Source organism: Myodes glareolus, chromosome 24 (genome assembly GCF_982192425.1).
Source record: "Myodes glareolus chromosome 24, mMyoGla1.1, whole genome shotgun sequence".
Taxonomy (NCBI): domain Eukaryota; kingdom Metazoa; phylum Chordata; class Mammalia; order Rodentia; family Cricetidae; genus Myodes; species Myodes glareolus.
The window spans coordinates 46,760,591-47,316,314 of record NC_142049.1 but is presented as its reverse complement, the minus strand read 5'-3'; the positions used below and the strand labels follow the sequence as shown (position 1 = coordinate 47,316,314).

The window sequence follows — 555,724 nt, the reverse complement described above, 5'->3', positions numbered from 1 at the left end:
AAATTCTCACTATGTAACCCTGGTTGGCTTAGGACTGACTGTATCGATTAAGTTGTCTCCAAACTCACAAATATTTTCCTAAATGCTGAGATTAAAGTGTGGGTCACTTTGCCTTGCGTTGTAGGGCATTCTCTTGATTAATGGTTGGTGTCAGAGGTCATAGGCCCCTGGGACAGTGTTGTCCTTTGGCAGGCAATACTGGGTTAAATAAGAAAGTGGGGCTGAGCAGGGCAGTGGTGCTGCATGCATTTAATTCCAGCCCCCAGGAGTCAGCAGCAGGTGGATCTCTGTGTTCAAGGCCAGAATGGTCTACAGAGTGAGTTCTAGGATAGCCAGGTCTCCACGGAGAAACCCTATCTTGAAAACAAAAGCAAAAAACAAAGACAGACAGAGAGAAAGTGGGCTGAACAAGCCATGGAGAATAATCTGGTAAGCAGCATTCCTCCGTGCCTCTGATGCCAAGTTACCACTTCGAGTTCTTGCCTTAGTTTCCCCCGGAGGAAAAACTGTATGTAACCTACAAGCCATGTAAACTCTCTCCACCACAAGCTTCTTTTGGTCATTGTCTTAGTTACTTTTCTATTGCTGTGATGAAACACCATGACCAAGACAAATTATAGAAGAAAGCATTTAATTGAGAGCTCACTTACAGTTCAGAGTGTGAGTCTGTCACAGTGTGGAACATGGCACAGGCTGACCATCCCGGTGCTGGAGAAGTAGCCTAGAGCTTACATATTGAGAGAGAGAGAGAGAGAGAGAGAGAGAGCGAGAGAGAGAGAGCACAGAATGCACTCACTGGGAATGGTGTGTGGGCTTTTGAATCTCAAAACCCATCCAACAGTGACACACCTCCTAACACGTTTCAACAATTCTACCAACTGTGGAGCAAGCATGCAAATGTGTGACCTTATGGAACCAATTTTGTTCAGGCCACGCCAGTCATGGTGTTTATTACAGGGACAGCAAACACAATAATTCTCTTCCCCCAACTCCTCCCAGGTCCACCCTGCCTTCTCTATCAACCCACCTTTGTGTTCTCTTGGATTATTTTAATCCACCAAGCCTAATTTGTTCTGCTCATATACACTTGGGTGTGTGGCCTTTCACCACAGCATGGCTGACTTAGTAGGGCCTGAACCCTTAAAGAAAAGCCACTCTTCCTCTCCCAGCGGCTATCAATTGCCATTAGCTCCTCCACTATGGGTGACTTTGTGTCTGTCTCCCCTCTCCACGTAGAGATTTTGTCTGGTCTGAGCGCGTGCCAATACTGTGCCAATAATGCTGTCATTATTGCTACTCTGTGAGGCCATACATGCAAGCAGGGGCTGTGTCTGGAAAAGAGCTTCCTTTCAGTCAGGCACCATGTCTGGATCTTGCAGTCTTTAAGTCTCCTCTTTTGCAATGGTCTCTGAGCCTTGGGAGAAGAGGGTGTGATACAGATGTACTAAGTGCAGAGGAATGTAGTCTGAAAAGCGTCATGTGCTACCGAAACAGAGCCAGTTTAGAGTGCTGGCTCAGGAGGCTTCACCACCACATGCCTTTGTTTTCCCAAAACTAGTTTGACTGTGAAGGTAAAATTCTCTTCTCTGTTCCTAACACTGGGTCACAGTGGCTATGGAAAGTCCCTGCAGTCCTGTTTAAGCTCCAGTGTCAGGTCTGCTGTAAGGTGCCCCTCCCACCATAGGAGCTAGTTGGCTGTTGGGACACTTGGGGAAGTGAGGGCTCTGGGCTTCCCATGCAAGGGACTTGGAGGTGTCTTGCCACCAGGCCTCCCAGTCTTAACTAAGGGACAGGAGTGTCATAGGAAGGGAGTTTTGCCAGGGCCTCAGTGGAGTCTGGGGCACTCCTATTCAGGCTGACCTGGGAGTCTCTGCAGAAATGGTGTGCACGGCTGCTCTTGGCAGGAATTTCACCTTCCCACCGGTGCCCTCAGCGATGGAGGTTATTCCTGGAAAGAGGAGCAGCTGCATCTGCTCCCGGGGTAAGGTGTTGATCATCACCTCGCCAATATCTTCACTCGAAACTTAGTGGTCTTTCCAACCAGGGTGAACAAGTGGCAGAGGTGAACAGAATATCACCCTATCTGCCTGGCACACTGCCGATACCCTTCAAATTCTGATGATATGGACGGTTCCATCCTTCCTAAATACCAAGATGAGGAGCAAGCACCAGGGTGTCAGGGACTGTCCACAGAACCCCTTCACCACACTCCTGTGTGTCAGGCAGGGCATGGAGTCTGCTAGCAGGCTGCTATGCGACCTCTGTGCAACCTCCTGAGGGCTGAGGAGGTCTGTTTGTCCTTCTTTTCTGGGCACTTGAATGCACACGAAGAGATCTAGCTCCACAACTACCTTTTTCCTCACAGAAGGACAACTCTGCTCCTGTCAGCTACTGAAAGTCCCTGCAGTTCCTGTTCACTCAAATGGCAGGTCGGCTCTCAGGCGCCCCTCAAGCATTGTGTTCTAGCCGTCCCCTCCACTCCCTCGGTCCTTTCCATGTGCACGAAGCAGGAGTGAGAGGTAAGGAGAGGTCGGGACTGAGAGCCTGTGCTCCTGCCTCCTCACAGACCTTGGGGCTCTGGGGCTGGCTCAACTTCTTGCATTAATTCTCCAGGATTCAAAGCAAGCAGAGCCTCTTTGTCCTCTCAGCTGTAGGAAACAAGGAAAAAGGGCTCATCAGCAGAAATACAAACTTGACTGCTAAAGAAAACATTGCATAATTCTTAAATTTCCCAGGTTCACATTTTGAAATTTCTAGCTAGGAAGAATTCAGGCTCACACTCAGAGGACATTTTGTCCTACATCTAGACACAAGTTCATTATCTGTGGAGTCCTTCCAAACTTGCAGGCAATAACTCAATGCTGTGGAGTACTCTACGGGAAATTCAGGTTGGGCCCATTTACAGTAAGTTGGTGCTGGGTCTGATGTGGGCTGTTCCTGCATGTGCTGGAGTGATGCAATGCACTGTGCCTCAGTCTGTGTTTATTCCAAAATGGCATGCTTCTCTCAAACATTTGCAGTCCTTTAAAATTCCCTTCAGTTTCACCTTTAAGTAAATAAGCTTGCAGAATGCAGTCATCTCTCTATTTATTTATTCACCACCTGCTAAAGGAACTGAGAGAGGTGTCTGGATGATAGCAATACAAGCCTTCTCCTGAGATTCCATCCCATGGAGACACATCATAAACGAACAAAGGGCAACATTGTGTGATAATAAAATGAACAATAAAGAAAAACATCCCTGGACATACCTATCACACTCCATCCCACAACACTCAGGCATCTCTTGGAATAGAAACCGAAAGAAAGGGGGAAGTGAAGGTGGTGGGTGACTTGTAGGACGGAGTGATTTCCACACATGACAGGGCAGATGCACAGGAGAACCCACGGCCATCGTGACAGTGTGAACAAGACCTGTGCAAGCTCAAAGCAGACAAAATTCCAGCACGGAGGGGGCTAGGTGGGCACGAAATCCATCCCTAGCTCAGAACCCATTGGCATTTGATTGCTGCTAGGAGAGGAAGGGTCAGTTTTTTAATGTTATGACCCCTGTTGACCAAGCTCTAGGGAGACCCCATCCCCAAGAGTAGTTGTCTCATAAGAACTGGACTTGATGAAGAGGAAAAGGAAGAGATCTTTAAGTCAGGTGGGTAGGGAGGTGAGAGTGGAGTTGTGGATGGAGAGTGAATGCAATAAGAACACACTGGATAAAATCCTCAGAGAGTTAGTTAAACTGTTAATAAAGAACAAGTTCTCGTGAAGAGCTCTTCTTACTGTCTGGGAAAGAACTCACTTGTCTTCTAATCTATCAAGAAGAGGCTGGGAACTAGAGAGATGGTTCAGCAGTTAAGAGCAATGGCTGCTTTTCCAAAGGACCTGGGTTCAGTTCCCAGCTCTCACATGTTGGCTCTCAACCATCCATAACTGCAGTTCCAGGGAACTGATACCCTCTTCTGACCTCCATGGGCACAAGACATGCACGTGGTGCATGAACATACATCCAGCCAAAAAAAAATTAACAGATACAATAAGACCAAATTAAAAGAGGAGGAGGAGGAGGAGGAGGAGGAGGGTGGATTAGAAGGGTGGACATGTGGGAAGTTTGAGTCTAGAATGGCTGAGGAGATCAGCACATAATCACTGGGAACAAATGTCTACCCAAAAGGCAGCAGAACAGAAAAGGGGTTGGTTTCTTATGAAGTCCTCTGTGATGCACTTTCCCAAGCAGGGCCACCACCAGGGATTGTGGGAGATTGTAAGTGCTGGTTACTGCCTACTGCTAAAGCAATGTGAGTCAAGCCAGCCTCACCCAGGCCACCAAAGAATCCCTTTCCCAAGGAACATAAGCCATGTAAGGAGTAGCCAAATGTGACTTGGCAGTGCCTTGGCTAAAGACCAAGAGGTGAAATCATTTGCCAGCTTTCCCCCTTATAGCTCTCATGTCATGGTGTCCAAAAGAACTAACACAAAAAAACAAACCTTTGAGAGGCATCACTTCCAGATCCTCTAATCTAGGATAAAGATTCTCAAACATGGTGCCCAGCGTTGACTGATCCTGCACCACTTTACCAAAGTCCTCCTCACCCACCATGCTGCCCTGTGGTTTGCAGTCCAACAAAAAGCTCTTCACTTCCATTCTCCTCGCCTGTTATTCCTCTTCCTGGCCAGGAGTCACCATGGTTTGCCTACATCATCTTGAAATATTCACATCTCTCTTCTTGTAACAAACAATACCAGGCCAAAAAAAAAACCAAAACAAACAAAAAAAAACACCCAACCCTGAACTATTTCTTTCTGGGCGAACACTGTCCCCGGGCTTCTAGTCCAGAGTCCCTGAGAACAGAGAAACAAATGTGATGCCCTCATCATACCGACTGTGTTGTAGCTGTACCCTTCCTTCTCCAAGGAAGCGAACACATTTAACTTGTTTTCTTTTGAATAAAGGGTAGTGGATACGAAATGAACTGTGGCCCCCAATGGACTTTTTTCATAAGATAAATTCACAAAGAAAAACCTGTAGCAGCCCTCTGCTATAAAGTCAGCTAGGGTCCTGGATTGGGGGGACGCTAAGGCTAAGGAAATATTGATGAAAGGAACTGAGACAGAAACACAGGATAGAATTGGGAGGTCTGTTAAGTCATGCCAAAACAGCCAAACAGCCCAGAGTTTATTTCAGAACTAACTTATAAGCAAAGGCAGAAACTTATTGCACAGCACAGACAGTCAGTCAGTATCTAAGCACAAGACCATTCTTTTTTTCTTTTTTTTTATTTTATTTTTTTTTCTTTTAGTAATTTTATTAAATTATAAAAAGTTTCCATTTACGCCCCTCCTCCCAACGCCCTCCCACTCCCCCCCTCCCTCTCCTCCTCCCTCTTTGTCCCCAAGGGAAGTCAGGGAAGGAACTTGGACTGCACAAGACCATTCTTGTCCTTGAGTGAGCAGCCTCCTCTCTAGCATGCACTTGCTGTTCAGAAGCAGCCTTACTTTCTATACTGATGGTCCTGAGGTTTGGCATCAGCCATATTCTTTCCAGTAGATAGAATGTTCTTTTCTCATGGACAAAATGCTCTTTCCCATGGGCTAAATCAGAAGTCTCTCATAACCTTCAAGATTATTGGAAAAAGCAGAGCAGGCAAGCTTGAACTCAAATGCCTCATAAGTCAGAATCGACTGCAGATGGAAACTGAGTCGTATGTGAACTACCACAAACACCTAGTGCTGCTTCTCTGTCTCCAACAGCTGTTTCCTGATGTTATCTCCCAGCATTCCTCTTCTGTGCTTGGCCACTTTCTGCCTGAACCCACTGTAGCATAATTAACAACTGTGGGCCTTGCTCATGCCTGCTGATGGTGTCTTACTTCTTCATGACTTTGAAGCAAATTCCTGAACTATTGTTCTGTGTTCCTAGCTTATCACAGTATTGTAGAAGGAGCCCGGCTAGCTTTACCTGAAATAATTACATGGAAACTGTATTCATTTAAACACTGCCTGGCCCATTAGTTATAACCTCTTATTGGCTAGCTCTTACATATTGATTCAATACATTTCTATTAATGCATATTGCCACTTGACTGTGGCTTACCGGGACGAATCTAAACGGAGTCCATCTCGGAGAGGAGAGCTATGGCGTCTGCCTCATAGCCTTCTTCCCAGCATTCTGTTCTGTCTACTCCACCCACCTATGTTCTGACTTATCAGGCCAAGCAGTTTCGTTATTAATTAACCAATGAAAGCAACACATAGAAGCAAGACCAACCTACATCACAGTATCTGAATTTTATCTGCTTTATTTTCTATCTTAGCAATTGCTCATGAGTAAACACGAGTCTGGAGAAGTCCTTTCCCAGTGTTGAGTTCACCCATGTGGATGCCAAAAGTCAATTTCTGCTGTCCTCTCTCCTATATCCTCAGCCCAGTTTAATTCTGGAAAACGCTTTGAAAGGACATAATCTCAGACTTTGGATTTGCCATGTACCCCCATGATTATTACATATTCAGATTTCTTTTTCTAGTATTATTGTTCCTTCCTTAGACACTGGCCCTGTATGATTTAATGGACAGTCCTTACCTTGATTATTTCCAGTAAGGATGGGGAAGACTCTGGAAGCTCCACATGCCACATTCCTAAGCATAGGTAGATTGAACAATCTGGGGAAATCACAACTGAGTCAAAAGAAATCATTATATTCTGAAGGATAAGTTATGGCCAAGTGGGATTATGCAAGACCAAACAGGATGTCCTCACTAGTCAGGGGACAATATATATAGATAGCCCCAGCCACATCCCCAGCCGTTCACCTGAGGTCTGAGCAGGAACTGACAGCCTCAGGTGAGTTGTCCGAACTTTCCAGCATTTGCTCTTTGCAGACTCTGTTCCTCTGTTCCCCGCCAGCATTCACTGGCTGTTTTCTTGCTCTGTCTCTCTCCTGAATGTACTAGATGCATTAGCATTCACAGGAGGCAGGACTGTTGGCATGGGGATTTGTTGTCTGTTTCTGTGTGAATTCAGATGAGGGCAGAGTCAGCCTTCTCTAGATAGAATGCAGAGACTGTGATGGCAATAAAGCCACCACACGCCTTTCCAGAAGCTTCCTATACAGTTGGGTTTTGGTTGGCAAGATCAGAATGCCAAATGCTTTATACTAGTGGTCCATTTGAAAACTGTCAGACATGGGAAGTCGAATAAAACACATGGAAATTGGAAGCTAGAAAATCCCTGGAATCCACCTCCATCATCTCTCTACATGTGTGTGGATTTCTGTATAAAATCCAGTGGGATTTGGTGCTGGCATACAAGGACAGCTCATAGAAGCATCCTCCACCCCATGAAAGGAGTGTTCATCCTGTGTTTCCCTGACCCTACAGCAGGATGAAGCCTTCCATTGCCATCATTTTGTGTCTCTTGGTCCTGGGAGTTGACAGCCAAAGGTGGATCGAGTTCATCAAAGAAGCTGGTCTAGGTAAGAACAAAGGATGGGGGCAGGAGGTTGTATTTCTGGATTCCAAGTATTTACCAGAGCAGGGACCACACACTTCAGGGCAAACGTTTTTGTGAAATATCCTGGATAGGGGAACATTGTCGCTCTTGCTATGTAGTTCTGAACTTTTATGGTCAGTGTTGACCTCTTCTGTGAGGATCCCAAGCCTGAGAGCACGCAATGTGAGTAGAGCAGCTTTTTCACAGGAATAGAGGAGCAATCTGTAATTGAAAGATGCAGATTCGCCAACAGGAGAGGGGATCTGCTGCCCCTTTGTGGAAGGTGATGAACGGCTCACTTCTGTGTCTGGTGTCCTTGAAATGTAGAGTTCCAGGTGCACAGTGTTCCAGGGGAGGAAGAGGAGAACCAGTGCAGTCCTCAAACACAGTGACAGCAGCGAAGGCTAACTGAGCTCTTCACACCATGAAAAGGCGTTGTCCAAGAAGCATTATTTGTATAAATAGAGTAATTTTTTAAATTAACCTGGTGGTGTAAGAGCCCCATCTATCTGAGACCAAAAGCAGACATAAACTATCTAACAAAAACCCAAAAAAGAACAGATGTTATCCCAGGTTGGCCAGCTTTTCAGAGTCCACTACACAGCTGCCAGAACAGAGCGAGGACTTCATGAGCACACACTCACTCTACCTGAGAGCGGCAGGTCATGGGTTGGGGAAGGCAGCTGTCTTTAAGGAAGCTTCAGATCCTCTGCCACCGGCAGAAGACCATGACTTACTTACCTGGAATACAGGTCTGTTGGGGACGAGACACGGGCAGGGAACTATCACCAAGGGAAAGACATCCCACCAGCCGCAACAGAATAAAAGTTAAATCAACCTAGATATTCTCCCTGCCCTCTTTCCTTTACTCGTTACTTCCGAAGATATTTCCCATTTGATGTCAGCTGGGTCTGATTCCTTCACTGCACAGCTCACCACTGCTGTCCTTTCTTTAGACCTTTTGCTCTTTGTGACACCTCCCTGGGGGACAGAAAAGTGAGATGAAGATAACAGATGGAGAATCTTCCACGAACATCCCACGTGCATTTTCTCGGTTTCCTGCATAGCCACCAAGATGGCGAACACTCTTCCCTGTTCTTGTAGAGGATACAGAAGTTTTAAACCTAGATTCCTTTGCCACCTAGAGTTTCTGGTCATCCAGCTTGTTTCAGTCTGTCAGAGAACGCCCTGCTGTCTCCTGCTGATGGGGTGCTGGGAACTGCCCAGGCTGCAGTAGACCCTGGACATCCGTGGACTCACGGCAGAGCTGCACTCACTCTGCCTGGAGAGCAGGTTCTCCCGTTGCCTGTGCTGGGAGAGAGCTGTGGCTGCAGTGGTGACTGTAGCATTTGGGAGGCTGAGGCAGAAGAATTGTGGGTTTCAGGTCATCCAGGGTTATATAGAGATGCATGCTGTCTCTAAAGGAAGAGAGCATAAAGAAAGGAAAGGAATGGAGAAAGGAGAGAGGGGAGATAAGGAAGGAAAGAGGCCTCAGGAGCTCACAAAATATATAGAAGTTTCCGGGGATCATTTTGGAGAGGGCTTCACTATTGTCTCATGAAACACCTCCTACAGATCATCTCTCCCCTTGAGCAGCCAAAGACCAATAACAGCAGAGCTAAGACAGTAATCCCTCAAACTAAAACTCGCTCCAAATATGCTTCTTCACAGACATGGGGAAGTAAGAACTATTCATGCCAAGCCATAGTTCTCTGGGCTTGTGAAAGGCTGAAGTCATTGGGATGAGTTAGACAGAAGTTTTCACCCTGCTTTGCCTAAAGGTAATCTTCCTTGCCATTCTCTCCCCTCTCCAGGAACTAGAGACATGTGGTGAGCTTACTCTGACATGAGAGAGGCCAGTTGGAAAGACAAGGACAAATACTTCCATGCTAGAGGGAACTATGATGCTGCCCAAAGGGGACCAGGAGGAACCTGGGCTGCTAAAGTGGCCAGGTAACAGAGGTCTCCGTGAGCGGAGCTTGACTGCTTTGGACATTCAAGAGGGGCTCTCCTCTGCATCCTGTGCACACTGCCTGCTAGCCTTCCTCTTTTCTGTGTATAGTACTGGGAACGGTTGGCAGTGATACATGAACCCCACCCTCTGTTCCTTGGTGCTGCTCATCCAGCATGAGGGTGGAATCCTGGGCTGAGTAGGTGCTTACTCAGGCAGGATCAGTACCAGCCTCTCCTTCTCTGGTGTTCCTGGGCTCCTAGCACAGCCATCTCTTGAAGGGAGTCCAGAGTGTGGAGCTATTGTCATCAGCTTGGTTATGGATCTTCTTCTTGTCTGTCTTGATTGCAGTGATGCCAGAGAGGGTGTTCAGAGGTTCATAGGACAGGGTTGCAGACTCAAGAGCTGACCAGTTTGCCAAGAGATGGCGCCGGAGTGGTAGAGACCCCCCCCCCCCCCCCAACTACTTCCGACCTGCTGGCCTGCCTCTTAAATACTGAGTTTTCTCTTGATGTTCCCAGCCGTGCAGCCCCGCAAGGAAAGAGGCACTTACTGAATTGAATTAGTTCCTAAAGTCTGGATCTCTAAGCACCCTCAAATTGTTGAATAACTACTTGTGAAATGCAACTTGTCACTGTCATTTTGAAATCGCACAAGATTGTGGGACATGGGAATGACCAAGAAACACCACACCAGCCCTGCTCTCCAGTCGTCGGGAGCATCCACCCTCTGAAGTTGTAGCAGTTGCCGGCCAGGCTGCTCCATGGGCGGTCGTTGGGCGCGCGGGGGAGAGCTAGTGCAACTCTGAAAGGATGGGGCGCCAGTGGCCGCTCCGGCCGTGAGGGGTCAGCATTGGCATGAGAGGCAAGCTCTTGACCGCGGCTCCCGAGGCCCCGCGATGGGAGCGCTCTAGGAGGAGGATCCCAACTCTGAAGACAGCAGGGCAGCGACCAAGGTGGCAACTCCGGGGCTCTGAGCTCAGGGGACGCGAGGCGCGCTCAGGGGACCGCAGCCGCACTCGCTCGCCCCAGCTGTCCAAACTTCGGGCTCCTCTCCGACCAACTGAGCACCCTAGGGGCCCCAACCTCCCCTCCGCCAGCCCCGGGAGGCGGGGGACGCGGCCGTGAGATGCTGTGGGGGCGAGCAGCTCGCGGAGCGCGGGGTCGGCGCGACCGGTGCACGAAGCGCGGGGGTCCAGGCTCGTCGCACCGGTCCCTCGCTGACCTCCCTGGCCAGCCGCGGCGGGAGGCGCCGGGCGGCGCCCGGGTCGCAGAGACGTTGGAACCTTGGACTCGGAGAAACAGAACGACTTCTCCTGGGAAACTGGTGCGCGAGAGCGCAAGGCACAGAGGCAGAAGCACTTGCAGGGCTCGTCGCAGTTCCCAGTTAGGGTAGCCAGGCAGAGCCGGGCCCCTGCCCCATCTCAAAGATGCCACCTCAAAAGAACAAGAGATTTTCTGTCAGAAGCTACAGCGGTGCAGTGCCGTGTACTGTTTGTTTTCAGTGACTGTTTCAGACTTGAAGAGCAAAGAAATTAAAAGAGCAACACTGAATCGACTGGCTAAGTGTGTTTCAACTAATAGTGGTGTGATTGTTGAATCAGCGTATTCTGCTATAGTAAAGATGATCAATGCTAACATCTTCCCTACGCTTCCTTCAAGTGATAATCCAGATGTTGATTCAGAAGACAACGAGTCCATACTTGAGGCCTCTGGGCCTCACATACAGTTGGTGCATGAGTTCTTCTTGAGATTCTCGGAGAGTCCTAATTTCCAGCCCAGCATTGCAAATCGATACATTCACCAGAAGTTTGTACAACAGCTCCTGGAGCTTTTTGATAGTGAAGACCCGAGAGAACACGACTTCCTGAAGACGGTTCTATATCAGATTTATGGGAAGTTTCATGGGCTGAGAGCATTCATCAGAAAGCAGATTAGCAACATTTTTATCAGGTTAATATATGGAACCGAACGTTTCAACGGTGTGGCTGAACTCCTTGAGATCTTAGGAAGTATCATCAGTGTCTGGGCGTCACCACTGAAAGCAGAACGTAAGCAATTTCTAATGAAGGTCCTTATTCCTATGCACACTGCTTTGTTTCGTGCTCAGCTGGCACAATATGTCCTACAGTTCCTGGAGAAAGACACAGCGTGACAGAACCTGTTCCCAAAGGACTGCTGAGATTTTGGCCAAAACATGCAGTCAGAGAGAGGTGATGTTTTTAGAAGAAATTGAAGAAATCTTAGACGTCATTGAGCCAACACAATTCAAAAAACTTGAAGAGCCCTTTTAAAGTAGATGTCCAAGTGTGTCTCCGGTTCTCATTTTCAGGTTGCAGAAAGAGCACTGTACTTCTGGGATAATGAATGTATTCTTACTTTGATTGAAGAGAATACTGATAAAATTCTGCAGATGATGTTTGCCAGTTTGTATAAAATTTCCAAAGAACACTGGAATCAGATCGTTGTAGTCCTGTGTACAACGTGCTGAAACCCTGATGGGGACGAACGACAAGCTTTTTGATGATCTTACTAGTTCCTACAAAGCTGAGAGACAGAGAGAAAAAAATGAAAGAATTGGAACGTGAAGAATTATGGGAAAAATCAGAAGAGCTGAAGCTAAAGACGGCTCTCGAGAAACAGGACAGCGCATACCACCTTCACGGCATTCTCGGCTGCAATACAGGTGCCAAGTAAGATCAGCTCCACCTCTGTTGAGTGGGCAGTTTTGTACACTCTTTCAGGATATATAAAAACTTCAAAGCAAACCTCATCAGTATAATATAGTTAGGAGGCCAGTTTTTCCTGGGAAGCGTAAGTGAAAGAAGTATGGGCTAAACATAGCCCTGGCTGACCACGGCCACAGTGTGTGGTCACCTTTGTCTGACCATCGACTGCATCACTTTATCATGCGTGTTACATGTGAGGTGACTGTGGCAGGGGCAAGGATCACGACTTGAACTCTTGATCATGCTGCACACAGACCAAGTCGTCTTCTGTGCTTTCACATGGCTGCAGACCTTGGTTACATCTGAGGAAAGAACTTTTTAAAGATAAACTGAGGTGCTGTCCTCCCTTCCTTCTCCTAGAGAGATGGTGGGATAAAAGCCCAAACTCCTTAAAGATACTGCCAAGTTCTGGGCTTTGCAACACCTACGCTTCCAGGATTTTGAAGCACAAAGTATTAAAGCTGGGGGAAAGTAAACAAAAATTCTGCTCCCAAATAACCTTGTCAGCAGCAGCACCCCGGAGTGTAGCATCGTGGGTGGGCCCTAGGCTCACCTCTCCTTCATTCCTCTCCTCTCCAAGGCTGGGGGCAGTGCTGTGGATCATGGTCTTGTACCCTGTAAAGATTCGTCAGTTGTATTGGTTTAATAAGATGTTGATTGGCCAACAGCCAGGCAGAAAGTAAAGGAGGGGTGACCAGAACAGGAGAATTCTGGGAAAAGGAAAGACTCAGTCTGCAGTCATCACCTAGACACAGAGGAAGCGAGATGAAAATGCGTCGCTGATAAAAGGTACCAAGCCACGTGGCTAACACAGACAAGAATAATGGGCTAATATATGGTGTAAGAGTAAGTTAATAAGAAAGCCTGAGCCAATAGGCCAACCACTTTATAAATAATGTAGGCTTCTGTGTGTTTCTTTGCAACTGAACAGCTGAGGGACTGGGCGGGACAGAAACCTCTGTCAACAAGGCAGGGCCTTCCCAGTCCTCGACTGCCTGACCCCAGGCCTGCCTGTAGGTGGAGGCTCTGAGTCCCACGATGTGATGCAGACAGCCAGCTGTCACTGCCCGACTTGATTCAGAGGAAATGCATTGACTATGTAGAGGCCCTGTTTGTTCTTACCTGGTCAGGTATTTCTCACTTGTCATCAGTTCCATTCCAACCTCTTGCCTTGCTGCTGTACAGAAAACTGTTTTATAATGAAAGACCTTCACTGGGGACTGAGCAGCACATAATAAAGTCTGTATTTGTAAGAAAAAATAAAAAAAAGAAGCACCACACCATTGTTTTTTAAAGAAGAGACATGAAAAGATAGGGATTGGAATATTACTGTCTATGCCTATACATGAACCAGAACATGTATATGTGTCCCATCAAACACCCATTTTCTCTGGGATAGGAAAGCTTTGACACCTTCCTCCCTACAACTGAAAGAAATGTCCGAAAAGCAGAAGTACAGGGATCTGTGATGAACTGACTCCAGCAGTGACCAGTTCCAGGCTCGAAGCATAGTCTGGGCTTCTCCCTTTACACAATCCCTGAAGATTCTTGGATCTTGGAAATTGGGGTTCAGGTATCATAGGTCATTTCTTTACCAAACCATGCCCTTCCTGGGTCATGCTGGCTCAGGCAGTCCCTTTGTGACTGGGCAGCTATGTCCTCTGTCATTAGCTGCCTCTTCAACTTTGAGTCTCTTGTTGGTCCCTTCCTTGCTTCAGCAGCCTTGCCCCAGGAGTGCTTACAAAACTCACCTTCTCCTTCCTTGAGGTATAAACTATTTTTATTATACATGCATACATATATAATACATAAATACATACACACGTACCTAGACAAACATACAGACACACACACATACAAACAGACACACACACACACACGCTGAAGCTGTTCTTTTGTTCCCACCTGTTCCAACCCAAAATAATCACACAGAAACTATATTATTATAAACAGTATTCTGTTTAGCCAGTAGCTTAAGCGTATTTCTGGCTTACACTTATACCTTAAATTAACCTATTTCTATTAATCTGTGTATTGCCAAGTGGTTGTGGCTTACCTGGTAAAGTTCTGTCCAGCATCTGTCTCTGGCAGGGCTACCTGACTTCTCACTGACTCTGCCTTCTTTCTCCCGCTTAGCTCTATTCTGCTAAGTCACTGGCCAAATAGACAGAAGAACTTCTCCCGCACCCCCTCCCAAACACTTGCTTTCTGAGGCCAGGTCACAGGGATTAACATAGCCAGAAAAAGACAGAGAGGCCCCAGCACAAGGATCCAGTTTCACCCTGTCCAGCAATCATTTGAAGGCGGCAGAAGAGACAGTTTCCTGATCTGCCATGGTCTGCAGTGCCCGTGTGCAGATAGATGCAGGAGGCCTCCACAGCCTTGATGAGCACCACATGCAAAGCATGGATGGTGGCCCCACCAGGAGAGCATCATTATCCTTGAGCTGCCAATGATGCTGAGTCTAGTAGCATCTTTGCTGCAGCCAGGAGGGCCTGGGCCCCCACCAGATTGCCAGGCACCTTGAAAGCTCCACAGATTCGCTACCACTGAGCCCTGTGAGAACTGAGCCCTGTGACAACATGGATCCCATCTTCTTCCACTTCTGGAGGAAATGAGCCACTCTGTGAGCCTGACACCACCCACCTGACCATGAGTGCATGTAGCATATACAGTAACCCTGTCTCGCACCATGGCTGGGGGGCTGGTCATACAGTGGATGACTTTGGAAGCTGTCAGCTTCTTTTCAATGGAGTTGATGATGGCCCTGCCACAGAGGACACCACAGTGTGCCTGACCTCAGTGTTAGGACCAGGATGAAGGGATGGTGTGTGGCTTCACTGCCAAGAACAGCACATTACTGTGCAGCACTGCCTCTTTGTTGTGGGTGTCAAGTTAACCCCCATCCTCCAAAGGGCAGAGACTGTGACTTGGTCCACACCTGGGGAGCTGGCTATTATCTTGTGAGCAGCCAGAACTCCTGCTGCTGTGAAGCCCTCTGCGTTGTTCTTTTTCTATTTCTATTTTCTAGTTTTATTAGGTAGTCCAGGTTAGGTCTGAACTCATTATTATTATTATTATTATTATTATTATTATTATTATTATTATTATTATTGTTGTTGTTGTTGTTGTTATTATTATTACTATTACTGAGCTCTACATTTTTCTCTGCTCCCCTCCCTACTTCTTCCCTCCCCTTCAACCTTCTCCCAAAGCCCCCATGCTGTCAATTTACTCAGGAGATCTTGTCTTCTTCTTCTTCCCATGTAGATTACATCCATGTATGTCTCTCTTGGGGTCCTCATTGCTGTCTATGTTCTCTGGGACTGTGATTTGTGGGCTTGTTTTCTTTGAACTCTTTACTTTCCACTCAAGCTTCTCAAGTGCTGGGATTACAGGTGAATCCCAACATGCCAGATTCCATTTTTTAAGATAGTGACAATATGTTGCCCGGACAGACTTTAACTTTCAGGCTCCCCTCTGTCCCTTGTCACCCCCCTCATGAAAACGTCACCAGGCTTCGTGCTTGAGGTTTCTACCCTGGAACTTTCTATCTCAAAACACACCGAATATCCCCGTAGAAGGCCCTTGCCCACAGCCAGGTCAGCCTAAGGGTTAGCCAGGAAGGGGAGCATCACTTACAGCTGGGGACCTTTATGCATCCTCAGGCGCCCGGCCCAAAACAGGTGGATTCTCAGACTTCCACCCTCCGACTTCCTCTGGAGCTGAGGCTTGTGTTGCCTTCACTCTCCCTGGTTCCAAGGTCAGCTGGCTTAGCAATGGCCCCTTTCCTGTGTCCTTTCTGTGGGGATCAGTTAGTCCCAGACATCCTGTGCCTCCTTCCAGTCACTTAGTCCTCTCCCAATGATCCCACTGGGCAGTTGGGGAAAGGACTTCTCGGGTAGCTGACTGGACTCCAGCCTGTTCCTGACCTGGCTCACCAAACACTGGTGCTACTTGTCCTTGCCTTTCAGTTGAGTAAAATAACTTCCCCGCCCCCAAAATATTCCAAAGCTATTTCTCCTCGCTCTTCCCTCTCCCCCTGCTCTAGGTCAGGAGAGAATCTCACCTGCAGCAAATCTTCTGTCCCCATAGCACTCTGTCCAGGCTGTCTTCAAATCTGTTTTCCTCTGTCAGAGTTTGTGCTGAGTGTGTCTGACCTCCTGCTCTAACACTAGGTGGCAGCTGAATGACGTGACTGGCTGCTCCCGTTCCCGTCTAGGTGAGCACTGCTCTCAGTTCTTTATTTTCCTGTTCCATTGGATTCTTACACTTTAATTACCCCCCATTGGCAACTTTGGGCGTAAACAGCTTAAATCACAATTCCAAGTCACACAGCTAGTTTGAAGCTGGACACAGCATTCTTAATGATTTCCTAGAACTAGCAATTGTATTGGAGTTGACATTTTATAAAACACTTTAATAGGCTGGGAGTGTATCTCAGCAGTTGGGGCATTGCCTACCATGCCCTAGGTTCAATTTCTAGCTCCTTGGAGAAAAATAACAGGGAATGCACACAGGCAAACACAGATGCACACACACTTGCATATAATCAGCTCAGTTAATCATTCCTCTAATAGGTGTACTCCATCTGTCATCCCAGCTAGTCTTCTGAGGGAACTTGATAAAGTCCATGACAAAACTCTGTGGTGATTGTGGATGAGAACAACACAGGGCCGAAGAAGAGGCCAGAGCCAAGCTGGAGCAGATCACATCACTGTGTCAGGGGAGTGTTGAAATAGCTGCAGGGACGGGGGAGGGGTTTGGCATATGAAAAATCCATGCACATGTACACTCATTTTACATGCGCACATGGGAAGTAGGGGAGGATGTCAGCTAAAATAACTGTTAGGCCCAGAGAACACAGAACCATCTTCTGAAATTTTCATGGGTACGGCTTTTTCTCCCTTTCCCCCATCTCACTTCTGCCCCTTCTCCTTCCAGGAGGGGTCAGAAAGTGCAGCTGGTTGTCTGTGTGAGGAAGAACAAGGAATGGAAACAAATCACTGTCCCCACCTACAGAGACAATCCAAAATGAGCTAAATTAGAAAGGGGAGAGAAAGTGCAGTGTAAGTGAACAGGAAATCCCAATCACATTATGGCACAGCCATCTTGAACCTTAAACTAAGTCTTCAAGGTTATGGTTTAAACTCATGCGAGATAGTTGACTTCCTATGAGTAACTGGAGAAGCAAGAATTGACCTACATTTTCATCCAAGGTCAACAGAAAAAGGTATTGGGGAAAAGAAAAAAGATAAAATAGCTACTTTCTGGTATAGAAAGTAATTCTGAGGGAGAAGGACCAGGAAAGCTTGGTTGGATAATGACAAATCAGAAGATACCATAAATAAGAGTCACAATTAATCCCATTTCATGACCCCGAGATTCTAAGAGAAAAGAAAATTCACAAAGGATGTATGCAGACATCAGTATAGTACTATGATCCACAGAGAAAAGAAATAAAAATAAAAACGAAACCTACCTTGAATTTTCTGGCATGGTGGCATTGCCTATAGTTCTGGCTGCTGGAGGTGGTGGCGAGGATGGTGAGCACCAGGCTAGTCTAGACTATAGTACTTGGCCCTATGCAAAGCAAGAAGGAAACAAAAGCAAAAACCCACAAGTGGATGATGAAATTTAAGATGATGTAAAGTATAAACTACTAATGAATGGTTGATATACCTCGGCATGGCAGTTGCTAAATAGATCCCTCCTCCTATCTGGTGTGTGTGTGTGTGTGTGTGTGTGTGTGTGTGTGTGTGTAATGTATATGTGGTGTGTGTGTTGTATGTGTGTATAGTATATGTGTGTTTGTGGTGTATTGTGGTGTATGTGTGTGTGTAGTTATGTGTATGGCATATGTGTGTTTGTGATGTATATGTGTGTGTGATGTGTGTGCGTGTGATGTATGTGTGTTGTGTGTTGTGTGTGTAATGTATGTGTAGTGTGATGTGTGTGTGATGTGTGTATGTGTGTGTGTTGTATGTGTAGTGTGATGTGTGTGTGGTATGATGTGTGTGTAGTATATTGTGTGCGGTGTATGTGTAGTGTGATGTGTGTGTGGTATATGTGTAGTGTGCTGTGTGTGTGGTGTATATTTTGTGTGTGTGATATATGTGTGATGTGCATGTGATGTATGTGTGTGTGATGTGTGTGTGATGTGTGTGTGGTGTATGTGTGTGATATGTATGTGTGTAGTGTGTGTAGTGTAACATGTGTGTGATGTGTGTATGCGTGTGTGGTGTATGTGTAGTGTGATGTGTGTGTGGTGTATGTGTATGTGGTGTATGATATGTGTGTGTGATGTATGTGTGGTGTGCATGTATGTGTGTAGTGTGTGATGTGTGTGTGTGTGATGTATGTGTGTGGTATGTATGTAGCAAGACAGAAGCTCTAAGAAACACCGGCATTCTGTGTGCCACAGAAATGGAAGTTTCATGAAGCGATGCTAAGATTTGGTCTGTAGAATGGCCTCTGGTATATTTCATTTTGGCCTAGTCTTGGCTGCATCTTTAACAATGTGCAAGCAGGACGCACTTCACACCTTCCAAACAGGTTGCCAGTCTTGAAATGAAGAAGCTTTGGTCATCCTGTCCTGCAAGGTAATTGTGCTCAGGTGAAGTCTCTCTTCAGTGTGGAATTTTCCCTTCTCCACTGTCCTCTTCTCACCCAGAGTGGTCAGACTTCAACCGTGTGGATGTAAAGCAGTAACTTATACTAATAAACTTACATTTCCATGGGATTTTCTTATCTTTGTAAATGGTGACTGGACCTAGGGCCTCGGGCATTGTTGGCAGACATGTGTTCCTCCACTGAGCTCCATCCTCAGACCTCCATCCATGTTAAATAAATCAGACTTGGAGATCCTATTAATAGTCCCTTCAGCTTTGTTTCCTGTGTTGTGAACTACTATTTCTATGTTCTGTTTTTCTTAATGAGTTGTCTCTTTCTTACTGGTTTGTTATTTATAAAATTTATTATTTTTGATACAGAGCCTACTTTTTTATAGATTAATTTTTTCACAATTTGAAGACATAGAGATCATCATTAGACAGGGTCTTGTTGTGAAGCATAGACTGCCTTAAATTTATGACAATCCCCTTCCTTAGCCTTGCAGGTGCTAAGGTCACAGGTGTGAGCTACCCTGTCCAGCTGAGGCTTTTACATCTCATCTGTCTTATGTAGAACAATACTGAGACATGTAGCAATGAATTTTTATGTATTTTACCGGTATGTGTGTCTGTGCATGTCTGGTGCCCAAAGAGGGCAGAAGAAGATGTTGGATCCCCTGGAACTAGAGTTACAGAGGGTTGTGAGCTGACATGTGTGTGCTGGGAAATAGAAACAGATCCTCTGTGAGACCAGGGAGTGCTGTTAACCACTGAGTCATCTCTGCAGTCTGAGAAATGCAGCTGTTTCTCACACTAGGCGTTGTGCATTTTAAGAAAACCCTCCCTTCTCTGAGGTCATAAAATGTCCTTTACACTCTCTTCCATGTCTAAAACCTTTAAATGTTTATATATATACATATATATGTAGATAGATAGATAGATAGCATGTTTTAAGTCCCACATCTAAGCATCTCCATCCTCCTCCTCCTCTTCCTCTCCAACTGAGAATATTCTCTCTCTTTATCTCTCTCTCTCTCTCTCTCTCTCTCTCTCTCTCTCTCTCTGCCCAAATACAAATTTCAAGCCTACAGTGTAAACGGGTTTCTGAAGGTTGTAGAACGCCAAGCTTGGCATCTCCAGGCACTAATGGCATCAGAAAGGATTACCTCAAGCTTAGTGTGTTCTAAAAATGCTTTTATTTCTTAAATGAAGTGTCTTTGTGAGAAGATGAGCTTCCCATATCTCCATCCTCCATTTGACCAAAGCAGAAAAAAGAACCCTGTCTCAGTGACTCTCATGCACAGCAAGGTGAGTGGATCAAGGCTGTGACTTCTCAGACCTGGTGATGTCACAGGAGCAGCGGAGTCTAATGCTCACCAGGGAGTTGCTGAGAGCCTTTTATTTATTTTTATTTCTTTTTAAAAAAGAAAACAAGCTATCTTTTTTCATTATACATACCAATCCAAGTTCAAACTCCCTCCCCTTCTCCCATTCCCTCCACATACCCTCCCAATGTACTCCTATCCAATACTTAGAGAGGGGAAGGCACATTGCTTTGGGAAAGGTTCAAGGCCCTTCCTACTATATCTAGGCTGAACAAGATATCATCAAAGAGAATAGGTTTCCAAAAAGCCAATACATGCAGTAGAGATAAATTCTGGTGCCACTGCCAGTGGCTTCTCCAAGTCTGCCCCAGCCATGCAACTGTCAACCACATTCAGAGGGACCAGTTTGGTCCTATGCCTGTTTCATCCCAGTCTGTCTGGAGTTGGTGAGCTCCCATTAGCTCAGGTAGACTGTTTCAGTGGGTGTCCCCATCATGGTCTTGAGCTCTTAGCTCATATTCTCACTCCTCCCACTCTTCAATTGGGCTTTGAGAACTTAGTCCAGTGTTCCAATGTCAGTCTCTGCCTCTGTTTCCATCAGTTGCTGGATGAAGGTTCTATGGTGATATTTAAGATATTCATCAGTCTGACTACAGGACAAATCAAGATCGGGCCCTTTCTCTTCTAATGCTTAGCTGGGTCATCCTTGTGGATTCCTGGGAATTTTTCTAGAGCCATGTTTTTTGCTAACCCCATAATGGTTCTCTCAATCAAGGAATTTCTTTTCTTGCTCTCATATCTGTCCTAGCTCTATCTCAACTATCCCATTCCCTCAAGTTCTCCCCAACCCTCCACTTCTCCCCTCCTCTTCCCCTTCTCCCCTTCCTTCTATCCCCCCACCCCAAGCTCCCAAATTTTGTCAGGCGATCTTGTCTGTTTCCAATTTCCAGGTGGGTCTATACATGTTTTTCTTTGGGTTCACGTTATTACTTAGCTTCTCTAGGATCATGAACTATAGGCTCAATGTCTTTTGTTTATGGCTAGTATCCACTTCTGAATGAGTACATACCATATTCATTTTTTGTGTCTGGGTTACCTCACTCAGGATAGTGTTTTCTAATTCCATCCATTTGCATGCAAAATTCAAGATGTCATTTTTTTCTTACCTCTGATTAGTACTCTAATATGTAAATGTGCCACACTTTCTTTATCCATTCTTCTGTAGAGGGGCATCTAGGTTGTTTCCAGGTTCTGGCTATTACAAATAATGCTGCTATAAACACAGTTGAACAAACGCCTTTGTAGTATGATTGAGCATCTTTTGGGTATAAGCCCAAGAGTGGTATTGCTAGATCCTGAGGTAGTTTGATTCCCAATTTTCTGAGAAACTGCCATACTGATTTCCAAAGTGGTTGTACAAGTTTGCATTCCCACCACATCCTCTCCAGCATAGGCTATCATTGGTGCTTTTGATCTTAGCCATTCTGACAGGTGTAAGATGGTATCTCAGAGTTTTTTGATTTGCATTTTCCTGATGGCTAAGAATGTTGAACATTTCCTTAAGTATCTTTTGGCCATTTGAGATTGTTCTGCTGAAAATTCTGTTTAGTTCTGTACCCCATTTTTCAATTGGATTATTTAAAATTTTAATGTCTAATTTCTTGAGTTCTTTATATATTTTGGAGATCAGTGTTTTATCTGATGCGGAGTTGAAGATCTTTTTCCATTCAATAGGCTGCATTTTTGTCTTATTGGCTGTGTCCTTTGCTTTACAGAAACTTCTGAGTTTCAGAAGGTCCCATTTATTTATTGTTGCTCTCAGTGTCTGTGCTACTGGGGTTATATTTAGGAAGGGGTCTCCTGTGCCCACGCATTGAAGACCACTTCCCACTTTCTCTTCTATCAGGTTCAGTGTGGTCAGATTTATATTGAGGTCTTTAATCCATCTGGACTTGAGTTTTGTGCTTGGGGATAGATATGGATCTATTTTCATTCTTCTATATGTTGACATCCAGTTATGCCAGCACCATTTGTAGAAGATACTTCCTTTTTTCCATTGTATAATTTTAGTTTCTTTGTCAAAAATCAGGTGTTCATAGGTGTGTGGATTAAATTCCAGGTCTTTGACTTGATTCCATTGGTCAACTTCTCTGTTTTTATGCCAATACCAAGCTGTTATCATTGCTGTAGCTCTGTAATAGAGCTTGATGTCAGGGATTGTGATGCTTCCAGAAGTTCCTTTATTGTACAGGATTACTTTGGCTCTCCTGGGTTTTTTGTTTTTCCTTATGAAGTTGAGTATTGCTCTTTCGAGGTCTGTGAAGAATTTTGCTGCAATTTTGATGGGGATTGCATTGAATCTATAGATTGCTTTTGGTACAATTGCAATTTCACTATGTTGATCCTACCTATCCAAGAGCATTTACTGGTGTCCTCTCCAATTTTTTTCTTTAAAGACTTAAAGTTTTTGTGGAATAGAACTTTCACTTCTTTGGTTGGTGTTACCCCAAGATATTTTATGTTATTTGTGGCTATTGTGAAAGGTGATGTTTCTCTGATTTTCCTCTCAGCTTCTTTATCATTTGTATATAGGAGGGCTACTGATTCTTTTGACTTGATCTTGTATTTTGCCACATCACTGAAGGTATTTATCAGCTGTAGGAATTCTCTGGTAGAGTTTTTGGGGTCACTTACATGTACTATATAATCGTCTGCAAATAACAAAAATTTGACTTCTTCCTTTCCAATTTTAATCCCCTTTATCTCCTTTTGTTGTCTTATTTCTATAGCCAAAACTTCAAGCACTACGTTGAAGAGATATGGACAAAGTGGACAGAATTGTCTTGTTCCTGATTTTAGTGGAATCATTTTGAGTTTCTCTCCATTTAATTTGATGTTAGCTGTCGGCTTGCTGTATATTGTTTTTATTATATTTAGGTATGTTCCTTGTATCCCTGATTTTTCTTTATCATGAAGGAGTGTTGGATTTTGTCGAATGCTTTTTCCACATCTAATGAAATGATCATATGGTTAATTTATTTCAGTTTATTATATGATGAATTACATTGATAGATGTTCATATGTTGAAGTAGCCCTGTATCTCTGGGATGAAGCTGACTTGATCATAGTGGATGATTTTTTTTATGTGTTTTTGGATTTGGTTTGCTAGTATATTGTTGAATATTTTTGCATCCATGTTCATGAGTGAGATTGGTGTGTAATTCTCTTTCTTGTTTTATTCTTTGTGTGGTTTTTGTATCAGGGTAACTGTAGCTTCATAAAAAGAGTTTGGCAATGTTCCTTCTGTTTCTATTATGTGGAACACTTTGAGGATTATAGGTATTAGCTCTTCTTGGAAGTTCTGGTATTATTCTGCACGAAAATCATATGGCCCTGGGGTTTTTTTTTGTTGTTGTTCAGAGGTTTTTATGACAGTTTCTATTTCCTTGAAGTTTATAGGTTTATTTAAATTTCTCATCTGGTCTTGATTTGATCTTGGTATATGATATCTATCTAGAAAATTATCCTTTTCCTTTACATTTTCCAATATTATAGAGTACAGGTTTTTGTAGTATGACATAATGATTCTCTGAATTTCCTCATTGCCTGTTGTTATGTCTCCCTTGTTGATTTGGAAGTTCTCTTTCTCTGCCTTTTAATTAGTTTGGATAAGGGTTTGTCTCTCTCGTTGATTTTCTCAAAGAACCAGCTCTTGGTTTCATTGATTTTTTGTATTGTTTTCTTTGTTTCTATTTTGTTGATTTCAGTCCTCAGTTTGACTATTTCCTCTCTTCTACTCCTCCTGGGTGAGTCTGTTTCTTTCTTTCTTTTTTTTTTTTTTAGAGTTTTCAGGTGTGCTTTTATGTAACTAGTATGTGTGAGATTTTCCATTTTCTTTATGTGGTCACTTGGTGCTATGAACTTTCCTCTTAGCACTGCTTTCATGGAGTCCCAGAGGTTTGGGTACGTTGTACCTTCATTTTTGTTGAATTTTAGGAAGTCTTTAATTTCTTTATTTCTTCCTTGACCCAGGGGTGATTCAGTAGTTCACTGTTCAACTTCTATGAATTTGTAGGCTTTCTGAGAGTAGTATTGTTGTTAAATTCTAACTTTACTCTATGATGGTGATCCAATAAGAAACAGGGGGTTACCCCAATTTTTTTGTGTATCTGTGGAGGTTTGCTTTGTTACTGAGTATGTGATCAATTTTAGAGAAGGTTCCATGAGGTGCTGAAGAGAAAGTATATTCTTTTGTGTTTGGGTGGAATGTTCTATAGATGTCTGTTAAGTCCATTTGATTCATGACATCTGTTAGTTCTCTTATCTGTTAAGTTTCTGTCTGGTTGACCTGCCCATTGGTGAGAGTGGAGTGTTGAACTCTCCTACTATTAGTGTGTAGTGCTTGATGTGCAATTTAAGTTTTAGTAATGTTTCTTTTACATATGTGGGTGCTCTTGTATTAGGGGCATAGATGTTCAGGATTGAGAATACATCTTGATGGATTTTTTCTGTGATGAGTATGAAGTGTCCTTCTCCATCTCTTCTGACTGATTTTAGTTTGAAATCTATTTTGTTAGATATTAGGATAGCTACACCTACTTGTTTCTTAGGTCCATTTGATTGGAAAACCTTTTTCCAACCCTTTACTCTGAGGTCGTGTCTGTCTTTGAAGTTGAGGGCTTTTTTGTAAACAACAGAATTCTGGATCCTGTTTTCTGATCCATTCTCTTTGCCTGTGTCTTTTTATAGGTGAATTGAGTCCATTGATAGTAAGAAATATTAGTGAGCAGTGGTTGTTAATTCCTGTTATATTTTGGTAGTAGTTTTTGTGTGCTAGTGGGGGTTATCAGATGTCTGTGTTTTCATGAGTATAGTTACCTTCCTTGGGTTGAAGTTTTCCTTCTAGCACTTTCTAAAAGGCTGGGTTTGTGGGTACATATTGTTTAAATCTGGTTTTGTCATAGAATACCTTGTTTTCTCCATCTATGTTGATTGAAGCTTTGCTGGGTATATTAGTCTGGGCTTGCATCTGTGGTCTCTTAGTGTCTGCAGCACATCTGCCCAGGACCTTCTGGCTTTCATGTTTTGGAAAACAGGAGTCAGGTGTAATTCTGATAGTTCTACCTTTATATGTTATTTGACTTTTTTCCTTTGCAGCTCTTAATATTCTTTCTTTATTCTGTATGTTTTGCGTTTTGATTACTATATGGTGGGGGGACAGGTTTGTTGTTTTGTTTTGTTTTTTTTGATCCAGTCTATTTGGTGTTCTGTAAGCTTCTTGTACCTTCATAGGGATATCCTTTAAGTTGGGAAAGCCTTCTTCTATGATTTTGTTGCATATATTTTCTTGCCTGTGAGATGGAGTTCTTCTCCTTCTTCTACCCCTATTATTCTTGGGTTTGGTCTTTCATGGTGTCCCAGATTTCCTGAATGTTTTATGTTAAAAATTTGTTGGATTTAATGTTTTCTTTAACCAATGAGTCTATATCCTCAATAGTATCTTCAGCGACTGAGATTCTTTATTCTATCTCTTGTATCCCATTGTATACTTGTCTCTATAGTTCCTGTTTGTTTACCCAGATTTTCTATATCCAGAACTCCTTCAGTTTGTGTTTTTTTATTGCCTTATTTCAGTCTTCAAGTCTTAAACTGTTTGCTTCACCTGTTTGATTGTTTTTTCTTGGGTTTCTTGGGTTTCTTTGAGGGATTTATTAATTTCTTCCAATTTTTGTTTGTCTTTTCCTCCATTTCTTTAAGGGAGTTTTTCACTTCTTTAAAGGTCTCCATCATTTTCACCAAGTTAGGTTTAAAGTTGTTTTCTTCTGCGTCTTCTGGGTATGGATGATCAAGTCTTCTTGTTGTGTGACCACTGGATTCTGGTGTCACCATGCTGCTTTTTAGGTGGTTGGATGAATTCTTTGCATTGGTGCATCTTTTCCTTCAAATGAGGCTAGCAGTGTCTTTCCGCCTTGGTCCAATCTTTGCAGTGGTTGTCTGAGTGTTTGGGAGATTTTTGTTGTTGTTGTTCTGCTCTGCACTGTTAATGTCTGAGTCTCAAGAAGCCTTTGGGGTCTCTCTAAGCTGCTCTTTTGTTCTTCTCTCCTGACTGGCTCCCTTGGTCCTCTCTCAGGCCCCTCAGTACTATAGCAAGCTGTTGGTCCCCTCAGTACTGTAGCAAGCTCTTAAGTTCCCTCAGTAGTAGAGCAAGCTACGTTTCAGAGTTCCACTAGTTCCACCAGAAGAACAGTCAAGTTTGTGGGCAGGATGGGGCTAGTAGCTCGAAGGGTCAGGAGGATGGGTTTGGGTTTTGGGGAAGCCTGCCTGAAGGAAGGTCTCCTGCGGGCTGGCTAGAAAAGCTAAGGGAGTTGGGGGAGGGAACCAGGGTTTTGTACCCCTGTGGAGGACCTATAGAGTCGAGTGTCCTGCAACGTGGCTGTTCACTTACCTCTTTAGTCTTATCAGTATTGTAGCAAGCTGTGTTTCAGAGTTCCACTAAGGTTGTAGGAGGATAAGGGAGTTTGATGGTGGGGTGGGGCTAGTAGCTTAAAGGGTCAGATGGATGGGGTTGGGTTTTAGGGGAGCTTACCTGCAGGAAACTCTCCTGCTGGCTGGCTAGAAAAGCCAAGGGAGTTGGGAGAGGGGCCCAGGGTTTTGTTCCACTGTGGAGGTCCTAGAGAGTGGGGTGTCCTGCCATGTGGCTGTTCACTCACCTCTTAAGTCCCCTCAGTATTGGAGCAAGCTGTGTTTCAGAGTTCCACTGAGGTTGTAGGACGATCGGTGAGAGCCTTTTAAACTACTGATCTCACTGCTTGCTTAGTGTGCTGAGACCAGTCTACCTCAGACTACAGATGTCAGCCACACATTCCTCCAGCCTTTCCCCTCTCTCCCTCCCTTCCTTCTCCATATGCTTCCTTGCTTTTTTCCTCTTTCTTCCTTCCTTCCTTCCTTCCTTCCTTCCTTCCTTCCTTTCTTTCTTTCTTTCTTTCTGAGTTAAAGTCTTAAGTGGGTGTGACCTCAAATACCTGATCCTTCTACCTCTGAACCTCACAATTTTAGAGATTACAGATGTGCACAAACACTGCACACTTTTCTGTATTCTTCCTTTAGGGAGGGAATTCACAAGAGACTTATTTGGCTTATTTTTCTTAACAGAATGAAAGAAAGTTAAGTTAGCATTAAGCACGTGCTTTTCCAAATGTTTGCTAGTGCAAGGCCTGGTGCATTTCTTGCTATTCACATCATCATGTTTACAAGTACTAGTGAGGGCCCATGGCTGTATACGATAGAAGGAGAAAACTGGCAGGTTTTTCTGGCTTATGAGAGCTAGTTACTTAGCTGAATTAGTCCTGAAGACACTCTTGGGAGAAGGGAGGACTATCAAAAGTTTCAGTTAATACCATTCACAGTACAGGGAACCTCAAATGTGTTGCTCAATGTGTTGGTACAAATTTTTCATAGCAGACAGTTTTGTTTGGCAGCAAGCCCAGCCTGCTACTTGGATGTTTTATTCACATTTATACAGGAATGCCATTAGTCTGATTTTGCTGGTCCCTTCACCTGATGCTGCACTTCAGCTTGTCCCAGAGTGATCACAGCTGCTGCCAACTCCAAGCCTCCAGAATATAATCCAACATTTTCAGGTATCACTATTTTTCTGTTCACTGGAGACATAGCTCAGTAGTAGAATGCCTGACAAAGTTTAAATTCTAGGACAGCAAAAAAATTGTTGTGGTGGTTCATATCGTCAGGAGGTAAAATCGGGAGGATCAGAAGCTCAAGATCACTCTCAGCTACATAATGAATCTAAGGCCAGGCCAAGATAGGTGAGACTCCACCCCAGTACAAACCAAAATCCCACACAAATGCAAGATTGAAAGAGATCATTGTTGTATAGATCCAAGACTATGAGTGCTATTTGTGGGTGTAGAATATTAATCACAAAATGGCTAGGAAGCCTGGCTCATTCCAGTACTGCTGCAGATGGCAGTGAGTAGAGACTGCTCTCCTGCTGTCCTGCCTTTGCTCTGGAACTGCCAGTGCAGGGTTCAGTTTTTCAATTTGTAAATAAAGTCAGAAAGATCAGATACGTGTCATGCAGCAAACCAAGAGGAATGGACTCTAGACACTGGTATCTCCAACCCATGAATTCTCCCTCCTCTTTCCCACTAGGCAATAAGTCGAAGCCTACGTTTGTGTTTTTTTGGGAAGTGTCATCAGAGTAAGCATTAGGGAGAAATAAAGAGCTTTGGTAATCAGAGGACAGAAGCATCCTCTTGGGCGTTGTATTTCAGCCTGAAGGCTATGTTCCTTACTTCACAGCAGCTCTTGGACTTCACCTGATGGTATCATGGACATCTTCAGCCTGGGCTCTGGTTTGCATTTGCTTCCACTTTAAGCCAATTAAACATCCAATCTTCAGACTTTCTATTCTTTGCAGTAATTATCAAGTTTTATAATGTCTGTGTTGTTCAAACTACTCCCTGAAGTGATCCAGTACAGATATGGAAAACTGAAATCGCCTGAATCAACTGCCAAATGAAACTAAAGAAAATTGTGTAATCATCAAAAAACATATTAAATTATTGATTGTAACTATTCAAGCTGTGCAAATAAACTAAGTGCTAAATAAACCTATTGCTAATGGGAGCCAAATTATGGCCCTGCCAAAGGTTGGAAGATGGAGATTTTCAGCTGTTGTCCAAAGGAGCACAGCGGTGAGAATTTATGGTGCGTGTGACATGAGATTTGAGACAGTCATCCTAAGCTGTTGGAACTGTCAGAACCTGGGACTTTGCCCCCAAACTCAATTCCAGCACCAGTGAGTGTTTATAGCTGAATATGAGACAACAATAACAAGATTCTCATGATGGCTTGTGCCTTTTTGACAACATCTGTGATGTTTTTGAAGTTGTGGGCAGCAATGAGACTTTCGATGTTTAGTGATTATAATGAATCTAGGTGGCAGTCACCTCCCAGAGCTGCAGTGAAAAACTGTCTGCTTGACATTCTAAATTAGGTCGCCTCCTGAAATAAGTTAAAACAGGGTGCTAGTATCCTGCTGTTGAAAAAGACTATCACATATTTATTTTATCCCTTAATTATATGTATGTATCTGTTCGTGTGTATGGGCATTAGCATGCGAGTGCAGGTGTCCAGAGAAGCCAGAGGAGGCAGAAGATCTCCTGCAGCTACAATCACAAGCAGCTGTGAGCCTACCGAGGTGGGTGCTGGCAACCAAACTTGGGTCATCTGAAGAGCAGCATTTGCTCTTAAACACTGAACCATCTTTCCAGAATCTTTTAACCTTCTTGGATAAATTTTCCAGTGTGTGAAACGGTTCTCTACTGATTCCACTGTGGTAGTTTGAATGAGAATGGCCACATAGGCTCATAGAAACTGACAATATTTTGCGGGGACTGACCTCATTGGAGTAACTCCAGCTTTTGTGGCCAGGTTGAGAGGTCTCAGAAGCTCAAGCCAGACCTAACGTACTGCTGCCTGTGGATCCAGAGGTAGAGCTCTCAGCCACCTCTCCAGCACCATGGCCACGTGCCTGCCGCCGTGCTTCCTACCACGAAGATCATGGACTAAACCTCTAAACTGTAAGGCAACCCCAATTAAATGTTTTCCTTTGTAGGAGTTTCCAGGGTCATGGTATCTCTCACAGCAATAAAACCCTAACCAAAAATCACATACAGAAACTCGGTGTCAGGAAAAGCAAAATTTTCCTTGTGCCCCCTTTCTCTTGCATATCCCCCCCCACAAAGAGGACGTGTTGGGCTCGAAGTGGGAGATGTTGTTTACTGGATATAAACTGAGTTTTGACATTCTCTGAGTTCATCAACAAGACTGGTTCGCCCATCGTGTTTGCCGTATAGCTAACACCAGGGAAGCCTCCAGAGAAAAGTACTTTTCCCAGGACTCTTCCCTGGTTTGTCAGGGCCTGGTACCCTAGACAGGTAAGTCGCTTCCTTTTAACCATAAAATCTATGTGCCTTATTGCAGCAGTCTCATTGATTGACACTGGATATGACATCACAACTGCCAGGGATGATGTGTGATATTTATATACACAAAAGTTATGTTTCCTTTCTGAAAATTGAAATTCTTTATATTTGTTTGTTTGTTCAATGTTTAATGCAACAGAGATTTCCAGATTTAACTATTAATGGCCTAGTGTTTTGGTGCCAAGGACGAGAAAGTGAATATAATTCTATTCTTTCCTTGTGTCTCTGAATCCAAAAGGCTATATATGAGGGTGTATGTCTAGTCTTATTGCATCCGATTATACCCTGTTTAGTTGATATCACTGGTAGGCCTGTGCTTTTCTGAAGGGAAAAGGAAGGACAATGGAAGTGTGGGATGGGGCGGGGTGGCTGGGGAGAGGAAGGTAGAGGAGCCTGTGGTCAGTATGTATTGAATGAGAGAAGAATAAAGAAAAAGAAAAAAGAGGCACCCTAAAGCCAATTGTCTGTAAGGAATGACCATCCTTTTCCTTCACTGTACCCCCCTACCTTTTGTAAGCAACAACATTGCCCATCTGTTCTCTCCCTGTTATCACATGAACTGCCCTGACTCCTGCAAGCACGCCTCTGCCCTCTCCACAATCACTGTGCTATATACGTCCTTAAACTCAAACACATCAGTGTGTGTGTGTAGGAAAATTAATGTAATTTATGTATTTAGTTTTCAGTTAGTATAATAAAAGTAATTTCAACTCACTAGCCACTCATGTTGGGTTATGTACAACTAAAACCCAAATAACATCAGCAGCAATGAAAGAGCTGACCAATATCCAACTCAGATGGACAAGTTCCCAGAGCTCAGCTTCGCCGCTAAACTCAGTTTGCCCGGAACTGTCTCAGGTTTGCAGTAGCATTTGAAGTTCTAAAACGGTTTTACATCTGAGCACCCCCACTCCTGGGACCAGCTGGGACAGCTCGTTGCCCTTTATGAGTAATTTGAAAATCTGTAATGAGTGAATTAGCCTTTGACCCCAAGAACTCAGGGGAATATGGACAAGGAGATGTAGAAAGCTTCCAGCAGAAATATTCATTAAAAATTAAGTAAGTATTTGAGAAAATAAAATAAATTTTAAAAATTAAGCAAAGAGGAACTGGAGAGATGGCTCATCTTTTAAGAGAACTCACTGCTTCATCAGAGGTCCAGAGTTCAGATCTTTGCCCCTACTTTGGTCAGTTCACCAACACCTGTAATTCCAGCTTCAAGGGAGCTGAGACCCCTTTTATAAAATAAATTTTTAAAAATTAAGAAATAACTTCAGGAAGAAATGAAGCTGGAGTTTACAGGGACACATGATTATAATAGAAGATGTCAAGGAGAAGAGAATGAAAATTGATATAGTTTGAAAGGTAGACTACATTTACATATACATATACATCAATAACAGATATATTTGCCACCTCTGGTGTTGCATGTTTATAATCCCTGCACTCAAGAGGCTGAGACATGAAGATCAGAAGTCCAAGATCACCTTGGACAACATGAGATCCTGTCTCCAAAATAGTAATAATAATAATTATAATAATAATAGTAATAATAATAATAATAACAAAAAGACAGGTTCATTCTGCATTAACTGGGAAATATAGGGATTATTTAATATATCTGACTTTATAAAACAGCTTGCTTTATGGTTTGACACATTATAAATAACTCATCACAGTTCTCTGGGTGGCGAGCACCTCAGTGGAGACAACACACGCACAGCTGGATGTGCCATGCACCTCAGTGGAGACAACACATGCACAGCTGGATGTGCCGTGCACCTCAGTGGAGACAACACATGCACAGCTGGCTGTGCCGTGCACCGCAGTGGAGACAACACATGCACAGCTGGCTGTGCCGTGCACCGCAGTGGAGACAACACATGCACAGCTGGCTGTGCCGTGCACCTCAGTGGAGACAACACATGCACAGCTGGATGTGCCATGCACCTCAGTGGAGACAACACATGCACAGCTGGATGTGCCATGCACCTCAGTGGAGACAACACAAGCACAGCTGGATGTGCCATGCACCTCAGTGGAGACAACACAACACATGCACAGCTGGATGTGCCATGCACCTCAGTGGAGACAACACAAGCACAGCTGGATGTGCCATGCACCTCAGTGGAGACAACACATGCACAGCTGGATGTGCCATGCACCTCAGTGGAGACAACACAACACATGCACAGCTGGATGTGTCATGCACCTCAGTGGAGACAACACAACACATGCACAGCTGGATGTGCCGTTCACCTCAGTGGAGACAACACAAGCACAGCTGGCTGTGCCATGCACCTCAGTGGAGACAACACAACACATGCACAGCTGGATGTGCCATGCACCTCAGTGGAGACAACACAACACATGCACAGCTGGATGTGCCATGCACCTCAGTGGAGACAACACAACACAAGCACAGCTGGCTGTGCCATGCACCTCAGTGGAGACAACACAACAAATGCATAGCTGGATGTTCCATGCACCTCAGTGGAGACAACACAACACATGCACAGCTGGATGTGCCGTTCACCTCAGTGGAGACAACACAAGCACAGCTGGCTGTGCCATGCACCTCAGTGGAGACAACACAACACATGCACAGCTGGATGTGCCATGCACCTCAGTGGAGACAACACAACACAAGCACAGCTGGCTGTGCCATTCACCTCAGTGGAGACAACACAACACATGCACAGCTGGCTGTGCCATGCACCTCAGTGGAGACAACACAACACATGCACAGCTGGATGTGCCGTGCACCTCAGTGGAGACAACACATGCACAGCTGGATGTGCCGTGCACCTCAAGGGTTGAAGGCCCTGATCTTTCTGACTCAGCCCTTTCCTTATTTGTAGAGGGTGTGGGGCCTTGTGCTCTCGGATTAGCACCAGGGAAAACAGGAAAGTTAAAAACACAGGGTTGTCTCCTCAATGGAGGACATATATACCTGTTTTCCACCCAGAAAGCTGGGGATGTATTACTTAATAGCCTGGTGCCCTTGCTATCTGTAGGGCAGGCCACCGCCAAGTCCCCCAAACTATTACATTTAGCCTAGATTCTCTCTTCCTAGGCCTTTATCTTGAGCATTGCATCTTAGTCAATAAAATCTATCCTTATGGGAGCACTGTGCTTTACAACAACCTAGGTAACCCCTGTGCAGTCTGTAGGGCCAGGCCACTCCTGATTCCCACAGGCCATTGTGTTTCTCTCCGTCATTCTCCTTAGACCCTGACCTTGAACTCTGGTTCCATGTCAACAGGACCCAAGTTTACAGAAGAGGCCGTATGTGCTGTGAAAAGAGTTTCAGTGGAAACATGCCTTAAGCTGCTGTATACACCAGGTTGAGTTGATTGTCATAAGAAAGTTTTTCCCCAAAATTGTGCTGTGTTTAAATATGCCTAAAATAAACTGCCAGCGTCAGACTCTGGAAGTTTGAACCCAAACCAGCTACTGAGTCATGCTGAACTGGATTTCTTTCTTTCCTGATGCAGATCTTTACTCTCCCAGCCCTGATATTCATGGAGATGCCCATAATTCTTAAGCTCTGTTCTTGAATTCAAAGATAATTCCAGGGGCTGGAGTGATGGCTCAGCAGTTAAGAGCACTGACTGCTCTTCCAGAGGACCCGGGTTCAATTTCCAGCATCCACATGGCAGTTCACAACTGTCTGAAAATGCAGTTCCATGAGATCTGACACCTTCACACCAATGCACATAAAATAAAAGTTAAATAAATAAGTAAATAAAAAGCAAAGATAATTCCAGATCCCGTCTCAGTGCTTGAAGAACATACACTGCATGCATGCATTTGTTAATTTGGCATGGATATTGCAGCACATTTTTTTAATGTGTGTGTATGTGGTATGTTTGTGTAGTGTGTATATTCATAGATGTATATATGATATGTGTGTGTGAAGTGTGTATGTGTAGTGTGATGCTGTGTATGTGTGGTATGATGTGTGTATATACTCACGGATGAGCGCTCATGTGTGTGAGCTCAGGTACACATATTTCCAAGTGTGAATATGGAATCAGAGGACAACCTTGGATTTTTTTTCTCACCTTCTACCTTTATTAAGACAGGGTCTTTTGTTCACCACTGTGTAAGCCAGGCTAACAGGTCTGATGGCCTCTGAGAATTCTCTCTCCACATCTCCCACCTCACCATAGAAACTCTGGGACTACGTAGGTGTGCCGAGGCCCAGAGCTCAGGTCCTCACACTAGCACGGTAAATGCCTTACTGACTGAGCTCGATATTTAATCAGTATGCCTGTGTGTGAGTACGTGCAGTGACTACAGTGCCTTCAGAGGAGTTGGGTTCCCTGCAGCTGGAGTCACAGGCTGCTGTGAGTCCCCTGATTTGAATCCTGGAATCCAAGTCTGGTCCCCTGGAAGAGCAGTTTGCTCTTAACTCCAGAGCCATCTGTCCAACCCCAGTGCACTAAAACTGTGTTTATCAATGCTTTGTCATAAAACTTTTACAAACTGGGTGGTGGCGGCACACATCTTTAACCCTAGCACTTGGGAGGCAGAGGCTTTCTGTGAATTCTAGGCCAACATGGTCCTCAGAGAGAGTTCCAGAATAGTAAGGGCTGTTACAGAGAAACTCTGTCTTGAAAAACTAAAAAAATAAACAATCAACAACAACAAAAACTTTTTATGCATTTGATATTCTTTCTTTCAGATAGAATATAATAAATGCAAAGTTTATGAACATTTTTTGAAAGCCTGAATTTTCTTCCTGGTTAGAGATGTAAATTTGCAATAAAGAAATGCAATGCAGTGGCTGTGTTTGGAGGGAGGTCACTACCTTTGGTGAAAAACAAGGATCAGGATGCTATTCAGCCAGAGTTAACAATGTTCCATTCTGGATGAGAGACAAAGCCTCTCACATGAACGCAGCCTGAAAAATATATCTAGGATAACAAGGTGGAGACATGTGACAGTCAGGCTCATACGTGTGCTTATCTGCAATGCTCTGTCTTCTAACTCAGCTCAAGGAAAAAGTCTGTGCTCTGGGTCGCAGCCTCATCTCTGTCTCAACAATGCACCATCACCTTACACAGTGTTGCAATACAGCAATCAGATGACATTGCCTGTAGCTGGAGACTGCATGTTTTTCTCCTGGCAGCCCAGACACAAATAATCACACAAAACTATGTTTATTACAACACTACTTTGGCCAATGGCTCAGGAATATTTTTACCTACATCTTGTATCTTAAATTAACCCATTTCTATTAACCTGTGTATCATGTGGCTGTGGCCTACAGGTAAGATTCCGGAATCCTTCTCCTTTGACAGGTACATGGTGTCTCTCTGACTCCATTTATTCTCTCTCATTCTCTCCCTTCTGGTTTCCCACCTGGCTTGACTCTGCTAAGCCATTGGCCCAAACAACTTTATTCATCAGCCAATAAAAGCAACACATATGCAGGAGGACATCCCACATCAATTTTTTTGTGTTTTGTTTTGCTTTGGTTTGAGGTAGTGTCTCACTGCATAACCCTGGCTGGTTTGGAATTTTCTGTGTGGACCACGCTGTTCTCAAACTCAGAGATTTGCCTACTTTTGCCTCCCAAGCTCTGGGTTTTAAAACATGTGCCACTCACATCCTGCTTGGTGATTTTGTTTTGTTCTGAGACAGTCAGTCTTATGTAGCACAGGATGGCCTCAAACTCCATATCTATCTGAGAACGACTTTGAACTCTTGATTCCCCTGCTTCTTACTATGAAGTGCTATAACTGTTTTCACCATGCCTGCCTCATATTCTAAGAGCTATAGAACCTCAGGGAATGATAAAGTGTTCCTGATTGAAATTTTAATTTCAGAAGTTTCATATATCTAGTTTTCAAAATTTTTTGTATGTATGTATCATGTTAGACTCTTAACATTTCTCATGCAGTTCTCATGATAACCCATGTAGTAGATACTAGTACGGCTCATGTACAGGTGAGTCTACTGAAGTGTAAGAGGTCAAGATGCAAGGCGAAACTACAGTGAGGAGGATCACAGACAAGGCAGAACTACAGTGAGGAGGAGCACAGGCAAGGCGGAACTACAGTGGGAAGCACAGGCAAGGCGGAACTACATTGAGAAGCACAGACAAGGCGGAACTACAGTGAGGAGCACAGACAAGGTGGAACTACAGTGAGGAGCACAGACAAGGTGGAACTACAGTGAGGAGCACAGGGTGTGAGGAAGTAGAAGTCTGCCCCATCATCCATTGAGCAGGGAGACACAGAGAAGATGCATCATGGATGAAAATTAAGGGGATGATGCCACCATGTTGTCTCCTAAGAAACCTTTTGTAGTGACTAAGGCCTTTTTACACTGTAGAGAGCTTCTTTTCTAAAGTCATAAGCTGTCAGAATATTAACTTGCGATTGAATCAAAGGAAATGTGTGTATTGTGGTGGTGCCCACAGTCACTCACGGTCATTCTTGTTTAGATTCGGAGCCTGAGACAAACCTGGGCTTTATGAGATACTGTCTCAAATCAGACAGACAGACAGATGGACAGACAGACAGACAAGTTAGTCAGCCAACCAGCCAACCACAACCACCAGCCAAACAAACAGAGGAAGCAGCCTGCTTCCCAGGAAGCCCTACACCAACTTGCCATATAAGAGCTGCCTGGGTTTCAGTTCCAGAGTTCCAGATCATTTCTGGACATGGTGCCCTATGTTCACCTCATGTTTGCAGTATTTGAGGAACCTATTCTCTCAGTCTGCTGCTCACCCTAGCCTCCTTTAGGGTATGTACGTTGTAGACAGAAGTCTCTGTCCAGCCCCGGTCCATGGCCATTTAGTACCAAATAAAAACACAGAGGCTTATGTTAATTATAAACTGTTTGGCCTGTTAGCTCAGGCTTCTTATTAGCTAGCTTTTACAACTAAAATTTACCTGTGGCTCGGTACTTTTTCTCAGTAAGGCATTCTCATGTTTCCTCTGCATCTGGCTGGCAACTGATATTCTGCCTTTCCTCTTCCCAGAATTCTACTTGTCTGGTTGTCCCAACTATTTTTCCTGCCTGACTACTGGACAATCAGTGTTTTATTGTGACAATATGAGTGACAAGCTTTACAGTGTACAACTGTGTACAAGAGCGTTGCCCCGCAGCACTAAGTAGCCCTCTTTTATTTGAATCCTTCAGAAAGATGCTTCCCTCAGTGACACCGAATTCTACCACTCCCCCAAATGCTTCACTCCAGGACTCCTGATTTGCCAAGTTTCCCTCACTGTGAGATGCTAGTTATCCTAACTTTGTCACCTCTAAACTTGTCCCTGGTGCCCTGAGGTGGGCTGGGTAGGAGAGATTTGGATGCAGTTTTGGCACAGCAGAAGCTGGTGTTTAAATTCCAGGGTGAGCCGCCCATGGCTTCATATGTGGCACGTATTGTCAACGCTCCTCAGCCAGAGGCCACTGACTGTATCCCCAGCAAGAGAACATACACGACAGGGTAGCTCAGAAACAATTCTTTGTGGTGGTGGTTGTTGTTGTTTTCGTCTGTCTGTCTGTCTGTCTGTCTGTCTATTTTTGACACAAAGTGTCTTGTTGCCCAGCCTGGCTTGAGCTCAGCCTTGAGCTGAGGATGACTTGGTCAGGCCCAAAGGGCCAGGCCCATTTCTACAAATCCCAACAGGCAAAAAGAACAAATGGCTACCTCTGGTACCTATTATGTTACCAAAATGCATGCTGGCCTCCAGGCTTCCTCAGTATGGCAAGTACCTGTCACACATCTCAAAGTCCGTGCTGTTGGAGAGCAGAAGCATAGTCAACTACCAACAGTTAGGATTTATGCTGATTTAGTAAATGTGTGGCTGTAGATTCTTGTCTAGGTTCAATGAATTTACTAACAGGTTCTAAAATAAATGTCTATCTTAAAATGCACAGTGAGATGTAATTTTCATCCCTCATCAGGGAAAATTTTCTTTGCAACAGATGAAGACCACTACAGAAAACTATAGCTTATCAAAATACAGATAATGAGAGATCATGGGTTCCCACTTGCAACTGATTCATCCACAACAGAACTCTTGTACCTAAAGCTCTTAGATCCCTGTGGAAGATGGGGTGGGAAGAATGTTAGAACCAGAGTAATAGGAAGTGTGCTGTGAGATTGTGCTGCTGTGGCATGCCCATCAGAAAAACTGCTTAAACGTGGGTTTAAGCCAGTTGAAAGTCTTTATTAGACCTCTGGGGATCTCAGTAGGAGCCCCAGAAAATATTGTGGGATGTCTACCAGAAAGCACAGCTTGGACATGGAGTTAAGCCAGCGAAAGATCTTTATTAGCTGCTCAGTGAGTGCACTGGATGCTTGGGATCTCACTGTAGCCCTGAGCTTTTTCAGGGTGAGGTTTCTTTGGAGTTGAGACTTCTGCTTGCTTGGTTTAGAAAAACAAGTTATGGGACCAGCTGGGCAGGCAGTGTACACCTGTAATTCCAGAACTTGGGGGCCAGAGCGTGCATGGTTTGTGCAACCTGGAGAGCAATCCCAGGGCTTTGTGTACACTAGGAAATAGTCCATCAATTGTACCACTCTTCAGTCCCCGGATTTTATCATAGTGAGAGTGATAGGTGTTCTCTGAGGAGACAGCTCACTGCATATACCATTTATTCCTAACTATAGTTTTTAACTTTATGGATGCAGATTCAGGGGTTATGATCAAGGCATGTGTAGCTGATCATTGTAATTTCTCCCTTCGGTATCTTCTTGGCATAAAACAAAAATTATGACTGCAACACACAAAATCTATTAAATAACATATCCTTTTTGGATGAAATATATTTTAATAACTACAATCAAATGGACCTAAAAAATAAGCTGGTGTAGCTATCCTAATATCTAACAAAAATAGACTTCAAACTAAAATCAAAAGAGACAAAGTAACATTTTATATTAGTCACAGGAAAAATCCATCAAGAAGAAATCTCAGTACTGAACATCTATGCCCCAAACAGAAAGGCATCCCCATATGTTAAAAAAAAACATTGTTAAAGCTTAAATCACACATTAAACCCCACACACTAATAGTGGGAGACTTCAACATCCACTGTCACCACTGGGCAGGTCCATCAGACAGAAAATTAACAGAGAAATAAAAGAACCTACAAATGTTATGAATCAAATGGATTTAACAGACATCTATAGAACATTTCATCCAAACATACAAGAATAGCATTTGTTATTGCATGACTGGAATTTATTCTAAACTGCTGTAGTCCGTGTAATCTGTAGAATATGTATGTGGTTTGAATGTGAAATGCTCTGCCGCAGACATGCTCATATGTTTGGACACTTGATCCCCAGCTGGTGGCGCTGGTTCAGTCGATTGAGGAAATGTTAGAGGGCAGAGCCTGATTGGAGAAGGTGGGTCACTGGGGATGGGCCTTGAGGTTTTACAGCCTCGCCACTCTCCCTGGCGGTGGATGCCATGTGACCATCCACCACCTGCTCCTGTCAGCCACCTTAAGCTCCGGCTGCCATGCCTCCTTCACCATGATGGGTTGGATCCCTTCTAAAACTGAGAATCTTCCCCCAATCCACTCCTCCTCCCTTCCTGTTTAGGAAATGGCAGGTCTTCCATGGGTATCAACAAAACATGGCAGATCTAGTTGCAGTAAGACTTAGCACCTCTCCATGTATTAAGGCTGGACAAGGTGACCCAGCTGAGGAGTAGGGTCTCAAAAGCCAGGGAAAGAGTGGATACAGCCCCTGCTCCTGCTGAGGAGTCCCACAAGATGACAAAGCTACACAACTGCAATGTGTTTATGCAGGTTTCTAAGGTCAGTGTCTTGCAGGCTCCCTGGTTGTCTGTCCAGTCTCTGTGAGCCCCCTTGCCCCCTCTGGTTCCTACAGTCCGTTCTCCTCCTCTTCTTCAGGATTCTCAGAATTCTGCCTAATGTTTGGCTGTAGGCCTCTATTTGTTTCCATCAATTACTGATGATGCTGCTCTGATGACAATTGTGCTAGGCACCAATCTGATCAGAGGAGATGGCCAGTTCAGGCTATGTGTCTGCTATTGCTAGGAGTCTAAGATGGGGTCTTCCTTGTTGATTCCTGGGAGGTTCCCTTGGGCCAGGTTGTTGCCTAACCCCAAAATGCCCTCCTTTCCAGGAGTCTTTTTCAGTACTTCCCTTTATTCCCCCACCCCAACATGATTGCTCATGTTCCCATCCCACCCTCAGTCCGCTCATGAAATCTCTTCTATTTCCCTTACCCAGGGAGAACTGGGGGTGTCTCTGGGCCTGCGGATTGTAGCATAGTTCTCCTTTATTTCACAGCTACTATCCACTCATGAGTAAGTACATACCATGTTCATCTTTCTCTATCTGGGTTATGTCCTCCAGGATTTTCTTTAGTTCTGTCCATTTGCCTTTAAATGGTGTCCCCTTTTAAACTACTGAATAATATTCCATTGTGTAAATATACCACATTTTCTTTATCCATTCCTCAGTTGAGGGACATCTAGGTTGTTTCCAGGTTCTGGTTATTATGAATGAAGCTTCTGTGAACAAAGTTGAGCAAGTGTCCTTGTGGTATGATTGAGCATCCTTTGGGTATATGCCTAAGAGTGATAGAACTGGGTCTTGTGTATATTGATTTCCATTTTCTCGAGAAACTGCCATACTGACTACCAAAGTGACTGTGCATGCATACATTCCCACCAGCAATGGAGGAGTGTTTGGTCCCCTTGCTCCACATCCTCTCCAGTATGAGCTGTCACTTGTGTTTTTGACCTGAGTCTATTTGACAGATGTAAGATGGAATCTCAGAGTCATTTTGATTTGCATTTCTCTGATGGCTAAGGATATTGATCATCCCCTTAAGTGCTTCTCAGCTATTTAATAGTCTTCTATTGAGGATTCTCTGTTTAGATCTGAACCCCATTTTTAATCAGATTATTTGGTTTGTTGACATCTGGTTTCTCATGTTCTTTATATATATATAATTTTGGAAATCAGCCCTTTGTCGGGTGTGGAGTTGGTGAAGATCTTTTCCCATTCTGTAGGCTGCTCTTTTGTCCTAGTGATGGCGTCCTTTGCCTTACAGGAACTTTTCAGTTTAATGTGGTTCCATTGATTGCCAGCTTTACTGCCTGTGATGTTGGTGTTCTGTTTAGGGAGTTTTCTCCTGTGCCAAGGCACTTGAGATTCTCTCCCTCTGTCTCTCTCATCAGCCCCAGTGTATCTGGATTCATGGTGAGGTCTTTGATCCACCTGGACTTGAGTTTTGCGCAAGGTGATAGATATGGATCGACTTGAATTTTTCTACGTGTGGACATCCAGTTGGAGCAGTGCCATTTGTTGAAGATGCTTTCTTTTTTTTCCAATGTATATTTTGTCCTTCTTTGTAAAAATCAAGTGTCCAGAGGTGTGTGGATTTACATCTGAGTCTTTAATTTAATTCCACTGATCCACATCTCTTATTTCATGCCAATACCGTGTGGTTTTTATCACTACGGCTCTGTAGCAGACCTTGAAATCTGGAGTGGCGATTCCTCTGGGAGTTCTTTTATGGTACAGGATTGTTGTAGCCATCCTGAGATATTAAACACCAGCTTTAAGTGCAGTTTCTGCTGCACTGCTTCCAACCAATGCTGTCAAACCTCAGAGGCAACACTGCTTATCTTCACATGAGTCTTATCACTGCAGCTGAGATGCTGCTCTCCAGCTGCTGCTGCCAGGGAGTCCATCAGTCCGACCTCGGGACAGATGACAAGGCTTCCCAGCACATATTGTTATTGTTGGTTTTTGCCTTTTGGGGGGGAGCAGGTTTGGTAAGATTGCTAATAGGGAGCAGGACCACTGTTCTTAGTTAAGAACCTTTTCCAGTGGGTAGAAAGATTTTTAAAGTGAGGGCCTCTTGAAATTATGTCCACTGTAAATAGAGCTAGACATTATTTATTGCTGTGACTATTTATCTCATACATATTAACCTATATAAGAGCAAAGGTGGGAGAGTTAAAATTCCATTTTCTTTCTAAAAGAGGAAAAAACAGATCTGAAATTCATTTTTTCAAAACACTATGAAAAGAAAAAAAAACAGCACCTGATAAGTTTTTTGATTCATCCATATATTCAACAAATATCTATTGATTTGGATCTGTGTGATAAAGCAAATATGGTCTATACCCTCATGAACCTTATGTGCTACTGAGAGAGAAAATAAATTAAGAGTCAGGCATGGTAGCAAATACCTTGAATCCCAGCACCCAGGAGTTAGAGGCATGTGGATTTCTGTAAATCTGATGCCAGACTGGCCTACACAGCCAGGTCCAGGACAGCGAGGTAGTCATGAGTGAATATGTGGTCAAGGAGGCAGGGAAATTGGGTTGGGTGGCTGGCAGGAGCTTTCTGAGGTAAGCACATTTGAACTATCTGGTCACTCTTCTGAAATGGGTCCAGCTGGGCAAAGGTGGAAAGTTTTCTAAGAACAGGTAAACCAACACAACTAAAGTGTAGTGACTCAGAGAGGGTAGAAAGAAGTTGGACACAACAAAAGTTACATGCAGGGCTTTGACAGACACCGTGATCTAGATGAGAAGTTCCTATTTTCAAGGGGTGAGTACTGTCTCTTTTTTATTTTATCTTTGTACTCATTCATTTAATAAACATGGGGTCAGGAGCAGGAGGACACCTGAAGCGAACATCCTTGGTAACATGTCTAGAGGTTCAACTTTGATTCAACCAAACCCCAAGAGAGTTCAGGGGGAACGCCAACCCTCACTCACACCTGGGCTCCATTTCAGCACCATCTCAGACTGTGTGACCAAGTGGGAAGAGCACAGGTCTTGGAGACAAGGCTCCCTCCTCATCTCTACAGCTGTGATACCTTGGCTTGTCTCTCCCCCACATGAAGAATCTTCCAATTTTGCCAGTGGCTGGGTGGCTTGGCCTCAGGTCTCAAGCTGTTTGGAGTGGGATTCCAGGTGAGTGACTGACCCGTGAGGTGATTCCTAAACTCCACCAGAGGTGGGAAGAGCAACACAGGAACTAGGGGATGGCCCAGAGGAGGAGCCTGTCCACGGTGTTCACAGTTGGTAAGTGGGATTGAGTTAAGTCTGTAGTAACAGTGCTGAATTCTGATGCTATTTTTTGTTTTATTTTGTCTGTTTTTGAGACAGAGTCTCACTATGTAGCTCTGACTGTCCTGGAACTTGCTCTGTAGACCGGGCTGGCCTTGAACTCACAGAGATCTGCCTGCCTCTGCTTTGAATGCTGTGATTAAAGGTGTGCACCACCAGGGCCTGGTGACTATTAAAAATGTATAGTTTTAAAAAGAAAAACTATACATTTACCAGGAAGCCTTTTCATTTGATTAGTGAGTTAAATAACACAGTTTTAAATCATATACCTAACAACCATCTGAACACTAAGTGTGCACAGACATATACCACGAGGTAGTTTAAATCACCACTGAAAGCTAGTACTTCCTCTGCCTCACCGAGTGGTTGTCACTGGTGCGTGATGACAGTTTAAAGTTGGTATCTGAATAAAAACAACTCAGGAAATTTCTCAGCAGAACTGAACCATTATGGGCAATGGTATGAAAACTAGGCTATGGCTGCTTTAAATGAGCCGCTCCAGTTCTGTGTCCTGAAATGCTAGAGGGCTTGTCTAGACAACTCCCTAAGTCATCTCAATAGGTGCTTCTTTATTTTTATTTTCTTGGATTTTCACAATTCACTCTGTAGACCAGGCCGGCCTCGAACTCAAGAGATCTGTCTTCCAAGTGCTGAGTTTAGAGGCGTGCACCACCATGCCCAGCAGCTCTGCTGTCTGATTTACTTTACACTGGACTTCTGTGGTAGAACAATTAGAATCTATGTACACATTTGAAACATCATTCCTTACTAAGGTCTCCATCGTTCATCTGTGGGAAGTGCCTGACCTCATAGGACCTGCACTTCACATCCCACAGAGCAAGAAAGCGCAGCCAGTTCACACGACACGGGAAAAGCAACATCTATTGTTCTTAGAGTCTGACTCTTCTCGCGGCAAAGAAAGTCTCTTCATAGTGCTGCTCTGCTGACGGGAATGGCTGTTAGGCCAGGGCCGGGAAGTCCTCAGGGTCATCCGGGTTGGGAGCGACATCTTGGGTCACCACTTCTGCTCTGGGACCATAGTTCTCTGTTCTTCTGATCCTTCCTCGGTCTCCTCGGGCACTGCCTCTGGCTCCCCGTCCAGGGCGAGGGAGGTTACCAAAGTTAATCTCCAGCTGGGATGTGATATCATTGGCAGCTTTCCGAAAGACATGGGACTCATCCTCATAGTTGTCCTTCACCATCTCGTCTCTGTATCTGGACTTGTGAATCACCACTGCCTTGGAAGGAACTGTGGACTCTGGCTTCCGGATATTGAACTCAGGCTTCGGTCTGGTTTGCTCTTGAAGGTTTTTCCACTCATCTAAGGTCATCTCTTGGACTTGATTTTCCTCTTCTATCTCCAACTCAGGAACTTTGGCTGGAGACTCCTCATCCAGGGTGCCTTGGGACTCCTCCATCATTAAGATCTCTTCCATGGGTGCAGGTGGCTCAGTGTCACTAGTGTCTTTACCTGATCCCCAGGAGCGCACACCGCAGACACCCATGCTGTCCTCCATTCTGTTTGCTGCTTTATCATTGCTGCTGTATCTCTCAAAGTCTCATTTCCCTCTTTGGTCAAAGGAGTCAAAAGCTCTGTTCCCGGGTCCACCTCGGCCTCTGCTCCTCAGGCCTCCTCTGGGGCCTCCACGTCCTCTCAGTGGCCTGTCTCGATCAAACCTGTCAACTGGTTTTTCATCTGTAAACTTCTCCGATGCCAAGTCTGCCTTTCTCTCAGTGTCATAGAGTCGATATTCCCTGTAGGACCTTCGCTCTGCTCTATCAAGCGCGTCTGTCCCCCGGTTGTCATTCCATCCTTGCTGCTCCCCTCTTCTGGGAGTCCGCTTCTGGCCTGGCGGCTGTGGTCCCCCAGGGTTGTCCGGCTGCTGTGCGCTCGATGCCACGAGGCTCTTGCGCTCCTTCTGCGACTCCCTGCGGCCGGCCGCGCCGGGTCTGTGTCCTGAGGCCACAGCCGGGCTCCGGCCGCCGCGGTGCCCGACCCCGCTGGCCGCCTCCGCCGCCTCGTCGCGCCGCTTGCGCTGCAGCTGCTGCTGGCGCCGGTGCTCGGCCTCGCGTAGGATGTCGAACGGGTCCGACTCGTCGTCCAGCAGAAGCCGTTGGCCACGACGCAGCCGAACGTCTCCTGCATCGTGGCGCCCGCGGCGGCCACCGGGCTCCCCAGGGCCCCCTTCATGCCGCCACCGCTGCGGGCGCCGCGGGCAGCCTAGGCCAGCGAGGCTCAGGGAAGCCGCGGACGAGGACCCATGCTGCCGCCGCGCTCCCGGCCCGCGGTCGGCTCCCAGTACTGTCTCTTAAAAGACTGGAGAAGGGATTTAGTGGAACCGTGCAGGGGACAGGAGACAGAGACAAATGCTCAGAGGGACAGAGACAAATGCACAGAGAGACAGAGACAAATACATAGAGAGACAGAGACAAATGCTCAGAGAGACAGAGAAAAATACATAGAGAGACAGAGACAGAAAGACAGAGAGACAGAGGGAGCTGGAGACAGAGGGATTGACTCTGGAGGTAGAAGTTTCAGAAGCTGCTGATAGATTAGATTTGTGGGATGACAGAGGAGCAGCGCTGGCTGGCAGGGTTTCCATTGAGCAATTGAGTGCATACTATCTACTGAGATAAGAACAGAGGGATGCAGAGAAAACTGCTGGAAAGTAGATGCTGAATCAGAGTTAGGGGTATAGAGATCTGCCAGATTGCAATTTTTGGAATAAGGAAATAGAAGAAGTCGAATTCTGAGTCAGAAGTTGGCAGGCAGGGAAATAAAACCTGTCCCGTCTCCGCCAGCTGTCAGAGAGTCCTGGCAGATGGGATGCTCCAGCTCCCGGCTTGTCACTACTCACTGTCTTGATAATATAACCACAGCTCCTAAAGACTGCGATTCTGACCCTCAGGCTGAGGTGCATTGTGAAGCCAATAATGGCAGAAGGCTGTGAACTAAGCACATGTCTCCCAGCTGGGCTCCTGAAGCACACTTCCCCAGCCCCTAAAAGAAACTTTTCTGTGGCTTGTATATTAGACTCGTGCCATTGGGACCCAAGTGTCAGGGAGGCTGATTTTGGCTCCTGGCTCAGTTTCAGGGACCTCAGTTCCCCATGGTTGCAGGACACGACAGAGCTGAACAGCCCATATCATGGTGTCCCGGAAACAGGAAAAGGAAATCAAAGGAGACAGAAAGAACATCCAATCAAAAGTGACTTTATGAAGAAGAGTCTCAGAGACTTGGAGTTGAAAGAAAAACTGACATAAAATGAGAGTCAAGGTCAGGCAGTGGTGGCCCACGCCTTTAATCCCAACAGTCAGCAGGCAGAGGCAAGCAGATCTCTGTGAGTTCAAGGTCAGCCTGGTCTACAAGAGCTAGTTCCAGGATATATGGGGCTGTTATACAGAGAAAGCCTGTATCAAAAAAAAAGTGAGAGTAAAAGAGGGGTGTGTGCACAGAGAAAGGAAACTGACCTAGAGCAACATGTCATTTTCAATGACAGGTTCCTGAGGAGGAGAATCAGGACGAGGTAGATAATAAAGAAGTCAGGAAAATTTGGAACCATAAGGTCTTACACAAGCTCATGGTTCAGGGAAGTTTGGGCAGTCGGGAAGAGAGGCCTTGCTTGCCCTGCTGTGGCTGTGGGCATGTGAGCTGTGGATGGGCAGGGCTGGGTAGGGCCTCAGAGCTGCAGCCCCAGGCATTGAATGTTTTCCACCACCCCTCCACAGTAGCTCAAAGCCTCTGATCCTTTCCACCGCTGGTCCTGCTGCAGCCCAATGCACTGGGTCATTTCCACCACCCCTCCCACATCGGGGCACCTGTATTTTCTTTGGGATCAATAGCACCAGCAGGTGCAGGACCAAGATCCATATGAGATCCATGGGTGAGGGGGATGCCTACTGGCAAGGACCCATCTGGACCCATCAATTCCAGGCTGATGCTCAGCATCTCCGGTGCCTCAGAGAAAAACGTAGGCCCGGACCACAGCTCTTCCCCAGCATATGTAAAACCAGCATCGCCTGCCCCTGAGGAGAAGAAGTTCATGCCAGCCATAGTACCGTTTGCCCCAAAGTGACAAGTTAGGCACAAGAGGAGTACTTTAGGGGTTAGGGAAAGAAAATGATGTTCCTTTCTGGTTGCTTGATGTGTAGAACAGGCTGGACTTGAACACACAGAGACCCACAAGCCTCTGGCTCCCATGTGCTGTGATTAATGTTGTGTGCCACCACCTCCTGGCTTTGTATAGTCTTTCATATACTTTTTTGTTTGCTTGTTTGCTTGCTTGCTTGTTTGTTTAAGAAAGGACAGACTCAGACCTCATGTGTATTCCAGGCTGGCCTGGATCTTACCTCAGTCCTTCTGTCTCAGCCTTCTGCGTGCTGGGATTACAGATGTGTACCATTTAGCCTGGCTATTTGCCAAGTTGGCTGTGTTCGGACTAAATACAAAGTGAAATGAAATCACTAGAAGGCAATTAGGAGACTTTTCAAATTAGTGGTTATTAATATTGGGCATTGATCCCAGTGCCTTTGTTTTAGGTAGGTTTTGTGTATCTTTGCAGGCAGGTGAGAGAACAGTATACATTAAAATTATTGTCTACCTTCTAAGGACCCTGTAGTGGATGGTGTCTCCAGAATATTCCTTTTGAGTATTTGGAAGCTGGAAGGATCAAATATCAGTTTTTAAAAAGGTATTGAAGGGCCAAGTTTTAAAGGTACTTGCTGCCAATCCCGATGACCTGAGTTCAGTCCAGGACCCACGTCAAGGTGAAAGAGGACTAACTGCCCTGAGCTGTTCTCTGTCTTCTGCTCAAATGGTGTAGAGCTCATGCTCATTCACATGACGTAAGTAAGTAAAACTAAGAAACAAAGTCTTAATGATAACAATATGTGGGCAGCTCAGCGGCTCAGCAGTTGGAAACGCTTGCTGCTTTCCTGAGCACTGTGTCCCCAGCTCACAGTTGTTACTCAGTTCCACGAGATCTGGCACCCTCGTCAGATCTCTCCACACAAGTGCCATACACACAAACTCTCATAGACGTATAAACAAAAATACAAATTTATTAAATGTGTTAAAAATAATGTACTTACTTAAGTTTTTTGAGAGTTTTACATAGCCCAGGCTGTCCTGGAACTCACTATGTAGTGTAGGTTGGGCGTAAAGTTCAGGCAATCCCGTTGATTCACCCTTCTGAATTCTGGGATTACAGGTAGGAGTCACCATGTCCATCTTAAGTCAGTTTTATAGTTAGGAAAATCAAGACTCAAAAAATCAGGTCGTGAACTAAGGATGTGATGTAGTAGTTGACTCTCGCTTAGCATACATTCAGTTCCCAGCACAAAAAAAAAGAATGAAGAAAAGGAACAGAACTTGTTACTCTTGCAGAGGACTTGGGTTCAGTTCCCAGAATCCATATCAGGCTGTTCTCAACTTTCTGTAACTTCCATTCCAGAGGCTCTGACACCCTGATCTGGCTCCCACAGTCACCTTCATGCGTACTGCACACATGCAGAGAAGTAGGCACATAAACATACAAGAATAACACATCTGTGAGAAACTGGGGTCAAGTTAATTACAAATATTCTTAGGTGTGTGGAGGTCCAAGAACAGCTTCCAGAGTTACTTCTCTCCTTCTACCCTGATTGGCATCACCTTTGTCCACTAAACCATCTCACCATCTCTAAGTTATTTGTGTTAAGGTAATGGTAAGTATGAAGAAAAATTTAAGTTAAGAATTATGTATGTATGTATGAATGTATGTATTATGTATTATATATATATTTTGAGGAGACAGTCTCATTTTGGCCAGGATGACTTCAGACATGCTATATAGCCAAAGATGGCCTTGACCCTTCTGCTCCCTCCTCTCAGGCTGGATCACAGGTCTGCACTGCCACACCTGGCTCCCAGCTAAGAATTTAACAGAACAATTACTGTTGGGGCTGGAGAGTTGGCTCAGAGGTTGAGTACTCTTTGTTCTCATAGGGAACCTGGTTTGGTTTGCAATACCTTCATGGTGGCTCACACATACCTATAACTCCAGTTATGACCTCCAGAGGCACCAGACATGCAGGTGGCGGTGCACATGCATAATTACACAAGACACTTTCGAATACACGTAAAAGTAAGTAAAGGGGAAGAGAGGGGAGAAGAGGAGGGGTGGGGAGAGCTTGGGGGAGTGGGATGGTTGAAATGGAGGAAGAATAGCTATGGGACCAGGGAAGGAGATATCTTAATTGAAGGAGCCATTTTGGGGTTGGCAAGAAGTTTGGCTCTGGAGGGGTTCCCGGGAGTCCACGGGGATGACCCCAGCTAGGACCCTGGGCAGTGGAGGAGAGGGTGCCTGAACTGGCCTTGTCCAGTAGCCAGACTGATGACTATCTTGAATATCATCATAGAACCTTCGTCCAGCGATGGATGGAGATAGAGACAGAGACTCACATCGGAGTACTGGACTGAGCTCCCAAGGTTCAGTTGAAGAGCAGAAGGAGGGAGAATATGAGCAAGGAAGTCAGGACTGCGAGGGGTTGGTCCACCCACTAAGACAGTGTGCCTGATCTAATAGGAGCTCACCAACTCCAGCTGGACTGGGATTGAACGAGCATGGAATCAAACTGGTCCCTCTGAATGTGGCTGACAGTTGGGGCAGACTGAGGGGCCAATGATAATGTCACTGGGATTTGTCTCTACTGCATGTACTGGCTTTTTGAGATCCTATTCTCTTTGGATGCATGTCTTCCTAAGCCTGGATGTCTTGGACTTTCCACAGGGCAAGGTACCTTGCTCACTCTTAGGACTGGAGGAGGGTTGGGGGAGGGGGTGAGGAGAGCGGGTGGGAAGTGAGAGGAGGGAATGAAGTGAAAATTTTGATTGATATTATTTATAAAGTAATAAAAAATTAAAAAAATGTTGCCCGCTCTAGTGGTGCACACCTTTAATCCCAGCACTCGGGAGGCAGAGGCAGGTGGATCTCTGTGAGTTCAAGGCAAGCCTGGTCTACAAAGCAAGGACTGCCCCAGCTGTTACACAGAGAAACTGTCTCAAATAACAAACAAACAAAGGGGGCAGCAGGGTTGCAGGGGAGAAGAAGTTACCTTGTGTCTTAAAGTATCTTTGCCCAGAGAAACAAATGCTTTCCCTGAGTCCTGCCCAGCACAGTGTATCTTGGGCATTGTGAGCAGAAGCTGTTTGCTTTGGCTTTGACTGTTTGTTTATTTCACAGTATCCTGGCAAATTATGAATCTGATACTTTTTGTTCACACTGACTTTATATTATGTATATAAACACACACCTTTTTGTGCATTGTTCCCACTAAATAGTTATAAATTATAATTTATAATTCATTGTTATACTTAATCTTTCTCTCTCTCTCTCTCTCTCTCTCTCTCTCTCTCTCTCTCTCTCCCCATTTATAGCCCAAGAATGAGTTTTTCAAGGAAAAAATTGGGCCAGGAGCCAAGACCTGTTCTTCACAAATTTAATATTGTGTAGGTCATTCTGTCTCTTGGGATCTCAGTGGCCTTGTCTGTAGAAAAAAAGAGAGAGAGATAAAACCCTCAGCTGTCTGTAGTGCTCAGTGAAGAATCGTCTGTTGTGACAAACAAAAGCTGTCACCACCCACAGTAACAAAGCACAGGGGCGAAAGTAGACCATAAAGCAGACACTAGAGCGACGTAAATGCTCAAAATTTGTTTTCTCATTTCAAATAATACTCTTTCCAGCAGGGGTGTGCAAAGACAGTTTCCTTCTGCATCCCAGGCTGGTCTAATACCTCACTTCTGGGTCCAGGCTGGCCTCGAGTATTGTTGCATTTTTTTTTCCGTTGCTCTTTACTCTTTGGGGGCCCCCACCAGCTCCCACATAAATACACAGAGATTTAGTCTTTCTTATGAATGTCTGGCCTTAGCTTGGCTTGTTTCTAGTCAGCTTTTTTTTAAAAAACTTAAATCATCCTGTCTACATTTTGCCTCTGGGCTTTTACCTTTCTTTCTTTCTATATATCTTTTTTTTTCCTTCTTATTCCATGACTGGCTGGGTGGCTGGGAGGCTGGGTGGCTGGTCACTGGCATCTCCTCTCCTCCTTTTCTTGCTGTTTCTCTCTCTCTCTCTCTCTCTCTCTCTCTCTCTCTCTCTCTCTCTTTCTTCTCCTGTTTATTCTCTCTGCCTATCAACCCTGCCTATCCCTCTCTTGCCTAGCTATTGGCCATTCAAACTCCTTATTAGACCAACCAGGTGTTTTAGACAGGAAAAGTAACACAGCCTCACAGAATTAAATAAATGCAACATAAAGGAATGCAACACATCTTCACATCATTAAATAAATGTTCCACAGCATAAATGACTATAGCCTATCTTCAACTGATATTCCACAACACTTGACCTGACAGCAATTTTCCTGCCAACACCTCATGTGTGATGAGATTATAACCATGCATCATCATACCTAGCTTAAAGTCATTCTTTTAAAGAAAAAATATTTATTTTATTTTTAGTTGGTGTGTGTGTATGTGTGAACTTGGATGTTAACAGAGGCCAGAGGAATCTGATCCCCATGTGAACCACCCAACATCGATGTTGGGAATGGAACTTGGGTCAAGAACAGTTGTGTGCTCTTAAGCACCAAGCCATCTTTCCAGGCCTTAAATAATTCTGTTCCTTAGATTTAAATTTTGTTTTATCTTACGTGTGTGGGTGTTTTGCCTGCATTCATGTCTGTGTACCATGTGTGTGTGAGGCCAGAAGAGAGCATCTGTTCCTCTGGAACTGAGCAGTTATGAGTTCCATGTGGGACTGAACTTGGGCTCCCTGAAAGAGCAGTGTTCTTAGGGGAACAACTCTCTGGCACCTAAATAATTCTTAAAGTCACAGTTTAGAATGGACAGGTTGTTTCCCAATATTCTGAGAAATCGCCTACTGACATCCAAAGGGATTGTACCAGCTTGCATTCCCACCAGCAATGTAGAAGTGTTCCATTGTCCCCACAACCTCTCCGGCATAAGTTGTCATCAGTGTTTTTGACCTTGGCCATTCTTATAGGTGTAAGATAGAATCTCAGAGTTGTTTTGATTTGCATTTCTCTGATGACTAAGGACATTGAACATTTCCTTAAGTATCTTTCAGCCATTTTAGATTCCTCTGTTGAGAGTTCTCTGTTTAGGATTGTACTCCATATTTTTATTAGATTATGTGTTCTTTTGGTGTCCAATTTCTTGAGTTCTTTGTATATTTTGGAGATCAGACCTCTGTCTGATGTGGGGTTAGTAAAGATCTTTTGCCATTCCATAGGCAACAAGGCTCACATTATGTCTGCTGTCAAAGACGTAAAGAAGGAGATCATGAACATTGAACCTGATAGACAGAGAAAGTGGGAAGTAGCCTTCAATGCATGGGCACAGGAGACCTCGTCATAAGTATAGACACATAGGTTGACATTCAGCACACAGAGGTTTAATAAGAATGCACGATTTCCCCATGTACCTAGGAAGAACTTCAGTGAAAATATACTTAGAGTAGATGCTATTAGTCAAATATGAAGGATTTCTGCCTGAGAGTGAGAGTGGCCCACATGAATGGCCAGACCCATATTCCAGTGAAATCCCAAGTACCTGCCAGATGGTCAATTTTGGGACCTTGGACACAAAAGACACAAAGAAAGACATAGTATGGGAAACCTTTATAGTCCAGTGAGGACAGTCAATATTGTCAAACCTGAGGTTAAAAAAAAACCAAAAAGTTAAACCTGAAAGAGTCTCAGCACTGATCTGCGTATAAATTGCACAACTTTCCTAGCAGGGCCTGGATCCCAGCTTGCAGGGAACAGAACAGCAATGGGAATGAGTGGAAAGGGGGGATAGAAGAAGTTGTTCTGCTCACTGCAGCCTCAGCAGGACTAACAGTAGTCCAGCCACCATCTGTAAAGCAAAGGACACAATCAAAAAGCAAAGGACACAATCAAGACAAAAAGGCAACCTACTGAATGGGGGATGATCTTCACAATTCCACATCAGACAAAGGCCTGATCTCCAAAATATATAAAGACCTGAAGAAATTAGACATTACAATTCTAAATAACCCAATTAAAAATGTGGTACTGAACTGAACAGAGAATTCTCAACAGAAGAAGTTCAAATGGCCAAAAGATACTTAAGGTCATGTTCAACTTTTTTAGCGATCAGGGAAATGCAAATCAAAACAATTTTGAGATACCATCTTACACCTGTCAGAATGGCTAAACTCAAAAACACCAATGATAGCCTATGCTGGAGAGGATGCAGAGTAAGGGAAACACTCATCCATTGCTAGTGGGAATGCAAACTTATACAACCACTTTGGAAATCAGTGTGGTGGTGTCTCAGAAAACTGGGAATCAACCTACCTCAGGATCCACTCTTGGGAATATACCCAAGAGATGCCCAATCATACTACAAAAGCATTTGTTCAACTATGTTCATAGCAGCATTATTTGTAATAGCCATAACCTAAAAACAACCTAGCTGCCCCTCCATGGAAGAATAGATAAAGAATGTATAGCACATCTACTCATTAGAGTACTACTCAGCGGTAAAAAGCAATGACATCTTGAATTTTGCATGCAAATGGATGGAAGCAGAAAACACTATCCTGAGTGAGATAACTCAGACCCACAAATATGAATATGGTATGTACTCACTCATTAGTGGATTGATTCTAGCCATAAATAAAGGGCATTGAGGCTATAGCTTGTGATCCTAGAGAAGCTAAATAATAAGGTGAACCCAAAGGAAAACATATATAAATCCTCCTGGAAATTGGAAGCAGACAAGATTGCCAGGCAAAAGTTGGGAGCATGGGAGTAGAGGTGGGTTGTGGGGGAAGGGGAGAGTGGGAGAGAGAAGGGAGAAGGGAAGGATTGGGTAGAGCTTGGGGATGGTTGAGATGGAGGAAGGTCAGATATGGGAGCAGGGAAGAAGACATCTACATTAAGTGAGCCATTTTAGGGTTGGAAAGAGACTTGGCTCTAGAGGGGATCCCAGGTGTTCACAGGGATGTCCCCAGATAGGTACTTGGGTAGTAGAGGAAAGGGTGCCTGAACTGGCCTTGTCCCATAGGCACACTGATGACGATCATGAATATCACCATAGAACCTTCGTCCGATGACAGATGGAGATAGAGACAGAGACCCTCATCAGAGCACTGGACTGAGCTCCCAAGGTCCAGTAGAAAAGCAGAAGGAAGAAGAAGATAAGCAAGGAAGTCAGGACCATTAGGGGGTGGTCCATCCACTGAGACAGTGTGCCTGATCTAATGGGAGCTTACCAAATCCAGCTGAACTGGGACTGAATGAGCATGGGATCAAACTGGACTCCCTGAATGTGGCTGACAGTTGGGGCAGACTGAGAAGCCAATGATAATGGCACTGGGATTTGTCTCTACTGCATGTACTTGCTTTTTGGGACCCTATTCTATTTGGAAGCATACCTTCCTTAGCCTGGATGGAGGGGCGAGGGCCTTGGATTTCCCAAAGGGCAGAGTACCCTGTCCTCTCTTAGGACTGGACATGGAGGAGCGAGGATGAGTGGGGGAGTGGGAGGGAAATGGGAGAAGGCCAGCAAGTAGAAATTTTGAATGGTATTATTTAGACAGCAATAAACATTTTTTATAAAAATCATTCTCTGATCTCAGGAGAGGTTTGTGATGTTTTTTGACTTCTAGGAGAGGCAGGAATGATAATAAAATGTCTGATTTGTAAATTTTCTGTGAAAATAAAGATCATAGAAATAGGGTTCTATGATAACCCTATTTATTTTATTGTATTGAGGCATACAATAACTCAAAATACACATCTTATAAAAGGACAAAACAATAAATTACTTTAGAAAAGGTTGTCTCCAAAAAAAAGAAAGAAATTCAGGAAGATATACAAATCATGTAATGATGTGAATTAATCCTTTAAAAATCCTGGAAAACACAAAGGGTGCAAGGAAATGAATAAAACTGTTCAAGACCTGATAACGAAAGTAGAATAGAGGCAGAAAATCCAAACTGAGGAAACTGTGGTAATGAAAAATGTGAGAATTTGAGCAGGAACTATAAAGGCAACCCTCAGCTAAAGATACAAGAGATAAAAGAAAGAAATCTGGAATTGAAGATAGGCTAGGGAAAAATGGGTGCATCAGTCAAAGAGAATGTTAAATCTAACAATTTCCTGACACAAAACTTGCAGGAAATCTGGATATTATGAAAAGACCAAATCTTGGAATAATGGGAATAGAGGAAGTCAAAGAAACCAACCTTAAAGGACCAGAACCATCTTCAACAAATCATAGAAGAAAATAATTAGAACCTATAGAAGGAGATGACTATGAAGAACAAGGAGTAATCAGGATGCTACTATATCGGATCTGATAAGGAAGTCCCCTCAACACATCATAATCAAAACACTACACAGATCAAATAAACCAAGAATATTAAAAGCTGCAAGGAAAACGACCAGATAAGAAGTAAAAGAAGAACTATTAGAACTGCTCCCAGAAAGCCAGAGAGTCCAAGTGCGGTGTACTGAAGACCCTAAGATACCACGGATTCCAACCTATACTATTCTACCCACCAAAACTTCCAAACCATAGTTGGCAAAATAAGATACTCCACAGCAATACTAACTTTATGCAACGTCTGAATAGAAATCTAGCACTAAATAGGTGCTAGTAGGAAAACTCTAACCTAGTTAAGTTAAAGACAACCTTGAAACCACAAAGAATAAATAATTCCAAAGTCACCAAACATCAAAGGTAGAAAAACACATAAATACACACATACACACATATGTACAATCACTATAAATATTAAAAATGAATCAATATTCATTGCTCATTGATATTTCCCAATATCAATTACCTCATTTCCTAAGTAAAAAGATATACACTAACAAAATTAATGGGAAAACTAGATCCATCTTTTGCTGCATCCAAGAAACACACGTCAACATCAAAGAGGGACATTACATCAGAGTGAAGGGTTAGGAAAAGATGGTCCAACTACATGGACCTAAGAACTAACAAAAGAATATTCGATTTTTTTGTCTGCACTTTATGGGAAATTTTCCACATTAGAGACATATGAAACACAAAGCAAATCTCAACAAATACAAGAAAAATTAAATGACACCCTGAATCGTATGAGACCACCTCAAAATAAAGCTGAAAATCAACAACAAAAACAATAGAAAGCTGGCAAATTCATGAAAACTGAAAAACTTTCTACATAATAAAAAATAGTTCAATGCACAAATTTTAAAAATGAACACATTCTGGGATTGAATAAAAATTAAGGCACAACATGCTTAAATTAATGAAACACAATGAATAAAGTTCAAAGAGGAGCTTCATAGCAATAAGGGTCTTGATTTTAAAAAAGGAATTGGAATGATATACTATAACTCAAATTACACCTGACAAGTCTAGAACAACAAGAAGAAATCACAGCAAGAAGGAATAGACAGAAGTGATCAACTCAAGGTTGTATTCAATGAAATGGAAAACCATTAAAAATAGAACAATGAGTCAGTTCTTTGAGAAAATCAGTTAGATTAATAAACCCTTAGCCAATTTCACTATAAGACACAGAGTGAAGATCATAATTAGAGATGAAAGGGGCCACAAAAAGCAGACACTGAGAAAATCCAGAGAATACTAAGAACCTATTTTAAAATGTATCTCCTGTACTGCATCAAGTTGGAAAAACTAAAAAAAAAAAAAGAATAGTTTTCTCAATAGATATGACTTGCCAAAGTTAAATCAAGATCAGAGAAGCAGTTTTAAAAGATATATATCCCCAAGGGAAATTGAAGCAACCATTAAACGTCTCCCAACCCCAAAGAGTCCTCGACCAGATGGTTTTAGCAAAGAAGTCTACTAGACTTTCAAACAAGAGTTAATAACAAAACTTCTCAAATTACTCCACAGAATAGAAACAGGAAGAGCATTGCCTAATTCATGCTATGAGGCTACAGTTACCCTGATACCTGAACCAAACAGAGAGACCCAACAAGGAATATTATATATTCTAAGCAGAGATTGCCCTTTCATTCCAGCCATCCAGACCCAAATAATCACACCGAAACTATACTAATTACAACATGGTTTGGCCAATAGTTTAGGCATATTTCTATCTAGCTCTTGCATGTTAAATTAACCATTTCTATTAATCTGTACATCACCATGAAGTTGTATCCTACCGGTAAGTTTCCGGCATCTTCCTCCTTCAGCAGCTACATCGTGTCTTCTTGACTCTGCCTACTCTCTCTATATATAGCTCTGTTCGGATTTCCTGCCTGGCTTTATTCTGCTCTGCCATAGGTAAAAATAGCTTCTTTACTAACCAACAGTAATAAAACATATTCACAGCATACAGAAGAGAATCCCACATCAACATATCAATTTCCCATTTTAACATAAATATAAAAATACATGACAAAATCCTTGCACACTAAAATGAACACATAAAAAAGATAATCCCACATAATCTAGTAGGGTTCATCCCACAGATGCAGTCACAGCTCAGTATATGAAAACTTAGAAATGTAATCTGCTACATAAGCAAACTAAAATCAAAAGGTCTCATGGTCATCTTTAATAATCTAATGATGCAGAATAGGCCTTTGGCAAAACCCAACAACCCTTCATGAGAAAAGTCGTGGAGAAATTAAAAATAAAATACTATACACCTTCACATGATAAAGGCCTATAAACGTGCACATATACCACACATGTTCACAAACACAAACATTTTTAAATTAAAAAAACATATCTTTTAAATAAACACAATTTGGAGACTTAGTTCAGTTGTGGATTCATACCTGGCATGCATGAGGCCTCAATCTGATCCTCAACAACGCTAAAAGTACGCATACATAGGAATGTGTGAAATGGAAATGGAATGTACACTCCTTTCTTTCAAAGGGCTGAGACCAAAGGAGTTCCATCTTTAAAAAACCTTATGAAGATGGCATCTCAACCCGGAGCTTCTTCCAACATTAGCCACACTCAGAAATCACCAGCCTTCCTCACACAAGAGACCCTCACACTAAGGGTGCCTTCGGTGCCCCACGCCCGTCGTGGCTCGGGGATCACTCTCTACTACCTACCCCTACCCCTGCGATTTTGATGCGGAAGAGCGAAGAGACTCACTGCTTTCTTGGCGATGACGGTTTTGTCTTTGCAGTGCCAGCACAGTACATCTTCCAGAGCCCAAATGCTGGGCTTCCAGAGTGGAGGGGCGGGCCGCGGGTAGGGGCGGGGCCTAGCGGAGAGGCGTGGCTTAAGCGCACCCGAATGGAGCAATCCACACAGATGGGCGGGGAGGGGCAGGACGGACGCGGGCGGGCGTGGGGCGGGGTTGCGCGGACTCCACCTCGCGCACCGCCTTTCGCCGCGCCCCTCCTGGGCCGCTCCCACTCCCGCCTCAACTTGGCTATTCCGCGCGTGTCCCTCGAGTGTCCCCGGTGTTAACCGAAACCGCTTGTCCAAGCCGGGCGCCGAACGAGAGCGCGTGGGGAGGCGGCCTGCGCTGCCCCGTCCGCCGTGGCACCGCGTGGGTGAACTTTGCGTGGGGCGCAGTCGCGGACTCAGGCTCCTCTTCTGCCCAGCGGGGCTGAGGTCGTAGACTCCAGGGCCACGGCCGGCCTGTCGCATTAGCCACCCGCTTGTCGCCTCCATCCACGGCGGTGTCCAGCTGTCTATGCGGAACCGGGGCCGGCGCGTCTTCAGTCCTCCGCGGGATGCAGGCGGCCTGCGTTGCGCTGGAGCCGGCGCCCGGGACCGGGGGCTACCGGCCGAGCAGTCAACGATGGAAACACAGCCCGGTGCTGCGTGTCGTCCAGCCCTAAACTCCGGAGGAATGTGAACTCGAGGATGAAGTCCTACCGGCCCGAAAGGGACCTCAGCCGCGAGGACGTGGGCTGCAACCTGTGCAATCAGCGACCTGGAAAACTTCAATGGTGAGCTGCACCTCCTCTCCCTCCCCTCCCCAGCACGACTTGGATGGAGCCTTGCAGGTCCCATGCCCAGGGTGGTTGCAGAGCTGAAGTAAAAGGTTCACCTCACAATGCTGTTTTTTTGTTTTTGTTTTTGTTTTCCCAAAAAAACAAAACCAAAAAAAAAAACTATTACCAGGTATTGGATGACCTGATTTGTGTATTTGAAAAAAGTTAAAGGAGTCATTACTACACCTAGCCATGTTTTATCTTACTGATTTTTTCAATAACCTTCTCAGTACTGTTTTATCATCAAACTTTATAAGTAGTTTGTGTGTTGGGCATAAAATATACTTCATGTGTTTCCTAACTCAAATATTAGGAGGCGGAAATATATCCTAATGCCTTGATTTTTTGTTGTTGTTGTTGTCTTCTTTGGTTTGGTTTTTGTTGTTTTCTACTCAGATCATCACACAGTTTAGTTAAACTCACTTAAAGTGTATTTATGAGAACAAGTAGACTGTCTTTGGAATGGAGCGTGACTTGTAATGTGAAAAGTTACCTTTAAATGCTAAGGAAAGGATTTTGTCAGCATTTCATTTTAGGACGGCAGCTTTATTCAATAAGGATACTCACAGTTTATAGTAAATTCTGGTACTACATGATTTTTCTAGTGCTATTTAGGATTTATTTTTATTTATGTGTTTGTGTATCTGTGAATGTGTTACTTGTGGCATCAGTTGAGATCAGAGGGAGGTGTTGTATCTCCTTGATCTGGAATTCCAGGTGGTTGTGAAGCACCGTGGATGCTGGCAACCTCTCTCAGGTTTTCTGGAAGAACAGGAAACATTCATTCTGAATCAGGGAGTCATCTGTCCAGCCGCTTGGTGTTAACTTTCTGTGTCCATTAGCTTGATCCTCTCTTTAGATGACTTTGAACTGTAGCCATGCATTTATACATTTTGAAACGCGCAGAAGAATATTTAAGTCAGAAGTCCTCCTGAACACCGTAATAAAGCTGTATTTTAAAAGGAGTGAAGAGATGAATGGGTTCATTATAGAAGACTGGTACCAGTCCTGTCCACGACTGACAAGCAAAAGCACATGGGATACTTTAAAAGTTCATTTTATTATTATAAAAGTTTACGTCTGGCAGGTATGCGGTGGACGTTGAGTTTATCCCTCCATCCCTCCCTACTCTCACCTTTCTCATGCCTCCCCTTTTTCCATCACTGTCCTTTCTTCCCAAACAGTTTTGCTTTTACATGCATACCATTCCACATAGAGCATTTGATGTACCTATTAAGTCTGGGGCCCAAGAGTGAGAGAAAACATGGGGATTTGCCCTTCTGAGATTGATTTAATTTACTTAATATAACTATCTCCAGTTGTCCCCATTTTACTTAGGATGATGTAATTTCACCTTCATGGCAGAAATGAATCCATTGTATATAAATCACATCTTCTCTTTCCACTCCTGAGTTGGTGGGCAGTGGTGCAATAAACATTGAAGTGCAAGTTTTTCTGTGGTTTGTTTTAATTTTTGGACAAATACCCAGGAGTGCTATGGCTGAGCCATAACCTAGATTTATTTCTAGCTTTTTCAGGGACCTCCATATTAACACATTCTGGACTTGTTTACGTGGTCACCAGCAGTGTACAAGGGTGTCCCTTTTATCTGCATTCTCACCGGCGTTTGTCATTATTTGTTTTCTTAATAAAGGCCATTCTGAATGAAGTGAGATAAAAATCTCATTGTTGTTTTTAATTCATGTTTATAATGGCTAGTGATGTTAAATGTTCTTTTATATATTTTGAAATTTTCTTTGCCTTGAGACAAGGTGTCACTATGTGGAACTTGATATATATACCAGGCTGGCCTTGCTCTCAGAGATCCACCTGCTTCTGCTCCAAAGGTTGAGATTAATTGTGCTCTAACATTCTTGGGTATCATGTGTTGCCAGTTTGTACTTCATCTTTTTTTTTTTCAACTTGGAGAGCATAAAATCCATCCACTTTAATAGTGTGCAGTTCTTTGGTTTTAGTGCATAGTTACAAAGTTAGTCCCAGGCAAGACCAGCACTTTCTTTTCTTTTCTTTTCTTTTCTTTTCTTTTCTTTTCTTTTCTTTAACTTTCCTCGAGTTCTTTTTTTTTAAGTTTATTAAAATATAAAAGTTTCCATTTTCGCCCCTCCTCCCAACACCCTCCCACTCCCCCCACTCCCTCTCCATCCCTAAGAGCAGTCAGGGTTTCCTGCCCTGTGGGTAGTTCAAGTTCCTTCCCACAGCACATAGAAAGTGCAGAGTCCTAGTACAGCTTCTTATACTGTGTCCATTTCACAAATTGAAGTTATTCAAATATAATTCAATATAAGCTTTATATCACATTGTACCGTGTGTATATGTTTATATATATTACTAAATATATAATTATGTATAAGAATATGTAGATTATTACTAAAGAATCATGCAAAGAATCTGAACTTGAAGATGGCTGTACAAGTTTGCATTCCTACCAACAATGGATGAGTGTTTCCCTTACTCCACATCCTCTCCAGCATAAGTTGTCATTGGTGTTTTTTATCTTAGTCATTCTGACAGATATAAGATGGTATCTCAGAGTTGTTTTCATTTTGTTTCCCTGATGGCTAAGGATGTTGAACATTTCTTTAAGTATCTTTTGACAATTTGAGATTCTTCTATTGACAATTCTCCATTCAGTTCTGTACCCCATTTCTTATTGGGTTATTTAGAATTTTGATGTCTAATTTCTTGAGTTCTTTATATATTTTGGAAGTCACTCCTTTGTCTGGTGCAGGGTTGTGGTGTGGGAGTACCTCTGGGTGCTGTGATTACCATTAATGAATAAAGAACCTGCTTTGGACCTATAGCAAGGCAGAACTTATGTAGGCAGGAAAAGCTAGGCTGAATGCTGGGAGAAAGAAGGGCTGATTCAGGGAGAAGCCATGGAGCCACTGCCAGAGTCAGACATGCAGAAACTTGCCATTAAGGCCCTGCTACATGGTGATATATAGAATAATAGAGATGAGTTAGTTTAGGATATAAGTTTAGCCAGACATATGCTTATTGGCCAAACAGTATTGCAAATAATATGGTTTTCTGAGTGGTTATATCATGGCTGGGCAGCTGAGACAAACACGTGACTTTTTCTTCAACAAATTGACACCCATGTGACCAACTAAAATCCACGTACAACCTGAGAAAGCTTGAAAAGGAATTCTAAACACAAAAATACAGACTTTGACACAGCTTCTTGCTGTTTCCTGGCAGTGTGCTGCAGCTCCCTTAAGAGAGATTTTCCTGATTCAGCCACAACCATTTTAAAATGCCGACTTTCTGGACTATGCTTCCAGTGCAACCACTGCCTCTTTTGGGAAACGGAGCATTTGGATGGGGTGTGTGAGCAGTTGCTGTGGCTTGCTTGGTGGCAGCGTGGACTGGCTGTGTGCCTGGAAGTGGTGAACACAGCTAGAAGTACTAGCTCCTCCACCATGCTGGACAGGACGGGGCAAGCAGGAGGTAATTGTGTTGCTTGGTTTTAGACTTGGCAGGCAAGTAGGAAGTACCGTGTATAGCCTAGTAATAATGCAGCTTAAGTTTTAAGAAGTGCTTAGCATTTAAAAAGCGCTTTGGACAGTAAATAATTACAGATATACAATAAAGACAAATCCAGATGGAAAAGTACTCTAAATGAATCACAGTGTTGGATAAATCCACGTAGTCCTGGGAGAGAGAATAAAAAGAGTATAGAGAGTCTTAAAAGGACATTAATGGTTTTTAAAAAAAGGTAAAGTCTTTAAAGAGACAACATACATTGATTAAAAGGAGCAAAAAATTTAAACCACATAAAGCTGTATTTTACACAGAAAGTCTGAATTATGTATATTATTGTGCTTTCTTTGAATTCTTTGACTGTGAATGAGCTACGTACAGAAAGACATTTCGTTGTTTGGACTGCAAAGCTAAACCAACATGTATTTTGTGAAGGTATCATGACTTCCAAATTTGGGTCTAAGGATATGTTGCTTTGGAAAAGAGGTTCTTCTCTTGTTTCCACAGAGGATGAGAACCTATGGATTGCTTCCAGACTGGTGTGGTTTGGTGGGACAAAACCCTCTGAGTGTTGTCGTGAACACCCCCAAAAATTACTATGTTCAACAATCAGCAGGAAGCAATATGGAGAAAACTATGCCCATATTCCCAAATATTGTCTATAAATGTTTCTTTATATTTAAAAGGGGATATGCTATGGGTATAAATAATTTGCCTTGGTATGGATCGTGGTTTATTTAAGGTCTATTTTGTTATATGTATATGTATTTCTGATCTTGATTAAGGTATTGTGTTTGTATAGCTCATTTAAAAATGTAATGTATGATTAAGAAATATAATTTAATGGATACTGATCTATCGTAGTGAAGCTTCTAGTCATGTTAGTTAGATTTTCTGGATGTACAGAGATGTATTTCAGATAGATAGGTATTCTTTAAACCTTTCAAAGAATACAGGATATGTCATTTAAAATGTCTTAAATGTTAGAGAGACCACTGATGGTCTGGACGTGAATCTGGGCCCTTCTAGGGAGTAGACCTAAGCCAGGACCCTGGTGGGTTTTGGCATGAGTTCAGGACCTCTCAGGAACTAGGCCTGAGTCATGACCTCTGCCAGTCTGGGCATGAGTAAACCTGGGAACTCCGAGGGAATAGGCAGGAACACACATCTCTGTGGGATCTGACATGAGTCTGGTTCCTCAGAGGCAATAGGCCTGTGCCAGGACCTCTGTGGGTCCCAGAATTGGTCCGGGACATCAAAGTGAATAGGCAGGAACCTGGAAGCTCTGTGTGTCTGAGCATGAGTCTGGGACCTCTGAGGGAGTAAGCAGGCTCTCTGTGGGTCCAGGTACACCTGAGCCTGGGACCTGTGAGGCAGTAGACTGGAGCCATAAACCTTTCCAGGTCCAACTCCAACCCAGGGAATTCTGCAGGAGGTAATCCAGACCAGGATTTATAGATATAGGTCTAAGCTGGTAAAAATAGGCCACATTTGCCCTGAGGCAAGGAACTCCACCTTGGGCAAGAAATTCCTCAGAAGTGGCTCTGAATGAGCTACCTGGGACAGAAAGGGCCTGAGGAAGCAGAAGCCAGGAACAAATCTAGTTCTGAAAGCCAACCCAATCCCAGGACACAGGCAGACCAAGATGAGCTAGCAACCTGACCCAGAGTCAGTGATCTGCACCAGAACCAGAGTAGGACAGAACCAGCTACCTAGGACACTGAGCAAACAAGGTCCACCTGGAGCAGAAGCCAGGAGCAAATCCACTGGCAGATCAGGATTGAGCAAGTGACCATATCCAGAGTTAGCGATCTCAGTCCAACTCTAAGCCAGGGACTTCTGCTTTAGGGGATCCAGACCAGGATTTACAGAAACAGATCAAAGCCAGAAACCTAGATCAAAGTAGGCCTGATACAGCAAACTCCAAGGGAGCAGAGCAAAGCAGAGGAGCACTGAGCTATCTCCCAACCACACCTATTAGAGGAAAAGATGAGTAGAAAATGTAAGATCACATGCTACACCATGAAGAGCAACACAACACCAGTAAAATCTAAAGACCCAACAACATCAAGACTTGAAGAACCAAATGTGATGAACTAGAAGAAAATGACTTAAAAAATTACTTCAAGAGAATGTTTGAAATTCTTAAAGGTGAAATGAGAAATTCCCTTAAAGAAATAGAGGAAAAGACAAACAAAAAAATGGGAAGATATCAGAAAATTACGTAAAGAAAAACAAGAAAAAGAAATCAAGCATATAAAAGAAACTATTCGGGACTTGAAAACTGAAATAGAAATGATAAAGAAAACACAAGCCGAAGGAATTATAGAAACAGAAATCATGAGCAAAAGAGGAACCACAAATGCAAGCATGAACAGCAGAATACAAGAGATGGAAGAGAGAATCTCAAGCGCTGAAGGTACAATAGCAGAAATAGACTCATCAGTTAAAGAAAACATTAAATCTAACAAAGCTTAACCACAAATATCCAGGAACTATGGGACATCATGAAAAGGCCAAATCTTAGAACAATAGGTATAGAAGAAGGAGAAGAAGTTCAACTCAAAGGCACAGAAAATTTATTTAACAAAATCATAGAAGAAAACTTACCCTACCTAAAGAAAGATATGCCTATGAAGATACAAGAAGCTTACAGAACACCAAATAGACTGGATCCAAAAAAAAAAGTCCTCTCGCCACATAATAATCAAAACACTAAACATACAGAGTAAAGAAAGAATATTAAGAACTGCAACGGAAAAAGACCAAGTAACATAGGAAGGTAGTCCTATCAGAATTCACCTGACTTCCCCTTGGAGACAATGAAAACCAGAAGGTCATGGTCAAACATTATGTAGACATTAAGAGACCATGGATGCCAGCCCTGACTAGAATACCCAGTAAAACTATCAATTACCATAGAAAGACAAAACAAGATATTCCATGGCAAAACTAGATTTCACCAATACCTAGCCACAAACCCAGCCTGACACAAATACTAGAAGGAAAACTCCAAGAAAAACACACACAACTGATGATTTCATAACAGCAAACCCGAATGAAGGAGAAAACACACGAATTAACATCACTAACAATGAAAACTAAATTAACAGGAGATAGCAATCACTGGTCATTAATATCCCTTAATGTAAATGAACTCAACTCACCTATAAAAAGGCACAGGCTAACAGACTTGAAACAAAAATAGAATCCATTTTTCTTCTTCTCACAACAAGCACATATCAACCTCAAGGACAGACATCGTCTCAGAGTAAAGGGTTGGGAAATAATAACCGTCAAATGGACCTAAGAAAGAAGTGGGTGCAGCTATCCTAATATCTAGCAAGATAGACTTCAAGCTAAAATTAGTCAAAAGAGACAAAGAAGCTCATTTCATATTAGTCACAGGAAAAATCCATCAAGAGGAAATTTTAATGATGAACATCTCTGCCCCAAATACAAGGGCACCCTTCTATGTTAAAGAAACACTTCTAAAGTTTAAATTATACATTAAACCCCACATACTAATAGTGGGAGACTCCAACACTCCCCTCTCACTACTGGACAGGTCAATCAGGCAAAAAAAAAAAGATGAACAGAGAAATAAGAGAACTAACAGATGTTATGACTCAAATGGACTTAACGGACATCTATAGAATATTCCATCCAAACAGAAAAGAATATACCGTCTTCTCAGCACCTCATGGAACCCTCTTAAAAAGTGACCATGTACTCGATGACAAAACAAATCTCAACAAAGACAAAAAAAATTGAATAAACCAATGTACCTTATCTGATCACCATGGTATAAAACTAAAAGTCAACAGCAATACTATTTCCAGAAAACCCACAAACACATGGAAATTAAACAATGCTCACCGGAATCATCAATGGGTCAAGGAAGAAATGAAGGAGGAAATTAAAGACTTCCTAAAATTCAATGATAATGACCATACAACATACCCAAATTTATGGGACACAATGACAGCAGTGTTAAGAGGCAAGTTCATAGCACTAAACGCCTATATAAAGAAGCTGGAAAAATCCCACTCCAGTGAATTAACAGAACATTTGAAAACTTTAGAACAAAAAGAAGCAAGCTCACATAAGAGAACTAACTAGACGGCAGGAAATAAAGTGAGAGCTGAAATCAACAAAATAAAAACAAAATCGACAATACAAAGAATCAATGAGACAAAGAGTTGGTTCTTTGAGAAAATCAATAACATAGATAAACCTAACCAAAAGGCAGAGAGAGAATATCCAAATTAACAAAATCAGAAATGAAAAGGGGGCACATAACCACAGACAAGGAGGAAATACAGAGAATCATCAGGTATATTTTGAAAACCTATACTCCACAAAATTGGAAAACTTAAAGGAAATGGTCAACTTTTTTGAGAAATAATATTTACCAAAATTAAAAACAAGAGCAGATAAACAAATTAAACAGACCTATGACTGCTGAAGGAATAGAAACAGTCATCAAAAGTCATCAAAAAAAGACCCAGGACAAGATGGTTTTAGCTCAGCATTCTACAAGACATTCTAAGAAGAACAAATACCAATATTCCTCCAATTATTCCACACAATAGAAACAGAAGGAACATTGCCAAATTCTTTTTATTAAGCTACAATTACCCTGATACTAAAACCACAGAAAGACATTACTAAGAAAGAGAATTACAGACCAATCTCACTCATGAACATTGATGCAAAAATGCTAAATAAAATACTGGCAAATCGAATCCAAGAACACATCAGAACCGTCATCCACCATGATCAAGTTGGCTTCATCCCACAGATGCAGGGATGGTTCAACATATGAAAATCTGTCAACATAATCCACCATATAAACAAGCTGAAAAATAAAAATCGCGTGATCATCTCACTAGATGCAGAAAAAGCTTTTGACAAAATACAACGTCCCTTCATGGTAAAGGTCTTGGAGAGAGCAGGGATACAAGGAATCTACCTAAACATAATTAAAGCAGTATGCATCAAGCCAACAGCCAACGTCAAACTAAATGGAGAGAAACTCCCAGCGATTCCATTGAAATCAGGAACAAGATAAGGTTGTCCACTCTCTCCATATCTATTCAATATAGTTCTTGAGATCCTAGCTAGATTAATGAGATACCAAAGGGAGATCAGGAGATACAAATTGGAAAAGAAGTCAAACTCTCACTGTTTGATGATGATATGATAGTTTACATAAGTGATTCCAAAACTTCTACCAAGGAACTTCTACAACTCATAAACACTTTCAGCAACATATCAGGGTACAAGATTAATTCAAAAAAAATCAGTATCCCTCCTAACTCAGATGATAAAAGGACTGGGGAAATCCGAGAATCAACATTTTTCACAATAGCCACAAATAGCATAAAATATCTTGGAGTAACTGTAACCGAACAAGTGCAAGACTTGTATGACAAGAACTTAAAATCTTTGAAGAAAGTAATGAAAGAACATACCAAAAAGAGAAAAGATCTCCCATGTTCTTCAGGTAGGCAGAATTAACATAGTAAAAATGGCAATCTTACCACTAGCAATCTACAGATTCACCTCAATGCTAATCAAAATCCCATCAAAATTCTTCAAGACCTCAAAAGAACGGTATTCATATAGAAAAGCAAAAAACCCAGGATAGCCAAAACAACCCTGTACAATAAAAGAACTTCTGGAGGCATCATAATCCCTGACTTTAAACTGTGCTGCAGAGCTACAGTACTGAAAATAGCCTGGTATTGGCATAAGAACAGGCAGGAGGATCCATGGAACCAAATAGAAGACCCGGATGTCAATGCACACATCTTCAAACACCTGATCATTGATAAAGAAGCAAAAAATATGAAATGGAAAAAAGAAAGCGTATTCAACGAGTAGTGCTGGCATAAGAAGTGGATATCAACATGTAGAGGAATGAAAACAGACTCATATCTATCACCATGCACAAAACTCAAGTCCAAATGGATCAAAGGCTTCAACATAAAGCCAGCTACACTGAACCTCAAGAAGAGAAAGTGGGGAGTACACTTGAACGCATTGGCACAAGGAAGCACTTCCTAAATATAACCCCAGAAGCACAGACACTGAGAGAAACAATTAATAAATGGTTCCTTCTGAAACTGAAAAGCTTCTGTAAAGGAAAAGAAACAGTCAACAAGACAAAACAACAGCCTATAGAAGGAAAAAAGATTTTTACTTACCCCACATCAGACAGAGGTCTGATCTCCAAAATATACAATGAACCCAAGAAATTGAACACCAAAAGATCACATAATCCAATTAAAAAAAAAATGGAGTACAGAACTAAACCGAGAACTCTCAACAGGGGAATCTAAAATGGCTGAAAGACATTTAAGGAAATGTTTAATGTCCTCAGTCATCAGAGAAATTAAAATCAAAACAACTCGGATTCTGTCTTATGCCTGTAACAACGGCCTAGATCAAAAACCCTGATGACAACTTATGCTGGAGAGGTTGTGGGGAAAAGGGAACACTTCTGCATTGCTAGTGGGAATGCAAGCTGGTACAACCCCTTTGGATGTCAGTGTGGCGATTTCTCAGAATATTGGGAAACAACCTTCCTCAAGACCCAGTAATACAACGTTTGGGTATATATCCAAAGGATGCTCAATCATGCTACAAGGAAATGTGCGCACCTATGTTCATAGCAGCTTTGTTTGTCATAGCCAGAACCTGGAAACAACCTAAATGCCCCTCGACCAAAGAACAGATAAGGGAAATACGGTAGATTTACAAGATGGAGTACTACACAGCAGAAAAAAACTAATGATATTTTGAATTTTGCGGGAAAATGGATGGAACTAAAAAACATTATTTTGAATGAGGTAATCCAGACCCAGAAAGACAATTTTCACATGTACTCACTCATATGTGGTTTTTAAACATAAAGCAAAGAAAGCCAGCCTACAAACCACAATCCCAGAGAACTTAGACAACATGTGGACACTAAGAGAGACATGCATTGTTCTAATGTACATGGGAAATAGAAAGGAGAAAAGGACAAGATCTCCTGAGTAAATTGGGAGCATAGGGACTTGGGGGATGGCTGAAGGGGGGATGGAAGAGGCATGGAGGGGAACAGAGAAAGATGTAGAGCTTAATAAATATCAATTCAAAAAAGAATTTAGTACTTAACATGACAGTGAGACACATATGCTCCTGGCAACCTCAGTCTACTTCAAGAGGAAGATGGACATCGAAGAGGCTCCTTATGGAGTCTGTTAGCCATTTGGGAAAGAAACTGCTCTTGCCTGGACTGATTAATGAACTGAACATGCTGGACCTGCAGAGAAATGACTGCTGAACTTGCCTATAGGTGAGATCATCCTTCGGGGTTCCTGCTTTATGATAGAGTCTTCTAGACGTTCTGCAGGACACAGAAAAAGTGACTGATAAACTGCCAGTATAGGTGGCACTGTCTTTGAAATTTCCTGCTTCATAGAAAGTCTGTCAGATACTATGGGACAGTAAGTTGAAGACTGATGCCTCAATCGTACAGAACAACTTTGGGAGACTATCCAGGCAGCGAGATGTCTCTATTAATTCTAGAGTTTTGGAAGTTGCTTACAATGTACTTCCTGTTTACTTAGGTAATATATCTTTCTGGAGCCTTTGATGAAATTGAAGAATTTAGTTGTAGTCATAGTTTTTTTATTTATGATAAAAGGTAAAGTAGATATAAACATTATAAATGTAATTGTTGCTTGATGCCTGTTTTGTTATATGTAATTTTACTATGTTAAAGTTAAAACCTTCCTATTTACTTAAACAGAAAAGGGAAGGTGATGTGGGAGTCCCTTCTGTGTGCTGTGATTACCATTAATAAACAATAAAACTGTTTTGGGCATGTAGCAAGGCAGAACTTAGGTAGGCAGGGAAAACTAAGCTGAATAATGAGAGAAAGAAGGGCAGAGTCAGGGAGAAAACATGGAAATGCCACCAGCATCAGACTTGCTGAACTTTTGCCGGTAAACCACTGCCATATGGTGATAGACAGAATAATAGAGATGGGTTAGTTTAGGATATGAATTTAGCCAGAAATATGCTTAAGCTATTGGACAAACAATATTGCAAATAATATTGTGCTCTGGGTGGTTATATTGTGGCTGGACAGCCTGGACAAACAAGCAGCCTTCTTTCAATAGGGTTGGTGAAGATCTTTTCCCAATCAGTAGGCTGCCTTTTTGTCTTACTGACTGTGTCTTTTGTTTTACAGAAGCTTCTCAGTTTCAAAGGTCCCATTTATTTATTGTTGCTCTCAGTCTCTATGCTACTGGGGTTATACTTAGGAAGGGGTCTCCTTTGACCATGCATTGAAGACTACTTCCCACTTTCTCTTCTATCAAGTTCAGTGTGGTCAGATTTATATTGTTGTTTTTAATCCATTTGGACTTGAGTTTTGTGCATGGGGGTCGATATGGATCTATTTTCACTCTTCTATACGTTGACATCCAGTTATGCCAGTACCATTTGTTGAAGATACTTTCTTTTTTTCCATTGTATAATTTTTGCTTTTTTGTGTCCTACTATTAGTGTGTGGGGTTTGATGTGTGATTTAAGTTTTAGTAATTTTTTTTACATCTGTTGGTGCTCTTGTATTAGAGGCATAGATATTCAGAATTGAGACTACATCTTGATGGATTGGTTCTGTTATGAGTATAAAGTGTCCTTCTCCATCTTTTCTGATTGATTTTAGTTTGAAATCTATTTTGTTAGATATTAGGATGGCTACAACAGATTTTTTCTTAAGTATATTTGAGTGGAAAACCTTTTCCCAACTCTTTACTCTGGGGTAATGTCTGTCTTTGAGGTTGAGGTGTGTTTCTTGTGTAGAACAGAAGTCTGGGTCCTGTTTTCATATCCATTCTCTTAGCCTGTGTCTTTTTATAGGTAAATTAAGGCCATTGATATTAAGTGATATTTATAACCAGTGGATGTTAATTCTGGTTAGTTTTCATCAATAGTGTTTGTGTTTCCCTTCTTTGGGTTTTTCTGGTAGGGGTTATCAGATGTCTGTGGTTTTGTGGTTATCATTACCTTCCTTTGATTGATATTTTCCTTCTAGTACTTTCTGTAGGGCTGGGTTTGCGGATATGTAGTGTTTATATTTGGTTTTCTCATGGAATATCGTGTTTTCTCCATCGAAGGTGATTGAAAGCTTTGCTGGGCTTGCATCCGTGGTCTCTTAGTGTCTGCAGCACATCAATCCATGACCTTCTGGCTTTCATGATTTCTATTGAGAAGTCAGGTGTAATTCTGATAGGGCTATCTTTATGTAATACTTGAGCATTTTCCTTTGCAGCTCTTAATATTCTTTACTTATTCTGCATGTTTTTTGTTTTAATTATTATATGATGAGGCCATTTTTATGCAGTCTGTTTGGTGTTCTGTAAGCTTCTTGTACCTTCATAGGGATATTCTTTAGGTTGGAAAAGTCTTCCAGTCCACTTCCCTTCCCCTCCTATTGCTCTTCTTCTTCTTTTTCTCCTCCTCTTCTTTCTCCTCCTCCTTCTCCTTCTTCTTCTTCTTCATCTACTTCTTCTTCTGGATGATCAAGTCTTCCTGTTGTGTGACCACTCAGTTCTGATGTTACCATGTTGGGTTTTAGGTTGTTGGATGAATGTTTGCATTGGCACCTTTCCATATCTTCTTTCAAATGGGGCCGACATCGTCTTTATGTCTTGGTCCAATCCTTGCACTGGCTGTCTGAATGTTTGGGTTTTTTTTTTTTGGTTGTTCTGCTCTGTATGTTCATGTCTGTGTCTCAGGAAGCTTCTGAAGTCTCTCTAAGCCCACTTTCTTGGTCTTCTCTCCTGTTTCACTCTCTTGGTTCTCTCTCTTGGTCTCCTCAATGTTGTAGCAAGCTCTTGATACCCTCAGTATTGTAGCAAGCTTCAGTATTGTAGCAGGGTCCAGTGGTTGGGGTTGGATGTTCAAGGAGCCTATCTGCAGGAAACTCTCCTGCTGGCTGGCTAGAAGAGCCAAGGGAGTTTGGAGAGGGGCCTAGGGTTTTGTCCCAATATGGAGGTCCTAGAGAGTGGGGTGTTCTGAGATGTGGCTGTTCATTTACCTCTTAGTCCCCTCAGAATTATAGCTTTTATGATTTTTTAAAAAATGCTGCAAGATCCCTAGCGGCAGTAGGCAGCAGAAGTGCTGTAGGTCCCAAATGGTGGTAGCGGGCCATGTGGCGGTAGACAGCGAACCCTGGGAACATCCAGTCCCAGGCAGAGTGGGCTGCTGGTCCCCGAGCAATGGCTGGTCCCAGGCAGGGAAACACATGGCGGGCTGACAGGAAACAGAGACATGGATAGACAGGACATGCAGAGTGAGGTTGAATATTTATTCAGGGGATTATGGAGGAGGAAGCGAGAAGCGGGGAGAGAGAGTGTGTGTGAGAGAAGAGGAGAAAGAGACAGAGAATGGGGTAAGTGGAGAAGTGGGGAGAGAAGCAGAAGTAAAGCTGCCTCTCTGAGAGGAAGAAGGAAAAAAGAGTGAGCTCGGGCCTGAAGCTGAAGATCAGCCTGCCTCAGCATATGGGGGAGGGAGTGGGCATGGCTTGTCTCTTAAAGAGACAGAACAACCATAACAGTAGCAAGCTGTATTTCAGAGCTCTACTGAGGATGCCAAGAGTTTGGTGAGTTTGGGGGCAGAGTGGGGCTAGTAGCTAGAAGGTCCGGTGGATGGGGTTGGATGCTGGGTGAGCCTACCTGCAGGAAACTCTCCTGCTCACTGGCCAACAAAAATTGAGAAAGTTGGGGAAGGGTCAATTTGTTCCAATGTCGAGCTTCTCAAGATTGGGGTGTCCTGCCGCGTGGCTGTTCACTTTGAAATTACCTGGCACAAGTGAGAAGGAAACACAGAACATGAAGCCAACCCACATAGGAGTTTATTAGAGGGGTTGTGCACAGGCCTGGGGGACGTCAGTGTGCACAGAGAGAGAGGAAGATGGCAACGGACTGAGCTCCCAAGGTCCAGTTGAAGGCAGGAGGAGGAAGAAGATGGGCAAGGAAGTCAGGACCACGAGGGGTTGGTCCATCAATTGAGGCAGTGTGCCTGTTTTAATGGGAGCTCACGAAATCCAGCTGGACCGGGTCTGAATGAGCATGGGATCAAACCAGACTCTCTGATTGTGGCTGACAATGCGGGCTGACTGAGAAGCCATTGATAAAGGCACTGGGACTTGTTTTTACGGCATGTTCTGGCTTTTTGGGACCCTAGTCTATATGTGTGTACAGCTCCCTGGCCTGGATGTAGTGGGAAGGGCCTTGGACTTCCCACAGGGCAGGGTTCGCTGCCTCTCTCAAGCAGGGAGAGAGAGGGAAGAGGGGTTGTGGGGGACTGGGAGGGGATTGGGAGGAGGGAAGGAAGTGTAAATATTTGAATGGAAAAATAAAAAAGAAGAAAAAGAGAAGATTCCTTATTACTTTTCTCTCCCCCATGTCCCTTATGTTGCAGAGTGTTGCATTTCAGCACTAATGTGTGGCTGTTGACACCTGTGTTGATTCAGGTGAGACATCCTAGACACAGCAAGAGCAGAAAGTCAATGCCACAGTGTTCTAAGAAGTATTCCCTGGTGATGAGATTTGCCAAATTACAAATAGAGGCCACCCTTCCTTGCAGAATCAGCCTGCTTACAGAAAATGTAGGTAAAAAGAGTATTTACAAAGTGATTTTAAAGCTGTTTCCTATGTAAGGTAGAAATGTACAAGGTTAATCTTCATTGATATTATGTGAAATTTAGTTAATATTCTTGCTATTTGACACTTCGCTTCTGTATACAACATAAGTAATGCTCATCAATGTAACCTTTAGGTAAATAGGCAGAGGAGCTTGGTTCAAGATGTATTGGTGTATTCCACTTGTTCTTGACCCTCCTTGTCATTGCAGAACCATTTAAAAGGCTCCACATTGGGGTCAGGTGTGAAGATTGCAAACCTTGTATGTTAATGTGGTGAGCTGTGGGTCTCATAACTTGAGAGACAGAGAGAGGAGGAGAGATGTGAGCTCAAGGCCAGGACTGCCCATGTGGCAACACCTGACCTGCTGTCAAATATCAGACCAGATATTAGATCCCGGCAAAATAGTTATTGAATGCAAAGGCTGCTGTTCTGGATACAGAAAACCACTTTTTAAGAATTCTTCTATGCTTTGGGCTCGCAGGGAATTGATGGCACTTTGCTTGTAACAATATAAACAAGTTCTTTATGTACCCAGAGCTTCTCATTTCATTGTTTTTCCCTGAGTGAATGACTTATATCTCAGGAGTTTAATTCCTGACGTGGACCAGCTATTCAATTCATTTGCATAAAAAGTGAAAATGGCTTGGTTTTTATGTAGATGATACAAAAGCATAGTAAGTGTATTTGAGGTGTGGGAAAATAGTTGTGTGTATATCTAAATATAAATAGGAAATTGAATGCTATGTTTATAAGAAAACTCCTGGTGTTCTGGAGTCTGACTCACTCAGGTACCTTGTATGAATCTGAAACAAAAGGCCGTCCATGTTCTGCTGCTCCAGTGAGAATCTGAGTGTGCTTGTAGTCCTCCCTTCTGTGCTGCCTTCCTCCAGATGCAGGAGCATAGTAGGGACTGATTTAATGAGAGATGGGCTTGGGGAAATGTGCGGGTAGAGGAGGCTGTAGGATAGAATAGGATAGAGCATTATGCCCTGGATGTCAGCTGTTTCCAAGGCTCAAGATGGCTCTCCCTGTCTCCATAGAACCCACGTGTGCAACATGGTGCTGCAATGTCTGTGTTTGTGTCTCCTTGGAAGAAGAGAGATCTAGGTGTGGAGACAAGAATGTTGACATCCAGTACCTACACAGGAAATCTATTTCACTGCATAAATGCTACAGTGTTCAGTATCTAATCCAGCCAAAGTTTCCCATTAAATAGTTCCTGAACTTTACATTTATAATTTGTAAAATGAAATAAAACCTCACCGTTTCACTATCCTTCTTGTACTAACTCTCATTTTTTTTGTTCTCTCTCCCTCAAATGTTTTTTTCTTACTGATACATATTTTTGGGGAAATGCATGAATGTATGACTCCAATAGGCTGTGCCTGTTCAGTGAAGCTTGCATGTATAGTTGTCAGGTCTGAATACTAGGTACTGGATGACCAGGTAGAGGACTCATGTCTAGGGACAGCTAATTCTTCCTTATCAGCAACCCTCAGTTGCCTACAGCTGTTTGTGTTGGGTTGAGTCCCCATGAGGTTTCTCCCACCCACAAAAGCCTGTCCAGTGGGATGGTCCTTCTTTCTGTCTCATTTTGGCTCCCACATTTTGTGGTTTCATGGGTGTGGATTCTATGTCATTTCTAGGAGTCAGCCTCACTGTGTCTATCACAAGCAATATGGAACACACCAGCAAATCTGCAACCTGTGCTTACAAAGGTCATGAGGGGCAAGTCCAGAGATGCAACAGGTCAGCCTCTGGCATCTTTAATTGACGGAGCAGAGCACATTTTACTGTTCCTCTGACTTGAACTGTACCTGACTGTGTTGGGGCACCATGCGGAGGATGTCAGTGGGAGTCCATTCATCCTCACGTGGAGTCTCACTGCAAGACAGTTTCCAGATGCTGGTGTCCTGTGATCCACACTGAACCTTCAGTTACTCCTCTGCCTCCCAGACCTTCCTCAGCAACTAATCAGATTTTGCCACCAGATGTGGTTGGGAGCTGCTCCTCCAAATTAGGAATTTTATCCCAGTGGTTTTACAGCTAGGTGAGGAATCTTGCCTACTTGGCCCCTTTCACACAATTTTTGTTTTTTTAAGTGACTCCTGCAAATGGAAAATTTAAAAACCATGGATGAAAGTTCATCTATCTTGAGGAAAAGGAAAGGGCCAAATAGACATTTCAAGATCAACCATGATAGCATTGATAACATATTTATTCAGAACTATGTACAAAACAGTAGGAAAGACACTTGCAGTAAGACTGATGACTGCAAGGCTTTAGACGTATGAGAGATCCATAGTCATCAGGTTATAATTCTGTCTTCTTCTAGGTAGGCTCCTGTGAACAAACACAGGAATGCATGTCTAGTCTTTGAGCATGCCACCAAGCATGCCTCCAGAGGAGGAACTTCGGCATTTTCCATTTACATTTTTACTGAAGCTAAGTCCTGGGTCATGATCCAGTCCATCGTGAAAATCCAATGGCTTTCTTAATGTTTCTAATCAGGGCAGGCTGAGGGCCAAAGTCAGCAATGAGAAGGTAGGGAACCTGATATATGAGGAAATGAAGATTTGAACCACAGTCTGGAAGTCTGTGAGACTGATGTCATCTACCACAAAACCAACTCTGGTCATTGTGGTGGTTCCATTTTTCTCTGAGGCTGTGGTGTTGGCCAACACAAACACAATCACTTGTCCTGGAGCTGTTGGAGACAGGGGGGCATATAATGGCTCATGGGTGCGGCCCGCACACTCATCTTGCCAAATCTGCCCGGATTGTTTCTCTGGTGTCTGCCATACATGATGAAGGTGATGTTTCGTAGTCCTAGGTCCACCATGTTGAGCATACTCCTGGATTTGATGGCGAGACTTCAAATTTGACACAGGTTTCTTGGTGAAAGTGAGCCACAGCCCACATTGCTATCAATTTGTGATCTGTCATCCACTCAGGAAGCCTTCTTTCTGCATTTAATGTGTTTGGTGAACAGAGTCTAGCCTTGGGTAAAAACCAGTTAAAGGCAGTATAGGGCCATGTGCCATGTAATAACTCGATATTAAGTTATGACCATGTTTTTGATCATTAAGGAGAGTGGGTCCTTCTCACATTCAAGGTCATGGTTTGTAGTCCTGGCTCCCTTACTGTCAGCAAAGTATTTGGTCTTGTAAAGAGAGGGTGTGACCCACACACCCTAAAATTTAATCTTGACCTGATTTACAAGTAATCAGGAAGCTTGCAGGACCCCTTGATGTCAGTTTATGGCTTTTGTCCTTTTCTCATTATTTAGACAACCAACTCATGGTGTTTAGACATTACTGTAGTATTACATGTCCTAGGTCAGACCCAAGGTCAAGCTGTTGTTCTTGACCTGGACACAGAGGATTTCCTGGGTGTGGCCCGCCCACCCTTCACTCCAAGCTGTGTTCCTGTCATTTGACCTTCTTGTGTGGTCCAGATGATTTCAAAGCCATGAGGTTGCCTTGACACATGTATGAGAATTTTGCCTGTGTTGGTACAATCATGAATAGAACCCACAAGCCAGAATAGAACCAAAAGAAGCTTCAAGATGAACTTCTTCTGGATCAGTGTTCATGGCTTATGATCTGATGTCAGTCACTGGTGAAGATTCCAGTTGTCTTGGTGAACATGGCATGGCCTGGGTCACAAATGAGGCTATGGTGTGTCCAACAAACTAAATTGACATGAAGATAATGCTTGGCTTCTGTCCTGGTCATGGTTATTGGGTTTCATTTCCTTTGATCATTGAGATGAGGTTTGGTCCCCTTAAGGCCTGGCTCCTCTGTGGTGGGATTTTGTCCTGGAATGCACAGAGCAAGGGTGCGGCCCATACAGCCTTGAAGATGATCGCGTGGAATACTTGCGGTTCAGGAGTGGACAGATTTCCTTTGAGGTCTGTTCATGGCCTTGCTCCTAGATTAGTAATTATGTCACCAAGTTCTGAATCTTGAAAGATATAACGTGACCAGGAGTCAGTTACTCAGAACAAGACCAAATTTGCATTAGTAGACAATTCTTAGAAAACAGGCTGTTGCGTGAATTACATTTGAGAACTGTTCATTCCTAAAGAAATCAGTTTAAGAACTCTTTAATTCAAGGTGAGATTACATCTCCGACAGCTAGAGGGCACAGTACGACACTCTTTTTTATGCTGTCTATATTGATATATGATTTCAATATAGGCCTTGGCACATCACAGCAGCAGTTCATACTTGCTGACATGTGTTGAGGATGTGGTCAGCATTGAATAAAGCATGTATGTGTGTGATCCACACACCTAATTTTGAGCAGGTCAGTTTCCACGAGTGCTCTGAAAGAGAGTAGTGTAGTCAAGGCCATGATTCTGGATGGACAAGCTGGGATGTCTCTGCATTGGTGTCTCAGCTGGTTATAAAAGAGCTGAAAATGAGGCCTAGGACCAGTGAGGCTCGTGGTACATGGTCTAAACACAGTGTTGATTCTCTTTAGTTTTGGCCTTGTCACTCCTCTTTATGTCCAGGGCTTATTGGGAGAGAATGAATCTGGGCCAGTTGTCCCAGGGCTCTGTTTGATCTAGGCCCGAGATACTTCTGGTTGTGATACACCATGGACACAGTCCTGTGTGTTTGATTCTTTTGGCCTTTGCACGTTTTGTATTTTCCCAAATGTCTTGATGCTCTGGGCCCATTATTGTTGAGGGTCAGTTATAACCCCAAGCACACATCTCTTCTTCTTCTGGCTTAGGACTCTTCACATTCATGGAGAGGCCCTAAGCCTCATCTCATCTTGCTTTGGGCCCTGGAATCTGCAGCATAAGATAAAGATCTATGGCTTTTGAGATGGGCCCAGGCCGAAACCATTTCTTTACTGTGCACGGGCCTCTTCAGGGTAATGGTAAGGCCAAGGCCTACAACTTTTGTCATTGGGCTAATTGTATTTCAGGGTAGGGGTTCGGCCCAGGCCCACAACATTTCTTCACTGGGCTTTGGTCCCTTAAGGGTACGGGTTAGGCCCAGGCCAACAACTTTTCTTCACTGGGCCCCGGCCACTTCAGGGTATGGGTTAGTCCCAGGCCCAAAAATTTTCTTCACTTGGCCCAGGCCTCTTCACGATATGGGTTAGGACCAGGCCCACAACATTTCTTCACTAGGCTCGGGTCTCTTCAGAGTACAGGTTAGGCCCATGCCCAAAACGTTTCTTTACTGCTCCTTAGCCTCTTCAGGGTAAGGTTTAGGCCCAGACCAACAACTTTTCTTCACTGGGCCCGGGCCTCATAAAGGTACAGGTTAGGCCCAGGCTCACAACTTTTAAATACTGGAACTGGGCCTCTTCAGGGTATGGTTTAGGCCCAGGCCACAACTTTTCTTCACTGGGCCTGCGCCACTTCAGGGTACGGGTTAGGCCCAGGCCCACAACTTATTTTCACTGGCCCAGGCCTCTTCTGGATACTAGTTAGGCCCAGGCTACAACTTTCCTTCACTGGGCCCAGACTTCTTCAGGATATAGGTTTGGCCCAGGCCACAACTTTTCTTCACTTAGCCCAGGCCTCTTCAGCATAGGGGTGAGGCCCAAGCCCACAACTTGTCTTACCTGGCCCAAGCCTCTTCGGGATACTAGTGAGGCCCAGGCCCACGACTTTTCGTCACTGAACCTGGACTTCTTCAGGGTAAGGGTTAAGCCCAGACCAACAGCTTTTCTTCACTTGGCCCGGGCCTCTTCACCATATGGGCTAGGCCCAGGCCCACAACTTTTCTTCACTGGGCTCGGGCCTCTTCAGGGTACAGGTTAGACCCAGGCCCACAACTTTTCTTCTCTGGGCCTGGGCCTCTTCAGAGTATGGGTTAGGCCCAGGATACAACTTTTCTTCTCTGGGAACAGGTCTCTTCAGGATATGGGGTAGGCTTAGGCCCACAACTTTTCTTCTCTGGGACCGGGTCTCTTCAGGGTATGGGTTAGGCAAAGGCCACAACTTTTCTTCTCTGGGCCCGGGCCTCTTCAGGGTATGGGTTAGGCCCAGGCCACAAGTTTTCTTCACTGGGCGAGGGCCTCTTCAGGGTACGGGTTAGGCCCAGGCCCACAACTTTTCTTCACTGAGCCCGGGCCTCTGCAGGGTCCGAGTTAGGCCCACGCCCAAAACGTTGCTTTACTGCTCCTGAGCCTCTTCAGGGTAAGGTTTAGGCCCAGACCAACAACTTTTCTTTCTGGGCCCGGGACTCATAAAGGCAAAGGTTAGGCCCAGGCCCACAACTTTTCAATACTGGAACTGGGCCTCTTCAGGATATGGGTTAGACCCAGGCCACAACTTTTCTTCACTGGGCCCGGGCCTCTTCATGGTACGGGTTAGGATCAGTCCTACAAATTTTCTTCACTAAACCCAGGCCTCTTCAGAATATGGGTTAGGCCCACGCCCAAAACGTTTCTTTACTGCTCCTGAGCCTCTTCAGAGTAAGGTTTAGGCCCAGACCAACAACTTTTCTTCTCTGGGCCCGGGCTTCTTCAGGATATGTGTTAGGCCCAGGCCACAAATTTTCTTCACTGGTCCTGGACCTCTTCAACAAAGGGGTAGGCCCAATCCTACAAATTTTCTTCACTGGGCCCGGGCCTCTTCAGGGTATGGGTTAGGCCCAGGCCAAAACAATTCTTCACTGGGCCCGCGCCACTTCAGGGTACGGGTTAGGCCCAGGCCACAACTTTTCATCACTGGGACCGGGCCTCTTCAGGGTACGGGTTAGGCCCAGGCCCACAACTTTTATTCTCTGGGCCCAGGCCTTTTCAGGATATGGGTTAGGCCAATGCCACAACTTTTCTTCACTGGGCCCAGGCCTCTTCGGGATATGGGTTAGGCCCAGGCCCATAACTGTTATTTTCTGTGCCCAGGCCTCTTCAGGATACTAGTTAGGCCCAGGCCACTACTTTCCTTCACGGGGCCCAGGCTTCTTCAGGATATGTGTTAGGCCCAGGCCAAAATTTTCTTCACTGGGCCCAGGCCTCTTCAGGATATGGCTAGGCCCAGGCCACAACTTTTCTGCTCTGGGCCCTGGCCTCTTCAGGGTATAGGTTAGGCCCAGGCCACAACTTTTCTTCTCTGGGTCCAGGCCTCTTCTGGGTACGGGTTAGGGCCTGGCCCAAAACTTTTCTTCCCTGGGCCCGGGCCTCTTCAGGGTACGGGTTAGGCCCAGGCCCACAACTGTTCTTTTCTGTGCCTGGGCCTCTTCAGGATACTAGTTAGGCCCAGGCCCACAACTTTTATCCTCCTGGCCCAGGCCTTTTCAGGGTATGGGTTAGGCCAATGACACAACTTTTCTTCACTGGGCCCAGGCCTCTTCAGGATATGGGTTAGGCACAGGCCCACAACTTTTCTTCACTGGCCCAGGCCTCGTCAGGATATGGGTTAGGACCAGGCCCACCACTTTTCTTCACTGGCCCAGGCCTCTTCAGGATACTAGTTAGGCCCAGGCCACTAGTTTCCTTCACTGGGCCCAGGCTTCTTCAGGATATTGGTTAGGCCCAGGCCCACAACTTTTCTTCACTGGCCCAGGCCTCTTCAAGATACTAGTAAGGCCCAGGCCCACAACTTTTCTTCACTGGCCCAGGCCTCTTCAGGTTATGGGTTAGGCCCAGGCCACAACTTTTCTTCTCTGGGACCGGGCCTCTTCAGGGTATGGGTTAGGCCCAGGCCACAACTTTTCTTCTCTGGGCCCGGGCCTCTTCAGGATATGGGTTAGGCCCAGGCCACAACTTTTCTTCTCTGGCCCCGGGCATCTTCAGGGTACGGGTTAGGCCCAGGCCCAAAACTTTTCTTCTCTGGGCCGGGCCTCTTTAGAGTATGGGTTAGGCCCAGGCCACAACTTTTCTTCTCTGGTCCCGGGCCTCTTCAGGGTATGGGTTGGGCCCAGGCCACAACTTTTCTTCTCTGGGCCCGGGCCTCTTCAGGGTACGGGTTAGGCCCAGGCCCAGAACTTTTCTTTCCTGGTCCCGGGCCTCTTCAGGGTACGGGTTAGGCCCAGGCACACAACTGTTCTTTTCTGTGCCTGGGCCTCTTCAGGATACTAGTTAGGCCCAGGCCTACCACTTTTATCCTCTGGGCCCAGGCCTTTTCAGGGTATGGGTTAGGCCAATGCCACAACTTTTCTTCACTGGGCCCGGCCTCTTCAGGATATGGGTTAGGCCCAGGCCCACAACTTTTCTTCACTGGCCCAGGCCTCTTCATGATACTAGTTAGGCCCAGGCCACTAGTTTCCTTCACTGGGCCCAGGCTTCTTCAGGATATGGGTTAGGCCCAGGCCCACCACTGTTCTTTTCTGTGCCTGGGCCTCTTCAGGATACCAGTTAGGCCCAGGCCCACCACTTTTATCCTCTGGGTCCAGGCCTTTTCAGGGTATTGGTTAGGCCCATGCCACAACTTTTCTTCACTGGGCCCTGGCCTCTTCAGGATATGGGTTAGGCCCAGGCCCACAACTTTTCTTCACTGGGCCTGGCCTCTTCACCATATATGCTAGGTCAGGCCCACAACTTTTCTTCACTGGGCCCGGGCATCTTCATTGTACGGATTAGGCCCACGCCCAAAACGTTTCTTTATTTCTCCTGAGCCTCTTCAGGGTTCTTCACTGAGCCTCATAAAGTTACAGGTTAGGCCATGGCCCATACTTTTCAATATTGGAACTGGGCCTCTAATGGTACGGGTTTGGCCCAGGCCTCAACTTTTTTTCGTGGGTCCACGACACTTCAGGGTATGGGTTAGGCCCAGGGCACAACTTTTCTTCACTTGGCCCGGGCCACTTCAGGGTACGGGTTAGGCCCAGGCCTACTCCTTTTCTCTTTTGGTCCAGTCCATTTCAGGGGAAGGTTTATGCCTAGGCCCATATCTTTTCTTCCTTGGGCCTAAGCCTCTTCAGGAGAAGTGTTAATCCCAGTTCTATTTCTTTTCTTCATTGGGCCCAGGCCCACCACTTTTATCATTTTGCCCAGGCCACTTCACGGTAAGGGTTAGGCCCAGTCCCACATCTTTTCTTCATGGGCCCAGGCTTCTTCAGGGGATGTGTTAGGCCCAGGCCTATTTCTTTTCTTCATGAGGCCCAGACCTCTTCAGGCGAAATTTAGACCCAGGCCACCATGTCTTCTCCATTGTTCCCAGGCCTCTTTATGGTGTTAAGCCCAGGCCCACATCTTACCTTCTTTGGGCCTTGGACGCCTGAGGCTAAGCAATTGATCCCGAAAAGACATGTGTTGTAAAAGAGGAATATTTTACATTAGTCTTTATATCAGGTTACCTTTTCTGAAATAGAGAAAGAGAAACATCAAAACAATAGGCATATGAATAGTTATTGAGGAGAATAACTGTTCATTCCTGGTATGTCCTTGACCCATGCTCATGGAAACATGCACAAACACAGACATCTATTCCCCACCATCCAGATGATAAAATTATACATGATATGAATAGAAAGATGAAATATGTAGTGAGGAGAGACAGGTAATACATTACTGCTGTACATGTGTGTTTTTTGGCCTTGTACTTACGTAAGCACAAAGGCTCCATTTCTGACCATGTCTTGGGGACAAGCTGACATCCAGTCCTCCTCCTCGAGCTGACTTCACACCTGGCAGGAGCAAGTTTAATGGCCATGAGTCAAACTCATCCAGAATGTGTAATGTATAATATTTAGTCAATCATTTTTCATTCTAAGGTTGTCAGCAAATTTGTATAGTCCTCTGAATTGGACTGTGCCATCTGATAGATCCTGGACAACAAGCTGACTGTTAAATTTGCCCTGTAACCTGTTCCCTCACCACCGCTTAACAAAGCTTGAGGTAGGATTGCCTAGGAAATGGGATATCATGAAGTTTCCAGACATGACCCTGTCATTGTAGTCGATGACTTCTGAGAACGTCAGTCCCTGAAGAACAGAATAACAGCAGAGCTTCCTCCTGTTGGAGTTTAGAACCAGAAGTTCTGAGAAAGGTAGTGGCTGCCTCTATTGATTTCACCATTTCTCAAAAAGTACAGGTGTAGATTTGTAGAAATAAAGAACTAACATAGCAGCCACACACATGAACATGTATGTAGAGATTCATGCACAGGTAAGAGATATAGTAACACAAGTTTCTTTAATAAAAGTACAAGTGTAAAAAGTCGATATTGAGAGTGTGATATAACTACATATGGCCCAGTAGTGAAGGCCTAGGACCTGAATAAAGATGGTTGTTTTCAGGCAAGTTCACATGTGGAGAAGCCTAAGAGAATCCCAGTGAAGCTCTTCCTGTCCTCCTTGTGCTGTGCTGCACGTGCCCCCCCCCACCCCCGAGGGATTGTCACAGTTGTTGCTGTACGCTGTTGATCATTAACCTTCTGTAGGCTCTACCCTTGAGTCTTAGACCAGATCATCTCTAGACCTTTTCTTTCTGCTGTGTATAGGTTTCTGTCCTGGATATTTTGTGTGCCATGTTACTCTGCCAACAGGCTTCTATTCACTGCTCTTTTGGCTTCTTACCAGAATTCCTATGTGTTAGATCAGGATACCTAGAACTGCATTGATCCCTGTCTCCATCATTCAGGTCTTTGATCCTACACCTACTTGCATGCTTGTAATACCTGAAGCCACATGCCCTCATATATACACACATATGAACACACACATATCCAGATCATTCATGGTATAACAGCATTTAAATATAAATGTCCATAGTGTGCAGGGTTTGCGGTTAGGAAGATGGCTTTAGTTCTGCTTCTTATTCTGTCCCTATCTTCAATCATAGTGGACACAATCCCTAGTTAGAAAAGAGGAGATTAATGCTGGGAAGACGCAAAGTCCCTTGAGTACAGTAGGGGTCTGTGAAGCATTTCCCACCTGCCCTGGACCCTATGGGCTGCCGTAGCTGACAGTTGCCAGGACTTAGAGCACAACCATAGGCTTCATCCTGCATCAGTCAGTTATTCAGTTTGGGTGATGTCATCTCTTGACCTCATTCTCTGGTGAGTTGTGGGTGTCATCTCCATGAATCCTTGTTTGGCAAGTGCCTCAGCTTCTCTCACAATAGATAAATCATTTCTACTGCTATGGCACAGGTCCTGTTAAAAGCACCTTGACCGAGCGGTGGTGGCACATACCTTTAATCCCAGCACCCAGACAGGTGGATCTCTGTGCATTTGAGGCCAGCCTGGTCTGCAAGAGCTATTTCCAGGACAGTTTTCAAAGCTACTCAGAGAAACCCTGAATTGAAAAAACGAACCCTCAAAACCACATTGTGCCTCATATCCTTTTTCATCCTCCACTTCCCGGTATAACACAGTGGCATCTAATTAAGCCATATTCGCAGATGTCCTGCATGTATGTCTCCCTCCACATGCCTCAAATCTCACAGAATACCTGCAATTTCTTCTGGATTCCAGTCCACCCTTGTCGACACAGGGTTCCCTCCCATCAACACCACAGCCTTTTCCTTGTAGTTTTTATGAGGTAACAGAGGCCTGACCACACCTCTGTCCAGTTTCTTCCTCCCTGCCTAAGCGTAGCATGAGAAACAACCATTCTTTCCCACATTGTGCTTAGCACACTGTCCCAGCAGAGTAGAAGGCTGTCCATGTGGTAAGGTCATCGTTATTAACAAAGTATGACTATAAAATCACCCTGACTCTTACAACAATGTGTATATTGGTAGGAAAGATATGGGACAGCATTCAATGTCCTCTCTAAGTTATTTCGTACCTAGGATATAAACCTGCAGACATGAGCGCATATGAAGGTGAAAACCATGTCTAGAAGGAGAGAATCCGAGGGTTGAGTCTGCCATGATGTTTCTTATGACAGTGACAATAATGTTTGTTCAAAGATTGTATCAGCTGTGAGTACAAATGAAGACATTGGTACGACAGACGTCCTTAGTGAAGCTGACATCAGTATCCTAGATGCTTTTTCCCCCTGTCTGGACAAGCTCTGAGTGAAGGTCTAATGTGGGCATGTGAACAGCAATGTTCATCCTTCCTTACCTAGGCTGCAAGCTGGAGTCCTGATCCAGAGATGCCTGCACAGCTCCCTGTCTCTGGTGAGAGGAGGGTTTCTCTCCCTGTGGTTTTTGGGGGCTAGGCTCACTGCTATGAGACTTCTCATCCCTACTCTTTCTTGTCCGGCTTAGAATGAACTATCCTCGGGCAGGATCATTTCCAGTCCCTCACTCTGTTTAGTCTCCATATTTAAGGTTCCAATGAAGTGCCTCACACTGAGTGAGTCACTCATGTGCTGAATTTCAGGTAGTGTCCCTCCCAGAAAACAGCCCAAACTTACCCAGACATTTGGACTGACTTCGAATCCCAAGCCTCCTTGGTGGACTCTGTGTTGTCTTCAGGCAAAGAAGACTGCTGTTCCTAGGGCAGAGCTTTACCTGTGACATCACAGAAGGCTCACCTCACTGCATTCTGGGAATCTCAAAGGGCATCATGGCCTCAGTTACTTCCCAGCTTGGTCCCTCCTTACTCCTTTCCAAACTGTGCCAAGCATCCTTGGCAACACTTAAATTAGGGGTACTAGATGGAAGTGTTTCCCAGAGACACCTCCATGGGAATCACCTACATACATGGTCTGTCAGCCCTCCGTCTTTTTGAGGTTTCTGCTTGAGAGGAGAAGCACGGTTGACAGTGCTGCTTCCTCTTCTCAGATATCTGAGCCCACACTCTTCCTCCTCATCTCAGATTCTCCATAGACAGCCTGGTTTATTGCTGGCACTCACCTGCAAGGCACATTCCTCTGTCACTTGTATCTGGCTTTAAAAATAACCATACCTTGTTTTCTACCTTACCTGTCTGCACTAATAATCTTTTAGCATGTAGTGCCCTGTGACTTATTAGCTGAGTCTTTGCCTCAGCGGCCCTTAGTTTTATAAGGAACTTACAAAATAAATAACTCCATGGTGGATAAATACAGAGCATGACTGAATCACAATAGAGGACCCTGCAGGCAGAGTGCAGTGTGAGGTACAGAGAATCCTGGAGGCACATGCTTTAACTTGTCCCATGCTAAGTGCACCTTGCACATGATAATGTGTTTGTAAATGATCATACTGTCCAGATAAATTTCAAGCCACTTTCCCCATTCACGTGTGTGGTGTGCAGTGTTGGGAACTGTTTCTGTCAGCCCTTTTCTGACTAGGGACTCTTCGTCATGTCCATTCTTCTCCTGTGCTGGAGCTGCGGTCCCTCAACCACCATGTTCCCGGTGTTCTCATGAAGAGATGGGGCATGGGAATCATGACTGATACCCAGTGTTGGAGATTGCTGGGCACTCCTGACAATGGAGCCACTGTACATTTTCTACAGGGATTCAGAATGTTGTAAAGTTCAGCAGATGATCATGAAAAGCTTTAAATGTTTGGCTGAATTTGCTTGGCTCTGTCCCTGCCAACATTGTCCAGCTTCTTCCATGAGGATGTTTTATGTTAGGCTGGGTTTTTTTTTTTTTTTTGGATTCATTTAGCTCCTCGAGTTACGTGACTCATGATCATGAGGAGTTCTGTGTGTCATTTGGAGATCGTGGGAAGCCAGAGCGCCTGATGGAAGGATAGGCCTTTACAGCAGTGAATGATTGGCCATTGCTGGATCCTAAGTCTTGTCATATTGCTCCCTCCTGCACAGACTGTTGTGGCTGAAGCTGGACATCAGAGATAGAACATAGATTCTATGTGGAAATATTTGGGCACAGAGTGTTATTTGGATTAAATGACCCCATAGTGACTTTTGTGTATTCTCCCTTTAGCCTATTCTCTCTCATGATCTGTCTCTCTATGTCTTTGACAGTAGAAATAGTGTGAGCCCTGTTACACTATGGTTTCTGGTGGGGATTCAGACCTCCCACTACCATTTCCAGTCTATAAAGAACCCAGATTTTACCCTGCACATCTGCATTAGAACTGACACGTGATGCAGCAGTTATCACTGTGATGATCAAGATTAAGAGGGATGTTACTAGAAAGCACAATTTTAGCTATAAATTACTGCTATTCATGAAGAGAGCATGTTCCGTATTTGCTGAAATCCAGCACTGTGTCTCATTTTGAAATGAGAGGTTGAGATGGCTGAGGAGTTTCCCAGTGTGCTGCTGTTCCATGTCTTTCCTATTCACCAGCGGACAGACGTGTGGTGATTCCCATTCCTTGGTTATTATGAATGGCACAGCGTTGGGAACGTGAAACAGTTTTGAGCTTCTGGTTCTGTGTCTCTTGAATCTTTACCCAAGAGTGTGATTGTTGGATCTCATGCTGGCTATCTCTTTGTTCCGTAAAGGACTTTCATGTTTTTTCCAAACTATCTGTATATTCATGTGTGTGAGTTTCTTACTATTTAATATTAAAAATTAATTTAACTAAAAAAGTACTGTAAATCTGATCATCAGCCAGTAATTGTAGAGTTTGCTGGCACTATGGGTGAACCTACTCCTGTTATGATAAATGGACAGAGTCCCAAGCTGCCACCAAGTTGTTATGTTTACTCTCATGTAATAGTTCAGATCTCCAGTCTCATCAGGCTTTTGTGGAGTGTAGCATGGTTAACAGAGAAACTCACAATTGTTCAAAATACAGAAAGTAAATGACAGTAGAATGCTCAGCCACAAATGAAAGATCTCTACTATACTCCCTCCCCATGATCAGGGACACCACGGAAGAACAGAGTATTCTAAAAAGCTTACTAGAAGTTTCATAACTGACAAAGCGGCAAGCTTATCTTGCTTTTCCAGTTCAAACTCAAATCAAGGTGGTCCACAGTGTTCTAAATCTCTCTTGTGAAACTGCTACTAGATAGTGACATTAAGCATAGCAAATATCTGATTTCTATATATTCTATGAATTTAGCTATTGTCAAAACTAAGGCACACTTACTTATTTGAACACAAGTTTCCTTTTTCTTAAAGTTTATAAAAAGCAAAATAAAGATTCTCAAGCCCACAGCTCTTATCTTTCATACATTTAGAATTAGCATTTATTAAAATCCATCTTGAAAGCCTAGGAATGCCAGGCATGTATGTCACATCTCAGTGCAATGTGCCATGGTCTGCATGACGATGTTCTACCTTGTGTACGAAAACAGCTTTTAAGTGTTGGCAGTCATTGTTGTACATTATGAATTGTCAGTGACAGTCCAATCTGAGGTGAGCTAAAATGTGAGAAAAAGAGAATCTTAAATTGAGCACCATGCCATATGAAGTCCATTAATAAAGGTAATTTTCTTAACAGAGCAGATCCTGTCTCAATTTAAATAAAAACAAACAAACAGCGTTTAGTCTCTCTGAAGTTTATAAATAACCTTGGAAATCTTTGCAAAGTAGATAATTGATTGTCATTTACTTGAAATGTTTATGACACTATAATATTAATCATTTAAATGTCTACCATGTTAAACTGGTGTGCAAAAATCCATCCAGTGGTTGCAGATTCTCACTGATATATCATAATACACTAGGAGGGGAGTTGTCGTTTTGTTCCCCATTTAAAGGATGAGGAAATCACTGATCTCATGGACTAAGGGATAGCTGGTGATATTGCAGCTTAGAGCAGGATGCGGGGTCAGTAAGAGTTCAACCCAAATTTCATGTTCTCTCTGTTGATAAAGGCTGCTCTGGGCCAGAGACTTGGCTCTAGTTAGAAGTAGGTGAGCGACCTAACCTGTGACACCCATGGGTTTTCTTCCCATGGCCACAAAAGTTTTAGAAAGAGTGTTTTCTAATACAGTGAATAATAAGAGCAAATGAACATAATGTTTGGAAGACAGTTAAATATCGATTGTTGTGGGGAGTCAGAGGAATTGCATGTTGTGTAATTAATGCTAACATAGTAGCCTATACTTTCAAGAAAAATGCCTCTTGTTCCCACAGATCAGCCCTGCACTCCGCATGCTTCTACGGACACCTTGAGCTCGTTTGGTTCTTTGTGATGTCTGGCTGTGATATTAATGCCACTAACAAGAACATGACTCCTTTAATAAAGGTAGTTCATGTATATAAAATAAATCACATGTATCGTAGTGAAAGCTGTGAAATGCCTATATTGAATTCTTTGAAATGACACTGTTTTTCTTTTTACAATATGCACAGGCTGTACAGGAAATGGAAAGAGACGTCATCATCTTCTTGCTGCAGGAGTGTGCTGATCCAAACTGGAAAGACAACAATGGGAAAACAGCTCTCCACCATGCTGGTCTTAGTGATGTCCCTGAGATAGCAGCTGCCCTCCTGGAACCTGGGATGACATTGAAGAGACTTCAAAGGTAAAGTTTATATAAATTAAATTCCAAAGTACTTGGCAACTATGTTCTTTCACAAGTTCATGTATAGGGCCACGATTTCCTGTGCTCAGGAGCTCACGTATTCCCAGACTGACATTTAGAAGTCATTTGATTGATACTTATTTAAATATCGATATATTGTTGTAGTTTTTTAATCTTAGTTTTCTGATGTGAGCCTAGGTTTTAAGGACTGAGACATCCATCTCTCCAGCCCTCTTGTAGTTTTAATACAAGAAGTAAGTGAAATTTGCACAGCCCATATACTCTTGGGTATTTGACCATCCACTGGAGTTTAGTCAGCCTACTAGGGGCCACACCCTTAAATAAAACTGAATCCCCCTCTCCCACAGCTATCAGTTACCAGTAGCTTTACAGCCAGAGGTAGGACTTCATCTTAACTTCATGTCTCCACACTGAGAGTTTGGCTGGATTGAGTTTGCATGGCTCAGTCTTGTGAGTGCTATCACAATGGCTGTGAGTTCACATGTACATCTAACCTGTTGTGTCCCGAAGACACTGTTTCCTTATGGTCAGTCCACTTTTTCCAGCACTTAGTCTTTGTCCCTGATACTTGGTGAGAATTAGGTGGAGTTCTATCAGTGAGAATAGAAAGTTGGGCCAGTAGAGAAGGTTGGTGGGTCAGGAAAGGAGTAGAGACAGAATGGTGGATGTCGTCAACATAATTATATGGTTCTTTCAAAAACTGGTTTTAAGATACAATAGAAAATGATGTTGGTTCTTTGAAAGAAATAAGCATTTAGAGAATACAGCTTTTTGTTTTTAGTCATAGCAAATATTAATGAAAACACTTAAGGTGTTAAAAGTATGTCTTCTTCTTTTCTCCTTTTTTAATTGATTTTAATTGAGCTCTACATTTTTCTCTGCTCCCCTCTCTCCTTCCCATTCAACCCTCTCCCAAAGTCTTTTTATACATTTTATACTTCCCATGTAGACTAAATCTATGTATGTTTCTCTTAGGGGCCTCATTGTTTTCTAGGTTCTCTGGGATTGAGATTTGTGGGCTGGTTTTCTTTTCTTTATGTTTAAGAACAACCTATGAGTAAGTACATGTGATAATTGTCCTTCTGAGTTTGGGTTACCTCACTCAAAATGATGTTTTCTAGCTCCATCCATTTGCCTGCAAAATTGAAGATGTCATTATTTTTTTCTGCTGTGTAGTTCTCCATTGTGTAAATGTACTACCTTTTCCATGTCCATTCTTTGGTCGAGGGGCATTTAGGTTGTTTCTGGCTATGACAAACAATGCTGCTATGAAGATAGTTGAGCACATGTCCTTGTGGCATGATTGAGCATCCTTTGGATATATACCCAAAAGTGGTATTACTTGGTCTTGAGAAAGGTCATTTCCTAATTTCTGAGAATTCACTGCACTGACATCCAAAGGGGCTGTACCAGCTTGCATTGCCACCAGCAATGCAGGAGTGTTCCCTTTACCCCACAACCTCTCCAGCATAAGTTGTCATCAGTGTTTTTGATCTTGGCCATTCTTTCAGGTGTAAGATGGAATCTCAGAGTTGTTTTGATTTGCATTTCTCTGATGGTTAAGGATGTTGAGCATTTCCTTATGTGTCTTTCACCATTTTAGATTCCTGTACTGAGAGTTCTCTGTTTAGGTCTGTACTGTATTTTTTTTATTGGATTGTTTGTTCTTTTGAATACCAGTTTCTTGAGTTCTTTGTATATTTTGGAGATCAGCCATCTGTTTGATGTGGGGTTTTTGAAAATCTTTTCTTCATGGTGAAGATCATGTCTTGTTGACTATGTCCTTTGCTTTACAGAAACTTCTCAGTTTCAGGATGTCCCATTTATTAATTGTTTCTCTCAGTGTTTGTGCTACTGGGGTTATATCTGGGAAGTGGTCTCCTGTGACCATGCCATAGCTTCTAAGTGGTTTGGAACTCTCCAGACTTCCAGATCTTTTTGGCATTCTTTCTTGACAGTGAATCCTGTGAATGGTAGTTTTTCTCCTGCCTGGTCATGTAGCCATTCAGAATCAATGAAACATGGGTGGCATATATTAATTATAAACACTTTGGCCTATTAGCTCAGGCATATTACTATCTAGCTCTTACAGCCTAAATTAACCCATAACTCTTTTCTATGTTTAGCCACACAACCTGGTACCTTTTCTCAGTGGGGCATTCTTATTTGCTTCCTCTGCATCTGGCTGGTGTGACTGCGTCTCTGCCTTTTTTCTTCCCAGAATTCTGTTAGTCTCATTGCCCAATCTATATGTCCTGCCTTGGTATTGGTCAAGGAGCATTTTCTTAAACCAATATGAAGTGACAGATATTTACAGTGTTCAAATCATTATCCCACAGCAGTTCCCTTTTTTTCTTTTCAAAGCAGGACACTGAATCTAATCCCTTTTGTTTAGCTTTTTTTCTTGACCATTATCCATCACAACTTTTAACCAACACACTAAACAAAGACAAATATTCATAATTCATTTTTTGGGAATATGAGTGTTTTATTCTTAAATTTTCCTTCCTGGGTCTCTGAGGGAGTTGAAGACAAAATGATTATAGTTATAGTTTTCCTTGTTTACCTGATACAGAAAGCAAGTTATGATAGAAAGTAAATTAGGTTCAGGACGTTGGACTCACCAAGATACGATAGGTATGGAGTATCTTCTCTGAGTTTGTCAAATGCAAATGGACTGGACATTTTTGATTTATTTATTTCCTGTGTATCTTATATACAGACATTGTACTTATTGTATATAATTTTTCTTAATTAGTTATAGCCTTCCATTTTATTTTTGACAAAAGGGGAAAATGTAGTGATATGTCATTTGTATAAGTAAAGCTTGCCTGAGAATCAGAAAGTAAAACAAGTCCTCTGGTGAGCCTTACAGATGAGGCAGTGGTGACACACACCTTTAATCCCAGTAGCCACACTAGTTTGCCATAGAACCTGAGTGGTAGAGGTACATGCCTTTATTCACAGCCCTAGAGAGGAGTATAAGATGGGAGGAGACAGCTCTCAGACACAGTAACATCTGAGGATTGCTGGAGGCAGAATCATCATTTTCAGAATGAGGTAGAGGTAATAGCTAGTGACTGGCTGTCTTGCTTTCTGACCTTCAGGTTGAACCCCAATATCTGTCTCTGGGTTTTTATTAATCATGCTACGGAGCTCCTTGGATCAGTCTGTCTCTTCCTTCTCAGTTCTGGGTTTCCTGTCTTTCACCTACATATATGATTTTTTTCACCTGGGTCCTGGGGATTGAACTCAGTTTCTAATGCTTGCATTCCAAGCCCCTTACCAGCTGTGCTACCTCCCTGGTCATTGTGTCCTTTTTATTTTATTTCAGGGTCTTTGGTGTTCAAACCAAGATCTTGCTTGAACACTCTCAAACATATTTAATAATACTTTTCTCAGGAAGAAACAGTCTGCCTTTATGTCTTCTCTGTTAGCAAAGGTCAGAACTGTCTGCCTGCTGGGATAATCTCTTTAATATTATTCCTTTCTTGATGAGAATAGCATTTTAATTCCTGAACTCAGTAGATTGTCCTCTTCTGTGACTGGGCATCAACTAAGCCAACGAGAGCCTGAGTCCATCAGCTATCTATCTAGGTCTCCAGCAGAGAGGGAGAGAGAAGGGGGGAGGGAGGAAGGGAGGGAGGGAGGGAGGGAGGGAGAGAGAGAGAGAGAGAGAGAGAGAGAGAGAGAGAGATCTACTGTTAACTCTGAAAAGTAATTTCATGGCTTGAACTGATTCTTGTACTTTATGATATAGACAAATGGTGATATTTGCCTGTTTTGTTTTATTTTCTTTTGAGATATAGTTTCTATGTGTAGCTCTCGCAATTCTGGAACTTCTTCTAGAGACAAGGATGGCCTGGAACTCAGATATCTACTTGGCACTGTCTCCTGAGTGCTGGCATTGAAGGTGTGAGTCACCACATCTGATTGCTTTTTGCTTTCTAATATTTGTTTTGAGACAGGTCCTCACTATGTAGCCCAAACTGGCCTTGAACTCATGAAACTCCTTCCTAGATGTTGGCTTATTCTCTTAAATGTGGGCTTGGATTAATGTACCACCTGAGTTGACTACTACTTGTCATTTTATTTTTTATTGCTTTATAAATAATGCCATTCAAAATTTCGACCTCCTCCTCCCACTCCAACTCACGCTCTGCCCTCCCCCTTCATTTCTAAGTCCAAGGCCCACACCCTCCATCCAGGCCTAGGAAGGTGTGCATCCATACAGACTAGGATCCCAAAAAGCCAGTACATGCAGTAGAGACAAATCCCAGTGACATTATCATTGGCTTCTCAGTCAGCCTCCTTGTCGGCCACATTCAGATAGTCCTGTTTGATCACATGCTCGTTCAGCCCCAGTCCAGCTGGCTTTGGTGAGCTCCCATTAGATTAGGCACATTGTCTCAGTGTGTGGACCAACCTGCCATGGTCCTGACATTCTTGCTCATCTTCTCCTTCCTTCTGCTCTTCAACTGGACCTTGTGCACTCAGTGGACCTTGAGCACTCAGTCCAGTGCTCCGATGTGGTTCTCTGTCTCTTTCTCCATCTATCGCCGAACGAAGGTTCACTCCAGATGGATTTCCTCAGTACAGGAGCAGGGCCTTTTTCTGGGCCAAGGACCTCACAGCTACTTGTCATTTTAATCATACATTGTAGGAGGAAATATTTAAACATTGAAGTATGTCGTTCCTTGTGTTCAACTGGCAAATATTTATACAGATTTAATGTGAACTGAGTGGGTTGGTTAGTTTACATGTCAGTTTGTCATAATCCACTCTGAATGTGAGTGGTTTCCTTTCCTGTGCTGAACCCTAACTGTGTAAGAAAAACTCTAACCAAGAGCAGCCACAAGCAGGCTTGGGTTTCTATTGGTGGGACAAAACACCATAGCCAAAAATAAGTGGGGGAAGAAAGGGTTCATTTCAGCTTAGAGTTTGCAGTGTGTCATCCTGGGAAATTAGAGCAGGGAGGTAGAAAAACTTGCCAAAACACAAGCATTTTGGATAATTTAGAAAAAGAACTACTATGGCAAAGGAAGCACTTTACTCAATATGCTGGCTCTCTCTTGCCTTTCTCCCCTCTCCCTTCCTTCTTTCTTTTTCTTCCTTCTTTCTTTTCTTCCCTTCTTCTTTCCTTCCTTTCTCCCTCCCTCCTTCCCTTCCTCCCTTCCTTTCTCCCTCCCTCCCTCCCTCCCTTCCTTCCTTCCTTCCTTCCTTCCTTCCTTCCTTCCTTCCTTCCTTCCTTCCTTCCTGATGGTGGATATTGTACTCAGGGTCTCACACATGCTAGACAAGCACTCAAGTATGGAACTACAGTTCCAGCCTGTGACTGTTTATTTACAGAAATGTTTGAGCAAGAAGGATTCTACTAAGGCTTGTTGGAGCTCAAAGACACTCTTCCCAATAATGTAAAAGAGAGACCAACTGCTCCATGGCAGAAAGGTCCTGTCGCCCTACAGTTAGTATTCAGGCATCTGTTCTAGGCATCTGTTCTGGGCTGTCCTTGGGGTCCTGACAGGATCTGTCCTCAGCTGCAGCCACTAAAGCACCTGCTGTGCACATTCACTGTGTTCCCTCTTAAAGGGCCCTGCCCACCACCCATCCTCTTTCTCTCTCTTTGCCTTTCTGCTTGTCTCTCTGTTTCTCCCTACCTCTATTTCTGCCTCTTTATTCACCTCTGCCACCTCTGTCCCCAGAGGTCAATTGCCCCTCCCCTTCCCTTCCCTCCCCTCTCCTCCCTTATAAGCTCCCTTTCCCTTAATCAAAACCCCCTCTAAGTGAATTCTATCACATGATGTCTCTCACTTGCATTCTGATTTTTTCAAAAAAAAATCATGAAATTTGTTCTCAACCTGGGAAAGGCTCACTTGGCACTTCCTCTTCCCTAATTGCTTGCCATGGAATGTGTCACCACAATGAAAATTTATAAAATCACACTCCTGTTTGTGTTTTCTTGGGGCTGTGGTGAAAGTACTTTCTCTGTCTCCACTCATTGCACAAACTGTCCTTGGATCAGACACAGGGATGCCACTGTCCCCTGTTAGCTCTCTTACTTGAGCATCCCAGCTCTGCTTTGTGCAGAGCACACACAGATGCATATAAGACACAGCCCAGGACTCAGGACCTGACAATAAGCCCAGTCCAGTCTATTCCATGGGACAGTGCCCTCCCCAGGGACATACATGCACCTCCATGGACATTTCAAAGGATTATGCTGACAAGGGGTGAAATGTGGAAATCTGCAGGAAGTTTGCATTCCTCCATTTCTCCAATGACCCCAGGATCACTTTATAGCTTCCCTGCCTTTGTAGGGACTTGTGGCTTGTGAAGAGCCTGTTGAGACCATCGAGAAGCCAATTATCAAAATTCATAGATACTTCTCTGCACAGGGGAACTTTGAGGACCCATGAAGGGGAGCTGGGGGCATCTGAGATGCTACAATAATCAGGTAATGGTCCTGCTCCTTCATGCCTGTCACTATTCCTACCTTTGGCCTCTCCTATTGGGTCTGGGTGGTCTGGAGAGCAAGAAAGGGAGGGAAAGGATGGAAAGTAAGGATGCATTCCCAACAAAGAAAATGTGAAAACCAATATTGTGTCTCAAATCCATCTTCACACAGCGACCCTGTTGGAGTAAGAGGGCCTTCTGTCTATAACTTTCATTGGTCAAATAAAGAAACTGCCTTGGCCTTTTGATAGGATAGCAGCTTAGATAAGCAGAGTAGACTGAGCAGAATGCTGGGAGAAAGAAAGCAGAGTCAGACAGATGCCATGGCTCTCCTGTCCCAGATGGACATAGGTTAGACTCACCCTGGTAAGCCACAGTCACGTGGTGATACAGATTATTATATATGGGTTAATTAAGATGTGAGTGTTAGCCAAGAAGAGGCTAGAGCTAATGAGCCAGGCAGTGTTTAAATGAATACAATTTCCGTATAATTATTTCAGGTAAAGCTAGCCGGCCGGGAGCCGGGCGGGACTAAAAGCAGCCTGTTGCTCCTTTTACAACACCCTGTATCTCCATAAAACACACACACACACACACACACACACACACACACACACACACACAGCCCTGTTATATAGATACATATGATAGGAGAAGCAAGCTGAGGCCATGGCCCAGGGGATTGATATTTTCTCTTTCCTCCAGTGTTGTCTGGGTCATTGCTTATTAGGAGAGGAGGGGAGAGCTTGAGGAGAGACCTTGTAGGCCTGGCTGTCTCACTCAAGGATTCCTGCCATGTCAGAGTTCCTTGGATGTCAACACCAGCAGGAAATGCTTTCAGGGCCTAAACTGTTATTACTTTGGAATGAGGAACCATGGATTGGAAAGCCTGGAGGCTAGCCACAAAGCCAATCAATGGGGCCAAAGTGGCAAAAACCCTAATCACTCCGGACTCCAGGCTCTGCTTGAGAAGCTCTGAGCCTGCTACACTAGCTGCATTAGGGAACTAGGCTATGAGCTACATTCCCCTCCCTGTGATAGGATGTCCTTGGGCACGGTGTCCACAAACCACAGAGAAGCTAGAGATGGCCAACAAGTACTCTGCTGATTGAACTTGTGGAAGGAAATGGAGAATTCTCAGAAATACTTTCTGGGAGGAATTGCTGTGTATCACATAGAGGATGAGTAGAGGAGGATCTGTGACCACGGGGCTCTAGCTAAAACCATGAAGGACCCTTACACAACCTCACCAAATCTGCTCTAGCTTTTCCCACACCAGCTTCCTCTGTCAAGAAGGCCTGTGATAGCCAAGCATTGCCAAACTTGCCAGGCTCCTCAGAAGTAGAGTTTTCTATGAGGCGAACTTTGTTCTGCTGACCATCAGTTTCCTCCTTGATATAGATCCGATGTGTGTCCCAACCCCCAACATCTTCTGGTCATTCCCGGGCTTCTCTGTTTTTGTCATCGTTGTTCCCAGGCTTTTCTGTGTAGTGATGCCAGTCTGCCTCATCAGTCATGTCCTATGCACGGTCTGACTCCAGACCTTGTCATCTGTGGCCTCTTCTCATATAGAGAACACTGCTTCGAGAAAGCCTCATCCTATCCATAAGAATCCTATCCTAGACACTGCACTGGGGACCAAGGATAGAATCCAGTTGACAGAATGTTTGCTTAGCATTCGTGAATACACAGAGGATTCCTATTACTATGTAAACCTGGTGATGGCACATGCTTGTCTTCCTGCTCTCAGACATTAGAGGCTAACAGACAGGAAGTTCAAGACCAGCACTAGGTATATAGTGAGCTGAGGCTAGCCTGGGATAAATGAGACCCTGTGTCTCCATAAAATACACACACCATGGACACAGGCACACATACACAGGCACACACACAGGTACACACAGAGAGGCCCAGATTTGGATACATATGAATACATACCCTTCACATATAAATAATGATAAAAGTGTAATTTCTAAGGTACTGGGGTTACAGACCTGTTAGTAGAGTGTGTGCCAACAGAGTGTGTGAGACCATGATTTCTATTCCCAGAACTGCATAAATTTGTCTAGTGGCATATTTATGAGGTGGACACAGGAGGTTCTGGACTTGAGTATATAGCTAGTTGTAGACCAGACTTTGATACTTGATATGATGCCTCAAAAGAAAAGTCTGCAGGTGAATGCACAGGACTGTGAACAGTCATGCCGAGAAAGGCAAGCTGGACCCAGATACACAAACATCACCTTCTTTACCTCTTTTGTGGATGTTACTTTTGAATTTGTAGACATTTATGTCTCAGTTCGAATTCCCACAGAGGATAGAGATCAGTAAGGTACAACAACTGGGGGTAGCTTTCAAGCTAGAGGGAACAGACAGTTTCCTCTGAGGGTATGAACCCCGGTAGGTGGATCACACTCCTGTGGAAGAACACACATCCAAGACTCTGATGGCAGAAAGGGGACTTGGTGACTCTCAGAAGAGCAAGAGCATGAAGATGGGTGAGCATGGAGGGGAGGGAGATCTGGGAGAACCTGGGGTCTGACTATGTGCAAAATACATTCTATGAATTTCTCAAATATTTAATAAAATGTTATTTAAAAAGGAAGAGAAAAGGAGAAGAATGAGTGGGAAGGACGAGCAGATGAAGATTTCTAGTCCACAAGTCTCACAGCCTGAATTTGATCCCCAGAGCCCATGTACAGATGGAAGGGGAGCACTGGCTCCACCAGATACATACCCTTGGACGCCACACATACACTGATCATCAATAAAAAATTTGTGGTCTGTAGAGAGCTCAGTAGTTAAGAATGCAGTGTTCTGCTCTTCCAGAGGACCTGAGTTTGGTTCTCCGCACCCACATGGAGAGGCTCAGATCACCTGTAATCCCAGCTCCAGAGGATCTAACTTGCCCTCTGACCTCAGTGGGATCCTGCTCTCATGTGTACTCTCACATCCAATAATTGAATATAAATAAGATAAAACCAAAGAAGAAAAAGAACATGTTTCGGGCATTACTGAGGCACAATTTAAGTGTGCATCTAAGCAAGTTTCCAGAGAAGAGAGAAAGGTCCTCTATACCTGTGGGTGACATCATGCCATGATGTCAGATGGGCACACATAGAAACATACAATGAAATAAATCTATTTTTAAGTAAATAAAATTTAAGTGTGTTTTATGTTACTATTTAATATGAACACCTGGAAACTTTATAAAATGTAGACGTGCATTTTGTTCATGATGCCATAGGCTGGCTGTGATGTCCAAGGGTGGAATCTGGTCCCTGGTGATGGTCTTGTATCACATCCTCTCTGAGAACACTACACTGTGAGACAGATCAAGCAAGGTAGCTCAGGTCTCTCCCTCTTCCCACAAAGACATTAAAGCCATCATTGGCATCCATACTTTATGGCCTTTTTAAAAAAATTCCTACTTAACTCCAAACCACCACAGCCCACTGCCACCAAAAACTGGGGATTAAATTTCTAACATGTAAACTTGTAAGGGGGACACCCACATCATGAAGTCTCTGCCTCTGTTGGGATTCTCTCAGGAAAGAGACCAGTCAGACAAGGTGACAACTGTAGTGTTCCCCAAAGGGTGACAAGGTGCAGATACACTGTGGGACACATGGACACATAAAACAGTAAATCCTATCACAGGCTACCATATGTTCAGCATATTATTAGCAATAGAGCAAAGATAGAGAAGGACAGAGAATTACGTCACTGGGTGGGCTTTGAGTGTTTAAGGTCTCATTCCACTTCATGGTTGCTCACTGCTTCCTGCTTGGATTTGAGCCTCCTCTTCCCACTGCCATGGCTTTCACTTTCTACCATGTGTCCTCAGAATGAGGGAATCTTTTTTAACTTTTATTATTTATTGTTTATGTTTTTCACATATGCCTACAAATCACACCCATTGGCTCCCACCATCAAAATAAAACAAAATTTAAGGAAAAAAGGGGGAAAGGAAGAAAGGAAAATCTAGTCTTGGAAACCGCTGTGTGACAGTGAGTCAGGCAGTAAATTCCTTTATCCACACAATTTTACAAACAAGTGTCCATTGCAAAATAGTGTTAGTCTATTTCAAGGTCTCTGGTCTCTGTTACACCGTTGATACTGGGTCAACATTTTTACTTTTCCTGGCCATCCTTTGTTTCATCCTGGAGTACCTGAAGCCCTGGGTCTGCAGGATCACCCCGTTACTCCCCTGTGCTCCAGCAGGTCACAGATGGGGTGAATGTTGGGGTGAGCCAACACAACCCTGGTCCTAGGACTATGTAATTGCAGGGTTGGTCAGCCTGCCAGCTCTTCCCCGTCTTCACCACCAGAGGGAGCTCTCCAGCGTTGTCCTTACTATTTCACCCCTTGCATCAATGAGCAATGCCTGGAGGCAGTTCTCCTGGTTTGAAGTCCTCAGGGTCAGTTCATCTACACCTGCATCTTCAGGTCCAGTTCTGCTGTGTTGCCCAGGTGAGGTGTGGAGGCTACTCTCCTAAGTACTGCAGCTGATGAGGGACATGGTATTTCTCACTATTCTGACTTCAGGGCAAGCTCTTCTACCTGAATCAGGAGTTGATGGGTGTTTGGTGGGGCATTTTCCTGCCACCCATGCCTCCATATGAAGATGATTAATGGGGGGGGCATTCCCTCATACACGCAACATTGGGGCTGGATCACCCACACCTCAGCCAGTAGGAATGATGGATTCTTATTCCTCTGGACTCGTAAGTAAAATTAATTTTCTTCAATGATTTTCTTTGTTTAAGATATTTTTATAGCAACAGAAACTATGAATCTGTGCCTCTCAAAACACATTCCTGTCTGACACTAGGCTCACAGACCTTGGCACAAATGCATCCATGATGGAAGCTCCATTCAGGCCATAATAAGTCACCACACTGATGGCATCACCTACCAAATCAAAAACAAGTAACTAATTCATCAGAGTCCATAGTTCTGGGAAAGTCTCTACATGTATTGACCTTGCCTTTTGGTTTCTCTATTTCTGCCTCTAGCTAACAGTTCTTGTTAAATAGCAGAAGAATGTTGACCCAGAACCTGGTATTTGTACTGACTCTGAGAAAGGCTTGGAGCTTCAATTGTATCCCCAAAACCAAGTGTAGTCACAGGCTAGCTAATAAAGCCTTATTTTCTTCATTTTTGGATTTTGGTTTTTATGATACAGTTTCTTCCTATCATGAAAGGGTTTCACTATCCAGCTCTGAAACTCACTGTGAAGAGCAGGTTGGTCACAAGCTTACTGAGATCTACCTGGTCTGCCTTTCAAGTGCTGATATACATAGATCTAATCTACATGGGTAGTAGAAAAAGACAAGATCTCCTGAGTAAATTGGGAGCATGGGGACCTTGGGAGAGGGTTGAAGGTGAGGGGAGAAGAGAAAAATGTAGAGCTCAATAACAATTTTAAAAAATTGAATGCACCAACCCACCCTTCTTTTATAAACACTTTCTCTCAGCTTAAACCTGCATCTGGTGATCTTCTCTGGTAGGCACCCCACCGCATTCCTTAAGCAATGCATGAGTGCAGGAGTGCATCCTAGTGGATGGGGATTGTGACATGCAAGGAGAACAGAAGCATGGATCCACTGATGCACAATTTTCTAGGTTGTGAATCCCAATGGGGTTGTGAGTGAAAATAAATGGGCCCCTTGCATCCTGCCTTTTCTTTAGTCATGATCTCTTCTTTTACATGACATTGAATGTCTCCCACAGTATCAATTTAGGGCATAACTGAAGTCACTGTAGTTTAAAAACTCAAGAAACAAAGTGTCCCATTACCTCAGGACCATGCTGTTTCCAAATCTATGTTGCTGGATTTTATGATGAATGTTGGGAACTCAGGGTCAGGGCCTCTCCTGGACAGGTTCTCTGGAGTTTTCTAACAGGAATTTACCTTGGGGATAAGCATGACAGGACACCATAAGGATAATGTCCAGGTTTTTGCTGCCTGAAGCTGGAGTGTTGTGACCCATGACCTTCTTTAAAATTAAGCCACCCATTCTAGAATTTCTGTGAGCCACCTTTCATCTTTCAAGGGGTGGATCATTTTTCCAGGAAGTAGTACACTCACAGGGTTCTGAAGTAGAGAGCTGGAGTAGTCATAGAAGTGGCTGAGGGCTGTTATGTCCTGGGTGCTGGTCCTTGAATCAATCCTGCAGACGCTTGTAGGCCTGCTGTAGACCCTCTACAGGCTCTTTCAGAGAAATGGACTTGGACATAGATTGTTTCTTCTTCCTGTGCAACAGCGTCTGTACCTCCTTCCTCTTCTAGCCCTGACAGCATCACTGACAATCCTTGGTATGCTACAACCTTGTTCCCCAGTGCTATGTGCAGAGCACAATTCAGGACTCCTTCCAAAGCTCTCTGTGTTGGTCCAACAACACTGGCTACTGCTGTGGACTGGTTCCATGAAAAGATTTCACCATAGTTCTGAATCCAGCACCCTTACCCATACAAACATACTCTTAGGCATCTTGACATCTTCCAAAATAATTCCTCATATATAAACATAGCTGTCCTGTGTATCATTAATTTTTTCAGCTAATCTGTCTAAGGGGGTGTCTGCTTCCAAGACAAATGCAGGAAAAGTTTCCTAGAATGAGCTTAGCTTCTACACTAGAAATTGAAAGCAAAAATCCCAGCAATTAGCATAACCTGTCTTGTCTATATGCATCTTCTGATCATTCCTAACGCACCATCTCCTTAACTTTCCAAGTTGGTCTTTATTCCACCAATTTCAGAGCATTTTCCACAGTATGTACAAGTCATTGAGTCCTCACCCATCCTTCAAAACACTTCTTTTTGTTTATCATTTCCAAGGGACAAGAAAGAATGTGAATTGTGATCCTAATTAGTCTATCAATAAAAACTTCAAGTCAGATATTAGTGTGTGGTGTAGGAGGTTCTACTGTCTATGGGTTGTTTTCATTGGTTGAACAAAGAAACTGCCTTGGCCTTTTGATGGGGCAGCACTTAGGTAGGTGGAGTAGACAGAACTGAATGCTGGGAAGAAGGGCAGATAGAGAGCCACCATGGAGCTGCCAGATCAGACATGCTGAATCTTTCCCAGTAAGCCACAACCTCATGGTGACATACAGATTATTAGAAATGGGTTGAATCAAGATGTGAGAGTTAGCCAATAAGAGGCTAGAACTAATGGGCTAGGCAGTGTTTAAATGAATACAGTTTCTGTGTGATTATTTCGGGTATAAGCTATCAGGGCAGTGGGGATGACAAGCAGCCCCCTCATTCCTGTTACAGATTGGCACCCAAAGTGGTAAACTGACTCCACATAAAATCTGAGAGTGCTTCAAAAAGAATACAGAGTTTAATACAGCTCCTTGCTGTTTGTTTGCGGTTGTCGCAGCTGCTTTAAGAGAGATTTTCCTGATTCAGCTGTAGTAGAAAAAAGGCCACACAGTTTTAAAACACCAGCTTTCTGGGCTATGCTCCTAGCACGACCTCTGTCTCTTGCGGGAGACAGAGCATTTAGATGGGGTTTGTGAGTAAAGTGCTGCAGTGTGCCTGGAAGGAGGCATTGCACTCTGCGGCTCAGAAGCACAAGTGACTCATAGGCACAAACAGCTCTGCCATGCTAGCAGTGAAGTGCACATGGCTCAGAAGCACAAGCGGCTCTGCCATATAGGAATGGACAGGGCAAGCAGGCAGTACCTGTATTTGACCTGGGATTGTCACAGATTAGATTCTTAAGAGCTTAGCATTTTAAAAGCTCTTCTGGAGAGTAAAGAATTACAGATTCACAATAGGACATATTCAGACGTAAATGACCTCTAAATGGGTCACAATGTTCAATAAATGTACGTAGGCTTGGGAGAGAAAAGATGAAGAGTATAGAGAGTCATAAAATAAAGTTAATGCTTTCTTGAAAAAGGATACAGTCTTTAAAGAGACAGAGTACAAATAGTCATAGATTAAAAAAAATAAGCCACATAAAAATGGACAATTCACAGAGACTCTGGATTCTTTGTATTATTGTGTTTTCTTTAAAATTTTTGACTGTGAAAGAGCTAAGTACAGAGAGACGTTTTCTTGTGTGGGCTGCTAAGCTAAACCAGCATGGATATTATAAAGGTATTATGACTTCAGAATTTGGGTCTAAGGATATGATGCTTTGGAAAAGAGGTTCTTCTTTTGTTTTCACAGAAGATGAGAACCTGTGGATTGCCTCCAGGCATATGTGGTATGATAGACCACGCCCTCCTGAAAGGTTGCTATGAACACCCTCAGAAACTTACTTCATTCAACTGCCAACTGAGATGAACCTAGTATACGGGATACACCATGAAAGACCTGATTGACAGTGCCCCAATTCAGCACGAAGCAGTTTGAAGAAAAAAAACTGTTATATTCCCAAATATTGTTTATAAATGTTCTTTTAAATTTAAAGGGGGATATAATATAGATATGAATAATTTGCATTGGTATAAATCTTGATTTATTGATAGAAATTTAACGTCAATTTTGTTATATGTATATGTATTTCTGATCTTGATTAAGGTATTGTGATTGTGTCATTCATTTAAAAATGTAATGAATAATTGAGAAATATAGATAGATAATCATCTATAATAGTCAAGTTTGTAGTCATGTTAGTTAGATTTTCTAGATGTGCATAGATATATTTCAGATAGGCATTCTTCATATCTTTCAAAGACTACAGAATATGGCATTTAAAATGTTTTAATAACTTAGGGCTCTTCATGACAGTGAGACACGTCTGCTCTTGGCAATACCAATCTACATGGGAATCAAAGAGGCTCCTTATGGAGTTGGTTAGCCATTTTGGCAAGAAACTTCTCTTGCCTGAACTGATGCATAAACTGGACATGAAGAACCAGTGGAGAGAGGACTGCTGGACTTGCCTAAAGGTGAGATGATCCTTCAGAGTTCCTGTTTCATGAAAGAGTCTGCGAGACATTCTGCAGGACACAGTAGATAGTGACTGAACTGCCTTTAAAACTTCCTGCTTCATGGAAATGCCTGCTGGATACTATGGGCCTGTAGGCTAAAGATGGATGACCCAACGATATAGAAGAACTTTGGGTAACTGTACAGGCAACAAAATGTCTCTGTCATTTCTAGAGTTTTGGAAGTTGCCAACTTCTTGTTTACTTAGGTAGTATTATATTCTTCTGGAGTCTTTGATGGAGTTGAAGAATTTATAGATATAGTTTTCCTCAGTTATGATAAAAGATAAAGTCGACATAAATATTGTAACTGTAATTCTTGCTTGATAACTGTTTTGTTATATGTAATTTTACTATGTTAAAGTTAAAGCCATCCTATTTGTTTAAACAGAAAAAGGGGAAACAAGCAGCCCGCTCATTCCTGTTACAAGTGTGAAAAGTGAAAGATCAAAAAAGCAGAGCAACAGCCAATAGAAACCTCTTTCCTCTACTAAATCTCAGACCAAATGGGGTTCCTATCTCTATGAATTCTCAGACTGAAAGGGTGGGGGTCCTGTCTTTATGAATAGTCAGACTGAATGGGCTTCAGATCCCATCTCCACCTTCCTTATGCTGGAATTAAAGATGTGTGCATCCCAAGTACTGGGATCATAGGCAAGAGATTCCAAGTGCTGGGATCAATGGTGTGAGCACCACCACCCAACTGTTTCTCTGTAAGACCACTACAAATTTATATGCCCCATAGTGGCATTGAATGCCTGATATTCATGTTTCCTCCTCCTAAGTGCTGAGATTAAAGGTGTGTGACCTCAATGGTTAACTAGTGGGAAACTCTGCCCTGTGATCTCCAGGTATGCTTTATGTGTCAGAACCAAACAAAATACCATACAACAAGAAAGAAAGAAAAAAGGAAGAAAGAAAGAAAGAAAGAAAGAAAGAAAGAAAGAAAGAAAAGAAGGAGGGAAAAGGAAGGGAGGAAGGAAACATAAGGAAGGAAAGAAGGCAGGAAGGTCTACAGAAATGACTGCAGCAGCCTTATCCATGAAAGCTAATTTCATGGTTTCAATTCATGAGCTTCATGATAGAAAAAAGGAGAAACTTGCCTATTTTGTGTTGAGAAAGAGTTTCTCTGTAGCCCTGGCTATCCTGATACTCACTCACTGTACAGACCAGACTGACCTTGAAATCTGTGATGCACCTGTCTCAGCCTCCTGAGTGCTATAATTAAAAGCATATACCACCATGCCTGCATACTTTTGCCTTTTTAGCATTTGTTTTGAGAAATTTCTCATTATGTAGCCAAGGCTGTCCCATGTACCTTCTATTTCCATCTCCTGAATGTTGGGTTATCACCCTTACATGGTTCCTACTTGTCATTTTAATCATACATTGCATGAGGAAATATTTAGAACATTCATGTAGGTCATTCCACGTGTATAGTTGGCAAATATGTATTCAGACTTACTAGAGCTGTGTGGGCTGGGTTTTATTTTTAATTTTTTTAACAGTAAAAAAGGTAGAAAGAAAGAAAGAAATTAAGACTTCCTAGAATCCAATGAAAATGAAGACACAATGTACCCAATCCTGTGGGACAGTATGAAAGCAGTGTTAAGAGGAAAGTTCATCACACTAAGTGCCTACATAAAGAAAGTGGAGGAAGTCCCCATTACCAACTTAACAGAACACCTTAAAACTCTAGAACAAAAAGAAGCAGATGCACCCAGGAGTAGATGACAAGAAATAATCAAACTGAGGGCTAAAACCAATGAAATAGAAACAAAGAAAACAATACAAAGAATAATAAAGAGATTTGAGAAAATAAACATGATAGATAAACATTTATTCAAACTATGCAAAAGGCAGGGAGAGAAACCTCAAATTGAAAAAATAAAAAATAAAAATGGGGACATAAAAACAGACACTGAGAATTCAGTGAATTCAGAGAATTCTTAGATCATACTACAAAACCTGTACTCCACAAAATTTGAAATTATAAAAGAAATGGACAGTTTTCTAGATAGATACCATATACCAAAATTAAATCAAGACCAGGTGAATAATTTAAATAGACCTATAAATTTCAAGGAAATAGAAGCTGTCATTAAAAGTCTCCACACCAAAAACTGACCAGGGTCAGATGATTTAAGTGTAGAATTCTACCCAAACGTCCCAGAGGAGATAATACCTATGCTTCTCAAAGTATTCCACATAATAGAAACAGAAGGAACCTTGCCAAACTCTAATTATGAGACTGAAGTTACCCTAATACCAAAACCACACAAAGATTCAACAAAGAAAGAGAATTATAGACCAATCTCACTTGTGAACATAGATGTAAAAGAACTAAAAAAATACTGGCAAGCCAAATCCAAGAACACATAAAAAGATCATCCAAAATTATTAAGTCAGCTTCATCCCAGAGATGCAGGGATGGTTAAACATATAAAAATCTAAAAGTATAATCCATCATATAAATAAACTGAAAGAAAAAAGATCATATGATCATCTCATTTGATGCTGAAAAGTATTCAACAAAAGTCGATACCCCTTCATAATAAAGGTCTTGGTGAGATCAGAGATACAAGGAACATATATAACATAATAAAAGCAATGCACAGCAAGCCAACGGCCACCATCAAATTAAATGGAGAAAAACTAAAAGCAATTCCACTAAAGTCAGGAACAAGACAAGGCTGTCCATTCTCTCTGTATCTTTTCAACATAGTTCTTGAAGTTCTGGCTATAGCAATAAGACAAGAAAAGGAGATCAAAGGGATTAAAATTAGAAAAGAAGAAGTCAAACATTCATAATTTGTAGATGGTGTGATAGTATATGTAACTGACCCCCAAAACTCTACCAGGGAACTCCTAAAGCTGACAAATAACTTCAGTAATGCAGCAGGATATAAGATCAACTCAAAAAAAATCAGTAGCCCTCCTATATACAAATAATAAAGAAGATGAGAGGGAAATCAGAGAACCATCACCTTTCCCAGTAACCACAAATCACATAAAATATCTTGGAGGTAACACTAAACAAAGAGTGAAAGACCTATTTGACAATAAATTTAAGTCTTTGAAGAAAGAAATTGAAAAAGATACCAGAAAATGGAAAGATGTCCCATGCTCTTCCATAGGTAGGAACAAAATAATAAAAATGGCAATCCTACTAAAAATAATCTACAGATTCAATGCAAGCCCCATTAAAATCCCCACATAATTTATCATAGACTTTGAAAGGACAATAATCAATTTTATATGGAAAAACAACAACAATAAAATCCCAGGAGAGCCAAAACAATCCTGTGCAATAAAGGAACTTCCAGAGATGTCACCATCCCTGACATCAAGCTCAACTACAAAGCTACAGTAATGAAACAGCATGGTATTGGCATGAAAACACAGAGGTTGACCAATGGAATCGAATTGAAGACCTGAATATTGATCCATACACCTAATTTTTTTACAAAAAAGCTAAAATGATACAATGGAAAAAGAAAGTATCTTCAACAAATGGTGCTGCCATAACTGGATGTCAATATGTAGAAGAATAAAAACAGATCCATATCTGTCACCATGCACAAAACTCAAGTGCAAGTGGATCAAAACGCTCAACATAAATCCAACCACACTGAACTTGATAGAAGAGAAAGTAAGAAGTAGCCTTCAATGCTTTGGCCTAGGAGACCACTTCCTAAATATAACCCCAGTAGCAGTCACTGAGGACAACAATCAATAAATGGGACCCCTGAAACTGAGAGGTTTGTGTAAAGGAGAGGACACAGTCAGTAAGACAAAAAGGCAGCATAATGAATGGGGGAAGATCTTCACCAACCCCTCATCAGATGAAGGTCTGGTCTCAGAAACAGATAAAGAACTCAAGAAATTAGACATCAGCATTCTAATAACCCAGTGAAATAATGGGGTACAGAAGTAAACAGAAATTCTCAACAGAAGAATCTCAGATGCCCGAAAGACACTTAAGGAAGTGGTCAACATTCTTAGCCATTAGGGAAATGCAAATCAAAACAACTCTGAGATAGCATCTTATACCTGACAGAATGGCTAAGAACAAAAGCACCAATGATAGCGTATACTGGAGAGGATGTGGAATAAGGGGAACACTCATCCACTGCTTGTGGGAATGCAAACTTGTACAACCATTCTGAAAATAAGTAAGAAGCTTTCTCGGAAAATTGAGAATCAAACTACCTCAGGATCCAGCAATATCGCTCTTGGGTATATACCCCCAAATGCTCAATCATGCTTCAAGGACATTTGTTTAGCTTATGTTCACAGCAGCACTATTTGTAATAGCCAGATCCTGGGGACAACCTTGATGTCCCTCAACCCAAGAATGGATAAAGAAATGTGGCACATTTATTAAACATTAGAATACTAGTCAGCAGTAAAAAAAAATGACATCTTGAAATTTGCATGCAAATGAATGGAAGTAGAAAACACTATCTTGAGTGAAGTAACCCAGATCCAAAAAGATGAATATGGTATGTACTCAATCGTAAGTGGACAATAGGTATAAACAAAGGATATTGAACTTTTAGCTCATGATTTTAGAGAAGCTAAGTAATAAGGTGAACCCTAAGGAAAACATACACAGATTCTTCTAGAAAGTCTAAATGGACAAGATCATCTGACAAGATTGGGAGCATGAGGGTGGAGAGAGGAGGGAGGTTGGAAGGGGAAGAGGAGGGGAGAAGAGGAGGGAAGAAGAGGAGGGGAGGAGAACTTATGGGCATGGGATAGGTGAGATAAAGGCAGAGATGAGAGCAGGAAAGCAATGTCTTCTATGAGGGAGCCACTATGGGCTTCGTTCTAGAGAAATTCCCAGGAATCCACAAAGATGGCCACAGCTATTCCCCTAGGAAGTAGATGAGATGGGACCTGAACTGGCCTTGCCCTGTAGTCAGACTGATGAATATCTTAAATATCACCATAGAACTTTTGTTCAGTAACTGATGGAAACAGAGGCAGAGACCTGTATCAGAATACTGGACTGAGCTCCCAAACCCAGTTGAAGAGTGGGAGGAATGAGAATATGGGCAGAGGTCAAGGCCATGATGGGTCCACCCACTGAAACAGTCTACCTGAGTTAATAGAAGCTCACCTACTCCAGCCAGAATGGGAAGGAACAAGCATCAGACCAAACTAGTCCCTCTGAATGTGGTTGACAGTTGCATGGCTGGGGCAGACTGAGGGACCACTGGCAGTTTCACCAGGATTTATCCCTACTGCATGTACTGGCTTTTGGGGAACCTATTATCTTTACATGTAAAGATAATAGATTTGCTCAGCCTGTATAGAAAAGGTAGGGCCTTGGACCTTCCCCAAAGCAATGTGCCTTACCCTCTCTGAAGAGTGTTTGGAGGTGGGGTGGGATGGTTTGTGGAGAGAATGGGAGGAAGGGAGGGAGTGGGAACTTGGATTGGTATGTATAATGAAAAAGATAGTTTGTTTTCTTTTTTAAAAATAAATTACAAAATTTTAAAACAGTAAAAGCATATTTTACATGATTAATCATTTCATGTATCACAAGTAAAAAACAAAATGTCACAAGAATCAATTCATGCTCAAACAACTTGTTATAGATTAACCATGTAGGCAAACAAGACATTCTTCCCAGTCAGGTCTTTACTGGCAGGCTGCATTGCAGTTACCAAGAAAGTAACTTATTTATTTATTGCTATCTTGAAAGGCAATCTTTTAAAAACTCTTAAAGGGATCACAAATCTAAATTATTTTATTTTCAAAAAAATTATCTTTTATCATTTTACATGCCAAAACCATTCCCCACTCTCTCCCTTAACCTGCTCCCTCCATCTCCCCCTCCTCCTTTATCTCACCCACCATCCACTCCTCAGAGAGAGTAAGACTTCCCATTCTAGCACATTGCTTTGAGACAGGACCAAGGCCCTACCCCTGTGTCTAGGCAGAGCAAGGTATCCTGCCAGAGAGAATGGTTTCCAAAAAGTTAGAACTGGAGGGATAAATGCTGGTCTCACTGCCAGTGACCCTACATTCTGCCCTGGACTGGTAAGTTTTAAATTTCAAATTTTCATAACCTAGAATTACCACAGTTTACTTATGTATTCTACACTGGTCACCGCACCGTGCGTTCTCCTCAAACTGTGAGACAAAATACAGCCCAGTTTCATAAGTTCCTTGTCAGGGATTTCATCACCACCATGAGAAAAGTAGTTAATACACACTATTGGTTGTGTTTTTCTTAGTGGCCATGGTTAAAATGCATTCCCCATCACTTCTCATGCACAATCTTGTTCCTGGATCTTATGCCTGGGATGTCTATGCCACCTCTCGGTTCTCTTACGTGGCAGCTCCACCCCTACATTGTGTAGTGTGCACACAGATCTGTATGACACCCAGCCAGGACTCATCATCTCTCAATCAGTCCAACCCAAAATCATCCTTGGAGAAGTGCCCTGCTTATGAACCATGGAAGACATCCCAAGAGACATACACTCGCCTCCATGGACATTTCGAAGGATTAAACTGTCAAGGGATGAAATATGGAAATCCATGAAAGTTTGCATTCCTCCACTTTTCCAATGACCCCAGGCTGACCTTTGTAACTTTCCTTCCTTCATAGGGACTTGGGACTTGTGGAGAGCCTACTGGGACAATCTAGAAGCCAATTACCCAAACTCAGACAGATACTTTTCTGCTCGGGGAAATCTTGAGGCTCAACAGAGGGGAGCTGGAGGCATCTGGGCTGCTAAAATAGTCAGGTAATGGTCCTGCTGCTTCAGGCCTCTCACTGCTCCTACCTGTGGCCTCTCCCACTGTCTGTGCTTGCAGGGTCTGGGTGGTCTGGAGAGCAAGAAAAGGAGGGAAAGGCTGGGGAGTGAGGGTGGATAACACCCACAACGAAACAGTGAACACCAAGATGCGGTCTCAAATCCATCTTGTCACGGGGTGTGAAAAGGACAAGCAGGCTGAGGCCTTTCCCCAAGGGACTGATATTTCCTCTTCCCTGTGGCTAAGTTTTTGCTCCTCCAGTGTTTTCTGGGTCATTTCTTGATAGGTGAGGAGGAGGGGCCTTTGAGGTGGGTCTGTCTCACTCTGGCATTCATATCCTGTCTCCCTTCCTTGGATTTCAGCACCAGCAAGAAATACTTTCAAGGGCTCTTAAACTTTTATTATTTTGGAATGAGAAATCACGGACTGGAAAGTCCGGTGTCTACCCAGAACACTGGATAATGAGACCAAAGTGGCCAGAACCCTAATTACTTCAGAGCAGAACAGAACAGAACAGAGAAACAAATGTGATGCCCTCATCATACCAACTGTGTTGTAGCTGTATCCTTCCTTCTCCAAGGAAGCCAACACATTTAACTTTTTCTTTTGAATAAAGGGCAGCGGATACAAAATGAACTGTAGCCCCTGATGACCTGAATGAACTTTTCTCATAAGATAAATTCACATAGAAAATCTGTAGGAGCCCGCTGCTATAAAGTCAGCTAGGGTCTTGGATTAAGGGGAAGCTAAGGCTAAGGAAATATCCGGTGAAAGGAACTGAGACAGAAACACAGGATAGAATCAGGAGGTCTGTAAGGTCATGTGAGAACCGCCAAACAGCCCAGAGTTTATTCCAGGACAACCTTATAAGCAAAGGCAGAGAATTGCACAGCACAGCACAGTCAGTATCTAAGCACAAGACCATTCTTGTCCTTGAGTGAGCAGCCTCTTCTCTAGCAGGTTCTTGCTGCTCAGAAGCAGCCTTACCTTATATCCTGATGTTCCTGAGGTTTGGCATCAGTCGTATTCTTTGTAGTAGATAGGATATTCTTTTCTCATGGGCAAAATGTTCTTTACCATGGCTAAATCAGAAGGCTCTCACAGCCCTCAAGAATATTGGGAAAAGCAGAGCAGGCAAGCTTGAACTCAAATGCCTCATAAGTCAGAATCGACTGCAGATGGAAACTGAGTCATATGTGAACTACCACAAACACCTAGTGCTGCTTCTCTGTCTCCAACAGCTGTTTCCTGATGTTATCTCCCAGCATTCCTGTTCTGTGCTTTGCCACATTCTGCCTGAACCCACTGTAGCATAATTGACAACCTGGGGCCTTCCTCATTCCTGCTGATGGTGTTTTATTTTTTCGTGACTTTGAAACAAATTCCTGTACTATTGTTTTGTTTTCCTGTCTTATCACAGTATCTGAATTAATCTGCTTTATTATCTTTCTTAGTGACTGCTCATGAACAAACACTTGAGTCTGCAGAAGTCATTTCCCAGTGTTGAGTTCAACCGTGTGGATGCCAAAAGTCAATTTCTTCTGTTCTTTCTCCTATTTTACAGGTCCAGCTTAATTTTGAACTATAGTTTGAAAGGACATAATCTTAGGCTTTGGATTTGCCATGCACCCCCATGATAATTATATATTCAGATCTCCTTTTCCAGTATTAATGTTCCTTACTTAGACACTGGCCCTGCATGATTTGATGGAAAGTGCTTACCTTGATTATTTCCTGTCAGGATGGGGAAGACTCTGGAAGCTCCACATGCCGCATTCCGGAGCTTAGGTAGATTGCACAATAGGGGAAAGCCAAACTGTGTCAAGAGAAATCTTTGTGTCCTGAAACTTAAGTTATGGCCAAGTAGGATTATGCAAGATCAAAAAGGGGATTTCTCCACTAGCTAAGTGACAATATATATAGATAGCCCCAGTGACATCTCCTCAACAAGTAACACAAGCCGCTCACCCAAGGTCTCAGCAGGAACTGAGCCCCAGGTGAGTTGTCAGAACTTTCCAGCATTTGCTCTTTGCAGACTCTGTTCTTCTGTTTCCTGCCAGTATTCACTGGCTGTGTTTTCTTGCTCTGTCTCTCTCCTGAATGTACTAGATGCATTAGCATTCACAGGAGGCAGGACTGTTGGCATGGGGATTTGTTGTCTGCTTCTGTGTGAATTCAGGCGAGGGCAGAGTCAGCCTTCTCTAGATAGAGTGCAGAGACTGTGATGGCAATAAAGCCACCACACGCCTCTCCAGAAGCTTCCTGTACAGTTGGGTTTTGGTTGGCAAGATCAGACTGCCAAGTGCTTTATACTAGTGGTCCATTTGCAAGCTCTCAGGCATGGGGAGTTGAATGAAACACGTGGAAATGGGAAGCTAGAAGGTCCCTGGAATCCACTTCCATCATCTCTCTACATGTGTGTGAATTTCTGTATAAAATCTAGTGGGATTTGGTGCTGGCATACAAGGACAGCTCATAGAAGCATCCTCCACCCCATAAAATGGAGTGTTCATCCTGTGTTTCCTGACCCTACAGCAGGATGAAGCCTTCCATTGCCATCATTTTGTGTCTCTTGGTCCTGGGAGTTGACAGCCAAAGGTGGATCGAGTTCATCAAAGAAGCTGGTCTAGGTAAGAACAAAGGATGAGGGCAGGAGGTTGTATTTGTGGATTCCAAGTATTTACCAGAGCAGGGACACACTCTGGGCAAACTTTTTTTTTTTTTTTTTTTTTTTTTTTTGAAGGGCACACTTCAGGGCAAACGTTTTTGTTTTTGTTTTTTTTTTTTTTGAAGTATGCTGGATAGGGGAACATTGTCGCTCTTGCTATGTAGTTCTGAACTTTTATGGTCAGTGTTGACCTCTTCTGTGAGGATCCCAAGCCTGAGAGCACACAATGTGAGTAGAGCAGCTTTTTCACAGGAATAGAGGAGCAATCTGTACTTGAAAGATGCAGATTCGCCAACAGGAGAGGGCATCTGCTGCCCCCTTGTGGAAGGTGATGAACAGCTCACTTCTGTGTCTGGGGACTGTGAAATCAAGGACATTCCAGAGAGTGTGTTCCACAGTGAAATTCACAGACAGTAAATTTAACCAGTCTTCGAGAGTAAGGGAGCACTCAGTATGTCTCTAGAGACACATGAGCTTAGTCCATGTGCACATGGTTGCAGATAGTACCTTCCACACAATTCTCATCCTATCCTAGACATAGAGCCAAGAGCAAGGGTGTAGGACTCCTGGAAATTCAACATTGCATGTCCTCATGTATTTCGACATCATGGCTTACTTATTTATTCTAGATCTTCCTACCACCATGTATGTAGTCCTCTCAACATACAGGTGAAAGTACAGCCGAATTTGCTAAGTTCCGTGTGAGAAGTTTTGACACCGCCATGAGAAATATAGTTAGTATACACGCTTTGATGTGTTTTCTTCAGTGGCCATGGTAAAAATGCATTCTCTGTCTCCTCTTACTGTCCTGGGAGCTTCCACCTGGAATTTTGGCTTCATGAGTTAGCTCTCTCAAGTGACAGTGCCACCTCTCTTTGTGCAGAGTATACACAGTTCATAGAAGACAACGCCTAGGATTCCACAACTTTCATTAATCCAACTTGGTCTAATCCAAGGAAAAGGTCTCCCCCTTAGGGTCTCTAGGGAAGCCCTCTTTTGGGACATGAACTCACCCCCATGGACCATTCCAAAGTATTCTGCTTTCAGGGTGAAAATGTGAAAATCCACAGGAAGTTTGCATTCCTCCAACACTGCAGTGAAACCCCAGGTTTGCGTTTAAAGTTTCCTGCCTCTGTAGGACTTCGGTCTTGTTGAGAGCATATTGGGACAATCTAAAAGCCAACTTACAAAACCAGACAAATACTTCTCTGCTCAGAGTAACTTCAAGGCCCAATGAAAAGGAGCTGCAGACACCCAGGTTTATAAAAATATCAGAAAATGCCCATTCTGCTTCATGCCACTACCATTCCTGCCTGTGGCCGCTCCTTCCTGCTGTCTGTACTGCTGGGTCTGGTTGCTCTAGAAATCCAGAAGTGGAGGGAAAGGATGGAGAGTCGTGATAAATAAAACCCACAACAAAAAAGTAAAGAGCAAGATGAGGTCTCAATCCATCTTGTCGCAGGTTGTGGAAAGGAGAAGCAGGCTGAGGACCTTGCACAGGAGAGTGATATTAGTTTCCCTGTGCCTACATTTTAACTCTTCCGGTATTTACTGGGTCATTCCTTGGTAGGAGTGGAGGATGGCCCTTGTTGGTGGGCCTCCAATTTACCTCCTGTCTCTGTTCCTTGGATTTCAGCATAGCCAAGAAATACTTTCAGGGCCTCGTAAACTGGTATTATTTTGGAGTGGAGAACTATGGATTGGAAAGCCTGGAGTCCACCCAGAAAGCCAAGGAATGGGGCCAAAGTTGCAAAACCCATAATCACTTCAGACCTCAGGCCTTGCTTGAGAAGTTCTCTACTGGTTACTCAGGCTGTACTGAGGGGACTAGGCTGTGAGCCACATCCCTCTCCACTTACTTGGATGTCATGGACTCAGTGTCCACAGGACAGCTTCTAGGGTGGGCCAGCCCAAAGCCCAGCATGTGGGTCTGGATGGAAGCCGAGCTGGTCAGTCTGGGCCACTGGGAACACCCTCTCAGGAGAGGGGCAGAGCCACCTCTTCTAAACCCATACCATCTGGACCAGTTCTCCTGTACCTGTAGTAAGAGGTGAGACCGTCTCTCCAGAGTGCCAGGACCAGCTCTCCCAAGTAGGGGAAGAGTTGCAGCACCAGCTCTCACAGAAACATCTTCTAACAGCTCTCAGGAGTAACCTGGAGAGACCAGCTACGTTTGGACAGTGTTCTTCTCTGCCATGGTCTCAGGCTGCTCTGACCACAGGCACAAGCCATGAGTTCTTTTCATCCCTTTCATCCTCTCTAAGACATAGGCAGAGTCTTTAGTTCATGTTCCTGTTGTCTTTCCCACCCAGGCGCTAAGGACATGTACCGAGCCTACACTGACATGAAGGAGGCCAACTGGATAGGTGCAGACAAATACTTCCATGCTAGAGGGAACTATGATGCTGCCCGAAGGGGTCCCGGGGGAGTCTGGGCTGCTGAAGTCCTCAGGTAAACACAGACTGTTGGGATGCTGGGTCTGGGTAGGAGGGATTGAGTATGCTGGGAGACCAGGGGCAGATGAGTCCCGGAGTGGGTCATGCCAATCTGTGTCCTCGCCCACTTGTTCATGCAGTTACTTCCTCCATTCATGCTCAGTGTAGATCCTGGGCTGTGGACAAAGCCAGTGCTCTTCTCGAGATGGGTAGGTCTGCTTCCAAATGCAGACAGGGAGTGATTCTCAGTCCTGTCTATCTGGTGATGGTCATTCAGTACAGACTGGACCTGGCAGGGTTTATGTTTCAGGCCATCCTTCCCTGCCCCTCCTGGATCCCCTAAGGCCATTCCATGCTAATGGGAGAACTGGGAAGGTGTACTGTGGCTCTGGTGATTGACTATGGATTTCTTCCATGTCTGTTTCTCCTAGTGATCTAAGAGAGAACATTCAGAGTCTCATAGGCCGTGGACATGAGGATTCCATGGCTGACCAGGAAGCCAACAGATGGGGCCGCAATGGCAATGATCCCAATCACTACAGACCCAAAGGTCTGCCAGAAAAATACTGAGCATCCTCCCTTCAGCCTCAGGGGGCTGTGCTATGGGCTCTGGGGACAGGACGTGGAATTCTTTACTTTTGTGCATACTGTGGGCATGGAGAACATACAGTGCATGTGCAATAAATTCATAAGATGAAATTTCCTGTCGTTATGTTTTCAGTGGTAGATCTGTTTGGTATAGAGGGTCAATGCTAAACACAGTCTGGAATAAAGTATGGCTTAGGTCTTGTCTTCTCACAGGTCACATAGATAGATAGTTCTGATGACTTCCCCACTCCCCATTCAGAATCACGTGACGATTCAAGTCCTGAAGGTACAGAGATAGTGTTTTCAGACCTTTTCATATCCTGACCCCACCCTCTGTATCTACTGTGTTCCAGCACTTTCTCTTCCCTCACTGCATTTCTCTGATATTTCTCTGCCCCTATAGACAGGGATACAACCCTGTTAAGGTTGCAGGGGTAAATTCTGCCTCAGCCACTGCTACTTTGATCCTTTGTCCTCACAAGAAAACTTTAGAATTCAATTATTGACCAACTTCTATCCACTATATTAGAATAATAGCTCACTGTCTCTAATATGCAGATTCTCTGTCTCTGTGTGTGTGTGTGTGTGAGTGTGAGTGTGTGTGTTTCTGCCTGTGCAGAAGCATGCGTTTGTGTGTTTTGTGTTTGTTTTTTTAGAGGTCAGAGAATAACCTCATCATTTGCTCTTTCAGGGGCTGTCTGCCTTGTTTATTATTCATGGTTTCATTTTTATTGAGCTACACATTTTTCTCTCTTCCCCTTTCTTCCTCTCCCCTCCCCTTCAATCTTCTCCCATGGTCCTCATGCTCCAAATTTACATAGAAGTTATTTTTTCCCATGTAGATTAGATCCATGTATGTCTCTCTTAGTGCTTTCATTATTGTCAGGTTCTCTGAGATTGTGAATTGTAGGCTGGTTTTCTTTGCTTTATGTCTAAAAGCCACTTATGAGTGAGTACATATTATATTTGTCTTTCTTGGTCTGGGTTACCTCACTCAATAAAATCTTTTCTAGATCCATCCAACTGCCTGCAGATTTCAAGATGTCATTATTTTTTCTGCTGCGTAGTACTCTGTTGTTTAAATGTACCACATTTTCTTTATTCATTTTTCAGTTGAGGGGCATTTAGGTTGTTTCCAGGTTCTGTCTATAACAAACAGTGTTGACATGAACATAGTTGTGCACATGTCCTTGTCGTATGATAGAGCATCCTTTGAGTATATACCCAAAAGTTGTATTATTGGAAGCAAACACTATACCCCTGACCATGTCTGTGGCAGAACACCCACATTTGCATGCTGGATGTCATCTTTGAAAAAAATTCTTACTTGTAAACACTTATTATAAGGGATAATTCAAATAATATGTGAAATCCAAATCTATCTCTGCTAGCCAACATTTCCCTTTTTTTCATACCTTGACACCTCCACACTTCCTCCAAATGGCTTTGAAGAGCAGACTGAGCCCTGTTTGTGAAAGCCAACAAGGCATCCCCATGGTTTCAACTTACAGTCTATTGCATCTTTGGGAGAGGATGTCATTCTGACATCTGGGTATTAGCCATCCCATGGAGCCCCCAAATGATGACGAAGGGAGTTTGTGGCCTCAGTCCAGAGTTCTAAATATTTATTTCTTTAGCCCCTCACTTGGATTGGCTTTCAGTGCACAGCCTTCTAATGGTGACCAGAATCAGCCTCTCGGGATCCTCTCCTTGGTAACATCATCTTACTAGTCCCTCCTTCCCCTTCTATCCCTGTCAGCATCACTGACAATCCTTGGTGTGCTGCTTCCCCAGTGCTATGTGCAGAGCACAATTCAGGACTCCTTCCAAAGCTCTCTGTGTTGGCCCAACAACACTGGCTACTGCTGTGGACTGGTTCCATGAAAAGATTTCACCATAGTTCTGAATCCAGCACGTTTACCCATGCCTAAGTACTCTTAGGCATCTTGCCATTTTCCAAAATAATTCCTTTTATATCAAATACAACTGTCCTGTGTGTCATTCATTTTGTCCACTTATCTGTCTTAGTGGGTGTCTGCTTCCAAGACAAATGCAGGAAAAGTTTCCTAGAATGAGCTTAGCTTCTGCACTGGAAATTGAAAGAAAAAAATCCAGCAATTAGCACATCCTGTCTTGTCTATATGCACCTTCTGATCATTCCTAACGCACCATCTCCGTAACGCACCAACTTTCCAAGTTGGCCTTTATTCTACCAATTTCAGAGCATTTTCCACAGTATGTACAAATCATTGAGTCCTCACCCATCCTTCAAAACACTTCTTTTTGTTTATCATTTCCACCAATAATGATAGACTTTACTTTAAACAAATACTTTAAACAAATTGATGAAGGAGGAGGAGGAGGAAGGGAAAGAAAGAAAGTGAAGTGTGATCCTAATTAGTCTTAACCAATAAAAACCTCAAGTCAGATAATAGTGTGGAAGCTGAAAGACCAGAGAAGCAGAGCAGCAGCCACCAGAAACCTCTTTCCTCTACTAAATCCCAGACCAAATGGGGGTCCTGCCTCTGTGAATCCTCAGACTGAATGAATGGGGGTCCTGTCTCTATGAATCCTCAGACTGAATGGGTGGGGGTCCTGTCTCTATGAATCCTCAGACTGAATGGGCTTTATATCATGTTTCCACATTCCTCGTTCTAGGATTAGAGATGTGTGCCTCCCAAGTACTAGGATCAAAGGCATGAGATCCCACGTGCTGGGATCAATGGTGTACAGCACCACCACCCAGCTGTTTCTCTTTAAGACCGGTTCAAATTAATATGCCCCAGAGTGGCCTTGAACTCTTGATTTTTGTACTTCCTCCTCCCAAGTGCTGGGATTAAAAGTATATAGCACCACTGCTTAGCCTCTATGGTTAACTAGTGGCTAGCTCTGCCCTCTGATCTCCAGGCAAGCTTTAATCGTCAGAGCCAAAAAAAATATAAGGAAGAGAGAAGGAAGGGAGGAAGGAAGGAAGGAAGGAAGGAAGGAAGGAAGGAAGGAAGGAAGGAAGGAAGGAAGGAAGGAAGGAAGGAAAGAAGGAAGGAAGGAAGGAAAGATGGAAGAAGGGGAGAGGGAGATAGAGAGGGAAGAAGGAAAGAAGGCAGGAAGGACTACAGAAATGACTGCACCAGCATTCTGCACAAATGTACACCCACAAATCATAAATCCAGTCATCAAACATCCAAAACTTCAAGGCCTCCTCAAGTCTCCAGAATGTACTTTGATTGAACTAAGTTTCAGGGTGTTTCAATGTGAGGGAACCGGTGTCCAAAAATGGATCATATTCTGAAGGTGTGTGTGTAGATTGAGCGCTAGTTTGTATGTGGGATGTTTGTGAGTGGGATTAGCCTTTCAATTCATGGACTCAGCAAATTAGAGTGACCTCTTCTGTGACTCGGCATCAACTAAGCCAATGAGAACCTGAGCCCATCAGCTACCAACATCTCCATCAGGGAGAGAGAGAGAGAGAGAGAGAGAGAGAGAGAGAGAGAGAGAGAATTTGCAGCTAATTTCTTGGCTTCAACTTATGTGCCTCATGATTTAGACAAATATAGAAACTTGCCTGTTTTGTGTTGATAAAGAGTTCTCTGTAGCCCTGGATATCCTGGTACTCACTCACTGTACAGACCAGACCGGCCTTGCAATCTGTGATGCACCTGCCTCAGCCTCGGGAATGTTGGAATTAAAAGCATATACCATCATGCCTGCCTGCTTGTTGCCTTTTTACTATTGTTTTGAGACTGGTTCTCATTATATTGCCAAGGCTGGCTCAGAACTCATGGACCTCCTATCTCAGCCTCCTAAATGTTGGGTTAACACCCTGACTTGGTTGCTACTTGTCATTTTAATCATACATTGCATGAAGAAATATGTAGAGCCTTCAGTTAGGTCCTTCCATGTGTGCAGTTGGCAAATGTGTACAGCTGTGCTAAAGCCGTGTGGGCTGGGACTTTTTATTTTTTACAGTAAAAATAGCGTGGTTTTACATAATTAATCATTTCTTGTATTAGAAGTGAAAAACCAAGCATCCCCAAAACTAATATCCATTCATACTCAAACAGCTTGTCAGAGATTAACCACGTAGGCAAGCAAGGTATTCTTCTCAGTCAGGTCTTTACTGACAGACTGTATTTTGCCGTTACAAAAAAAGGACCAATCACTTTGTTGCTTATTTTGAAAGGGAATGTTTTAAAGACTCTTAAAGAAATCACAAATCTAAAATTTTTTGTAAAAAAAAATTTTAAAGCTATCTTTTTCATTTTACGTGTGAGATCCAACCCCCACTCCCTCCCCTTCTCCTGCTCCTTCCACCCCCTACCTTCCATCCCAGCCACCATCCACTCCTCAGTGAGAGTCAGACTTCCCATTGGGAGTCAACAAAGTCTAGCACATTGCATTGAGACAGAAACAAGGCTCTCCCCCTATGTCTAGGCTGAGCAAGGTATCTCTCCAGAATGATTTCCAAAAAGATAGAACAAATGGTAGAAATAAATCCTGGTCTCACTGCCAGTGTCCCCACAGTCTTCCCTGGGCTGGTGAGTTTTTTTTTTTAAATATTTATTTATTATGCATACAATAGTCTGTCCGTGTGTATACCCGCAGGCCAGAAGAGGGCACCAGACCCCATTATGAGATGGTTGTGAGCCACCATGTGGTTGCTGGGAATTGAACTCAGGACCTTTGGAAGAACAGGCAATGCTCTTAACCTCTGAGCCATCTCTCCAGCCCCCTGGGCTGGTGAGTTTTATATTTCAAATTTACATGATCTAGAATTGAAGATTGCTAAATGGGATTGGTTTGTGGGCTTGTCTGTTTATGGGGGTTCTCTTGACTGTTAAGTGAGGTGGGAACACTGGCCCTGACAATGATTGGTTCCCTTTCATGTGCTGCGTCCTAACTGTGTAAGAATGAAGAAAGCTAACCGAGAGCCACAGCAAGCAGACAGCACGGGTGCATTCATTTCTCTCTGCCCTTGACCAGACATGCTGTGGTGAGCTGTCTACCTGCTATTGCTGCGACTCCCTGCAGTCATGGACTGCAACCCAGGTTGTGAGCCAGATAAACCCGCTCCTCCTCTGCATCTCTCTGCATCAGGGTGTTTGTCACAGCCACAGAAATGAAACCAGAGGCTGGGTGAACATTGTATCAAGTAACAGGGATTCCTTGTAAGCAACTACAGTGACCAAGACCTTGACCTTTAGGAGTCTGGCCTTTCAGAACTGTGCCCGTGTCTTAGTAGGGTTTCTATTGGTGTGAGAAAACATGACCCAAAACAAATTGGGGAAGAAAGGGTTCGTTTCAGTGTGTCATCCAGGGTAGTTGGAGCAAGGAGGTAGGAATTACGAAAACGAAGTCAAAAGAAAAACATTTTGGGGTAATTCAGAATAACGCTATTTTGAACACAGCAGCGCTTGACTCAATACGCTAGCTTTTCTTCCTTTGTGCTGCTGGATACTGAGTTCAGGGCCTCATACAAGCTAGACTAGCACTCTACCACTGAACTGTTGTCCCAGCCTGGGGCTGTTTATTTACAGGAGTGATTGAGCTAGAAGAATTCTGCCAAGCTTGATGTAACAGGGCTCTTCTCATCAATATTAGAGCCAGGAGAAAGAGCAGCTGCTCCATCGCCGCTTAGTCCTAGCAGCCCTACGTCCTCTGGATCTTCAGCTAAAGAAGGGACATAACTGGCACTCTTTCCAGGGAGTGTTGCTCTTGTTGTGCTCCTGAGAACAACTTCATATAAAGCTGGTAAGTTCTAATTGGGAACAATTATGTTTCTAGCAGTTTTCCCCTGGAAATAGGGTCCAACAAAGCCCATGCTGACTTGGAACCAGTTTCATAGCTGTGGATGGACTTAGGCATCTGAGCCTTCTGCCTCCACCTCCCAAGTGCTGGGAATAAAGGCCTTTGCTGCTGGAATTGCTTTGTGTGGTGAGGCTGGGGATGAAAGCCTGGGCCTCAGACATCCTAGGAACACAGGCTATGGACTGACATCTGTGTGGACTGCATTTCTGTATCACTGAGGTCTAAGTGGAAGAGGAACTCTGGAAAGGCTTGTTGATCAGCTTCAGTCAGTGTCACTAAGTTCAAGAGGACTGCTAGCCAACAATTCCCTGAAAATCTTGTTTATTCAATCAATGATCTGGAAGAGAGTTCTAAAGCCCATTATTCTCATCCTTGCAGCAAACGATTCAGAGACGAAAGATAAAAATGCAGGTTAAATTGTCTTACTGCTAAAAGTGCCGATCTGTCTTTCTTTGTTTGAGACAAGGTCTCACTGTGTAGCTCCAGCTGGCCTAGAACTTGCCTTGAGGACCAGGCTGGCCTTAGAGTCAGAGATTAACCTGCCTCTGCCTTGAGAGTTCTAGGACTACAGGTGTGTGCCACCATCAGCCTGTGCGACTGTTCTCATAGCTCTGCAGCACCATGAGGCTTGCCCCAATCCTTGTCTTCTGCTCTTTGTTCATGGGAGTCAGTGGTGATGGCTGGTATTCGTTCTTCAAGGAGGCCGTACAAGGTGAGAAGGGAGAGGTGATGGGCACAGCTAACTGTTCCAGGACGCACGCTGAGCAGAGGCCACATTGCTGTCCAGAGCAGGTACGCATTTAAAACCTAGAGCGGAGTCAGGAAGGACTGTGGCTTTATGTGGCTTCTTGACTCTACACTGGTCACTTGGCACCTCCTGAGGGATCCTCAGACAGGGCCACAAGGTCCATTCTGTATTGCTGATACTGATCCAGAGGAGTCGGAACTTCCAGAGAGTGTCTTCCACAGAGCAAATTTACAGTCCACAAATTTGCCAGTCTTGGAGTGTAAGTGAGCACTCAGTATTTCCTAGAGACACATGAACTAAGTGAATGTGCACATACCTGCAGATAGTTATTTCTACACAATTCCCCTCCTATTCTAGACAACAACCAAGAACAAGGATGTCGGAGTCCTGGAAACTCAGCATTGCAAGTCTATGTGTATTTCAATACCACTGTTTACTTATGTATTTACACTGGTCACCGCACCGTGTGTTCTCCTCAAACTGTGAGACAAAATACAGCCCACTTCCCTAAGTTGTTTGTCAGGGATTTCATCACCACCATGAGAAAAGTAGTTAATACACACTATTGGTTGTGTTTTTCTTAGTGGCCATGGTTAAAATGCGTTCCCCATCACTTCTCATGCACAATTTTGTTCCTGGATCGTATGCCTGGGATGTCAATGCCACCTCTCAGTTCTCTTACGTGACAGCTCCACCCCTACATTGTGTAGTGTGCACACAGATCTATATGACACCCAGCCAGGACTCATCATCTCTCAATCAGTCCAACCCAAAATCATCCTTGGAGAAGTGCCCTGCTTATGAACACCACGGAAGACATCCCAAGAGACATACACTCACCTCCATGGATATTTCAAAGGATTAAACTGTCAAGGGCTAAAATGTGGAAATCCACAGAAAGTTTGCATTCCTTCACTTCTCCAATGACCCCAGGCTGACCTTTGTAACTTTTCTTCCTTCATAGGTACTTGGGACTTGTGGAGAGCCTATCGGGACAATCTAGAAGCCAATTACCCAAACTCAGATAGATACTTTTCTGCTCGGGGAAATTTTGAGGCTCAACAGAGGGGAGCTGGAGGCATCTGGGCTGCTAAAATAGTCAGGTAATGGTCCTGCTGCTTCAGGCCTCTCACTGCTCCTACCTGTGGCCTCTCCCACTGTCTGTGCTTGCAGGGTCTGGGTGGTCTGGAGAGCAAGAAAAGGAGGGAAAGGCTGGGGAGTGAGGGTGGATAACACCCACAACGAAACAGTGAACACCAAGATGCGGTCTCAAATCCATCTTGTCACGGGGTGTGAAAAGGACAAGCAAGCTGAGGCCCTTCCCGAAGGGACTGATATTTCCTCTTTCCTGTGGCTAAGTTTTTGCTCCTCCAGTGTTTTCTGGGTCATTCCTTGATAGGTGAGGAGGAGGGGCCTTTGAGGTGGGGCTGTCTCACTCTGGCATTCATATCCTGTCTCCCTTCCTTGGATTTCAGCACCAGCAAGAAATACTTTCAAGGCCTCCTAAACCGTTATTATTTTGGAATGAGAAACTTTGGACTGGAAAGCCTGGAGTCTACCAAAAAAGCTGAGGAATGGGGCCGAAGTGGCAAGAACCCTAATTACTTCAGACCCAATGGTCTCCCTGAGAAGTTCTGAGCCTCCTACACAGGCTGCTCTGAGGGGAGTAGGCCATAAGACGTATTCCCCTCCCCATGACAGTATGTCCTTGTTCTCAGTGCCCACAGGAACCGCAGAGAATCTAGAAATAGCCAACAAATACTTTGTGGATGGAATTTGTTGGTGGAAATTGGGAACTCTCAGAAATATTTTCTGCGAAGAATTGCTGTGTATCCTCACATAGAGGATGAGTAGAGGAAGAGCTGTGACCACTGGGCACCAACCTAAAGCCAGGCAGGCCCCTCACACAACCCCACCCAATCTGCTCCAGCCAGTAACACCATTAGCTTCCCCTGTCAAGCAGATTTTTGCTAGCAAAGCATTGACAACCTTGTCAGGCTCCTCGGCAAGCAGAGTTTGCTCTTGGTGTGCTCAAGTCTGCTGACCATCAGTTTCCTCCTTGATATAGATCTGATGTGTGTCCCAACCCCCAACATCTTCTGGTCATACCCGGGCCTCTCTGTTTTTGTCATCGTTGTTCCCAGGTTCTTCTGTGTAGTGATGCCACTCTGCCTCACCAGTCACGTCCTATGCACGGTCTGACTCCAGACCTTGTCATCTGTGGCCTCTTCTCATATAGAGAACACTGCTTCGAGAAAGCCTCATCCTACCCTAGGAATCCTATCCTAGACACTGCACTGGGGACCACAGGTAGATCCCAGTTCAGGAGTGCCTGCATAGCACTCATGAATCCCTAGAGGTTTCTCTAGAGCTGTATAAACCTGGTGATGGTGCACACTTAGATTCCTGGCACTGGGGTGGGTAGAGGCTGACAGACCAGACGCTCAAGGCCAGCCCTGGTTGTGTTGTAAATTGAGGCTAGCCTGTGTCACAGGGAAGGTTATCAGAAACATGTAGAGGTGGCACACTGTATTTCTTTAAAGTGTAAAAAATCAAAGCCTGAAAGATGCACACTTATGTGCACTGCCAAGAAAACATGGTTCCAGTTAAACTAAGATAATGGGCTCTTATCATTCAGATCCTTTATATTATACTCAATAAATATATCTTATTAATATAATGGCTCTGTCTTAGTTGTTTTTTAGTATGTTCAAGAAGAAAGTGTGTGTGCGTGCGTGTGTGCGTCTATGTGTGTGTGTGTGTGTGTGTGAGTGTGTAAAAGCATGTCTGACAAAGCTAGAGGAGCAGACCAAAATGTATTCTCTTTTTCCTCACTGTTTATTATTTCCTTGAAAATTTCCAATAATTTACTTTATCCAATCATTCCATCCTAACTGACCTTTTCTCAATTGACACAAGCTAGAATTACCTGGGAAGTGGGGCCTCAATTGAGAATTGAGTTTCTCTCTCTCTTTTACTTTTTCTTTCTTTCAAAGCAAATTCTCACTATGTAACCCTGGTTGGCTTAGGACTGACTGTATCGATTAGGTTGTCTCCAAACTCACAAATATTTTCCTAAATGCTGAGATTAAAGTGTAGGTCACTTTGCCTTGCGTTGTAGGGCATTCTCTTGATTAATGGTTGGTGTCAGAGGTCATAGGCCCCTGGGACAGTGTTGTCCTTTGGCAGGCAATACTGGGTTAAATAAGAAAGTGGGGCTGAGCAGGGCAGTGGTGCTGCATGCATTTAATTCCAGCCCCCAGGAGGCAGCAGCAGGTGGATCTCTGTGTTCAAGGCCAGAATGGTCTACAGAGTGAGTTCTAGGACAGCCAGGTATCCACGGAGAAACCCTATCTTGAAAACAAAAGCAAAAAACAAAGACAGACAGAGAGAAAGTGGGCTGAACAAACCATGGAGAATAATCTGGTAAGCAGCATTCCTCCGTGCCTCTGATGCCAAGTTACCACTTCGAGTTCTTGCCTTAGTTTCCCCCGGAGGAAAAACTGTATGTAACCTACAAGCCATGTAAACTCTCTCCACCACAAGCTTCTTTTGGTCATTGTCTTAGTTACTTTTCTATTGCTGTGATGAAACACCATGACCAAGACAAATTATAGAAGAAAGCATTTAATTGAGAGCTCACTTACAGTTCAGAGTGTGAGTCTGTCACAGTGTGGAACATGGCACAGGCTGACCATCCCGGTGCTGGAGAAGTAGCCTAGAGCTTACATATTGAGAGAGAGAGAGAGAGAGAGAGAGAGAGAGAGAGAGAGAGAGCGAGAGCACAGAATGCACTCGCTGGGAATGGTGTGTGGGCTTTTGAATCTCAAAACCCATCCAACAGTGACACACCTCCTAACACGTTCCAAACAATTCTACCAACTGTGGAGCAAGCATGCAAATGTGTGACCTTATGGAACCAATTTTGTTCAGGCCACGCCAGTCATGGTGTTTATTACAGGGACAGCAAACACAGTAATTCTCTTCCCCCAACTCCTCCCAGGTCCACCCTGCCTTCTCTATCAACCCACCTTTGTGTTCTCTTGGATTATTTTAATCCACCAAGCCTAATTTGTTCTGCTCATATACCCTTGGTTGTGTGGCCTTTCACCACAGCATGGCTGACTTAGTAGGGCCTGAACCCTTAAAGAAAAGCCACTCTTCCTCTCCCAGCGGCTATCAATTGCCATTAACTCCTCCACTATGGGTGACTTTGTGTCTGTCTCCCCTCTCCACGTAGAGATTTTGTCTGGTCTGAGCGCGTGCCAATACTGTGCCAATAATGCTGTCATTATTGCTACTCTGTGAGGCCATACATGCAAGCAGGGGCTGTGTCTGGAAAAGAGCTTCCTTTCAGTCAGGCACCATGTCTGGATCTTGCAGTCTTTATGTCTCCTCTTTTGCAATGGTCTCTGAGCCTTGGGAGAAGAGGGTGTGATACAGATGTACTAAGTGCAGAGGAACGTAGTCTGAAAAGCGTCATGTGCTACCGAAACAGAGCCAGTTTAGAATGCTGGCTCAGGAGGCTTCACCACCACGTGCCTTTGTTTTACCAAAACTAGTTTGACTGTGAAGGTAAAATTCTCTTCTCTGTTCCTAACACTGGGTCACAGTGGCTATGGAAAGTCCCTGCAGTCCTGTTTAAGCTCCAGTGTCAGGTCTGCTGTAAGGTGCCCCTCCCACCATAGGAGCTAGTTGGCTGTTGGGACACTTGGGGAAGTGAGGGCTCTGGGCTTCCCATGCAAAGGACTTGGAGGTATCTTGCCACCAGGCCTCCCAGTCTTAACTAAGGGACAGGAGTGTCATAGGAAGGGAGTTTTGCCAGGGCCTCAGTGGAGTCTGGGGCACTCCTATTCAGGCTGACCTGGGAGTCTCTGCAGAAATGGTGTGCATGGCTGCTCTTGGCAGGAATTTCACCTTCCCACCGGTGCCCTCAGCGATGGAGGTTATTCCTGGAAAGAGGAGCAGCTGCATCTGCTCCCGGGGTAAGGTGTTGATCATCACCTCACCAATATCTTCACTCGAAACTTAGTGGTCTTTCCAACCAGGGTGAACAAGTGGCAGAGGTGAACAGAATATCACCCTATCTGCCTGGCACACTGCCGATACTCTTCAAATTCTGATGATATGGACGGTTCCATCCTTCCTAAATACCAAGATGAGGAGCAAGCACCAGGGTGTCAGGGACTGTCCACAGAACCCCTTCACCACACTCCTGTGTGTCAGGCAGGGCATGGAGTCTGCTAGCAGGCTGCTATGCGACCTCTATGCAACCTCCTGAGGGCTGAGGAGGTCTGTTTGTCCTTCTTTTCTGGGCACTTGAATGCACACGAAGAGATCTAGCTCCACAACTACCTTTTTCCTCACAGAAGGACAACTCTGCTCCTGTCAGCTACTGAAAGTCCCTGCAGTCCCTGTTAACTCAAATGGCAGGTCGGCTCTAAGGCGCCCCTCAAGCATTGTGTTCTAGCCGTCCCCTCCACTCCCTCGGTCCTTTCCATATGCACGAAGCAGGAGTGAGAGGTAAGGAGAGGTCGGGACTGAGAGCCTGTGCTCCTGCCTCCTCACAGACCTTGGGGCTCTGGGGCTGGCTCAACTTCTTTTTTTAATTCTCCAGGATTCAAAGCAAGCAGAGCCTCTTTGTCCTCTCAGCTGTAGGAAACAAGGAAAAAGGGCTCGTCAGCAGAAATACAAACTTGGCTGCTAAAGAAAACATTGCATAATTCTTAAATTTCCCAGGTTCACATTTTGAAATTTCTAGCTAGGAAGAATTCAGGCTCACACTCAGAGGACATTTTGTGCACATCTAGACACAAGTTCATTATCTGTGGAGTCCTTCCAAACTTGCAGGCAATAACTCAATGCTGTGGAGTACTCTACGGGAAATTCAGGTTGGGCCCATTTACAGTAAGTTGGTGCTGGGTCTGATGTGGGCTGTTCCTGCATGTGCTGGAGTGATGCAATGCACTGTGCCTCAGTCTGTGTTTATTCCAAAACGGCATGCTTCTCTCAAACATTTGCAGTCCTTTAAAATTCCCTCCAGTTTCACCTTTAAGTAAATAAGCTTGCAGAATGCACTCATCTCTCTCTTTATTTATTCACCACCTGCTAAAGGAACTGAGAGAGGTGTCTGGATGATAGCAATACAAGGCAGACAGCGGCCTTCTCCTGAGATTCCATCCCATGGAGACACATCATAAACGAACAAAGGGCAACATTGTGTGATAATAAAATGAACAATAAAGAAAAACATCCCTGGACATACCTATCACACCCCATCCCACAACACTCAGGCATCTCTTGGAATAGAAACCGAAAGAAAGGGGGAAGTGAAGGTGGTGGGTGACTTGTAGGACGGAGTGATTTCCACACATGACAGGGCAGATGCACAGGAGAACCTACGGCCATCGTGACAGCGTGAACAAGACCTGTGCAAGCTCAAAGCAGACAAAATCCCAGCACGGAGGGGGCTAGGTGGGCACGAAATCCATCCCTAGCTCAGAACCCATTGGCATTTGATTGCTGCTAGGAGAGGAAGGGTCAGTTTTTTAATGTTATGACCCCTGTTGACCAAGCTCTAGGGAGACCCCATCCCCAAGAGTAGTTGTCTCATAAGAACTGGACTTGATGAAGAGGAAAAGGAAGAGATCTTTAAGTCAGGTGGGTAGGGAGGTGAGAGTGGAGTTGTGGATGGAGAGTGAATGCGATAAGAACACACTGGATAAAATTCTCAGAGAGTTAGTTAAACTGTTAATAAAGAACAAGTTCATGTGAAGAGCTCTTCTTACTGTCTGGGAAAGAACTCACTTGTCTTCTAATCTATCAGGAAGAGGCTGGGAACTAGAGAGATGGTTCAGCAGTTAAGAGCAATGGCTGCTTTTCCAAAGGACCTGGGTTCAGTTCCCAGCTCTCACATGTTGGCTCTCAACCATCCATAACTGCAGTTCCAGGGAACTGATACCCTCTTCTGACCTCCATGGGCACAAGACATGCACGTGGTGCATGAACATACATCCAGCCAAAAAAAAAAAAAATTAACAGATACAATAAGACCAAATTAAAAGAGGAGGAGGAGGAGGAGGAAGAGGAGGGTGGATTAGAAGGGTGGACATGTGGGAAGTTTGAGTCTAGAATGGCTGAGGAGGTCAGCATATAATCACTGGGAACAAATGTCTACCCAAAAGGCAGGAGAACAGAAAAGGGATTGGTTTTCCTTGAAGTCCTCTGTGATGCACTTTCCCAAGCAGGGCCACCACCAGGGATTGTGGGAGATTGCAAGTGCTGGTTACTGCCTACTGCTAGAGCAATGTGAGTCAAGCCAGCCTCACCCAGGCCACCAAAGAATCCCTTTCCCAAGGTCATAAGCCATGTAAGGAGTAGCCAAATGTGACTTGGCAGTGCCTTGGCTAAAGACCAAGAGGTGAAATCATTTGCCAGCTTTCCCCCTTATAGCTCTCATGTCATGGTGTCCAAAATAACTAACACAAAAAAAACAAACCTTTGAGAGGCATCCTAATTAGATCCTCTAATCTAGGATAAAGATTCTCAAACATGGTGCCCAGCGTTGACTGATCCTGTACCACTTTACCAAAGTCCTCCTCACCCGCCATGCTGCCCTGTGGTTTGCAGTCCAACAAAAAGCTCTCACTTCCATTCTCCACGCCTGTTATTCCTCTTCCTGGCCAGGATTCACCATGGTTTGCCTACATCATCTTGAAATATTCACATCTCTCTTCTTGTAACAAACAATACCAGGCCAAAAAAAAAACAAACAAACAAACAAAAACAAACACCCAACCCTGAACTATTTCTTTCTGGGTGAACACTGTCCCCAGGCTTCTAGTCCAGAGTCCCTGAGAACAGAGAAACAAATGTGATGCCCTCATCATATCGACTGTGTTGTAGCTGTATCCTTCATTCTCCAAGGAAGCGAACACATTTAACTTTTTTTCTTTTGAATAAAGGGTAGTGGATACAAAATGAACTGTGGCCCCCAATGGACTTTTTTCATAAGATAAATTCACAAAGAAAAACCTGTAGGAGCCCTCTGCTATAAAGTCAGCTAGGGTCCTGGATTGGGGGGACGCTAAGGCTAAGGAAATATTGATGAAAGGAACTGAGACAGAAACACAGGATAGAATTGGGAGGTCTGTTAAGTCATGCCAAAACAGCCAAACAGCCCAGAGTTTATTTCAGAACTAACTTACATGCAAAGGCAGAAACTTATTGCGCAGCACAGACAGTCAGTCAGTATCTAAGCATGAGACCATTCTTGTCCTTGAGTGAGCAGCCTCCTCTCTAGCATGCACTTGCTGTTCAGAAGCAGCCTTACTTTCTATACTGATGGTCCTGAGGTTTGGCATCAGCCATATTCTTTCCAGTAGATAGAATGTTCTTTTCTCATGGACAAAATGCTCTTTCCCATGGGCTAAATCAGAAGTCTCTCATAACCTTCAAGATTATTGGAAAAAGCAGAGCAGGCAAGCTTGAACTCAAATGCCTCATAAGTCAGAATCGACTGCAGATGGAAACTGAGTCATATGTGAACTACCACAAACACCTAGTGCTGCTTCTCTGTCTCCAACAGCTGTTTCCTGATGTTATCTCCCAGCATTCCTCTTCTGTGCTTGGCCACTTTCTGCCTGAACCCACTGTAGCATAATTAACAACTGTGGGCCTTGCTCATGCCTGCTGATGGTGTCTTACTTCTTCATGACTTTGAAGCAAATTCCTGAACTATTGTTCTGTGTTCCTGGCTTATCACAGTATTGTAGAAGGAGCAACGGTGGGCTGTGCTCCCGCCGCCCGGCTAGCTTTACCTGAAATAATTACATGGAAACTGTATTCATTTAAACACTGCCTGGCCCATTAGTTATAACCTCTTATTGGCTAGCTCTTACATATTGATTCAGTCCATTTCTATTAATGCATATTGCCACTTGACTGTGGCTTACCGGGACGAGTCTAAACGGAGTCCATCTCTATGAGGAGAGCTATGGCGTCTGCCTCATAGCCTTCTTCCGAGCATTCTGTTCTGTCTACTCCACCCACCTATGTTCTGACTTATCAGGCCAAGCAGTTTCGTTATTAATTAACCAATGAAAGCAACACATAGAAGCAAGACCCACCTACATCACAGTATCTGAATTTTATCTGCTTTATTTTCTATCTTAGCAATTGCTCATGAATAAACACGAGTCTGGAGAAGTCCTTTCCCAGTGTTGAGTTCACCCATGTGGATGCCAAAAGTCAATTTCTGCTGTCCTCTCTCCTATATCCTCAGCCCAGTTTAATTCTGGAAAACGCTTTGAAAGGACATAATCTCAGACTTTGGATTTGCCATGTACCCCCATGATTATTACATATTCAGATTTCTTTTTCTAGTATTATTGTTCCTTCCTTAGACATTGGCCCTGCATGATTTAATGGAAAGTCCTTACCTTGATTATTTCCAGTAAGGATGGGGAAGACTCTGGAAGCTCCACATGCCACATTCCTAAGCATAGGTAGATTGAACAATCTGGGGAAATCACAACTGAGTCAAAAGAAATCATTTTATTCTGAAGGATAAGTTATGGCCAAGTGGGATTATGCAAGACCAAACAGGATGTCCTCACTAGTCAGGGGACAATATATATAGATAGCCCCAGCCACATCCCCAGCCGTTCACCTGAGGTCTGAGCAGGAACTGACAGCCTCAGGTGAGTTGTCCGAACTTTCCAGCATTTGCTCTTTGCGGACTCTGTTCCTCTGTTCCCCGCCAGCATTCACTGGCTGTGTTTTCTTGCTCTGTCTCTCTCCTGAATGTACTAGATGCATTAGCATTCACAGGAGGCAGGACTGTTGGCATGGGGATTTGTTGTCTGTTTCTGTGTGAATTCAGATGAGGGCAGAGTCAGCCTTCTCTAGATAGAATGCAGAGACTGTGATGGCAATAAAGCCACCACACGCCTTTCCAGAAACTTCCTATACAGTTGGGTTTTGGTTGGCAAGATCAGAATGCCAAATGCTTTATACTAGTGGTCCATTTGAAAACTGTCAGACATGGGGAGTCGAATAAAACACATGGAAATTGGAAGCTAGAAAATCCCTGGAATCCACCTCCATCGTCTCTCTACATGTGTGTGGATTTCTGTATAAAATCCAGTGGGATTTGGTGCTGGCATACAAGGACAGCTCATAGAAGCATCCTCCACCCCATGAAAGGAGTGTTCATCCTGTGTTTCCCTGACCCTACAGCAGGATGAAGCCTTCCATTGCCATCATTTTGTGTCTCTTGGTCCTGGGAGTTGACAGCCAAAGGTGGATCGAGTTCATCAAAGAAGCTGGTCTAGGTAAGAACAAAGGATGGGGGCAGGAGGTTGTATTTGTGGATTCCAAGTATTTACCAGAGTAGGGACCACACACTTCAGGGCAAACGCTTTTGTGAAATATCCTGGATAGGGGAACATTGTCGCTCTTGCTATGTAGTTCTGAACTTTTATGGTCAGTGTTGACCTCTTCTGTGAGGATCCCAAGCCTGAGAGCACACAATGTGAGTAGAGCAGCTTTTTCACAGGAATAGAGGAGCAATCTGTAATTGAAAGATGCAGATTCGCCAACAGGAGAGGGGATCTGCTGCCCCCTTGTGGAAGGTGATGAACGGCTCACTTCTGTGTCTGGTGTCCTTGAAATGTAGAGAGTCCCAGGTGCACAGTGTTCCAGGGGAGGAAGAGGAGAACCAGTGCAGTCCTCAAACACAGTGACAGCAGCGAAGGCTAACTGAGCTCTTCACACCATGAAAAGGCGTTGTCCAAGAAGCATTATTTGTATAAATAGAGTAATTTTTAAAATTAACCTGGTGGTGTAAGAGCCCCATCTATCTGAGACCAAAAGCAGACATAAACTATCTAACAAAAACCCAAAGAAGAACAGATGTTATCCCAGGTTGGCCAGCTTCTCAGAGTCCACTACACAGCTGCCAGAACAGAGCGAGGACTTCATGAGCACACACTCACTCTACCTGAGAGCGGCAGGTCATGGCTTGGGGAAGGCAGCTGTCTTTAAGTAAGCTTCAGATCCTCTGCCACCGGCAGAAGACCATGACTTACTTACCTGGAATACAGGTCTGTTGGGGATGAGACACGGGCAGGGAACTATCACCAAGGGAAAGACATCCCACCAGCCGCAACAGAATAAAAGTTAAATCAGCCTAGATATTGGCCTTGCCCTCTTTCCTTAACTCGTTACTTCTGAAGGTATTTCCCATTTGATGTCAGCTGGGTCTGATTTCTTCACTGCACAGCTCACCACTGCTGTCCTTTCTTTAGACCTTTTGCTCTTTGTGGCACCTCCCTGGGGGACAGAGAAGTGAGATGAAGATAACAAATGGAGAATCTTCCACGAACATCCCACGTGCATTTTCTCGGTTTCCTGCATAGCCATCAAGGTGGCGAACACTCTTCCCTGTTCTTGTAGAGGATACAGAAGATTTAAACCTGGGTTCCTTTGCCACCTAGAGTTTCTGGTCATCCAGCTTGTTTCAGTCTGTCAGAGAACACCCTGCTGCCTCCTGCTGATGGGGTGCTGGGAACTGCCCAGGCTGCAGTAGACCCTGGACATCCGTGGACTCACGGCAGAGCTGCACTCACTCTGCCTGGAGAGCAGGTTCTCCCGTTGCCTGTGCTGGGAGAGAGCTGCGGCTGCAGTGGTGACTGTAGCATTTGGGAGGCTGAGGCAGAAGAATTGTGGGTTTCAGGTCATCCAGGGTTATATAGAGATGCATGCTGTCTCTAAAGGAAGAGAGCATAAAGAAAGGAAAGGAATGGAGAAAGGAGAGAGGGGAGATAAGGAAGGAAAGAGGCCTCAGGAGCTCACAAAATATATAGAAGTTTCCGGGGATCATTTCGGAGAGGGCTTCACTATTGTCTGATGAAACACCTTCTAGAGATCATCTCTCCCCTATACGCTTTCTTGAGCTGCCAAAGACCAATAACAGCAGAGCTAAGACAGGAATCCCTCAAACTAAAACTCGCTCCAAATATGCTTCTTCACAGACATGGGGAAGTAAGAACTATTCATGCCAAGCCATAGTTCTCTGGGCTTGTGAAAGGCTGAAGTCATTGGGATGAGTTGGACAGAAGTTTTCACCCTGCTTTGCCTAAAGGTAATCTTCCTTGCCATTCTCTTCCCTCTCCAGGAACTAGAGACATGTGGTGTGCTTACTCTGACATGAGAGAGGCCAACTGGAAAGACACGGACAAATACTTCCATGCTAGAAGGAACTATGATGCTGTCCATAGGGGACTAGGAGGAGCCTGGGCTGCTAAAGTGGCCAGGTAGCAGAGGTCTCCATGAGTGTAGCTTGACGGCTTTGGACATTCAGGAGGGGCTCTCCTCTGCATCCTGTGCATACTGCCTGCTAGCCTTCCTCTTTTCTCTGTATAGTACTGGGAACGGTTGGCAGTGATACATGAACCCCACCCTCTCTCCCTTGGTGCTGCTCATCCAGCATGAGGGTGGAATCCTGGGCTGAGTAGGTGCTTACTCAGGCAGGATCAGTACCAGCCTTTTCTTCCCTGGTGTTCCTGGGCTCCGAGCACAGCCATCTCTTGAAGGGAGTCCAGAGTGTGGAGCTGTTGTCCTCAGCTTGGTTATGGATCTTCTTCTTGTCTGTCTTGACTGCAGTGATGCCAGAGAGGGTGTTCAGAGGTTCATGGGACAGGGCAGCAGAGTCAAGAACTGACCAGTTTGCCAAGAGATGGGGCTGGAGTGGTAGAGACCCCCCCCCACTACTTCCGACCTGCTAGTCTGCCTAGTAAATACTGAGTTTTCTCTTGATGTTCCCAGCCGTGCAGCCCCCAAGGAAAGAGGCACTTACTGAATTGAATTAGTTCCTAAAGTCTGGATCTCTAAGCACCCTCAAATTGTTAAATAAATACTTGTGAAATGCAACTTGTCACTGTCATTTTGAAATCGTACAAGATTGTGGGACATGGGAATGACCAAGAAACACCACAGCAGCCCCGCTCTCCCGTCCTCGGGAGCATCCACCCTCTGAAGTTGTAGCAGTCGCCGGCCAGGCTGCTCCATGGGCGGTCGGTGGGCGTGCGGGGGAGATCGAGTGCTACAATGCAAGGATCAGGGCGCGAGTGGCCGCTCTGGCCATGATGGGTCGGCGTTGGCAGGAGAGGCGAGGCCAGCTCTCGACCTAGGCTCGCGAGGCCCCGCGATGGGAGCGCCCTAGGAGGAGGATCCCAACTCTGAGGATAGCAGGGCAGCGACCAAGGTGGCGACTCCGGGGCTCTGTGCTCAGGGGACGCGAGGCGTGCTCAGGGGACCACAGCCGCACTCGCTCGCCCCAGCCTTCCAAACATCGGGCTCGTCTCCGACTGACCGACCACCCTAGCGGCCCCAGCCTCCCCTCTGCCAGCCCCGGGAGGCGGGGGACGCAGCTGTGAGATGCCGTGGGGGCGAGCAGCTCGCGAAGCGCGGGGTCGGCGCGACCGGGGCACGAAGCGCGGGGGTGCAAGCTCGCCGCGCCGGTCCCTCGCCGACATCCCTGGCCAACCGTGGCGGGTGACGCCGGGGTTGTAGAGATGTCGCTGCGGTCGCCACCTCGGCCTCGGAGAAACTGAATGACTTCTCCTGGGGACTTGGTGCGCTCAAGCGCAAGGCGCAGAGGCAGAAGCGCTAGCAGGGCTCCTCGCAGTTCCCAGTTAGGGTAGCCAGGCGGAGCCGCGCCCCTGCCCCATCTCAAAGATGCCACCTCAAAAGAACAAGAGATTTTCTGTCAGAAGCTACAGCTGTGCGGTGCCGTGTACTGTTTGTTTTCAGTGACTGTTTCAGACTTGAAGAGCAAAGAAATTAAAAGAGCAACACTGAATCGACTGGCTAAGTGTGTTTCAACTAATAGTGGTGTGATTGTTGAATCAGCGTATTCTGCTATAGTAAAGATGATCAATGCTAACATCTTCCCTACGCTTCCATCAAGTGATAATCCAGATGTGGATTCAGAAGACAACGAGTCCATACTTGAGGCCTCTGGGCCTCACATACAGTTGGTGCATGACTTCTTCTTGAGATTCTCGGAGAGTCCTGATTTCCAGCCCAGCATTGCAAATCGATACATTCACCAGAAGTTTGTACAACAGCTCCTGAAGCTTTTTGATAGTGAAGACCCGAGAGAACACGACTTCCTGAAGACGGTTCTATATCAGATTTATGGGAAGTTTCTTGGGCTGAGAGCGTTCTTCAGAAAGCAGATTAACAACATTTTTCTCAGGTTAATATATGGAACAGAACGTTTCAACGGTGTGGCTGAACTCCTTGAGATCTTAGGAAGTATCATCAGTGTCTGGGCATCGCCACTGAAAGCAGAACGTAAGCAATTTCTAATGAAGGTCCTTATTCCTATGCACACTGCTTTGTTTCGTGCTCAGCTGGCACACTATGTCCTACAGTTCCTGGAGAAAGACACAGCGTGACAGAGCCTGTTCCCAAAGGACTGCTGAGATTTTGGCCAAAACATGCAGTCAGAAAGAGGTGATGTTTTTAGAAGAAATTGAAGAAATCTTAGACGTCATTGAGCCAACACAATTCAAAAAACTTGAAGAGCCCTTTTAAAGTAGATGTCCAAGTGTGTCTCCGGTTCTCATTTTCAGGTTGCAGAAAGAGCACTGTACTTCTGGGATAATGAATGTATTCTTCTGATTGAAGAGAATACTGATAAAATTCTGCAGATGATGTTTGCCAGTTTGTATAAAATTTCCAAAGAACACTGGAATCAGACCGTTGTAGCCCTGTGTACAACGTGCTGAAACCCTGATGGGGACGAACGACAAGCTTTTTGATGATCTTACTGTTCCTACAAAGCTGCGAGACAGAGAGAAAAAATGAAAGAATTGGAACGTGAAGAATTATGGGAAAAATCAGAAGAGCTGAAGCTAAAGATAACTCTCGAGAAACAGGACAGCGCATACCACCTTCACGGCATTCTTGGCTGCAATATGGGTGCCAAGTAAGATCAGCTCCACCTCTGCTGAGTGGGCAGTTTTGTACACTCTTTCGGGATGTATAAAAACTTCAAAGCAAACCTCATCAGTATAATATAATTAGGAGGCCAGTTTTTCCTGGGAAGCATAAGCGAAAGAAGTATGGGCTAAACATAGCCCTGGCTGACCACGGCCACAGTGTGTGGTCACCTTTGTCTGACCATCGACTGCATCACTTTATCATCCATGTTACATGTGAGGTGACCGTGGGAGTGGCAAGGATCACGACTGCGTCACTCTATCATCCGTGTTACATGTGAGGTGACTGTGGGAGTGGCAAGGATCACGACTGTGTCACTTTATCATGCGTGTTACATGTGAGGTGACCGTGGGAGTGGCAAGGATCATGACTGCGTCACTCTATCATCCGTGTTACATGTGAGGTGACCGTGGCAGGGGCAAGGATCACGACTTGAACTCTTGATCATGCTGCACACAGACCAAGTCGTCTTCTGTGCTTTCACATGGCTGCAGACCTTGGTTACATCTGAGGAAAGAACTTTTGTAAGATAAACTGAGGTGCTGTCCTCCCTTCCTTCTCCTAGAGAGATGGTGGGATAAAAGCCCAAGCTCCTTAAAGATACTGCCAAGTTCTGGGGTTTGCAACACCTACGCTTCCAGGATTTTGAAGAACAAAGTATTAAAGCTGGGGGAAAGTAAACAAAAATTCTGCCCCCAAATAACCCTGTCAGTAGCAGCACTCCAGAGTGTAGCATCGTGGGTGGGCCCTAGGCTCACCTCTCCTTCATTCCTCTCCTCTCCAAGGCTGGGGGCAGTGCTGTGGACAATGGTCTTGTACCCTGTAAAGATTCATCAGTTGTATTGGTTTAATAAGATGTTGATTGGCCAACAGCCAGGCAGAAAGTAAAGGAGGGGTGACCAGAACAGGAGAATTCTGGGAAAAGGAAAGACTCAGTCTGCAGTCATCACCTAGACACAGAGGAAGCGAGATGAAAATGCGTCGCTGATAAAAGGTACCAAGCCATGTGGCTAACACAGACAAGAATAATGGGCTAATATATGGTGTAAGAGTAAGTTAATAAGAAAGCCTGAGCCAATAGGCCAACCACTTTATAAATAATGTAGGCTTGTGTGTTTCTTTGCAACTGAACAGCTGAGGGACTGGGCGGGACAGAAACCTCTGTCAACAAGGCAGGGCCTTCCCAGTCCTAGACTGCCTGACCCCAGGCCTGCCTGTAGGTGGAGGCTCTGAGTCCCACGATGTGATGCAGACAGCCAGCTGTCACTGCCCGACTTTATTCAGAGGAAATGCATTGACTATGTAGAGGCCCTGTACGTTCTTACCTGGTCAGGTATTTCTCACTTGTCATCAGTTCCATTCCAACATCTTGCCTCGCTGTTGTATGGAAAACTGTTTTATAATGAAAGACCTTCACTGGGGACTGAGCAGCACGTAATAAAGTCCATGTTTGTAAGAAAAAATAAAAAAGGAAGCACCACACCATTATTTTTTAAAGAAGAGACATGAAAAGATAGGGATTGGAATATTACTGTCTATGCCTATACATGAACCAGAACATGTATATGTGTCCCATCAAACACCCATTTTCTCTGGGATAGGAAAGCTTTGACACCTTCCTCCCTACAACTGAAAGAAATGTCTGAAAAGCAGAAGTACAGGGATCTGTGATGAACTGACTCCAGCAGTGACCAGTTCCAGGCTCGAAGCATAGTCTGGGCTTCTCCCTTTACACAATCCCTGAAGATTCTTGGATCTTGGAAATTGGGGTTCAGATATCATAGGTCATTTCTTTACCAAACCATGCCCTTTCTGGGTCATGCTGGCTCAGGCAGTCCTTTTGTGACTGGGCAGCTATGTCCTCTGTCATTAGCTGCCTCTTCAACTTCGAGTCTCTTGTTGGTCCCTTCCTTGCTTCAGCAGCCTTGCCCCAGGAGTTCTTACAAAATTTACCTTCTCCTTCCTTGAGGTATAAACTATTTTTATTATACATGCATACATATATAATACATAAATACATACATACGTACCTAGACAAACATACAGACACACACACACACATACAAACAGACACACCCACGCACACACGCACACACACACACATACACACAGGCTGAAGCTGTTCTTTTGTTCCCACCTGTTCCAACCCAAAATAATCACACAGAAACTATATTATAAACAGTATTCTATTTAACCAGTAGCTTAAGCATATTTCTGGCTTACACTTATACCTTAAAATAAGGTATTTCTATTAATCTGTGTATTGCCAAGTGGCTGTACTTTACTTACCTGGTGAAGTTCTGTCCAGCATCTGTCTCTGGTGGGGCTACATGGCTTCTCACTGACTCTGCCTTCTTTCTCCCAGCATTCAGTTTAGTTTTCCTGCTTAGCTCTATTCTGCTAAGCCACTGGCCAAATAGACAGAAGAACTTCCCCCGCAACCCCTCCCCGCAAACACTTGCTTTCTGAGGCCAGGCCGCAGGAATTAACATAGCCAGAAAAAGACAGAGAGGCCCCAGCACAAGGATCCAGTTTCACCCTGTCCAGCAGTCATTTGAAGGCGGCAGAAGAGACAGTTTCCTGATCTGCCTTGGTCTGCAGTGCCCGTGTGCAGATAGATGCAGGAGGCATCCACAGCCTTGATGAGCACCACATACAAAGCACGGATGGTGGCCCCACCAGGAGAGCAGTCATTATCCTTGAGCTGCCAATGATGCTGAGTCTAGTAGCATCTTTGCTGCAGCCAGGAGGGCCTGGGCCCCCACCAGATTGCCAGGCACTTTGAAAGCTCCACAGATTCGCTACCACTGAGTCCTGTGAGAACTGAGCCCTGTGACAACATGGATCCCATCTTCTTCCACTTCTGGAGGAAATGAGCCACTCTGTGAGCCTGACACTCCCCACCTGAGCATGAGTGCATGTACCATATACATGCTCCATGTCTCGCACCATGGCTGGGGGGCTGGTCATACAGTGGATGACTTTGGAATCTGTCAGCTTCTTTTCAATGGAGTTGATGATGGGCCTGCCACAGAGGACACCGCAGTGTGCCTGACCTCAGTGTTAGGACCAGGATGAAAGGATGGTGTGTGGCTTCACTGCCAAGAACAGCACATTACTGTGGAGCACTGCCTCTTTGTTGTGGGTGTCAAGTTAACCCCCATCCTCCAAAGGGCAGAGACTGTGACTTGGTCCACACCTGGGGAGCTGGCCATTATCTTGTGAGCAGCCAGAACTCCTGCTGCTGTGAAGCCCTCTGAGTTGTTCTTTTTCTATTTCTATTTTCTAGCTTTGTTAGGTAGTCCAGGTTAGGTCTGAACTCATTATTATTATTATTATTATTATTATTACTATTACTATTACTGAGCTCTACATTTTCCTCTGCTCCCCTCCCTACTTCTTCCCTCCCCTTCAACCTTCTCCCAAAGACCCCATGCTGTCAATTTACTCAGGAGATCTTGTCTTCTTCTTCTTCCCATGTAGATTACATCCATGTCTGTCTCTCTTGGGGTCCTCGTTGCTGTCTATGTTCTCTGGGACTGTGATTTGTGGGCTGGTTTTCTTTGAACTCTTTATCTTCCACTCCAGCTTCTCAAGTGCTGGGGTTACAGGTGAATCCCAACATGCCAGATTCCATTTTTTAAGATAGTGACTTGATATGTGGCCCAGATAGACAAACTTTCAGGCTCCCCTCCGTCCCTTGTCACCCCCGTCATGAACACGCCACCAGTTTGGTGCAGTTCTTCATTTTCTTCTCTTCATGCTTGAAGTTTCTACCCTGGAACTTTCTATCTCAAAACACACCGAATATCCCCATAGAAGGCCCTTGCCCACAGCCAGGTCAGCATAAGGGTTAGCCAGGAAGGGGAGCATCACTTACAGCTGGGGACCTTTATGCATCCTCAGGCACCCGGCCCAAAACAGGTGGATTCTCAGACCTCCACCCTTCGGCTTCCTCTGGAGCTGAGGCTCGTGTTGCCTTCACTCTCCCTGGTTCCAAGGTCAGCTGGCTTAGCAATGGCCCCTTTCCTGTGTCCTTTCTGTGGGGATCAGTTAGTCTCAGACATCCTGTGCCTCCTTCCAGTCACTTAGTCCTCTCCCAATGATCCCACTGGGCAGTTGGGGAAAGGACTTCTCAGGTAGCTGACTGGACTCCAGCCTGTTCCTGACCTGGCTCACCAAACACTGGTGCTACTTGTCCTTGCCTTTCAGTTGAGTAAAAAAAAAATTCCCCACCCCCCAAATATTCCAAAGCTATTTCTCCTCGCTCTTTCCTCTCCCCCTGCTCTAGGTCAGGAGAGAATCTCACCTGCAGCAAATCTTCTGTCCCCATAGCACTCTGTCCAGGCCGTCTTCAAATCTGTTTTCCTCTGTCAGAGTTTGTGCTCAGTGTATCTGACCTCCTGCTCTAACACGAGGTGGCAGCTGAATGACGTGACTGGCTGCTCCCGTTCCCGTCTAGGTGAGCACTGTTCTCAGTTCTTTATTTTCCTATTCCATTGGATTCTTACACTTTAATTACCCCCCCCATTGGCAACTTTGGGCGTAAACAGCTTAAATCACAAATCCAAGTCCACAGCTAGTTTGAAGCAGGACACAGCATTCTTAATGATTTCCTAGAACTAGCAATTGTATTGGAGTTGACATTTTATAAAACACTTTAATAGGCTGGGAGTGTATCTCAGCAGTTGGGGCATTGCCTACCATGCCCTAGGTTCAATTTCTAGCACCTTGGACAAAAATAACAAGGAATGCACACAGGCAAACACAGATGCACACACACACACACACACACAAAAAAAGTAGGGGAGGGTGTCAGCTAAAATAACTGTTAGGCCCAGAGAACACAGAACCATCTTATGAAATTTTCATGGGTACGGCTTCTTCTCCCTTTCCCCCATCTCACTTCTGCCCCTTCTCCTTCCAGGATGGGTCAGAAAGTGCAGCTGGCTGTCTGTGTGAGGAAGAACAAGGAATGGAAACAAATCACTGTCCCCACCTACAGAGCCAATCCAAAATGAGCTAAATTAGGAAGGGGAGAGAAAATGCAGTGTAAATGAACAGGAAATCCCAATCACATGATGGCACAGCCATCTTGAACCTTAAACTAAGTCTTCAGGGTTATGGTTTAAACTCATGCAAGATGGTTGACTTCCTGCGAGTAACTGGAGAAGCAAGAATTGACCTATGTTTCCATCCAAGGTCAACAGAAAAGGGTATTGGGGAAAGAAAAGAGATAAAATAGCTACTTTCTGGTATAGAAAGTAATTCTGTGAGAGAAAGACAGGAAAGTTTGGTTGGATGATGACAAATCAGAAGACACCATAAACAAGAGTCACATTAATCCCATTTCCTGCCCCTGAGATTCTAAGAGAAAAGAAAATTCACAAAGCATGTATGCAGACATCAGTGTAGTAGTATGATCCACAGAAAAAAAGAATTACAAAAAAACCAAAAACTAAAGCTAAAACAAAGTGCATGGTGGCATTGCCTGTAATTCTGGCTGCGTGAGGATGGTGAGCACCTCCTCAAACAAAAATAAAAACCCGCAAGTGGATGCTGAAATTTAAGATGATGTAATGTATAAACTACTAATGAATGGTTGATATACCTCAGCATGGTGGTTGTTAAATAGATCCCTCCTCCTATATGGTGTGTGTGTGTGTGTGCGTGTGTGTGTGTGTGCGTGCTGGTTTGAATGATATGTGTGTTTGGTCTGTGTGTATGTGCAGTGTTTGTGGTTTGATGTGTGTACAGTGTATGTGTGTGTGTGTGTAATGTATATGTGGTATGTGTGTTGTATGTGTGGTGTATGTGTGTGTGTAGTGCATGTGCATTTGTGTTGTATTGTGGTGCATGTGTGTGTGGCATATGTGTGTTTGTGGTGTATATATGTGTGTGATGTATGTGTGTGTGATGTATGTATGGTGTGTGTGATGTATGTGTAGTGTGATGTGTGTGGTGTATGTGTGTGTGATGTTTGTGTAGTGTGATGTGTGTGTGGTATATGTGTAGTGTGATGTGTATGTGGTGTGTGTATGTGTGTGTGATGTATGTGTAGTGTGATGTGTGTGGGGGGAATTGTGTGTGATGTTTGTGTAGTGTGATGTGTGTGTGGTGGATGTGTGTGTGATGTGTGTGTGGTGTGTGTGTGTGTGATGTATGTGTGGTGTGCATGTGGTGTATGTGTGGTGTGCATGTGGTGTATGTGTGTGTGATGTATGTGTGGTGTGCATGTGATGTATGTGTGATGTGTGTGATGTGTGTGTGTGATGTATGTGTGTGGTATGTATGTAGCAAGACAGAAGCTCTAAGAAACACCGGCATTCTGAGTGCCACGGAAATGGAAGTTTCATGAAGCGATGCTAAGATTTGGTCTGCAGAATGGCCTCTGGTATATTTCATTTTGGCCTAGTCTTGTCTGCATCTTTAACAATGTGCAAACAGGACACACTTCACACCTTCCAAACAGGTTGCCAGTCTTGAAATGAAGAAGCTTTGGTCATCCTGTCCTGCAAGGTAATTGTGCTCAGGAGAAGTCTCTCTTCAGTGTGGAATTCTCCCTTCTCCACTGTCCTCTTCTCACCCAGAGTGGTCAGACTTCATCCGTGTGGATGCAAAGCAGTAACTTATACTAAAAAATTTACATTTCCATGGGATTTTCTTATCTTTGTAAATGGTGACTGAACCTAGGGCCTCGGACATTGTTGGCAGACATGTGTTCCTCCACTGAGCTCCATCCTCAGACCTCCATGCATGTTAAATAAATCAGACTTGGAGATCCTATTAATAGTCCCTTCAGCTTTGTTTCCTGTTTTGTGAACTGCTATTTCTATGTTCTGTTTTCTTAATGAGTTGTCTCTTTCTTACTTGTTTGTTATTTATAAGATTTATTATTTTTGATATAGAGTCTACATTTTTTATAGATTAATTTTTTTCACGATTTGAAGAAATACAGATCATCATTAGACAGGGTCTTGTGAAGCATAGACTGTCTTAAATTTCCTTAGCCTCGCAGGTGCTGAGGTCACAGGTGTGAGCTACCATGTCCAGCTGAGGCTTTTACATCTCATCTGTCTTATGTAGAACAATAGTGAGAAGTGTAGCAATTAATTTTTATGTATTTTCCCTGTATGCGTGTCTGTGCATGTCTGGTGCCCAAATAGGGCAGAAGAAGGTGTCGGTCCCCTGGAACTGGAGTTACAGAGGGTTGTGAGTTGCCGTGTGTGCTGGGAACTAGAACCAGATCCTCTGTGAGACCAGTGAGTGTTCCTAACCACTGAGTCGTCTCTGCAGTCTGAGAAATGTGGCTGTTTCTCACACTAGGCTTTGTGCATTTTAAGGAAACCCTCCCTTCTCTGAGGTCATAAAAGGTCCTTTACAGTTTCTTCTACATCTAAAACCTTTAAAAGTTTTGTTTTATATATTCAGTTCCTTATTCAGATTCAGCTTGTATTAGAGTCTCACATCCAAGCCTACTCCTCCTCCCTGGCTGAGAATCTTTTCTCTCTCTCTCTCTTCCCTGACCCCTCTTCGTTCCAGACAAAGATAATACTGACCTGTGTGTTTCATGCTCACTGCTGGCCCTAGGCGGGCACTTTGTGGGAGTTCCCACCTGTCCCACAGGTTCCTGGACCATTCCGGAGCCTGACGGCAGGGGGCGCTGTGGGGAACAGCGCCGAGTCAGCCGGGCTCTCTGGCACATCCTCTCGCCTCCTCCGGGACTTCCGGCGCCTCTCGTGGGCGCCAGCATGGACCGTAACCCGTCCCCTCCTCCGCCTAGCTGCGATCAGGAGGATGGGGAGGATTTGGCCGGGGGAGACTGCATTGGAAGTACAGTCTACAGCAAGCACTGGCTCTTCGGAGTACTCAGCGGACTCATCCAGGTGGGGAGACTCGCGCAGGCGTCCTCCGAACCAAGGGAGTGGATGGGATGCTGGAGGGTCGGGGTGCCAGTTTCCTAACTCTTCCCGGAACACCGCCACACACATACTTCCCCAGATTTTGCTCTGCAACTCCATTGTCACTTCTGAAATCAATTCCTGTTTCGTGGGCTCTTGTAATGGTGGAGCGCATAGTTTGGAGTCAGACAGCCCTGATCTCCATCCCATGCTGGAAGTGTGATTCGTTAACCCAGGACCTCGATTTCTTTCACAGTTTCTATAAAATAGGATAACCAGTATTATCATACACACGGTTTTTGTGTAGATTGGGATGATAATGATAGTAGATTGTTTGAAATGGTGTTTATTTTATAGGAGGCTATCAGGTTTTTCTGCGTACTACTTTCCATGCCGCCAATTCCTGGTTTTGTTTTTGTTTTTTTCCGGAGCCAATTTCTACACAGTGACCAAAACAGTATTCCTTTTTATTATTTTTTGAGGGTGTTTCTGTGGCTATAAATGAACGCTTTCTACTACTTAACTGGGGATCCAAGGCTGGTTACCTCAACCTCACTTAACGATACTTAACCTATACTTAAGGATAGTTATGTTGTGTTCCGTCACCAGTAGCCTGGTGGCCATCTCCAGTCATGCACCATGCTTTGTAAACTCTTGTACTCACCTCTGAATGCCCGAGTCCTACTCTTCCCATGAGTAGGACTTTTTTCACTTTCCTCTTTTAAGAAAAATGTCTTTCTCCTCCCAGGGATAGGTCAAAGTCCTTCATCTTTCTACCATAGCTCTTTTCACCAGCTCAGCAAAGTCAGCCTTTGCTATTGTGACTGTCTGTTTACATAGCTTTCCTACGCTATATCATTTGAAAACAAAAGTTTATATTATTGTCATTCCTGTTTTTTTTCTTGCAGTGCCTGCAGACAGTATTTCCTCCCAGAATACTGCGTGTGTAGATCATCCAAGGCACTGCAAGGCAGTTTTTAGAAACTGTTTTGCCAGAGGAAGTACTTTAGGGATACTCTTGGAGACATCTAAGTGATATATTGCTTGAAGAACTCTGAGTATTTTAACTGATAATTTTTTCTCTATGTGTCTGAAGATTGTCACACCTGAAAGTGCCAAGTCCGGCTCGGATGATGATGAGCAACAGATGGAGCTCGCTGAGGAAACGGAGAACGAAATCTGCAGAGTCTGGGATATGTCCATGGATGAGGTATGGGGAATCTGCAGAGTCTGGGATATGTCCATGGATGAGGTATGGGGAATCTGCAGAGTCCGGGATATGTCCATGGATGAGGTATGGGGAATCTGCAGAGTCTGGGATATGTCCATGGATGAGGTATGGGGAATCTGCAGAGTCCGGGATATGTCCATGGATGAGGTATGGGGAATCTGCAGAGTCTGGGATATGTCCATGGATGAGGTATGGGGAATCTGCAGAGTCCGGGATATGTCCATGGATGAGGTATGGGGAATCTGCAGAGTCTGGGATATGTCCATGGATGAGGTATGGGGAATCTGCAGAGTCCGGGATATGTCCATGGATGAGGTATGGGGAATCTGCAGAGTCCGGGATATGTCCATGGATGAGGTATGGGGAATCTGCAGAGTCTGGGATATGTCCATGGATGAGGTATGGGGAATCTGCAGAGTCCGGGATATGTCCATGGTTGAGGTATGGGGATGGAAATGAAATTCTGAAAAGACTCTAGAGTGAGGAAGCATTTGAAAAGATTCATTCCAGATTTCTTGCTAGTCCCATAATGGCTCCCTCAATCAAGATATCTCTTTCCGTGCTCTCTGTCTCTGTCCTTGCCCCATCTTGACTATCCCATTCCCTTAAGTTCCTCTCCTCCTCCCCTTCTGCCCTCCCTTTTCCCCAACCCCATGCTCCCAATTTTCTCAAGAGATCTTGTCTACTTCCCCTTCCCAGGGGGATCCGTATACATTTCTCTTAGTGTTCTCCTTGTTACTTCTCTGGGGTCATGGACTATAGGCTCATTATCCTTTGCTTTACAGCTGGTATCCATCTATGAGTGAGTACACACCATACACATCTTTCTGGGTTTGAGTTACCTCACTCAGGGTGTTTTTTTTATCTAGTTCCATCCATTTGCAATTTCAAGGTGTCACTGTTTTTTACCCATGAGTAGGACTCTAATGTGTAGCTGTGCCACATTTTCTTTATCCATTCTTCAGGTGAGGGGCATCTAGGTTGTTTCCAGGTTCTGGCTATTACAGATAATACTGCTATGAACATAGTTAGAAAAAAAAAATCCTAGAAATCCACGAGGATGATCCGAGCTAAGACCCTAAGCAATAATGGAGAGGGTGCCTGAACTGACCTTGCCCTGTAGTCAGATTGATGACTATCTTAAATGTCACCATAGAACTTTCATTCAGCAACTGAGGGAAACAGAGGCAGAGAGTCATAGCACAGCACTGGGCTGAACTCCCAAAGTCCAGTTGAAGAATGGGCAGAATGAGAATATGAACAAAGAGGTCAAGGCCGTGATAGGGATACCCACTGAAACAGATTACCTGAGCTAATGAGAGCTCACCAACTCCAGCCAGACAGGGAAGAAACCAGCATGGGACCAAACTAGGCCCTCAGAATGTTTGTGACAGTTGTATGCCTGAGGCAGACTGCGGGGCCACTGGCAGTGGCACCAGGATTTATCCCTACTGCTTGTTCTGACTTTTTGGAACCCATTCTCTTTGGAAGCATACCTTATTCAACCTAGATATAGTAGGGAGGGCTTTGGTCCTTCCTCAAAGCAACATGCCTTACCCTCTCTGGGGAGGGGAGAAAAGTGAAGAAAACAGGAGGAGGGGAGGGGCTTGGAACTGGGATTGGTATGTAAAATATAAAAAGATAGGTTTCTTTTTGTTGTTTTTTTAAATAAAAGAAAAAAAGGCTCATTCCTTCTGGAAAGGCCTTATTGAGTGACTGTAGTCCCTCTAGTTTGTGGTTCAGGGTATGAAGATTCAGGTGCTATTAATGTTAAAATCTTACCTTGAACACAAATACAGTTTCATCCTATGAGCCTCATAGTGTTTTTTAACATAAATGTAAGCTAAGATAGCTATGACATCACTAGGCAACATAATTTCATAGGACCATTGACATACATACATACATACACACATACATACACACATACACACACACATTTAGTCATCATTGACTAAAACTTTAGTATTTATTTGGTTTGTTTAGTTTTAGATGTGTGTTTTTTAATAGGCATATCCCACAGCTAACAGATTTAGCTTTTGTACCTTACATTCCTATATGAGAGCCCTCTCTTTGCGGCCGTATGTCCACTCTAGATTCACCTGTGTGGTGTGCCCCCTTAGGTAATGTGGGTGGAAGAAAATCTCTAGGGAGAAAGTTCTAGACTGTTGTAGTTACAGTGTGATCAGAATTCTTTTTGTGCTAACTGAAGCTCAAGTCCCGATATCGAATGTAACCCAGTAGCATTTATCTCAGTTTTAAGTTCTTACAGGGTAGGATTTAGGAGCTGACTCTTTCCCCATACCCCTTTCTCACCCCCAGCTTCTAACTTAGTATCTGGCAGTCAGCAAACATGTTTGGGTAAGTTATGAGAATTCGTGCAGAATAAAAGGAGGGCTGTCCTCTGGTGTGTCACTGTCAGGGTTAGATTGGTTTATGGGGTTGCACTGCTGTCTTAGTACCGGGTACCACAAAGACTCTTATGTTACTTTTGTCTCTTTGTTTGGTTGGTGTTTGTTTTGTTTTGCTTTTTCAAGACAGGGTTTCTCTGTACAGCTCTGGCTGGCCTGGAACTCACTCTGTAGACCAGGCAGGCCTCAAATTTACGGATATCACCTGCCTCTGTCTCCCAAATGCTGGGATTATAGACTTGCGCCACCATTGCTTGACTTACTCTTGTCTTTTTGATACAGTTGCTGATCTTTGATTTTTCCGTTATGGATGAAAGGAAGTAAACATGAAATTAAACTTTTAGGGTTATCTGAGCTATAGAGCTTGAGCAGTATGCAGCATCTAACTTGCTAATCATTTTTGTTTATAGGATGTGGCTTTATTTCTACAAGAATTTAAGGCTCCTGATATATTCATGGGAGTGCTGGCCAAATCCAGGTGTCCCCGATTAAGAGTAAGTGTATACAGTTCTGCTCTTCTCTTGTTTTGCTTACTGGCTATCAGCAAATACATCGGTGTACAAATGTTATTGGACATTCTTAGGTAACGCACTCCTTGAAATAATTAGATATGTAGAATTTTAGGTTTGGATTAGATTTGGGAGATCAATAATTTGATTTAGCGGCTGTGGAAACCAGATAGACATAGCCATGCTAGGCTGCTGCTCTGTGGCAGGACAAGAAGCAGTGCCTAGTTTACCTCTTAGTTCACTGTGCCCATAGTCCAACTGTGAGAACTCTCCGCTCTAAAATCGCCCCATCTGCTCCTCCTGGTCGAGAGCTGGCTGCGTCGTGTCTCCCTTGCTAGCCTTCCCTTCTCTTTCTCTTACTCAATGTGGCACTTTTCTGCCTTGTGGTCATTGCTGAGAGCAAGTTCCCAAGAACAGCAGGTGGAACCACAGGAGCGGTACAGTGTCCTGAGTTTTACTGCCACTTAGGTCTCTGTGCAGTGCACATGATGTATGACTGTTAATATGTGCTGAATGATTGTAGTTGTAGTTTATGAATATTCACTCTCTACCGTTTACCTTCCTCCTCCTTTGAGACACACGTAATAGATAAAAGAACTGAGTCTCAGACTAAGATAATATATCCAAAGTCACACAGCTTGTAAAGATGGAGCTGGAGTTTGAGCTTATGCCCATCTCTAGTATAACCCTGTCATTGCTTCTTTTTCTTTGAGATAAAATGGAAAATTCCATAGAGTGTATTACAAATTGAATGTTGAATTAAGGTTTTTATAAATATGTTTATATATTTCTGTCTATGGATGCTTTGTCTGCATGTCTGTCACACACCAGAAGAGGGCACTAGATCTCATTATCAATGGTTGAGAGCTACCATGTGAGTGCCAGGAAGAGCAGTCGGTGCTCTTGACTGCTGAGCCATCTCTCCAGCCCCTTGAATTAAGATTTTTATTTAGGGGAATGCTCCACCCATATTGGGTCCTTATATTTACACAAAGTGTTGGTGATTTTGTGGCATTCCCTCCTTGATTTTACTATTTTTTTTATATTAGACATGATGAGTTCAGGAATTAGCCACACTGCTGTAAATGTGTCATGATCACAGCCTGCTACAGCAGTGGTTCTCAACCTTGGCCTTGTGATGGACACACTGGTCTAAATGTCAGCATGGCCCAGATCACTGGTGCTGAGCCCACCCCAAGAGCTTCTGGTCCAGCAGGTTGGGGCAGGACCTAGGTGTCTGCTGTTTTCCCAGGTGATGTCAATACTTTAGATCAGGGCCATACTCTTTTCAAAAACTTTGTCCTGGAGGACTTTCCAAAGTCATGTGACATCTCCATATGTGGCATTCTAAGAGTTTTTCACATCTACCAGGGATTCTTCTATGCAGCCTACACAGGAGGTTGGTCTTCAGCGAAAGTTCACTCCTTCCCTCACTAGCTTATAAGAGAACGTGTGTTTTCTGCCCCAAATCTCTTGCTCTTTTGCCAATGTTTGAACCTTCTGCACTTTACTAAAGCTCTCTTTAGTTTCTCTCTAACTTTCCTCAGCGTTTGTCCCTTCCTATTTCTTCCTGTGCCTGAGTCTGGACTCTGTCCAGAGTGAACACCCCTGTTCTCTTTACAGCCATTTTCTTAGTGAGTCTCAGCATACTTCCAGTGGGGATTTGAGCTTGCGGTTTCTGTCTCAACCTTCAAAACGCTGGGGTTACCGGCATATGCCACCACAGCCGGCTTAGTGCCACCACAGCCGGCTTAGTGCCACCACAGCCGGCTTAGTGCCACCACAGCCAGCTTAGCTCCCTTTCTTACTCGCTTAGGCCACAGCTCTGTTCCTGCAATGACGCAAGCCCAACTCCCCTATTGGTATCTGGTGTCACTTCCAACTTTCTTCATGAGTTTTCAGCCTGTGTATTTTCTAATCCTATATCCATCCTCTGTTCTAATTCAATAATTATCACCCTGATGGTAAAAACCCCTGGTGTACTTGGTAAATACTAGCTACTGAGACTGTATGTAGCCTGGAGATTCTGATTCCGTGGAATTGATGGGGCTTGGAAACTGTCGACAAACTCCCTGAATGTTGAATCCCAGCAAGTTTGGAAACCATGTTCTGTGTAAATGCACCATGCCCTTCCATCCTATTTGTTCCTGTTGATATGACTGACACGTCTGACTGGGAAACCCTGGCAACTTCAGGCCTATAAACTGTGCCTTACACTCCCTCTTCACATTCTAACGGACTGTTTGCCATCTCCTTTAGTGTCTCGGTCCTTTTCCATGTCTGCCATTACCCCTCATTGATAATAGCAGCCATGTCTTCTTTTGCGGAGTACCCTGGTACATGACAGCTCTGGATTGCTGCTGTCTTCCAGTTGAAGATCCCAGGCAGGCTGCTGAACTTCCCTGCACTTCAATTTCCTCAGTTGAGAAGTGGGGACATTACAGTCCCATCTTGTAAATACTGTGTAAGATGACGCATGGACAAATGTTTCAGTGTATTGTGTTCCCTCTTTGAGAACCTCCGTGGCTCAGACACCATCCCATATTAAGTCTAAACCTGTGACACGACAGCCAAATCCTTTTCCTCTGCTCCATTTCTCTTGTGCTTCCTCATGGCTCCTGCGTTCTCTCCCTTAGTCGTCTGTGTAAGGATCCTTCCCCATATAACGCTTCTTCGTCTATGACTTTTGCTTTGGACCTCCTTTGTGTCTTCCATCCCTTCTCAACTGTGTGAGCTGTATAAACCGAGTATATAAATCTGGATGCCAGCAGTAAACGTCCGTATCTTGCCTCCCTTTTTCCTTTCCTCAAACTTGGTTCAGTAGAAGTTTTTGTTCAAGTTGTTATTCCTCATGGCTTTTACTTCACAGCCATTGTGACCTGTGTTACTTGGTTTGACAGGAAATCTGCGTGGGAATTTTAGGGAATATGGCTTGTTTCCGGGAGATATGTGTGTCCATCAGCAGCTGTGAAGATCATGGGTAAGTCCTACTACCTAATAGCCGTGTTTCTCTGGATGGGTTCTAAGTTTCTATTCCAAAGGAACCCTTGAACTTAGGCGAGGTGGAAGTGTGGGGTGTGCTGTTTTGTTGTCTCAGGACACCGTGGGTGTCGATGTGCCTGAGACTTCTGCACTAGCTGTGGACTTAGCCTTTGCATCCACGGTAAAGCATGAGTTACCACAGCGACTAAGTGGGTGAGGCAAAGAGTATGTCGAGCCTAAATGGGAGCTAGGGGCTGCCGGTCAGAATCCAGAACAATTTAAGCATGGAGAAGCTAAGGACTCAGACCTAGTCTGGGAAACTCAATTGCTGAACAGTTTTGCTCTGAGAACTTTGACCTAAGTAGAGGAGGGGGACTTGCCTACGGACCAGAAGATGAAGAGTTGCCTCTGGGATTAAAAGGCTGTCAGACAAGCCTAGCGGCTAGTTCTTTTCTAAAGCCAGAAAACTTTGGACAGAGGGATTTTTAATAGTGGAGTCTCAGGTGGTTGGTTACCATAGCAGATCTGAGAACGTGGTAACTTTGATGGGCACATTCATTTTCTTGGAGATGGTTCATGGCTGTTAACTTAATGATCTAAAGAGGTCTGTGTCCAGCATGCATTAAAGTGATTGTTCTTATTGGAGGATCATAAGGGTTTATCCCTGTCTTCAAGGGCCTGGGCCTCTTGAATTGTTTCTGTTACTTTCACACACAAGGTGTTCCATGACGAATTGAAGAACATGTGAACAGTGATATGTGTCATATAAAGCAGATAAAAAGATGCACAGATAACTAAAGGACATTTTAAGGAAAAACCATAGCTGCTTTTATATAAAATTAAATGCAAAATCAGAAATCTATTAACAAAACTATAGAGCAGAGCAAGGAAATGATCCCTGAGGAAGTCAGGGCCACCTTTTCTAGGTGGGAGAGGAACGCGGTGGGCAAAGGCAGCTGCAGGTGGTCAACTCTGCTCTGTACCTTAGAAACATGAGTTCTTCTCAACCTTTAGGTCATGACCCCTTCAGTGGGGGGTCATAAATCAGATATTTACATTACAATTCATAACATTAGTAAAATTGCAGTTACAAAGTAGCAATGAAACAATTTTATGGCTGGGGGGTCACCACATGAGAAACTGTATGAAAGGGTTGCAGCGTTAGGAAGGCTGAGAACCACTGCTCTAGAAATTATGAAATGCATTTATTTATGCTTTGTCTTACAATAGAAAATTTCTCAAGTGAAATGAAAACTGGTTATTTGCAATGATACTCATGGCTCACGGTGTCTCGGCAGGCAGGTGCTTCTGCAGTGTTTGTGCGACTCAGACCCACCCACTCTGCTGGAAACCAGCAGGTAAGCCTTTCTCTCATGGCCCAGAAATCACCCATCAGAAGCCCTGGGAAAGCAGAGTGGACTCTTGACTGTGGGTGGCCTCTGCTGTTGCCCACGTAGATACTGAGCTCACATTTGTCATGTAGGTTGTTGCTTACTTGCCTTTCCCAGGCAGAAGTGGCCAGTGTCTGGGTTGAAAGGATCCGGGAACATCCGTCCATTTATGCTAGCGTTTGCTTCATCATGTCAAGTTCAACAAATGGTAAGTCAGGATGCACTCTAGGGAGAAAGACGGGAGCATATCCTGGGAAGCTACTTTAGATTTTCATTTTTAAAATTTTATACTTTTATTTTTTAAATTTATGGTGTTTTCCTGCATGTAAATCTGTGTGTCTCTTGCATGTTGGTATGTGCCTGCTGCCCACAGAGGCCAGCAGAGAGATCCCCTAGGGCTGGAGTTCCGGACAGTTGTGAGCTATTTCCTGTGTGGGTGCTGGGAATCAAACCTGGGTGCTCTTAACGACTGGGCCATCTCTTCAGCCCCAGAAAGCCACTTTGCACTGAAGAAGATCAGCCAGTTTAAATGGGCTCCTGGAGACACCTGGGAGGAAGTGGCATCTTGGCAGGTTTGGCTCTTGGAGGAGCTTGAGGAGTTTGGCTCCCCCTTGTGGCTTCAGGCGCCCGGGTTCTCAGCTGAACACCTATCTTGACTGCAGTTGACTTGTTGGTGAAGGTGGGGGAGGTCGTGGACAAGCTCTTTGACTTGGATGAAAAACTCATGTTGGAGTGGATTAGAAATGGGACTGCCCGACTTCCGGACCAACCCCAGGAGGACTCCGAGGAGCAGCCAGTATTTTCTATTGTACCCAGTATACTGGAAGCTGCCAGACAAATACGGTAGGTGAACTCTTGGACAGAAGGGTCTGGAAAAATTCAGTTGTTCGAAACATCCTTAGATGGGAGAGCCTTAGTTTCAGTAAGCAGCCAGTCTCTCTTGGGTTTGTGGTGGCGGAGTATTTCCTCTGCCAGAATAGTACAGGCTCAGACATTTGCTCCAGTATGGCCTGTCATAGCTTGCTATGATGACTGACAGCAATTTTATGTATTTTAAATAACCAAGGAGAAAAGATTTTCATGTTTTATTTTACATTGAACAGGAAACAACTCATTGAGCATATTTGTTTTCTCCCTGCTTCCTTGTGTGTGCACACCAGTCTGTGTCGATGATCAGCTTGGGGGCTTTGATGTCTTGTCGTGAGAGGTAGTTGTTTATAAGTTGTTAAAACAATGTAGCACTGATGACTGCAAGATTAACGTTTGAATTATCTGCTTAGTTGTTAGCAGCTTATTCTCAGAACTTATTAGGCTATGTTAAAAGTTATTAATTTTATACCTTTTATCAAATGAAGATTAAGCCACACACTTGTCTGCCTCTTCAGTGTTTCCAGCAGTGAATGATGTTGCCAGTGTGCCATCTAGAGAAGGTGGCAGAACTGGAAAATCCCTCCTGACTACCCTGTCCAGCTCCTTCCTCATAGCCAGTTGACTCTTACTGTGACCCCCATCCTGGCATCCAGACCTCTTCTCCCTTGCTTGGACAAGTGCCACACTGTCCGCCTTCTGAGCTGCCTGTCCTCTGGCTTGCTTCTCCCGAGCCTTGCAGCTGCTTCCATGGCGTACACCCCGTCTTGCTTTCGTGCTCCCGGCTTTTCAGTTGCCTTCCACAGGAAATAGTTTTAAATAGATTTTTAAAACAAACAAAACTGGCACACAGTCCTCCTCCCAAGGCCTGTCCATCCTTGTTCTTGCTTCTTCTATGTGAAATTCCATTCTGCGGATGAACCAGGCCCTCTTGTCTCCCAGCCTTTGCTCAGGGTGTCTCTCCAACACCACAACACCTGCCTCTTCAGGTTCCTGTGGAAACTCCATTTCTCTCAAGATCTCTTCCCTGACCAAATTTCTGTATGGTCTTTTAGTGCCTGGGCCTTCTAGTGTTGAATTCATTTTGTTTTATGGTAATGGCCCTTTGATTACTTCTTTCCTCTCAGACTGTTATAATCTGTGTAGGTGGGTGTAGTATCTTAATACTCTCTGTCTTTCCAGCCCCCAGCAGTAAGTGCCCCAAAATGATAGATACTTAAGTAGATATAGCTGAGCCATTTAATTGTTCATGTTTTTCACTTAACTGTCTGGTTGAAGAAACCAGAGTTCTAAGAATTCAAACTATTGAGCAAAAGAATTAGGTTTTTATGTTTCTGCTGTTCTCAGCTAGGAAGCTAGGATGATCTGTGAACTCTAAAGAGCATCAGGACCATGGTGTCTGTGCTGTAGGCCTCACATCTTCCCATAGGAGTATCAGTAACGTACATATGTAGACCCACACACACTTGCACATACACTCACATACTCCTTCACGTACATGCACTCACACTCTCATGTACACTTACATTCACACACTTCATATATATGCTCACGCACTAATTCACACACAGACATACGTACACCTATACACACTCACCTATACATTCACATACATATATACTCACACTCATTCACACACTCATAATACATATACACCTTATCTTCAGTTTTCCCCATTTTAATGTCAGTGCTAGTGAGCAGAGTCTCCTCGGTTGGCCATTTCACGCTCTGCACGTTAGTATGAGGTAATAAACACCAGCAGAGAGAATGAGCATTGCTGTTCTGTAGACAGTGAAGTTAAGAGTGCTTTTGCCGTTTCTGTCTGCTTAGTTCTGAAAACCTGGAAGGGCTGGATGTTTACATGCACATCTTACAGCTGCTCACCACAGCGGACGATGGGATTCAAGCAATTGGTAAGGCGGTTTCTTGGGGCACACTGTCATTGCTCTTTAAGTGTTCACTATTTTTAGATTACTATTTGTAAAAAATATTTCTTAAGTGCAGTGTCCTGATACCGGAAAAGACACATGGAATTTACTTTTTGACCTGGTGTGCCATGAATTCTGCCAAGTTGGTGACCCGCCCATCATCCTGCAGGAGCAGAAGACAGTGCTGGCCTCGGTCTTCTCCGTGATGTCTGCCATCAGTGCTTCATGGGCTGGACAGGAGCACCCCAAGAGGGAAGAAGGCAAGTGTAGTTCTTTTATTCCCATAGTAACGTAAAATGTTAAATGCTTAATACAAAAATATTACAAAGTTTCTAAAAGGCACCAAGGAAGGACTTGGGGGGCAGATCAGTAATGGGGTGCCCCCTGGTTCAGTCCCTAGGACCAAAAAGAAAGCAGCACCGAACAGTGTGGCTCTGCCCAGAAGAACCACCCCGACTTTAATCAGAAATACTCCCTAAAGTCCTCTGTGTTCTACTGACTCCATTGTACTCACAGCTCAGTGCCCAGAGTGCTTTGGTGATAAGGTTTTTGTCTCAGTACCCAGTGAGGATGGTCTCTATTCAGTCTGACACTCAGTCGCTCTGACTGTTCAACTTGTTCAATGCTGAATTAGGGCGAAAAGGTCAAAGCCCCATGTGCTTCCCGATGCTTTCATTGCGATTGTGTTGAATGTGTGATGTGTCTAGGAATACATTGTGTGTGTCTGTTTCAAAAGTGCCTTGAGGTTTTTTAGTGGCAGATCTTGCACTCTTATTAGGTTTATTCCTGCACATTTTAATTTTGAAGTCCTAGTCTCTGTTGCATGCTTTCTTCTACTGATGATTGTTAGACTTTATAGAGGCAGTGGATTGTTAACTTTGACTGTGAGACCTTTACTGACTTGCCTGTAGTTTGTTTTTGCTGTGCTTGAGGTGGGACTCAGGGCCTTGCACCTATAGGTAGGAATCCTGTTGCTATATCCACATTCCTGTCTTACTGTTTTTAAATCCTGTCTATCTATCTATCTATCTATCTATCTATCTATCTATCTATCTATCTATCTATCTATCTATCTAATGTGTATGGGTGTTTTGCCTGCACGCACACATGTACAACAGATGTCTGGTGCCTGTGGAGATGAGGAGAAGGTGTTGGATGCCCTGGGGTAGGGATTATAATGGACTGTGAGCCAACATAGTGGATGGGATTTGAACCAAGGTCCTTTGGAAGAGCAGCTGGTTGTTTTAACTGCTGAGCCATCTCTCCAGCTTTTGTCTTACCGTGTTTAGTAATAGTTCCCATGATAATCTTTCACTTTGTCTACCATTAAGTCACATCTACTTTGTCATTTTCTATCTCTGACTTCTTTCTCTTATCTAAGTGGGTCGCTTAGTGCCTGCTGGAGACATCTTTATCTTCTTCCCGACTGTTGAAAATGGCACTAGAGTTTTGCCATTTAGTGTAACTCAGCATACAGTGCTTGTTTTTGCCTCTCGAGGATATTTTGTTTGTTTGTTTGTTTGTTTTTTCCTGAGACAGGGTTTCTCTGCAGCTTTGGAGCCTGTCCTGGAACTAGCTCTTGTAGACCAGGCTGTCACAGAGATCCGCCTTCCTCTGCCTCCCGAGTGCTAGGATTAAAGGCGTGGACCACCACCACCTGGCTCAAGAATATTTTGATCTCTCTGTGTTTTAAGTTTTTTGTTTTGTTTTATAAATAAGCACTGTTTCTGAGTGTCAATTCTATATTTCTGGAGAGGTTACGTCACTGACCAAAGGAACCCCAAGTACCAGCTGAGGGAGGTCATCGTGCGAATACCTCCAGAGGACGCATGACAGACGGAGACAGGCACACGGGAAAACACTGTGCACTGTGCTGGAGGAGCAGGGCTGAGGATCTGTGTGGCTAGGGTGGCTTAAGAGTGAAAGGAAGAAAAACAGTGCAGCTGCCAGGCAGTGGAGTGCGGAGAACAGGACCTGCTGGGAGGGAGATAGACTGGGTAGGTGTGGCTGGCCATAGACAGCCATGGGCTGATAAAGGTAGGGAGCCATGCGTAAATAGGGGTAGAGTAGGCAGGCTGTATGGCATTGAGGACAAGCAGTGCTCTGGCTTTGCTCAAGGCAGAAACAGTAGAAATGCGGGAGGATAATACCAGGCTGTTCCCTGTAGAGACTGCGAGAGTGAATGGGTAAAGGGAATGATCGCCGCCTTTGTGTTCAAAGCAGCTGCCACTTGCCGAGACGAGGATGACTGGCCTGAGCGTGCTGCCCCAAGGGGTCTGAGTGCGGGTGCTGAGGGACAGCTTAAGTCAGCAGTTGTGGGAGGTCTAAGCTAAAAATGCAGCTGTCATGGTGTCTGCCAAACCTCAGAGATTTCTTGGACTTGCTCTGACGTGAAAAATGAGGAGTCCTCCTCTTACTGCAGACGTGTTTATCTCGTTCTCGATCATCATGCAGTTTCTCCAGTGAGTACCATCATGCTGTCGTGGGTGTCATCTTTCTAGAAACCCGTGGGGAGATTCTTCGTGAGAGCAGGAGCATCCCACTTGTTGCTGTCGCAGGACTAGGCGTTCGTACTGCTGCCTGCTGTGCCACCCGTACTTCGTGCAGTTTGTGTGTTTAGGTAGAACATGGACATCCACGTTAACTCCTGTCACAGTTAGCTGTCTCCTTTCCTCATTGTTGATCCTCTGCTTGCCTGCTTCAGGCCTTTCAGAGAAGCTCTGTGGAGTTGGGGGTTATTCCAGTTTTGTGTGATGCTATGATACAACACTGACCATAATCAACTTGGATGTAGGAAGGCTGTCTATTTGAGCTTCTAAGTTACAGACCATCATTGGTGGAATAAAGCAGGAACCACTCTCCCTGTCTATAGTCACGAAAACATATGTGGCACTAGTTCAGGAGGAGTGGATGGATGAATGAATGAACAAATGGAGGAATACTTACCTGGCTGATTTCATTCTCTTGATTCGGTGCAGTGAATCTTCCTCTAATTGACAGCCTAATTCGGGTGTTACAAAATATGGAACATTGTCAGAAGAAACCAGAGAACTCCACAGAGTCCGACCCAGAGGAGCCTACAAACTGTGGTTCAACCCAAGATGAGTTCCATATGAAGATCCTGAAGGATATTTCGTGTGAATTCCTTTCTAATATTTTTCAGGAATTAACAAAGGTAGGAGAGAAGTGTTGGTGGGTTACTAGACGTGCTGAACTTGAAACTGCTAAGGCACAGGCAGCTGTGCTGTGAGGGAACTGAGACCCCAGCCGTGATGGAGAGATGGCCTGGGCGTAGTGGCCGGACAGACAAACTCTGGACCACTTGTAGTGTTCTCAGCTCCATTATTATTTTTTATGATATTGTTTTCTCCTCCTTTCTCCTCTGCCCGCCGGTGTGGTGCTGGGACCTGGGCCTCATACATGGTAGGCAAGTGCTGTGCCTCTGAGCTGCAGCCTCAGCCCGCTCTTGTTGGTTTTCACGGGGGAAGCGCACATGGTAGATGTCAGAGCACAACCTGCAAGGGTTGATTTTTCCCGTCCACCAGATAGTTATTTATATATAAAAGTAGTATGACTATTGTACTCAAAAGTAAAGTTTTGGGGAAATTTTGTTATTTTTAGTCTTAAAATAACTGGTTTTGTGTGTGTGTGTGCACACACTTATGACACTAGGCATATCAACAGACTGTATTACTAAAATTTATATTGATAATTTCTGATGTGTAAAAATGTTAGTTTTGTTTGATTCTTATTAGTGGATATTGTAATTTTATATTAATTCTACGGGTGAAAATTTGTGTTCTATTATGATTTACATGTTTTATTATTAGTGAGCTGGATTATCTTTCCATATATTTGTACATTATTTGTGTTTACTCTTTATAAAGATCTAATTTTTAAAGTTTCATACTTTTGTGATGCTTAGAGTCCACCCCAGGGCTTCTCACATGCTAGGCAGGTGTTTCCCCTCTGAGCTCCATCCCTAGACAGATGTATTCATTTTGTGGTTTATATGAATTTCTCCAGTGATACTTAATGTCTCAGTTGCTATTCTGTCACTGTGAAGAGATGTCATGACCAAGGCCACTCTTAAAAAGAACGCATTCAATCGGGGACTTGCTAATGGTTTCAGACGTTGGTCCATTGTCATCATGGAAGGGAGCAGGCAGGAGAGGTGCTGGAGAAGGAGCTGAGAGCTACGTGCTCGTCTGCAGAGAGGAGGAGACATTGGCTCTTTCTTGCTTGGGTTTTTGAAACCTCAAAAACCTAACAGTGACACACTTCCAACAAAGCCACTACTTCAGCAAGGCCATGCCTTCTAATCCTAATCCTTTCAAATAGAGCCACTTCCTGGTGACTAATCATTCAAATATATGCACCTGTAAGCACCAGCCCCATTCAAACCACCACAGCATCTTTTTTATTTTGCTTTCAGATATGTTTTTGATTGTTTGTCATTGCTTTAGGTTTGGGAGGAAAAGACAAGCCTGTTCGTCTTTAAGATACAGGCAAATAGCAGGAAGGTGTGTTGATTAAAGACTCAAAGACATGTCATGAGACTCTTAGGTACCACTTCAGAGAATTTGGGTTTAATCTTGAGGAAACTGGGGTGCAGCTGAAGTTTTCTTTCCTTTTATAAGCAAGTGATAAGATCAGTTTGGAAAGATTCTTCCAAACACAGCAGGCATAAAGGAATTGAGTTGAGGACTGGACGCCAGTAGGTGTATAGGCGGTAACCTTCAGGAATAGTCTGGAAATGAGAGCCTGGGATGAGGGGAGGTGCACGGGAGGGGCCAGCAGGCAGGCTTCCGTGAGTGGCACCCTTCACTGAGGTTAGCGGTGTTCAAGGTACACAAGGCTCTTCATGGCAGCTCAGCTGAGGGTTTGAAATGCCAGTGGGACCAGTTGTGATTGTGTATACTGATGTTTATCTGCTTGGCAGATGCTGCATTGGACATTTTCCTTTTCTGATACTAAGTTTTCTTTTGTTTGTTGTAGGAAACTGTGGCTCAGGGACTGAAGGAGGGCCAGTTAAGCAAAGAGAAATGTTCCTGTGCGTTTCAGAGCCTCCTGCCCCTCTACAGCCCTGTGGTGAGTAGGGTGGATGCACAGGGGCTGAGATTCTGTCAGAAACGGTGGTATACCTTACAAGATTCAATGCCTTGTGGGAAGGATGGCCGGTGGCTATATAATTATAATCTCAAGAGGAAGGAATCAACCTGGGTTTATAGTGCCCCTTCCTATTATGAAGTAGACAGCCTGTATAGTAAGTGAAAGTCTAAATTGTTTTAATTAATTTTTTTTGAGATTTTATTTGTGTGTGTGTGTGTGTGTATGAAAAAGAGAGAGTGTGTATGTGTTTTCCCCAGAATATATATCTGTGCGGCATATGTGTACAGTTGGCTAGAAAGGCCAAAAGAGGGTATTGGATCCCCTGCAACTGGAGTTACAGATGGTTGGGAACTGCCATGTGGGTGCTGGGAATTACATCCAGGTCCTCTAGAAGAATAGCCAGTTCTCTTAGCTCATGAGCTTAAATTTTTCTTCTCACTCTCTCTCTTCCCTGTTGGCTCCCCTCCCTTGTGAGATTGGGCCTCACTGTTTAGCCTTGACTAGACTGTAACTCTGTAGTCCAGGTTAGCCTTGAACTCATAGAGATCTGTCTACCTCTGCCTCCTGAGTTCTGGGATTAAAAACATGTGCCACCATGCTTGTCCCCAAACCTATTTTTTATGAATACATTTTTATGATTTTTCACACAACACTATTTATTGCCGTTGAAGGGAATTTCAAAATAACAGTTTTTAGGGAAAATGAACTGTGGAAAATGAAAGCATAAGGGAACTTGTCAGCAGAGAGGGTTATACTAGAGTGTGGGTGCATCGCCCTAAAGGGAAAGCAGCCGGGGTCTGTGATAGCTCAGGAGGGAAGGAGCTGGTCAGGGCTGTCACTTCTAGAGTCACTACTGGAGTATTTCCGGTGACTGCAGGAAGTGCCATGGTTGGCACCTGTGAATCTGCTGCATGCTTCTGTTGGCTTCGAAAGCCTCTGGAGGAGCATTTTCATAGTTAACCATGAATGTCTTTAAAACTGCCTGTTCCTCCACTACAGTTACTTGGTTCTTTGTGTGGTTCACAGGTGGAAGACTTCATTAAAGTCCTACGTGAGGTTGATAAGGCTCTTGCTGAGGACCTGGAAGAAAGCTTCCCCAGTGTGAAGGCTCAGACTTGAGACCCAAGTTGGAGTTCCTGCTCTCTAAGCAATAAACTGTTTCCTATGCTTTGAAGTTGGCATTTGGAAGATTTGGATGAAATGTTGTATCAGACCGGGTACTTCCTGATGTCCCTTCTCCCCGTTGACCCCACTTTGGTTTGCGCCGGTCACTAGAGCTTCTCCACTGTCACCTCCCTCCCCTTTGCACTGATTGTTACTGCTGTGTAGTTGACGAAGAGGAGATTCAAGCTTGTCGAAGCAGAGGTTCTTTTTCACATAGTAGAGTAGGTACGGATTGTCTTCATAAGTGTTGAGAACTTCGTGTCCTTTAGAAGTAAAGCTAAATAAGCTGCAGCAACAGAAGCCCTAGTGTGTCAGCTTCTCCGGTGTCTGTGTGTCTCATGCATGAGTCCAGAGACCGTCAGCGCAGGCCGTCCCCTTTCCCAGGCCCAGTGGCCGCCGTGCAGATCTTCGTACTTACTTACTCATAACCATGAGGGCTGTGCTGTTCCATCCAGGGATGAAAAGGAAGAGGCATTCTAGAAAGTTCTGCCAGCTTCCCCTGGCCTCTGTTCTGTGTTATATTTAACACCCCATCCTCCCCGCACTCTGTAAGAGGTAAGGTGTGACTGGCTAAGAGAGCTAACCTGCTAATACACTGTAGTGGTTCTGTGAGCATTTAAAAAGCTGTGCAGACTTCTCCTGATTGTTAGTGACAACTTTGGAAGCGTTAGTTACTGTCTTAGTTTGGGTTTCTGTTGCTGTCCAGAGACACCATGACCCTGGCAACTCTTGTGAAGGAAAGCATAGTCCATTGTCATGGTGGGACACAGTAGTATGCAGGCAGGCGTGATGCTGGAGAAGGAGCTGAGAGTTCTACATCTTACAGGCAACAGGAAGTTGACTGAAACACTGGAGTGTCTTGAGCATAGGTGAGACCTCAAAGCCCACCCCCACAGTGACACACGTCCTTTGGGGGCATTTTCTTTTTCCTTCCTTTCTTTCCTCCCTTTTTTCCTTCCTTCCTTCCTTCCTTCCTTCCTTCCTTCCTTCCTTCCTTCCTTCCTTCCTTCTTTCCTTCCTTTCTTTCTCTTTTGGTTTTTTTGAGACAGGGTTTCTTTGTGTAACAGTCCTGGCTGTCTTGAAACTTGCTTTGTAGACCAGGCTATCCTCAAACTCACTGAGATCTATCTGCCTCCCAAGTGCCAGGATTAAAGGTGTGTGCCACCACCACCTGGCTGACACCACAGTTACTTTGCCTTTGTTCCCCTGAGACACTCTGGTTCGCAGCTGGGGGTGGAAATGCATGGTTTTGCTTCAGAGCGTGATTTACTGGAGCAGATTGTAGATGAGATTGAGGGAGCGAGACAGCCTCTGCAGTCTGTCTCCCTGGTGCTTCGTCCCTCCAACCAGGGCTTCCTGATGAGGATACGGGCACAGCCAACAGGTGCTTAGGATTCAGTCCGCCTCACTTCAGATACTAACTGGAGTTCTTCATTGGCTTTTTAAAAGTCTCAGTCATGCACAATAAGGGCAGCTTTATAAATCCATCCCAGTTTTCCTCAGAACCTTTGAATCTAAGGGGCTGTAACTTTGCACTACTTGAAGGATTTGTGTTTATACAATGTGTCAAAGTTATCTTCATTATCCCAGCTAAACTGCGTGGAGGCTCTTGCCCTGAGGAGTGTCCGTGTCTTCTCACTATGGACATTAAGTGTGTGGTTTGGCACTAACACAGTCTAACACAGTCTTGTTGGAGGTCTTTGGTGGTTTTGTGGTATAGTAGGTAGGGAAAGAAACCATCAGAATCTCAAACATGAAAAGTTTTTAAGATATTGCTATTCTCAGTGCTCATTCATTGGGTTAGTCAAACCTACAAGCTGGTCAGACATCGTCCTCGTGGCCAGGTGTAATGCGAATTCTACTTGGTCTTAAATAAAAGCCTGGAGTCTGATATGGGGTTAATGTTGAAAGATCAGAGAAGCAGAGCGGCCAGGCACTCTACTGAATCCTCAGCCCAAAGGGGCGATCCTGTTCCTACAGATCATCAGACTGAATGCCCTGTGCTCTCATTTCCTCCCACCTTATATTCCTCTCTCCACCCAGCCACGTCACTCCTGTCTCCACCTCCTTAGTGCTGGGATCAAAGATGTGAGTTCTGTTTCTCTTTTAGACTAATTCAATCTCATGTAGCCCAAGGTGACCTTGAACTCACAGAGATCCATCTGCCTCTGTCTCCCAAGTGCCGGGGTTAAAGGTGTCTACCACTATTGTCTGGCCTCCATGGCTAGCTAGTGTGACTAGCTCCACACTCTGATCTTCAGGCAAGCTTTGTTACAGCACTGTTGACCAAGGTTGCTGTCCCGCCCGGTCCCCCAGCCATTTAGTCCCAAGAAATCACACAGAGGTCTAATTTAGTTATAAACTGATTGGCCTAGTAGCTTGGGCTTCTTATTAACTTTTATAACTTATATTATTATTAATATAATTAATTATATTATTAATATATTATAATATTAATTATTATTAATTATTATTAATTAATAATTATTATAATAATAAAATAATTATATTATTATATTAATTATTATTAATTAATTAATATTATAATTAATTAAGCCCATTATTCTTGCCTGTGTTAGCCACATGGCTCAGTACCTTATTTGGTGAAGCAGTCACATCTTGCTTCTTCTGTGGCTGGGTCACAACTGCAGAGAGAACTTTCCTCTTCCCAGAATTCTCATTGCCCTGCCTTTACTTCCTGCCTATTCACTGCACCTATACTTCCTTCCTGGCTACTGGCCAATCAGCATTTATTTAAAATATAATTGACAGGGTACAGACCATTGTCCCACACCACTTCTTCCCCCCCCCTTTTTTTTAAAAAAAATAAAAGAGCTTTTAATCTTATATCTTTTGTTTAGCTTTTCTCCTGTCCATTATCCATAACAACTTGTAACCAACATTCTAAACAAAGGAAAATATCCATAGTCCATTTTTTTGGGAATGTGGGCATAGTTTTCCAGGCTACTTCCTGCTGGTTGGGGACATTGATAATCTTATGGGGACCTAAAGAAAAATTAGAATTATGATCAAGTAATGACTGGAGTATTCTGTGAGGCTTCATCATCTCAAGTGGCAGTCTTGGATCTGTTCTGGATGTAGAACTCAGACATCTGGGCCATCTATCTGTTTCTACCAGAGATTTCTCAGGTAGTCTTCCTTGATCAAACCTGATTTTTCTTAACTCAGAATGAATCCACAGCCTCTCATTTTCTGTGAAATCAAAAGCAAAACCTCTTCTCCAAAGTAACATATCCTTTGACTTCAAATTTGAAGTCAAGATATTTTCAGAATACCTATCTTGGATTAATTCAGCAGCATTTATAAGCAAATATCTATTAGCAGCTGTTGCTCCTTCCTCATCATTCAAACAATTCAAAGAGAACATAGTAACACAGTATCCAGATTCTCTCTGTGTTTTCCATCTTTACGTGGCTTTATTTTAACCTCTATTTCTTTTATTTTTAATTTTTTGGATTTTTGAGACAGAGTTTCTCTGTATATTTGGCTGTCCTGGAACTCAGTATAAACCAGGCTGTTCTTGAACTCACAGAGATCTGCCTGCCTCTGCCTCCCAAGTGCTGGGATTAAAGGTGTGTGCCACCACACCTTGAACTCACAGATGTTGCAAGGAGGGGCTACTTGTTCTTCCTGGCCGCCTGGTTAACTTAGCCCTGAAATAACCACACAGAAACTGTATTAATTAAATCACTTCTTTGCCCATTAGCTCTAGCTTCTTATTGCTAACTCTTATATTAATTTAACCCATTTCGATTAATTTGTATAGCGTCACGTGGCAATGGCTTACCAGGTAAAGTTCTCAGCGTCTGTCTCTGGTGGATCCATGACATATCTCTCCTGACTCTGCTTTCTTCCTCCCAGAATTCAGTTCTGTCTTCCCCACCTACCTAAGTTCTGCCTTATCAACTAGGCCAAGGCAGTTTCTTTATTAACCAATGAAAGCAACACAAAGACAGAAGGACCTCCTATACCACACAGAGGTCTGTCTGCCTCTGCCTCCCAAGTGCTGGGATTAAAGGTATGTGCAACCACACCTTGAATTCACAGAGGTCTGCTACCTCTGTCTCCCAAATGCTGGGATTAAGGGTGTTTGCCACCACACCCAACTACTCTCTATTTTATTTTAAGGACTTTAACCGTTTTCTCTCCCAAGTCTGCATATATTTTTAACACTTTGTAAACCATGTAGAGGTTTTCTTCATCTTTGAATTTCTCTTTACTATATATCTCTCTCTCTTTTTGTGACCATGAGTCTTTAATTTGCTAAGCGATATGACTAGGATTAAAGCCATGACTTTGATGGCTGGATCTAGCCCATTACTTAGCTTCCTGAGATTCCAGCCTCATGGCGGAGGTACTACCAGAGCCTTGTTTATTGCCACCACTCTATGGCGTTTCAAGATCCCCGCCACCACCAAAAAAGCATGCAGTCATCTTTTCATCAACACTATTTAAGTGTTTTGTTAAAAGCTGCAAGGTTTTGCAGCTAAAGATGAGTCAGGAAGCCTCTCTTAAATGAGAGTGCTTGCCTCTAACAAGCAGAGTCCATCCGAGAATGTGCAGCTATCAATAAGCCATGTTTCTCTCTCTCTCTCTCTCTCTCTCTCTCTGTCTCTCTCTCTTTCTCTCTCTCTCTGTCTCTCTCTCTTTCTCTCTCTCTCTCTCTCTCTCTCTCTCTCTCTCTCTCTCTCTCTCTCTGTCTAGAATTATTTCCCAAGCGCTCTCAGGTTTTATGTGGATGCAGTTGTCCACATGGGCGCCATTGTGCTGACCTAGGTTTCTGTCCCACCTGGTCCCTGTAGACCAGGCTGACCTCAAACTCCCAGAGATCCGCCTGCCTCTGCCTCCCAAGTGCTGGAATTAAAGGTGTGCGCCACCACACCTTGAATTCACAGAGGTCTGCCTGCCCCTCGGTCAACACAGCACAAACAAAATCTCACCACAGCTATGCCTGACTTAGAGTAGTGGGAACCATGGGAAACCAGTAGACCCTTTGTGGAGATGCTGCTAGCTTTTGTTCTGTGGTTCATTTTTTAACCTGTCTGTGCTGCATATCTGCATAGAATGCAAAGCCTGCATTGATAAAATTGTGTAGTAAAATTAGTTTAATTTGTATGAAGTCAAATTTGCTTAGATCTCGTCTTGAACAGCCCAGGGAGCATCTGTGAAATATAAGGAATCTAGATTTCTAGTACATTTCACAGCCAGAGGTGTGGGTAGACCTCCGTGACTGAGCAGCACCGCAGAGCAACCAGGTTCACCCTGAGTGTTTAACCTCGGGGTTCTGGCAAGGAGCACAGTTCTGGGAAAGGCTGTGTGACTCTGGACCCAGACCTGGAGGAGTCTGTACTCAGTAACAGCGGCTACTTTGGACTAAGTATGTACTTCAAGTACAGTCCACTAAACAGAACTTAATTGAGCCTGATACAGAATATGTGTAAGGGAGGAGAAAAGTGTGGCAGACACAGGGCCTAAGATTCGTGATAGAAGAGGTCCCCATTGGTCAGGCTTTTCTGTGTGGCATGCACTGTACAAACATATTTATGTTATTCTATAATGATTCTCAAAGGCAACACGCCATTTTATAGATGGGAAAAGGCTAATTCAGAGTGTCTGAACACTTGCCTAGTGTCACACAGTTAGCAAATAGCTGCCTTGGAATTTTCTCTAGGCTTGCCTGGCCCTAAAGCCAGCCGCCTTCTTCTTCATCATATGATACTAGCAGCCTATGCGTAAGCATGGATTAGATCGTAAAGGGTTTCTAAAGGAATCTGCCTATCCACGTCCCCTTCTCTGTCTCTGAGCTGCCTGCATTCTTCCTTGTTACCATGTCTGACAGAAGGGGAATGATGTCTGAATAAAACTTGGCAAATGAGGTCAGCCCGGGGGTACCAGACTCAACATCATGAAACTTCTAAGGCTGGGGATACGGTCTGGGCCAGACAGTCAGCCATCGATTGTCCATTGTGTGCATGTTTTGACACTAGGAAGACAGATGAACAAAACCCAGAGGCAGCATTCTGAAAAGACCACAGGGGACAGAGCAAACAGAAGTCTTGTCCCAGTGAGGGCTCCTACTCTAGATGTATAAAGATGCAGGAAGATGCTGCAGACTGCACAGGGGACAGGTGAGGTAGACAGCTGTGGGCAGATCCTTTCACTCAGCTTACCTCAGTATCTGTGTCCTCGCTATGCCTCCCTGGTGAATGAAGCTTGCTTTCCTGTCCCTTGACTTTGAGCTGGCCCAGGTCACTAGGCAATAGATTGTTAGAATAGGATGCTTCTGTGCATTCAGCCTCCTGCATTCCTGTCATTCGCTGGGAGGAGAGCATGTCCTGGGTAACTGTTAGTCCCTGCAAGACAAGAAATTAATGGAGTAAGTACATGCTCGGTCTGTGACGAGAAGTCTGTAGACCAGTGGTTCTCAGCCTTAATGTTGCAACCCTTTAATATAGCTCCTCAAGTTGTGGTGACCCCAACCATAAAATTATTTCACTGCTACTTCATAACTGTAATTTTGCTACTGATATGAATTACTATGTGAAAATCTAATATGCAGGATATCTGATATTCAACCCCCATCCAAACGGATCATGCCCCACAGGTTGAGAACCATGACTGTAGGTCCACCCTGGCCCACATGCAAATCAATAGGAACTAAAATGCTTGTTTTGAGCCAGTGAGTTTTGGAGTGGCTTCTTACTCAGTGCTAATGAAGTAGCTTTCTGAAACAGCACAAGAGAGACGCTGCCTTGGTGTTCAGCTGCCCTCTGGCTTCATATCCCATTCTAGGTCTTCAGAGTAGTTCCTGACTCAAGTCTGTGAGTGTGCCAGCTCCCTGCTTTAGAGTGTACTGGGCAAGAGTCCTCTTCTAGACAGTCATTTGCATGCCTAGTCTTTTTTTTTTTTTCATTAGTCTGTACCGTAGCACAAAGCTATAGTTCCAGCCCTCTGGAGGCCGAGGCAGGGGGGTCGTGAGTTCAAGTCGAGCCTGGGTTTTTATAAATCTTTGTGCAAGATTCTCTCTCAAAACAGAGTTTTAACACACACCTATATGTATTTATAAGGTGCAACATGGTTGTAACACATTTACATAAGCCACATAACAATCAGAGTAATGGTTCTGTCTCCTGTTTATCATTGCTTTTTTTTGAGAATTTAAGAAAAAAATCCTTTTGGTTAGCTAATTTGAAATATGCAGCTAAGTAGTTCCCTGGCTGTGTCACAGAACACTAGACGTGTGTTCGCCCGCCTGTGCTCATCCCTGAGCCCTCTCTCTGCATCCAGCTTCCACCACCTCTGGGCACCGCTATCCCCTTTTTTATGAAATCATTTTTTCTTCCATGTCACCTTTGAGAGCTTGTGGTGTTTGCTCTTCTGTGTCTCACTTATCATAACAGCCTATATTCCATTCTTGATAGATGTAGGGAATGGCAGACACAAGAGACCGCCTTGGCAGTGGGAAGGCAGGCGAGGAAAAGACGCTACCAGACCCTGATTCGGGTTCTGAAGAGCCACTGCAGGCCTCAGGACTCCCCTGTCCTCAGTGATTCATCACTTCAGTGGGTTTGACAAAGGCAGTAAGAAGCCTGGCATCTCATTACACGCCAAAGCTTTGGAGACAGACAAGGGACTAATGTGAGCCATTGTACATCAAGAATTAACAGGACTTGGTCCCTGACTTGAGGCGAGGCAGACTGGAGAGTATGTTATGGTCTCTTTCTCCGTGAGCCATGTTTGTAGCAGAACTTTCAGTACTCCTTGGCTGCGGTCTTGGCTATTCCTCTGGCCCCTAAACACCTTGCCTTGCGAGATGCCTTGAATGTATCTTAAACACCAGCTTCCTCTTCCACTGCTCAGGCTGCAGTATATGTTCATGAAAACTCCCTTGCTTGCTAGGCACCTGTTAATTACTTACTAGCCTTGTATCAATATTGGGCCTGTTGACCTGCAGGCTCTTTGCAAGTGGAAGACCATCTGCCCAATGCTGTCATTGGGAAGGCTTTCCCTCCAACCATAATGAAATCACTAAGATCATTTCCTGCTCCCAACCCTTGTTCAGGGCTTCTATCTACTGTCAATACGAGGTTATTAAAATGCTTCAGTAAAGTCCACATGTCCTTTTCATCTTGTCCCACAAAGATTTGTGTTCTAGTGATGGAAACAATAAGTAACAGGTGACGTCAAGCCTATTGTAATAAAAGAAGGCTGTTTATTAAAGTGGCTGCCCCAACTGTTTTTCCTTTTACATCATGGGGTCTGTTTATAATGGCTTTTGTGGTTTTCCCCACAGCATGATTGCAGGAGACACCGAGGTTTGGAAACCTCTCTTCAATACAAATGGTACTTTCCTGCTCAGGCCCAGCAGCTCACAGCTTCAAGGATAGAATATGGAAAGAAAGTTCAGAAAGGATGGAGAGGTTGTATGTTTTGAAGGAGTTTGACTTCCTCAAGTGTAGGTTTTCTGCCTGGAGGGAGGGTGCATTGAAAGCTCAGAGCATGGGTGGGTGGGGTGGGTCCTGCATGTGCAGCCACAGTGGGCGAGTCCAGCACCATGACTATTATGCCAGTCACCGTCTCCATTAGAACCAATCAGCATTAGATCATGAAGCTGCCTATGGACACCTCAGCATTTGAAGAATTAGCGTCTCTGGGGAGTCACTCTTCCCTGAGCCTGTATTTAGGAAAGGTGTGTGAGGGTGTCCCTTTTCCTTTGGATCTCTATTTGGAAATCCAGGTGCATGCTTTCTTCAGACTGTGGCTGCTGTCCGACTTCTGCTTGTAACCAGGGACAGTTCACAATTAGCAAGCACTTCTCTGGAGGAAAAAAATTCTCTAACTTCCCCCCACAGAGAAGGGAAGAGAAACCCACTGACATGAATCCCCAGAACCAACTCCCTAGATGAAACTCATTTCTTTTCATATCTGTTTTAGGTTTGAATAAAATAGATGACTTGTTTTAAATGACCTCATTTACTTTTATTTTTTTAATTGTAGTATTCAGTTTACAAAGAAATATAGACGGCTTGCCCCAAATGCGTTCTATAACAATGAACAGACTTGAACAGTGGAAGATTCACATTTTCATTTGAGTTCCCAGTGGTATGAAAACATGGATAGTCAGATTTCCTGTTTGAACTGTTTTCACAGGACCTGGCTGTCCCTTTCGAACAGCGGAGGGGAAGCACACAGAGCAAATGCCAAGTCCTGGAGACGCTTTTTGCTTTTAGGATGTTGCTGGCCTCTTGGGAGGGTGATCTCTGAGTATTGTGACCCCCCCCCCGAAGCCCTTTGGAGGAACGTGCCAGCTGCTCTGTAACCATAAGCCGCCTCTCCTTTGATGGGGAGATTAATACATCCCATAATCATATGATCCTGCTTACTCTGGGCCTAGAGTTTACTCAGCCTTGAAAGAAATGGAAATTAATTAAAGACAGAAAAAAATTCTTTCTTATTTCCTCTCTGAATTCATCTAGAAAAGTGCTTGAGAAAGAAACTCAAGGGTTTGTTGGCTGACAGGAGCTAAGAGATTTGCTTCCCTTTGCAGTTCTGGATATTTTTTAAAAACTAGAAGGAAGCCATTAGATGGTGGCTAAAAGGTAGGCATGGGAAGAGCTGAGCTCATGTGGTCCTCCCAGAGCAGAAACTCCCAAGGGGTACACAGGGAGTGCCATCCTAGGGAGGACAGACTACGGCCCTGTGGATACATGTGGCGGGAGCAGAAAGCCAGTGATCGCTGATGCCCATCACCAGAGGAACTGCGCTGTCTAGAGCTGTCCTTAGTCTGTCTCTCTCCCACAAAACATCTAAGTTTATTTACCATGTGCTGGAGTTTGGGGAAACCTAACTTTGGTGTTTGTTTTTTGTCTTTCTCATTCTAAAACTTAAAATCAAGGTTTTGGTTTTGGTTTTTGTTTTGTTGATTTTTTTTTTTTTTTCTGAGACAGGGTTTCTCTGTAGCTTCAGATCCTGTCCTGGAACTAGCTCTTGTAGACCAGGCTGGCCTCAAACTCACAGAGATCCACTTGCCTCCCGAGTGCTGGGATTAAAGTCATGCGCCACCACCACCAGGCATGGTTTTTTTTTTTCTTCCAAACTCCTATCACCAGCTTTTGGGGGAGGTGAGACAAAGCCTTGCTACATAGCCCAGGTTAAATGGAACCCCAAATCCCGTCTCCCCGCACTGCGTGTGTACTGCCAGCCCTGTTTCATTGTTCTTGTCTCGTTCTCTCCAGCTACACACTAGCACCGTTTCCATGTGGCTTCACGAGCTTCTGTGGGTAGAGGGCTGGTCCACTGTGGGAGAACTTGTATGTTAGCATGGATTCTGTTAGGATGCCATCTCTTCAGAGACCTTTGGGGTGTTGTCCCTAAGTGCTCTGTTGATGTTTCTAAAAGAGGTAAGATAGGAACTGAACTGTAAGGGATGCCTACTCATTCATTCATTCCGTTGTCTGTCGTGACCCGAAATTGACCTTGTGTGAAGCATTGTGTTTGTGGGACTAAAGAGGTGGGAATTCAAGATAGGAGAGAAACAAGGGTGCTAGTTAGCACCTCCTCCATCATTGAAAACCAAGGTCCATGCCGCTGCCTCTGCTCAGTCCTCCAGGTTGAATATCCAGGGCTCCAAGAGGTCCACATGTCCTTCTGTAAGTGTTTTCTTCCTGCAGCTTCTGTGCAGCCCTTCCATCTTCATGACAAGATCAGCGGCTAAATGTCTGTCCCTACTCACCCAGCACAGAGACGACTCTGGCTGCTCGGGGCTCAGCTCTGTCGTCTGCAAAGGGGAGCTCCCAGTTAGCCTTCCAGAAGTTCCCAAATTGCGATGTGGGTGATGCCAACAAGCCTGCCTCAGCAGGGTATGGTGGTGTTACAGCAGATGTGAGAGGGGAAAAGCCAATCCAGGTTGTGTGCAGGGGACTCAAGGGGCCTAAGCGGGGGGGGGGGGGGGGGGATCAGAATCTGGAATTTATCTTAACTGCAGAGCATAGCCTTAAGTGACCAGAACCCTCAAAGCCATGAGGGGGTTAAGGAGAGCACAGTGGGTCTCATGAGGTGGGCCTCGTAGCTCCCCTTCTGCACCTGACACTCTTATAGGGAGAAGCCATTGAAATGTGAAATTCTTTTTAAATTAAACACAAGACTGTTCTTAAAGGGTATGTTTAAATTCTTGGATTGGGGCAAATTAAAACCGATAGGGATCTCTGTTTTATTACTTCGGGGATGGGGGGTGGGCGGTTCAAAAGAAATATGTGTTATGGACAAAATACAGCTGTTCCCTTCCACCCCCACATTTGAGACTAGTGCATGGAGTGCTGAGACCCTGCGACATGGGTGCAGCAGAAGATGGAGTTGCCAACGTTGGAGCAGAGAGGTGAGAATACTCCATGCATCTTCTGGATTCTCCGTAGGAAGGTACACTTACCATCCCTCCACACACACAGATTCACTCCCCAGGAAAAGAGAGATCAAAGACATACCAATATGTCAAGAGACTTGTTGGCCTCTCCCTTCTCCTTCCCCGCTCTCCTCACTCCTTTCTAGTCCCCAGAACCCGTGATAGACTGGCTTCCTGTATCCCTCTAGCAAACTTTTATTGATTGCTGGCTGTTTGTACTTAATTCTGGGAGTACGGTGTTTGGTGTATGGCATTCCCTGGCGTTAGCTATATAAATGAATGAGCACTGTGCCTTCCTTTTGAAACTAATGAAACTAAGCTTATAGCAGATTCCCAGACTCCTAATAGGCCTGGAACCAAGCCTACTGTGGGGATTTCTAAGACCTGATGTCAGTTCTACCCTAGACCTACCAATTTAGTTGGCAATGGGACACAAACTGGACCTTGATACTTTTTGTAGGACAGTCTTTAAACTTGCTGAGTAGCTAAGGTTGGCCTTGAACTACCAAACATACTGCCTCCACCCCTGGGTGTTGTTATTGTGAGTGTGGGTCACCCTCTCTGGCCATGCATTAGGTTTTGGGTGTTTGTTTGTTTATTTGTTTGTTTTTAACAAAGCTCCCTGAGTGTTTAGCAAAGTTTGGGGATCACTGATTTAAGAGCCTCTTACTTGCTGGAGCCCTTAAGACTCTGGGAAGTACCTTGTCATTTTGAATTTGTAAGCTTACATTATTTTTCTTAAACAGGGCACCTACACAGAATAAGCTTCAGGTGGCACAAATGGCTCTGACCTTCCCTGTCTTTGAGTGCTTAGTCCAGAAACTGGTGACTGAGCCAGAATGAGCTTTTCAGAAGTGTGGCTTGGCTGTAAGACACAGATTTACATCCTCTTATGGTGCTACCATGCTAAGCTAAGCCTTTACAAACTACAGCTGATCCCTCTCGCATCCTTGACTCTGTCTTTGGTTGATGACTTTGACCATGGTTTTTGCAGTACTTTCAGGAGGAACTGAACTGCACTAGAAGACTCGGTTGACTGCAGGTAACGGGGTTTTACAGTTTTACTACATGTTATGTTATATGAATTGGATTGTGTGGTCAAACAAAGATTTGTTTCTCAAAGCATTGCCCATAGAAAATCTTTGGGAGTGACACTATGGTCCCTTCCTGTGTTCCTGCAGTTCTTCTTCTCCTTACTCAACCCCCCACCTTTTCTGGAGGAGTTGCATAAAGACAACTTATAAGGCTGATTTACAACACTGCAAAATGCATTTCAGTGACTTTATTCCACAGGCAAGCAGCCATTTCCGCTACCCTTGTGGGTGGGTCACAGACAGGCTGACCAGGTGTGGAGCTTCCTCTTCTGTGCCTTTGGCCAAGTGCATGGCACTTGGATGTGTGTCTGGGTGCATTGCACTTGGGTGTGTGTCTCTGGGTGCATTGCCTGGCATTCAGTGGAGTGAGCATGACATCGGCTGAAGTGGGAGAAGTTGGAGCTCGTGGTCTAGGAGATCACAGGGGCTCTCAAGGCCTCTGAACTCCCTGAGTGGCTGTGTGTTTACTCATGTCACCTATAAAACACAAAGGCCAGTCTGGGATAGCCTCAGGCTTCCTTTCCTGACCACACCTGGCTGAGAGTCCCCTTGGCCCATTCTGCGTAAGAAACGCTAACTTGGCAAGTCAGATCCACTTATGTGCGTGTGTGTGATTTCTAGAGACTGTTGTCTAGTATGTCTTAGAGAGCCATGCACTAGAAATGCTGCAAAGGAAACCAAAACAAACCCCAACTGTGTGGATCATGAAGTCCAGTTAGTATGCAAAACCCTATGAACTAGAATTCTGCCACGTATACCAGGCAATTCTAGGCACACTGACTTCCCTCCTGAAAGCATTACAAATGTTTCATCATATATAGCTAGTTTCCTTCTCTAGAGAAAAATAGAGGCCAATTAAGGGCTTGGCTACTGCCCTCTGTAGGGAATGGCTGGGGCTATATTGATTTATTTTGCCCACACTGAAGTCTGTAGAGCATCCCTACATCTGGCACATCTGGGCAAGTGCCTCATGAGCCTCTTCCAGGTGGGGTCTGGGACATAAGCACTGTAGACTGCATTTCCTGGAGATGAGAAGAGAACCCTTTTCTGTGTCTGGCTCTCTGAGACTAGCCGTCCTTGTCCCCACAGGCACATTTTCTTCTCTTGGTCCTTCCATACAGTCACATTTTCTTCTCTTGGAGTCTTCCTGACTGCTGTGGAAGGCAGGCTGCTCCACCAAGCTCAATTACAGAAACAATGAAGGGAGGCTAATCACTTCCCCTGATGTAGACTCAGTGAAACCCTTTTATAAAAGGTTCTCTTCAGAGATCATTAAATTAGACAAATGGTCCAGGCTTTGTGCTCAATGGTCCCAACAAACCCTGTTTGACTTGCTGCTTGGAAAAAGGATTGGCAGCCATGAATGAGACGGTGATAATGCCTCTGTACACAGCACAAAGCAAACAAGACAGCAGACATGGTGGGCAGTGGTGTCCAAGCTCAGGGCCCGTTTCCTCCATCACGTTTGATCCTTATAGGATAACCTCTCCATCTTAAAAGCCTGAACAACCACTTTCCTGGTGATTCGCAGTGATTCCGAGCACTGTGCTTCCACAGGCAGAGGCCCTTTCTCCACTTGCTTGGTCGTCTGAGCAGAAAGGTGCATCTTGAGCACCCTTCTTATCCCCTTCCATCTAAAGGGGACACTGTAAGCTACAATCTTGGCTCTTCCAAGTGCAACTGAGTACTTAAAATTTGTTAAAAGACTTATTTTTATTTTCTGTTTATCAGTGTTTTACTTGTATGTATATCTGCGCACTATATGCCCGGTACCTAAAGAGATTAGAAGTGGATGTTGACTCCCCTGAAACTGGAATTACAGATGTTGCAAGCTGCCATGTGGATGCCGGGAATTTAATTTAGTCCTCTAGAAGAGCAGCCAGTGCTTTCAACTGTGAAGCCTTTCTTCTTTTAGCCCCTTGAGTACCTGTAAAACTATCTCGGGAATGTTAGGAGGGGTCTGTAAGATTCAAAACACAAAGTTAACAAAGCCTACACACCCCACAAAACTAGAAATGAAGCAATCACTGTATTCTTTAGTCTGAATTTTGAAAACTCTGCAGGACACTGAGACAAATGTTTCCTGGGCTAGAGAGAAGCCTTGGAAACTTCCCCTTCCATGTGTTTTTAGTCAACCACAATACACAGCAAATGGGAGGCTTTGTCATGACTAATTTAGGCTAATTTCTCAATGAGTTTGGAATGACCATCATTTGGGGGAGGGGTGATGTGATGGAGCAAAAATGCTCACATGAAAAACATGGTTTTCAGTTACATTTTTTTTAAACTACCAAGAAATGAAGAGGATTTGAAATGAAGCGTGCATTATATTTAAGCAAGTTTGTCCCTAGCTCTTCTCAGTAAAGCCATGAGATGTTATCTGCCATGGGAACTTGCTGAAGACATCATGTGAAGGTTATTGTATTCACTTATGTGTGACGGGGGGAGTAGATTTGGATCTGAACTCTGGTGTATAGATTTGTGCCTAGATCTTCCCACAAAACCCCTGGGTGTTATCAGACGCAAGCACTTGCCCGGAGCATCATGTGAGAATGATAGTCCTTCTAGGGTGGGGATTTTATAGATCTGGATCTTGTGGACTCCAGAAAGTTTGTCTCAGCCCGACCTCTCCCATCACCCACTTTTCCCTCTTCCAATTAAATCTGACATGACTTCTAGTATCTTGTGGAGTTTTCTATAAACATGTGTTTTGTGCCCAAACCTCCCTGGTGAAGAACAAAAAAGAATGTCTTGCCTCATCGTCCCCTCATTTCTCCCAAGTTCACATGTGCTTTTTTTGTATTCCTTCTGAACAAACACATGTGGTATTATTGTTGGTTTGAGAGCCGTCTCTCACAAGACTGTGCTGGAACCCAGGCTCTCAATAAAACACACAGTTCTTTCCCTGAAGGAGTTTGTAGCACTGAGAAAAGCAAGGAAGCGAATACTATGTCAGAGCCAGAAGCTGAAGGAGCACAGCATACAGCTATGGTTTCCGGGGGTGGGGGACTGGCATGGCTTGTTTCCAGTCTCCCTCAGTTAAATGGAGAAATTTAAACTAAACACTTGTAACTCAGATTTCCTTTTGTCTTAGAAGTAATACAAAGGGTAAGTACCATGGAGCTAAGGGACAGCAGCTGCTTCCAGCTTCTGTCCTGACGCAGAGCCTTGGAAGGTCACTCAACCATTCTCAGCCTCTCTTAGTTTAAGAACCGATGTAAACAATACAAAGATACTTTGCTAAATGAAAAACACTAAATAGATTTTAGAGATTACCAAGCCCATTTACTCACTAGGCTGTGTGTGCCCAGGAGTCTACTGTATCGATGAAGAGTACACTGTTTTACTTTAGATCTTTTGTTTGTTTTGATTTCAAAACACATTTTTATCTAAACAAATGGATTTTTTCCTTAATTGCCAACAAAAGTCACATTGCAATATTAAAAATAATTTTCTTTGACCCAAGACTCAAGACAATATGGACATTGGACTCTCAGTCTCTAGTTAACATGGAATTAAATTCTCATGGGGAGCTGCAGGGTGCCTCAGATTAAGAGCGCTGCACTGGCGGCTCTTGCAGAGGACCCAGGTTTGATTCCCAGCACCCACATAGTTGCTCACAATCACTTTTAACTCCATGCCATCCTTTGCCATCCTTTGATCTCCATGGGCACCAGGCACACACATGGCATGCAGACATAAATGTAGACTTTTCTTTTAAGGAAATTCTGAATAGACCAGCCTGAGAGTGACCTCACTGTAGTGATTTGTCTGGGTCTGAGTGCTGCGTGATGAAGGGACACCCTGTGCTATCTGTACACCTGCATTTTATTATTTAATGATTCAACACTTAAAATTCAGCAGGAATTTTGCTGTCTTTCTGATTAAAAATTCCAGCATAAATGGGAGAGGAGCTTCTAGACCCTACCCTGGATGAGGAGCTTTTGCCAGTTGCTGGCTCTAGGGGAGGGAAAGTCAGTCTTCTTTAGGGGTGTGGCCCCTGGTGGGTTGCCTATGTCCCAGTGAATGGTTCCACAACCACATGTGTATGGACAGCACTAACAGGACTCAGGTGATGTTTAAAAAGAAGGGGGTCACAAGTTGGAAGATGTGTTGGGGTGGAGGGAATTTGAGGGAATAGGTGGTGACTATGATCAAGATAAACCACATACATGTAAGAAACTAAAAATAAACAAGCAAATAAAAAATCCAAACAGTAATGGGGATTTTCCTTATTAGTTGGAACTTTCCCGAAAAGTGTGAGGCCCTGGGTTTGATCCCTAATTCACAATAAAACAAAAAGATACATAATAACAAAGTCAAATATAATGTCTTGTTGATTACTTAAAACTTACTGTACAAAATAATGGACCTTTTTATAATATGTTCATGTGAGTATATAATGAACTTTGGTCATTTGTATGCCCTCCTCCCATTACCCTCTTTCGAGCCTCCTTTCTCTTCCCTGTACCTTTTCTTTTTCCTAATTAATTAAAAAAACCAATTAATCATTAATATTGGTCTACTTGATTGGATTGAAAAATGCCCAGGAGATTAGGAAGAGCTCAGAGTGTGGCTGAAATGTGTCCAGAGGCGATTAGATCAGGGGCTCTGTCCTGGTCCGTGGTTTACTGCGTCAATGGATTAAAAGTCTGAATTTACTTTGGGGAGGTAATAGAACTGTGCAGGGTGGGGCCTACTTGGAGACAGCCGGTCACTAGGGTCACTTTGATGAGTATGTGTTGACCTCAGTTCCTTCCTGTTGTTTTTTGCTTCCCAGCCCGCCATATTGAGCACCTTGGCTCTCTTACACCTTCCATTGTGATATTCTGTCTCCCTGCAATCCAGAAACAAGTGCCAGTGCTAGACTTGACGCCTCCAAATCCGTGAGCAGAGGGAAACACTTGCACCTTGAAGTTCTTTCCCTCTGATGTTTGTCTTCCAGAGTTAAACTGTGCAGCCCTTGATATGGGTGAACTAATTTCCATTACTAAAAGGTTAATATTTTCCTTCATAGTTTTATGATGATCACAAAAGAAAGCGTTAATGCACTCTGTGAGAAGGCACCTGACAGGGAAAGAAATAAAGGCATGGAAAGCTAAGCTGCCTACTGTCTCACAGCTAATGAAGTGGCTGTGTTGGGCCCCAGGGTCTTCTTGGAGTCCTTATGCTGTCAGTGCACATGGGGAAAGACCTTTACTTCCTATGAAGATGATTCTGAACTTTCCATATTTTCTTCTCATCTTCTTCTTCATGGCTTATGGGAAGACACTTTACACTTGAGTAAGAGAGGGCAATGTGACTAAGTGGAGCCAGGGAATGTCGAAGCATCTAAAATCTGGCATTACATCTCAAAATTACTGTTTTAGTGATGCCTATATTCAGATGACACAACCCTAAGGTGGAAGTTTACAAAATCCCTGAGCAACCACACAAACCACACAGAAAAGAACAGCTCTGGGAGTCACTCAAAGACTGTTGAACAAGAGTGAGAGAGAAATAAGCGTTTATAGTGTTGACGGAACAAAGAGACAATTGAATGCTGCCTTCACTGTCCTTCCCACACATTAGTCAAATGGAAAAATTTACCTTGTTTTATATTTAAATGGGACACCCATAAAACAGGTGATTCAGAGCCCCACCCCATAAATCATATGTGCACATTCTCTACCTCCTTTGCAATAAAGCAGAGAAAGAAACACACACACACACACACACACACACTCATGCATGCATACACATACTTTCTTTTCCTCTTTCTCTCTCTTCCTCTTTATCCCCTCCCCTATTTGGGTTGTTCAGACTGGCCTTGAGTGACCAGGCAAAGACACCTTGCATCAATTTCCCAAATAACTGAGACTACAGATATGTCCTACCACACCTGGTATGTCACACGCACAGTTTAGAAGTGTGACCAGAGGGAGAGAGGAAGGAAGGAATGAGGGAAGGAGAGGGAAGAAGAGAACCTCATGAAAATTTTCAATCATTCTCTGGAAAAATAGTAGAGGTACAAATATTGAAAATGCTGTAGAAAGACCACCTTCATCTTCATCTGTGGGCAGAGGCTGCTTGTTCATTCCCGGCTGCCCAGACTCAAAATAACCACTCAGAAACTATATTATTTAAATCACCACTTGGCCAATCACTTAAGCATATTTCTGGATTACTCTTATATCTTAAATTAACCTATTTCTATTAGTTTGTATTTTACTATGAGGCTCATGGCCTACCAGCAAGATTCCAGCTAACAGCTCGTGTCTTTCCCCTCTGGTGGCTCCATGGCATCTCTTGACTCTGCCTTCTTTCTCCCAGCATTCAGTTTAATATTCCCCGCCTAACTCTGCTTTGCTCTATCACAGGCCAAGACAGTTTCTTTATTCATTAACCAATGAAAGCAACACATATACAGAAGGACTTCCCACACCATTTCCTCTTTTCCGTTTAAAATAAAAGGAAGGTTTTAACTTTAGCATAGTAAAATTGCATATAAAAAAGCAGATATCATGCAAGAATTACAGTTACGATATTTGTATCTACTTTATCTTTTGTCATAACTAAGGAATACTATAACTATTTTTTCAACTCCATCAAAGACTCCAGAAGGATATAATATTACCTAAGTAAATAGGAAGTGCTTTGTAAGCAACTTCCAAAACTCTAGAATTGACAGAGACATCTCCCTGCCTGGACAGTCACCCAAGTTCTCCTGTACCACTGGGGCGTCCATCTTCGGCCCACAGGCCCATAGTATCCAGCAGACTTTTCCATGAAGCAGGAAGTTTCAAAGACAGTTTCATAGTTTGTCAGTCACTTTTTTCTGTGTCCTGCAGAATGTCTAGCAGACTCTTTCATGAAGCAGCAACCCTGAAGGACTGTCTCACCTTTATGCAACTTCAGCAGTCATTTCTCTGTGGGTCCTGCATGTCCAGTTCATACAGCATAGCATCAAGCAGTCCAGGCAAGAGCAGTTTCTTGCCCAAATGGAGTCATAAGGAGCCTCTTCAGTGCCCATCATCCTCTTGAAGTAGATTGATGCTACCAGGACCAGATGTGTCTCATTGTCATGAAAAATCCTAAGTTTTTAAAACATTTTAAATGCCATATTCTGAAAGTCTCTGAAAGATTTAAAAAATATCTATCTAACTGAAATATATCTCTATATATCTAGAAAACCTAACTAACATGATTACACACTTGACTATTATAGATGATTATCTATTAACCTATATTTCTTAATGATATATTTTCAAATGAACTGCACAATCACAATACCCTAATCAAGAGCAGAAACATACATATAACGATATTGACCCAAAATCTGAATCAATAGAACAAGATCCATACTAATGCAAATTATTCATATCTATATATTATTCATATCCCCATTTAAATGTAAACTAACATTTATAAACAATCATTTAGGGAATTTGGACATAGTTCTTTCCAAACTGCTTCCTGCTTTTTGTTGGGCAAAGTAATTTGGGGGGGGTTCACAATAACCTTTTGGGGGAGGTCTTGGTCCTTCAAACCACATTAGCCCGAATTAATCCACAGGTTCTCATCTTCTGTGGAAACAAAAGCAGAACCTCTTTTCTAAAGCAACAAATCCTTAGACCCAAATTTTGGAATGAATATACATTTAAAATATATAGGTTGGTTTAGCTTAGCAGCCCATAGAATAAAATGCCTCTCTGTACTCTCCTTCACAGTGAAAAAATTCAAAGAAAACACAATAATCTACATAATTCAGACTCTCTGTGTGTTTTCCATTTTTATATGGCTTATTTTTCTTACTCTATTACTTTTTCTACAAGTTTAATATTTATTTTATTATCTTTACTCCTTTAATCTAGGACTGTAATCTTTTATATCACATTTAATGTCTCTTTACTCTTTTTCTTCTCTCTCCCAAGCCTACATACATTTTTTAAACACACTGTGTCTTGTTTAGAGTTTTTTTAATGTCTGAATCTGTCCTATTGTGTATCTGTAGTCCTTTTCTGTCCAGGAGCACTTCTTAAAATGCTAAGTCCAATGTGTCAGAGGGGACATCTGTTCATTACCTCTGAGAGCCATTCTCTCTGCCTCAGATCCGGGGTCAGGTCGCACAGGTCTGCGTTGCCAGTTGTAGTACTCTGTTCACATTTAGATGCTCCATAGCTGGACCTCCCAAAAGAGTCAGAGTTCATTCTAGCAGCCTGGCCCAGGAAGCCACTGTTCCAAAACTGCCCTTTTTTTTTCTACCACTGAATCAGGAAGACCTCTCTTAAGGGAGCTGCAGCACACTGCCAGCAAATAGAGCAAGAAGCTGTGTTAAACTCTGTACATGTGTGTGTGTCTAGAATTCCTTTATAAGCTTTCTTGAGTTTTATGTGGATATAGTCTACCACGTTGGTGCACCAGTCTGTTGAGGGAAGGCCACTTGTTTGTTTCCAGCAGCTCGGCCCCGAAATAACCACACAGAAACTGTATTAATTAAATCACTGCTTGGCCAATCACTGAAGTATATTTCTGGCTTACTCTTATATCTTAAATTAACTCATTTCTATTAGTTTATATTTTACCACGAGGCTCATGACCTACCAGCAAGGTTCCAGCTAACAGTTCACATCTTTCCCCTCTGGCGGCTCCATGGTGTCTCTTGACTTCACCTTCTTTCTCCCAGCATTCAGTCTAGTCCCACAAGCTCTACTCTGCCCTATCACAGGCCAAGGCATTTTCTTTATTCATTGGCCAACAAAAGAAACATGTACAGAAGGACCTCCCACACCATCTCAAGGCAAGAAAAAAGGTGGGAGAACTTTTAAAACTAATTTTTGTCCTCTAACAAATTACACACACACACACACACACACACACTCACACACACACACACACGTCTTGACCATATCCACCCCCACACCCCCTTCTCACTGGTCTTAACTTCTTCACATGCCCCTCTGGAGTGGGACATTGTGAACTCATTCCGCACCAAGATGAATCTTATCCCAGAAAGGCAAAGTGATTTACAAATGAAAACAGAACCATGCAACCGTTCCAGAGAATGGCAGTAGTTCATTCAATAAAAATTAGTGTGTATTTCTGCAAAGAAAGAGAGAACCTCCTTTTTAGACTGGTGAAAAGGAAAATCTAGTTAATATGATACTTATAGCAGACAGGATTCTTTTAAATTAAAAAATGATTTAATTTTAAGTGTGTGTGTGTGTGTGTGTCGTCAGAGGATAAAAAATAGTTTTAAGTTTTAAAAGTGATCAGGAGTTACAGGCAGAGCTGCCTGATGTAGGTGCTGGAAACTAAACTCGGGTGTAAGAACAGCAAGAACAGCAAGTGCGCTGACCTGATGAGCCGTTCGTGCAGCCCCCAGGGGACAGGGGGGCTGTTAACAGAAACATTAGAAATACTCCCACAAAGAGCTGGAATAGATGGTCTGCGAATCCATGGAACATGTTCCTGACAGACCTAACATACACTCTGGCTTGAGTTCTCCTCTGTGTCTCTCTGTCACAGCCCCTGCCCTAGGAGCCACTGTCTTGATGGTTCTCAACGTCACTTCCTGAGAAACTGTGATGTCCTCCAGGCATGTTTCAGGTTTTCGGGCACCTGCTCATCATCCCAATCTGTTGCTGTGTTTTTCTGCTTCCCATCTGTAACTCTGGAAGCAGCAGCTATCAATCAGTGGCCTAATCAGAAGATCGCTTTGACTACAGAAACAATAAAAAATAAGTTGTGAGGAACAAAAACGCTTTAAGTGAATTTAAAGACAGAGGGAAGATTTTGGTGGCGGCAACCGAGATCCATAATCTCTGGAGCCCGTGTGCATGTCACCTAGGGGGCACAGCCCCTAACTCCACGGCTCATGAGTCTGACGCTCCAGGGGTCCCGAAGTATGAAAGACCTGCTCAGGTGACATAATGAGACCCCTCTAGACAACTTCTTAAAGGGGGAACAATTTGAGCTGTACATGCAAGTGTGAGACCTCAGCCCAGCTAGCGATAGCAAAGGGTTGCTGAATAGCGAGTCCCCTCTGCTGGCCACACGGCAGGCATGAAGGAGAGCATCCATGCTGGTAAGGATGGAAGGGCCATAGGAATCCAGTGGGGATCCAGTGGGAATATCAGCTGGTGTAATACTTTGGAAGGCAAGTGGCCTTCCACATCTGGAATCCATTCTTCAAAAGCGCTGTGATAAAAGTATTTGTTTTTGAGGCAGACTTTCACTGTGGAGACCAGGTTGGCCTGGAACTTGGGATCTTCTGCCTCTTCCTTCGGTGCTAAGATGACAGTGCCATCATGCCCAGCATATCTGCTTTTATCAAAACTTAAGTTCTATCATTTATTTGTAATTCATGTTATATATTTACTTATATGCATGTACAAGTATATATGTGTGTGTGTAAGGTATGTATGGTATGTGCATGTGGCATGGGTGTGTACAGGTATGTATGATCTGTGTGTATAGGTTTGTATAGTGTGTATGCATGTGTGCATACAGGTTTGTATGGTGTGTATATGTGTGTGTAGGAATGCATACACCACAGCACATATGGAGGTCAGAGGACAAACTGAGGTGTTAGTGTATCTCTCCCCTTTGTTTGTTGTGAGGGGGGTCTCTGTGTTGTTTATTGTTGGGTCCATACACCAGGGTAGGGGCCTATGAGCTTTCAGGACTCTTTGGTCTCTGCCTCCCATCTGCCGCAAAAGCACTGTGATTACAGTACAGCTTTCCCACTCAGCCATCTCGTAGCATGCCACAGTGGTTTTTTCTGAAACAGAACATTTTATTTATTTATTTATTTTTGTGATTTGGAACCCCAGGGATCTTCCTGACTCTCCCTCCCCAGAGCTGGGATGATGAGCAGGTGCCCAAACACTTGGGTTTTTCCTCGAGTTCTGGAACCTGAACCTAGGTTTCCATACTTGCAGGGTAAGTGCTTTTCTGAGTGACCCATCTTCCTGGCCTGTCATTGAGATGGAGGCCTTGATATCTTGAACTACTGGAGTCAGATGCCTCCGTGTCCCAGGTTGCTGTGACTACAGATGTGTACCCCTGTGCCCAACCTCCCACAGACAAGTACTGAGAAAACTGCATGCCTCTGTGCTGGGCACTGGGCTAGTCAGTGAGGATTCAGCATAATAAACATTCTTTCCTCTGTGGGAGATTTGAGTAATAATCATATAAAGAAATCTGTAGTGACGTAATTACATGTCTTCTGTGGGGAAGGGTGGCCTCTGCCAAGTAAAGAACAAGGGGCCCTGAATCTAACAGGCCAGTTTGTGCAAAACTGTCCCCAGCTGGTAGGTTTCTCCCCATGTGTCTTGAAGTTCAAAGCCAGCCTGGGTTACAGAGCAAGAAAGACCTTGCCTGACCCCTCACACAGCACTCTGCAACACACACACATTCAGCAATGCAGCTGAAAACATATGCAACATGAAGTTCAAAAGCATTGTGATATGTGCCTGGAACAAAAGCCCGATTAGACTGTATAATCCATTTTTCTCACTCCAGAGAAGACAAAATAATAGGGACAGAATCAGATCAGTGATTGCCTCTGGGAAATGGGTGCAGGTGGTGAGAAGTTTGAGGCAAGCAAATACTTTTTGGAGATGAAAATATTCTATATTTGATTGTTTGTGTGGTGCTTACATACTGTTCGTCAAGACTCAGAATTGTACACCTCAAAAAAAGTGGATATTCAACCATACATGGTGGCTTATGCTTGTAGTGTCAGCACTTGAGAGGAAGAGGCAGGAGCATGGCCAGAGCTCTAGGACAATTTGAGCTATGTCGTGAGTTCCAGGCCAGCCTCAGATGCAGCATGAGACCTTGTCTCAAAAAGTCCTCCCCTCCAAAGGGTGGATATGTCTTTGCTTAGTTTATGCATTGACCATTTAACCCAGATTTCCAAAATCTGGAGAGGAGAATACCCTATGATTCTAAGTGTTGGGTGTACAGCTGGCCCTCCTCATCCAGGAGAATACCCTATGGTTCTACGTGTTGGGTGTACAGCTGGCCCTTCACATCCAGGAGTCACACATCAACCTCTTACCCTGCATTGAAAGAGGTGGTTGGGTGGAGGCCAGGGATTGCTTCTGCAGACTTTGTTTCCTTGTCCTTAGCCAATGCAACACTATTATATTTACATAGCAGTAAAATTGTGTTGGGTACTGTAAATAACCTAAAGATGATTAAAGCCTACAGAATACACGCATGCTATAGCACATTCCTTATAAGACTGGAACATCCCCCAGACCCTGGAGTCTGTAAGCATCCCGAGAACAGTCCCCCAGAATACAAAGTTTGGAGCTGTAGTATAGCGCCTAATAATGGATTATCAACAGATAAATGCTATTTGGATTCTGTGCCATGTTCGTATAGCAGGAAGAGTGATATATTTCGGTAAACACAGTGTCTTTATCTGTGTGCATCCTAAACTTTTTTAATCACAGGAGTACTGAGCACTTATAAAAAGTTCAGTGGCTGTTGTGTCTAAAGGAATAAGGCTCTACACTAGGACAAAGATGAGGCAGGCACAGTTTGTTAACCCAGAAGCCCAGGCATAAGCCAGACACGGGGCGGGGGCGGGAGGAAGTCCTGCACTGGTTTCTAATCTTGGAGCCTGGGTCCAAGCCCGCAGGAGGTCACTGTGTCAATAACAGGTGTGATGCTGGTTTGAAGGGAAGTTCTAAACGGATTGTTTGATCTTACTCAGACTTTTGTGGCTGAGGATGAGTCAACATTAGCTTAATTAAAACTCCTGGAGAATAGCTGCAAATGAGAGGTCTGCCTGGGCTGCGGCCAGAGACTAGAGGTCAGCGCTGGCCGCTCCCGCCCACATTCGCACTGCTCCATCCTCATTAGCCGCTGGCCCGTGCGCCCGGCGCCCATTGGCCGCTCAGACAATGTGCTTCTCCCTTAAGAAGCGGCCCCTCTGGTCTACGGCGACCCTCTGAACTCTGGTGCCTCTGAGGTGAGTGGAGTGAGTGGGGTGGTTCCTTCTCGGGAACCCGTTTCTGGGGTCTCCCGGTAGGGACAGGTCTAACCTCCAATGGGAGCCGGGTGGAAGTCCTACCCCTGTTGGGTTCCCTCTTCTTTCCTTGTAGCTTCTTTGGGGACAGCGGATCCTATTCTTTAGGACCTTCTATGTGCCTTTCCCATGTCGGATTTGGGCTTTACAGGGAACCCTGTGAGGTAAATACATATTGTATTTTATAAAGAAGGATGGATCTAGAGGGTTCCGAGTGGGAACCCAAGTCTGAGTGACTTCTTGCCAGCAGAAACAAACACATTAACCTTTCTTTTCCATTTAAGGGTAGCTCTCTTTTCTTTCTCTCTCTTTAAAGGGAACCCTCCCTTAAACTCCACCAAAGGGGAGTCTCGGATGCTAGGCCTCTCAGCGCCACACCTGCACTCTGTCCTAGGTACAGCTGACAGAGGCATAGGTCCTTCCTTGAGACTCGGAGCTTGTTTATAGCGCAGGCAAACTTAACTATGATGAAATGTAGCTGTCTGATTTTCAGAGGTGTGAGGTGAACCCCATTGATGTATGTCCTGGCCATCTTGGAGTGGAGGTGGAGGGGACGATGTGCCTGCAGGATGAGTGTTCCAGGGTCTCACACTTGGTCACTGGAGTTCTCCTGCGCATGTGTTGGAGCTACTGCCCTAGATTACTGCAATCATCCGGAGGGAGGCAGCTCCACCTTGCCTTTCTGGAGGGTTCTTTTATCTTCGGTGTGCTTGCTCGAGCCTCTTTGTATTCCATCTCTACTTCTTTCCCAGTTCCCATCTGGAGAAGAAAATCAACATCACTGGGGATTCTTTCCAAACCATTTCTCCATGTAGCTTTCCATCTTAACTTCAAATCGCCCACCCTTTCAAAATCCTCAGCTGTGCTTCCCAGATAAGTGCATGTACTGCTGATGAAGGTAAGGAAGCAGAGTCAGTGTGTGCACACCCACATCTATGCCCTGCGGAGGCCACCGATCAGCTGGCCTCCTTCTTGGCAGGTCTCATTTCCAGTGCTGGGTCCTGCACACTGGGGCATCTTCATTCAGATGAGCGGGGTCCCTGTCATTAAAACTGACTCCTTCCCTTCCAGGGTGATCTTCTGCCCTTGAGGGTAAACCTCTCCCTTTGCGGGTGGCCCTTCCTTTTATTACCTGACTGCAAAGGGGCTTGAAGGGGAGTAGAAGGCTAACCCTGGAAAGAAATACCAGAGAAAATGATAAGTTTCTGGCAAGGGCTTTGGGATTGCTGAATGAATGCCCCTAGGCTAGGCAGATCAGCAGTGCTGTGGGAATGTGGCTGTCAGGACAGCAGAGGGACATGTGCTGTCAACATGTGTCCTCGCCTCCTACAGCTGTGTGACCATAGCTGTGAGTCTTTCAAAGTTCTAGTTGAGTTTACAAATAAAACAGAAGGCCTGGTCCCCACTTTGAAGGAGCTTCACTTTATTTTCGGGTACAAGATATATATGTATAAGGCAGGTGGGGAAGCCACCCAAATTCTGATAGGAGATGAGGTAGACCTTCACAGAGAACTTAGTTTGCAGCTTTAAATAACCAGGGAGACTACCAGAGGCTGGAGGGTTTGATCAGTGCCCTCGGAGGTCAGAAAGAAGAAAATGGAAGGTTCTGACAACCATCAGGTGCCCTTGCCTTTCTGGGCACTCTGCTAGGGGATGTCTCATTTTCTGGCCCCACTGCTCCCTCAAAAAGCCTGTCAGTCCCATGGGTTTTGCAGGTGAAAAGATGGGAGCAGGGAGGTGGATGAGGTCACTGCTGCTGCCCCGGCTGCTCAACTCTGTGCTCCACCCTCATCTGAGCTTTCACTCTCCAGACGCACCATGATTGAAGACAAAGAGAACAAAGACCGTTCCTCAGAAAGGAGCAGAGTGACTCTCGTTTTGTCCTTAAAGAATGAAGTTGGAGGACTCATAAAAGCACTGAAAATCTTTCAGGTATGGCTTTCCCATAAAGCTCATCTGAAAACCACTCTCTGAAACACTCTCAGTCAGTTCCTCAGAGATGACCTTCAGAAGTCTCTTTCTTTTTTAAAGTTGATTTTTATTGAGCTCTACATTTTTTCTGCTCCCCTCCCTGCCTCTCCCCTCCCCTCTTCAACCCTCTCCAAAGGTCCCCATGCTCCCAATTTACTCAGGGGATCTTGTGTTTTTCTACTTTCTACTTCCCATGTATATGAGATCTATGTAAGTCTCTCTTAGTATCCTCATTGTTATCTAAGTTCTCTGGGATTGTGGTTTGTAGGCTGTTTTTCTTTGCTTTATGTTTAAAAACCACTTATGAGTGAGTACATGTGATAATTGTCATTCTGTGTCTGTGTTACTTCACTCAGAATGATGTTTTCTAGCTCCACCCATTTTCCTGTAAAATTCAAAATGTTGATATTTTTTCTGCTGTGTAGTACTCCATTGTGTAAATGTACCACATTTTCCTTATCCATTCTTTGGTTGAGGGGCATTTAGGTTGTTTCCAGGTTCTGGCTATGACAAACAAAGCTGCTATGGACATAGTTGAGCATGTGTCCTTGTGGCACAACTGAGCATCCTTTGGATATATACACAAAAGTGGTATTGCTGGGTCTTGAGGAAGGTTGTTTCCTAATTTTCTGAGAAATCACCACATTGACATCCAAAGGGGTCGTACCAGCTTGCACTCCCACCAGCAATGCAGGAGTGTTATCTTTACCCCACAACCTCTCCAGCTTAAGCTGTCATCAGTGTTTTTGATCTTGGCCATTCTTAGAGTTGCTTTGATTTGCATTTCTCTGATGACTAAGGATGTTGAACATTTCCTTAAGTGTCTTTCAGCCATTTTAGATTCCGCTGTTGAGAGTTCTCTGTTTAGGTCCGTACTACACTTTTTTATTAACCACTTACTTTACCAAAGTGTTGTTCAGGGAGTGGAGACACACAGCTCAACAGGTAAAATCGCTTTCTGTTCCTGCAGAAGACACAGATTCAGTTCCTAGCACCCACACCAGACAGCTCACGGCTATCTCTAACTCTAGTTCCAGGGGATCTGATGTCCTCTTCTGGACACTGCACACCTCTGATGCACAGCACTCAGAGCACATATATAAAACAGGTAAAGTATTGTGCAGTGCTAAGAAATGGGTAAGAAATACAACAGCCTAGGAAAGAATAGACACAGCTAAGAAGGAGCTCGGGGGAGGAATCAGTGCATGAATCTGAGAGATTCCAACTAAATAAAATGTTTTACACCTAACGAAATACCTAACCGTATAATATTGATATTATTTAATGATATGCTAAATATTTTCAGGTGACAAGGTAGCAAGAATTCTGCAGTTATGTCATTTCCTACTTTCAGAGCCTTAGTACACATGGTCCTCAAATATGTTTTCAATGCAGCATAGGGAGACTGAGGGCTAATGTGCATTTATGAGCCTTAAAATGTTCCTATTTAAAGTTTTCTTTTTTTGCTGTGCATGTGTGTGTGTGTGGTCTAGGTGTGTGTGGTGTATATGCACGTGTGCAGAGGCCAGTGGAGCATGCCAGGTGTCATTCTTTGTCATTTTCTGCCTTATTCCTTTGAGGCAGGGTCTCTCATTGGGTCTGGATCCAGGCTGGCTGCCAACAAGCCCCAGAGATTCCCATCTGAAACCCCACAGTGTGGGGGTTGCTGGCAAGTGGCTGCGCCAAGCTTTTTATGTGGGTATTGGGGATTCAAACTCAGATCCTCATGCTTGTGCAGCAGACACTTTCGCGCACCGAGCCATCACCCAGCCCCTCTCCTACAATTCTCCTGATGAAATATGGGTGAACCAGGCAGAGCACACGTGTTGATGGAACACTTACTATGCGCAGGGTACTGGACTCTACACTAAGCATGTAGATCTGAAAAAAAAAACAGACATTCTGCCTTTCTTCACAGAGGATATGATCTGGAAAAAGAGGCAGACATTAAACACTTTAGTAAGTGCAACACACACACACACACACACAGAGAGAGAGAGAGAGAGAGAGAGAGAGAGAGAGATACCAGGTACAGTAACCTCACTGACACTGGAGACTCTAACACAATTTAAGGACACAGGAACACAAAAATTGATTTCTCTCTTTTTTTTTTCAAAAACTAATTTCTAACAAACTGTGTGAACAGGGTATGTTACGGTGCTTGCACACCACATGGCTGAACAGGTTCTAGAACAGACTGCGTGTGTACAAAGCCCTTATGAGCTGGGTGGTCACTGAAGTTAATCTCTCTGCATGTCTCAATAAAATAAGAGAGAACACTGCTTACCTCATGTCATTAAGAATTGATAGTTAAACTGTTCAAAGTAAACAGTCGATAAATGTTGACTATCATTATAGAACAGGGTTGTCTCCATGACCTATCAGTTAGCCATTCAAAGACTAAACGTTTACATGCAGACAATGCTCTCGAAGAACACGAGAGAAGGATCCTGCCACATGGCAGAGCCTCAGCCACCTCTTGCTGTTGCTCTCCTCCTTCTTTAGAGATGAGTCATAAAAGACAAGCTTTGCTGCTGTCCCCTCCTTGCACTGTGAATTAACTTGTTCTCAATGTGAACAATGATATTGATACCATCTCCCTTTGTTCTTTTACTCCTTCCTCCCCAAATTTAATACTATATTATTATTATTATTGATTATTGACATAGTAGGACTTAAACTGAGGGCTTTGAGCATGCTGGGCGAGGGCTCTCTCAGGTGTATCCTCAGCTCTGTTTACTTATTATTTTGAGAGAAAGTCTAATTATTCTCATCATTCAGGCTACCCTCAAGTCCATGACTCCCCTGCCTCAGTCTTCCAAGTAGCTAGGATTGCAGGACTATACCAACAAGCCTGGCTTATATTGTTATTTGTGTTGCAATGACTTCTGGACCTTTATTTCTTCTTCCATCACCTTTCATTTTTATTTGTTGTTAGGATTTCCGTACGTGATTAAAATCTCAACATACTGTAATATAAAGAAAGTACCAGTCTTCTGCTCTGTAGTTTAGACTGGCCTGGAACTTCTTCAGCCTCCTGAGTGCTGTGCCTGTAGGTGTGAGCCACCACATCTGGCTCTTTCTTAAATGTTGCCCAATTTCTCAGAGAGCCTCAGGTGTGGAGCATGGCAGAGCTTGGCCTACCCTTCCCTTCTGCTGTCTTCATTTCCGTTCCGTCCTCAGGTGCACTGCCGCCCCTTCTGTTCCCTTGGACCCACGCTTTTGTCTCTTCGATGGGTTCCGTGCATCTAAACCTGCTGCTTGTGTTTCCCTGTGCTCTCCAACTAGATGCTAGATGGTGATTGGTCCCCATGTTTGGCTTTTGTGTCTGAAGTGCTTTTTCCTCAGATACTCAAATGCTGTCCCCTGGGGCTTGCACAGGTGGTACTCAGTCTCAGACTGACAGGGAAAGGGAGGGAAGGAAGCAGTCTGCTTCACAGTTACCATGGCTGTCCTTATCATTTTGACATACATGAAGTTTTCAAAGAAAACCTCTGTTTTCTAAAAGTAACAATAATATCACAATCTGAAAACTAATTTTATTGAGAGAATTTCTCCAAGATTCTTTCATCTAGGCAATTTGATATTTGAAATTTTTTTAAAAAACTATTTATTCTTAAATGTTCTCTCTCTCTCTCTCTCTGTCTCTCTCTTTCTCGTGTGTCGGGGGGCTATGTAAATGTGGAGGTTGGTGTGAGGGGTCAGTTCTCTCCTTCCACTTTGTGGTTTGAACTCAGGTTCTCAGGCTTGGTGGCAAACACATTGATTCACTGAGTCATTTTGTTGCCCATATTTTAACTCTTTTTGAGAAAGAGTCTATGGGAGCTAGAAATTTACTTTAGTGGAAGAGTGTAAAATGTACAAGGTCCTGGGTTCAGTACTTTGCTCTGACTGAACACACATACTCATGGACACACACACACACACACACACACACACACACACACACACAGAGAGAGAGAGAGAGAGAGAGAGAGAGAGAGAGAGAGAGAGAGAGAGAGACTATTATGTAACCAGGGTAGCTTCAAAACCACTATGTATTTGAAGAAGACCTTGAACTCAGATTCTTCTACTTCTTGAGCGTTGGAACTCTAGGCATGCGCCGTCACAGCTCAGCACTTGGTGCTTAGATCTGAGTTCCAACCAACCCTGGCCATATGGAGGGCCTCATGTGGTTGTCACTTTACTGGCTTTTAAAGGGTGTGATGAGTTTTCACACTTTGATTTAATCTTACATGTTGCAGCAGGGAATCATTTTGTCATTAGTAGTACCAAACCCACCTTCATCCCCCATTTGGGCTAATTCTGATAAATGTTAAATTGTTTATAGTGCTAATGAACGTATTTCTCCTCAACGATTGTTAGCATCCCAGGTGGGTCCACTCAGTCTTTACCCTCTGCTTTACACAGGAGAAGCACGTGAATCTGTTACATATCGAGTCCCGGAAATCAAATCGAAGGAACTCAGAGTTGGAGATTTTTGTTGACTGCGACATCAGCAGAGAACAGCTGAATGACATCTTTCCCCTGCTGAAGTCCCACACCACTGTCCTCTCGGTGGATTCCCCAGATCAGCTCCCTGGGAAGGAAGATGGTATGTTTGAGAGGGCAAAGCTCCACCTCCAAGAGCATGCTCTCGATGACTGTCCAGCCTCCTCTTCGTCTTGAGGATAAGGAGACAAAAACAACTCTGTCTTTTTAAAGTCCTCATAGAGCAGTAGTGAAGGAAGCACAATGGCAGCCAATCAGTATTCTAGGGGGACATCATGAGGCAGCATTTTACGTAGGATGGAAGATGAAAGAAGCCTTGAACATGAGAAGCGTGGGCTAGAGGTTCATGCTCTCTCTCAGCTCCTCAAGCACTTCCAAATTCCACAACCCTGGTCTCCCTCTCCCCTCACTCTTCATAGGTCTCTCCAGTGCCTTAATTGTCTTTAGTGCCAGACAATTAAGCAGTTATTTGAATTTGGGGGAACGTTGGCAATGTTTGCCATCTGAGATCTGAAACTTATTATAGACCAGGTTCCCACCAAAAACCTGCTCAGGTGAGATAGAGCCTTCCGAGATTTCAGACCGAGGTGAAGGTCTTCATTTCTGACAAGAAATCATTACAACTTAGTTAAAACAAAAGACAAATGGATTCATTTTGTTACTTTATATTCAGTAGAGTCTCTTCAAATTACATCACAATCTTTGGAGTGTGGCCAGGGCTGCTGTTCATATGCCTTCATGTTCTTGTTGAACTGGATTCACCTCCATTTCTGGCTGGCAGGGAGCAACTTCCCTGAGTCCCTGAGCTCTCTTCTTAAACAGAAAGGACAAAGCACTGAAGAAGGTCTAACTTCCATGTTCCCACTCCCTTGGTAGGCTTACCTTGGGTAGGCTGCCTTGGCATCTGCAACCTGCTGACCTCACCTACACAGTAAAGAGTTTTATAGAATCCTAAATGGTTCCTTTGATATTTAATGTACACCAACTCAGGTCAGATCACACAAGAAACACAGACACACACACACACACACACACACACACCAGGTAACTTATGACTCCAGTTCCAGAGGATCCTACACCTCTGGCCTTCCTAGCACCAAATACTCATATGTATGCTTGCATGCACACACATATACTGAATTAGAAATAGTTAAATAAAAACTTTTCAAGACAGAGTTTCTTTGTGTAGCCCTGACTGCCCTGTGACTTGCTCTGTAGACCAGGCTGGCCTCCAACTCACAGAGATCTTCCCGCCTCTGAATCCAGAGTACTGGGTTTAAAGGCATGCGTCACCACCTCTGGCAATTTTTTTAAATCTAGAAATTAGATATTTGGACATGATACCCTACTTCAAACAAACATTGCTATTAAAAGCCTTCCCTGGACTTGCACGCTGGTCTGTAGAGCTGCATTATCCTAGTCTGCCTTCACAGGACCATTATATATGTGAGTTAAAACATTTAAACATTTGGTTTTGTTACTTAAGAACAGTATTCTTTAGCACTTGGGAAATCAACCTGAAGATTAATTTTTTAAGAAAGTAAAGCTAGTGATTTTAATTAAAATACAATTCCTAGAAGTAGAGCAGTTCATTTGTATTCATTTTCCATCAATATACAAGTCTCACCCCCCACTGCACTTTCCTGAATGTCTCTTTGGTTAAGATTATCTCCTCAAACCTCAGTGACTTTGGGGTTTTATTTTGCAGTTATGGAGACTGTTCCTTGGTTCCCAAAGAAGATTTCTGACCTGGACTTCTGTGCCAACAGAGTGCTGATGTATGGGTCCGAACTCGATGCAGACCATCCTGTAAGTTATCTTTTCAAAACACTTCGGCAGGGGGCTGGAGAGATTGCTCAGTGGTTAAGAGCATTGCCTGCTCTTCCAAAGGTCCTGAGTTCAATTCCCAGCAACCACATGGTGGCTCACAGCCATCTGTAATGAGGCCTGGTGCCCTCTTCAGGCATTCACGTCGACAGAATATTGTACACATAATAAAAATAAAATATATATATATATATATATATATATATATATATATATATATATATAAAAATAAAACACTTCGGCAAAAATATTTTAAGGCAAATTAAAAAGTTAAGGACAATTTAAAAACTTTAAACATTGATTTATTTATTATAGTTTTATGTGTGTGGGGGTGTTTTTCCCTGCATGTATGTATTTGCCTGAAGTGTCCCTGGAAGCCAGAAGAGGGCGCTGAATCCTCTGGAACTTGAGTTATGCATGGCTGTGAGACACTATGTGTGTGCTGGAAGCCAAACCCTGGATCCTCGAGAACAGTCAGTGCTCATAAAGGCCAAGTCATCTCCCTAGGACTAGGGGCAATTACTGTTTTTCAGACAAGTTAATAGCATATATTAACTATACAAAATACTGAGATCCATTGTGACATTTCATGCATATATAAGATATTTTGACTATACTTACTTCAATTGCCCTGATTTGTTCCTTCCCCAAAATAACAAGGGCAACTTGATTGTGGGAAAATCCCTTTTCTGAACTAAACAGAATTTGTTGGAATTGGGATTAGCAGGAGCAGTTCTCCGCAGAGGTAGAAGTGAGCCAGCAGACAGCAAAGTATCTAGTTCACTGGCTCCGAGATCTGCCCTGTCTCTAGCATTCCATTATAAAGCTATGCCCAGAGCCGCGCAGCTGAGTGTGTTTGTACTCAGTTCCTGCTAAAATGGACCCAGGTGTTTGAAATGCACTAAAGGGAGTCAGATAAACCCCTACTGGCATGCTGTCCGGTTTGATTGGCTGATAGACTGTGGGTGACCCGAGAAGTTGTTTTCCTTGGAGAACTTTACAGCACAGCCATGAGCTCAAGAGCAGGAACCCAGAGCCCTGGACTGGGTTCTAGGGAGGGAAGAGGAGAGAATGCAATTGTGGAGTCTCACAGATCTGGCCTGCACAATAGCGCCTCCTGCTTTCTGGGCTGCATGAGTGTGGCCATGCAGCATCACTTTAGACAGCCTCCAGAGGACCCGTCTGTTTGCCTGATAATCTTACCAAGTAGCTATTTGCAGCCTAGTTGAGGACGAGCATGTCTTAACATATTGCAAGATAAAATGTACAAAATGTGCCAGAGGACGCTAGCAAGTCGAACATACACCAGAGAGCAAATGTTTCTGGCTGAAGGCATCAGAGAAAGGTGACATTTCAGCTGGATCCCAAAAGATTTCAGCAGGTGAGATGGAAAGAAAAGACAGTGGGGTGGGGCAGGGCACAATGTGAGCAAAGGTTCTGAGGTGAGAAACCCTGGGCATGTTAATAGAAAGGTGAGTACCAGTTTTATACACTGTCTACTACTAAGGGTGTTTACCTCCCTCATACTTTTAAATTTGTTTCTAATTTATCATGATTGCCACATTTCTCAGTAGTTTCCCTGCCTCCAGCCTTGCCACCTTCACACACATGCTTGAAATCATTAGACTGGAAGCCTCAATATGACCATTTTCTCTCTTCTTCCACACATCACCAGTGGTTTGTCCACATAGCATGGTAGACACAGTCCAGTGTCCGTCAAACTGATGAGCAGACAGACAGCGAACGGTAGGCAGAGCTAGGCTGTGGACTATTACTGGTCATACAAAGGCACAACAGGTGGGAACTTTGGGAATCTGAGGCAGGAGGAGTACCACTAGTTTTAGGTCAGCCTGGGGAACATAGTAAGAATATGTCTCCCAAGACAAAATGAAACAGGCATGAAATACCATGCGACAACATGGGTGAGCCTTGAGCGAAGCCAGCTACAAAAGGCCTCATTTTTATGATTCCATTTACCTGAAGTATCTAGAAGAGGTAATTAACAGAGGCAGAGACTAGATCCCTGGCCGGCAGAGGATGGGTTTGGGAGGGGATGAGGAAGAGATAGCTAGTATGATGTTTCTTTTGGGGGTGACACAATTTTTCTGAAGTCATTATTGTCTATGGCCATACCACCCTGAATACACCCATGAAATTAGAGGGTAAGAATGTACGCAGTGACAGATGCCTGCTGTCTCAGCCACTTCCAAGCCTGAGAATTACAAGTTTCAAGGTTAGCCTTGGCAACACGGTGAGTTGTTGTCTAAAAATAAAAAAAAAAAACAAGCAAAAAATATGATCATGGCTTTTAGTTTCTATGAACGGCTGTTTCATGCATGAGTGTGTCTCAGTACAGCTGTTAGACTAGGAGAACACCAACATAGCTCTGAGGTCAAATCTAAATCCCTGAACAGCCCTGTAATCTGCAGGCCCTGAACTAGTCTTTAACACGATCCATGCACCATACAAGTGCCAGAAGCATGACTTGGTCTGCATTTTTTGTATCCTGGGCATGTTTTCCTTCTCTGGCAAGTTCTTGTGACCCCCTTTGTCCTCCACCTTGCTCTCTCCACATGACAGACACAGCTTGAGGGTCACTGCTGGGAAGTTTAGTTAAGTCACTATATTAAGTATTCACTTTGATTTTAGTATTATTTACAGAGTTCTAGGCAGACTCTCTATTGCCAAATTACACCTCAGTCTTTTTATTGCCAATTCTGACCATAGGTAAACAAAAGTGAAGATACAGTCAAGTGATCAAGGAGAACAAAGTAAGAGAAGAGCTACGTACCTAACTAGGATGGCATTCTCTAGTCAGCCTTCATCTTTGTATTCACTGTGGCATCTTTGTATAAAAAATATTATTTCTCTCTGTGTCCATGAGATGATATAACTGTCATGGAACTACTGACATCGAAATAAAAGTGCTCATGTATCTCTAAGCATTGTTTGCATGTGGTAACAATTGTGTTTTTCTTCGATATCTCCAGTCAAAACAATGAATTGCTTCCTAAATATCATTTTCAAGTATTTTTGGTTTCAATATTTAATTACTTTTAATTATCAGGGCTTCAAAGACAATGTCTACCGCAGAAGAAGAAAGTATTTTGCAGAGTTGGCTATGAACTACAAACAGTAAGTATATTACAAGCCAACATATCTAACTTTGAGATAACAAAATAATGGAATAAGGTGTGTTTGCATAGTAAATAGAAAGTCAAGTAAGTGTAACTACCTAACTACAATGCAGAATTCCCTCATTTTGATCTCATTAGTGGGGACCCCATTCCCAAGATTGAATTCACGGAAGAAGAGATTAAGACCTGGGGAACCATCTTCCGAGAGCTGAACAAACTCTACCCGACCCACGCCTGCAGGGAGTACCTCAGAAACCTTCCTCTGCTCTCGAAATACTGCGGCTATCGGGAAGACAACATCCCACAGCTGGAAGATGTCTCCAACTTTTTAAAAGGTAGTAGCCAACAGATCTGTGTGAGAGGGTGTTGATCTGCTTCAGCTGGAACAGTGTTGTCTGTGAGGAGTGAATTCTAGTTACGTGGAAGGGCCAGAGTCTTCTCAACTCATCCTGGAGGACTGGATACTTTGGGTGGTAACTTGGAGATGTAGGGACTATTTACTAAATGTTTAAATATTTAACAAATTAGAATCTGTTTCATATAATAGAGAGATTAATATACATACATATTTATACACACATATATATATATATATTACTATATACTATATTACTCCTTTTTAAATAAAAAGAAGACCCTATTAGAAGAGTCATGTGAAAACAGCCTTGCAAAGTGTTTAGATCTCATCAACGAGGATGTCTGTACCAGACCTCTGTACCTGCCTTCAGGGTTGTGTGGAGAAGACAAGGGCATCTGTGCACTCTCTGACACTGGGTGATTTCTGACGCTGAGTGGTCTCTGACACTGGGTGATCTCTGACGCTGGGTGGTCTCTGACGCTGGGTGGTCTCTGACGCTGAGTGGTCTCTGATGCTGGGTGATCTCTGACGCTGGGTGGTCTCTGACGCTGGGTGGTCTCTGACGCTGAGTGATCTCTGACGCTGGGTGGTCTCTGACGCTGGGTGGTCTCTGATGCTGGGTGGTCTCTGATTCTGGGTGATCTCTGACGCTGGGTGGTCTCTGACGCTGGGTGGTCTCTGACGCTGGGTGGTCTCTGACGCTGGGTGGTCTCTGACGCTGGGTGATCTCTGACGCTGGGTGGTCTCTGACGCTGGGTGGTCTCTGACGCTGGGTGGTCTCTGACGCTGGGTGATCTCTGACGCTGGGTGGTCTCTGACGCTGGGTGGTCTCTGACGCTGGGTGGTCTCTGAAGCTGGGTGGTCTCTGACGCTGGGTGGTCTCTGACGCTGGGTGGTCTCTGACGCTGGGTGATCTCTGACGCTGGGTGGTCTCTGACGCTGGGTGATCTCTGACGCTGGGTGGTCTCTGACGCTGGGTGATCTCTGACGCTGGGTGGTCTCTGACGCTGGGTGGTCTCAGTTGGGAACTCAGTACAGGGTCTGTGGGATGCGAGGCAAGAGCTGGTCTCTGAGCTGCACCCCTCAGCCCAGAAGTTATGTTTTTGGTTCATATTCTTAGTATTTTTTTCCTGCCATAAAGTGTTGTCTGAGTTTCTTACACAGTTAACAAAGACCTTCCCATTATTCAACCCCTTAATTCTCCTTATTAAAAAAAAACATGCATAAAAGCCTAAAGGAACTGAGCAGGGACACACAGAATGTTTCATGAGGACAGAAATAATGGGTTTCTGGTGAAAAGCTAAGGTTTGAAACATGGCACAGAAGCACTGCAGGGGTCCTTGCCGGACTCACAACCGCTGAGTCGTCACAGGTGTTGTCTACTCGGGCTTGCAGGAAGCATTTTGTAAATATGAAACTGAGAGCTGCTCCCTTGGGGTCTGGAGAGGGGCTGGCCACATTCACTGTTCCAAAGGCAAGTGTCAAAGAAAGAAAACAAAATTCGAGGACAGTTCACTTGAAATCTCAGATAAGGACACTGATTTGGATACGCACTGCTTTTTACATTGTAAACAATTAAAATGTACCTGATCAAAATAGTAGGATTTGGACCACACCAGCCATGTATTAAGTGCTCAGTAGTGACAGATGGCTGTTGACGTATTGGGCAGGACAATAGGGAGCATTTCCATCAAGAAATGTAGAAGATTCCATTGGATGGCTTTCTGCCTATCAGAGAGGGGGCAAACTTACAGAGCAACTGGATGGATCTGGAGCGCCAGTGTTGTGGGGTTTAGGGTTAGGTACAAGACAGAGCACACAATGATCTCCTGGGCTGCTGAAACCCAGTAGCCCATTTTCTAGTACACAGAAGACAATCTCGGCATTTGGGTGAAAGAGAACGAGCCAGCTTATCTGACATAAAAAAGAATTATAGAAGATAAAAATGCCTTAAAATCACTTGAATAAAAATGACTATGATTGAAAAAAATCTTTTAAAATGAATTTCTCAAGTACCACATTAAGTAATAGACTTTATTATGGTATTTTATGCTTATGTGCCATATGTCTGGAGCCATTGTCCTCTACTGCCCCTTTCTTCTGAACAGTGCCAATTCTGCTTTCATGCCACATGCATCCCATTATACTCTCTTCCCCCTCTTCCCCTTCCCTAAGGCCCCTTCTCCTCCCTTATAATCCCCTTTCAGTTTCATGACCTACACATACACATGCGCATGCACACACATCCACGCGCACACACAGACGCACATATATGGGGATTTCAATCTAGGTTCCGCGTATAAGAGAAAACATTCCATATTTGTCTTTCTGAGTCTGGCTCACTCTTACTGCGACGAACTCCAGTTACATCCATTTTCCTGCAGATGCTATGATGTCATTTTTCTTAATGCTGGGATGTGATCCCACTGTGTGTGTGTGTACTGCTGATGGCCGTCTAGGCTGACTCCCTGTGATTAGTGCAGCAATAATCACAGATGCACAAGGATCTCTGTGGTGCGCTGACTTAGTGCCCTTTGGAAATATGCCCACGCGTGCTCTACCTGGGTCATGCCGTCGTTCTAGTCTTAGTTTTGTTTTGTTTTCTCTTTTTGAGAAACTTCCACAATAACTGCCCCAGTAAAATTTCTACTGTCAGTGTGTAAGAGTTAAAACTACCCTGCACCTTTGAAGGAGGGCACCAAGTGTAACCTAAGGCCGACTGAACTTGTGTTTCACCTTTATCATCTCCTGTGCTCTTTGATCACATTGTTAAGTGTTTTATACCTTTTACAACAATGAGAAAAATCCTTTTGTAAGCATGCAAGAAGGTGTGGTAAAGGATGACTGCCTGTTCATGGGATGTGCTTAATCATGCTTAGCCTACTATAGCACACATAGCTACGTTTTAGTTTCCACACCCCCTTGGAAGAGCTACCTGGTGGCACTGGCCAACGTCAGTGGTCTATGTCTGCGGTAAAGGCTTTCTGTTTTCTACTTTGTTTTGCAGAATGTACAGGGTTTTCCATCCGTCCTGTGGCTGGTTACCTCTCACCAAGAGATTTCCTGTCAGGGTTAGCCTTTCGAGTCTTTCACTGCACTCAGTATGTGAGACACAGCTCAGATCCCCTCTATACTCCAGAGCCGTAAGTACTTATGTCATTCATTCATCAAGTAGTTGTTTATAGTAATGGTACCCACATCACAAAGCATCTTGTAAGTGTTCAATGAAGCAGCATATGCCAAGCCTTTAGGATAGTGACTGGCATTAACGCATACTCCATAACAATCAGTTATTAGTAATGTTAATAATTATTATTATGTTGTCAACTCGTTAGATGCCAGGTGCAGTTCTGTGCAGAAAGGGTGTAAAATCAGATAAAATTATTGTCCTTATAAAGTTTTATTTTGGGGAATATACAAATGACAAACAAGTAAATGTAGTATGTTTCATGTCAGATGACGGTGTGTGCCATGGGGAAAAATTCAAACTAGGGAAGAAAGGATACAGGCATGTATGTGGGAATTGCTTTGGGAAGTGTGATCAGATAGGGCCTTGATGAGGAAGCATGGCAGTAGTTACTAGATTTAAGTGGGGGATTTGGGATGTCAGTGGACGTGTGTTGAGAAGACAAGATTTGGAACCAATGGCATTTCTGTATTCAGTTAATATCCCTTGTCATCTATCACTCCTGATCAACTAGAGTAAGAGCAAGGTTGACTGTGGGTTGGATTCAACAGTAGTTGATGCATTTGTGCCAAGCATCACAGTGTGACAGATTGTGTCTCCGTTTCAGAGATACCTGCCATGAACTCTTAGGTCATGTTCCTCTCTTGGCTGAACCCAGTTTTGCTCAATTCTCCCAAGAAATTGGCCTGGCTTCCCTTGGAGCTTCAGAGGAAACTGTTCAAAAACTGGCAACGGTATATATCTGGAGAATGCTCTATAGTCCAGTATTCTCCACGGGGTGTGCTTGGGAGTATTTGGGTAGTTTGAAGTCCATGTTCAAGGTAGCCATTAGAAAATTTGTTTTTGCTTTACATGTTTATTAATTTAAATGATGTTAAATGAAGTTATAAAAATTTAAGCTTTCTCAAAAAGAAACACAACATTGAAATAAGACAGAAAAGCACAAGATTGATTTAATATACTAATTTTTAGATAAAAAAATGAGTGATGTCTTATGAACCAGGGAAGGAAGGAAGGACATTTTAGGATGAGGCTTAAGACAGATGAATATAGGCTTGGTACCACTGGGAGATACCCGAGGGTGGAGAAGGGTTGAAAATAGACTCACTGGTTACGAAGTTGTGGTTTAGGGATGTTAGGCGTCCCTGAGACCTTGTGTGAAGTCCTTGAGGACAAAATTATTCATAAGTAAAAGACACATAGTGTATTTTTAATGTGACAGACAGGGCTCAGATGCCACATTGAGTCTGAACTTTAAGTGACCGCCATATGCTGAGTGAGGTAGTTAAAGAATATGCACATTTCTTTGAAGAGGAGAGCCAAATACCTGCCCTTTTCTAACTGCATAACTGCGTAAAGCTGAGCTTTCTTCATATACTTGAACCAAATACAGAAGCAGATATGGCAATCCATCTGCCTTCCCATCAGACATTAAATACTGTCTAGCCAGACATGGACAAGACGTGAACAGTGTGGGGTTAGCTGACTCAGTCCCTCCACACTGTGAATCCATAGGATTGTAATTGTCAAAAATTAAAATCAGGGTCAGCAAGATGCTCAGTGCCACCAAGCCTGATGACCTGAGTTTCATTCCATGGTGGAAGGAAGGAATTTGCCCCACAGGTGTCCTCTGACCTTTCACAGACAAGTGTGTGCATGTATGCACGTGCACATACACACACACACACATGCAAATAAATGTAAAAAAAAATTAAATTAAAGTTAAAAAGATGCTGGCTACATAGTTGGGAGCATTCTTCCTGCTCTTCCAGAGGACTCGGGTTTGGCTCCTTTAACTCCAGCTCCAGGGGAATCCCATGCCCTCTCTGGCCTTTGTAGCTGCCCACATACACATAAGTAAAAAGAATCAAAATAAATTTAAAAGATGAATAAAAATTATAAAACAATGCTAGTCTTTTGTCACTTTTTGTTTTGTAAAATATACTTTCATCAAGTGTTACTTATGTAGCCATACAATGGGTTTACCACATTTAAAACAGATTTTTAAGCACCTTAACTGTTTCTTGGTTTTAACTTTAATATGGTCAGTATAACTAGGGGTAACACATACACACACAGAGATCTTTGAACTCCTCAGTAATTTTCAACCCTGTATTAGAGTCTTTACCCCAAGTTTAGAAAGTCCTGGTGCACAACAGGGACAGATTGTGGAAAGACTTGGGGCCTAGGCTGGAAGTCCTGGGCTTGATTCTGGGTGTACTTTGGGCCGGTGACTAAGAACTGGAATTTCTTTAGCGTGAGATGTTCAGGATGTGAACGTGACGTTGGCATCCTTTTGCAGTGCTACTTTTTCACTGTGGAGTTTGGCCTGTGCAAACAAGATGGACAGCTGAGAGTCTTTGGCGCTGGCTTGCTTTCTTCCATCAGTGAGCTCAAAGTAAGAGACATCGATCTTTGCACATATCTGTGTCCACCAACACATTCAACATGGCTGGAGGCAGAGCTTGCATCTGACAAGCCTTTACTGTGGCAAATTTCTAAAAAAAAAAATGTGTCTTTTAAGTAGAAAGTGTTTTAAAGCTTTAAACAAATTTCTGGGATGCAAGGCAGTAAATTCTGAACCAAGTAGGGAAGTGAAACCTAGTTGCCTGAGAGACAGCTCTGTGCAGTGAGTCTCGCGGCAACGCTGTCCAAGGTACTGTCCAGTGCTAAAGGTGGCTGCTCTGTGGTGGTGGGTAGAAGTGTGAAAGTGACTAGTGGAGGTAGACAGTAGGTGTCATAATGCATACGTAAATAAACGAAACAATAAAACGAAAAGATACTCGGGTTCCTCCTATGTGGTGAAGAAAGTTAAAATAAAACCCTGGAGATGGTTTTGAGTCGTTTGTGGGGGACAGCAAGCCTCTTTTGGGCTAGACTGGATGAAGCAGCAATGTAGTGTGTCAGTCCCTTGCATAACTCAGATCAGAGGTGTGTCAGTAGCTGCAGTCATGAATTCTGTGAAGATAGAGGCAGTATTTGATCACCATGCTTTGTCCCCCAGCATGCGCTTTCTGGACATGCCAAAGTCAAGCCCTTTGATCCCAAGGTTGCCTGCAAGCAGGAGTGTCTCATCACAACTTTCCAGGATGTCTACTTTGTGTCTGAAAGCTTTGAAGATGCAAAGGAGAAGATGAGGTAAAATCTATCTCCCTCAAGCTTCCATTTGCTGCAAAAATAATATCCAAAGATACAATAATCACAGGTATAAGCAAGTAGGTAATTGGATGCCCACCAGGAGCTTTCTACCTAAGACATATCAGTTGTTTAGAATAGGTTGAATATCATATGTTAAGTAGTTGCATATGGGAATGGTATACATTGAGAGACTGGCTCCTCCCCATTCCTTCCCAGTAGAATTTATAGTTCAGCATGGAAAAGTAACTACAGACACAATACTGAGTAATAGGGAAGTGATGAGAATGGAGACAGAGAGGAAACACTGTTTTGCCTCCATTGGTCTCCTCTCCAGTTGGAGAATCTCAGAAATCTTGGAGGCAAGTGAGACAGACGGAAGACTAGCTAGAACTGAGACGTGTCAAGTTTTAGGCTGAAATGGCATGGAGAAAGAAAGAGTGATAGAAATGCATGGGGATATTTCAGTGCAGTCAGATCTCCTGCCTCGGCATCAGGTAAGCATGCTGTCACGTGGGGAGAGCTGGAACACAGCTACTTCAGATACTTTTGAACTCCAGGTGAAAGTAAAATCTGGACTAAGATAGAGGTAGCAGGGAAGAAGTGACTGTGGAAGCAGGATCCAGAAAAAAGCATGTAATGAAGGCAGTCAGGAATGTGAGGACAGGGGATTGCAGGGTTGAAGATAATGCTTATCTTCCAGGAGCTTGCTATGCACAAAATCAAATAACAATAGCAGCTGTGCTTTCTCCAGCACAGATGGCATCCTTAGGCAAAGCTGCAGTGGTCCCCACTGATGAGGAGACCAGATGGATGGGAGCCTGGATTCTAGTACCCAAGCATGTACACTTGTTCCAAGCTATGCAGTTATTCTTTGGGGTTTTGGGCATGATTGTTCTGTAGGATACCAAGTAAGAGGTTCGAATGTTGGGTTGATAAAGGAGACATATTTTAAACCATGAGGAAAGGGTGAGGGGATTAAAGGATTAAAGTCACTTGAGAGGAAGCTAGAAACCTTCTAAGCTGAAAAAAAAATCACACAAGTATGGGAAGCTAGGTCTCTCTCTCTCTCTCTCTCTCTCTCTCTCTCACACACACACACACACACACTCCCCCCCCATCCTGTCCCCTCTTTTTATTATGTAAAGCATAACTGAAGAGTGTCTTACTTTGTGGCTCAGTATTGCCATTATCTTCTGACATACTGACAGATAAAGCTACTGAAAGTAATGCCCTTAGTGAAGTCAAGAGGTCAAGAGAGGGGTTGTAGATCACTTCCATGACATAAGACATGGGATTAGTGCTCAGTAAGGGAGAATGGATAGGGGGAAGAGGGAGAGGAAGAAGGACGGATTGAGCTTTCCCTCCAAGGCCACAGTAGATGGTGTTGAGGTCACTGATGTCAGGACAGAGAAAGCAGGGGTGTGTGTGTGTGTGTGTGTGTGTGTGTGTGTGTGTGTCTGTGTGTCTGTGTGTCTGTGTGTCTGTGTGTGACCAGGTCTTCTGTCTTTTGTTAGGGTTTTATCACTTACACTCAAAGAAATTAACACTCCCTTCCTTGTTGTCTTAAATAGAGAATTTAGCAAAACCATGAAGCGCCCATTTGGAGTGAAGTACAATCCGTATACTCAGAGTGTTCAGGTTCTGAGAGACACCAAGAGCATAACCAGCGCTGTGAATGAGTTGCGGTATGACCTCGATGTCATCAGCGATGCCCTTGCTCGGGTCAGCAGGCGGCCCAGTGTGTGATTGTCTCCAGTCTGAATCCAGAAAGTCAGTGAGCTTCAGTTCAGGGCCAGGGACATCTCTTGCTTCTCCTGAAAACCTGCTTGAGGAGGACACCAGCTCCCAGCTTAACAAAATTTCTCATCTCTCTCTAATAAATCACCCATTGTCTCTGAAAATGCACACCTGGATGCTTTAGCCTCTTCTTCTTCTTCTTCTTCTTCTTCTTCTTCTTCTTCTTCTTCTTCTTCTTCTTCTTCTTCTTCTTCTTCTTCTTCTTCTCCTTCTCCTCCTTCTCCTTCTCCTTCTCCTTCTCCTTCTCCTTCTCCTTCTCTTCCTCCTGCTCCTCCTTCTTCTTTTGTCTTTTGGCACCTGCTTAGGGAAATATAATTAACATATCATGTGATTCACCAAATGCCCACTTAAAATATTTTATTTCATTAAAAAATAGTTAAATCATTGTCCCCTTCCCTTTCTTTCCTCCAACCCCATCCCCCAGTATCACAGCCTTTTTACTGAATATCCACTTTTGATGGGCAAGTTGTTTGACACTGGTCAGAGTTGGTCTTACCTTGATGCTATTTCCACCAGTCTGTCATCAGCAAATGATCACTTTGAATGCCCTGACGAGTGTATCTGAAGCTGTTACTTTATCACAGCTCAGGCACATTCACAGACTAGACTTAGGAGGCCAGCTGTCACCACTGCCAGCATGGACAGACGTGCAGAGTGCTTGGCCCTCGAGAGTGACTAGTAAAGAGCAAGTTGGCTTCAAGTGCAGTGTCAGACAAGGATATAGAAGTCACCAAGCCTCAGCCAGGCATGGCAGTGCCTGCAATTCCAGGTCTCCCTGGTGCCTTATTTCAAGGTGTCACAGTAGACCATAAGACCGTGAGAAGGCAGTGAGGGAAGAGGGTAGGAAACGAGGAAAGAAACAGAGAAGGGCCAGGGAGGGCAGTCTGCTCTGAGAGTGTGATTGTGTGGGGACCGTGAGGGTGGAGGGTAGTGATGCAGATGCGGAGCAGGAGCAGAAGCCGTTGTCTGAACTCTTCACTACTGTAACGGAGTGCAGAGGCAACCGATGTACAAAGAGGAAAAGTTTATCTTTGCTCATAGGTTTGGATGCTTTGGTCCATTAGAAGTTATTCCTGTGTTCTAAGTCTGTGATGAAGCAAGGCATTGTGGGAGAATGTTGCAGAGCAAAGCTATAAACTTCAAAAAAGATGGAAAAAGAAAGAGGGAAGACAAGATAAGGAAGAAGGTAGAGAGGGAAAGAGTGGGATAAGGAGAGAGAGAGAGAGAGAGAGAGAGAGAGAGAGAGAGAGAGAGAGAGATCCTATAGTACAGTTTAGGAGTTCAGTACTACCAGGGCAGGACAGTGGGCTCAGCAGTTAAGAGCACTGGCCACTCTTCTAGAGGGCCTGGGTTTGATTCCCAGCACCCACATGGTGGCACATAACCATCTGTAACTCCAGTTTTAGGGGATCCAGTGTCTTCTTATGGCCTCCATGAATAACAGGCAAGTCTACAAATGGTGCACAGACACACATGCAGGCAGAACATCTATACACATAAAATAAAGAAATTAAAAACCTCTATTTTTCACAGTAATAGTAAAATCAAATACCATTGAACATGTTTCATTTCAAGCCCACTAGATTTTTTACACTAGATTGTTTTTTTTACATCCTTTGAAGACATCAGAGGAAATTGTTAACAGCCTCATTGTTGTCAGTCTTCTCGGACTTCCTTTGGGACGCCCCCCAAATAATGACTTATTATTAAATATGAAAACTTGGCCCTTGGCTTAGGCTTGTTCCCAATTAGCTCTTATAACTTAAACACCCATATCCATTAATCTACACTCTGTCACATGACTTTTTGCCTCTCCTCCATTCTGCTCATACAATTTACTCCACGTCTTGGTGGCATCTTCTGTCTGTCTAGATGCATCTCCCTGAGTTCCTCTCTCTGCCCGGAAGTCCCACCTAACCTCTCCTGCTTAGCTATTGGCTGTTCAGGTTTTTATTAAAACGAATCACAACAACACATTATCACACAGTGTGCAAATGTCCCACAATGCTGTATTCCATCCCATGCTCTGCGAGGAAGCAGACTGAGGAAGGGTGACTCCGCTGTCTCAGCTCTTTATAAACTGTCGCTTTCACAGCTACTGAGCATCCGTACGCAGTGAGTAGATATGTGAGCACGTCTGAAATCATTTGAAGTACAGGCCAGCTAGTCTGCTTAGTCACCAGAAAAAGCACTATAAAGAAATCATGACAAACAGCAAACAGAGACCCTATCTGCTGTGTCTGGTTATTTTCACAAGACTTCGATGATGCTGGAGAATCACAGTTAGTGGGTCTTTGACTGACGGTGCTTACTATTTGTTCTGACTAATTCACTTTAAAATAAACAGTATCACCACAACATCACCGTTAGTGGCTTCAGGATAGTGGAAATATTTAGTGGCGTCCTTGACTTTGTCTAACCTCTGGATCATGATATTTGACAAATCAGGGATCCAAGAGTTTTAGAGTTTTCAAAATACCTAAAAAAAATTTAAATACTTATCCAAACACTAGGACAGAATGAAATCAAAAGCATGGCTTGCAATTCTTTGCCAGAGACGCATTCCTGACCACAGTAGCATGTTTGCCTTTTCAGAGAAAAGAGAAATATGAATCATCAGATTCCTGTGTTCCTTAACTTCACGCTTTGGCATTTGGAGTTACATAAGTAGCAAGATACAGCAAAATGTGCGGAATCATTGATAATTTGTAAGTTGGTTTTCAGAGAAAGAAAAAAGCCAGGACTTCTCAGAAGCAATAAATAGCAGAGACTACATGTTAATGTCTATGAAGTGGATAAAGATAATTGTGATCCATTTCGTTTGTCTTCATCACACTGTGTAATGTAAATTTATAATTTAAAAGTTTGCTATTCTATTGGACAATAAACTCAAAGTTCATGTTCTTAAAAAGTATTCTTTTAAGTACATTTTATTATTTTATTTTGTGTGTATGTATGTGGACCCCAAGAATCAAACTCCAGTTATCAGTCTTGGCCACAAGCACCTTTAACTGCTGAGCCATTTGCCCCTCAACAACTATTTTCTTTTTTTGTCAATCATACATTAAAAATAGATTCAATTTTATATTCACAATCATTTAGTTTAGAGACCCTAGCAGTGGTGATGGTTGATACAAAGAATCAGCCATGGGGGAGGACAATGAATTGGAACAAAGAATGAAAATGCCACAATGGAACCCATTACTTTGCATACCAACTCCAAACATTTTTTTAAGAAAGTGCAAAATATAAAATAAAGACCATATGCCTCTCTACTTCTTTAAAGTGTATAGCCGTGAGCTGCGGTGAAGCTGAGCACACCTGGCTCTCGTCACCATTCATTGGGAAGTCTTCTCTCTCCTGTTCCTCAGCTGAATGTGAGCCAGGTCTCATAATTACATCATACGAGGCTTTGTAAGAAGCAGATTTATGGTTCCGAAGAGATGGCTTCTCATCAGTTAAGAGCACTCACTTCTCTTACAGAATCCCTGAGATTGTTCTCAGCACCCACATCTGCCAGCCCACAGCTGCCTGTAACTCCAGCTCCAGGGGCTCTGATGCCCTCTTCTGGTCTTCACCATACTATTTTCTTCATTAGCGATAACTGTTCTGAGTAGGGTTCCCTCACATCTTCTGGATGATTCTGCCTTCCTCCAGAGAGAATAGCTGCTATTTCTGGCAGTCAGTGTATTTATTATGGCACGGGATGATCTTGGTCCACTTGGGGATGGAGCCAACAAGAAGCTGAGCTTCATCTTGGTGAGGCTGGTCTACTCCCAGGTCATCTCTGCTCTCTCTGTAGTGAAGCACGACTAATGAAAACTCAGAGACAGATATTGGAGTTCTACCTGAAGGTCAGAAAAGCAAAACATCCAGTCACTGGCTCTTACCTCTACCTCAGTCCGAAATGGCGATCCTGCCTCCAAAAATCTCAGAATAAGACTGAGTCTGAGAGCTGTCTCCTACTGTTTTATACTCCTCTCTAGTTCTGGGGTTAAAGGCATGCACCACTACTGCCCGGTTTCTATGGCAAGCTAGTGTGGCTACTGGGATTAAAGGTGTGTGTTATTGATGCCTGGTCTGTCAGGCTTGCCAGTGGGGCTGGTTTTTTTCTCTTATCTTCAGGTAAGTTTTATTTAATAAAGTACAAATGAAATGCCACTACAGTGTAGCCCCTCTAGGGGTCCCACAAAGTGTACATTAGGGGACCTGGCTCTCTCATCGCTCTCCCCACCCCCTCCACAGTGATATAAAATCATGGCTCAGTTTCTCAACTGCTACTCTCACCTCAGATTCTCAGCCTCCAAGCCATTGCTTGCTTGCTCCAGGGAAAGGGGGAGTGCCTGTAGAACCTCTTGGATTCCTATCCGGGCCCTTTTGCGTTTCTGTTGCTCTGGAAGCTCTCCGATGACTTGAAGCATATTTTTAAAACAAAACAAAACAAACAAACAAAAACAAAATACACTTTCTGACAGCTTTTCTAGTTGAGGGAACTGGTCAGAAGCAGCTTGGCAACCTTTCTGTGGAAAACAGCTTGGCCTCTGTTCCGCCTCACTTACTCTGACGTGGTCCCTGCTGTGAGGACTCTGCTGAGGGGGCTCCGGAAGCTCTGCTTTCCTGTACTAGATTACTTCATTTGGAGAAGCGAAAGAACCCCTGAAATTCAGGTTTAGTCCCACTTTTTGCCTTGGGAACACAGCACTTGCTCAGTCTTAGGTAGGCAAACGGACAGCCTGAAGCAAAAGCTGCGCCTCCCGAAAGTTCCACAACCTCCCCCAGCAGCGCCACCAATGGGGACCAAGTGTTCAAATACCAGAGTCAATGGGGACATTTCTCATTCAAACCATCTACTCCCCACATTCCTTAAAATTGGTCTGTAAGCAGCTCTGCTTTGCACCCCCTCCCACATCAGGATTTTAAAGGTCCAGCCCAGGGCTAGGGATGTAGTTTAGGGTTAGTGTTTTCTTCTAGCTTGTATAATGCCTTGGATTCCACCGGAAGCGCCACAAAAGGAAGTCCTCTACTATGTACTGAGAAAAACAGGCTTTAGCGTCAGAGCCTTCTTCCTCCTCTAGGACTGAGACTAGAGTTCATTTGCTTCTTTAGCTCCTTACACCCCTCCCCCGCTCACTAGAGGCTTGGTCTCCTTGAGCACCTAAGTGGCAGGTAGTAGAGAGCTGGAAGAAGCAGGAAAATTCTTGTTGGGCGAAGTGTTGTGAGGCACCAGACCTTCCTGCTCTTGTTAAGTATTAATGTCAGTTCACCCTGTTTTGGGTGGTTTGCAAGACCTCAGTATCTCTTGATGTTGGTGTCTCTCTCTGAGTAAGAGACTTTTAGCTTCATCTCTATCAGTCTCTGGGGATCTAGTGGCCAACTGTCCCATGGTTATCATTTTATACCTCTAAATTCTCTCCATCAGAGTCTAAGACTCGGGTAGTGCTGACTTTGGCAGAGACCTCCCCCCCATCCCCGGGTCTCAGGCTCTCTGAGCCATCAGCCCTGGTCTGGTGGCTAGGTATTGCATTTCTCATCATGAGCCAGACTTTCCCCAATTCAGATGTTTTTTTTTGTTTTTTTTTTCTTTGCCCCATTGCAGAATCTTTCCTTGGAGCTGAAATGGGTGGGGTTCACATCACACTCTCAGCCTCTTTTCCGCTCGGGATCTCTTTCAGCCTCTCTCATCTCTTAGGCAGGAATCCATCCATATTTCTCGAGATCTGCTTCACAAGTTCAGGTTTTGTTTCTCCCACCTTACTGTATTTCTTTTTTTTTTTAATTACATTTAAACATTATTTTCTTTCTGTTTTTATTTAAATAACATTTTTTTTTCATTTATTTTACATACCATCAGCTTCCCCTCCTTCCTCTCCTCTCACCCCCTCCCTTTTTCTATCTACCCCCCTCCCCATCCACTCCTCCTCCATCTCCATTTCTAAAGGGGCAGGCTTCCCATGGGCTTGCACAAAGCATGGCCTGTGAAGTTGAAGCAGGACCAGGGCTCCTACTCTTGAGGCAGGGCCAGGCATGATGCGCATGGGGAACAGGTTACCAAAAGCCAGCTAAGCACCAGGGAGAGGTCCTGCCCTGTTAGAAGCCTTACTAAGAGACCAAGCTACACAGTTGTCACACACACACACAGAGGGCCTAGGTTGGTTTCATGTAGGTTCTCAGACTGTTGGTCCAGTGTCCATGAGCTCCTGGAAGCTCAGGTCAGCTGTCTCTGTGGGTTCCCCCATTATGACTCCCTGGCTGGTACAATCCTTCCTCCCTCTCTTCTTACTCTGTGCTTGTCTGTGATCTCTGCTTCTATCAGTTAATGGATCGAGTATCTCTGATGGCAATTAGGGAAGTCACCAATCTGCTTACAGATTATTGCTGGGAGTCTTAGTTGGGGTCGTCCTTGTGGGTCCTTTGGGGGTTTCCTTGGCACCAGGTTCCTCCCCAACCCCGAAATGGACCCCCCCATCAAGGTGTCTCTTCTGTTACTCTCCCCTCCATCCTGCTTCCAACCACCTCCTGTTCCCAGCCTGCCCAACCTGCTTCCTCTAGTTTCCATCCCTCCATCCTCCCAACCCCTGCCCCCAGTTTACTCAGGAGATCTTTTCTACTTCCCCTTCCCAGGGAAATCCATACATCCCTCTTTGGGTTTTCCTTGTTATCTAGTCTCTCTAGGGCTGTGGATTGTAGGTTAGATATCTTATATTTTACTCCTAATAACCACCTATAAGTGAGTACATATCATGTTTGTCTTTCTGGGTCTGGGTTACCTCGCTCAGAATGAGTTTTTTTACTTCCACCCACTTGCCTGCAAATTTCACGAGAGTATCTTTTACAGCTGAGTAGTACTCTATTGTGTAAATATACCATATTTTCCTTATCCATTTTTTTCTCTTTTTTTCTTTTTTTTGTTGAGGGGCATCTAAGTTGTTTCCAGGTTCTGGCTATTAAAATAATGTTGTTATGAACTTAGTTGATCAAGTATCCTTGTGTTATTATTCCACATCCTATGGGTATATGCCTAAAACTGATATAGCTGTGTCTTGAGGTAGATTGATTCCCAATCTTCTAAGAAATAGTCATACTAATTTTTAAAGTAGCTGTACAAGTTTGCACTCCCACCAGCAGTGGAGGAATGCTTCCTACTCCACGTTCTCTCTAGCATAAGCTGTCATCAGTATTTTTGATATTAGTCATTCTGACAGGTGTAAGATGGAATCTCAGAATCATTTTGATTTGTATTTTCCTGATGACTAAAGATGTTCTTTAAGTGTCTTTTGGCCATTTGAGATTCTTCTGTTGAGAATTCTCTGTTTAGATCTGTACCCCATTTTTAATTGGATTATTCAATATTTTGATGTTTAGCTTCTTGAGTTTTTTATATATTTTGTAGATCAGCCCTCTGTCAGATGTGGGGTTGGTGAGGATCTTTTCCCACTCAGAGGCTGCCATTTTGTCTTATGACAGTGTCCTTTGTCTTACAGAAGCTTCTCAGTTTCAGGAGGTCCCATTTATTAATTGTCAATCTCAGTGTCTGTGCTATTGGTGTTATATTTAGGAAGTGGTCTACTGTGCCAAGGCACTTGAGATTAACTCCCACTTTCTCTTCTATCAGGTTCAATGTGGTTGGATTTGTCTTGAGGCCTTTGGTCCATTTGAACTTGAGTTTTGTGAAGGGCAATAGATATGGATTTATTTGTTTTCCCTACATGTTGACATCCAGTTATGCCAGCACCATTTGTTGAAGATGCTTTCTTTTTTCCATTGTATAATTTTGGCTTCTTTGTCAAAAATCAGATATTAATAGCTTGTGAATTTATGTCAAGGTCTTTGATTTGATTCAATTGATCCACATATCTATTTTTATGCCAATATCAAGTTTTTTTTTAATTACTATAGCTCTATAGTAGAGCTTGAAGTCAGGGATGGCGATGCCTCTAGAAATTCCTGTATTGTACAAGATTGTTAAACATTATTTAAAAAATTTTTAATACAATTTATTTTGATTATATTCTTTTCCCTCCCTCAAGTCCTCCAGGTCCTCTTCACCTCTCTCTCATTTCCTCTCAACACCCCCCACAAGAAAAACTAAAACCCAAAGGACAAAAAACCACCAAGCCATGCCACCACCACCACCACCACCAAAAACCACACATGAAACATGGAGTCTGTTTTGTGTTGGTCAGGTGCTCCTGAGCATGGGGTCCGCCCAGGAGTGCGGTTGATACACCCAGTCCACTCCATTGGAGAAAACCAATTTTTTTCCTTTCCCATGTATCAGCTGCAAATAGCTTCTTAGTTAGGAGTGGGACTTTTGTGCCCATTTCTCCCCCTCGTTGCACAGAGGCTGTGACAAACATGTACGAGACCTGAACAGATCCACCTTAGTTTGTAATATGTGAGTTATTGGCATGTATTGCTTTGGGAACTGCTGAAAAGGACAGAGAACGGTCCTGCTACACCCAACTGTGACATCCTATAACAACATACTTGAAAGGAAAGCCTCAACAGAAAAGCAGTAAATATTGCGCTGGATCTCTCAGGACTTTGGGAGCAGAGCAGCTGGGCCTGGCTTGCTTGTGTGCTCTAAGCAGCACCATCCACCCTCTCAAGATTTCACAGTCTTGAGGAGGGGCTGTCTTCACAAGGTCCAGCAGGCAGTAACAAGCCAAGGAGTGAGGAACATGAACAGCTGAGACCTGGACAGTAACTTCCCGGAGACACTTTCCAATGTGAGCGCCAAGCAGGCAGGATGAAGTCCCTAAGACCTGTCTACAGAGAGGCCAGAGTTGTGAACGTAGATCATTGCCTTAAATGTGACCCTATCTCCCCCCACTCCAGGTTCTGAATTCCACTTTCCCAGTGCGTATTGGTACGTTGTACTATTTAATTCCCTCCAACGTCATGACATGGTCGATAAAAGCCATATTATATGAAAATCTATCTTGGATGAGAATTATTCATACCGATGATCAGAATTAGGGTAGGCAGTTGCGGAGGGGAGGGACAGCGCAGGGACACAATAGACAATAGCCAGTACTAGGGGTGTTACCAGGGGCCCATTCCCGTCGTGAGGCTAGGCTTAGAATGCGACCACCGCCACCCAATACTCTCAGGTTCCCAAATGCACAGAGAAGCGGGCTAAGGCAGCTCCCGGAGGACTCCGCACTGGACCCTTCCCACCTCCGGGCTCAGCTCCCTTTCGTACCACGCTGTGTTATCCTTGTCAGGTCAGCCCTTTGGGCAGCATGGGGCACGTAGAGAGCTTTCTGAATGACTGAGTGTGATGCGGAATTACGAGCGTGGGTGCAGAACACTTTCCCCCAACACGGGTGTGTTGCCTGGCGGCCGCGAGGTCCGCTCTGACAGCGATTTGACTGAGTTCCTTCGCGTTGTCGGAGTGCGGGGGGGAGGGGGGGAACTGTTCCCAGCATCCTCCCACTCTAGGCCCACGGGCCCTGCCTAGTCCCTCGATTCGTCCCGCAGGCTGCGCTCAGCTACCGGCCTCGTCCCGCCCCCTGACGTCCGCGGCCCCGCCCCGTGCCAGCCCCTTCCGGAAGTGCCGGTGGAGCGTGGGCATGGCGCGCGAGTCCTGTGTCGCGGAGGCTGGCTCCGCCGCGGCCGCGCTCTTCTGCTGGGTACGTGACTCCGCCCCCGGTCTCGGGAAGCGACTGAGGGGCGCGGAGACCCGGGAGCGCCCGGGGTCTGCGTGGGTGAAGCGGGAGCTGAGAGGCAGAGGCCCAAGCCAGGGTCCTGGGTTGAGCACTCTGGGCTGCGGCAGGAAGGAAAGGGTTCGGAGGGAGGGTCTCCCCGCGGTGCCTGAGGGGCCTGCTGCTAACTGGGGCTTGAGGACCGGAGGGACTGAGGCACTTCGGGTAGACCCTACCTTCAGGGCAGAGCGTCCATTCTGGGAAAGCTCTCGGCTGCCTCAGCGCCTGGGAAGACAGCGTGGAGGCTGGACAGAGAGAAGATCGCTTGATGCCAAAGCTCGTAGGGCCACCTGTGTCATCGAATCTTTCTTTCGCCTGGAGGATGGGAGGCTCCTTTCCAGCGCCATCACCCTGGGGAGCATCCTGTGGATGTTAGGCCTGTGGAGTGTGGCCCTGAGAGGCGCGGACCCTGCGTATTTGCTGTTACTCTGCTCGGACCGGATCTTGCTTTTTCTGGGGTCGTGGAAGTCTTGGCTGCTTAGGTTTGACACTGAACTTTGACAGAATCCTTATGTGTGACTTTATGCTCGCGAATGTGGGGGACATGCGTGGCAGGAAGCATATGTTGGGTGTTGCAGTTCTTAATATTAAATGCCAAAATTGTAATAGGATGCATGATTTGTTAACGGCAGTCTCCTTGGCTACAGCGGAGGTGTTCTGAGAGTGAGTACTGAGCTAGTGGTGTTCACATTGGCTCTCTTGGTGCCTGGCATCTTGTAGACTCCAGGGAAATATTTGTTGACTAAAGAATGAATGAATGAACGAATGGATGAAACAAATAAATGAGTACCTGTGTGCACAGCCATGTGCTAATGTTTGGGAAATACATATATGTAAAGGTGTTCCAGTTCCTCTGCTAGAGGAGGCTATAGCACCAATGTTTCTGCCAAGATTAGTATTCATTGACATATCTTTCACTTGTTGAGTGTAAGGCTGTTGGAAGGGAGATCATGGCATGGTCTAGCTGACTCAGCTCCCTGAGGTAGCACTTGAGGCGGGGGCAGGGTTAATAACTGAATGTGTTGCTGCCTGTCATTTTCCAGCCAGGAGACTATTGTTTTTCTGGCAGAGGAAAAACATCTGACAGAAAAAGCCTTTCAGATGCGGCCTTAAATGGACAGAGGCAGAACAGGGTCGAACCTCACTTTTCTAGTGTACTTGGAGGCCTTCTGGCGTAGTCTTCCTGTTGCGTATTCAGGGTGCGTGTATTAGTTGGCTCCTGCTGCCATGACAAATCACCACAGGCTGGGTTCTTAAACAATAGAAATTTATTTTCTCATAGAGCTGGAGGCTGCAAGTTCAAGATTGAGGTATGGATGGTTTTGATTTCTCTGAGGCCTCAGGTGGCTGTTTGTGTGCGGGTGGGTATCCTTGGTGTCTTAGGAAGAGACTGGATGGCTGCACTAGGGCCCCACCCTTACTGTCTCATCGGCTGACCTTAATTACCTCTGTAAAGGTTGTGTCTCCAGAAACAGCCGTATAGGGACATGTAAGAGGGTAGGGATTTAACGTAGAAATTTTAGAGGAACACAGTTCATCCTCCCACAAGGGTGTGTGTGTGTGTGCGTGCGCGCATGAGCTCCGTCTGGATCCTTTGTAAAGAAGGAAGGTTTAAGGCCGCTTGCTGCACTAGAGACTGGTACATAGCGTGAACCTGGGGTTGTTCCTGCCTGTCTTCTCCCTCCTGGTAATGGGGCAACCCGATTGGATAGAGACCCCAGCACATGTTCTCTGCTTCACTCTGCAGAGAACCTTTCCAGAGTGGAGCCTTGGACCTGACGTGGCCAATGCAGTTTCAGGTTTAGGGGAGTAGCTATGAGCAAGACCAAGTCCCTGCCTTCATGGTCTGTCTCTAGGAGAGGCGGTAGACAAGTCAAGTAGGCAAGACTCACTGTAGTGCCTGGAAGGATACAAGGAAGAGAACGGTGCAGAAGTGCTGGAGGTGAGCAACAGTCCAGAGTCTGTGGCTTACCCTCGGGGCTGCTTCCAAGTACATCCTTATAGCTATGGATCATTACTTAAGCCTCCCTGGGCCTCAGTTTCCTCACCTGTAAAATGAATGCTAATGCTCCTTAGTTGTGAGGATTGAAGATGTTTGTCGTGTATGCAGAGAACGTTTAGTAGGAGCTGTATTGTTCCCGAGGCTCTCTTGACCTGTGCCCCTCCCATACCTCATTCTTCATCTTGGAGTCCTGCTGCTCAAGGTGACTGGAAATACTCAACGGACAGGAGGGTGTGATTGCATTCATGCCTTGGTAGTTGTTTCCAGGCACATGTTCTCATTCAGGGGTCCTCAGGAGATGGGTTTTAAAGGTTCCACCGCTCACCTCCAAAGGAACCAGCTTGGGAGTAGACACTTGAAGAGAGGAATTTCTGAAGCATTAAGAACTGTGGGTTCACAGTTCCTCTTCTTTAAGTGAATACGGCCAGCTCTGAAAACTTAGGACATTCTGGGCCTTCGGCTCTTTAGAGTGTGTATTCACTATTGTATTTGTTTCTTTTGTTGCAGAGATGTTACTGTTTCACTTAATGGACATTGCCCTCTCTTTACAGCATCTTTGTGATATGTATTTGTATATATACTGAACTCTATTTAGGTAACCAAGCAGTAAACATTTCAGACTAGAGACTTTTTTCTTCAGTGTTGGCGATTGAACCCAGGAACATGCTAGGTAAGCACTCTGTTGCTCTGCTGTACCCCTAGACCTGAACTATGTATGGAGTTGATAGTGTAGATCTACAAGGGAGATCTGAATCTTGGAGTCATCAAATGCTATACTTGAAAAGGCCCTTTAGAGATCACTGCCTAGGTCTTGTACTGGACAGGTGAAATGATGATGCTTCCCGTTAGGGATGCAGCATCCTCTGCTAACTGAATAAATACAGAAAGTCATTGCCTGCTTCCCAGTGAGGATGTGGGGAGGGGAGCACAAAACTAATTCCAGAGCGTTTTCTGCTAACTTTTTCTTTATCTCCCCCCCCCAATTTTTTTTCTTTTCCCAGCTCCTAGATAATTAGCTTTTATCAGAGGGCTTCCTTGGTCTGATTCCCAAAGGCAGTTTAGTCTTAATTGGGTTTTATTGCCCTTGTGGATGCCTCATATAATCAACTGGAGAGAGATGTCAATGGAAGGCCTCAATCAGATTGACCTGTGAGCACGTCTGTGAGAGACTGTCTTGGTTGATAATTGATGTGGAAGGCCCAGTCCACTGTGGGTGGCACCATCCATTGGTCGATGGGCCTGGACTTTCTAAGAAAGTCAGTGGAGAGAGCCAGAGAGTTAATCACAGGCAGTGTTCTCCATGGCTTCTGCTTGAGGTCCTGCCCTTTCCTTCCCTAAATCAATTTCGGTCCTCTTCCCCCAGCAACAAACTAGAACAGTGTTGTATATATGAAGGGAAAGGTGAGCCACATGGTTGGCTAAGTTGTGGATGCCAAAGATGCCTCTGAAATAGGAATCACAGTGCTCACAGATAGGTCTGGTTTCTCAATGTAGATTGACAAGACAGCCTCCTGAGAATAGGTGTGTGAAGTGTCATGGGCTCTGAGAGGTGTGTTGGGGCGAGGGACACCGATGGCTAAATGGGTGCTGACAGTTGGGCCTTCAAATTGCTTTTCTTCTGTGTTGTATTTTATCTCCAGGGTGCAAATAGCTACGGGCAGCTTGGCCTTGGCCACAAGGAAGATGTTCTTCTTCCCCAGCAACTGAGCAACTTCTGTGAGCCTGGGTGCATCAGGAGTGTCACAGGAGGTGGGGGCCATTCTGCAGCAGTCACAGGTAGCTCTCTTCACAAATGGACAACCACTCCCTTTTGTATCGAGGTGTTTCCCCCTTGGAAATAAAAACGTTGCCATCTTTTAGTCTTTTGTGCTTCTCAGAGAGCAGCATTTGTTTTTGTGAGAGAGCTAAATAACCATTAAGGGAATTCTGGTTTGTCAGAGCTTAAACTTCTGAGTTCCTTCCCTTTCCCTACCCCCTTATACAAATAAGACTCAGAGAGGAAGGCTTAAGGTTATAAGGCAAGTTGGTGAATGTGTTACAACCTGTTTGAGTTTTACTTTGAAACCTTTGCAAGTAGGTGAAATATCCCTTGAGATCAAGAACCTTACCTTGTCCTTAATTTTCTGTCCTAGTGCTCAGAGGGTACTGGGGGCCACACATACTTCAGCTTAGCAAAGGCAGTGTATGGCATCTGATTAGGAATGGGAGCTGTGGCTCAGACTCCCTGGGCTCAGGTGCTTGTTCTGTAGTTCATTAGCTCTACGGCTCTGGCAGGTATCTCCCTACACAGCAGTGGTCTACTCTTACTTCTGTTGTAGTGATAAAATGCCTGCCCACAAGCCTCTGCAGGGGAAAGGATTCTATTCGACTTAATATAGGTAGCGCGTCTTTATTGCAGGGAGTCAAGGCAAGAACTTAAAGCATCACCTCCACAGTCGAGAGTAGAGGGAAATAAAGGCATCTTTGCCCGCTTGCTGCTTGGTCTCTTTATTCTAACACAATTAAGGGCTCAGCCCATGAAATGGTGCTGCCCACATTCAGATCCATTAGAAGTCAAGACAGTCCCACAGACATATCCACCTGTCAGCCCGGTCTGGATAATTCCTCATTGGTGCTCCCCTTCCAGGTGATTGTGGTTGTGTATGTTGATAGTAAATGCTAACTAGCACACTCAGCTTTCTCTCTGTCCTGTGGGGATAATAACATTAGATAAACTTAGGGTATTTCCAGCACTGTTTTAGGGCTTTTACAGGCTTTTGGTGTTCGTGTTATCATGGATTCCTCCCATTCCTCCCTTCCTTTGTAAAGAAATGCTAAAAATTATATTTTACAACTGTACTGATATAAAGTAACTATACCTAAGAATGGCATTTGTACTATATATGAATTATTGTTACATTAAAATCAACCTAAAACAATTTGAAATAAAATCAACCTAAAACAATTTGAAATTAAGACAGCTTAATTAAAGGCCTCTGGGTCTTTCGAAGTATTATGGGGCCTAAGTACGTGTGGAAAGAACTTCCATGCTCAGCTCTTAGGACAACTCCTGGCACATTCTAAGTGTTGAGTTGATATTGGCTTTCCTGTGATCATAGATGCACCATTTGGTGATATTGACACTTGTTACAGAACTCAGAATTTCTATTCATCCATTAGATTTGAGGCCCTTGGCCTGATTCTTTGGTTCCAGAACACATTAGCATGCTTCAGTCCATAGCATTAATATGACCAAGAAGGCTGTGTCTGTGGCTCCAAATAATATATAATAACTTTTTCTTACTTTGGGAGTTGTGACTCTCTCCCTGTGCATGTTGACACTGGAGCTTTGTTGTTTTAACTTGGTCATAGTGGTTGTGCCTTAATTTACTGCTTTTTCTGCCAGGAATTTCATCTCCGCAGTTGCGGCCTGCTTTTTTGGAAGCAGTCTGGCCACTCCGGCCATAGCTTAGTGGATACCGCTAACTGGAGCTTCAACTAAATTTCTATTGTTCTATTTCTAAATAAGACCTGAGATACGAAGGCTAGGGTGAAAACCTGTGAGCTCAGAGAGATGAAGTAACAACTAGCTAGTCCTTTCTCCTCACTGGGGTCACCCAAAGAGAATGTCCTTATGCTCAGCCAAACCATAAAAAGCCGCACCACTCCAAATCCCTCCCAGTTACTTCCTGTGTGTCTCTCTAACTCTTCCAAATGCCCTCTGATGCTCTATGAATACTTTCTGTCAACTGGTTGCTTACTCAGCCTCCTGTCTCAAGTTAATTTTATTTAATTAATGCAAATGCAAACTTGGGGTTCACAGTGTGATCAAATATCCCACATCACAGTTTTCTGTTTTGCAGATAGAGGAGGACTTTTTGTTTGTGGCCTGAATAAAGATGGGCAGTTGGGGCTTGGCCACACAGAAGATGTTCTGTGTTTTACCATCTGCAAGCCTCTTCTTGGTTGTCCAATCAAACAGGTGGCCTGTGGCTGGGATTTTACCATTATGCTCACAGGTAAGTTCTCTCTTGAATAAATATCACCACCAAGGTTTTTGGGTGATAGCAATGTAGTGTGTGGGTGGGTGGGGGTAGGGAATGACTAAATAAGGGCCTCTGTACTTTGAAGAAAAGCAAAGCAAAGCAAAGCAAACAAACAAACAAACCAAAAAACCCACCCCCTGAACCAATGAGTGTTCTCTATTAGGGAAATTGCAGGGTACCTTTTACAAGGAGAATTTTAACTATAAAGGAGATCAGGCTGGAATGTACATTTGCCAGAGACTGGAGGATGAACCGGATCTCGTTAGGTGGTCATTGCTAGTCCCAAAAGTTCATGAAAGCTATTTGTCTGGTCTAGCTGACCAGGAGTGCCATTAAGAGTTATTATGTGCTCATTGTCTTAGTTAGTGTCTGCTGCTGTGATGACATGCCATGACCCAAAGCAACTTGGTGAGGAAAGGGTTTGTTTGGCTTACACATCACTGTCCATCATTCAAGGAATTCAGGACAGGAACTCAAGCAGGCCGGCAACCTGGAAACAGGAGATGATGCAGAGATCATGGAGGAATACTGCCTACTGACTTGCTCAGCCTGCTTTTTTATAGAATCCGGATCACCTGACCAAGGATGGACCCACCCAAAATGGGCTGGACCCTTTTCTGTCAGTCACTGATTAAGAAAATGCATTTTCTCAGTTGGGACTCTCTCCTCTCCAATGACTCTAGCTTGTGTCAAGTTGATGTAAAACTAGCCATCACTAATAATGAGAGAGTAGGGATTTCACAACAGTAGGTGCAGGTCTTTCCCAACAAGGGGCTTCCATGGTGACATTACTGAGGATCAAACCCAGGGCTTCACATGTGCTAGGCAAAGGCTCTACCACTGAGTTATTTCTCCAGCTCCCCTTCAAAACATTTAGTCTCTGTAAAGACAGGTAACAGAATGAGTTATGGCTGAAGGGTTGCTTGAATAATTCTTTTGGAAGCTGCTGGTTTGTTACTCTGTTGATTGATTTCTCTGTTTAACTTTGTCCTTTCTAGCTGGCTGGTCTGGGTTTAAAGGACACCTGTAGTTTCTGCCTCTTCATGCTCGTGGATCCCTAGATGTGTAGTGAAAGTCCCAGGCTTTGCACACAGCCTTCTACAGAGGTTCCTGTGTCTGCTGTCTTCTTCTTACTTGCCAGACTCCCTGTACTTTTTTTTTGTTGCAATGCCCCGTGGTCCCTGCTTCAGAACCTGCCCTGTTGTACGCTCACAGACTGTCGTCCAGTATTTCGGTCTTCCTCAGCTGTCACCATTTCTCCTTTGCAGAGGAGTTCCATATGTATTCAGTTTAGTAATCATCAGACTACAGATGGGCTGGGGAGGCAGCTTGCTGAGCATGTGAGGCCCTGACTAGATTAGCTCTGAAAAAGGAAACCTCTTTCCATATGAAGAATTTCAGTGTTAGATATCACTTTGTGAAGTACTTATTATGGGCCATGTTAGGGTCGTAAGAAGCAGAAGGGAGCACTGTTTCCAACACATTGCAACAACTTGTGAGAAAGGCACCAAGCAGTCACAGTTGGAAAGCAGACTATCATATTTTTATGGATGAAGGTTAAGTTGGAAGACAGGGTTAATTATGAAGACAGGTGGTTCTAACATTTCTCTGGGACAAATTTGCCCTCCAAACTTTAGACTTGTCTCCAGGGGAAACCCTTACTTTGCCAGGCCATTCATGTCTTGTCCTTTCCCCCAGACTCTTCAGGTGAGTATGTGGGGAAGGGCAGGGAGGAGAAAGGCCCAGAGCATCACAGTGTGCAGAATTTTTTGGCTGGAGACATGGGAAGTGGGAAACATGAAGAGGGAGTAAGTGTTCAGTCACTCCAGTACTGGACCCTGAGTTAGGTGCTCTGCACAGGTAATCAGCCATTAAGGATACAGGTGGCAGATAGTCTTTAGTGTGGAGGAACTAAGAAGGAAAGTGGCCAGAAGGCTTTGAGGCACAGGATGCCTGCTGTATCCTCTCATTCCTGTTTCTCTGTTGGTCACAGGTATCTCACTTCTTAGATTTGTAATCTGAATGCTTATGTTTTGCAGAAATAGGTCAAGTTCTGTCATGTGGATCCAATGCCTTTGGCCAGTTAGGTGTGCCGCACGGCCCTCGCAGATGTATGGTTCCACAGACCATTGAGGTGAGGACATCCCAGTTTTAGTTTGTTCTATCTTGCTATTTCTAGGCTGTTTCTTTTATCCTCACTCATGAAAGACTAGGTAGGTCCTTGAAAGCCCATGGAGTAATAGAACTTGAGTTGAAAATAAGTTCTTCTGTTAAAAATCAGTTTTAGGGGAATCTATGCTGGGTGGAAAATTTTTTCATCTTCATGCACGTTCTAAGATTTTATAAACTAAGACAGCAGAAATGCATCTCATATCTCATTGTTAATGATGTCTGTGTTACAGACAGGTCCGAGTAGAAGTTCAGGGTCTGGGAAGGGGGCGGAGTGAGTAGAGCACGTGCTGTGCAGCCATGAAGACTTGAGTGTGCATCTCCAGAATCAATCTAAAGCTGAGTGCAGTAGCACAGGTCTGTAACCCTGGTGCTCCAATGGGAAGATAGGAAGCTGAGACAGGAGATTGCCTGAGAGCTCCCAGGCCAGCTAGCCTAGCATATGAAGTGGCAAACAGCAAAGACCCTGTCTAAAGCAAAGTGAAAGGGGTGGAGCAGCCCTGAAGTTATCCTCTGACCTCCTTATGCTTGTGATGGTGTATGTCTGCATTCACAGGCATACGCGCGCGCACACACACACACACACACACATACACACTGCACACATAAAACTTGAAAGTAGTGCATGAAGAGAGACACAAAAAAGGCCCAAAAGGCTACATGTTGTAAAATTACATTTATATGAAAAGGCTAGAACACATAAATCCACAGAGAAGGGGCTGGAGGAGGGGAAGACAGGAAGCCACTACTACTGAGTGTAGAATTCCTTTTAGCCACAACACAAATGTTCTAGAATTCGATAATGACAATGGCAGAACATACATTCTGTACACACACACACACACACACACACTGCACACACACACACACACACATACACACACATATGGAGTTTTAACGACATTTTTAAAAGATTATTTTTATTTTATGCACATGTATGTTTTGCCTGTATGTGTGTCTGCGCACCACGAAGACTAGAACAGTGTGTGGGCTTTAGTGTTAGGATTGAGCATCCGTTTTGTTTATATACCCAAAAGTCGTATTGTTGGGTCTTAAGGTAGATTGTTTCCTAATTTTCTGAAAAATTGTCATACTGATATCCAAAGCGGCTGTACCAGTTTGTACTCCCACCAGCAATGCAGAAGTGTTCCCTTTATCCCACATCCTCTCCAACATAAGTTGTCATTAGTGTAATTTGATCTTGGCCATTCTGACAAGTGTAAGATGGAATCTCAGAGTTGTTTTGATTTGCATTTCTCTGATGGCTAAGAATGTTGAACATTTTCTTAGGTGTATTTTAGATTCATCTGTTGAGAGTTCTCTATTTAGGTCTATACCCCATTTTTTTATTCGATTATTTGTTCTTTTGATGACCAATTTCTTGAGTTCATTGTATATTTTGGAGATCATTTCTCTGTCTGATGTGGAGTTGGTGAAGATCTTTCCCCATTCTGTAGGCTACTGTTTTGTCTTGTTGACCGTGTCCTTTGTTTTACAGAAACATCTGTTTCAGGAAGTCCCATTTATTAATTGTTGTTCTCAATGTCTGTGCTTCTGGGGTTCTATTTAGGAAGTGGTGTCCTGTGCCAATATGTTCGAGTGTACTTCCCACTTTCTCTTCCGTGAGGTTTGGTGTAGTTGGTTTTATGTTGAGGTCTTTGATCCATTTGGATTTGAGTTTTGTGCATGGGGATAGATATGGATCTATTTTCATTCTTCTACATGGTGATATCCAGTTATGCCAGCACCATTTGTTAAATATGCTTTCTTTTTTTCCATTTGATATTTTTTGCTTCTTTGTCAAAAATCAGGTATTCAAAGGTGTGTGGACTAATATTTGGGTCTTCAGTTTGTTCCATTGTTTCTCCTGTCCATTTTTATGCCAATACCAGGCTGTTTTCAGTACTGTAGCCCTGTAATAGAGTTTGAAGTCAGGGATTGTGATGCCTTCAGAAGTTCCTTTATTGTACAGGATTATTTTAGCTATCCTGGGTTTATGCTTTTCCATATGAAGTTGAGTACTCTTCTTTCAAGGTCTGTGAAGAATTTTATTTGGATTTTGATGGGCATTGCATTGAATCTGTAGATTGCCTTTGGAAAGATTGCAATTTTTACTGTGTTAATTCTGCCTACCCAAGATCATGGGAGATCTTTCCACTTTCTGGTATCTTTTTGAATTTCTTTCTTCGAAGATTTAAAGTTCTTGTCATAGTAGTCTTCCACTTGTTTGGTTAGAATTAGTCCAAGATATTTTATGTTCTTTGTGGCTATTATGAAGGGTGTTGATTCTCTGATTTCTTTATCAACCCATTTAGCATCTGTGTACAGGAGGACTACTGATTCTTTTTTTATTTAATCTTGTATTCTGCTTCATTGCTGAAAGTGTCTATGAGTCTTAGAAGTTCCTTGGTAGAATTTTTGGGATCGCTTATGTAAACTATCATATCATCAGCAAACAGTGAGAGTTTGACTTCTTCTTTTCCGATTTGTATCCTCCTGATCTCTTTTTGGTGTCTTATTGCTCTAGCTAGAACCTCAAGTATTATATTGAATAGGTATAGAGAGAGTAGACAGCCTTGTTCTGTTCCTGATTTCAGTAGGATGCCTTTGAGTTTCTTGCCATTTAGTTTGATATTGGTTGTTGGCAGTCAGTGCTTTTAACTATCTCTCTAGCTCCTTGACTTTTTTTTTTTTAAGTATAGCATCTCATGTACAGGCTGCACTCAGACATGTTATATAATTGAAGCTAGACTTGAACTCCTGCTCCTCCTGCCTCTACCTGCCATGGCTTCGACAACAGGTGCATCGCCACACTCAGCATATCTTTAGAAACTTGAAAGCTAATTTAATCTATTTAAACTGTTGTCATTTATATAAACATAAATGTAGCATTTGTGAGTCAGGTATTTTTCTTTCCTTTTTTTGTACTGAGGCTCTGAACTCTGTGTGCATGTTTTACTGGCTGCTTTGAACCTAATCACATGCAAGGGTTCAGTGTCCACATGTAGCAGTGACCATGGTAGAGAGTGGGTGGGAAGCAGTACATTTGGCTTTTTTTTTTTAAAAAAAAAAAACACAACTTTTTCTTATTGACATTTTGTGGATTTTATATTATGCATCCAGATCCCATTCATTTCCCTGTCCTTTCATATCCACTCTCTGCCCTTGCAAACCATGTCTCCTCAATAAAATAAAATTTAGAATAAAATCAAAATAAACTAAAATACAAAAGGAAGGAAGGAAGGAAGAAAGAAAGAAGGAAAGGTCAGTCAGTCTCAGTGTAGAAGCTGTAGTGAGACAGTGAGTCACATAAAATACCCTTTAGTCTGTACATCTTTACTTGCAAGTGTTCATTGCAATGAGTTATAGATCTGGTTTGAGGGCTCTGGCTTCTACTACACCATTTATACTGAGCCTCACTGGGACTCCTCCTGGATTTCTTGTTCTTGCCCCATGTCATGGAGACCCTGCAGGTTTGGATCTGCAGGCCTGCCCCCTTCACATGCTCTAGCAGTTTATTGATAAGGTAGATGTTGGGATAGACCAGCTCATAACCCGGGTTCTGGGCCAGGGTGGTAGTTGGATTGGTCAACCTACCGGCTTTCCCTCATCAACAGTATCTACACTATCAAGGTGAGCTCTGCAGCACTACCCTGGCTAGCTCATCCATTGCAGTAGGCAGCAAGGAACTGGACCAGTTCTCCTGCTCACTCCTTTGGGGCTGGCTCACCCACACCCACACCCTCAGGGACAGCTCTACTGTTTTGCTCAGTCGAGGTGCAGGGCCTGGGCATTTGGCTTCTGTTTAGAGCTCTTTTTATGATATCCCACATTACAGGTTTGTGAAATTTATGTCTTACTTTGCTTTGTATTCCTGTGATTAGCATCATGATCAAAAATAATTTAGGGAGGAAAGGGTTTATTTTATCTTACCGCTCTCAGGTCCCACTTCATCACCCCTGACTGAGGGAGGACAAAGTGGGGACATAAGGCAGGAACCTGGTGGCAGGAACACTGCTTTCTTGCTTGCATTCAGCTTCATGTTCTGTTGCCTTTCTTTTACTTCCCAGGACCCATTACCCAGGAGTAGCCACTCACAGTTGACTAGGCCCTCCCATATCTATCGAAAATCAAGAAAATGTCCCACAGACTTACCTACAGGCCATTCTTATGGAGACGTTTTCTCAAATGTGATTCCCTTTTCCTATATATCCTAGTTTGTGTCAAGTAGGAATAAAAAGTAAAAAACATAATATTGTAAATGGTCACGATGAGAATAGGAAAAATTTCAGGAATACACAGAAATCAAGAACGAGTTTCACTGCCTCAGCTTCCCTTCTGCCACCTTACCTCTGATTAGAAGTGGAAGATGCGTTTTCATTGGAGGGTTCAGATCAGCTTCTGTCATCTTATGGAGTTTAGTTGCTTCCCTGGGTCTGTTATTTGGGGGTAATGGTTCTGAAGGCCTGCACAGAAGTCTCGTTCTACAGAACTTTGGGTCCCCGCTGTAACTCCCAGGAGCAAATAGGTGGCCTTTAAGAACCTACATATGTTATAATTAATTTAACTTAATTATAGTTGATATAATTAAAGAATACAGGAAAGGACAATGGTTAAAATACGTTGAATGACAGAGTCAGTAACTAAGAACATTTTGATGGGCTGTGTCCCATGTGGCCATGGGAGGGATACACCAGAATGAGAACTGTTGGAGACACGATTTATGGATGGCACTGCCATGTTTGGGCACTGGATTAGGTGGTGAGTACAGTGGTGGTTAAGATCTGTCTTAGTGACTGAGAGGTTTGTAGTTTAGTGGCTCATGGTAAATACATGCAGTGTCATTGTCATGCCAGAGTCATGAGAGATGCTCATATAGTCCCAAGGGAGGAGGATTGGACTCTTATCTAGCACGAAGTTTACCTAAGCCCTAGAGTTGAGTTAGGTTTCCCTGGCTTGGACTAACAGGATACAGAACATGTGCTAAAGAAGAACATTCTAGGCCAAAGGAACAGTGTGGATGATGATGTCAGCAGGTGGTCAGGCTGTAATATGGGGAAAAGTGGAAGTACTGAGGTGGAGGGGGTATGCATAGGTAGTAGTAGCACATGAGATAAAAGCATCGAGAGATGGGCCTGGCCCATTGGTTATTTTTAGGAAAGAGAAAGGAAGGCAGGAAAGAAGATGCGTTTAAAGAACCATCTACTCAAACTGTTTTGGCAGTCAAATTTTATTTTGTCCAAGGCTAATGTGATTGGAAACACCAATGTCAGAAGTATAGTCTCCAGAAAGGAGCCAGAGCCTTGCTCTTTATGCCAGTCAGATCGATCTGGTATGATCTGGTGTGATCTCTTGTGCATTGGAACACAGATTCTAGGCATAGTGGTCCTTAAGACTTGTTCTTAGCCTTTACACTGTTCTTGAAAAGAGAATGACCGAGGGCAGGGACACAGCTCAGGTGGCAGAGTGTTTGCTCAGCATGCAGAAAGCCCTGTGTTTCATCTCCAGCATTGCCTGAACTGGACATGGTCGTACATGCATTTAATCCCAGCACTTGGGAGGCAGAGGTATGAGGATCAGAAGTTCAAGGCTTTCTTTGGCTACATAGCGAGTTTGATGCCACCCTGGGATATATGAGGCCACAGGGGAAGGAGCAACCCGGAACCTATCCAGAGGAGGGAAACTTAGTGAAAGCTACTGCAGCTGGGATGTTTGTCTAAAGAGTTCTTTGTTAGTTATCTACTGCAGTGAGACAGTAGCTAAAACAAGCATTATGCCACCATTTTTGAGGGTCTGGAATGGGACCTCTGTGCTGATTTTAAAGTAGCAGTGAAGACATAGCTAGTTCTGTACATACCTCCATGGGCTGGACTTGGGTACAGACCCATTGCCAAACTTTTACGATGCTTCTGGTGGGAGTCACAGTTCCTGCTCTGTGGACCTTTTTGTACAACTGTTCAGACCTGGCAGGTGGCTTTCTTAAAGAGGAGGCCTTGGTGTCTCTGACTCACTCTGCTCCTTTATTCTTTTCATTAGAAGTATGTCAGTAAGCCCAGCCCACACAGGGGAGGGGAATCAAGCTCTGTGAATTGAAGGGAGTAGAAAAAAAAATTGAGGACCTATTTTTAAAACCGCCACATGATGTATTAGAGAGGACATGACAACTGTCTTCAAATATTTGGAAAGCTTTGTCAGAAGCTAAAGGCAGCTGGGTTTGGCTCCATCTAAAGAGATACAGAAGAGATGTGCAAGGATGGAGCAGGTGCCTAGGGAGGTGGTGAGCTCCGTGTTACCGGAGGCAGCCACTGGGCAGGGGTTGAATGACCATTTAAGGAAGAGCTTCTAGTGTTGGCTAGGGATCAAACTGGGTCAGGAGGGAACACTGAAGCCCTTGCTATTTAAGTCTTATTGGAGCACAGCCACGCTTTCTCATATATAGCTGTTTGATGTTACAGAGCTGAGCTGTGTGGCAGGAGCCATATGGTATTTGGCTATTTTGGGGAAATGTTTACTGGATGACTTTGGAGGTCCCACCCCCTACCCTTGAGAGGCAGTGCAATGTAGTACTATGATACGATATTTTTAAAAAATTATATTTCAGGGTTAGGGAGATGGCTTAATGGTAAGAGTGCTTGTTATACAAGCACGAGAACTTGGATTTCAATCTTCAGAACTCATGCAAAAAAACACCAAAGCAAGGGAAAGAGAGATGTCTCAACTATTAAGAGTAGTTGTGGCTCTTGCTGAGGACCTAGATTCAGTTTGCAGTACCCACAACCATATGTAACTCTAGTTCCATGGTATTCGATATTCTCTTTTGATCATCACAGGCACTAGGCATGCATATGGTACACATTTAGGAAGAACAGACATACACATAAAATAAAATACATATTTAAAAAAAGCCAGGTATGACTGTGTATGCCTATAACTCCAGCACTGAGGGAACTCAATGGCCACTGGTCCTCGTTGAAACAGGGAACTTCTAGTTTAGTGAGAGACCCTGATTCAAGGCAGTAAGGCAGAGAGTGATAGTAGTGTCTTCCTGTGGCCTCCTTGTGCCCACACACTCATTCATGTGCATGCAACACACACACACACACACACACACACACACACATTCATGTGCATGCAGCAGACATACAGACACTTAACTGCATGTAACACACAAACACATGTGCATGTAATGCGTACATACAACTGCACTCAAGTACATGCAACACACACTCATGCATACAACACACACTCACGTGCATGCAACACACACATTTTCATCTGTCATAAATAAAGAAGCATTTCTGAGTGAGCATATTGGGTGGGGGTGCTTCAGGCTGAATTGAGTTTGTACACGTTATATGATATTTTGAAGATGAATGATTCTGAGAGTAAATCCTGTTCTTTCTTTGGACAGCTCCTGAGAGAGAAGGTTGTTTGTGTTGCGGCTGGACTGAGGCATGCGTTAGCCACTACAGGTAGACCACTCAGCCTTTATTTCTCAAGTGAGCCCATTCTGAGCAGTATAGCTCCAGAAAAACTTTGTGAGGCGTGTTGGCAAGGGGCCAGCTGTGCTGTAGCTCCAGCTGAGAGGAGAGACCACAAAGTAGAAGTTATTGGAGAGTCTTCGTCAGGGGAGGAAGGGAGTGAGCTGTCTGATTCTCTTTGTTGCAGACATGCTGCTAGATTTTTCGTAATTTTATTCTCTCATTCAGTCCTTACAGCCAAGGAGTGGTGTGAATTAAAGTCTTACCCACAAGAGTTTGTGGAAGCACATGTGAGGCAGGGAGGAAGAGCTAGAGACTTGTCAGTGTGGCTCTGCAGGCAACTGTGTTGCCTTCCTGCTGGATTTTAACATGGTTGATGGGAAAGCTTTAAGTGAATTGTCTTCTGTACGTGAGTGGGCAGCATGAATAGGGCCACTGGAGGGCAGGTGACATTTAAGGTAAATAGGACTCTGTCCTTGGTTTGAAGATCCTAAAGGTTAGAAAACAATTGATACATAGATAGCTCTTTTTAAAAGGAAGGTAAGGTGGAGAGATGGGTCAATATGATTGCCTTGAAAGCATGAGGATCTGTGTTCAAATCTATAGAACCCACGTAAAAAGCTGGACTTGGTGATGTAATGTTAGCAATGGTGAGGTGTGAAACAGAGGCAGGCAGATTCCTGAAGCTCGCTGGCAAGCTAGCCTAGCTTACTTGATGAAGTTCCAGAGGCCTTGTCTCAGTTAGAATTGAAGATATTTGAGGAACACTACCAAGGTTGAACCCTGACTTCTACATGTACCTGCACATACATGCACACTTAAATATACATGATAGGGAACAGATGCTTGGGAGGAAAAGGGAGAGGGAGAGAAGCTAGGGTGTACTCAGAGGAGAGAAACTGGGAAGGGAAGGAACTAGAAACCCAGGGATGGGTGGAGAAGCTTCACCGTTCAGATTTCGCCCTTGCTCCTCTCATGCTGTCACTGTGTGTTTCTCCTGTGACCGGTAACTCTCCATGCCATGTGAGACACATGTGGTGTGGGTGGGTGAGGACAGAGAGGAGAGGCAAGGAGGAGGCAGTGAAATTTTGTGTTTGCTCAAGTCCTGTGGCTTACTGCTGCTTAAACCTTCTCTTATAGGGAGATATCAATACAGCAGTTAGGCACACCAGCTGCTCTTCCAGAAGACACAGGCTTGGTTCCCAGCACCCACACGACAGCTTCTAATAGTCTAACGCCAGTGCTAGGGAATCTGACACTCTTTTCTGGCCCTCATGGGCACCAGGCATGTGTGTGGAGATCAGACAAACATGCAGACAAAACATTCATACACAAACAATTTTTAAAATGTGAAATCTTGTGTTTTGAGAGAATTGTAAACCCACATGAAATTGCTAAAAAACAAACTAGATCCCCACAAGTTTTTTTTCCAGCTTCCCTCAGTGGTAATACCTTGCAGAATTAACAGTGCAGTAGCTCACCCAGGATGCTGATACAGTGAGGATGCAGAGGAATTTTATCACCACAAGTTTTCTCCTGCTGGTGTTGATGGCCACACTCACTTCCTGCTGCTCCCAGCCTTTTCTTAGCCCTCAACAACCGTTCCTGTTTCCTGTGTTTGTAATGTCACCATTGAAATGCCCTAAGATGCTCCCATACAGTACATGACCTTTAGGGGTCGGCGTTCCTTCACAGCATAGTTCCCCTAGGTATCTGTCTAAGCCATGTGTATCCATAACTGATTCCTTTTCATGACGAATAGCGTGGTATGGATGTGGCACTGGATTAGCCTGCTAGAGCTGTTGTAACACAGTACTGCAGCCCAAATGGCTTAAATACCATATCCTCCCTTTCTCCTTGTTCTAGAGGCTGGAAGTCCAGGATGAGTGTCATTAGGATTGTTTCTGGTAACACTTTCCTCTGAGCATCTGCGCAAAGACAGCTCTCTCATGACTCATACATACAGGTGCTAGTCTTACTGGACTAACCCCACTTCCCATAGGTACCGCTCAGCTTTCCTAACCTCTGTAATGCTCCGTTTCCAAACAAAGCCACACTAGAAATTAGGGATTCTACACCTGGATGCTGGGGGGGTGGGGTGGGACACAGTACAGTTTATAAGAGCCAGTTTGTTTAACTAGTTACCCACTGAGGAATGTCAAACTTGTTTCTAGTTTTGGTCTATTTTCAATAACCTATAAACATTTGTGAATGGCTTTTATAGGAATGTAGATTTCATTTCTTTGGATGGTTAAGGAGGGTGACTTCTGAGCTGTGTGGTAGTGACTACTTGTTTCTAGATGGCTCTCCTCTTAGAAATCTGCAGGGCAAGGCCAGGCAGTGGTGGCAGATGCCTTTAATCCCAGCACTTGGGAGGCAGAGGCAGGCGAATCTCTGTGAGTTTGAGGCCAATCTGGTCTACAAGAGCTAGCTCCAGGACAGGCTCCAAAGCTACAGAGAAACCCTGTCTCAGAAAAAAAATAAAATAAAAGAAGAAGAAGAAGAAAGAAATCCTCAGGGCAGTGGGGCTAGAGAGAGGGCTCAGTAGGCCAAGCCCTTGCTGCACTAGTATGAGGACCTAAGTTCAGTTTCCCAGCACCTACAAGAAAGGTTGTGTGTATCTGTAATCTTTGTGCTCCTATGCGTGAAGTGGCCAGAATCCCCAGAAACTGACAGGCAGTGAACCTTGTGTATGCAGCCAGTAGACAAAAGACCCTGTCTTAAGCAGGGTGGGGAGGGACGTGGTTTGAGGTGTTCCTGCCCCCCTTTTAATTCTTCTTATAGAATGTAGAGGTTCAGTTGCTATGGAAAGCGGTATAGTAGTGCCACGTAACTAACTAGCTTTTTTATTTATTTTTTTAAATAAATAGGTGAGTCTCACAATATAGCACAATATAGCCCTGGCTGGCCTAGAACGCACTTAGACCAGGCTGGGCTTGAACTCACAGAGATCTACCTGCCTCTGCCTCTGCCTCCGCCTCCGCCTCCGCCTCCGCCTCCGCCTCCTCCTCTGCCTCCTCTGCCTCCTCTGCCTCCTCTGCCTCCTCTGCCTCTGCGTGCTGGGATTAAAGATGTGTGCCACCACTCCCAACTTGACAAATAGAGTTTATAAAAGGGAAAAAGGAGGGAGAGGTAAAGAGATCAACAGTGTATAGGATGAAAGACACCAGCTATAACTGACATATACAGCTGAGACAGTTTCTCGGGTGTCCATTGACAATGAATGAGCAAGCACAATGGGGCGCACACACATGTAACTAGCCCCCCATCCCTCCCCCAGGGATAGTATGAGCTTTAAAAGATACAGAACTGTTGAGAGGCTTCTCCCTAGATGAACATGGTGCTGACTGGCGTAAGCCAGTCATAGAAAGGACAAATGCCGGCATTCTCTTCATGTGAGCAGTTAAAATTAGAGATGGTGAATGGCAGCCCCATGACAGGGGACCAGGATGGGGAGTGAGTGGGTGCAGTCCACTTCAGTGTTGCAGGATGAAGCAGTTTGGAGCTGGAAGGATAATGGTTGCACACCACAGTGACTGTGTGCTACATTGGGCTAGACACTTAAAATGGTGAAGGTGATATGTTTTACACTGTGCATATTTTACAATAAAATATTTCAAAGAGAAGCTGGAGAGACCACTCATTGGTTAAGAGCACTGACTGCTCTTGTAGAGGACCCCACATGATGACTCACAGTGGTCTGTAACTCCAGTTCCAGGGAATTGACATCCTCTTCTGGCCTCTGTAGAAACCAGGCACACCTGTGGTGCAGTTATACATGAAGGCCAAACTCTCATACATATAAAATAAAAACTAATATCTGGGAAAATTTTCAAAGGGAATAATTCATTCTTTAAGACATCGTGGACATATCAAACAGTTGTTATATTCAGGGAAATTCTGCTCTTGGAGTTTATCTGCTGGTTGTAGTCTTGGTTTATTTCAGGCTTCTCCTGTGCATTGTTCTCAGGGAGCATAGCTGCTGCTTCATAGAGCAGGCTTATCTTGTTACAGTCTGAGAGTGCTGGCTGTAGAATGGTCCAGAGAGCAGACCTTGATGTTGGTGTTAGCTGGTGGATCCGTGCTGTGCACATCTGACTAGCTGCCAAATGTGTAGGAGTTTATCTGTGCATTTCTATGGGGTTAGGGATGTGGGTACGTAGGTTCAAGTGGCCATTCTACTGAAATAATGACTGCCGTGCTGTCTTGTAGTCACAGATACACTTGTATTTGGCAATAGAAAATCCAAATTCACCTTGGGACAGAAAAGCACTACCTTGAGTGTCAGCTGAACCCCAATGTTTTTTCTGCTGTTGATTCCCCATGCGACCATGGCCAAATCACAGTCTCTCTTCTGGATCTTCAATCTCTCATGTAGTGAATGTGGGGTGTGCACTCGGTGGTCTTCAAGCTTCCTTTCAGGTTAGCAGGTTAGCATTCAGGGTGTAGCTGTGGGTTAGCAGGTTAGCATTCAGGGTGTAGCTGTGGGGCAGGGCCTGGGACTTTGAGAGGAAGTTTTACTACATTGGAGTTTTCTCATGGTCTTAGATTGTCTGAAAAGCTGGATTTGTATTTGGCTCAGAGGTAATTGCTGTGGCAGGTAATTCCTGTGGCCCTTGAAGCAGCCCCTGTGTAGCACTCACCTTGGCTGCAGTTCCATTGGGAATTTCCCGTAGCAGTGAGGGTCTAACAGCAGTGTAGTTTAACTTGACATATATTTTCTCTTTTCCTTTCGGCTCTGCTGGGAAGTGAGTGGCAGCGTGTTCCAGTGGGGGACTGGCTTGGCATCTTCTGGACAACGGTTGTGTCCTGGGCGGACACTGCCATTGTTTTTGACAGCAAAGGAACCAAGCAGAGTGACAGGTGAGCTCCTTATTTCTTTATAGTCTTTGATTACTTTGTGAGGAAGGAAGTAGACCTTCAGAAAACGGGTAAGTGGAGTTTCATTCTCTCTCTCATTATTTTTCTAAACAGTTACTTTATTTTGTATGGCTATCTTGCCTGCATGTGTGTCTGTGCATCACTTGCATGCCAGGTGCCCAGGGGGGCCAGATGAGAGTGTTACATCCCCTGGAATTGGGATTAAATATGGTTGTAAGTTCCCTTGTTGGTGCTGAGAACCAAATTCAGGTCCAGCCAGTACTCTTAACTGCTGAGCCATTTCTCTAGCCCTAAGCCTTTGGTATTTCTTTATTGTTCTAATGCTCTCTGTTGGTTGGGATGCCAGTATTTTTGTAATTTTTGTGGCCCCAGGAAACTCACTATCTTTGCCACCAGAGTCTGGGACCTATTGATTGATAGATGCCTGGCAGGTAAGTGGAGACCAGCAAGGAAGTTCTAGACTGGATCATAGCTATTTGGAAGCGATGTAGGAGTTTGGAAACAGGATGTAATAATCTAGTGAGTCTGCAAGTCCTGAATCCTAGGTGCAAGTTACCCACAAGGCATCTGGGTGACTGCTGAGTTTCCTGCATGGCCAAGGGGACAGAAATGACCTCTCAGTGCAGGCAGTTATACTCCACAGAGAAGACTATTGGCTGTGCCTCTGTGCCATTTCCTTCTGCCATGAGGGAATCAGGAATGAGTGAGGATGTAGAGCAAGCATGGGGTGTCTCCATGTGGACAGTAGGTGATGTGCACTCTGCTCGTGGGCCTGCTGGTGGGTCTTATTTTGATTAGTTGACCTATAGGTACCACCCCCTCCTTTCTTTTCTCTACTTTGTCTTCCACTCTCAGGTCCTCTTCAGCTCTTTGTCTCTGTCCTCCACTCTTTGTAGGCCTTTCTGATTTGTGTATGGTACCACATCTATCTCTTCTCTGTAACTCTTACTTTTGGGCCCAATTTGCTGACGGTTGGCTATAGGAAAACCCTATATGAAGACCTCCAACTCTTCCCGAGCTCTAAACAAGAGAGACTGGGGGGATGGGTGTCAGGAAAGGATGGGGACAGAATAGAAACTGTAGTGATAGTGAGGCACTCGTGCGTTGGGATCATTCTGGTTGTGTGTGCGTATATTTATGTATGTACATGTATGCATGTGACTGTGGAGGCCAGAGGACAGCCTTGGCTGTTGTTCCTTTGGCACTGTCCACTTGTTTTATGAGGCAGGGTCTTTTACAAGCCTGCAGCCCACTGAGTTGCTCATCTGCTCCACCTCCTAACACTGGGATTATAAGTGTGCTACCTTGTCTGCCTTGAAAGACTTGAAAATCACAGCCTTTCTTCTCTTTTTCCTTCCCCCCTTCCCTCTCTCTCCCTCCTCCCTCCCTCCCTCCCTCCCTCCTTCCTTCCTTCGCTCCTTCCTTCCTTTCTCTTTCTGTGTGTGCTTGTATGCATGAATGCAAGTGTGTGTGCGTGTGTGTGTGTCACAGGTCTCACTTCCCAGATCTCCTTATCTCAGCAGGGTAGTTGCCCTTGTACCTGTGGACAGACTCTCAGCTCTGCTGGGAGTGCTCTTTGTTCTCTTTCTTTGGGAAAGCCCTGGGGTTTCCTCAAGGTCTGACTCAGACGTGGCTCTTTCAGTGAAGACTCCCCAACTGGCCTGCATTGCCTTCTCTTTGTGAATAGCACTGCTCTGCTATGTGTTAATGGTTACCAGTGTCCTCCTATGCTAAGGGGAAAATGGAATGTTGTTCTCTATATTTTAGTGCAGGGTCAGTAACCGGAAGGCATAACAAAACTCTTTAACTTAAACTGCCAGTTTGGGATCTGGAGTGACAGCTCAGAGTTGTCTGAGGAGTTTTTGGATGGCCCTGAATGACTCATCAGCTTTCTGCCCTCATAGTCCAAGTCCATCATTTTGTATTCTTCTGTCTTCACTTTGCTACCTTGGTACCCCTAAGGCCCAGGACTCCTTGCTGGTAGATATGACTGGGAACTTCTGCTTTGTTCTGTTTATTCCACAAGACACTTAAAAATGTGAGGTGCCTTTTAATTAGTTAGTAAAACAGAAGTTTCTGGAAACAGTTGCAGACTCGACTGTGTTTTTCTGCAGGATAGACCATAAATTACCATAGGCTGTCCCAATTCCTAACAGGATGGGTTGGGATTCTGCCATAGTGGTGGAAGCGATGTAGCTCAGGAAGGTAAATTACTAGACTTGGAGGCCAGAAGCGGGTTCAGAGAACTTTGTTGTGTGCTTTTCCAAGGCCTGGTTTGTGCTTGAGTCCTGCACACAATAGGAGCTGAAGGTTTGAATTCCTTTGCCTTCAACCTTGCCCAGCAGGTAGAACTCAGAAATACATACATACATTTCACTTGAATTTTCTCATGTCTGTGCATCTGTTTACACTTACTTGTTTGGTTCCAACTCATTACTGCATGATTCTGCTAGCTTTCCTGCCATTCATGTTTGTACTTTTCCTGTGTGATAATGAGGACTGTGCTTTTATCCTCAACCCATTGACTTGTTCAACCCCTTTACGTCACTGCCTCCATCATGCCAACCTTCCTGCCAGTACTGCTGCTCACATTTGCCTGCACTGGTTGGTTTTCCCCGTGCCTAGGTGATGCTGGGCCCTGGAGTCCACTCTTCATGCAATGTGTTCTAGCCTAAATATAGCTCAGAACAAACATATTTCCTTTCCAGGCCTTGAAAATTCCACAGCGGTATGTGTCGTTGCCGGATCTGACCACTCAGCTGCATTAACAGGTAGGTACCAGCTCTTCAGAGCTGAATGTACTCTTCATAGCTGCATGCTATGGTCTCTGAGTGAAACTGAAACAGCCAGGGAAGGTATAAATTTTGGAGTGACAGTTTTGATACCATTCTTGACATAATTTTAGACAAATTATCTTTTGAGACCATCTCATCTGCAAAGTACTTTATGGACAGGTGTAAAGGTGTAGAGGCTGCATTTGATAGTACATGTAAAGCACTCCCATCAAGCTGAGGCTCATTGCTCATCATCTGAGTTTTTTCAGTTATACAGGGTGGAAATGATTATCTTCCCCTTGGGGAAGTTGTGATGGGCAAATCATGATATCACCAGTATATTTATATATAGCCGTGTATTGCTCAGTGATGGGGGCGTATCATTGCCTGATCACTGTACACCTAGGCTGTATGGTATGGCTACCATTGTGTATGTAGCTCATTGTTGACCAAGTGTCAGGGAGCAAGTACTTGACCATATAGCATACTCCTCTTTTATTTTGTTTTGCTTTTGAGAGAGTCTCACTCTGCAGCCCAGGCTGGCTTGGTATTCACTATGTAACCCAGGATAGCTTCAAACTTATTGAAAGTCTTTTGCCTGAGTTACATGAGGAAAAATACACACACACACACACACACACACACACACACACGGCTGGCATTAGAATTCCTGATTCTTTTCCTTTATCTCCCAAGTGTGCACCACCATGCTCAGCTCTTACATCATAGTTTTCTGACTTGCCATCAGTGCTAATGCAATAGAAGTTACCCAGTGGCCTTTCTTCAGGAATCCATTCATCATTTCCTCCTGCAGGAAGGTCTTCCCTTTCCTTTGACCTGGATTGTCATGCTAAGACAGGGTAGACTTCAGCCTATACCTCTGAGGAGCTTATCTTTGTTAGACCTCTCACACGGAGTCGAATGCCTTTCATTTTAAGCAGTAAGTGAGGACTGTCATACTGCTATATTTTGTGTGGAAATTCATGTGTGTACATGTCTGTAAACTCACAGCCTAGCATGGTCCAACCGAGCTGACAACTAACTGTTGGCGTTTACAGAGTACCAGAGACAGTGTGAAAGTTTAAATACTTAAGAAATTCTGAGCTGCTAATAAACTATTGTTCAGTGAGTCTAAAACAACTAATCAGCTGACAAGAGAGACATCAATTTGTAGCCTGTGTTTCACTTTGGTGGTTGGTGAAAGTGTTGAGTTGAATGCTGGCTCTTGAGTGACTCCCTGGACCTGGTCCCCCTCTTCTCTGGAGACACAGGATTGCAGGTGCTTTGTGCAGCCCACAGCTAGTGATGGCAACTTTATCCTTGTTGTAGTAAGACACATTTATTTTCTGCCCTAATTGATTTGACTGATGGTGTACAACTTAGAAATTATTGAATTAACTGCTAACATCAAGTTTTAAAAGAGAACAAAGATATGTGATTACTAAATGTATTATTTCCTACATGGCCACTTTTTCCTGTGGTGCCTTTTATACCCAGACAGGATTTTCTTTTTCTTTTTCTTTTTTTTTTTTTTTTGGTGGAGCTATAATTTATATATGATAGTCACCGTTTTAAAGTGTCCATTTAATCATTTTTAGTATAGTCACAAAGTGAATTGGCTTTTGATATTTCGAAAGTGAGTTAAAAATTGTCAAGATTAATAGCCCTCCTTTCTCATCTTGCTTGGACTGTTAGCACACTGCATTTTGTTCAGTGTTCTTTAGACCTCTTCTCTGGAGTCCTTGTAGATTATGTAACCATTTGGCATTGCAGCAGAATTTAATTTTACCTGCTGATGCAACAGTGTAACTATCCCCATGTGGAAGACAGTCTGCCTTTCAAAAAGATGGCTTAGATATTCTGAGTCATATCAGCTCCACACCGGTGGCGCCTCTGTGGCTCTCCAGCATCTACTGGGTTGATGTTGTGTGGGATAAGGGTGTTGTCTCTGCCCTCCTGTAAGGGATTCTTAGACCTCTGCACTCTGACGAAAGCCCAATGCACATCATAGACCTGTAGGGTGTCAGTGTTTCAGGGCCACCTGTGATGGGAACTGTGTCATAAGCATCCTCACCTTAGAGGTAAGGGAATGGGTCATAGCGTGCTGTGTCCTGTGTCCCACATCCAGTGAGTGTCAGACGGAACTTGGAAATTCCTGAGCTATGGCTGTAATGATCCTGTTTGACCTTTGATCAGTTTTGGGGACTATGAGACCACTGTAGGGCAAGCAGTGCTGTAAACTTTATAGGGAACTCACCAAATGAAACAGGCCTGACTCCTCGTCCTTTCACTGGCTGTGAGTCCTTGTTAGCCAGGTGATCTGAAAGAGTCATTTAACATTTCCCAGGCTTGATTAACTTATCTTTTGGGTCAGTTCTGTGAGCCATATTCCAAAAAATGAAACAGGTAAAATTAATCTTAGTAATGCCTTTTATTTAGAATATCCAAAATATTATTTAATATAATAGGAACATTACTAATGAAGTATGTTTTTTGGTGATAGCTCTGCAGTTTGTTGCGTATTCTCATGTGTGCCAGCCACACGGCAGGTGTTGGTGGCTAGTGCTGTTGTTTAGTGCACGTGTAGACTGTCATACTGCCAGAATGGGAAACCTTATGGAGGGCTCTGAAGAGCTGCAGACTGATGTCTCACAGACTGAATTACAGCCTTGGCTTCGTTTTGTTTGGTTTTCATCTAAAAATTATCTTTGAACTTAAGCACCTTTTAGATAGGCATGCGTTCTTTGCTTGTCATGGTCACCCACCGGTTGTTTTCTGGTCAGCAGTGATGTTGGTTGTATCTTCCACCCTTTTTTGCCAGCAGCCTTCCCTTCCCAGGTTCAGCTGGTGAAAGCAAGGCTTGGAAAGGAAGTGATTTGTCCAAGGTCAATAGCTAGTTAGCAGATCCAGGAATAGCAGCCGGAGTCACTTGACTCTGCATTGGCTTCCTCCTCCCGTTACATCACTGCCAGTCACTGCTGCCTCTATCACAGGATTACAGATGAGCTCGGGGGCTGCCCAGATGGGCAGTGTTAGCTCACTCTTTTCTGATGGACGGTGGAACTATTTCATTTTAAAAGGTTTAAGCTTAAATAGCATATCATTTTTTAGCAGTGTCTTCTGTAGTCCAGGCTGGCCTTGAGCTAACTATGTAGCCCAAGAATGACCTTAAACTCCTAATCCGTCTGCTTCTGCTTCCGGAGTTCTGGGATTGTGAGTATGCACCATCACACCCAGTTTATGCAGTGCTGGAGATTGTGTATGCCAGTCAGTCACTCTGCCAACTGAGCCACATACCCAGTCCCCAAGTAGTGTATCTTCTGACCTGTTATCTTAAAAGTTTTAAGGATTTCCCACTTAACAGAAGGTAATATAGTTTTACATTGAGAACAGTACAGAAAACTGGCTGCTGAGATGGCTTAGTGAGTAAGAGTGTTCGCTGTGCAAGCGTGAGGACCTCAATTTGAATCTCAGCATCTCCATAAGAAGCTGTGTTATGTCCACACCTATAACCCTAGCGTTGTGTGGAGCGGAGACTTGGAGATTGCTGTGGCTTCCTGGCCAACAGCCAACTCCAACTGCAGTGAGAGAACACCTCGAAGGAATAAGACAGAAAGCAATAGAACAGGACATCTGATGTTTTCTTTCAGGATCTCTTCTCATGGATACATGCAACTCCTCCATCCTCCAACGTGTGCATATACCACTCCCCATGATTTATTATGTAAGTGTGTGTGCGCGCACACACACACACACACATACACACACATGTGCACACACAGAAAGAGAGAGATGTATTATATACACTAGACTTGCATTATGTACAGTTTTTTGTAAGTTTTATATTTGATTATGTTGTACATAAATTTTGTATTGTGCATGGCACACTAAATCCTGTGGTGTAAGTAGGAAACCATTCTTTTTTAGCCATTTCTTTTTCAGAGTTGTCCCCCACCTTTCTGGGTCATTTTCCTCACCTCCTGTTCTCCTCTGTTTCAGATACAGGAGAACTGTATGTCTGGGGCCGGAACAAACATGGGCAACTGGCTTCCCTGGCTGCATTCCTTCTTCTGCCCCAGAGAATAGATGCACGTTGCTTTCAGAATGAAAAGCTCACTGCCGTCTGGAGTGGCTGGACACACCTGGTTGCTCAGACAGGTGAGGGTGTGGCAGAAAATTTGGGGTTGGGAAGAACAGTTGTACAGACCCTCATGAGTTAAGGAAGGGGTGGGGGACTTTAAATACTGGAAAGAGGAGGACTTGGTATCCTCTGCCGTCAGCCAGATGTGGCTTTTCCTCTCTGGATTACACCTGGAAATGCAAGACTGGATTGGTGAGCTCATTCTGCTCCTAAGAGACCTGGACGTTTTGAGAGGACATCCATAGCAGCCAACACAACCCAAAGGTTGGTCCAGGTACTGGTAAGTTCTTGCCTGGCCATGGCTGAAGTGATGGCTTTATTTTTATTTCCACCTGATCTGTGTTAAAACATCAGAAAGTATTGGTAAAAATTTCAAATTGAGTTAGTAGCTGGTGTGGCATTCTGATTTAAACCCCAGTTTGACACTGATGCACTGTGTGCACTGCTTGAGTCCTTGTGTTCCTCAGGACCACCACATGCCTGGCAACTCTGGGCATCTTCACCTTTCCTTGAGTTGGTTTTCATCTCTTCCTTAGGTCAGGTCTTTCTTGGCTATTATATTCCTTTCTTCTGGATTTTAGTTTTTCATGGCCTCTCACTCCTGCTGTCTAGCAGTCCCTGCTGATCTACAGTTTCTCAGACAGTTTAATATCATGTCAAGGCCTTCTGAACTTCAGGGCTTCTCAGGAGTTCTCTGGTCTTGCTTGCTCCATCTCAGGCCCCAAATCCCTGTTGACCACTTTTCTAGAGCTTTCCAGCTCTCAGGTTTCTCTCATAGCTTCAGCTCTCTTCAGTAAATCACACATTGCCACATACATTTGTACTTACGTTTTTGTGAGCACTCGTGTCTGTGATGCTTTTAGTTGATCTTTTCAAAATGTTAACAATCATTTCGAAATGGTGGCCTGCCTAAGGATGACACACAGTAACCTTCATGTTGCCAGGTGAGGGGATGATCTTAGGAAGATTATCCATTAGAAAGAAAGTTGTTTCTTTCCTCAAAGAGCTTCAGGTTTCTTAAACATAGGGATAGAAAACTTCATCTGTCTTTCCATCTGTCCATCCCTGTTTGTCAATCATCCAACCATCAACCCATAAATGTCTGTTTACGTGCCCTTAAGGAGCCCTTTATGAGAGGCAGACCCATATTAGAGAATTCAGCACCGTTACAGTATGAGATACGCAAGCACAGAGCCAAGTATGCAAGACAGTGAGTGACGGCAGACTGAGTGATTAGGTGTTAACAGGTGGGCAGCTCATGAGTACAGTGCAGCAAAACACTCTTGCTACCATACTGGAGTGAGTCTGTGAGTAATCCCTGTACCTGGTTAAGTGGCTGACTGAGAGACAGAAGTGGTGTTTCTATGACGCACTGTAGTGGAGTGGACCTCAGGCCCGGCCAGGGGCCCAGCCCTGGGGTGGGAGTTGGCAGCTGCGTTCTTGCTAGCACTGAGTCACTCCAGCTGCTTGGAATCTCAGCTTTGTGTTTCCACCTCCACTTGAGGGCATGATTTTTTTTTTTTGGTAATGGTTTAGCTGTTTAATTAAGTTGCTAATTCAGCTTTCTTGTATATATGTACCTCACTCTGTTCCCCTTTCTCCCAGGTCAAGAATAGTTAAAAGCTGGGGTGTTTGGATATCTGGGTATTATATTGAATTGGGGGTGAATGGGAGGATCCTGATTCATCACTCTGTGCTCCTTGTAGCAGCCATGTCAGCCTTTGCTCTGGCTTGATGTCATTGAGAGAAGCATCCGGAGCTTCCATTTAATCAGACTCAGCTGCTCTCAGTTATAGGAACAAGTTTTCCTTGCGGGATCACAAGTGGTTCATCAGTGCAACACGGAGTTTGTTTGACTCCTGCTGAAGCTCCAGTGGAGGACCACAGCAGCACACAGATGCTTATGGGGAGGCATTTGTTTTGTGATACTGATCCAAAAGAGTTTGTGTGTAGTGACCAGGACAGGGCACTTTGCCTTTCTTCTCCATAGTCTCAAGATTGAAGCTTCCTCAAAAGGTGACTTTGGTCCTGCTGTGGACATTTGCAATGGCTGGGGACATTATGGGCTATGACATTTGGGGGCTGTTAATGACATCCCAGTGGGTGGAGGTCAAAGAAGCAGCTGAATATTCTAACCCTGCAAGATGCCAAGGTGCCCCTTCTTTGTACAAGAAAAATATGCAGTTCAGGTACTTGTATTGTCAAGGTGGAGACACAGTGCCTGAAACTGACGTTCTCATTGGCAGATGTGTAGCCAGGGCAGTTTGGATGGCACCTGAATAACTTCCCAGATGGTTTGTACAGAAGTGGGGATGCACTCTCTGCACTCCTGGAGTTTACTGCCCGCCTGCAGGTTTGCAATGGAAAAATACTTTTCTGTGTTAGTCAGAGGCACTTGAAAAGAGGCCAGGAGGACCTGTTCTAATCTGGGAGAGTTGGCAAGGGTACCTGTGTTTCAGGCTGGTGAAGTTGCATTCTAGAAACCTTTCCTGAGCTTCTTAATGTCCCCATCATTGTTCTCGTGAACTTCATGGGACTCCTGGGTGACTATCTAGCCCCCGTGAACTTCATGGGACTCCTGGGTGACTATCTAGCCCCCGTGACCTGCAGTCAGATGTTCCGTTTCCTGACTGGAGATGTTACACAAAGCTGGGTGGCAGAGTTGGGTGTTTCCTCATTTGGTGACCTTGTCTCAGCTGTTTCACACATCCTCACTGCTCCTCTCAAGTAAGATAGTAAATCTTCTTGTCTGCTACATAGTGTGTTTGTGTGGTCAAGAAAACCAATCTATGAATGGTCGCAGTTAGCTTTGAAATGTCTGCACTAGTGAAGCTCCCTGAGGTTGGGCTGTGTGAGCTGATTCACTGTTTGATCTTGTCTTAGAAGAGCTTCTGCTCTAGCAGATCTGTGGCAAGATAGAAATATGCTGTCTTCTCCACCGAGGACTCCTTGGCTGGACAGGCCTGTGCTGCTCCCTGACAGGCTCTGTTCCCTCAAGTTTTTCACTCACGTACAGTAGGCTGGAGGCTCTATTGGATTATCAAGGCTCTAGAAGCCCTCTGACCTCCTAGGTCATTTACCTGTTGAACTTAACCCATTGTGGTTCTCTTCCCAGTCTGCCTTTGCATACATCTGTTTGTCTTACATGTTTAATGTCTAGGCTGTAGATTCCGTGAGAACTCGTTTAACTCATGGCTGTACCCTGGCACAGGGCTGCCACACAGTAAATGTTCAGTAGCTAATTACCTAGAGAATGAGTAAATGGTAAGAAGAATAAAGACATGATTTTGTTGTCAGATGGACCTAAGTTTGTGCGTGGCTTGCCCTTGCTCCCCGCTTCTCCCCTCCTGTACCCATTGGGTCACCACCATGGTTGCCTTGATACTTTTGTCCTCATGGTACTGTGACCCTCCCTTTGTTTTGTTTATTTATGTGACAGGGTCACCTGACCTTGAACTTGTGATCCTCTTGCCTTCTAGGTGCCAAGATTACACTGTTCACAGTTTATGGGGTTCTGGGGATTGAACTCAAAGCTTCATGCATGCTAGGCAGGTCCCTTACCAACTTAACTATCCATTCCTTGACGAATTCCTTTTCCCATGACTAATAAGCTCCATGAGAACAGGTGAGTGCTTATTTTCTCTTGCCACTGTCTCTTCAATTCTTAGCCCAGCACTTGTCATTCAGGAGGTTGTTAGCTGATACGTGTACAAATGAACAAGCCAAGCTCTTACAAACTCTTTCCCACACTAGAAGAATGGGAAATTGCCAAACTGGTTCAGGATTAAATGAGTAACGTGGTAAAGCATAGGGCTGGACCCACATCCCTAACCACTCAGTCACATCAGCTTTTTCGGCTCTTTTGGAAAGCTCAGAGCTCCCTGGACTAGTATGCTGTGTTCTTCTTCATGCGCAGAGGTCTCTGTGAGTGCTCTGCGTAGGTAACAGGCTGATTCCACATTGTCCTGAGATGTGTGGAGACATCAGTGCTTACAGATGCCAAGTGCTGGCTGCTGCCAATTTGTTAGACTTTCAAGGGAATGCTCTTCACAGGTTCCAAATGTTATTGTGGGGTGGTCAGAATGTCTAGAGTTCTTTGCTTTCCGGAGGCTGGAAGCTTTCCCTGAACCATGTGACATCCTAAAAGTAGCCTTGTGGTCTCCAAGGGATATGGATTGAAAACATGAACCCAAATGCAGAGAGCTCTTTGACTTTCTTTACTTTTCTGTGTCACCCAAAAAAGGCCTGGAGTATTGGATGTTATAGAGAATCAGAGATGGAGGAAGCGTCTTCCTCACCTGGAAGGTGAGAAAACTAAAACCAAGCAGAAAAAGAAGATTGGAAGCAGCCTTGGAAGCCCAGATCAGTTCTGCTGCCTAGGCAGTCTCATCTCTTTCCGTATTGTCCTTCCCAGTCTTAGTAATAGTCTTTAGAAATTTTCTTTTAGATTTATTTATTTTTATGTGCATTGGTATTTTGCCTACATGTATGTGTGTGTATGTAACATGTGTGTGCCTGGTGTTCAGAAAGGAGGGATCCCCTCAAAGTAGAGTTATAGGTAGTTGTGAGCTACTATGTATGGGTGCTGGAAACCAAACCTGAGTTCTCCGTAAAAGCAGTAAGTGTTCTTTTTGTTTGGTTGTTTTTTGTTTGTTAGTTTGTCTTGTTTTTTTGAGACAGGGTTTCTTTGTATAGCCTTGGCTGTCCTGGAACTTGCTGTGTAGACCCGAATGGTCTTGAACTCACAGAGATTCACCTTCTTCTGCTTCCCTAGTGCTGGGATTAATGGCTTGTACCACCACTGCTTGGCTGCAGCAAGTGCTCTAATCACTGAGCCATCTCTCTACCCCCTCCTCTTAGTAATATTCTTTTAATTGACTTATTTTCCTTATTTCTTTAGAGACAGGAAGCATACGTGGACAGGACCGCTTCTTAGCTATTCTCTTTTCTTCAGGAATCACAGACCAAGAAATTTTTGATTATATTTGATGTCTGAGCATCAGTGAAATCCAAGCCCACATTGGTTCACACTGAACGAAGTTTATAAATATACCCAATGCAGATTTTTCTGTTTTTGGGCCAAGATCCCTTCCAGAATAGGGGACCATGCATCATGAAACCTCAGTGGACCTCAGGGAAGTTCTGACCTCATAGGTTTATTTAAAGCAGGTGTTTTGGAATTTGTGATGTTTGTTTGAGCTTTAGAACTTTGAGAACCCCATAGTTGATAGTCAGAGGGAACCCAGAGAACAGTTTCGAAGTGGGTCATGTGCTTATTACTTAACGCTGTTAGCATTTACCCTGGAACTTCTAGCTTGCCCACCAGTGATGGGAATGCAGAGACTCTCTGGCCTAACTGGCTCAGTTTGGAAAAGGTGAGGCTGAGGAACCAGGAAGGGGAAGCACAGGGAATGGGTGAAGGAGTAGGATCAGAACTCAAGCCTCATGACTCTCAGTCAAGTACTCCTTTGACCCTGTCCTTCTCTTTCCAGAGATAGTGAAATGTGGGTGATGGAAATCCAAGAGCCTGGCTAGACTTGGTTCTTTCCATACAGGAACCTGTACTTCCAGAAGACCCTGCTTCCCCGCAAATGAATATGTGTGTGGAACAGAGCCTGGGGACAAGGTGCAGGAAGCCATACTGGGGTTCGCAGAGGCAGTGTTTTCCCTTCCTGATGGTACAGCAGCAATTCCATGGGCAGCTGTCACTGTGATCACTATAAAGTGTGTGCACAGACACTTTTCCATAGAAGTTGTCTGCTAAGTGTTCTTATCCTAACTTCACAGGTGAGTCCCCAGTTGACCCATGGACCAGCTCTGGTCCATGTGGACGGGCAGATCTTAAGCTTGAACTCACTCTTTTTGTCCTCATATGTCTCAGAGTGTCTAGCTCCATACCTGAGCTGCTTTTCTTCTTCGAAACAGAGCCATTCTCTAGCTCTATTTCATTGTCCCAGACTCTGAAGAAGGACTTTTGGTTATCTTGGATCCTTTAGCATTTGTCTATAGGATGTTGACTGTAGGGACGCTGCACTCTGCTACGGAATGAAGGGAACACTGAAGTCCAAAGCTACCTTTAGGAAGCTTGTGGTTGGATGTACAAATTAAATATTTAGTAGAAGAATAAAGAGAGTGTGGCAGGAGGCCAGAGGAGTGGTCAAGACCCCAGGGGCTCTAGGGTTTCAGAAGAGATGGTGCCCAGAGGGAAGGACAAGCAATTGTGGTTGGGCTTTGGGAAGGTCACATTTTAATAGGTGGAGTGTGTACAAGTTGGTTCTTTTGTTTTTTCCTTCCCTCTGGTAAGACTCTCAAGCTTTCTGGCTCCTCTTTTACCATGTGCCAGTAGGAGGTCTCAGACAGGATGACCTTTTGAAAAGTTTTTGTTTGTTTGTTTTTGTTTTTCGAGACAGGGTTTTGCTGTAGTTTTAGAGCCTGTCCTGGAACTAGTTCTTGTAGACCAGTTCTTTACTATACTTTATTGTATGTGTTGCAGGACAGCTGCAGGGACTGCACATGTCATAGCATCAGTGTAAAGGCCAGAGGACGACTTGCAAGACTCAGTTCTCTCCTTCCACCTTGTGGAACCTTGGGATTGACCTCAGATTGTCAGATATTGTTTGAGGGGCCTTTGCTGAGCCATCTTGGTAGACCTGTTATCTTTATGGTCATCCCAGCTCCATAATTCTATTCTGTGAGAAATAACAATGGCTTAAGGATAATCAGCATAGAGAGATATGTTCAGACAATGATTATCATGCCATGTCCAGCAGCCTAATGAGCAAACAAGTGAAATGCAGGAAGGTTGGTTAAAGATCTATGGCACAGCTGTATACCGGGACAGCATACCGTCCTTTAGAGAAGGAGGCTGAATGTCAGAGGATAGCCTTATACTGTCGTTCCTAATTCTTAACTCATGTTCTAAAGAGACTAGGAAGAAATATACCAGATTATTATCTCTCATGGGCTTGAATAAACTGCATACTGTTTTCTATGCTAACAAGACTCTTATTCTCTCTGGTTCCTCCTCTTCTGTGGCTGGTAAGAGGTTGCAGATATTGGGATTCTTTTTTTAAAAAAATTCTTAATTATACTTTATTTATTTATACTTTATTATATATGTTGAGGGTGGGGGGAGTGCACACATGGATGGAGAGATCGTACAATCTGACTGTATCCTCATAAACACTATTTCAAAGTTAAAATGAAAATGGCTCCCTCTTCAGTCCATGGAACTATCCCCTTACAGTGCAGTATGAATGTCCTTGGCAAGTCTCTCTCGTGGACCTTAGTTGAGAGGTCACACGGAAAAGAGGCAAGAGGCTGTAGCAGGAGGCGGGAAAAGTAGCCTCTATTTTTGGCTCAGTTATGAGTCAGCTTGATCAGCTTGGGCTCTTTTGGACATCCGTGAGCCTTTGTTTCCTCATCTGCAGAGGGGAGTTGAAAGTCATAAAAGGTCTCAGTGCTCCAAAGTACATTTGTTCCTAAAGACAGATTTCTTTCACTCCTGTGGAGCCAGCTGAGGGCTTGAGCTGGTTCCTGGGCTTGATCTTCTTTGGGGTTGGGCACCTTTGACTGGTGGCCTGTGTAGAGTGGGATAGGGGTAGCCTAACTAGCGTGCTAATCTGGGAGGATGTAGAGACTGCATCTAGTCACTAGAGGGAAGCATTGTTTGATTACATTCCCTGAGGAGCCTTGGTCTGTGTGCGGGACCCAGAGTCTAGCATTTTAAAGGAAAAGCACTTTGGAAAGCACTCTACAAAATGTAAATAGATTGTAGATGTGAGATGATAGAGGAAAGGGTAGCCAAGTGGTCTAGGTAAAGTTACACATTGCTTTTTTAGCCTGCTTTATAAAACACAGAAAATGGCTGCAGACAGCCAAGAGTTTGAGAAGCAGGTTCTCTAAAGAGCAGGTGTGCCCTGTGAACCCAAGGGATCCAGCAGCACACCATTGCAGAGCTGCTCTGGCCAGGTACAGCAAGGTCTGGAGTCACAGAAGAATAGATGTTGTCCTGACCAGAGCAGCTCATGTCTTGAGTGTGTGGTGCAGTGCAGGAACTATGCACGCAGACATGGCTGCTCCTGTCTTTCTTCTCCCGTCTGATATCTGCCTAGGCTAGGACTCAGCTTGTGGGGGGGCCCTGGTATTACTCCAGGAAACCTCTGCAGATGTTCTTCTTGCCATCTTCCTCTCAAGGTCCAAGGATAGCAGTAGTTCCCAGTTATTTTTCTAGGTAGTGCCCAAGCTATCTATGTCCCTATTATTTTTCAGGGTTTGCAAGGAGTCCTGGCAATTTATTTCCTACCTTCCAAAGGGTTTGTTTCCTCAGCCTCAGACTATTTTTAGTTTTGATTTGCAAATACCCACTCTCCCTAAACAGTACAGTGAAGTGTACTGTCCTGGGAGCCAGGCAGCCTGGGACCCTTGAGCAGGCCACCTCGTCTTTCCTCAGAAAGATCAGTTCCTAGCTGCTGCTGTGTCATCTCTACTAGAGGGGAAAACAGGCCATTGTTTTCTGTTTTTGTGTTTGCAAGGGTTACCCATTGATCTGTGACCTGAAACAGTGCAGGGTGTATCCACCTGAAGCTGAAGCAAGAGCCACCTTTGGAGTAGGTACATTCATTCAAGGGACTTCAGTGCTTGGCTAATGCCAAGGGCAGCAGGGCCTGCAGGCCACCAGATGGCAGCAGTGGGCAGGCAGACAGCCTTGGAGACAGGTAGGTGGGGACAGTTTTCAGAGTCAGAATTAGCAAGGTCAGAGCTGATGGGACCTCAAGTTCTTGCTAATCTTTGCTTATGAAAGGAACTGAGGTTGGGGTGGCCTCTTTAGCTGGCTGCTCTGTTGGAGAGTCAGAGATTGGTATCTGAGGCAGGAACAGGGTGGGGACAGAGTCCTTTGGCTCTCTTGATTCCTACTCTCCTACCCACAAGGGCAAGACTCTCCTCTATTCTGACTAGTCCTTTGTTCTCCTTCCAGCAGGCTGTGTTGTGGATGAACTTTGGGGCTATCCGTTAGCCCCCGATACCCAAGAAACAGCTAGTTGGCATGGCCTTGCTAGAGCCACACTGCAGAGAGTAACGCTCAAGAGGGCAAGTTTGAGGCACAGGACCAGTGTCTGCTGGGCCCCCTCCATACACTGCTGCTCTGTCCAGTTCTGTTTTGCCACTTCAGGTTTCTTAGTCTCCCAAGTGAGGATCCAGATGCAGTCAGGGCTTAGTGGGGTTGAGTGTCTTTTCTACAGTAGCACCATTGCTTAAGAAACAGAGAGGACCTGTGAGTCCCGCTGTCTGAGCTCACTTCAGGCCATGCTATCCCCCTCATTGTGACCTCACTGGGTTGGTAGGTTGGTAGCAGGTGCTTGTTTTTGTTTAGGTGACTAGATGGCTTAGAAATAGCTAATTTCCCACAGTCCAGATCTCAAAATCTTACCAAGTGCTGGCAGATTCCTCTCTGAGTCTATTTTCCTGGTTTCCCCTGATGTATCAGAGGAAAAGCACTGATTCTGTTCATGACCTGGTTGCTTTCCACAGGCCATAATCCCTTACATAGTACATTAGGGCCAGGATTTCAGTTGTTTCAGGGGGATGTCCACATTCAGGCTCTCACAGTTTCCTCGATCTTAGGGTGGGGAGGAGCAAAGGCATAGCCAATGGAAAAAGCAAAGTTGTGGCAAGGCTGTCAGCCCTGCTTAGACTCCTAGATGGCCCTGGGAAGGGCTCAGAGGTCACCGGCAGAGGGTTTGGGAGCCATTCAAGGAACTCTCCTCTTTCCTGGTGAGGATTGATTTGTTCCAGGAGCTTTCAAAGTGAGCATTAAGTGGCCAGGCTGTAATTTTGTCATCATTTTTAGGTTCTTGACACATGACACCATGCTTTACCCTTTCTTGGAGACCTTGCCTGTCCCTCTGGAGCTCTCTGTAACCAGTGACAGCCAGTTCCTTAAAGTATTCTCAGTATGTGCCAAGAAGACAGTGATCCATTTTGAGGAATCTTGGAGGAATCAGCTCTTTTCAATCTGAGAAAGATTTTACTGTAGGAAGCTCTGCGGAACAAGCTCCAAGTTCCAGTTTGCAGTTGCTGGCACTCTGGGAAAGTCATTTAACCTCCCTGGGCCTGCATTTCTCTGCTTGTGAAATGAGAGCCGTGATGACGAACTTCTCTGCCTCGCGGGATGTGCTGTTCACTTCCTCATGGTTCCTTCCTGCATCCCTTCACACAAGTATTTGAATTGACTTAGGCTAGGGAGGGCATTCCAGGCAGGGGGAAGACTGCCTGGTGTGGGCCAGGCAGGGTGAGAAATCCTTGGACACTTGTGGGTGTGGTGGAGTGTGTTCTCATTCTGTGAGGAGATGGTGAGGGTTTCTATGAGGGACTGGATGTATGGCAATCAGAAATCACACAAGGACTCTTACAGGCTCCTCTGCCCAGGCCTCAGACTTGCTCTCTGCTTCGAGTCTTAGGTGCATTGGACTCTAAGAAGAGCCCTTTCCTCCAAGGTGGGTAGCTGTTAGTATCCACTCACCCGACTCCCTGGTCTGTTGGTTTGACCTCTGGTCATTTAGCAAGCTGTCATGTTACCTCCCATTTCAAAAATTATGTTTTATTATTTTGTGTGGTGCTCTGTAAGTGCATGCGTGTGTACGGGTGTCACAGCAAACATGACTTATGCAGAAGTCAGAGGACAACTTTCAGGAGTCAGTTCTTTCCTTCTACAATATGACTGCCTGGGATCAAACTCAGGTTGTTAGGCTTGGCAGCAGGTGCTTTTACCCACTGAAGCCTCTCTCTGGGGCCTTTGAAGCGTCTAGTAAGGACTTGAAAATGGCCATCTCTAGGGCTTCTCCCAGCAGCTCCCTGAAGAGGTAGAGGTGTGTGAAGAAAGGATCCCTCATTTATGTTAGTCATTCTGCTAGGACTTTTATACAACACTTCTTTAATTCCTATGGACATATTGTCAAGGCTTGTTCTCATCTGTCATGTGAGGAACTGGAGAGAAGGGCAGAGAAAGGGTCACCTGTCCTGGTTACTGGGCCTGGTTTTGCTCATTGTCAACGAAGAGGGAAACATCATCTTTACAGCTATGAGGGTCAGACAAGGTGCTGGATGTGAAGGGCCCATGTGCTTGCCAGTGCCATGTGTATAGGCAGCCACACTCTAACCCTGAGTCCATGGGGGTCTTCCCTCCTAGTTGATGGAAGGCCCGACCTTTAGTTTTGTCTCTCCCTTTTTGGTGAAAATGCTATAGAATTTTAATGCTCTAAGGAGCCATCTCTCTCTCTCTCTCTTTTAATTTGAAAAAAACCAGAAGCCTAGGGGAAGGATGGCTTGTCCCCATATTCCCACAGCTAGGGAGTAGCAGAGCCAGGATTAGCACCCAGTGGGCCCTTGGCCAGCACCTCTCTACTCTCCACATTGCTCCTTTACAGGGAGGTTTCAAATGCTTTGTCTCCTTTCTGGCAGAAGAATCTAGTTTAATAAACTTCATTATCCCAGGCCCTTATGTAACAATGCTGTTTCCGGGTCCTGGCAGATGGCCCGTAGTAACAGCACCTCGCTGATTCTGTTGGAGCTGAGCCTGTGACAGGAAAACTCCAGAATAGCAGGTGCCTCTCTCAGTCTGCAGTCATGGAGAAGTCATCCTCTCTGAGGGAGCCACCACGGCTCTGCTGCTAATGGCTTCTGCTGGGACCAAAGGTGACTGCCAGGTGAGGTAGTCTGAAACTGTGCCCAGGTTTTACACAAGTTGCACCAGTGATTTGGAAGTTCTTGGCAGGTGGGATGCTGGCAATGGAGACTTATTCTGGGGCCTGAGGGGCAGATGGGAACAGAGAGCAGAGCAGATTGAGAATGGAGGGCAGGCTGCCCCACCGTGGACCTTCAGACAAGCCCTATGCATTTAAGAACTGTCCACCAGCTCCATGGTGGGCCTCTATCCCAGCCTCTCCCAAGCCCCTCTTTGAAATGACTGAGTTTCTAAGGCTTCTACTTGGTGTTACACACAGTGAGTTCTCAGTGACTCCTTGTGGTGATGCTCATTGCTGCCCCCCCCATGTGTCAAGTCCTCAAGCCACTGACAGTACATCACCTGACTGCCTTGCTGCTCAGCTTTGTTAGGCCTCTACTACATCTTTTATGCTCATCTCTCTTAGATAACCCAGGACAGTTTTCCAGGGTTGGGGTTAGAATAACTTAAAGAGGTATCATATGAAGTCATATCCACAAAGGTTCTCAGTGGTTGATCACAAATTGGCATCCCAAGGTAGGCTCCTGTCCTTCTCTGTTCTTGCCTTGGTAAATTTTTGCCCTCTCAAACACTGGTCACAACCATTATCTTTGCAATAGGAAGATTCTAATTAGGTCTCTCTCATTGATAGAAAGCCAGTCCTTGGGGAAACTGAGGGGATAGATAATGTATCTAGGAGGAATCTCTTGAGTTTTCAGAAGTGAGATGCTGGCTTCCTCACACAGTGGGTATGTATGCTCTACAGCCTTCGCTGGCTCTAGCCTGTTCTTCCCTTGTACAAACTGAGGCCTCAGGCTGGGCTGTGTGAAGAGCTGTACGGTTTTTGCTGGAGGATCACCAGCTCTTCTGCATGCCCAGGCTGAAGTTTTCCACCTCTAGCCTTCGGCAGTGGCACCGCAAGTCTCTGTCATTAGTGGAGACAGCGGCATCCCTGGCAGCAGGGCATAGTTCTTGGTCATTTTTCTTTCCTTTTCTCTCACTTTTTTTTTTTAAATTTCAGAAATAAAAACTGCTGATAAGGTATTTCTAATGGACAAAAACTGAAGGTGATGCCCAGGGCTGCAGGCATGCCTGGGTGTGGAGAGGGGAATTTGGAAAGAATTAAGGAGGAGGGTATGTGTTTTTCCACTGTGCAGTCCCTGGGCCTCCCAAGTATCCATTCTTAGAACATGGGCAGTGAGTAGGGACACACAGATTTCACTTCCCCGCTCTTCCCTGCCAAGAAGCTTCCGGGGAATGGACTGAGGTAGGTAGTGATGGCTTGAGAGACTGACTGGTAGTTTTCTCTGAAGCTGTGGACAGCATGTGCCGGGATCAGGGCAGCCCGGGCTCTCCTCTTAGATTTGCCCTGTTTGACCTTGGGGAAGGTAATGGACTTTCTTTCAGGACTGACTGCATAAGGAGTACTTTAAGGTCCCTTCTTGTCTGGTGCTGGTGAGGCTGCACTAAGGGTGAAGAACTTTGAGCCTTGCATTCATGAGCGCTTGAGAATTACAAACCAATAGCTCTTTACCCAGATAAGCAGGGTTCTGTTCTTGGGGTGGGCTCTGTCACATGGGCTCCATTTCTGTTCTCTGAAGCCCTCTTCCAGTCTGTTTTCCTACTTGGTGGAGAGACCGCTGGGAAGTAGCAGACTGGAGTCCTGGCCCAGGCTCTGCCAGCGCATCCTGTGTCCTTGGAGGATCCTTCCCTTCCATAGCCTCAGTTTTATTTTCTCTAAAATCAAGTGCTGAGACTTGTCTCTTGCCTTCATTGCACTGGATGCTCCTCCCCCAACTTGAGCCTCCTACCAGCTTTGTTCAGGGTGTGATTCTTAGCTGCAGAAGCCCTGAGGGTATAGTTTCCTTTCATGCTGGGAGGGAGAGAAGCAAGATTATTTTTTTTTTTTAATTACACAGCTAAGATTAGGCAGCAATCTACATTTTAAAGTGTTATTAATAAGAATCTAAAAGTGTTGGAAGAAGCTGTGGCGTTTGAATATGGAATGAGTTGGGAAACATCTGCAGAGGCTCTGGCCTCAACCAGGGCGTTTTCTTCCCAGCGCAGGGCCTTTTAGGTGTGACTGGCAGACTCAAGTACTGTTGGATCCCAACCTTGATCAGGATCAGGAAGCCCAAGGGCCCAGTAGTGTCTCAAAGCCTGAAGACCTGAGTTCATCAGAGCAGGGACTCATCATGGCTTTTTAGAGAATAAAAGTCACAATGTTACTAACATTTAGTTTGTATTTAGATGTTGCTAAGTGCTTTAGTGTTTATTGGCTTTTACCATGGGCCCGAGAGTTAACTTGTTACTGCTATGTGGATTGGCTAAGACTTTTAAGTTTAGGGTTCTTCCTTAAAGAAGGGTGGCATTTGAACACTACAGAATATGTATATGTATGTATAGATCATATGTATATATGCATATATGTATCAAACATAATGTGATACACTACTAACATTCGCAATTTTTATGTCAGCTAGATAAGCAATTTTTAAAGAAGAGGGGAGAAGGGAGAGGGATGGGGTGGAGAGGGAGGGAGAGGGAGGGCAGAAAATGTGGTTTGCTATAGGGAAGTTCAAGCACATGGCCAGAAGTTGGTGCCGATCCTGGGGCTCTCCTCATGCTGCCTGTTTGCTGTTCCCACTTTATTTCTTAGTAATTCATAAAAAACCCCATATATATGTTTTGTGGGTTTAACTGTCTCTCTTCCTTTGGAATGGAAGCTCCATGAGGGGAGGGAGTTGGTGTGTGTTCAGTGCAGCACTAGGTATGGAAGAAGAGTCTGTTCTGTAGACCAGGCTGGCCTTGAACTCATACAGATCTGCCTATCTCCCCACCCCCCGCCCCCACCCCATGATGGAAGTAAAGGCCTGTGCTACCACCACCCAGAAGTGTTTATTGTGTATCATCCTCCAGAGGCTACAGTCCATCATGGTGGGGAATGGCATGGTAGCTGAAATGCCTGGGCCTGTACTGTGGGATGCTTTCAGTGCAATTACATCTCTGTGGACCAGAAAACAGGAGAGCTCAGGCCAAGAGTCAGGTCGTGCTTTACCCCTCAAAGCCTACAGTTCAGTGACTCATTTCTTTCAGCTCGTCAAATCTTCTAAAGTGCCACAACCTTCCAAGACACCGAAGATCAAGTATTCAAACACACGAATCTTTGGGGACATTGCACATTGCCTGACCAGAAGGCAAGCTACTAAATGAGTTAGGATTGGGGATCCTTGGAGGCCTTCCATCAGCCTGGAGTTTTGTTCTTTCCTGTTTTTGTTTTGGGACTCTGCATGTTGCAGTTAGCTCTGCAGCCCAGTCTGATTTCTGATTTGGTGGCCATTGAATGAAGTAGCTTTCTGTAATGGCTGTATCTTGTGGGACTCTGATCTTTGCCGTATGAGCTAAGAATGAAGATCACCCCTAGCCTGGCTCTCTTTGTGCCTCTGACCCAGGTGTGTGACTTTGGTGGCCTAAATGAACAATGGCTAAGTACGCTGCATTTGTGGCCAGGTGACTAGGTCTCATCCTCACATTGCCTTGATAGCTGCTGGCTCTGCATCTAAGACCAAACCTCTCTCTGGGTATTTATTTTCTTGTCTCAGATGTGAGGGTCAGCCTACTCATTGGGTTCTTCTGTGGGTTAATTGTGACAGTATGTATAATGATGGCATGGAGTAAGTGCCTTCAAAATACTTGGCTTTAATATTCCCGATGCTTTCCCATTTGCTAGCTCTGTGGTTTTGATCAGGTCGTTTAACTTGTGTGACCTGTTTGTGAGGTGGGAGTGACAACATGCAGCTCAGGCTGGCCTCAAACCGTTGTGTAGGCTAGAATGGTTTGAATTTCTGCTCCTCTTACCTTCACCTGCCTTGTGCTGGGATAACAGGCATGCCCCGTTTTTATGGGATACAGGGATCAAACTCAGGGCTTTATGCATGCTAGACAAGCACTTGACCGGCAGCTCCCTCCCCAGTTGAACAATCCATTCTTGATAAGTAAATTCTCCCCATGCTCTCATCTTTTCATGTAGTCTCTTTGCAAGATTGCCTTTCCTTTGAAGTTGAGAAAAGCACAAAGGAAAGTTGTATTCCTGTATTAACCTTTCCTATGTGAGATTGTTCATAATGTGACTTTGGAAATTTGGGAAATTTTACTAAAATTAGGATTCATCATTGAGTCTCAATTTTTATTTGAATTATCAACTATATAGGTGGCCTTTGAAATTATAGTGAATGTCTCATTTTATGACAGACTGAAGATTCTCAAGGTGTCAATAAAATTAAATAGCACATCACTCATTTGACCCTGAAGAATTTGAGCCACCATTATTGAAGTTTTATATTTGCATATGTCTGAGAAGTTGTCTATTCAAGCTTTCTTCATTTTATGGATGGGAAAGTCGGACTTTAGAGAGAAGGGCCTTTTCCAGGCAATGCAACCTGGGATGAGGATTTGGTCTCATGAGCCGTTGGCCAAAGCTTCCTCCCTTCCCTCCTATCCTGTCCCTCTGTTCCCCCTCCATTCCCCTTTGTTTCATTCCTCTTTCCCTTTCTTTCTCCTTCCCTCTTCTCTCCAGCTAACCTTGCTTTGTATCTCTTCTGTTTTCCCAGCTTTAGTTGATCTGTATCAGAGGCTTCTGGTGTGCCACTATGTTGAATCTGGGGCAAGGGGAGGAAGGGAAAGAAAGGAAGGAAAGAAGGAAGGAAGGAAGGAAGAAAGAAAGGAAGGAAGGAAGGAAGAAAGGAAGGAAGAAAGGAAAGAAGGAAGGAAACATATATGCAGACAAAACACCCAAACATATAAAAGTAATTTTTAAAGAAACAAAGAAAGAAAATCCAGAATCCTATGATGAAGCCTTCATTGTTACTCTTCATGATGGTTAGTGCCTTTGACTCTAAGACTGTGCTTGGGGGTAGGGTTGGCTGAGAAGATTTGCTGAATTGCTAACAACTGTGGGTATGATCATGGGTGTCCTTGATCAGGCTGTGTTACTTAGTTTGGGAAGATAATACTGACATTGGCTCATATTGCCATATCATCGCTGCCTTAGTCACTGTTCTATTGCTGTAAAGAGACACCATGACCTTGACAACTATTGCAAGAGAAAGTATTTAATTGGGGGCTCGCTTATGGTTTCAGAGGTTTAGTCCATCATGGCTGGGAGCATGGTGGCAGGCAGGCAGGTACTGGCGCAGTATCCTGCTGAGATACTGAGAGCTGCATCCCTACCTGGCAGGTAGAGAGAGATGCTGGGCTTGGCATGACCTTTTGAAACCTCACAGTAACACCCACCACCCCCACCCCCACCCTTACTCTCCCAGTGACACACTTTCTCCATCAAGACCCCAACTCTTAATCCTTTTAATTGGTTTAAAAAGTTCTGCTCCTTGGTGACTAAGCATTCAAATATATGAGCCTATGGGGGCCATTCTTATTCAAATCATCACACTACCATAGACTGCCTGATTCATGCAAAAGTACCCTTGAAGTAGCCCTTCAAGGGGCATGTTGTTATTATAATTCTGCAGATGAGACTTAGGGATAATATGTAAAGTTGGAAAGCTCAATAGAGGTGAAGGAGAGGATGATTAGATTCCCCTAGGAAACAGGTATTTCTTTTTTTCTTTTTTTTAATATTTATTTATTATGTATACAATATTCTGTCTGCATGTAGGCCAGAAGAGGGCACCAGACCTCATTACAGATGGTTGTGAGCCACCATGTGGTTGCTGGGAATTGAACTCAGGACCTTTGGAAGAGCAGGCAATGCTCTTAACCTCTGAGCCATCTCTCCAGCCACCAGGTATTTCTTGAGTACCAACTTTGTGCCAATCTCTATTATCATGGAGCTGGCTTTCTAGAAGAGATAGACTTTAACCTAACAGTTCTTCCAATGCATATATATATATATATATATATATATATATATATATATATATATATATATTTCTTTGTTAAGATAAATGCTCTCAAAGCCTCAAGCAGGGGTTCTCTAGGTTATTGCACAGACACATCTGGTTTGGGTTAAGGGGTGAAGGTGAATAGGAGTTGACCAGGTTAGTGAGCTTTAGATATAACCTGGATGACAAGAGGAGCATAGAGGATGGAGGCCTGTGGAAAGCATCGGGGCACATAGGATGGAAGCTGTTTGGCTTGCTTGCTGGCATCTGAAACCCTCTTCCCCGTGCCTATATCAGTGGGTGATGCTGGGTGACTTAGTTTCCCTTCCCCTTTCTATGATAAAGTGCTGTTATAAAAGCAACTCAAGGGAGAGAGGGTTTGCTTTAGCTCACAGTTCAAATTCCAGACCATCATGGGGAAGTCAAGGCAACAGGTGCTTGAAACAGCTGGTCACATGACATCCACAATCAGGAAACAGATAAATGTGCACTAAAACCCAGTTTGCTTTCCCCATTTGATATAAACCAAGTTTTAAAAGGCAGAGTTTAACAAGGTCACCCTTACCTTCCAAGGGCGCAGAGCACACGTCACCAGAAAATGGCTAACTACAACCAGAACAAACTCACAAGCTGACAGTGACTTTCTTGTGTGCACATTCCAGAAGGACTCATAGCTTCCTGGGGAGATGGATTGGGAGGACTGAAGAGAGAGTCTTGCCTCTGTCTGACCCATGGATTTCCCTTTGACTAATGTCAAATTGTTATCATCAATGATGGTCTGCTCCCTTTCTGGACATCTTTTAAGAAAATATGGGTGTTCCTCTCACTCATCTTTCTGTCACTTTAAGACCCCCTTCTCTGGAAGGAGTGCCTCTTTGCCAGGAGCTCCTGGTAGCAGCCATAGCACCTGCTGAGTGCTGGATGGGTGGGGTAGGGTGGTGAGGACAGAGCTTTACCACCCTCTTCTGACTGCAGAGGGCTCCCTATCCCTGATTGTTTGTTTGCTTTGAGACAGGCTCTCACTGGGTAGTCCTGGCTGGCCTAGAACTCATTATGTAGACTGGACTGGCCTCAGACTCACAGATCTGCCTGCCTCTGCCATCTGAGTGCTGGATTTAAAGGGAGTGCGCCACCACTCCTAACTACCACCATCCGGCTTTGTGCCTGGTTATCTTTCTCCCACTTAAGAGCATGTGATGTTTGATGAAATATTTGCCAAAGGTCTCAGAACAGTTAAATAACTTGATAATGAGATCATTTTTATGACTTATATAAGTGAGACCCTGGTTTTTGCATCTCTGCCCTCCCTCCCCCCTGTCATGAAATGGTAAAACCTCAGTGTGCTATTCATCTCTTTCTCATCTAGTGTGGGGTCAAGATGTGACAGTTTTTCCTCCTTTCCCATTTCCCCTAGGAGTTCCATCCTGGTAGGCCCCGGCATATCCTAGACTCTGTTTCTAGGCCGGTTCCCTTCTTTAACTTAAAACTTCTGAGGTTTGGGTGCCCTGTCCCTGTCAGTACATCTCTGCCTCCTTCTCAGGCCTGGGCAGAGGACCAAACACTGCACTCAGAATATGGAGACGATGTGCTTAGAACAGTGCCCAGTGAGTGTGCTGTCAGTGCTAAAGAAGTGCTGGACAGTTCTTGGCCAGAGGATGGCCACCCAGGCATTCTTTCAGGAGGCCCCATGCCTGTTTTAGGGCTGCAGTCTCCCCAGGTCTAGTTGCAGTGGTTTCTGCAGTAAGTGTGCGGGACCAGGGTTTGATGTGAATGCTACCATTTCTTTTCTAATTTTCTCATGTTCTTTTAAATTTTCTGAGTTTTGAGTAAATTTTATTCTCTCTATTTAAATATTCTATACAGGTCTCACACTGTAGTTCAGGTGAGCCTGGAACTTCCTGTGTAGCCCACCAAAGCTTGCCTCTTAGATCAATCCTTCTGGCTGCAGATACAGGTGTCAGTCACTGTGCTGGGGTTATCTTGTATATTTTTCAATAAGGATACATAGCCACAATTTATAAATGGTGAAACACAAGTGTACACTTTAATAAAATAACTGGAAGTACATATATTGGCTAACAAACCTTATTACTGATAAAGGATGGCAAACAACTGAGTTTATTGACCACTTGGTCTTTTCCTGTGGCCAAGTGAGCCTGTCAGTCATGAAGCCCAAACTCCATCCTGGGAACCTGCTCCTGTTACACATGGGGCTGTGAATTTCTCTGCATTGCTTATTTCTTTCTTGTTCTTTCATATCCTCCTCTTTTCTAGTTTCTTTTCTTACCCAGAAGTTTCTCTTAAATGGCATTTATCCCATCACCAGAGACATTTCCAAGTTCCAGCTTGAGTGGAGTCCTCCCTGAATGTTCTCTGTAGTCCTTACTACTCACTCAGCCCCTGCTGTTTTCTGTGTCTCTCACATGGTCATGCCTTTACACCAGGTCTCACCCTCTGACTTCACTTTGAGCTCCTTTGGCATTTCTCTCTCATGTATCATTTATCTGTAGACACATACCTAAACTTTGTGGATGATACTAATAGACTTATTTTTTAACCACATTAATACATATTTTTTAAAGATATATTTATTATGTATACAATATTCTCAGTATTCCGCCTGCATGTATGCCTGCACACGAGAAGAGGGCACCAGATCTCATTACAGATGGTTGTGAGCCACCATGTGGTTGCTGGGAATTGAACTCAGGACTTATGGAAGAACAGGCAGTGCTCTTAACCACTGAGCCATCTCTCCAGCCCCAGTACATAATTCTTTACTCCAAGGAAAAGGGTCATTTGTTAGCTCCATAACCTGACCTCAGCTTAGGGCACATGTCTGGTGTGCACTAATGAGATTTTTTTGTGTGTGTGTAGAGATTGTTTTTCTTTGGCTCTGGGTGACATAAAGGCATAGTCTAAATGTTGAATACAGCTAGAGTTCTGAATTCTGCATGGCCTTCTGGGAATGTCTTGCTAGTAGGAGAAGCTGTGGAGCACACAGAGCATGGCACTGCCTCCTTGCATGTGAATATCATTGTTGTACACTCCATCAGACTCTGGGTCAGTATGCGTGTGCATGTTTAAGTGCTCTGTACTGCAGGTGCCTCTTGAGGTCAGAAGAGAGCATTAGATCATTTGGAGCTGAATTTACAGGTAGTTGTGAGTCACTTGATGTGGGTACTAGCAGCCAGATACTTGTAACCACTCAGCAATCTCTGCCTGCCCCATTGTTTTAAACCTGGGTCCTATAACCCGCTGTTGGAATTCGATTGAGCTATTTAACTTCTCAAGTCATTTAATTATCTTAGTAATCTATGTCAGAGTTATGAGGCTTCTTTAGACTGATGTTTTAGGACAGTGCTGTCTCCCTAGGAGGTGCCCCTTACTTTCTCTTTAAAAGAGGAGTTTCCTTCTTCCCTTGTGAGCCCTCTACTGTACAGTGTTTTTAGTATAAACAGACTCAGAGGAGAGTGTACTAAGCTTAGATTTGAGGCTCTTGGGTTGGCCTGCTTTCTGCCTTGTCTCTATGGCTTCCCCAGAGGGTATGAAGATTAATTAGTTAATGTTTGTAAAGTGCCTTAGGTGGAAAGTGCTATGTAAGTGGAATAACGGTTGAGTTGCCATTGGAGATGTAATAATGATGGCTCCATAGTCTGGCAGTCTTGCCTGTCTCAAACATCAATAATCAATAGCAGAAAGTTTTAAGATATTTTGCTTGATTTGAAAGAAAGGATTCAGTTTTCCATTTATGATAATACAGTTCTTTCTATTGTCCTGTAGATAGCAGTTTGCTACTTCTTCCCAGCTGAGGAATGTCAGAGTCCTTAGGAAGCAGTGGTTGGGCTCAGTCAGTAAGAGGCCTGCTGTATGAGTATGAGGACCTGAGTTTGATCCTCATTCAAAAAAGCCAGGCACAATGGTGTGTGCCTGTAATTCCAGTGCTGGAGAGGCAGAGATAGGAGGATACTAGCCAGTCTAACCAAAGTGGCAAGCCCCAGGTTTAGTGGGAGACTCTGACTCAAAACAATTAGGTGGAGAGCAATTGAGAAAGATGCTAGATATGTGTCCACATGCACACACATGTATGCACTTACACACACACACAGAATGGTCATCTTCAGGACTCTCCTACTAAAGCAGTCTGATTATAAATTCTGACCAGCTTAGATAGAGGGACAGCTGGCCAACTGGGCACCAACTATTTTCAGTCTATTCCACACAAGTGAGGGAAGAGGGTTTCATGATTGTTCAGTGACTTGAACCATAACGAATTCAGCCTAGGCAGCTTATCTGTGGGCCCCTAAGCAGGCCACTTCTGAGCTTAATTTTCTTAACTGTTACATGGCATCGTGGCAGTTGGAGAACACAAAGGTGGTAAGTTTAATCTTTTCTGGGAAAGTTGAGGGACCAGGAAAGGTTCTTGGGACCAAGAGTATATGAGTAGACTCAGTAGGCTGCAATTGCCAGGTTATGAAGGGCAACTGGAATAGTAGTTCTCTCTGTTAGGAAATGGTAGCTGCAGCAAAAGGAATAGCATGTGGCTGTGCAGGGTCCAGTGCTCCCAGTGTCCCATTCCCAATTGCATAATGTTTCCAGTACCCTGTGGGCTATACAGACTTGGTTCTTGTCATAGTCAGTGTTCTATTGCTGTGAAGAGAGACCAGTACCACAGCAGTTCTTATAAAGGAAAGTGTTTAATTGGGACTGGCTTCTAGTTCAGAGGTTTAGTAGACTCATTGTCATCATGGTGGGAAACCTGGTGGCACACAGGCAGATATGGTGCTGGAGAAGTAGCTGATAGTTCTACATTTGGATGAGCAGGCAGCAGGAAGAGAGAGATACTGGGCCTGGCTTAATCATCTGACACCCCAAAACCTGCCTCCACTGACATACTTCTTCCAACAAGGCCACACCTACTAATATTGCCATTCCCTGGTGACCAAGCTTTCAAATATAAGAACCTTTGAGGACCATTCCTATTCAAACCACTACAGTCCCCTATCCTAGGAAGCCTGGAAGATTTCTGTGTATCTGTCTTAGTGCCTGCTAGCAGGCTGAACCTAAGAACTTATCCCTACAGAGCCCCATATGTTTGTGGTCTCCTGACACTTCTGCTATCATCTTGGGCTGTTTCTTAGCTGACACTGGAAGCCATATGTTTCGTGTGGGGCCAGATGAAGTTTTGATACCAAACACAGTAGCTTTGTCTTAGATTTAATATGCATTACTCGATGTTTTGTTTCTTAAGCAGAATTTTCTTTGTTAAAATAAACACAGATAAAGAATTTATATGGCGCACATGGCTATGCATATTTATTGCAGAGAATCTGTTAATAATCTATGCCTTGTCGGATTTTGAAATTCTGTTGGAATAACAAAGGCAGCACTTGGTACAACTGAATGAATTTGGTGAAATCTCTCTTATCTGGGGAATGAGAGGCCGTTGCTCCTTTTCCAAACCTCATTTTCTTCTGTCATCTGCAGTGCTGGCTGGCTTCCCACATGGTGCTGGGGAACTGAATGCATTTCTGGCTCCAAATAGCTCTTTACAATTTTCTCCTCTTGCTCCCTTTCTTCCAGCACACAGATATGCTTGCCTTGGACTGTTAGGATTGCTCCTTTGGGTAAAAGAGGAGTCCTTATGTTACTAGGAGGGGCAAACAGGAAACCAGCATTGAGTTAGGGGGAAAGCTCTGAGAGATTTGAGGAATGGGAAGCTTCAGTCAGGATACAAGGCCCTGGATTGGATAGGAGGGAGGAAAGTTGAGACCAGACATCTGGGCAAAGCAGAAGGAGGGGTGGTGGGTCTAGGAGGGAGTGGGTGGGCCACCAGCTTGGTTGGCATTTACCCATGAAGCCATCTCTATGCAAGAATATCATAAGCCTGAGACTCTTCCTCAGAGTCTGACTGTGGTCCTCTCTACATGTTTGTTTTTGGGAGAATTCTTTAGCTTCTCTGAACTTCAGTTCCCACTTATGTGAACAGATGAATATTCAAAGTTTCTTTTTTCTTAAAAAAAAAAAGAAACTCTGCCTGTGTGTGCTTGCATGTGTGCTCATATGCACGCACCCGCATGTTTGTGAGAGTGTGGGCCCATGTGTTCCATGGTTACAGGCCAATCTTGGATGGTCTTCCCCTTTTCCCTGGTTTGAGACAGTCTCTTGTTTACTGTTGTGTGTGCCAGGCTGCCTAGCTTTGTAGGCTTCTAAGCATTCTCCATCACTGCCTTCCATCTCTCCATAGGAGTGCTGGGATTGCAGACGTGAACTACCTCATCTGATTCCTGACATGGGTTCTGAGCATCTGAACCCAAGTACTCATACTAACATGGCAAGAAATCTGAGCTACCCCCCAACCCAATGCTTGTATGGAAGTTTCTGTCTCACCAAGTCCCACAGCCATTCAGTCCCAAAGAAACACACAAAGGCTTATATTAATTATAAACTGTTTGGCCTATTAATTCAGGCTTATTATTAACTATCTCTTACAACTTAAATTAACCCATAATTCTTGGCTATATTTAGACATGTGGCTTGGTACCTTTTCTAAATGAGACATTCTCATCTTGCTTCCTCTGCATCTGTTTAGTGACTGACTCTCTGCCTTTCCTCTTCCCAGAATTCTTTTAGTCTGGTTGCCCTGCCTATACTTCTGCCTGGCTACTGGCCAGTCAACATTTTGTTAAACCAATACAAGTGACAAATCTTTACAGTGTACAAGAGCATCTCACAGCAAATGCTCACGTTCTTTATTGAAACATAATGAAATAAACATTCACAATTTTACTAGTGACCCTTTGCTTACCCTTGAGAGCATCTGGAGAATGTAACCTTCATTCATATTATATTTGTTTGCAGAAACTGGCAAGGTGTTTACCTGGGGTCGAGCAGACTATGGTCAGCTAGGGCAGAGGTTGGAGTCTCCTGATGGCCAGAAACCCCACAAACTAGATTCATCGCTTGCCTTTTGGAGGCTACAAAACAGTGTGCCTTTGCCTCTGCATTGTCTGACAGGAGCAGCCAAGGTAAGTAGTGACTTCCTGCAGAGGCAGTGTGGTGCTTTTCTTGTCTCACAGTGAAGGGTTTCCTGGGGGCTACTATAAATCAGGTGTTATCATCTGTTCATATAGTAATCTGAAGGGGTTCTTGCTCACAAGAAGCTAATGGGTTAATATAGTAGAAAAGTTGGGTTTTGGTTACTTAGGTATCACTCACTATAAGGCAGACTGTGTAACTCATTTAATGAGGTTCAGAATCTAGTATTCCAGGTACACTGGCAGGAGAACTTGGATTCATTGGAGGGGTTGACTTGAGTTTGAGAATGGCATGGGTTTGAGGTATGCCTTGAGGGATGAATAGGGCTTAAGCAAGCACTTGGAAGAGAGAGGAGGACTTTTAGGGATATAACAGCTTAAACAGTCATGCAGGGTAGAATGTGAGGAAAATGTATGAGGGCTCTAACAGTTAAATTGGCTAGGGCATGGAACCCTGAGGAGGTAATATCAAGAGTTGGGAAGTGGCTGAAACCCAACCTAGGAGGCTTTAAAGACAAGCTAAATATTCTGCACCTCTGTTTATATTTCCCAAGGAAGAAAACGCTATAGCCCACTTGCTTATTCAAGCAGCTTTGGTTCTCTGAAGTATCCTGAAGTTCTACATTTAAGGCAGGAATCTTAATTTATTCAGGGTGTATGTTTCTGGCTCTTAATTTTACTTTACTGGTGTCTTTTTGTTTGTTTTCCAACATAATATTTTTATTGATTTTTTTGGGGGGGGAATTCACATCATGCACCCCGATGGCTCACTTCCCAGTCCTCTCAGGTCTGCCCCTCATCCTTGTGACATACCCTCCAAAAAAAGAAGAAAAACAAAACAAAACAACAACAACAACAACAACAAAAAAAGTCCAATTTGTGCTACCCATATACTCACTAGAGCATGGTCAAACTCCCAGTGACCAGCCCCTAAAAGAAATCTGAGTCCAAAACTGAGTCCTAGGTGGTTAGAAGAATGGGCATCAAGAACTGTTGTCTCTGAACTGGAATTAGTTTAATGAAGGAATTTAGTCTTCACTCAGAATCTGTCAGAAAAATTAATAATCTAGTAAGATTTCTGTAATTAGCATGAAGCTAATTACAACCCTCTCTACACCTGGAGGGCTTCCCTTCCCCAGGGCCACCTGGCTACCTCCTCTTGGGTTTGTCAGATGGTTCCATTTATTCTTCACATCCTAGCCCTCATTCTCCTGAGCCTTTCGTAAGTGCAAGCTTGAGGTTTTCCTTTTCTTTCTTCTTCTCCCTTTGACTGATAATGCACTAAAAAGACAGTATGTATACAGCAGTAGCAATAACCCCACTCACAATCTTCTACCCTAATAAAGCACATTCTTCTCGCATGTGCACCAGTGAATACTTGTTAAAGCTCACGTAGATAGTAATGTTATTCACTCCAGCCTTTGTTATTACAAATACTGTTTCATTTCCTCTGGTCTTAGAATGATTATTTAAAACACTACAGAGAGGCAGTGAGGTGACTCTGTCGGTAAAGAAGCTTGCCACCAAGCCTTGCTGACATACAGGTCACCACATACATACACAAAATAAATAAACATTAAAAAAAGTTTTTATAAGGGGATATCTTACACTACTGACTGGAAGGTTCTGAGACTTTCTAAACCATTCTTTGTTTGTTTGCTTGTTTTTATTTTTTGAGACAGGGTTTCTCTGTGTAGCCTTGACTGTCCTGGAATTCACTCTGTAGACCAGGCTGACCTTGAACCCACAGAGATCCTCCTGCTTCTGCCTCCTGAGTGCTGAGATTAAAGGCATGCACCCACCACCACCTGGCTCTAAACCATTCTTTAGACAGATAATTTCCTTTTTTTAAATTTATTTATTCACATCACTGCTGTTGAATTGTGCTGTGAAAGCCGGTAGATCTGCTCCCTTGAGATGGACTCCTGGGGAAATTCAAGGGCAGCAGCCTTGAGCATCTCTATGATGTCTACTGTGTCTCTCTAGGTTCTGTTTGGTTCTACCAGTGAGTGAGTAAGGGACTGGAGTATTTATCTCTTCTGCATAGTGTATTCAGTTGCAGAGCGCATGGTACATAGTGTGGTAGCATTTATCATTCCTTGTCCTTCCCATGTCATTTGAAACTTTGGTGGCATAGTAGGAAAGGCACTGGGGCCTCATCATTTTCTCTGTGTCTGGTTCTGTTGGCAAGATGCAGGTCATAATTTCTAAGGTGGACCTTGTGTAATCCATAGTGTGTTGGTGAGGATAGCATGCATAGTTCATGGCAGTCTGTGAATATTTGGTAACTGTTGGTTACCCTGTCTTCTGCAAGAAGCATTCAGTGACCTGTGTTGGCCCAATATGCCACCTGCTGCAGACACAGACAGTACAAACATGGCCCCTGTGAACCTAGTGTGACATGACTAGGTACAAGTACTGAGGTTGAATCTAGGGCCTTGTTGTGCTTGTATATGCTAGGCAGGTGCCCTACCACTGAGATATATCTCCAGTCCTTTTTTATACTTTTTATTTTGGAATGAGTTCTCCTCATGATTCTCCTGCCTTGGCCTCTTAAAGAGCTGAGATTATAGACCTGTGCCATCAGGTTCAGCAGGTGTGACTTTCAGGAGCAAGATAAGGAATTGACTTGAATCCCCTTTCCCTCCCTTAGCAGCTACATTTGAAGTTTTCTTCTCCTTTTTTGTTTCGGGCTCTGGGGTTGATATGCACCCTGGGGTCTCTATGCAAGTTCGGACTCCAGGCCACTAGATGTTGATAAACTGTGTTTATGTGTTGTCTCCTGTCAATACCTGTATTTGGCTTCTTTAGCATCTGTTTGCCAGAGGCCCAGGGAGAGTGAGGCTGGTAGGCTGTTAAAAACTGGTAAGTTTTGGTGGGTTTGCTTTAGAAAAGATAAAAGCCATATTAAGCTAGGTGCTACCATGGCCAGGGACTTGGATGGAGTAGGGATGTAGGGACATCTGGAGAGGCATGAACACCCTGGAGTAAGCTGACAGTTCTTGACCTTCAGGGGCCTAAGTGTGACACACACAGCTGACCACTGCCTTTAATTTCCATAAATTATTTTTCATGTCCAAGGGATAAGAGGAAGGAGTGAGCTGTCTGTGCTGAAGCTGCGTAGGACATCTGCAGAGAAGGGAAATCATAGGCAGGCGGAGCTGGACTACAGTATAACTTTCTTTTCTGGTGAGCAAGGACAAGTAAACACAAATGAGACTGCACGCTAGTCAAAGCTTTGTGAATAAGGAGTGCAAGACCCAGGATGGGGTTTCAAAAGTGGGCCAGGACTCAAGGTACCAGCAACTCTTGCATCCCTTCTCTTTATGTGAAGCACATCCTTTTAAAATGTGCCCTTTCCCTGGATGAAAGTTTCGGAAGTGTGGGTGACAGAGCCTCTAATACCCTGAAAATTTAGATTCTTTTATTCTAAGCAATGTCTCATCTGGGGATGGATCTTACTTGAGATTATAGTCGGGGTGGTCTTCCTTTAACATGGTGAGGTTGTGTGTCTCCCACACTATCTGTTTTTACATGCTGGGTCTCTAGCCTCTCTTGGACAGTTCCCGGTGTCGCATAGTGGTCAGGATTCACCTCATGCACACGTCAGCACAGTGTGTGAGAGGCTTTGTTTGTGACTGTGAGCACACATCACAGTAGCCTTTTGCTTCCTAAGCCCCAAGTGGGCTGTTGCACATTTCTCATGGGCACTGGCTCTGACTTGTACCCCAAGGTGGAACCCTGCATTTCACAGTTGAGAAGTACTTGGGCTCATTTAGTGGGATCATAGGGGCCTCGGCAGCTGGAGTTGATAACCTGGCTTGCCTTTGGGGTTCTGGGGTAAGAACCAAGTTGTGGCTTAGTGTTGGGTCTCACTCTGATTCTTCCCTGATGGTGAATTTGGGTAAGCTCTTCTCCTGTGTTCTTAGTTTCCCAGGATGCAGGTTGGTCCAGATGATTCTGACTGAGTCTCTTTAATCTCACTCTTTTATTTCTTGGCCATGATACTCCTGAAGCTCATGACAACTTTGGCTTCTGGGGCTCCTAGTTTTGAAGCCAAGGTCACTAATCCCAAGCTGCAGCTCGACCCTGAAAGACCTGGGAATGCTAGTCACTCTAGAAGCTCTGGGTTTCAGTGCCATGTTGGTTTGCTTTGTCTCTTTGTCCTCTCTCCTTGTTTCTGATCCACTTAGGTTGAAGGACCTAAGTTGATGTCCTGTTGCCACTGTGGGCTTCAGAAGGACACCTGCTCTGTTCTGTTAGGTGCCCTCTATCTTTGCATGGGCTACCCAGAGCTTGCAGTTCAGCTCTGGCTCTTAGGCCTGTAGTTTGTTGGTACCCCCTGTGCAGACCTTGGGGACCCTGCCCTTTTGTTTGTTTGTTTTTAGTTTTTATTTTGTGTGTGTTCTACCTTTCCCACTCCTCTGGGTTTCTCTGACATTTGTCAATATCTGGACTTTGATTTCTTTCCCTTGTCAACTCTATAAGCATTAGTGTTCAAAGAACTTCCCAGTACCTGAGTAAGCACGGCACTGTGCAGGGTGAAAAGTGTTGTAGAGATAGATGCAAGGAAACAGTGAAGACAGAATGGTTAGTTCTGAGGACACCAGCAAAAAGGAATTATTGTTTGAACTAGGTTCTCTAAACCAAGTTGGTGTGTAGCAGAGACACTGTGTGCTGAGGTGAGCGTGAGCTAAAGCATGCTGCACTGCTGTATCTTCCTGTGCCTGAGCCTAGTTCTGCTTTGTGACTGCTTGTCAGACTTGTCCCATTCCCCAGCACAGTAGCAAAGACAAAGCAAGTTCACACATTGTCACACTTGATCCTAGTATGGTGCTGTGAGATAGGTCTCACGAGGAATGATTATTTCCACTTACAATCAAGGATACTGGGGCTCAAAGAGGCTTGCTAGGAGGTGGGAAAGGACCCAAGACAAACGACCTGATTGCCAGTGTTTCTGAGGGCTTGCTTGGGCTCAGCCTGCAGTCACAGCCCTGAGTCATGTTCCTGGTTTAAATTCTGCCCACGTTTGGTTGAGGAGCACCAAATCTCAGCACATACATGCACATGTGTTTACACATGGGAACAGGAGCCGTGGAATTAAACAAGAGTTGGGACAAAGAGTAGGCTGCTGTGAAGCTCAGGTACCACCAGCCCTCATTTTGCTGCAGGACAAAAGCTGCAGAGGATCAACCTGTGCACAGGGTCGAAGTGAAATCTGTCAGAGCGAGTGGGAAAGGAGCTATTTTTAGTTTGCCGAGTCACTCACTCAGCTGTGTTAGCTGAGGATTGAGCCTGTCCCCTACGCTTTCCACTGTGTTATTTCTGAAGGAGAAATACCACTTGAATGCTGTGTAAAACCCATTAATGAACCTGGAAGTTTCCAGGGCGCCTTTGTCCTGCAGCTCTCCCAGAAGACTGCCTTTCCTGAATGACCTTCGTCCTTTCCTATATTTAATGCATTTCTAATTTTAAGTTTGTGTCAAGACCGTGGGACTTCAGTGCCCCAAATAACACAGAAATCTACCACCAGCAATCAGCTGAGTCCGGAGGGCTCTGGCAGAATTGAACACAACCTGAAAAAAAGCGTTCCCGAGTGACTCTCTGGAAGGAACCCCTTAGCATTCATGCTGTTGCCAGAGGAACCTGAGGTCTTAGACTCTAGAGACCTGACAACCCTAAATCTTTCCCAGAAAAGGGCCTTTGGTGCCCTCTCCAAGACCATAACAACCAAGCAAAGCTACTTCTGTTGGGGATTAGAAACTAACACATGGGTGCTGGGCATTGCGGGGAGAGATAGGGCAAACTGCGCAACAGTGGATCTGCCCATGGGAACACGCAGGAGCCACTGGACAGCACAGCCATGCTGGAGAGAGAGAATAGGAAAAGAGCTACTAGGATGCAGCCACTGCCTGCTTTTTTTTTTTTTTTCCTTTAGCATCTTACTTTTTTCACTAGAATGCAAAGGAGAACAAAGGCCTTGTCTTTCATGTTGAAAGTTGCAGTCTCGGTATCTAGACTATTCCCTGTACCTTTGAGGTGCTTAGTGGATGTCCTAGTTTCCCTTCTGTTGCTGTAATAAAACTCTGGCCAAAAGCAACTTTGGGTCAAGGGGAGGAAAGGGTTTATTTCATCTCACCCTTCCAGGTCACCATCTATCACTGAGGGAAGTGAGGCAGGAAACTGAAGGCAGGAATATTTGCTATTCCGCAGTGTTATTTCCTACCAAGAAACTCACTCACAAGGAAGGTACAGCAACTATGGAGGATTGCTACTTACTGACTCATCATACAGGTTCATGTTCTGCCTGCTTCTTTACATGGTGCGGGACCACGTGCCGAGGCAGGATACTGCTCACACTGCTACTATTAGACTGGTCCCTTCTCCATCAATTAATAATCAAGGCAGTCTCTCACAGACATGTCCACAGGCCAGTCTGATGTAGGCAGCTTCTTATTCATAGCTTTCATCTATCCTGACTCTAGGCTGTGTCAAGTTGACAGTTAACGCTAACTGGAGCAGTGCTGTTTGCTGGTTGAACAGATGGAAAATGAATGGATTAGAGGTGTGTGCCCCTCTTTACCTCTCCTGTCCTCTAGTCTGTGCTCTTCAGCTCCAGAAAGTTAGGAAAGCGTGTTCCCTTATTTTGAGGCATTTGGTCATCCGGCGGCCTGCAGAGCCAGCACAGAGAGGCTTTGCCTACACAGGCACTCGTCACATCGGGGGCTTCAGTGTGTTAGCACTTTATCACTTACACCTGTTCAACACGCCTATCTCTGAACTCCATGGTAGCAGGTGGGTGCAGGTGAGCGGAGCAGCTCCTGTGTTGGGAGCTTGTGAGTAAATAGGAGGATCAAGTTCATGGCAGGACAAGCAGAATGTGACAAAAGCTATGGAGAGTCTGAGGGTGAAAATACGATTGCCCTGCCCCATATCCATGGGGTCCTTTTCTTTCCCGACATTTCAGTCCCTGTGGTTTTGTTGGATGCTGAAGGGTTAGGGTGAGGCTGGTGCCTGGAAAGGCTTCCTGAGTTGGAAGTCTTGACGTTAAATTCGTTCTCAAGGGAGCTAATATAAGTAGCAGGGGAATCTTGGCAAGAACTTGTATTTTGGAGGCAAGCAGAGGAAGAGCAGCAGCCAGTCAGACTGAGTATTGATAGGAGAGGGGAAAGTGTCACAGCAGTGTCCCAGAAGCTGGGAGGTCAGAGAGGTTGAGTATGGAGAAAAAGGCCACTAGCTTTGGTGATGGTCAGGGTACCGGAGCCTGGCAACTGGTGGATGATGGTATGTGGGGGTTTAGGCTTCAGGTGTGTGTGCCCCTTGCAGAGATGGATGAAGTACCTACGGGAGACAGGAACAGACTCAGCATCCCAACAGGAAGCCTGGCTTGCATGAGTTAGAACAGGGAAGCCAAAGTATGCCTGAAGACCTAAAGCAAGGGTATGAGAGGGAGAGAAAGCTTGAGTATAAGGGAGGGAAGTCAGAGCCCAGTCACCATCACTGTGAAAGGATCAGTTCTGGGAGGAGAAGAGGTGTTCTTTCAATTTAGGAGTAGACCACAAGGGATCTGAAGACAGAAGCTTTGACACAGAGAAGAGAGCGCCCCGGTAAACTCTGTCTTCTGAGCTCCTGCTGCATGGTGTATTTATTTACTTCAGAATGTTTATCATGTCCTACTGGGTCATATCAAAATAAAAGATGAAATTGATACCAGTTCTACAGAGCAATATTTACTAACACTATAGAAGTTAGTATGTCTGTTCTTAAATTAAACTTGGGTTCTTTGAGGAAAGGCAGGGCCCTGTTGATTTTTGTATAATTAGGGCCAGTCTTGGAACAGTGTATGTAGGTGGTAGATTATGTGCCAACAAGAGTAGGAACTCACGGTGAGTGGCTTAGATCTTCTTCGTTAGATCAAACACCAGGAGTGAGGAGCTCAAGGCATAAGCTCAAACCACTAGAAGGATCACCTGACCTTATTCTATAGTGGGTTCATCTAGCACAGTCTAGTGGCTCTCTAGAGATAAGAGGCCAAAGACACCATTATTAGTGCTGAATGGTGGCAAGGCCATTGCCAGTCTAGAGCTTAGGAAACTGCAGTCCTGAGAGAAAGCTCACACTCATTTGCAGTCACAAAGTAGTTAATAGACTGGGGACTTGAACTTGGCTTTCAGACACCATCTCCCTTTCTACTCATTCTTGTCCTGTTCTTCAGCAGCTTCCTCTTTGACTGTCTTTGTTTTAACTGGGTGGTAGGTAGTCCTTGTGGCCCTCTCCTGGCTTTGGATAGCATCTTCTGAGGAAGAGAGCTAGGACAAAGTCTCAGTAAGGGCTGCAACATTAACTCATGAATATAGCAAAGCATTTTGCTGGCTGGAGTTAGAGGTGAGATCTGATACATGTTATCTTAAATGTCGAACAAGATCTAGGTTGGACTTTCTTCTCCATACCTATCAATCACATAACTTTGTATCTATCCAAATCTTTCTCAGACTCAGTTTTCTCAACTGCGGAGTAACTTTATTATTTACCTTGCCCATAGGATTTTGGAAAGATGCAAATAAAATGTTTACTGTAAAATACTATATAAAAGTGCCTTTATTGGGTCAAAGCCACTGTATGTTTCAGATATGGGTTTTGTTAAGTATGGATCCAAACTGCCCTTTTGTCTTAATCACTGGAAATTGTAGGCACACTCCGCTATCTCATGGTGAATGCATTGTGAGAACAATGGAGCCTGGACAGTCAGTAATCCACAGTCAGTTTCTACACAGGTTCAGACAGTGTAACTTACTGTTGAGGGAGCCAAGCCATCAGTGTCTGTTCCCAGGGTGTCTCTGGCTTGCTTTCTCAGCAGCAAAGAAAACTTGTCAGCTCTGATTTAAACCCTCTGTGACCTCATTTGTCCACAGCACACTCTGCAAAAGTGTGAGTGGCCCAGGTCTTACCTGTGGTCACCATGGAGCTGACCAACCGTCTTTTGTTGTATTTGACCTTGAAAACTGGGCTGGCCCAGGGTGAAAGTGAATCTTATAGAAGTTTAGGGAGAGTTTGAAGGAGGCAGCTAAGTGGGCTGTGCAAGAGTTGGCCGGCCAAGGGCTGACACTGTTGTCTCCCAGTGCTTCTCTGACTTGAACCTGTTATCTACTGCCTCACCTTGGTGACAGTGCTCTGGTTGGTAACCATTGTCTCTAGTTTCTCCTCACCTAGCTATCCCCACCTTGTTGCTAAAGTGGAGACTAAAAATAAAAATTTTGTCCATGTTCTTATTCTATTTGTTTAATATCTTTATAAAAGAGAGAGAACAGGGTTGGAGATACAGCTTGGTGGTAGAGTAAATAAAGAAAGAAGCTAACAGAACTCATAATACCACCAAACATAAGACCCCCAAACCCTCCATCCCCCCCTCAAAAGACCACCAACAAAAAATACAAATTTCTCTGAGGAACATTTGCTGGATGTTTAATGAAGACTATTGGAGAATATGGGGGAGGGGAGAGAGAGAGAGAGAGAGAGAGAGAGAGAGAGAGAGAGAAATAGTTCAGGCTCTTGCTTCAGAAGGTGCCAAACACAGTCCACAGCCTCAGCCATGTGCGTTGAACTAGGGTGCCAGGATTATGATTGATCTTGCTCACTACTGTGTCCCCATCACCTTGATTACTGCTCTGCACACAATAGTACTCAGCTAATAGTTACAGGGATGTCCTTGATTTCCAATGGTTTCCATCCTGGGTGAAGTTCAAAATTTCTTCTGGACTCAGGCCTGCACCCTACTGAACTGATGATGTCATTCATAGCAAACCAGAGCGGGTGCCATACCGTTCAATATTTCTGGTGCTTCCTTTCTTTTATCCATGGCTGCTTGGATGACTCCTCCAGTTCTCCACACTTACCTTTACACCTTGTCAGCCACCAAACACATGGCTCTTGTTTCCTATTGAGGTCTATTGGTTGATTACTGGTCTTACGTATTCCCACACTTCCTCTATCTCTTTTGTCTTTGGTCCTTTTATAGAGTTTTGGTCTAGAATTTGTTCAGATTTAGAGCTAGTATCTTATTTCTAGACTGTGATGACCCCTAACCTCTCTTTGCCCTTACCAAATACCTTCTTCAGTCACATCAGCCCAATCTGTAGAATTGGGCCTCTCCAACTGTTTCCAGCTGTTTGCACAACACTAACCAAAGCAGTGGTCTGGAGTCTGTCAGTTCATTGCCCAGGGATTGAATTCTGTTCTGAATGCTTAACCACTGTTTGGAACCTTGTTCTAAGTGATTGGTTATTCAGTATCAAGCTATCATCATGGATCTGGTGATTACTGCTGCTTGGAACTTCTTGCTTGAAGGCCTTTCGATCAGTGGAACCTTCCTCTTCTTGGCACTGGCCTGAATCAAGTCTTTCTGTGCCAGGCTTTTGGGTATTTTTTATTTGCTACCTTAGGAGCCAGCCGTATATTCACTTTTCTTCTCCAAATGTGTTCACCTTCTGTTCTTGCCTCTGCTTTGCAGTGTCCTAAGCACTAGGAGAGGCCTGAGTGCACTGTCAAAGGGCAGCTAAAGTGAAAAATCTGCGCTTATCACTTGAAAGGAAGCACAACCAAACCCTACCTCTTTATATTTCTCCCTTTTTCCTTCCTTCCTTCCTTCCTTCCTTCCTTCCTTCCTTCCTTCCTTCCTTCCTTCCTTTTTCTTGAGAAAGGGTCTCTTTACTTATCCCTCACTGTCCTGAACTTCACTATGTGGACCAGATTGGCCTTGCGTTCATAGAGATCCACATGCTTCTGCCTCTGGAGTGCTGGGATTAAAGGCATGCACCACTATGCCAGGCCAGGCCCATGTGCAACCATCAGAACCACAAGGCCCCACGTCAGTTGTATGGCCCACTGAGTAGAGACTGGAAGGGAAAGGTTAAAATTTGCCTGGTTGCATGCTTGCATAATTTCATTCTGTGCTGCAGTGGTTCTCTGTGTGAACACTGTCAGTGCTGATGGCCATCTCCTGTAGCTGCAGACTGCTGTCTGGAAGAAAGCCTTCTTATTGGCTATTTGTTGTCATCCAAGTGGGGAACTGGGTGTAGGGTAAGGAAACCAGCCTTGGGTAGCAAGAATGGAAGCAATCAGAGATACCTTAGCAAATGAACAGCTGCTATGCAGTTGATCACAAAGCCTCTGGCTATTCAGAGGGACCAGATGTTTGGGGGTGTGGAGGGCAAAGCAGAAGACAGAGCTGGGGGAGTGTTGACCACAGATGCAAGGAGGCCATGTAGGGACATCTTCTGTGGACCACATTAGGAAATCCAGCTGGCCTGGAAATGTTGCTCATGTTTGCTGCGCATATCCAGCAAGATGAGATTGAATAAGGAAAGTTCTTTACCAGGAAAAGTTAAGGTGGCCATTCTGAGCATCTTCTCCATGGCTGTGCTTCCTTGCAGTCCCTGCTGACTACCAGTGTGAACACACACAGCAGCATTTGAGTGAGAAAGGACAGGATGGGGCGAGGACTATGAGCGGAGCCTGCACGTTTGTTTCCTGGCTTCCCGGACCCAAATAATCACACAGAAACTATATTAATTACAATACTATTTGGCCAATGGCTCAGACATATTTTTACCTAGCTCTTATATCTTAAATTAACCTATTTCTATTATTTTATATTTTACCATGAGGCTTGTGGTTTGTTACCTCTTGCTTCTTGAGCAGCTATATGGTGTCTCTTCCATTCCACCTTCTTTCACTCTATATATCTCTGTTCGGATTTCCCGCCAGGTTTTATTTTGCCCTGTAATAGGCCAAAGCAATTTATTTATTAACCAATGGTAATAAAACATATTCACAGCATACAGATAGAATCCCACATCAGAGAGCTTAAAAATCTTTATACTGTGGTGATAATGCAAACCAGTTTGTGTGCATGCATGATCCCTGGCTTTGACTTTTAGCACCTCATAAGCCAGCTGTGGTGGTGTATGCATTCCATTCCAGCACTTGGTAAGTGTTCATGGTCATCCTAGGCTATGTAGTGAGTATAAGGCTAGCCTGTGATACTTGAAATTCTGTCTCAAAAAAAAAAAAAATCTTCCCCAAATACCCCAAAATGTTTATACTCTGGCTTGATCCTTAGGCAGCTTACATCTGCCAAATAAATATAATGTCATTTACTGGGTTTACTGCTCAGGTTGTTGTCAGGTGATTCCATGAATGTAAGAGTGTTCTATAAACCATGAAGCAATAAACAAATATCCAAGTATACATTTTGTTAGTAGATTGCCTCAGGTTGCAGGGAACCTTAATTTCTGTGGCTCTTGGGGAAATACAGTTAGCTCTCATCACAGAGCTGGAGCTGGCTGTGGATCACTCCCATGGCTCTTGTGTTCTTCTCAGTCATTCATACTCCGATGCTCAGGGGCACTGGTTATGTAAGGCTCTTGGACTTGGCGTGGGATAGTGAGAACACAGAGCCCTAGCATTTCCCAAAGGAGCGGAACTTGTAGAGCAAAGCCCTTTAAGGGAAGAGGACACAGGTTGAACTTGGTGTGGTTTTCTAGCCAGAGTGGAGAGGCGACTGAAGCAGTGCTTGTCTCAGCTCTGACGTTGGATGGTTCCAGATGAGTCGGGTCCCAGCACAGATCCTGTCTCCCTCCCAGACACACTGTAGGTCTGAGCGGAACCACCTTAGGCTCTCTTCTTCCCTGGAGGCACTGCAGTAAAGCTGGGACAGCAAAGGTGAGTTGGAGACTCAGGAGATTCTTCATTGTCTTGGGAGAAACCCTGACAGAAGCAACACAAGAGGAGGGCTTGCTTGGGGCCACAGTTCCAGAAGAGACGAAAAGCATCATACTTGGGGCATGGCAGCCAAAGTCTCAAACTGCCTGTCACATTGCATCATGGATCCAGGAGTGGAGGGAAAAAGGAAATAGGGCCAGGCTCTGAAGCCTTAAGGCCCAGCCTCAGGAGCTGCTTCCTCTATCAGAGCTCCTGAATGCTCCACAGCCTTTCACTCAGCACAGTTCGCTCAGCTGGGAACCAAGTGCTGAAACACCGGAGCCAATGGAGGCCACTTTCTAACCACATTTTAGAAAGCAAGCATTTGAGGTTGTAGTGAATTAGCAAAAATCTCTGCTCACTTAGAGTGTGTCTCCCCTGTTAGTGTCTCATTGTACTATCTCATCTGTCTATTTCATGCACGGTGTTTTCTGGGGGGAGAATATGATTCCTCGGAGTGAGTGGTTACTATATTTTATGAATGTCATACCTATGAGGCATGAGGTAAGGGGCTCAGTCACACAGTAGGCACTCAGAGAAGCCATGGAGACTTCAGAGCCCTCTGTCTGAAACAGAGTCTTTCTTGGGGTAGTGGTGTGAGGTGCTGACAGAACTGTGATCTATTAGATCAGGCTTCTGAGGTAGACTCTGCATGAGAGAAAAGATGCAAACATCTTTTCCATTCTTCAGACATCTACTGAGATATAAGAGTACACAGACACATACATGGTACACTTCCCTTTGCACATCTCAAGGTAGAGTTTCTTCTGCTGCGTGGGATTATGGGAGCTCTTCTACCCTTACAGTTGTGCAGTGTGTTCCTCATTCTCCTCCCCTGGCACTCTTTACTAAGCTGTTCCTTCCTATACTTACCAGCTCTGTGACAATAGTGCTTGTGGTGGCCTCAGTCTCCCCAATCGGGGTTTGTGGTGTGGTGTAAAGAGCAATGTATTTGCTATTAACAGCAACAGGTAGCATTCCCCATGGTTGGCAGGTGCCCCTGCAGAGTACTTTGTAGATGCCACTATCTCTTTACTTCTCATGACAGTAATGGCAGAGTTGGGATTATTGTTCCTTACTTTGCAGATAGGAAGAGTGAGACTCAGAGATGGTGGCTAGTAAGTGACAGAACTCCTATTGAAAGTCATGTCCTGCTGCAAAGCCAGTATTATTAAATGCCAGGATTCCCCTTTGAACTCTGATGCCAACTCCATCAGTGGGACATTTACTTTCCCTTGACTGCAGTTTCCTCAATCTGTAACAATAAGCAATACTGAGAAGCAATATTAGTTCTTCCTAAATTTCTCAACTGACAACCGCATTCTGCTTTGGACAGAGCCCATGCCCTCCTTGAGACTGGTTCCTTTTCCAGTCTGAGATGTTTCTGTTTGGTTTGGTTTCAAGGGGTCTTGTTAAGGTGTAGGAACAGGAGCACAGGTATAAAATATTGCTGTTAGTGCTGTCCATACAGCTATCTGTGGTCGCCTGGATCATTCCTCCATGGCAGCCAAGACCCTGTGTATCTGATGAGAATGGAGTTAGTGTGACCCATGAAATGGATTTCAATATCAGGAACCACATAAATCTGATAGCTATCATACTGGACAGTGCACATACAGTGTATGGATTCTTCTGTTCTTACCTTGTTTTTTTCTCCTGCATTCCCACCAAGGCTTCTGATTCCTATGGTTTCAGATGTTTTACTGAAGTTCTGTTATTTTTCTAGATTCCAGCACACCCAAACATATATTGTTACATATTTTTCCTGACCATGGTACATAGAGAAAGGATGAGTAAATAGAGTTGTATATGCCTTTCAGGTAAGGAAACTGCAGTACACAGAAGTTAAATCTGGGGGGATTCGAGGAGAACCTTCCTGCATGAGTAAGCAACTTCTCAAGGCCATTTTTGGAGCAGTAAAACCAGGACTAGAGGCTTCCATATTCTGATGTTCAGCCAGCATTTCCTCTGCTTTCCCTGCCATTGGTGTGCCAAGCCTTGCACAGAGAGGCTGCTCATTTGGATGATTTTTTTTAATGATAGGCAGAGAGCTTTTCTTTTCACTGTAACCCTTTCTTACTACAAATACTTGTAATTCTATGGCTGGCACCTTAAGCAAAATCAAATAGGTTCTTGGAAAGACTTTGTGAAGTGCTATAAGGCCCTGCAACGAATCTAGTCCCAGTTTATAGATGCCAGAAGCATTGTGCCAATCAAGCAGATGGACAGGATTTCCATCAGGGATCTCTGGTCAGGAGAGACTGAGTCTCTTTCCTTCATTCCTGATGCTGCTGGAACAGTTGCTGTCAGACCAGCTCCCCTGCCCCAACAGAAATAGGTGAAAACTCACAGGCAAATAAAAAGCCCTCTAAGGAATGACTCAGAACATTCCTCACTGGAGTCACGGTCACAAAAGTCAGAGAAAAAGAAGGTGTTGTCCTATTGTCTTTTGTGAATGCTAACAAGAGAAAAAAAAGTATGATTTTTACAAATTTTGAGATTCCCTCCCTGTTTATTAGTACTGGTACCTGAACCTAGAGCCTTAATTATACTAGGCAAGCACTCTACCACTGAGTGATATCCCCAGCCCCTTAATATGTTTGAGACTGGATCTTGCTAAGCAGCCCGGCAAGGCCTTGAGTTTGTGACCTTAGCCTCCCAAGAGGCTGGGATCTTGTGTAGGTGGTATTTCTTTGGACTATCAGCTCCCAAATAATGACACATAGACTTCTTATTAATTATGAAAGCTTGGTCTTAGCTTAGGCTTGTTTCCAACTAGGTCTTGTAATCTAAATTAACCCGTTTATATTAGCCTATATTCTGCCACGTAGCAAGTTGCCTCTCCTCAGTACCATGAATCCCATTTCCTCCATGTCTGTCTAGTGAATTCCACCTCTCTTCTTCCCAGAATTCCTATCTCTCTCCAGAAGTCCTGCCTATCCTCTCTTGCCTAGCTATTGGATGTTCACCTCTTTATTAAACCAATCAGAAGGTGCCTAGGCTGGCAAGGTAAAACAGCAACACATCTTCAAAGTGTACAAAAGGATTATCCCACATCAGTCACATACCTGGCTCTGGTGGTGGGTAGACTTGTATTTTAACACTTTTGACCCAGGATTGGTTGTATCTACAAATACAGAGCCCATGGGTGCTGAGAGTCCTTGGAGGTGAAGGTGTTTAGTTTTGATGGTTGAATTCCTAGGTGATATGCTGTTGATGTTAGTGACAAGCATACCCATTGCAGATGGTGAGGTACTGGATTGCTCAGAGATTAAAATGAAGAGTGAGAAAAGGGTATGGATGAAATGAAATGCTCAGATCTGGGTGTGTATGAAGGTGGGCAATATTTTGTATACTTTTGCAGCTTTTTTTTTTTGAAGTGACTTAAAAATTTAAAAAGAGGGCTGGAAAGTTGGTTCTAGGGGTTGCTGCTCATTCAGCACCCACATTGGGCAGGTCATGACCCCTGTAACTCTTACTCCAGGGCCCTGATACCATCTTCTGGCCTCTGTGGATAACTCACACGTCACACTCTCACACACATATGCACATATACACATATCCAGATGACAAAATATATCTTTGTAAATATTCATTTTATGTGCTTGAATGTTTTGCTCATATGTATGTCTGTGTATTATATGGACTCTGAAACTAAAGACATGTACACTGTATAAACTGCCATATAGACTCTGGAAGCTGACCCACGTGCTCTGATGGATAAACACATGCTCTTAACCACTAAGCCTTCTCTAGCCCCAGTACCCTTTTTAAAAAATCTTTGAGGGCTCCAAATTGAGGAGCAGTTAAAGCAGCACATTCCATCTGCAGGGTGCAGCTAGAGCAGCACTCCAGACATAATCCTAGAGAAGGGAGGAGCAGAAACCGTCTCTGAAGCGGTTCCTAGAGAAGGAACTGGCTAATGAAGGGAAAAGCAGAACTTAGTGAAATAACATAAAGTAAAAGCCAAAAACAGTTCTTTGAAAATCAACAGCATTGATGAAGCTCCAGCTGGACTTCTGAAGGGAATAAAGGAAGGGACACAAAATCCTAATCTTAGGATGAAAGTCATTATAAGCTCCAGTTTAACTGCTTATTAAAGGATGGTAAGGAAATGGTACAGTCTTATGGTGAAAATTCAGTGACTCAGATTCAGCAGGCTAGTATGCAAAAAGAAAAATATACCAAAACTGATACAAATGAAAGACTGATTTTATGTGTATATATATGTATCATCCCTATATATACACATATATATTATATAATGTATATTTATATTTGGGATAAAACTGATACAAATGACAGACTGACTTTGTGTGTGTGTGTATTATCCCTATATACACACACATATATATTATATGATATATATTTATATTTGGGACAGCACCACTCTATTCAGCCAAGACTTGTTTTGAACTCTTAATCCTCCTATCTCACATTCTGAACTGCTCTGATTACAGGGGGTGGAACCACACCCTTTAAATATCACCATATCTAATAAGGAAATCAATTACCTGTCAAAATCATTGCTTATAAAGAAATTATCAGGGTTGGAGAGATGGCACAGTAGTTAGAGCACTTGCTGCTCTTTAGGAGAGCCCAAGTTTGGTTTTCAAAATTCACATCAGGTGGCTTATTATCACCTGTAAATCCAGGTCTCCCATGGGCACTTATAAACATGCAGCATGCATGCATGCACGCAAACTAAATAAATAAATAATTAAATCTTTAGAAACTATTCTCCCTTGTGGGGCATGCCTTTAATCCCAGCAGAGGCAGACAGATCTCTGAGTTCAAGGTCATCCTCGTCTACAAAGCTAGTTACAGGACAGTGAGAGCTACACAGAGAAACCAATAATAATGATGATAACAACAATAATAGAAATTTTTCGTAAAGAGCTCTGTTGTCTAGCTGTTTCATTGATAAGTCATATAAAACATTTAAGGAAAGAGACTTAATATTAATCTTTTCAGATGATAGAGGACACTTCCTACTTTAGTTGAGTTAGTGTCATTCTGATATGAAGCCCCAATGAAGACATTACAAGAAAAGAAAATTATAATATCTCTCTTGATAATAAACAGGAAATCTTTAACAAAGCACTTAAAAATAGAGCCAAGGGAGGAGGTAATTTAGTGGTAGGCTCCTGATCAGCATGAGGTCTGAGATTCCATTTCTATACACATTCCCCCCCACCACATACACACAGACACACACACACAGACAGACAGACAGACAGACAGACAGACAGACACACACACACACACACACACACACACACCAAATCTTTTTATGTGAGGAAGGAATCCTAACTTTTACATTTGAAAGTCTGTGTAATTTATGTATTAACAAGATAAAGCATAAAAACTTGAGTAATAGTATCAGCTGGTGCATGAAGATCTTGGACAGCACTTAACACCCATTCATGACAAATCTTTAGCAGATTAGAAACATTAAGGAACTTAATGCAGTTTTACAAAGAACATTTGTAAAATGCTGTCATCATAATTAAAAGAAGCAATGTAATTGAATACGCAAGTGTGTCTCTCTCATTGTTTTCCAGTATTAACACTGTTTTGAGGGTCTGTCCAGTGTCGGAGAATAGGAAAAAACTTAGGAGAGGCCTGAAAGCAAAGATGGGGGGAAAGCTGCTCATGTATTGACCTGACTGTCAAGGAAGAAAGCCTGGATATGTGAAGTATATATTAAGACCAAGAAAGCAGTTTAATTTAGTAATATTTAAAACCAGGACTGAAAGATCATATTTAAGATATATAGTAGCATCAAAGAATTAAAAACAAAGCTTTAAAGCAAGTCTTTTATACTTGTCTCAAAAATTGTAAGCTATTTAGAGCATAAACTTGAGTAAAATGTACAACCTAGAGACGACCTTGGACTGGAGGGCCAGCTCCTTCGGTCGATGTGCTAGGTGTGTGAGCTGACACCTGAGTTTGCATTCTCCAGAGCCCTGTGAGAGCTGGACATATCACCTCGTCCATGACAGAGGCTGAGGCAGGAGAATCAAGGGGGCCTGTGGACCAGCTAGCTTGGCTTGTGCAGCAGTGGAGAAACTACCTTAGTCAGGGTAGAAAGGTGAAGACTGACATCTGAAAGGTGTCTTCTGGCCTCCATACATGCTCTGTGGCATTTGCATGCCTGTACCTACAGACAAGAATGTGTTTGCACACTCGTCCACTCAGACATGGCCTAAATAAATACATGCACACGTACCCAGTGAGGATGGCGGTGTGGTAGTGCTGCTAGACTGTCAGACCCCGCTGAGGAAGTGGAAGAGGGCCTGTGATGGAGACAGCTGTCACATCCCTCAGTGGTGGCACAGTGCTGCTAAGGTTTTATCTTTCCCCAAGTTGATGTGTGGATGTGATGCAGTCCCAATCAAAGTGCCACAAGGCTTTTAGGGACTTAAAAGTTGACAAGCTGGCTCTAACATATATGTGGGGAACATAAAGAACCATGTCTCCACAGTAGTTTTAGAAAAGAGGAATAGATTTGATGCAGGTTACTGGGTTCACATCACATGACTTCAACATTGCTATAAAACTCTGGTGTGTCAGCAACAATTATAGAAACAGCCTGACTTTTAAAAAGGCAGAGACATTTTCCCACATGACTAAAGAGCATAGGAAGAGATGTGCAGAGTGAACGAGCACTGGAAGTGAAACTGGGATGAGATAGCTAATACCATTTGACTGTGACCTGGTGTCCTCATCTCGGCCTCTGTTCCTTCTCCAGTGTGAGGCTGAATGAAGGTAAACCAGAAAGGGACCCTCGGGACCAGTTGACATTTCCCAGATGCAAATGTGTAAGACTGGGCAAAGTGGGAAGCACTGGTGAGGCTCTTTACGTAGCACTTGCTGTGTATGCTGTCTCATTTATTTCTGTTAATCATATTAAATGCCCATTAGTGTCTCTGTCATACTCATGGGAGTCCTAGAACTCAGAAGCTTAGCACCTGGCCCCAGTTACACAGTGGTCAGCAGGCAGAACTGGGCTACCCCCCCCAGACATCTTGCCTTGCAGTAGATTTGTCTTTTCTGACCCTAGGTGGCCCTGTTAGCACCAGGGACATTGGAGGGAATGCTGAGGGCACAGATCAGCTTGAGTTTCCTTTGATACCTCTTTATGGTCTGAAAAATGCATTTCCAACATTCCCATTGATCCTTCTAGAATGAATCTTGCTGGGTTGCTAGAACCTTCTAATTCAGCTTTTGTCCTCTTTGCTAGGACAGTGGAAAGTGGAAAGTGGGAGCCAGACTAGGGAGTGCACTACTTAATTAGAAAGATTTTTCTGGGGCCTGGGAATATAGCTCATTTAGTTAGGTACTTAGAGCACAACATGCAGACTGAGTTCTATCCCCAGAACACACATGAAGAGCTGGGCATGGTGGTACGTGCTTATAACCTCAGCACTTAGGAGGTGAAGACTGGCAAATCCTAGGACTCAGTGACCAGCCAGCCTAGCCTATCCAGTGAGTCCTAGACAAAAGTGAGAGAATTTACCCCAAAAAAATCAAGAATGACCACTCCTGAGGCATGATACCTGAGCTTGACCTTTGACCCTCTCCCCATTTTCCTGTGATTTGCTTGCAGTTAATGTAGGACCCAGCCATGACAAGCTCAGTAGAGGCCTGAGTCTCAGTAGTTTACCCTGGTTCCAAGAAAGTCCACAAACTGAGACCACCCAGGCACCACCAGGAACAGATCATCCAAAGGAAATTCCTAGCATTCCAAACATTATAGATAGGATCACCTGCCAGCACACACCCATCACTTTTCACCAGGACACCCTAGACAAATGTCAGCCAATCAGGGGTCCTGAACCTTAGAAATCCCTCACCGCTACCTCTGTTACTATAAAAACCCAACCCTAACTGAGTTTGAGGCTCTCAGATCACTCCAATATGTTGGACACACGGAGAGTCCGAGTTTGCAAACTTGTGTGAGAATAAAGGCTCTTTGCTTTTACAAACAGGACTCGGTCTCCTGGTTGACTTTTGGGGGGACTCCGTGATCTAGGCATTTCAAGCAATTAAATATAAAAGAAAATAGGCCCATGAATCTGGGTCTTCGTCATTTCTTGCTTGGGGACCCAGACTCTTTCCAGTGACCGCCCCCCGCCAGGGGCCCCTCATTGGGTCAAGCCCTTTCTAAACCTCATCTCCAGCCCCTCCTGCCTCAGCCTGCCCCCTTACCCTGGCGCTCAGCTCTTCTGTTGGAAGCAGGTTGGGGCAGGAGGGCTAGTGTTGCTGTTCATGGCTTTTGTTCCATTGACTTTGCTCTGTAGAGCTTAATTTCATTCTTCCAGATTCTTCTCTTCTGTAAAGTGGACATTGCCGACTCTCTCTCTCTCTCTCTCTCTCTCTCTCTCTCTCTCTCTGTGTGTGTGTGTGTGTGTGTGTGTGTGTGTATAAACATACAAATGAATATGCATATATATACTAAATTATTTTTGCCTTTATGTGTTCAGGCAAGACAAAAAATAATCTTTTAAAGAGGCAATTACAAACTAAAATAGATTACTGCTCCTTCTTTTCAAATGCTGAGACTTCAGCTCTTGTTTGAGTACCCTGGCTGTATCTGAGCATGAGGTGTGATTTGAGAGCAGGGCTGACAGCACCATTACGGAAGGGGTTTTCTCCAGGGGAATGGCCAGGTCTAGAATAGAACAGCCATCTGCTGCCAGATGGCCAGCGTTCCATCGCTCTGTGGGTTTGACCCAGAGGCTGGCCTTTCCTTTGTGTTGGCATCATTGGAGTATACCCCCACGCCTTTGCTCCCTCCTGGCTCTTGGACTCTCCTGGCCCCTAAGGTCACCTCTTCCCTTAGGGGTCACACTTGCTTGTGATGACCTGATACTGGGGACACCTGGATGATCCAGAGGAAGCCAGCAGCACACTGTATTCATGCAGTGAGGTGGCACCTCAACATCACAATACCCAAATTAATTCGCTGTCATTAGCAGCCCTCCCAGCTGAGAAGCCCCAGCAGGCAGTTCAGAATGTTCCAGGAGGGCAGCTGGGGAGAAGTGGACGCTTCTCCCATGGTGGTCTCCTGTCTGGTTCACCTTGACACTTCATTATTTTGGAAGCTGGCAGGCTTGGGAGGAAGGTGGAAATGGGTGGGTGGGTACTTAGAGAGGTGGGGTAGTGAAGGAAAGGAGGAGGTACAGCTGCTCTCAGTCTTTGCTCATTACTGAAAGACTTTCCTTCCCCCTCCTGCCCATTTCCTCTCCTACACTTTGGTCTTTTCTCATCATTTTGAAAGATGGAATGGTAAGAAAAAGTCGGCATAGCAGACCCTTGCTTTGGTGGTTAAAGTCACCACCAAAGAGGAAGTATGCCCTCCCCTCACTGAATTATTGGAGTGTGAAGACAGGCTACATTCAAGCCAAACAGCAGCAAGAAACCAAGATAGGAGTACCACCTCCACAACCACTACCTCTTCAGCATCCTCTCTTTTCTTTCTTTTTCTTTTTCTTTTTTTTTTCTTTCATTTTTTGAGGGTCTCACTTTGTAGCCTTGGTAGGTCTGGAACTCATGCTGTAGACCAGGCTGGCCTCGAACTTAGAGTGATCCTCCTGCCTCTGCCATCCATGTGCTAGGATAAAAGATCTGTGCTATATTTATATAATTTCTCACCTGCTTCCCTACTCCCCAAATTTATGGATTCCTTTTCTGTAATTATTACTTATAATATATATATATATACACATCCACTATATATACATATATACACATACATATCTATCCCTCTGCTGAGGTCATTTAGTGTTGCTTATATGTTTATGAATGCTTTAGGCCTCACACTTTTACTCTAGTGCCTATTTTTTACTTTGCTCTGGCCTCCTATGATCCCTGTGAAGTATCCGTACTTTGTCTGGTGAACCCTATGGACAATCACTTTATTCATGTACTTATATAACATCATTTATTTATTTATTTATTTATTTATTTATTTATTTATTAGGTATACAATATTCTGTCTGTGTGTATGCCTGCAGGCCAGAAGAGGGCACCAGATCCCATTACAGATGGTTGTGAGCCACCATGTGGTTGCTGGGAATTGAACTCAGGACCTTTGGAAGAGCAGGCAATACTCTTAACCTCTGAGCCATCTCTCCAGCCCCATAACATCATTTCTTATTTATCTGCTTGCCTCTTCTCCCTGCCCTTCCCCTTTTCTTTCTTTCCTTGACAGGATCATGCTACATAGCCTAAACTAACTTCAACTTATGATCCTTCTGCCTCAGCCTCCTGGGTGCTGGGATTACAAGTCTGTATCACTACTGCAGCTGCCAGTTTGTTTATACAAGATTGGTTCTGCATCATTCAGCATCCTTAGGCATTCTTAGGATGCCCTTTCTTTCTCTGCTCACTGTCAAATACGCACGACTCCCCACTGTGAGCTTCCTATTTCTTCATATCTCTGTTACTGACAACTTAATCCTTGGCAAAGGTACACATAGCAGGCGTAAGAGCCTGGAACCGCTCCTGGTATCAGGTGCTTGAGTCCTTGGAGAACCAGAGAACCCACAAGGTAATACATTGAACTGAAAGTGGGTACACTGGGTTCTCTCTTCAGGTAACCGACAACTGGCCTCCTGGCTTTCGGCAAGCTACTTTCCTCCTTTGCTCTCATTTTTCTGTGTTAAACTTAGGTGCCTGTAGGAATATTAATGTGTTTAAATCGAGACCAAGCCTACCTAAGTATATTCTTTTTGGGGGGAACAAGGTACTGGGTCTCACTATGTAGTCCTTCTGGCTGTATATATACCTGAAAGGGTATATTGTTCTTTAAAACAATGGGCCAAACCAATGATGGGGCAAACAAAATGTTTGGGGGTTATTTCAACAGCCTCCCCTCCTTTCTTGTCTTATGGTGGCATAGTGAGACTTAGGATCAGTATGTGGTCTCAGGGCCAGCACTACAAACACAGTGCCTGGCCCAGAGCCTGTGGCAGAGGTCCAAGCATCATGTTTTCTGGGCAGAATGACCTTTGGCACTTATGGGATGGGAGCTGGTGAAGGCAAGGCAGCCGCTAGCTACTCAGGCATGTCCCCCATTTCTTTTCCGAGTGTGAACTTTTTGCTTTACACCAATCAGGTGTGTCATTGAATGACGGCCGCAACCGGTCCTGCCTTTTCAGGACACATCTGGAGGCAGAACTTTTAACAGAGGTCTCTAAACCCCAGGTCCCTGAAGGCTAACCCAGAGATCTAGGGATTTCATTTTAGGGTAAAAACAAGCTTATTCTTCTATTAGCTTTTATTATTGCTCTATGAGGTGGGCGGGATAGGGATTTATTTTTAAAAAATAATTTAAGTTTCTTTGCTAAAAGCAGTATGTGATGATTGTAGAGCTGCATATACTGTAGCCACCCCACATTTTCTATAGTATTTCTAAAAATATGAGGCATTGCCTTGTGTATGGTTACCTTATAATCTAGATTTTCCTACTTACAATAATATTGGTATCATTTTCCCATATTAGATATCCTTTAAAATAGTTACTTAACATTTTAAAAACAGTATTACTATTTGAATATGTCACAATTTATGGGATTATTTTTTCGAAATTTAGGTTGTTTATGAAGTTTTGCTATTATAAGAAGTTAGGCAGTTTTATACTGAAATGTTTGTTCAACTATAATTATTTTCACTGTACTTTTAAGTTTTATTTTATTTTTTAAAGATTTATATATAGGTATTTTGCCTGCATATATTTTGCTTCTATGTCTGTTCACTATGTATATGCAGTGCTCTAAGAGTTCAGAAGAGGGCATCAGATCCCTGGGAAGTAGAGTTTTGGAGTAATCTGTTACTTGAATCCTTTGGAAGATCAGCCAATGCTCTCAACCACTGAACCATCTCTCCAGCCCCTAGTGATTATTTTACAAAGAATAATTTCTGGAAATAAAATAAAATAGCTTAGGAATTATTTATTTATTTATTCATTCATTTATTTATTTATTTATTTATTTATTTATTTATTTATTTATTTATTTATTTATCCAGACAGGGTCTCATGTAGCCTAGGCTGGTCTTGAACTCTGTGTGTAGCTGAGAATGATCCTGAGCTTCAATCTTCCTTAGTGCTGGAATTGTGGGCCTGTTCCAGCACACTGGCCAAGCATACAGACTTTTTAAAGGCCCCTGGCAATATGTTTAATATAGCAAAATCTTTCAAAGTTGTGTTCTAGTCCTGGATTCCTCTGCTCACTGCTGGTACGGCTGCAGGTGTCTGAGCATGCTAAGCATCTCACTTGGAAAGCCCATGCCCTTAAATGGGGACATGGGTTTTAAAGGCATCTCACATGCTCTTGCTAGCCTCATCTTTTGAATAGCACTCCTACTTCTGCTGGTCCCTTTGTGAGGTGCTTGCTTGTTTCCTTGGCCAGAGTCTGGGTAGAGTAGACCACACAGAGCAAGAGACTTGAGGGCCCAGTCTTCCTTCTTAGAGAATGGAAAGAATGCCAATCCATGATCTGCTCTCAGATGGGGACAACACATTGTGAGAGCATTGCGAACACCAGGAACCGGCGGTGCCACAACTCCTTTTCATTCTTACCCTGGAGTCAAGCAGTGTGTGGACATGACTACTCTTAGTGCTTTGGGAATGTCTGCGGGCTTTCATGGTCAAATGGCACATGAAATCTCAGAGAACATCCAGCCTTGGCTCCTTATTCTACAGGTTCAGAGGCAGAAGAAACTCAGAGAATCTAATGCTGCCCCTGCCAACAGGCAGACTAAGCCTGGCAGGTGGATCTCAATGTTCCTGTCTCTGTTCCACATTATTGCTCATGTGTTTCTCCAGTTCTGCTTCATAGGTTTGCCCAATAGTTTTAGAATCCGGCTTGTTGTATTATGGTAATTTGGTTTTCATGGCATTAAAAGTAAACAAACGGTGTCCTGGGAAATTACAGTTGCTCGACTGGATAGTTTCAGCTTCTGAGTTAGTAAGCCTAGGTCTTGGGAGATGCAGCACATACACGTGTCCTCATCAGGCATATAAGTACCTCATGACAGTGGACTTTGTGGAAATTCACCCCTGGACACCTTGAACTCCAAACCCTGGTGTCCACACATCCTTGCTTACTTATCTTCTAGTACACTGCTCAAATCCTTGCTGTGCTTTCTGTTTATGTTCCTCTAGCCTGCAAGCACCATGAAGCCTAGATTACTTAAAACTTTATTTTTAGCTGTTTTTGTGGGAGCGGTTGTCTCTACATCTGTATGTGCACTATATGTATGCCTGATGCCCTGAGAGGCCAGAAGAGGGCATTGGATCCCCTGGAGCTTGTGGTTGTGAGCTGCCATCTGGGTGCTAGTATCTGAACCTGGGTCTTCTGCAAGGGGAGCCATTGTCCTTAACCACTAAGCCACCTCTCTAGCTCCTAAAACTTCTCAAACATCTTCTCTATCAGTACCTGGCACAGAATAGTATTTGGTGATAATTACTGAATGAATGAATAGTTTCTGAACTAGGAATAGTAGGGATGCAGGACTGAAATCTAACCCTATTTTTAATTGCCTGTGGAAGCTTAGGCAGGTCTTTCTTATGCTTTCCTCTTAGCATTGACTAATATTCTTTCTGGTTCCAACATTGCATAAGCCTATTTATTCTTGATTTTAAGTATTTGGCAGAAGTAGAGCCTTTTTTAAATTTTTAAATAAAAATTTGTACAGAACCTCAAAATTCAAACCATAACTTCTGATTGAATTAAGAATAGGGCTAACAGGGCTAGACTCCAGTTCTAGGGAATCCAGTGCCTCTTTTTGGCCTTTGAGGGTACCAGGCATGCATATGACACATAGACATATTAGATCAGGATGGTCTTAAACTCACAGAAATTCACTTGCCTCCCTTTCCTGCATGCTGGAGTTAAAACTATTTGCCTTTGCTACTGGAGGTCACATAGGAAATTGAAGGAAATACTGGCTATTGGAAAAGATATGATGTGGCAAGATGATAGGTGAGTTTTTCTTTCTTTAGATACTTTCGCTTACTGTTATACAAAAAAAAATCTCGTTTATTTTTTCTTGTGTTATTTTATTAGCAATTCATTTGGTCAAGGTTAACTAGTATACTTAAACTATTCTTGTAGTTACATTTTTAATCATTCTGTGTATATTTGGGGTGAGTGCATGGGATGGGGCTGCACCGTGGCATATGTTTGAAGGCCAGAAGACAGCTTTGGGGCATTAGATCTTCCCTTCCACTCAGATGGTCAGGCATGGAGGTTTACTATCCATCTGGCTAGCCCCACCTAGTATGCTTTTGTCTATAGTTTTTCTTCTATGAATACAGATGTCACATGACCTGAAGATCTGCTTGCTCTGGAATTAGCAGGGAGAAAGACCCCTTTGCAGTTGGCTCCTTTCAGGCTCATCGCTGCTCCATCGCATTGAAGTGGACCTTTGTTGAGGTGAATAGGGAGCTGCAATCTACGTGAAGCAATGGGTCTTATTAGAGGAGGTTGTCAGATACTGGAGTTCAGTAGGTCAGTGAGTTAAAATTCAAGGTGAGTGATACTGCAGTTCCTTTCTTCCTGAGTGTGTAGCCACATTGAACTCGGGGTTAGCAGCTGGGAGGCAGGCTAAGCTAATATTTACCCAGCTCTGTAATCTGAACTGTTTGAGGAATGGTTTAGCTCGTTTGAATTCGAATATTCAATAATAATCGAGAGAGATGGAAAGCTTTTGTTTTGTCAGACACATATTTACCATGTATTACATTATTTTTTACTAATACAGCAGCTAAGGAAACATTCAAATGAAATTGTCCTTCTCTTGTTTGGATTTACGGGCCTTCCTGGATGACAGCTGCAGGACCCATGTGATAACTTTTCTTTAATGCTTTCAGTACTTAGAAGTACATCATTGTAGTTTGCTTTGTTTTGTTTTAGTTGTTTTTATTGAGCTATACATGTTTCTCTGCTCCCCTCCCTTTCCCCCCCTCCCCTTCTACTGTCTCTCATGCCCTCCATGCTCCCAATTTACTCAAGAGATCTTGTCTTTTTCTCCTTCTGTGTAGATCCATGTATGTCTCTCTTAGGGTCCTCTTTGTTGTCTAGATTCTCTGAGGTTGTGGACTGAATGCTGGTTTTTCTTTGGTTTATGTCTAAAAGCCACTTATGAGTGAGTAGATACTTTATTTGTCTTTCTGGGTCTAAGTTACCTCACTGAGTATGCTTTTTCTAGATCCATCCATTTGCCTGCAAATTTCAAGATGTCATTATTGTTTACAGCTGAGTAGTACTCCACTGTGCAAATGTATCAATTTTCTTTATCCATTCCTCAATTGAGGGGCATCTAGGTTGTTTCCAGGTTCTGGCTATGACAAATAATCCTGCTATGAACATAGTTGAGCACATATCCTTGTGTTAGGATTGAACATCCTTTGGGTATATACCCAGAAGTGGTATTGCTGAGTTTGAGGAAGGTTGTTTCCTAATTTTCTGAGAAATGGCCATACTGATTTCCAAAGGGGCTGTTTGCACTCCCACCAGCAATGGAGGAGTGTTCCCCTTACCCCACATTGTTTTCAGCATAACCTGCCATCAGTGTTTTTGATATTGGCCATTCTGTCAGGTGTAAGAATCTCAGAGTTATGTTAGACATTTTCATAGGTGTCTTTCAGCCATTTGAGATTTGTCTGTTTAGAGTTCTCTGTTTAGGTCTGTACCCTATTTATTATTGGATTATTTGTTCATTGGAGGTCAAGTTCCTTGAGTTCTTTGTATATTTTGGAGATCAGATCTCTGTCCAATGTGGGGTTGGTAAAGATCTTTTCCCATTCTTTAGGCTGCTGTTTTTGTCTTGATGACCGTGTCCTTTGCTTTACAGAAGCCTCTCAGTTTCAGGAGGTTCTATTTATTAATTGTTGCTCTCAGTGTATGTGATACTGGGGTTATATTAAGGAAGTGGTCTCCTGTTCGTTCAAGTGTACTTCCCACTTTATCTTCTATGAGGTTCAGTGTGGTTGGTGTTATGTTGAGGTCTTTGATCCATTTGGACTTCAGGTTCTTTTGTTTGTTTTTTGTTTTTTGGGTTTTTTTGGTTTTGGTTTTTCAAGACAGAGTTTCTCTGTGCTGCTTTGGAGCCTCTTCTGGAACTAGCTCTTATAGACCAGGCTGGCCACGAACTCACAGAGATCCGCCCACCTCTGCCTCCCAAGTGCTGGAATTAAAAGCGTGCACCACTACCGCCCAGCTGGACTTGAGTTTTGTGTATGGCAATAGATATGGATCTATTTTCATTCTTCTACATGTTGACATCCAGTTATGCCAGCACCGTTTGTTGAAGATGCTTTCTTTTTTCCATTTTATAATTTTAGCTTTTTATCAAAAATCAGGTGTTCATAGGTATGTGGATTGATATCCAGGTCTTTGATTCTATTCTGTCATGTCTGTTTTTATGCCAATATCAGGCTGTTTTCATTACTGTAGCTTAATAGTAGAGTTTGAAGTCAGGGATGGTGATGCCCTCAGAAGTTCCTTTATTGTATAGGATTGTTTTGACTATCCTGTTTTTTTCCCCCCTTTTCCATATGAAGTTGAAAATTGTTCTTTCGAGGTCTATGAAGAATTTTCCTGAGATTTTGATGGACATTGCATTGAATCTGTAGATTGCTTTTTGCAAAATTGCCTTTTTTATTATGTTACTTCTACTTACCCACGAGCATGGGAGATCTTTCCATTTTCTGGTGTCTTCTTGAGTTTCTTTCTTCAAAGATTTGAAGTTCTTATCATACAGGTCTTTCACATGTTTGGTTAGAGTTACCCCAAGATATTTTTATGTTATTTGTGGCTATTGTGAAGAGTGATATTTCTCTGATTGCTTTCTCAGTCCATTTATCATCTGTATAAAGGAGTACTATTGATTTTTTTGAGTTAATATTGTATCCTGCTATATTACTGAAGGTGTTTATGAGTTGTAGGTGTTCCCTGGTAGAATTTTTGGAGTCACTTATGTATACTATCATATCATCAGCAAATAGTGAAAGTTTGACTTTTTCTTTTCCAGTATATATCCCCTTGATCTCCTTTTGTTGTCTTATTTCTCTAGCTAGAACTTCGAGTACTATATTAAATAGATATGGAGAGAGTGGACAACCTTGTGTTGTTCCTGATTTCATTGGGATCGCTTTGAGTTTTCTCTCCTTTTAATTTGATGTTGGCTGTTGGTATGCTGTATATTATGTTTTTTATGTTTATTTTTGCTTTATTATGTTTAGCTATGTTCCTGTATCACTGTTTCTCCAAAAATTTTATGGAGTGTTAAATTTTGTCAAAGGCTTTTTCAGCATCTGATGTGTTTTTTTTTTCAGTTTGTTCAGTTTGTTTATATGGTGGATTACATTGACAGACTTTCATATATTGAACCATCCCAACATCTCTGAGATGAAGCCTACTTGGTCATGGTGGATGATTTTTTTACAGTGTTCTTGAGATTTGGTTTGCCAATATTTTATTGAGAGTTTTTTTTTTCATCAGTGTTCACAAGGGAGATTGGTCTGTATTTCTTAGTAATGTCTTTGTGTGGTTTGGGTATCCGAGTAACTTTAAAAACAGTTTGACAATGTTCTTTCTGTTTCTATTGTGTGGGACAATTTGAGGAGTATTGGTATTAGTTTTTCTTTGAAAATCTGGTAGAATTCTGTACTAAAATCATCTGACCCTGGGCTTTTTTTTTTTCCTTTGGGAAACTTTTGATGACTGTTTGTATCTCCTTAGTGGTTATAGGTCTATTTAATTTGCTTATCTGGTCCTGATTTAATTTCGGTAGGTGATACTTATCTGGGAAATTGTGCATTTCCTTTAAGTTTTCCGATTTTGTGGAGTACAGGTTTTTGAAATATGACCTGATGATTCTCTGGATTTCCTATGTGTCTGTTGTTATGTTCCCCCTTTTCATTTCTGATTTTTTAATTTGAATATTCTCTCTCTGCCTTTTGGTTAGTTTGGATAAAGGTTTGTTTATTTTGTTCATTTTCTTGAAGAACCAACTCTTGGTCTCATTGATTCTTTGTATTGTTTTCTTTGTTTCTATTTTGTTGATTTCATTTCTCAGTTTGATTATTTCCTGTTGTCTAGTTCTCCTTAGTGAGTTTGCTTCTTTTTGTTCTAGAACTTTCACATGTTCTGTTAATTCGCTAGTGTGGGTTTTTTTTTTTCCAGCTTCTTTATGTAGGCACTTAGTGCTATGAACTTTCCTCTTAACACTGCTTTCACTGTGTCCCGTAGGTTTGGGTGTGTTGTGCTGTCATTTTCATTGAAGTTTAGAAGTCTTTAATTTCCTTCTTTATTTCTTCTTTGATCCATTGATGATTTAGGTGAGCATTGTTCAATTTCCATATGTTTGTGGGCTTTCTGAAATTAGTGTTGCTGTTGAGATCAACTTTAAGCCATGGTGATCCAATAAGAAACATGGGGTTATTCCAATTTTTTTGTATCTGTTGAAGTTTGCTTTGTTACCAAGTATGTGGTCAGTTTTTGAGGTTTCATGAGGTGCTGAGTAGAAGAGATATATTTTTTTTTTATGTTTGGATGGAATGTTCTATAGATGTCTGTTAAGTCCATTTGAGTCATATCTGTTAGTTCCCTTATTCTCTGTTAAGTTTCTTTCTGGCAGACCTGTTCAGTGGTGAGATGGGTGTTGAAAGCTTCCCACTATTAATGTACGGGGCTTAATGTGTGATTCAATCTTTAGCAATGTTTCTTTTATGTATGTGGGTGCTCTTGTATTTGGGGCATAGATGTTTAGAATTAAGATTTCCTCTTGATAGATTTTTCCTGTGACAAATATGAAATGTCCTTGTTTGTTTTGACTGATTTTAGTTTGAAGTCTATTTTGTTAGATTTTAGGATAGCTACACCTGCTTGTTTCTTAGGTTCATTTCATGGAGAAACTTTTCCCAACCTAAGGTGATGTATGTCTTTGAGGTTGAGGTGTGTTTCTTGTATGCAGCAGAATGATGGATTCTGTTTTCATATCCAGTCTATTAGCCCCTGTCTTTTTGTAAGTGAGTTGAGTCCATTTATATTAAGGGATATTAGTGACCAGTGATTGCTAGTTTCTGTTACTTTAGTTTTTGTTGTTGGTGATTATTTTGTGTGTGATTTTCCCTTCTTTGGGATTTGCTTTTGTGAGATTATCCATTGTCTGTGTTTTATTGGGGTTTTCCTTCTAGTACTTTCTTTAGGGTTGGATTTGTGGATAGCTATTGTTTAATTCTGGTTCTGTCGTAAAATATCTTATTTTCTTCATCTATGATGATTGAAAGTTTTGCTGGGTATAGTATTCTGGGCTGGCATCTGTGGTTTCTTAATGTCTACATGACGCTTGATCAGGACCTTCTGATTTTCATTGTTTCCATTGAGAAGTCAGGAGTAATTCTGATAGGTCTGCCTTCATATGTTACTTGCCCTTTCTCCTTTGCAGCTCTTAATATTCTTTCTTTATTCTGTATGTTTAATATTTTGGTTATTATGTGGTGAGGGGACTTATTTGTTGTCCAGTCTATTTGGTGTTCTGTAAGCTTCTTATATTTTCATAGGTATGTCCTTCTTTAGGTTAGAAAAGTTATCTTCTATGATTTTTTTAATGTATTTTCTGTGTCTTTGAATTGGACTTCTTCTCCTTCTATCCCTATTTTTCTTATGCTGTTCTTTTCGTGGTGACCCATATTTCCTGGATATTTTGTGTTAAACTTTTGTTAGATTTAACACTGTTTTGACCGATGATGAATCTACTTCCTCTATTGTATCTTCAATGCCTGAGATTCTCCCTTCCATCTCTTGTGGTCTGCTGTTTATAATTGCATTTGTAGTTCGTGATCATTTACCCGTATTTTCTGTTTCCATAATTCCCTCGGTTTGCGCTTTCTTTATTGTCGCTATTTCGGTTTTCAAGTCTTGAATCATTTCTTTCACCTGTCTGATTGCTTTTTCTTGATTTTCTTTAAGGGATTTGTTGATTTCTTCCAATTTTTTGTTTGTCTTTTCCTCCACTTGTTTGAAGGAATTTTTCACTTCCTCTTTATGGACCTCAATCATTTTTCTAAAGTTATTTTTAAAGTCGCTTTCTTCTTCATCTGTTTGGGATGTTCGGGTCTTCCTGTTGTAACCACTAGTTTTTGGTGGTTCTGTGTAGCTCTTTGTGTAGTTGAGTGTGTTCTTACCTTGTTGTCTACCCATCTTTTCCTCCAGTTGGTGTAGTTGCGGCTGTGTCTTGGTGATCACTCAAGTAGGCCAGAAGGGGGCATAGAAGCTCCTAGGACTAGAGTTACAGAGAGCTGTGAGCCATCATGTGGGTGCTGGTAATTAACTGAACCTGGTTCCTCCGAAGAGCAATCAGTGCTCTTAACTACTGGGACGTCTCTCCAGCCCTGAGCTAGACTAAAGATGGGTCCTATTGACCATGTTTGTGCTTTCTTCTTGTGGCTTGAGGAATTTGTTCCATATCTACAAGAAACTTTCTTCTGCAGTGCACTGACTCTGCATTATTGTATTTTTTGGTATTTAACATTGTCTAGTATGCTGAAAGAAAACTGCATTTCACTCCTAAAAGTAGACTTTGCCATTGAATTTTGTTCCAGAAAAGTAGGCATTTCAAAATCGAATAGTTGCAGTGGAAACTTAATAGTTAAACTCAGTGTCTTGGTTTTGTTCTTAAGCACCCTGGCAAGGACAACTTCCGGGAGAGGAGTCATGTCCACCATGGCTGGCAGTGTAGAGTGTGTGGGAGAGTGGCAGGTGCTTGAAACAGACTGGTCATGTGGAATTCAAAATCAGGAAGCAGAGAAGGGGTATGCAAACTAGTGCTTAGCCCATTTGATTCTATACAGTTCAGCATCCTCACTCAGGCTGTGTTCCCAAGAGACCCATCTCCTGTGAGCATTGTTTCTTACATGGTTATTCATATGTTTAAAAACATAAACTCTTATGTCGTGGCTACTGATTGAATTAATATTCATATAACAACTCATTGCCCTATATGCATAAGCAACCTTGCTTGTCAGTGCCCCACATCTCCAGTGACTTTGCATCTCCATTCCTGTTCTGGGCAGTATAAAACCCAGGCTGTGTTGAGTTCCTTTTACTCCCTGTTGGTAGAGGTCAAGAAATGCCTGAATAATTCTCCACCAGCCCTTTTCTCCTTAAACTGATATTCTTTAATTTATTATTCAGGGCTCAGCAAATCCTACCTTGAGCAATTTCCTATGTGTCCCCACATAGTTATTTCATCTTCCTTAAAAGTCTCTCCAGTTTTTTAATTTAGTGACTGCAGTGGTTTATCTTCATTGTTAACTAACTGGAAAGAATTGAAATCACCTAGAAAATCCCCCCCGCCTCGTGTGTGTGTGTGTGTGTGTGTGTGTGTGTGTCTGTGTGTGTCTGTGTGTGCATCCATTTGCAGAGAGGTTTAACAGAGGATTGAAGACCCACCCTGAGCAAGAGTGGCACAATCCCATGTTCTAGGGTGAATAAAAAGGAAAAGTGAACTGACTGACCTTCATCTCTGGCTTCCTGACTTAGGGACTCACTCTGGACAGGTGCTCATGTTCAGCCCCCAGTACACCTCCCAGCATGACGGACTATATTTCTTTAAGCCAAACTTCAGGCAAAATAAACCCATCCTCACATTGTTCTTGTCAGGTATTTGGTCTCACCAGTAAGATCATAACTAACTCAGGAACCTCGTGTATATTCATTGCCCCATCTGTACTTAGAGTGCCTTCTCCAAGGAAGAGAAAGGAGACTGGAAGGAGCAGTGGACCTAACTGGTGTTGTGTGCAGGCCTGAGAAATGTATGTGAGGGGAGCACCTTCTGAAGTGATAGGCATTTAGCCTCAGGGGCTTCTGAGCGCAGCACCCCTGCTGCACGAGAACCAGCATTTCTGTCTGTCTTTCTTCTCTACCCAGTAAACTTGCCTTTCTCGAATACCAGCATTTAGGATCCAGTTTATGTGTTGGAGGAGAAACTGGGGGTGTAGCTCAGATGGTAGATTGCTTGCCTAGCATGGATGAACCATGGCTTCCATCTGCAGCAATGTGTAACCTAGAACGATAGTACATTACTGTAATTCTAACAGTTGAAGGGTAGAGGTTCAGAAGTTCAAGTTCATCCTTGAGTTTGAGGCCAGCTTGAGATACGTAAGATCCTATCTCAAAATAATACTTGTTTGTCTTGCCCAATGTTATTCTTTTTTACTTGCTTTTATTTTGCTTGTGGGTGTTTTGCCTGCATGTGTGTCTATGTACCATATGCATGCAAGGCCTGCAGAGGCCAGAAGAAGGTGTTGGGTCATCTGGAACTGGAAGTATAGACTATAGTGAGCCACCATGTGGGTGCTGGAAATTGAAACCAGGTCCTTTGGAAGAACAATCAGTACTCTTAACTACTGAGCCATCTCTCCAGCCCACCAATGTTGTTGTTGTTGATAGATTTAGTTGACAGTGAGTTCTCTGTTGTTTTTATTACTATTCACATAGAAATTTAAATGTTCTAGAGCAGGAACTTGAACATCATCATGTATGAGGATTTGTTAAAATGCAAATTGCTAGAATCCCAGACTTTCTGTTTTGGTACATCTGGGATGGAACCTATGAATTTGGTATCTATCAAGTTCCAGGTGCTATTGATACTGCTGGCCCGAGCTCCATGTTGATATCCCTGCCTCAGGATTATGTGATCTTCTGCAGTGGGGCTCCTTGGCAGTGTTTTGCCTAGTCTGCTCTTTGGTTCAGGTACACATAGAGTTTTCTGGACTGTGAACAAGTTTTAGGGTACCACTTCTTTTATTGATTGGGCTGTTTGGGTTCTAAAACCAGACTTTGTATAAAGACTGCAATCTTATTACTTGGTTTCTCTAGCTCTCCAAAATAAGTAGAGCATATGAACTGGATGTTAGGTGTGTGTTCCGGTGAGGGTGTGTTGTACTGCAAGCCTGACATATTGTACATATTGTACATAATTTCTAGGCCTTTCATAAGAACAAGGTCCTGGGTTACGGGTGTAGAACACATTATTCTACATGACACTGTTTGTGAAGTCAGCCTAATATTTTACCCCCAGATCCCTTCTAGTAGTAGCCTGATCTTCCTTGTAGATCAACAATTCATTAAAATATTGCTCTTATTACAGTGGAAAGCAAGGAAAAGGGAGAATTATTTTCTTGGTAAATTTTACTTGGCAGTATTACTGATTGGTCTTTATAGTACCCCAGCTAGTCTTAGAACAAATACCTGAATCACTGGGCAGGTAGCAAATGGTTGCTGCTTCTGGGTGTACAGTGATGGTGTTATTTAGTAAACTGCAGAAACAGATGGAGCAGGCACAGTGTTGAACCAGGAAACTGAACAGAGTGAGGAAACACTTTGTAAATTCTTCCTCGAGACTGTTTTATCTGCTCTGTGAAACAATGTCACAGACATCACTGTGGTGGGGCTGACTGGCTGTGTCTGCAGTGGAGCTTCATGCTTTAAGGGCCTTTAGCTGTCATCATCCTTAATCCTCTCCATTCACAGATGGTAAAATGACACTCCGATAAGGGAAACACTTGCTTCTAAATTGCATACCTAGCAGGTGACCTGGCTTTGCATTGAGTCCTGAACTCTGGGCCTCATTGCACTGCAGCCTCCCCTTGACTGGTACTACTTCAACTGTGTGTGATCTTCAGCCCCTCCTGAGTTACTTCTGGGCAGTAGAGTTGAGAGCAAACTTTGTATGAGTTGTCTGTGCTTTTCAAATATCATGTTCAGGCATGAGGAGTGGATTCTGTTTCAGTGTTCTCCCCATGACTGCAGCTATTTGTTTTCCATCTTTAGGGCAGGGCTGGGCCAAGTCTTCTTTGGTCAAACAAATGAAAGGATGCAAGAGCTTTATCTGGGCCATTGTCTTTGTCTGCCATCCCCAAGTTCCATGCTGTTACGAATGTCTGATTCCCGTCCTAATGAGTTCCTGTAAGGTTGAGTCCTGTTCTAATGCTATTGATTCTTTCTTAATGGTGGGAGAATTTGGGGTTCAGGTGGGGACAAGAGGGTAACGTCTGTTGAAGGTCTACTCTGTGCCAGTCACTTCATCTATACCCTGTCGTTTGATCTGCACCACATCTCTGTGAGCATTTCCTGTTGTGCTGACAGGGCTTGATCGTTATAGGGGCACAGGTAGTAAGTGGTGGCATTGGACTCTGGTTAGGGCTTGCTTAAACTCTAATCCTGTACATATTTCACTGCACTAAGGTCTTAGAGTTTGCTCTGTAAGCTTTATTTCCAGGGTATTTATTAATCATTACTAGTCATAGGTGAGACAGTTCCCATCCACATGGTTCTCCGTATCTGATAGAGAAGAAAAATCATAAGTATGTAAAATGTTGGAGAAGTGATACGGGACTGCTGAGATGGCTCAGTGATTAAAAGCACTTGCTATCAAGCCCAAACAGCTGTATTCAAGCCCTGGGACTCACCTAGTGGAAGGAGTGAACTGATCCTCTCGTGTTGTACACACACACACGCGCATACACAGAGAAAGAGAGAGAGACAGAGGCAGAGACACAGAGAGAGAGACAGAGAGAAAGAGAAAGAAAGTGTGATGATATGGACCAGGCCAGCCTGATTTAGTCCAGGTAGGGTGCCAGTTGCGGGAGACTTCATGGTGGGGAAAGCGTTTAAACCAGGCCCAAGACAACGGAGCATGAAAGATCCACACAGACAGGACAGGGCCACTGTGGGAGTGGGCCAGTGTTCTACTGCCTGCCTGGCACAGTGCCTGGCACTTAATGGGTTTCCCATGGATGTTTGCTGAATGAATACACGAGCAGGGTGATGGAAAGCTCATTTGCTTCTTACATAATAACTTAAGTTGTCTTAGAATGCGTCACCATTCCAAATAGCTTCCCCCAGCTCCTCCTTTTAGTCCGTTGTTTTGGGTTTCCTTGCTATATTTTGAATGTCCACACATGTGTCCCATCTTTCCTTTATGCCATGGGGGGTCTTTCTGCTTCAAAGAGATCAGAAATGGAACTGTCCTATTGTCTTCAGAGTGCCTGCGTGGAGCATGAGGTTCGACATAGAGGCAGTGATTTGATTTTTCCCCTCTGGGGATCTGACAATTGAAAACAAATGTAGAAAGAGCCCCAAAGGAGGTTTTTTTTTCCTCTCCCCTCAGGGCCATGTGAGATGACAACCCTGGTTATTGGTGTGCTTTGATGCAGTTATGTAAGTGAGTAGAAAATACAGGCTATTCCACTGGAGTCAACTTGCCTTACTTAAGTGATTTTACACTCCCCAAAGTGGGTGGCCTAGAGAGGCTCTAGAACTTTTCCGTTGCAAAAGTCCTAGTTCCTGGCATAGAATTCTGTAGATTGGAGTTCAACTAATGTTAATTCACACAATCAAACAACAAAAACATAGACACCATTCAGTTTCTCAAAAGTAAATTCTGTCCTGAAAATTCTGCTAAGAGTAGCACACATTACAGGGCCTGACAGGCTACCGAGCCAGCTTGTTAATATATACTTTGGTCCAGGAAATATTCCAAGACTGGGAGCCCCAATTTTCCCACATTGCAGTCTTCTAATCCCCTGGGATCTTCTCCTTCCTTTCTTGTCCAGCTCCCAATAGATCGAAGGACAGTCTTGACAGCTGTCAGTGAAATTGAGTAAATCACCATCGACTTTCTGTTGCTGCTTGGGTTTGCGCATTGGTCACTTCATAAGAATTTCTTGGAGAACTACTATATGCATATGTGCAGCCATCATAGTTGGAGACAGGCTCTTCCACCCTGTCGTCACAGAGTTCTACAGTATGGGTGGGGCAGATGGAGGTGCGCAGCACAAGACAGTGTGCCTGTTGACAGGGACGCCTGACAAACCCAACACGTCACAGATCTCATTCTAGAGACAGTGAATCTCAGACCTCTGCCAGGGTCAGCTCATAACAGTGACTCCCGAGGGCAAGGATCCCTCCTGTAAGTGGCTGTCCCTGACCCCTACTGATGGTGCTCATGGTGATCTTCTCTTACTCTACTGCACAGTAAGAGAGCAGCAGTGATCAGTTCTGTCTCTTCTTTCTTTCTTAGATTCTACATAGAGTTGAGAGATTTTGGAGATGGATTGGGGGAGGCTGAGTAGAGCTGTGACTAATGACTTACAAAGGACCTCACAATGTCTGTGAGGTCTTTACTCATGATTTCCAGGAAAGTTGGTAGGAAAATCAGGTCCTACACAGTCATGTGATCCTGAAGCTGTGAGCTGGAGGGGAGGCTTCAGTATGTACAAAGGGATTTCCGGAGCCTGACTTTCAGGCTTGTTAGGTTTTGTGTGTGTGTGTGTGTGTGTGTGTGTGTGTGTGTGTGTGTGTGTGTATCTCCATCCTATAATATAATAAAACCTATTATACATATGTGTACACACACACACACACACACACCTACCCCTTTTTTGCATGCTGGAAACTTGCATGGTCAGCAAGCCCCAGCCTACTTTCCTCACACTGCTGAGAAGTGGGGCATTTGAACTGTGCCCTCATGTAGGGGATCATGTGGCTGTGGTGAGCAATTCTCAGCCTACAGTAGAACTCAGGTTAGGATTCATGATAACAGAGCACATAGCCACCTCTCATCTGCAGGGACAGGAAGAGTCCAGGAGGCTGATATCCAGCATCACAGAGTACCTTAGTGAGCCAAGGATAGACTCCTGGCCTATCTCCACATCTTATTGGCTGAGTGAGTCTTTCTCAGCTAAAGGTTCACCACGCCAGAAACAAGGTCTGTTTTGTAAAGCTGTTTGGTGTGGCTTCTTCCCTGATTTCCTTTCTTTTTCACAGGACTGGCTTCAGTGGGTTGTGGCCCCTACCTATGCTGGCCACCCAGACCTCGCCTTTCTGTAGTGGCCTGCCAGAGGGTCCTATTGAGAGTGGTCTCGTCCATTGGATCCCAGTTGAGACTGAGGTTCTGGCAGGGGAAAGCTGACCTGTGACCGGGGTGGTGGTAGGTAAGAGGACTGTGGTTTCTGAGGTGACCTCTTAGCTGCTTTTAGAGCTGCTCAGTGATATCAGGCAGAGTTCCAGGACAGAAGGCGCTCTAGAGTCACTAATGCTTGCCTCATGGTTGGACTTCCGTGCATAATTAGTATTTCTAAGCCTGTTTTAGCTAAAAATTTCAAATTTAGACACAGTTAAGTCATTGAAGATACTTTCTGAACAGCAGCTGTGTTTCAAAGGTTCGTGCAGCGTTTCAACCAGCCATTCCATCATGATCGTCAGTCACTAGTTACTCAGTGAATGCCTGTGGCATGTATCCCTTCTCAGCTCCTTGAGGAAACCATAATCTCCCAGGCTTGGCCTACGTCATTCTAGAGGCTCTGTTACATACAGAGCATGATCTACTATAGAATATTTTCATTTTGGATGAGTGTGTTTATTAAAGAACAAAACAAATTAAAAGAATTGAATCAGAAGATAGGTGGCAAATCCATCAAATCACAGTTCCAGGTGTCTTTCAGAAATCTAATAGAAAAGCCCCTTTAAGACAGCCAGGTGGAGTTCCTAGTTGAGCAAGAACTAAGCAAAGCAGTGTCTCTAGAACAAGGCTTCTATGTAAAATAACAAATAAGGATCACACTATGCAATTGGGTGCTCATGACATCTGTTGGAAGCTGATGGGAAAGTTGAGGCAGTCAGCAGAGTTCTCGATTGGTCTTTCTCTCTCAGTGGTTGAGAGTCCTGCTTGGCTGAACTCCACACTGTATACTTTTACCTCATGGGATAAACAATAGTAACATTTGCTAGAAACAGTTCACCTTCTTGCGTTCTCCAGAGCATGGTGCTTTTATGCTTGGGCAGATTTGCTGTTCTCCCTCTGTGTCATGGGGCGGGGGGAGGGAGGTCCTGGCTAATCCAGACAAGGGCCTCGGAGGACACTTGGATCTGAAATGGGACTGGGGGTCTGCTTCTAGGTTCAGCTCCTTGGTAAGCTTGAACAACTCATGACAGTTTATAGTATAATTGCATTACAATGTAGACTAGTGACATTCAAACACGAGTGTTAAGTTCATATTGACTCTTATTAAAATGTGGCTCTATACTGCTAATATGCTTCCAGCAGAGCTGGTGCTGTGATTTGAGAGTTGTGCTTGGGTAGAGGGGCAGTTGCTGAACATCAGGCTTAGAAGGGATCTTAAATATGGTCCTCCTAGTCTGTGCCTATGGTTCCAGGAGACAGCAATTCAGAGCAAGACACCAACTTGGCTGAGCTCACACACTAAATTAGCAGAAGAGATCACAACTGAATCTTAGGTTCTCAGTTTCCCTTTGTGTTGTGTATATGCTTTTCCTTTGCTGACCTTATTTCTTTGAGACAGGTCTTGGTTTGTAGTCTAGGTTGGCCTTGAACTTGTGATCTTTCCTCTTCAGCCTGAAGGCATTTTCCACCATGCCCGGCTCCTCTGCTGAGCTGGAAGATGAAAGGAGCAGAAATGAGGTTTCCTAGGTTCGGGGCAGCTCACAGAACTGAGGGCTGTATCTGGGTATGCCTGGGGTCCTTCCTACTTGGCAGTATGAGACTTCTCTGTGTGGATCTCAGAGTGACCTCATGCCAGGCTTGATGTTCAACAGTGCATGTTGATGAGGACTTGAGTTTCCTCTTCACTGGACAAGGGGAAGTGGGTGGTGCCAAAAGATACCAGATGGCTAAGTATCCAGATTGCGCTGACTCTCAGATTCTAGGAGCTAATGGGGTCTAGGCCACCAAGCCAGTCAGAACATGGTCAGCAAATCTAAATAGATTCTCAGAAAAAAAGTACGGAATGGCAAAAAAAAAAAAAAAAAAAAAATCTTGAGAATGGGGCTGGTGAGTTTGATCTAGAAATGTGGCTGGGGACCTGGAGCATCAGACAGTAGTTTATTCATCAGGAAGTGGGTGTGATTGGAGGGTGGGGCTTAGGACACTCTGCAGTATTCTAGGCACATAAGCAGACTCCACTCCATACATATTTCTTGTGGGTTTACTGTTCACTAGATGTTAAGCTGTGCTGAGGGACATAGAAAGAAAGCCCTAGGGTGAGCTCTGGTCTCAGTAGGCTCTAGGGCAGATTCTGCACTTAGGTCCTCTTTAGAAGTAGAGGCAAAACAGAACTTTGGTCTTAGGGGATTGAGTTATGTAGAGATTCAGAGAGGAAGCAACTCAAGGGTCCTACTTTTTCAGCCCAAGACTGGATCTGGATTCTTCAGTGAGACAGATGTACCTTGATAAAAACCAAGGAATAAGGGCAGCACAGGGATGGAAGCATCTGAGACTTAAGGATTCTCTCTCTCTCTGTGAAGGTCAGGGGTGGGCCTGCAGGTATGGATGGCCACCTGCTATGCTCATGCAGACAAGCTCGTACCTGCTTACCCTTGTATTTTTGACCCTGCTTGTGAAGCTACCTTGTTCTGGAAGTTTCTGGAAGCTACTGGAGCAGTAGAGATGGCACATAGCCTGTTCCTATCATCATCTGTACCAGAATGTCTGGAACCTCCTAGAGTTGATATGTCGTTAGGTATTTTCTTATGCAGGCTGGTGACTAATATAGTAACTGGGGAGGGGAAAAAAGAACTGTAATGTACTTCAAACCACAGACCAGCCAGAACTGGAATAGACATCTCAAGGCCAAACTGGGAGAATTGCAGCACTGGGAATCCATTAACACTTAAGGGGAACAATGCCTGGCACTTAGTAGGCCTGCAGTAAATGTTTGGTGTCTGAGTAGTGTTAGGAATATTCCTAACGTGAGCTCTCTGCTAATGCAAAAATCCCAATCAAGCTAAATCACAACAAGCCAAATTAAAGGATATCCATGGTTAGTGGGATTCCTACACTCTCAGGTAGCCCCGAGGGAAACCGGGAAGCCATGAACGCAATGGGGTACAGGGACGGAGTCTCCAAAGATGGAGGCCAGAGACCGGGACTTACAGGTAGGTCTTAGCAAAGTCCTTTCCAGTCCCCTGAAGAGTTTCAGACTCATTGTGTTCCCAGCCATTGGGAGTCTGGAGGCACTTTGCACCTCCACATAGTACAGCAGCCAGGAAGAATGTCCTCTCTTTGCCCAAGAGCACATGGTTGGGAGTGTGCAGCTTCCACAGTAGCTCAGGTTCTGGCCTCCTGTTTCCTCTCATGAAAATGTAGGCAAGGTGCCGCCTGAGACCTTGCTGTTGCACACCGGAGTCTCGGTTCTTCATAAACAGATACTGTTTTGAAGTGTGTGTGTGTGTGTGTGTGTGTGTGTGTGTGTGTGTGTGTGTGTTAATGCAAAACTATTTAAAAAGGGAAATGTGCCTCTCTGTGTGCATTTTTGTCAGATTGAACCCATGGGTCTCTTTATTTTTAATACGGAAGAAACACTGGGGTCTGAACAGCTGAACCAAGGCACCACTGCTGCCTACTCATTAGTTCGTTCTGTCTAATTAGATTGAAACAGGGAAGGAGGCAGTGGTGGCAACCATTTCATGTGGAGCAGGCGCAGGCAGTGCAGTCTTAAACCTGCATCTTTCTCCCTCCCTCCTTCACTCCCCCTTTCCCTGCACAGGGCCGCGAAAGTAAGGCTTTTTTCCAGTGGGCAGTGCTGTTTCTTCTCCCAGGAGTCTGATGAACAGCTGTCGGGCACATTTCTGGGACTTCAGTGACATTGTGAATTACTCTCCTTTTTCTTGGTGTCCAGTTTTGTAGGATAAAGAGGCCATTCCTTTATCTTTGAGAAGAGATTAAATACAAATGTTTTTCTGGAGTACCCAAAGGACCTTGGGTTCCTGTAAACGGCTTTAAAAGGAAGTACACCTGACAGGTTTTGTTGCTGCAGCTTGTGCTCTGAGTTTGTATGTAAGTGGAAAACTGCTGGCCCTGATTCCAGCCTGGCCTGTTGAAGGTGGTTCTGTCCACTCATCAGTGGTGACTGTGATCTTTGGGCTCACTTTGGTGAGCTCTTTCTGTTGGAATTTTCTATCTTCACTCTACTCTGTGGCTACTCTAATGGGAAGGGAACAAGCATGGAGAATGCCTTTGCTGTATTTAGAGCTACACTGGACATGAAGGTGCAACTCCCAGGGCCAGCTATGGTTTCTCTGGAATGCTTTCTGCTCTTGGAACTGCCTTGCTTCATTCTTCCTGTTTCTTCATTGCCTTTTCCTTAGCCCAAATCCAGTTCCTTTATTACTGTTTGCCTCTGTTTATCCACACAACTCCTAAGTGTCTGTGCTGTTGGTTCTCAAGCATCACAGGGAGAAATTCAGGATCCCAGGTGAAACAGACAGGCTGGGCTTGGCTCCTTCTGGTCTCCTTCCCTATAGTAGGACAGATCCACTCATAACTGGAAACACAGTTCCCAAACATGAAGTTGTTGTGCTGGCCTCTGCAATATGTGCCCTTCCTTAGACCCCATTTAGTTCTTAAGGTTCTATTTCTTCCTCTCTGATATTTTTCATTTATGCCAAGGGAAAACTTGGTGCTTGCTTTCCGCTGCGTTCTGACTGTAATTGAGATGCATTTCTGCTAAATTATTTATCACATAATTCTGCAATCATTTCCTTGAACGTTTATCACGTTCTCCTACCTCAAATTCATTATGTCAGCTCCATTCACTAGCTAACTGTTGTTGAGTGGCACGTTGCCTCTTACACTGGGCTAAGTAAAGGCTTCCCATATGCTTGCTTGCTTGCTCATCCTCCTCAATGAGTGTAGGGGTTGTTATCATCTACACTTTACACACCAGGAAACAGGCTTGGAGGTTTAAGGGACTTGGCAGAGCTGGGTACCGGGGTATGTTAGCACCATGTGAGAGGCTTAAGGCCAGTGTGGCACAGCCTTCCTTCAAGGAGCTTGCTGTCTAACATCCTAGGATGCCAAGTTCATGGTGAGTATCTTGCGAACCTTTCTTGGGGAGACATGAACATTCACTTACCTAAGACAGGACACAGGTAACAGAAATGACTCCATTCATGTGCAGCATGGTGGACCAGAGAGTTTAATTGGGGTTTCTTCCTTAAGTATAGGCTATTTACAAGTGCTGTACCACTGAAGGAAACAAACAATCTCTCCTGGAAAGCATTATCTGCCTGTGTATGCTGGGGGGATGGGGAGGAAGTAGGGCTTTGGGAGCCTTGGGCCTGAGTTGTGCAGGTCTCCTGCAGGTGATGACAACTGAGAGTTGCGTCCGTCGTGCTCTGAAGACCCTCTCACAGTGAGGCTGTTTCAGGCACTGTGGAGGCAGGAGAGGCACTGTATTAAACTGGAAATGTTAGCCATTTTTGCTCACTCTCCAAAGCCTCCCTGGCCCATGGACAGCATCTCCTTTCCCACCTCGCCCTTCTCCACAGACCCGCCCTTGGTGTGAGAAATGTACGTGAGGGTATGAAGGTGTCTAGAGTGCTGGAAGTCTCTGGAGATCACCCTTCTTCAGCTCATTAGTCATTGTCTAGGCTTTCTGGAGTGTGTCCATCCCAGGGAATTTTTTCTTGGCCTCAGGACAGAACTTCTAAGAACATGTCTCAGGACCGGGCCCTCTGGCACTGTGTCCCTCTCACCCCACTAGTGCTGGCCAACCTCTGGTGTGCTGGAGCCTGCCCTGCTAATGGAACAGAGGGCACTGAGGCATGGCCCCTGCTCTCTAGGGATAGCTTAAACTAGGCCAGGGACAGAATCCCAACTAAGCCTAGAGGTGATCCTTGGGCCTGTTGCAGAGTTAACCCAGTGAGTGTACAGCAGTCAATAGACAGAAGGAGAATGAAAACAGCAAATGCCAGCTGTTTGTCTCACATTCTAAATACTCACATGTCCATACATAACCTCTGCCTTCCCAGGAGTCTGGACTACCTCCACCCTAGTTCACAGATCCACTGTCAGCCAAAGGAATATGTCTGAGAGTGCGGATCAGCCAGAGAGAAGCACAAATAGTATTGGGAAGGGTAGAATGTTTGAGATGGAATCGGGAGAGATGTGAAAGGGCCATCTGTGGACTCATTACCCCTTTCTTGTCATTAGAAAAAAATGCCACAGCCCAAGTGTCAAGCCAGGAAGAGGCCCCACAGGATAAGGGTTTTATTCTGTACTCAAAAAAAAAAAAAGTGAAAGGGCTCGGGAGTGGCTCAGTTGGTAGAGTGCCTGCCTTCTGTCACCGGCATGAGAAGAGCCCAGCATGCTAGTGCACATCTGTAGCCCTAGCATTAGAGGGCTGGAGACAGGGAATCCCTAGAGCTTACTGACCAGCTACAGGTTTAGCGAGAGACTCTCTCAAAAACAAATGAAGGGCTGAGAAGATAGCTCTGTAGGTAAAGTGCTTGCCATGCACAAGAACCTAAGTTTGCACCTCCAGAACCCACATGAAAAGCTGGCTATGGCCACAGGCATTTTTGACCTCAACTCAGGGAGGCAAGAAGAAAGAGGTGGCTCCTATAGCTCACTGGTCAGCCAGCCTACGCTGAAATAGCTTAGGTTCAGAAGACACCCAGCGTCAACCCTGGGCCTCCACATACATGTACAAACATGTGCACATACACCTGCATCTCACACAAGCACACACACACGACAAACCTTCTAATTTTCTGGGACACAGAAGGAAGGAATAAAGAGAATGAAGGACAGAGTATAACAGGGATCTCGTAAGCACATTATACCCAGTGCACAATGGATTATTATTTAATTTTCACAGTCCTATGAAGCAACATTTATTGGTGGGGAAACTGAGGCTATAGAGCTAGTGAATAGAAAAGCAGAATTTGAAACCAGACTAGTCCAGACCTTGTCCTAATTTGTGCTGCTTCCAAGATCTACAGGTTGAGAACTAGGGAAACTCCTGAGGGCCAGGTGCCCACCAAGGAGCAAAATTAGTGAGGTGTTTGCCAGCCACACTGTTATGCCCAGGATACAGCCAGTGCTCTGCAGAGAACCAAGTTTTTTTACTTTGTTGTCCTTGCTCTGAGCATGGCTATCTCTTTTATAGAGGATCTGCAAAAGCTCTTGTCATAGTCTGCTTCTGAGACCCCTGAAGACTTCTCCATCTTCCTCTGTCTAGTGACGATGGGGATAAATAAACCGTCAAGACCATTTAGACCGGGCTGCCAGGGCCCAATCTGAGCAGGTGATCGGTCTTCTTGTCACAGCTCATTTGTGCTGCTTTAATAATTGAAGGCCAGTGTTAAATGGTTCAGTTTGTCCTTTTTAGACAGGAGCAGTTCCGTATGTAAGCAATACTGCTGCTTCCCAAGGACACACTTTCCTGAAGTACAGATGATTCAGCATGACCCAGTAGCTTGGATTTCATTGAGTTTTCTGTTAAAGCCAGCTCCCCCATCTCATCATTGAGACTAGCTGCTTGGAGCTTGGTGTCTATGGCTAGAGTTCCTTGGCTGGGACTTTAGGTGAGGGAGAGTGGGTTGTAGAGACATTCGGCCACTTAGTGTTATACCGAGGAGTCTACATTTTGTCCCCTTAGCACAAAAAAAGGGGCCATGACTATTCTGAGTGCCATTTTTCTTCCGTGGGACTGTCATCCTAGGCTGGTTCTAATTGGTTTCCCAGAGTCCCATGTCCTTTCTACTTTCCCAGCCTGTGCTTGAACTGGTGTCTTTTTCGTTTTTATCTGTCCTCACTCTGTTGACCTCTGCTTGTCCGGCCCAGTGCAGTTCAGGTCTTGCTCTCTGCAACCCCATACCCTCTGTCTCTCTATCTCTCTTAGCATTCATACCCTGTGTGGGAACTGTCTGCATGTTTACCCCTTCCCCTAGTGGACTGAGGATTCCTGTCTCGAGGAGTGAGGAAACTGTAGAATGAAGAAACAAGTGAATGATTTGAGATGCTTGGAGACTTTGCTACCAGGAAAAGAACACTACTAATTAAGTCAGAAAATAGACCTTCTTATTCTGCCCATGCACTGGCCTTGGTGCTTGCTTAGGCTATTTCACCTTCACAGTGGCCTTGGTTTGCAGATGTCAGAGATCATATGAAGATGGTGGATTTCTTGCAGCCTTTCATGCCTGCCTTCTGGTTTTTTACTGACTCATCACAAATGACCAGCTTTATAATTTAATAATGAGTAGACTTGAATTTTTTTTAAAAAAGATTTTTTTTTAAAATTATGCAGATTCACAGTTTAGCATTGAGTACAATAATATATCAGTTGTCTGTCAAAATGTAGAACCAACGCTTTTGCTGGAAATAATTACATTTTGCCAAACCCGTTTATTCTGAGAAACTCCAGTATATTAATGTAAGACACTATAAATGCACGCCTTGTGATGTGTGGTTTCAGAGAGGGAGGGTTGGAATGGCAATTAAACCAAGTCAGAGGCGCTGGATGGGTGGTAAAAAGGGAAATAGAACATGTCCCTTTGTTAGATACATTCCCCCAAAGATAAGTTTGTAATTTGACAATCTAGGCAGCTGGAGAAATTAGCAGCCGCTTCACTGGAGAAGCTGGCCTGATTCACCAAACTTGCATTGGAAAATGGAACTGTTTGTTCTCTTTGTGATCTCTGGTTAGAGGGCTTGTTTTTCAGACCACAGGCAGATCAGGACCTAAACACATAGTGTCAACTCCTAGTCAAGACAAGTGCACTGTCTTTGAGGATGGTTGCTGTTGACTGTATCTGACATCGTCTCAACTCCTGGTCAGTCTCAGGTGAACTTACCTTTATGCCACAAAGTTGGGTGCTTCAGTTTAAGACTGTTTAAGATTAATGTCAGTGTGTTCATGTGGACATAAAATGGACATTAATCTTAAACAGTCTTAAACTGAAGCACCCAACTGACACCCATGGGTGTCCAGCAACATGATATTCTGGACACTGGTTTAGGCAATTGAAAACTAGACAGAAATCCCTCCCCTCAAAAAGCTTATATTTTAATGAGAGAAGACCTCTATTAAATCTGCATATGATAAATAGTGTTATACTATGTTGGAGGCAGTAAAAGAAAAAGATGGGTTAAGGGTTTGGTGCAATTGGTAGAGGGCTTGCCTCCCATGCAGGAAGCCCTAGTTCTGCTCCCCAGGGCCACATAAAATTGGGCATGGTGGTGCATGCCTGTAATTTTAGCCTTCAAGGGATCAAAGTTCAAGGTTATCCTCTGCTACTTACTAAGTTTTAGAACAGTCCTGGCTATATGAGATTTTATCTCAAAAACAAACAAACAAACAAAACACAAAATGAAGAATTAAAAAGAGAGTAAGATAAGGAATCTGGGTACTTCTGAGAGCAACCTGGGAAGTGTAGGTTGTAGTTTTGCTGGTGCTCACTGAGCTGGCAGCAACAGGGAATTGCAAGGGACCTAGTTGTGTAGGAATCTGGGAAAAGCCCGAAAGGGGAGCAACCTGAAATGTTATAGAACAGCCAGAAACCAGTAAGACTCCAGCAATCACAGGACAGAACAGTGGAGGGGAGAAGAGAAATTCAGTCAAGATATGATGGTGTTGAGATCCTCAAATTCATGAGAATTTGATAAACTGACATCTATAAAGCACCTTGTTTTCTGTCGGGCTTTTCGTTTTCTGATATCTCTGTCGCATTCCTAGACACAGCCTCCAAACCCCTTTCTCCTGGCCCTGCTGTCAGTCAGCTCTTGTCATCTCTTCCATCCCTCCCTTTTCTCTCGTTCCCATTGTCTTTAACCTACTTGGTGGCTTCTCACCTGCTCATCACACCAGCCTCCCATCACCACCCTTACTCTCACCCCCTTCCTTTCCCGCCATGATGCAATGTGAGGCATTTCTCTCTTGCTCATCACCCCCAGCTGCTAGGCTGTACTCATTTATTCCTTCCTCTGTTCACACATTCAGCATCTTTCGAGCATCTCCTAATGCTCAAAGTCATATGAATCCTCTCTAAGGGAGGAAGCAGACTTGGAAATAATTTTAGTACCAATTCAGAAATGTTTGTTTTTGCCCCAGATCATCTCGAAAAGGGCTTGGGGTTTAGCGGTTTGTTATGTATCCTGATGAGTAATCCAGAGCAGCTGTCTGTAGATGTCAGAGTAGAACCCTACTGTCACCCCAGCAGGGACAGGCCTGCCTCTCTAGGGGCTCACTGGCAGTCCTGTAGTGGGACCTTCTCCATCACACCTTCATGTGTCCGTGCAGCAACACTCATGTTGCTTGCTGATCTGTGTTCTGCCTCCCAAGTTCAGCTTAACATTGTCCCTCTGGAAAGATTGAGCCCCGGGTTCCAAATAATTCCTCTTTTCCCTAAACTTCTTTCACCTCTGCCTTTTGTCCACTGCTTGAATTTCAGATAGGTGAGCATGGAGGAAGAAAGGGAGAGAGAGCGTTCTTGCTGTTTCTCTTATGAATTCCTTGAGGTAGGGATCAGGTCCATCTTCACCTCACCACACGGCACCACTCAGCAAGGTACCTTTCCCGGAGGACATACTCAGTAATCTTTGAGCGAAGAAGTGAATGGGGGTGGGGTGTTCCCAACACCATAGCATCAGGGGACAGGGTTTCACTGTGTAGTCCTTGCTGTCCTGAAACTTACCCTGTAGACCAAGCTGGCCTCGAACTCACAGGGACCCACCTGCCTCTGCCTCCCAGGTGCTGGGATCAAAGGCGTGTGCCACCGTTGCCCAGCTGGGGACAGATTTTCTTTGCAGCAGTTTCTCTTATAAATAAAGGTGCTGAGTTCTTGAGGCCCTGCTGGGGACTGCTGCCTTCCAGTCCTTCTTGTGCTATAACCTGGGTTCCAGATGCATCTTCACAGAAGCCACAACACAATCCTTTATACAAGAAGTTCCAAACTGGCACTAATGACTTAGAAACACATGGGGTTTTTTTTGTGTGTGTTTTTTTTTGTTTTTGTTTTTTTGCATACCTGTTCATTCAAAAGTTAGAGATTGTCTTTAAAAAACAAAAATAAAAACAAAAACAAAAACCTTCCTGAGGCAAGGCCTCCTGCAGTTCAGGCTGGCCTTCAACTTGTGATCCTCCTGTCAGCCTCTGGAGTGCTGAGATTATGGTGGTGTGCTGCTGTATTCTGTTCACACCCAAGGGCAGGGAGTGAGTGCTTAACCCACAAGTCATCCAACACTACCACAGGCAACCAGAGGCTAGATGGCTAGGTGACCTTCAGCAAGTTTTTAAAACTGTAAGATAAGAATAAAAATACCAGGCTAGAGAGGCTACTCAGAGGTTAAGAGCACTGGCTGCTCTTCCAGAGGGCCCTGGTTCAATTTCCAGCACCCACATGTCAACTCATAACTGTCTCTAACTCCAAGATCTGACACCCTCACACAGACATACATGTAGGCAAAATACCAATGCAAATGGAATAAAAGTAAATAAGTTATTTTAAAAAAATAATAAAAGTATCAGTGGGCTCAGGAATCACTCACCATTCAGATAGTAGTAAATGACCTTTCCCACTTGCATCCCCTGGATGCTGGGGCATTAGGATGGACTACATAGTTAATATTGCACTCAGGGATCTCCTGGGAACTTCATTCAAATGTGAGAGTATGCATTTCTGATATTCTTATGCTACTGACCACACTGTGAGTAGTAAGATGTTAGGGCAGTGAGCAAGCTATAGTGGCACATGCCTGTATTCCCACTCCAGAGGCTGAGGCTGGATTGTGCACTAGAGACCAGCCTTGCCTGCGATAGATAGATTAGATAGACAGACAGACAGATAGATGGTTCTCAAACATATGGCCTGTTTCTTAATCACCCTGTCAGCTGCCCTTGCCTGGTGTGGGTGGTGCAGCATGATGGTGATGTGCAAGAAGGTGGAGAATTGATGTTAGGGGCACCAGGTTGGAGCCATCAGGTAGGGTTATTCTGAAACCTCCTTGATGCCCACTTGAGTTACCTCATGGTTCTGTTGAGTTAACTGACTTCAGACAATGTTGTGATGCTAAAGACAACAGTGTTTCAGTTGGATAAAACTTGTATATTTAGTTTTTAACTGTCAACTTGACACAACTTTGAGTCACATAGCTGAAGAGAGTTTCAATGAGTTGTCTGGGTCAGACTGGGTTGTAGGCATGTCTGTGGGAAATTATCTTGATTGCTGAGGTGGGAAGACCCAGACTACGATGAGTGGAACTATTACCTAGGCCTGGACCTGAATTGTATGAATACAATAAGTTATCTAGCTAGAAAACAAGCAGGCAAATAGCAGGCAGCATGGGTGCCTTCATTTCTCCCTGCTCTCAACTGTGAATATCGTGTAACCAGATCTCTGTCTCAAGCTCCTGTCTCTCTGGCTTCACTGCAGTGATGGGCTATAACCTGGAACTGGGAGCTAAAGTAATCCCTTCCTCTCCAAAGTTGCTTTTTATCAAATTTTGTTTACTTGTTTTTATCTCAGCAGCAAAAATGAAACCAGAATAAACTCTAACTAGAAGTTAGAGTTGCTGAGGACTCCTGTCATCTCTTCCTGTAGTGTCTGTGTATGCACATGCGCACACGCATATATGTTTGTGTGCATATGGAAGCCTTCCTGTGTTAGTCAACCCTTCAGTTTTGAGACAGAGTCTCTTTGGTTGCATTGGCTGGCCAACGAGCTTCAGAGGTCTACCTGTCCTTGCCTCTCCAATGCTGTAGTTATGGGTGCATAGCACTGCCCCCAGCTTTTTACATGGGTGCTGGGGATTCCAACTCATATCCTCATACTTGCACAACAGCTGCTTTCCCCGAGCCATGTCCTCAGCCCTCTTCTGTAATCTTGCCCTATTGGGTCATCATCTCTCTGGACATGATTTTATCTTTGAAATGAAGAGGTTGGCTTCAGGGACCTCAAGGTTAACTTAATGCTCCATGATTGTGTGGTGATCTAGTCCTGGTAAGTGTGCTGTCACAACATCTGTCCCCAGTGCAGTGAATTTTTCCTATCCTGTCAGGGCCTGTTGAATAGCCAGTGTGTTTCAGGTACTACCCTGGGCATGATGAGGGTATGAAGGAGGCAGGGTGAGCCACTTATTACTTATTTCATTTGTTCATAATAGTTGTTCATACAATAATCACATATGTTCATACAAAAAGCACCTAGTATTGTCAAGTATCATACAAGAAGCTTTGAGAGACACAACAATGAATTGGACATAGGCTTTGTTGTCATGCCATGTGCTGTCTTAATGGGAGTCCAGACTGTAGTAGGTGAAGCTGTTCCTAACCACCCTCTCTAAAACAGGACTTCTCTTTTTAGCCTCCAGCCTCCATCCCCTTCCCTTGTTTTTACTAGCACCTGTCCTAGTTGCTTACTGTGATAAAACACTGGCCAAAACCAACTTGGGGAGGAAAGAGTTAATTTGGCTTACCCATCCTCAGGGTCATTGAGGGAAGTCAGAGCAGAAACTCACAGGAGCAGAGGCAGGGACCATGGAGGAAAACTGCATACTGGCTTGCTCCCCACATCTTGCTCAGCTTCTTTTTATACAATCCGGACTACCTGCCCACAGTAGGCTGGCCCCTACTCTGGCCCCTCTCATCAATTATCAATTATCCAGAAAAATATGAATAGGCCAATCGAATGGGGGAAATTTCTCAACTGAGGTTCTGTCTTCCAAGGTGACTGTAATTTGAGACAAAAAAAAACTCACCAGCACAGCTGTTATTACCTGACCTTATGATGCAGCGCCTGTTACCCGACCTGTTATTACCCTTAGTGTTTGTCCCCTACTAAAAATGCAAGCTCCCTGAGAACATGAGTTTCATCCTATAACTGCTCCATTTCAGTAGCTGGAACAGTGCCTGACACCAGACAAACATTCACTAAAACAGTTTTTAAAAATCCCATAAGTTGCTAGGAATTATGTGATGTGAGAGAATCGTGGACACTCCATGAGAGGGTAAGGGGAGAGATCCCATGTAACAAGACCCTGGTTTTGACTCTAATTGCATCTAAAAAATACTTTAAATGCTTCTGAAAAGGTTCATTGCCCAGGTGTGGGCGTGATGCTCAGATGTCAGTATTTGCAGCTGTTCGCCAGTTAATGGTCATACAGGGAAGGGAAGGCAGGCGAGAATACTCTTAGAAGCTTCACGGAGGAGGTGGTATTTGGCTGGCTCATCCAGGTAGGATTTGGATGAAAAGTGTTGCAGATGGAGAGCACAGCATGAACAAAACACAGAGGCAGGAAGCTCAGGATGTGTCCAGGGAGCAGGGAGCTCATTTTGGCCAGAGCCTGAGTCGCACAAGGGGAATAACAGAAGTGACTCCTTAAGGGTTGACCACAGCCAATTTCAGAAGGCTCTGCATGCCAGGCTGTGGGTCTGGGCTCCATTTGGTTATGTAGTGAGTGAGAACTGACAATGATTTTTGAACAGAAGTGATCAGAGTCATCCCTGATCATCTGCCACTGGGAGGTGGCTTAGAAGCCGACAGGGAAAACAGTCCAGAGGTCATTACTGTGGTCTGAATAGTGTGGGTTCAGCCCACAGCTGCTCCATGGACAGTGGGGAGAAGTACCGAGGTAGAGCCAGACAACCAGTGTGTAAGGCTGTTCTCACCAGCCTTCAGCTTCCTTTGTCCTGGTCCAGTCACTGGCATGGAGATCAGAGCATCTCTAGCCCAGCATTTTCCTATGTGTGGCTGAGGAATCAGCAGTGCAGACTGAGCCCCTTCCTGAAATGAAAGCTAATTGTATCCGGAAAGCACTGCTCCAGGCAGAAGTCATTACCATCCAAGCTACCCTGGAGCCAGGCATCTTCATTTGCAGTGTATGTGACTCTGCTTTGGTAGCTAGTTGCAGTACTGTGAGATCTAACAGGATTTAGTGCTGCTCGTTCTGTTTTAAATTATTATTACATTTATCTATTTATTGTGCATATATGCCACAATACACATGTGGAAGTCAGAGGACAGCTGGTGGGAACCAGTTCTCTCCTCTCAGGCTTGGTGGCCAGTGTCCTTACCCATTGAGCCATCTTGCCTGGGGCAGCTAATTACTTTTAAAACATTTTAAATGTATATGGGTATTTTGCCTACATAAATATCTACAGAAGCAAAAGGCTATTGAGTTGGGTGGGACTGGAATTACACATGTGGGTGTTGGGAACTAAACCCAGGTCCCCTAGAAGAGCAGATAGTGCTCTTAACTGCTAAGCCGTCTCTTCAGTACCTTATAGTTAGTTTTGTTTTGAGATAGGATCCTACGATGTAAACCTGGCTGGTCTAGAACTCACAGAGATCTGCCTGCTGTCTCCTCAGTGTGGGATTAAAGACTACTATGCCAAGCAGGTTTTTAAGCTCTGGTATATTAAGGCCAACCATTAGCTAGGCTAGGGGCCTGGGGCTGGGAGCCAGGGTCTGTTTTATTAGCTTTGTGGCAGAATGCTATAGGCACAGGGCATTTGCATAGACAAGAACACCATGTATGTGTGAGGCTAGGAAAGTTGCAGCAGGGGAAAGGAGGACAGGTCTAATGTTGCTGATACAGGCTTGTGGGAAGAGGACCGCCTATTCTTGGCCAGCTGGTGCTGCTGCCAGTGCCTCACCAGGGTCATATACTGCCCAGAAGGACAGGCAAACAAGAGTGGCTTATGTAGACTGTTTCTCTTTGCTCTATCTGTTTGACCTAGACTGACCTTATTCACAGTTTCTAAAGAATGTCTTTCAGACAGTCTTGACCGTTTGTGAGATTTCACACCCTTTTTGTTTTTGAAATCTGGTAGAAACTGCCAAATTAGGGCAGGAGTTATTGCTGCATTTCACTTATGAGAAAGTTGGGTCTGGGATAAAGTATGGTGGCTTACTCTAAAGTAATATAGACAGAGAATGTGGAAGCTGGGGCTTGTTCAAGTGAGAACTCAGATGGGCCGGCTGCACACACAGGGAGGTCAGTGGTTTGCTACTTTCATTACCCAGCTGTGTGTCTTTGGGATGTCTCTTACTAAACATCTCATCTGCATGAGTTATAAAATGAAAATCTCATCTCTTTTTAGGATTATTTGAAGATTAAAATGACAGTTCATTAGTAAAACATCCAGTACCATGACTGGTATACATTAGCTGTTGAGTTAATTTATTATTTTTTTAAAAAAACTTTACATCTTGAAATAATTGTAGTCCCATAGGAAAGCAGATGCAAGTCATCTTGTGTACCCTTCACCTTGATCCCTTTTAAAGAATTTTATGCAGCCATAGGATAATATCAAAACCAATATACTGATATTGGTACAATAATTATTGTTGACTAGATTGTAATTTTCATTGATCCCATTTTTCTTTTCAGATACAAATTAGATGATTATTTCAGAGGTTCCCCCTACCTCTGACAGTAATTTTCAATATTTAAAGAGATTATTTATGTGTCTGTTTGTGTATATGAGCACATGTGTGCATGTGTCTGCCGAGGCAAGAAGAGGGAGTCAGATCCCTGGAGCTGGTGTTACATGTGTGTAAACCACCTCACATGGGTGCCAGGAACCCAACTCTGGTTCTTTGCAAGAACAGCATTCTCTTTTACCTGCTGAACTGTGTCTCCAACCCATCAACTCTACCCCGGTGTGTAACACAGGTCTTCATTTTCTTTGACTTTTCTGTGGTATCTTGCTTTCTAGAATGTTCTTTTATGATTTTCAAAATACCTTGTATTTCTTACTTATGCTATCACGTCTGTGTTTCCTTCACTGTCTGTTCTCTTCTCCAGTGTTCCCTGGACGGAGTTCTTTGCCCCACTTTGTCCCCAGCCCTCATGTAGAGCTTCCTCCTTTTCATTATGATTCTAACGTCAGTCTCACCACCTCTTCCTATGCCCTGCCCCCCTCTTGTCCTTTGTTCCTGGCTATTTACTGAATATAAACCATAATTATATCCCAAACTAATTTGTCATTTTTAAACTTCAATCTAATATCCTTCTACCTGCCCATCTGGCTTCCTTATTTCTCCCAATAAAGTCATTATTGCAAATGCCTGGGATGGCTAAGGAATGGAAGTGTTTCCCTTGTCTCTAGTCCAGTGAGCCTATACTTCAAATACACTTTGATAAAACTGTTTAAAACAAAACTTCCCATAACCAAATAGCCTCAACTTGAACAAGTTATTCAATGGCCCCACCCCATAGAGAAGACTCAGAACAACAAGTTACCTGTAGGGCTGTCAAGGGGATTAGATGAGTTGATTTGGGTGGGGTGGAAAGAGATACCTGTGGCATGTAAAACTCTCTTGCCATTGCCCTTTCCTCTCCGGTACAGTTTAAATGTACTGTTTCTGGAGCAGAATTTGTGTCCAGTAAGTGCATGGATGGAAGGGTGGGTGGATGGGTAGATGAGTGGGTGGGTGGGTGGATGGTTAGGTGTGTGGATGGGTTGATGGGTAGATGGATGCATGAGTTGATGGGTAGCTGGTTGAGTGAATGGATGGTTTGGTGGGTGGTTAGGTATAGGGGTGGATATATAGGTAGATGAATGTTTGGGTGAGTGGATGGATGGGTGGGTGTATTATATATATTATGTTATATATTGCATGATATGGATTATGTATTATAATAATATATAATATATATTATATATATAATATATATGCAATATATATTATGTAATATGTATGTATAGGTGGGTGAGTGGGTAGGTGGATGGATAGATGGGCATATGTATGTATTCTATATGTATATACGGGTGGGTAGGTAGATGGATGCTGCCATAGACTTGAGGTGTTCTTTTTCCCTTCCTAACTTTTTACCTAAATATAGTCTCATCTTTAAAGCACAACTCGGATTTTCTCTGCTATGAGAAATCTTCTCTACTTATCCAAGAGCACAAGGCCCCTGACCAACTTCCCCAGTCCCTGCACTGATGTCTATATTGGTGTATTTGACAGCGATCCACAGTCAGATTTTTATTTATGTTTATTTTTTTCAAAGTTGCTTTGTGTGTATTCTCTCCTTTTCATATATTGGACATCCTGGGAGGGCACATGTCATTTCATATTGTTTCTTCCTCTGTTTTGCCAAGCAATATATTTGCCAGTACAATAGATGCTCTTGTACTGGACCAATGGATGGATGGCATCCACACCTTACAGACCTGGCTCTGGTGTGTCCTTTCTCCAAGTCTCAGGATACACCAATTCCTTAACCACATCATGGAAAAGGCATCCATACCCATGCCACGATCCCCCAAGCTATCAACTTTATCCTATGTCACCTGGCTGGGACATTCCAGCTTGAAAGTTCATTCCTTATGCCATTCCTTTGAGTTAGCATTGCCCTTTTCAGAAGTGTCTCCCCTGGGATTTGTAACACACTGGGTCCCTTGTGTCCTTCTGAGTACATCCTTTATAGACACTGGGGAGTCTAGGTTCACTGGTGAGTACTGGACACCTTGGGAAAGAGGAGCTCTGGTCAGCACTCAGCAGTGGGTGCCAGGTGCATTGTCTTTGCATCTGTAAAGCACAGTGTGACTCCTGTGTTCCTTTAGAGAATTCCTTGAGACAGTGCTGTGTTCCCATTTTACCAGTCTAAGGTTTCCAGACAAAGGACTAAAGGCTTGTGCAAGGTCACAGTGCTAGTGGGTGGTGTCTTTCCTCCATAACACTTCCAGATAACTCCTCCTAGCTGTGCTTTCTTTTGGCTCATTCTGGCTTTAGCCCTAGGCTTCTTCTGTGATTATAGGTTAAACCTTTTAATATTTTGTCTGCTGCTTCTATACTTTTTTCAGTTTTGAGAAAATTTTATAGATCTCAGCAGGAGTTTGTTCGTCTTTGTCTCTGAGGTTCTCAGGCTTTCCAGCTGGCTCTAGAGTCCCACCCGTCATCCTGAGCACCTGCTGGTTTCTGCTTTCATTTCCCTGGCTCGGTCTGACCTTGCTTGGTCTCCTAGTTTGTCTGTATTTCTTAATGCTTTTGTCTGTCTTGCTTCTTTGCTGATAGAAGGCTCCCTCTCTTATCAAGTGGTCTCAGTTTCCTTCTTTGTGTACCCAGCACTCATTCATCAACTATTTCCTTTTTTAAGAGTTGCATATTTTATGTGTATGAATGTATTGTCTGAATGTATGTTTATGAACCCCTGGAACTTGAGTTAGAGATGGTTGTGAGCCACTGTTTAAGTCCTGGGAACCACGTTAAATATTTTAAAATGCAGGTTCTCTATAAGAGCCACATGTGATCTTAACCACTGAGCCAACTCTCCAGCTCCATCAACCATTTCTGAAATGAATGCACTGTATTTAAACTTTGGAAGGTCCAAGAGCTTCCAACATGGTTGAAGAGACCAAGGAATAGGGGCTTGTTGTACAACATTATTTTAAGATGTGTTATATTTGTTTATGCTGTAAAACTTTTGTTTAATGATGCAATTCTTCTGTTTGTTTAACTTTGTGAAGCTATGTCACTTTGCCTGTCTAAAATACTTGATTGGTCTAATAAAGAGCTGAATGGCCAATAGCAAGACAGGAGAAAAGATAGGAAAGACTGGCAGGCAGAAAGAATGAATAGAAGTAGGAACCTGGAAAGAGGATGAAGGAGTAACAAAAGAAGGGGCCAGCCACCCAGCTATACAACCAGACATGGAGTAAGAAGGAAAGAAAAGATATATAGAAATAGAGACAGGTAAAGCCCAGAGGCAAAAGGTAGTCAGGATAATTTAAGAAAAGCTGGCTATAAACAAGCCAGGCTAGGGCCAGGCATTCATAAGAAAGAATAAGATTTCATGTATTTATTTAGGAGCTGGGTAGTGGGCCCTGCAAAGAGCCAAAAGAATAAGAGTAAAAAACAGCTATAGGATCTCTCAACATGGCAAAAGTTGTGATGGTAAAAATGGAAAATGCTAGTTGAAGTGCAGGAGGGGTCCATGCAATCCAGATCCAGGGATCAGAGATGTCTCCCAGCAGCAGATTGTGTCTGAACTGAGCCCATGGGATGAGTTGAAGTTGCTTCAGTGAATGGGTGGGTGGCGGTAGTGGTTGGGGAATTGTAGGTAGGCACAAATAGGTATGTATATTGGGACAGGACATTGCGTGTTCAGAGAATGGCCAACTCCTCGGCCTTGATAGAGTAGGGATGTGGGAAGGATAAGCAATGAAGCAGGGAGGTGATACGGGTTATGCTGCCGAGGAGGTCTTCTTAGGAAGCTGCAGTGCAGGAGTTGTTGGCCCTCTGCTTAGAACAGTGCTTAGGGAAGACCCCTGGTGGCAGGGTGAAGGGACTGTGGCAGCGACTGAGGCCCATGAGGTTTTGGTAGTAATAGCAGATGTATGGATTCAGATGTGCAGGGGTGGGTAGCTAGATGCTCCTACTGTGTAGCTGTCTGTGCATCGAGTACTCGTCTGCCCCACCTTGCATTTCTCTGCCTCGCTGTCCCTTCCATCCACTTCCTTCACCTAACAGTCACATCTTAGCTGGTTCTGTAGAGAAGGGAAAGTTCGATATGGGTCACCATAAACAATGGCACTGAGAAAACAGGGTTGATGGAATAGAGCATTGGCATTGGAATTTCCCCTTTAGAGTCTACCCAACCCCGTCTCTTCTTCTGATGAAGACGTTGACATTTCTAGGAGTCATGTGGTTTGCCCAAGGTCACAATAAGCTGGCAGCCAAAATGGAACTAGAACAGAAGTCTCTATCTCAGTTCCTTCACGAGTCCTGGTAACAGTGTGTGGGGTTTTGTTTGGTTTTGGTTTTTGTTTTGTTTTGTTTTTGTCATAAGGTTGACAATCTAGAGAATAAGACTCACAGGCTGTTTTAGCAACATTCTAGCTGATATTTCCTCCTTTCTCCAAGTCAGGAATAGCTTGTCCAAGGTCATGGGGTAGGGTAGTACAGCCTGCAGACTTCTCCTTTCCTGCACTTTCAGAGTCTCATTCAGGGCTCTGGACTTGGAGAGTGTGAGCTGCAAAGACTTCTTCAAGTGTCTTACAACCACAGTCAGCCTCACCAGCCCCCAAACTCATGGCTTCTTTCTTTCTCTATTTTTCGTCAGTGTTATCTTTTCTTGTGTGGCTGTGGAAATTGCGTCAGTTTAATTAGGGCTGCTCAGCGCAGTACTTTTCCACTGAGTTTACTAGGAACTGTGAATTTGTTGTAACAAGCTGCACCGCCGGCTGCAGTAGCTGATTGGCATGCCGGGAGCATCACCAGCGAACAGCTAAATAGAGAAGGGGAGGAAAGTGGGTCAGGAACCAGGCCTCTGCTACCTGCAGAGGCTGCGGAAGGCAGCGCAGAGGCGGCAGGTGGCCACAGCATGGCACTGTCTCCTACTGCCTGAGCCTCCGAGCACCCTGCCCCCACCCAGCTCAGTGCTGCAGCCTCCCCTCCCCCTTTGCAGGTGATTGTTCCTGTGGCCATTTTGCCTTCTGTTTCTCTATGGATGGACAAAGCTTTTATACCTGACTGCCTGGGGGCAGCAGCAGGAGGAGGGGGTGGTTTCTGGCTCAGTAACAAATGCCAGAGACTGGTTCAAATGAAATCATTAGCAACTAGTTTCCTAGACCATCAAGGCTTTCGGATGTCCAGAGCTGGTATGTTGAGAAGCTGGCTGGCAAGGTTTGAGAGGGCTACAGAGTGATGAGCAGCGGGGCCAGTATTTGCTTGCATGTCTCCTGTTGCCCCTTCCTTATCTCACTCTCCTCACTCCCATTATGTTATATGCTTGTACTGAGCTCCCAGAGAAAGGGGAGAGTAATTGTGTCAGAAGGACAGGGGAAGCCTCTTGAAGGCACTGAGGTTGGTCAAGGGATGAATGGATAGAGGAAAGATCATCAGAGCTTCTTGCCACTTAGATCTCGGGACTGCTTTCTAGATGCCAGTGACCTCCTTGGTAGTGTGGAGCTGGAGTCTGTCTCAGAATAGGAGACTGCCTGGGCCCCTAAGAATCTATTCGTTCATCCACACTGCCAGCTAAGGCACAGACAGGAAAAACTAATGTGGGCCAGCCCAGTGTTGTTAGAACCGTGCCATACCCATTTGCATATGTGGTCTTGTTTCTAATGCCCCTCTAAGAACATTCACGTCTCCTTTAGGCTTTAGTCCTGTGTGTAAAGTCAGAGTTTATCTGACATGCTCCACCCATAAGTCACACACTAGTGAAGGAGCACTGGGCCCAGCTAACCTCAGATCTTAGGATCTCAGGGTTACTCAGATCCCAGCTGTGCAACTCGCCTCCAGGTCAACACTGGCAGGCTGGTGTACACCTTCTGCTTAGCCATGGGTCTTCTTGATAATACTTGGTAGGCTTGTGTCTCAATTCAGTGAAAAGGCAGATTCTCGGAACTGAAAGAGCCCAGTGGCAAGAACCCAGACTGTTGTGCCTTTATGTAATTTATGAGAAAATTTGGCTCATTTTGTTGAGAAATTGTTTTCAATAATTTCTACTTAAATGTACTGAAATTTGCTTTAATGACAACCTTTGTTCGAACACTTTTACTCTATTCTGTGTATCTTTCCCTTTTGAGGAGAAATCAGAGGGTGGAATAAAAAGTCTGTCTAACAATTTTCCCAATATCTTTTGGAGGGCTTTAACTCAGCATGGTATCTTTCGACCAAGTATTGAGGCACTGAAATGAAGGACTCTGTGCCCATTTCCTGATAGATGTACCAAATGAACTATTTTGATAGGATCTTTCAAGGCCAACATGTTGTGGGAGATAATTGGTCATTCAGATATCAAGTAGTCCCTCACTGGACCAAAGTGGAACGCATGAACAAAAGAGTCCACCAGAATTGTCCTAAGCCATTCTGGTTGTGAAAATGGGTTTCCTGTGACCTTGTGAATAAGGTGAACAGACAGTGGCAGGCCTTGCACTATTGTCTTCTATGCTGCGTTGTCCTGTGGTGTGTTAGATGATGCCCTGGAACTATTTCTATGGACTTGGAAAGTTATATCTACTCACATGGGAGGCCTTGCCTGGAGTGGGGCTTGTTAGAGGAGAGGGAAGGAGAGGATGGTATCTTAGCATCTAGGAAGGGTTTCACACAGAGACCAGTGCAGTTACAACATTTCTTCATATTCTTATTTTGAGGTTACATCAGGACTTGTCACTGGAGTCGTGTGAGCAGACCTGGTTGGAAGGGGTAGAGAAGAGAGAGGTCACATAGAGGGCAGCAAGCTGAGGATCTGCAGGGAAGGTGAAGTGCACACAAAGGCTTCAGATAGTCTTTCCTGAGCTAGGCATGCCTGCCTGCAGTCTCTCTGGTCATGGACACTTGTGAGAGTAGCTGGGAAAGCCTCAAGCCTTTCCCTTGAGAATTTTCACTCTGCTCAGCAGTGGTCTACCTCCTCAGGTCTGGCTCTGGAAATATTTTTCTGCTTTTCTGATGGCCCAGTCCTGTGAGAGGAAGAAAGTGTATGGTTCACTAACCCAACACAGGACCCAAGGCATCTCCTCCTCGCACTGCTTTGCTGCAACCTCAACTCCTGAGCACGTCCTGGAATAGAAATCCACCCATCCCAGGTTCCCCTCTTCCACGCTAGGCTCAGAGCAGAAATGGTCATGCCATCAAGGTCTGTTTCGCAGCATGAGGCAGAATTATAGTGTTCGCTGCCGATGGCTGTGACCCTTTCAGGACGTCGGCACAGAGAGACTCCCCATTCCCTTCTCTCTGTGTCTTTTCTCATGCCTACTGTGCTGACCCCACCTTCCCCAGACCTTGTATGGTTGACAAACCCAGGTACTTTATGTGTAACTAGTCCTTCCTGTGTATCTGTTCCCTTAGTAAATCCCATGATGTTAGCCCCGCAGTGCCCCATGGATCTATTCCCATTTTGTCATTTCTGCTGCCACCTGCTTGATTACAAATGGGTCTGTCCTTTGTGTTGATTCTCCAGTGTCAGCTTCTGCTGCTGCCTGCTCAGGCTGCTCATCACCTACTTGTTTACATCTCAGGCTCTTATATTAAATGTTCATTAAATGTTCTATGATCCATCCAGAATAACCTTGTCAGAACAGGGAGGGGAAAAGCACATATCTATCTTCTGTCTTGTCGTTTCTCTCAGATGAATGAATTGAATATTTTTATTGCATTCAAGATTAATTACCTCCCATCCCCAGGCCAGCTTTAATATTCTAGTTGTAGTTTCTTGTGACTGGGGCCTGACAGAGTGTCTGCCCTTCCCCTAAACTTCCTATTACACCTGGTTTCTTGTTTCTGTACAGCCTTGGCTTTATAGGGAGAAGGCCAGTTTGACCTGTGGCTTTAGATAAACTGCAGAATTGTGGATCTTACAGTTCACACTCCTCCTGAAATTGCCTGGATTTTCCTAGCATATGGAATATGGTTAATGTGGTTACCGAATAAAACACTGGAGACCTGGAGAATTTAAGTGACAAACCTGAAGCCGTCCAACCAGTACATTTCAGACACTGATGCTGCATTGGGATTTAGGTATTTCCTTTCCAAACAAGCCAGCTCTTAATGTGGAAGAAGCACTGACACTCTGACTTACCAATCTAGGACCCCTTTTGGGAGCACCTATTGGGACATAGACATGCCTTTTCAGGGTGAGGAAGGAGAGGCCCCTTGGAAATCCCCTCCTCTGGGCATGTGTTGTCTGGTGCACAGTAGACATCCCTATCTCCAGAAAGAGACATGTTCATCCTTGAAAGTCTTCATGTTCACAAAGGTCTTTTCTTCTGAGAGACTGGTGTGTGTGTGTGTGTGTGTGTGTGTGTGTGTGTGTGTGTGTGTGTGTGTTAGGGGGTGTCTCTGTTGATGATGTGCCTGTCTCAGAAACATGAGGACCTGAGTTCTATCCCTACAACACACGTAAAAAGGCCAGGAAAGGTGGTATGTGCCCATAGTCCCAGAATTGGGAAAGTGGAGGCAAAGGAGCTCTGGTTCTCCCTGGTCAGCTGCCTGGCCTGAGTGGTGAGCTCCAGCCCATTGAGACCCTGACCCAAAGGTGGGTGACATTTCTGAAAATGATGCTTCTGGTTGTCTCTGGCTCCGACATGCATGTATATACATTTGCACCCCCGCAAACATACATATACACCTGTACTTACCTCCCTCCATACAAACATGCTTGAATGTACACACACATACTAATAAAGCGGCTTCTTGGTCACTCACGATGATCAAACTGCAGTTCCCCATTCCTGTCTGTGTATGTACCTCCTCCAAACAATATGTTCTCATGTTTCCTTACATGTGCTGATTCCCCTGTGCCCTCCCCACCCTCCAGGAGCCCTCTGTTGTCCTGGCCAGTCTGTTCCAGCTTCCTAGGCCTGGAGTCCCTGTGACTCCTCTTGGGAAGAGTCCTCTTGTCATGGAATCTTTTCAGTACTTCCCAACTCTGCCATCTTCCCCCTGGGCATTTCTTGGAAGTTCAGGTGTTCCTGTCTGTCCCACAGTGGGTGGGCATGTTTTTTGTCCTGGATCACTGTATCACCTTTTAGTGACTTCCTAGGCCTTTGTTCTTCATCCATTGTGGACACTAATAGGCTTCAAACACTGCCCTGCTTTTCAGCTTAAATTCCAGGAATTGGGCCAAGTGTGAAGGTTCATGCTTTAATCCCAGCACTCAGGAGACAAAGATAGGTCTATCTCTGTGAGTCTGAGACCCTGTCCCCAAGCAAATAGACAAATAACTCTAACTCCAGAATCCATCATGGTACATGTTCTTGCCCTTTCACATTCTAACCCTTCATCTGCAATAGGAGTGGCTCCAGCATGAGCCTGCCTATGTGTCTCCTGCAGACTTTAAGGCCTGCAAGGCTTTAGTTTTGGGAGACCTATTCTGCATAGATGATTGACATCTCAGTCGTATTTAACCTCTTGATAGTCTTGTGAGCTAAATGTCTTCTAGCCAGGGGTCCAGGAAAACTTCATGAAGTTGGATTCCACTGAGTGGGAGGTTGGCAGTTTTTCCCTAGAAGGGGCTGAAGTGGGAAAAGCATAGAAAGGGTGAAGCCAGCAGAGACACTTGGTGTCACCAGTGCACTATCCACTTTGATTGGATCACAGAGCTGGGAGGAGATGCAGTGAGATATGGGGCCCTGAAGGTGAGCTATGCCTGTTCACTGATGAGCACGGAAGTCTCTGGCTGGAGAATTCATGTAGGCACATGGGAGCCACTGGCAGGCTTTGAGCAGGGGAAGTGCTAGCCTGAGCTGAGATTTACAAAGGTTACCTTGGACCCCAGAGGACTGCAGAGAATTGTTAGCATGCAAAGAAAATGCTAAGATGCTGTGCAGTCATCCAGTGGCAGTGAGGAGCAGCAGGGGGACAGGACCCAGGATGCAGAGTGTCAGGACTCAGGTGGCTGCCCTTGAGGGGATGAAACAGAGGTGACCACAGGAAGAATGGAGGTTCAGGAACTGACTCTTTGGAGGGCAGCAGGATGTGGGGCTAGGAAGGAGTGGTAGTAATTACTGTTTTGAGGCTTGGAACTTGAAGTGCAGATGAACTGCCTGTTTCCTGTGGTGCCTAGTGTTCTTCAACATGGATGCCACCAGTCACAGGCCCCTCTGGTGTTTCTGCTTATTTATACACATGTGCCTACCTTTTACAGGGCATCTGAGGGAAGCTCACAGCGGACCTTCTTTTCTCTGAATTTCAGATGAGCCCTTCATGTCTCTTTACATACCCTAGGTCCAGTCACCCTCCTGTGTGCATCTGCACATGGGAGCAGCCCTTGGTGGTCATGCTTCATGTAACCTCGCAGTTCATGTCTGAGTATTTACATGAGAGGAAGCACTTGGAGTTGCCTTCCCCACTGATCTCCTAGATAAGGTTCCTGAACCACTGACTCAGTAAGCTAAAAAGGTTATTAGAGAATAAAATAAACCTTAATGATAAATACATTGGAAGCCATTAGGACATAGCAAATAGGAAAGCCAGGGTGGTTGTCAGTTACCATAAGAAGAAGTCAAAGGCGGTTGGATGGGATGATCAAATTTAAAAGTATACTCAGCTGTCAGAGCTGAGATTGATGTCTTATGGGTGTTAGGAACAGCTGTCACATCCTGGGTGCTTTCTTTGTGAAGATATTGCTGTAAGCATTTTACTTGTACTATTAAATTCAAGTCTCGTAAAAACCTAGCAAAATAGCAACTATCGTTATTGCTGTGTTTGGGGTGAGAAACAGAGGAAGCTTGTGCAGGGTCCATATAGCTTGTTCATAGTGGAGTCAGGATTCAAACTTGGACTTCTAATACCAAGGCCTACACAGTTACCCATGCCACGCCCTACCCCTTGATCATCTTCCAGCCAACTTTGAACTATTAGTAAAGCAGGCTTTAAGTCATTCTTAACTCCTAGGAAACAAGAACATTGTCATCATCTTTGTATCCCTTGTGCTGTAATGGTACCTGGGTGCATGGTAAGTGTTCACTAAACGTACAATGAGTGAATCTCCTTCCAATTCTTTTTCATAATATGAAAAGAAAAGGGGTCTCCTGGAGCTTCATACTTGTTATGTGGCCAAGGATAACTTTGAACTCCTGACCCTCGGCCTCCACTTCCTGAATACTAGGATTACAGACATATGCCGCCATTGTACCCAGTTTGTGTGGTATTTCTGGTCAAACTTAGGGCTTCATGCATGCCTGGTGAGCACAATACCAACTGAGCTACTTCCTCAGTCCAAGTTTAAAAAGATTTTAAATTTTATTTTTTTTTATGCATATGCGTGTCTTGCCTGCGTGTATGTTGGTGTACCATGTGCAAGTTTGTATGCCCATGGAAGCCAAGAGAGGACATCTGATCTCTGGAGTTAAAAATGACTGTAAGCCACCCCCCCATGTAGGTGCTGGAAATTGAACCCGGGTTCTCTGGAAGAGCAGCCAGTGCTTTGCAACCCCACAAGTCCATTAAAAATCTTTTGTGCACATTTTTGCTGTTACTTGCACAGATGTTATAGTTCACTGAAGAGATGTCTTATGGTGATATGACTCCACCTCTGTTATAAATCTGACACATCACTGAGCCCTTTTCTGAAATAAAACCATTGTAGTAGTTGATGGAAACAGTGATGTTTTGTTCATGAAGCTATAATGGCTAACACATAGAGAGTTAAATTTTGAATGTTTGGAAGAGTTGTTTTTCTTTTCTCTATAATTTTTGTTAATGAAATTTAAAAAAAAAAACAGTCCTGGGAAAATGTTTCTTGATCCCTCTGCAATTTTGCACTTCTGTGTTATGTCCTCAATCACATAGCTAGTAGATAAAAGGCAGGTGAGCCTGGGTATGAGTGCCTGCCATACCCAAGATGTGTGAGGAATTAAGGTCAATCATCAGGGAGTCTTGGGGTTGTTACTATGGTTCCTGCTACACATATGAGGAAACTGGAGCTACGACAGTCGCAGTGACATGTCCAGGTTCATAGAATGAATAGGTGATGGGGTCAGAAGTCAAACCTGCTGTCACCTGGACTCTTACAGTGGCTTTCTGACTGACTGAAAAGCCAGGTCCTAAGGCCACACAGTCTTCTGTTTGTAATTCCTGATGCACCTGGCCAACAGTGGCAGTGTGGGCAGTGGTATGTAACTCCAGTTCCAGAGGATCTGAGCCCTCCTTTTGGTCTCCCTGGGCACCAGGCATGCTTGAAGAGCATATACATACATGTAGACAGGTACTCACACATACACATAAAATAAAAATGAAACTTTAAGATATATATATTTGAGCTCTGGCAGGGGCTGTAGCCCAGTTGATAGTGTACCGCTCCCTAGCATGCAGGAAGCCCTGGGTTTGATCCCCAGCACTGCATAACCCAGGTGTAGTGCCATGTGTCTATAATCCCAGATCTTAGAAGTTGGAGTCAGGAGGACCAGAAGAGATTCAAAAATAGTGTTTAATTATTGTGGATGTGCAACATTCCCTGATCTATATTAAAAAGAACTTGAAGAGAGAAATGTGTGTGGCGTAGCTTTTGGAAGGCTCAGTTTGCCCCATCACAACGTGTGTTTTAGGGTTTCTTTGTGTGCTCCTGACAGATTGTTTACTTACATGAGAGCTCAGTAAAGCTGTGTTCTTCTCAGAGTGACAGAAAAAAAAAGTACATGTATAGTAGTTTGTCTAGTGAGTAGACTTTCCTACAAACCCTCCAGTGTTGGGCTTGGGGTACAGGAGGAAGCAGAAGAGTCCAGAGGAAGTTGGTTCCCCCAGCCCAGCCCTTTTGTCACTGACCGCTACAGTTGTTGTCCTTCACTCCGTGTGCTGCTGAAACCTGCCCATTGCTTTATCAGTACTCTTCCCCTCCTTTTTCCCACTGCATGGATGTGTGTCTGTTTAGGGATATCAGAAGTCCTGGAGCTGGAGTTACAGACAGGTGTGAGCTGCCATGTGGGTGCTGGGAATGGAACCGGGTCCTCTGGAAGAGCAGCCAGTGCTCCTAACCATTGAGCCATCTCTCCAGCCCCATCTTCCCTTTCTTGTTTCAACAGTATGTATTTATCAGTTAATAGTTACAGAAGTCAGGAGTCTGGGTGGAGCCAGCTATGTTTTCTGATTATGATTTCACAACGCCTAAATCGAGGTGTCAGGTGGTCCAGAAGTTATATAGAGGCTCTGGGGAAAATGTGTTCCTGTGTTCTCTCAGCTCAGCAGCCAGCTTGAGTTCCTTGAGACCACAGGAGTGAAATCACGTTCTGTACTGTCAGCCTGTGGTTCTTCACAGCCCCTGCCAGGCATGTCTGTCCTTTCATCATGACACATGATGTTGTCTATTGTGCAGTGGAGTTATCAAAAAAAATCACAAAGATATAAGGTTAAGTAAGTTTATGATTTTGTGTTGGTCCAGACTCAGAAAAACAAGTATCACATGTTTTCTGTCACATTCAGAATCTAGATTTAAAAGAAAGTCATGAAGGTAGAAGGATTATTTGGGAAGAGGAAGGGGCCAGGGGGAGGAGATAATGTAAGTACATTTACATGCATGTCTGAAATGTCAGTGTTTTGTACGATTAATGTGCACCAATTAAATTACAAAATACTAGCTCATGATAATTTTAGTTTGCTCCTGACCTTGTGGCTGGAGGTTAAGGGCAGTCACACTGAAGGAGAAATGAACCTCACCCTAAGGGAAGAGGCAAGGCAACACTTTGGAAGAGCCTGTAGAATGGGAGGTGTTTGTGCAGGCATCGTGGAAAATGCAGTCTACTGCATGTGTTATTCCAGAACCTCTGCACTGCAGTGGCTGACTAACATGCTGATGAAAATGTATCAGCAGTGAAGAAGGAGTTATTTTGATGTCAGGGATATGCAGCCAAGCACGGAACCCAACAGTGTACAACTCCGGACCAAGAAGGTGCCTTGAGGATGACTAGGCTAGGAGCTGCCCTGCTAGTTATGCCCCTGGGGATAACAGCAGCGTGCTTATTGGTTGACTTGGAGATTGTGCCTAGACTGAACTCATCAGACTGGGTCACTTCACTTTTAATTTTAGCAAGAATGTAACTTTAGGATCTGATCTCAGTGATTCTATTTAATTTTAATTTAAAAAGTCAAAGTGCTGGCTGGAGATACAACATAGCTGGTCTAGAGCTTGCCTGACATGAAGGAAACCCTGGGCTCTGTACCTGGCATTGCATGAACCAGGCCTGGTGATAGATGCCCAGAACTCACAAGGTGGGGGCAGGAGAACCAGAAGTTCAAGATCGTAGAGTCATCCTTGGTGACATAGTAAGTTTAAGAGTAACTGGAGATACAGGAGACCGTGTTTGGTGGGGGGAGAGGGGAAAAAGTAAAATTCCTTTACCATGAGGGGCCTGAGAGTGTCACAGACCCCTCTTGGTCAGGGCCACATTCAGTTGACTTGCATCTTGGTTGGCAGTGATCTAACTGAACTCTGCTGAGCAGCTATAGCAGAAGACAAGATTTCTGAGTCTTGTGCACAAATGGTTCATCCTTGCAGCTGTTGCCTGTTCTTGTGGAGAGAATTGAGACAGCAAGGCAATGTATGCTGCTGCCTACTGTTTGCTATAGCCGGCTTTCTAAGTGCCTCCACCCTGTGAGGTCATCCAAGGGGCTTTTCCTCAACTCTTGTGAGATCTTCCTGCCAGGTCTTAGGTGACCTTTCTGTTAGCCCTGATTTAGATTCTGAACATATAAATGGTCATCTAAATTCACCCATTATTTACAGAACTGAAAAACTTACAGTTTTTGCCAGAAACTATAAGGAGTGGCAAGCCAGAGATAAATGCTCCATGCACTCCGTTAGCATCTGTGGCGGGAAGTACACAGATGGTGGACTTCTACTCATCAGACATCTGATTAGGACCTACTGTGCGCCTGGCACTGTGCAAAGCTCTGAAGGCAGAGATGATGAGGCCCGGTTATTATCTGCATGAAATATGATGGACATATGAGAACCACTTAGTGCCAAGGGGAATAGTGCTATCTGGGCAAGGCCCAAAGGATGGAGCAACTGCTTCTGGGGTGGCTTGGCCACCTAGTAGCTCTTTGCTCTTAGTCAGAGTATTTACCTAAACCAGGTGGTGGTGCATGCCTTTAATACCAGCACCCAGGAGGCAGAGGTAGGCGGTTCTCTGTGAATTCGAGGCCAGCCTAGTCTACAAGAGGGAATTCCAGGACAGGTTCCAAAGCTACAGAGAAACCCTGTCTAAAGATTTACCCTATTTCTCAACCAATCTATAAAGCAGAACTATAACAAGTTAATCCACACAAAGTGCATAGAGCTGGGCTTGGTTAACTAAAGTAAGCAGCATCTTTCCTTGTGTGCTCCCTCTCTCTCCTCCCCAGAGTTACAGTGAGTGGAGGACGCAGCCTGAGTTGGTGTGCTGGAGTTGGGTGTTGTCCATGGGGCAGAGGTCTCCATGAGAGTTCCACCAATTCAGAGAGACTGGAGAGCTGTGCTCAGTACCCAGAGTCCTAAGGAGTTTGGGCCCAAGTAATAGAACACAGAATAACCCTCATGGACTTTCAAAAGGGCGTTTTTGACAGAGGAGTGAGAGATTGGGTGCAGCAGAGAATCCAGAAAGCTGTGACAGAATTCAAGGGGGGCTGCCTAAACCAGAACCACACTTACTAACTCTCTCAACATGTAGAGGCTAAGGGAGATTCAGGTAGGGCTTTTGTTGGTAGAATGTTGGTTCGAGCCCTAATTTGTTCCATGTAGCCATAAATCTTAATATTCTGACATCATATTCAGCCTCCTGACCTCAAACCTGATCCAGACAGACAGCTAGCTGCACACATGGCTCTGGATGGGACTGAGTGAATGTTTGAACCTTTCTGCTCATGGACACCAGTGGGCAGCTGTGGAGCCTTTTGAATAGGAAATTGCCTCATGGAGTTGGGAACCTGCTGAAGAGGGACCCAATATTTAAAATCATAACAGTAGAAATTGCCTTGGTGTTGACTGCATATAAAGATAAGCTGACTGTCTTGGGAGCTGAAATGGAGTCAATTCAAGTCCTTCTGCTGGGTGGGATTCTTTGACAAAAATGATCTCATGTAATCTTTGCAGTCAGTCTTGTCAAGTAAATGTCACTATCCCATTTTATCATGAAGAAGGTTCAAAAACTGCAGGTCCCATAACATGGTCAGATGGCTTACAGATGTCAGACCATGGACCATGCTTAGTGTTCATGAGCCTCAATTTTATTAAACCAACATAATAAAATAAATCCCAAGGGATGATTTATGTGTCAGAGGAGATGCTGAATAGAGAAAAAAGATGCCATGTAAATGGGGAAAATGTATAAGTTTTTGTCATAACTGTGGCACTGCCGTAATGGTTTGCCACAAGTCTACGCATTCGTTTCTTTTAAATTTTGTTAGTTTTGTGTATGGATGTGTATATATATGGAGTGCTTGCTCAAGTGTATGTAAGGACAGCTGTCCATGTTGCCTGCCTTCCTTTGTTGCTTTCCACCTTACATTTTGAGACAGGGTAACTCCAGAGCTTACTGTGGACAGACCCCCAGGACACATATGTCTCTGATTCTTTACCTCCTCCCCCACCTTCCGTGCTGGGTTACAGGTGTCTACCAGCTCACCTGACCTTTCCATATATGCTGGGGATCCAAACTCAGATCCTCATGTTTGTGGCAGGCACTTTACCCACTGAGCCATCTACTTGACCGCATCTGTGTCTCTTCTAGTCAATGTCCCTCTGCCTCTCCCTCTGTGGACAGCCTTCAGAGTTCCTTCCCAGTTGCCTCAAGGATATCTTTCCTAGCTGCTTTTCTTTTTGAATCTGGGCACAATCCTGGATCATGCTTTGTATTTAGTCTCTTTGCCTCCATTAATCCAAGATAGCTTTACTTTGACTTCTGTGACAGTTATGTTTTTTAAGTGTACGGGACAGTTCTGTAGCCACGTATTATGTCCCTCAATTGGTTTTACCTGATTTTTCCTTGTGATTAGATTTCACCTCTGCCCTTTTGGCAGTAATACTAAATAACTGATGGCATGCCTGCCTTTAGTACATCCTCGGAGAAATCTGATTTAAGTTTATCCCATTATTAGTGTTGTTCACTCAGGTCTTCGGGTGAAGTGGTGTCCACCCCTTTCTTTTCTGTTAAGCTGCTGTCTTTCCCTTTTGTAACTAAACAGTAATGGTAGTGAGATGGCTGAGACTATGAATGTACCACTCCTCTTAGACTTTTGCTCAGCAGTTTTAAGGTGAATTAATGATTCATCCTTGCATTAACTATTATTGTAATGTTTGTAAAACTTTTGTAAATCAATTATTCCTTTTACATTTATTATTTATGACATCCCAGTATAAGAAGGAGATTTCCCTACTTCCCTATTTATTACTCAGTATATATTCATGGATTTTTATTTTATTCAGTGTATTATAATCGAGTGTGGTCATTATTCATTTTAATGCTCACGTTATCTCTAACTGGCGGGGACCCTGTCAAGTGGCTCCTATGTCCTTTTTCATGTCCCCATCACTCTGACTTTGTAGGACCCCTGTGTCACCTTACTTCCTAGCCTAAATGGGTGCTTAGTTTCCAGTTGTTCTTTCCTTGTCCTGACTTGTAATTTGCCACTTTTCCAGGAAGCCTGATTTTTCTTAGTTAAAAAGGATTTAGGATCAGAGATCTGTACAGTAAGGGAACTCACTGATGCTGGGGTGGGGGTGGGGTCACTGCTTCCAGGCAGTTTTGCACTTGCTTAAGCAGCTTGCATGTGTGGGTATGGGACTATAATTTCCCATCATGCCTTGACCTCTGGTCTGATGTTTGCGGGGCTGTTCTTTGCTTCCCCAGTTTCTTGCTTATGTTTCCTACACCAGCAGTGGGATTCTAGTTCCCAACAATGTTAATTTATTTTTCCATCTGCACAGTCCAACAGTGCGTACAAAATACTTCAGAACTGACACACATTTTGTGGAGGAAAAGGGCCTACCATGTAATGTAATATGTTTTGTAGTTCTTTTTCTGTTTGGCTTGGTTTTTTCAAGAACAAAGGCAATTACTCTTATTTAGTATTACTTAAGATTATAATCCAAGAAAACAGATTCACATAATCCTTTTCTTTTCTTTTCTTTTTTCTTTTCTTTTTTTTCTTGAAAATCTGTCCCTGCTTTGTTTTTAGTAAGAGATTGCTGAACCAGAGTACTGTGTCAAAGATCACTAGGTCTAGCTCCTTCTTGCTCCTTTAAACAGTTAAATTTGTATTTGAAGTAAGTTTTGCCTTTTTTATATGTATATTTTATATTTAGCTTACAAAATAGAATCATGCAAATGTATGATTGCCTGTGTTTGGCTTCTCTTATTTAGTATTATTCTTGAAGCTCCGTTCATGTTGTGAATGTTATTACTATTTCCCTGCTATGAAATGTATGCATCAGTCACTTCTCTGTTGCTGTGGTAACTCCGCAATCATGGAAACTTAGAGAAGAAAGGATTTATCTGTGCAAACAGTTCCAGAGGGACAAGAGTCAGTCGTGACAGAAAGACATGGCAGCAAGTGTCAGGCATGGTGACAAGAACAGGAAGCTGAGGGCTTAAATTTTGAATTGCAAGCACGAAACAGAGAGAATGAACAGTCTTAACTCTCGGAGCTCACCTCTAGTGACTTATTTCTTACAGCAAGGCCACACCTCTAAAACCTTCCAAACAGCACCATCAAATGGGGGCCAAGTGATCCAATGCCCTAAACTTATGGGGTGTCTCATTCAAACACGAACTATCTCCTTTCCTGTGAGTTCTGGGTAATGAACCAGGGCTTCGTGCAAACAGGGGAAGCACTGTACCTCTGTACTACATACCTAACCACTATAAAGTGTTCTGCATGGACTATATTTTTTCCTGTTACACTAATGCCAGATCTGTCTTTAAAAATATTTACTCTGGCGTGAAGGAGCCAGGATCTTATGTTCTATCACAGAGCTATATGTCCATTTTTTTTTTGTAAGTGATGTACTATGAACACTCTGTGCATGCTTTTTGATGCAGATAAGCAAGTATCAGTTTGGGGCACTTGTGTTTCCTGGCATATTGTAATATATATGGCATATTGTTATATATATATAAGCTCTAAAAGCTATTGCCAGATTATTTTTTTAAAGCAACTATTGAATTTCACTCTGACAACAGTGTGAGACTTCAGCTCTTACACATCTTCCCCAGTACTTGGTCTTATTAGTCTTTTTAATTTTAGTGTGTGTGGTGATTGGGGCAAGAGTTAAAGTTTTTTGAGATGAGTGCTCTACAGCAGTAGCTCTCAGTCTGTGGGACACAGCTTCTTTGTGGTTGGACAGTTCTTTCACAGGGGTCACCTAAGACCTTTGGAAAACACAGAGATTTATATTACGATTCATAACAGTAGCAAAATTACAGTTATGAAGGAACAACAAAAATAATTTTATGGTTGGGGCCACCGCAGCATGAGGTGTTAAAGTGTCACAGCACTAGGAGGTTGAGAGCCACTGCTCTGCAGTGTTTGCCTGGCCCAGAGCTATTGATTGCTTTGAGTATAACCAAACTGCCTGTCTTCTGCACACGGCTTCTTCCATGTTGTTCCCAAGGGTGTGATGGCATACTTTTGCTGAACTCAGATGTATTGTTATATTAGGTTCTTTCAATCTGCAAGGATCAGAGATATTTCATATCATAAGGATTGTGGCGGACTTTGGCACAGAGAGGAAAGCAGGTGAAGTAAGTATCTTATGAAAGATCAACAGGAAAGTCATTCAGGACAAGAGCAACACAGAAACCCAGACCCTGGACCCAACACAGGCTCTGACGCTTCTTCCTATAGAGGTCTCATACTGCTCTTTCTTGCAGCTTCTGCCCTCATTCTGTTAATCTTTCCAGTAGGGGACTCGTCCCTAGAGCCAGTTTCAGGTGGAATGTTCACACTACAGTGCTTCACAGGCTGCAGCTAGCCCCTAAACTAGATATCTTATGTCTTGGAAGCATATCTTTAGAAAGGAATGAAGAGTAGAGTCTTGTTCTGTAGATGGCAAGGTGCTTGTACGTGTGTGGTAGGCTGGACAGGTTGCGGATGTGTGAGATGGTTCTCGTGGTTAGTATCCCATTTTCAGAGACAAAGGGGGTTTGCCAGCTGCCACTGGCTAGGGAGCAAGAGTGCCAGGTTTTCTAGACTCTTCCCCATTTTCTGCTACCCCACACTAAGTGGTGAGAGTGTTGGAAATTCAGAGGAGATTTGATTAAAGCAAATTATAGCTAAGGTGAGTGGTGAAGGGAGCCAGGCCTCCCATGAGCTGAGGTGATCCATGAGGCAGTATATTTTAGAATGTCTGTGTGTCTCTTGGGTATGGGTATGGACTGGAAATACAGACACAGGGAGGGGACTTGTCTTGCTGAACTAAAGGTCATAGGAAGGAGAGATTGAGTGTGGGGGACAAGCAGAAGATTTTAATGCCATGACAATGTAGAACTTAAAAAAAAATCAAGTGCAGTGAGAAAGAACAGTGGAGTCATGTAGTGGGTTCTTAAAGGAGTGGGGCTGGAGCAAGAAGGACTGAATAGCATTCCAGTCTACTTTGAGACTCCCTAGAAGCAGAGTTAATAGGCTCTGAGTCTAAGTAGATGCGAGGCAGGAAAGAAACCCGCTGAGGCAGAGCCTCACAGTCTGAGGAAGGTGTCCTGAGAAAGTCAGCTCTCACCTGGACAACCCTGACTCTCCTGCCCGCCCTGCCATACAGACCTCCCAGGTGTAGTTCTTTGGTGAGTCAGTTCCTCCAGCAGTCAGCGATGGATGGGAGTGGGCAGAGCTGCTCACTAAGCAGGACAGCTAATGCTTTTAGAAAGGGGATCTCTTTTTCTCCGATGAGGATACACAGGAACCTTGCTATGGGGACATTGATGTTCTCCTGTTCACTGTTCCCTCTTTACTGAAGTCAGCATGCTGAAATAAAACCTTGACGAATTCTGAACTGTAATCTCTCCACTACAAAAGGCATGCCAGGTTTCTTTAAGACTTGAGAGATTCTCCCAGTCCCAGTGACTGTTCCAATTCAGCTACACTTGGGTTCCCAGAGAGGACCCTGCAAATACTTTGAACCTACAGGAGGAGGAGCTATTGAGAGTCACATCTGAGATGTCTCAGTGAGTCTAAGAGGAGTCTTCAAAGGGGGAATGCCCTGCTGCTCCCTTTACCCAGGTAGAGCTTGGAGAAGGGAATTAAACTGCTGCTCTGGCAGCTGGCCAGGACCCTCAGCTAGAGGCAGATAAGCAAAGTCACTTTCACCCTCCTGTGTTCACATCTAACAGGCTGTTTCATCAGTGGTGGTGGGAGGTCCAATCCCAGGGTCCTGAACTTGGAGAAGCAAGTCCTCTACCAGTAAGCTATATATCCAGCCCCTAGTTTACATCTCTTCAGGAATGCCACCTTAAAGACTGTGCCCATACATACTTAGGACTATTTTGTACTGCCCTCCCTCTGCTCCTGTTATCTTTTAATCGCCCCTTACTTAATGCCCTGCACCTGGGCTGTGAGCAGACACTAGGCAGATAGTCTATTGGATGATGGAGGGACTAAGGTAGGTAACACAGCAATGCTGGTGAATAGGCATTCCTAGTGAAAAGGACCCTGACACAGAGCACCCTGGTGGAGCAGCCAGCTGGGGTTGGGAGTTGATGTTTGCACAGTTCTCCAGGGCTTACTAAGTAGACAGTAGGAGCAGGAAATCCCAGTCAAGGAAAGTAGAATGCATGTGAGCTTGAAATGGCATGCTGTCCTTAGAGAAAATGTGCATTGTGAATGAAAAAGGGGATCCATTATGTGGGGCTGAGAGTTTATGAGAGGTGGATGTGGACCACCTCACGCTGACCTAATAAGTCGTGCTTTGTAGTTTAGACTCCCAACAGAGTGTCAAGTGGCACTGAGGAGGGTTTTCATCAGGGGTCTGGTTTTTGTATAAAGCAGGAGGGCCCTTTGTCCTCCAACACTTCTGTAAGGCAGACAAGACACACTGTCACCTTTAATATCTGAGAACATTCAGGTCCTGGAGGTTAAAATCGTGCCAGAGGTCTCAGGAGCTAGAAAGTAAAAGGCCTAGAAGTGACTTGGCTTCCTTACTTGGGATTGCCATTCTTAGTAGTCTTCTAGAAAGCTGCCTGCTGCTGGGTGCAGGGTAGGCACTGGCAGGAGCAAAGTAAAGCAAATGGCCATTTATACGCTCTCACTGAAGGAGTGTGGTGTTCAGGGTCCCCACCTCTATGCTGGACACAGGAAAGGAGATGCCTTGAGAAGTTCCATGCTCACAGTTTGGCTCTGGCCTGACAAAGTCTGTCCATCACTGCGTCACTCCTAAATGCACAGCAACAACTATGGTGTGGTGCTAGCATTTATCTGTCAGTGGCTGGCTTCAGCTCTGGTGCTGGTCAGCTCCAAGTCCCTGACCCCAGGGTGACCCCCAACCCACAGCACAAGTCCTTTTTATCTGTGTTTTGTGAAGGGTTTTTTTTTTTTTTGAGTTTTTGTTTTGTTTTTTCTTAAAGCAGCAGTGCCTGTCTTTTTCACCAAGGAGCAGCGGTAAAGGATGGTAGCTTGTAGATCAGCCAAATCCAGATTATAATTCTGTTGCTGCCTCCTTAACTAACTGTGGAAGTCTGTGGAAATCATTGAATATGTATGAGCCCCAGGCTCCTCATCTCTAAAATGAGCAAAGCCAAACATACCTGGAAAGATGTCTGTGATGATTAAAATGTGCCGATGTTTCAGAAGTGCCTTGGAGCACAGCCTGGCACACATGAGTCCTTGGGTTATGGCAGTTTTAATTATTGTTCTTATCACTGTCACCACACCACTGCTGCTGCCACTTCAGTGAAAGAATGTTTTGGAAATAAAGACTAGTGGAAACAAAATGCCTTCTAGTCCTACTACCAGGATGCAATTGCCCTGCTAATTTTCTTCTGTTACCTTTGGAGTCCCTCCCCCAGTTCTAAACATACAAGATTTTATAGTCAGTTGGTTTTTTTTTTCCTGTATGGAAGGAATGTATCGTAATGTTTTTCTTATATTTAATAGATTTCCCCTGCCCCCCAATTATAAGACTATTGTATAAGACTCAACAGAAAGCAAAAGAAAACCATATTCCCAGCCTTCCTCACCCCCAAACCAGAGACAGGCACTAATGTCTCTCCTCTCAGTCATTTTTATTCATGTTTTATTATAGAGTGAATATTGTATTGTGGATACAATTTTTATGTGATTTTTCCCAGTTCACATGATATTTGAAATATTTTCTTAGTGCAACCACCGTTCCCTAGGCTGCTTAATAGTTCACCAGATAGCTACCATAGCTTCCATAAAGATTTGCTTTCTGTTAGACAGCAAAGCTTTTCCTGGTCATCAGTCTAAGTTGCTCCCTGTAACAGACTTAAGGAGCCAGTCTCAGTACAATCAGGAAGCTTACGGTGAACTCTTACTCTGCCACTAGTCCCCAGTAAGTTATCATGGGAGATTCGGGTCAATGACAAATCACCTCAAGCTTAGAGACCGTCTGGAGCCACTTCTCAAGGGGGCTTCTTTGTCACTCTGTCAGAGTCCATGTAATGTGTGTAGTCCCCTGTATCCTGTTGAATCTGGGACATGGGATCCCAACTCTGTGCAGGGCAAAATCTAGGAGCCCAGGCTGCCCTTGTCACCCACAGCACTCAAAGCCTTGAGCACTTCCCTGTGATCTGAACTTTCATGTCCACTATCATGTCCATCAGGACAGGAACCTGTCAGATCACCAGAGTCACACTGGCTCTCCTATTTTTAATGTTTTAAATTGAAAAAGCACTTCATGTTTACAGGAATACTTTGCTTTTATGTATGTGTGTCCCTAGTGCCCATGAGCACCAGAAGAGGGTATCAGATCTTCTAGAACTGGAACCACAGACAGTTGTGAACCATCATGTGGGTGCCAGAAATTCATTCCAGTTCTTCTGGAAGAGTAAGCCAATGTTCTTACTGCTGAGCCATTTATCCAGTCTCCCCAGTCTTTTTTTTTTTAATTAACAGGTATTTGTTATATATATTTATCATGTACAACATGATAAATTTTGAAGTAAGTACACATTCCTAGATGATTTATGCATTATCTCACATACTTTCATTTTCTGTGGTGGGAAAGCTTAAGATACACTCAGCATTTTTCTTTTCCCCCTTCTCTGTCTCTGTCTCTGTCTCTCTATGTGTGTGTGTGTTCATGTTTGCATGTAAGTGAACATATGTGTATGCGGGCATTTATGTACATGTATATATGTGTACATGTGAAGCCCTGAGGCTGAGAATCATCTTTCGTTGCTCTTCTACCTTATTCACTGAGGCAGGGTCTCTCAAACCAAATCAAATGAAAAAGTTTTGCAGTCCACCTTGCTCTAGGGATCTGTTCTGGGGATCTGCCTTCCAGTCCTCATGCTTGCACAGCAAAGGCTTTAACTTCTGCCACTCAGCATTTTCAAGAAAATAATGTACTTTTATTAATTACAGTCATTTGTGGACTCATATGGATGAACCGAAAGAGCGCTCTGTTAAATGAAATAAGCCAGATGCAGAAAGGTTGGATGACCTCACTCTTGTGGAATCACCCCTGTAGATCATGAAAGTTCTCACACTCAGACTTGCCCTGGAACCCAGGACAAACCATGTCCTCTTGCCAAACCTCCTCTCTGTTCTCATACTGTAGCTGATGTACATGGCCCTGCCCATATAAGCTGAGAGTACCTGCCCCCTTTCTCAGGCATAGGGTTAAGTGAGCATCTTGATACAGGTCACACATGCTTCTTCAGAGTGTAGAACTCTTAATTAGCACTCCGGGAGCCATCTATGCTTTTCCACCCCTGTCACCTCCTCCTGAGACCCAAGGGGTAGAAGTATCTGCCAGTGTCTGGAGAGACTGGATTCAGAACCCTGAATGACCAACTGTTCTTACTCTGAGGCATTCTTTCTTTCTTTTATGCAATGGTGCTTGTATTCATTCTCTCGTTTGTCAGATGTTAGCTGAGCCCCAGGCTTCATACATTTCACAAGCGCAATGCAGAGGTGGGACACAGCTGTGTTCTCAGGGTACGTGTGCTAGTGCAGAGACCAGAAGAAATACTAGAAGACAAGATGCCCACTGCAGTGTGATGCCTGATAGATGGGCGGATGGCAGGAGTGCTTGAGTCAGCCTACACACTGTAGCCAGAGTTCAGTGGGTGCTCCAGGTAGAAAGTGAACAGAGCCTTCTTTGTAGGCAGTGGGGTGAGGCCATGCTGGGTGGACAAGCAGGCATAGGCTCAAGCACAAGAGAACACCATGTGTTCAGAAGCCACAGGGAGTCTGGACTGGAAGGGGAGGGGACAGAACAGAAGCATCTGCTTCTACTGACTTCTTGGCTCATTTTATCACTAAATGACAGTGATGGTCTTTTTAATTCAGTATTTGAAAACTGTTATCTTTATTGCTATCTTTTCAGTTTTTTAAAGTAACATATGCATTATAGAAATTTAGAAAAATGTACTAGGTGTGTCAGCCCGTTTCTGTGATCTCAGCACTTAGGAGATAGAAGCCAGAGCTTAAGGCCAACTTTAGCTACATGAGACACTCTGTCTAAACTTCTGTGTGTGTGAAGGGTTCTGGAGATTAAGAACATTGACCGAGGATCCAGGTGCAATTTCTGGCACCCACAGGTAGCTTACAACTGTCTGAAAACCCATCGCAGTGGATCCGCCATCCTCTTCTGACCTCTGTGGTTACTACATGCACATGGTGCACAGCCATGCATGCAGACAAAGCCCATACACGTAAAATAAAATGAAAAAGATTAAATCAAACTAATTAAAAATTTTAAGTAAAAAAGAAAGTTTAAAAAGTAAAAAGCAGAAAGAAAAATATCACTGGTAGTCTAATTAGCTAAAGACAACTTTAACATCTTGATGCGTTTCTATTTGATGTTTCTTCATGTATACAGCTATATTCATATAGCTATGAATATCTTATGATTATAATTTTAACCTTTGTATGTGATGCTCCTTTCTACATCTTTCTAAGATTTGCCAAAATGAATGTGCATGCCATTATAAAATAACTATAATCATAAATTTTACCGGTTGAGATATATATCCATTTTTTCCTAATGACACATATTTTCTTTACTTTTACAGATTTCTTGTGGCTCAGAACACAATTTGGCAATAATTAGTAAGTAACTTTTATAATGGTAACCGTTTATTGTGAAACCCATGTAAGAGAATTGGAGAAAGTCTTTGGGGAGCCAGGCTTAGTGGTATGCATCTGGAACTCCAGCATTCCAGAAGCTAAATGCAAGCTCTAAACCACTATATATACTGGGATATATAGTGAGACCATGTCCCCTGTGTGTGTGGGGGGGGGATACTGGGATACATAGTGAGACCATGTCCCCTGTGTGTGTGGGGGGGGGATACTGGGATACATAGTGAGACCATGTCCCCTGTGTGTGTGTGTGGGGGGGGGATACTGGGATACATAGTGAGACCATGTCCCCTGTGTGTGTGTGTGGGGGGGATACTGGGATACATAGTGAGACCATGTCCCCTGTGTGTGTGTGGGGGGGGGGGATACTGGGATACATAGTGAGACCATGTCCCCTGTGTGTGGTCGTGGTGGTGGTGGTGGTGGACCATTTTTGGTGACAAAGCATTTATTAGAAGCCCATTTTATGAACATTTCAGACTATATCATTGAGTATCTTTTGAAGGTGCCTGAACTGCCTCAGAAAATAATATTTCTAATTCATATTCCTGGGCATCATGTATAGACAACAAGACATAAAGCCGAGGAGTGAGTTGAACACTTCTGGATCTCTGGATAAACCCATTCTAAAAAGTTCTTTCCTCTTGATCTGGCTTTGCCTTTGGAAACACGGGACTTGACTCACAGCCCCTGGTGCCTAGTATACAGCTGCACCAGCAAACTCCCAGTCAGATACAAACCCGGCTCATTGGGAATACCTTTGAGCTGGTTCTGGATAATGCAAGTACACGGTTTTCATGATTATTCCCAAGAGTAATTAACTCAGGAAAACTGTCCGTTGATGTCTCCAGTCAGTTCAGGCTGAGCTGCACAGTGGGGCAGAATGGACTTCTCAGATTCTCACTGCTCATGACCCCCTTTCACCACACGATTCCAGGTACACATGTATAAAGTAAATATACAAATCAGACAAATACTGGCAATAGCACTTAAAGAAATTTGTTTTAAAAACAGTTCTTTGGTATACATGAACTTTTATTATTAAAGGGCAAAGCAGACTTGTATATTGATGAGATGGGTGTGCATGTTTATTTTTACATACAGAGTTAAATCTTGCTTGAAAGTTTGGATATTCAGTGCTGTTGGTGCTGAGTGCACCACTCCCCTAAATACCCAGTGCAAGGCAGCAGTGTTTAGGACCATTTCAAAAATTGCTGCAAATTCTGTACTCAGCCAGAATTCATTTAATGTTTAAAACTTAAGTTAGGTGTGTGTATATGTGTAGGCACACACAGCATTTGTTTCTGGGATCAAAACTCAGATCTTTAGGCTTGGCGGCAAGAGCTTTTACTCACTGAGCCATCTGGCCAGTTCTGTTTAATGACTTTTTAAAAAAAGAAAGAAAGAAAAGAAAAGAAAAGAAATTCAAATCAGCAATTCATGGCAGTTCTTAAAATCAAACATTTTAATGTAGCACAGCCCAAAGATGTACTACTTTGGTACTGCTGAGACATGACAGTGAGAAGAGTTAGAAAAGTCTTTGTTTTCGTACTTTGACCGTCATGCTTCTAAGAGCAGAAACCAGTTTATATCACAGGGAGTCTTACCTGGGTCTTCAGGCAGTGTTTGTTGACCTCATCTGTGTACAGAATCAAGGCCGCAGTGAAGTCACATACATGATCCAGCATGGGCAAGTGCTACCATAACACCTGACTTCGTTACAGAATTGATTTTGAAATAATTCATTATTGCTGTGTATTCAGAAACTTTCTACTCCTGCTCAGTTTTTCACAACCCCCATATTCAGTCACTGTACCCAGATGAGGTTGTTATCACGGACTATAGTGTAGTGGCAAGGGTCCAGAGTTCAGTGCAGCCTTCTGTACTGGTGGGAACTCAGACAAGGCATTTAACCCCTGTCTGCCTCATTTTCCTTGTCATTAAAACAGAGGCGGCAGCAGTGCCCAGCACGTAGTGTTAATGTTACAGAGAACCCAGTTTGGTTTCCAACAATCATGTCCAGCAGCTGACAGCCACCTGTAACTCCTGCTCCAGGTGATACAAAGCCCTCTCTGGCCTTCATAGACTTTGTGCTCACTTGTACAAACACATATGCACATAATTAAAACTGAAAGTAAAACCTTTTTTTTAAAAAAAGTTTAAAATTTTTTAAAGAAATGTTCGTTGCTGTTATTTGATATGATTCGTTCCCTGGGTTGTCTTTCTTAGACTTTAGTTCTCCTACCTGGAAATTACAAGGTTTAAAGCTGAAAACTAAGTTTCCCTCAAGTCTCCACCTGCCTCTTGCCAGTGGTTTGTTCTGTTTTTGTGTCCTAGCCTCAGACTTTAGGCTTCTGGAAGGGAAGCACTCTGTGCTCTCCTCCCGTTTCTTGCCTTTTTCACAGCACCATGAGCAGCACCTGACTAAGCAGAGTCATGAGCATGCTTGACTTGAGCTAGACTCCGACAGTGGCCTGGATTAGAGTGGATTGAGTGTTATGTGCAAGAACCAAGGACAGCAGAAAAAGGAAGCTGCTGGCAGCAGTGGGGAGCTAGAGGAGCTGGAGTCAAGGAAAGCTAGGAAAGCTATCAGTAACCCTGCCTGCTTTGTAGCAGGAGCAGGTATTTTGCACCAGAACTGCTGTGGTCTGGGTGTAATTAAGATGAGCTAATGAGAGAATCCAAAGCGGCGCCCAGTTGCTGCTGCTGTCGCTGGATGGAAGAAGGCAGTTTCCCCTGGACCAGCATGGACAAAAAGGCTGAAGGTAATCTGTACATGCTAGCAGATTTGGAAGCTGGGGCCCCCTGAGAGCCATAGAGACTAGAAAAAAAAGGTATCTTTATCCTGCGTGTCAGTGTCCTGGACAAAGTCTGCATGATAAGATGAATTCTGCCCCTATCTGAGATCTGGACATCTCAGTAGCTCTTGAGACAGTGCCAATTTGTTCTGAGTCAGGATCCTGCTACCCGTTTCACAAACAGGGACCCAGCCTAGGGCAAGGTTCTTGGCAGCCATTTTTCAGCTTTTTCCAGAGAAAAGAATTCTGCGTCATGACTTTATCTGCATCTAGGTTTCTTTCTCCCCTTCTTTGGCAGTTTAGATGAATTCTTCCCTTAGTTTCCCAATTAAGTCTTTCTTGCTGTCTGATGCTTGCCACCAGGCTCCTGTGGTGAGGCAGGATGGCAGGTGGTGCGTGTCCCTGCCTGGGAAGGACTATTAGATCTAGCCCTGCAGGTGCTTAGATGACAGCTGAGGAGAAAGCCACTCAACCTCCTGCCTCCTGCAGTTACCCTGCTGGCTGAGCCAGGTCCCCAGTCTGTAACCTCACCATCTTGATGCCCACCCCAGAAGTGGGACTTCCTGAGTGGCATAGGAATGCAGTTTCTGCTCTGTGCCTGCACATCTTAGGTACCTGGGCTGGTGCTCACTCACCTGGCTCATTCGTCTTCTCTCTTCATTTCTTATCACCCCGCATTTCTATCCATAGCTTCCATTGTAGACAGGCTGCTGTTGACCTAAGTGTGCAAGGTCACATGGCCACACTTCTCAGAAGACCCTTGCTGGGAAGGTAGTTCAGTACGCAAAGGACCTGCCAACTGTTCTAGTTACTCCTTGACAGAAGCAACTGGGCAGGGTTTATTTTGGCTCACAGTTCTAGGGGTACAGCCATCTTGGCAGGAATTCATGGCAGCTGGAATAGAAGGCACATTGGGCGCAGGAAGCAGAGACTGATGAATGCTTGTGCTCAACTAACTTTCTCCTTTTCATTATGTCTGAGACCTTAGCCCAAGGGATGGTACCACCTCAATTAACCTGATCTAGATAATCTAGAGTGACTATCACATCTTGTGCCTGTTAGCCAGCCAGTTGTCTACTCTGTGGGCTTCTGTTGCAAAATAACAACATGGATGGCTCCTGGGGAATGACATTTGAGGTTGTCCTTGGACCTTTACACACATGTTCATACAGAGGAGCACATACATACATATGCATATACAAAAAGAAGAGGGGGTGGGCAGGCAAGGAGAGCCTTTCTCTGCACTCACACAGACCCTTTGAAAAGGATGTTATTGGTGTTGGCTTTCTGGAGCACAAGGCTTGCCAGACAGCCTTTGTTAAAGGGTTGTATATTGGCAGGTCCTTACTTTTTCAAGTAGAGCCAGTTTCTTTTTTGTTTGTTTGTTTATTTGTTTTTGTTTTTCAAGACAGGGTTTCTCTATAGCTTTGGAACCTGTCTTAGAACTAGCTCTTGTATACTGACTGGTCTCGAACTCACAGAGATACACCTACCTCGGCCTCCCGAGTGCTGAGATTAAAGGCATGTGTTACCACTGCCTGGCCTCAAAGCCAGTTCTTGTACCATATTGAAATGAGAGTCTGTGTGTCATTTTACTGGTGATTTCCAGCTTTGAACCCTTGAGCCTTTATTAGATGTATGAGAAGCATCTGACCTTGGCCTGACACCCATCAAACAGGGCCATGTCAGAATTTAATAGAGAAAAATGTAGTAGAGGAAAATTACTTTTTTACTTTTACTTTATGGCACCAGCAATGATACCTTTGAACCCTGGAGCTTTGTAGAGTGCTTTGAGGTATGTTCACACTTGCATGTTCCTCTGTGGAGAGTGATAGACCGGCTATAAATGCCTTCTCTGATTATGCTGTTTTATCTTCATAGCTGAGTGATGAGTCGGTACTGCCATGAACACTGTCACATCACTGTGGGAAAGTGTAGTTATAGGATAAATTTCCAAAAGTGAAATTATTATACAGAAAGGGAATTGTATTTTTGATTTTTGCAAGACATTACAAAATTCGCTTCCATAAGGATGATAACATTTTTCTTTCCAATCAACAAAATGCAGCAGTGCCCGTTTTTTGCAGTGTGCCTAATAGAGGGTTGTAAAGATTTGGGTTTTTTTTAACCAGGCTTATGTGACTGGTGAACAACTATTCAAGGTGGTTTTTAAATTATTTTTGTTTTGAGACAGTTTCTCTATATAACCCTGGCTGTTCTAGAATTCACTGTGTAGATTAGACTGACCTTGAATTTACAGAGATCCACCTGCTTCTGCCTCCTGAGTGCTTGGATTAAAGGTGTGCAGCGCCATTCCTGGCTATTTTTTTCTAACTTTATGCACTTGAGTATTTTGCCTAAATATATATTTGTGTGCCACTTGCTTGTCTGGCTCCCATGGGGCCCAGAAGAGGGAGTTACAGAAAGTCACTAACCACTCTGCAGATGCAGGGATCTAACCCTGGTCCTCTGCAAGAACATGCAAGTGCTCTTAACCACTGAACCACTCTCCAGCCCTAATTACTTTGGATCTTGAATCACATTTATGGACTGGCAAGTTGGCAGAATGTGTATAGGCATGCCTCCAAGCCTGGAAGCCTGTATTTCAGCCCTATGGCTGACTCTGAGCCCCGGAGAACTGACACCTGACCTCCGTACCTGTACTGTAGTGTATGTACACACGCACGCGCACGTGTGAGCGAGCGCGCGCACACACACACGCGCGCGCGCCACAGATGAACATAGCATTTGTGATGACTAATCTTGGTAGTCAGCCTGGTTAGGTTGGGAAGTAAACAAGTGATTACTAAGACAACTGACATTGTTCCTATCTGAGATGGCCTCTGTGAGTGTCTGTGTAGTGGAAAATTAGACCACAAGGGTTTTGACCTCATGAATGGTTTAATCCATTAATGAATTCAAATTTTGAATAGACTGTTGGGATATCATAGATCTGTGAGTGGTGAGACCTGCTTGGAGGAAATGGTAGCTTGAATGAATTCTTAGGGCTGGATCTTGCCCTAACCACTGTCCTGTTACTGCTCCAGTCTGCTTCCTGTCTACCATGATGTGAACTGCTTTATTGTGCCCTCCTTGACACAACGTCTAAAGTCTCAGACATCGTGAACAAAACAAATTCTTCTCTTAAATTATTTGTTGAGTCATAGCACTGATAAAATTTATAGAACATATATAATGGATTTAAATCCAAAGGATTTGGATTAATGACTTTTCACACAAATTTGTGCCCAAGAAACTACCACCCAGAGCAAGATACAAGACATTTCCAACACCTCAAAAGGTAATCTCATTCCCCACCCCAGCTGTAACTCTCCCCTAGACGGGGAGCCTTTGTTCTGTCTGTTTGAACATCATATAAAGAGCACGCTCCTGCTGTTTGCTTGTGGCAAGCACGTTGTATCTCAAAGAATTATTCATGCTGTATGCAGCAGCAGCTCTTCGTTGTTGCTTGATTAGTATTTCTCTTGTGCTTGTACCACGTCTCATTTCTCCATTTAACGGTTGGTGGACATCTGGGTTTCTGTGCTGAGGGTTGCACGGAAAGCTACTGTAAGCACCGCATAGATATCTCTTGCTTGTGTAGCTGAAAAGAGGAGCTATAGATCATGTGTATAGTCATAGACACCTGTGGTGTTTGGATGAGAGTGTCCCCCAGAGGTTCATATGTTTGAATGTTTGGCCTCCTGTCAGTGGAACATTTTAGAAAGGATTGGGAGGTGTAACCTTGTTAGAGGAGGAGCATCACTAAGTGGGCTTTGAGGTTTCAAAATCATTCTAGTTAGTTTTCTGTCTGCCTCGTGACTGTTGTAAGCTGTCAGCAACTGCTCCAGTGTTGTGCCGGCCTGCCCGCTACTGCCATGCTCCCGGCCATAATGGTCATAAACTCACCCTCTGAACTGTGGGCTACAGAATTAAATACTTTATAAGTTACCTTGGATATTGTGTCTCTTAATTTCAATATAAAAGTAACTAGCACAATACTTACTGCTTAAACATTTTCTAAAGTAGTTGCATCAGTTCATACCAGTAATCCATGGTTGTTCCGTTGGTACTGTGCCCTCCCCACGTGCTGTCAACCTTATGACCTTAGACCATTCTGATGAGTGTATGGTGCAGCATCTCACAGATTTTTAAATCATGTTTCTTTTAAAATGCTGCAGCTGATGACATGGAAAGTATTTGCTTGTGCTGGTAGACTGCTTGGAAGCTTCTTTTTCATGAAGTTCAAAACCCCTAGTCCAAAGGTGTTAAATCTTTGCCCACTGTTTTACAGTGGATTGTCCAGTTTTCCTTAATTATTTGTGGCTTACAGAGTCTACTATTTATTGGAAAATAACATTGCAAATGTGTTTTTATAGCCCTTTGCCATCTTCATAATATCTTTTAGTGAGTAAATTTCTCTGTCTTAGGGAAGTCCAGATTATCAATCTCTTCTTCAATGCTTTGGGGTATTGGTACCCAATTTAAGACATTTAACCCACTCCAAGGTCATCAAAATGTTTTTATGTGAAATTTTGTTTTACCTTTTACATTTAGAACTAAAATTCCATCTCAAATTCATTTTTAAAACATTGCTTCAGAACTGTCTATTAAAAAGTTTAATCTTTAGTCACTGAACTGCAGAGACCTCTTAGCTAAAGGTCAAGAGATTGCATATACCTATGAGTGTGCTTTGAGATAAGTCTTTCTTTTTTGTTATTATTAGTTTGTTTTGTAAGGTCTTCTACTTTGTTACCCTCAAAGATCATTGTACTATTCCAGCTCTCAGATGGCTGAGGCAAAGAGGATCACTAGTTGGAGGATAACCTGGCCTACATAGCAAGACCCTGTCTCAACACACACACACACACACACACACACACACATACACACACCACACATACATGCACGCACACATGCACACACACACACACATGCACATAGTGGCCTTTTTAGTTTCTGTCATCTTAGTTATTTTAAGTGAGATTCGGCATCCTTTCCTATGTTGAGGCATATCCACATTTCCCATGAGAAGGGTTATCTCATCCTGGTGCTGGTTTCTTCATTGCTATTGTAATAAGTTACTACAAAATTAATAGTTTCAAGTAACATTGTCTTAAGGCTGAAGTCAGAAGTCTGGATAGATTTCTGGGCTGAAGGGAGGATGGTGATTTGTTTCTTCCTTTTCTGATAGCTTTAGATTAGACTACCTGTTCAGAAGTGACTTCTAGCCCCCTGTCTTCAAAGCCATCCGTGGCCGATGTGAGTTTTCTCTGCTGGTGTCCTCTGACCTGACTGTTTCATCCTTCCCTATCCCCATTTGACCTCATGGTTATACTGGACCCACATGGATAACTTAGCACAATTTTGTGAGGTTAGCTGATCAGTTTCCTTCATTTGTGCATTCAGTTCTCCTTTATCATCTCATCTTAGAGTCACAGGCTATAGGAGTTAGAATGCAGGCATTCTTGAATAGTCAGTGTTATTCTTATCATGGTAGCCTGTCCCCGTGTTACAGGTCTGAATGGCTGTGTTTTCCCTATTCCCCACAGTCATATGTTAAAATTTAACCCCAGTGTGGGGACACTCAGATATGGGAGATGGGATTTTTGAGGGATGACTAGGTCATGACAGCTGTCCCATAAGAAAGATTAGTGCCCTTATAAAAGAGGCCCAAGGGAACTTATTTGTCCATTTCCCCACATGAGGTCCTTTAGCAGGTGCCATCTATGAGAAATAGCTTCCACCAAACAAGAAGCCAGTTTTGACCTTGGAGTTCCCAACATCCAGATTTTGAGTCGCCGAGTCCTGTTTAGAAGTGACAGCTAAGACATTTTATTAGAGTAGCCCAGGCAAACTGATAGCCTCTCCCACCAGTGGACGGTTGGCTCCTATGAGCATCCTATGTAAGAGACAGCTGTCCTTTCTCGTGGTGTTATTGCACAGATAATTTCCTGGGTTTTTCTCTTTCGTTTATACTTTTGGGGTTTTGGCTTATTTTGCCTTTATTATTTTTGCCATGTAATCTTTTCTGTTAGCAGAGATTAAGTTAATTAGTCCTTTAGATATGGCTTCTGGATTTTAAGCTGGCGCAGTCCTCACAGGTGTGTGTGGAGGCACATGCATGAGAGTCCAGAACTTAACCTCAGTGTCAGTGCTTAAGCCACAGACGCCCCCCCCCCTTGGAAAAAAAAAAAAAGACAGGGTCTCTCTTGTTAGCCTGGTAGGTTTTCAAGTAGTTTAGACTGGACATTGAGCATAGGGATCTGGCTGTCTCTACTTTCCAAGAGCTGGGATTACAAGCTTTGCTTTCCCTATGTGGGCTCTGAGGATTAAACTCACATTCTTTACTGACTGAGCTATCTCTGGCTCTGTGCTTTTTTATTTCCTTCTTCTTTTAATATGTTAGGTGTTGATCCATTTGGAATCTATCCTAGTTTAGAATGTCAAGGTGTGGATTCAACTTCATTATTCTCCAGATGGCTACTCAATTATCTCAATACTGTTGATGGAAGTCTTTGGCTGACTTCCTGGCTCCTGTTGCTACGAGAGTAGCCCGAAGGCTCAAAGAGAGGAAGGAACTTCCCCAGCTTGCCAGTGATGGAGTTAAGATGCAGTATAGTGAGTGCTGCTCAGACAGGGGCTTCCCAGGCTGTGTACCAAGCTGTTGGCTCTGGGCCTCAGGGCTGTGCTCAGTGCCCTGCCCCTGATCCTGTCTCACTCTGCTCTGGAAACTGATTGATTTGTTTCCCTGTCTCACCTGGTGGCTCGGATACCATTTTTCTCTCCACCAAGCCAGAAACATAATCAAAGCTTCCACATCTGTAAGATGTGTTTATTTATTGGTGGTGATGCATGGGAGGGGTGTTTCCTGCTATTTTTTTCTGAAGAAAGAATGTTTATATTCCACCGTGGGAGTCATTCTAAATGGCATGGCAAGGTGAGGCTGCCAGGCTTTGGAAAATGCTCCTATACTTGCTAAATCACTCTGTCAGGCTGGCCCTTTTTAGCACATACGTGACCATGACGTTTTTGCGTATTTCTCTGGTTCTTTTAGAGTTGTTTAGGGTAGCAGAAACTGCACTTGTAACCTTCTGCACTTATAGATACAGAAGCCAGTGGGAGCTTTGATAAAGTGAATCTAATAATCAAGGTGAATTCGAGGCAAAATTTGTGAAGAATTGGAGTAAATTAGAATCCTTCTGCTGTGTAAGGGCTGAACTCTGGTCCCAGCAGTGGCTGACACTGCAAGCTTAGGCAGTTAGTTATTTGGACAAGATAGTTTCTGAAATAATCTGCACCTCTCAGCATCTATGTTTGTGTCTGTGACCTGCATCACCATTTTAATAAAGCTAAGCAATATGCACATGCCACCCAAATGCTTTTTAAATATTGACTAAATAGAATAATCTTCCCTGGGTTTACTTGCCCCTGATAATGTGGCACATGGTATCCCAGATACTGTGGAGAAATATGGTAGTTGCGTGTCTTGGAGAACTCATATATAATGAGAAAGAGCTTTGGATGAAATCTGGCACATGCTTTGCTTATAAATACTGAATGGATGAGTGAGTGAATGGGTACAGAGTAGCCAGGATGAGAAATAGAAGAGCAAGTAAAGAGGCAATGGGTTAGTTTTGGAGATCTCTGGGAGAGAGGTGGGTCCTAAGTACTGGAAGGAAGCATTATGTGTAAGGGTGAACATGAGGAAAGGTAGTAGGACTTTAATGGGGAGTCAGGGTCAAGGGACAAGTGGGTGACTACCAAGACAGTTTAGGGTTACATTGGGCCAAGTCTTCATTCACGTTGACTTTACTGTTCAGAGTGGAGCCGTGAGGCAAATTACTTCAGAAGTCAACTAGCATAAGAAATAAAAATTACCTTGTATAGGACAGTGCCTTTTTACAGAGCAGAGGTACAATGAGAATGGTGGAGTAACTGCTAAGGACTGGTACCACTCGGAGTCATTTGCATGGGTCATTGCAGTTCGTTATCATTTGGGGCTAGGGATGTAGCTCAGTGGTAGAGAACTTTGCCTAGCTTGTATGAAGCCCTGGGCTTAATGCTCTCTCCACCTTTGGGAGGGGAGTAGAAGCTCGTTTAGTCATAAAATAGAAATTAGATAAGAATTGTCTCTATTTCTGGTAGAAAAATCCAGACTTGAGAGGGAGCCCAGATTCCAGTTTCTGACTCTATGGGTGTGCTTTTCTCTTCTGATCCCTTTAACTATCAAACTTTGGTAGACTCTCCCAAGCAGGGTCACCTGAGCTTTTAGTGTGCATGTGGCAGAAGGCATCAACAGTAGAGCTGCCGTTACTGACTGCCCTTGTCTAGAGGCAGAAGCCAGGCACAGTCCTCCTTTGTCACTAAGGCACAGCACTTCAAAGGCCAGTTGTGTGTAGCAACTGGGCAGCTTTGACAGTGGCCACACAGTTGTACCAGGGATCCAGTGAGCCCAACCTTGGGCAAAGTCTAGGGGCACATCTGTCTCCCTTGGGACATCTGGACCCATGTGTGACTGCCCTGCATGCTGCCCTTTGCTTCTGGAATCTCTGTGCCTTTCAGGAGCATGCACAGCTCTTCCATGGGGGAACTGCTGAGACCATTCAGTCAGATGCAATGACGGAGCATAGCTTCCACAGCATTGCATTTGCCCATTTGGCTCCTTCAGCATTTGTTCAATCATTAAGAGGCTAAGACCTGAGTAAGAGACTTGGTAAGATATCTTCAAAATCCTGCCCAGAACTCACACTCCCCGAGACTGCCCACAGTCGCACTCCTGGAGACTGCCCGCACTCACACTCCCCAAGACTGCCCGCATTCACACTCCAAGACTTCCTTTTCTCACACCTTCACCCTATCAAGGAAAGCTTCCCAGGTGATCCTTGAAGTAGGAGGAGAGAGAGGCTTTCAGGGAGTGAGGCAGACATGAACAAAGGGAGCAAGAGTATGAGGAGGGTGGAGCTGTATTCTGCAAGACTTGTGCGTTGTCATTTTCCCCAGGCAGCACCTCTGACATGATTCCCACATGCTAAGGGAGTGACATGAGTGGGAAAGAGGCAGAAATCTTACCAAATGGCATTACGGAACAAGAAGAAAAGACCAGACAGGGCATTCTTCAACAAATGCCTTCTAAAATCTGAATTTTGAGTGTTACCAGATGAAGCTGGCCAAGAACTTCAGCTACAGGAAAGGGCTGCTTCTCATACCAACGGAGGGTTGCAGGCTCTTAGTAAATTTGATGTGAGAGATGCCTGGGCTCAGAGAACCACAGGCTTTAAGCAGTTTTTGACATGCATGAGCACTGGCTTAGTTCCTCTGAAGAGAAAATTAAGGCAGAAGTGAGGAGCGGACTTGCCCTTCAGACCATGACACCATGAGCCCTTTGCTGTGGCTTGTTTCTGGGTACTTTCTGCTGTCCAAACAGAAGAGGAGTCTCAGTCTTCATTTTCCCCACCCTGGTCACTGTAGTCCAGTGCTGCAGGAGCATAGACCTAGTTTCTTTTATTTCCTCAATATTTTATCTCTCTGAAGTTGTTATAAGGACTCAGTTGTAGTTTAAAAGAAATTAAAGAGGGACTAAGTAGATGGCTCAGTTTACATGGTGCTTGCCATGAGAACATGAGGACCTGAATTTGAGCTCTAGAACCCATATTTAAAACCAACAAAATTAAAGAGGTGTAGTAGCATCTCTTGCTGTTCCTGAAACTGGGAGATGGACTCAGGCAGATCCCTGAGGCTCTGTGGCTGGCAGGCCTAGCCTAGTAGGCCAGTTCAGGCCAGTGAGATATTCTGTGTTAAAAGCAAGATGAATGGCTTCTGAGGAATGACACTCAAGGTTTTCCTCCAACCTACACACACACACACACACACACAGAAAGGGAGAGCTGCACACACACACACACACACACACACACACACACACACACACACAAAGGGAGAGCTGTTAATGACTTCAGTAATTTGGTCTTTGGGGTGAAGTAAAAGGAAATAAGGTTCCAGAAAAATAATGGCATAGCAGATTATCAAGCCTCAAATATTGACTGAGCCATACTGGTTGTAATAGAGCAATAGCTGACGTTACTGGCCCATGTTTACCCATTTTATATGTGTTATTAATTGATTATTTATAGTCATAGTAACATGTGTACTACCGTACAGATTTCACAGACAAGCACAAGGAAGAGAAGGCAAGTGAATGAAGGCATTGCCCTAGGTAATCTAGTGTAAGGAGTCTGAAGCCCAAGATGGGGAATTTATTATAATTCTCATTCATTAATCTACTGATAAGAACTGCACAGGGGTCTGTTGCTACTGCCATTTAAAGGTTCTAGCTCAACCCCACTTTGTGAAGTTACAGAAAGATAGCATTCTACCTCCTCTGATACCAGACTAGTAGGAAGATTTGTGTCTCATGAAATGACAAAATCAGGACCTACTCAAGGGTAGACATGTAAGCTGACGTTAACGGAGTAGCAACAATGCGGGGGGGGGGGAGTGTAAACATAAGAGAGGCCCTAGTGGTAGAAATCTTAAAGTGTTGGGAGCTGACTCACAAGGCAATCCCTAGTCTGGTCTGTATGTGCTAAGGAGCATGTACACCCAGCCCCAGGAGCCAAGAGGGTGAGCTTGTGGATCCTATTGCCTTTGAGCTGTAACTGGGGACAGGCAATGGTCTGATCTGAATACCATCAGCCAAAGGGCTCTAAAGAGGAAGTTTATGGGTAAGATAGGGATATGGTTCTGAGTGTCTTGGGCTCCAGCACCACATCCATATGCTGGCATTGCCTTTGTCCGTTCCAGAGAGAGCCTGCAAAGAACAGGTGCCATGTTTTCTTTGCTAATACTGAGTATATAGAACTAAAGAGGGTTAGAGCTGGAAAGGCCACCCGACCTGTATCAGAAATGCCCAGGTCTTAGAAAGGCAGTGCTGTGAGCCAGCCAGAGCAGGAACCTGGGCACTCTAAGGAAGCAGATCGCCTACCACTCTGCCTGAAACCTTTTGCTTCAAGCCATGTTTTCTTAGAAGGGAATATTTTAACAGCTGCTTACTCTCTGGGGAAGATAGTTTTTTAACCTTTACAACATATTGATAACCTTCTGTCGATCTTAACATCTAGCCGCCTCTGCCTTGCTTTATACAGGCTTTAAAACAATATTTTCTGTGAGGGTTTGCATGCATTCATGTATGTGTGCCATGTGTATGTTTTGTGTTCACAGAGGCTAGAAGAGGGCATCAAGTCCCCAGGAACTACAGTTAAAGACGGCTGGTAACTACCATGTAGGTGCTGCTAGGAATTTAACCTGGCTAACTGGAAGGGCAGCCATCTCCCCAGCCCTATGCCCTATGGTTTGGTTTGGTTTGGTTTTTTGTTTTGGTGTGTGTGTGTGTCTGTGTGTGTGTGTTTTGTATGTGTGGTTTTGGGGAAGTTTTTTTGTTTGTTTGTTTGTTTTGGTTTTTGGTGTTGGTTTTTTTTTGGTTTTTGTTTGTTTGTTTGTTTGTTTTTTGAAACAGGATTTCTCTGTAGCTTTGGAGCCTGTCCTGGAACTAGCTCCTATAAACCAGGCTTGCCTTGAACTCACATATATCTGCCTGCCTCTGCCTCCCAAGTGCTGGGCATAAAGGTGTGTGCCACCACCGCCTGGCTAAGTTAAATTTTCTTATAGGGATGCATGCATAGAACTATATTAATGTAGTTGTAAGAGGGAGCATTTAATCTGTGAAAGAAATATAGTTCTGTTGGTCTTTAGTGAGTTTACACTATTTTTAAGAATATTTGTTACATGAGACCTACAATCAAGTTACATGAGACCCTGTCTCAGAGAACACTCGCTCTGAGCGAGTAAAATCCACCTTGAGTTCTGCCTCCCTGTAGGTCAGGAGGTGGAGAGCAGAGAAGGTCATATGATGGTTGACTCTCAGAGTGCATGGGAAGGGCTGAGCTCACTTCCCAATCCACACAGCCCCTGTACACAGAGATCTCTGTTGCTCAACATGCTTCACAAAGCTTGGCCTGGTCTGACCATTGAGTTTTACCATCTAAGAGGTTCTATCAATAGAAGAATTCTCTTTACAGATGAATGTGACTTAGCCAAGGTTCCATCAGAGAAACAGACTCAGTGTAAATGAAAGAATTTAGGGTGAGGCTTGGTGTACGCAGCTGTAGGGACTGCCCAGTCTGTTCTTACGGCACACATCAGGAGGGGTGTGCTGCAAAGGAACAGTGGGGCAGGAGCTGAGCCGCACTGGACAGGCTGCACTTCTTGGGGAAACACCTCTCTTAGGGCCATTAGTTTCCTTTTTGTGACGCCATCTAATTGCATTAACCACATCTACAGATTACCCAGCAGCACCTAGAATGAATACAGGCTGGCATGTGAAACTGATCATCACATGGCCCAGTCTCCATCCTAAGACAATCATTCCAGAGACATCATGGCAGCCAAACTGGTTAGAAGAGGGTTGGAAACACAGAATCATGGTGGGGAGGCTGTTTCTTTATTGGCAGTGGCAGCAAAAATCTGGAGGGCAGAGCTCAGCTTGTCAGGAGCAGTGGCTCAGATTCAAGGGGTGGTGCCGATTTTCTGCTTGGTGGACTGGAGAGATGTATCACCATTGAGAAGGGATCACCGGGAGAGGGGAATGAGCAGGTTTTGAGTAAGGTTTTAAATGCAATTGAATGTGAAATATCTGTGACCACCCAAGAAGAATCTCTTCTTGGAATGGAGTCCATTAGCTATGTGAGGAGGTTGAAAGCCTTTCTCCAGAGGGAGGTAGCGACACAGGCCCACTGAAGCCCAGTTTTTACTTCATGGATACATGGGTAGTGTTTCTACCATGTGGTCCTGCTATAGAGTGTGTAGCATGATACTATTAGTCATGTAAGAGCAGCTTGTCTAGTGGGTGGGTTTTTTATTCTTGCCCATGACTCGCCTGGCCACGGTTTACAAGGAGCCAGCCCTTTTCCAGTTTTCCCCATTACGTTTCCATCATTGTGATAAAACATCCTAACAATGGCCAGGCGGTGGTGGCGTACGCCTTTAATCCCAGCACTTGGGAGGCAAAAGCAGGTGGATCTCTGTGAGTTCAAAGCCAGCCTAGCCTGTTACACAGAGAAACTCTACCTAAAACAAAACAAAGCAAAAATATCCTGACAAAAGCAACAAGTGAGAGAGAGGGTTCATTCTGGCTCATTGTTCAAGCTTATAGCTCTGGGGTCGGAGTCAAGAAGCAGAAAAGCGCCAATCATGCTGCTGCTCAGCTTCCTTTCTCCACGTATACAGTCCAGGATTCTGGCCAGAGAGTGGCAACACTTAACAGTGGACAGGTCTCCCCACCTCATGTGGCACAATCAAGATAATTCTTGTAGGCTTACCCAAAGGCCCACCTCTGAGATGATTTTAGATCCTGACATGCTGACAACACTCACCGTCACATAGCCCATCCTGGTAGATGTTCTTCTAGGTACCAAGAGGCCCTTTTACTCACATCCCTCCTGACAGTGTGTCAACAGTGTTTCCATATATGCAAACCTCTTCCTGAGGGAAGCTGGAGTCGTTAGTTCCTGCAGGCATACAATGCAGGCGCGATTGATGGCTGTGTGTAGTGACTCTTCGTTGCTTCATACAATCAGGCTGCTTGGGATAAAGTTTTCTGCTTTCCTTCTGGCCTCCTCTCACCCAGTTTGCAGATAATAGGGACTTAGTGCCCCTCAAGATACTTGCTGAGTGCCAGGCAGTGTGCTGGCACCTTTGTACTACTGGTGACAAAAGAGAGTGACAGCTGACAAATGTGTGTTTGCCTCCATACAAGACACTGTGTAAGTAGGATTTATTTTTGCCATTTGAAATTTTTGATTTAATAATTGCAGCAATCATATAAGGTAGGTACTGTTATCTACATTTGTCTACTTGTATATAAGGGATCAAGGCAGAAAGATTAAGCAAATTGCCTCCAGCTGCCTAATTAGTAGTTGTACAATTAGTGTATATCAAAAAATTGGAGAGATGTTCTGATTCCCAAGCCCATGGTTCAAGGCCCCATGCTGTCTTCCTCTGACATATCTGTATAAAGTTTCAGGGCAAAGCCTAAGGCTCCAGCAGCCCCTGCCCCAGTGTGCCCATTAAATAGGTAGGTAATGGTGAAAAGTGAGAGAATGGGCACACTGGAAGAGGAACAAGGCCCCAGTGACTCACAAGCCTTTCGTAGTCTCTGTTGGGTCCCTGCCCTGCTTTTCCTCAATGATGGACAGCAGTCAGAGAGTAGAAGCTGAATACATCCTTTCTTCCCGTATGTTTCCTTTGACCAGAGTGGTTTATCACAGCAACAGAAAGTAACGAGCAGAGTATGTAGGTGAATCTATGTATTTTCGCATGTATATCACCATGCTTGTGGAGGCCTTAAGTTTTCCCTGGGAGTCTTCCTAGATTACACTCTACTGCTTTCTTTGGTGTACAATCTAAATCCAGAGCTCACTCATAAGCCTGCTCTCAGTGGCTGTCTCCACCGTCCAAGCATTGGCATTACGTTCTGCTGCTATGACCACCTGACATGTGATGGGCTCTGGTCCTCATGCTTGCAAGGCAAACACTTTATCCACTGAGCTCCCTGGTTTCCAGACTCCACAGTTCTCACCTTGTGGCTCTTGGCTGTGGGAATCAGCACCTTGGGTAGGTTGAGGTGATGAGGGGGTGCGACAACCTGGTTCTGGGGTAAAAAGTAGAGAACTCAGTACACATTTGGAATCACAGCTCCATTTTGCATTCAGCCCTTCCTCATTTCCATGGAAGCATGGTTTGTGGGGTTGTTCAGCCCTACTTTCTCATTAGTGTCCAGCAGTCACCTTGGCTCCATCAGCTCTGAGGAGCTCTGTGACCATGCACAAGTGTGATGTGTCACTCTTCAGCAGCAGCTCACTAGCAAAGTGCCTTCAGCTATTTGTAGGACAGCTGGCTTCACATCTGAGGGTCACCTCGGTCAGTACCATCCCACCCCATCAGTCTCTTTTCTTCTCGAGAGGCAAGTGCTCACACAGGACCCCTGTGGCCACGCCATGACTGTGAGAACATGAACCCTGCAGAGCTCTCTGTGCTCTTGTGTCTTAGATGGAGCTCCTTACACTTTTTCTCTTATAACCTCCTGTGCACCTGAGATAGTTTTATGTGACCCCTGGCATCTAAGTATATAAAGTAGGTATCAAATATTTATTGATAAACAAAAAAAAACTTAAAATAAGTTAAGATAGCTCTTCAGTACATAGATAATTTTATATTTGTTAACTATATAAGCTAAATTACAAACTAATGGGTTGTACTTGGTTGTGTATTTTTTTAAAGATTTATTTGTTTATTTTGTTTACAGTGTTCTGTCTGCATGTGTGCATGCAGGCCAGAAGAGGGCCCCAGATTTCATTACAGATGGTTGTGAGCCACCATGTGGTTGCTGGGAATTGAACTCAGGACCTCTGGAAGAACAATCAGTGGTCTTAACCTCTGAGCCATCTCTCCAGCCCCTTGGTTGTGTATTTCTATGAGAAGAATTAAATCTTGGCTGAGTCTTGATATTGCAGGATATGAAGCATCCCCAATGCTTTTCAGAGTTAGTTTATGTTTTTATTTTATAACTGCCAATGCTGATAATGCCACTTCACGTAAGTGCATAAAACAAAATACCAAAAGTATGTTTAGGGCCATACATACATTATAAGAAATACTGTCCTAATCTGAAGCCCAAATTCATTTAACTTTAAAAAAAATGAAACTCAACAACTCAAATGACAGTTTTTTAAAAAAAATACAGCATTCTAACACAGTAAAATCCAAAAATGTACTAATTTTATGCTTGCATACTGAGAAATGACACTAGGAAAATATTAGAAAGAAACCAGTGTGGTTTTTCTTTAGAGCAGAGAATTAGGTGTGCACCATAAACACACCATAGTTTATAATCTAAGCTGAGGTGTTTGGAATATAGCCACTGGTTACTGGGTTAACTGGCTTGCACAGTGCAGAGTATACCTGTTGTGTGCTCAGAATCAAGGAAACCATGATCTAACACAAGGGGGCACTGCCAAAAACATCTTATACCCATTATATATATGTTTGATTTTGAGTTAATTTTTGGTCATTGTATGCTCATAAGCTTTTTACTGTTGCCAAGTGTCTGTGACCCTCCACATTTAGTTGCCTAGCCCACAGTTTAAGGAGTCATGTCTTAGAGAAGAGGGAGGGAGCCACATTGCCAAGCACCCAGGAGGCATCTCATAGTAATGTCTCATAGTAATGTTACCTCATTTTTTCTGTACAACAACTCTTTTGATTGTGGTTGGCAATTGAGAGCATAGGTTCCAGTCAAAACCAGAGTTTTGAATCCTAAAATGCTCACTGGTTTTATGTGAACTTGATACAAGCTCAAGTCATCTGAAAGAAGGGAATCTCAATTAAGAAAATGCTTCCATAAGATGGGACTGTAACCAGGCCTATAAGGCATTTTCTTAAATAGTATTTGAGTACGGGACAGCCCATTGTGGTGTTACCATATCTTAAGGGCATCTCAGAACCCTTCAGAAAACAGGCTAAGCAAGCTATGAAGGGCAAACCAGTAAGCAACACTCCTTCATGGCCTCTGCTCCTGCCTCCAGGGTCCTGTCCTGTTTGAGTTCCTATCTTGACTTCCCTTGATGATGACAGATATGGAAGTACAAGCCAAATTTGCTTTTTGGTCCTGGTGCTTTGTTGTGGCAATAGTAACCCTAACTAGGACACCTGTCATGAAAGTGTAACAGTTGTATGGCCCAAATTACTTAGCTCTCTGGCTGTGGTTTCCAGTCTATTGATGGAAATGATAGCGCCCACCACAGAGGGCTGTGAGGACAAGAGTGTGGGAAAGCCCTCAGCACAGGCTGTGCACGGAGAGTATTCAGATAGTGATTGTGATGTTGGCTTCAGAGCAGAAGAAATGCTGTCTCAGGGAGGTTAACTACACATCATTGCTGTTTGAAATAAAAGGAAAGAAACTGAGATTGGGCATCTTGTCAACTGTTGCACAACCAGTGAGTCCAGGTCTCCTGATTCTTCGCCAGACACCTCTGAAAACTGAAATAAATGATCTTAACTTATTTGAACTAACCGTTGATGATAGAATCCAAACCCCAACACCCTTCCTGCTGAATCCTGCTTTTCTTGAAACAGCCTTCCAGTGAATGGTGGGTGGGATTATGAGTACAAGCCAAGCACCTGAGTGATAGAGCAGAAAACATTCTGAGGAACCATGATTCCCCAGGGTGCTCCCAGAATGCAGTATTTTCATTAATGGATTTTCTCAGAGTATCTACCTCTTCTTTCTGTTCTTCTCTGAAAGTCACTAGGAACACACTGTAGCTACTCAGTTCCTGCTACTCAAAGGAACTGAGTGGTTCGGGACAGCAGCTAGTCTCCTTAGATGGCAAAGGACTTTGGTGAGGTGTTCAGCTGCCAGGTGTGAGGTACAGGACTCTCCTAACTGCCTGTTCATCTGTCTGGGTCTTTCACAGGTGTTACATCAGCCAAACATGGCAACCATGCTATGTGCACTGAGCCAAGGGGCAGAAAGGGAACAGTTATCCCATATCACATGTGAGGAGATGTTGGTGCAGAGAACATGGGTGTCCACTAGGACTTTGAGTCAGAACCAGAACTGGAGTGGTGTTTGCTGAGACGGTGTCATAAGACAAGCTTTGAATCCTGGTTTTGCCACTTAGTGATAGCATGACCTTTGAGCATGTTACTCTTAGGTCCCAGGTTTTCTCATCTGTAGAAGTCAGATGATTTTAGAGACTGAGATACAGCTCCATGGTGCAGTGTGCACTAGTACACAAAAGGCTATGGGACCAACCCCCACTACCACCAGAAAGAAGGAGGGAGATCATTGAAGTGATGTTACTTTATGGATTCTAACAGAGAAATTGGCATTGTGCCTGGTCTGAGAGGTCCTCAGCACACGGAAACTCTTGTTATTGTCTCCCACTTACCTCAGTCTACCAGGATACCTGCCTCTGTGGTTGTAGAAAGCAGGAATTGGACTGGTCTGCCCTGAGAGCATCAAACTCTGGAAGTCTCTTTGAAGTTGATCTACCCTTCAAGCTTTAGGGAATGGCATTCTTACTTTACCTCTTTCTAATAACATGAGTCGGTGAGCTTTTATTCTGTAGATAAAGCAGTTTTATATCCAGAGGTGCTGCAAAGTCATAGGCTGATGGCTATGTATAGATTTGGTGACAGTGAATGCCATGGTCTGGAAATGTTTGGAGGATCCTGTAAGGCAGTCTTCTTAAGACTTGCGCAGGGTTTGACCATGAGACCAGGAGGCATGTGAGATGAGATTGGACACATTCAGGTGGTATGGCTGTGGAGGAGAACAAGAAACATTTCAGATGTAAGATATAACAATCTTGGCTACAACAGAAATTTTCATTGGTGTGGAAACATTTGTGTACCTAAAGATGGGGAAATCTACTCAAGTATAGAACTTCATGTGTTTATGTAAGCAGGCATGTATTACCTCATCTACCCAAGACGATTACTAACCTAAAACACTAGCAGTAGAAGCCATCAGAGGCACTCACCAAAACCAATCTTATTGCTGAAGCAAAAGGCCCCAGCTGGTAGTTCGGAGGCCAAGGGGTTGCTCTCATCTCACCTGTGTTCAACATTGTGACTTGGGTAGCATGTGGCTTCTTTGTGACTTACCTCCTCACTTATAAAGACAGTAGGCCTCTTTTGGAAAACATTTTGGCAGCATTGCCAAGAGCATTGAAGATATTTAGTTACTTTAATTTATTAACTCATATCCTCAAATTCACTTCTAAGGAAAGCTCTTGAATTTGGAAAACTCTGGGCTAGAGTCCAGCTTTTCAGAGCTTTTGTGTTCCACCTCCAATATCATTATAGTTTTATTTTGTGTTTTGGGTGGTGTTCGTTTTGTTTGTGTGTATGTGTGTATTATTATTTGACACAAATTCTTACTATGTAGACCTGACTAGCCTGGACGTCATTATGTAGGCGAGGCTGGCCTTGAGCTTTGTAGCCATCCTCCTTCTTCTGTCTCCTGGTGCTGCGACTACAGGCATGTGCCGTCACTTTTGGCTTCATCTCGATGTTTCTATGCCTTGGTAAAATTAAGAGGTACATAAATGTCTGGAATCCATGTTTGATGAATATTTTCTAAGGAGCATTACACCTCTGAGAGGTAAATGTGAAGTCAGAAGCTATGGATACAGAAAAAAACAAGGAGAGTCACAGCCCCAAGTACAGGAAACACTGCAGCTGCTCATGCCCCTCATGACAGCTGTCCTCTTGTGTGTCATGTGTACAGTTTCCTCAGTGCAGTGACTTTAAGGACACCTTCCTGATAACTGCTTTCTGTCCATGCATGCTTTCCTATGTCCAGTTCATTCCTCCTGAACTGCCCTTCCCTGTTACCTAGCAGCTGCCCACCTCTCCTTTCTGCTCAGTTCTTTAGATTCCCCTTCCTGCTAAAATGACATCACTTCCTCCCCATTCTTGTTCCCGCTGACTCTGCTCTAACATGTGTGCTTTGGGTGTGTGCTTATGTCTTACCTTCATGTCTCTCATTTGCTTCTGTATACATAGACTGAATGTTCCATGAGTGTGTGATAACCAAGTTCCTACGGCTTGCTAAAAGGCCTGGCATACTCTAAGTACTCAATACTGATTGCATTTTCACTTTTTACCTTTCAATTTTCCATGTTTACTGCTCTATTCATAATGCCCATGCATTATACTTGTAATAGAATGAACACAGCAATAACTCATTTGTTTACTTACGTGCCCTTAAAAAGTAACTACCTCAAAGGTTCTCAAATCTAACAGTGCATCAGAGTCACCTGTCATTTTATTAAAATGCAGAGGACCTGGCCAAGAACCTTCAGCTGTTATCTGGTCACCCGTAAGCACCTCTCTGACCCTTTCAGCTTACCAGATATGATCACAGAACTTTACAAATACAAGGCAAGTCATCTATGCTGAGCCCTTTCTCAGGCCCATTTCTTGTGTTAGGATGGATGGGTCCCTTGCTAGCCCACCTGTGAGAAGCTCTAGCAGGCAGGTCTTATTGAGCAGCAGGCCAGATGGTGAACAACTCTGTGAGCTTCATTACCAAGCACCTCTTCTGTGCAGAGACTGCTTTATAAAGCAATTTTTATCTGCATAGCAACACTTGAAGGTTACTTTTATTATCTCCAGTTGATATATATATATATATATATATAGAGAGAGAGAGAGAGAGAGAGAGAGAGAGAGAGAGAGAGAGAGAGAGAACGCCAAGCAAAGAAAAGTTGTGACTTTAGCAAGGCACGCCACCTACCTTAGCTGTGTGCAAGCACACCCTGCCCTCTGTCTGACAGATCAGCACGCTTGGTGGGCAGCACTGCACCGTTAAGTGGATCTCCAGCTCTCCAAATACGCTGTGGTGCCCACCCACCTGCTTCCAGGGTGCAGTGAAGCAGTGGAATTCAATTTGCTGTGGTGACCTAAGAAGGGCTATTTTTAGTAAGAAAGTAGGTCAGGGGCTGCAGTAGTGCTGCCTGAGAGAGGAGCAGCCTCCCCTCTCAGCAGGACTCTTCCTTGCTTCTCAGGCAAACAGAGTGGAGGTGAGGAAGGCAAGGCTGACATCCTCACATGACCACCTGTCATTGGCAGCGTGGGACTCCTGGGCACAGCACATATACACGTAAGACATAGGAGGTTTGCTAGGATACCCTGGGTACCACCAAGATTCCCTTTCAAGAAGCATTGTGAATATGGTATAGCATGTTGCACACCTGCTGCATGTCAGCCCCTGTTCTGGCTTGATATGATTATCTCACTCAATCCTTGCAGTTGCTTTCAGGGTAGGTATCAGACTTTGTGGAAAACCTAAAAGATTGCTCAAGACTACACAGTTCTTGCAGAGCAGAACCAGAATGGGGTCCAGTATGAGACTCTATGACTCCATGACTACATGGCCAATCCATCATAATTATCACCTTGCCTTTGACTCATTTTCCTCAATACTTAGAGAAAGAAGTAAAAAGCTGGCTTTCTCCACATGAACTTACCAAGTCAGGACTCCCAAAGGTGCCCAGGACCCTTCCTCCAGTACTACCTGATCATGGAGGCCTATGAGAACCAAAACCAAGCCAAAGTATATGATATCTTTAGACTCACAGTGTTTGAAGTCCTCAGTCTAACTCAAACCTAGCACATAGCACTGCAGAACTGTGACAGATTGTAGGGTGCTTGGAGATGCATGGGCCACTGCAGACATGAACAGAGTGTAGTAATTTATTGTCATGATTCAGTATGTGTAGTACAGAGTACTCTGATAGACGCCCACTCCCTGACCAGGGACACTGGTACCATCAGCCTTGAGAGTGTTCCTGGCTGTATTCTGGCACTTATGCTAGAGAGTCCTTCCCTTGTAGCAGCCAGTACAACCTGAGGCCTCTTCTACCATTTCTGAACCCAAAGCGAGGTGACTTTGGAGGAACCATATTCATTCATTCATTCATTCATTCATTCATTCAACAAACACATTTGAAACTATGTTAGGTATGCAATTAGGAAGATCATTTCTACCGCCGCAGAATTTATGACCTCTAGTCCTTGTTTTACTTATCATCAGATGAGGAGGGAAGATGAGAGAGGTTGCTTCATAACCTTCTAGTTATAAACATCCATCATTGAATTACACTGTCACTCTTACTCATTTGCATCTAATGCAAAGAAGAACAAAATGGAAGCTGCTGGTTTCAGACTTGGGAGGGACAATAAGGACATAGGCTAATTTAATTTCCTAAGACACAATGGGGAAGAGGAGGCTATAAAAAGGGTGTGCCTTGTCTGCATTTTAGGATGGGGAGGACAGCCATCCGAGGGTTTGTCCCTGTGGTAGCTGCTTCCCAACCTCCAATTGATGAGCCACTCCCAGGAAGGCTTCTGGGTTTCTACGACAGTGAGCTCTCCAAAATGTCACTGCCCAGGCCCCTTGCAGCCCAGGAGAAGGGGGATGGGAGGTAGACTCTGATCACTGAACCACAGAAGTGAAATAAGACTGAAATTGTGTAAATGGAGACTGTTTTTTGGTTTTTCAAAACAGGGTTTCTCTGTCGCTTTGGAGCCCATACTGGAGCTAGCTCTTGTAGACCAGGCTGGCCTCGAACTCACAGAGATCCGCCTGCCTTTGCCTCCCAAGTGCAGGAATTAAAGTTGTATGCCACCTCCACTTGGCTGGTGGCCTGTACAGAGACCGAACCATGACCTTGTTTGTGTCAAGACTGCCACAAAGCTGGACAAGAAGTTGAAGCAGGACATGGAGAATTTTCTGACAGAGTTCCTAAAACAAGTAGGTAGGCATGGACAAGATAACTTGGAAAGAAGGCTGGGTAGAAATAGCTGGCAGGAAACTACCATGAGCTCACCTGGGGGACCTACAGAAGGGCCAGCCTCCCCTGCTGTCCTCAGAATCTCCTATGCTTTTGGACCTTGCCTACTGCCCACTTGCAGCCAGTACTTGGAATCTGAAGCTGGAAGGACAAAGGATGTTTTTAAATGGCCAGCAGCAGGAGACCCATCTCTTATGCAGGAACTGGGACAACCCCACTTTGCACAAAAAAAATGCTGTGTTACTGCAAAGCTTTGGCAAATACTGAAGCACCTGCTTTTCTCTCCTCTCCATCGCTGTCTGGTAACCAGCATGTTGAAACACTTCCCTTGGTGAATCAATAGCATTTTCTGATTTCTAGTGATTCCTCCCTTGGAAGAAGGTATTCAGAAGCCAGAGACAGCGAGAGCATCATCCTTGGTTATGAAAACCTTTGTCCATCCTGTATTTTCATGTGTAATTGTAATCTCCTAAATTGACTCATGTTCCATGCTTTATTATATTAAAAAAAGCAATTTCCAGTAGACATATAGCATTGTCATTGAGAACAGCTCATCCATGTATATAAAATGCCATGTGGGAGCTCACATAATGTATGGTCCCTATATCCTTATATCTCAGACAGAGACTTCCAGGTGAGTGTCTGAGTCTGCAGCGTTGGCTCCCTTCCTCTGCTAGCCATTGCTCTCAACCTTGCAAAGAGGGCTGGGTCACTGAGCAAGTCTGATGACTGGGAAATTCCAGTTGTGATAATCCACCTGGTGATGCTGGGTGATGCAGTTAGGTTTGGAAATGTCTTCCAAGGACTCCTCTAACTCTGTATGTCCCTTTCCCTCATCTCTCTTGCTCAGTTTACTTTTTTTTTTTTCCTTGTCCTTTAACAGCTCAGGTGCTGGGCTCACATCTTACTGTCTCTGTGTCACCTAGATCCAGCACAGTGCCTTATGCCTGGGCAGTACTCAGCCAGCACAAAATGATGAAGGGGAGGAGACAAATGCATTTTCATGACTTCACTACTGTTATCATTCATGAAGCGGGGTGACCCAAGGCCTTTTGGGTCCCCTGGCAGGGGGGAGATGGACAGATACACCATGCAGAGAGAGCTTGGATATAGAGTTTATTTAGTGGGTATTGGGAATGCCATATGAGTAAGGGATTGTGGAGGAAGGGGGACAGAAGAGAAGAAAGAGGAAGAAAGGAAAGGGAGAGAGGCAGAAGCTGCCTTTTCAGAAGAGGGACAGACCAAGATAAAGTGGGAGATCTGCCTTGGTTTGAAGTGGGAGATTGTGAGTGGGTGGAGCTTATCTCTTAAAGGGACAGGGTACCCAAGACCAGCAGATTACAACAACTTCTACTTAGATATAGCCAAGTAATCTTCATAATTTGCCCTGAAGGCTCAGTCATTATAAATATCTTCTGACACATAAATAGAACAAACACAGATTGGGAGACCTGACAAAACAGGGTTTAAGTCTCAGCTCCCCCTCTTACTGTATAGTGATTGAGTCTCTCTTTTTAAATCTGTGTGTGTGTGCCTGTGTGTACAACTATGTGCGTGTGTATTGTGCACATGTGAAAGTCATAGACCAGCTTCTGATGTCAGTCCTTATCTTCCACTTTGTTTAAAACAGGGTATCTTGTTTGCTAGTTGGTACAGCAGGTTAGCTGGCCATGTGCTTCTGGAAACTCTCCTGTTCTACTATGGGAACACTGGATTTCAAACGTGAGCTGTTGGATAGATTCTGGGGATTTCACCGGTCCTTACACTTGTGCAGCACGCTACCGCCAGCCTGTGATCAGAACCTCTTGTTTAACTGCAGTTTCTCTGATGAGGATTATGCACCAGCTGCTCATGCTTCTTGTTGAGATTGGCTTACTGAACTGTGGTGTAAGAATGCCCAACATAAAATAAGAACATAAATATTTCAATTCCTTCTCTTTTTTCCCTTGTTCGGTGTTGAGTGATAGAAAGAGTAAGAAGAGGGACTGGGAAGGGAGGATTCTCTCCAGGTTGCAGCATAACAGATGACACTATGGTGCAGTGTCAGCTTTTGGCTTCCTGAGGCTCTTGATGGATCCCCACTTACTCAACCCTGAGCTCAGCAGGGTTAACAGAAGCATAAGGATCCAAGAGACTCTTGCAGGCAGTTCCCTGTGCAGCCCTGTTCAGTGTTTGGGCTTGCCTCAAGAGACCCCAGGCCATTATGAACTGCTTGCTCGGGGACTAGAGATCTGGGCACTGGTTTTGTGACAGCTCCCCTCTCCATACCCTGGCACACTGCTTTTATAAGAGTTTTTTTTTTTTCTTCAAACTATAACAAGCTGTTTCAGATCCAGACAGGAAACTAGGCTAGTTTGTTCTGAGCAATTGGTAAGTGATGAAGCCTCTCAATACCTCCAGCATCAGCACTACAGTGATACCAGCTGCCACACTAAGTGCCGAGTATGTGTGGAACCCTTAAGACAGCACCATGAGTGGGCATCATCCATCCTGTTTTGTGGTTTGTGGTTGAGACTATAGACCTAAGAGTTCTACCATGGTTCACATCCTGGCCCAAGCGTGTTAGTACATCCTCTCTCGGTACCTCTCCAGCAACAGAGTCTGGCTGGTAATATACTGTGAGGATTCACTGAATTCTTGGCATAGTGCCTAATGCATGCTTAGTCAGTCCTCAGTAAATGTTACCATGGTAATGATAGCAATGGTAACTTTGCCATTCAGCTCTCCATTGCTCCAGCAAAATACCTAAAGCAGTAAACTTAAAGAGGAAACGTTTATTTTGGCTGGTAGCTTAAGAGCTTTAGTCTGTGCTCCATTGGTCACAGGCTTTGGAGTCTGTGATGACGTAGCACATAGCAATGTGGAGCCTACGCTGGAGAAAAGCTGTTCTCCACATAGCAGGCAAAAAGCAGAGAGAGACAAGGAACTAGGGTACCCAAAAATTCCTTCAAGGTGATGCACCCCATGACTTAACTTCCTCCCACTAGGCTCTTACCTCTTAAAGGTTCCACTATTTTCCAGTACCACCAAGTTGAGAGATAATCTTTTGGGGGATATATGGATCTATAGCGTAGCCATGTAAACATCACAATCTCCTTGCCCCATAGAAGACAGGCCACTATATGCATATGAGAAGTACTAGGAGGTGTGTATGGAGGGGAGAATGAATAGTTTCTGTTAACCTACACAGAGCCCCTTGGGATGGTGTGAGAAAGGCCCCTGTATGCTTGGATAAAATAAATGCAGAGATGGACCGCATTTTACTCCTGCATTCAGTGGACTGCTTATTGACCACCTAGCGTGCACCAGGCCTTGTGCTAAAAGCTGGCTATGCTCCGCTGCTAAGACCACTGTGAACCTTGAGCTGGAGTCTTACACTCATCAGGGGAAACAAAGCCTATGAAAATGGTTGCCGAAGCCATATACAGTACAAACTAGGGAAACATTGTGGAAGAAAGGGACAAGGTGACATGAGAGAATACATGACAGGGGTCCTGGTGTGTTTCAGGCAACCAAGGAAAGATAGCTTTGCTAAGGAAGGGAGGTGAGGGATGATAAGGAGGGAATAAATATGGCCTCTGGGTGAGAGGAGCTCAGTGCTATGAGAATGGGGAGGATCTCGAGTGTAGAGAAGAAGATACCAGGCCTTGTCCTCATGGGGACAGTGGGAAGATTGAAACAGAGGTGGACACATGTGTGACACATGTGAAGAGGACTATGTTCAGTCTAGCATTTGCAGATCTCCCAACACTGGTCCTGAGCATGGATGCAAGGCCAGGTGTGGGCAGCAAGATGAGAGGAAGGGGAAGACTTTGTGCACTATTCTGGGTAAGAACTGATGCTGAGCTGGACTAGAGGGACAACAGCAGAGGTGAGAGGAACATGTGATTTGAAGACAAATAGTTAGGCACTGTTTTGTTTTGTTTTGTTTTGTTTTGTTTTGTTTTGTTTTGAGACAGGGTTTCTCTGCGTAGCCTTGGCTATTCTGGAGCTCATTCTGTAGACCAGGCTGACCTCCAACTTAGAGACCTGCCTGCCTCTTCCTCTGAAGCACCAGGATTAAAGGTGTGCACCACTACCACCTGGCCTTGGAAAATAATCTTTTTAATGTAGAAGGTGATTAGGTTTGAGTAGAAAGATTTTGATTAGAAATTGATCACATTTCACTGGAGGTGACTTTTAAACATTCAAATATAGATGATGGGACATGGTGGCTTTAGATGCCCTTGTATAGTCTAACCTCCATTCAACCTCTTTCGGGCTCAGGCTCATTTACCTTGTTCGTTGAGGACTCATGGTTTGCTTTCTGCCCTTTATGGTTCTCTTTCTTTCCCTGAACATTCGGAAAAGGGATGCCATGGGAAAAGAGCCAAAAAGATGTCTGAATAGTCTAGAGAGATTCTCCCTCCTAGGAAGCAGCTCGCATAGTTCTCTATGTTCTGGTGTTGCATTCAGACTTACAGGTAAGGTAGTTCTGTTTAATGAGTGTGCTTTATTCATTGCTTAACTAACACGTCATTAAATATGTATGTGCATGTCAAAGGCACATGTGAAGTCAGAGAAAGACCCCTGATTCTTGGAAGTTACACCCTGCACCTATGTGACATGGATGATTTTTTTTTTTCATTATTATCATTGTTTTGTTTTTCAAGACAGGGTTTCTCTGTAGCTTTCGGAGCCCGTCCTGGAACTAGCTCTTGTAGACCAGGCTGGCCTTAAACTCACAGAGATCCGCCTCCTCTGCCTCCCGGGTGCTGGGATTAAAGGCATCTGCCACCACCACCTGGCCGACATGACTGATTTTAGAGAAACCAAGGAAGGTGCTACCCTTTTTCTGAATACTAAGTCTGCATGGTACTGGGCTGCTGACTTTCATTAAAGTGATGCATCTTGAATCAGAAGACTAGTTTCTTGGGGCTTCCTCTGCAGCTGCACTCCTCAGTCTGTCCCTGGAGGCTTCTCTTCTCCAGAGTCCCCTAGTCAGTGTCCTCCTACAGAGTGGCTGGGGGCGGGGGCAGGGACTGATGGGCAGTGGAGTCACTCATCCCAGCACCATGTGGCAAGATCTGTGGATATCTATGAGTAATAGATATGTACTCTAAGAACATATGCCTTATGAAACCCAGGCTCATGAGCCACATGAATTCTGACTCGTGATTGCCATCACACAGGACGGCTAGCTGTGGATAGGCCTGCTCAGTGGAGTGAAGGCAGAAGATATTGAACAAGATATTAGCACTCAGGAAGCTGGCATTCAGACTCTGTGCAGCCCAGACTTTCTTACAGCTGGAGCAGATGGTGGCTCTTGCTAGGGACAGTTCCTACAGAGACTGGGTGACCAATTGTTAGGTGGGGCAGGGGACTCCAGCTTAAATGTAATGGCATTTCACTTGTATTTTAAAAAAATAAAACTTGCCTGAGAATCAGAAAAATAAAACAGCCACACTGGCCAGTCTTATAAACCAGGCAGTGGTAACACCCAGCTTTAATGCCATAGAAACTAGGCATCCCTTTAATCCTAGTGGTGTATGCATTTAATCCCAGTCATAGAGAGGATTATAAAGTGGGAAGAGACAGCTCATAGTCTCAGTCTCAGAGATTCCTTGAGGAGGATCGCCATTTTCAGACTGAGGTTGAGGTAAGAACCAATGGCTGACTGCTTTTCAGGTCTTCAGGTTGAACCCCAATAACAGTCTTGAACTTTTATTAATCATGCATCTCTTAGGATCTTTGATTCTTGGCTTCACTTTATTTATTTATTTATTTATTTATTTGTGGTGTGTATGAGTCTGAGTGTGTGGTGTGTGTATATCTATGTGTGTGTGTGGTGTATATGTCTATGTGGGGGTATGTGTGATATGTATGTCTGTGTTTATCTGTGTGGTGTGTCTGTGTGTCATGTATGTGTCTCTGTGTGTGTCTTGTATGTATGTGGTATGTGTGTGGTGTATATGTGGTATGTGTCTGTGGTGTATGTATGTGTGGTGTCTGTATGTGGTGTGTTTGTGGTATGTGTGTCTGTGTGGGAGTGTGTGTGTGGTGTTTGTGTCTCTGTGTGTGTATGTGTCTGTGGTGTCTGTTGGGGGAGGGTGGTTAAAATGAGTTCAGCCCTGCAGCCATCAGCCAGAATGCAAGGAGGGAGAAGCCCATGGGCCTCTGAGCAGCTGGCAGTTCTGTAGCCTGTATATGTGGCTGGGGACACATGACCTGAGGAAGAACATTTGCGGCTCCCCCAGAGCACAAATGCAAGGCATGTCTCAACTCACTGGCAGCCTCGATGACTAGGACACTCTGTCCTGTCTCTCCCTGAGGGCTGACACCCTTTTAGCACAGAGCCCACCTGGCTTGGCGTCCAAAGAAGGAACCCTTTCAGGTGCCAATGGCAACGTGTCTGCAATCTGATCCCCAGAATAATTCAGTCCATGTCTCTCCCATGCCAGTTCTCTCCCAAAGCTGATCGTTCTGTGTCTTAGGAGATCCATGCTGTTTTATTCTCAGGCAAGTGTCAGTAAGATAGAGACTAGTTTTCCGTTGGGGCTGGCACAGTCCTTGAAAACTGGAGACCGCTTGCTGTTGCAGAATCCTTGACGCCCCAAGCAAGGCTCCGAGTCCATGTCACCACCTAGCACACTTGAATCAAGCCAGCGTGAAGACGTTTGTCCCTGTTCGGGAGTGTCCACAGCTATCCAGGGTGCATCTGCCCGTGTAATTCAGTTTCATGTTTACTTGCTACTTTCCCCACCCAGCATTCCTACAAGCTCCGTAAGGTGGAGTTCCCCAGTCCCTCTCTTCACATTAAGAACATGTGCAGGGCACAGTTGTGTGTCTGATTGTTGGCAGCACCTTTTCTCACATCCCATCCTGACACGGTAAAACACCATTGAGTAGTTCTGGCCCTGCACATGCTAGTTATTAATATTCTGTGAGGCTGGTAAGAAATCAAGGTGAAGTGCGTGGTGACGCAGTATGTGGTCTACACTGTGACTCAGCTGTGTTCTCACAGCAGACCTGCAGGAGAGCCTTATTACACACAAGCATCCTGAAAATCAGGCTGCTAAGTGACTCCCTGTCTGAGCCCCAGCTTTCTGTCAGTGTGAGTGTGACTCCTAGCACCATCTCCCTGGGAGGGCATGGTAAGAACGGAGTGCTGAGTGGGGCCTTATGTGCACACTGCCCAGCACAGAGCCTGGCGTGGGAGGGCTTTGGGCCAGGACTGCTTTCTTCCTCTAATCCCCTCCACCTTTCCACAACACAGACACCCGACTGAATACATTTAGAAACTGAGGTCATGCTGAGTCCTCTCCATGTGCTCGCCCCTCCCTTCCAGAGGCTACTCAGATCCCTCATCTGCACTCTGTCAAATGCCACCTGTTTGGTCCTGTGCCTGTCCTGGGAATACCATCCTTTACCGCCATAAGAATTACACCCCTGACATTTGCCCTAAGGCTGGGTTCTAGCTGGAGCCTTGCCCTCCCTCTCAGTTCTGGGGCTTCCCCTTTCCTCACTTGCTCTAGAGCAGGTGCAGAGACTCCACTTCTTGCCATGCTGGACTTGGAGCTTTTACGCTACTGTGCTTCATGAGCAGTTAGGAACTGGCATAAACTGGAACCCTGGCCTGGGTTCTATGCCATGCTCTCAAGCTTGCTGACTTATGTGTAGGGATTAAGGAGAATGTGTAACAGGAAGGCAGTAGCCCCATCCTTGTTCTCCATTTGGAAAGGGGAGATGGCTAACTGGGAAAAGAGCTTGTGGTGCACGCCTGAGGACCTGCGTTCAGATTCCCCAGAACCCATGTAAAGCCAGACTCAGTCACGTGTGTGTGAAACCCCAGCTCTCCTGCAGCTGTATGGGAGGGAGGGACAGAAGAATCTCTGAAAGTGCCTGGGACAGCTAGGCTGACAAACACCAGATAAACAAGGAAACTGAAGGCACCTGAGGTTGTCCTCTCACCTCCACCTATGCTCCATGGCACATGTGTGCACACTCTCATGCTCACTCATACAAACACTTGGATGTACATATGCATAAACACAAAGATTTCAAAGTTAATAGTAAGTAAGTTTATCCATCTGGCTTTCAGGGAATGTTCATTTGCTTAGCACCTAGTCCCAGCTATCCCCTTGTTAGATAGGTTGTGGCTGTAAAGGAGGCAGACAACTCTGATTTTCATGGCCTTACATTCTAGTTTGGGAAATGGTAACAGGAACAGAAACAAGTAAAGCAGTAAGATCATTTCATTTCTGTGCATGAAATAACTATGCTGCTGCAGTAGTGAATGTCTGAGAGTTGTTTGCTGTACTCTGGGTGGGGTGGACAGGAAAGGACCTCCTAAGGAAGTGACATTTTTGAGTTGAGATGTTCTCTTAGTCTGTTTCGTGCTACTGTAACAGAATGCTAGAGACTGAGAAATTTATAATGAGTAGAAATTTATTTGCTCATAGTTGTGAAGGTGAGGCACTGGTGTCTGAAGCCACGTGATCCCATGGTGCAAAAGCATAAAGAAAAACCGAGTCAAGTGTGGTGGCATACACCTGGGATCCCAAAATTCACTAAATGTAAGAGAGTAAGAGGATCAGAAATTCAAGGCCATCCTCTACTCCATAGTAAATTTGAGGCCAACCTCAGCTCCATAGACCCTGTCTCAGAGTTCTGTACTGGGGGCAGTCAAGAGAATGAGTTGGCAGCATCAAACCTGTTTTTGCAGTCAGCATTAATTTGTTAATGAGGGTACAGCCCTCATGATCTCAGCACCTGCTTTGAGGATGAGTCTTCTAGCACATTTTTGGGGAGACATGACAGATTTCAGATGAAGAGCAGAGCACGGCACCCAAGCAGAGGAAGTGCTGAGATGGCGCCGCCACAGAAGCGGATGTGATCTTCAAAACTGAGATCACTAGCCAGGAGGTGTTAGAGCACACCTTTAATCTCAACTCTAGGGAGGCAGAGGCTGATGGAGCTCTGTGAGTTCAAGGCCAGCCTAGTCTACATAGTGAGTTCCAGGACAGCAAGGTCCACACAGAGAGACCCTGTCTCAAAACAAACAAAACAAAACAAAACAAACAAACAAACAAAAACCTGAGATCCCAAGTGGGGAATTCATTGCCAGATGTAAAGGGGAATGCTGGAGTGCCAGGATGGCTGCTAAAACTGTTCAAGGAAGGAGACAGTGGCCGGTACCAGGTCCAGTGTGCAGAGAAAAACAAACATATTGGTGAGTATGGTGAAATTAGGACATCAGGGCGTGATGAAGGATTACATCATCCCACTTAGTACTAAATTAATGTAGATCAAAGTGACACCTAGTTTTTGGTCTAAACTGGGGGTGAGAAGAATGAGAGGGCGTGTCCTGGTAGTGGGTGGGCTTGCAAGGTGACAGACCTGATTGCCAGGACAGAAGACTACAGATGGCAGGTGGCTAGTTCTTGTACCTCTAAGAGACAGCTCGGGGAGGTGAAAAGGGTAGGGTTGTGAAGAGTTCTTCATTCAGCAGTCCTTTGGTAAGTACCTCATCTGGGCCTGGTGTCCTGGGGCAGTGGGCAGAGGCAGCCTGGTCCTGTTCTTTGAACCTCCTGTCTTAGGAGGGGGCAGATGTATAGAGAGGTGAATCTGAGGGCAAAGGGGAGGGAGGGTAAGAGCTCAAAAGACAGGGTTAGCTTTTCCTAATGTAATGGAAATTCTTCACAGAGAACATCCTAGAATTTGCAAAGGCTCGGAATCCTGGAGAAAGAAATATGTCCAAGAACTAAAGCTAGGTTCTGATGGCATATGTCTGGAATCTCAGAACCTCAGAGACTGAGACAGGAGGAAATGTGTTAGAACCCAGCCTGGGATATAGAGCAAGTCCCAGGCCATGTAAGACATGCATAGTGAGAGCCTTTCTGAAAGAGAGGGGAAGGAGCATTTCTAAATGCCTCCATGTGGGAATGTCATCAGTCAACTTTCTCCCACTGTGACAAATTCCTGATGCAATCATCTTCTAAAGCAAGAATTTGTTTTGGCTCACAGTTCAAAGGTCTCAGTGTCTTGTCAGCTGGCCCTGTTTGCTTTGGGCCCATAGCAGTTAGTGCATTACAGCAGGGAAGCAGAAAGACAGAGTTGGCAGGGTCCCATTAATTCTCTTCAAGGACAAACCACCAGGGACCTAGCTTCCTCCTATTAGATCCCACATCTACCTCCCCAACTCCCAGCACCACATATTGGGGGTCAAACTTTTAATATGATAATCTTGGGAGTCATTTCAATCTGGATTATAGCAGAGCAGACTTGGGCTGGTGTGTGAGTGTTGATTCCCCAAGTGAGGGACTTAGTATGGCATGTTGAAGGTGTGGGACTTAATCCAGAAAGTAACCAGCATCCTAGAGTCAGTGTCTAGTTGATAGAAAGCCAGTAGCTGCCACAGAACACTAACCAGCCTCGCTTTCCCCGACCCCCACCCTGAATCTGGATGCAGCCACAGAAACATTCTCCACACAGCACTCCAGGTAGCCACTTCCAGTCAGAAGTGGAATTGGCAGGAGATGAGGCCCATTTGGCATTCTCAAAAGAACACGCATCTGTGAATCTGCTTAAAGAGCTCCAAGACCACATTCTTCCTTGAATTGCTTCATTAGCTACAACTCCATGTCGCCTACTTCATGTGAAACACAGTGGGAAACAGGAATGATAGGGAGGCCCAGGACCCCTGCCAATGGGTGACCATGGTGACCATGGCGCAAAGGCAGAAGACCATAGAAATGTGTTTCTGAGTGTGGTCATGTTTATATGAATTTGAAAGGGTCAGTACTGAGATAAGAAGTCCAGGCTTTCAAGGAAATCTAGTGGCCCTTGGTTGTTGGGAAGGGGAATGCCCAAGTCTAGCTCCTATGAAGAAGGTAAATTACCTGAGGAATCAGGAGGTCACCTTTAGTCTTTTAACTCCACAGCAGCAGTGATCATCTTTGTAGGACGCCCAGAACCTCCAGGGGCCCGGAGTGCTCAGTGGATGGCTACCAGCTGACCCTGCAGCCTGGGTCCCGAGCCCCACTGCTGAGTTCTCAGCTCTGCTACAGCTCAGCTGTCTCCACTCCTCTAAATATTCCAGAACAGTTCCCAGCAAACCACATTATCACTCATTTCTGAAATGTCTCAATTTCATCAGCATAAAATATCAAAAGCAAGCACAACTCCACATCTCAGATCCGCCTTCTAAAAGCAGAACCAGTGTCTGTCTCAGAGTTGTGAAGAAAATGTATTAGGTTGTATTAAACAGTAAGATTGTCCTTTTTGAGGAAAAATGAACTAAATCTTATTATTCTGGCTCAGATTTTAATTGGAATTTGAGTCAGTTTGATCTAAATGTGAGCATCTATCTCGAGAACGTTTATTGACATCTGCTGTGAACAGGACTCTGTGTGAGGCATGAGGAAAAGAGGACGATGAACAGGATACATCCTCCCAGACAGAACTGATCGTCTAGCCTGGGATAAAGCATACATGCCTTTGACTGACCCAGGTGGACGGAGAGTATTTATGCAGCAATGGTCCAGGTCCTAGCCATGAAGGGAAGAGATTGCCACCAAGTTCACTGTAACAGGTAGGAAGTCTGCCTTGCTCCATAACTCTACAGGATGCAGAGTTCAGAACAAGTTCACGAAAGGGTGTGCTCTACGGCTGTCTGATGCTCCCAGTCACCCCAGCCACCAAGCTGATCACCTGCCTTCTGCTATGCTGTTATTGGCAGTAAGAGTCACATCAGGCCTTTCTGAGCATGCTCTGCTGTGCCTCTGTGATCTGTGGCCTCTCCTAGGTAACCTTTCTTGGGGCTGAGTTCAAGAAAAGCTGTTCCCTCCCACAGGAGTTAGCATTCCTTCTTGTGCAAGCCTTTGGACTGTCAGTTTAGCGTGTGACCCCTTCTGCTATAATAGGACCCAAGTATAATTGGATTGTCCTCTTTCTGACATTGTTCAAGCACTACTGGTCAACCTTGTGTCTGTGTAGGACTCTGTGCTGGGCTGGTAGGAGACACGTGCCAGTCCTGCTCTCTAGGGATGGTGTGGTTCAGTCCCAGAGGTGCTGTGGTTGCAGCTGGGAAGAACTTTTATGGATTCTGGAGAGAGAGATTGCTTCTAGGTTAGGCCAGGAAAGGAAACTCACAGATGTACTTGATTGGGTCTTTGAGTAAATGCACTGATGCTGAACCTTCAGGTAGGTGGAGTTGTGAAAAGTGATGAATCATAAAGCCTCCAGGCATGCTTGTGAACATGGGGCAGCTTCAGACTCACTTAAGCAACTAAGGCTATAGCAAAAGGGGTCAGGTTTCATGCTTAGATATAAGTTCAGGCTCTTGCATTTTCTATAGGTTGTAAAATGTCAGTAATAGTTTTAGAACAGACTGTAATATAAAATCCTGGGGTTAGAAAGACTTCAGATATAATGAGTCCCACTCTACACAATAATACTGAATCCCAGAGGAATGTTAACCCAGGGTCAAACAGCTAGTGCTAGACCAGATCAGTGTCTACACCTTCCATGATTGTCTTAGTTAATGTCCTGTAGCTGTGAAGAGACACCTGATAACAGCAATTCTTATAAAGGAAAGCATTGAATTGGGGCTTACTTACAGTTCAGAGGTTTAGTCCATTATCCTCATGGAGGGAAGCGTGGTGGTACTCAGGTAGCTAAGAGTTCTACATCACGATCTAAAGATAGCAAGGAGAGAGCAAGACACTAGTCCTGACTTGAGCATTTGAAATCTCAAATTCTACCTCCAATAAGACCACACCTACTCCAACAAAGTACACGACGCTTCCTAATCCCTGTCAGTGACTCTACTCCCTAATAAGCAAGCATTCAGATACATGAACCTGTGGGGGCTGTGCCTGTCCAACCACCACAATGATGATACCTGTATACTTGAGGGATGACAGTGAAAGAAGATGCGAGTCATTAGGCTGTAGGTGGAAGGAAGGCAGGAGCTGGTGGGTAAGAACACAGAGGTTCAGATAGCAGGGCTTGGATGGGGAAGCAGATCGATATGAGATCCACTCACACTGTCTGTGACTGTTCCTTATGGGGTTCCACCATGCTCCACTTGTTGATCTTTCTCTAAGTGGAGAAGAAGGACTAAGATCAAGATGAGCGTAGCTCCCACACTGGGGTAGTTATTTTGTTGTTCCTTTTGTGTGGAGTGCCCAGTCACTCTCCCTAGAGTTCTGTGATAGTTCAGATCTTAGGACCTCAGAATGTGACTGTTTCACTAGCCACTCTTCCGCCGTCAAAGTTTTATGCACAGAATCTGGGAATTGCCATCATCACCCAGCTGTCTCAGGTTTTGAGTTTCCCACCAGGCCTCCTATCCTGTGACCCTAAGACCAGAGACCTTGGATGACTACACACCATGCTGAGCCCAAGAGTAACTGGGCAGCCAGCCTGAGGGGAGTACTGGGCTGGACTTTAGTCAATGCAGACCTTGTCCGGGACTTTTGCCCATCTGCCTTGGAATCACCAAACAGCATCACAGGGAAGATTTCCGTGCTACCTGCTGAGTCACAACTTCTAGAGGCAAAGGCCATGAATTGGTTTTTAATGTTTTTATTTTTATTTAGGTGTATGTGTATTACCTACATGAGTTTATGTATACCACATGTGTACAGGTTCCTACAAAGACCAGAAAAGGGCATCAAAGCCCCTGGAAGTAGAGTTGTAGACCACTGTGAGATGTCCAGTGTGGGTGCTGGGTACCAAACCCAAGCCTTCTGCAAGAATGGTAAGCATTCTTAGCTACTGAGCCATTTTTCCAGCCTAGGAATCAGCATTCTTGACAAATACTGCAAATGACTCTTAATTACCTAAAATTTGATGCTCTACCTTAAACCACTTAATATTTTTTCCTAGACCTGAGTTTCTTGGTCTGAAAATAATAAAATTGGATCAGAACTGATGTATGTGTATATATATATATATATATGGGGAATTTATTAAAGTGACTTACAGTCTGTGGTCCAGCTAATCTAACAATGGCTGTCTACCAAGGGAAAGTCCAAGTTGTTTAGCCCACAAGGCCGGTCTCAGTTGGTCTGAGGTGTATGCTGGAATCCCAAATTTGGAGACTCTGATACCTGTAAAGGAATTTATTTGACAGCAAGAGCAATCAGGCAAGGAGAGAGAGTATCCTTCTTCCATGTTCTTTATATATGCTGCCAGCAGAAGGTGTGGCTCAAATTAAAGGTTTATCTTCTGCCCTAAAATATTCAGATTAGAAGTGGGTCTTCCTACTTCAAATGATTTAATTAAGAAAAAAAATCCCTCACAGGTATACTTAGACACTTGGGTGTTAGTTAATTCCAGATGTAGTCAACTTGACAACTAAGCATAGCCATCACACCAGGTTACTGTGAAAATACAAAAATGCATTGGAAAAATGCTAAAAGTTGATACATATTACTATGTGTCATTAAGGTTTGCCATCTTGACATAGGGAAATACGGTATGGTTTTTAGCCTAAAATACACTAAAACCTTGTAAAGGGCTGGGAGCTCCCACTTGGAAGATGTGTGTTTACTGAGTGAATGAATGAATCCCTCTAAGAGAGAGAAGCCCTGAAAAGAAGTTGGCACACCTTCTCTCTGATACATTCAATCACTGTCATTTCTAGGTGCCCATTGCAGACCAGGGCCCCATGCCAACCTGGGAAGACAAGAGGTAATGAGATACGGCTCTAGCCTCAAGGGCTTAGAGATCAATGTGAGTGTTTGGCATGGTGTCAGAGCAGGCAGAGTGGTGGGCATCAGGGCTCTGGTGACAAGAGTAGGAAGTAGTTCTCTTAGGGCTGTCAGGAACATTGTCACTCACGGATGTGGCCCCAAGCCTAGGATTGTCCCGAGAAGAAAAGTACCTTTTCATTCTTTGGTAATGGCTTCCATCTTCCTCTCTATTGAAATTCTGCTTCCTCCTTTCCTTCACCATCAAACAAATCAGGAACTCTGCATTCTGGGATTTTCTTCAGCCTCCAAAAATCTGCTTTTACACTCAGAGTCAGCACTTCAGTTTAGTCATAAGCACTTTGAAACAGTTCTCTTTCAAGGAAGGGTACAGCTCACAATGCAGTTTGGACTGCATTGGGTTGTTTATTGTTGTTATTGTTGGTCTACATGTTTGCTTTTTTTAACATCAGGTGTTGTGCTTGAATGGTGTGTTGGCTAATCTTATGTCAAGTTGATGCAAACCACAGTCACCTAAAAGGAACCTCAATTGAGAAAATGCCTCCGTAAGATCTAACTATAGGGCATTTTCCCTTTTTTTTTAAAGATTTTATTTTGTGTGCCTTGGTCTTTTGCCTGCATGTATGTCTGTATGAGGGTGCCAGTTTCCTTGGAACTGAAGTTACAGACAGTTGTGAGCTGCCACGTGGATACTGAGAATTGAATCCAGGTCCTCTGGACCAGTGCTCTTCCCCACCAAGCCATCTCTCCAGACCCAATATAGGGCATTTTCTTTGTTAGTGATTGATGTGAGAGGCTTAGCCCATTGTGGGTGGTGCCATGCCTGGGCTGGTGGTTCTAGGTTCTATAAGAAAGCAGACTGAGCAAATCAGTAAGCGCCACTCCTCTATGACATCTGCATCAGCTCCTGCCTCCAGGTTCCTTCCCTGTTTAAGTTCCTGTTCCAACTTCTTTTGATGATAAACAGTGCTGTAGAAGTGGAAGCCAAGCAACCCTTTCCTCCCCTGCTTGCTTTTTGGTCATGGTGTTTCTTTGTAGCATTAGAAACCCTATGTAAGACAAGTGGTAATAGGGAGAGACTTATTGGCAACTTGTTTTCTCCAACCTTTTTTTTAATTTTGCCAGATATCTTAAGTCAGGTTTTACTTAGTTACAAAGGATCCACATTAATACCAGTGTAAGAGGAATTGTGAAAAAAAAAAAAACGGGGGAGGGGGCTCTTTGTGTTTTAGGTAAAATAATAATGATGAAAACTCAGACCTCAAGTGTGTATAGTCCTTCATAATTCAGAAGTGCCCTTCCCATCACACCCTGATGCTCTATAGGTGGCCCACAGGCCAGTGGTCTAGGCAGGCACCAATTAGCAGAACCCCAGCTGACCTGAGAACCGATTGATCAGAATCTGGGTTCTGACTTGGAAATCGCTCCACACATCATAGTTGGAGAGACATTGTGAAGACCGTGCTTTATCTCTGTTGATTTCTCAAGTAACCAAGATTCGAGATTGGCCTGTTTGATTCCAAGCTCAGCATTGAATCCTCTCTGTCTCTGGGTTTCCTGGTGCTGTTTTTGAGAGCACTTCTTCATAATCATGAAGAGGGGAGAGTGTAACATCTTATCAAGGTCCAAACATATCGTCTTTGGGGATTGACGTGAGATATGAAGAACCAGAAGTGTACATAGTTAATCTTGACTATACCCAAGTGGGGAAGCTCTGCCTTGCAGGACACCGCTGCATTTTGCAGATGGGGGGAGCCCTCAGCATTTTACAGAGCATGACAAGTGTGTAAGGAGTTAGATGTAGTGAACAAGGGCCATACGGAGGGCTGTCTCTAATTCCTCTCCTTTCCTGAGGACAGCCTCTGACTTGACTGGTTGGATTTGGTAGCCAGCCAAAGCCAGGAACTCAGGCTTTGGTCACTCTATCTCCTCTTGATTTATGAATGATTCTGTCCTGTAGAGTCCAAGTGGTTTTCCCAAAGCTGGGGGGAGGGAGAGTGGCTGGAAAGAAGAGCTGAAAAATCAAGATAGCAAAATGTGTTATTTATAAGGGCCAAAAATAAGTACCAGATCCTCCACTCAAGGGAGCAGGCAATGGCCAAGCTCTGTGTGGAGTAGAGCAGTTGGCTCCCCTGGATTTGCAAGGCTCCACCACCAGCTGTGATCCCTGCAGTCCGAAGGGCTCTTTGAAGGAAGTGGCTCCATATAGGATAGCCTTTTAACTCAGACAAATGAGCCCCAGCTTGCAAACTGGAAGAGGAAATTCTTGAAAGAAAAATGGGAGAAAGTCAGTAAGTTTCTGTGGATTGATGAACAAGGTCACACAAAATGTCCTTAGTCTCAGGCATACTGGGCTTCCCTGCAGCCTGAACTCAGCTTAGCCCTCCTTTCCTGCCCCACCCCCCACCTGCCCCAGATCCCCCCAGATCCGTGTTAGAGAACCACTACTGACCTTGTGTGGAGCACATTCATCCAGGATTGGCCGTGTCTTACTGCTTACTCCAGGCCTGTCTTGTCCTCATTAGAAACTTACTATATTTTTTTTCTTTTGCCTATTTGCAAACATCTCTCCTGTGTCTATAGGGAGGAAGGAAGAGAAAGAGACAGGGAAAGGGGGAAGAGAGAGAGACAGAGAGGGGAGCTGTTTTTGTTGTTGTTGTTGTTGTTGTTTGTGTTTGTTTTTAAGTGAACTTGGGCTCAATACATCTCCATGTTTGCCCAGTGAAGAGAGAGCAGCACTGGTATCTGGGGCTCTCTGGTAAATAGCCAGCATCTCCCAGATGCCCATCTCTGACTCCAGCCTGATACCTTTGTTATCTGGCTGTTTATTAGAGCCAAGGGTCAGTTCCCAAATCCATTTTCCATTGAAGGCAAAGTGCAGTAATGAGGGAGAGATCACTGAAAAGGGAGCCTTCTGAGGGCTGGGCTGCAGTCACAGGCATGGGCAGTCTGTGCTCCCCAGCAGAACAGCAGACCAGAATTGGAACAGAAGCTGCAAACTTCAGAGTCACCTCACCCATCTCAGATCCTCCCTCTGCTTCAGCCTCTTCCTTCCTTTTTGTTTTTAAAATTCCTCTCCTGGGAAGTGATAACTGCACCATGAGGAGAGATGCTTTGCATAGCTCTCTTCATGCTTGAAGCTTGCTGAGTGTTCTCTGCTGGCTGACTGCTGCTTGGAAGCCATCAGAGCTTTTGTGGCCTGTGGGTCCAATGTAGTCATTCTCCTAAGCATCAACCTGCTGCTTCCTCTGGTCTGACCTCAAGAGTCTCCAGTTTCCTCCTAATAGAATGGCTATCTCTGGGCCTATTCAGTGGGCTCGGGTTTGCCTTTGTCTTCTGGCAGTAAAAGAAACGTCCAAGAAGATGGACTTCCTACCCTTTTTGCTCCAACTCCTTGTTATGGAATCTGGAACTTGAAAGAAACCCCCAGTAGTTTTTAATTTTTTAATATTGTTTTATCTCTCTGGATGTTTTGCCTTCATGTATGCTTGTGCACCGTGTGTGTGCAATGCCCACAGAGGCAATGGATTTCCTGGAAATAGAGTTACAGGCAGTTGTGAGCTACCATGTGAGTGTTGGGAATGGGACTCAGGTCGTCTGGAAGAGCAGCCAGATGGCCATCTCTCCAGCCCCATCCTGGCAAACATCTACTCCGTGTGTGTACAAAACAGCAAGGCCCAGAAGGAAGAGACTAGCTCAACTCAGATCTCATCAGCACTGCTCTGTAGCTGTGCAACCCTGAGCTGGTCACCTAAACTTCTAAGAAAGGAAGGATTGCAGGACTCTGCTGAAGAAAAAGGATGATGTAGACAAAGGGCCTGAACACAATGTGCTTAATGATAAATAGAAGGGAATGCCATGACTGCTGTAACCCAGAGGCTTGCAAGCTTTTGCAGAACATTTGGATTCGTTCAGTCTTTGTCATATATGATCTTTACTCCCTCGAGCCCCTCTAAAGCTTCCATTGCTGTTTTATTGTGGTAAAACCACACACTGTATGCCGTACTTTCCTGCTGCTATGATGAAACGCCGTGTTTACAGAAGGAAGTGCATTTGGGCTTGTGGTTCCAGAGGGATAGAGTTGATAGCAGTGTGAGCAGGCATGGCAGCAGGAACAGGAAGCTGAGACTCATGTCTGCAACAGCAAACATGGAAATGGGGCCAGTCTGTTAACACTGAACGCCCCATCCCACCCTCCACCCTGGTGGCACGTTTCCTCCAGCAAGTACCACATCCCCAAACAGCACCACCAACTGAGAACCAAGCCTATGGGATATTTCCTCATTCAAACAACCATGCACACCATGAACTGTGCCATTTTAGCCTTTTGAAATGCATGAATTAAAGGGATGAAGTACAGTCATGGTCTTGTCCAGCTGTCACTCTCATGCAGCTACAGAATTGTTCACTTGCTTGGTTTTTGTTTTTTGTTTGCTTGCTTGTTTTTTATAATACACATGCTGATTGGACATTCTTTTTGTTGTTGTTTTGTTGCTTTTGGTTTTTGTTTTTCGAGACAGGGTTTCTCTGTAGCGTTGGATCCTGTCCTGAACCTAGCTCTGAACTTAGATCAGGCTGACCTTGAACTCACAGAGATCTGCCTGCCTCTGCCTTCCAAGTGCTGGGATTAAAGGTGTGCGCCACCACCGCCCAGCTGGATTCTACTGGAGGTTTACCTTTCTATCTCCAGACCTTTTCCCTCTTCTAATACCAGAACTGTACCCATTCCACTCTGAACTAATTCTCCACGCCCCCGTCTTCCCTGCCTGGTCACAGTCTTTGGGATCAGATGCCCCTGCTCTTAACTCTTTTCTCTCACCACAAAAGGGATTTCTTTCAGTTTTCTGATTACCATTGAGACCCTAAGAGCTAAAGGTCTGAAAGAGTCACAGCCGACTTTTCAAGAATTTTAGACAGTTGCAGAATGGTATCAGTACAGCTACTTTGCCTTGACTGGATCTGGCAGAGAACCTTCTAAAGATTAGTTCATTCCTTCCAAAAATACCAAGGGACACAGCTTGACATTGTGTTGGAGGGAAACTCACAGTTTGTGATTCCTTCCAAATTTATGGTGAAAATGAAATAATAAACTCATGATAAAGGTTCAGTGCTGTGCTGTGGCTGTGCTGTGGCTGGCTCAGAGGACCTTATCTAGGTCGTTGATACTATAATTGTACCGTAAGAGACTTCATGTAAATGTTATCTTCATTTCATTGAGAAAACTGAGGCTGTAAACCCAAAATTGCAGTGCTAATAAGCAGCAGAATCAGTCTGGGCTGAAAGCAAACTTTCGTAAGATCCCACCTGCTGCCTCATGCAGACAGCATCTCTGGGGTATGTCCTAAAGACTGCTTCTCAGGGACCTGCCTTTCCACTGTTTCTTCCACCTGATATGCAAGCTCGAGAGCTTTCTGGCTTTGCTCTTTCCTGTTCTCTATGCCAATTTAAATAGTCATTCTATGTTCATTAGAATGTTCTGGAACAAGAACCAGGAACCATGGGCTGTCTACTTTATGGAAACTGATGAACTAAACTATGTCAATCATTGGTCAGGATTTCATCAGAAAAATGGTGTTTCCTAGAACACTCCAGGCATCAAGAAGTACTGGGTAGAGTGTGATAAAAAGGAAGAGGGAGGGAGGGAGGGAGGGAGGGAGGGAGGGAGGGAGGAAAGGAAGGAAGGAAGGAAGGAAGGAAGGAAGGAAGGAAGGAAGGAAGGAAGAAAGAAAGAAAGAAAGAAAGAAAGAAAGAAAGAAAGAAAGAAAGAAAGAAAGAGCTTCTATTTGACTTCCAAGCATGATTAGGATTCTCTTCAGAAATGAAGAAGGCCACTCTGGCTCTTCCTCATGGTGGTAGGAAGCTCAGCTCAGTCAGAATGCTCAGTCACAGATAGATAACTTCTCCACTCGTGTTTTCCATGCTGTTCAATTTCCAATTCTATTTTGCTTACACTATGACAAGGTGCCCTTTGGAATAAGATATGTCTCAAGTAAGTAAATCAATAAAGCCTGTAAGTACCTAGACATTGAAGACCACATTCATTTATCGTCTGCCCCCAGCCCTAGCCCAGTATCTAGAACATAAACAATCTGCAGTAAATGTTTTTCAGAAGAATGGTTGGTGTTAATAGAGCAGCATTGAAAATGACTTTTGAAAGATGATGTCTTTGTGTTTGAGCTTGGATTTTCAGCTCCCAAGGTCATTACAATAGAATTCTTAAATGATGCCCCTTGGATTTTGGAGGGTCTGTCATTAGAGAATCGTGTGTGCATACTGATAATGAATGGTTGAAACAAGGAAGCAGCCTGTTTCCTCTCCCTGTTGTAATTATCAGGTAGGGAGGCCAGTGACACATGTGAGGTCTAGAATGAGGTAATGAAGGTTAAATGATGTCAGAAATGCAGGATTAATCAGAGAGAATATATGTCCTTGTTAGAAGAGGAAGAGGCACCAGAGAGCCACCTCCCCCACCCCCATATGTGTGCACAGAGATCCATGAGGGAGCACAGCAAGATGCAGCCGTCTGCGAGCCAGGAAGGGAGGCCTCCCCAGATACCCACTCAGATGGTATCTTGGTCTTTAGCCTTCAGCTTCTAGAACTGTAAAGAAAAAAAAGAAAAGAAAAAGATTTCTGTGGCTTCAGCCACCCAGCTCATGACACTTTTTTGTGGCAGCCACAGACAATCTTCCACACAGGAGAGGTCTGGTGCTACCTAGCCAGGGCTAGTACAATGGCTTTCTTTCAGTTTTCTCTTCTCTGTTTGTAACATGAGGGGGGACAGCTTGTTTGTGTTTTTCTGTCCCACCCAGTTGTTTAGTCCCAAAGTAAAATCAACCACACAGAAGATCTCTATAAGTTATAATGCTGATTGGCCCATTAGGTCTGGCTACTTATTAGCTAACTCTCACATCTTGATTAACCCATTTTTCTGATCTATTTTAGCCATGTGGCTCAGTACCTTTTCCAGCTGGAAGATTACATCCTGCTGTTTCGGTGATCTGGGCAGGAGTGGGAGGAATCAACTTCCTCCTCCCCAGAATTCTCCTGCTCTCTTTGCATCATTTCCACTTCCTGTCTGGTTTTCCCGCCTATACCTCCTGCCTAAATAAAATCATTGTTTATTTAAAACATGATTGACAGAATACAGACAATTCTCCTGCACCATCTGTTTCTTCTGTTCTTACCTCCTCTCTTTTCTTCTCTATCCTCCCCTCCCTGTTCTCTTGCTCTTTCCTCCCTCCCCTCCTCATTCTTTCCCTCTGCTCCTGATTGGAGTCAGTGACTTGTACGTGGACTCTGTCCCCAGTCACCCTACTTAATTCTATCTCTGTTTCAGTACCCTTATTATCTTCAAGACGTTCTCACAGTCCAAGATGGCAGGAAGCAGACAGAGGAAGGAACAAAAGAAGCCCTTGCCTGAATGACTACCAACAATGTCCAATTTAACCCCATGATTACAGCCTATTCTAGAGGCACACATAACTATAGTTGCCTTAGTTAAGGTTTCTATTGCTGTGATAAAGCACTGTGACCTACAGCAACCTGGGGAGGACAGAGTTTATTTCACCTTACAGCTTCAGACCCCATAACTAAAAGGAGCCACAGCAGGAACCTGGAGGCAGGAACTGGAGCAGAAGCCTTAGAGGAGACTTGCTCCCCAGTGGTTCACTCAGTCTGTTTTCTTATGCATCCTGTGGTGACTTGAATAAAAATGGACCTCATAGGGCCATAGGGAGTAGCACTATTAGTAGGTGTGGCCTTGTTGGAGTAGGTGTGACCTTGTTAGGGGACATGGTCACTGGGGGCAGGCTTTGAGGTCTCAGGTGCTCAAGCCAGTGTGTCAATCTTTTCCTGCTGCCTGTGAACCAAGATGTAGAACTCCCAGCTACTTCTCCAGCACTATGTCTGCCTGCATGCTGCCATGCTTTCCACCGTGACAATAATGATAATGGACTAAACTTCTGAACTATAAGCCAGCCCTGATTAAATGTTTTCCTTTATAAGAGTTGCCATGGTCATGGTGTCTCTTCACAGCAATAGAAACCCTAACTAAGACACATCCCAAGACCATATGCCCAGGAATGGCCCTGTAGGATGGGTCCTCCCATGTCATTCATTCATCAAGGTTTGCCTACAGCCAGTCATAGGGAGGCATTTTCTCAATTGTAGGTCCATCTTCTCAGATAACTTGTGACAAGTTGACATAAAGCTAGTTGGCACAAAATGAAGGCTGGAAATCAAGCTTTTAACAGTGAATGTGGCTGCCCTGAATAAAATGTAGAGTCCTTCACTAGCAAAGGAAGGGAGAATGGATCTGGAGGCTGGATGCCAGCAACCCATGCTGCTAGAAGTCTGAGCACAGCTGAGGAATCACAAGGGAATGGTACTCCAAATGTCCAGAGACAGACTATGAGAGGAGCTGGCTCTCTGCTTGCTGGGGCTTAGTCGTTTTGCTTCTTCCTTCTCCCCAGTTCCTAGTACCTTGCCCATGTCATTATTAGAACCTGCTTGCTCTCACCTGCCCTCTGGACCCTTAACCTGGGATGGGTTTTTTTTTGATACTTTAAGTCCTACTCATTCCTCCAGACCCAGTCAGAATCTCTCAGAAGCACCTCTCTTCTTTCAGAGTGTTGAGCCTGAAAGGAGACTGGGCTGCGGTCGGGGGAGTTCACAGAGCAGCATGGGAGACACCAGTGGAGAGGAGTTATCTCTCTGGAGCAGAGCTTCCTACCGCCATGAGGAAGAGCCAGAGTGAAGAGAATCCTAATCATGCTTGGAAGTCAAATAGAAACTTTTTATTTTATGATAAAATGTGTTCTTAGTATGTGCCTTTGATGTATCAGTGATGAAGAGGGCTCTTTACCTCTGTAGACTTCCTCACAAACCATAACCCCAGCTTAACTGTAGGTAGAACACTTGCAAGTGGTCAAAATCATCAAGATCATAAAAAATGAGTAAAGTTGGAAAAACATTAATGGGCCAGAGGAGCTTAAGGGTACATGACAACTAGATGTAAGGTAGAATAGGAAAGGGTATTAGAGGAATCAAGCATAGCAGTTAGCTTATAGTACTGTAGCAGGCCTGGGCTCATAGCACTGCATCATAGTAACTTACAATGCTAACCGTGGGGAAACTGGGGAGCTGTGTTGGTGTTTGGGGAACTCAGCACTAGCTTTTCAGCCTTTCTGAAAATGCAAAATAAAAGCTAATTAAAATAAATCCTCACTGCCCTAGTTGTTGGTGGTATGACATGGGCTCTGTTCCTCTACTGTTAAGTTAGTGCCACCCCATACCTTCACCTCAGGGTAGAGAGCGGGCTTCAGGAGTCCACGCATGGCAGTGCTCTGACCCCTGACTGTCTTCTGAGACATTGAGCCTTCTACCAGCTTGAATGTATATTCTCCTCCTGCCCCTCCAGGGCTACCCAGAGAGGCACTGTGGAGGCTCCATGGCTCAGCAAGGCCCTGGCTCTCCCCTTGTGGCGTTCCTTTGAGCTTTGCATCTGTGTGAGGAAATTTCCTTTGCCTCTCCTGACAGATTGCTCTCATGGAGTGAGATTGCATTTTTATTTGCATATTTCACTTCATTCTCCCTTACCCCATTGAATTTAGCTTTTCTCTTTAGGAATCAGTATATGAGTCAAACTGCCAGTTCTAAATTTAGTGTTGCCTGTGGTATGGAGAATGGGTTTGCTGCAGCCTGCGATATGTATTTGGAAACAATGGTTTATTTATCTACATCCAGTAATTTTGACTGCCTGCTGGGTTCTCTCAGGAAAGAGTTTGTCATCTCCTTCCCTCCTAATGATGAAATGTTGCCTGTTTGGGTCCCAGAGGCCCAGCCTGAGCCAGATGCTAGTGACTTGAGTGTCTGTTTAATTAAGCAATGCTGTGCGCACGTTCCTGCCACCAGGAGCTCTCTGCAAAGCTTCTGTCCAAAGAGCTGGAAGCAGGTCTGGGGCAGCCTCTTGGGCTGGGGCACATAGGCCTGGTAAGTTTTGTCCTTTAGGGGATGAGTGAATTGCCCCTTTGTGCTGGACTATGTAGTGTGCTCTGTGATTTGGGTGCAGAAGACACAGAAGTAAAACACATACCTCACCGTCCTCTGAGGAGACCATCCCATAAACATGATTGGAGGGCAAGGAGAGAAGGCGGACTGGGCCAGGGCATGTGGGGCCTAGGGTGGGTAAATGGGAAGTGGGTGGTTACTGTATGCACCTCCACAGCACAGCTCTCCAGTACAGACTAGTCTTCTTGGGTGGACTTGAACACTGTGCAGGTGGCAGCTTTGCCCAGTTTGTGGTGGCTTTCTTCACTGAGCTTGATGTTGCTTTGGTATGTATGGAAAAACCTTTTTCTTTCTTTTTTTTTTTTTTTTTTTTTTTTTTTTTTGATTTTTCGAGATAGGGTTTTCTGTGGCTTTGGAGCCTGTCCTGAAACTAGCTCTTGTAGACCAGGCTGGCCTCGAACTCACAGAGATTCACCTGCCTCTGCCTCCCGAGTGCTGGGATTAAAGGCATGTGCCACCACAGCCTCAGCCTGGCAGCACTGTTCTTGAAACCAGTTTAAAAGTGACCAATAGGAAACTGCTGTGAGTTCACACAGGAGAGGCTGCTCAAAGGCTGTCATCTCTATGTGTCTGCCCTTAGGAAGAGGTGAGACTTCTTTGATAGCCTGCTTGCTGGTGGGTGTTTACATTGTTGTGGCTATTCCTTTCCACTGCCCCCAACATTTAGGAACTTCCTGAACATGCCTGCATTCTCAGCTCCACTAAGCAGGGAGGGTCGTATGGTGGTGAGAGGGTTAAAGGACAGGGACTGTAAGGACCCTCCGCGGAGGATCTCCAGGAACCTAGACACAGAGCTCTAGGGAGGGAACTGGACCTGGAGGAAGCAGAACTAAGGCCTCTTGCTCAGTCTCCCCAGCACTGCCCTTGGCTCATTATTTCAGCCTGCACCCTCTCCCTACCTCTCAGCAATGGACAATGGATTTCTGGAGCATCCTGAAGCCAGGCTACTACTCATTTTCTGCCCAAGCACCAGTTTCCTCAAGAACCCGTTTCCCTGGATACTAAATGGTCAGGTTTAGATATGATAAAACCATGAAGAACTTAGGAAGACCAGAATCCTATATCTGGGACAGACCCCAGGGTGGTCCCATGGTCTGTTTGAGAACATGAGTTATGCTGTTTGAATGTGAACTACCCAGACCCAATGTTGTTTGAGCTGTTTGCTGCATCTCAAGAGAGGGGAACTCCAAAGGATCAGTAACAGAACTACTTTGGCCAGGAATTTCGTCCCAGCTTTATTCAGAGAAACTCTGCTTTGTCATGGCCTTGTGGTTAGACTGATAGACACATTACTTTGGAGTCACACTCACCAAGCTCAGTGTCCCCACCTCAAACAAATATCAGAATAGCAAAACCTGCTTGCCCAGCTAGGGGAAGCTGTGCATGGGTCCCATTAGAACATCTGGTCATATCTCTGTCTCCTCTGTGAGGAGGACAGGGGGCTGGAAAGAGACACAAATAAACCTGAAGGAATTCAGAAAAGGATTGCAAGTCCAAAAGCTGCAGCAAGCTGCAGAGTGGAGTCAGAAGGCTGGAGACTTGGCGGCACTCCAGAGACAGAATTCTGTCTTCTATAGAAGCCTCAATCTTTGATCTGCAAGCTTAAGCCAGCTGAGTATGGTCCACCACATGAGGAAGGCCAATCCACTTAAAGTCAAACATTTTAAATGTTAATTAACTACATCTAAAAGATGCCCTTACTACACATACACCCTAGCATCTGTCCAAATAGTGGTCTCTACTAGCCTGCCGTGTTGACACAGGTGTAAGCGTTACAACGTGTAAGGTGTAGACTTCTTTTCTTCTTCTTTTCTTTTTATTTTATTTTTACTTATTTATTTATTTTGGTTTTTCAAAAGAGGGTTTCTCTGTAGCTTTGGAGCCTGTCCAGGAACTAACTCCTGTAGAGTTACAAAGATTCGCTTGCCTCTACCTCCCGAGTACTGGGATTAAAGATGTGCATCACCACCACCCTGCTAAGGTGAAGGCTCTTAATGAAGACATTCCACCACCTTCCATCCACTTTCTCTTCTTTGAAGTCCTTGCTTGAAATCTAAAGAAGCACCACGATTGAATGCCACCTCTGGCACATGAACTCAGAAGCTGTTAGCATCTGAGTATGGGACCTGTGGGTCCCTGCCATCTTCTTTGGGACTGTTTCTGCGGGGTTTCCACTCTACGGCCAGCCCTAACTGACCACTGTGCTCTCCACTGAGGTCTGTGCTCCGAGCCATCCAAGTTCCCTACCCCATGTTCCATCCAAGTTGTTGCCACTTCTCAAGCATCTGCAGTGTTGCCATAATTATTTCCATTAGGCCAGATGACATGAGCAGTGAGTGTCATACTGAGATTATGTCAGCTACTAGGATGGCCTTCCTGGGATGTGCCAGTTATCAGTGACTGAGGGACTGAAGAGTATTTTGGGTAAATGGTAGTTCACTTCCTACCTCAGACGTTCTGAGTGTCACCTGACTACAAGGATAGCTGGACCTCCTTCCATCTCAGATTTACATGCCACAAGCTACTCCAGAATTTTCTTGATTTTATTAGATTCTCTTTTGGGGGAGAGGGTGTTCTGCATGCGTACAAGTGTACCATGTATATGCAGTGCCCGCAGAAACCAGAAGAGGGCATTGTAACTGGAGCTGAAGTTACAGGCATTTGTAAGCTGTTTTGTGGGTGCTGAGGACCAAACCCAGGGCCTCTGCAAGAGCAGACAGTTCTCTTAGCTGCTCAGTCTTAGCTCTGAGCTCTCTCACGTCCCCAATAGCTTTTTGTTTTAATGGGATGTGAGATTGCTTTTGCTGAAATTGAAGAACACCTTGCTGGGATCTGTAGGGCAGCATTAGATTGTAACCCTCCATCCCTACTTCCTGCATGATCTGGGCAAATGCCACTTTGCAAGCTTAGAACCTCAAGACTCTTGTAAGTCCCTGAAACAAGACCCCGCTTGTGTGGGTGTCGTAGAGAGCTTCCAGGGCTCTCTTTGTCACCATTTCTACTCCTTATATCAACTTCCTGAGGAGGCAGAATGGAGGCATGGACATGGACTTTTCCCTTTTCTAGAAAGGATGTTAAGGTTCAAAGAGATGATTTGTCTAAACTCACAGATGGTAAGTGGAAAGTGTGGGCTTGAACTTGAGGCCCCTAGCCCAGACTGCTTGGTGTACCCTTGTGACTGATACATACCAATCTATCAAACCATAGCATAGAAATCATACTGGTGTTGGCAGGATCATGAAGGCATCCAGCAGAGGAGGTGCCCCCTCGGAGCCCTGGGACTCAGGTAGGCAGATGGGCTGGGATAACTGCCTTGCATTGGAAGATGCTGGTCTCTAGTCATCAAATGTAAATGTTTTCCAGTACTCTTGACCTAATTCTGAAAGCATTTATTGAGGCATTATCCTACCTCAGGTTCTCTACTAGGGGCAGAATAATAATAAAAACTAGACTGGTAAGTTTTCTATTTGAAATGTAAACAGAAGGCTTTGTGTTTACAGGAGAAGGTTCAATTAAGTCATTAATTAAGATAGACAAAGACAAATACTGCTTAGCCTCAGTGCCTGAGGCATGATTTAGACATTAGGAGACAGGAGCTATGTGCTGTCTACTCTTTTCCCTTGACCCCTGTGCCACAGATACCAGTAATGCAGGCTACTACACTGTGTATACACAGCTGGGGACAGCCTGGGTACTGTAGGACCCAGCTATGGCAGTCTGCTGCAGGCTCTACCATCCCTTATTGAACAACACAATGTCTGAAGCGTTGACTACAAAGAAAGAGAATGTACTCTACAGCCCAAGAAGAGTATAAGCTAGTAAGGAATGGGCCCCGGGCTGCATCGGCCTGAAGGGACAGGTGTCAGGACTGGGAGGCAGGAGGTTGTTGTGTTGCAGGCATGGTTTTCTATCCATAGTGTTTTGTATCATGATTTTAAAACCTGCTCTTCAGTATCCTGTGCACTATTCTGTCAGCTTGTTGCTATGGAGAAATGGATTGGGGCTAGAAACTTTATCCTTCTCTGTCAGCATTTCTGGACCTACCAGCTGCCTTCTGCCCCAATGCAGACAGAGGGGAGCCAGTATGGCGCTGTTCTCAGACTCTGTCTCTGTAGGCACTGGTGCTGTCATGTTCCCAGGGGCTCTCACCGCATTCATTCATGCAGTGACTGAGCTTCTTACATTAAGTGCCCTCTGTGCCTGGCATTGTGCTGTGCCTCACTGGGGGAGTCTGCCTGCCTGTCCTGCTGCAGCATCTCTCTCTCAGCCTTTAGAATTGTTTGTTTAGGAGCTTCTTGGAAGTTACCTCTTGTCTCTCCATTTCTAGTTCTCGCTCTGTTTTGTAACCCCATCATCTAACATAAGGCCAAGGCATAAGAGGTCCTCATCCAGGAAGTTCCTCAAGGAACCTCTCAATGTCTATTTGTCTGTCTTGTCTTTCTTCCTCTGTTCTGAGCCTGTGGTGTGTGGAACAAAATAAATCAGTGCAAAGAGTTGAAAGATGCCCCCCCCCTTTTTGGACAGGGTCTTATGTAGCCCAGCTGCCCTTGAACTCACTTATAGTCAAGGATGACTTTGAAATTCTGATCCCTGTTTCTTCCTCTAGAATTGTAGGGCTACAGGTATGAGGCACCACAACTTGTTTACACAGTGATGGGGATCATGCATGGTATAGGCAGGCACTCTGTCCCCTGAGCTCTACTCCAGTCCCACCTGACTTCTGCTTTTTCTAAGCTGTATCATTTCAAGGAAGAGGCTTAACACAATACTTGCCTCTAAACTTGTATCGCCAGAATATCAATAATTGAATTTTGATTTAAAAAAGTAAAAAATATTGATAACCTTTTAACCTTTCCACATGCTTTCCAAGTAGAACTCTAATGAGAAAAATGACCCCGTGATATGATCAAAAGACCCAAAGCGTGGCCGTGACTTTGGTCAAGTAAGTGTCTCTTTCTACCAAGATTTTGATTCATTGTCCACATTGGAAATATCCCGGAGTAGAATTTTACCATCTTGAATGGTTATTTTACTCTCAAAGTCTGAGAATTCCACTAAAGGAAAAGAAGTTCCAGCCTGCCATCCCTATCAGCAATACCTCCTAGGCTGGAGGCTGACCTCAGCTTGACCCCTGCTGCCAGCTCTGGAAACTGCTCTCCCAGGAGGCCTAGACCAGAACACTGACACTGAGTGTAGAAATGTCTTTCAGATGGAGATGTTTCCTTCGGAAGCTCCTTTTCTGCCCCTCCCCCAGTGCAGTGGCTAAGCTTGGCCTGCATCCCAGAACAGTGAAGGATTGTTGGAAGGAGGTGGCTTTTCCCCTTCACCTGTTGTCTTCCTGAGCCTTTGATTGTTGAGGTTTCTATTTTCTTGGCCACCTGCAGTCCACTGCTCTGTGCAAGGCACTGTGCAGAATACAGAACGACAATAGCCATTATCCTTACACGCTGACAGCCTGTGACATGGACAGGTGAAATAAAGCAGAGCTACAGAGTTCCTGGAAGGCTTGTCTGGGAAAGGCTGTGTACTTGATTGAAGAGTGGACCGTCTGGATCTTGTCCCAGGTTTTGCCTCTTTCGCACAGCTTCAGGGTTGGGCCAGAGGGTGAGCCCTAAGTTCCTTTACTGCCCTGAAGTTTATCCATGGCAACCGTTGCAGACTGTATAGAGAAAACAGGACTTGAGCTGAGCCTTGGTGGCCTTCTGAGGATTTAGAATGGCATGGGAGAGGTGGATGAGTGCATTTGGACTGAAGGACAAGACATGATGCTATATAGGCTAAGGGTAGAACAAGATGAGAAGTCCTTATATTAGGACAGAGAGATGTGGGAGGCACAGGTGGGATTTGGGCTCAGAATAGGCAGCCTTTATATTCCTGAGTTCTTATAGACTGAGAACCCGCCCAAAAGATACCTGGCAGGATAGAGGAGCAAAAAAGGCAGGTTAGGGCTGGGGCTTATTTCTCACCTGGAAACCATACTCCAGTACATCTTATGACAGAAAGATCTTCACTAGCAAGGCACTGAGGTCCCTTCTCTGAATTCTCACCTTCACCCCAAACAGTAGGTTCTAGGTTGGTAGGACTCAGGTTGCCTGTTGGGGAGTAAATCTTCCTAAAGTGTCTGCCCTTGGACCATGGGCTGTTCCTCAACAGATGTTTCCCTAAGCTTGGAATAACAAGAGGATGTTTTGATTCTGTTGGGCGTCGTGAGTCTAGATTTATTGGCTTAGCCTACGAGTCCAGGCTACACCTAACTGTGACTTCCATCTTTGCAGTCTTCTGCCTAAGGCTTCTAACTTAGTTGCTTTTCTAATGCTACGACAAAACACCATGACCAAGACAACTCGTAAAAGAAAGCATTTAATTGGGCTTGCAGTCTCACAGGGTTAGAGTCCATGATGGCTGAGTGTGCACATCTTGATCCACAAGCAGAGGAGAGAGAGAGAGAGAGAGAGAGAGAGAGAGAGAGAGAGAGAGAGAGCGCACTGGAAATGCCATGAATCTTTTGAAACCTCAGAGCCTGGCACCCAGTGACACATGTCCTCCAGCAAGGCCACGCCTCCTAATCCTCCATAAATGGCTCCACCATTTGGGAACCAAGTATTCAAACCTATGAGCCCATGGGACTATCATTCAAGCTTCTGCAGCTGCCAAAGTCCCTTCATAACACCATCAATGCAAATCCTCTTGGTCCTGCCTCTATAAAGGTCTGTCCCTCCATCCTTCTTCTGTATCCCACTGTCCTTGAGGTAGCTCAGCTTCATTCATCCTGGACTTTACATTGGCCTCCAAACTGATTTTCAGGTCATCATTCAACTATATTCAGCCCAAAGTGTCCAAGGCATAAGATTGCATAGGTGCTTTATATGTTTCCATGGCAACAGTGATGAAATGTTGATGATTCTGCTTACCTGATGACTTAGCAGCTTCCAATTAGCTGTCTGATACACTCCAAAATCTATAGTCAGGCCTTTGAAGACTAGATCTCCTAAGTCATTTGCAATGATCTGCCCCCTACCTATCAGCCAAATTTCTGCTACTTTTTACACTTCCATTTCTTCCACCAAATGTAACTACCTTTGTTACCTTGGCATGCTCTAGAGCCCTAGCCCGCCAGGTCCCTACTCACAGTGTTCTCCAGGTTTGGAATGTCCTGGTTCCTACCACACCAGTTTTCTTCATCCATTGGAGATATCTGTTGGTCTCCTAGACTACCTATTCGAGTGGTTGTCATGGATGGCTCAGATAAGATGCAAATGATGTTTCATTCATTACTTGAAAGACCTGGCTCATCTCTGAAGCTAGAGTTTGAGTCAGGGAAGTTAAAAAGGGCTGTATGTCCACATCTCAGAATCTAAGCCTTGAAGGGATTAGAAAGTTTCTCCAGTGTCTGTGGGACAGCCCTAGCTCAGCCAGCTGCATATGGCCTTAGCATGTTACGTACAAACAAATGGGCTTGTCCTCTGATGAACTGGCCAAAGAAGGTGGGGATGGTTACTAGATAAGGGTCAGGAAGATCACTCAGGTATGGCCCAGTGTCTGGAGTTTTAAGGTAAGTACCACTGAGCATTCCATGTTCAAGAGGCTCCAGCTACACAGCAACTTGGGCTACCAGTGAGTGATTCAGACCCTTAGGTGGTAGAAGTCAAGGGAGTGTAAACAGAGTCGGAGTTCTGATCACCTAGTCTGAGCTAGTTCAGGGCATACTGGTCCTAGAGCTGCTCCAAGCAAGGGTCAGCCTGGAGGGTATCATGGGGAAATAGGCTCTCTTTCTGCATCAGGATGATTTGGGAGTAGTATGGCCTCAGTCTAGAAACACCTTCTTCTGGTCTTCTTAGTGACTTGAGCTAGAGGAGATAGTGACTGACAGGATTGAGGCCTGCCTCTTCTGCTTCACAGCCTGGCTCCTCAGGCCTGTGCTTTTATTTCAAACTCATGCCATGAACATGCTACCCTCTGGGCCACCATTTGGAAAAGCCAATCTCAGCCTGACACTCACTGCCTATAAATGGCGTAGAATTAGGCTAATCAGTGGCTCTTAATTTCCCAACAAATGTGGGTGCTGTGCTAATTGCCAGGGTCCACACCAGCAGATCCCCAGTTGGCGGCATCAAATAAGAGAAGTGGTAATTTGGGGGTTGGAGTGGGGGAGGGCCTGCTTTGTTGGCTGAGCCAGTTAAAACTGTATTAGACCGCATGAGCCAAAGCACAGCCAGCCAGGGCCTGGTCCTGTTAGTCAACCAGGAGATTGGGTGAGTAGCCCCCAGAGTGTGTGCAGGAGCTGAACCTTGTCCGTGAGTAGATTTGTTTTGTTCTTATTCATGGAGGAAGATTTCACCAGCAGCATGGCATGGTACTGCCAGAGCAGCTCATCAGGGATAAAGCATCCCCAACTTTGGTCTGTTACCATGGTAACATGGCATTTCCAGACTCTCTAGGCAACCTTATGGCATCTGCTGCTGTGAGTGATTCACATGGGAAAGGGTCACTGCTCCTTCTCTGTTCCAGAGAGAGCAGGTTGTGAAGACAGGGCACTATTCACCGAGGACCAGGTTCTTAAAGGAATATGGTGTAGCACTGCTGTGGGGCCTCGGGATGACAGTGTGTAAGTAGTTCTTCAAGTCTGCCTGTCTGTTCCAGTCTAGGGGAAGGGGTACAAAGCTGCCAGGTCAAAAGAGACCTCCTGGAGGAAAAGCAAAGGGAGTTGGGCAAAGGACACAACACAAAGGCTGGCGAGTGGGGAGGTCATGCAGTGTGTGCATGAAGCTGATAGTTATAGGCTAGGTGGCAGAACAGACACTAAAGGAGAAGCCAGGGTTAGTTCTGCCCCCACCCCCAAACCTTCCACTTAACCTCTGCCTGGCAAACCCCAACCATATTTCAGCTGCACGCAGATTATATGACCAAACTGCTGACACATCACACTGTCCTTTGAGTGGGTGTCCCTCCCTTCTGTCTTGGCTCACTGTCGTGTGTCATCACTCCTGTGCTTACTAGACTCATGGAACCACTACTCTTCCTCTGTGGGGATAGCGAGAGAAACATGCTTGTTCAAGGTCAGGCAGGGATCTAGAAGCCATGAGACACAGGGAAGAACTCAGGATCCAAGCAGGCTGATCTGGATTATTTCCTGATTTTACTGCTGGTTTTGAGGTTAACCTAGGCCTCTGCTAAACTTCATTTTACCCCACCTTCTTCTTCAGGGGTAAAATGGGAATCCTGAACATTCTCACCCCAGGTTCTTAGGGTAGTGAAATGGCAGAACAGAAGTGAGTCAGACAGAAGCCTAGATATTAGTGTGGGGTATTATTAAATGCTAGTTATTTTCCTTAAAAATGGAGGCTCATTCATCTTCACACCTTTCTCTGCCGTGCTTGCCCATCCAAGGCACTTTATCTGGAGTTGACATCAGTGGATGTCATTGCCGAGCTGGCTGCACTCGTGGTGAGCAGCCATCCACATTGGTGGATGTACACTCCTGTCTGGTGTTTGCAACTTTGACGCTGCATGATCTCTGCAGAGCTGGAGCCATTCCAGGTGGAGTCTGTCCTGTAACTCAGCCTGCACTGTAAAGTGTGCACTCATCTGGGTCCCACATCAGATGCCGCACCGCCTAGGACTTCAACCATGGACTTCTCTGGAAGAACTTCTTCTTCCTTTGGGAGCAATAGGTATTCATAGTCCCTAACATCTAAATTTTTTTTTAAATTTTGTTGATTTTTATTGAACTCTAAATTTTTCTTTGCTCCCCTCCCCTTCAACCTTCTCCCAAGGTCCCCATGCTCCCAGTTTACTCAGGAGATCTTGTCTTTTTCTACTTCCCATGTCAATTAGATCTATGTATATCTATCTCTCTTAGGGTCCTCATTGTTGTCAGTGTTCTCTGGGATTGTGATTAGTAGGCTGATTTTCTTTGCTTTATGTTTAAAAACCACTTATGAATGCATACATGTGATAATTGTCTTTCTGGGTCTGGGTTACTTCACTCAAAATAATGTTTTCTAGCTCCATCCATTTGCCTGCAAAATTCAAGATGTCTTTATTTTTTTTTTTCTGCCATGTAGTATGTGCAAATGTACCACATTTTCCTTATCCATTCTTCGGTTGAGGGATATTTAGGTTGTTTCTAGGTTCTGACTATGACAAACAATGCTGCTATGAACATAGTTGAGCACACCTAACATTTAACTTTGTAATCTACAAAAGATTTCCATTGGTTGTCCTGAAGTGAATAGGGCACTGAAATTGTCAACAGTGAGAATGGCCCATTCAATGGATCAAGACGCTGCATCTCCATCACAGGGCTCTTCCCATCCGAGCCCACACCGTAGGGAGTCTGAAAAGGGCTTTGTTCTTACCTTCTGATCACAGCCCTGTTGCTCTTCCCCGTGACTGAAGGCTTTGGCATATGTAGTTCTTTACATATGATCCCAGTGAGATAAAGAACATGAGCTTAGTCTCAGAACATTTCGTGTTTGATCATGATGCCATCGCTTCGAAGCTGACAGTCATTCTCCTAAACGTGCTTACTTGCTGTCTTCCTGCTTCTAGTTTGCTCTGGGACTAATGGTGCCTGGGTGGGTCTGATAACTCTGAGTGATAGGTGAGGAGGCATTTCTTCATGAACCACTCCAAGTCAACAAGGCTGCAGGTACAGTTGGGCTGAGGCTGCATAGCCTGGTATATTAAGAGTGTTATGTTTTCAGGAGGCATAGCCTGTCAGAGCTAGAGAGGTACTTGGGGGCCACTGAGGCTATTTCTTCAGATGCTGAAACAGAGACCCTGAGCGAGGCACTGACTCACCTAGGCTCACATACCAAGTGAGTATAAAGCAAGCCTCGAATCTGAGATGAGCCTTCGGGTCTCACAGCACCATACTGCTGTAACAATGGGATGTGTCTGCATTCACCCTGACTCTATGGTGTTTCATTGGAATTGATTTTAAATCATTAAGTGAAGAAAGAGAAGGAGTCTGGGGAGATGGTTCAGTGAGTAAAGACACTGGTCCTTAAGCCTAAGGGCCTGAGTTCAGTTCCAGAACCCACAAAAAGTGGAGAAAATAATCAACTCCCAAAAGTTGTTCTGTGACCTCCACAAGCACACCGTGGTACATGCATGCAAATATGAACACGTATATATGTGCATGTGTTTGCACATGCATGTGCACCACACACACACACAACCACACTCTTTTTTTAAAAAAAAACTTGTATAGGACAGCTTTTCTTATAAACCAAGTTACAGAAGTGCAATATATAATTAAAAGCTTGAAAAAAATTTTTTTTTCATTGTAAGATGTTTGGAGACTGGTCTTCTTGATTTGGAGCATGAAAAAGTCTTGAGCAAAACTATAAATGATTATATTAAACCAGTTATAAATTCTATTAACTCATTGAAGTGAGATTTTGTTGTTGTTTTTGTTGTTCGTTCTTTTTCTTTCTTATTTTATTTTTTTGAAAAAATAGTTTACTTTTAAGTCAAAGTTACAATAATGTAAATCCCAAACACAACCACACTCTTAACTAATTAATTTTTTGAGAGAAAAGAGTTGTTCAGAGATATATGCCTCAGACAGTATTTAAACACACTTTTAAAAATGTGCTTTTATGAAAGCAACATATGAACATTGAAGAAAATAGAAAAGAATTTTATTTAGAAGTCAATAAGTTAAGCAATATTCTTAGTCCTCAGAAATAGTCTGACAAAGAGTGCCATGCCCTGTAGATGAAGGAGTGAACTGGTAGTTCCTCAAACCCTCCATATTTGACTCTGGAAAGTAGGACAATCCAGAGAGATACATGGGGACTGAACTTAGTGCTATGAACTTCAGAGCTACATTTTACTATAACTAATCCTAGTAAGAATAAAACCCATTTGCATTGGCAGTCTCTGCTTGGTAACTACTTCTCCATAAGTGTTCTCATTTAACTGTTGGGTCATTAGGAGAAGTTTGTAAAGCAGTAAAACTATTCTCATTTTGAAAACGAGAAAGTTGATCCTGAGAGAGATTAAACAACTTGTCCAGGATCATAGTGCCAGGAAGCAATGGAGCCCCTGACTTCAGAGAGTTGGCATCAGAAGGCAGGGCACTCAGTAAACATCTGAGTATGAACAAATGACTGGATGCTTGCTCCCCCTCAAGAGAAGAATCTAGGAAACATCTGGTCCTGTGCTTAGAGTCCATAGAACTGGGGCAGTGAAGGCTGAGTACACAGGGCTCATGCCCCTCACCACTGCTCCATACAAGGCAATATCGCAGTGCCTGAGATACTGAAGACAGTTTAGCTAGTGTTTCTCCTACCACACTGATTGCCATTCTGGAATGCATCAGAAGCTCTTCCTGGAGATCTGTTCTGGGGTGAGCACCTAGCCTCTGGTGAACAACTAAGAAGGTTGTCAGAACATTATCGGGGTTCTAGTGGCCTGCTTCTTGGAGCTGGAGAGGCAGGAGTCACCCCAGATCATGTCATCCTGTAGAAGACAAGTCCCTCAGAGTCTAATATGCATGCCTCATCCGCAGCCCTTCCCCCTGCACCACAGCAGCAGCTGGGCCAGCAAACAAATGACACAGCAGAGAATAACAAAATGGTTTCCATAGCGATGCTTAGTGCCTGTCAGCATGCCTCAGACAAACCCTAATCTGAACCCTGACTAGAGCAGTGTGAAATGTTACCTACTCCATCCATGGCAAGGAAAGATTCCAGAGGGTGGCATGATTTTTGTCCTGTGACTGTATACTGGGGGATTTCCCCCAAGTTCTCTAATAGCTGGCAGCAGGTTAGACCAGGCCAAAGAGGAGTAGGAATTGGATCCTGGGCATGAAACAGGACCATCCAGCAGCAGATGAAGAGTGCCAGCTGAGCAGGTATCATGTGAGCTCTGCTGAGTACTGTATGTATCTGTTTAAAAACAACAAAGACAAGTGAGAGGTGACTGTCCTTATTTACAGGTGATGAAGCCAAGACCTAGGTGTACATGCCCAATGACATCAGTATCAGATCCAAGCCTGGCTTGCCTCATAGCTACTGAGCAGCAACAAATGATTCCAAAATCTCCGTTCCTTCCTCCTGAGTAAGGACTCAGGCTAGGTACTGGCCAGTGGCTCCTCCTTATCTCAGGAGGGAGAGAGTTGGGTCAGTCTACCAGCAAGTCATTCTAATAGCTACAGTGAAGTAGTCCTGGCCAGGTCTGCCAGAACAGGGAGATCTAGAGGAGGCATGAAGATGGTCTAGTTCTTACTCTGATACCTCCATTCTCCTATAAGTACGTCATTCTATACGTATATACCTACACACGTGCGTGCACGCATGCGCACGCACACACACACAGAGCAGTTCTTTTGGTGAGGATTGCTATCATTGTCCTGCCCAACTCTTCAGTCTGGCTTCCTCTCAGGAGACTGAGCCACTCTAGAGGCCATTGGCACTTAGGAACTATTCATGCCAGAAACAAATATTTACCGAGCACCTTTTCTGATATATAACTTTTTTAGTTCTATGATAGAGCTGTTGAAAAAGAAATCTAGTTTTTGTTCTCTTGGAGCTTTGCATTCTAGCAGAGACACAAAGGTTCTGGTGGGCTGTTACATGGTAGGAAGAAAAAGGTCTCAAGCTCCCCAGGAATTTGACAGTATCCCCCAAGAAAGCCTGGCCACAGGGTCCAGGCACTTCCCCCTCAAATATCACACCTTCTGGTCATGCCATTTCTTCCATGACAGCCTTCCCGGAGAGAATTGTTGGACTATGTCCATGTCGGCAGCCTGGCCACTCTCCAGGAGGAAGAACACTGCTTCCCTTGGACCAGGGCTTGCAGCTACATATAATGGCAAGTTTCCTTTCAGATATACAGTTTTTATGATAATAAGGATAGTCACAAAGAAAATGTATATGTATTAATCCATATAGAATTATAAAGAGTATATTCACTTTGTTCATGAAAAAGCAAAGCGTAGTTCAGAATCCCTGAGAGCTGTGCTAGCGCCTGAGGCCCGTCTGCGTCATACTGTTTCTCACTTGGTTCTCAGGTTATACTCCCGCAGGCCCACCACAGGGCTTTCTGCAGAGTGTGTCCATTCATGTTTGTCTGACAGGGACCTCTGTTATTTTTTGTTTTGAGACAGAGTCTCTCTATGTAGCCCTGACTCTCTTGAAACTCCCTATTTATACCAGGTTGGCCTCAAACTTCTGCCTCCCAAGTGCTGGGAGAAAGATGTTCACCTCTATGTCCTTGGCACCTCCATCTTAGACTGCTCCAAACAGAGCTCCTCATCTTCTCCCCAAAGCTGTTCTTCTCCCAGGTTTCCTCTGCTTCATGGTACTGCTACAGTAAGGGATAGGGGAACCCTGGTATAAGACTTTACACTTTGGGCTGTGGCAACATGTCAGGGCTGGTCCTCAGAGGCAACAGAGGAAGGCATCACCCTATATTGTATCTGCATCTTTGTCTTGAACTTGATTGAACTTAGCACCAAGTAAGACACGTGCTGGGAGATGTATAGAGGTGCTCAGAACTTCTGACACGTGAAGACCTAGGGGCCATTATAACACCACTAATGTGCTGGGGAACCCAGGAGAGCCTAACATGACTCATATTAAATAGCATCCTGGGTATTAGGTGGGCAGCAGTTGGCAAGGTCTGACCTGTGGCCTACTTTTGTATGATGACATAGTCATTTAAAAAAATAAAAATTTGTATGTATTTATTTTATTTGTATATATTTGCATACATGTGTGTATGTATATGATGTGCATACCTGGTGCTCACAATGGTCAGCAGATAATGTCAGATCAGATTCCCTGGAACTGGAGTTACAGATGATTATGAACCACCATGTGGGTGCTGGGAACTAGACCCAGGTCCTCTGCAAGAGCAACAAGTGCTCTTAACTATAGAGTCATCTCTCCAGCCCCACAAACCATTCTCAAATGACCTTCAAACGACATCAAAAACAGAATGGGTGGGACTTCAGAGACGGCTCCGTAGACATTGTACTTGCTTTACAAACAGGGGGATCTCATTCAGATCTCCAGTAGCCATGGAAAAACCAGACATGGTAGCACATACTTGTGGCCCCAACACTGAGAAGTGACAAAAAGATCCCTAGTCTTGCTCTCCAACCCCTCTAGCCAGTCAATAAGCTCCAGGTTCAATGAGGGACTCTGTCTCAAAAACTAAGGTAGAGAGAGATGAAGGGAAAAGACCCAGCATTGATCTCTGGCCTGCACACATGCATTCCTATATACATGTGCACACATGTAAACAGCACATGCATAGGGAAGAAGAGGATATAGGACAGCACACCAGTTGGGCCCTCAAGCCTTAAGTACTTCTGTAACAATAAGTTCAGTGAAGCCTAGTGTATAATGTGTGGAGTTCAGCACAGTGTTGGGAGCCCACTCGACATTCTAGATGTTCAGCCTTCTCTTCTGGAAGATGAACACCATCCATGAGATGTGGCCCCCTCACTGTACTATGACAACCTGAGCAGATAAAGCACACCACCCGAAACACTGTCCTCAGAGGATCAGGGAAGAGAAACCTGGGCTTTTGCCAGGCTTCTACACCAAACAGGCATGAAAGTCCTGGCTCTGGGCCTCATCTACCCAACCCTGAGTCTAGTTTCCTCAGAGTGAGTTCCCTTTGGCAGGAGAAGAGCATGCCAGCTGCCCATTGTGCTGTGTCCTGTGGCGAGATCAGCACTGTCTTCATCCCACCCCCACCCCTGCTTCCCACCTCACCCCTGCTGAGGTCAGCTGCCCTTCTCATCAGGGCCAGGCACTTGGCCCATGCAAGGTGCTAAACTGGGCCCTAAGATTCTGGGTTCTACCATCCTCCCTCCTGGCCCTAAGGTTCTGGGCTCTACCATCCTCCCTCCTGGCCCTAAGGCTCTGGGCTCTACCATCCTCCCTCCTGACCCTAAGGTTCTGGGCTCTACCATCCTGCTGCTTCCTTCTTCCCTGCTCCTCTTTCCTGCTGCTGATCAGCCTTCAGAAGTTCCTGCTCAACCATAGGGAGGAGGGGAAACCACTATTTCTGCATGTGTTTCCTTATCTTGCCAGCCACCAGAAGACATATATTTCCCCAGATTTGAGCCCCTGGCCAGCAGTACCTCCCTCTCACGAAAGTGAAGCCCTAAGGGCAATCCGCTTAGACCCAGCTGGCCTCCCTCTCTTGAAACAGTGGTCTGTAAAACAAACTTTAGCTGTATAATCACATAATTGTAAAGATTTAAACATTTGGGTTGTGGGAAAATCAGGAGGATTTTCTGATAAAGGTGGCTTTCAGTTTGCACACACTGCCGAAGAAACTTTATAAAAGGCCACACTGAATGTGCTGGGTGTGATGGCACACCTGCACACCCAGAACTTGGTGGGTGGAAGCAGGAGGGTGCAGATTCAAGATTATCCTTGGCTATATAGTAAGTTAGATGCCAGCCTAAACTTCATGAGACCCTGACCTCCCCCTCCCAATCAGTCATAAATACATCTCTATTGAAAGATCTAAAACAAAATTTTAAGTCAAACTGAAAAAAAAAAAACCCAGGTCATTTAGCTTTTGTATTTGAACACTTAAATGTTTTTATATTACCTAAGGTGAGGAGGGGGATTATAGGAAACAGTATACGAAAGAGGGAAGAAAAGTTTCCAGGAAGCATAGGGTGATATGTAACAGTGAGATACCATTTTGTATTCAAATTGAAAAAGATTCTTAAAACCCATGATGTAATGAACACTAGTGATGTGGGAGGGGGCAGAGATGCCCATAGATCACCAAAGCCATGTTCAGGCAGCTTCTCTGAAGAGTGTCCTGGCAGTCCTGAGACAGTCCTCGGGAGTCTCCAAGATGGCAGTACCCACTGACTGGGAATACCCGTCCTACAAATCTAATTTGAAAAGGTGATTAGAGGGAGTGACAAAGATTCACGCTTAGAGGTGCTCATGCAACGCTGTAGGAAAATGGAAAATTAGAAACAACCTGAGCATCTGATAATGGCCGGCATGTTAAGTAAATTATTTAATCTTCATCATGTGCAATTAGGCAGCCACTATAAATAAATTGCATAGCAAAGGACTTCATAAACAAAATAGGGTAACACACCCCATACTTGGTAGAAGACACTGGCAGTGTGTAGAATCAGATGGAAATGTATGAAGTCATCGAGAAAGAGGCAAAAAACAAGAAGGCTGAGAACGTAAGTATGTGATTTGTCTCAGAGTCATAAGGCAGCGCTCACTCCTGTTAGCAGGAATGCAAGCTAAATGGATGCACTCACCAGCACAGCAGTAGTCTGCAGGGAGATACGGAGGAGCAGGTCCGTATTCATAGTGGTGGGAGTGCACCTACTTCGATGAACTCTGTTGCCTATACTTAGTAAAATTAAATGTGACTCCCCTCCCCCCCATGACTTGTATAAGCTTCTGGGGATCACCCTGCACAGACATCATTTTCTACAAGGAAACATGTTCAATAGTCATATTGGTGATGTTGTATAATACCATAATATGTCACGCATTGGTGTGTATAGCCCAGCGGCAACAATGATTACTAAAAAACTGGCTGTCCTAAGGACATGGCTAAGTGGAATATGACTTTACATAATGAGAGGCTATTAATGCGCTAGGTTGAAGAAGTACTGGCTCAGATAAGTGTCTAAAGCAATGTCAAATGTAAAGAATAGGTCGTATAAAAGGTATGTATCAGCAACATGCGTTCATAATTCTTTAAAATAAACAGATTAGTACATAGTATTTAAGAGCATGCATGTACATCTAAATATATGTGTATAAAAGTGTGGACACCAGCTTCAATACAGTGGTTACTGCTGCAGGGAGAGGGCCCAGAAGGAGGTCAGACTTAAATGTTTTCTGAGTTGTTTGTTTGTTTGATTGATTTTAAGGAAAGGATTGAAGTACAAATTGGTAACTGAAGTTTTGAACTTAGATTAGGATATTGTACATTGGTTTCCATGCTTTTCTGCATATTAAGGTATTTCAAAATTTCAAGTAGTTGTAGGCAGGGAGGTTGAAACAATGTCTTTCTGTGCAGCCTAAGCTGGTGTGGGACTCAGCGCCTCCTGCCTCCGTGTCTCAAGAGCCGGGGTTATGAGTGAATAACATGAGAGTCTATGGGAAGTAGCCGTGGCCCAAGTGAGAAGCTGTAGCCCGAGCCAGAGTAGTGGCAGCAGAGATGGAGGGACACAGGAGAGACTGGAGCTGTTCTTGGTGGGGGAATTAGTAGGGCTCAGTAACTGGTCACATGTTGGGGTGATGGTGGAAAGCCAGGATTAGAGCATGAAGAGCTGTGGAACAATGGGGTACACTGACTTGAGGTGGGGGTAGGTAAGGTGGGCCTTGAACATACCCTGTTAATGGCCACAAGCTTCGGGTGTTATGGTGATATCTGTGCCCTCTCTCCCACAGGTGACAAGTGTTGTGCCTGGGGCTGGAACGAACATGGCATGTGTGGGGATGGCACTGAGTCCAATGTCTGGACACCATCTCCAGTGCAGGCTCTCCAGTCAGCAAGACTCCTCCTTGTGGGCTGTGGGGCTGGCCACTCCTTGGCCTTATGTCAGCTGCCAGCACACCTTGTGCCATGCCAGGATCTCAAGGTCACCTACCCACTCCAAACTGCCACAGAGAACACTGCCATGGACAAAGAGAAACTGGAAGGATAGACGATCGGGAACTTCAACCCAGAGCAGTTCTGACAAGATGAGCCATGAGTGTCCATGAGAGAGCACCTGTAATAAAGTGACTGATCCCAACAGAGATCCCTGGAGAATCTTTCTGTCAGTCAGCTCGAGAGGGACTCAGTAAGTCTGATGGCTGGGCAGAACCACAGACCAGAGCAGTGAGCAGGTGCTGGCCCACTGCTCAAAGAGGACCGAGCTGTGGAGACAACATCTTTTCTCCTCAGAGATGCAAATGAGGGAGGGAATCCTCACTAAAGGACTTACAAAGTGAAAACATCAGCCAGGAAGGCTCCAGCCCCTGAGTGATCACAGCCCAGCTCCATGGCTGTGCTCTGGTCCAGTGACCTTCGGTCAGAAGATGGGGCTTCTAGGATATGTTTAGAGCAGTGTACTATCCCTTCTAATTTGGGGACTTATTTTTCTGTCCAGAGTCCATTGCTTCTGGTACCAGGTACTGTGTCTGGAGACTCCAAAAAGAAGGCACTCACATCTTCATGACCAGGGCCCCAGCAAAGGCTTAGGGTCGGGTGGGGAGAATGAAATGAGGAAGTGGAGAGTATGCAAGGCTTCTGGGAAGACCCAGCAGAGAAAATCCCAAGTGCAGACAGGGTGTCTGGAGCCAGGGAAACTCAGAAAATGGATAAGTCTTCCTCCAACCAGGCAGGATTCTGGGGCTGCTGTAGCAGGTGAGCTGTTTAGTCTCTGAGTTGGGATGCCTGGACTCTACTGGACATTAAAGCTGGGGGACCCTCCATCAACATATAGGTGAGAGGCCTCTAAAGTATATCCTGCAGAGTCTGGCATGGTGGCACATGCCTTTAATGCCAGCACAGCACTTTAATGCCAGAGCTAGGTACATCTCCATGAGTTTAAAGCCAGCCTGGTGTACATAGTGTGTTACAGAGTGAGACCTGTTCAGAGCCTTGGGCATCTCCTTGTAGACAGAGTACCGCTTCCAGGTTCCTTTAGGCAGTGTTAATTTTGTCTTTATAGTATGTATTGTGAGCTGTATAAGATTATATTTGATAAGTGGGTCCTTAAGAAATTGAAGAAACTGCTGATCCTATTCAACCATTCTTGTTTTTCATCAGGAGAAAATGGTGGCTATAAAAAGGAAGAAGGGTCATCTCAAGGTCACGTACCTCACTGCTGGTCCAGGGTGACCTAGCCAGAGCCCTGAGCTAGGCAAGAGTGGATAGGAAGTAGCTAAATGACTAGAAGTGAGTTCTGCTCAGAAAATATGAAGTCAGTTCCAGACTCCACTGGCCTGAGCCTAGGCACCGCTTGCAGCTATAGTCTGACCTACAACCCAGTAATTCAGGTCTTGCTCCTGACTTTTGGCCCAAGAACTATGCCCTATTCCATACAACCCCACCTCCCAGGCCCAGAGGCCAGTTGCAACATTTGTACTCTGATATGCTCAAGCCCACAGAAATGGAGCCATCACCCAGGGGTAAGCCATACTGGAACAAGCTCAAGGACTGTCTTATAGGCTGAATAGTTGGCAAAAAACAGTCGAGAAAACATTCTGCTGTGACCCATACTGCCTCCAGTTTCCAGTCACAAGAAACAACACCGTCTTGCCCAGAAGCCCACAAGGCAGAGCTCGCTCCTCTCTTTCAGCGCTACTGGAAAAGCTCAGTGCCCTGCGCTTGTGCTGCTGGAACCCAGCGCCTTATTTACATGAGGCAGCAGCATCTTTGCGTCCTGAATAGGATCAGCACATCATCCCTAAGTCCTTTGATCTCTAACCTCAGATGCTGACAAGTGTGTCCGAGCCTTCTGGCTACAGGCACATGCAGGAAGGAGTGATTCCATCACCCATAGCCTCACCTCAGTCACTCCCATCCTGCACTTCCTGATGGTGGTGTGGCCGGAGGCCCTTCTTACTTCACTGCCTATCTCCAATGAGGGAAAGCACTTATCAGAGATGAGGAAGGACGTGTCTAGATTTTTCCTCTGCATCCTCTGGTGGCTATTTGTCTTTCTAAGACTTTGTCCAAGTTCCCTTTCCTGGCATTCCATGAGGGAGCCAGCTCCTAGTCAGTTTAGAACTTAGCAAACTGAAAATGAATGATCTTCTCAGTGTCCCTGTGGGTCACCACGGAGTGGGGAGGTTAACTGAGCAAGCTTTGAGATCCCACCCTTCTCCGCCCTCCACTTTATTACTCTGTTTACAGCTCTCTGCGAAACAGTCTCCAGGTCCCACAGCCATTTGATAGTTCCACTTCACCTGCTGTGTTAGGGGCGTAGGAGCTTACTTGAATAAGAGCTCATTTAAAAAAAAATACATTTTCTTGATTGACTAAATAAATTCTGCCCCTCATGAGAAGGATGAACGGCCCCGTTGTGCGCTTGCAGGCCTTTGACCGGGCCCTGGAGTAAGTGTTGAAGACCCAGTATGCAACAGCTTTGCCATCCCTACTTCCCACACCCACAATTTCCTCTGGTCATGGATACCCACCTTCCCTTGATACATCTGCCATCTTTAGCCATACTGTGTCCCCACATGCCTGTGAAGTCCATTAAAATAACTTCGGATGGTGGGCTGGCTAGTCTTATGTCAACTTGACACTAGCTAGAGTCACCTGAGAGGAGGGAACCTCAGCTGAGAAAATGTCTCCATAAGATTGAGTTGCAGGCAAGCCCATAGGATATTTTCTTAATTAGTGACTGATGAGGGAGGGTCCAGTGCATTGTGGGTAGGACCACCTCTGGACTGGTGGGTTCTATCAGGAAGGAGGCTATGCAAGCCATGGAGAACAAGCCAGTAAGCAGCACCCCCTTCTCGGCATCTGAATCTGCTCCTGCCTCCAGGATCCTGCCCTGTTTGAGTTCCTGCTCTGATTTCCTCCAAAGATAGACTATGGTGTGGAAGTGTAAGCTGAATTAAAAACCCTTTCCTCCCCGACTTGCTTTTGGTCATAGTGTTTTATCATAGCAATAGAAACCCTAACTAAGACAGGTGGCACATGCTTGGGGACACTCTGGATGAAGTGACTTGGTGCTCAGTTAGCTGTGGGAGTTAGTGCGGAGGAGCTGCAGGTAGTGTCAGACTGCCGAGTATGGCTGCTGCTAGTCCAGAGCTGCCTCACTGCAGCACATGGTGGGCAGAGGCGAGGGCAGGCGGGGGGGGGGGGGGCACTGCTGGCCTAGAAAACCAGCTGAGGCAGGCAGTGTGAGCATCATCCATTAGGGTAGCAGGGTGTTTCGGCAAGAGTGAGCTGGCCAGCTGTGGATTGGGAGAGATCTGAATCAGAACATGAAGTGGCCCCTTCTGTCACATCTATGGCATTCCATGAAGGAGGGCAGGAGGCCAGATCCAAAGAGTCCTAGATTCAGTACCCATAACTTCAGTATTTCACCAGCAAGGACCAGCCCCACAAAGTCCTTAGCTCAAAACAGCCCAACCTGAACTCTGGAGTCAAACCACCCAGGTTATGATCTTGACTTCAGCTTAGCTGGGATATGTGGCTTTGGGCCAGTTGTTTTCTCTGTCTGCGCTTTGTTATCTCGGCTGTAATATGGGGTGATTAGGCTGTTCTGAGCTGGCGTTAGGCAATGTTTGTAAGATGCCCCTACACAGTAGATCCTCTCTAGCTGTGGTGTTCCTAAGCCTATATTGCAGATGACTTTGTGTTATTCAGCAAAGCCCCATCTTCCTAGCAGATCTCTGACTCATGTCGACACTGGTCTTGGGCTGCTTCACTGGGGTATCCTGAGACTTGGCTATGAGATGACTGGGTCTCTAGAGGCTCCACCAACCCCAGCCCCTGGGTTCCTGCACTGGGTACCAGGAAGTTGAGATAAGCTTTTAGAGAGGTGAGAAGCTAGTAGGTAAAACTTTGTCCTACCCATCCATGGGCTCACAGACTCTGGCTGTGCTGGGAGGTGACATCTTTATGCTGATGGCCATGAGCAGCTTGCTGCCTTCTCTGGCCTCATCTTCAGATGCTCAGGAGCTGACTGTATAACCTCTGGAGTCTCTTTCCGTATGAGCATTGGGAATTCTAACGGATGAGGAAAAATCAGATCTTCCATTCCACCCCACACCCAAACCTGCAAGTGAGTATCCCCAGAGCAGATGGTACTCTTTCCAAGGTGTGTCCAGACTGAGAGGAGTATTCGATGAGGTAGTCTCTAGACCAGGCCCTGCAAGTTGGCAAGGGCACCCAGACCTGACAGACCCAACGGTAGTCCTAGCAGGGAGGTGCTCATGGCTGCACAGGATCTACAAGATGAGTCATAAAACCATCCCAGGTGAGCCCCACAGAGGATGTGCTTTTGTCCCTTAGCCCAACAGTATCTGCAGCCCTACCCTGCAGGGAACAGCATCCTCAAAGCCCAGCGACACCTCAGCTTAGATGTCTACAGTAGTAGTCAGGCCCATGATTGGCTCAGTCGTACCAGAACAGAATGGAGATCTGCCTGAAGGCAATAAAAACTCAAGTCAGTGCTTCATCTCAGAAGTCAGGTTTTTATTTCCAGGGCCAGGGCCCGGGGAGGGGAGGTTGCTGTCTTTCCAGGAAATGTTGCAGTGGAAACTCGAGATGTTGCATTTTTTTTCAACTTGAGCATGTGTTTTTCAAAAATATCATCCTTTCCCCCACACACACTAATTTTAGAATCAGACCAAAGCCAAGCTACTGTCCTCTGTTTCTGTTGGGAAAATACTATATTTATTCAAGATGCAGAAGTGCGTCTCTGCAAACCTCCGATTGCTTCAGAAAAACAAATCTGCTTTAGACTAGACAGAAACCATGTTACAAAATTTATTTCATGCTCGAATCTCTTTGCATAACATTGGGCATGCAGTTTTTGTTTGGTTTTTTTTTTTACGTTGAAGTACTAAATTGCATACAGTGCCAGGTTATGCCTTAGCAAAGGTGGAGAGGAGGTGCTCCTCAGGTGGTCCTGAACTGGAGGTACTCTACATCCTGGTTTTAAAATGACATTGGAAAATCCATATGCTGTAACTATGAACAATTCATTATGAAACTTGGTTACACTGGATCTACACACTGAGATGAGAATCAACCTAAACTAGCCGCTTGTCGGGGTCTTGGGGAGACGTCCGCTGGGTCACAAGCATGCCAGAGATGGAAGAGAGCGGCAATGTGAGTTCCCACAGTTCTATTCGGAGCAAAGTTCTCTGTTTTCCACGTGAGAGTTGAGCTACGAAGGTGAGGTCAATGTGACCAATGACTGACTACCTTTTTGAAACCTTTCCTCTGGGTCTTGTGTACAAACAGCAATCCATTCCCCGGCCCCATCCTTCTTCCCTGTCCCCCCACTCCCAGAAATGTACAGATTTCTACCAAGCGCCATTACAGTTTGGCTCCGACTCCATGTGTCAAAATAAAGAGCGCTGAAAGAAAGGACCCTTGACTTCTCTCCATTCTTGGTGGTGGTGAGGGTAATCATACAGTCACAGCAGGAGCTGGTGGGTTTGGTTTAGCTGGGTTTTCTGTTTAACTTCATGCAAGTCATGCTAAGGCTTCCCTTCACCCCCCTCCCCAAAGAAAAGGTAACTTCTAAGAAAAATGAAAAGAAAGAAGGGCGATCCTCTACGGTCAGTTACCAATGGCCGTAGAAAAAGCTACGTCCGTCTTAGTACAATGCCTGGGCCACTCGGACTCGTCCGGCAAACCTGCATGGCGTGAATTTACTCTGTCCGAGGGTGAGGAGGGGCTGCAGGTCCACCCAGATGCTTAATAGCCACCAGTGTCCTCGGCCAAGCCGCCTGGTCAAGTCACTCTCACAGCCTCTGTCGGCATATACTTAGCAATGACAGGGCTTTCTTTGCAAAGATCTGTATGTAGAGAATACAATTAACACTTGAGCTCCTCTTCGTGCCTTCCCCTCCCGCTCGGTACTTAGTTGTTAAGGAAGGAGGAGGAAAGACTGAACAGCCGCATGCAGAGGCAGGCAGGTTCTTCTCCAGCTGGCTTGTTTCCCATGCAGCGAACCAGCCTAGCAGCCTCTTTCTCTTCCCTCCTTGGGGGGACAAGTGAAGTCCCTACTTCTGCTCTGGACCTGCAGACCTAAAGGGCTCTGAATCAGCCAGAGCAAAGCAAATTCTCGTTGCTCTCAGGAGCCATGAGAGCCGGGCTGGGTGAACGTGTGTAGGGCCTTCACCCTTGGTGCCTCCCAAAGAGTCCAGCATCCGAACCCAGGTGGGTTCTGAGACTGGGGATTGCCAATGGATGGGAGTTGCACTCAACTCCCTAGCACTACTAGGAAATTGGGTGCTTCTAGAAGCACAGTAGAGACACTCTGTTCTCTTAGGCCACACCAACCGATCCAGTATCCAAGACAAAGGAGCCAGGCAGCCCGTGGGGCTTTACTGGGCAGGGCACAGCAGTGGAGATAATTTCCCCCTTATTCTTCGGGGTAGCCCTGCTCCTTAGCATTCTAGAGGCTTTACCTGGAAAAAAGCCAGTTGCAAAGAGAGCAGCGGACCCATCCATGTCAAGGATGGGGCCCTTCTCAAGACTGGTAGCCCTCTGCCATGCAGCATCATGCAGGGAGTGGCACACCGCACTGAGGTCCAGGGGACCTCAGGCAGGGCAAACAAGCAGAGACCAGCCTGAATCAGGTGGGCATAACTAAGCAATCGTGCGCAACCCAAAGAACTTTCCCTCGTCTTGGTGTATGCTGCCTCTCCCTCCTCTCCTAGGTCTGCCTTTGATCCTTGAAGTCGTCTGTCTTCTCCTTGTGTCTGGTTTAACTGTTTCCAACACTAGTACGGTTGACAAAGGCCACAGACTATATACCAGTTGTTACTCTCAAGAATCTGGCTCCTGTCTGCCCTACCCTGCTTGCTGTCAGCATGTATCTGTGTGAGCATTTGAGGCACAAAGATACGTGCATGTGCTTCCCAGCTAGTCTGCTGTACTAAGAAAGGCCCAGGCCAGTGCCTGTAGCCCTATGTGGACTGTCCTAAGCTCCTCCCCAGCACTCAGCCCAGCCCATGCTAAACCTCTCCAAATCCTGACTGCAAGAACACCACTGTCTCAGCCTTCACCAGTCACAAAGGGGCACTGACTACCCATGGGTCCGTGGAAATGTGCTCTGGCTATGGAAAGGGCTATACAAAGCCCCATTGATATACCTTGTCTTGGTAGGTTTTCTGTTTCTCATCTTCAGTATTCTGACTGTCACACAGCTTACCTCTACAAGGAGAGTGGCCTTATCCCCCAACTCCAAAGCTACCTCTCTATGAGGCCTTCCTTTCCACTGGCCTGCAGATTCTCTTTAAAGAACTTCTTCCATAGCACAACCTGAAGACTAAACTCACAGGGTGGTGGCCAAGCCCTCTACAACTACAGGCTAGGAAAGAACACTCTGCCATTTGGATTTGCTTTACTGCACAAGAGAACTCTGGAGGGACTGAGACTCCTCCTGTCTCCTTAGGTACCCCCTTGGCTTGGGTTTACAGCCCATGGTCATCCACCCTGTGCCAAGCCCCTTTCTACCATTTATCTAATACCAACCTACAGCTAGCTACCTGGGCCTCAGCCTCGCTCTGCCAACCTGGCATCCCCTTCTGGAAAGGACTCTGACCTTTAGATGCCAACCTTGGGGGACTCTCTCCATCCTTGCCCCCTTAGTGTGCCTGCCTACCCCTCAGCACCCCTTGCCCGCCTCCCTGCCCACCCTTCTGCAGGAGCGCAAGGCGGGCCCAGCCAATGCAAAGAGCTCCAGCTTCCTCTACATACCCTTTCTCATTCCTCCACCAGGTGGGCACGCGTACTCCCCAGTTGATAAGAGGAAGCAGGGTCCGTATCTCTCGCGGGTGCCCGAGCGGGTAAAGGGCAGGCCCTCATCGGGAGTGAGGGCCTGGTCTATGTGGGGGCAGTCTTCGTTCGCCAGCGCGGCCTTCGCCACCTCCCCATTCAGTTTGGAATCTTCAAACATATAAGCAGAAGCTATTGAGACACTGAAAACTGTTTAGTGAGAGGGGGTGACAGGCCGAAGGGAGGGCATTTGACAAAGAACTCCCGATCCTGAGGATGGAAGGGGGCAGTCCATCGGGACAGTGCGCGGCTGGGGCGGACTGCTGACAGTGCAGGAAGGAAGAGACTCCTGGGTTTGCTCAAAGTTTGCAAAAAGATGAATTGGTGATGAACCTAGCAGGTGGGCCCAAGGCAAGGTAATGAAACAGGATGATGTGATGTATTCATGGGGAGAGGGTCAGACACACAGCTCAGGGAGAAGACAGACACTCCGAAAGGCCCCAGTCCAGAAAGGTAACCTTTCAGACCCCTTCACTTCCAACCAGCCTTTGGCTGTCTCCCAGCAACATTCGCCCTTGGCCCAGCTGGACACCATTTGACCTCCCTCATGCCTACTCATGCCGATCCCATTGCAGCATTTGGTTCCTGCCATGTCCCCAAGTCTGATCACTCGGCTTGCTCCCACCACTCCATTTGGACCCAACTCATCCATCAAGGTGCCCTAGCCTTCTTCTCTGTCCCCACGGGACCAAATCTGGTGCCTCTATAACTTTACCCATACAGACTAGGCCTGCTCACACCTTCTTTCCTGTATGCATAGGGACAGTCTGGTCCCTCAGATTCCCCATCCCCTCAACAGGCTTGCCTGGACACATATTTGCAGTCTCCCGATTTTACCATGTTGTGCCCCATAGGAACTAAACTGGCCATACCTCTATTTTGTCCTCACAGGAATCTGATCTGTTCTCTCTGAGACTGTCCTCTACACAGATTAAGCCTGATCACGCCTTCTACACTGTTCATACAGGTGCCTCTGAAATCGGATGCCTCTGAAACTACGTCCTATACAGAGATAAGAGCTAGCCACACCTGCACTGTCTCTACAAAGACCCAATCAGGTCACTTCAGTTTCCCGTTCCTCATACTGACTAGGCCTGGTTACACATTTCACCGCCCTTCTAAGGACCCAATCTGATCGATCTACTTCATCTCTCCATGTGGATTAATTTCTTGTGTACCCTCACAGACCCAATTAGACCACTCCATCTGCTCTGTCCCCATGCAGACCTACACTATGCCCACACATATCAAGCAGTGTCTCCACAGACCCCTCCAGGGGACCCGGTGAGTTTGCACAACAAAGATATGCGCATATGCATGAGGCCATGATAGCTGGACAGGGATGTGGGAGGGGTTCCCATTGCTGTCCCTTCTGCCAGCATTCATTCCTGGCAAAGCAGAGCAAATGGGTGTGCAGGAGGCAACAGATGCTGATGGCCTTGGGTGGGGGGAAATTTGAGGCTTGGCCTCTGTAGCGGCCTAAGGAGAAACCTGGGAGAGAGTCTCAGGGGGACATGTATGGTGGAAGGCAAAATGTGGCCACAGCCAGGCACCCTGGCCCTCTTAACTTCACAGATTTGGAGGCCTTCAGCAAATGGCAGAGGTGACTCTGAATGACCTTTGTCCCCCATCTCTGTCCCTCTTGGGGACTCTGCTAGAGTGAAGCCCACTCAAATGCTGCACTTGGGGGAAGCCTCATATGAGAGCCTGTTGGTGAAGGAAGGAAACCAACCTGGGAATAATATGTTAGGGGTGGCTCTCTGAAGGAAAGCTAGGGGGATTCCCCCTGGATTTGACCCTCTCCCATGATCCTGTTCACATCACGTAACTACACGCAGGAGTGATCCTTCCCTGCGTGCACACACGTGGCGTGCACGTGGGTGGGATCACCACCCGTGTACGTCATGTCACTACAAAGAGGCAGTCAGTCAAAAGAGAAATGGACCAATCAGGTTTATTCATAAAGCAAATCCAAAAAAAAAGTTTCCCATCATAATTTTGGAACTTAAAAAAGTCTGTCATACAAGATGGCAAGGCATTTCACGTACAGTGCATTCCTTGAAGATCCCAGGGCCTTCACTCCTGATTGACTCGGAACCAGAAAGGCCAGTTCCTAGGGAAACTCTGGCACCATGTGACAAGCTGGGGGCTGCCTAGCAGTGGAGCGTGTCTGTGGGCACACACATGTGCCTACGGACATGCATATCCTCCCTTACATTCCATTTGGCTCTTGTCTCCCTCATGGAGGCTCTGTGGGCTGGAAGGCAATGTTGGGGCGATAGGGGAGGTGGTATGATGAGGAAGGGGGTTGGAAGCTGGGGTCCATGTGCCTCGAATGACTTTTTCTTCAGGGGAACATTAGTGGCTTCCAAGTGCATCTTCTCCAGCTGGCAAAGATGCTCTTGAGTGGGCGTCCACAGCCTGCTCTTCTTGTCCAGGAAAGGGTCAAATAGTGACTATTCCTTTCTGCCTCTGCCTCCATAAAGACAGTGCAGCCTGAGACCCCTCCTCTGGCGCTGAGTCTCTGCCTACACGTCCCCTACCCCTGGGCTCCCACCTTGAATTGTAAAAGATTTGAAAGTGGAACAGATCCTCGGTTGCGGGGGCAAGGAACAGCCATCCAGAATCTAAGGGGACAAAATGATGGGCAGTTTCCAGGATGTCCCTGGAGCCTGCTTTTTCTTTCAGCCCCAACCTTTGGAAAGGGATCTATGGCTGAATGGCTGTTGTTTTACCTGCAGTTGAAGATGCTGTTCAGCAAGTGGGCCATTCTCCAGCTCCCAAACTTCAGTGCGGATGGCCAGAAAATAACTAAAGGGGCCAATTGTCTAAACCTGAGGAACCACGAGAAAGGCCACGGGTACAAGGTCACTGAGTCCCCACCCACCTGTTCGTCTCTCCTGGAATGAAAGGGCAGCTAGCAGCCTAGGTTCCCACTTGCTTTCAGAGACCTGGGTCTGCTCCCTTGGCCCAGGACTCCAGAATGCCACTACCCCACAGGCCTGCGATGATGAAATGACAGCATGGCAGCGTCTCAGAGATGATTTCAAGGCTTTGAAATGAACTGAGATGAACATCTGTGACAGGGTCATTTTTTTTAAAACTTTGGAGCAAGGAGAACCTACATGACCAGGCCCTCTGTCAGCAGGCCTGCTTTTCTGCCATCTCCAGACACTTCTGACGTACTTACTGTTCACATCAGCAGCGGGCACCACCAGGCGCACGCAGGACTGGACAGGGGTTAGTTGGGCTGGGCATTGCCTTGGGTTTGCCCCAGAGGGGTCTGCTCAGCTGGGACTCAGGGGAAACATCTCAGGCTAAAGGGGGACAAGCTGTGAGAGACAGTCGTGGGGACCACCACACTCAGTCAACAAAACAAGAGAGAAAGACATGATTAGCGGAGAGGGGGAGGGGATGTGAACAACACAGAAAAGAGCGCTAGTGCCGGCCATTCAAAGTCATCTCATTTCTTCTCAGATCTCCTTTCACCCACTTGGGCAGTGTGGACTCCACTCCGGGTCCCAGCTGCCAGCTCTGCAGCTGGATTCTCTTCAACCCCCCTATCTTGCCCCCATCAATTCTGTCCCCAAAACTGCCACCCTCCCTCCCTCGAGGTCTAGCCCTAGTCCCAAGCAAGTGCTATAGCCCGAGAGAGGGCAGCTGGAGGGCCCAAAGAGAGGGAACTTTAGATTCTGATGCTCAGAAAAGAAGCTCTCCCTGCAAAGATCACCCTGAAGCTGCAGCGGTAGCTCCTGGGGGGGGGGGGGGGGAGTGTCTCCAAAACATCACTTTGACTCCACATACTCCCAAGCAATAGGGAACCAGACCTGGCCACCTGCATTCCCCCCTTACCCCTTATGCTGGGACCCTAGAACCCTGGACTCCACACCACAAAGGACTGACCCACACCACAGGAGCAGACACGGTAAGACACACAAGAATGGACATGGCAGGACAGGGGACAACAGACATTCCAAGCTGCCCAGAGCAAGTGGTTGACCCCACTGTAAATGGGGAAGGGAGCCCTTCCCAGAAGAAAGGCAGCTTCTCCAGGGAGCTCAGTCCCAGACACTCCCTCCCTGTGCCTCCCATGACCAGGTGAGATCTGAATCCTTGGAGCCCCTCAGGGAAGATCCCACAAATACTGAGACCATTCAAATCATGGCCCAAAGAAAGAGATCACCATGCCCCTGGGACAGACAAACTGTGACTTCAGCAGTGACTGAGATGTGGAGGTGAGGGGAGAGCTGGAGGACTGGCTGTAGTGCGAAGCCCAGCATTCTGGTTCAGTCCCCGGCCCAAGAGTTAAAAATGGAAGTAGAGAAAACTCTGGGTAAGGGCCTGCTCGACCTTCTCTGCTGAAGGACCTCACAGACCTCATCTCCCACATCCCCATAAGGTCTGTCTCTACTCACCATGTGTGCCTTCTCGACCTCTGGCTTCTCCCCTCCTTTCTCACCTCCACCTCAAGCCCATCCAGATACATAGTTACCAGAAGAAAAGGGGTTGAATGAGAAGGGAGGTGTGGCACAGGGACGGCTAAAGACAAGCCCAGGAACCTCACGTGGCCCTGACAATAGATAAGCCTGGTCTCACTAGTCTTTGAGGTGAGCAGGGTTCCAGTGAAAGATGAGGCTCTAGGTGGGACTAGAATCTTAGAACTGGAGGGCTGGGCTGAGCATCAGGACAGCACCAAACAGCAAGGGAAAGAGAGGGGAATAGTGTGGGGGGGGAGGGGGGGAAGGGACGGAACTTGAGCTTGGAGAGCAAGTCATAAGACTGCCCAAACCAGAGCTCTCTGTGTTCCTGAAACCTAGAGCCAGGGGCAAGATGCTCTCAGGGGCAGGGCTGAGGAACCCAGAGGAAACCTCACAGGAATTCACAGGCTCTGTGGATCTGCTGCAGCAACATGAGGAAAGAGCTAATATCCCTAAGACTAGCTGAATGTGTGTGTGTGTGTGTGTGTGTGTGTGTGTGTGTGTGTGTGTGTGCATGTGTGCCCTCAGTACATGGAAAATTATGTCACTGAGTGTGAAGAGCAATCTCTGCTTGGCTAGAATGAGCTGGGGGTCACCAGTGGGTTGACCTGGGGCTCCATGTCTAGAGCACCAAAACTGACTGACAGTGTTGGGGAAGATGAATCAGAAGGGTTGAGTAGGGTCATGTAATGCCCCTCTGGCTGAGCACTTCCTACCGGGGTGCACAGTGGGGCTGGAGGAGAAGGTAGGCCATCCAGAGCTGAGGAAACTGGCCTTGTTCCTGGGGTAAAATGCCTAGCTAACTCAAAACAAAAGGTTATGCCTGGAGCGTCCTATAAATGGAGACATGGCTAGACCAGGAGGTCTCTACCTCAGACCTCCTGCATTCCCTGCTCCAATCTAGAACATAAGTTACATTTTACTTATGTGCCTACAGCAGTCTCAGAAAGGAGAGGGCATGGAATTGGGTGAAAGGGCTGGAATGGCCATGGCCACATAAGTAGGCCATGGGACATTGCTCAGGTTGCTCCAGCCAGTAGGAGAAAGGACTTTGATGGGGAGGTGAATCAGATAGCACACAGCAGTGAAGGACATCAGTCACCCACTGAAGGAGGTCACCCACATGAAAGAGAGACTCTCACCTGAGGCTGTGCTAGCTGGCAGCCCCCTAGGAGACCCAGGCATGGGGTGCTCTCCGTAGACTAAATGAATCTAACAGCACACATCAACCTCACACTCACCAAGCGCCTCTTAGATCAGTGTCACCATTCTTCTCTGGGTCATCTGTTCCTTGGAGATCCCTGTGTTCTCAGAGTAGCCAATGGGATTCCATGGGTAGAGGTAGACTATGGGTTTTCATCTTCAGACCAGAGCCCCATGGTCAACTTTATGTGCTATGTGCAGGTTCTCATAAAACTGAGATAGTCCCATAATGAACCACTAGCCATGGAATATGAGAATATATCCCTCGGTGACTAGTATTGTTTTCCCCCACCCCCACCCCATCTCCCAGTGAATTCGTGGGTAAGCGGTTGGGATGTCTTGTATTGCTGCTGCTGCAGTCCCTTCTGCTAGATACGGGGACAACTCTCAGTGGTGGGAGGTTGTTGCTGGTCCCTAACGCTTTCATCTAAGCTGCCCGGGGTGTGGCCCCCCTCTAGTTCTTTGCTCACCAGCCTCTTCCATCAGAAGGTCATCAGAAACTCCCACTGGACCATCAGCCCAAACAGACAATGTGAAAGCCAGAGTCACTCAACAGATTCCTAAGATAAATGCTAAGCTCTAGAGTGGTGGCAGAGGATGAGTTGGTTTGGCATGCTATGGGGTAAGTAAGCTTGTCACAGAAGGCTAGGGGCAACTCCTAGCAAAGACCTGGAGCCAGGTAGCAGGAGTCTACTCAGCTATAGAGACAGGTTCTGCTCGGGCTGAGAATCCTGACTGCTGCCTTTGCAGGGACCCGGCTGGCCAGATCTCGTGTACCACTCTGCCAGTCCACAGCCTGAAGGCATCCATGTTAAAGACCAAATCAAAGGCTGTGTGGTGTCTCTGAATCACACCCACTCCCTCCCTGCCCACCACAGGTCAGTAGCCTGTCAGAGGCTTATGCCTGACTCCTCCTGACCAAGCAGCAGCCTCTGGGCTCCTGCTAAGAGTCCTCAGTAAACGTCTGTGGGGGTCTCTTCAGAACTCATGAGACCAACCACGTCAACCTCCTTACCCAGAGCCACCAGTAAGGTTCCTCTAGTAAGCTCTTGGCTTACGAATTTGGCCGCCAAGCATCTCCCTGGGGCCCCAGGCTCCACACCTCAAGATTGGGCACAGGGTCCTGGGTTGCCCACGGAACTAAGGAAGTAGTCTGACTGAATCTGGAATCATTGCTACAGGGGGCAGAAGTTAAAGGTCAGATCGACATGCCTCTAAGAGGTTTCCTACCTGCTCTGTTAATTTCTAAAATTTCTTCCTGGGCCAGCGGACATGTGTCACTCTGAGTACTGTGGTGAGGAGAGTTTACGACAGATTTACAGTAATTGGGAGATCCCAGCTGTGGTGCTCGTGGAATATGCTTCTTTTTTTTCTTTGGTAGTTTCTGCTTAGCCATGGCTAAAGAGTAGTACATCCCGAAATTGTTCACGATGACGGGCACCGGCATGGCAATGGTTAGTACTCCTGCCAGAGCACACAGCGCTCCCACCAACATACCAGACCACGTCTGAGGATACATGTCTCCATAGCCCAGTGTCGTCATGGTGACCACAGCCCACCAGAAGCCAATGGGAATATTTTTAAAGTGTGTGTGCTCGCTGGCGCTGGGATCATTGGGCTGCGCCCCTATCCTCTCAGCGTAGTAGATCATGGTGGCAAAGATGAGCACACCCAGGGCCAGGAAAATGATAAGCAGCAGGAACTCGTTGGTGCTGGCACGGAGCGTGTGGCCCAGGACCCGAAGGCCCACAAAATGGCGGGTCAGCTTGAAGATGCGCAGGATGCGTACGAAGCGGACGACTCGCAAGAAGCCCAGCACGTCCTTGGCAGCTTTAGAAGACAGGCCACTGAGGCCAACCTCCAGGTAGAAGGGGAGGATGGCCACAAAGTCAATGATATTGAGTGAGTTCTTGATGAACTCCACCTTGTTGGGACAGAAGACAACACGCATGAGGAACTCAAAGGTGAACCAGACCACACAGACGCCCTCGATGTAGGTGAGGAAGGCCTCGGTTTCTGCTTCCCGGTAGTATCGCACTTGGGTGCCATTTTGAACATTCTCAATCTCCGTCTTGTTCACGATGGGGTTGAACCGCTCATGGGTCTCCAGACAAAAGGTCGTGATGGAGACCAGGATGAAGAAGAGGGAGGCCAAGGCCACATACTGTGGGCGAGAAACACAGGTGTCAGAGTAAAGACTTCCCACTCAGAGTGGAGAAACCTGGAGTGTGTTGCGTTGGGCCCAGACACACCGCCACTTTAGGAGCAGGCCATGCACAGAGCTCCTTCAGCACAACCCTGGCCGACTTGCAATCCTAGCCTCCTCAGAGCCCCGAGGGGTAAGTGCTGCTGCTGAGCCAGGCCTACAAAGCCTGCATTCCTGTTCACCTCTTCTTCCTTTCCCCGCTGCCAGCCAAATCATAAGAGGGAAGGAGCCTGGCTACATTAGAATGAGCTGTCAATAAATACTCGGATGAGAAATAAAAACAAAAGAAAATAACCAAAAGCTTGTTGAGCCACTGAATTCTGAGGTGTCTGTCATGGCATTTAGCTACATTGACTGACACTGGGACCGAGGTGTGCAAAGAAACACAAGGAAACCGCTCTACTGGACCCGGGCCTTTGGGAAGCTGTGTCTATTTCCTTGACTCCAGTTCATTTACTTAAAGACACCCTCCCCCGCCCCGCAAGTGCCTTGGCCTTAGCTTGGGTTAACACTGGCACTCCTTCCCATCCCATGTGCTCTGGGAGGCCCAGAATTGCTAGGTTGGGTTAACCAAAACCCCGAGTCCTGGAGCCCAACCTGCCAAAGGATCTGGGCACCAAGAACTAAGGGGATCTTCCAGATCGTGTTCTGGGCATCAGCAAGGGGAGAGAAGAGTATGAAAGACGGTGTTATAGATTGACAGCAGTCTCATGAGACAATGCCGCATGCTCCCTGAGCCCACAGACAGGAAGAGACCTGTATAAGCTGCTGGTCACAGCTGCTGGCATCCTGTTAGCTTAATGCAATGCAATTTTGAGAACCTTTTCTCACAGGCTACTATCAAATGCAATCCATTTGCATCCTTCCATGAACCGATGTCTCCTTTCCATCCATCCTTCTTCCGTCCTTGCTTCCTCCCTTCCTTCTGCTTTCCTTCCGTTTGCCCATTTATCCATCCTTTTGTCCATCCATGCACCCATCCACCTATCCACTCATTCTTCCCTCTGTCCTCTGCTCCACTCCTTCCTTATTTTTTCTTCCCTCCCTCCTTCCTTCTCCCCACCCATATACTGCTCACCATCATTTGGTTCACCCATCCATCATTTCTTCCCACCACGCTTCCCCAGACACCAGCTCTCAGGGAGCTCCCTGCTCAGTTAAGGAGGAGGACACACACAAAGACAGAATGAAGCAGCGGGTTGAAAGTATGAGTCCCTGCACCCTGTGAAGCCTTCGGGGCTGGAAAAAGCTGAGGGAAGCAGGATAGAAAAGAAGTCTTCTCAATCCAGGAAGCTCTTCTTTCAGGACCCAGCTCTTCCAGACCTGGGATGCGTGGAGGACAAAGCAGGAGAGCAAAGTGGAGGCAGGAAGAGCCATTTACCTTCAACCCCAGCTCAGCCGGAGGAGCAGCCCTTCCAAGGCACCATGCATTTTCATCTGCTCTACATTCGGATTCGGACTTCCTCTGGGTCTCTTCTTGGAACTTGGTCTTCACAGCTTAGATTCCCCAGGGGCAGGCCATGCTCCCCATGCAATGACCCCTGCCATAGCCTTTTCCTCTGTATCCTCTCTCAACAGAACCACTGCTATCAAAGCTAGTTCTAGGCTTCCATCCCAGCCATACGGCTGCTGGTCCCAGAGCTGCTCATGCCAGCTACCACACTGCCCACGGGGAAAAACACCAGGATCACTGTGCCCTGGCTGCACTTGATCTCTCGGGGTCCCCACCCTACATGTACCCAACATTCTTGCCACATGTGCTTCCTCTGGTGGCTTTGCACCCGAGGGTGCTTCTTCCTGAGAGACTTCTGGCCATGAACACTGTGTTCATGCGTGATCTCATGCATCCTCATTGCCCCATTGATAGCCCTTCCCCTGGGGCGAGGCTCCCACTGGCAACAGTGGTACTCAGGAGGCAGCCGGCCAAGGCTCTCCTCAAGGAATCTCTACACCCTCCCAGGGAGGCCATGAGTCTGTCTCCAGCAATGGCTCATTAGTGTTTGCAAAGGCTCATGAGAATAGCCCCGACAGGGCATTGATCTCCCAGGAGATCCGCAAACCGTCAGAGCCCGCCTCTCATTTGTCCCCTTGTGGTACTGATCTTCAGAGGGACAAGGAAGTCCAGAATAAGGCCAGGTCTTATTAAGATTAGCATAGAGAGGCTGAGGAGATGGTTGGCACAGCGCTTGCCATGCAGACGTGGATCCTGGTATTCGATCACCAGAACCCATGTTAAAAACAGAGCTGGACATGGAGAGATGGCTCAGCAGTTAAGATCACCCACTGCGCTTTCGAGGGCTTAGGGTCAATTCCCAGAGCCTCCATGGTGGCTCACTTCTGCATCTTCAGAATCCAGTGCCCCTCTTCTGGCCTCCACAGGCACCATGTATGCACGTGCACGTACATGCATGCAGACAAACACTCATACACATAAAATACAAATAAAATTATCATTAAAAAGCAAGAAAAGGAAAGTGTCAAGTGTGATGGCATGTGCTTGGAATCCCAGAGTTGAGGAGCAAAGCTAGGTGGATTTCTAGAGCTTACTGACCAACCAGTGTAGTTGAATCTGTGAGCCTCAGGCCAAGTAAGAGATCGTGTCTCAAAAAAAATAATAATAATAAGGGAATGAATTAAGGATGATACCAGAAATTAACACACACACACACACACACACACACACACACACACACACATGCACGCACGCACGGACACACACAATTAGTACAGGAAAATCCGTGGTTATCCAGGCTCAAGGTGTAGCCTGGGCCTCATTGTACAAAGAATGGAGGATAGAGGATGGGAAGCAAGAACCAGACTGGAGCCAGACAGAAATACTCCATCCCCAGATAGAGCCGTGCTAGGCACCCTGCACACCTGCTTTCTCAGCCTCCTGCCACAGGCAGGGTGAAGACTGGGGATCTGTGGAAGAAGCGAATTCTGGCTGGCTAAGATACTCCAGTGTTCTACTGAGCTCAGGGGCTAATAAGAGGGCGGCCAAGGCCCCGTCAAAGCCAAAATAACCCCTTCCTTTGCCCAACCCAAAGTTGGGAGGAGAGAAAAAAACTACCAAGGTTCGGGAACTGACTGTGTGCATTGTCTTGGTAGAACAGGTGGCCGTATCCCTACTGTGTCCAAAGGAAAGTCAGGAACAAAGAGGTTTGGGGACAAAAGTAAGGCTTCGAAGAGAGCAAGGGAGGTTAGACAGAAGTGCAGCGTTCTCTCAGACACTGAGCGCTCTCGCCACCACGCTGCCTGCACTTTGCTCACTGAGAAGCCAGCCTTGGATCAGACCTGGATGGTTCCATGTCGAGCATGGCCCCCACTTCCTAGACTCCCTAAGAGCAGACTGTGACCTTCCCTGAAACTGATGAAGGGCAGAGGCGACTAGAACCAGCTAGATGTGATCGTAGCCACACTCGAGTGGATCCTAGGTCTTGGAGTATGGACTCAGTAACTCTGGGGTAGAAGCAACCTTTTGAGGATGGACGAGTGATGAGAGTGTCTTTGGGTGGTCCAATCTGCGTCCTACCTAACCTGTAGCCTTGCTGAGCCCTGGTAGACAAGACCTCACAGATTTCAAAACACAGTTAAGAGGGAGAGGGGCATGGTGTCACTGGCCCCGACAGGGAGGCAAACTCTGCCTGAAAGGCCTAGGGCAGCAAATTCCAGAGCACTGCTGGGGTTGTCACCCACAGCACAAGCACTGGGGTCTGTGCTCTATGTGAATTGTGTGCCAACAGCCACCCACAGACCACAGACTCAATAACCCAGAATAAACACCTAACCTTTGTTCTAAGCTCAGACACAAACGCATAGGCATACAGAATACAGCTCGGTGCCTGGACCACATAAAGGATGTGAGCAACCCACAGAAACCTTAACAAGACATGTCACCTCATCCCAACCAGCCACACTCTGGTAGTGTCACACAAACAACTCATGTGTACACACCCAGAGCAGCACGTGGAGAGAGCGGTGACAGGACCGCGCAGCATACAACCTCCTCCCTGCCTCTCTCCAGGAACACACACAGACTGCAGGCACTTGGGCCCAGCTGCTCTGCTTCTGGTGCCCTTCCTCCCTCTCCCCGTTTTTCCCCCGCTCTACCCTTTACCCCTTCTGGTCCCCACTAGGGGGCTACTGACTTTCCCACAGCCCTGGCAGCTCAAGCCTGCCTGGCCTCTCTGCCCCCTCAGCCTTCCCTGCCGCCCTCACACTGCCATTCCTGTGATGCTTGTTCCTTTTTCCAGCCCATCCCGGAGCGGCTGAGTCCCTCCATATCCAGGACCAGGTCAGCTGACCCCTCCTGGGACTATGACCTGAGGACGAAGAGCTCTGTCAGGCAGCCCAGAGGTGGCTGCCTCAGCCTGACGAGCGCAGCAGCTGCCTTGTCGAATTTAGGGCGCTCAGCTGTGATGACTTGATGCTGCTACACAAACACAAGCTGGTAGTTTCTGCCTCTTTTTATTTTATTTTATTTTTCCAGAACCAAATCACAAACCATGAGACCCACCAATTGTGTTCTAGAAAGTGGTAGCCATAGCAACAGAGCAAGGCATCCCATTTCTATGGTAACCAGGGTGGTAAGGCTGCTGGCTGTAAAGTCAGACAAACCTACTAGGAATCTGTTGACTTAAGACGTTTTATAAATCAGCAAGTTATTTTTATCACAGCCACGCCCCTGGGAACACAAATCAGAAAGGCGCCCTACTATCTATTAAAATGACCGGTATGTGCTATGACTTTCATTTAGGAATTATTTACACCACAGTAGTCTTTAGAAAATTGTGCTTGTCTTTCAGAGCTGTTCAGGGGTTCACTGTGGGGATTCATCTTTTTCCCATCTGCATTTCAGAAACAAGTGTCCGGCTGTAACACAGTCCAGGGACTGATATGATGATCTGGCCACTAACTTCCTGTCTGACCTCGACCACTCCCTCCTCCCCAAAGTGAAAGTGAAGACCTAGACTTGGCCCCTTTTGAGGATTCTAAGGGGTATCAAGGTCACAGACAGTGGGAGCCCACAATGACTAATCAGGGGAGCCCTGGCCTACGTCTAGGCTTCAGGCCCCCAGAAACTACAGGTCAGGTTTGCTGCCTAATGGAATCTGCCCCAAGGGGGTGCACAGCATCCATTAGAAGGCAGTGATACAGAGCAGACAGGATGGCCAATTGTCTTAAATAAATTGTCAGTTTGAGTTGGGTTTAGAAACTGAATTAGACTCATCCGGACTTCCTTAGGTTGGGCACACCCACAGTGTGCTGGGCTGGCCAGGGCTTCAGAATTGGAGAGCTCATACGGTCTATCCTATTTGTTTGTTTTATCTGCATCAAGCCCAGGGAGGTCCCAGTGTTCTGCTTGGGTCCTGACCACCATTCCGGGCCTATACTCCTCCCCTGCTGGCACCTATTCAGGGAGTAGTAGGCAGAAGGAGCTCCCTGCAGAGCTCTGAGGTGGTATGAGCTGGGGAGCGTATGTGCATGGCGGCGTGTGCCATGTTTGGAAAGTCTGTGTAGTGGGGACGACAACCTGTGAATTGCCAAAAACAAAACGAAACAAAACAAAAACATGGGAGCTGGTGTATGCATGGTAAAAATGTCACCGGTATATATGAACTCTCTCTAGGCTCAGCAAGAGCCTTAAGTGGTAGTTTTGTGTAGTGTATGGGATTCCTGTGTGTTGGAGAAGTATACTTGAGGAGACGTGTGAGGCGTATGGACACATCCATGTTTTATTGAATGGTACGTGCGTAGGGTTGTATATGAAGTACAGAATATATGCATGAGTGTGCACATATATGAGCCATGTGTTGTCTATGGTGTGCTTGTGTGCAAGGGACAGGCATGTACAAGAATAAGTATGTGCATGTGTGGGTTGTAGCATGTGTGCACATGGGCAGGCCATCTCTTGTAGTGATCAGTCTTGGGCTAGTTTATCAGTGACCAACTGGAGAGTCATTCCATGGTTCAGACCCTTTTCCACACCAGAAATGATCACTCACACACCAACCCAAGGAGAAAGAGCAGACACGTGGAGTTAAAGGGAGCCCCTAACCAAACCCAGCAGGGAGGAATGGCTGTCCACAGTGCAGAATCTTTGGTTGGGCCCTCCCTCCATATCACCAGTATTCTCCATCCAGACTGGGCCAGGATCAGGAAAGGCACTGCTCAGGCCTCACAGAACTCAGAGGCCAGAACGGACACCACCCCTTGTTAAATCATGCTCAGGGCCTCTCCTTGCTAGTGGCAAAGGCTGCCATGTGCTTTCGTCTCGAATGAATCTCTTACTTTCACATTTTGGACGTTAGTACACCCTGCCATGCATCAGTCCTACCCTTACTTCATGCCACTGCACTTAGGATGGATCTTAAGCTGACTCCATCTTAGAACTGTAGAGATGTGTTTTTAGAGACTCCAGGACACTGAGACAGAGGTCACCTGCAAGGGCTTCTGTGAAAAGCCACTCTCTGGGCATGAGTGGGGACAGAGGCACAGCCAATGGCAGGAGCCGCCTAAGGCTGAGGGACTCTTGAGAAGAGCCCCCAGATGTCACAGTAGGCTCCGGCATTGGGTTCTGATCACCATGAGCACTGAGCCTTTACTTAGTCAGTGCCCTGCTACGCCACCTTCTTCCAAGTCTCTTGACTCCAAGTGCCCCGCCTTCTCTTCCCTGGGCAAGCAGTTCAGGACTGTTGAAGGGGCGGCAGCTGAGAAGAAATGACATGACCTTGAAGTCAACCAGCCGAAAATGGAGTCCCAGTTCAACTGGGCGGCCTCGAATAGTTCCTCAGTCCTTTGCAGGCTTTCGTTTCTCACAGCTGACCATGATGGACTAAGACCACACACGGGGACCAGTGAGATGTTTCGTCGGGTAAAGCGCTTCCCACCAAGCCTTACAACCCAGGATTGATCCCTGGAGTACACATACCAGCAGAAACTGACTCCCTCTGAACTCCACACGCAGGCTACGGCTCACATGTGCACACACACAATAAATAAATGCAGAGAAGGGGAAGAGAGGGAAGGAAGGAGAGAGAGACAGAGAGAGAGAGTGCTAGTGCAAGAGGAAGCATGAGCTGAGAGACATTCAAATGTGCTGTCGGCCTCAGACAACCTGCCCAACTCACCACCCGCCTGGGCCTTCCACCTGGTCAATCCACTACACACAGAAAAGCCTGGCAGTCGACAGCCATGGAATGGGGCCATTGAGTTGGGGGTCACCATGGAAACTGAAGCACAAAACACCCCCACTATCCCTCAGAGAACCTGGTTAACGCTCAGCCCATGGGAAATGAATGAGCCCAAGGCTATCTGAATGTTCAGCAGAGGGACCACGTCATACAGGAACAAAAGCTGACGGGACCATCCTTGGTCCCGGTGTATGGGGTCAGGCTGTCTACTTAAGGCACAGCCTGGTAGACATCTGACAAACTAGGTCAGAAGGCCCCGGGACTTAGCAACAAGGACAAATGGTTGGGCCCAGACTCCCTGGGAGTGTGGACAGAAAGCTCCAAGGACATCGGCCACCCTTGGACGTCACAGTCAAGCGCTCAGTCGTTCAGTCATAAAACAGTACATTGACTGAGCACCCACTGCACACCGACGTCACATTACAGAACCCCTCCAGGATAACAGCTCTAGCTAATGCTCCCAACACAGGCTCAGGCACACAGTAGGACTCACTAGTGGAGATGAAAACATCTACAGTCTACTGACGCTCTGAGCCACGCCCACCTCACGTCCCTTGTGTCTCATCTTTAGCCCTGTGCTGACTCTGAGGGTCACCCATGGTTGTGCTCCCCCCCACCCCGCCCATGCCTGTGCTGTGTGTGAGTATACGTGTCTGTGAGTGCCATGGAGGTCACAGAAGGACATCAGGCATCTTGTTTGCTCTTTTACACTCCCTACTCTCTTGAGATGGGGTCTCTCACTGAACCTGGAGCTATGTTGGCAGCCGAAGCACCAGCAATCCTTCCGTCTCTGCCTCCCCCTTTCAAGGACGAATCTGGTGAGGGTCAAAAGAGGTGGGATGAGCAGAGACTCATGTGACAGAGGTGGCAGTAGAGGCTTTGAGGAGACTGAGAAAGTAGATGTGCACACGCAAAGCCATATGAATGAGAGCAGAAATGTTCTTTTCATTTATGACCCAGGTGACTTGAATTTGGGGTTTATGGAACAAGATGAGACTCATACCTCACGTGGCTCTGCTATCCAAGGAAACACATGAAGAGAGCCTGGGAAGCAGGTCATATAGCAGAGGCCTGGACGTGGCTTCCATCCAGCACAGAGTTCGAATCCTACCTGGGCCGTGTCTAGTCTGACAGCAGGGTGGTAACCTCTGGGGAATTTAGTCATATGGTCCTTAAAATAGGACAGTGACAAGCACTCCAGGAACTAAAACACACTCGAGAGGCTCGGAGGAAATGAATGCCCTGGGGCCTGGGGCTTCCCAGATTCAGGGAAGAATTATGCAGTGTGAAAAGCAGCAAGACTACCAGTTTGAAATTCCGTAAAACAAGAGTCAGGCCACAGTTCCTTTTCAAATAGCATTTAGGGGTATTTTTTCCCCAGATTACCAGAGAAAGAAGAAGAGCTAGAGCAGGAGCTAAGAGAGGATGTGTTACTTCTCCCATTGTCCTTTGTCCCTGAATTGGTCCTCTCCCTGTCACCACCTGCCTGCTAACTACAGGAGCAGGAGACATCCTCCTCCTCGTGAGAGCTGAAGGCACAGGCCTCACAGACTTCACTGCGTGGGTCACGCTAGGTGTGTTCAAGAGCCAGCACTGAGGGCAGGGCCCACAGAGGACGGAATGTCCCCCAGAGGACGGGATGTCCCTCAGAGGACGGGATGTCCCCCAGAGGACGGGATGTCCCCCAGAGGACGGGACCCAGCACTGAGGGCAGGGCCCACAGAGGACGGGATGTCCCCCAGAGGACGGAACCCAGCACTGAGGGCAGGGCCCACAGAGGACGGGATGTGCCCCAGAGGACGGGATGTCCCTCAGAGGACGGGATGTCCCTCAGAGGACGGGATGTCCCCCAGAGGACGGGATGTCCCTCAGAGGACGGGATGTCCCCCAGAGGACGGGATGTCCCCCAGAGGACGGGATGTCCCCCAGAGGACGGGATGTCCCCCAGAGGACGGGATGTCCCCCAGAGGACGGGGCCCAGCACTGCAGTAGATACCAGCTTTTTGCATTGAATGCCTGACTTGGAACTGGGAGAACTTGGGGCTCAGGGTGAAGGACAAACAAGGTCACAGGATCAGTGGGGGCTGAGCCATAGCTGTTAACTACAGTCACAAGGTGAAGGACACCAACAGCCAATGGTGGTCTGGTAGGCCCTGCTCTTCTGGTTCTTTGCACACACGGCCATATAAACCTCTGCAACCCAGTGAAGTGTTTTCTTCAGAGGAGCAGGAGGTCTCTGGGGAAGAATCTTAACCCTAAAATTCAAGTTTCCGGCGGTATGTCAGTTCCCACTCTGCCTTGTGGTCCCGTGCTTCCCTGAATCTCATCAGCTCCTTTATGCTGCCAGATGGACTTGGCCATGTGACACAAGTCATCATGGCTGTGCCTCCGTCTGGACCTTAGCACAGCTCTAAGCTCTGCCAACCACAGGCAGGCAGAGTGACAGGGGCCCGTGTTCCAAGACACCTAAGACTGCAGGAAAGCATACTGAGGAGCAGACAGTGGCCCTGACAGGTGGCCTTCTTTCGCCTTCCCGGCAATATGTCAAACTCAGATGTACACTAGTGTCCCACATGGACCCTTCCTCAGACGCCAGGACACGTGTGTCTCCTACTCCCTCATCTGCCTGCTGTCTGAGAGCCCCGAGTCAATGGTAGTTCTTTCGCACCGGCTGCCTGGGAACCCAGCTAACCCTCTGCTGCTCTGATCTGTTTTCTCTGGAGGTGTGTCTTACACGCCTCAAGCCTTTTCCAGAGGAAAGTCAGACTGGAATATGGTAAGTATGCACAAGTCCCCAGATCAGGAAGTGGGACCTCCAGAGGGGGCACTTTGTGATCCCCTCCACCAGTGAGCCTGGAACAGACTCTGTTGGTGACCACCTGCCATGAGCCACTCACTCAGCCTTTGGATGCCTCCAAGAGAAGGATTTATCTCTTGTCTAAATCAACTCCACCCTTTCCTCTCCAGCTCTACCCCCCCCCCCACCAAGGGACAGATCACATGGCTTTGCCTCCTTACACTGCTGGCTACACCTGAAGGTGCTGGGACCCACCTGAGCAGGCTGCCCCACCAGGCCTCCTTCACACTCCAGCTTTGGGCCTCCTCATGCTGTCTCAGGCCTGCTGGTGTTACACACCCACAGCGGATGCCTAGGGATGGCACATGCCACCCTCTAGATCCGCACAGCCACTCGAGTCCCAGCAGCATGCAGCTCCATTGAACGTCATCGTCCTAGCAGAATGCTCGTAGAGGGCAGGGCTATTCACGTCTCTCTAGGAACCTTTACCCCCATTTTGTAGAAAAAGAAAAGTAAGATTCAGTGTGCCTGAGACATGTGCAGCAGAGCCCTGTGCAGCTTGGATGCGGCAGGCAGGGTTTGAAAACAGCTTTCTCCAAAATCTCTGTGCCTCAGCACTCACTCTTTCTACACCGTTTTCACATCTATCCCAAGTTGTCCCTGAAGGAAGGCATTCGTCTTTCCACCATGGTGGCAATGGACACAGCCTTCTACCATTTACCAAGCATCTTCGCAGTTTGATTCTCATGTGAGCAACAAGCACACAAACACACACACACCAAACAAACAAGCAAAACCCCAAAACACTGGGTCATAAGCACTGTAGTTTCAATAGCACCCATTCAGCAAATGAGAAAACTGAGGCTCTGAGCTACATGGAAGAAGTAGAAAAGGAGTTTATCAGGAGTCCACTAGAGAAACTCTCTCCAGTGTCCACTTCATGTCATATGGGATCCTGACTCTGTGTGTGTGTGTGTGTGTGTGTGTGGGTTTGGGAAGGGAATTAAAGGTGACTCTAGAGGGCAGGCCTGGAGAGGGAAATGGGCGTTGCCTCTGCGGGACACTAGTGAGTGCCCCCATGCTGTAAATAGCTGTTGGATATTTACAGTGTGTAGGGGGCACTGACAATAGGGGAAGCAAATGTGTCTCTGGCAGGTGAGCTGACATTTATTAAGCAGTCATGAAGAGAAAAATGCACCTGCATATGGTGACAAGGCCCCAGTGGGGAGTGGACAAGATATCCAATGGACTTTTAAAATGCCGTTAAAAACTGCATTTTTTAACGCAGTTAGACTGACTTCCAGTCGGAAGCCTCGGTTCGCAGCAGAGGCTGCAGGGATGGACAAGATCAACTGAGGCAGAGAATGGGGCAGTTGTCCCTGGGGTTCCTGCTGCTTCTGACCTCTCAGTCCCTTCTGTTTAACTCCTGGGACCCCACTTCTCCAACCACCCCTTCTCATGCCGTGCTCCCAGCCTCACAGTTGAAGGACACCTCTGAGAGCCATCCTGACTCCCCTTCTCCATCTCCCCTTCCCTCCCCTTGGGCTGTTTCAGTTGTGACTTCAAGTCTGGCTCCCATCGGGAAAGCATCACACAGCACACTCCCGCAGGCTTCCCCGTGAGTACAGGTCTCCTGTGCCCCCCGCCCTGGCATCCCCAAGTGATGTTCTAGTATTTCACTCAAGCTTAGCCTGGCAGCTAAACTCCTGAGCACCCGCCATCCCCACAGGCTTCTCCATTTCCATCCTTCCAGGACATTCTTCCCCAAAACCTGCAGCCATCCTCAACATCTCTTTCTGTCACAGCTCACATTTAGTCTAAGGTAATCCTGGTGGGTCTGCTCAAGCCCAACCCCCACTCTGAGCCCTTCCCACCCAACTCCTGCAGCCCACCACCACCACCCCATTATCTTTCCCGTGGTTTCTGGCCATGGTCTGTGGACTCATCTCCAGTTTCCAACATTTCTGGTGCACACAGCATCCAGATGAACTTTAAAGCATACATTCAATATTCAATTGTGTCATTGCCCTGTTGAGAAGGCAGCAAGAGCTCCCATTTCTCCTGTAGGAGACGCCTGCTCCATCTGAGCCTTCGTCCCCTTCCAGCCTTCCTTCCTACCAAGGTGCACTTCTTTCTCCCCTCACACACCTGCATCTTTAGACATGTTCCTCAGATGTGTTGGACACATGTCTGCCTGAGGCCCTTCACGCCAGCTGTGCCCTCTGCCTAGAATGCCTTTTTCTCAGCAACTCTGTGGTCTTTCCCTCGCTCGCGGATGAGGTTAAAATCTGAACCAGCCTCCCCAGTGAGCTAATCTTCCTTCTTCTTCTTCTCTTCCCAGGGTACGTGTGCATCATCTTCTAGCACACTAACACAGCGTCACTGAGCTGTGATTTACATACAATAACATCTGTCCACATTCCGAGTCCAGATGGAGAGGGGTTCGTGATTTACACGCTCTGGATTGGTCTTCACAAGGATGCACGGAAGGAGGCATGATCTCGGAGGTAGCTGACCTCACACATCTTGCATGGCTCTGCCTCAATGCTCAACCCAACTCTCCAATTAGTAGGAGAAAGAAGGACCCTTTCCCAAAGCAGGGAGCACTGACAGTCATAAGTCATTTTCCCACTTGTGCCTCCGCATGTGTGTGGTCATGGGCACACACGCATGCTGACTTGATTCGTGTGCCTCGGTCCCCCTCTGCATCCCTTTGCAGGAGCTTCTCCCTGCAACCTTCTGAGGAGGTGAGCCAGTACTCTTATCTACAAATGCAGCACACACAGTCACGGGTTCACAGGCGCTGCCGTCTGTGTTCACATCCGCACACACAGTCACACAGTCACGGGCGCTGCTGTCTGTGTTCACATCCGCACACACAGTCACACAGTCATGGGCTCTGCTGTCTGTGTTCACATCCACACACACAGTCACACAGTCACGGGCTCACGGGCGCTGCCGTCTGTGTTCACATCCGCACACACAGTCACACAGTCATGGGCTCTGCTGTCTGTGTTCACATCCGCACACACAGTCACGGGTTCACAGGCGCTGCCGTCTGTGTTCACATCCGCACACACAGTCACGGGCTCACAGGCGCTGCTGTCTGTGTTCACATCCGCACACACAGTCACACAGTCACGGGCGCTGCTGTCTGTGTTCACATCCGCACACACAGTCACACAGTCACGGGCTCACGGGCGCTGCCGTCTGTGTTCACATCCGCACACACAGTCACGGGCTCACAGGCGCTGCTGTCTGTGTTCACATCCGCACACACAGTCACACAGTCACGGGCGCTGCTGTCTGTGTTCACATCCGCACACACAGTCACACAGTCACGGGCTCACGGGCGCTGCCGTCTGTGTTCACATCCGCACACACAGTCACGGGTTCACAGGCGCTGCCGTCTGTGTTCACATCCGCACACACAGTCACGGGCTCACAGGCGCTGCTGTCTGTGTTCACATCCGCACACACAGTCACACAGTCACAGGCGCTGCTGTCTGTGTTCACATCCACACACACAGTCACACAGTCACGGGCTCACGGGCGCTGCCGTCTGTGTTCACATCCACACACACAGTCACACAGTCACGGGCTCACGGGCGCTGCCGTCTGTGTTCACATCCACACACACAGTCACACAGTCACGGGCTCATGGGCGCTGCTGTCTGTGTTCACATCCACACACACAGTCACACAGTCACGGGTTCACGGGGGCTGCCGTCTGTGTCCACATCCGCACTTGCCATGATAGCACGTCTGTCTCCAAACTGTCGAAAGGGTTGTTGCTCCTCACAAATCTGTGACTGAAGTGGCCCCCATTATCAGAAGCAGGCACACTCAGCCCCCACAGAGATTGCTGGGTAGTCAGCAGGCTCCGGGACTGAGAGCAGACCCAGGTCTGTACTGGCAACTGGGGTGGCAGCTGAGGGTTGGCCTGTGCTCACTGGCAGCAAACACAACCCCTTTCATCTCACTGACAGTAGGAGCAGTGGCTACACAAAGACCTCGATGTCCATCAGACATAAACATGACATGTATCACACATAGGGGTAGACACCAGGTCTCCAGGGTACCTTTCCAGTGAGGAGGGTGCCCAGCTAAGCTGTTTGTGCTGTCGTTCAATGGCATCTGGCCCATCCATGCGACAGAACAGCAGTAGAACCAGGAAGCCAACGCCTGGATATGGTTGCTAGAGTGGGGACTTCGAAACCTGGGCATCAACATTGGAATCTGGGACGCACAGGGAGTTGATGAGACCATGTCTATTCCCAGCATCCTGAGATCACTCAAGGTGAGGAGAGACATGGGCTGTGTGACTCCCAGTGCCACCTACTCCCTTCCTACCCCACACCCAGGCCTGGCCCAGCCAGTCTGGGCTTTAAAAAGCACAAGGAAATGTCACTTTCCTTTTGAGGAGGTGTGATGGGAGGAGACGGCCTGGGCACTTTAACAGTCGGGTTATTCAAAGGTTGGGAACAGTGACAGGGTCTCCAAATCCTGTAGCTTGTTTTGTACCCAGGCTGGACCCGAGTCCCTTCCTCAGCAAATGTAAGCCCGCCAGGTGCCAAGCCAAGGGCCCTAGCTCATCCGACATCTGCACCAGTTTCTTCCAGAGCCTGTGGAACTCCTGTGGCTGCCCAAACTAGGACCAGAGCTGACTCTGGTTTGGGGATCCAGCATCCAGCTGTCTGCAGCTCAGGGGCTGCTTCTTGAACAAGCACCACCCACTCTAGCAGGCTGGCTCATGGAGGCCGCCTGGGCTCCTGCCACAGACGGCTTACTGGCTTGAGATGGACGAATGTGGGTGGACCCTCCTGGGAGGAGAAAGCTCCAAGGACATCGTCCGCCCTTGGACGTCACAGTCAAGCGCTCAGTCGTTCAGTCATAAAACAGTACATTGACTGAGCACCCACTGCACACCGACGTCACATTACAGAACCCCTCCAGGATAACAGCTCTAGCTAATGCTCCCAACACAGGCTCAGGCACACAGTAGGACTCACTAGTGGAGATGAAAACATCTACAGTCTACTGACGTTCTAAGTCACGCCCACCTCACGTCCCTTGTGTCTCGTCTTTAGCCCTGTGCTGACTCTGAGGGTCACACATGGTTGTGCTCCCCCCCACCCATGCCTGTGCTGTGTGTGAGTATACGTGTCTGTGAGTGCCATGGAGGTCACAGAAGGACATCAGGCATCTAGTTTGCTCTTTTACACTCCCTACTCTCTTGAGATGGGGTCTCTCACTGAACCTGGAGCTATGCTGGCAGCCGAAGCACCAACAATCCTTCCATCTCTGCCTCCCCCAGAGCTGAGCACACCAACTTTACCGTGGGTGCCCAGGATTCAAACTCAGGTCCTCCTACTTGCACAACAACTGAGGCATCTCCCTGGTCACCATGGTGCCTCCTCAATTTTACAAAGGAAACTGAGGCGCAAAGAATCAAAATAAGTCAGCCATGGTCCCAACTGGGCAGCAATGGCGCAGTCAGGGCTGGAAGCTCAGTTTTGTCTGACTCAAGAACATTTGCTTGTGACCACACTCCTACTCCCTCAAACGACATTTACTGAATGAGTGAGCTGAATAGCAAACACTGTGTTGGTGCAAATGTGTGTCCATGTGTGCGCGGCCACCGCTGTGCGTGAGTGTGGGAGCATGCGTGTGTAGCTGTCTGGTTGTCTGCATGTGGGTTTTTTTTTTTTATGGAAAGGCTTTCCCTGTTGTCTTGGTCTTGTGTGTGCAGAAGCTATACTTAGCCACAGCCGTGACTGTAATGAGCAGTTAGCTGCACACCAGGCACTCGCTGGGACCTGGTTTCCCAGGGAGATTGCTGGGCCAATGTGTGTGTGTGTGCGTATGTATGTGTGTGTGCGCGCAGGGGGTGCAGCTTGGTGCTGGGGAATGCTAGAACAGAGCTGGGGGGTGGCTGGAACTCACATCACTGTGCTTTGTGCAAACTAACAGCCCTAGCTCCAGCTGGAAAAGCATGCTCCATACTGCAGCAGCAAAGCCTTTATCCAGATCCTGCCAAGCTCACTGATTGGCCATTCATGCCCACAGTCCCTTTATTGCCCTTGCTAGGCAACTGGAATAGAGTCTTGGGTCATTGCTAGAGTCTGGAGATGGTAGCAAAAATGACAGGAAGATGGCAGAACCAGTCTAAGCAAGGCCTTCCTGGGCCTTAGGAAAACCTCATTGTCAGTGCCATGTCCCCCGCCAGCAAAGCTGCCCTGCGTCGTGTGCTCGCGCTGCCTACACCACTCATCCAGGCTGGAGACCAGGAGAAACAGCCTCCCCTCTCCCCTTAACAGAATGAAGTTATAGAATCCTCACATGTCCTAGGGTCTAAACGCCAGACAGCACTCTCTATGTGCCTTCTAGAGGTTGTGGAGAAGGCAGGGCTGACAAGCACCAGGTTTGTCCTGTCACACAGCTCTGCCTTTACCGTCTCTCCAGCCTGGCCATGGCTTTCTGTTCCCCATCAAGCCCTCTCACCTCTGAGAGTGCACTATGCCTTTAAGGCCAGCCTCTGACCCCAGCTCTCAACCCTCTTCTTCCACCACAGCCCACCTCTGCCTCAGGCGCCTGTGCCCCACTGCTCTGCCCTCAAGGCCTCAGCTTTCACATACCATTCTCTAGGATGTTTTCACTCGATGGGAGTCAGTACGTCCTCTTTAGCCTTGAAGGTCAGAAACAGAAGTCTATCCATTCAGACAGCAGGAAACCAGATGTTGTCCTCCTGCCTCTGCGCACGTGCAGGAGGCTCAGCACCCATCCCCTTCCCATGCACACATACCGCTCCTCCTGCACACAGATACACACTCACAGGAGGATAGCCACCCACCCTCCCATCTCCACCATCCATACATCCATTTCTTCATCCCTTCACATCTCCAGATATCTGTTCACGTGTAAGTCCATCCACCTACCCACATACAGACATATAGCGTCCGACTAACCCACCCATTTACCCACCCACCTCATTCGCACCCAGCTGTGAGTCTATTTGTGTGTTCCTCCTTCTGTCCATTCATCTGCATACACTCACAATTCATCTCTTTATTCATTATTTCTTTCGTCTGTCACTTGTCTGTCTGTCCAACATGCCATTCTTGACCATAGGAGCACCCCATCCCACGGCAAGAACAAACACTGACTGGCCCACCTGCAGATTACCTTAACTTTCAAATAAGATCCGAGTCTCATATTCTATTAATTACCAACTAGATGACCTCTGACAAATAAGTTAATATCTCTGGACCTTATATTATTTTCATTTTTCCTTCATCAATAAGGTTGGCATAATGTCAAATCCTTCTGCCTCAAAAGACTATTTGGAAACACACGGTGTGAACAAAGATCTATTGATCTCCTGGTCTATCCAGGCACTCCATGGTCTTAGGGGTACTTTGTACCTTTGTGGGTTTCTGTTGAGTACAAGAAACCTCTACCCCAGTAGAGCATTTGGAAGACTGAAGCAAGGAAAAGTTCTCTGGAAACGGCAAGGACAGAGCAGGCTGTTCTGGAAGGGAAGCCTGGGAACTGCCCCACAAAGCAGGGGTGATCAAAACTTGACGGCAAGGAAGCATCCAAATTACAAAGGGAAGGAGGACACACTTGCCACAGGACACAGGACTCAAGGGTGGGCTGGCAGACAGGTGGGCAGGCGGGCAGGCAGGTGCTAGAGGAGGCTAAGGAGCCTGCAGGTGGAGGGTGGGTGGGCTGCAAGAGCAGAGTGCACAGGATTTCAAGACTTGTAGCCGCCAGGCTTCAGAGAGGGCTGAGGACACGGGAAGCCACCATGATTCCTAACTGCCACGCTTGCACTCAAATTCCCAGACTGCTAGAGAGAAAAGAATACATCAGCCTGGTGACAGCCAGGTCTCAAGAGACACAACTCCTGCCACCCAGAAGGGAAGCCAGTGCCTGGCATTTCTGACCTTTGTGCCACTAAATATATCATTGGTGATGGTGGTTCATGCCCTGAGGCTGTGAGGCCAGCAGGCTTCCACATTCTGCATCTCTGTGCCTCAGCCAGGGCCTTGCTGTATACCGAGGAACCTAAGTCCAGGCCCAGCCGGTGCTGCCAGATTCTGCCCTCAGTAAGTGCCGTTCCAGCTGCCAGGAACCAGGCCAGGGGCTCTGCTCCTCAGAGGCGCACCCTGCCAGGGATGCAAACTGCTATTCCCATTTTTCACTTGAAGAAACGGATTCTGTTAGACGTCATCTGCCCAGTTCCACCCTGAGGCAGCGTAAATACCACAATGCAGTCCTGGTCATGACCAAAGGCCCTGACTCTTCCCCGCATCACTCCCTTGCCCTTGGCATGGTGGTCTCTCCCCATACATGGCCTAACTCTCCCTGAGTTCTTTCTGCCACTAATTGTACTGGATTCTCTAACATCACTATATACACATTCCAGCTAAGGAAATGAAGGCCCAGAAATGCACTGGCTGGACAGCAAACATGTAGACAACTAAGTCAGGAGTAACTGGTTCCATGAGGAAGCACCCTGCAGAGAGCTCACCTTCAGCAGATGATGTGAGCCCTCCCTCCAGGGCTCAGGCTGGCTCCCCATGGCCCAGCGGGCAGCCATGTTCCTCACAGATGCTCAGCGAGCTCCTGAGGTTGAACATACAAATTTGTCTTTAATGAGTGAGACACTGGCCCTGGTGTGCAGCTGCGCTCTGAAGTATGTTTCTAAGCCTGACCTGGCTACAAGGCTCGAGAGCGGGCTCCTCTACCCTCTGAGCCATCAGAAAAGGTTCCTAGGGAATCTGCCGGCAGGCCTGCAACTCCACGGACGTGACTTCAGCAACACAAACTTCATTGTAGACATTAGATTTGTGTTCTAAGAACCACCAAGGCTAGTGACTTCAGAACACCCCCCAAAAATACCTTCCTGCAGAAATAGCGAGAATGATCTAATTTGCACCTGTGTTGGCTGAAAAGCTCTCTGTGTGTTACTTCACTGGAGACCCACAGTGGCTGTTTCCTCCCCCTGGTGAGCCAGGGTGGCTGAGGACTGCAGAGGTCACACACCTCCTCACCTGCAGCTCTAGGATGGACCCAGGCAGGATCACTCGTGCGGTCCACAACCTCTGCCTCAGTCACTTTCACGGCACACTCTGTAGTGGGAAACTCATGAGCAGCCATGGGGCTGGAAGTGACGGCAAGCTTTATGTGGCAGAACCCCTCACCTACTCTCCGCTGGCCTCACACCCAGCTCTGGAGCCAGGTCACCATCCCAGTCTGGTGGCAGCTGGGTATAACTGGCTTTCAGAGAAAGCCACCCTGTGTGTGTAGCTGTGGCCATGGAGTGGGGAGGTCAGAGGAGGTCACTGCAAGCATGAAGAGGGCTGAACTCTCGAGCTGGAAGGCTTGGTGGGGGGACACCAAGGCAGAACCCCAGTCTGTGAGGAGCACAACCCTTTCTGGTCTATCATTGCCCCTGGCTCTGGCTATGCCTTCGCTGTGTGTAGCGCCCCAGTACACATGTGCCCGCTGACAGACTCTGTACATCTAACATGTTCTGCTGCCCAGATGTCATGTGGCTCTCTCTGGCATTTCCTTCACCTCCACCTCTGCTGACATGAGCAGCCCCATGGCGCTGGTTCCCCTTGGGCACACTGCACATCCACTGTTCAGTTTCTCACACTGGCGTGTAAGGTTCCAAGGGCACCTGGAAGTTTCTGACCGTTTGTTCTTGGGCTGTTTCCTAACACGATTCCTAGCATGGCCAGCAGTGCCTACTGCCGCTGTTCCCACTGCCTCTCGGTATCTGCTGGGTAACTAAGTGACCACATGAATACAGAGTACTAACAGTAGAGCCGAAAGGTTCCCTCTGTGCAGGTGAGGGAAGAAGTCCCTTCATCCACCATGGCGGAGGGAAGGGAAGGTGTGGGATGCCCTGGGCTGCAGAGAAGGCAGGAACGGGGCTGGCAGCCACTAGGTGAGAGGTGGAAAGGGCATCTGAGGCCCTGTAGAGGCTAGGAAACTTTCTCTTGTCTGCCATGATGCTGGCTGCAGTGGCCTCCGTCTGGGCACAGTGAAGCTGGCTCCTGAGGCCCCCTGAGTTCAGCTGTCCGGGGCTGCCCCTGCTAATATTAGCTTGTCCCCACCCAGCCTGGCGTCAACTTGGCGGGGTAACCCAGTCTGAGAATGGGCACTGTCCCTGTCCACTGGCACAAACAGGGATGAGCAGCCCTCATCCCTAGTCCCAAGATCCGGCAGCTCTTATGTCCAAGGGACCAGTGCCACTGCCCCTCCCTGGGGCCTGAGTATTTCCCGATGCTTGGAGCTATGGGGTGTGGCCTCCTCCACTGCGAGGCCCACCACACTGGCACCCTTGTCCACATCTCAGGACACTGAATTTGGCTCTTGGCCAGAGTCTGATGTCAGCGGCCTGTTTGCCCTCCCTCCCTGTCACCCAGCAGGTGGGAGTTCTGTCACCTCCCTCTAGAGAAGGAGGAAAAGCAGGCAGGAGTGGTCCATGGCGATAGACAGGGAGACTGAGGTTCAAGAGGAACATGACCTGCCGGCAATAATGAGGGGTCTCGGAAAATCCAGATCTGTCTCCCCAAGTGACATCATGAGATGGAGTCTGGAAACTGGGGTCCTATGGGCCAGGGTAGGTAGGGCGATCCCTTGAAGAGGGGATTTCTATGGATGCGGAAATTCAAAGAACGCAGGTGGGATACAGGTGACGGTTTGAGTCTTCTAGGGCCACCAGTTGGTGAGAAGATAATGAAACCCACAGTAATTAAACACTGATTACATTCTGGGTTCTGGGCCGAGTGCTTAACACATTTAATCCTCCCAACTTCCCTATGAGTCAGGAGCTATTAATAGCGTTCTCTTGAGGCACAGACAGGTTAGGGAACTTGTCCAAGGTCACACAGCTGGTGAGTAGTGGAGCTGAGATTTGAACTCAGGTCTCCTCACTCAAGAGGCCTGCCCTAAGGAGAGAACTGAACTTTGAGTCCCATTGCCAGGGTCAAATAGCCAGAAACTGATGATAGTTTCTGTGAAGTTGTTCCACATTTATTTTTCTGAATATATGACTGAGGCTCCAAGGGGAAGAATTCGAGGTTAAAAAGCACCCTTTCTAGGCTTTCGAGAGAAAGGAGTCTGTTTTTGAAATGCAGGGTCTAACGTCCAGGACGTCCCACAGATGACAGGAGTAAAGAGGACAAGAGCAGGCAGGGGACGTGCGGAGAAAGAGTCGGGGCTGGAGAGATGCTCAGTAGCTGAGAGCACTGGCTGCTCTTCCAAAGGACCCAGGTTCAATTCCCAGCCCCCACATGGCAGCTCACACCTGCCTGTAACTCCAGCTCCAGGACCCTACATCCTCACACAGGCATACATGCAGGCAAAACAGCATACACATAAAAAAAAAAACAATAAAAAAGAGAGATTGCAGAAGTTGGCTTAGGCTGTACCATGCAGCTTAGGAGCTTTTCTGTGTCGGTCTTGGATCTCTGGTTGGGAATGCCCGGGCTGATGCAGTGGGAGATGGGAGTTTGGAGAGGGCCCTGGATGTGAACACCTTCATCTGTAGCCTACAGTGCCTGCAGTAGCACAGGCAACCACGCCCTGTTCTGGACATCATAGCAGTTCATCACACCTTGGCCTGTTCATCATGACTCCATGGGAGAGGAAGGGATTCCCAAGTAAGGCAAGGAAGAAAGCAGTCCAGTGAAGGGTGGACTCAAAGGCATGGCCCCTGAGCGATCTGGAACTCAGATCTTACCATTGCTTTCTTCATTCAATAATTTTGTTTTCAGATTAAGCTTTGCCATGTAGCATAGGCTAGCTCCACCAGAGCCCCTCCTGCCTCTGCTTCCTTCCTGTGTGCATTCACTGCTCCCCCTCCAGACCCAGATTCCTTGGCCTTCAACAAATATTTAACACTCATCCTGTTCCGGGTACTGCTCTGGATTTAAGGAATGCAACAATTGGCCAAAAAGGCTAAAATTACTGGCATCATGGAGTCTATGTGCTAGGAGAACAAACAAGGCGAGTAAGGAGAACACAGGGTGTCAGATGCCCAAGAGGAGACCATGGTACCAAAGAGGAGAGGACCTGGAGGGAAGCGAGAGGAAGACGAATGAGGGGGACCTGGGCAGGAGGACATACAGAAGGTTGGAGGGGTCACTCTTACAGATATTTACAGTCCCTGGAAAGAGTTAGGTTTCTCCTCTGGGAGCCCAGAATCCTGGGTGAGACAGAGCAGAGGACTGATGGTCTCCAGGAGCCTTGGTTAGGGCTTTGGGGAGAACAGGGTGCCCAGGGCTGAGGTGAGGAGGACAGAAGCTGCAGCAATAGTCTATAAAGGTAGCTTCACCTGGAGAAGTCAGGGGTGATGGGATGTGGGTGGACTCTGGATGCATCTGTAGCTGCATTGTGAGAAAAGAAAACCAGAGGACACCCCCAAAACTTTGTGCCTGAGTGGGGGTCTCACCCTCAGACTTCTTCACCTTGCCACCAACTGTGCTGCGAAGAGGCTCAGGGTCACAGAACAGCTCTGCCAATCTACACATACTATCCAGCGGTCCGTGAATCCTGACGCTGCCTCCTAGGCTCTGACCCCCTGCCTGCCTCAGCGCCCCCCCCCCCCCCCCCCGCCTCAGCGCACACAAGTCATCAGGGATCCTGTCAGACTACAGCTTCTAACTAGGCTGTTGGGGCTAGGCTTCAGACTTCATTTCTAACAAGCCTCAAGCCAACTGCCATCAGCTCATGTTGCCTTTGGTCAAAGGGCCATGCTTAGAACGTAGTCCCCATGACAGGGCCTCTCCCCTGCTACCGTTTAGTGCCTCCCGGGAATGGACAGTTCTAGGAGTGGAAACTTTGTAGGACACAGCCCAGAAATCTGAACTTCTTGAAGCCCTCCCCACCCCCCAAGTAGTTCTCAAGGGTCAGCCTGGGCAGGAAGGTCCTTCAGCACCTATCCCTGAGCCTTGACGACAGCCAGCGGCAAGACCCTCACCTTGTCCCACACAGCATTCCTCTACTATGGCCCTTTCCCCGATATAGTGTGATACCAGAGGTCCCCTCTGAATGACTTCTTGCCACTCCCTGAGGTCTGAGAGCCAAGAAATGAGCCCATGGAAGAGAGCTGGTGCCCACTGAGGTGGAGAAGCACACCACGAAGCAGTGATCTGAGCCTACCATGGAGCTGGTGCCCTACCCCGCAAGGAAGTGACTGATGGGCTTTGAATGAATGAATGAATGAGCACAGGGTGAATTGCCAAGGGAAGAGAGGCTCTGAAGACCCTTTCCCTGGGCTCCTTCCCACTTGGAGCAGGACCTGTGTCCAGAGACCTCAGCTTTGTCCTGGTGTGTGGAAGGAGAGAGAGGAAGGACTCATTTGTCTCTCATCTCCTTTGGGAAGCCTAAGATTCTTAAACTTCCAGGATGCTATAACTAGAAGATTATTAGTGCTCACTGAGACCAGCCTTCCTGGGTGACAGATGGAGAAACAGCCCCAGGGCATTGGTCTTGCCCAGAACAATTCAGTAGCTTTAGTATCAGGCTATAAATCTTATTCTGGTCTAGTTGTCCAATGCCTGCAACATTGTGATCTCAATAGTCCTAGCTCCAGGTCTTCAGAGTGTGTGATCTTATCAGTCCATATCTGATGGTCTGCACATCCCTAGCTCCAGGCCTTCAGTGTGTGTGTGTGATCTTATCAGTCCATATCTGATGGTCTGCACATCCCTAGCTCCAGGCCTTCAGTGTGTGTGTGTGATCTTATCGTCCATATCTGATGGTCTGCACATCCCTAGCTCCAGGCCTTCAGTGTGTGTGTGTGATCTTATCCTCCATAGCTGATGGTCTGCACATCCCTAGCTCCAGGCCTTCAGTGTGTGTGATCTTATCGTCCATATCTGATGGTCTGCACATCCCTAGCTCCAGGCCTTCAGTGTGTGTGATCTTATCGTCCATATCTGATGGTCGGCACATCCCTAGCTCCAGGCCTTCAGAGGTTCCCCACCTGCTAGTCTAGATTGTGTGAGCTGAGGGCCTCCATATCCAGGGCCCTCAGTCCAAACGGAGGAGGTTGGTGCAGGCAGACATGCAGGCCAAGAGCTGGGAAATGAGGAGGGTAGATGAGGCTCAGGAGAGAGCAGAAAGCACAGCAAGTTGGGTGGGGTGAGGTGCGGGGAGTAGACGAGCAGAAGCCCGTAGGTGAAAACAAAGTCTAAAGACCAGGAGGCCGGAGGGAATCTGACCAGAGTGGAGTAGGAGACAAGGTCTGGGACCAGAACCGGCCTCAAACTCAGATCCGAGGAGCAGCCAGCATTCTCTCCACACAATGCTTCACACAAGCTAAGTTTCCATCTTCCTTGGTTCCTCTGTCCTTTCCTGAGGGACCTAGCTTCTACCAATGGGGGTGAGAGATGGCTGGGCACTGTGGGAACACTTTCTTCTTTGAGAATACCAGAGAATTCCTTTAGCCCAGCTGGGACATCCCCCCCACCCCCCACCCCCGCTACGATCCGGGACAGGGCTTGTCTAACAGGATCCATGGACAGGTCTGGGAACCAGACGAAAGTCCAGGCAGGTCTGGAGCTCTAGGCAGCAGGCCCCAGCAGGGACAGCAGGCAGACCCTGAATGCTCACTGCTCTGCTCACGAGCTAAGGAACCTTGGACGTGGCAAGGGCATGGAAATAATGATGTAGTCCTGGCAAATGCTGTGAGAACTGGATGAGTCTGCGAGTCCAGCCCTTTAGACGGTGTGGCGTGCGTAAGCACGTTGATAAATAAATGGTGGCACCGAGAAAAGGAGATGATCTGCAAAATTTGACTTGGAAGGTGTCAGGATTGGGTCTGGGAGAGCAAATAACTGTCTACTCTACCTCCATCTGGAGAGGAGATGGGGGCTGAAGAGGACAGACAGTACACCTGGATGGGACCTGCTGGTCTTTAAAACGGGGAGCCAAGAGCAGCAATGAGCTTTTGTAACACGCTGTGGTGACTTGTGCCTTCCCCTCACCGAGTCTGCGTCATCTATCCCGGATGAGAAAGGTGGCAGAGATTATTCCCTCCTGCTAGGCCCACCTGTGCACTTCCTGGAAGATGCCACATTAGGGGAAGAACATTAAACTGACGTGGTCTGAACCCCTCCATGGTACCTGATCACTCTCATCCCTTTCTCTCATCAGGGTCTTCATCTTCCATCACTCCTGGTGGTGTCTGGCAACACTGGCCTGGCTTCAGTGAGAATCCTGTTACAGCTGATTTAGCCTTCTGTTTCCCGATGGTGATTTTCCATTCACTGACTCCCCTACCCCGACCCTCACCCTGCCCCCCAGCTACAAACTCCCACCTGCCCTAATGTAGATGAGCCCAATGTCTAGCCCCTACTGCAAGGTCCCATGCATGGGTCCCTGTACTTATTGTCCCAGTCCTGAATACAGGCTGCTCTCCTATAGACCTGTGCTTTAGTCCATGCCCTTGAAGAACTTTTTCTTTAACAGTGGTGGCTGGAGGTGTCCAGAGAGCAGCTATCCAGATGCCCCACATCCTATGCGCATGGAAAGTCCCTTCCAACCAACTAGTTTTCCTAAACAAAAACTGGCAGCCAGCTGCCCTGAAGTCTCTTGGTCTCTCCTTCGCCTCCGAGCCACCTTCACAGACAGGAGCTGAGACTGGGGTGGTGGCCAGGCTGACCCAGGAGTGACAGCAGGGTGCGGCTTAAGGCCCTGACCTTTTGGTCCAGAGTGGAATACACTGGTCATGAGACTGCTCAGAATAGCCAGAGGCACTAAATTCAGCTGTTGTGGGAGGCTTGAGGTCCCTGGCTCAGACGGGGGCCCTGGAATGAGCCCCTACCAACACCCTCCCCCACCTCTGAGACAAGTCTTGTCTTCCCTGAAAGACTTAGGCCAACAGTCCCCAAAGTTTCTAGTAGCGAATGTCAAACCTCCAGAACACTGAAGCTGCCCCAAGGGTGGTAGACTCCAAACCCTCTCCCAGGTGGGACTCCAAGCGCCTGCTGATCTTGGAGTTAGATGATTCCCAGACAACCTGCTCACCTGTGACCTTGAGACAGCACTCCTCTCTGAGCCTCAACCTCCTCTGTCACAATAGCTCCTACAATATTAAGTGCAGAGGAAGCTTAGAACCTGGAGGATATAACCCTGGATTGAGTAAGGCTTCTCATGAACACCCAACTACCGATCAGATTGTTGCTCTGAAGGGATGGACCCTGGGACTGAATCCGGATCCAGTCTATCAGGGACAGGAAGGACACCGCTAAGGAGCTTCTTTTTAGGTGGGTGTGAAGAGCAAAGAAAGGGGAGTGAACTAGGAAGAAAGAGTCCTCCAGGGGGAACAGGCCATGATCTCGAACTGTAAGCAATGAAGCCAGGTCAGACAATCATTCTGTGATCGGTGACTAAAGCCAGGCAAGAGCACATTGGAGAGTCGGGCTGGATCCAAGAGGCCCAGAATGAACCTGGGACGCCTTGCAGGCTTTGGTAACCTGACCAGTTTTTCAGTTGAAAAGGCCTTTGTGTTTGCCAAACAGAAAAAAAATGGACTAGAAGGACCTGGGACTGGAGTGGGAAAATAGCTCCGAGCCTGCTGGAGAGGTAGGCCTGAGGGAGCCACGGTGGTCGGAAGCACAGTGGTGGCCATGGCGATAGAGGAGACGAAGTTCAGAGACACAACAGAAACACCAGCCACATGATAACCCTCAACAGCAGCCCAAATTTCCTGTTTCCTCTGTGCCTGTGGTCACCCATGGTTACCTCAGAGACACTCTATGTGAACCTCTATGGTCAGTCCTCCCAGTAAGTCGGCTCATCAGTGATGGGGCTGAAGGACTCCAACTTACCAGATACCTAGTCTGTGGTTTTCTTTACCAAAAGGGCCTTGGGGGCTTGGAGGTACCAAAAAAAAAAATACAAGGACTTCTGACCATGCTGCCATGGGTTTCCATTACATGCCACCATATCTCCTGGTATGCCCTGTCCTGGGCAGGAACGAGCTTCCTAAGAAGTCCCTGTTAATAGTTCCGTCTGCCTCACCTCACAGCCTGGGCTCACAGAGTTGTCTCGGAAGTGGGACCCAGGGAAGGAAGAGAATTCTTTGTCTGGGCTCTCCGCTGTAAGCACTGGGTGACCTTCTCCCCAAAGAGCTAAGAAGAGGCAGGACTACATGCCCTAAAGACTACGGGACGGGGCCGAGAGACAGAGAAAGACGGAGTCGGAGGAGAGGTGAACAGCAGAGCACACTGAGGTGGGGCTTCCCCAGCTGTGCGACCACTGGCATCATCAGGCCGAGTGACCTCAGGGGGCTGGAGCCACCACACTGACACACATACTCATATCAGGAACATTCCCTGGCCCGAAGCCTGGAGACCATCTAGGCCTTGATATGACACTGAACAATGCTCCTGGGGACCTGTAAATCACAGACAAAGACCTAAGGATCCTGACCTCAGCTGACTCTCAGGAGGTGAGGAGTGCAGTCCTATCCACCTGCTCCCACACCGCTGCAACTTTCCATACAAGAACTGCATGCGCTTACTCTGCCTGCCAACACCGGCTCGCCCTTCAGTGCCTGTCCAGTGTGACCTCAGGAGTCAGCTTATCCCAGGACACCTCATCCCCGCATCTGCAAAGTTACATCACCACTCATACCTTCTGTGTGTCTGAGGCTCCAACACCCCCAAATCCAGATTACAAGTGGGGCTCAACTTGCCCCAGCTCACCTCACTCCCCACCCTCACTGTGGAAGGACAGGGGACTAGCTGTTCTGGCCAGCACTGCTGCCCCTTACAGCTCCAATAGGATGTCATGTTCCAACCAAGGAGCTCCTATCTCCCACAGCCAATATCCTGATAGCTCCACGGGGGAAGTGACCTCGCTGCTGGCCCACGCATCCACACCAAGCCTGACTGGGACACACATCATCTGAGGCATGGAATGCAAGGATATTTTTCAGTCAGACAGCCCAGGAGTCTGGATACAGCAGACAGGGAACCTACGAATATCACCTTCTTCCAGGTAGAGCCAGGCCACACAACCTCTCTCTCACCAGCTCTAACAGCAACAACGACACACATCAAAAATCCCTCTTGTACAAAACACACGTTGTCACACACGGGGCCTCGCAGTCTCTTAACACATAGCCGCACACACTCTATCACACAGAATATACACACATAGGCTCACACATAGATACAGCTTCACATGTACACTTGCACACCTGCCCACACATACCACAGAGATCCACTGACCTGGACTCTCACATGCAGCATTTCTCTTACACATGCATCTTCTTTTTGTCTTATTACACAGTTCTCTCTCACAGGGCCTCTACATACACACACACACACACACACACTTGAACACACAGGAACACACGTGTGTGTCCTCAATCACACTCACCTAACATTTTTATTCTTACACACGAGGAGTCTCTCACACACCCACACAGAAGCTCACACACAAGCGTTTCTAGCTTTTATTTCACACACCCAGACTATATCACACATGAGATTCAGGTCTAGAATCTAGAAAAAAAATGAGTGCTAAACCCAGCCCCACCAATCTGAGAAGCCTTTTCCAGGCTGAGGGGGAGGAGTAAACAGAGGTAACAGCGGGGCAGCATCAGAGCAAAGATGGAAGGGGGAGGAGGCAGGCAGCAGGCTGGTCTCTGTGCGGGGCTGCAGAAAGGCAGCGCAATGCAGTTAGGCTGGCCAGGCGGGCGGGCGGGCAGCAGGAGCCTGGTTCTAATCCCTTTAGGTCTCCTTCCCTCTGTGGGTCTCAGTGTCCTCATATGGTACCCATACACGTGAAAAAGGACTACAACCTCTCCATGAGGCTACCAGAGAGAGAAAGTCTCACTGCTATACAGGGGGGCACCTAGTAATGCTCACCTGTACCCCAGTTCCCCACCTGCCGCTGCTAACTGTCCAGATTGTCCCTGCATTTGCTCTTCAGTGGACACTCATGTGAGAGTTTCTCGGCTTAGCCTTGTGGTCTTACACTGACCTCAAGCTGACCTTAGATATTCTGTTTGTCTCCAGTGAGTGAAGGCCACCCCACAGCCTAGGAATGACCAGTGGGTGGGAAGAGCAAGTGAGGCGGGTGAAATATACCCTACAGACCCTCACCTGCCCTGAGACATGGGTACACTGACCAGAGCAGAGTCCAAGGTGGCAGGTTGGAGGGGCCCAGCCCTCTGCCACTACCCTAGAGAAGTTGGACCTGCTTGGCCTTACCTTCCAGGGGTCAAGGTCAAATGTAAGTGGAAGGGTTGCTCTAACCCAGGCCTTGACCTAGCCCGCCAGGCAGGGCATCTCTCTCCCAGCCTATACTGGTTCTTTCTCTCAGTCCCACGTTCCAGCCCTTCCTCACAGCTCAGCATAGCCTCTAGTTACATAATCCTCTAGCCATAGTGGTCTCTGTCATCAAGGAGAGGAGGGAAGAAGACAGGCCTCCTCTACAGGGTCCCAGGCCACCCTGGACAAAAAAAACGGAGCCAGTGGCTAGCTCAGGGGAGAATAGAGTCCGGGAGAGTTCGAGTCAAGTTTTACTTGGCCCCCTACTTTCAGGTTGACCTTGGCCAAACTCCTCAGTGGCGACGTGGGAAGCCAAATGAGTGCTCTCTCTCCATCTCTCTCCATCTCTACCCCGGCACCTGGTCTAGGATTCAAGGCAGAGTTTTTGAGCAGCTGTCCCCACCCCACATGTCTTTCTGTTTTCTCTCAGCATCAAATTTGTCAGGTGTCTGCCTATTCAGTCTTTCTCGCTCTTGGGCACCTCAGACCCCTCCCCCAACTCTTGTTTGTCTACTGACCTTCTGTGGATCCCAACCCCTCCTCGTGCCCCCTACCCCAGCTCTGGCTCAGCCTCCAGGTCAGCAAAAGAGAAGGGACCTGTGGCAGGAAAAGGCAGCCGGCAGAAGCAGTGTTTTGCCTGGGAGGTGCGGAGGTGCCTTACTGATGGGGGAGGGGCTGCTTCAAATTCCCACCTCTACACATCCTTCCCATCACTGCTACTCTTCAGGCGGGAGAACAGAGTTCTGAAAGACCCAGAGTTTGTCTTCCAGGGTAGGTGTCTCTGTGGAGTCTCTTTTGAGAGATGGTCCATCAAATGGTCCCTACAGTTCACCATTCTCCCCATTTTACACAGGAAACTAATCTGTGGAGACCAAATCCGAAGGCCAAGGTCAGCAACAGGGTGTCTTGTCTCTCTAGTAACAATTTGCTGTTTCTAAAGGGGTGTGGCTGAGGAAGACACGCCCACTTCACACACTTCCTCTGGGTACAATTCCCCTTAAGGTTTTCCTCTCTGCTAGATTCTTCCTAGGGGACAGAGGAAACAGGAGCTTAAGGCCTTCTTAAGCTCTTTCTCCAGGCTCTTCCCAGACCCAGGAGGGCAGGTGTCAGCATGATCACCGTTCTCTGTTCCCCACCCCCAGCCCAGATCCACACCAATCATCAAGGTATTTAGCCACGTGCTTTCCCAAGACCACCTCCTCAGATGGCTTAAAGACGGTCCCTGGGGAGGGAGGGGCTGCCTGTCTCTATTTTCCCAGCAGGCTAAGACACCTTTCTACTCCAGAGACTCCCTGACCTGGGAAGGAGGAAGGAGTTCCCCACTTCCCCCAAACCAAAGGGCAATTCACACGTTCACAGTGTGCATCTGCTAAAGGCACATAAGGGTTGTAACGGGAGTGTGACACGTGCCACGTACATTCAAACACACACATATGCTCACTCGTTCCCACATACTTTACCCATCCAAATACACACCAGGATACTTACATAAATATGCATGCACAGTCTACTCAAGCAGACACACAAACACCCATTCATATGCTCTCATACAACCAACAATACAGACTCATGTGTACAAACCCAAGTCACCATGGCGAAATCACCCCTTCTCTCATACATATACACATCCACACCAGCTTCAGTTCAGAACTCTCTGGGCACTCACTGCCCATTGCACACTGCCCGCGGGAAGCGGCAAGGGCTGCCTTTCCGGGTCAGGTCCTTCTGATGGATAAGCTGTCACTTACCCGCGCATAGCGGGATGAGTAGGGGTCCTCGAACAGCGCCCAGATGCGCGGCTGCCAGCGGCGCCAGAAGCCGCCAGGCCGGCCATCTGGGGAGTCACTGAGCGCCAGTCTCTTGGTCATCTCCAGCTCGTCCTCGCCGTCTCCCGAGTCGCCGGGGCCGTCGGCATCCGCGTCGTCGGCACTGTTGTCCAGGGGCGCGCCGCCAAAACTGTCCAGTGCCTCCTCGGCGTCGCGGTGCTGGCGGTACGTCATCCAGCAGCAGGGCTCCACGTCCGTCTCGTCGATGCCCCAGAAGGCCAGTTCCTCCTCGTAGAGCGGCCCGCACACGTCGGCCGGGCAGTGTAGCTTGCCGGTGCGGTAATAGTTCAGGATGTGAGCGAAGACGCCCGGGTGGCGGTCGAAAAAGAACTCGTCGGCCCGCGGGTCATAGTCGAAGTGGCTGTGGGCGTCCGGCTCTGCCAGCCAGGCAAGCCGCGTGCCGGGCAGCGTGCGCAGCGTCGAGCGGTACGTCTGGTGGCGCGTGCCGCCCACGTTGATCACGATGCGCTCGCTCTCGTCCCCTTGGCCCATCGCGGCGCCCCCTTAGGCATGGCGCGGCCCAGCGACACCCATGGGAGCTGCCGCCAGGGGGAGTTGGCGACGGGGAGGGGGGCGCAGGGCCTCTTCCCCCCTCCCCCCCAGCCGTCGGGGGGCGCAGAGGACCGCGACTCTGGCCTCCCACCCCAACGAGCGACTCAAGCTCTCTCGAGGGGAGCTGGCAGTCAGGTAACGGTCCAGGGGTGTGTGTGCGGGTTCCCAAGGGTCTCTAAGGCACCTAATGTGAGAGGGAGCTGGCCTGGCTGCGGAGGAGGCAGAGGAGGAGAGGAAAGAGGGAAAGAAGAGGGGGGAGGAAGGATGTGGGGCGGCGCTCAGCGGCGAGCCCCGGGAGGAGGCGAGAAAGGGTGGGGGGGCCGGGCTCCCGGTACCATCTTAGTGGGAAAATGGTGAAACCGACACAAAGCTTTTTAGGGGAAGGTCAGCTGCTCCGTTCCGGGGGCCGGACCAATAGACCAGCCCCAGCACGGGAAATAAGAGGAGGGGGGGGCGGGAAATCCGCGCTCGGCTCTGCGGTGGTCGCCGCAGCGCGCTCTCGGTGCGGTGGGGATGGATGCAGGCTGCTCTCCTCCCTGTGTGGCCGGTCCCCTTCGGCTCTTCTTGCCTGGCTGCTTGCTTATTCCCCTCGGTGGCGGGTGAAGCTGCCCGCCCGCCCTCCTAGATCCTTCTCCCCGCCTCCCGGAGGAGATGGCGGGTCCCTTGGGCTGGGGCACCTGGGTGCTGCCCCGCGGGGCGGCCGCTGAGCGCTGCGCCTGGTGCGCTCGGGCTGGGTCAGGGGTTCCGCTGGGCTGCGCTGGGACTCTGGTTTCCGCGGCGGTGCTGAAGGGACAGCTCCCGGACGGCTGCGGAGCCGCGCAGGGCCGAGCGAAGGTTCTCCCGGCCGGGTTTGCTTGGTGGGGCCGGCGGACACTGGCTCCGGTGTCTCTGCGCCCCGCGCTCCTCTCCCTGATCCGGGAGGGCGGGTGGCGCTGGCAGCCGAGGCGAGGGGCGCTGCCGAGGTCGGGCCCGGGAGGCGGGGGTGGTAGGTCCGGGCGCGGCGCAGCGAAGCTGGCGAGGCCAGGGAGGCGAGGCGCAGAGCGGCCACTGCCGCCACCGCCGCCGCCGCGCCGCTGCTGCCTCCGGGCTGCTGCTCCGCTGCCTGCTCGCTCGCTCGTTCGCGCGGTCCGCGTCCAGCCCGCGGCTCTCCGGACACGGGCACACGGCGCGCGCAGCCGCACTCGCCCCCGGAGGGAGGCGCCGCGCTGGGTCCTAAAAAGCCCTGGTTCTGCGCCCCCCCTCCTAGGCCCGCACCGAACCCGGCCTCCCTCAACCCCGGCACTGGGGGCGCCCGCCCTTCCTTGCCTCTTGCTCAGTGGGGACCCGCCGACGCTCCGCCCTCGGGGAGCTCCACTAGTTGGGCGGAGGCTCACAGCAACGTCTGGGCCCGCGCCCCCGGGTCATACCGAGGTGAGAAGGGCGTCGGCCAGCTCCTCTACTGCTAACCCAGGAGCCATCTGATCCTCTGAGCAGGCAAGCTATTCCTTGATCAGACTAGTACTGACCTCTCAAGGAATCTCTTAATACCGATCCTTCCCAGGGAACCTGAAGGCCCCATGATCCTTCCAGAGTTAGCCTCTTCCACGGACTGCAAGAAAGTATCTTTCTCATCATCCCCCTATCCCTGCTCTCTGTTAGTGATTAACCCTGAGCGCCTCTTAATCCCTTTGGACCCTTTCAGACCCTGGACCCTTTCAAACTCCACAGATCTCAGTTTACCCAGAAACCTGAATTACCTTATGAAAAGAGGTGTAAAGACCGCAGGGCTCCATAAATGCTAACAGCCCCACTCCCCCAGGCTTTAGCGGTCCTGTGTGGCTAGGGGCTGTGGTGCCTGATTCGAAGTTGATGCTGGGAACAGAGATTGTATTTGTGACTTCAAAGTCCTCCCGGCTTGTGCCTGCCACCCATCCCTCGGGGGTTTATTTAATCAGCAATTAACATCTTTCATTCCTTACTTTGCTCCAGTTTCTGGACAAGTCACAAAGTCGCAAGGGACAAATCAGACCTAGCTCTTGACTTCCAGGGGCTCCCAGCTTTTGAGGAGAAGTGGGTAGGTGGAATTGAGAGAGACTGGAAGGTCAGGTCCAGTTCCAGAGGTGACTGTTGTGTGAAAGATGCTCATTGATTGGCGTCCATTGCAGTCAAGCACTGGCAAAGGGGATGAGAGACTTATTTACTTGTTGGCACTTGCTAACTGTACAGACAACTGTCTGTCTATACCGACCCACAGGCACTGTTGTGAGCCAGGGGACAAAGCTGTGCCATGAACATCTCTCCTCACCTGATCATGGGGATCCCAACCTTAAGAGCAGGTCTGCACGTCATGGGGGATACTGTGGAAAGGGAGGTAGGAACAAGAGTCAGGACTAGGTGTGAGTGGTGCAGTCAGAGGCAGAGTTATCCGAAGAGAGCAGAGATGGACGGACAAAGAGGGGAGGGATCTAAGGAGACTCCTCCAGAGGAGTCTCAGAGTGAGGCAGGATGAAGCGCGGTTCTCAGTGTCCTTCTCGCTCTGACCAGTGTCAGTTCCATCCTCTGACCACAAGGAGGTCTAGTGTGGTGCACTCTGGCCTGGCCCCAATTCAGATCCCCAGGATACAGGCCCTCAGGATGCTTTGCCCACCCTAGGACTGATAGATAGGCAAAGACACAGTGACCCCAGAAGTGAGATTTTAAAAAAAAAGATGTGTGTGGAGACAAGGGCACCTACAGACCCAGCTGTGAACAGTCAAGATGAGCTCCAAGAAAGAGGCCTCCTTGGACTTTACCTCCTTCCCAGACAGAAATCCAGGGCCTCTTCCTCAGGAAACCTGAGAATCCAGCCACAGGGGCTCAGGCTGCCCCCACCTCCCTCTCTGTGAAGCCCCCTAGGATCAGAGCTTGGTTCTCCAAATGTCTCTCTAGCTCATCCCACTTCTGTCAAAGGACTACCAGCACCTCTGGGGCTCGCTTTTGCTTCTCTCCACATAACCCTAAACACAGAAAGCCCCCCCCCCTGAAGTCTAGGTGATTTAGGAGATGATAGGAATGGATTTGGACCCTGGAAACTCCAGCTTCAGAGACTCTGGATGTCTAGACCCCCTAACCGAGGCTGAGTCCTGGATGGGGATTTACCAAGGGTCTCCGAAGGGTAGGTACTGGGCTCCAATCAGACCCTATTTCATGGTGAGTACTAAGGGGAGCCACGGTATGATCTGGATATTGGGAGAAGCAGGAAGAGAAGAGATCGGGTCTTGTAGAGACAGAGAAAAAAAACCAACTCCTCATAGGGGAAAATTAGGTAGTGAGGACTCTTAATCTTGGAGGGTGTGCCAGCAGACTGAGCTGTGGCAGGACTGGAGGAAGAGTCACAGGAAAGGGGTTCTGGCACACTCCTAAGAGGTAAGCAGACTGGGGATCCCCCCTAAGGGCCCCTCTTTAAAATTCTCACTTTGATTCCTGGTGACACCTCTGGTCCTAGGCTTCAAGGAGCACTCCCTCTTCTGGGCCCTAAGAAGGACATAAATGTCTCTTCTTTCACCTCCGCTTCACACCAAGAGAAGGCTGACATTCGCAGAAAACCCAGAGAAGCAAGATGAAAACACGTGAAAAAAATTAAAACAAGTGACAGAGAAACCAAGGTTGCATGGAGGGGAGAAATTGCTGGCCAAGCCCAGCTTCTTCCTCAGAAATATTAAACCTTGCCCTGTCCACAGCATCGCTGCCTGCCCCTCACGAGGGAGGCCTACAGTCCTGTATGAAAATGTCTTTGGTAGCTGTATCTGGTCGGGGGTGGTCTGTCCGATCTCAGGGTTCTGAGCACGAATTAGAACAGACTGCCTAGTTTCCGATCTCTAGTGGCCCACCTTTGACTGACTATGATATCAGGCAGGCTTCTCAACGTCCCTGCGCTTCAGGGGCTTACAACTACATGGGAGTAGTACCCCTCCCCATATCCTTAACTGCTCTGGGGTTCAGGCAGGAGAGGAAGGAGTGCTGGGAAACAGGAAGACCCCTATGGGAATAACTGGACTAAAGGATGAGCTGGCCTGGCTGGGAAATAAAAAAAAAAATATCTGAGGGGACACCTGAAGCCAAGTTGTACCTATGTTGTCACACCTGGCACCTGCAGGCCTGAGGTCTAGTCCTGCTGGGCTCAGGAACTGGTCAAAGTCCAACCCCTCAGGCCTTTGTCCTGGTTGGCACAGGGTCTGTACCACTCTCCCAGGTCAGGAGCCTCTGTGTTCCTGGTGGGTTGGACTGCCATCTTGTGGCTGGAGCTGGAATCTACCCTAAACTGGCTGTGTTGAATATCTTCTTGCAGCCCTGCTAGAATGGGCCGAGGAGCTGACTGGTGTTCTCTTTCCAAGTGAGACTTCTTCCCTCTAATGGGCAAGGGAGAGCAAACCTAGAGACGCTATTATGGGCAATTGGTGTTTTAGCTTGGATGGTGACCCTGATGCTGGGCTGGGCTGCATGCAGCTGAGGCGGAGACTCCAGAGAAGTTCAGAAAAAGGCTGAGGTGAAGAACACTCAGTGTGTGTGTGTGTGTGTGTGTGTGTGTGTGTGTGTGTGTGTGTGTGTGTGTGTGTGTGTGTGTGTGTGTGTGTTTAGACCAGGGCCTCTCAACTTTTGCACTGAAGATACTCGAACCCTGCACCAGAGAACTGGGGTGCTGTGCTCTATATGGCAGGGAAATTGCAGGTTCTTTCTAGCCACTAGATGTCCTTAGAAGCTACTTTCCCAGCCACGGGCATCCAAAGCATCTAGCATGGATGTCGTCAATCCCTTGTCTTCTCTGGACCACATTGGATAGATTATCTTGAATTACACATTAAATTGGAGGGTGTCTGTGGGTTACAGGAGCATGTATGTTTTTATTTTGTGTGATATTCCTACGCCTGAACCATGCAACTGAGTTGGCAAAAAATCGAAAAGGGAATCCTACAATATTTTAAGTAAATTCAGGACTTTTGTGTTGGGCTTCATTCACAGCTATCCTGTGACCAATGAGCGGCAGGTTGGACACCCCCTGGCCTACATCTCCACAAGCTGTCCCTAAGGGTCTAAAAATCTCTGGGCAGGTTTGGTTGTAAACACTGTTTCTGCTGCTCACTTGCTGCATTAACCAGTCAGCTCTCTTCTCTGGGCTTCTGCTTCCTCGTCTGTGTGATAGGTTTTAATGAGTTAGTGTTCTGTGCTCCTCCGTTTTCCTCTTCTCTCAGGATTAATCCCATCCCATCTCTCTTCCCTAGATCCCTGCCTGCCCATAGCCATAGAGTGTCAGTATGGCTGGGGGACAGGACATCAGCCCTCTTTGGGCTTGGCCTTTGGGAGGACAAGGACTTCACCACCACCACCACCACCACCTTTCCTGCTGGCTCTAAGAATGAAACAGGGAGCTGGGATGATGAACTTTCTGGACCCTGACTGAGGGCAGCAAGGAAATGAAGAAAGGACAGACATGCAGACACATGTACAGGATATCTGGGGTCCATATGCAGGATGCACTTGGATGGAGGGTGCCTACCAGCCGGGAACCTCAGCCTATTTAAGAGGTACAGCACAAGCTGGGGGTGGGGCTGGCTAGTCCTGCTCAAGGTCTCCTTTGGTGAGCTGTCCCAGGCTGTAAGCATGCAGGAGGAAGAGCTGCACTGCTAACCTTTGAACACACTGGCCTTCTCCCTTACACTCCGATGTGGGGGAAAGCATCACCATCACTCTCGAGCCTGACTTTTTTGGTAAAATGGCTTTGCAAGCTTCCTGTGGGTCCGAGGTCTTGGTTTCTGTCATGGCTGCATCTATGTCAATAACACGCATTCACTCCAGACTTCACACAGGACTACTGCTCCCTACAAAGGCTCACGAAGATAGTGGGAGAGCACTGGGCACTGGGGGATGGTGGCTGCAGCACTGTTAAAGCATGCTCCCAGCAGCACGGGGCAGGGCCCCTGGCTTTTCTTTACAGAAGTAGCTGGGGATTCTGCATTCCTCCATAGCGTCTCTCTCACTCTGTAGTGCTGCTGAGGTCCTCCTTAGGGTGCCTTGTGGCTCACTAGTGGGTGCCTGGGTGTCTATCAGCTTGAAGGTGGCCGGGCCAGCAATTATCGACAGGCAGGTCCAGGAGATGCTGGGCGGGCCTGAAGTCAAGGCATTTTTAAGGTTACACTTTTAAAAATAGCAAAAAGAATAGAAAATGGGAGATTTAAGGAAATTTTTACTTATATAGAAAATAAATCAGGATGACATTTAAATTTTTTGAAAGCTGATAAATATTAAATGATAGATATGTTAAATATGCATAACATTTATAAATTCAGAGCAAAGCTTTGTTTCTAAAAAAAACTTTTCATACAGACAGAGAGAGAGAGAGAAAGAGAGAGAGAGAGAGAGGTCATGGCATGTCCATGTATGTCAGAGGACAGTTCGTATGATGTATCCTGTGACTGAGGATTAAACTCAAAGTCCTCAGGCTTAGCAGCAAGTGCTCTTACCTGCTGAGCCATCCTGATGGGGGCTAAACCCACACACTCACTAACTGTCTAGCAGTACTTCAATCACTTCTATTTATTCAGACAAAACCGTGGCCAGCTTTATTGACAGTTGCGGGATGATACTCAGTACAAGAGGATAGATATGGAGACCAATGCGTGGAACTGGGAGTGCAGTGTAAACCCACAGTTACGGGCAAGAGTGTCAGAGCGGCTTAGCAGAGAGATAGTCCTCAAGGAATGAAGCCAGGGCAACTGGAAATCCACACGGAGCAAAGCAAATTAGAATCTCTGTCCTGTTTAAACAGACCATTTAAAAAAATAACTAAGTGGATCCAATTCCAAACTGTAAGATCTAAAAACTCGAGGTAGGAAAGTTTTTCTTTATTTGACATAAGAACAGAAGCAAAGGTTGAGCTTCGTTGGAAAAGAGGAATTTGTGCTTCAAAGAACACTAACGAGAAAATGAAGAGACAACAGAATGAGACACGTCTGTAGGCCACAGAGCCACAGAATGAGACACGTCTGTGGGTCATGGAGCCACAGAATGAGACACGTCTGTAGATCATACAGCCGATGAGGTTCTGAAGAGACAACAGAATGAGACTTGTCTGTAGGTCATGGAGACAATGAGGTTCTAGCATCTAAAACATAGAAGGAACTCTTACAACTCAATACAAAGACATCCCAATTTAAAAGGGTAAGTTTTTGCAAAACCATACTAGAAAGATGGTATGGACAGCCAGTATTGTTAACACCGTTAGTTAAACTAACATTTGGATCACTCTGCATCCGTTAGGACAACAAAATAGACAATAACATGCTGTTAGGGATGTGGAGAAACCAAAGAATTTCAGTTTTAGGTGTTGCAATAATTATTTTTAATGTTTATCAAAAAGTAACTGAACTGTTTGCGCTCAAATTGTGTGACAGGAGGATGAGAAGATGGTCGCATCGCCTCAGCATGCAGGGTGGGGAGGCAGACACAGACAGAGAGAGCCTCGTCCTGGGACCCCTGGCATTGAGATAATGTCACCCACATTCGTCTCCCTACTTCAGTGGACCCTCCCTGGAAACACTCTCACAGACACACCCAGGTTTCTCCTTACCTGGTTCAAAACCCCTGAAGCTGATAAAATTGGCCCTGACAGATGTATACATTTATATCAAAACCTTGTGATGCTCACAGTTGCTCATGGCAGCTGGGAAAGGCAAGTAGCCTAATGTCCATCAGCTGATGAACAGATACAATGTGATGCTCCCATATCACAGAATTCTATTCATACATGGTAGTCATGCCCTAACATGTATGATGTGAATAAACCTGAAAAATCTGCTGAATGAGAGAAACCACACAGTGTGATTCTACTCACATAAAATGTCCCCAAACAGGCAAATCCATAGGGATAGGTTAGTGTTGTCCAGGGCTGGGGAGGGAGGTTAATGGTGCTGGACAGCTTATGACCACGTTTCTTTGGAGAATAGAATGTTCTGGAATTAGATAGTGGTAATGGTTGTCACACAAACCACGGAACTATGAACTTTATTAGAGTTTTATTTATTTATTCATTAGTTTTTTGAGACAGACTCTCATGTTGTAGCCCAGGCTGGCTTCGGTCTTGCGGCAATCCTCCTACTTTACTCTAGAAAGTATGCAATACCACTAGAAGGAATTAAAGAGGTGGATGTTATATCATGTGAGTTTTATCTTTGAATAGTACTTTTAAGATTATTTTATATTATGTATATGAGCATTTTCCTGTATGTATACACACGTGTACAGTACCTGTAGAGGCCAGAAGAGGGTGTTAGCTCTCCTGGAGTTAAAGATGGCTGTAAGCCACAGCATGGATGCTGGGAACTTAAGGAATCTTCTGCAAGAGTAGCCAGTGTTCTCAATTACTGAGCCATCTCTCCAGCCCCATGAGTTAGTTACATATTAATAAACAATGGGACACAATAAAGAACAATGACCAGGAGGCTAGAAATAGCTGCTGTTGAGAAAAAACTCAGTTGCATGGTCTTCTGATTGTTTATCTGTAAAAGTTCTAGTTCATTATATTTTCCTTTTTCTGAAATGCTTCAGTTGAATTTCAGAACACGGATATACCTTTCTCAAAATATTTATTAAGTGTATTTATCTAGTTGTGTGTGCATGCACACACACACGTGCACCATGGCACACATGTGCACCATGGCACACATGTGCAAGTCAGAGGACAACATGTAGGAGTCAGTTCTCTCCTTCTACCGTGTGGGTTCTAGGGATCAAATTGAGGTTCCAGACTTGGTGGAAATCACCTTAAATGATTGAGCCATCTTACAAGTCCCAATCTACTTTTTAAAATCATTAACTCTGGCACAAAGAGAAATCTCAAGTCCAAATATGTGTACAATAAAGTGGGCATTGACTTCTGGCTCCATATGCATGCACACACCCCACACCTTATTTTTTGTGTCAGACTTCCTCCTTGGTCCTGGAGTTTGCTGATCAGGCTAAGTAAATGGACCCATGAGCCTCAGGGACCATCCTAAGGTACACTCCTACAGAGACTGGGGTTATAATACACATCTCTGTGCTTGACTTTTATGTGAATGCTAGGGCTGGAACTCAGAGCCTCAGGACAGAAGGCAAGCACTTCACTGACTGAGCCAACTTCCCAGCCTTCAAATGTAAAATTTTTTAAGATAGTAATGGCTTATATGCAGGCTGTTCAAATGTTATCAGACAGGAGAACAAAAACAAAATAACCAAGAATCACTATCCCATTATCCTCACCCTCGTCCATTTCCTTTGTTCTCTCTCTCTCTCTCTCTCTCTCTCTCTCTCTCTCTCTCTCTCTCTCATCTTGCTGTATAATCTTTCAATCTTTTAGAGATTTTGTTGATAATGTTTCATTCCATTGTTTTCTATACAAAGAGTCCAGTGTTCATTCAACCTGGTTGATCTTGTTTTGTACCATTGATAATTTTAGAATATTTCTTTCGAGCTTACAGCTATGTTGGAAACATCAAGTACATTTTTAGGATTGGTATCACATTTGGAGAAACCTCAAGTTTCTTTCTTCCATAGACTGTGGGGATTCAAAGAATTTTGAATTTTCTCATATGGTGATAATTTTAAATACTGCCTGACTGATAATTCTCATAAAAGTTTAGTTGATATTGTTGAGGTCTTGCCATAGTGGCATCTTATGAATTTTATGTTGTCTTGTTGATGTTAATAATTTATGCCAGATCAGCAAGAAATATTTTCTTTATATTTCCTTATTATTTGCTTTTCTTCCTCTACTGGATTAACAACCAGCTCAAGAGTCTTTAACACAATTCCACTGAAAAGTTCTTTTCTCTTTTCTGCACCCCACTTCTTTCCTTTTGTACTGGATATCAGGTTCAGGGCCTTGTACAAGTGAGGGTTTCACGCTGAGGTACACCTCCAGCCCTACAAGTGATGGTTTTACGCTGAGGTACACCCCCAGCCCTACAAGTGAGGGTTTCACGCTGAGGTACACCCCCAGCCCTACAAGTGAGGGTTTCACGCTGAGGTACACCGCCAGCTCTGTGCTTTTCTTGCTTTCATTATTTCTCTCACTGCCATGATCACATACCTCAAAGGAGGGAGGGTTTATTCTGGCTTACAGTTCTAGGGGACAGAGTCTGTCCGGGAAGGGAAGGCATGGCAACGGGAGCAGAAGGCACCTGGTCATGTGCAGCCACTGTCAGGAAGCAGGAGGTGAACAGGAAGTGAGGTCAGCTAAAAACCCCACAGGCCCAAATCCCCACCCCCTTCCCTTGCCGCCAGTGACATACTTCCTCCAGCCAGGCTCCACCTTCTAAAGGTCTCCCAACCTTTTCAAACTTGGCCACCAGTATTCAGACACAGGAGCCTGTTGGGTACATTTCATATTCAAAGTACAGTTCTCTAAACATATATTTTAGATACGGTTATCTTCACAATGTCAGAATAATTTCCATTTATTTTACCATTCAATGTTATGGTTTCTGCTTTATATTCCATTTTAAAAAATATATTCCACTCAACCCAAATGAGATTTATTTATTTAGGTAGGACTTTAACATGTTCATAAGTGTCACCAAATATAGACGTAATCCAGAACAGAAAGATACAATGGTCATACAGATTGCTTAATGTAATTTATTCTGAAAATGAAGAAACAACTTAGACCATTTAGGCTTCTTCCCAAGGTCTAGGAAGTGGCTCATGCATGAGAGGGGACCTGAAGTCTTAATCTCTCTTAATTAAGTGTATGCATGCTATTGTGGTGGTTTGAAAGAGTATGAATCCCAGAGGCCCATTTATTTGAATAACTGGTCCCCAGTTGGTACTAATTAGGAAGGACTAGGAGGTGTGGCCTTATTGGAGGAGATGGGGTGAGCCTAAAGCTGGGGTCATTCCCAGCTCGCCTGCCCTCCCTTCTCCCCCAGCCCCGACTCACACCTCACACTCTTGAGTAAGGATTTAAGCTCATGGCTCAGGCTCCAGCACAAACCTGCCAGCCTGCTGCCATGCTCCCCACCATGCTGGTCAGGTACTATAACCCTCTGGAACGGTGAGCCCTGGATAAACTCTTCCTGCTGTAAGCTGCCTGGGTGAGATGTTCCTTCACAGCAATAGTAAAACAGCTAAGATGGCTATCATGTGAGCACATACATGTAGGTGTATGTATACACACTGGGCAGAATGACTGGGGACTTTCCGGATGCAGCCATATGAAAATGGCCCCAGAAGCAATGAGTTTCACCTGCATTGAAAACAGGGTGGGCAGTAGGCGCTTCTGGAGTGACTGAGACAAGGGATAGACAGCAGGGACACAGTTTCCATTCTCCAAGGTGTGATCCAGCTTCCAGTCTCTCCCCTCTTCTCAGCCGTCTTCCGATGTCCTCTGCAGGCCATAGCACAGGACAAGAAGAGCATAGTTGCTGGAGTCCCTTCGCCTGGGTTTAAATCCTACCTAAGGACACGTGCTGGCCCACATCCCCTCTGTAATGGCACCTCAGTCCACTCAGACGCAAACCAAGGTCTGAAGTCCTTCATGGAGATGGCTTTCATCAGATGAGATGAAGGCTTCCACACACCAGCCACTGGGAAGAGTTGTGCAGACTGTTCCCTGCCTGAGTGCACACAGTTGACAATGAGTGGGGCTGGTGTCCAGCCTATCCTCTACTGCTGGACCATAAATCTCGATGCCAGGCCAGGGCAGTCTGCGGGGGTGAGGGGCAGCTGGTTCCCAGTACAGAAACTAACCGCCTTTTGCCTGACAGTCCCCTCTGAATACACCCCCTACTTTTCTTCATAATATTTTCACTACACGAACATATGAATTACTAATACGTACACACATACACACATGTGTGTGTTAGAGTTACTCACTTAGTTCTTTGTTTACAACTTTTAAGTTATGTGACAGCGGGGCTGTTCTAAGTTCTGTAGAGTTCTTCTGTGGGCCTGCAATACTTCCACGTTGTTTGTCTCATCCAAAGCATCCCCGGTCCAGCACATGCCATGTGTCACCCTTGCAATCCCAACAGCCTCTGGGCTGGTCCTCTGCAATGCAGCTGCTTCATCAGCCTTGATAGGATCATCGCCGACATGGAGCAGCACACACCTTGACCAGCAACCGTAACAACAAAATAAATAGGCTTTTGCATAAGGAAGTCCAGTGTGGTGGTTCATGCCTGTAACCCTAGCTTTTGGGCAGGCTGAAGGCAGCCCAGACATGGTGAATTCCAGGCTAGCCAAGCTACAGAGTGAGACCCACGTCAAAAACAAAACGAAAATTAAAATAACAGCAAAAATCTGCATAGTTGGTAGCTAGGTCTCTGGAAATGGGGCTGCGAATATTTGCTCCGGAGAGAGGGAGGAAGGGTCACGATATCCATATTTGCCCCCCCCCATTCTAATCACATGGGCCCCTGACCCAGCTACATAGAAGCTGAAGCACACAAGAAGGGCTAAGTGATAGAGGGCTTGCCTAGCAAGCTCAAGGCCCTGGATTTGATCCTCAGCTCCAGGGAGGGTGGAGACAAAATAAAAAAAAGAAAAAAGAAAAAAAAAAGAAAGGAAGAGCTAGAGAGACGATTCCACTGTAGGAATCCGGTTCTTAGCACCCATGTTAGGCAGCTTACAACCTAAGCTGAAACAATTTGTAATTTCATCTCCAGGGTGGGTGGGAGCCAATGCCTTTGGCCTCTGGGGACACCTGCACACACATGAGACATGTAAAAATAAAATAACTCTTTTAAAAAGTTCTGAAGGGTGTAGGAGGTTTAGACTAACTGCTGGGGGCTGCAGGGAGAGGCGCTTGCTGCTGGGACTGATGACCTGAGTTCAGTCCCTGGAACCAGCGTGTTGGGAGGAGAGAATGAATTCCTTCAAATTGTCCTTTAATCTTCCATACATACCATGGTATACACACACTTGCACAACACTTGAAACACAAACTCATGCACACACACACACACACGCATATGCAAACACCCAAATAAATATTTAAAAGAAGACTTTAATTTTTTTCTGGGGGTGGGGCTTCACTGTGCGTCTCCCCACAAGTTGCCCATGCTTCTGTAGCAATCTTAATATATTCATTTATTTACCGCCCTGGACTAAATGGAATCTTTCTTTGGGTTGTTGGCTCCTTCTTTATATGAGGTGACATTTCTTTGCATCTCCTCAGGAAAGTCACAAAACATCTTCCTGTCTCTTCATGGTTCCCTCCTGTCTGTTTTACCAGTCCAAACAGAGCTTTCTATAATATATATTATTTCTGTTCTTTCCGTGTTGATTCCTCTGGGGATCCCTGTTGCCTTCTGGATGCAGCTCAGGGGAGGCGCATGTGGTCCTGCCTCCTTATTCTCCATCTCCTCAGCTGCTTCCCATGAGCATCTGTGGGCTCATGAGGCTGCCCCTCCCTCCCTCTTGGTGCTCGCTGTGTCCTAGGCTCTGGGCACTCTCTCCTGTCCAGTCCCTCCAGGACTCTCTCTAGGGGCGACACCATGTGGGCTGCCCGGTCCTCACCCAGTCTGTGTTCTAATGCTTAATCGATCACCGTGTGACCAGCTGTGGAAAGATCCAACCCCCAAACGTCAGGTGCTTCCCAAAGGTACTGGTGTGTCCAGTGGTCTCTTTTCCTTCAGTATAGGGCTTGGCATCCATCCAACGGACAAAGTCATGACATCCCTGAGGGGACTTGAGGGAGTGAGTGTAAGAAACCCTAGGGCACATCTGAGAGGACCGGTTGAAGCCTTGAGTAGTTCCTCCAGTATAGTGTTGGGGGAGCAGAGCCCGTTCTCGGGATGGAGTGATCCTTCCTGAATGTGTCTTTTCTGTGTTGTGACCCTGGCCTATGGGAGTTCAGGAACAGGATCTGTAGGACAGAATGCAGGAAGTACTAAGGCTCTGGGGACAAGTGTGAGTGAGGGGAGGATAGAGGTCCCTGTGGGGGTGGAGGGGCAGGCACCAAAAGCTTTGCTGTTGTCTGTTGCCTACTCTTGTTTCTCCCAACACATCTGAAATAGCACTTTGTCCAGGAAGCCCTCCTTGCAGTCTGGCTGCACCAATAGCTTCCCCTCTGCCCAGACTACACAGCCTGGGAAAAGCACCACAGCGCTAGACATAATGCTGTCCCGAGTGCCCTTCTCCTCACAGGCTATGAGCCTCTGCCTTCTTATGAGGCAATGCAAGAGGCTCTGAGTGTAGGCTCCCAATGGTGCTGTCTCCGGGCAGTCGCCATCACAAGAGCCTGCATGCACCACACGGTGCGCAAAGCATCTCCTGAGCTCTTTAGCTCTCTCTTCTTGCCCTGGAGCGTCCCGCCCTTCTCCACACTTGTGAGGGTGTTGAGTGGTTCTAGGATCATAACCTCCCACAGAGCCTTCTGGACACACTGTGTGTGTGTGAAGGAGAACTATTCTCAACCTTACACACACTTCAGAGTCCCTAAAAGGAGATTTTGGAAAACAACAATAATTGTCCCTGGGCAGACTTATTCTGTCAGGATTTCAAGGGGATGTGCGAGATTTTTAAATCAATCAATCAATCAATCAATTTATTGTCAGGCTTTCATGTATTCTGGGCTGGCCTGGGACTTGCTGAGAGTGACTTTGAGCTTTTGATTTTTCTGTGCCACCTCCAGGGTGTGGAAATTAGAGCTGTGTACCTCCCAAGGCAGGTGTCTATGGTGTTGGGGATTGAACCCAGGGTTTTATGCATGCTAGGCAAGTGCTCTACCAACTGGACTATCTCCTCAGCATGACTTAATTTTTCCTTTAAAGAGGTTGTTTTGGAGCAAGATCTCTACTTTATACCTAGGCCTACATTCGTCCTCCTGCCTCAGCCTTCCCAGTGCTGCGATCCGGCTTTTTATATTTAAACTAACATTAACCTGTGCGTCATTCCACTAGAACCTCTGTCCTCCTTGCGTGGGGTGACCTGCAGCTTACAGGCAGGCCTAGCCCTCCTTAGTAATCTAGCACCATCCAGTCTCTTTGCTACCCTTATGCCACCTACAGGGGTCGCTGCGACACAGCTCGCCCAGATTGTATTCAGATTGTATTGTTTCTTCCTCATTCCCTTGTCTTGCCTAGGAAAAGCCAGAGTCACTGATGTATAAATTAGCGTCTTTATTTCCAACACCTGAGCGAGTGAGTCCTGATCCTCGCCCACCAGAGGAATAAACATACAAAGTTCTTGTTTCACTACACAGCATGCCTCAGAGATAAATACAGCCCAGGGGACTCTGACTCTGGCCAAGCAACTCTTATTTACACGAATAGATTACACAAGTCTTATATAAAAAATAAGTGGTCCTGAACCGCGCGTGGGACGGGGAAGGGTGGGATATGGTTACACCTGTTACACACGGGACTGGAGCGGCCTCAGCAGGCTGTGGGAAAGACTAGGTTTCGGGAGAACTCCGGAAAGTAGGAATCATGCCTCCACAAACAACCGGGATGTGGAGGGCAGGGCTTAGGTGTGCGGGGGCTCACCCTGCGTGAGGAGCTGTGAGGAAGAGGAAGAAGGCCTGGCCGTTCAAGGATCAGCTCTGGCCCGCTGAGGGATAGCACGTCTCTGTGAGTCGCACGAAACAAAACAAAACAAAACAAACAACGTCAAATGGATAGCGTCCTTTCCTTGGGGACCGATGTGGGACAGACTTCTGCTCCGCCCTTCTCCAGCCTCTGTGACTTTGAAAGGACAGTTGGGGAGAGTGTCATTTAAGCTTCATCTTTTGGGCATGAAAGACCCTAGGAACCCCGGAGAGTAGGCGGTGAGTCCTCTCTTGCCACAGCCGACCCCTCAAAGCACCTGGTAAATCGGATTGGGGTTCACGCCTACAGGACACTGCGGGGTGGCGTCAGGGGAAGGGGTCTGGACCCCGTGTTCTGTGTCGCTTGGTGATGCACCCTCTGGAGGACCTGAAGGAGATTCTGGTGGTGCATCTACCAATAACAGCGCAGGCGCGGCGGGGCTGTCTGTGGAGATGCGCTCGACGATGCTGGATAGGCAGTCGAGGCTTGATACCGCCGCACTCTTCCCTGGCCTGGATTCTGTAAGGGAGGGGAAGGTTAGTAATGCAAGCTGCAGTCCCTTCAAGCCTCTTATCCCCGCAGAGCACAGAGCTTTGGAGCAGAAGGGAAACTAAGGACTTGTAGACTACAAGGAGAAAGAAGAGGAAGGTGCACGTTGTGGTTGTTTACTCCCCAAACACCAACACTCCCGGCCCTGCCATCCCAAGATATAAGTGTGTATGTAGAAGAGGCGAGGAAGGAGTACTATTAAGCCTGGGGAGCGAGGACATCTTCAAGGGGGACATGGAAGGCCAATGAATGCCTGATAGCTGGGAACAGCTGAGAATACGCACCGTTGGACACCTCGTTGTAGTAGGCGGCGTCGTAACCGGTTTGCCGCCGGGTCCCACCCGGGGGGCCGCTGTAATCCATCTGCAAATAGCAAGAATGCCCGAGTAAGATCCATGGGGCAGCTCTAACACTACTCCTTGTCACCGCCCCTCCCTCACTCCCCTAGCTGTGGCTTACAGGACTGGGTCAGCCCTGGTTAGGAGACAGGAGCAGGGTCAAATTGAGCCTGGATGGTCACCCAGGAACAAAAATCTGCACTTGGGTAATAAGGATTTGAGAAGAAACGTATGTCTTGGGGTCTGCGCAGCAGTGTTCTGAGGACATGCATCCCCAACTGGGCAAATCGCACATGCTCAGGGTCTCCAAAGAGACCCCAGTGGCAGATGCCAGGGACACCTGGCCCTAAAGGACTCCCCCGACCCCAAGTACCTCAGAAACGCATTGCAGATACCCCAGATGTCTCCTGCACTTGACCTTCTGTTTCCCGGGGCCTTACCATGCCGTCCGAGCAATTGGAACGCGGGCTGGAAGCGTCCGAGTCGCCACTGTAGTGTTCGCTGCCTCTGCCTGGGGGCAGTGGGCCCGGGGAGTAAAAAGCGGCGGCCCCAGGGGGTGCTGCGTCTTGGTCGCGCAGCAGAGCCTGCAAGCCTTCAATGTAGCGGATGGCATTGCGCAAGATCTCCACCTTGGGCAGTCGCTGGTTCGGGTTGCTGGACGTGCAGCGCTTGAGCGTCTCGAAGGCTTCGTTCACTTTGCTCAGGCGGCGCCGCTCGCGCATGGTGGCGGCCTTACGGCGATCAGCATTGGTGGTCTTGCGCTTGCACGCCTTGCATGCCCACAGTAAGCAGCGCCCAGCCTGGTGGTGCCCGCTGGGCGCGCGCACATGCTCATCCTCGCGAGTGCCAGGGCCTGGGTGCACGGCGGTGGGGAAGTGTGTGTGCTCCTCCGGTTTCAGGAGGGTCCCCACGTGCACCAGACGCGGGTCCAGATCCTCGAAAAAGCGCAGGTCCGGTGAGTCGAAACACGGGTCATCATAGAAGTCGTCGGCTGTGGCAAAGGAGCAGAGAGAGCCGTCGGGGCCTGTCAAGTCTACGTCCCGGAGTGGAGGCGACAGTAGCTCCATATCCTAGCTCCTAGACTTCTCGGTCCTGCCTTTCGTTCAACCCAATCCTCAAGAGTCACCTTAACTTTCTGTCACTCCTGAACCACGACAATGGCAAAATACTGAGGGTTGGAATGCACACCGGCTGTCCTCTACCTCCCCTGCCTATCCTGTCCCGTCGGAGTTGCTACGAAGAAAGCGATCGTCCTGGGACTTTTTCCGTCCCTAGCTTCGCGCCAGGCGCCCTGGACTATTTATTCAGGGTAGCCTAAAAGCCCGGGAGCTGGAAAGGGAGACTGGGGGCGGGGGCGCCCCAAACCAATAGGAGTGAAGCAGGGCGGAGCTTGGGGTCCCCAGGGTAGCCTCTGGGACCAGAGAGTGCCCCCTCCCGCGGCTCTGCGCTGGGACAGGGAGGAGGGCAGAGACTGGCAGGCAGACACCAGCCGTTCCTTGCACTTGACTATCTGGTGCAGCCTGCCCAGGTCTCTCCAAGTGCCTACTACAACCTCAGTGAAGCTGGCCACAGCGATCACATCGGAGCTGACCTTGGACCTCACTGTCTTCTGATTTTTGGGGAAACCAGGCACAGAATAGACATTAGAAACCAGATTACAGAAGATCTGGAGAGAGACACAAGGCAACAGGGCAAAGAAACCTCTAGAGAAGAAGCAGCGAAATGGTGACACACGGGAGAAGTGGATCCGAGGACAAAGCGCGCTAGAGACAGTGAGACGCAAAATCTAAGTGGGCAAGCCTGAGACGAATGACTCGGTGGCAGTGATATTTGGCTCATTCCCAATCTGGGAATGGCTCAGAGAGCATCTGGTCTTGCCCATCTTCCACAAGAAGTTCAGAAATCCAGTGCAGTCTATGCAGTAGTTAGGGGAATCGTCATTAAAACTTCAAGCCATACTAGTTAAGTTCAGGGTGGACAGAGGGAGGAAAAAAAGGAGGAAGGAAGGGTCTCCACTCAACTTACCCCGCAGGATTCCTTCTGTGGGTGTCTAGAGAGCCGACGGGGTCTGGGTTGATCTATTTCTACAGCTAAGATGAAAGCTGTTTTCCTCAGGTTTGTGTCATCTTGTTTGGAGTAGAACCACAGGAAGTGCCTTTCTTAAGGGTCATGATGACCAGGACCCGGCCTGATGACCTCACCTGCAGTGGACTCTGCTTAACTTTGTGGAGGTGACCTCTTCCCAAGTCTGTTTCCACTTCACATCTAAGGATAATGACAATGTCCGGGAGTGACTGCGAGGTGGAGAATCCAAAGGGAGGAGGGTGTGGAAATGTCCGGGGAGGTGTACAACGATGCCAGCAAGAGGGCACGCTTCTGCCACCAGCACCTGCTTGCACAGTATAGTCAGCAGGCTTCTTAGCTTGGACCATGGGGGCCTTGGAGTCTCCAGGCTCTGTTCCTCTGGAGACCTCACTGTGTCCCTTCACAGCAGGCTCACTGCGGAGGGTAGGAACAGAAGGAGGCAGCCCCCACCCTGGAGCTCTGGTCCCCTACCAGCCCCAACACACCCCACCCCTGGGATACTGATGTCTCTTGGGGCTCTGGCTAGGACTGGGTAGTTCTGCTATGTCTTCTCTCCTGGATGTCAGAAATCTAAGCAAGGGTGATACAGATGTCTTTCCCACTAATGTCTGGAAATTATCTTAGCTGGCCCTCTACAAACTGGGAAGCCCTGTGCCTCCCACAGACTCAGAAGTCTCCTTTGGAGTCTCACTCTTCCCCCTTCTCTGACACGGGTAGTACTGACGGTCCCCTTTATAAAGTGCTCACTCTCTTTGCTCTTTCATCTAGTCATTCAGTGCTCATGGTGGCTTATCTGCTGTACACCAGGTCCTGGTCCAGGTATTGGGGACACAGCAGTGAATAAAATCAAAGACCCATTCACATAGTGTTTACATTATAGGAGAGGATGATGGACAAGCACTCAAGGGCTGTGTGGTATCAGGGGTTTGTAAATTCTACATAATAATAATAAGAATAAAGCAAAACAAGAACTAGTTTTCATTCCAACAGCCAGGGATGTCCTCTCTGGGATGGTTGTACTTGTGAAGTGGTCTGGATGAAGGGAGACAGAGCCACCACAAGCAGGTGCTTGCTAGAGAGAGGAACAAACATGTGCCAGGGTCTGGGACAGGGCTGTGCTTGACACGGTTAATGCATAGCAAAGCTGTCAAGCGCAGCCACTATGCTGGAACTTAGCTTGTGTCCTCATCTTGACTGAGAGCCACCATTCTCCTTAATGGCTCCATTTCAGCTTCTGGGGCCACCATTAGAGGACTCCTCCTTCTGCTCCTCCTCTAATCCTGGACAGGGATTTACCCTTGGAGTCTTATTCTGGCTGCCCTCCCCTTCAGTCCTCTTCCCTGGGCCTGCCCCAGGACTGACTGTTGGCTCTCAGCTCAGACTTACTTTACCAGGAGCTTCCCTAGCTGGAGGAAGGCAAGGACAGAAGAAGGGTGACCAATTCAGAGGGCACTGCAGCAGTCCAAAGGAGTGATCATGGCCACACAAATGGTTGCTGAACTTTGGGAGGTGAATCTGGTGAAAAGCGATTGGATTCCAGATAGACTCTCAGGATGCAGCTTGGCAGGCTTGCAAAGATGAGGAGACTCAATGGTTAAGAGCACCTGCTGCTCTTCCAGAAGACCTGGGCTTGAGTCCCAGCACCTACATGGCTGCTCACAACTGCCTGTGACCCCAGCTCTAGAGGACTTGATGACCTCTACTGATCTTTGAGCCTCACGGACACAGATGCAAGCAAAGCACTCACATACATATAAACTTTAAGTCTATAAAAATAAAGATGGGAGGAAGCAAGATTTATTTATGGTTGGATGTGGGCACAGGGACAAGAGAGACGTTAGAGATGGCTTTTGGGAGGAAGGAACTGGGAAAAGTGGGTCTGGGAGTGCCAGAAGTGGTTTGGCCAGGGGTTGAAACTCAACAGTAAACATCCAGGTGGGGATGTGGTTTTGGGGTGGAACTCATGAGGCTGGAGGTCCCGAGGGCGCGAGAAGCCCTGACCACTCCTCTTGCAGGACACCCCTAGGTTTCTCACTCCTAAGGTCACCATATAGACTGTGCTAAGTCCTACCCTTTGCTGGCTTAGATGGCCGCACTAACGTGTCTGCTCTTCTCACTAGCACTTGTCCTGGCCCCTGCACTGCAGCAGAGCAGATGGCAGAGGTCCTGCAGCTCTTTGCATTTATCACCTCATATGAAAATCTCCTCTCCTTCCCCAGATACACGGTCATTTGGGAACCCTACTCCGCGTGTCTTCACAAACGTCCCCACAGATGGCCCTATCTGGTTATCCAGCCACCGTCCTTTCTTTCAGCCCTCCCCTGCCTCCTCCAGAGCCATCGAGTCCTGTGCCTGCTGTTCCAAGCCTACTGCTCTCTCTCCTGGCCCTCTCCATGACCGGCAGCTTTTGGGGTCCCAGGTCTCAGGTCTCAGCTCCACTGTTGCCTTCTTGGATGTCTCTGGCCGTTTCCTCCCAGACCACTACATCCTAGGCTTTGGGAAATGTCACGAAGCCATGTCACTCTGTAATGAGCTTGTCTGTTAGTTTGTCACTGAGGGACATGAGGGCAGTCTTGACCCGGGGATGTTTTGTTCACCATGGCATCGTCAGAAGCCACTGCAAGGGTGGTCCCACAGGGGCAATTGGTGTCAAGTGAGTGAATAAGCAGCCTTGGGTCTGCTAATTTCTACACTTGAATTTGAATTTAGCGAAATGTCTCATAAATCATCCACTTTCGTCACAACTGGGCACCGTGTGCGTGATTATTTGCACATGCTCTCATGCTGGCTCTTCCCAGGTAAAGCAGAAGCTCATCTGTCTGGGGCATGCTTCTTTACACTATGCTTGGGCCCGTTGAAACATTGTAGCGGTGTGCTACAGAGAGATGGGGAGGCATTCTAAATGTCTTTTCATTGGACTTAAACTCACAAGGAAGAATACACATCATCGGTGTCAGTAATGATGGCGATGGGAGTGTTTCTCCCCCTTATTGAACCTGGGTTGGATGTGTTCAGTACATAGTAGGCACTCCGTAAATATTTCTTGGCTGACGAATGAGCAGTTCCGCTCAGCTATGCAGTGCTTCAGCATCTCCAAGGAAGCGCTTCAAACTACTTCCCTGGGCAAATCTCAATTTTTTCCCCTCAAACCTGAGCCAACAAAGAAAATACAGAAGTAAATTTTGTGTGGAGACTAAACGATTACAACTTTGCTTTTTGATTTATTGTCATCTAAACTCCCTCCCCTCCCCCAGTCACCCATTCTAGGGGATGCCATCGGCTATGGGCTGAGGCATTGTCCCTACAATGTAGGGCCAATGACCTGGAGATACATACAGCTCAACCTTTGGCCTTCGTTTTCTCTAGGAGGTTCCTGTGATTCTCCCTTTGACCTTCCCAGGCCGTGCTGCTCAGCCCCCTTTGCTGATCTGCCCATGGGCTATAAATGGAGAGCTGGCTTCTGGACAGGAATGTTGGTCTGGCTAGGCTTCTAGGGTGTTGCTCCAGGGGGAGCGGCGGCAGCCTTAATATATATATATATATATATATATATATATATATATATATATATATAGCCTCTAGAAACCGGATCCAGCTAGCACCTGCCCCAAGCCTCAGGCACCTCTGCCCTATCCAGGCAGGACCTGTGGCCTCCACACTTTGCTGATGTAGGTGGCATTTCTGGCTTGGGTATAGGGGTCTGAAGGGCCAGGGAATCAAAACATGGGTGAGTCAGGTAGAGCAGGGTCAGCCCTAGGTCCAGTCTCTGTCCCTAGACTTTTCTTTCCCAATCCAAGCATTCTGCTCTCTTTCTTCCCAGAAAACCTGAAACTGCCTGCCACCAAGCAAAGATCTGGTCAATTTAGCCTGATCTGGAGGGACTGTTATATTGTCAGTGGGCACAGACATGGTCCAGGGTCCCAGAGACTCTTCATATGTCGCACTCTGGGGGCCCTTAGACTGGTGTGTGCAGGACCTTGGGAGTCTGGCGAACGGACTAGCTGATGGTTGTCACATGGTCTCGCAGAGCAGTAGAGGACAAGACAGCCGAGAAGGTACGGGGCTATGGGTTTGAGAAGTGTGTGTGTCCTGTGGGAGTGCATGACCAGAGAGCTCTATGGTTCATCGTTTCATTCGGTGAGCAGGTATTCAGGTGCTGGGCATACAACATGGAAAAGAATATCCCTGACCTCGTGGAGCTCATATGCTGGCAGAACAAGATGGACGGCAAAAATAAACACACTAACTAGTAAACTTTACAACACACTGCAAAGGGGGGCAGTATGATCAAAGATACTAAAAGCAGAGCAAGGTGAAGGGATGGGTGTGTGGTGTGGGGCTGTGTGCTGACCAGAGTGACATGGTGACATTTGAGCTAAAAGGCAAAAGAAGGTGTGAGACCAGCCCAAGTGACTCTAGAGAAGACTTTTCCAGGCAGAGGAAGATAAGGGAGCACCTTCTGTGGGAAAGATGCCTCTTCTGGGAGTGACAGGAGGCCTGGCACGGTGTCCGGTGCGGTGTGCGTTCAGTGAGGGCATGCAGAGGCAAGAGAGAGCGCAGGGTTGCGTGGGTGGTTTGTCAATTGAACAAGTTTTCATTGCCAACCAGGAAATTCTTTTCAACTTAGTTTAGTGCGCCAGAACTATCATGTACTTTACTAAGGACTGCCCGCCATGCTAACACGGCTCTAAAATTGGACATTTATTTTTCTTAAAAGGGATTTTTCTAGCTAAGAAGTTTTGCTTTCATTATAATGGCACTAAGAAGTAAACTTCAGTTCAGCTCCACATGGAAGGAGGTGGGAAGCCACCCAGGAAGAGGGTAGAGGGCACAGGGTGTCATGCAGTCAGCATTGGAGGGTGCCACAGTAGTCCTCAGCTTTCACCACCCGGGCCACACCGCAGATGGACCTCACGTGCCACTGACACATGCTCACAGACCATGTACACACTGTGGACCCTGCACCTATCACATGCCACGCACATCTCACATGCCAGGTACCATGCATGCCTCATCCTATACACACCTGACACATTGATGCACACAACACTTGCGTAGAATACTCATGTCACAAATGCCTCATGAGTGAAGCACACCCACATGCCATTCAGACTCCACAAGCCATGAAGACCTCATACCCTTCATACTTCAGCTATCTTTTACACCTTATATGCCATCCCCACTTGTACATGCAATTTACTCTTCACATGCCATTCATACTCCATGTGAGAATCACTTTGTCATGCCAGGCACACGTCACATGCCATACACACCATGCATGTTAATCATACCCCACATGCCATAAACATCTTCATGCCATGCACATCCCACATGCTATTCACATTGCACATGCCATTTACCGCTCATATCCCATCCACACTGCACATCCTATGCACACTGTACACACAGTCCACACTCACCTGCCTTTTACACCTTACATGCCACTCCCACTGCATATGTCATTCACACCTCACATACCGTTTACACCCCACATGCTGTTCACACTCCACATGTCATTTACACTCCACATGATATTCTTACTATTCACACTTCATATATCATTCACAGCACACATGCTCTGCCCATACCGTAATGTCTCTCACTTTCTAGTTCTTTCCCAAGACGAGGAAGCTCAGGCAATGAAAATGGACAGGACCTGGGGCAGAGTCAGAGGCCTGTAAGAGCCGGCTGTGGCTCGGCTTCTGGAACACCCTAGGGGTTTATTTCTCCAGTCTCTCCTGCAGGCTTATTCTTCATATAGCCGAAGGCTTTTCTGTGCCTGAAAGGCAAGATCAGTGGTACTGGAACACAGATTTGTGGGATCTCAAATAGAAACCCACTGAGTTAACAAAAACAAACAAAATACGAAGTGGTGTGACTTAAAACTGGAGAGGCTAGTGGGGCTCATGAGAGTGAGCAAAGGATACTGGACTCTTGGGGTAAGACTCTAAAATACCAGGGAAAATGGACGTGAGGGATTAAGTCAGACAAAAGAAATAGCATTACCAGAGTGGGGTGTGAATGGCATGGAAAGTGTGATCAGCATGTGGGGTGTGAACGGCATATAAAGTATGAATGACATGTGCAATGCAGATGGCATGTAAGGTGTAAAAGGCAGGTGAGGGTGACCTGTGTGTACAGTGGGCACAGTATACGGAGTGTGAGTAACATGTGCAATGCGGATCAGTTTTGTCCTTTAGCTGAGCTGGCATGGCTGGATAGGAAAGTCCCAACGTTGTCTTCCACCCATGTATGTGGGGATTCGTGGTCACCAGAGGGTGTCTCTCTGTGTCCTCTGCCTGTGCTGCTCCACAGGGGTGGCCATAAGAGGCAAGCCATGGGCCTGACAGAGATGCTAGGTACACTTGCTTGCAAGGACTGTTAGTTCTTGCAGCCCCACACTTTCACATCCCTAGCTGAGTATCGCAGGATTCGTGGTCATCTCACACACTAGATTCCCCTCACGCTCTGCTCCCGTTTCTCCCACACTGCACGCCCTTTGTGAACGCCTCACATAGAATGAACGTATCACTCTGTGAACTCTTCTCACATCAGTGTTTCTCACTCCCCACCTAACACAGCCTCACATTTGTGCGTCTCTGGTACAGAATGCACACTTTCACGTTCATGTGCACATCTTCCCCATGCTTGCTTCCCACTGTGTGCACTTCACCTTGCGCACGGTGTGCATCTGCCCCAGTTAGTGCACATCCTGTGCCCCGTGGACATCCCATTTCATTTTAGGATGTCTCTCACACACCGTGTGCCTTATCGCTAAGATTTCTATTGCCATGATAAACACCATGACCAAAAGCAACTTGGGGAGGAGAGGGTTTATTTCAGCGTGTAACTTATAGTCAGTCATCCAGGGAAATCACGGCAGGAGCTCAAGGCAGGAACTGATGTAGAAGCTATGGAGGAGTGTTTACTGGCTTGTTTTCCATGACTTGCTTAATCTACTTTTTACTACCACCCAGGACCATTTGCCTATTGGTAGCACCACCCGCACTGGGCTAAGTGTATCACAGTCCTGCCCATCAGGTAATCTGGTGGGGGTGTTCTCTCAGCTGAGGTCTCTTCTCAAATGACTCTAGCTTGTGTCACGTTGATATAAAACTAACAAGTACACCATGTCCATACACGTCACACTCTGTGTACTTCTTTCATTGCACACATCCCAATGTTACACGTTACGTGTACCCCACACTGTGCTTACCCCCAATACCATGGACACCTCACACACTGTACATCTTCTACATGAGGTGCCCATCACACCTGCGTGCAGCTCAAACACACACACACACACACACACACACACACACACACACACACACACCACACACTTCTCATCCTGTGCACAGATCTCACGCTGTAGGCCCCGGTGCCACACTGCTCCTCCGTGTGTGTCTGCATTCTCTGCTTTATTACAAGTATAAACGTCATACAGCAAGGGTAAGGAAACTGCTCCGGCTCTCACCCTCTCCCGAGACACACAGAGAAAATGTACACTCTGTACAGAGAGAATGGTCGCTCTGAAGCCAGGGAGCTTCGCTTAGGATTTTCAGCTTCACTGCGAGGAACATATTTACGCATTTACCCGTCACAAGAAAGAAAACATTGTGACAGATGAAAATAGAAAAACCAATCAGCTTTGTTCCCTCTTTCAAAACTCAAACGTGCTTTTCCTCTGCACCACCTATTATCACACTCTCTTGGTCTTTCTAAATGCTATATTATACCCACATTATACATATATATGTTTGTATGTATGTATGCATATGATGGGATTCACATATGAGGGAGAACGTGGCTTCTTTTTCCTTCTTATTTTGGGTGACCTCATTGGCATATTCTGCCCCCCCAACACATAGCACATACATTTCACATATAAGTGTAGCTCACACACAGAACACATTACATATCTTCCACACTGTGTTGCTAAACATTATCCCTCATATGTTACGTGTCCTTGCTCACACATAGCTCCCAGGATGTGTACTCTGTACCCGCACGATACACCTCACATGCCAAGTACGTGCCACACAGTTGCTGTCAGTCTAGCTCCGGGTCTTCCACACCTTGGTTCTGCTGTGGCTTTTGTCCGCACTGTTGTCTGCCATCTTCTGCCCAGCCTGGAGGAAGATACTAAGGGGCATAAGTCCATGGCTCTGTCTCTTCCTTACCGTCTCCAACTGGAGTCTCGTACACAAGCTTTTTCTGCCCAGAGGAGGTCAGGTGTCCAGTTAGGGCTGAGAGAGGGGTGGCTCGGGGCCGAGGGGAAGCATGGTGATTGGGAAGGCATATGGGGCAGGATTGGGGGCAGCTGCGGTAGTGCCTCTTTCCTGCCTGATCAGCCCACCTGCCCTCCTGGGGTGTTTGAAGGGGCTGGAATTAAGGCACACACAGCCCCTGGACTCTAGGGACAGGCATCAGCTGCTGCCCACAGCAGCTGCCCTAGCTACCACTTGCCTTTGAGGGAAGACTGGTTGATTTTCTCTACCAAACCTGCCCACCACTGACCAACAGCAGTAGGACAGAGGGCCAAGGAACTCAGAAGCCTCTGACTGTCTGGGTGCCTGTCACCTGCCTATGCACACATCCTGCCTGCCTCCTCCGGGAAGCTCTCCTGGCTTGCTGCCACCCACTGGCTGGGTAAATTGGCTGGCCCATGCGTTTCTCACTCTTCAGATATCTACTAAACGTATTGTTTCCATGCCCCAAGCCAGACACTGAAGCAAGAGCTGAGGGTAATTCAGATAGGGTCTGGCCTCAGAGTGCTCACCTAGTGGTTGGAGGGGTCCACAAAGGAACCATCTCAGCATCCCAGAGAGCACCCAGAGGGCTGTGGGTGTGGCTGCGGGTGTGCAAGACTTGCTAGCACTTCTTCTTGGCACTGTTTTTCTTGGCACTGAGGGGCTAAAGGGAAAGCCATCCCAGGCTTCGAGGACAGCATGTTTGACAGCCAGGAGACACGCCACATGCTCAGGGATGCTTGCTGAGCCTGTGTCCAGGGTCCCTTTGATCATTTAGGCCTGCCACCTCAGCTCTCTAAAGGGATGATGGAGCTCTGTCTGAGGGGAAGCCTACAGATAAGATTATGAGGGAATATAAGACGTATGTAGAGGAACTACAGGGACCAAACGGTCACCTTAGCCAACGGTGAGGGCCTACAGACCTGGGCTTTCCCCTTCCTGTGTGCTGCTCTGTAGCATGGCCCTCTCCGGGCCCTTGGACGCCCATTCCCAGGGCCCAGATTCTCCATATGAAGGATGCAGGCATTGGATAGGGGTTCTGCTCATACTCAGGCTTGGGGTCTGGCAGGGGACCCTGTTTCTCCCTGGCTAAGGTCTCTCTCTTGGGAGTCCCTCTCTGAGCAGGACAGAAGTTTGTGGCCCTGTCCACTTGGCCTAGCAGAAGACTGGTACACAGAGAACCTAAGGTCTGAGGCAAGATTAGAAGTTTGCTCCTGAAGAATTTGAGGGTCCCCACCTGAAGGACCCCCAGAAATGGATGACCACAGCCTGTCTCTTCCTTCTTCTTCAGATGCAGCCCAAAATCCTACACCGCACTGAAGTTGGCCTAGTGAATTTCAGCTTGGAATTGGCCAGGTCTGACACGGCCGCTGGACCCCCAGGGTTGGAGCTACACTGCCCAGAGGTCTTCTCTGGAACTGGGGATCTGACAAGCTGCATCTGAATGGAGCAATGCCTCTTTGCGCACCGAAGAAGTAAATTCCCCTTTTAGAGTTTCGTTTTTTTTTTTTTTTTTGCCAGCTATAAAATGTACCCAGTTATAACATTTACCATGTAAAGTCTCAATGGTCAAGGCGCATAGCACGCCGGTGTCACACCTGTCGCATGGTGCACGGTAGGAACTCGGGAATGGTTTTGCCTTAGATAGAAGCTCTTGGCAAGCAGTGGGTGGGGTGGGGTGGGGATGAAGCAGTCAGGAGCCTGGCTGGTTATTCTGGGCTCAGGACCCCTTGAAATTGGGGGCCATGGTCTGGTGGGAGGTCTGTCAGTGTGGGTGATGTGGCAACCTGTGAAGTGTTGTCTGCAGCAGCAGGCGTCGGGGCCTTCACTGCGCACAGCCAAGCAGGCAGGCAGGCAGCCACCCCCTAACAAAGCCTGGCCCCTGGGGAGGGAGCGAACACTGATGACAGATGGAGAGGGGCTGGTGCAGGCAGGGCCCGGGAGGGGGCAGGGAGGCCTAAGGAGGCAGGGTTCCATCACTGCATATGTACAGAAGGCTGAGACCCGGCAAAGTCCACATCTCAGTGTTTAGTGCCTCCATCCTGCCATATGAAAGACACCACATGTGTCCTAATTCCAGAGTGGGGGGGGCAACTGAGGCTTAGAGAATGTGTGTGTGTGTGTGTGTGTGTGTGTGCGCGCGTGTGTGCGCGCGTGTCCATGTGTGAGCATACATGTGTTTCTGCATGCAGGCAAGAAATCAACTTCATGACTTAGGTGCTATCCACCTTATTTTTTGAGGCAGCCTCTTACTGAGACCTGGAGGACACCAATTCATCTAGGCTGATTGACCAGTGAATCCTGGGGACCCATCTATTTATGCCTTCCCAGCTCTGGGATCACAAATAGACACTACTATGCTGCCTTTGGGGGGCTTTATTTTTAAGGTGTATTTTGTTTTAAATGTTGTGTATTTTGTGTGACTGTATACATGCAGTGTCCAAGGAAAGCAAAGGTTTCAGATTCGCCTGGAGTTGGAGTTACAGGAGGTTGTCAGCTGCCCTGTGTGGGTGCTGGGAACAGAATGTGGGGCCTCTGCGAGAGCGGTGTGTGATTCTAACAGCAGAGCCATCGCTCCAGCCCCATGCCTGGGTTTTTATGTGGGTGCCGCCTATTGAGCTAAGATCCTAATGTGTGTGAAGAATTCTTGTGTTTATGTCATTGACCAACTGAGCCTCGTCCTCATGTCTCAGAAAGGCTCATTCTTGGTTCATGTCTCTAGCCAACTGGTACAGTCTAGACCTTGAGCACGGGAATGGGCTTGACTTTCACGATAGATAAAAAGATGAATACTTCATTTCCTTGATGTAGGGACACTCCAGCCAGGTGGACAGAGGCAGGCATGGTCACCAGGAGTTGGCACTGGCTTGGTTTCTCTATGGTCAAAAAGTGGCTCTTTTTTTTTTTTTTGCCATCACCTGAACTAAGTTATCGGATCTGGCATCTTGACTCTCAGTGTCTCTGATTTCGGAGTGGGAGCTCAGAGTAGGGTTGTCCCCAGGATCAAAGAAGTGAGAAGGGGAAGGACGCACAGGGTGAGTAGTGTGTCTGCTTTCGGGGCTTTGCCCAGCCTGCCAGACCTGCTTTGCCCCCTTTTGGGACCTCCTTGCCTTTTACCACCTCCCTCCAGCCAACCTCGCTTCATCACAGCTATAACAACTTCAGACATGGGTGAAAATAGACAGGATAATAAAGAACCCATCACTAGCTCCCAATCTGACTCACGAAAGCCCCACATACTCCCTCTTCTTTTATTTTGAGGCAGATTTTAGACATCTTCTCACTTCATTTGCATATGTTTGATGACATGTTTCTAAAACATAAGGGTTTCTTTTTTAGCAGAGGCTTATCATTATCAACATACTAAAAATTAAGTCATTCCACATACCATCAAATATTCAGTCACTAACCACATTTCCAATCGTCTCATATACATAAATTTTGCTTGCTTGCTTGCTTGCATTGGGATCCAAAAGGAGTCCACATACCATGATTGGTTGATTTGCATTCTAAGCTTTTAAAAAACTTTCATTTATTTATTATTTATCATTTGAGAATGCACATGTGCACTTACACACTTGTCATGGCATGGGTGTGGTGGTCAAAGGAAGTCAGTTCTCTCCTTCAATCTGATGGATCCTGGGGGTCCAGCTCAGGCCATAAGACTTGACAGCAAGCACCTTTGTCAACTGATCCATCCTGCTGGCCCATAAGTGTGTGTGGGGGGTCCAAAGGTCAATATCAGGCATCTTTCTGGGTCATTCTCCCCCTTATTTGAGACAGGTCTCTCACCAAATCCAGAGTTCATCAATTAGGTAAGGCTGAATGTGTCACGATTAATAGAAACTCAGAGACACAGATATTTATTGGGGTTCAATCTGAAGACTAGAAAAGCAAAGCAGTGAGCCACTGGCTCTTAGCTCTACCTGAACCCCAGTATATGTCTCTGAGTTTTTATCACTCGTGTTACAGCCGCGCGGCCAGTGGGCTTCAGTCACCTCACTGTCTCCACCCACAACTCCCAGCGCGGGCATTACACAGGCACACTCCCTAGCCTGGCTGTGCACGGGTGCTGGGGGACTCAGGCCCTCGTGTATGTGGCAGGCATCTTCCCTCCGGAGTTATGTACCCAGCCCCAATTCCATCTCCACACATATCTGCTTTTCCTATACAGGTTGTTTATTGACAAAGATGGCAGTCTGCATGTCCTGAGGGCTGTGTGTGAGCTCGTGTCCTGACCGGTTCTCTCTATTTTCTGAAATATGGAAGCAGGATATAATTTTGGCCAGATTCAGATCTGGTTTGTTTGGGCAAGATGACTCTGTAGATGGCATTGTACTTGACCTTTGGGGATCTATAATAGATATCTTCAGTAGAGTGTCTATGGAATGCCCATTTCTTGGTTCCTTCTCCTTGTGTCTTCCTTCTTGCTAGCTTCCCAAAGACAGGCCTCAGCTGACACCTCTCCTTCAAAATGGCCACCAATGACATTATCGCTAGGGGACATTTATTCCTCTACCTGCAGGACACTCATTAAAGTCACTGTTGACGCCATATTCTTCCTCAAAATGGCCTATTGCCTTAGTTCTCGGTCTTCTCATGTATCCCTGCCCCTTAAAAATCTCTCAAGTCCCCATTGAGTTCTACCCAATGCCTATTCTTTAATTTTCAAGATGGCCACCATGTCTACATGAATGGATCTATCCAAAGCCGTGCCCAGTCACACCTCCCGTGCCACCCGTGTACTTACCCATTCAATGACCAGCACTCATCAGCGCTCAGATGTCTCACAGCCCCTCAAATTCAACACGTCCCCCAAAAGTGCCTGTTATCTTCTCCAGGAATCTAGTCAGTCCTGGGGAAGTAATTCACCCTCAGTGGCATCTCTGATACCTAACACAAGCACCTGGGTGTCTTTTCTGACCATGTCTTTTCTGACCACTTTCTTGGCTGTATCCTCTACTGACTACCAAGTCTTACTGATCTCATTTCCCAAACATTCCTCGATGTATCCCCTCTCTTTCATGTGGACCCTGTTGCAGGGCAGTCTGTGGCATCTCTTCTTTGGTTTACAACCCCATCGCTGTCTTCTCAGCCTTGAATCTCAAGGCTTTTTAAATCCACCCCTCCGCTGAATCCAGGCATACGACTCTAAAGCGGAAATGTAGAGGGTCCAGCTGTATAACACCTCTACATGGCTCCTCTAATCTCTCGGGTACTGTCCTGGCACAGCATTCAAAGCCTTCCCAGTGCGTCCCTGCTTGTTCTCTGATCCCATGGTTTAATGCACCTGCCCCTAAGAAGTACCATGCGTCCCTCTGACAGGATGGCTCACACAGTCACAGCTTTCCTTCCTTCCCTTCTTCCAAGAAGGTTCCTCTCCTTTTTACGGACTGCTAGTCACTTGTCCTTGATGACTCAGTCTAGTGACAGAAGCTTCTTGAAGACCCCGATCCCTGATTTCTAGCATCCAAGGTCCGCTCTTCAGTTTCCTCATGTGTAAGGAGTCATGATGTAAGTGAAATACCTGACTGTGAGTGCAGAACTCCAGTCAGCGAGCAGCGAGGGGTGCATGGCTTCCCTGCGACTCCAGACGTGTCACACCGAGGCTGTTCTGTTCAGTCTCCTACCCTTCCTCAGGTGGGAATCCCCACGGCCCCAGCTCAGTCCCGCCCCCCAGCTTGTACCACCCACTCATCTTTCTGTTGTTAGAGACATGGCAGAGACCAAGGGCTGTTCCTCGACATTCACATTTTGTTTTATTTTTATAAGACAAATAAATTTTGTTTGAGAGCATTGCGTATTAGTCAGGTTGGGACTCTTACAACATGATGCAGCTTAAACACCCGCTCTGAGGCTGGGAGCCCGTGAGACGTTGGCAGGGTGTTTTTCTCCTGAGGCTTCTTTCCTGGCTTGCAGACAGCTGCCTTCTATGTGTCCCCACACGGCCTTTCTCTGTGAATGCAAATCCCCTTGTCTCTGTCCCTATGAGGACACTGGTCATATTGGATTAGGCTCTCACTTTTGTAACCCCATTTAACCTTAATTACTTCCTCAACATCCCTGCTTATAATATAATATAATATAAGAATGTATATTAGGACTTCAGTATACAAATGTGTGTGGTTCTTTGTAGCGAGGTGTTTTAGGAGTTACCTACATTTTCCAGATTCCCTTGCAGCTAGATGTGGTCATACGACTAAGTCCTGGCTGGTAGGGAACAAGTGGAAGCACTTTGTGTGTAACTTCTTGGTTATGACTTAAAGAGACAGCAGCTGTTTTCTTTTCTGTCTTCTTAGTGATTGGGATACAGGTGGAGTCTATGTGTGTTAGATAAATTAGTGACTTTCCCCCAAAATGCTCATATCTGAATCCTCAGAATCAATGAGGAGATTATCTTATATTGCAAAAGGAAGTTTGAAGATGTAATTAAGATTGAAGCTGGAAACTTAACCTAAATTATCCATGGGACCCATTGTAGTTAAGGGAGTCCTTATGAAGGGGGAGGGGGACAGGACTATGGATCAGAGCTGAAGATACAATTGTGGAAGCAAATGTTGGGGTGCTTTGCTTTGAGTCATAAGTCAATAGTGTAGGCAGTTTCTAGAAGCCAGAAAAGGCCAGGGACAAGCTCTCCTGTGGAGCCTTTGTAATGACTGACAATCTGTCAGCGCCTGGATCTTGGCCCACAGGACCCACTTGAAGGACATAGTTCAGTTGGTGCATTTGGGAAGCCCTGGGTTTGTTTCCTAGCACTGCGTAGAGTTGGTAGAGGTAGAGGCAGGAGGATCAGGAGTTTAAGTCTACATAGTGAGTTCAAGTCTAAACTGGACTACAAGAGATTCTCTCTAAAAAACAAACAAAGAACAAAAACAACAATTGAGGCTTCTGACTTCCAGGAACACAAGACAATAAATGCATCTTATTTCAAGCCACTACGTTTATGGTAATTTCTTTTGCCAGCAGCAAGAAACTAACCCTTAGCTTAGGTGATGTGACAGAAGCAGTATCTTAGCAGTGTCTTCAAGACCTGGAGTGTGGTGGGAGAGAGGCTCTGACTCCAGCACTGTCAGGCTGTCACACAAACACAAGACCAGATAGCATAAGAAAGGAATGGATTTCTTTTAGCCGACCTTATTCTCATCACAGCAAGGCAAGCTACATTAACACGCGCGTCTACTGTGTGTCTGGAAGCGATGCAGGCCCCAGAGGACTAGTATCACGCATCTGCTAAGTGCAGTACCGGGGATGTGCTCAGGAAATTACGTGAGCAAGTCACAGAGGACACAGAGGCTATTTGTTGAATTAAGCGGGCCATAGCTAGGCAAGTCGGTTCTTTTCCTAATGTTGCAGACAAGGCCAGGAGACCTGGTGACTCCCTCCCAGGCAGATGGCTTGTCTCAGAGGGCGAAGAGGAGACTCTGGGATAATCTTTGGGGAAGGTGAGAATGAAAACCCACTCGAATGGAGCAGTGACCCAGTTGAACCTGTTGGTTCTTGGTCACACAGCCTGGGCTGTGCTCGGGACTCTGACATCAGCTATGACTCTGACCCCTCAGCGTTTTTGAGCATCCACATCGGAGAAGTGGAGCTATTGGTCAATGCTTTTCCAAGAACTCTTGTGGGTGTGAAGTAAGCGGACACACAGAAGGGTAAGGACAGCATATGAGGACATGTGCCATTTCTTAGGTTTTGCCTGTTTGCTCTCCGCTCAGCAGTCCATCCGTCTGTCGCCCCCCCCCCCCCGCCCCGCATGCAATGCTGCAGACGCTGAGGACCCTTTAGTCTGTGGGTTCCTAGTATTTAATTCTGAGTCTCTCACGCAAAGACTTGTAGAGTAGTTACAGCTACCAACTAATATTCTCTGCCAGGTAAGAGAGGAGGTGAAGGGTTTGACACTGCCCGCCACCTCCTGTGTCCCAGGCCTTTGACAATGAGGAATCTGAATTTAACCAAACTGAGTTCAACTGTTAGCAACTATGTAGGATCCATGGAGATATCTGTTAAACGTGGCTCCCACCGACCTATATCTGGTCACTCTCTCCCCACATGGCTCTCAGGAGGAAAAGCAGAATGGCACCAGCAGCCTTGCTTGTTGCAGAAGGTCCCAGATGCTACACTTGCTCATTGTTCTCTCAGGAAGCTGCACACTTTTCCTCAAACGGAATGAGACTTCCCTCTTCTGTTAAGTCACTCACATTCTAGGAAGAAGGGAAGATGGGAGAACACTTCCTGACCCCCATAGCAGATGAAGTCCATGCTCGTGGGAAAGAGCCATGGCAGCCATTGCAGTCAGCAAGAATGACTACTGGGCGGTCACTCTGAAAAGACATTGGATCCACGAAGCAAATAAAAGAGAAGGAAAGAAAGGAGGGGTAGATGGAGGAAGAGGAGAGAAAGAGAAAGTAGAGAGAGTCCTTTGCTGTTGGGCATGATCCCAGTCAAGACTTCCTTTGTCATAAAGCCATGAAGACACGGTTCTGGCAGAAGACTGTGAGTTTGGAAGTGGGTTTTCTCTGGAGCTTCCAGGAGAGAACTCGGCCCACCCAGTCGAAGAACCGACTTCATCCTCTTGCCACCCCTACCAGAGGACCCAGCCATGCCACAGGCTGTGCATTCAATGCACCGAACCATGAACTGAGATGCCGTTCCAGGTTGTTGTGCTTTTTAAAGCAGTCGTGTTATCCAGCAAGGGAAAATGAATACAAATATTCAGAAATTACAATGCCCAGTCTCCTGTGAGAATTAAAATGCAGAAATGAACTTCAGTGGAGGCTGCCTTCGCCTGTTTCTCTAGTTTGGGTGTGTGTCGCGTCTGCAGTGTCCATGGAGAAGGAAAAGACGAGGGAGGCAGGCACTGCTCTAGTTTCTGAAGTCAGGGATCACATGGAGGTCGCCATTTGAAAGGTTGTTCCTTCCACTCTGGTTTCCTCCACGAGCTCTTGGATATTCAGTGGCATCTCTTGCCTACACTTCTGTTCCTTGACCCCTTGCAATGATCTGCTTTTGAAGGTTAACTGTCAGCTTTCTTTTGTTCTGTGTACAGCCTTAAGGATAAGAGCTAAGACTCCCTATGAAAAGGCAAGGGACGAACTTACTCGTTGTTGACAGCCCTGACCTCAACTAGGGCCCAGAGTCTTCCAGGACCAACTTTTAAACCTTGGAAGTTTATGATTCTAGGCTCTGAGCACTAAGACTCCAAGCTCTCAAAGGCAGAGGCTATTGCTGTTGGTGCCAAGGTTGGAACAGCTCTGGGCCTGTTCAGTGAGCGGCTTAGCCTGGACAGCTAATGTTGTAGCTCCTGACCTTTGGGTGTTGGGACTCTTGACTCCCAACTCTCAGAAGCTCTAGGGCGTTCTAGTGGGTGGTGCTCTTTGTGGCACTGGCTTTAGTCTTACTAAATGCTCCTCACGCTCTTCGTGTTTGCACAGTTCTCCATGGTTGTTGCATCAATCCTTCCTGGGGACTCGTCACCCACTTTCCGGTTTCTGAGTGAGCTGAAGGTGTACAACTTGGGACTCCAGGAGACTTCAAGTCTCAGGAGTTACTCTCCAGCTACCTTCTACCTGCTTCTGCCAGATGCCTCAGGCTGGAAACCCAACAATTTGCCTGTTTTCTGTTACTTTCTCATCGCCCTGTGGCCTTGAGAAAGAACACAAATAAGCAAAGGATTGTTCAGAAAAGCTCTTGTTGGCCTAATGATATCCCAGCAAGGGAATGTATGCAGGGGAAACCTTCCAGACTAAACCCCCCAAGACTGAGAAATGGCCTTATAGAAAGTTAGGACAAGCAAATGATATGCTTAGTCTTGGACTGTAATTTCACCAGTCACAGTCACATGACCTACAGGTCCACTAATCACAGGTTTCCCTCATTGCACCAACCGTGGACTTCTTCCTGAGGCACCCAGGAGACACGTCCTGTCTCCTCCATGAGTGAGAACAGTTACTTCAGTGAGTCAAGTCATTTAAAGTCTCCAAGGCTTTTCTTGTCTGGAATGTAAGTTTTCCATTGGAAAGTTACATTTGGAATGTAAACTTCCAAAGTGAATGTAAGTTTTCTGAAGTACTTATGGCCACAGCAAGGTCTCCCAAGGTGTCAGTCATGGCTTCAGCAGAAGTCACGGTTGTAGTGGTCTTTGTAACTGGAGTAGAGTTTCCTCATCTTGATCATAGAATGCTCAAAACTGACATAGGGCCCAGGAGTGTAGCTCAGTGGTAGAGTGATCACCTAGCACGCTTGAAGCCCTGGATTTGACTGTTGAGAGTGCAAGGGAAAGAGTAACTTCAGGGCAGTCTCACCCGTTGCTGAAGAAGGGACTGCTTGGCTGCCAGGTCCTGGCTTAAAGCAGATGTGTGTAAGAGAAGGGTCTGTTCGTTCAGAGGACCAAATAACTTATTCCCAGTAGTTTTACTTGTTCACTCACACACCAAACAAAGCAAGCAAAAAACAAACCCAGTATTATTTCTTTTATTTTTTAGATATATTCTTAAATATAACCTACTTGGTCTGTATGTTGCCCATATGAATGCTTTCTGAACTGACCATTTGGTATCGGGTAGCCAATTGCTGTGCTCTTTCCTGGAGAAGGCTGTTCCTCCCAATGTCAGCATTCCTTAGTTGCTGTAATCCTTTATGCATGGTCAAGGGCTTGTGGTTTCTCCTCTGTCCACTTTGGCGTGCCTCTTGTTGTTGTCCTTGTTCAGTTTGCATTTAGACCATCAAACTGGTGAGACTTGACGGAGGCAGCTTCTGACGTTACTAGGATACACAGTCTCGTAGCAAATTACCCGATCCTGGCTCTCACAATCTTTCCATCCCTTCTTCTGCAGGGTTCCCTGAGCCCTGTGTTTGAGAGTTGGTTGTTTTGTAGATGTATCATTAGAACTGGCCTTCACACCTCTGCATTTTGATTGGTTGTTGTTTTCTGTAATGGTCTCAGTTTATAGCAAAGAGTCGTTTCCTCGATGATGGATGAGGATTATACTTATCTGTGTGTATAAGGAAGTATATTTAGAATATATAGATAGGGATTATGCTGGTTTAGTAAAGTGGTAATTTTTATTCTCTTCCCAGACCCATGACTTCATTAGCCCTGGAGAGCTGGCTAGGCTTCTAGTACCAGACATGATTTGCTTAGAATGTAGACTTAATATGCAATTAATAGTCTCAACAGTACTTAAAGGTGCTTAGTCTCTAGCCAAATATAGGAATACTGAGTCCCTCTGATCTGTCTCACAATTAGTCTCCTTAAGCCCCATGCTCACACTGGATGTGATGGCTCAGTTGTTGAAGTACTTGTAACCAAGCACGAAGACCTGAGTTTTATCCTCAGAACCCGTCTTAAAAGGCCGACCATAAGAACAAAAGACCTGTTTTAAAGTAGAAAATGATTAAAAAAGAACCCAATGCCACCTCTGGTCTCTGCATTAACACATGTATGTGCAAATGTGTGCACGTGTGTGTGTGTGCGCGCGCATGCGTGCACACGCGCTCTCTCTCTCTCTCTCACACACACACACACTCCTTACCTTACCCTTGAGGTGAAAGGAAAAACATACCATTTTTGTAGGAGAGTGGTTTTCACTGAAGAAAGGCCTCCCATAAGACTTCAGTATAGTCAGGCATGGTGGCACATGTCTTTAATCCCGGTATTCAGGAGGCAGAGACAAGTGGATTCCCTGTGAGTTCAAGACCAACCCAGTATACACAATGAGTTCCAGATGGTCAGGGCTCTTCAGAGGGGATTCTGTCTCAAAAAAACCAATCAAGTAATCAAACAAGAAGATCTCAATACCCCTAAGCAAACTAGTTAGAAATGCTTGCAGTTACTTTGCAATCTCACATAACAGTGGCCACAGCATCTGCCGCAGGAGCCATTCAGAACAGACCCAGAGAACTTGCATCAATGAGTATCTTGTCTGCTTGGGGAGGAGTGGATTGGGGAGGCTTCACAGAGATGCATTTAAGTTGGCTCCTTCTCATTAGGCCTGGTTGTCTTGCTGGCCCCATTCTGTTTCCTGACTGTGGATGCAATGTGGCTGGCTGCCTCCTCAACTCTATAGCCATGACTTCCACACCACGATGGATTGCACCCTTGAAATGTGAGCCCAAATGAACCCTTCCTTAATTTGATTTTACTCAGTAATAAGACAAGTCAAAAAACATACCCCATGGGCCATAGCAGGATATATGACCAAACTGAGAGTAGAGACTTGGAGAAGTAAGCTATTTACTAAAAAGCCACATTTTGCAAGGGGGAACAAAGAATGGGCTGGCTAGAGTAATTATGTGAGCACATGGAGGTAGCAGTTCATGTACCCCTGGGCTCACTGCAATGGCTAGAGATGGCCGGATATAATGCCTCCCCCACATTTATAAAATGATTAAGCTATTTGGGTGCTTGTGGGACTTTTCAAGTGAAGGGAACGATACTAAGAACCCTTTTGCTGCAGCAACACCTTTAACTCATGACTGATGATCAGAACAGCTACCAGAGGGTTCTCTAACACAAGTCTGCCATAGTCACTTCTTGGTTGTTTTCCCTACCACACGAGCAGTCACCTGCCAGTCTGTCTGCAGAGTCTCCCATCTCACAGTTCACCTATCCTCTGAGCAACAGTGAGTGATGTTAACATCATTAAAAATATCTGTAGCCCCTTACTTACTAAGCCAGCAAAGCAGAAATCTCATTGGTTCAGTAAAATACTAACGATTACTATTTCCGTTAAACAGGGAGACTGAGGTTCCAAGAAGCTATTCATCCAGCAAGTGACAGGGTTGGGACTTGAACCTATGTCTCCTTGACTGCATAACCAACACCTGACTTGAACTTTTCTCTCCTAAAGGCCTCCTGTTCATTCTGCTGATGTCAAGCTGGAGGCCACTCAACATGTGTGATGTTCTGAGCTCGCTCACTCCAGCCGTTCTCTATGTGTCCTGTCACATGACAAGGAATGGCAGGTCTTCCGTGAGAATATCATGAACAGAAGGAAATTTCTCTGAGTCTGGACAGGTGAGGCAGGGACCCTAGTGTCAGGGTCAACTCACTCTCTCTCAGAGCTGCACTTAGAATCATGACTGTGAACTTGGCCAAAGTCAAGGCCCTGGAACTGGCCTTCCTCCCAGAGTGCTGACCTCTCATGGCTGGTATCTAGGGGCCAGTGAGGCTCTGGACTCCAGGAAGGAAGATGAGGCCCCAGCCCCAGGCCTGAGCTCGAGAAACCAGAGAAGGCCCCAGAACAGCTGACTCTGGGCGCCACGTTTGGAGGCGGCTGTCCCCTTCCCCCAACTGGCTGTGCTGTGAGTCATGGGTTTTAAGCTGAGCACTCTGGGAGATTAACCAGCTTTGTGACCAGCTGCTGGAGGAGGATACTTGGCCGAAAGAAGCAGGATAAAGTTACCCTCTCAGAAGTTTATAGGAAGGCCCATAAATGCCCCCAAGTGCTGTGGGGCCTATGTTGTGGGGTTCTCCAAGGGGTCCCCCCTGCCTAGGCTCTAAGTGACCACACTTACGCCCCCTGTTCTTCACCCACCTGGCAGGTTTTGCTAATCTGTCACTCTTGGGGTATTCCCACCCCTTTGGGGTACTGTGGTTCCAGGAGAGGCCTTGAGCAATGGGTGACAACTGTTAGGAACTGAGCCCATCCTGGAACCAGTAGGAGGGGCCTGGCTCCTGCCTGCCTCAGGCTTAGAGCAGAGGCTGCTGGGAGATGCCTGGAGCAGGATGGTGGGCCATAGGCAGAGGACAAAGACAGATCTCGCCCCATAGTTGGAATGCAGCCTGTTGAGGGTTGACAATTCTCAGCCCTGGAATGGAGACACAGGCTCTGCTACTGATTCTCTAGACACAAGAAAGAGTCTGGGCTAGACCAGCCGTTTCAAACCATAGATGTAGCACGCTGCCAATTTGGAGGCTCAGAGTTTCAGGTTCACGGGGATCTCCAACTTTTACACACATTCCCACTTTCCATGGCGTGTTTATCAAAATGGTCTCATTCCACTCCCAAACCCCTACTGGCTGGCCAGCTCCTCATTCAACAGTTATGTACTGAGTGGCTTCTCAATACTAGACACTACTGTAGCAGATGGAGGACAGACAGTACTGTACTTTATCTGAAATGAAGAGTTAGCCACAGGACTATGAGTGCCTTTAGACCCTCCAACCTGCTCTGTGTGTCGGTGTCACCAGAGGCTGTTCCTGCAGAACCTCGGCCTGGGAGGAGCCTAGAAAGAGGTGAGAGAGGTCGTCAGAGACCAGGACCCCTGCTAGTGCAGGCTTTTCTCTCTACTCTAACCACACTACTGAGTCTCCCCTGACACCAGCATGGGTGCTGCCCTTGGGCCTATGCCATGCACCAGTCCCCATAATCTTGGCCTTTGAATGTTATGAGCCATATTTTTTGGAGGGAAAAAAAATGGAAGACCCTGCTGTGGTCCAGGCCTGTGCTAAGGCCCAGGGAAGCAGAAGGGTGGGAGAGGGCCCATTTATATTTACTGAGGGGAATAGCCAAGCGTTAACTCACAGCTAACTCAGGAGCACTTCCAAAGTTAAGTTGCTGAACACAGCTGATTTATTATTACTATGCCCACTTTATAGATGGGGCAACTGAGGCAGAAAGAGACGTATTCTGGCAGCAATAAAGAAGGTGGATAGATGCGAGACCCGACCTCCCACATTTGGCCAATCTTTCTGACCACTGTGTTGTTTCCCTGAGAGCCAAGATGACATCATTCCTGGGCTTTTGCTGGGACTGAGAGGAAAGGGCAGTGCTTGCTCCTTCCTGGCTCTGTCTTTGATGGGAGCTCTTACTGGACGGCAGAGTTATCACCCAAGGCGAGGAAAGTAGCACCTGGAGTCAAGAGCAGAGGACACAGCCTTGGAAAGTGGGATGTGAATCCTGGCTCTGCCGCTGACCATCGGCGTGGTCTCGGACAGTGAGGCTGAGCTCTCTGAATGCCTCCTGCCTCTTCACCCTTCAGCATCCACTCGGGGTGGCACAGGTGTCGCTAAGCAATGGCAAGTCCTGTGAAACGCCCACATTCATATCGCTGAGGTGCAGAACCCATCCAGGTGGGTCCATCAACAGAAGACTAGCACAGAGTGCCGCATATACACCTACTGGAACTTTCCAGTCATTTTCTATTTAGAAGAAGTTATATCCTTGGAAGGAAAATGAATAGATCTTGGGGATAAACATATTAAGCGAATTAAGTCAGGAAAACACACCTTGTATGGCTTCCTCATTTGTGGTTCCTTTTATTAGCTGTAGAAAATCACACGTGCATATAGGACATGAAAGTAAAAAGGAACTGTCTGGGGTGGGGGGAACAGAAGAAACAAGGAAGGTGGGGTGAGAAAAGGGAGAGCGGAGAGATGGGGCCATGTGGTCAACATGTATTACCTACCTACATGTGTTACAACGTGACACACGCCTTGCTAATGAAAACACAGGGAAAACGAAGTGGACAAATACGCAAAACCAAAACAAAGATTGGCGGTAAGCACCCAGCGCATGGCTGCCGGGGCTTTGCTGGCAAATCTGAGGAAGAGGCGGGAGTGAGTGATGGTGGGCTCTGTTCTTTGCCAGAGGCTGACCAGCTCTGCCTAGACTCTCTCTAACCCAAGCGTGTCCAGGCACCTGCTGTGGGCGCTGGCATCCCCAGACATGGCCAGGGACTGGCCAGGATGAGGCCGGAGGGCGGGTAAGGACAACCCATCCTAGTTCCTCACTGCTTGGGGAGTGCAGTTGTGGGGGCAGGGATGCTCCTGACAGCTGGGGGCCTCGCTGGAAGAGAGGGGGCCTATTCTCAGTAGTAGAGTTAGAACCTGCTGAAGCTTCCTTTCTGTACCCTAGAAATGAAGTTCCTGCTGGGATGCTTTCTTTAGGAGACAGTAGAAGGGGCCGGATGCACGGCTCTGCCCTTGCAGGGTCTCAACTGTGCCGATAGCCAACATTTACTGCTGTTCTCAGGGGTCAGCATTTAGCTCCCGAGGGTAGAGACAACATTGGAACAGGCCAGGCCAGGTATAGTCTAAGGTTTTACTAAGAGAAGGAAGTCTGGGATGAAGTGGGTTACTTTGAAAAAGACTTCCCAGTGTGGGTGACTCCTAAGCTCTGGGATCTGGAGGAAGCTCCTCCCAGGAAGAGGGAAATACAGGAACAAGGGCCTCAGGGTACATCCATGGCACCAGATACAAGCTCCCAGCTCTCATGTAGACAGTGTTAGGTCCAATTACTCCAGTAATCAACAGGAACAGCATAGCTGGGGTTTTTGAGGTGGGGAGTCCTGATGAAGTTGGCAGGACAGACCCTAGTTTGGTCAAAGATAAGGGGAGGCAGGGCTGCACTCCTATACCCTCTCTCTTAATACCATGGATTTGGGGCCTGCAGGATTTATGACCTAGACCTCTGTGTAAATTAGTATTTCCAAACACCTGCACCCCCAAAGCTCTATCTACAGTGGGAACTTGGGCAGCAGGGCCCAAAGAGGGTGCCAATTCTTTCCAATACCAGTAAACACACACTTAGAATATGGAGGTGTCTCCAAGAGTCTTGTGCAGACAATATGAGCTAAGGTTCTAGAAATGGCACAAAGTGGATCCACACACAGTGATATACAGCCCCGTCCCCTCCTTCCAAATCACCCCCCTCCCAAGGCTCAGACCCAAAATGACTTTTACACAATATAGGGACACATCAAGTGGCCTGCAGTTAACCCTTAACGTCCCACACGGTGAGACCCTTCAGATGGCTGCTCCAGCAGCAGAACTCCAGGGATCCTCAGGCTGGCGCAGCCGGTGGCCATCAGCGACAGCCGCAGGGCCTCCGTGGCACACGTGCGCCCGCCGCCCGCCACACACACCCGCGCACACGCCGGCGAGGGCTAACGAGCCCACAGCCCTGCACGGCGGGAGGGAACCAGTTGTCGGGCGGGGCAGCCGCGGTCACACAGCATTAGCCCTGCTGCCGCCCCGCCAGGTGCGGCCACTGCCCCTAATCCCTGGCCCGCCCCGCTAAGCCGGGCCTGAGCAACGCCACAGCTGGGGGCGGCCGGCCACGCGCCGCCCATCACCGCAGCCCCAGCTCCTCCCCCCTCAGCGTGTGCCCTGTGCCCCGATCCCTAGCCCCACACAGCAATCCGCCTCAGCCGGCCACTGACCCTGCCCCCAACCCTATCTAGAAGCATCCCCACTGCTCCACCACAATGTCCCCTCCTATCTCCATCCTTTGTCACAGTCCTGAAGCTGGCTCTCCAAGTTAGGATGTCAGTCCTACCCGAGTCTGGCCAAGCATCCACTGATCTCCATTCCTCGCTTTGCTCTTGCTCAGCAGTCAAGAGCTGGAGTCCTTTGTCTGTCTGATAAAGTCTGGGGCACCCGACCCATCTTTATCTACCCGTTTATGCTATACTTAGGCACATCACCTTTTATTCAAATTCTGTAGCCAGATGGGATGGATTCCAGGATCTTTGTGTTAGGGGTTGGGGATTCCCAGGTCTCTTTGAACCCCACATTTACTCATCTGAAAAATGAAATTTCTTTTACATGACTTCTGAGAATCTGTTTTCCCTTTTTGAAACAGTCTCTCATGTATACTAGGCTAGACACTGAGCTGAGGATGCTTGAACTTCGATCCTTCAAACTCCATCTGAGACGCTGAAATTCCAAGTGCGTCACCACACACAGATTTGTGCAGTGCTGAGCACCCAACCTGGGAAACCATTTCACCAAATGAACTACATCTCCAGTCCGAGGCCTGTTCTGCTGTTCCTTGTAGGCAGGCTGATATTGACAAGTTCACGCATCTGATAGCAAAGATGGGTGAGTGTTGAGGACCCCATTTTATTACTCAGTTCCCCGCTAAGTCAAGGTAGCTTTATTTCCAGTGTGGGGAACAGTAGGAAGGGATGGTGTGGAGTTCAAGTCTGGACCAGGACTTGGGATTGGCCGGGAGGGGTCTCTACCACTTTGCAGGTCCTCCGGAAGGGTGCTTCTCTGGGCCTGGCCTGCTGGTGGTCCGCTTTACGGCTAGTAGTGGTGCTGATGGACAGCTCCGGCAGGTGGGAGCCGGCTGGTCACCCCTGACAGCTCTGCCCACCTGTCACTCTCCTGCTCGGGTGACCAGCTGCCTGACCCACTGACCAACTTCCCGCTGCGTCACAGCACCCTGGACACTGTGTGCAGTGTCCTGCCTGCTTCCCTTCGGCTTTTCTCAACAACTTGCTCCTGTACATGGCTGCATGTGTGCATGCCCCGTGTGACACAGGGCCACGTGATTAAAGGGGACAGACATGCCTCAGCTGTGTAGAGAACTCTGGGTTGAGTCCCAGTTCACAATTGCCTCCTTGCTATCCGTTCCTCTTTCTCGAACAACATTAAGAGCCTAGGCCGTGCCTGTTGGGATCTGTATTAGTTATGATTCTCACTGATGTGACAAAACACGCACCAACTAAAGAAAGGAAGGTTTGTTTGTTTTTGTTTGGTTGCTCAGACTTGGGCATATAGTCCATCAAGGAGAAGCAGGCATAATGCCAGGAGTGTGGGGCAGCTGGTCACATTGCACCTGCAGTACAAAACAGAGAAACAGAAAGAGAGAGAGGGATGGAAGAGGGGGCTGGTGCTCAGTTTATTATCTCCTTTCTATTCATCTCTGGCCACTCACATTCAGGGTGACTCTTCCCTCCTCAGTCAAACCTTTCTGGAAACACCCTCACAGACACACCCAGAGGTGTTTCCATGTGGTTCCAGATCCCATCAAGTTGGCAATCAGGACCAACCATCACACCCCCCAGAAGAGAAGACAACAGTGGCTCCAGCTCAGAAAATGACCTCTCCCACTCCCTGAGCCACCACGTCAGCTTCTACCTCATCTCAAGTGCTTCTGGGGGACAGGGCTGTGTGCTTGGGCCTAAGGAGAAGCAGGTCTTCCTCAGGAGAGTTGTGAGCTCTTGGACCAGATTGACACATCTGGCCACTTCTTCAGTCTGCTCCCCCCAGACTCCGCCCCATCCTTGGCAGCATCTGAGGAGAGAAGCGATGAGAGATGCACGGACCCTCTTGTGGACAGCAGGTGCAGGATGAACTTGGAAAGGCCCTTCCATTTCCTCATGCATCTCCCCATCTTATCCCACGTGGGCTCTCTCCTCCCCAACTCTCTTCTCAGTAGCTCTCTATTTGATCAAAGTCTGGCAAGGAGGACTCGAAGGTAAAGGTGCCTTCTGCCACATTTGGCCACCTGCGTTCCAGCTCCAGGACATGGTGGAAGAACAAGTCACAGACTGTCTTCTCCACATACATGCCACATCACATGCACACCTGCACCCTCCACACATGAACACTAAATAAATAAAAATGCGAAGCCCTCTGTGACTCAGCTTCAGGCACGCGTCCTGCCTCTGACTTTCTGCATGTTTTTTGATAGCAATTACAATGTATAATGGCCTTTACATTGCCTTTTCTATGTCGGCCATCTATGCTGCGTGGGGAACTACCCCATATTTGGTGATCTAAACAGCAAATGTTTCATGTTTTCTACGGCGAAGTTCCAGGAGCAGCAACAGGGCTGTGGCAGGACACGTGGCCTCTTCCTGGCCACAGTGGAGGTGTTGGCTGGGGTGGGGCTTATCTCCAGGCCTGGCTGTGGGAGGAGCCCCGTCCATCTGACTCCTGTGACTCCTGGTTGGGAGCATCGATTTCTTGTCATGGAGGGCAGCTCACAACATGGCTGCTGGCTTCTCTTTAGAGTAAGTGAACTAAGATAGCATGCCAGAGACAGAGAGCCCTTGAAAACTTTGGGTGTAGTGCCCCGTTGCTGCTGAATGTCAAGAGGGAAGAGATTACATTACACCAGGATGCAGATAGCACAAAGGGCCATTTTACAGAGCACTGTGGTCCTTCAGTAGACATGTATCTAATGAATGTGGCCATCAGAGACCACCATTTTTGCTGGCTACTATCCTCATACCATCCCTCATTCCCCCCACCCCACCTCATTTTTCTTCTTCATCGATACTGTTTACAGTTTAAAAATGTATTTTAACCTCAAATACCCCATTCGCTCTTATGAATGTTTATCTCCATTCCCCATGTTGTGCACACTTGAGTATATCTCATGCAGTCAGCTCCTGTGACTACCATGAGCTGGAGTGTCGTTTGCTTCCTTCTGAGCCCCCATGGCCTCTCCATCTAGTAGGGCAGGCCCACTTCAGGACGGTCCTTGCCTACATTGCATCCTATCATGCATTCTTCCCACTGCACCTTTCTTGGTAATGAAACTTCTGAGCTGTATGGACAGTTCTGCCTTCTCACGGGATGGTCACTACAGCAAGTGTTCAGTGGGTATTCAGTGTGAACACACCCAGCTCAAGGACTTCCCAGAGAGACGTCTCTCTCTCTCTCTCTCTCTCTCTCTCTCTCTCATAGATGTGGCTGGAACAGGTTTTCATGGGCATCCTTCTTGAAAGACCACATTATCCCCAGGTATGCCAGGATGATGGTCAGGCCTTAAAGACGCAAGATTATGTCATGGAGTCTGTGTTAGGTTTCTGTCACTGTGATAATACACTTGACACAAGATAAAGAAATCCTTAGTGATAAGAAAGCTTTATTCTAGTCATGGTTTCAGAGGGCTCAGCTTTGTGACCTTTGAGCCTGTGGTGAGGCTCACTTACATCCCAGAAGAGGCGGGTCTCATGGCAGCCAGGAAGCAGAGAGAAAGGAAGGGTTCAGAGTTCCAGTATCTCTTTCATGGCATGATTCTGATAGCCCAACTTTCTTCTACTAACTCCCATCTCCTGAACATCCCAGAACTTCCTAACCATCCTGAAGAGCAAGCCTTCAACATATAGGCCTTTTGTGGGTGCATTGCAGATCTGAACTCTAGTGGTGTGTAATTCCTTGGGTTGCAGATGGGAAAGTCTGGGAAATCCGAAGCATAAGTAGGATACAGTGAGCCTTTGCAGGTCTGAAGACGGGGTCCTTCTTCAGAGAACTTTAAAATGGAGTATGGGTACAGAGAACTTTAAAATGGAGAGGGGGCAACAAGCAGGGAATGGGGACTGTCAGTCTTGTCATCAAAGGTCTGGGTTCTGTCAACAGATTGAATTGGAAGAATCTTCTTAGAGAGCTCCTCCTAACTGTCCTCTCTCTGACTCTTTCATTTCAGTCTTACGAGGATGAGAGCCCAGACAAGCCCACCCAAACTTCTGCTGGACAGAATTTGGAGTCAATTAGTAGGCAACAAGGAGCCAATCGGTTGACTTTTTAAAGTCAGCAATCTGTAGGGTTTTAAAATTAATTTTAATTAATCACAGAATTACACAAGCATCAGAACTTGACTCGATTTCCCTACTCAGGAGATTTTATAAAAGTTGCACCATATAATAAATAATATTTTGTATCTTTCCTTTTTGCTTAGCATAATGTTTTCCCATACAAGCAGTAGTATACGTGGTAGGCTTTTCGTGACTGACGCTCATACGGTAAGGATGCAGCTCACCATCACCATCCGTTCCCCAGCTACGGGCACTCGCTTTGACTGTGATGACAACTGCCGTGGCTTTTGTGAGCAGATTGTTGTGTGAGCATGAATTTTCAAGTCTCTTGAGGAGAAAACTAAGTGAGAACTTTCTGGGTCCTATGAGAACTCTGTTTAATTTCTGAGGAACTACCAGACTGTTTCTCAAAATGTCCGTCCACATTTACATTCCCTCTGGAAGTGATGGTGGGAAATATTTATCCTAAGGTAAAGCAATTCAAACTACTCTAGAGGTATGAAAGAGAACCCCACTGTGGTTTTATTTTGCATTTCCTTATTGCCATTTGATCTTGAGTGGTTATTATTTTTATCATTTTTGGGACAGACTATCTTCTTCCTGCTTCTACCTGTGAATGCCGGGATTCTGGGTATAAGCCATCATCTGTGTCTTGAAAAGGTGAGAATTGAGGGAAGACTCAAAGGTGTTGAGGAACTGGGAAGGTAGCTATCTGGCAGGAGAACATTCCAGGCTGAGGAAATCATGACAACAAGGGCTGTAAGGCAGGATGGTGTTGACCATGTCCGATGCACACAGAGATGGCACAACCGGAGCACTGCGTGGGGCAGAGGAGTCGGGTGTTAATGAGACAAGCTTGCATACTGTTTTGGAGGCTTTGCCAGGGTCTTGGCTTTTTCTTTGAATGATGGGGAGTCTTGAAGAATTTGAACAGAAGATATATGAGACTTAGTGTACATTTGGAGACATGCACTCCCATACTGAAAATAGCTGGGGCAGGACTGTAGGGTCAAGGGTGGAAAACTAAGAGCTTGTAGAGAGAGCTTTCACTGCGAGCATTTCAAACAAAAGGTGGCTGTGACTTGGTTCAGAGTGGCCACAGTGGTGGAGTAAGCAGCTGGCCACCCAGTGCAGGATTTGAAAGCACAACTGGCAGGCTCTCGTGACAAACTGGGGAGGGCAAAAGTGGATAGAGGAGACAACGAGCAGGTTAATACAGCCTTGTGGGTTTGCACGGACAATGTGAATTATGGTGTTTCCCTACACGTAGAGATAAGAACAGTGTGTGAAGAAAGTCTCTGTGGGTTTTGGTGGGTTAGGTTGACAACCATGATTAAGTAGACTGACAAGCATCAGTTTGGAGCTTCACTGAGTGATCCAGACAGAAGTTGGAAATGAGGCAGTTCCCAGCCTGTGTGTGGTATTTAAAGAAATCTACACATTGCTATTTTTTACATATAGAATTACTCATCCTTCCCTCTGAGCAGATCCATTTTGTGACTATGAACCCTTTCCACTCTATTTCTGAGGAACGAGTCTCATCCTACTGTCTCAGTCAAGTCTAAAATGTGATGTCGGCATTGCAGACTTAGTATCTGAGTTGGGATAAGTGTGAACAGAAGAGGCAAGAAGCCTAATGTTCGGCTTGGAAAGTGTTTATCGGTTTATCATAATGCTGTATCCAGAAACCCAGGTGACATCTCCGAGAATTAGACAGCACCTCCACATTGTTCTTCGACTTATGTCATACCTATGGATGCTATACCAACTGTTGTAGTGCTCTCTCCATTCATGGCTTGTTGGTAGATTGGATTCAGATCAGGGAGTTCTCACAATGAGTACCAGTGTCTGCATTGGAGCCTTGGATGGTGTCTTTAAGGCACAGTGCTAGAAATTTACAAAGTTTACATAAATCATGCAGCTTATGCCTTTGGGGCCTTGTGCCACCCCTTCAACACAGCGGCTGGGTATGGACTTTGGGCTTAGAATTCCTATACTTGATAGCTGACCTGATTTGAATGCAGAATCAGTATCACAGAATCAGGAATAGGAGTGGCATGTAAAAGACATGGGTGTATAGACTCCGAGCACGACAGTCTCAAGTCTGGGCACACCACCCAATGTCACTCCAGTGAAGGGATTTGGGGTCTCACAGAGTCCTAAGGAAGGCGAATGAGCTAGAGCACCATTAAGAGTCTAGTATGGCTCCTCTCTGTAAGCCTTTGCCATTTCCTGTCTCTGGTTTCTTGCTTCCTTCTTCTCTCCAGCCTGGTTGTCCCTGCCTCCTCCCCCCCCCCCCCCCCGGCTTAAGTGCAGAGGGGCCAATTCAGGGCCCTATGACTCAGGCGGGGTGGGGGAGGATGTTTTGGATGCCGCTCTGCTGACGTTGGTGCCCTCTGTTCTTACATCCTCCTTAATTTACTGCCTGAGGAGGGGGCCAGGGCTCTGGAGAGGGGATTAGATGGTCCACACTGATCTGAGGCAACAGCTGCTGGGCTGGCAGCCGAGGAGTGAGCAGGAGGCGGGGGAAGGCTCCTGTCTCCACCAGGGCCGGAAGGGAACTAGGCGGGCATTTGGGTGGGGCTCTTAGACTGGAGAAGTTCTAGAAGTGGCTGCCTGTGGTCTGAGGGGTAGGACTATAAGGGTTATTTTACCATTAAGGTCAAGTCCATGTGTCACAGGAAGGCCTAGAGGGCCATCTGGTCAACCACCTTATCAGCTCCCTGGAGACCACTAGAGTAGGTTTTCTTTCCTTCAATCCAGAGATAGGGGCTCTGTAGCTCAGACAAATGGGATATTTTTATCAAGTCTTAGGTGGCCATTGGTTGTACAAAGGGTCTTTTATATTCAAATGTTCTCTCTATCAGTTGGTGTAGTCTCTAGACCACAACAATGTCTTTGCCTCATTCTCTCTCCACTCACAGGGCAGAAGCAGACTAGAAAACAACACTTCCATTTGACAGGTGAGGGATCTAATACCCGCACAAGTTCAACACCTTGTCATGGGTCCCACTTGGAGTCAGTGGGATGACTAGAGTCAGAATCAGGTCACCTTCTGAAGAGCAGGGTACAATAATAATAATCAGCATCGGAGGCTATTTTCCATCCCTCAGGTGATAGCTTTATCTGCTTGAAAATGAACTGGGCACGAGAACCATAGCTTGGGAGTTAGCGTCCCCTTTGTGGGACTTGGTTTTCCTGTCTGTATAATGGATAAGATCTTGAATTGCATTGTCCCCCAAAGCATAACTAAGTCTCATCTTAATCACCTAAATTACAGGAGAGGTTTTGAGGATCATTTGAAAGGTTGAGGAATTGGAGTCTGAAGTTAAAATCTAATCTCGCTAGCCCTACTCTTGCTAGACCTCACACGTTTCTTCCTGTCCTCCAGGACCGGTGTTATCTGTTAGAGATAAGGGATCCTGATACCTGCTGGAGCAATGACTGAGGGAGACAAGGACCCCTGGGCACCTAGCACTGTGCCTGTTGTGTAGCCAATGCCAAATGATTTTAGAAAGACCAGAAGTGGTAGTACCTGATTTTTGCTAGCAGATGTAGCCATTAAGCTCATGCTAAAAAATGGCCTAGTGAAAGTTTAAGGCAGTGTCTGTCACCCTTGGCTGACCAATCAGGATCACTGTTCTGGAGGCTGATGGATAGTACAGTCACTGAATGACCTCAAGATCACCGAGTTTGACAATCACTATCACTGGGGACCTGCTTTGAAGGCTAGATCATTGACGTATCAGTTGTTTATAGATAAGCAGGTGTTCAGCCACTGAACAGTTTAAACACTTTCCCCATTGGCAGTTTCACTACTAATTAATTCCTAACAAGCCCTTCCTTCTCTGGGTCATGAGCAGGAATTCCCCACTGGGGGTTCCCAATTAATGAGGCATGGGGACCCCTAGGAAGCAGGCAAGACTAATTATTCCCTCCCTTTCCTTACCTCTCCCTCTGACCCCCTCCTCCCCACACACACCTTGGCCAAACCTCTCCCTGTCCCTCATCAATCTTGTCCTAGCCTCCAGCTGGCTTGCATTAGCTCTGGTTTTCCAGCCCCCATGGCTGCTGCTGTAGCAGAAGGGTTGAGCCAGTCCAGGCTGGAAGGATCTGTCACCCGATCCCAGGTCTGTGCTGCAGCCAGTCTTGGAATCTGGAGCAACGTGATCCTGCCCTGCAGGAGCCCCTAGCCAAGCCAGGGACTCTGTGGCGAGGCTCAGAAAATCCCTGCTGTCTAAAGACCTCTGTTCAAGCCCCCAGGGATCACTTCCACAGATGCCCAAAGCACATCCCGTCTAAGCTTCTCACCTTAAAGAAAAGGAAACAAGAGCCCCTATCCCGAGGCACCTGCCCGAGGTCATGATGGCAGGAACTGCTCCACTCCAGAGCTCTGGCCTCTGTGGTCTTTGCCAGCCCGGCCGCACTCTTCCTGAAGAGTTCTCTTGCAGACACTGGTTCTTGTACACTTCTGTGTGCATGCTGGACAGCTCTGTGCAGAAGCTCCCATCCATCCTTAGACCTCAGGACAGAAAGCGTTGGGAAAAGTGATTTTCAGACTAAATATGTAATTCCCTTGACCCAGATTGAAGAAGTCATATTTCAGGCAATTTTGAAGGAGAAATTTGAAGAGTTCCAGGGGTCCAGGACAATTAAAATAAGAGCAATAAGTAAGTTTCCCAATGCCTTGTGTTGATAGCACCGCTCCTGGCCACAGCTCAGAAGCTCAGCAGTATGAACACCTAGGGACACCCTACCACGGAGATTGGCTTTCTTTAGTCCAGCATTCTGCATGTTTCCCCCAATAATATGGAAACTCAGACCATGACACAGAGAACACCAGAAACTCTGTTGAGAGACTGGGACAGTTCTCCAAAGACTGATATTTTCTGCATGGTTCTACTGTTTTGTCACCTGGACCTCAACATCACTAGATGGCTATTTTTTAACCTCCTAAATTATTTTATTTAAATTTATGCATGTGAGTATTTTCCTGCATGTATGTCTGTATACCTTGTGTGTGTGTGTGTGTGTGTGTGTGTGTGTGTGTGTGTGTGTGTATGCCCTCGGAGGCCAGAAGGGAGCTTCAGATCCCTTGGAACTGGAGTAACAAGGCTGTGAGCTGCTATGAGGTTGCTAAGAATCAGATCCCGGTCCTCTGGAAGAGCAGCCAGTGCTCTTAACCACTCAGCTATGTCTCCAGTCCTGTGTCTCCTAAATATCCAAATCTCTAGCCAAGAAATGACTTTGTCAAGGTTCTAAGTGAGGACAGCAAACCCCTATATGGCAGTTTGGTTTTGGCCTTGAGGGGCCGGGGATTTGGTCTGCTGAAGACAAAATGGCTGCTCTTCCACAGAGACCCTGAAGCTCAGAGGTGGTTGCCGGCTTGTTAGTGCACATCCATGCCTTTATCAAGGTCTTTCCAGGTTCTCAGGGGTCTGCATAGGATTGTTTTACAAAATAAGCATTTTTGTCCCTTTTGTCCACTCCTGGAAGCTGAGGCTCTTGAGAGGCAGGCTCAGATCCCTGAAGTTACTAACTTACTTAGTGATAGAGCTGGGACTTGAACACACGTCAGATTGGGAACTCAGTTGTTCTTTCATGGTCTTTCCTCCAATGCCTTCCATGCAGAAGTATGATTTATTTTCCTTGGTTTGAGGAAATAAATTGATTCCAATTTCTTGCTCTCTTTGAGTCCATTTCCCTGTTGTGCTCCTTTGGAGATCAGAAAGCTGTTCAGGAAGTCTCCAGTAAATGTGTAGCGCCCAGAGCTGCACCACCAGCCCCTGCCCCACCTCTGATTTCAACTGTTGCCCAAATGGACAGTTCTATGAGAACACAAACTTTGATGTGGATCTACGAAGGCATACATGCTGAGTGGCACTATTGGGAGGTGGTAAACATAAAAGGGTGGGGCCTAATGAGAAGTCTTTAGGTCACTGGGGGCATGATTCTGAAGGAGTCTATAAGACCCCGGTCTCCTTCTCTCTTGTTTTTTGGTCACAAGACAGGCAGCTTTGCTGCATCGCAGGCTCCCTGTTCTACTGTGCTGACCACAAGAAATGGGGTCAACTGATCACGGACCGAAACTTCCAAAACTGTGAGCTGCAGGGAACCTGTCTTCTGTCTAATCTCATTATCAGTTGTTACAGTGCCGCGAAGCTGACTACACAGACTCATTCTCAAAGCCCTACCTCAGGCAGGAGCTGGTGTCTCCAGATTCCAATGACGGGTTTTTCCTGTAGAGAGCTTACGTATAGCATGTAAACTCTGCCTTGAATCTGAAGGCACTTAGCTTCCCCAGGAGCAGCAGTGAGGGAGAGGAGGTTAAGATTCTAGCCATCTGTCAGATGGACACTTCTAGAAAACAGTCTGTATATTTCTCATCCCCTCATCTATTGACATGACCCCAAGAACACACACAGCCTGTCCTGTCCCCCTGTCTCATTCTTTCTATTCCATGTTTCTTTGTTTATTTTATTGAGCTCTACATTTTTCTCTGCTCCCCTCCCTGACTCTCCCCTCCCATTCAACCCTCTCCCAAGGTCCCCATGCTCCCAATTTACTCAGGAGATCTTGTCTTTTCTACTTCCCATATGGATTAGATCCATATATGTTTCTCTTAGGGTCCTCATTGTTGTCTATGTTCTCTGGGATTGTGATTTGTGGGCTGGTTTGCTTTGCTTTATGTTTAAAACCACTTATGAGTGAGTACATGTGATAATTGTCTTTCTGTGTCTGGGTTACCTCACTCAAATTGATGTTTTCTAGTTCCATTCATTTGCCTGCAAAATTCAAGCTGTCATTATTTTTTTTCTGCTGTGTAGTACTCCATTGTGTAAATGTACCACATTTTTTTTATTCATTCTTTGGTCAAGCGGTATTTAGGTTGTTTCCAGTTTATGGCTATGACAAACAATGCTACTATGAACATAGTTGAGCACATGTCCTTGTGGCATGATTGGCAATCCTTTGAATATACCCAAAAGTGGTATTGCTGGGTTTTGAGGAAGGTTGTTTCCCAATTTTCTGAGAAATCACCACACTGACATCCAAAGAGGTAAGCTTGCATTCTCATCAGTAATGCAGAAGTGTTCCCTTTTCCCCACAATCTCTCCAGTATAAGTTGTTATCAGTGTTTTTGATCTTGGCCATTCTTTCAGGTGTAAGATGTAATCTCAGAGTTGTTTTGATTTGCATTTCTCTGATGACTAAGGATGTTGAACATTTCCTTAAGTGTCTTTCAGCCATTTTAGATCCCTCTGTTGAGAGTTCTCTGTTTAGGTATGTACTCCATTTTTTTATTGGATTATGTGATCTTTTGGTGTCCAATTTCTTGAGTTCTTTGTATATTTTGGAGATCAGACCTCTGCCTGATGTGGGATTAGTGAAGATCTTTCCCCATTCTGTAGGCTGTCATTTTGTCTTGTTGACTGTGTTCTTTGCTTTACAAAAGCTTTTCAGTTTCAGGAGGTCCCATTTATTAATTGTTTCTTTCAGTGTCTGCCACTGGGGTTATATCTAGGAAGTGGTTCCCTGTGCCAATGTGTTCAAATGTACTTCCCACTTTCTCTTCTATGAAGTTTGGTGTGGCTGGCTATATGTTGAGGTCTTCGATCCATTTGGACTTGAGTTTTGTGCATGGTGATAGATATGGATCTATTTTCATTCTTCTACATATTTATATTCAGTTATGCCAGCACCGTTTGTTAAATATGCTTTCTTTTTTCCATTTGATTTTTTTTTTTTGCTTCTTTGCCAAAAATCAGGTGTTCGAAGGTGTGTGGATTAATATTCGGGTCTTCGATTCGGTTCCATTGTTCCTCCTGTCTGTTTTTATGCCAATACCAGGTTGTTTTCAGTACTGTAGCTCTGTAGTAGAGTCTAAAGTCAGGGATTGTGATCTCTTCCATGTTTCTGCTTCCTTGGCCTTTCATCTGAGCAGACAGACAGCAGGAGATTCTTGTCTGGGTTCGGGATTCAATGAAATAGTAAACAAACGGTGTATCTACACACTGACAGCTGTGTGAACGGGCAGGGGTGGGGGGCTCACAGTTGGAACAGTAGGAAATAATTGAGGCTGGAGAGAAGGTAAGTGCTAAGAGAGACAGTTGATAGAAGGTTTCTTTGCCCTGGAGACTCTCCACATACACTATCCCTTGGGCTCTGAAGTTTCTTTCCGTAAGAGAAATGTCACATGGCTTGAGAGCTCTGGAGACATGATTTCTTGACATTTTTGAGGTCCTGTCTTATCTTTTGCTAGGGATGTTCCCAGACTGTCAGTAAGCAGGGCTGTTTCAGGCAGTGACTCCCAGCAAGGCTGGTCTTAAAAATGACCCCCAGCCTTGGTTTCAGCGCACTCACTAGTCACAGCTTTTACCTGATGCTGTTTTTTGGACCTGCTATCCCAAGTAGTCTAAGCCTCTGTCTAAAAACAAAGGGGAGAATTTAACCAGCCGGAAAATTGATTTAAATATTTCAGAGAAGCAGTAAGGCCTGACATTGCCACCTCATTTTCTTGAAGTGAGTCACACAAACCATTGCTTCATGGCTGATCTAAGAGCAAAGGCTCCCCAACTCTAACTGCTGGCGCAGGAAGGATCTCAGAGCTGACTCCTGGAACCCTGGCGCCACTCAGGCCGCAGGGGTGGGCCTTCTGCCACTAGGAAGTCAGATTACTTCTCCAAGAAGTCACCGGCTTGGCTGTGAGAGTCCCTGGTTGGCCAGGTCTATTGACTGAGCCTCCTTTCTCAGTTACTGATTGACTGGTCCCATCAGCCACCCAAGACGCAGCTCTCACTAACCGATTCCAGAGTTGACATGTCTCTGATTAGTCAGCTCTGCCTCATAATCTGAATTTGTGTTTCTCTCACCCAATCTGGAATGCTGCTGTTTCTATCTCCTTCATGTTCTGCCCAGCTAGGGACACATGTTTGAGGCTGACTAGAGCACCAGGGACTAGGACATGAGTCCTCCCCCGGGCGTTTGCTAGCTTCATATCTGTGGGCCAACTATATCATTTTTCTGTGCCTCGATTTTAATCCGGGATCTAATGGATGCAAACCATGCCTTTACTGTATACCGATAGGTGAATTTTTTTCTCAAATAGGTTTCTTAATTTCTCCAGCTTCTCTTCCTGTGGTAATAAAAAAACTATTGTTCAGGCTCTTCCAGCACAGAAGAGGCAATGGCCAGCCTTCATAGGCCCTCCGAGGCCCAGACGACAATGAGTCGAGCTCGTGACTATGAACTACCTGACACCTAATTCAGTACATGGTCCTTGTTTTTCTCATATTTAGAGGAAGGGGCTTAGGAGACTAATAAGGTCCTAACCTTGGCTTTAGGTGACTAAGTGTTCAGTTTTGAAGGTCATTTGGTGTGTAGACCCTGATGGTGTCAGTGATGTCATAGCTATGTCTTCTCCCTTCCTAGACAAGAACAAGCCAGCTGCCAGGTTCCACCTGAGTTCAGTGAGCCAGAGGCCCAGAAGAAGGAGGACTTCAAAGACAGTCTCACTGGTCCCAGTGACTCTGGGATCCGCATGTGACAGAAATGACAAGACCATAGACTGTAACTGGTACACAAGCAACACGTCAAAAACTTAGCATGGGAAGAAACATATGCTTCATTAGGATTCAAATATAGGATTTGGGATCTGGGTTTATGCGTATAAGGACATTATTAGGATGCACAGCATTAATGGTGTCAGGGCGGAAGGGAGAGCTAATGGTGCTAAAGTGCAGCTTTCTGGGATCCCTAAGGGTCACTTTCCACCAGTTATCCAATAACAATTACACAGTTTTTAAGTGCTTACCTAGCTGCAGGACTAAAATATAACATACTGATAAAAATTAAAGTAGTATTGATTTTTAAAACACACAAGAAAGTGCCCTGGTAGTCAGAGTCAGCTTTTAGAATTTACATTTCATTTTTCAAAAGAATGTTTCTTTTGTAATTATTGTTCTCAAAGACTTTAGGTTAAGCTATACTGTAAGTGGAGTGTACAAGTGTGTGTGCACATGCATGTTTGTGTGTGTATGTGTGTGTTTGTGAGGGACAGAGGAGAACTCAGATGTGTATGTATTTGTGTGTGCATGTGTGTATGTGTGTGTTTGGTTTGAGTGTGTGTATGTGGGGGGCAGAAGAGAACTCAGATGTGTGTTTGTGTGTGCATATGTGTATATGTGTGGATGTGTATGTATGTGTGTGTATGTGAGTGTTTACGTATGTTCTTGGTGTGTGTGTGTGTGTGTGTGTGTGTGTGTGTGTGTGTGTGCACGCGCTTCTCTCACTCTTCACTTATTCCCTTGAGGTAGAGTCTCTCACTGGACCCGAAGCTCGTCAGTTTAACTAGACTTGCTGGCCAGCAAGATGCTGAGATCTGCCTGTCTCTGCCCACCAACACTGGGATTGCAAGTACACATGGCCATACTGGACTTTTACAGGGGACTGAGTATTCGAGCCCAAGCCCTCAGGGTTGCACAGTAAGCACACTATACACGGAACCATTTCTCCAGCCCCTGCATTGTTTTTCTATATGAAATAACATAGATATATTAGGTCAGTGGACTGGGAGTCCCTATGAAGGCTGGTCATTGCCGGTTCTGTGCTGGGAGAGTGATGATACTGGGTTACTTCTTAGCAGAGTTTATAAAAGTGTCGAAGTCATAGGTCAGGCATTGCATTCTGTTTAAAGCCTCTCCTGGTGAGGCTTTTATTCTAAGAAGGTTGAATCTGTGCCCTGCAGCATTTCCACCATCTTCTTCGGTTGCAGGCTGTCCCGGAAAGGAGGTAACATAAGGACCACCCCTTCAGACAGGCAGAGGAAGCAGAGAGCTCTACCGTCCTTAGGACATGGGAGACCAGGGAGCAGAAAGACAGCAGACACCCCAGCAGCCTCAGGGACAGCAAGGGTCAATTTGGCCATGTTTTTTTTTCACCTACCCCAACTCTCTGCTGCTGAGCGTGATGAGACTGGCATCCGAACGTGGTCTCCATGTGCTCTGGAAGATTTCTAAATCCCTTGCTGTCTGTGTGCAGGGAAAGTGTCTGAGAGTTAAGAACCAGCAGGTCTACCTGAAGGTTCCCATGGCATGGAAGCAACAAGACCTCAGGGCTTAGAATTTTAAGAGCCCCACAACCAGGACTGTGAGTAGGCGACCGTGAGCTGCAGCTGCCTCATGCAGGGGCAGCAGCTCGAGCAAGGCAAGAGGGCCGTCTTTTAGAATAGCAACGCAAGAGGGTTTCCTGTCCCAAGAGAACAGAGCAAAATCGGCCAACGGCAAATGATGGAAATGGAAGCTCAGGAAAATGGGACCAGGTGGACTGAACCATCTCTTCTCCCATTGGACCAAGGTGCCAGACAATTCCTCCTCCATGCACACTCCTTCAGAGTGTCTTCTTAGCTTTTAGGGAGAAGGGAGAGAAGGGAACAGTATTCAGGGGCCGTTTGAATCAGAATACCTGAGCAATAAATTTCAGAAATTGTTTCTTTGCAGACTTTAAAACAAGATAAAGAGTATCTAAAGTGGCTGTTCTCAAGCTGGGGTCAAACGAGCCTTTCACAGGGCTGCGTATCTTGCATTCTCGGCTGTTTACATTAAGATCTGTAACAATAACATGATTACAGTTATGAAGTAGCAACAAAAATAATCTTATGGTTGAGGTCATCACAACATTGAGGAATTGTATTAAAGAGTCACATTAGGAAGACTGAGAGCCACTGATCTAGAGACTAATTAGGAAAATTATACTTTCTTCTGTAGCAATCCAGTTAGAAAATGTACAGTAGACAGTGTCGTTGCCCGAAAGCCTTTCTAAAAACCAAATGCTCCACATCACAGCTCCTACATAAAACTCTCTGGGTTGAAAGGATAATACTCTAAAAAAAATTTATGTCATGTGCTCCAGAGCATATATGACGGTCCTCTGATCTGCAGATTTTTTAGGGGGAAGGATTACTGTGTGTCATTTTTCATTCTGTAATTGATACGGCAACTGCCCATTGAGACAGAGTTTTTCAGAGTTTTTCAGAGACAAACTGAAGCTGTGGCTTTGTTTGCATTTCTTAGTCCATTCCATTAAGAACGGGCGAAGAGTCCAGAGCATGAAAACGATTCTCAAATAACATTCAGAGGTGTCAGTAATGCAGCATTGTAAACCTTCTAAAGCCAGACTGGCAAAAACTCCCAACTGTGTCTGCTGAGGGGTCTACCGTGAACTACCGTAAGCCAAGTGCCTCCATTTCTGGAGTGTAGTCTTAGTTTCAGCAATCCCTTGCCTTTTTGTTTTTGGGAGATGTTCTTTATCCAAATCAGACATAAACACCCTTACAGGAGCCATGGGAGGCATCTGCAGTGTGAAATAGCTTACCAAACGTCTTAACTCGTTGGAAGCCTCCCTCTCCCGCCCAGGACTGGCTTAATCAGACTCTTACCTTGGCAATTTGTACAGTTCTTCATACCAATGGGTTAGTGTTTGGGTGTTTATATTGCCAAAACTTGTTTCACATATCCATATTTATTTAAATGGGACATGTTTTGTTTGGAGCCATGAATCAGTAGGACCACAGTGGTCAGAAAATGCATATGCCTAGTTGGGATAACAAGCCCTTTAGCACTGGGCGGGAGGCACATTAGGCCACACATTGAGACAGGAAAGCTAGAAGGCCTTGCTGCTCTTAGAGATGCCCTGGAGCTTCCATCCTTGCGGCCCTGTGGGCTAAAGCACCTGCACTGTGAACCGTACCCTCCTGCGTGGGGCAGACATTGAAGGATAGAACCCGACAGGAGGAGACAACCAGGGGACTGAGTACCATCCTCAGTGAGTATGACGGGCATTGGACAAACTCATGTGAAATTTCACTGCTTAAAAAGAAAATAACCACCTTCTTATTGAAGTGTTGTATTTATGAAGGGCACATATATGCACTCATAATTTGATACCTGTGTAGTAAGACCCACCCCCAGGCCAGTAGAGCAGAACATAGCAGTGTCTCAGCAGCCTTCTGATGTCCATCTCCACGCAAGCACTTTGGAGTCTTACTAGCATTAACCCTGTCTGGACAGCTTGCACCGTAAGCTAGTTTGCCATGCTCTTACTAAATTTTAATGTTGGAACATTCATAGGCTCCTAAGAAATTGTGCACACCCTGTAGAGAGCTTCTGTCTGCCCTTGACATGGCTCCCACCATCCCACAGTACATAGGACTGTGACAGAACCATAGGACCCAGGAATTTGATGCTGGTAAAAATACATTACTTAGTTCCAGACCTGAATGACCCGTTACCAGTTGTTACATACATTCATTTTCTTGGTCTTTTTGGTGTATAGTTCTATGACATTCCACCAAGTGCACAGATTCATGTAATTATGATCATAACTTGATACACAAAACAATCTACCATAGAATTTTGGACCTGGGTTTGTCCTGTAATTGATTGTGTCTGGCTGTTTTCAGTGAGTCCTGTGTTTATAAGCAGTGTACTGTTGCCACGTGTAATCAGGAACTGTCTACTTACTGTGGTCTGGATGGTGTCTCCAACAAGAATTATTCATCTGTCCTACTGTCATTGGATATTTGGCAGTTTTCAGCTTTTGCCTGTGACCAGAGTACTGCTGTGAACCTTTTAACATCTTTATGTGAATATGTGCATTTCTGTGGGGTGTAAACGAAGAAGGGGATCTGTGGGGCCATAAAGCCCCCCCCCCTTACTTCCACTACTGGTCAGCAGAGTGTCTTTGCCTTTTACTTGTTGTAGGAACAGCCAGCATTCAAGACAGGTTGTGGGTCCACCCGCTCCCAGACATCTTACCAGCAATGGCTCTATGGCCAGGGTCATAACTGTCTTAGAATCCAAGACAATTTTGCCCAGTCTTCTTGGTCAGGATGTTAGGGAAAGTGATAATCGTAGGGTTCCTTGAGGCTCAGGCCTGCTGCCTCTGCCCATAGGCTTTCTCCCAACTGTGTCTAGCGCCCACAGGGAGAGCGGAGTCCCCATGGATGCTGGCCTGCTCACTGCCATACGTAAATGTTGTAGATGTTCTCTGTCAATAAACAGCTCCATTGGTTTCTTGAAAATATGGAGACCTTGGACTGCAGCCATGGTGAGGGGCCAACCACACTGGGTCGTGAGTCATGTCTGTCACAGTGCTCTTGATGCAGCCAGACTCAACAAGGAAAGCCTGGCTCACCCAGAACAGCAGATCTCTGCCCATTGATCACCACCCACAATGGCTCATGTGCTACTAAGCACAGCTTCAAGAACTACTTCCAACTTTCCAAAATTATAAATGAAACTGCAGTTTCTGGTGGACATGCTTTCAACCTCTCTGAGGAGACATCATGAGGAACAACTGCTGGGTCACATGGTGAGGGCATCTTTAGTCTTATAATAAGCCACCAGGCTGTCTCCCAAGTGTCCTCACTGTTTGCGATCTGCAGATAATGAAGGAGATTCTGCTACTCTGTGTCCTCAGCAGCATCTGATGACGCCAGTGTTAGGGATTTTGACCCTACGGGGTATGTCATACCCTCTCACTGTCTAAACCTGCATGCATGAAAAATGTATGTTGCTGAGCCTCTTTCAGTTGCTGATTTGCCGTTTTTATCATCTCTGGTGCGGTGTCTGTCCTGTCATTTATCTAGTGTTAACTCAGCTGTTTATAGTTCTACTGTTAATACATAGTTTTTATTTTAATTTTTATCCATTTGTATATGAGTGTGTGTGTGTGTGTGCATGTGTGTATACACGTGTGTGAAGGTGCCCAAAAAGGCCAGAAGAGGGCATCAGATCCCCTAGAACTGGAGTTACAGGTGATCATGAGCCTCCCTACCTGAGTGCTGGAAATGAAACTTGGGTCTTCTGCAAAAGCAATCAGTTTTCTTAACCACTGAGCCGCCTCTCCCATCTCTTACTGCTAAGAATGTTTTGTATATTTTGGATAATAACATTCTATCAGATACATTTACAAAAATATCTTCTCCAACTCTGCCACTAATCTAATGGTTCTTTCCCACGTTGCATTTTTATTCCCTTTATGATCTCTTCTGTTAACAGACGTTCTTAAAACTAAACTGATTTCATTTGTATCTCCCCCTGCTTTGGGCGAGGACTTTCTTACGTCCTCTTTAAGAAGCTCTCGGCTTTACAAAGTCTTACAATTGTTTTCTAGGTCACCCTAAAGTGTTATAGCTTTACTTTCTTCAGTTAGCTTTGTTGTCCGGCTGCGCTTGGTGTGTGTGGCGGTGGGGGAGCAGGGGAGATCAGCAATCTCTTCCTTCTGTGGCTATCTAGTTGGTGAACACTATTTATTGAAGGCATCCCTATTTCCTGTTGCGCAGTGGTATTGGCCATAAACTAGGTGGTCTTCTGTGAGTGGTTCTATATGTTCTTGATTCTCCATAGCAGCTGCTTAGATGAGATGGGCGTCCAGGAGTTGTCTCCTCCTCCTGGCTGGCTCAACAGAGACTGTCTGGGAACTTTGTCATTGCCTCTTGAGCTTTGGGATCTGACAAATGGGCTTCTGAGTGCTGTATGGCCTTGAATAAGCTTGAATTCTTCAAGTCTGTTTCTACAGGTGCGACAAGAATAGCAACCATTTCGACTTGGCACCTGAGAAGCTGAGATCACTGAATGGTTAGTATTTTTGTTGTTGTTTGCTGTGTTAAAGATGTTGATGCTAAGGCTACATGATGCCACTAAATCGCCTTAAGTGCCTTAGTTTCTGCCCTTCACCCCAGCCCCATTCCTATCTGATTTAGGAAGTACTTAGACTAGCCTTCTTGTGAGGACAGTGAAATGGAAAAGGCTTTGAAGGCTTTGGGGAAGTCAGGGGAGCCCATTGCTTCATCTCCTCCACTTTGCTCCTCCCTGAGACCATTCCTAGCCCTGTTTCTTGGGGACTTTGTGAGTGCTGGACATTCCAAAGTAGGCACAATATTTGAGGAAAGGACAGCCAGAAACTCTCACTTCTTTAGCACGGCTCAGTAGACAGTCTGCACCAAGACTGTCGAAGACAATCTTCACTGAGCCTTCGATTCTCAGGCGTGGTGGGTGCAGTGGTTCTGTCTTGTCTCTAGTCCTCTCTGTTGCTCATATTCTGTGACTTCCCAATGAGCTGTGACCATTGATTTGTGCTAAACTCTAGGATAAATACCTAGAGGGCATCAGAGGAAGCTTATCCCACCCAAAGGGCCCATCACTACTCAGAAGAAGGCACACAGTCTGATTGCTGTTTTTTCTCACTTAACCCAGGTAAGAATTTCAAATTAAGAGATAGCTTTATTCTCAAAGATATCAACCACACCATTGCTTGTCACAGCTGGGAAACAATTGTTTTGCATTGCACTCTACTTGAGGCCAGTTGGCCTAGTCCTCAGGAACCTAGAGTCTGCAAAGAAAAATAAAGTAAATGGTGACTTGGTCCAGAAGGCAGCCACTGCTCTTAATATAGGATCATGTAGACGTCAGTCAAATATATTTTGGTCACTCATTATGCTCCACATCCTGAGTTGAGGAGTGGATGGCTCTTTGAGGATGAACTGGGTACCATTCTTCTTGTCCTTAAGGAGTTCCAAGAAAGTGGAACCAGAGCAGTGAAGTAGAGGCCAATGGGAGCAGAAGAAAAGATTAGTGGGAACACATAGAAAATAGAAATTAATTTTTCCCGAGGGACTAGATGGAGACTTTCTAGAGGAAGTAGCATCTCCAGAACTTCCGGATGAGAAACTAGAAAGTAATTTCAGGTATCAGGAACAGAAGCATGAAGCCAGCTATACCATGTGACTATTGTAGGGGGCGTAGGGTGGGCTGGAGGGTGTGTGGAGTATGTTGTAGATTGTATGAAGTGGAGTGTAGCATTTGTGGCAGTGGAATAAAGAACAAAACGGTGAAGAAGCAGGACAACAATCAGGACAAATGGGTCAAAATCAAACAGCCTCGAATGCTAGGTTAGGTAGTGCTAGCTACGTTTCATGATGGTGGAGTGGATTGGAGACAGCGACAAAACGATGATAAGGTAATGCTTTTGAGAAACGAAGGGGTGAGCACAAGGATGAAGGTGGGTCAGACAAGAGTTGCTTAACAGTTTTCCAGAAGAGAAAGCAAGAGGTTCAGGGCCTAAGGCAATTCGGGACAGAAAGAAGCAGAGTTCAAGAGCAATTTACAAATTTAGAAGCCATAGTCAAAAGCTTTTGTTAACTGAGAGGATGTGGGTGCTCTAAGAAGTCTCAGATTTCTGAGACTGGCAAGTACATAAATAGGGAGGGATATCATTTACTGAGCTGAGAAGCCCAGTGAGTCAGTTACTTTTCTATTTACTTCGAAGAGACACCATGACCAAGGCAACTCTTACAAAAGAAAATGTTTAATTGGGGGCTTGCTTGCAGTTTCAGAGGGTGAGTCCATGACCATCATGGTGGAGGGCAGACAGGCATGTTGCTGGAGCAGTGGGTCCAGGCCTTAAATCCTGACCTGCAGGCAGTGGGGGTGGGGGGAAGGGAGAGAAGAAGAGGGAGAAGAGGAGATGAGATGAGAGGAGAGAAGAGGAGGGGAGGGGAGGGGAGGGGAGGGGAGAGGAGAGGAGGGGAGGGGAGGGGAGGGGAGGGGAGGGGAGAGGAGAGAAGGGGAGGGGAGGGGAGGAGAGGGGAGAGGAGAGGAGAGGAGAAAGATACTGGGCCTGGTATGGAATTTTAAAACCTCTAACTCACCTCCAGCAACACCCCTCCACTAACAAGGACATACCTCCTAATCCTTCCCAAACTGGGAGCTAGGCATGAAAATATATGAGCCTATGAGGGCCATTCTCATTCCAACCACCGCTTCCATGGAGACTGTTGACTATAGAGAGGGTTATGTTAACATTTAAGAGCCAAGGAGGAGATAACAGGAGGCAGATGGGTGGATAAACCAGAGGCTTAGAAAGATATGGAGGCTGGTGACATTGCTGGAAGCCTCTTCAGCCTCTGAATGGTGTTTTAGACGCTTTGGGGGCATGGGAGACCGCAGCAGTTAGGAGAATTTGCTGCTCCCTCAGAGCACTGCAGCTCAGTTCTCAACATCGACATGGTGGCTCACAAACCGCTTCAGGGGGTAGAAGACCCTCTTCTGGCCTCCGTGGGCATCTGCACGCACATGCACACACATACATAAAAATGATAATAAATCTTTAAAAGCCTTTGAAAAATATGCATTAAAAGAAGGAAATAAGAACATTAAGAGGGTTCCCCACAGTTACAGGAGGGGAAGAAAAAGCGGACAAAGAAGAGATACCAATAAAGGAGGCAGAGGAGAACGGGTCAGGGGAGACCAGAACAAGCGCTGCTCCTGGTGAGAAGAGACATGGGAGCAGCTGCTGTTTCTCACTGCTGAAGTCCAGGAGGTGACATGTATTGCATATGACATCAAAGTGGTCAGAAGAGGGCATCTCTCACGGTGGGTAGAATGGAATCCAGAAGGCAGGAGTGCAGGAGAGAGCATTTAACGGAAGACTGGTGTTTCAGGAGCCTAGCTGGGGAGAGACCGCATGCGCATGCGCAGTGTTGGGGCATGGAGGGAGGTTGGGGAAGGGAATGAGCTAGAGTTGAGGTCAGGAGTCTCTTTCCCTAATTCTCAACTAGGACCCTTCTCCTCTGGACAGATTTGCCTCGGACTAATGTGTCTGCTCTCTTCCCTTCCTGTGTGGGACTGTTTGTGGGTGGGTTCACACTCGTGTGTGCAGGCAGCCAAATGAACCTCTCTGGAGATCTCTGGCTCCTGCCTGACCTGGAAGCAGTCTGGGGCAGTCCAGAGTTTTCTGAGGTGAGTGTGCATGAAGGTAAGAGCTACATCTTTTCCAAGATGAGGAGACGTGAGAGGCAGGGTGTGGACCATCAAGATCTGTCTGGAGCCCTGCAAGTACCCATCACCTAGGACCTATCAGACAAGCAGAGCTTTGCCAACGCCCTTCCTTTACAGCCTCCCCCAAAGAACTAAAAATTATTGTAATTTTTCCGGTACATCTGGGGCCAGACAAAGCTTTGCAATTGGAGAAAAGCTCAAGAAAGGAAAGGAGAGGATGCCAGCGTAGCTGGTAGAGAGAATAAGGAGAAGGGAATGACCAGAAGGGCTTCCAAGGAACAGGGAAAATGCAGAGATCTCTTCCGTGAGCAGGTTTCGCTCCCCATCCTAGCCAGGACCTCTGATCTTCTCCTTTTCACCTCCTGTCCCTAACCTCAGCTTTTCCGTTTGCCTCATGTCCTAGGAAACCATTACCCAATACGTCATCCGTTCTCCTGGGCAGACTAGAGCCAGGTCTCCTGGCCCATCAGGAGTTAGTTTAGGCAAATCCCACTGATATATCTCAATCCAGTGATCTCTGAGCCCATGATCCAGGGGTTTGGGAACATCTATCTTTGCTTTTCCACATTCATCACACAGAACAACAACACCACCATCACCACCACCACCAACAAGCATTAAATGGCTATGTTAAGTACGAATGAAGTCTGGGGTTGACCTCCATAGGTAGAGTTTGATGTTTTCTAGGGCCGAGGAACCCTGGATGTCAGAGAGGGCAGACACCTTGAGAGACCTTGAGATATCTCGTCCAATACAGTTATTGCATCCAGAGGAGCATTAGTTCCTAGAGAGGAGAGTGATGTCACCGAGAGTGATGAGGTCAGGATGAGAACATGGCAGCTAGGACCTCATGGGATGCACTCACATAAGGCTTTACAACAGGCACAGATCCTGACCTGAGGGCTTAAGTTGGATCCATAGTCAATGGAGGTCAGGGATGTCATGAAGATATCTCACGACAGATCTAGGCTCCACAGATTGGAGATGGAGGGTGGGTAAGAGCCAAAGTTAAGGACCTATTTGTGGGAGAATTAAGGGATGAGGAGATATTACATGGCTCAGGACAAAGACAAATCTAGTCTTAACTGGGTTCCTGACTATATTAACCTGACTATTTGCATGAAAAAAGAGATGTGTTCAGTAACGGAAGGCATTGCATGAGTACATAAGTATTAGCTACACAGAACACCTAGCTCAAAACAGATCAAACCATGTGGCACCTTTATTAATTCATAACAAATGCAGAGATAAAGCAGGCTTTGAACTGCTTGACTCAGCCCCTCAACCTTGCTTGTTACCACGGATCTTAGCTTTCCCTTCCTCTATTTCGTTAGCTCACTGACTTCAATATAAGATGGCCTCCTGTAGAAAAATGTTGTAGAGAGCTGCGTGGAGCCGTGCCTTTAAGATGGCGCTCTCTGTGACAAACAACTCCTTTTATGGTGATGGCCCGTGACCTGCTATGATTGTGTGTCGCTTGCGTATGCTTGAGCCTATGGGCAATGTCCACGTGGCACTCCGGGATAGGCGACCATAGCCTATATAAGGGCTGGGAGAGGTCTGCCCCGAAACACAACAGAGAGAAACGGGAGAGAAGCAAGAGAGAAGCAAAGGTCCTGAATAAACTGCGTACAAGAAGAGCTCCGTGGTCGTGTAGTCATTGCTGGTTCCAGGCGGTTCGCGTCAAAATGTGATTTTTTTTTCTTTTCTCCAATTTAATAGGAGGGGATAATAGTGAGAGAAGTGGGACAGCTTTGGTCACATGCCTGCCTCCTGAACAAATCATACCCATTGGGAAACTTGTGTGTGTGTTAGGATCGGCAAGCCACAGTCCACTGGCCAAATCCAGGCAGCCACTGGACTATTTAAAGGCCACAAGCTAAGACTAGTTTTACATTTTAAATAGCTACATTTTAATGGTTATAAATATCCACCCAACGCCTAAAAGAATTACTACTTAGCTCTCTAAGAAAAGGTTAGCACCCTCCCAGCTTAGACTAATTATATTTGTCCCTGAAGTTGGAGATGAGTTCAGCTCTCACCGAAGCCCATGACTTCGAGGAAGGTAGGTGGGCACCTGCATACAATTATGAAGGGAAGGTTGCTAGGCCTGGGGAAAAGCAAACACTAGAATCTGTTGTCAAGGAAGAGTCACAAAAGACTGTGAAAATTGAGAAGCAATAGTTTGGTAAAATTCATAGATCTTGAAAGCCATTCAGAAACTGAAAAGTCATTCACAACCCAGTATAACCTCAAACCGTCTCATCCAGTACAAAATACTGTGGTTTGTTCTGTGCCAGGTAATTGCCAAGCACACTCTCGGGTCTGTTTCCCTTTCCATATACAATAATTCCTGCTTTCTGTTTACTAGGGCTCCTGTTGATTCTCGGCTTCTGCTGACTCATGTTGCTACTCATTCACAGCCCGCTGACTCATGCTTCCATTCATTCATGACCTGCTGACTCATGCTCCTATTCATTCCTGACCTGCTGACATGGATTTACTCATTCATGGCCTGATAAGTCATGATTCTACTTACTACACCCTCTCCTCTTCTGCTTCCCAGCCTTCCACATTCTGCTTCAACCACCAAAATAACAAATTACTTTTACTCTATACCACATTCAAAGATGCTTTTATTATTAATTTGGTCCTCTAGCCAGCATTGTAAAATGGCACAAGTGACGATCCTGGTGGGTGACAGAATACACCATGCAGAGTTTATTGAGAAGAAGGTATTAGAGGGTAGGGGGAGGGAGGAACGGGAGAGATACAGAGACAGACAGAGAGAGAGACAGAGACAGAGAGAGGGAGGGCAGAGAGTGAGAGACACAGAGACAGACAGAGAGACACAGACAGGGAGAGGGAAGGAGGAAAGGGAGAGAGAGGCTGAGACTGCTTGCCTCAGCAGGAAGAAAGAGATTGGGAGTGGGCGGAGCTTTTCTCCTAAAAGGCCCTTTGCACTGCGCAAACTGGACCTGCTTTCCTTATTCAGAGGGGTGACTGTGCCAGGTTTCCAAGGGGTGCCAGGACAGTAGCAGCCAGACCTTGTGCAGTCTCTGTCTTGGCTCAGTCTGTCACAGTTCAGAGAGAAGTTCTTATCTAAACAACAAGGCTCAAATAAGTTTTGTAAATAGTCTCACAAAGCTTTCTTCACATCACTGGATATGCAAACCACACTTAAGGGCAGGCCCCATGCCCAGTGCCACCAGAGAATGAATGCAGTGACATATTTTTGGAGATTTCCTTGTCTCATATTATTTTTTTGAACATTTTCTTTTTACCTTTCTTGTCTTTCCCTTGTGTATTTTTTTGTGTATTGTTTTGTGATTTGTGTGTGTGTGTGTGTGTGTGTGTGTGTACCTGCCTGTGTGTGTTTCCCCTGCTCTTTTTATCTTTTTCTATATTGTTTGTTCATTTTCATTTGTTTTTTTCTTGTTTGTCCCTTTTATTTGCTATTTTCCTGTCTGCTTTCTGAAGAGAGAGAGATGCCTGGAGTAGGAAGAGTGGGGTAGATCTGGGAGGAGTCGAAAGATGGGAAACAGTGATAAGAATACATTGTATGAAAATGACTTTATTTTCAATAAGAAATAAATCTAAAACACCTATTTGCTAAGTCACTGTGATCTGGAAATGGTCTGTACCCAGGAGATTTCATAAATAATCCGAAATAGTACATTTATTTTAAAAGGTTTTGAATATGGAAGTTAAAGCCTTTGTGGAAAAGGCGGACAGGGTATATGAACAAGTAAGAGCTGTCAGCAAACAGCTGGAAGCAACAGAAATGTGGGGATGAGAAACGGTGGCAATGGCTACAGGCGGAGAGCACTGTTAGGGACCCAGAGAGCAGACAGGACGCATGTAAAGACAGAGCCAACGGGATGATGTTAAATCAATGGGAAGTCTACCAGGCTGAAGCTCAAGGAGAGGAAAGGATGGGAACATGGGGCAAAAGGAAGCATTCCACAAAGTAAAACAGTGTGTAGTGGACTCTCAGGAAGAGAAGAGAGAGAGCGGGGCAGGAGAAATGCATGAAGACACACTGACCGAGTATTTTCCAAAGACAATGAAGGATGCCAGATCCAGGAAACTCAGAGACCAACAAGCAAAAGAAGTGCCAAAGAACCAAACCAAACAATTCTAAAAAGTCTTCATATTTAAACCTACTTCATTCAAACTGCTGAACATCAAAAATACAGAATCTTTGAAGGGAATTGGAGGAAAGGGGACTCATTAAGAACAAATTGAGACAAACAACAGAGTTCTCATCAAAAGTTATGCACGTTAGAGGATAGTGGAGAAATGACATTAACGTGCTGAGAGAAAGAGAACACAGACCTTTAAAATGAAGAACGCTTAGATGAACAAAAGCTGACATATTCCATTGCCAGCAAAATGAACAAGAAGCATTAAAAAACACTCTGAAGGCAAAATAAGTTTGATATCAGAATGAATCTTTGATTCTACAAGGAAAAAATCAGAAGCAAAAATGGAGACAAAATGAAACCAAAAGCAAGTCTATGGCAACACAGAATCCAGTTTTAAAAAATGGACAAAATAATACAAATTCTATACAAGTCTTCCAGGTATTTGATGAAAAGGGTATATACTTTCTTAGACATTAACTTATTGATTTATTTATGTATCCTAATTTTGTTTTTAAAAGTAATATAGAATGCATCTGGTTATTAACCTTATCACGACTTTCCCTAGAATCATGATACTTGGTTTCATTCCATGACCCATTTATTTTAACCAGGACCACCTGTGTGACCACTGGAACTCAACTACCCATTGGAGCTTGTGGAATCACCAGTGGTACACAACAAAGCAATAACCCCCTCACCCCGAAACTGTCAACAGCAAATAGCTCAACAGTGAGGAGCAGAGTCACATGAGCTTCTCCTCCATCCACACCTGACTGCTGATAGGCCCATTCTTGTGCAGACCCAGCATAGACTGCTGTAAGTGGGTCTAATGGCCGTGTTGTGCCCAAATGATGGCATTTTGCCACCATTGTTCCTATTTCAGAGCTCTTACATTCGTCCTGTCTCCTCTTCTGCAATTTTCCCAAGTCATTGAGAGATGGTACAAATGTCTATTTTTAGAAAATGTTCCTTCTTCCTTCCTTCTTTCCTTCCTTCCTTCCTTTGTTCTTTCTTCCTTTCTTTCTTCATGTGTATGTGTATGTACCCATGCATACAGGTGCCACGGAGGCCAGAAGAGAGCAGCAGATCTCTCTCAGAGCTGAAGTTACGGATATTTGTGAGCTATCGAGCATGAGTGCTAGGAACTGAATTCCAGTTCTCTGAAAGAGCAGTGTCTTAGTTAGTTGCTATTGCTGTGAAGATACACCATGACCACAGCAGCTCTTGTAATAAACATTTCATTGTGGCTGGCTTACAGTTTAGGAGGTTTAGTCCATTATCATCATGATGGGACATGGTGGCATGCTGGCAGACATGGTGCCAGAGAAGTAGCTGAGAGTTCCAGATCTTGATCCATTAGCAACAGCAGAAGATTGTGTGGCATTCTTAGAGCAGCTTAAGAATATGAGACCTCCAAGACCACTACGGGTTCGCACACTGAAACAGTCGACCTGAGCTAATGGGAGCTCACCAACTCTAGTGGAACAGGGAAGGAACAAGCATAGGTCCAAACTAGTCCCTTTGAATGTGGGTGACAGCTGCATGGCTGGGACAGACTGAGGGGCCACTGAGGCACCAGGATTTATCCCTACTGTTTGTACTGACTTTTTTGGGAACTATTCTCTTTGGATGGATATCTTTGCTCAGCTTAGATATAATAGGGAGTGCCTTGGACCTTCACCAAAGCAATGAGTGTTACCCTCTCTAAGGAGTGGATGGGGGGGTGAGGTGGGGGTGGTCAATGTAGGGAATGGGAGGAGGAAGAGAATGGGAATTTGGATTGGTATGTATAATGAAAAAAGATGGCTTGTTTTATTTTTTAAGAAAAAAAAAAGAATATGAGACCTCAAAGTCCACCTCTTCAGTGACATGCATCCTCCAACAAGGCCACACCTCCTAATATTACCACTCCCTATGGGCCAAGTATTTTAACACATGAGTCTATGGGGCCATTCCTATTCACACCAACACAAGAGCCAGCCTAAAAAATTGCCCCACAGGACACTATTAAGAGGTGTGGCTTTGTTGGAGAAGGTATGGCCTTGTTGGAGGAAGTGTGTCCCTGTGGAGTCAGGCTTTGAGATCTCATATATGCTCAAGCCACACTCAATGTCTCAGACTACTTCCTCTTGCCCGTGAGTCAAGATGTAAGGACTCTCAGCTACTGCTCTAGCACCATGTGTGCCTACAAGCTGCCTTACTTCCTGCTTTGACAATAATGGACTAAACCTCTAAACTGCAAGCCACCACCACAATTAAATGTTTTCCTTTGTAATAATTGCCATAATCATGGTATCTCTTCACAGCAAGGGAAATCCTAGCTAAGACACAGGGAAGATAGCTATCAGTGTTCCTTATAAAAATAGTTTTAGACATTCTTAATGAGTGTTACCTTAATGAGTATTCACCTATGTGAATTCAACATTGCACAATAATAATGCATAATGAATAGTGGGGTTTAGGCTGGAATGAAAGGATGGTTTGTAATCAGATATCATCAGTGTAGCTCATCACATTGATAGCATAGAGTCATGTGCACACAAATAAAGTTTTGATAAGCTCATATTCTTGTTTATTTAATGTGTGGGTGTTTTACCTGCACTTACATATACTTACCACATATACACCTAGTGACTGAGACCAGAAGAGGACGTTAGATTCCCTTAAGACTAGAGTTACAGAGGGTTAATGCTGGTATGTGGATGCTGGGAATTAAACCTGGGAGCCTGGGTTCTCTGGAAGAGCAGGAAGTAACTGATTCATAACTGCTGAATCAGCTCTCCAACAACTCGTCTTTATTTAAACAAACAAATAAAAATCTAGCAAACTGAAAATCAAAGACAGCTGTTCTTCTGGACAAAAGGCATTAAAGAAAAACCCACAGATAAAGTCACACTGAGTGATAAGAAAACAAATTCTTTCTCCTTATGCTTGAGAACAAATCTAGGATGTTCTCTGTAACGACTCCTGACCGACATTGCACAGGAGTTCTAGACAACATCATGGGGCGGGAATGGACAAAGCGCAGATGTGAAAGACCACAGACAGCACTTTTAGAAATGGGCTTCCTCCACTCAGTATACACAAATAAGTACATGACCTTTGGGACTAGTGAGTAAATCCCACAAGGTGGCTTGATAAAATGTCAATATGTAAAAATCATAGCACTTGGGAGGCAGAGGCAGGAGGAGCTCTGTGAATTTGAAGTCAGCCTGGTCTATAGTGTGAGACTCTGTCTCAAAAAAAGTGAGTTCTACATCATACTTCATAAATAAACAAACAAAAGTTAAAACATATTATATATTTATGTCTTTACTTTGAATTATTGGGGGTTGAATGTAGGACCTCACGGATGCTTGGTAAATACTCTTATCACTGAGTTGTGTTCTCAGCCACAACTTAGAATGCAGAAAGCAACAGAACGGGATAAATACTTGAGATAAATTTAGCAAACAGCATGCAAGACTTGTACACTAACAACTGCAAAACATTGCTGAGAAAGGAATGCAACCTGTGTAAATCAAGCATGGTCCTGTGTTCATGGCTCAGAAGATGGCAATGTTGTTGAGATGCAGATTACACCTCACTGTGAGTAGGAAGTCCCAGGAGCCACCACTGCTCAGCGCTTCCCTCCTGGAGCCTCCAGTCCACCTCCTTCTGCATAGAGGATGTTTGACGGCAACATGATGTGGGCAAGTTTTCTTCTGGTCTTACGGCCTGACATTCTAGATAACTCTTGTACCTGATGGCCATATCTTTCTCTAGATATGAGGACTTTTATGCTGTATTTTATCAAATATATTATATTCAATAAATATTAAAATCTTGTATGTTCTGTTCACATGTAATTTTTATTTACCTTTGTTGTTGTATGAATGTTCTAACCCATCTGCCTGGTCTTCAATACTTGATATTGTATCTACCTCTGATCCATTCTCTTGTGAGGCATTCTACCAAGCATAGAAAATGTTGGTTTTATGGGTGTGTGTATGGTGTACGCGTCTAGGCCGTTTGTGCCTGTACATGGGCACACATTCAAATGCATGGCGAGGCTAAAAGCTGACATTGGATATCTTGCTCACTTTCTCACTGCTTTCATTGTTTTTCAGAGTCTTTCACAGGCTCTGGAGCTCACCAATCAGCAAGGCTAGCTGGCCAGAAAGCCGCGCTTCTCCTCTCTCTGCCTCCTCAGCACTGGGATTATGAGCACATGGCTTTCTACATGGTTGTTAAGCTAGCTGTCCAGACAGTCCGTGGAGCTTTCCATTTGACTTACTATGTTTTCATTTCTAAAATTTCAGATTGAGCGTCCCTGTGGTTTCCTTTTTATTGAATTCCTCTTCCATATATTTTATTGATTTGTTTGTTTCATCTTTTATTGATTTGTCTTAGGTAGTAGTCTATTGCTATGAAGAGACATCATGATCACAGCCATTCTTAAAAAGGAAAGCATTTAATTGGATCTTTCTTACAGCTTCCGAGGTCTAGTTCATCATCCTCATGGTGGGGCATGGCAGTGTGCAGACAGAACTGGTAGTTGAGCATTCTTCAACCCGATCCACAGGGAACAGGAAGGGAAATACTCTGGGCCACACCTTCTAATCCTTTCAAATAGTGCCACTCCCTGGTGACCAAGTATTCACATCTACGAGCCTATGGAAGTCATTTTTATTTAAGCCACCACAGTTGTGTATTTGTAATCATCTAAATTTGATCAGGAGTTTATATCATGTTTGATTTCATTTAACATTTTTATGATTTAAAAAAATTATTTGTCTGTGATTTTTATCTAATTCACTCTCATTGGAGTCCCTTGCAGGGGAAGTGTTGGTTTTCAAAGGCATCACACTGACCTGCCGTGTCCTGCTTCTGTATTTCTGTGCTGGGACTGCCCGTCTGGGCTTAGGCTGCTAGCTGGACTTTTTTGTTTGTTTTGTTTTGTTTGTTTTTGTATAGCAGCCCTGTCTGTCCTGGAATTCACTCTGTAAATCAAGCTGGCCTTCAACTCACAGAGATCTACCTGTCTCTGCCTCCCAAGTGCTGGGATTCACCATGCGCACCACCGTCGTGCAGTCGGACTTTATTCTTTCATCACCTGTATTGTCTCAGCTGAAGTATTTTTAGTGTTGTAGTGGGACTGAGGTATCATTCCTTCCAGGATTGACAGGTAGAACTTCCTAGCTAAGCCTTCAGCCTGCATACGCGGGTCTGGCGACAATCTGCAGCAGTCACAGCAAGTGGGATACTAACTGCAGACCCCCCCCCTCCCACCCCACCCCCCCGCCCCGCAGATGCAGCTGGATACCCCTGTCCCGCCAGTCTTCTTTCTAACACGGCAGTGGTCTCAGTTTGAGTACACTGTCTGCTGACTTTCAGGTCAGGTCTGCTCATTTGATTGGTGTGCATGGTTCTGTGTCTCTCTTGGTTTCATACTCTTGTTTTGAGGGGATGCTTTGGGGCTCAGAGTTGTAGTTCTGCGGAGTATTTTACAATTCCCAGCAGGGAAATTTGGCTGTAGTTTCTCTTAGATCTGCTCCCTCCATGGCCCAGTGTAACAGGTATTATTTGAAGGATGGCAGTCACTGGGGGGATTTCCCAGTTCCTGCTTCATGTGGATTATGAGTCTGTTCTCCATTTTCTTTTCTTTTCTTTTTTTTTTTTCTGTTTTTGCTTCTGGGGATTTTTCTTTCATCTTTTGCTTCTGTACTCAGAGTTGGCGGGTTGGGGGCTCCTCACCCTCCTCTAATGCTGTTTTTTTGCTCTAGGTTAAAGGTTGATATTTTCCTCATGAATCTAGAACGCTATACATCTCTATTTCACCTAGTTTCTCATAGCTGCTGTTTACTGCAATTTCCCTTTGCCTTTCCATACTTCTCACCTCTTTTTGCAGCCAAAGATCAGACATTTCCTTTTAAATCTGTAGAGGTACAGGCCTGGAGAGATGTCTCAGTGGTTAAGAGCACTGACTTCACTTCCAGAGGACTGGGTTCAATTCGCAGAACCCACATGGCAGCTTGCAGCCATCTATAACTCCACTTCCAAGAGATGACATCCTCTTCTGATCGCTACAGGCAGCCAGCATGTAATGCACAGACATCCATGCAGCCACAAACTTTCCACACACATTTTAAAAGACCATAAGAAAAACATTAGAAAAGAAATAAGTGGGGGGAATGCAGCCTGTTCCCATTTCACCATCTCCAGGTGTCTTCTCCAGGCCTGTTTCTATTGACTGATTTTTCTCTTTGCTCTATGAGTCACATTCTGGTTTATATGTGTAATAATGTCCTACTGCAGTCTGTACACGATTATTATCATGTGGTCGAATTTTTCCTTGAAAGAAGTTTTAGATTCCAGTGTGTCTTGTGCTTAAGTTACTTACCTATCAGAAATGAATTTGGGCCTGGTTTCGGTGTTGAATTGGGTTAGTTTAAGCCCTTTACTCTAGGGATAATTTCACCTTACTTCGTGGTCTGCTCCAGACTAGGTGTGAAATCAATCCTCATAGCCCCATGTATGAGGAACTGCTCGGTTCACCACTCGGTGTTGCTTTGCCCAGCTGTGTGGGGCTCTGCACTACAGGAGTCTAAGACATTATTCAGCAACTGCTTTAATCTGTGCAAATTCGGGAACTCTTTCTCTGCCTGGCTCCCTGTCTCTGGCACTCTGCCCCACAGGTTCCAGGTACTAAAGTCTGCGTGAACTTGGTCTCATCTCTGCTTGAATGTCCCTTGGTGTTCCTCATTCCAGAACGTGGTATGAGAAGAAATTGGAGCTGTCTAGTAGGAATTATTTGATTTGTTACCCCTCTTTTGGGAGCCCCAGCTTTTCGTTGTCTTTTTTTCCAAAGTCTGAAAACATATTTCACATATCTTGGCCAATTTTCTAGTCATTTATCAGTTCTGGTACCAGGTGCTCTTTGTGATAGAAACAGAGATCATAGATGTTTTAATTTATAAAAGTCTTTTTGAGTGTATGCTGTTTATATACTGTTGTATATCAGCTTCCACGTACATCGATAACATCTTCATGACCTCAGAAACTGTCAGTTGGAATAGCTTCCTATTGAAGGATGGGCATCCATCCACCCTTCCCGCTCAACTTCCGGAACTGCTTAATCAGAATCAGTGTGCTAAGAACATTCTTTGCAACAATGTTGGCAGGTGGGAGGGGAGACACAGTATATAACAGGTAACTTAGAAGTGACACTGGTTTTCCTGGTCCTGCCCTTTAGCAGTAGGATCACAGGGATGCTTGCCACAAATGTTTTCTAATCCCCTTGCAACCCCTGACTATCACAACTGTTATTCCAATTTTCCAGGTGAGCCAACTGAAGCTCTGAGTGGGTCAGTAATCAATAACCAGAGTCAGAACTGTCACCCTGCAACACCTCCTGCTTACTTTACCCTGGAATTTTCTGGAAAATTCTAGAAATTTTTCATTTCTGGGCTTTAATGGAATTGTTTCCCATTTTCCAAAACAGGTACAGATATTTTCAAGTTCTATAATTTTTTTTGGTCATTTTTTCCTGGCTTTGCATTTTGAAAATATTTTTAACTTTAGGGTTTTAACTTAGTAATGATAGTCACCTTTCCCATGCTGTATGCTATTTCTTTAAGACAGATTCTTTGATTTAATGTCCTCAGTAGAACTACGGAGACAAAGAGACAGCCATATACTGTAAAATAGAATAAAATTCTCATATAGTTTATCAACAATGCCTCAGAATTCTAGCAACTCTATGGGACATTATTTTTAGTTGCTGTCTTTGGGTGAGCCGAAGTTTCAAGACGTCTAGTGGTGGAATTTGAGGTACAATGACACATGGGCAGAGGAGATATTTTTGGGAGCAATCCCTTTCCTGTACCTCTCAAATCCCTCATAGACCCCCTCTCTCCTCAGGCAAGCCCCTCCTGCACATGTTGAGGGGGGAATGGGCTTGGGGCACCACTGCCAGGATCCGGCTGATCTATGTTCTTGCCTGACACTCGGCAGCTGTCGTGGAGGCGTGGGCTGCAGGCGCTGTTCCCCATGGGCCGTGTGCAGGCCTCAGGCCGGGGAGCCTTTCCCGCCTAATCCAAGGGGCACTGGCAGCAGGGAGGGAGACAGCTGGGTGTAACTGATCTGCAAAGGAATGGAATGGTTCAGGCCTCCCATTGCTGAGCTGGGCTGTCTGCAGGCTGCCACTCCAGCCCTGAGCTTTTTAACCCTTCCTTCACTTTCTCTCCACTCCATCCTGGGAGTTGATGTCATCCTCTTCAGAAACGTTCTAGGGAGGCCCTCAAGGAACTGACTTCCATGGCTAGGTCTGCAAAATACTCATCCGGTTAGTAATCCATTTGCAAGAGACCTGTGCAGAAAACGGTGGAGCGGGACCTTCTAGAGAGCTCCCTGTCTTAGGAAGAAAGGTTCTTGGAAGCCCCATAGCTGACCAGCAATAGAGGCTGTGGCTGGAGCAGGGAGGGTCTGCTGGGTGCACAGAAGACTTCACAGTGGAGGCGTGTGCTAACCCCAGGTCTGGGGGCTGACTCTTGTTCCACAGTAGAGGCATGTGCTAACACCAAGTCTGGGGCTCTTTCTCCACTGTGGCTCAATGTGGTGAGACCTTGGATGTGCTATGCTCTCTCAGAGAGTCACTCCTGAAAACGTGGAGCTTAAATAAGACAGCCTTGGGCCAGTCTGCAAGATGACTCAGCAGGTAAAGGTGTTTGCTTCCAAAGCTGAGGACCTGTGTTCAATGCTTGGAACCTACATGGTGATAAGAGAGAATAGAGTTCCCAAGGTGTCCACTGAGGTCACAGGCACACCTCCACATGCACACAGAGACCTGAGACCACACACACACATAATATATACATACATACACACACACATATATATTACATGTATATATAAAGTATATTGTATGATATGTGTGTGTGTGTGTGTGTGGTCTCTGCATGCATATGTGTGTGTGTACGCATGTATGTATGAGACAAGCTTTTCACTTCTCACACAGTCATAGCAATTCATTAAACCCATTAAATGTTGCCTACAAGCCAGAGGTATGAGGAAACTAAGTCTTGGTCAGGATAAATCACACAAACAAAGCCACATTCTGACCCCACAGTCCAGTTTCTTCTAGTGCTTCCTGCTCCCTCGTCATCTCTAACTATCTGCAACCAGTGTCTCTGTCCAGGAGGAGCTGAGGCAAGATGACATGGTTGGCTGGGGCACATAGCTAGCACTGAGTCCTAAGCCTGCTGGATGGGCGTGATCTGGGGCTGGTCAGGTCCTGGGCTCCTGCTTCTCTCTTGTCCTGGACCCAGCTGGGACAGTATCCCTGGCTCAGAAGCCTCTGCAGTTGTTTGGCCTTTTCCCATCCATGATCTCACTTGACCCTCATGCCAACCCAGGATTCAGAACCTGTTGCTCCCCCTCACCATGAAGGATGGCGGCTGTCAGTGTCCTGTAGCTTCTAACTGACCAGCGAGGACCCAGAGCTCTCTTTTCACTGCTCCCTCCAGATTCCCAAAGGCAGGGAGCTCCGGCACTGCCGTACCCACCAGCTACTGGGACCCCAGCATTCCCTTGCTCTTTCCCGACTGAGAAGGAAGGCCTAAAGATGGGGCCTGTTTTAACAAGTGTGGGCTCAGCCCTGATTCCCCTACTCTCTGACTGTGTGCACATCTTACTCTTACATTCTTGTTAGCATGGGTGAAGATGTGGGTGTATGAAGGAATGACTGCAGGAGTAAGCCTGCATGCCCCTCTGCTGCACAGAGCATGGAGACAAGCATGCATGAACCCCAGACAGACAGAATCTAGGCCTGTGTGATGGTAGGTAGGGTGATAGATGCCAAAGGGAGAGAGTCTGTGCACTGGGGTTGTGCAGCTGTTCTGAAGGGCAGGCAGGGAAAGAAGGAACCAGCCATTGCAGGTGAGACAAGGCATAGAAACAGGAATGGATACCGTTCAGGGAGGAATAGTGGTAGAGTACAGGTTTGGCTGGCTCAGGGTAGCTTCTGGCCAGAGGGGCGTGTGTGTGTGTGTGTGTGTGTGTGTGTGTGTGTGTGTGTGTGTGTGTGATGACAAATGGGGGGTGAGCAGCAAGCCTTGAGAGCTTTAGAAAATGGACTTTCCAAGGGCACTAGAGATAGGCTGGTCCCCCCACCATGCCCAGTGTCACCCACTTTTACCCAACCCCTTGGCAGCCCAGATCCCTGGGCAAGAGGCCTGGGGCAGCTGGGGGAAGGTGCAGTTCCAGCTTGGAAGAGACAGCTGTGCAGGCCTCCTGCCTGTTGCAGGGGATTAACTGACACAGCCACAGCGTGTTGGGGGGCACCTGGCTCTCCAGCTCTGCTAACCCCATCCTCGATTAACTCCTTGCTGTCCAGGCTTTTCACCATCCAGCTTGCTGGCAGACTCGTTTCTCTGTGATCTTTGTGTTGAAGATACAAATCAGTAAAGAACCACGGCAGTGTCCACCTGGCCAGAGGTACCTGGCTCCATCATAATTCTCCTTACTCCAGTACATCCTCTGTGACTCTGGACTTCTCTCTAAAAGTCCTATCTTAACTTTCACTTCAATCTACTGCTTTCCACGAAGAATAAAGGAATCCTTCTATGACCACAAGACCTGACTTTTGTCCTCAAACTTCTCGGTAGCATCTTCTTCACTGTCTCTGTTTCCTACCAAGACTCCATCCCCCAGACACATTTTCCTCTTCCTGGGCAGGCAGGACTACATCTCCCAGCTTCCCTTGCAGTTAGTTGTGACCACATGCCTCTGTTCAGGACAGTGTAGTGAGAACAGCAGGAAGTAATCCTCTTACCATTTACTGCAGCATCCTCTCACTCCTATGATGCATGGTCCCTGAGCCCTCAGGCACCCGTCTGGCAGAAATGGGCAGAGCTACTGTGAGAGAGTTGGCTGGGCCATATGGTTCCAGAAAGAGAAGCCAGGGTTTCTAGATGATCCTGGATACAAAGTTGTAGCTTTTCAGACCCCCTATTTTGAAAGCGTTTTGTTGTTGTTGTTGTTGTTGTTGTTGTTGTTTTGTATATAGAAGGGGAAAATAAATTTCCATTAGGTTTAAATCAGAAAAAAATCACACACACACACACACACACACACAGGAATTTAGCTTCCCATCTCCTCCATCTTTTCATGTGAACAACCAAGAAAAGGCTGGAACTTGGAACAAGGCTTAGGGTGCAGAAGATCTGCAGGCAGAGCGTATCACCAGTTGACAAAATGGGCTGGTAAAGTTATACATTTTATTTCAACTTGAAGCCATTCCTGAATTTGTCATCTGTCTTCCACAAATGACCAAAACCTCAAGACCTTGGGGAAATGCAAAAGATGGGCCACATAGGGAGTGCAAAATCCTTGGGGACCCAGATTTGGAGCTGACAGGAGTGACAGGGATGGTGAGGAGAGGGTTAAGTAATCTGTGCACCGGGATTGGCTCCCCTCCGTGAGGGCACTAAAATCAGCATGTCGCCTCCAATTTGCTGCGGCCTGACCTTGAACGTGAATCACTCCATCACAATGTCCTCATTGATTTCCACAGGAAGAGGATTAAGCCCTGAAAATCGGGGCAGGGAACTTGAGCCTGCACCAAGGAGAATGGGATGGCTCCGCAGCTCAAAGCCTCCTTGCGTTTGAAAACACGTCATGGGGTTTGCAGGCTGGGCAGCCACCCTGCTTGACCACCAACCCTCTGAATGAGTGGGTTGGTTGTGGCCTTTTTTCTCCACCAGTGGCACATGTGGCTTCTGGATTTGTCTAGTTTTATGTCCTGTGCTGAGTGAGGAAGAATGGGGGGGAGGGGTTGCAGATGTCCCTGGAGTCTTAGGGTCTAGTCTGATCCATGCATCTTGTGCACATCGATGCCCACTGAAGTCCTGGGAACCAAAGGGCTATTTCAGCACCAGAGCTGCCCATTGAGGTACTTGGCTAGAATAGACAGGAAGGGTCATACTCAGCTGTGAAAACCCTTCAAAGGCATGAGACTGTGTGTCCCACATACTGGCAATGAAGGAGGTAGGTTCTGGGGGAACCTACCCATAATTTGTCCTTTTCATATAACATATGCTGGAAAGCCCAAAGTGTCAGTATGCTAGAGAGGTGCACAGCAGTCTCTAGTGGGGCTGTTGTTCCAGCTTATTTAATTGGTCCCCACTGATAGTTAGCTGTGACCACATGCCTCTGTTCAGGACAGAGTGTAATGAGAACGGCATGAAGTAGGAACCTACCATTGGTATCTGCTCTCAAACTTGGGACTGTGTTACTGCCTGCACCCTGGCTTGGCTTTCTTTGTTGGGTTCCTGTTTTAGATGCTTTTTCCTACTACAGCTGCTACAGGAAAAAAAAAATCAAATCACAGACTTAGGGCCTTAAAGCAATGCAGATGTATGCTCTCACAGTTCTGGGTTCCTGGCCTCTGGGCCCTTGATTTGAGCCTGGTAAGGCCAGAAGGCTTGTGTTCTTCCTGGAGGCCCTAAGGAAAAGCCACTTTGTGTGAATGTGTGTGTGTGTGTGTTTATGTGTACATGTGGGAATGCGCACATATGTATATGTGCATGTATGTGTTATGCATGCATGTGTGTAGTATACATGTGTATATGTGTGTGTATCTGTGTATGTCTGCACATATATGCGTGTAGTGTATATGTGTATATGTGGAACTGTATATGTTCTGTTTATGTGTGTATATGTGTGTGCATGTATGTGTGTGGGCACATGTATGTGTATGTATAGATCAGAGTTAAACCTCCAGTGTTGTTCCTCATCAAACATGGGTCTACACGTTTTGAGACAGAGTCTCTTACTGGCCTAGAGCTTACTGACTAGGCTAGGGTGCCTGGCCAGTGAGCTCCAGGGATCTGCCTGTGCCCACCTTCTCAGTGTTGGGACTACAAATATACCCCGTCACACCCAGTTTTAAAAGAAGTTTTCTTATGAGTGTTCTGCCTGCATGTATGTATTGTGCCACATGCATGAACTCAACCCAGTCTTCAAGAGCAGCACATACTCTCAGTTGCAGAGCTACCTCTTTAGCCCCCATGCCTGGCTTTCTGAAGACAGCCAAGAATTGAATGCTGCATGCCTGCATGGCAACCACTTTTTCTACTGAGCCATCTCTCCAGCTATGGTGGTTTCAATGAGAATGACCTCTGTGGGTTCATATGTTTGAATACTTAGTCTCTAGTTGGTGGAACTGTTTGGGAAAGACTAGGAGGTGTGGCCTCATTGGAGAAACTGTGTCATTTGAGATTTCCAGACTCTTGCAATCCCCAGTTCTTTCTCTCTGTCTTGTGGTTGTGGATTAAGATGTGAACTCCTGGATGTTCCTTTGCTCTGCAGCCATGGAATCGAACTCTCTGAAACTGTAAGCCAAATTAAACACTGTCTCTTCTAAGCTGCCTTAGCCATGGTGTTTTATCACAGCCATAGAGAAGTAACCAAGACACAAGCCCAGAAGCCACCTCTTGAATCCACTT

The 555,724-nt window shown here is 45.5% G+C and overlaps 7 protein-coding genes, 5 long non-coding RNA genes and 5 pseudogenes across 26 annotated transcripts; 10 read left to right on the top strand and 7 right to left on the bottom strand.

Moving 5' to 3' along the window:
• Nucleotides 1-614: 614 nt before the first annotated feature.
• Nucleotides 615-7,267, bottom strand: LOC148118223 (uncharacterized). Its single transcript, XR_015736379.1, has 2 exons — nt 6,572-7,267; nt 615-2,648 (listed from the first exon to the last, which is right to left on the bottom strand). It is a non-coding gene; the product is annotated as an uncharacterized LOC148118223 (long non-coding RNA).
• On the top strand, nt 7,248-10,058 carry LOC148118222 (serum amyloid A-3 protein-like; annotated as a pseudogene).
• A 686-nt stretch (nt 10,059-10,744) lies between these two features.
• Nucleotides 10,745-12,243, top strand: LOC148118221 (serine/threonine-protein phosphatase 2A 56 kDa regulatory subunit alpha isoform pseudogene; annotated as a pseudogene).
• Nucleotides 12,050-16,252, bottom strand: LOC148118220 (pyrroline-5-carboxylate reductase 1, mitochondrial pseudogene; annotated as a pseudogene).
• A 27,496-nt stretch (nt 16,253-43,748) lies between these two features.
• LOC148118219 (intracellular hyaluronan-binding protein 4 pseudogene) lies at nt 43,749-45,390 on the bottom strand (annotated as a pseudogene).
• A 13,243-nt stretch (nt 45,391-58,633) lies between these two features.
• LOC148118218 (uncharacterized) lies at nt 58,634-114,440 on the top strand. Of its 2 annotated transcripts, none has more exons than XR_015736381.1 (3): nt 58,634-59,174; nt 90,511-90,683; nt 97,100-99,949. It is a non-coding gene; the product is annotated as an uncharacterized LOC148118218 (long non-coding RNA). The 2 variants fall into 2 exon arrangements; XR_015736380.1 differs by lacking the exons at nt 90,511-90,683; nt 97,100-99,949 and adding exons at nt 112,734-112,872; nt 113,245-114,440 and having other exon boundaries at nt 59,144-59,174.
• A 286-nt stretch (nt 114,441-114,726) lies between these two features.
• Nucleotides 114,727-118,684, top strand: LOC146889985 (serum amyloid A-5 protein-like). Its single transcript, XM_087901437.1, has 4 exons — nt 114,727-114,879; nt 115,418-115,512; nt 117,863-118,001; nt 118,417-118,684. Exons 2-4 carry the CDS (start codon nt 115,422-115,424, stop codon nt 118,553-118,555), a joined length of 369 nt encoding a protein of 122 aa, XP_087757563.1. The 5' UTR covers nt 114,727-114,879; nt 115,418-115,421; the 3' UTR covers nt 118,556-118,684.
• A 5,480-nt stretch (nt 118,685-124,164) lies between these two features.
• On the top strand, nt 124,165-127,806 carry LOC148118217 (serum amyloid A-4 protein). Of its 4 annotated transcripts, none has more exons than XM_087901435.1 (4): nt 124,165-124,321; nt 124,988-125,090; nt 126,091-126,229; nt 126,602-127,806. In XM_087901435.1, the coding sequence occupies exons 2-4, from the start codon at nt 125,000-125,002 to the stop codon at nt 126,762-126,764; spliced, it is 393 nt and encodes a 130-aa protein (XP_087757561.1). In that variant the 5' UTR covers nt 124,165-124,321; nt 124,988-124,999; the 3' UTR covers nt 126,765-127,806. The 4 variants fall into 4 exon arrangements, with proteins under 4 accessions (XP_087757561.1, XP_087757559.1, XP_087757560.1 ...); XM_087901433.1 differs by having other exon boundaries at nt 124,167-124,321; nt 124,936-125,090; XM_087901434.1 differs by having other exon boundaries at nt 124,168-124,321; nt 124,942-125,090.
• Nucleotides 127,807-128,737: 931 nt separating this feature from the next.
• LOC148118216 (uncharacterized) lies at nt 128,738-137,078 on the bottom strand. Its single transcript, XR_015736307.1, has 2 exons — nt 134,567-137,078; nt 128,738-130,778 (listed from the first exon to the last, which is right to left on the bottom strand). It is a non-coding gene; the product is annotated as an uncharacterized LOC148118216 (long non-coding RNA).
• Nucleotides 137,079-138,566: 1,488 nt separating this feature from the next.
• On the top strand, nt 138,567-139,800 carry LOC148118215 (serine/threonine-protein phosphatase 2A 56 kDa regulatory subunit alpha isoform pseudogene; annotated as a pseudogene).
• Nucleotides 139,801-147,838: 8,038 nt separating this feature from the next.
• Nucleotides 147,839-165,644, top strand: Saal1 (serum amyloid A like 1). Of its 2 annotated transcripts, XM_048428800.3 has the most exons (12): nt 147,839-148,024; nt 149,136-149,249; nt 152,092-152,175; nt 155,091-155,170; nt 156,471-156,530; nt 156,656-156,771; nt 157,226-157,406; nt 159,261-159,343; nt 159,430-159,618; nt 162,337-162,533; nt 164,357-164,449; nt 165,497-165,644. In XM_048428800.3, exons 1-12 carry the CDS (start codon nt 147,890-147,892, stop codon nt 165,587-165,589), a joined length of 1,425 nt encoding a protein of 474 aa, XP_048284757.2. In that variant the 5' UTR covers nt 147,839-147,889; the 3' UTR covers nt 165,590-165,644. The 2 variants fall into 2 exon arrangements, with proteins under 2 accessions (XP_048284757.2, XP_087757659.1); XM_087901533.1 differs by lacking the exons at nt 147,839-148,024; nt 149,136-149,249 and adding an exon at nt 149,642-149,669.
• A 25,362-nt stretch (nt 165,645-191,006) lies between these two features.
• Nucleotides 191,007-213,991, top strand: Tph1 (tryptophan hydroxylase 1). 2 transcript variants are annotated; one of them, XM_087901281.1, is made up of 12 exons: nt 191,007-191,114; nt 191,924-192,069; nt 192,983-193,103; nt 197,553-197,736; nt 199,342-199,442; nt 202,528-202,595; nt 202,736-202,932; nt 205,963-206,098; nt 206,750-206,876; nt 208,445-208,540; nt 209,147-209,280; nt 210,852-213,991. In XM_087901281.1, exons 3-12 carry the CDS (start codon nt 192,990-192,992, stop codon nt 211,024-211,026), a joined length of 1,332 nt encoding a protein of 443 aa, XP_087757407.1. In that variant the 5' UTR covers nt 191,007-191,114; nt 191,924-192,069; nt 192,983-192,989; the 3' UTR covers nt 211,027-213,991. The 2 variants fall into 2 exon arrangements, with proteins under 2 accessions (XP_087757407.1, XP_087757406.1); XM_087901280.1 differs by lacking the exon at nt 191,924-192,069 and having other exon boundaries at nt 191,008-191,114.
• A 6,633-nt stretch (nt 213,992-220,624) lies between these two features.
• On the top strand, nt 220,625-429,246 carry Sergef (secretion regulating guanine nucleotide exchange factor). Of its 8 annotated transcripts, XR_007230898.3 has the most exons (12): nt 220,625-220,712; nt 224,427-224,562; nt 226,629-226,784; nt 228,851-228,945; nt 236,392-236,452; nt 241,211-241,324; nt 244,051-244,113; nt 248,116-248,274; nt 272,741-272,907; nt 312,525-312,691; nt 355,115-355,151; nt 423,591-423,666. XR_007230898.3 is itself a non-coding variant. In XM_048428811.3 (11 exons), the coding sequence occupies exons 1-11, from the start codon at nt 220,653-220,655 to the stop codon at nt 423,845-423,847; spliced, it is 1,305 nt and encodes a 434-aa protein (XP_048284768.3). In that variant the 5' UTR covers nt 220,625-220,652; the 3' UTR covers nt 423,848-429,246. The 8 variants fall into 8 exon arrangements, 7 of the variants coding, with proteins under 7 accessions (XP_048284768.3, XP_048284770.3, XP_085538884.2 ...); XM_048428811.3 differs by lacking the exon at nt 312,525-312,691 and having other exon boundaries at nt 423,591-429,246; XM_048428813.3 differs by lacking the exons at nt 312,525-312,691; nt 423,591-423,666 and adding an exon at nt 418,889-419,043.
• On the bottom strand, nt 222,035-235,023 carry LOC125396783 (uncharacterized). The gene is made up of 4 exons (XR_007230900.3): nt 234,838-235,023; nt 233,331-233,523; nt 233,136-233,193; nt 222,035-224,616 (listed from the first exon to the last, which is right to left on the bottom strand). It is a non-coding gene; the product is annotated as an uncharacterized LOC125396783 (long non-coding RNA).
• On the bottom strand, nt 428,323-471,169 carry Kcnc1 (potassium voltage-gated channel subfamily C member 1). 2 transcript variants are annotated; one of them, XM_048428809.3, is made up of 4 exons: nt 470,600-471,169; nt 438,576-439,509; nt 431,587-431,775; nt 428,323-429,677 (listed from the first exon to the last, which is right to left on the bottom strand). In XM_048428809.3, exons 1-4 carry the CDS (start codon nt 471,167-471,169, stop codon nt 429,613-429,615), a joined length of 1,758 nt encoding a protein of 585 aa, XP_048284766.1. In that variant the 3' UTR covers nt 428,323-429,612. The 2 variants fall into 2 exon arrangements, with proteins under 2 accessions (XP_048284766.1, XP_085538882.1); XM_085682756.1 differs by lacking the exon at nt 428,323-429,677 and adding an exon at nt 429,685-429,909.
• Nucleotides 471,170-471,259: 90 nt separating this feature from the next.
• On the top strand, nt 471,260-476,973 carry LOC125396782 (uncharacterized). Its single transcript, XR_007230899.3, has 2 exons — nt 471,260-471,364; nt 476,467-476,973. It is a non-coding gene; the product is annotated as an uncharacterized LOC125396782 (long non-coding RNA).
• A 10,045-nt stretch (nt 476,974-487,018) lies between these two features.
• Myod1 (myogenic differentiation 1) lies at nt 487,019-488,704 on the bottom strand. The gene is made up of 3 exons (XM_048428818.3): nt 488,078-488,704; nt 487,584-487,662; nt 487,019-487,269 (listed from the first exon to the last, which is right to left on the bottom strand). Exons 1-3 carry the CDS (start codon nt 488,702-488,704, stop codon nt 487,019-487,021), a joined length of 957 nt encoding a protein of 318 aa, XP_048284775.1.
• Between the last annotated feature and the right edge of the window lie 67,020 nt (nt 488,705-555,724).

Coding starts and splice junctions, on each gene's coding strand:
- LOC148118217 (XM_087901435.1), top strand. CDS start 125,000: ATGAGGCTTGCCCCAATCCTTGTCTTCTGCTCTTTGTTCATGGGAGTC. Junction 125,091..126,090: donor CTTCAAGGAGGCCGTACAAG/GTGAGAAGGGAG, acceptor CTTCCTTCATAG/GTACTTGGGACTTGTGGAGA. Junction 126,230..126,601: donor TGGGCTGCTAAAATAGTCAG/GTAATGGTCCTG, acceptor CTTGGATTTCAG/CACCAGCAAGAAATACTTTC.
- Tph1 (XM_087901281.1), top strand. CDS start 192,990: ATGATTGAAGACAAAGAGAACAAAGACCGTTCCTCAGAAAGGAGCAGA. Junction 193,104..197,552: donor AAGCACTGAAAATCTTTCAG/GTATGGCTTTCC, acceptor TGCTTTACACAG/GAGAAGCACGTGAATCTGTT. Junction 206,099..206,749: donor CCCCTCTATACTCCAGAGCC/GTAAGTACTTAT, acceptor TCTCCGTTTCAG/AGATACCTGCCATGAACTCT.
- Sergef (XM_085682758.2), top strand. CDS start 220,653: ATGGCGCGCGAGTCCTGTGTCGCGGAGGCTGGCTCCGCCGCGGCCGCG. Junction 224,563..226,628: donor CCATTCTGCAGCAGTCACAG/GTAGCTCTCTTC, acceptor TCTGTTTTGCAG/ATAGAGGAGGACTTTTTGTT. Junction 226,785..228,850: donor TTTTACCATTATGCTCACAG/GTAAGTTCTCTC, acceptor TATGTTTTGCAG/AAATAGGTCAAGTTCTGTCA.
- Myod1 (XM_048428818.3), bottom strand. CDS start 488,704: ATGGAGCTACTGTCGCCTCCACTCCGGGACGTAGACTTGACAGGCCCC. Junction 487,663..488,077: donor CCAATTGCTCGGACGGCATG/GTAAGGCCCCGG, acceptor TGCTATTTGCAG/ATGGATTACAGCGGCCCCCC. Junction 487,270..487,583: donor CTACAACGAGGTGTCCAACG/GTGCGTATTCTC, acceptor CCTCCCTTACAG/AATCCAGGCCAGGGAAGAGT.
- Saal1 (XM_048428800.3), top strand. CDS start 147,890: ATGGACCGTAACCCGTCCCCTCCTCCGCCTAGCTGCGATCAGGAGGAT. Junction 157,407..159,260: donor GAAGCTGCCAGACAAATACG/GTAGGTGAACTC, acceptor CTGTCTGCTTAG/TTCTGAAAACCTGGAAGGGC. Junction 164,450..165,496: donor TGCCCCTCTACAGCCCTGTG/GTGAGTAGGGTG, acceptor TGTGGTTCACAG/GTGGAAGACTTCATTAAAGT.
- LOC146889985 (XM_087901437.1), top strand. CDS start 115,422: ATGAAGCCTTCCATTGCCATCATTTTGTGTCTCTTGGTCCTGGGAGTT. Junction 115,513..117,862: donor CATCAAAGAAGCTGGTCTAG/GTAAGAACAAAG, acceptor TTTCCCACCCAG/GCGCTAAGGACATGTACCGA. Junction 118,002..118,416: donor TGGGCTGCTGAAGTCCTCAG/GTAAACACAGAC, acceptor TGTTTCTCCTAG/TGATCTAAGAGAGAACATTC.
- Kcnc1 (XM_085682756.1), bottom strand. CDS start 471,169: ATGGGCCAAGGGGACGAGAGCGAGCGCATCGTGATCAACGTGGGCGGC. Junction 439,510..470,599: donor ACTCATCCCGCTATGCGCGG/GTAAGTGACAGC, acceptor TCTCGCCCACAG/TATGTGGCCTTGGCCTCCCT. Junction 429,910..431,586: donor TGGTGGAGGAATGAGAAAGG/GTATGTAGAGGA, acceptor AGAGCCCTTTAG/GTCTGCAGGTCCAGAGCAGA.